A 523480-nucleotide genomic window follows, 5' to 3' on the forward strand; every position below is an offset into this window, starting at 1 on the left:
CTCATCTTTGTACCTCCAGATTCAAGCCAGAGCCTGGAACAAAAAACAAGCTCCAAAAATGTTCTCGAGCTGGATTCCCTGAGACTCAGTGCCCTCACCTGCAAAACATCACCAAGGAAAAATACAGTAAAAAAAAAAATATATATATATATATATATATGTATATATATATATAATATATATATGCAAATTAAAGCCCCACTGAGCTACTACTACCCACCTTTCAGAATCGTTATAACAAAAAGGACAGAACTATACCATGTGTTGAAAAGACTGGAACACAGTCTACTGGTGGGGAAGGAGATGGGTACAGCCACCTCGGCAAATGCATTTGGATTTTCTACTAAAGCTGAACACCTGCTCTCCCGATGACCAAGCAATTCCATTCCTAGGTTTATACCCAGTGGGAAGGCATCCATATGTCCCCCAAAGAAGTAAACAATGATGTTCAGAGCAGCATTGCTGTGAGGGTCAGTGAGGGACTACCAAATGCCCAGGGAAGTTAGGATAGGTGGATGTGAAACAGGGGAAGCCAGGACAAGCAGGCAATCACAGGAAGACTGCGCCCTGCGGTGGCCTCTTGCCACCTGCCAGCCTCTGAGTTTATTGAGGGGTGAACTAGCCCAGGAGTTGGAGAAGCTGACTATTAAATCCACTGTTAGATCCACTATTAAATCAAAATCAAAAGTGACTACGGCCACTTCTGCTTCCCAGGTTATGTGGCGCAATGCAAAACTCGTGAGGAAATAAATGTTTTTTCCCTGTGCCCTCTCTTTGATGGAAAAATTTGTTAAAGAATGAGGGTCTAGAGTCGGTGGCCCCTGTTTAGCAAAGCCATGATGGGTCTCTGGCTCTGCAAAGGTAGATCTGGGGTGAAAAGAGAGGGAAGCTGAATCTGCCTGTCTAATGAGTTGTGAGAACCTGAGGGTAGGCGTGCTGGAAAACAGAGCTATGGCCAGTCTGTGGGGAGCATGGTGGGGGCCCTTTGAGGGGAGGCCAGAGGAGTCTCCAGGACAGGGGATGTCTCTCATTTACTTTGGGTTATTTGCTGGGAGATACTGTGACATACCTCCCCTCTGTCTTCTTAAATCCTCAGCCAATTTTGTAACACACCCATCTGCCTGGTGTAGGGAAGAGAGATGTGTCATACATCAGAAGCAACAGAAATTAGAACAGAGGCAGCCCATATGGGTGAGAGAGACAATCCAAAAACAGAACCATTTCAGCTGCAACAGAAGCTCAGAGCTAAGAGTGAAGCAGGAAAACGTATACCAGGTCCTCCAGAACGCCGAAAGAGTCTGGGAGGGAACCAGGCGACACATGTTACCTAAACTATTTCAGAGTATAGAAGTCCAGGGACCTAAACAACTTCATTCCATAGCACTTGAAAAAACACACACACGAAACTAATTTTTACTTATAAAAAGAAAACAAAAATCCTGAATAAAGTATTAGCAGAATGGATCCAGTAGGCCAGGAAGAGAATAAAGCGCCAATACAAGGCAAGGATACGGGAATGCAAGGCTGGTTCAATATTAGTGCTCTTGGTGCTGCTATTCATGGCATTAATTGTCCAACAGAGAAAAGCTTTGGTTATGTCCTTGGGACTAAAAAAGAATTTAATAATATTCAACATCCATCCCTGGTTTTTTAAAAGCAGCTTTCAATAAACAAGGCAGAAAAGGAAACTTTCTCTCCTTTGATAAAGTTACTTGTCAGAAAGCAAACAGCAAAGATCAGATTTCATGATGAAAGACAAAAAGTATTTTCTTTGGGAAGTTCTTCAGGGAAGATTCTGTTGTTCTCTGGGGTAGAGCTGTGTCCAGTGTCTTTGATATACACTTTCACTCCTCCCTTATTTCTCTTCAAAACTTTCTGATGGACTTTGTCCACGGGTCACATCTGTGTTTCCGGGGCCTGGAGGGATTTCTGCCGCAGAGCAAATGTTGCATAAATAATGAATGAATGAACAACGGAACAAATCAAAGATGCCTAGTATCAAATTCGTATTCAACATTATCCTGGGGATCATAGACACAGCAGCAAAACAGATAAAAGACATGATATGTAAATACTGGAGAGGAAAAGATTAAACTACAAGTCCTTGCATCTGATATAAATACCGACCTAAATTTTTCAATAAGAAAATCCAGAAAGCTATTCAGATACAATATGATGCAAAACTACAGCACGATTTTCAAAGATCCTACATAGGTCAGGATGGTACGGGTCACAGGGTCACCCAGCTCAAAATGGTTTTTCTCGTTAAGCAGACAGCCTGCGATGGTTCCATCTTCAGCACGGTGGCTGCGGGGCCTCCACTAATGCCCAAACACCTTTTCATTTCCCTGTCCGTGCGTATCTCTGCCTATCTCTGTCTGGCTCCGTTCTCCAGACAGGAAGTTTACAAGTATCAGGGAAAAGAACCACTGGCTGCCCCAGACGCACAATCCCGGCAGGACAAGTGCTTCTGTCTCTGCCGGGCACATAATATTTCCAGGGAGAACGGTTGGTGACCCACTTTGGGTTGCAGCCCAACTACTGGGTGCCTCATGCACCAAGGGATGGGTTGTCAGCATTCCAGCCAGGGTCCCAGACTGTCCCACTGACTGCATGTGGGTATGCATGTGTGCGTGCGCGTGTAGCAGGTGGGGGGGTGGGGGGGGTGGACCTCGACTGTCAGGCTCACCAGGACCACATTCAGAGGGAGAAGAGCTCCCACAGCGAGAGGTGCTATTTCCACTGAAGAGAGAGGCACGAGCACCCTGAGAGGATGGAGAACAGCTGCGGCCGCTCCAGCCACCCACCCCTGGCTGCTCAGAACATGTGCTTCTCGCCATGTGTAAGATCCCAAACTGTCCACGTAAATCCAAACTCCACCCCTCTCCGCAGAGGGAGATGACCCACAGTCATATCCAGGTCCTTCCTCTGGCCCCAAATCCCAGGCCCCGGGCGGCACTCAGTCCTCTAAGCGTGTTAGGACACGACGCCTTGTCTAACCAGCTACGCCTCGGTCGTGAGTTTAACCCCCAGCGCGTCCCGTCCACGAATGCGCTTAGGAAGCGGGGCTGGTCCAGCATCCGTGTCTTCCGCTGTGTCTTCGGCGCCATCGAGAGCAGTGCAACGCGTGTCCTTCAGTTCCGTCTCCCCAGAGTCGCCTCCAGCCCCATCCGCGGGGCCGTCCAGCCCGTCTACGGCTTTCATCCCTACGACTGCGTTTCCTGGGTCTCCGGTGGCTCCTTTTCGTGCCCTGGTATTCTGCCCTCTCCCTGCGCAGCAATCAGCGTCGTTTTCTAAGTTCTTCTCCTCGAGGGCTCCCCGTGCTCCTCGGGCGTCTCTTCTCCAGCATGAAAATACCGAGCTCCCTGGTGAGGTGAGGGTTTCCCTGGCGCCTTCAGTGATCTTGGATGGAAGCTCGAATTTGGACCCGATCTGCTGCCTGTTAGATGCGGCTTCTGTCCGCTGTGGCATCCGCGGTGCAGGGCGGTGACTTTCTGGGTCTCCCCCAGCCCGCCGTCATCCGAGGGCCCTCACCCGGCCATCGGCTGCCTCCTTTCCTGACCCGTGTTGCAGTGGGGAGGGAAATGGGCTCTGGGCAGCTACTCAGACCCGGTTCTGCAGCCAGGCACCTCCGCCGTGCCCTCAGGCCCCACTCCTGTGTCCGCACCTCGAGTGGAGGGGACCCCAGGATCCCTTCACCTCGGCCAGCACACACTGGGGGGCGTTCTTCAATCCAGCCCCCTCTGCATTCCAATCCAAAGGTCTCTGCTTTGCCTATGACACTTTTGTCCCTGTTTCCTAGAGCTGTTCTAGACTCAGGAGACAGAGAGAGACCAAGATGGAGAAGAGACAGAGAGAAAGGCTCCTTGCATCATTTCCAGGGATTTGAAGCAGGAGGAGGTGGGGCTGTAACCCAGTCTGCCATCTGTAGCTTTTTCTTTTTTCTCCCCATATTAAAAATACGTTACGACAGTGGATAATAAAGGATGTGTGCAGGGTAAGATTAAAAGAGAAATAGAAAATCAGGACTGACAAAAGGAGGAGGGGTGACGTCTCGATCCTGAAGGTTACAGAGGGGCAGCCCAGCAGCCGGAGTGAAGAGGGGGCCGGGGGTCAAGCCCACCTGGTGTCCTCGGCACCGGCGCACTCCCAGCCCGCGCTGCTCCTCAGCAAACACTTGGTGGATGAGCATCCTCATTCCCTGGCTCTGTTCATCTGTTCAGCAGCACAGTCCGTGCTAACTGGAGAGAAGGCGTGAAACCTCCTTGCTGGTTGTATCATTTTTCCTCTCAGTAAATTAATGGTCGTCTGTCACGTGCAGCACAGAACGGACAGTGCCTTTGACGCTGCTTTACGGGAAACCTGAAGACACTTGCGCGCGACCAGTTTTCAGATGACCTTTGGTGAAGCCCAAGAGCCTCACATTCAGAAGAGCCCCGGGGCAGGCACGTTTCACCCGCCTGTCCTGGACCCGCCTCTCCTTGGGACCGTCCTTCCTGGTCTTGGCGGGGGTGCGGTTGACCGGGCTGGGAACAGACTGCCCCCACCCTCCCACCCCGGCTCTGAGGAGGCGCAGCGGCTCTTCTGTGCCCTCCATGGCCCGCCTGCCTGGCTCCCCAGAAACAGCCCAGACTTTGGGGCCAGGCCTGCAATCACTGCTCTCTGGGTCCCCAGCACGACCCTTGGTTTGGATCCGTGCTGAGCCACTCTGGCCAAAGGAAGGCCCTCCTGTCTGCTGCTCTGAGCACCGACCTGTGAGTCCAGGGGCCCGGGTCCTAGTCCTGGGCCCGCGGTGAGCTGTCCTGACTCATCTTCTTGATGATGATGATGACAGGCACACCGCTGTTCCCACCCGTCTGGTCCAGGTGGCACCTGGCTCCCAGGCTCCTAGGTCTCCGTGAGGGCGGCGACTGGACCCTGCTTCTCGCCCCAGACATGCCCCTCAGCCTCCCCCAGCACTGAGGAGGAGGGTGAATCGGGAAAGCCCAGCGAGGGGAGTTTTGCTTTATAAGCTATAGGCTCTTTATTAGCCTGTTGTTATGTTGTCTCTTTGTCTGAAGATTAAGTAGGAGTTGCCTGCCTTAGGGAGGGGAGGGTTGGAGAGGAGAGGGGTGTTGTTAATTAGCCATCCTCTCTCAAGGCCAAGGGCCCATTTATAGTCTGCCCGTGGGGCTCTGCAGGAGGCCGTCCTGGGTGACTCTCAGCCCTGCCTCTTGCTGGCCTGGACCTGCCTTGGTCTCCATCTCCCCATCTGTAAAGTGGCATCACCGTACCCGTGCCTTAGGTGTGTGGGAAGCGCATACAGCAGCAGCCTGGAAGCCCCAGCCTGAGGGGCGCTCACGAGCCTCTCTCTTCTCTTCGGGGGGGCCGGGCCCCACACCCGCCGAACTCACAGGGTCGTGGAGCCAGAGCAGGCGGAGGAGGCTGGTCCAGCGCTGCAGGGGTCACCGCCCTTCCCCTGGATCCCGTGGCGATAATTCCTCACGACGCTGTGCATTCGTGTTACCCGAGGGGTTGTGGGGAAAGGCAAACGAGAGCCAGATCCTGCAGAGAGATGCTATAGATTGAAAAGTGTGTCCGTCTGTTACACGGGGTATCTCTGCATAGGTATGGATATATCTGTAGAGGGAGGATATACATACATCATACGCTGTGTCAAATTTGCAGCATTAGAAAAAATACCTAAGCAAAGATTCACTGAAAAGCTTGTAAGTGGAAACAGTGTAAAATAACCCAAATGTCCTTCACTGATGAACGGGTGGCCACAGTGTGGCAGGTCCACACAGTGGACTGTCATTCAGCCATGAAAAGAGATGAAGTGCCGACACGCCCCGCGGCGCGGAGGAGCCCTGAGAGCAGCGCGGGGCCGAGCCCACTGCAGGGCAGCGCGTCGTACGGCGTGAATCCCAGTCGCGCGACGTGTCCAGAAGAGAAGCCACGGAGGTGGGGAGTGGGCTGGTGGCTCCAGGGGCTGGGGAGTCACTGCTGGCAGCCAGGCTTCTTTTTTGCGGTGGCAGAATGTTCTGGGATTAGATACAGGCGGTGGATGCACAAAGCACAGAATCTTGTGCTTGAAAGGGAGGATCTTATAGCACATGAGCCCTATGTCGACAGAAGTATTATCGTTGTGCCGTGAGGCTGGGCCCTAATACGTCAGGGTCGCCCTCAGATGGTAAGAGAGTCACCTCGAGGCAGAGAAGCTTCGTCTCTGATAGAAAACATCTCTGGATTATCTCTTCTGTGCTATGGAAATAGAGCGCCGGGACTATGCAGTTGTTTAAACATCTGGCAGCATATCAGTAAATATGTCACTGCATTTCTCAGTGGGAAAAAAAAAACAGATGCCTGGACCAGCCCCCTTCAGGCTGTCAGGTGTCCTCCACACGGGAGCGTCCATCCATTCGGCCGGTACTCTCCGTCCAGGATTCCTGCCCCTTAAGCGCCAAGGCGCCGGGGCCTGGGAAGTGTCTGTCCTGTGTCGCCGGCCCACAGGGGTGTCCACCAGGCTGTCTGAAGGCCACTTGTCTCCTGGCCTCGGTCCCAGGTGGCTCTGCATCCGCCTCACCTTGTCCTTGCTCCCGCGGGCTCTGGGACTCTCCCTGGACCCCCTGTTCTCCGCCATTCTGGAGTCACGCCGCCTTCCCCGGGTGCTGCGAGGATGGCCGTCTCTCCGGATCCCCAAGTCCTTCTGTGGCTTCTCTCCTTCATGCTGCCCCCTCAGCCCAGGAGATGGTGGCAGGGCCGAGAGCACCTCTCCGGGACACGAGGACATCTACACTGCGTGCGCACCCCTGCAACCTGATTTCATGCCCCACCTGGGCCCTTGAGCCTGCGCTTGGTCTGTCCTGTGACCTGCTTTGGCCAAGGGGGCACCAGAGGACATGATGCAAGAAGGGGCTGGCAAGTGCTTGCCCCGCTGGCCGCCCCAAGCCCACCATGGAGAGAAGCTGGGTTGCCTCTCTGAGGATGGGAGCGTGGCCCGCCCACCCCAGCCTCTCAGCAGAGGCCCAGATGTGTGGGTGAGGCTGCCATGGGCCATCCAATCCCAGCAGAGCCAGCAAAGACCAGAAGGACCGCCCAGCCAACTCACAGAACAATGAGAAATAGTAAATTTGCTGACTTAAGCCACTGAGTTTGGGGGATGGCTTGTTACGTGGTGAAAGCTAACTGGTACACCTCTGGCCCAGGAGACTGTCCCCCAGGGGAAGAGGAGCTGTCACTGGGTCACCACGTGATCTTTCCAATCCATCTCCGAGCTTTGAGATCCTCGGGGCTTTTAGTAATTGGCATCCCAGGCTCTTGCCAATTAAAGGCATTGGCTCCTGAAGTGAAAAAGCCAAGACTCTGTAACTCTTGTGCAGCTGCTGTAACTTCCCTCCACGTGGCGACAGATGCCTCACGGTCCTGTTTAAGTAGGGGAAGAGCTACAGGTCAAAGGGGAATTAGGATGAACAAAAAACTAATTGTAACACAGCAAAATATGATCTCATCCCATGTGTATTGAGTTCTCCCAGTGTCCAGGACCTTGCTAGGTACTGGGGACACAGGAGGAGCCTAGCAGACCCAGACCCGGAGCCGGGACCCCACAACCTGGCCCCAGACCCACAGCTCAGTCGAGTCATCACACAAATGATGCCTCATCCATTCACAAGCGTTCACAGGTGTTCACAAGCGCCACAAGCTCTGGAAGGCACCAGGCACACAGCACTGACCACCCAGGATCCTGCCCCCTGGGAGGCAGGCACACGTGGGCAGCAGGTGACAGGAAGCCTGGTCCCAGGTGGGGGCAGCGAAGGGGAAGGCACAGCCAGCGCAAGGGCCCAGCTGCAGCCAGGAGGACCCGGGAGAAAGTCAAAGTGTTGGGGGACACAGAATGTGGGGGAGGCCAGGGGGACAGACCACTTGAATGACCTCCTCAGACCCCAGTGGGATCCAGGAGGCTCTGGAGGGGGACAGGTCCAGGGCATCGCTGCCCTCCCACCTGGCTCCACCTGGCCCAGGTATTGAAGGCACCCTGTCAGCAGCCTGGTCTCCCTGCCCTGAGGCTCACCCAGCCCTGGGCATCCTGCCCTGCAGCTCCCACACCTCCGCTCATAGCCCAGCAAGTTACCCTGAAGAGGTGTCTCAGGCTCCACCCCTCCCCACGTCTGTGACACCCCAGGACTCCGCTGTCTGGCTGGAGGGCCGGCACTGGTCGCAGCAGTGCCCGTAAAGATCGTAGGTGGCCCAGAGTACACGCTCAGTACCTGTGTGAGGCTGTCTGTGATTGCCGTCTTCATGTGCTGGGGACTCACAGGGGGCACGGGGAGAGATGGGGGTTCTCCTGGGGTCTGGACACTCGCTGAGGAGGCAGGTACTGAAGAAAGCTGCCCTCTGCCACCAGCAGCGGCCCCAGGGTCCCAGAAAGAAGGTGCCCCAAGGGGTGCCTGGGCTAAGTGCCGGCCAGGGGCGGAGGGAGGAATCCCAGCCCCGCCCGGGTTCATGGGCCCCAGACCAGAGGTCCAGCCCAGACCTCAGGCCAGGGTCCAAATCCCAGCTTAGCAGAGGAGAGGCATGGGCCAGCCTGGCAGCAGGCGAGGGCAGCAGGGTGGGGGCAGCGGCTGTGGGCCCGAGGCTTCGCCCCTTCATTTGCAGCACAGAGCAGAGGGCCGGTGGCCAGGCTCCGAGGACGAGCCCCCAGCCCAGGGCCCGGCTCTACACCGGGCCGGTTGCTTCCTGCAGGGCGGGCCCTTGGACACGGGCGGTAAAGGGGTTTCAGGAACAGGGAGCTGCACGGGGCCCGGATCTTATTCGTCGTTGATTTGCCGCAAGGGTTGCTAAGCTCCCACCAGGTAACAGCATCGTGTCCCACTTAGAGGTCAAGGTGCTCACCTTCCGTGGTGGCCACAGGGATGTGCCCCCAGACCCCTTTCTGGTTGCCACAGCTGCTGGGGCTGTTACAGGTGTCTCAGTGTCAGCTGCAGATGCCACCTCCCGGCCCATGCCCTGTCACTGACCCACGCAGGTGCGTCAAGGCTTGGTCACATCCCCGACTCGGGACGGCCCTGGGGGCCACTCCAGCTCCAGGTCCTGGGCAGCTCAGCGCCCCCTGTGAGCTCCCGCCGCAGGCCAGGGCCGGGGCCCTCCCGAGGAGCCTGCTGTGTGCCCCTGGGGCCCCTGACCGGCCACACCTCCATAGCCAACAACTAGTGGGTGAGGGCACGCAACAGCAAGTGAAGGACACCGTCCCCTCCGAGGGCTGGGAGGGCAGGGGCAGGGCGCCGCGACCACCGGGTGAGCGGACGAGGCGGGGAGGGGCCCCCCGGGGCAGGCAAGGAGGAAACAGTAGAGTTGAGACCCAGAGGCTGAAGCACAGACAGCCCTGCTGTGACAACCAGGAGAGGGCGTCGGGGACGGGGACAGGGCGCAGTGAGGGTCAGGACCGGAGTGGCGGGAGCTGAAGGGCAGCAGGCGGGATGTGCCTCCGTCCTCGGAGCCGTGCAGCCGGGTGCGCGACAGCCCCTGGAGGGTCCCCTGCGGGGATTCCTGGAGGGCACCTGGAGGGGTGGATCTGGAGGGTGCCTCGGGGATGCCTGAAGGGTTACCTGGCGGGGGTACCTGGAGGGAGCTCACTGGCCTCATGCCTGGCCGGGGATGGCTCAGCCCCACCCACTGTGGCACAGAACTGCCTGCACCCTCCCCACTGCCACCCCTCCCCCCGCCATGGGTCGCTTAGGGCCGGGCACCCTCTGGCTGCGCTGGTTCTGCTGAGGGTGCAGAGGCTGATCCCCCGGGGCCGCCCTGGTCGCAGCTGCTCCAAAGCCAACCGCTCGGCCGTTTCACCCACAGAAATCCTCGCTTCGGAGATTCACATCCAAAGCGGTTGGCAGCCTACTTCCTGCCGCGGCGCCGTTTAATCTGCTGGCACCGGGACTGTAGGTCCGGGACTAATTAATTAAAGATCCCAGGGAGCAGCCAGCTCTCATTCAACCCTGCGTCGGGCTGGGTGCCGGGTGAGAGCTCGCCCAGCGGCCGCACTTTCTCCCCGCCAAGCACTCCCTCATCTAGCATCGCCATCGACCCTGGCTGCGCGCCGAGAGAAGGGGACCATTATCTCCATGTTGCAAGTGCAGAAACGGAGACTCGGGTTAAGTCGGGCGTTAGGGTCTCCCCGCTCGAAAGCAGCGTGGCCGAGGTCCACGCCGGGCAAGGCCCAGTCCTCTGTGCCCCCTCCCACCGTGCTCGGGGCCGCACAGCCCTCCTCCCAGCATCTCGGGGGCAGGAAGAGTGGTGCTGGGCCAGCTGTGCTCTCCAGGGCTGCAGAGAGCCAGCCCGGAGGTGCTACAAGGTTGAGAATTACCCTCGGTTGAGGTGAAACTTGTGATTTCCTCAGGGAAAAACAGGATGGATCCCCTGAGCACGCCTGGGCCTCACGGCTTGCCGCTCCTGGGGGCCCAGAGACGGGTCCCCCGCCCCGCTCCCACCTGAGCAGAGAGGCTCACAAGACCTCCTGCCTCACACGCTCTTCCTGAAAGGACTGTGATTTGGGTTTTCTGCGGCCGTTTTAACCAACAGATAACGCTGCGCGGCTTCCAAGGCGATAACGTAACAGGCGCTGCAGACTCGTGCGGCTCCGCTGGAGCCCCGACCTACCAAGCGGGCTGTCCAGTCCCAGAGGCCACCATGCCGAGAGGAAGCCCAAGCAGCCCAGGCACAGAGACGCACGTGGAGGCCCCGAGGCCACACAGGAGCAAGGGGCAGGGCCAGCGGCTCAGCCTCCACTCCACCCGCTCTGCTGCGTGGGCTTCTCCATCTGACACCAAGCGCGCGAGAAGCCCCCAGCCAGAGCTGCTGGCTGGGCACGTCCCATGAGACATAATAAAATGACTACTGTTGTCGTAAGACACTAATTTGAGGGTGTTTGGTCATCCAGCGATAGTCACCAGAACACCACCATCGAGAGAGAGGGACAGACAGGCCAGGAGAACGTGATTCCAGAGCAGACAGGAGCACGTGCTGTGCAAGGGCCGGCCAAGGAGGCCGATGCGGAGGCTCTGCTGGGCCTCAGAGGGCCAGGCTCCCAGGTGCAGGTGCAGGACGTGCAGAGGCCCAGCGACTGGCCGGTGCCCCACGCGCGAACTCGGAACAGAGGTCCAGGCCTAGGAGCTGGTCCGCGGCGACAGGGGGGCTTGAGCCCAGATGACGTCACGTCCACATTTTATTTTATTTTATTTATTTATTTATTATTTATTTATTTATTTATTTTTGCTGTGCTGGGTCTTCGTTTCTGTGCGAGGGCTTTCTCTGGTTGCGGCGAGCGGGGGCCACTCTTCATCGCGGTGCGTGGGCCTCTCACTGTCGCGGCCTCTCTTGTTGCGGAGCACAAGCTCCAGACGTGCATGCTCAGTAGTTGTGGCTCACGGGCCTAGTTGCTCCGCGGCATGTGGGATCTTCCCAGACCAGGGCTCGAACCCATGTCCCCTCCGTTGGCAGGCAGATTCTCAACCACTGTGCCACCAGGGAAGCCCCTACACCCACATTTTAGAAAGAGCATCCTGCCGGCTTCGTGGAGCCTGGAGAGGAGGGGAAGGTCGTGGGGAGGAGAGACATGGGTAACTGCCGCGTGGCGCCTCCTGACCAGCTTCGGGCCGTCCCAGGTGAGCACAGCCCCTGCCGCTGCCTCTGACCTGCCGGCGGGCACCTCTCCAGCTGTTGGGTGATGCTGGGGAGGGGCCCAAGGCTTCAGAGGCCCCCGGGGTGGCCCCCCATGACCTGTGTATGAGGAGTAGCAGGGCCCCACTGCAGGGAGCAGGGTGGGGGCCGGGGACACACAGGAGACGACGGGGGTGGCCCCCTCTGCGGTTCTCGGTGCAGGCGGTCAGATGGGGCCCAACTCAGAGCTGTGACCTTTAGAGGCGACACGCAGCCCAGGCCCCGCCGAGCAGAGTCGGCTCTGGGCGCTGCAAAGAGCACGTGGGAGGGAGGCTGCCAGCCCCGCGGGTGGAAACGTGCTGGCGACCATTTCCCACTGCTCTGGAGGGGGCGGGGTGTCGTGGACTGAATGCCTGTGTCCCCCAATAGCCGTACGTTGAACCGTACCCCTCGTGTGACGGTATCGAGAGGCGGGGCTCCTGGGGCGTAACCAGGGGACGAGAGCGTCACCCTGGTGATGGGGTTCGTGCCCCACAGCGGGAAGAGACCCGAGAGCTGGCTTCTCCTCGCTCCCTGCCCGGTGAGGACAGGGCCAAGACGGCCGTCTGCCCACCAGCACCCTGACCTCCGGCTCCCGGCCTCCAGGACCGTGAGAAATAAACACATGCTGCGTAAGTTACCCGGTCTGTGGTGTTTTTGCTGCAGCAGCAAGAGTTCATGTGCAGAGGAAAGCAGAGAAACTGAGGCAAGAGAGAGCCGGTGACATCGTCAGGGCGCCTAGATCCCGCTGTGCCTGACGCCTGTCCTGCACTTTTCAGTTTTATGAACCGGTAACTTCCTTTCCTCCCTTAAGCCAGTCGGTGTGAGCTTCTGTTACTTGCAAACAAAAGTAGAAGAGAGCAATTACACCTGTAATGAGATGGAAAATCTTTTCATCCCAGAATTCCTCTTGAGGATGGCGCCGTCTCTACTTGGAAGAAATATTTTTAAAAGCATTGACGCTTGAAGGGAAGAGTCCAGGGGACCCGGGCGTGGGAGAAACACTTTATGGGAGAAAGAGGGAGAGATGCTGGTGTGGACCCCCCGGGCCTCACCCCACCTCACCCCCGCGGGCGCGACCCCACGCAAGGCTCAGCGGAGCCGGCACTTGGTGGGTGAGGTAGGGGGAGCCCGCTGCCAGATGGCTCCAGCCGGGGTTCTGGGTGTGAGTGTGGCTGACCGGGACAAGAAGAGCGGCGAGGCCGCTGGCTCTGCTCATGCTGCAGCAGGAAGCCCTGCATGGCGGGGACCATGGGGCCTCTCCTGGGTCCTGCATCTCGCCCGGTGTTTGTGGCTGGGGCTCAGCGGGTGTGGACAGGCGGCCGCTGGTGGGGTCAGCCGGGCATGTGGTCAGCGCGGGCAGTTGACCCCTCCCTCCACGGGAGGGCAGGAGGCCCGGGCCCTGTGCGCGCGCAGCTCTGCCCTGACTGTGTGGCTGTTCCCGAAGGGCCCTGCCCTTCCAGCAGGTTTGCAGTCACTCGGTCCCCTGCAGGAAGTCCTTGCAGCTTAGACCGTGAAAGGAGTGAGATTCAAGGGAGGGTCGGGAAAGGCTGGCCCGCGTCCGGAACGTCTGGGAGGTCTGGGGGTTGCTCACCCATGAGCACCCATCCCCCGCGTGCCTGGTGTCCTGGACGGACCCGCCTGGTCCAGCCCCTGCCGCCGGGGCCTCGGGAGGGACTGGCTGGCTCAGGCATCAGGGGCTCTGACGGGACCACCTCTCTCTGCTTGGACGAGGCCAGACCCAGTCTCCAGGCCAGGCCTGGGGGCCGCTCCGGGGCTCAGAGGGGCAGGAGGGGGCAGGGCGCTGGCCGGCCCTCCGTGCGCACAGCAGGGGCTGCGTCACTGCGGGAGGGGAGGCGCAGACGGCCCTGGGGGAGAGCCCGGCAGCTGCCGGCAGAGCCCAAGCCTTCAGCAAAGTCACTAAGTGCGCTCGATGCCAGGACAAGTTAGCACTTACTGTGTGCCAGGCTTGGAGCAGACCTTGTACGCACAGGTTGTCCGTTGAATGCTTTCGACGGCCCCGTGAGGTAGGCGCGATTTTTATCCCCATTTACAGACCAGGAAACTGAGGTACGAGGAGGTGAAATCACCTGCCCAGGTCACGCAGGTGGGGGGAGGGGGGAGCCAGGAAGTGTTTTCCCGGTTTTACTGGGAATCGTTGACGTACATCACCGTGTGAGTGAGTGGGAGGCATGTCGCACGATGGCCTGACTTACGGGTTCTGTGCGGTGATCGCCACAGCAGGTTCAGTTAACATCCGTCATCTCGTGTACAGTAAAAAGAAAGTAAAAAAATGTCTCCTTGTGACGAGAACTCGGGATCTACTCTCTGAACAGCCTTCCTGTGGACCATACAGCCGTGAGGCGTGTGGTCGCCGTGCTGTCCGTCACATCCCAGGAGTCGCTGATCTCGTAACTGGAAGTTCGTACCTTTGGACCACTTTCCTCCGGTTCCCCTCCCCCAACCCCTGCCTCTGCTACCCGCACGTCTGATCTCTTCTTCTGTTTGTTGGGTGGATTTTTTAGATGCCATGTATGAATGAGATCACACGGTACCTGTCTTCCTGTCACACAGCACAGTGCCCTCCAGGCCCGTCCACACCGTCATCTGTCAGGATCTCCTCTTACTAAAGGCTGAATAACATCCCACTGTGTGTACGTAGAGACACCGTCTAGCTGCTCATCCCCCAGTGGGCACTTAGGTGGTTTCCATGTCTGAGGGGATTGGAGCCCGTGTGGCAGGAGCCAGAGGCCCAGCCCTCGAAGCGGGTGGGTGCAGACAGCTGCAGGAGGAGGTGGTGGTGCCGGGCTGAGGTCTGAGCCAAGGTTATGAGCAGCTGGCTGAGGGTGCTGACGAGCGGGGGCGGGGCAGGGGAGCAGGCCGCTGACATCGAGGTGGGGGCTCGCGGGGATTTCTCCCTAAAGCTAAACAGGTTGGGCACGGGGTAACTCTTCCCCTCAACACCCCAGCACACACACACACACGCGTACGCATGTACATACAGATGCACACGGTCACATGCCTGCACATATGCACGTGCACGTGCCTGCACACGCACACTGCCAATTCCAAAGCAAGACCTATGCTCCCCAAAGAAACACTGGAACACTGGAACAGTCACTGTAATAGTATGCTGGTGAAGCTGTAAACTGGTGTAGCCTTTTTGGAAAGGAACTTGGTGATACGCAACAATAGCCTTGAAAGAGTCATGCCTTTGACCCAGCAGTCTCCTTTCTAGGGTCTGTTTTAAGGAAATAATCTGAAACGTGGGAGCTCTGTGCACAAAGGTGGCCGTGACCGACGCATTCCTAACGGTGAGAAATTGCAGACAGTGCGAACGTCCAGTGATGATCACGAAATAAATTACAGCACATCCCTGTGGTGGGATATTGTGCAGTCACTAAGATGATGAGGAGGAGTTTTCATCATGTGAAAAAAGTGTCGGCACAAAAAGACAGGTTAAAGCAGAAGCCACGTCCATATGGGACACGGGCCTGGAAGAAAGGCTGGATGGAGACACACACAACGTTCACAGACGTCGGCTCCGGTCCAGGGGCTCCATTTATTTACTGCTGCTTTTTGTACTTTCTGGTGATTTCCAAGTTTTGCCCAATGACCAGTCATTTCCTGACCAGCAAGGGAAATAAGAGTAAAAGGACGGACAGCTCTTCGTACCGGAGCACCCAAGTCACTCTTCTTCTCAGCCCCCAGCGGAGGTGACAGGCCAGCAGGCTGGGCTTTGGTCTCTGCAGCCACCTTCACTCAGCTCCACTGAGTGACAAGACAGACAGGCTGGGACCAACGGGATGCGTGCCAACTCGTAAATTGCACCCCAAAATTCAGTTGTGTCAATATAGGATAGAGAAGCCCCAGCCTGAAAAAAAAGTCCTATAAAAACAGCTCAGGGGCTTTAACCAGCCACGAGCTGGCCATGAAACCAACACCGAGACCGAGCTGCCTTACATCTTAAGTCGCACCACAAGAAGCAGAGTGACCAGAAGAGGGAGGTGACAATCACAGGTCTTAGGTTGCATCACAAGGAGCGGGGGGGGTGGCGGGGTGACAGTTCTGGGCAGTTCAGGTTATAACCTTCGGCCTCCAAGGCTTCCTGTCAGTCCATCCCTTCCCTACTCTGGCCGCGTTTCCAGGGCGTCTGGGAGATTCTTTTCTTGCCCCTCCCCATCTGGTACCAGGGAAGTAGAAGGGGTAAAAAGAGGCTAAGAGAAGAGTTGGCCATAAGCCAGGAAACTTTTTCCTACCACATTGACGGTGTAATTAGGCTAATTCTGCAGCGTTTGTGCTCCTGGGCCCTTGCTTCCCTCCGTCTGCGTAACTCCTGATTGGAACATTTGCTGTTGCTTTTGTGTGGCCCTAAACGCAATCCTCTCCGATGATGAACACGAATGTGTTTCTGATGGATGTTTTCCAGAGCCCTTTGTTGCCTCAATTAAGGGATAATGAACAAGAATTGTTTCTATTTGTAAAACAGCCCAGCCATTTCCTGCTCCCCAATTGGTGGGACAATGTGTCTTAATTAAGCACAAAGACTTGTCACTTCACGTACTGTCGAGATCCCCAGAGAAGTGACTGAAGTGACGGTGGAGGCGTAGGGAAGGGAAGCCCAGTGAGCAGCTCCCAGAGGCATGTGGCGCCAGCTCATGTCTGGTCACCTGTCCCTGGAGGAGGCGGGAGACCCGCTGTCCCGGGTACCGGAGCCTGGCCTTGCGTGGCTGGTCAGGACACTTCCCCTCCCCGTCATGTGGGTGTTTGTGCCAGAGACCGTGGTCCCTGGGAACAGGCTGCCTGGGTGGGATCCTGGTGCCATGCTCACCTGCCGTGTGTCTGAGCAGAGGAGCCGGTGCCCCCCAGACCCACAGGTCCTCAACCCCCTCGGGCTCCAGAAAGACAGTGACGCGCGTCCCTAACCAGTTCCCAATACTGCAAAAGACCTCGTCATCTGTAGAGCCTCGTCATGAGGCCACAGGGGGTCTTTTTGCTTTTGGTGGGGACCCCCTCAACCTGAGGGGTCGCACTGGCTGCGGGGCGATGGGCGCTGGCACCGGTCAGGTGTGTGTAGTGATGGCTGGCTACCTGGCTCTTCAGCTAATACAGAACCTGACAGTGCCACCTTTTAGAAAAAGGTGCACACTTCCCATCTAGTACGCTCTCTCCCCGAATCCTCACAGAGCCCTGGAAGGCGGTCATTATTACTCTCATTCCTGCTTTAAAAATGCATCACTGCAGCTCAGAGAAACCTGTCCAGGGTCACCAGGCAGTTGTGGAGGCAGGGTTCAAACCGAGGGGGTGCCCAGAGCCACGACCAGCGGGCTGGCCATCGCACTAGCCCATCACTGCAGCAAGCCTCCCACCCTCTGTGCCACGGTCACAGTGATGCTCGGCCGTGTCTTTTCTTTCATTGTAGTAGAGTTGATTTACAGTGTTCTGGTAGTTTCAGATGTACAGGAAATGGATTCAGTTATACATACATGCGTATGTATATATTCTTTTTAATATTCTTGTCCATTATGGTTCATTACAAGATACTGAATATAGTTCCCTGTGCTATACAGTAGGACTTTGTTGTTTATCTGTTTTACATATAGTAGTTTGTATCTGCTAATCCTAAACTCCTAATTTATCCCTCTCTGCACCCCCCTTTCCTCCTTGGCAACCACAAGTCTGTTTTCTAAGTCTGTGAATCTGTTTCTGTTTTGTAAATAAATTCATTTGTATCATATTCTAGATTCCACATATATGGGATATCATATGGTGCGTATTTGTCTTTCTTCTCTGACTTACTTCACTTAGTATGATAATCTCTAGTTGCATCCATGTTGCTGCAAATGGCATTATTTCATTCTTTTTTAATGGCTGAGTAGTATTCTGTTGTATATCTGTACCACATCTTCTTTATCCATGCATCTGTCGAGGGACATTTAGGTTGCTTCCATGTCTTGGCTATTGTGAATAGTGCTGCTATGAACATAGTGGTGCATGTATCTTTTTGAATTAGAGTTTTCTCTGGATATATGCCCAGCGGTGGGGTTGCAGGATCATATGGTAGCGCTATTTTTAGTTTTTTAAGGAAGCTCCATACTGTTCTCCACAGTGGCTGCACCAATTTACATTCCCACCAACAGTGCAGGAGGGTTCCCTTTTCTCCACACCCTCTCCAGCATTTGTTATTCGTAGACTTTTTGATGATGGCCATTCTGACTGGTGTGAGGTGGTACCTCATGGTAGTTTTGATTTGCATTTCTCTGATAATTAGCCATGTTGAGCATCTTTTCACATGCCTGTTCTCGGCCACCCCTTTGATGGTGCTGGTGCAGGAGGCTTCTGGCTCAGCTTCCAGCTTCTGCTGTGTCCCAGCTCCAGTGACCCTGGGAGGCAAGGGATCCCAGCCTCGGTCTCTCATGTGTCCATTTTCCCAAGGATGCAAATGGCTCACAGGGCTCCTGCCCCAGCCCCACACCTGCAACATTTGGGACCAAACCAGTATTACCTACGGCCCTTCCAGAACAAGAGCGCCGTCAGTGAGGGCAGAGCAGGTATCTGGTGCCCTTCAACACCCCGGAGGGGGGCATGACTGGCCCCCCTGTAGACAGAGGAGCCTGGGGCCAACTGAGAGACCCACCACAGCCAACTTCTCCGTGGGAGGGCACCCCCCAAAGGGAAATCGGGAACTGTTACCAAAATAGGAGGAAAGCACAGGCATCGCCCTATCCCAAGAGGAAGTTAACTGGGAATCATCAGGTCTTAGGTGAGAACAGTCTGTGTGTGAGGCTTCTCAGTGAAGCAGGGGCTTCCTGGGCCCCTCCCCTCTGTGCCCACCCTGCCCACTTAAAGCTTTCTGGTCCCTTCAAGAGGCCACACTGTGTGCCTGTCTTCAGAAAGGCTCCAGCAAACCGTCTAGTTTGAATGCCGGCTCGGCCACCAGGCAAAGAACTCCATGCCCATGCCTCAGTCTCCACCTCCGTAAAATGGGCATAAAAACGTCCACCCTTCCTTCCAAAGAGCTCAGTGTGGACAGGAGGAGAAAGAATAACTTCATAAACGAGAAACCCTCAGCTGGGCGGTCAAGATCCCTGTCCGTGATGGGGTCACATCCTGTAGCCTTGAAAGGATGTGATGAGAAGGGTGTCTCCCTCTGCGCTCTTCCTCCCCAAGCGGGGGCACACCGACTGGCCTCTCAAACCCGCCAGGGCGTCAAGACCAGGGAGAGTCTGAGAGACAGTCCAGCCCTGGGAGCCAAGGGAGCCATGAGGGGCGTGGTTCACGAGCTCCCTTGGGGGCGGGGACAGTTCCCCCAGGCAGCTCCACAAGGCGTGGAGGGGTGTTGTCACCCTGACTGTCACCTCCCGGGCCAGGAGTGGCGGGAAGCCGCCGGGCGAGGGGACGGCGTTCGTAACGCCGTCCCCTCACCTGAGATGTTCTCGAACTGAAACAGCAAAGTGCAAAGGGGCATCATTTCTAGGTGGAGAGCAACGTCTCATGGACATTTTGCAGGCACGACATGTTGTCTTCCTGGTTGCCATCTGTATAGTTTATCTTCTGAAACAGGGCTCACGACTAAGAGCCAGCCTCCCAGACTGCTGCTTGAGGAAGGAAAAGTCGCTCCTACGACCGAGACTTTGGGCCTGGAAAGGGGGTGTGAGCAAGGCTCCCCCAGGGCGGCTGGCCTCCCCCGTCCAGTGACGTTCCTTCCCTGCACTTTTCCACTTTCACACGTCGAGACCAAGGCCTGAGTTTGGACCCAGTCCATCCTTGCTGAGTTTCTGAGGCTGCTTTTGCAGAGCTCGGAGCTGTCATCCTCTGGACACATGCCACATCCTGAAGTGTTCTCTGCTCTCTCCCTGGGGCTGTCCTACCACGTTGAAGCAAATGACTCTCAGAAGAAGAATGCCCAGGCTCTGGGCCCTACTGACTTAGGCAGCAGACATTTAACAAGTGCCTGCTATATTCCAGGCATGGGGCATGTAGCACGGAAAAGACAAAGTCTCTACCTGCAAGTGGCTCTTGGCCAAAAGGAACAAAACCTCAACACGTGAAGACTTAAACAATAAGACTATTTGATTTCCTATTTTCCTACAAAAGAGGAATTCTGTTGGCAGGGGAGGATCCAGGACTTGTTAATTCAGTGAACCAGTGATGGAAGGACCCTGGCTCCTTCCACCTGTCCACTCGGCCATCATCAGTGGGATGCCTTTGCTCTCCTCATGGTGACAGGTGACCGCCACACTTCCAGACATCATAACCACATACAAAAATGTTCAGGAGAAAACAGGAGTTTCCTCCCTCTGACTCCTTTTAAGAACAGTAAAACATCCACGCATGACTAAAAACTTCCTCAGCCCAATAAAGGGAATCTGTGGAAAACCTCCAGCTAACATCGTACATAATGGTAAAAGACTGAAAGCTTTCATCCTAGATCAAGAACAAGGCAAGGATGTCCACTCTCACCGCTTCTCTTCAACATTGTCTTGGAGCTCCTAGCCAATGCAATAAAGCAAGAAGCAGGAATAAAAGGCATACCGTTTGAAAAAATGCAGATGATAGAATTATCACTGTAGAAAATTCTAAAGGCTCTAAAAGGGCATTGCTAGAACTAATGATTGAGCTTTGCAACATTATAGGACACAAGGCCAATATACAATATCAAATTTTTATGTGCTAGAAATGAACAATTCAAGATCAATATCAAAAAGTACCATTTACAATGGCTTTAAAAATTATGAAACGCTTATGTATAAATCTTACAAAAACATGTTCAAAATCTGCGTGCTGAAAACTAAAAACACTGATGAAAGAAATCCAAGACCTGAAAAAATGGAAAGATACATACTCCTGGATGGGAAGACTGAGTGTAGTTAAAAGGCCCATTCTCCCTTAATGATCTATACATACAAGGCAATTCCAATCAAAATCCCAGTGGGATTTTTGTAGAAATCTGCGACCTGATTCTAGAATTCATAGGAGAAGGCAAGGAAACCAGAATAGTTAAAACAATTTTTTAAAAGAAGAAGAGTTGGAAGATTCTTGCTACTTTAAGACTTATTATAAAAAAAGTTTGCTCTAGGAAAAAAAAAAGAAAAGACTTATTATAAAGCTGCCATCATCCAGAAGTGTAGTCCTGGAGAAAGGACAGACACACAGATCAATGGATCAGAACAGAGAGTCTGGAAATAGACCCACACATTCGTAGTCAGTTGATTTTAACAAAGGAGCAAAGGCAATTCTACGGAGAAAGGATAGTCTTTTCGGCAAATGCAGCTGGAACAGTTATACATCACAGGCCAAAAAAAAAAAAAAAGAAGAATGACAACAACTTCAATCCATATCTTGAACCATATGAAAAAATTAACTCAAAATGGAATATAGGCTAAATGCAAACCCAAAACAGTAAAACTTCTAAAAGAAAACGTTGAAATCTCTGTGACTTGTCGGCTAAGCAGAGCCTCCTTAGGTTCAACGCCAGAATCACAGTTTGTTTCATAAAAGAATGGACTTGATCGACATTAAGTACTTCCACTCTTTGAAAGATACTGTTAAGAGGATGCAAACACTGAGAGAGATCGTGTACCTGATAAGAGCCTGTGTCCAGAATATATAAAGAACCCTCAAAACTCAATAATAAGAAAAATAATAATCCACTTTAAAAATGGCCACAAGATTCGAACAGATACTTCCTCAAAAAAGACGGCAAGTGATACCTCAAAAGAGTCTCAGGATCATTTGTCTTTAAGGAAATGTAAATTAAAACCACAGTGAGATAATGCTACAGACCTGCTGGAATTTAACAAAACAAAACTCACAACACCGAGGGTGCATGAGACTTCAGCAACTAGACTGAGACATGGCTGGGCCCGTGCCAGCAGGGCGGCGGCTCTGGAAAGGAATCCGGTGGCTTCTTACGAAGTTAAATGCACATCTGTCTAGTGCGGGATCCTGCAACCCCCCCCCCCGGGGGGGCCCACACAAACCCTATGGGAACATTATGGAAGCTCCATTCCTCATCACTGAGACCTGAGACAGCCCAAATGACCCTCAACTGGGAGACGAATAAGCAAACTCCAGGCAGTCGTTCGACAGTGCCCTGCTCAGCAGTACACGGAAGGCAGTCCCCACATGTGCAGGACGAGGCTGAACCTGGGATCCCAAGTTCAGGGAGCGAGCCCTGCAGGCTGCGCCCTGCGGGATTCCACTTACCCAGCTTTCAGAGAAGGAATCAGCTCGGCGATTGCCGGGAGCAGGGCGGGGGGACGCCACCGACCGAGGGCACAGGGAGGTTGGGACAGGTGCCCCCACCCGTGATACAGCCTGATGGTAGTGGTGGTGCCATGGCTGATGCCTTTCCCAAAACTCACCAAACTGTCCCCTAGCAAGGGTGATTTTACTCTGTGCAAGTTATACCTTAATAAAAGATACGGAGGACATAGAACGATACAGTCTTCCCCTGAAGCAGCCTCGCATCTCCTTGGCTGGGCTCCGTCTCCTGCGGTTTCTAAAGCAATCAACGCCGCGAGGAATCAGGTCGTGGTGACTGGTTTAGACCCGTCAGCGCTCCCGGGACGGGAAACACGCTGGAGGGCGGGTACCTGAACCCCGACCCAGCCTTGTTAGGAGAAAAGAAGGTGGGAAAACGGGTGTCAGTCAGGCTGATACCTGGGAGGAGACGGAAGCCGTCGGGGCCGGGTGTTTGCGCGGGGGAAGGAGAGAGAAGGGGCCTGGCCCAGGAGGCAGGGAGGCCTGATGGGTGGAGCCCGGTCCCGAATGAGGGGGATCCCAGCGCACGGGGAGCTGGAGGTGAGGGCCGCAGCAAAAGCAGGAGCTGGGAGAAGGGCCCCGGGGCAGCTCCCTGGGACGCCGCCAGAGAGGCTTTCGCCCTAAGTGCTGCGAACGCCCCCAAAGGCTTTGCGTGGCCGGACGGTGTGATCCCGGTTATATTTTCAGAGGGTCAGAGCTGTGTGGAAGATGGGCTGGAGGGCAGCAGAAATGAAACTCAGGGCAACTGCAGCCTCCTGGGCAGGAGACGGCACGAAAAGAAAGCTGTGGGGGCTGGCTGGGTGTGGGAGAGAGAGAGGGAGGAGAGGGGCCTCCAGGACCAGCCCCGGGGCTCCAGCCTGCGCACCGCCGCCTGCACAGTGATCCCTGACGGGGTGGGACCAGGGCTGCACGGCAGGAGGTCTGCTGGGCTGGGGGAGGCTGAGAACCCAGCTGGGGTGTCAGGCAGGCAGTCTGTTCATCCACAAGACAGGAAGCAGAACACCTAACTCACAGGCAAACGGTGAAAGCCGTCTCTAGACAGCTCGGCTATGCAAACCAGTAACACCAGTTATTCATCTCCGATGCACCTGCCCCGTGTCTGTGGCTTTGAGAGCATCCCATGAGTGACCCCTGCGGCCTCCTGCAGGGCCTTCGGTTTCATTTCACAGATACAGAAACTGAGGCTCAGAGAGGTTCATCATTTGCTCAAAGCCACCCAGCGGGTAAGGGTGGCACCTGCATCAGAAAGGAACCCAGGTCTGTAAACTTGATGGTCTTGGCCCTCCCCACCTTGTTTCCCAAAAGAAAGGGTTCTTTTTTTCAGTCCGTAAAGGAGGTATGTGGGAGACACAGGCCCCAAGCCCCTCTCCAAATAGCCAGCTAGGCAGCGGCTCCCATTCCGGCCGGGGGGGTCCAATCTGAGGGAGGAGGTGGCCCGGCCTCACCCTGCAGCCAGAGGCAGCGGGAACATCTCTGCAGCCAGGCGCAGTATTTCCAGGCAGCAGAATTAATAGGGCAATTCCCCATGCAGAACTTTGCTGGCTCCTGCACTAAATTAGCATAGATAAATATTTTTGAGAGAGGAGGGAAAATAATGCATTTTGCAATAAAGCCAGAGCACAGGCCTCCGCGGCCGTTCTGCAAATCTGGATGAAATGAATTTGCACCTGGAGTAATTGAAGGCACCATGGTCCTCCGGGGCCGGGAGCAGGCCCAGCCAGGCGGATAAATTCCCTCCACTCTGGCAGAGCTGATGGTTGTCAAGAGGTTGATCCCTGTGGTGGGCTGGGGTGGGGGAGGGGAAGCGCCAGGGCCTGAGTTTGGGGGATGCATAGAGCATAAAGGCTGCCTGAGGTCCAAGAGGGCCCCCGCCCAGGCCCCCGCCCCCCTCTCTAGGTGAAGGGGAAGCACCCAGATGGAACAGCGTGGAGGGGCCGTGCCCCAGCCAGCTGCCAGGGCCGTCTGACAACCCACACCCCCCTCCCAGCTCCGTGGAAACTGTGAAGCTCGGGGGACTCCTCAGTGAATGGCCCAGGAGCTCCAGGCTCACCATCGGAGCTCCCTGCAAACCTTTGCCCACACCCTCACGAGCGGGTGAATCACCCTCCGCCCAGCTGTCCTCCCCGGGCCTCCCCCTTCCGGCCGCACCATCTCTCACTGGCCTACAGGGCCCCCCAGCATGGCCCCAGGGTGAGGGCTTAGGGGACAGAGGTGGCCTTCAGCAGTGTGCACGGGTCTGGCTACATCAGTCGTCTAAGAGACTGAAACACTTCCCTGCTGGCTGGCAAACGAGCGCTGCCCTGGCCCGGGTGCGGCCCTCGATCCCTTCCCGCCGGCTGGGTCCTGCTGCCCCTGTTGGAGATCCTGTAAATTTCTCCCGGGAGCAAGGGTTAGACCCCTCTGTGATCTCCACGACCCCCAGCCCCCGCGGTGAACAGCCCAGTTAGGGTGGAAGAGACAGTGGATCCTGTGCCCACAGCCCCTCTTCCCCCCGCAACAGGCTGCCTCCCAGACTGCGGCCTTCTCTCCTCTCCCTGCCCGGGCCCGGCCAGGACAGGAACTGCCCTGAATGTGGCGATGCACTGCCCTCCTCGCTCTGCTCCCGCATTCAAGGCCACTCACCTGGTCCCCGCTGTCCTCTCCGTACTCCCCTGAGACTGGCTAGGGACGCGCAGAGCTGCCTGGGACTCGGGTCCTGCCCCAGGGGGTGGGGGAGGAGCTAGACCAGAGCAGGGCAGCAGGTGCCAGGCATCACACCCTGGCCGGAGTGGCCGCTAAGGGGCCGCCCGGGGTCCCGCTGCTGAGGCCTGCGGCTGGACCCCTCCCCCCCGATCCCAGCCCTTGACTCGGAGCCCAGGGGACGGCTGGGCGATGACGGTGCGTCCACCTGCCTCTGCCGAACAGGACCCGGGCTGGAGCCCCCCCATGCCCACCCACCCCTCCTTTCCCCAGAGTGGGAGGCTCTGGTCAGGGCTGAGGCTTTGGGCCGTGTTTGCATCAGAAGTCTTTGCAGATGCTTTTTCTCTTAACATCAGTCGTTTCTGTGTCAGCGGCTCTCAGTAGGGGAGGAAATGTATCAGAGTTTCTCGAGGTGTTTTTTACCAAGTACACCCTCCAGGCCACTTCCTCGTGGTCCTGGAAAGTACTGCCTAGGGAAAGTGCCAGAGTCCCCAGGGAGGGGCTCCGGGAGGGGGTGACAGCCAGTAGAAAAGCTGTGAAACCCTGAGATTGTGGCTCCAGAGCAGGGGCAGGGGAGCAGGTCCTTTGCCCTCTGCCTCTGTGAGTCCCACCCATCCAGTGGGGTCCCTGCCCTGACAGCCGCTCAGCTCAGTGGCTCTGGGCTCACATGCGGCTCCGCGTGCTGTGGCCGGTGCCGGGACAGAGGGCTGGCTCGGGGCACAAAAAGCCCAGGGGGGTCCTGCAGGAGGCCGTGGGGAGGGCCCAGCCTGGGGCGTCCGGCCTGCCCCTAACATCTCTACCTGCGTGTCGATTTTGTACTTCCACAGTGCCAGGCACGGTCCTAAATGCTTTACATACATTAACTCATTTAATCTTCTAAAGCAGGGACTGTTATTTCCCCATTTACCAGATGGGGAAGCTGAGGCACAGAGACTCAAGCGGCTTGTGCACAGCCGCACAGCTCTCGGTGGCAGAGCCAGAATTCACACCTGGGCGGTGGGCTCTGCGGGGACCCTGGTCACCCCGGCTCCGCAGGGCCCCGGGGAAGGCAGCAGGCAGGCGGGAGCGTGGGCTCTGAGCGCTCCCAGGGTGCGGGGCAGCCCTCCCACCCCAGCAGAGCGGCTGTGCGGGAGGCGAACCCAGGTCCCCGCAGGTCCTTCTGCTCCCAATTTATGGGTGCTTTCTGCACATCAGCGGAACATTAAGGAAAAATCCGTGTCTGGCCAGGACATAGCTCATTAATGCGCATTTACACAAGTCATGACAGTTTCTTCAAACAGAGACTCAGAATGCCTCCTCTGCACAGCTGGTCACAGAGATCACCCAAAATAGCAACCAGCGCAAGGCAGTTGCTTTCGGTAATTGCAGCTGACAACCTGGGGTTTACTTCTCTCCTGGAGCAGATCCGGGTACTCCGAGTGGTCTCTCCCGGGACCAGAGCCAAGACTTGAAGGTCAAGATGGGGAAGGGCGTTGCTACTGGACCCTGTACACCCCCAGCTCCACTGCGCTCCGTCCCTTGTGGACTGACCTTGGTGTCCCGTTCAGAAACTTGCACCTTGATGGCAGCACGGCTCTGCCAGCTGTGAAGTCTTGGGCTCCCTGAGCCTCGGTTTCCCCATCTGCACAATGGACATCACACCCGGGTTGCTGTGAGGGTCAGAGGTGATAGACCGGATGCACTGGCACATGGCAGAAGCGTGTAAACAGGGGACAGATGGGACAGACAGAGGAGCACTGTGTGTCGTGGGCGAGGCAGGACATTACGAGCACGATTGGAGGTGGGGGCGGACAGGGGTCTCCCACTGCTGACCAAGCACAAGGCTTCCCTGACCTCCCGGGGGTGACCTGGGGTGGGGGGTGGGGGAGAAGGAAGGTACCCTGAGCAGAGAGAGAGCCAGGAACAACCTTCGCTGGGGGGATCTGGAGCAAAGTCTGATGCGGTCTGGGTCTGAGGAGCCACAGCGACAAGGTCCAGCCAGGGAGGGTCCCCTGGAGTGAGGGATCGCCGGAGCGAGGGAGCTGGCCGGGCAGTGCCCAGCTAGGCTCTGGACTGAGGTCAGGCAGAGCCCACACAGCTTTCGGGAATCACGGCGCCCGAGGCCCCCTCCACCCTTCACCCAGAGGGAGGCCTGGGGGCTGAAACCACAGGGCCAGCTGCAGGGGCCCCCTCCTGTGCCCTGAGAGTCCCAGGAGCAGCCAGCGGCCCTTCCTCCCTCTCCCTTGCTGGGTTTCCTAGGAAACGGGCCAAGTGCATCCTGCCACAACTGTCCCCTCCCCTACAAACCTCCACCTGCCTGGAGCCCCGCTTTCTCCTGGGGAGGGGGCGCCCACAGCTCAACCCAAGACCCCCACTGCCCTGCCGCTGGGTGGCACGCCTGGGGAGTGGGGATTCAGGAGCGGAAGGCCCCCAGCTCGCCCGAGGGCACAGCAGGGCCTCCAGGCAGCAGCGGAAGATGGCTCATCTTGGGTCTCAAAATCTCCACCACAGAACGACTTCTTTAAATGTGGTGAGAAAGTGTTTCCAGCATCACGGGAAGAGGAGAACACTTAACAGCTGTGGCTCCTAGAGCCCCTCCCGAGCCAGGCCCAGCACTGTCCTCCCAGAAACCCATCCTGCACCCATTCCACGGAAGGAAGTGGCTCGGAGGGGAGGCCCCGAAGCTGGCAGGTGACATGGCTTCAGCCCATCTGGGGTCGCTAAATCCTAGGGGGAGGGGAAATAGGCCCCCCCCCATCCTCTGATAATGTCTTTCTGCTTTTGAGTATTTCCCCCCATGTTCTCTAGTGAGGAGGTCCAGGCTTTTCCCCTTAGAGGAACCCCACCAATGCCCCTCTGCGTGGACACAGGTCACGCGTGTCCACGGCTTCACCCAAACGTGGAAGCCACAGCTCCCTAGGCCTTCCTCGCCAGCCCAACACAACACACCGGGTTTGGAGACAAATGACACACAGTATTTTTGAATCGCATCTTCCTGACTATTTTAATGAAACCGTGGCTCTGAGTTTCCCCATCTGGATGTAAAATCTGGGCCCCCAGCGTCCTGACGCTCAAAAAGTGATGGGGGGGCTTCCCTGGTGGCGCAGTGGTTGGGAGTCCACCTGCCAGTGCAGGGGACACGGGTTCAAGCCCTGGTCCGGGAAGATCCCACATGCCGCGGAGCACCTGGGCCCGTGCGCCACAACGACCGAGCCTGCACTCTAGAGTCCGCGAGCCACAACTACTGAGCCCACGTGCCACAACTACTGAGCCCACGTGCCACAACTACTGAAGCCTGTGCCTAGAGCCCGTGCTCCGCAACAAGAGAAGCCACCGCAATGAGAAGCCCGCACACCACAACGAAGAGTAGTCCCCGCTCACCGCAACTAGAGGGAAGCCCGCGCGCAGCGAAGAAGACCCAGTGCAGCCAAAAATAAATAAAGTAAAATAAAATAAATTATAAAAAAAGAAAAAAAAGAAGTGATGGGGAAGTAAACGTCCCTGGACCAGCAGGACCAGTGCCGGCTCCCTGTCTTTCTGGAGGAGCCCTAGGACTCTGCTGCGATTTGAAGAAAACCTTTCCAGATGCCCCCACGTGATGTGCACCCCAGCCCCTGCTGGAGCCATGCCTCCTGGGGCAGGCCCGCTGTAGTCACTCCCCCCATGGAAACAGTGATGGTCGGTGGGCGGGGAGCAGGCTGGGGGATACAGGACCCGTGGCCACGCAGGGCCCACCTGGGACTGACCCGTGGGCTGAGGCAGAGATTCCTTCTGCTAAACTGGCCGGAAGTAAACCTGGCACAGTCAACAGCCACGTCCCCCTCCAGGGAGGGAGCGGACTGCAAGCCACCGGCAGGCGACAAAGCAGAACCACGGGGAGAAGCTGACATTAGCGCCTGCCTGGACCCGCTGTGCCTGGAGGAGCCCCCTCGCCCCAGCCAGGCGTACCCTGGGGGAAACAGGGGGGCCACGCTGTCCAGAGAGGCCCTGGGAGTCCCCTGGGGACCTGGGCCCTCACACCCCTGCCAGGAGGGGCTGCCTTGGTCTCCATCTCACAGATGAGCCAAGTGAGGCTCAGACAGGGGAGGAATCACAGGCCTCGTGGTGCTGCGGTCCGTCCCACGCTGCCCAGGGAGCACAGTCCAGCGGCAGGGGTGCGCACAGCCCACGGGCTGTCTGGAGGAGGGACGGGGAGGCTGAGGCAGGCCCAGCGCCGGCCGGGAGGGTGGGCGACGGCAGCTGCTGGGCTCACAGCTTAGGGCAGCGGCTTTGGCATCTCACCTGCAGAGGCCACGTGAGCCCGCGCTGGAGGGGCTGGAAGTCAGGGCAACCCCAAGCCCCTGCTGAGCGGTGGGGAGCCTCGGCCTGCAGGACCCCGGGCTGGGGTGCAGCGCCAGGCGGGCAGCCGTGCCAGGAGCCCGTCTCCCCAAGCCGAGTGCTATCCCTGCAGTGCCGGCCCCACCTCTATCATCACAGCTGCCACTGCCCCTGTCACCACCTGGGGGCCGGGGGCCGGGAGGAGAAGTAACAAGCAGGCACAGTTTCCCCAAACCAACCGATCACCACAGAGGCCAGGCCAAACCTTCTGTGTACATTTTCCTTGGAGAGGAAGAGATGATTGCTGTTGCTGCGGGGAGCTGTCTTCAGAGGCCCCCCTCCCCCTCCCCCCATGCTACCCAGGCGTAGCCAGGGATGACACTGTAATCTTGAATCAAGCTAAGTGGTTACTATGGTGTCAGCCTGAAATTATGAATCTGCCAGCCGGCCAGCACCGAGGCGCAGAGCCAGGGGTTCACAATTAAAGCAGAGAGACTAAGAAAGAGAAGGCACATTGTATTTCAATAGCAGCAAAATTGCACTTCCGATCACGGGAATAAAAAAGAAAAAAAAAAAAGATGTGCTTGGAAATGCAGTTAGCGGCATCATCGGGGCCAGAAACCTTCCCAAGTTCTGCTACCCACCCGTCACCTCCCCGTCCCCACACACCGTCCCCTTCTGCCCTGAGCCCTGTGGCTCGGTGCCCCCTGCCCCAACACACACACCCCGTCCTGGCCTGGGAAAGCCTGGCCTCCCAGGACACTCAGGGCCTGGCCTGCATCTCCAGGGCGCCACCCTTGGCACCTCTGCCCCCTGACCCCGACGTGGAGCCCATCCACAACTGCTGTCAGCCCTACCTTTAGACATCTGGTGAGACCCACGCCACGCCCCAGCCGCCACCCCGGCCCGAGCCCCTCATCTGGGCACTGGCGGCCTCCCTCCCACCGTCCCTCCCTCAGGTCTGACGTCACGCCTCTGACTCCTCCTCCCGGGATGTGACCTCAGGGCCTTTGCACTGGCCATCGCTCGGCCAGGAGGGTGCCCCCAGATCTCTGTGACTGCAGGGTCTGTTTTGCTCCAGGCCTAGAACAGCCTGAGCACCAGGAAGAGCCCAGGGAATAAACGAGTGAGGCTTCCCCAGCCTCTGGGCCCCATTTTCTCATCTTGACCGTGAGGGTCTGGACCACCTCAGAAGGGCAAACTGTAGCCCCCACGAGCAAAATCCAGTCCAGAAGCCTGTTTGGTCACCTTACGCTGCACTGGACTGCAGTTGGACTGTAGCTTGGATTCATTAAGAACATATAAAAACTGGGAGAGTGAACCCACAAATCAGGATTTCCAGCATAGGACTTATGTGTGATTTAATGGTTTGGGAAAACTTCCCCATAAAGGTATCTGGACCCAATGCCTTCTTTTTTTCTTTGCTTCTTCTTCCTTTTTTTTCCTTCCCTCCTCTTGAATCAACTTTGGTGCATTAGCCAGAGTTCCTGGTCATCGACCACACCTGGCTAATCAAGGCAGAAAACTGCATTTTACAGGGTTTGGAGAGTTTCCGGAATTTCTGGGAGGCTGAGGGACATAGACAAGAGTGAGGAGCAATTCCCAACCCCTCTAAGAGACCCTCCTAGCAGAAAGCCCACGGCCCTCGCCACCTGCCACCAGGCGCCCAGCGGAGCCAAGCACCTTTGCCACAGGAGCTGGTCCCTGGCAGGAACCTGCTCCCACCCCTCCCTTTCAGCCCTGGAGTCCTGGCTGGGTCCAGGCACGCGCCCACCCCCAGCTCCCCATGCAGTGGAGACAGGCCGGCTGGAAGGACTGGGGTGAGGGCGTGAGCCAGCTGGCAGTGTCTGCTACTTTGTATGTGCATGGTTTTCCCTAAAAATTGTCCACCTTATATTAGATTGTCAAATTTATTGGCAAAAAAATTTGCATTTCCCTATAATTTCCTAACATATCTGTGTACCTGTAACGCCCTTTCGTCATTTTTATGGTTAGTGGTGTGCTTTCCTGATTAGTCTTGCTAGTTTGGTCTAGTTTATCAATTTTTTTCAAAGAATTGTCTTTCATTTTTATAGCCCAGATCTACTATTGTTTTATTTTATTTCATTAATTTCTTCTGTTTGCTTTCTTTACATTTATTCTGAGGTTCACTTCCAGCTTATTGAGGTAAGCGCTCAGCTTCCTTATCTTTTCAGTGTTCCTCTTTTCCAATGACCGCATTTAAAGCTATTCATTGTCCTCTCAGTACGCACGTCTTGGGCGGTATCCTGGGGGTTTTTATAAGCAGTGCCTTTATTACTGTTCATTTCTAAATAGTTGGCAATTCAGTTTTGATTTATTGTTTAATTCACATTAGTTAGATTTGTTTTTAAATTTCCAAGTGGATGGATTTGGGGATGTTACCCTCTTGTTAATTTCCAGCTTTATTTGCATTGTGTTTGGCAAATGTGTTTGGCGTGATCTTTTTAATTTTTAAAAAATTGGTCTTACAAAGCAAAGGCAATAGAGAAATATATTCTCCCTGTAAAAGAGTCAATCAATACAGAAGTTTATAGAAACAAACATAAAGAAAGGTGTCCCTTTGTAATTACTCCCTTTCTCTCCAACTGCATTTTCCTACTTAGGACCAATCTCTGTGAGTAGACTGGGAAGTATTTTTCAGGCCCGTTTTTAAAATTTACATATATATTTATATGTTCATCCCTAGAGTTAAAAAAAAAATTAAAGTAGTCTTGGGGAACTCTCAGCTAACTTTTAGTGACTTTAAGCCATTTTGGTTTCCAAGTAAATGCATTTTTGTTCTAAAATAAACACGTGCTTTGATTCTCAACAGGGCATAAATTTTGACATATTATATTCTCATTGCTCATTTTTAAGTAATTTTTATCTTTCTTTTGATTTACCTTTTAACTGAAAAGTTGTTCATAAAATAAAGTTTAAAAAATGTTTCCAATTTAAGAGCATGGAGGTAGGTGGAAAACTTTCCACCTCTTTCTAAGAGAACTAGGCGAGAATATATAAAAAATAGAACTATGTAAACCCATATCACATGTTAAAAATTTTCCAAATCTAAATATAATATTAATAGGTTGGAACCCAGATTCAGAGGGAGGGAACTGACCGTACCCCTGGTGCTTCGAGGAACAGCAACAGGTTCAGCAGAGAAGGAATTGCTGGCGGCCACCTGTTTACCTGAGCTGGTCCTCGAGTTCCCCGTGATGGTGGCTCCCGTGATGCGCCCACCCCCGCCAAGTTCATTCCCTCTGGAAGCATAAGCTGCTCTGACTGGGAATGTGCAGCACTGGGTAAAAGCACTTCTAAGTAAAAGTCTGCATGTTGGGGGAAGCACTAAAATATTTAAACAGAATGCCCAACTTCCAAACCAACAGCACAAAAATATGGTCTATCTGTTGAAATATGGCAAAATTTTTAAAATAAAAGATATATGATAAACAGAAAACAAAAACGAATTTGGGAGCAATAGATCCTAATGTAACTGGGATGAAACTAAGTATAAATAGGGTAATTGCACCAAACAGAAGACACGGAGTCTTAGAGGAATTTTTTTTTTTAAAGAATCGAGTAATGTGGATTATACCAGAGACACACTTAAAAAGATGGAAATAACAGGGATGAAAATAGAAAGAGGCAAATAAGGAATGAAAGTCAGCACAGAACTTTAAAAGAAAGGGGAAAAAAGAGGACCCAAGGCAAAAACTTCCTAAGGGACAAAAGAGGGCATTTTATTTTGTTAAAAAACAATGGATTGAGAATATATAATACTAATAATGAGCATATGTTCTCCTAAAATACTTCCTCAAAAATGTATAACAACTGAAAGAACTATGGAAAAATATAGATAACTCCAAAAGTGTGGTTGAATATTTTTTTTTTTTTTTTTTTTTTTTTTTTTTTTGCGGTAGGCGGGCCTCTCACTGTTGTGGCCTCTCCCCCTGCAGAGCACAGGCTCCGGACGCGCAGGCCCAGCAGCCATGGCTCACGGGCCCAGCCGCTCCGCGGCATGTGGGATCCTCCCAGACCGGGGCACGAACCCGTGTCCCCTGCATCGGCAGGCGGACTCTCAACCACTGCGCCACCAGGGAAGCCCCTGAATATTTTAACTCTGTCACAAGCATGAATAGGTCAAACAACAAGCCTAAGCTAATCTGTGTGAAACGTTCCACCCCATAAAGAGAAAATGTGTGATTTTTGAGCACATACAAAACATTCACAAAATCAACAATCTATTAAAGCACCAATGAAGCCTGTCTAAATTTTTTAAAAAATCAATATCATATGAACCAGTCTCTAACAATAACGTAAGAAAGCAAAATCAGGAACAAAAGGATAACTTCTCAAAATTCTCACATCTCTGAAAGGAGGAGCAAATTGCAAATAAATAAAATATAGACCAGAAAAGAGAAAATGACTACAGACATAAGAAAAATTTCCAAGTAAATGTTATGAACAGTTGTATGTCTAACAAATTTGAAAACCTGGACAAAATAGATAAATTTCTGGCAAAGTATAAAATGCCAGCATCGGAGCAAGAAGAAATAGAAGATATAAATAGATCAATAACCATTAAAGAACCTAAAATAAGATCAAATACATAGTTTCCCAAAAACTTCAGGCCAACATCATTTCACAAGTGAGTTCAACCAAACTTTCAAGGAACAGAAGATCCCAGTAATAGACACGTTGTTCCCAAAACTAAGGAAAGAGAGAAAGCTGCCCCCGTCATCTTACACAGTGAAAAGAACACTGGTTCCAGAATTGGAAAGGGCAGGGCAAGTAAAGAAGATCACAGAGACGTGTCACCTACGAACACAGACGCAAAGATTCTAAATCTAGTGTTTGCTGAACAAACCCAGCCGTGTATCTGAAAACGTCTTTTAATTAAATACGTATTTTAATTTAATTTAAAAGCGTATTGTAATCTATCCTGTGATTCCATTTCTGTACAGTTTACAAGCAGGCAAAGCCATCAGGCGTGCTGGAAAGCAGGATGGTTACTCCTGGCTGGTCTTCGGGGCAGACGGTCACGGTTTGTCTCTTGATCAAGAACTGTGCTCACTTACCATCCCGTCTCTCTTCTGTAGGCAAGGTACACCTCAACGAACGGTTCACTTGACGACAATAACGTACCTAATAGTATTTATACAAGGAATGAAAGGATGATTTAACATGAGAAAATCTATCGATGCAAGCCACCCGTTAACAGCCTAAGGGGAAAGTCACACGGTTATCTCAATAGACAGAGAAGTGGCATTTATTAAGGTTCAGTACCTATTTATGCGTGATAAGGACTCCAAGAAAAGAATGACTAGATGGGAACTTCCTCAGCCTGATAAAGGCTGTACACCCAGGCCCACAGACCACCACCCTTTACACACAAACACGTGAGATGTATTCGCTTCCAGATCAGAAATCATCCGGGAGGCCTGCAAACGCCTCTGCTCTGTGTAGGAGAGAGGACATCACTGGGGAGAGGGCTCGTTACACGTAGAAACTGAGACCACGGGCTCAGGGGCTCTTCAGGTGTGACATACAGATCGACCATGTACAAGGGTGAACCTCCATATGGAAGGTGGAGCTGTAAAGCTGATGAGGAGAGCAAGTGAGAGAACAGAGTTGTGGCCTAAGGAAGAAGAGTTCTTAAACGAGACATAGAACACAACTCATAAGGTAAGAACATCGAGCGTTTGCCCCCATCACAAGCAAGCACTGTTGTCCCATAAAGACACACAGTCAAAGATACTGCTGAGTGATAGCTGAGGAATAGCTGAGACCCAAGAATATGCAAGGAACTCCTACAGGTTAACCACGAAATAACCAATCTCACTGCAAAAGGATACAATTGGACAGCTCATAGCAGAGGAAGCCAAATCGCTGTCAAGGACATGTGGAGAGGTGCTTGACTTCATCCGTAATCAGAAAATGCACATTCAGTTACCCCACCACAGAGGCAAAAATCAGCAAGTCAGAAAATATCCACATTGGCAAAGACTCGGGGAGTCAGAGAGACCCAGAGGCTGGCTGGGAGTAAAAGCAGGCACAGCCAGTCTGCAGAGTGGTCAGACGGCGCTCAGCGGAAGTTAGGTGATGCAGCAAGGCCGCTGCTGGCTGCGGAGCCTCGAGAGACATGCTCAGATGTCCACAGGAGGCCACGTGAGGAGGCTGACCCCAGCGGTGTCTGTGGAATCAGAGGGCTTGGAGGCATCCTTGGGGCCCATCACCAGGGGGCTGCCTAAGAAAACTGGGGTAGATGCTGCAGAAGAAATACAGTACTGCGCAGCTGCTAGAAGCGGGGAATTTAATAGACAGCTGCGTGGACGTACCTTAAAACATCAGGATGATTAGGAAAACCTATAGTATTGATACTTTGATACAAAACAATACTAAATATTTTATAAGGATCTATAACTATCCAAAGACACGTATCTAACAAATCAGTGGGTGTTTATATAGGTGTGGGGATCAGGGGGAAAAGGCAAAAATAATTAATATAAAATAAGAAGTAGGGCTTCCCTGGTGGCACAGTGGTTGAGAGTCCTCCTGCTGATGCAGGGGACACAGGTTCGTGCCCCGGTCCGGGAAGATCCCACAGGCCGCGGAGCGGCTGGGCCCGTGAGCCATGGCCGCTGAGCCTGCACGTCCGGAGCCTGTGCTCCGCAACGGGAGAGGCCGCAGCAGTGAGAGGCCCACGTACCACAAAAGAAACAAAAAAAAAAAAAACATAGTCACCAATAAATTAATTCAATGTAACGGCAATCAAAAACCCAACAGAATTTTTCTGAGGAGCCTTGACAAACTGATTCCTCAGCCTCGTGTAGAAGGCGCACAAGAATAGCCCCCAAATTAATAATAGTAATGAGAGCAACAAAAGTAGCAATGAAACAGCACAGGAAGTTCAGAAATAGTCTGGTGAAGAAATGGGAATCTTGGACACAGTGAAATGGGCAATCCATTTCACAGCTACATAATGATAAATGTCAGGGAGATCAAAATTCTGAACATAAAGAACCTATAAAAGCACAAGGAAAAAAATGTGGCATAAACTTCTGAACTTGTCGGGGGGGGGGGGGAGTCTTTCTACGTAAAACCAAAGACCGAGGCGCCATAAAGGAGCCCTTTTGAGCACATAGGACAGAAAGGTCTGTACGTTCGGGAAACGACACCATAAACAGATTTCGAACACAATTGACAGCCCGGGAGAGGACACTTACAGCATTTATTGCAGGAAAAGCACTAATATTCACAAAGATAAAGAGCCCCTGACATAATAAGCAAAAAACAAACAACTCAGTGGAAACAATGGCAAAGAATGTAAGCAGGAAATTGACACACGGAGGGGAACAAACACCATAAACAAGTGAAAGGAAGCTCCCTCTCTCTAATCGAGAAACTACAGGTTACATAAAAAAATCTAATTTGGGGTTTTGCCCATTAGATTGGTAAACATTTTAAGAGTTGCTGGTATCTGGAATTGGAAAGGCTGTGGGAAGATGAGTGTCCCATTCCCCCTGGGGAGTATTGATTATATTTTGCTTGAAATTTTTAATAATTTTTTTTGCAATCGTTCGTATGTATTACATTTACAGTTAACTTTTTTTTTAAGATGTTGGGATAGGAGTTTTATTAATTTATTTATGCTGTGTTGGGTCTTTGTTTCTGTGCGAGGGCTTTCTCTAGTTGCGGCGAGCGGGGGCCACTCTTCATCGCGGTGCGCGGGCCTCTCACTATCTCGGCCTCTCTTGTTGCGGAGCACAGGCTCCAGACGCGCAGGCTCAGTGGTTGTAGCTCACGGGCCCAGTTGCTCCGCGGCATGTGGGATCCCCCCAGACCAGGGCTCGAACCAGTGTTCCCTGCATTAGCAGGCAGATTCTCAACCACTGCGCCACCAGGGAAGCCCTACAGTTAATTTTTAAACAAGAAAATGATGAATACATATTTTTCCAATTTGCTCATTTTAAGAAAACTCAGGTTATTCAGGAAGATACTCTGCCAGCAAAGACGACCCCCCCGAGCAATCCGTTACCGCGTGTTTCTGAGTGTGACCCCCAGACCCCTCCCCACAGCTACCGCACAAATGGCTGCATGGGGGACGTGTGTGTGTGTGTGTGTGTGTGTGTGTGTGTGTGTGTGTGTGTGTGTTCACACACCCTGCGTGGGGTTGGATCTTGTCTCACCGTTGAGGTCTCTGGGCAGCTGGACCCTCCCCTAGCCGTGGGTCTGGACTCAACACCAAAGTGCACTCCAGCCCCCGGGTGAGAGGCCGGGGCCCCAGGGCGTCCGGGACCAAGGGCCAGAACAAGAGCTTAAGGGCCGAAGAGGCGGCCCAGGGCCTCGCAGGTGGTCAGAGGGCACAAGGAGCTGGGCCACCTCAGGGAGACAGGTCAGAGCCGGGCAGGCAGGAGGCCAGATCGGAGATGGTCCTCTGACCAGAAGGGTCTTTTTCATGGTGTGCCACCTCTTCCAGCTGCAGTGGAAACCGCTCTGTGTTTAAGTGACTCAAAGTGGTTTCTGTGACGTGGGTTGGGGGGGGCAGGGAGGAAGAGGGGGAACACGAGGTTTAAATAACTCCAAGGGGCAAGGTGGTCTCCCTTCAGACCACCCTGTGCATCGTGTCCATCTTCTCCCGGCTCTTCCACCCCTTGGCTGCAGTTTCCCAGTGCCGGCATCTCTCCACATGGCAGCTCTGCCGGTTCCAGACTCAGTAGGAAGAGCGATGTTTTCCCAACTCATGCAATCAAAGGCCCAGAATCAAACCTCGGGGGCAGGTGTGGGTCCCACGCCTTTCCTAATCCAGTCTCTGTGGCCGAGGGATAAAGTGCCCCGAACGGTCAGGGCTCCGTCAGCTCAGCCAGAATTGTACTGAGGGGGACAGGGCGGACCCTACGGGAACATCAAAGTGATGTCGCCAGACGGCAGGAGTGGGTACGAGGGGGCCCAAAACCGCAGACGTCACCAGCATGACCTTAGCAGCTTTGAAATCCTCAACAAGTATCTTGATTTTCTGATCCAGTGTTTACAGCTCTGAAACAGGGATGGAAACGTCCGTTGTGTTCTTGGATTAAATAACGTGTGGAAAGTCCCAAGCGCAGTGCCTGGCACACAGTAGGGCCTGCATTCCTGAGTTCCTCCCACTTCCCTCCTGACGGCCCCGTCCGTTTCCGTGCACTCAGAGCAGGAGGTAGAGGCAGAGGGAGGGTGGCTCCTCCCAGCAATCTTGTCTCAAGGGAATGTAAGCTCCGTGATCAAGGGACATGCTCGGAAAATGGAAATATTTGGCCAGGCCTTCAGAGATTTAATTAAAATTAATATTATGCCTTATCGAAGCAGAAAGTTCAATGCTGCACATGTAGAAGAATCCATTTAACCAATTAGCTGAGTCAAACAAGGCTGTCCAGCCGTCAGCAAGGCCCTCGACACTCCCCCTTGGGCCAGAGCTGCTGCGAACGCCATATGCATCAGACAAGTGGCCCAGCTGGATGGGCGATCAAAAAATGTGACAAGAGGGAGCTTCAGGAGAGACATGGGAGGAGAGGATGAGCTTGCCACGCCCATCCTGGTCCACCTCAGCATGACTGTGGTTGGAAGATCATAGACTTGCTCCACCCCTCACCAGCTGTGTGACCTTGAGCAGGTTAGTTAACCTCTCTGGGCTGGAAGTTTCACTTCACACAGCTGTAGAGAGTGTTGGACACAACAGGCATACAGTGGACACAGCAAACTGGTTTGTCAGGGTCTGAATCTGGTAAATTTTCCTTATTTGCATTTTCCACCTGAAATTGCTCACAACATTTTGAAAGTTTTCTAGTCACATTTCCCACCAACCAATATGGCAAAAATCCCAAAGTTTGGTAATACACTCTGTTGGCAAAGCTGTGGGGAAACAAGCACCCTCGCACATCACTGGTGGGAGCGTAAACTGACGCCATCCTAATGAAAGGAAACTGGCAGAATCCATCAAAATTACAAATTCCATCGTTGACCCAATAATTCCACTTTGAGGAACTCATCCTATAGGCATCCTTGCACACGAACAAAATGAGATATGCAACAACTTTCACTGTTTGTACCCTGTGTGTAATGGGGAGGACGGGAACAACCCTCATCTCCATCAGTGGGGGGTGGGTTAGGGCTGCCAGATAAATACAGGATTCTCACTTAAATCTGAATTTCAGGTAAACAATAAATGCTTTTTTAGTGTAAGTAGACATTCAGGCAGCATGTCCTGTAATCTCATTTGCTACATGTGAAAAAAAAAAAAAAACTAGGCAGGTTAAATCAGCATTTCTCAACCAGGGCACTACCGACACTGGACCAGATAATTCCTCAGAGGGTCTTTCAGGAGCCTGGACTGATCATATCAGTTCTCTGCTTATGATCAAGGGTTCCCACCACCTTCAAGTTTGAGTTGCCCAGTAAGGCATTTAGGACTCCGTGACCTGGCGCCTGCCACCCTCTCAGCCCACTGCTGCCACTCCTTTTGCATCTAAGGAGGGCTCTCCTGATTGTGAAAGGCATTGGCTCATGTACCAGAACAGCCTTGGGGCTTCAGGCACAGCTGGATCCAGGAACACTGCCAGGAATCCCACTCTTGCCACTTCTAAGCTACACTTTGCTCTGTGTTGGCTTCACTCTCACGCAGGCTCTCCCCTCTTGGGGGCAGACACGCCCCTGGCAGCTTCAGGCTTGCATGCTAGCAACCTAAGCACCGCCAGCCTAGCGGACGGAAGGGGTCTTTTCCCCCACGGCCCAGCAAAACCCTCGGGTCTGACATGCTTTGACTCTGATTGGCTCTGCTTGAGCCCTGTGCCCACCTCCTAGCCAATCCCTATAGCTGGGAGATGCCGTTGTCTCATTGGCTGACGCCAAGCCACGTGCCCATGCCTAGGTGGTGGGCTGGGGCGGAGTCAGCCCCTCCGCGCACACACTGAGGGCAGAGGAGAAGGGGTCTGAGAGAGGAGCTGGGAGAGGAACAGGTGCCGAGTGGGCAGAACGGCTAGAACCTGACGCCCTCACTGCTCCCTGCCATACTCGGCCTCAGCGTCTGCCTCCTCCAGGAAGCCCCGCTGATTACCTCCCTTGGGCTCCGACGCCCGGGCTTCTCCCGTCCTCAGGAAAACACGGACACCTTGTGCTGATGGCTGCCTCCCGCCCCAGCTGCAAGTAGGAGAGTGACTGACGCTGAGGATGGACCCCGGGCCCGGCACGGCCCGAGCGCTTGCAGGGTTTTATCTCCTTTAATGCAGTCAACACCCCTGGGAAGTAGACACTGTGTTTAATCCCTCGTTCAGGGCTTAGGACCAGGCCCACACTAGATATGTGAGGACCCCTGAGCTGCCAGGCTGCAGACCCGTGCTCTCAGCCTGGGTGCTCCAGCCCTCTCTGTAGCCCACAGGGGTGGGGGGCAGAAAGGGAGTTGGTGCCCTCCTGCTTCCCTGGAGTGAGCTCTGAATTCATTCTCTTGTGGAGTGCTTAAGACCACAGTCCCGGGATCAAGCAGATGTGCGCTCTGACCCTCTGAGCAAGGTTTATAATACTCCCTCAGCTCAACTTCCTCATCGCTAAAGTGGGATAACCATAGTCCTTACCTCGTGGGACTGAAGCAAAGATGAAATAATGCTTCAGCACTGAGCACAAAGCCTGGCACGGAGCAGAACTTTAAAAATGTGAGCCGTGCTGATGCTGAGGACGGGGTGCAAGCGATTTGCTCCTCTGATATGCTGGAAAAAAGGAGGGCTCCCGTCCCTTCCTCCACACCACACAAAGCCAGAGAAAGAGGTGGTTGGGGAACCCAAGTCCCTTCCAGTTCTGTGTAACCCCCTGCCACGTTCTCGGGGAGCTGAGACTTCGATACCTGGCTCTTCTCAGAACACGGTGCCCCAAAGAGCAAGAGAAGCTGGTCCAGCACTGTGGTTGCCATGGAAACCATTGGATGTAAATTTTATTTTCTGCCTTGCCCAGCTAAGCTATCGATTCAGCAAGAGGGAAAGAAATTGGGAGCAGTTTCTTTCCCAACGTGAAACAGAGGGAAGTGTGGTCAGGTGTAGCAAAACCTCACTGGGGAAAGGATGGAACAGGGGTCAGCTGCTCACCTACCGAAGGGCAGGGGGGGGCCTGGAGGGTCTCTGTGCTCCCATTAACCTGCCACACAGCTAAGCCACACTCGGGTGATCAGGTCCCAAGACAGGCTCTAGACCACCAGCTGTGTGATCTGGAGCAAGTGGCTGAGCCTCTCCCAGTCTGTTTCTTCACGTGTTACAAAAAATTAAAAAGTGGAGAAGACTGCAGTCTGGTAAGGCTAGTCCTGGGAACGCCATCCCCCTGCCTTTCACAGCCTCCTCCAGCTCATTCTCCTCCTCCTTTCCAGCCCGAACTTCCCTCCGTTGTTGTCACCAATGACTTCAGCACCCAAGGAGAAGAGTGGTGTCCCCAGAAGCTTCCGTGAAAAGTTTGAGGTCCCATGAAAGAAGGTAAGAGAAAGGCTTTGAGGAGAAGGGACATGGGACAGGTCAGCTTCGATAGAGCAATCTGGAGTGGAAACCTGGGTCCGAGAGTGCTGGCAAATGGACCGCAGAAGTGTCCAACGCGGGGGACAGACCCTCCAGCTGAAACAAACGGCAGTCTGGGTCCACTGTGGGTACCTGGGGTGGCTACGCCCTGTGGCCCCCACCCCCGTGGGCACTGGCGCCTGCGTCTCCCCCACTTCTCTTAGAGGCCACCCCCAGCCAGCCGGCTGCAGGGTGGGGAGAGGTGTGCTGCCTTCTTAAGTTCCAGGGCTGCCGATGCTGCCCCCCAGGGTGATGGACCCACAGCACGCCAAGGGCGCCCTGTCACACGCAGTCCTGGCGGCTGCACCGCGGAAACACTAATTGGGAAGGGAGCTGAGCAGAGTGCCTTAATGAGCTGCCTCGCTGTAACTCTAACTGGTTGGCGTTATTTACAGAGATTCTGCTAATGAGGTGCCTGTCAGAGGGGGAGCCCATCATGGGGGAGGAGGGGAGCCGGCCGGCCTGACGGCAGAGGCCAGGATCACAGGGAAGAGGAGGAAGCGCATCCGTGCCGAGCTCCTTCTGGGCCACGTGATCCCGCACCTTGTCCAGAGGCCTGGGGGCGCGGGTGAGGCGCAGGAACCCACCAAGCTGACACAGACAGGCCAGGCCACGCCAGGCACTCAGACAGCCAGCCCTCAGGGACCAGCCGCCGGCAGACGGCAGGTCCCCCCAGACCCACCTGAGGTGGGAGGAGGGGCACGTGTCCTTGGGGGAAAGTACCTGGCTAGAGGGGCCACCGCCGCTCTGCATACCGTGTGCACCTGCACATAGAAGCCTCTTAGGAGGGGCGTCCCTCAGCTCTGCGCCAGAGTTCACACACGTGCTCCCTGGGTTGAGCCTGGACAGGCCGGGGTCCCCCCAGCCACCCCTCAGGGCCTCCTCCCGTAAGGTCATGGCCGATGGCCAGGAGCTCTGAGCTCTGCCCCCTGCAGAGAGGGGTTTGCTCTGGGTCACCCGCATCCCCGCCGTCTATTCACCTCAGACCCTGGGAGTGGACCTGCTGCAGTTTAACTGGGCTCAGCCTGGGTCAGGGAGATTCTCAGCCTGTGGTGTAGAGTATCAGTTTGTAGCCAAAATAAGGGCTCTGACCCTTGGTCTTAGTTTTCCCACCTGCAAAATGGGATTAATAAAACCTGCCTTTCCGGAAGATTGCAGGATCCTGAGTTTGTCAAAGTGCCTTGTCAACTGTCAGGCACCGACCTCAGCCTTGTCACCACCGTTATCAGCAGTGGCCCTCTGGGCAGGACGCTGACACCAAGCTCTCCGCGCAGCGGGGACACCTCTCTGGCTATGCTCTCGTCCTGCTGGGCCCTGGACCCCCTCCCTTCTCCACTCTCACCGCCACATCCCCCTCCTCTCCCGCTACCCGTCAAGACTGGCATCTTTAATTACAACGTCTGTGAGTGTCTTTAGGAGCCGTGCAGCTCCTCCTGACAGCCACCTATTCGAAATGAAAGTCAGGCACTTGAAACTTTGTGAAGAGTTGAGTCTTGGGGGGAAAATGCACGAATTGCCAAGTGCTGCTGTTCGCTCTGACGTGGTAGTAAAGAGAATGTTTCTGTAGATGCTCAAGGGGGCCCGTGAAACCGGCACGAGCGCGAGGCTGGCGTGAGGATGTCAGAGCTGGGATCTCCTCTCCGAGCTGTGCAGCCAAACCCCTCCCTCACCCCACAGGTGAAGTGCAGGGGCCCAGAGAGGTTAAGTGACTTGCCGAAGGGCATCCAAGCCTAGGCGGCAGATCCAAGGCTGATGCCCGGGGGCCCACGTGGCCTCCTGTGCAGCAGCTGGTTGATCCGGAGAACAAAAGCCGTGCATTCCTTCTGCGTGTCAACACTCAGGCCATCTGGGGTGCTGGCTGCCCTGCAGGGCTGCTGTGTTTGCAAGTGCTGCCTGCCAGGGGGCCTTGTCCTGGACAAGGGGCCTGCAGAGACCCTCCCCTGAGGCTGGAGATCCGTCCCTCGGAAACCAGGACGGTGGCACAGCCCCACTGAGCAGCCGTCTGTGGCAGCTGAGCTGTGAGATGCGGGGGCCAAGTGCTGTCGTCCAAGGGCCAGAGCCAGGAGAGTGCCCGGCCGGGCAGACGAGGCGGCTTGCAGGGGCCCCAGCCCTGGCCGGTCAGACATGCCCCACAGCCTCTTTGAGGAAAGGTGCTCGGAGGAAAGCCACGGGCAGTGGCTGGAGCGTTGTTTCCGAACTCAGCTATCAGTTCAAAGCCCAGCTAGACCCCGCCCTTGCTGGACAACCCTGGTGAGCTACTGACCCGCTCTGCGTTTCTGACTCTGCATCTACCGATGTGACCAGCAGGCTTGACCATGCACTCGTGGTTCGGGGCCTAATGAGTGGATGTGTGTGCTGTGTGACGCCCACGGCTGCTCTCTGCACCAAAAAGGCTGCAAGGCCTAGACCAGCAAGCACAAGACCGTGGCTGGCTCGGCCCCGGCACGTTTTCTGATGTAAAAATGTAACGTCAGGGCCTCCGGACGGGGCCTGAGCACCAGCGTGTCCGCACCCCCGCTCCCTGTGGCACACACCGGCCCCTGCATGCCTGTGCTCCCAGCCAAAGCCCACGGGCCTTGTTGGCCCAGGTCAGATAACATGGCCGTCCACGCCCACGTGCCCACTCAGGTGGGCGGGGCCAGGCCATTCCCTCCCGAGCAGAGGTGGGGTCTTGGCAGTTAGAGTCAGTCATTCAGCAAACGGCTGAGTCGAGGCTCTGACAAGGGCCAGGTCTTCCTGGACCGTTAACAGTTCAATCAACAAGATGGCTTAAGATGGAGAAGATGAAACGGGGTGGGGTGAGCGCCAGACCAGCGAGGGAGAGGGAAGGAGGCTTCAAATCTCTGTTCCACAACACAGCAGGCAAACGCCACAGCCTCACACACTGAGGAGCTGAATCTGCAAACCTAATGGTTCCACGAACGGGTCTTATCCCGAAGGTGGCCCCTCCGCCCACCCCCACTGCTACCACCCGGACGAGCCCCCATCTCCTCTCACCTGTGCTACTGCAGCAGCCTCCTGGCTGCATCCCCCAGTCCTGCCCTGGAAGCCCCTGCAGTCAGCTCTTAGCACAGGAGCCACAACTATCCTTTTAAAATATGAGTCAGGGGACTTCCCTGGTGGCACAGTGGTTAAGAATCCACCTGCCAATGCAGGGGACACGGGTTCGAGCCCTGGTCCGGGAAGATCCCACGTGCTGCGGAGCAACTAAGCCCATGCGCCACAACTACTGAGCCTGTGCTCTAGAGCCCGTGAGCCACAACTACTGAGCCCACACGCTGCAACTACTGAAGCCCGCGTGCCTAGAGCCCGTGCTCCGCAATGAGAAGCCACTGCAATGAGAAGCCCGCTCACCGCAACGAAGAGTAGCCCCTGCTCGCCGCAACTAGAGAAAGCCCGTGCACAGCAACGAAGACTCAATGCAGCCAAAAATAAATAAATAATAAATTAAAATATATATATATATATATATATATATATATGAGTCAGAGCTCACTGCCCCTCTACTCAAAACCCAGAGGGCCCCATGTCACCCTGAGGAAAAGCTGAGGTCTTCCTCTGAGTCAGAAGGCCCTGCATGACCTGACCCCATCAGTATCTCTGCCTTCATGGCTGGTCCTCTCCCCTTGCTCACTCTGCTCCTAACACAGTGTGTCCTTGCTGTTCCTGGAAGATGCCAGGCACGTGCCTGCCTCAGGACCTTGGCACATGCTGTGCCTCTGTAATGCTTTCCCCCAAATACCCACACAACTCACACCTTCACTCCTTCAGTGCTCGCTCAAGGAAGCCGAGGCCAGGCTCCTCATTAGCCAAAGCCGAAGGTGGAGCGGTGCCAGGCCTGGCTGTTCCTGCTCAGGACAGGGTACTTCCATGGACAGTCTACCAAGAACTCCCCATGGGCCGGCCGGACCCTCTCGGAGCTGTGCTGTAGGCCAGGGCTCTTCCTACCCAGACTCTTGTCTTTCCAGAAGGCTCAGACCTGCACCGAGGCCTGCGGCTCCCCACCCACTCCTGCCCCCTCCTCCCTTATCTTTCACAGGCGTTCCTGGCAGTACGCCCCTTGCAATTCCAACTCCATCATCTTGGCATCAGCTTTTCAGGGACCCCTGCTGACAGTGTGTCACCTTTCACCCAGCTGCAAGGAAGGCTTCTCAGGTGTGGAATCCTGCAGGGCCCAGCAGGGGAGGGGGCTCCTCAGTGCTTCTGCGGTCCCTCCTGCCCTTCATCAGGGAGAGTGCCCCGGCTGTCCAGCTGGCTGTGCCGGCACCAGCTCCTATGGGTCTCTGGGCCTCAGTCTTCCTCATCTGTAAAACAGGCACGCTGACACCTACCCCACTGTGTTGTCTGGGGCACCGGGGGCAGCACCTGCTTTTAAGAGGTGGGAAGCGGTAATGTGGGATTTTAGGTCCACCTCGTTAGAATCTGGATGATCAGATGTGGAAGGTGTCCTGGAGCCCCACACTTTGGTGGTTCGGGTGGAGAACTGGGGACGGGAAGGGAAGACTCGGGCAGGTGGGCGTGGAGGCGAGAGCAGAAGCGGGCCCCACCCCGGCCCAGAGCGGCTTCAGCACACATTCTGGGTCTTAGAGCCTGGCAAAGAGTGAGCCAGGCGTTCCTTGGCTCCCAGCCTCTCACCCCGTCCCCAGGCGATTCCAGGACTCGGTGGGAGGAGGGAGGACATCCAAGTAAGGGCCGGTGCTTTCACGAAGACTGTCTTGGGCAGCCAGAGTGCGGCTCCGAGGCTGTGGTGCCTGAGACGGAGGTGGTGGGAGGCGAGGCTGATGCTGTGCTCCTGCCCCCGACCCCCACTGCTAAAGAGACCTCAGGGCCCCCTCCCTGGAAAAGAGGGCAACCAGGGACCCTTGGGGCACAAAGAGACAAGGCCAGCCCTATGTGAGTCAGAGCCACAGACAGGACAAGAGACAGGAGGTAGGCAGGGCGACTGGGAAGGAGTTCGGGACCGACCCGGGGTGGAGAGGAGAGACAGGGATGCAGAGGACTGGGGGATGGGCGGAATGTGCGGAGAGGGGGAGGGAGACCAGGGAGGGTCTGCGGGGAAGCTGGGGTGGCGGGGGCAGGGGTGGGCGTGCGCTGGGCTGCGCCCCCTGGGCCGCGCTACCTGGGCTATACTCACCTGGGCCCCGCTCACCTGGGCCAGCCTCACAGGACTGCGCGGTGGCCGCGGTCAGAGCCGCGCCTGGCTGCCGCGCACCGTCTTTGTCCCGCGGCGGAGCGCGTTCCCGTGGGCCGGCGGCGCCCCCTGTCGCCCTCGGAGGGTCGCACGGCAGAGCGCTCAGCCTCGCCCGAGGAAGGCCCGCCTCGGCCCCGCGCGTCCACTCGCCCTGCAGGAGAAGCTGAGGCCCAGAGACAGGACAGCGGGGCCGGTGCAGCGCCAGGACCGAGGCCGAGCCCCCGGCTGGTTGTGCGGACGCGGCTGCCTCCCGGGGGCCGGCCGGAGTCCAGAGGGGGCCGAGTGTGGGCCCCTCCCTGGAAGACGCCCCCCCACCAGCCCCGCGCAAGGCCTCCGGGCAGGACTCGCGTGGCCACGCGGAAGGCGAGCAGCGCCGCCGTGAAGTGAGCCGGCCGGGCCGGAAGGTCCAGAGACTCCCACCCCGCAGCCCCTCCCGGAGAAGCCCGCGACCAGCTTTGCCGAGTTTTCAGATTTTTCTAAAGAAACCAGAAAATTCAGATTTTTATGGGAACGCCCCACAATTCAATAGCTTTTCAAAACAGCGTCGTAGGGGGGCGATGGGTTTGGGCCACCAGCCACTCGCTGGCGGGGTCCTAGCTGGGAGTCACCTAAAGTGCCCTTCCCTGGGTTTCAGCCACCGCCGGCCGGCCCCGCCGTGGGCATTCCCTTAAGATTTTCCTTCACTTCCAACATTGACTGAGAAAGAAACCTCTATATCCCTGTTATTAGCAACCTAGTATCCTGTTCCATGAAAGCCAGGCAACCTTAGAGGTAGGAGAGGACCATTGAAAATCGGTCCCTGTTCTGCGTCACTGCCCACCTGTGAACTGCCAACCCGGGGCCGGGGGATGGGCTGGAACAGCTCTCTCTAGGGCCCTAGCAGTGGCTCTGGGGGTCTGGGGACCTGGGGGGACCACCCCGTCCATGCTGCCCAGTCTCAGCTCCACGAGGGCGCAAGCCGGGTGGGAGGGGGTGCCCCCCCGCCGTCTAAACGCAGAGGCATCAGGGCGTTCCGGACGGCAGTGGGGACAGCACGGCGGTGCCTTGGACGCAGGGCCACCAGCGGTGAACTCGCTTCTCCCTCCTGCTTCCTTAGGGGTCAGCTGTGAGGCACGGTGGCCTGATGGCAGTGGAAGAGAAGCAGCTGGATCCACCGTGGACAAAGAGGTAGGAGACGGAATGGGGGGCTGCGGGAGAGGGAGGGTCTGGGGTCCTGGGCCTCACAACCCCAGGCCAGCAAGGGGGCTTCTTAACCCCAGGCATTGCTCCACTTCGGACCTTCCAGGGCACCCACCCACTCGGATCAAGACCAAACTCCACCTGCTCAGTTGGCCCCACGTTCACTGTCCACCCTTCCCGTGACCTCTCTGCTCCCCTCGCCCCCCACCCAGCCCGCTGGCCTGCTCCCCTGCAGAACAGGCTGGGAGTAGCTGTGGGAACCAGGCTGGGAGAAGGCAGCAGGTGGCACGGAGACGCAGGCGTGAGACAGGGTGTCCTGCTCCGGGCTCAGGGAGCTGGAGGCGCCGAGGCAGAAACCGGGAGGTGGACCTGACACAGGGTGACAGGGAAGGTGGGCTGCCGAGCAGCCACGCCGAGGAATATTAGGCCACCTATAAAAAATTAATGAACTCTCCACCAATAAGCTTAAAGGGATTTCTGTTCGGTGTTGTTGAGTGAGAAAAGCAATTTGAAGATAAGTATGTATAATACGATCCCATTTTTTTAAAACAAGGAGCAAAACACTCTGGGGCTGCGTATGTATAGCTATGTACGTCTGTATAGGATTTTATTAACACAGAGAAAAACACAGAAGGATACATGCTGGGTTGTTAACCTGGATTGTCTTCCGGGAAGTCTATTGTGGGGGAAGGGGAAGTAGAAAACAAGGATATGAAAAGGAAAACCTGCCTTTTAAAAGCTGCAGGACCGCACTTACGCATGTCCCCACTCCACCGGTCACCGCGGCTACACAGCAGGGAGCAGGCTCGGCCAGGTCCTGCCCCTCGCCCCCAAAACCTGCTGCTGTCTGGATGACACCCCCGTAAGTGCGCGCGCGCGCGCACGCACACACACACACACACACACACACACACACACACACACGCCCAGCGCACTCTCCACAGCCAGCCCTCTGACAGCCCCAAGTGCCCTGCGCGTGAAAGCCGGCCCTCAGCGCGGCTCCCTGCCCTCCCCGCAGCTGCAGACCCCCGCCCATGCCCTGTGGCTCGTGTCTCCAGCCGCAGAGTCCCTCCACTCTGAGCCTTGCACCGGTCAGAGCAGATACTCTGTATTCCAGTCACAGTCCTCAGCACTTGGCGTTTGTTAAAATTGTTTAATCTTCACAACAACACTATACAAGTGTATGATAGTTCTAGGTATATTTTGTAGGTGGGAAAACCGAAACACAGAAAGGGAAGTAATTTGCCCAAAGTTGCACAGGTAGGCGGTGGTGCCTGTGGTCCCGGAGCCTGCACGTTGCACCACTGCACTGAGCCCGCTTTGTCGTCTCCGTCTTCTCTTGGCTGAACCCTGGTCACCACTAGGTCTCAGTTGAGGGACTTGCCCTTCTCCAGGAAGCCTTGTTTGACCCCCACGTCCGGTAGCCCGGTCATTTCTCTGTTGGAGCAGGTCTCGTGCTGGTGTTGTGGAACGTCCACCCTGGCCTGGCACCTCCTTGCAGGCAGGGGCCTTAGTTCACCATTTTGAAGACAGGTCCCGAGTACTTAGCGCAAAGAAGACCTGTGTTAGAAGCTCCGGCCCTGCCTGCTGGATAGAAGAGTGACCACTGGCGCCTTAGCCAGGCTAGGCTCTGCTGGCTCCAGGTGTGGAGGAGGGAAGGGGGGACCCGCTGCGCCCTTTCAGCACCGTGGAGTGCCTTCGGCACCGGCTGAGCCGGGCAGGGGTCTCTGCCTTTGTGTCTTTGTTCTCAGCGAGGCCCTGAGCTCCCCTGGACAGGCCTCTCCAGGCACAGAAGCTTAGCTGGTTTGCTAGAGCAAAACCGATCAGGGCGGTGGGAGGGGGACTCAGGGCTGGAACTAGCCGGCCCTCCAGGCAGAGCGGCACCCCCACCCCAGGGTCCAGTCATCAGTCGCGCCCCATCTCGTATATACTTTTTAACCAACAGAAAGTTTTCAAAGGAAGTTAGCGAGCTTGTTGGAACCAGCACCAAAACTATGTGTTTGCTCGAATTGCTGAACTAGAAAGAAATGAAAACATCAAAATACTCTTTGTACCCGTTGAATCGAGCGGCTCCCCATTCAGCCCGGGCCTCGTCCTGACTAGAATGATGAAGCGGCGGAGGGAGAGCGGATTGAAAAGGAATGCGGCTCGGCGGGGAGCCTCAGACGGCCCGATCTGGGACTGCAGCGAGCTCAGAACTAGGAGAGGGAGGAACCAGATTGTGGGGCGAGGACACTGGGGGTGCTGCAGGGCACTGGGGGGGCCGAGGCACAAAGCGCTCTCTGCTTCCACCGGCTCTGCCCCCACGTGGTGGACCCTGCCCGGGGGCCAGCCTGGACCCCCAGAGACAGGCCCCTGCCCCTGCAGCTGGCAGGCATGGCAGAGCCTCGCAGAGGGAGGATGAGGCAGACAAGCCAGAGGCCTCAGTCCAAGAAGGATGTGAGGCCACCAGGAGCCCCGGGCCCATGACAGAAGGGCCGGGAGGTGTGAAGGAGGACGTGTGAACTGCAGAGGCCGGGATCAAAGGACAAGGCCAATAAGAAACAAAGCCAGGAAAAAGCCCTAAGGCCCCTGAGTGCCGCTGACAGCATGGCTGAAGATCCCCAGCCTTGGGACGGAACCTGGTCTTAGATGGACCGAAAGGCCTCGGTCACTCCTCGTTCAGAGGCACATCTTGGGGGAGGAACCCGGTGGCTGGAGTGGCCCGGCTCCGCAGCAGGCTGCCACAGGCTAAGCCCCGCACCACCTGAGACATGCCCACATCCTTTTGGGGGGTGGGTTGTGGTCAAAAGGACCAAGAGAAGCCAGGCTGCTGGAGGCCTCTCCCCAGCCGGGCTCTGCCAGCCCTGGCACCCCCTCCATGCCCAAGGCTGCGGGGACCGGGGTGCCCAGCTGGTCTCAGCTGGAACCTGCAGAGGGGACGGTTCAAGGAGCAGAGGAAACGTCAGGGGTGGTGAGTGAGATCACAAGGCCACAGAGGGAGGAGACGCCGGGCTGGTTTGGTCTTCGCGGAGCATTGGCTGCACGCTTTCTTCGTGTGCCCGTAACACGCGTTAGCAGCCTGCAGAGGTGGCCGCAGCTCTCTCAAAGCTATTTTGCCGCAGACCTCAGAGAGGCAAGGCAACTTGCCCAGCGCCACCCGCGAATCAGCCGCAGAGATGGGACTCTGATGGGTGTGCCCGGCTGGCAGGTGGGAGCGGGCGCGTGGGCCCTGCTCTGCACCGTGGCCCAGCTTGAGAGCAGCCCACTGCGTGGGGTCTCAGCCACAGGCTCTGCTGAGAAAGGGGGGTGGCGGGAGTGGGGGGGATCCCGCCCTCCTCATCCCTTTGAATGAGCCAGGCGCGCGCGTGGAGGAAGTGAGAGGCCGGCTCCAGGCACGAGCCCGCTCCCAGCACCCTCCTCTCGCTTTATCTGTCGCCTCTCTCTGGATGCCCCTCCTGGCCCTGACCAGTGACCTGCATCGAGCTGAGCCTTAGAGGGATCCAGCCTCTGGCCCCACACACCATCACCCCAGAAGCAGACCCTTCCTGGGACTCATTCTGTGCCGGACGTTGTAGAAGCCCCCCATCTGCGTACTACCTCGTGTAATCCTGACAACCACCCCGTATTACAGACAGGCAGGAAGCGGGCACAGAGCTCGTGAGTGGCTGGACCCCAGGCTCCGCACTCTTTTTCTTTTTCATAAATGTACTTTGTTTATTTTTGGCTGTGTTGGGTCTTCGTTGCTGCGCACGGGCTTTCTCTAGTTGCGGCGAGCAGGGGCTACTCTGCGTTGCGGCGTGCGGGCTTCTCTTGTTGCGGAGCACGGGCTCTAGGTGCGCGGGCTTCAGTAGTTGTGGCGCACGCGCTTAGCTGCTCCGTGGCATGTGGGATCTTCCCGGACCAGGGCTCGAACCCGTGTCCCCTGCACTGGCAGGCGGATTCTTAACCACTGCGCCACCAGGGAAGCCCAGGCTCCGTACTCTTAACCGCCTGCTGCCCTGGGTGACGTGAGCATGTGATCCTGGACGTTCAAGGGACCCGTCCCCCTCATGCAGGGAGCCAGCTCTTGGCTCTTGGGCCGTGGAAAGGAAGGCTCTGGGGGACCGTGTGCTCTGGCAGCACCTCGGCCACGTGGCTGCCTTGCACAATGGGAGCTAATTCCCCGGTTGTAGTGACTGGAAGAGCTGCTGGGTTCTCACTCGTGTGTACTTAAGTGAGACCTCCGGGGAGTAATTCACTAGGTAATTACATGGTAGCAGGTGGGGGTGGGAGTCTGCTCTGGGAGGTGGAGAGGTAGCATTTAGTTTCGAGGGGGACGCCTAACCCTGTAATTACTCAGTAACGTCCTCTGTTCCCACCACCCTGATTCCCCGCGGCCGGCTTGACCTGCAGAACCAAATCCAGCAAGTCCTCTTCCCCAAGATAGAAATTAGGGGGGCGGGCGGGGGCCTCCCGGAGCGTCTTCACAGGTGAATGATCCTCGGAGCCTTGAATACAGGGGAGAAATTGGCAAAGAAGGCGGGAGAACCTTCCTCTGTGTTCGAGAGGGAAGTGGACACAAGAGGGAGAAGCCCCCAGGGCCCCAGACAAGTCGGGAGTTCAGAGCCTGGTCAGGCCGGCTGGGGCTCAGACCACCCGGCCACCGCGGGGTGCCGCTGTCTCTGAGACCCGCTTGCTTTCTTCCGCTGAGGGGCTGAGCCACACTGCTCGTGTTGTGTCTAATCACAAACGATGCTCCTAGCAAACACCCCCAGACAGAGGCTTTGGAAACAACCCGCTATGGCTCATGAGTCAGCTGGTGGCTCAGCTGGAGCTGGGACTTGCTCACAGGACTGGTGACACTGCTGGGGCAGCAGTGACCGGGCCACGCGTGTCTCGTCTTCCGCAGGCTAGCTCGGCCTGTGCACGTGGCAGTGGGCAGTGCAGGAGCCGCGGTGGAAAGTACAGGCCTCCTGAGACCTGGGCTGGGAACCAGAACACCGCCGCTTCTGCCACATCTGCTGAGCAAAGCGGGTCCAGCGGCCCAGAGGCGGGGGAGGGGGCCCTATGGGTGGGGCTGCACCACATGGCGGTGAAGCAAGGGTGCAGGAGGGATGAGGAACTGGGTCCATGTTTGTAATCGGTCCGCCAAGGCCGGCTTCCTGGGGTTGCTGCAGGATTGACAGGCGAGGCTCCTCAGGTTCTCTGCACATGTGAGTGCAGGAAAGTGCAGGTCCGCCCGTTACTAGGAGCAGGGCAGAGACAGGCGTGGAGGTCGGGCAGCCTGCATCTGGGTTAGGGCTAGGGTGTGGGTGTGGGTGTGGGTGCCTGCCCTGCCTGCCCCCTGCTACAGCTGTGTGACCGGAGCAGCTCACCCCCCCCTCGAGGCCTGGTGTCTGCAGTGCACAGGGGGGGAAATGCCCTCCACAGAGCAGCACGGGGACACCAAGAGAAAGTGGCCCTGGCTCTGGTCATTGTCACTCTCTTCTTAAATCCAAGCCCCACCTGTGTGGAGAATTTGTTTAGTTCTACTTTCTGTAGCTTCCATTACAAGATACAGGAAAAATAACTGATTTCCTTTCATTTTCCAAATATTGCAGTATTCTATAATACAGAAATGCTTTGTCAAACCAGATATTTCTTCATGGAGATTCTGGTGCATTCTGTGCTCCACACCCTGTCCTGCCCCCACCCCACCCCCCATCTCCTCCCTGCTCCCCTCCCCCACCCCACCCCATCTCCTCCCTGCTCCCCTCCCCCACCCCACCCCCACCTCCTCCCTGCTCCCCCTCCCCCACCCCACCCCATCTCCTCCCTGCTCCCCCTCCCCCACCCCACCCCATCTCCTCCCTGCTCCCCTCCCCCACCCCACCCCATCTCCTCCCTGCTCCCCCTCCCCCACCCCACCCCATCTCCTCCCTGCTCCCCTCCCCCACCCCACCCACCATCTCCTCCCTGCTCCCCTCCCCCACCCCACCCCATCTCCTCCCTGCTCCCCTCCCCCACCCCACCCCATCTCCTCCCTGCTCCCCTCCCCCACCCCTCCCCCATCTCCTCCCTGCTCCCCTCCCCCACCCCAACCCCATCTCCTCCCTGCTCCCCTCCCCCACCCCTCCCCCATCTCCTCCCTGCTCCCCTCTAGGCACCCTCTCCCCTCATCCAGGCTCCATCTCTTCCCCTGCAAAGTGCCATCTCTGCATCTTTCCCTGACCTACACTCTCTTTTCAACCAACTCTCTCTGTCTGACCTAGGTCTCTGGCTTTGGTCACCAGCGCCTGGGGGTCCCTGACCTGGAGGGATGAGAGGGACATCAGTAGTGTCATCTGCTCCCCTCCTTTCTGGGACCTGCCAGGCTCAGACCTCCCCAGCCTGCTCTGGCTTCAAGCCTGGGCTCCCCCCACCCGCCTGCTGCAGGCAGGCCTGGCCACTTCCCTCGGGCCACAGCTTCCACATCAAACCCGTCCTCATTAAGAAGTTCTGTGTGTGCCAGGGTGACATCTTTATTCGTGCACCCAGAGACTTCAAAGCCTTCAGGAGATCTCCTCGGTGGATTAGACATGAAAACTGTTGGAGATGAGAGGGAGCAAAGAAGCAGACGGCCGCTCCGGGTGTTAATTAGGCAGGGGTGGGGGCCCCCAGCCCAAGGTACAGGGTGCGGAGGGCGGGCTTCTCCTGGCAGAGGAGTCCAGCCTGCCGCGGGCTTGCTGAGGCCACAGTCCCAGGTCGCCTGGAGGCCAGAACCTGCCCACCTGCCGGCCGGGCCTCTGGAGGTGGGCGAGGCTGGACCCTCGGGAGAATTCACTCTACAGCCGGGATCCGCTCCACTGCTAGCCCACAAACGCGGATTGAGCCTCCGACTGCGCAGACCTGTGAGCCTGTCGGGAGGCGAGGAAGAAGGGGGCTCAGCCACGCTAGGGGCTCACAGCCTGGGGAGGCAGGTAGGAGCAGTCAGGAGCTCCTGGGATCAGTTCTCCAGGAGGGGCGGGTCCAGGAGGCTGTGGGAGCTGGAATTCCCGGCAGAAGGAACAGCACATGCAAAGCCTTGAGCATTGGAGGTGAGAGGCAAAGCCGTCCTCTGGCTGGAGTGTCACTGGCAGAGTCCACGTTGAGATGGAGCAGGACAGGAAGCCACCGGCGGTCTTCAGCAGGGACAGCATGGTCACAGTCACGGTTTTGAGGATGTGTTGGTGGCCTGGCTGAGACCCAGCCTTGGGGGCAGGGGGTCTGGACCACGGCCATGGTCCTGGTAGAAGATGCAGGCGTGAAGGAGAGGCAGCCACAGGCACCCAGAGGAGGTGGGGGAAGGGAACCATCAGATGGGTCATGAGTGGGGCGGGGGGGCTCCCAAATGGTAGCTGGAGTTTGGACCCCCGGTGGAAGCTGGGGCCATCCTGAGGTGAGGACACGGAGGAAGAGCAGGTGTGGGGAGGATGCTGGGGCTTGAGATGCCTTCGGGATACTTGGTGAGATGGTCAGAGGTGGGGAGTTTGGGCCCAGAGCCCAGGAGAAGCATGGAGAGACTGGAGAGGCCCAGTGTCCACCCAAGATGTAGGGGCAGGGGCAGGCTCTCACTGGGTGTCCTGTCCGCAAGGCGATTGTCTCAGGCCTGCGGGCCTGGGCCTGCACTGGAGCTGGAAAGGGAGAGGTGAGGAGCCACCCCTGAGGGCCAGGGGCCCAGCTGGACCCCGAGAAGGAACAGAGTGAGGGCCCAGGGGAGGATGGCCATCGGGCCGAGCAACCACAAGGGCCCCGTGTCCAGCAGAGCGCGGTAGCATCTGCTGTAAAGCGGAGGTGCAGACAGACGGTCCTCTCGGCTCCTGTGTGGTCCTTGCCCGGAGCCCAGGGAGGTGGACGCCAGGCCGGGAGGTAGGACTCTGGCTGTCCCCACAGGTGTTTCCCGAAACATTGCCAAGGGGAGATGTCAGGTCAGAGGGCAGTGGAGAAACAAATGTCTCTGGGCTCTCTCATGCCTGTGAGACGAGAAAAAAACAAAAAAGCTTCGTAAGTGAGCTTTCCTTCCCCCGCCAGGGTGGGAAAGGGAAAATGGAGCTATGGATGGGCCCACTTGAGGTGTCGACTTCGATTTGGTGTGTGTCGCCCTGATGACTAGGTGGAGGAACCCCGGCTCTAATAAGGGGGTGGCTTCAGGGTCTCCTGGCAGGGGGACCAAGGCTGCACGGTGGCTTCGTGAAGGGAGGACTGGGGGTGGGGCCTGTGTTCCAACTTAAAGCATAAAAGGAGAAAGAGAAGTAAGTCTGCGAGAACGATCAAGTGATTCCCAGAATGAATCCCCAGAATTACAGGGGACCCCAGCTGGAAAGGCCCTGGAGTCACAGACCCACATCCCGTCCCACGCGTGGGTAACTGGACCCCCCAGATGGGCCCCAAGACCTCAAATTAGGACCAGGCACTGAACCTGTCTCTGATCTTCCTTCCAGAGACACCGGCACCCTCCCTGGGTCAGGGGGAGGTGGGGCGGGAGCTCTGCAGAGGCCCCTGTGACCGAGCGCTGAGCTGCCTTTCCTTTGTTCAGGCTTATCGTCATTTGTCATTAGAAAATAAATTACTTTTTCTCAAAGAAACATGCCTGGTTCTAGCCAGGAGGATGAGGGGATAAGAAGTGAGGAGCAGTCCACGGCCTGACAGGTGGAGAGCCGGCGCCCTATCAGCCTGTCCAGGCAGCTGAGGCCCCAGACAGGGGAGCGCAGGAGGGGACAGGAGGGGACGGGAGGGGGGCAGAGCGGGCAGCCGCTCGGCTCACGAAGACCCTCTGTGTCTGCAGCACCAGCCCAGCGGCCTAGAAAACAGAATCCGGGAAGAGGAGCCCTTGGACTCTCGCCCTGTAGGGGCGTGGGGTTTCCATGTGGCCCTCCCAGCCCCCCTCCCCCTTTTGCACGTGCGTTGACAGCACCCATCCAGGTGTGGTCACCTGTGTGGCTCCCCCCCCACCCTGCTCCAGCCACTCGTCCCCACCCTGGGGCCTTTCCCTGGCCCTTCTGTCTGTGTAGAGACATCCTTACCGCATGGCCTCCGTCCTGGAGGTCTCTGCTCTTGGGGTCCGTCGCTGACCACCCCTGCAACCTGGCGCCCCCTCGTACCTTCCCTGCTGATTCCTCCAGAGCACACGTCACCTGTGGACACACCGTCGAACTTGCACTCCTGGGTTGTCTATCCCCCGTACCGGATGTCGACTCAGCCCGGGGCTCCCAGCCCTGACAGCAGCCCTGAGGTCCCAGGCCCCTGGAAGCTGGGCAACCCTGGAGCGGGAGTTTACTCCTGCCTGGAGTTTACTTCACTGTGTCACACCACCCACTTCGGGGCTTGTTGAAAGCCCCCAGCACCCTGGGGCAATGAAGCAGGGCACGGAGGGACCCTGGTGCTTCTCGGAGGCGGCTGGAACTGGAGAGAGATTCCCTGGGGCAGGGAGTTTCAGGGGTCACAAGTCAGCCAGGAAGGCCCTCCATGGAGAGCTCCCCCAGGCCAGCTGCAGAGGTCTGAGCGGCCTGGTGCAGGGAGAGGGCGGCAGATACTGCTGGCAGCGCCCTTACCTGCGGCGGAGACACCTGGCGGCGACGGCCACCGCCCGCCACTGGGAGGGGCCAGGCCAGGCCTGATTGCGGGGGAACGCAAACCACAGCGAATTCCAGTCCCATCAGGCCTTTGCCAGAGTCCAAAGGGTCAGATCGCGGGACACAGCTGGATTCACACACTTCTTGCTTTGGCTTTTCCGGTTGCCCCTGAGGTCCTTCTGAGGGATGGTTAGGGGTTCAGGCCCTGAGGCCTTGACACTGACGTGACCCCCGTAATGTTAGAGAGAGCCTCAGGTGCCCCCCACCATCTGTTCTTGGAATTGGGTGAGACCATAGTTGCTGTGCAGAGCTGCCCACTTCCCCGCATGGGGACTGACAGCAGACGGGACACCTTGGATGCCACCCGCCCCCCAAAGGTGACCACGTCCCGACTTCTGACACCCCAGAGGCACCTTTCTGGCTTTCGAACCTTCCATCCTTGAGTCCTCCTGCCTTACTCTCCACCAGGGTCGACGTTGCGTGGTCGCAGGCGGTTGGCACGGTACTCCAGCTCGGGCTGTCCTGGAGAAGACTACCTGTCCAGGCTCCTGGTGACCTGCGGACGTTTCTGCTGCGCGTGGACCCCGGTGTGGAGCTGCCGGCTCGTGGGAGAAGGTGTGTCCGCTTCGTAAACAGTAGGCTGCCAGCAGCTTCCGGTGCGGGCTCGCCGGCTGCCTCCCCCACGGTACCAGCTGCGAGGTCCGCCGGTCAGCGCGGCCTGTGGACGCGCGTGGTCACTCGGTGGACCTCACCTGTGGTTACTCTTTATCTCCATGCTGACGGCCCAGAGCGGACGTTTAACAAGCATTTTCGTGAAAGGAGAGGAGGACGAGGGGGCCAGAGGGAGGGAAGGGGGAGGTGATGGGGGAGGAGGGGCTGTCCCTCTAATTCGTCCGTGCAGCCTCCAAACCGTCAGCAGTGGAGGCACCTGCGAGGCCAGCGGGCTCCGCGGATCCAGTGGGAGCCTGCCAGCCCCCGACGACTCCTCAGGCAAAGATCAGAACAACCTGGGCGCTTCGATCCAGCTCCTGCTAGGATGGAAAAGTCCCTGCAGGCTTGGCAGGAGGCGGACACCTCCAGACCAGTGCAGCCTCACGGGGCAGGAGAGGAGTCTCGAGGACAAGGAGACGCGCCCTCAGACAGCCCCCCTCAGGCAGGGGGAGGGAAGCAGAGCGAGCCAGCGGCACGGGGGTGCCGGGAGCTGCCGGGGGAGGCCGTGTTGGGCCCGGCCGAACCCTCCCCCGCTTGGCTTGAGGGCACACGATGAGCTCTGAGAGAGGCATCGGGAACAGAAGGACGCGACCAGGCCTCCGCTGCAAGTGGAAAGAAAAGAAGACGGGACGAAGCAGCCGGGAAGGCGCCAGACAGGGCTGAGACTCCTGCGCATGCGTGTGTTTAATTTAAGCCTAACAACAGGAGCGAGGGTGGCAGTGCTGGTGTCAGACAAAGCTGACACGCCAAGTGGTCAGAGGCTCGTCGTGTCTACAGATAATGCAGCAAGGTCAGCGTTGGCTCACCTGCTCTCCACCTGCCGACTCAGGCCCTCCTCATGGCAGGTCCACGCGCTGAACACCCGCAACCCGTTACAGAGATGGGAAAACTGAGGCACAGAGAAGTCACAAAGAGCACAAGGTGGGAGGGGCTTGAACCCCAGCAGTCCCGCCCAGAGTCCGTGCTCTTAGACCATCTCAAAAAAGGTTCAATTAATCATGACTTACCTTTTTCCTTTTTCTAACATTTTTTAATGTTAGAAATAAAGGGAGAGAAATCTGATTACGGTAGGACTTTTAATTCACTAATACTCCTGTATGAAATATTAAGTGAAAAAAGTAAGCACAGAGGATGTGAACTGTGTAATTAAGAGGATAGAATTAATATAGAAACATCTATCATTATACCCAACAAACAGAGAATGTGCTGCTAGGGTGAGGGTCGTGGAGGGACCGTGAGGCATCTTTGAAGCTGGCCCCACAGGGTGCGAACGTCAAAAAATATCTGAACAGATCTTTTAGAGACAAGTCTTGACCACAATATAATAAAACTAGAAATAAATACTTTCTAAAAATAGAAATAAAATTGGAGATTTAAAACTACTCTGGTAAATAACATGTAGGTCAAGGAGGAAATCAAGCACGGAACAGACTTCCTAGAAAACAGTAGAAACACGGCCCCATGAATCAAAGCCTCTGGGACTGTCCCACCCGCCTGGAGCCTCTCCCATAACCTGCAATGCGTTTATTGTCACAAACCCACTTGCACACACCGAGGGAACGTGAACAGATGAGCCTTCCAACCTCAGATTTCTAAGAAAAGAACAAACCCAGAGGAAACAGGAGAAAGGAAATCATAAAGATAAAAGCAAATAAATAAATTAGAGAACATAAAAGCAGTGAAAATAATAAATAAATACCAGACCTGGTTCTTTGAAAAGAAACTAATAAGAAAGAAAAAACTCCTGCAAATCCAATCAAGGAAAATTCTGTAAATGTGAAGTCTTTCCACTTCAAATTCAGTGCTCTTTAATTTGTTTAAAGGCAGGCGGATTATTAAGCTGTGAAAAACATAATCTCTGCTAAGGCCACAGGGAGGGAAACTTCAGCCGACACACACAACAGATGTCCGTCCACAGGGCACCTGTGGAACAGGAGACCTGAAAGTCCCCAGCCTCGTGCTAGGGGCACCCTGATTCCTGAGAGACAGCCTCAAAGGCATCTGGGGTGGGCTGTCGTCCGAGGTCCTGAATGCTGTGTTAGGTGGGCCCCGCGGCCCCCGAGCCCATTTCGTGGTTGTAAACGGTGAGCTGAGACAAGCTAAGTGACATCAGCAGGCCCCCAGCACTGGCCCCCTTGTGCCCCCTGGAATGGCCTCCCAGCCTCCTCTCCCCTTCTCTGTTCTAAAGTTCCTTAATTCCCTTTTCTGATGAATTTCTTTCCACAATTTTTTTCTTATTTGTAAGCAAGGAGACAGAGGTCTCAACGGATCCGAGTGGACGGCGGGCAACTTTGATCACCCACAAGCTACTCCAGTCGCTGAGGCCTAAATGTGAGGGGCACGCCGCCCACCCTGCCTTTCTCAACAAATACGTGGAATGGTCTGTTCTGTCATCCCTTTGACATGTACATGAGGTGAGTTCACAGTGGACGCACGTCGCCACGATGATCATACAAGGTAACTAAGTGGGCAGTTTCTTTTCGTGGTCAAATCGATTTTACGTGTTTTGGTGTGTTCCTCTTTGGGTTAATCCTGTTTGGGACTCTCTGCACTTCCTGGACTTGGGTGACTGTTTCCACCCAGCTTAGGGAGGTTTTCAGCTATTATATCTTCTGATACGTTCTCGGGCCCTTTCTCTCTCTCTCCTCCTTCTGACGCCCCTCTAACGCGAATGTTAGTGCCCTTGATGTTGTCCCAGAGGTCTCTGAAACCGTCCTCGTCTTTTCATTCTTCTCTCTTTTTTTCCGTTCAGCAGCAGAGATTTCCACCACGCTCTCTTCCAGCCCTGATCCGTTCGTTCCTCTGTATCATTCAGCCTACTGTTGATTCCTTCTAGTGCTTTTCTCATTTCAGTTATTGTATCCTTCATCTGTTTGGTTGTTCTTTGTATTTTCGCTTTGTTAAAAACGTCCAACTTCTCGCTCCGGGCATCGTTCTCCTCCCGAGTTCTGGGACCATCCTGAGGATCACTGCTCTGGCCTCTTCCCTGGGCAGGTCGCCCATCTCCACGTCACTTAGTTCTCCTTCTGGGCTTTATCTTTTCCTTCGTCTGGAACATGTTCGTCTGCCGCCTCGGTGTGTCGGAGTTGCTCTTTGTATTTTATGTCTCTTAGTTAACGTTTCTCCACCTTGGACAGGGGGCCTCTGGAGGAGACGTCCTGTGTGTCCCAGCAGTGCTCTCTCCTCTTGTCCCCCAAGCTACGTGCTCTAGGGGTGCCCCCAAGAGGGCTGCGTGAGCCCTTCTGTGGCAGGGGGCTGACTGCGTGGGGCGTCTGGTGGGCCTGGTCGGCCCCTGGCCTGGCTGGTTGCCAGGCCTTGCCTGGTGTGGATGCCGCTGGCTGCTGGTTAGTGGGGTCTGGTCACGACGCGGCGGGTTGTGGAATCCTAGGGGACCCCAGGCTAGTGCTGGCTCACTGGTGGGCAGAGCTGGGGTCCAGAAGACCCTGGGATGTTGCCCACCCACGGGCGGGTGAAGCCAGGTCCTGGGGTTAGTGCTGGTCTACTGGCAGGCAGATCCGGGTCCTGGAGTCTGGCTGCAGGGCTCAGGGGTCCCAGAGCTGGTGTTGGATGGCTGGTGGGGGGGCGGTTCCTGACACAGTTGGGTCTGGGGTCCAGGGTGTCCTGAAGCTTGCGGTGACCTGCTAGTGGGCAGGGCCGGGGCCTAGCTGGTCCCAGGGTGGATCTGGCCTGTTCTGGGCGTGCTGGGTCCACAAGCTGCAGGACTGTGGTTTTCTTTTCTTTTCTTTTTTTTAATTTAATTTTTATTTTATATTGGAGTATAGCTGATTTATAATGTGTTAGTTTCAGGTGTACAGCTAAGTGATTCAGTTATACATATACATATATACACTGTTTCTCAGATTCTTTGCCCACATAGGTTATTAAGGAATGTTGAGTAGAGTTCCCTGTGCTCTACAGTAGGTCCTTGTTGATTATCTATTTTAGATATATAGTGGTGTGTACATGTTCATCCCAAACTCTTAATTTCTCTCTCCTCTGCCCCCACGCTTCCCCTTTGGTAACCATAAGTTTGTTTTCTAATTCTGTGTGTCTGTTTCGTAAATAAGTTCATTTGTATCTCTTTTTGTTTTAGATTTCACACATAAGTGATATTATATGGTATTTGTCTTTGTCTGATTTACTTAGTATGATAATCTCTGGGTCCATCCATGTTGCTGCAGATGGCACTATTTCATTCTTTTTTATGGCTGAGCAATACTCCATGACATATATGTACCACATCTTTTTTATCCATTCCTCTGTCGATGGACATTTAGGTTGTTTCCATGTCCTGGCTATTGTAAACAGTGCTGCAGTGAACACTGGGGTGCATGTATCTTTTCAAATTATGGTCTTCTCCGGATATATGCCCAAGAGTGGGATTGCTGGGTCATATGGTAGTTCTATTTTTAGTTTTTTAAGGAACCTCCATACTGTTCTCCATAGTGGCTGTATCAATTCACATTCCCACCAACAGTGTAGGAGGGTTCCCTTTCTCCACACCCTCTCCAGCATTTGTTATTCCTACTTCTTGATGGTGGCCATTCTGATGGGTGTAAGGTGATACCTCATTGTAGTTCTGATTTGCATTTCTCTAATAATGAGCGATGTTGAGCATCTTTTCACGTGTTTGTTGGCCATCTGTATGTCTTCTTTGCAGAAATGTCTATCTAGATCATTTGCCCATTTTTTGATGGGGTTGTTTGGTTTTTTGATATTGAACTGCATGAACTGATATGTTTTGGAGATTAATCCCTTGTCGGTTGCTGTGTTTGCCGGTATTTTCTCACATTCTGTGGGTTGTCTTTTCATTTTGTTTATGGTTTCCTTTGCTGTGCAAAAGCTTTTAAGTTTATTTAGGTCCCATTTGTTTACTTTCGTTTTTATTTCTATTACTCTAGGAGACGGATTGCGAGAGATCTTGCTGCGATGTATGTCAGTGTTCTGCCTATGTTTTCCTGTAAGAGTTTCATAGTATCCAGCTTTACATTTAGGTCTTTAATCCATTTTGAGTTTATTTTGTGTATTTTTGTGTATGGTGTTAGAGGATGTTCTAAAGTAAGTCCCCTACATAGGAATGAGTTCTGTTCCGAGAGTGTGTTCGTAAGTCCAGTTTGTTTGTAAGTCCAACAAAGTTAGCCTAGGTACCAGCTAACACAGTGGGCTATGTAGTACTGTACTGTAATGGGGTTATAATGCTTTTCACACAAATAATACATAAACACAAAAAATAAAACGTTTTTAATCTTACAGTACAGTACCTTGAAAAGTACAGTAGTACAACACCTGGGATACAAGGGCTGGCATGGAGTGAACAGGCAGGAAGAGTTACTGACTGAGGAGGGAGAGGAGGTGGGAGACGGTAGAGCTGAAGGATCATCAGCAACAGGAGACGGAGGGCGAGCTGCCATTTCACTCGCGCCTGACGTTGATGGAACGCGTATTTCGTTCGCAACTGGAAGGTTTGTATGTAGGGGACTTACTGTAATTTCATTGTTTTACACAACAGTCGTCCAGTTTTAGCGCTGTGGTTTTCTTGGTCTGGTGTCTGCCCCCTGCTGGGCAAGGCTGGTCTAGCGGCCTGAGCAGGCTCCCTGGAGGGCAGGGCCGCTGCCTGCCCACTGGTGGGTGGAGCTGCGCCGTGTCCCAGGTGGCTGTGAGCTCAGCAGGTCCCAAGGCAGCCTGTCAGCTGACGCGTGGGGCTCTGTCACCGCCCAGGGGGCTGTTTGGCCCAAGGCTCCCAGCACTGGGCCTGCAGGCTGTTGGGTGGTGCTTGGTCTTGGCGCTCACAGGCCAAGATGTCAGCCCAGCACCAGCAGCAGCAGCTGTGTTCATGAGCCGAATGTCCCCCAGTGTATCTGCCACCGGCATCTGTGTCCCCAGGGTGAGCCTCAGCCGCCCCCCACCTCTGCAGGAGACCCTCCAAGAACAGCAGGTAGGTCTGGCCCAGGCTCCCATCAAATACTGCTTCTGCACTGGGTCCTGGTGCGTGTGAGGTTTTGTGCGGCCCTTTAGGAGTGGGGTCTCTGCTCCCCGGTCCTGTGGGGCCCCTGCAGTCAAGCCCCACTGTCTTCACAGCCAGATGCTCTGGGGGCTCCCGCTGCCGGACCCCCGGGCTGGGGAGCCCGATGTGGGGCTCAGGGCTCACTCCTCGGGGGTGAACCTCTGCAGGGTCGTCCTTCTCCAGTGTGTGGGTCACCCACCTGGGGGTGAGGGACTCCTAGTGTCGCGTCGTCATGGTTCCTGCTGTTGTAGAAGAGGCACGAGAGGATGGTCAGCTCCCAGGCCTCGTGAGGGTCCTTGACTTCGGGCAGGAAGGAGCTCAGGAGTGAGACATAGTAAAGGGAAGGCGAGTTTGTTGAGAGAGATGCATGCTCCGTAGGCAGGACACGGGTCTCCGAGGGTGAGAGCGGCCCTGTGCTGCAGGCGACGGGGGTAGCAGTTGTGAGCTGGGTAACTGCACAGCTAACAGGTGGGGGATTATTCCAGCTATTTTGGTGGAGGGGCTGGGATCTCCAGGAATTGGGCCGCTGGCCTCCGTCCTGGCACCTGCGGGGGTTGTTTAGCTGCTGTATTACCGTGAGCGGGTAACGAGGCTCGAGGGCGCATCTTCCGCCCTCTGGGTTCTAGTTGGTTCTAACCCGTTGTTCTCAACGGCTGTGTCGTTCTGTCAGCGGTTGTGCCCAGCCCCCTTCCCTCCTGCCTCACTCCCTTATGCCTTCAGTTGCGGACGGCCTTTTCTGGTAGGTTCTGGCCTTTCCCATCGGCGGTTGTCCTGCAGGTGGTTGTGATTTGGGTGTACTCTCGAGGCGAGGTGCTCAGGGTCTCCTCTGCCACCTGGCCGCTCGCCCCAGCATACATCCAGATTGCCAAGTCCACTTTAAATGCCCTCACGTCATCTTGAACGACAGTCTCATTAATTTAACTTTTTTTTTTTTTTTTTTGCGGTACGCGGGCCTCTCAGTGTTGTGGCCTCTCCCGTTGCGGAGCACAGGCTCCGGACGCGCAGGCTCAGCGGCCATGGCTCACGGGCCCAGCCGCTCCGCGGCATGTGGGATCTTCCCGGACCGGGACACGAACCCGTGTTCCCTGCATCGGCAGGCGGACTGTCAACCACTGCGCCACCAGGGAAGCCCTTAATTTAACATTTTTATGTAACTGACTACATTTCAGGAGGGGATAAGATGCTGGTATTATGTTACTTACAACCTCCAATGGATGAGAACCCGAATCAAGCTGGTTTAAGCAAAACAAAACAAGACAAGAGGGCCTCTCTCGGCTGGGGCCCTGGCAGTCCCTGAGGCTGCTGCATGGCTGTCAGAGGCTCTCCAGCACCCAGTGGGTCGGCTTCCTCAGTGTGAAGACTCGCAGCAGAGGCCCGGAGCAGTGGCCGGGCCCAGGGACCGCGGGTGTCACCTCTGCCCATGCAGGGGACCATGCTGCTGGTGACCACAGACGCCCCCGGATGAGTGTTTTCCAGTCCCAAGAGTCACGCAGGTCTCCAGTGACCCGGACCTGTTCTCGAAGATGCAGCCTGAAGGGTTCAGGTGTCGGGACGTGTGTCACTTACTTGCAAGTTCAGCACATACCAAGTGCATGCAGACAGAGGGCAGATGAGAAGCGGGCAGAACGGCCCTGCTGCTTGAATCCAGGCGCAGGTTTTTCAGATTTCTCTCCACCAGTCTTTCCTTCTCTCTCCTCTTTAAATGTTTTCATAAGAAAAGTGGCAGAAGAGTTTCCAGCCAAATTTATTTTTCAACAAGAAGGGAAGGATGCAGATTTTGTTCATAAAGGCGGGCCCTCTTTTCATGAACCTGAGGGCCCTCCCCTGGCCTGGTGAGCTCGTGTCCGGCACGGGAGCTTCCTGCCCTGCGCCATCCCGGGGTCTCAGCAGACACGAGAGGACACCCTCCCCGAGTGTTTACCTCCAGCTCAGAAGCCTCAAGAGAAAGTCCTCTCATGGCGAAACCGGCCCTTTGTCCTAACAACGAAAAGTGCATGTGGAGGGGGACACAGATGGGGCAGCGGGACCTGTGGAAGGGCACAGAAAGTGCTGGGTTTTGAGCTGATCCACGAACACTCAGATTGGTCGAGGTCCTTTGATAAAGAAGGACAAGGTCTCAGAAGGAAGCAGCATGCAGACTCTGGACTCGGCTAACGCCACACACCTCCCAGCGGCACCAAGCCTTTGCTGGGTGACCTTGGACAATCATTAAAGTCCCTTTTGCCTCAGTTTGCTCACCTGTGGAGTGGGGATAAGAGCCCTCCCAACAGGGCTGCTGCGATGATTAAACAGCTCTCCCGGGTCCCCAGGTGAGGGAGCCCCAGCTCAGCGAGCGGCAGGGCTGTCGGAATCCATGGGCTGATGGCGCCCCTCCGGCCCCTGCCCGTCCTGCTGGTACCACCCCTCACTCCCCCAGACTCTGTCTTCTACAAACCTCACGCCAGGAACACATGGGTGTGTTTGTTGCACTGTTCACGGTCCTGGGAAGACACATCCAGACCAGGAGGGAGAGAGCCCAGTGTGGTGCCACACGGGGCCCCTGTGTCTTGGGGCTCTGATCCCAGGTTGCGACACGACGGACCACGTGGAGAGCCAGACCTACACAAACACCATTTCCAATAAATGTGCCGCCCCGGGAGCCCCAGGCAGTGCAGACGAGTTCAAGCTGAGACTCTCTATGGAGGAAAAGTCCACGCGTGCACACGCACAGAGGAAATAAAAACAGGAGTCAGGAGAACCTTAAGAATCACAATCGGGCTTCCCTGGTGGCGCAGTGGTTGAGAGTCCGCCTGCCGATCCAGGGGACACGGGTTCGTGCCCCGGTCTGGGAAGATCCCACATGCCACGGAGCGGCTGGGCCCGTGAGCCATGGCTGCTGAGCCTGCGCATCCGGAGCCTGCGCTCCGCAACGGGAGAGGCCACAACAGTGAGAGGCCCGCGTACCGAAAAAAAAAAAAAAAAAAAGAATCACAATAACGTTCAAGCCTATCGAGTGTTTTGCAGCCCGCGGAGCCCCTCCTGCCCATCACCTCACCTGGGTCCCCCCACCTGGCAGGGTTCCCTCTCCTCAGGCTCAGCTCCCGCCATCACCGGAATCTCAGATGCCCTTCCATCAGGGTGCTTAACCGCTCCGCCAGTCCTGGGGCAGGGCTTTCTACCTACTTCCCTGCCGGTGTCTCCCCAGCAGCCCTGGGCAAGGCGTGGGCCCCACCCTGTGGAGCTGGGGCTCCGGGGGCTTGGGGGGGCCCTCCCGGGTCTCTGGGGGCCCGGTTTCTTTCCACCCCCTTGTGCCAGGGCTGGCAGAGGTGTGAGAGCAGAGGGATGATGAGCAGCGCCTTCACCGCCCAGCTTTGCTCCTGTGTACAGACGAGCACCTGGGGAGCTGCAGGAGGCCAGTGGGCAGGAGGACCCGCGGCCCCGACCCCAGCGAGAGCCTTGGTCAGCTGCACCCCACGGACCCCGGAGCCTGGGCAGCGGATACATGTCTGCTGCCGGAGGCTGCAGGGTCCTGGGGTGGTTCGTCAAGCAGCAGTGATGTGGCCATGGCTGATGGACCATCTCTAACGAGAATGAATAGTAAAAGGAACTAATTATACCGTAGGTTAGTTTTCAAAAGACTTTTGCATCAATTTTATCAGGAAATAGCCGTTTTACATATGGTGACACTCAGAGAGCCAGTGGATGACCCACCCTGGGCCTCTGTCCAAAGAGCTCTTCCCTGGATGCCCTCGGGGGCATCCCTCACCGCCAGGGGTCTTTGCCTGGGAGTCCCTCCCCGACCTTGTACTGTGCATTGAAGCCCCTTCCCACTGGCGGCCCCTCCTCCCCTCCCCCACTCCTTCTTTCCTCCTATAGGGTTTTCACCTTCTAACAGGTGATGTCATTTTCTTTTCATTTCTTTCCGTTTGTTTCTCTTCCCTGTCTAGGATGCACCTCTCTGAGGGCTGAGATGTTTGCTCTGTTGACAGCTAAGCCATGACCCTGGTCCTGTTTCTCTTCTCCTTGGGACCTCAGTCCTTTGCCAGCACAGTCAGGGCCCCAGGCCTCCCCCTGCCCCTCTCAGACCTCTTCCTCCTGCTCGCTCTTCCTCTGCCGATGCAGACCCTCCTGGTCCTCAAACAAGCCAGGCACGTCCTGCCCCAGGGCCTTTGCATGGGCTGCTGCCTCTGCCCAGAACCCTTGTCCCCCAGATCGGCACAGGACTCCTTGGTCACCTCAGTAAGGGCTTCTCTGAGCACCAGGTTTAAATTGTTTACGTTCAGGGAATTCCCCAGGGGTCCAGTGGTTAGGACTCTGTGTTCTCACTGCTAAGGGCCTGGGTTCAATGCCTCGTCGGAGAACTAGGATCCCACAAGCCACGCGGTGCGGCCAAAAGAAAAAAAATAAAAACTTGTAAGTTCATAGGTGCTCAATAAAAACTCATCGTATAGGGGTTTCCCTGGTGGTCCAGGGGCTAAGACTCTGTGCTCCCAATGCAGGGGGCCCAGGTTCGATCCCTGGTCAGGGAAACTAGATCCCACATGCAGGCCGCAACTGGGTCCACATGCCGCAACTAAAGATCCTTCATGCCGCAACGAAGAGTCCACATGCCACAACTAAGAGTTCACACGCCGCAACTAAAGATCCCGCATGCTGCAACTGAGTTCACATGCCGCAACTAAAGATCCCGCATGCCGCAACTAAGAGTTTGCATGCCGCAACTAAGAGTTCACGTGCCGCAACTGAGTCCACATGCCACAACTAGAAGTTCACATGGCGCAACTAAAAGATTCCGCATGTTGCAACTAAAATATCCTGCATGCCACAACACAGCCAAATAAGTAAAAATAAATAAATATTTTTTAAAGAAGGAAAATTCATTGGGTAAATAAAAGGGAGGAAGGATAGAGGAAGGGAGGAGGTGCTGAGTGAAGAGCTGCCAGCCGTTCTGCAGACAGTAAACACTCAGGAGGTGGGACTTAGAAGAGGGCACCCCTGAGGCGTCCCGTCCTTGGGGGTCCAATACTCCACGTCCCCAAGGCCTTACCTCTCCAGGCACAGACATCCCGAGGCATGCCCCATGAGCTCAGCTGCCTGGGGGTTTGGTTCCACCAGAGCAGAGAGAGAAGGCTCTGCGGATTTTGCACGTGGGGCGAGTGACAGTGTAGCAGGAAAGGGGCCCCTTTCCCGGGCCCGAGAGCAGGCTCTTGTCTAACACTCGGAAATGAACTGTCCCGGGAGACACACATGCCGACAAAGCAAGGGGCGCCCCGCCGGAGAGCAGGAGGGTAAGGGGACCCAGGAGGACTGCTCTGCCATGTGGCTTGCGGTCTCGGGTTCATGGTGGTGGGGTTCGTTTCTGCTTGTCTCTGACCAGTCATCTTGCTTGGCCCGTATTTGGTGACTCAGGGTCCTTCCCGGCGGTGCATGCATCTCTCAGCCAAGATTCCAGCACGAAGGACTCTGGGAGGTTGGCAGGCCATATTATGGGCTGGCGTCTCCTCCCTCCTTCGGGCCCCTCCCAAATTCTCCCGGGTAGTTTCCAGTGGCAGCACCGTGTTTCTTATCAGGAGCTCCTGTTGTGAGACAGCTCAGGCAAGTGGTTTTCATCGTGCCTGTCCGGGCGGGCAGTTTCGGTCTACGGTTCCCTAACAGCAGACTCCCAGGCCGCGCTCCTGCCAGCTCGAATCTGGAGGGGAAGCAGGCTGGCAGGCGGCCCAGGCCCTCCCCTCCCAGGACCCAGGACTCCCAAGGCAGGGAAGGCAGCTGCAGAGGAGACGGCAGGTACAGGGCCCTCCCCACGCCGAGCGCTGTGGGCCCTGAGCCCCCAGCCAGCCCCGAGAGGACGGGGTGGGGGGAGGAACACAGGCCCGACTCGCCCACAGAGCCCGCGTGTCCTCGTCTGTACATGGGCGTCATGAGAGCCGTGAGGTCGTGACCAGGCGAGAACGCAGGGAGCCCGCGCTTTTCTCCAGACACGGTTCCAAGCACCTTCTACGCGCTCATCCCACCCTCCCAGTGAGTCTCTGGTGAGGCAGTGTCGGCGCCCCTGCAGGCGAGGACCCTTAGGGACTGGCCAGGCCTCAGAGCGAGGGTGCAGCAGAGCTGGCCGCCCACCCCGGTTTCACCCTCTGTCTCCCCAGCTCGACCCCCGAAAGCCCACGCTGTGAGTTGGGCACGTAGAGCAGCGTGCCCACTGCAGGCTGTAAACCCTCTGCTGGAGACGGGTCAGGGCAGGACAGAGAGTGGGGATGGCCAGAGGGCACCTGCAGCCCCCTCCTCGGTCGGCACCACCCCTGTCCGCACGCACCCTGGGCTTCTGGACACCGAGAACGGAGAGCAGGCGCCCCCCACTGGGTCACCAGGCTCTCGTCGGCCCCCGCGACTCCTGCGGCACAGGGGCCGGCTGAGCGCTCAGCAAAGCCCCATCTCGTTGCTCTGGGCCGGGAGGCCAGCGGGCGCCGTGCCCGCCCCTTGCCTGTGGGCTGGCCGGTGAGCGTGCGGCGTGGAGGTGACGGTCGCCGCCTGGACCTGGACCACAGAGCCCCTGCACGGCCCTTCCACGTGCTCCTCCCGCGTCGGCCCTGAGGTTGTGGAAGGCGGCAGGGCCCCGCCAGCCTGGTCCCCGGGTGCCCGCGGGGACCAGCCACGCCGCCCCAGTTGCCCATCCAGTGCGCGTGCACAAGCACGCGCTCCGCCACGTTGTTACTGCAGCCGGGCCCCGACTCCTCGTCCGGCAAACGGGGTCATGGTTCGTGCCTTCAGAAGTTGCTGAGCGGGTGAAACTACATGTGATAAAACTCCCTTGCAGGGGCTACGCCGTGAACGTTTGCTTAAACGTTTGATGACTGTTTGAGCGAGTGGGGGAGTGGGCCATCCGTCCGGAGGGCTCTGGGCGCCCCCCAGCCATGGTATCAGGCCGGCCCCCCACACTCACACGCTGCCAGGGTCACGGCTCTTCCTACCCACACTCACCCCTTCGTGGTCCCTGCCCACAGCCGTGGTACCTGCCCAGAGCCAGGAAAGGGGACTGGCCGCTGGTGGGCAGTGAAGCATCTGGCAGAGACTGGAGGGGCCAGGGGAGTTGGCCCAGGGCCCAGAGAGGGGCGGGGTGGGGGAGGGCACTTAGCAGCCTCGGTCAGGAGGACAGCGCTGTTCGGATGAGGGGCCCGGAAGAGACTGGAGCCAGGAGTGGGTGGGATCCGGGCAGAGATCAGAGCAAACACAGCTGCAGGCCCTGGGCCCTGAGCACCGCCACCCCAAGCGAGCTGGGCTGGGCTATCTTTGTGCGCCGGTCTGAATTCTTTCCTTGCAAACAGCAGATTCCCACTCAAACGGGTCAGAGTCTTAACCACGATGGATCGTCTCAGACACCATAAAACCCATTTTTTAAGGTCAAGTTGGGTGGACCCAGGACTGTCCTCCCTGTGTTCCTCTCAGTGGGACCCACTCAGAAAGCTCTTGTCTTACACTGGCCATGACTTTTTTACATCCTGGTAGTTTATGATGTAAATTCCAGAATCTGTTTTCTGTTGCTTGGGAGTCATATGTTTTCTAGTGAATGAGATGCATCTGCCATTTGTTTTTCTGTGAGAGTTCTCATTTTTCATTTACTGTGGTATCTTTAAAAGCATCTGGTACTCAATTATTATTATTTTATTATTATTTTTTTTTTGCGGTATGTGGGCCTCTCACTGTTGTGGCCTCTCCCGTTGCAGAGCACAGGCTCCAGACGCGCAGGCTCAGCGGCCATGGCTCACGGGACCAGCCGCCCCGCGGCATGTGGGATCTTCCTGGACCGGGGCACGAACCCGTGTCCCCTGCCTCGGCAGGCGGAATCTCAACCACTGCGCCACCAGGGAAGCCCCTCAATTATTTTTGATACTCGTCTGTGCACAAGGCAGTGTTTCATGGATGAGCTGTTTCATGCAGGGACTGTGGAGGGTTACGGCCAGGGCTGGCTGCAGTGTCGACCTGTCCCCACCTGACAGGGCAGTCACCTGGAAGTCTGGTCTCAGGGCAGACTCGCCCCTTTTCACCTGGTCACGAGGCCAGGGGCTTGCTGCAAATGCATGCTCCCTCTGTCTAGGGCTGCTGGTGAGGACAGCCCACTGTTTTTCAGACCCAAACTGAGTAAGAGAAGATACATTTTTTTTTTCTTCATCAAAAAGGATTTGGGTCTTACAGTTAAGGGTTTGGTTCTCACTCAGATACGTGCACCTACTCAATGGCTGCTGGTACCCGCAGCCATGGGCACTGTCACTGTGTTTTCTCCTACATTCCTGCTCAAATTGTATTGCTTTTTTATGCTTCACCTAGTTTCTTGATTTGATGTTTCAGCTAAATCCTCATTCTGATCAAGCTGAAGTCTGATTTTCTTGCTGTATCTGAGAGATTTCAGCGAGATGGGGCTGTTTTCAAAAACCTTGTTTGTATCTTTTAATTTTGTAACAATTTTGCTTTCAATCAGTGTCATCCAATTTATATGTCGTATCTGATACAGTAATAAGACAAATTCATACCTAGGTCTTTGGAAAATACAGATTTCAAGGAAAATGTCTAGCTTATTCATGGAGGTTAAGCGATACTGCTTTATCCTAGAAGACAGTGTGGTTTCAGTCTGTACATGGCATGTTACTATTTTCATGCTCCAGCAATCTGGTTTCTTAGCTGGAAAGCTCAAAAACCAACTTTAGCTGATTTATTCAGAAATAGAGCTTGTTGAAAGGATACTGGGTATCTCACAGAATTATAAAAAGATCTACAGTAGTGGTCCCGAACCTTTTTGGCACCAGGGACCGGTTTCGTGGAAGACGGTTTTTCTACGGTGGGGAGGGGGATAGTTTTGGGATGATTCAAGCACATTACATTTATTGTGCACTTTATTTCTGGTATTATTACATTATAATATATGATGAAATAATGACACAACTCACCATAATGCAGAATCAGTGGGAGCCCTGAGCTTGTCTTCCTGCAACTAGATGGTCCCACCCGGGGGTGATGGGAGACAGTGACACCCGACGTGTGTTGCTTATGTCCAGTCTATTCCGTGATCTCGTTTTGGTTGCCGTCACTGCAGAAAGCCCTGCTTCACAAAGACAGCATGTTGGAAATGGAAGCAGGCTTTTCAGTGCTTTTGTGGCAATCTCAGGATATTCCGCCTTGACTTTCATCCAGAACGTATGGAGATTTGAAATTGTCTCAAGCATACTTTTAAGGCCACCGTCACTTGCGATCTCAAGCAGTTGATCCTTTTCTAGCACGGACAAAGTCGATTCGCCTGGCTTATTCACACATGGGTCGCAGGCCCATTCCTTCCCAGTTCAGGGATCTTTTGTGGTTGGCAAGTAATGCTCAAACTCTTTTGAAGTCTGAGATAGGTGATCATGCACCAGCTGGGAGAAAGAAGGCCCTGGCTCCGTCTCTTTTAAAATCTCTGCTAATGTTTGAAACATGTCAAAAATCCCAGTGTTCACTTGCCGCCCCCATAATTCCAGTTGGGCTTTGAATGCAGCCACTTTATCTGCCGACTTGAACACAGTTGTCGTCCTCCCCTGAAGTGGCAGACGGCGTTCCTTGAGCAGGTGGAACACGTCACACAAGGAAGCACGTTTTTTGTGACCCATTCTGTGTGTCACTGAAATGTGCGGCCAGTGGTGACTGTTTTTCTCAAAGAAATCTCTGGAGCGGCTCTCATAACGCAGAAACTCTGGCCGGTGATCTCCCTTTAGAAGCCGTCTCACTCCTGTGTACAAGGGAAGGTGTGTGTGCTCTGCGTCCATCTCCTCACAGAGCTGCGTGAACAGACGTGAGTTAAGGGCATGGACTTTAACGTGGTTGATCATTTTAATCACATCCTGCAAAATGTTAAGTTTAGGTGACATTTTCCAGCTAGCCAGCAGTTCTCTATGGATGACACGGTGCATAGACTCACATTCAGAAGCGACTTCTTTGACCCAAGTCGTGAAACCAGAAAGCCGTCCAGTCGTGGCAGCTGCTCCGTCTGTGCATATACTGACACAAAATAACCAATTCAGTTTTCTTGATATGTAATCATTCAAAAACTTGAATAGTTCTACAGCTGTGGTGTTGATTGGCAACAAAAGCGCACATAACATATCCTCAGGCACATCCTCCTGAAAAATATGTCACACAAGAACAAGCATTGTGGCCTTGTTGTCAACATCAGCAGACTCGTCAGCCTGGATTGCGTGCCACAGTGACTCATTAATCCTCTCTGACACTTGTGCCTCAGGATCCTCTGCTATTTCATCCATTTGTCTAATTACGGTACTAGCCAAAAGAGGAACATGTGCCACCTTTGGAACTGCAGTGTCTCCTAAAAGTTCACGACACACGTCCTTAGCAGCAGGCAGGATCAGCTCTGCACCAACAGTGAAGGGCTTCTTAGCTTCAGCCATGCGGTCAGCCGCTAAGAAGGATGCTCACAGTGCAGACACATGTGATGAAGTGGTGGCCTTCAATAATTGCTTCTGTTCTTCATGTTCACGTTTTTTTCTCTTGAAAAACTCCAACGGCTTGTCTTCTAATGCAGGGTACTTGGTCTCCACGTGGAGAAGCAGTTTTGAAGGTTTCATGGCTTCATTGGATAGCCGGTCGCCACATATTATACAAAGCGGGTTTGGAGAATGTGAATCACCTGCTACAATGAACCTGTCATTTAAGTAGGACTCTTGGTTTGGTTTTTTTTTTTTTTTTTGGCTGCGTTGGGTCTTTGTTGCTGCGCGCGGGCTTTCTCTAGTTGCGGCGAGCGGGGGCTCCTCTTTGTTGCGGTGCGGGGGCTTCTCACTGCGGTGGCTTCTCTTGTTGCAGAGCACGGGCTCTAGGCGCACAGGCTTCAGTAGTTGTGGCTCGTGGGCTCTAGGGCAGAGGCTCAGTCGTTGTGGCGCACGGGCCTAGTTGCTCCGCGGCACGTGGGATGCTCCCGGACCGGGGCTCGAACCCGCGTCCCCTGCGTTGGCAGGCGGCTTCTCAACCACTGCGCCACCAGGGAAGCCCGGTGCTTTCTTTCCAGTGCAGCCGTCTTTCTGTTGGCGGACCTAGAGTCTTCTGCTGTCTGATGGTTGGGCCTTTCCCCCTTTTCAAAGAAGCGCTTCGTCGACATTTGTTTTTCCACTCATTTTGGCTCAGGTTAGCTTGTGGGCTCACCGAAACTGTGCCTGAGACAAGGGCACAGTGCGGGAAGGAGGCGTGGACAGTAGTGGTGGATAAAGTAACGGGTGGGCCGCACGCAGACTGAAATACGTGCTGGATTCTGACTTACAGCCTGCCACCAGATGCAGCTGAACAACGGAGGTACATCAACTCACATGCCCCTATAAAGCCTGCCACCAGATGCAGCTTAATTGTCACTTGCCACTCACTGATAGGGTTTTGATATGAGTCTGCAAGCAGTTGATTTATGAGGGTCTGTGCAAACCTCTCTGCTAGTGATCATCTGTATTTGCAGCCGCTCCCCAACGCTAGCGTCACCGCCTCAGCTCCACCTGAGGACCCTCAGGCATTAGATGCTCATAAAGACCGTGCCACCTAGACCCCTCGCATGCGCAGTCCACAGTAGGGTTCTTGCTCCTATGAGAGTCTAATGCCGCCGCTGATCCGAGCAGGTAATGCGAGCCGTGGGGAGCGGCTGTAAATACACGTGAAGCTCCCCTCACTCGCCCGCCGCTCACCACCTGCTGTGCGGTCCGGTTCCTAACAGGCCAGGAACCAGTACTGGTCTGAGGCTGGGGGTTGGGGACCCCTGATCTACAGGGATGCTTTCAGGGCTCCATCTCTGGACCACACTCCAGAATCCTGCTGCAGACCCCAGGCCACACCCCCAGCCCCACTCTGTGCCCCAGGGTCTGGGGTGCGGGTCGTACACCGTCTCTGGCCCTGAGTTGGGCTGGAAGGAGGGTGCGGGTCTCTCCGTAGCTTCTGAGCAGTCAGTGGGCTCTGCCTGCAGCTGGACTCAGGAGGCGGTACTTGGTCCCTTATAGGAGGCATCTTCGTCCCTGTGGCTCCTCCTCTTTGTCCAGGGGCTGCCCATTCGCTCGGATGGTGCTGGCTTCCTTCTGGACTGTGATGTCCACCGCACCCCTGGCTGGGGCGTCACCTGCCAGCAGCCCTTGTGCCCTGTATTCGCTTTGCCCCTCAGTCCCTCCGTCCCTGCCAAGGACCCTCCTGAGAGAACGAGGCCAGGGCTGCCCCTGACAGCTGCTTTCTGCCCAGTCACCACCTCTGACAGGGGTAACTCCCTGGATTTTCTGCCCTTTGAAAAGTGTTGAGGTCCTGCCCACAAGCTGGGCTTGTAGGGTTCTCTCATAAAGTAGAACATGTTGTCTGTAGGATTATAAGAGGAATGTGCTGAGATTCTAGCGGTGAGACGGGTCACCTGAGCACACGCTGGCCCAGGGGCTCCAGGGGTTTTGTTGAGTCCTGAGGGTGACCTGGAGGAAGTGCTGTGTCCTCTCGCGGATGCTCGTCTCCTAACTGTAGGTCCTCTGGGCCCTCTGGGAGCAGAGACCTGGCACTGTGCTCAGGAGGTGCGACAGTGGTGATCGTCCAGGCCCAAGGCAGTGCCGGGAGAGGGACCCTCAGCCCCCAGCACGCACATATGGTGCCCCACCTGCGCCGACACCTTGCTGCGGTTCCCCCCGCCTGCCCTGCAGCTGGGGACGCACGACAGCTCATGTGCTGGGGAAACCTCTCTGTTTTTCTGGATAGATTCCAACTGGATGTTTAAAATTAAAAGTAAAGTACAAAGAAACCTAAGATGATTCTAATTTGGTAAAAAAAAATCCATACATACGTGCCTAGGGAAAACTATTAGGAGGGTATATACCTACGTGGTAACAATGGTTACCTCTGAGAGGTGGGATACAGGTGATTGCATTTTCTTCTTTTGGTTTTTCCCAATTTTCTTAATTCTCTACGGTTCTGTAGCACATGCACTACTTTTAGCATAAGGGGGAAAAAAGCAATAAAAAGTATAAAAGCATCAACATCTGAAAATATAGGCCCATATAGCCAGCAAATTAAATGAACATTTAGTCACTTGATGAAAGAACATTTCAGGTTTCAAAGGGGTTCACAGTTCTGTGAATAAAATAAGCACTCGATAAATATTTGCCAAGACAATTAATAAATGAATTCGCTCTGGGGTTTCCTGAAGCGGCAGGCTCCCCAGTGCATCTTAAATGAAATCAATCTACAGAAAGTGTGATTTATGGGCTTCCCTGGTGGCGCAGTGGTTGAGAGTCCGCCTGCCGAGGCAGGGGACACAGGTTCGTGCCCCGGTCCGGGAAGATCCCACATGCCGCGGAGCGGCTGGGCCTGTGAGCCGTGGCCGCTGGGCCTGCACGTCTGGAGCCTGTGCTCCGCAACGGGAGAGGCCACAACAGTGAGAGGCCCGTGTACCGCAAAAAAAAAAAAAAAAAAAAAAAAGAAAATGTGATTTATACCTGCCCCCCCCCAACACATCCACTGCGAGAAGTAAAAGATCGGACGTGACTGAATGTTCTGGTTCCTGCCCTGCCACCGAGTTCAGTCGTGGGCCCCTACCCACCCCCCGCCCAGCCCCGGTTTCCTTATCAGAAAAGGGGGACTAGCAGCCACCTGCTAGCAGGGCACTTTCATGTGTGTGAAGGACCTTAGGAAGTGTGAACTGCAGCCAAAGTGTCAGAGCTGGAGTCTATGCAGACAGATCGGGGCCAAGGACACAGAGGGAGTTAAAGAAGTTCTTCACGTGAACCGCAAACACATACAGAAAATTGCACTAAACAGAAATGTACAGGTCAGTGAATTATCACAGGCAGATCCCAGGGAGCACCAAGCAGGGCGGAAAACCAAACACTGTGGGTGCCCCCGAGGCCGTCCGCACGCCCCCGTCCCTGCCTCTTCCCCCCTCCCCTAAATGACCACTTCCCTGACTTCCATGGTAATCGCGTCCCCTCTTTCCTTTATAGTTTTATCATTGTGTGAAGCCTGCATCCCTAAAACACGCGTGTTTAGTTTTACCTGTTTTTTTGTGTGTTTTTTTTAATAATTTTTATTGGAGTCGAGTTGATTTGCAATGTTGTGTTAGTTTCAGGTGTACAGCAAAGTGGATCCGTTATACATATGCATAAATCCACTCTTTTTTAGGTTCTTTTCCCATATAGGCCATTACCGAGTACTGAGTAGAGTTCCCTGTGCTCTACAGCAGGTTCTTATTAGTTACCTATTTTTAGTTTTGCCTGTTTTTTAAAAAAATAGGATGGAATCGTGTAGTTTATCTCCTTTATTGTTTGGCATTTTTCGTTCAGCATTTTTTGTGAGATTCATCCACACTGTTGTGTAGTTGCAGTTTGTTCATTGCTGCGTGGTATTTCGTTGGGTAAATACACCTCAGCTTACAGCTCTGTTTTCCTGTTGATGGACACGTGGGCTGTTTCCAGTTTGGGGCTTTGCTAGTGGCGGGCCGGGACCCACTGACCCAGCTCTGCCTTCCTGGAGCCCAGCCTGCCTCCCTGGCCCCCATAGGTCATCTGCCCAGGTCCTGGGACGTCCGTCTGTGACCTCCACATCTTCCCACCTCATCCTGCAGATGATGGTCCAGGAGGATGGCGTCTCATCGCACACACACAGGCCAGCAAATGGGAAGGGGCTGCCCGGAGGGCCGTGTTGAGGATGACGCTGAGGCTGTGCCTGGCTCAACAGGAAGGGTGTTCTCATCGCTCAGCAGTGTCTGCCCGGGCTCCGGGGACATGGCCGCCCGAGCGCCAGGGCTCTCCCAGGGCTTTGTTATGCTGTTTCCTTACCCGGCACTGCTTCCCCCCGGATCTGCAGGTCTGAAAACCTCCGTCTGATGTCAGCCCGCTGTCCTCCCCGCACTGTTTTCCTGGGTTCCACTGGCTGCCACGGGTGACGCGGAAGGCACAGGGTCTTGGAGCTGGTAGACAGTAAGAAGTGAGGGCCCGGGAGTTCCCTGGCGGTCCAGAGCTTAGGACTCGGCACTTTCACTGCCGGGGCCCGGGTTGGATTCCTGGCCGGGGAACTGAGGTCCCGCAAGCTGCACGGCCTCGGTTCTTTGTGCCTGTTTCCTCATCTGCCGCTCTCCCAGGACTCGGGGGCGCGAGGCTTCACGGGGTGGTGAGTGCAGCTGTGGGAGAAGCGTCCATCCGTGACCCAGGCCCTGCGGAGGCATACAGCTGAGGCAGGGAAGGCAGGCGAGACCTCCCACAGTGGAGGGAGGGAACAGATGGGGGCAGGAGGGCCGTCTCCAAGGGCTGCCAGGGTGGGGTGTTGATTCCTGCATCCCCAGCACACTCTCCCTGTGGTTCAGGTGCCCCGTTGCCTTGGAGACCAGACACAGGCTTCCCAGGAAGGAGAAGGCGGCTCTGCTGGGGGGGGAGGGCGCCGCGTCTGGAGCAACCACAGGGCACGCCACCCGCCCACGGCCCTCCTGCACGGACAGGGAACCGAGGCCCGAGCGGGCAGTGACCGGCTCAGGGCCAGGACGCCTTCCCGGCTTCTCGGCAAGCAGGGCCTTGAGCTCTCCCCGCGCAGGCCTGGTCAGCCAGGCACAGCTGCCGCATGGACGGGCGGGGCCGCCGAGGCCGGGGTGCCCACCCGGAGGTAGGGCCACTGGGTCCAAGCTGCAGGCCTCTTCCCATGCTGGGGTTGCCCCTTCCAGGGTGACAGGTGCTGCCTTTACTCGGCATTTACTGTGTTCAGGTGCCGTTCTCAGTGCTTTGCTTGTCGTAGCTCGTTTACATTGAGAATGATTCTTGGAGGCAGAGAGGAAACTGAGGCACAGAGAGGCTGAGAAACTGGCCCAAACTCGCACAGCGAGTGAGCGAGGGAGCCAAGGCGTGAGCGCATCTCCACCTGCCGCCCCCCTCTGTCTCCGTCACTCTTTGGCCTGCGCACCCAGGCTCCCTCGTGCTGGGTGTGGCCAGTGGGAGGCGGCAGCGCTGTGTGGGGTGGGGGCAGGGAGGCGGGGGGGCGGGGGGGGGCGGGGGGGCGTCCGTGCGGCCCCCTCCTGCCGTCAGCTCTGTGCCACGGCTGAGCTCCACGTCCGGCTGGGTTCTCTTTGGGGGACGTGCTCCGTCTTCCGATCTCCTTCCACGCCCTTCCTTGAAATCCCTTCGGGACAGAAGCAAGTTGTATGCACTTGCTGGCGGCCAGGCAAGGGGCGAGTGGCTTGGCGTAGGGGCCAACGTTTGAGAAGAGACCCGAATGCTGAAAAGGAGCCCCCAGTGCATAGATGAGGGGCTGGTGATGGCAGAACTGCCAGGTAGAAGGTGCAAAGGTCCTGGGGCAGGCGTGTTCTTGGCATGATTGAGAAAAAAGGTAGCAGCTGCTGTGGTGGAGCAGAGTGAGAGGAGAAAGTGGACGGGACAGACCATGCAGGGCCCTGTCAGCCACTGAAAATCCTTTGGGGTTTACGCATGGAGTAGGGCGACGTGGGGTGGGGGCCTTGAGCAGAGGGTTGTCTGATGTACTTGTCCAGGGTTCCCTCTGGCTGTTACCTGTAAAGCAAGAATGGAGGGCTTCCCTGGTGGCGCAGTGGTTGAGAGTCCGCCTGCTGATGCAGGGGACATGGGTTTGTGCCCCGGTCCAGGAGGATCCCACACGTTGCGGAGCTGCTGGGCCCGTGAGCCATGGCCGCTGAGCCTGCGCGTCCAGAGCCTGTGCTCCACAACAGGAGAGGCCGCAACAGTGAGAGGCCCGTGTACTGCAAAAAAAAAAAAAAAAAGAGGGAGAATGGAGATGGGGAGACTGGAGGGGGCTGTGCAGGTGTCTGGGCGAGTCGATGGTGACTGGGACCAGGGTGACAGCGGTGGGTGTGAGAATTCCAGCTGGATTCTGGACAGATTTTGAAAATGGGGCCAACAAGATTTTTGGCCTCAGCACTGGGGAGAATAGAGCTTATTTACCAACCCGGGGATGGCAGTTGGAGGAGTGGATTTTGGGTACAGGGTCAGGAGCAGCGTGTCCGCCGCACTGCTCGAGACTCATCCTGGGTCAGTAAGTGGAGACGCTGCGGTCAGTCAGTCTGGAGTCCTGGAGAGTCCAGCTGGTGGTGGGACACGTCAGTGCAGAGACAGTATTTAAACAGCAAATAGTATGTGTAGTTGTTGAACTGCAGCAAGGAGACCCCCAGGCAGGGCTGGCCACGTGGTCATCCATGGCCGGAGGGGTTCCCAGGCAGGTCAGCAGACAGGAGAGGAGAGGCCAGTCTGTGAGTCTTGGCCCTTGACCCTCCCACGTGGGCTCTGCCCACCTGTAGCCTGGCCCATGTCCCACATCTGGGCAGTTGCCCACCGGTGCCTCACTACCTCTGTCCCTTGCTGGACATCCTGGGCTGCCATGCTCCCAGCTACAATGACCAGACGATTGTTTTTCTGCTCCGAGCTGAGGACCCCACACCCCAGAGCTGCTTCTGTGACCACGTGGGTTCACTGGAGTAACCCCAGGATGCCCATGGAAAAGTCAGGAGAGAGGAGTCACTGCTGCCATAAAACAAGAGCACGTAGTAGATACAAGAGCGCAGCAAAGACTGAGCTGGACACAAAGACAGAGCACGGCTGGCAGAAGCCAGGAAAGATGAGAAGCCGCACCGAAGACTGGTCGTCCACTTGGACCCCCTCCGGCGGATTCCCTGATGCCCACAAGTACTCTGGTGACAAACACACCCGCAGACCTGGATGTACTATTTCCCTCCCTGTGAATTGTCTCATGTGCTATGGCTACCAGATTGCCCTAATTCCAGAGGATTTGTCTTCTGTGTGGGTTCTTTTATGCTGAATAAAGCACTGCTCTGAGAGGTTTCTCACCCCCATTATTCCTACATGGCTTCTCACTGTTTCCACTTTTCTGAAGACTGTTTAAATTGTTCCCCTGCAATCTTTGAATGTGCCAGATGTTCCAGCAGGAAGATGAGAATACGCCGAACTCTTCTCCTCCATTTCATGGCCTCACCAGGCTCGCTCACGCTCGGAGCTGCTTTCACACCTGCCTCCCGGTTTGTCTGACTGGTCCCTACCACAGACATCCCCACATGGGAAGCAAGGCTCACCCCAGTCGCTTTCTAGCTTCACCCCAGGTCATGGTTCTTCATCTAAAATGCGCTGCATGGGTCTCGAAGAGATATTTGCACACCCACATTCACAGCAGCATTATTCACAGTAGCTAAAAGGTGAAACAACCCAGGTGTCTGTCAGCAGGTGATGGATAAGCACAATGTGGTCCATCCATACAGTGGACTATGGTTCGACCTTTAAAGAAAGGGCACTCTGGGGCTTCCCTGGTGGTGCAGTGGTTAAGAATCTGCCTGCCAATGCAGGGGACACGGGTTTGAGCCCTGGTCCGGGAAGATCCCACATGCCACAGAGCAACTAAGCCCATGCGCCACAACTACTGAGCCTGCGCTCTGGAGCCCACGAGCCACAACTACTGAGGCCACGTGCCAGAAGTACTGAAGCCTGCGCACCTAGAGCCCGTGCTCCGCAACAAGAGAAGCCACGATGATGAGAAGCCCACACACCGCAATGAAGAGTATCCCCTGCTCGCCACAACCAGAGAAAGCCCGTGCACAGCAACAAAGCCCCAACACAGCCAAAAAATTTTAAAAACAAATAAATTAATTAATTTAAAAAAAGGCATTCTGAAACCTGCTACAACATGAATGAACCTTGAGAGCATTATGCTCAGTGACATAAGCCAGTCACATGGTGCACTTGAAAATGGTTAGATGGTAATTTTTTTAATTAATTAATTAGGTTGCGTGAGGTCTTAGTTGCAGCAGGCGGGCTCCTTCGTTGTAGAATGTGGGCTCCTTAGTTGCAGCACGTGGGCTCCTTAGTTGCAGCAAGTGGGCTCCTTAGTTGCTCGTGGGCTATTTATTTTTGGCTGCATCGGTCTTAGTTGCGGCATACGGGTTCTTCATTGAGGCACGTGGGATCTTTTGTTGCGGTGTGTGGGCTCTTCGTCACGGCGCATGGGCTTCTTTCTAGTTGTGGCGTGTGGGTTTTCTCTTCTCTAGTTGTGGCGCGCAGGCTCCAGGGTGCACGGGCTCTGTAGTTTTGGTGCATGGGCTTAGTTGCCTTGCGGCATGTGAGATCCAGTTCCCTGACCAGGGATTGAACCCACGTCCCCTACATTGCAAGGCAGATTCTTTACCACTGGACCACCAGGGAAGTCCCTAGATGGTAAATTTTATATTATATGTATTTTACCACAAATAAAATTTAAAAAAAAATTTAATGCCCTACATTGAAGCTTATTTTCTCATGCAATCAAGGTTCCCAAATCTGGACAGTTGCCTTGAAAAAAAATTTTGACCCTTCATGACTTATATCCTCAACCCAGCTGGATCTGGTTTGGGATCAGGTGGCCTGGGATGCAGTGGCCAGTGTCACCTCAACCTGATGACAAGCTCTCAAGGAAGGGCTGTCCCCATGTCATGTGGTTAGTGGCAGTGACAGGATCCGGCCTGGGGTCCTGAGTCCCCACGCCCCCTGCACTGTGCCTCATGATATACATCCAAACGTGCTCTCATGTGCACAGAAACTTCTGGAAGTTCTCTCTGGAACTGTGGGCAGGGTGCTGAGGACTTAGGGTGTTTGGGGGGGGCGTCCCTGAGCACCCTTCCCCTCATACCCCCATACATTGTACATCTGTTTTATAATCTGTTCTTTACCACTTAACACGTTACTGTATATGGTGTTCTGTGCCATTAAATGGTCTGCAACGTTCTTAATGGTTACCTGGCATTCTATTGTATGAATGCAAAACAGATGATTTAATCACTTTTTCTCTCCAGATTGTGGTTGTTTCTAACTATTTGCTATTATAATTGTCCCTATAGGGAACACAGTTGTAGCTAAATCTTTATTCACTTAATTATTACCTTGGAATAAATCACTAGAGCTAGAATTGTTGGTTCAAAAGGTATGCACATTTTAAAGGCTTTTGATGCGTATTGCCAAATCGCCCTCCCAGAAACGTTGTACAAACATGCACTCAGACCAGTAGGGTGTGCAAGTCCGCATTCCCCTGCACACCCCCCAACTCCGAGTCTTATCTTTTTGGTTTCTTCATCTCTTGCCAACTGCACTGCTTTTTTTTAAAAAAAGCATCTTATTGTTGTTTGCATTTGCATCTCTATGATCGCTGGCGATGTCGAGCACTTCTCACATATTTATTAGCCACTTAGGGTTCGTCTTTGTCCGCATCCTTTGTCCGTCTCCCCATCGAGGCGCCCATCTTCTCCTTAATGATTTATAAAAGCTCTAAGTGTACCTGCTCTCCTGACGCGGGGCCCAGCTGCGCTCGGCACCCTCTCTGGTTGCTATGCAGATGTGTCTGTGGCAGGACCAGTCTCCATGGCCACAGATGCCCAGCTCTCAGAGAGTGGAGTGGGGAGAGTGTTGCCATGGCAATGCTACCCAAGTGGGGCCTGGCTCCCCTCCCGCTCGCTGAGCAGCTTTCCTGGCCGTGGGGCCGCCGGCCCTGGCAGAGGTTTGTTTGTTTGTTTGTTTTTTACATGTTACATTTTATTTTGTTTTATTTTATTTATTTATTTATTTATTTTGGGGGCTGCATCGGGTCTTAGTTGCAGCATGTGGGATCTTAGTTCCCTGACCAGGGATCGAACCCGAGCCCCCTGCATTGGAAGGCAGATTCTTAACGACTGGACCACCAGGGAAGTCCCCAGGCAGAGGTTTTGCAGGCTGCAGGGGGAAGGTGGAGGGAGCCTCCGGCCCTGGGAGAGCCCCAGAGAAGTTTCCTGTCTGCACCGTAAGGCCCAGGATGTGCCTGGCACGGCTGGTCGCAGAGAGCCAGGCCACCCAGGCTCAAGGAATCAAAAGTTTAGATGATTTATCCCTAAATATAGAGATGCATGATCAAAGAAGAAGCTTCTTGTAGTGAAACTTGAAAACCATGTGCCATAGCCAGACCAGATAATCTATAATGCACCAGAGGAATGCTTTATTAGTAATATTGGAATTAACTTGTTATCAGCACAGTTGTAGCACATTATTTGTGTGAAGTGTGTTTTTGTTGGTAATTTGTTAAAGTAACCATTTAAAATAGAGACTAGGGAATTCCCTGGCGGTCCAGTGGTTTGGACTCGAAGCTTTCACTGCTGGGGCCCTGGGTTCGATCCCTGGTCTGGGCACTAAGATCCCGCAGGCTGCATGGCCAAGAAATAAATAATAAAAATAAAATACAGACTAATGTTTTAAACCCTTGAGGCATATTTTCATTTTTTAATATGCCAAGATCAAAATAAATAAATAAATAAAACCCAGCTGAAAGTTGAGGGCCTCTCTCAACCTTGGAGAAGAGCCAGCCTCCCCTCTTAAGAGCTGTTGTTCCCCAAATTTACATGCGGAATGGCTAACCCCAGACCTCAGGATGTGGCTGTCTTTGGAAATGGAGCCTTTAAAGAGGTGATGATTAAGTTACACTGAAGTCACTAGGGTGGCCGGAATCAGTTTGACTGTGTCCTTCTAAGGAGAGGGGATCAGGACACCGACACGCACAGAGGACGACCGTGTGAGGACCCAGGGAGAACACGGCCGCCGTCACGGTGAGCCGCCAGCCCTCAGGGAGCTCAGATTCAGGGGAGACAGACTGAAGCCACGTAACTGAGTAACAGATCATTTTAGAGAGACCTAAACACAACAGTGACCGACAGAGAAGGCCCTGGGCAGGCAGGGGACTTGGATGTGGTGGTCAGGGAAGCCGATGTCTGAGCTGAGCCCTAATGACCCAGAGCAGCCGTGTGAAGGCTGGAGGGGGCGAGCTGGGACGGGGGCGTGCAGCAAGGGCAGGGAGAGGCTGGAGCGAGCCTGGCAGGCCCAGGTTCAGCAAAGAGGCCACAGGCTGGGGTGGGCTGAGCCGCGAGGGGAGGAGGGCAGCGGGGGCCGGCCGTCTGGGGCCCAGGAGCAGCGCAGGCCTTGTCTGACTCAGGAGCAACGTGCAGGGGGGTGTGAATCCGGCTGCAGGCCCATCCCCTGGCAGTGCGTCTGCCTCTGATGGGCCCTGGGCGGTGGTAGCCAGGGGCACGAGAAGGAGCATGAACTAAGGGGTCTCAGCCGTGAGCCAGCAAACCACGTGACCTCGAGTAGGTGGTTTTGCGGGGCCCGCTGTCCTGTGCAGCCTGGACAGGCTTCAGACCTACTTACCCACCCCCACCCCCAGAGCCAGGGAGCGTTGAAGGTAGACACTGAGGGCTGAGTCCCTGGGAATTGCCCCGGGTGCTGGTGGCAGCTGCTTTGCCCAGGGTCATGTTATTTTTCCCCTGGTCTGGCTTTTATGCTCTGTTTGGCCTTAGACGTATGTGTACATCCGTGGGGCCCACGGCAGGCTCGCTGGGAGCAGGTTCTCTGTGTGCCTGCGCAAGGTGGGTGCACAGCACAGGGCAAGGGCTGCACTCGGCGTATTTATTAGGAATGAAGCAGAAACTGCTCATTGTCCCCCAGTATCCATTCTCAAGCCTCTTGCATGGAGACAGAACTCTAGACTTTTAGCTGGATACAGGGTCTCCCAGAATAAAAGCTGCATTTCCCAGCACTCCCTGCGGCTAGGTGTGGCCGTGTGCCTAAATGCTGGCCAGTGAAGTGTGAGCAGAAATGATGTGTGCAACTCTGAACTGTGTTCTTAAAAAGAAGGGTCATGCTTTCGCCTTCCCACTGGCTGGAATACAGATGTGATGGCTGGAGCTAGAGCAGCCACCTTGGACCACAGGATAGTGAGCCACTGCAGAGTCATCACATGTATCCAGAGCTGGATGCTTGCTGGCTCTGCTGCAGCAAATCTCTTACCTCCCAGCACCTCAGTGTTTGCATATGTGGAATGAGAATGAAATCCTAAGTGAGCCCATCTCAAACAGAGTCTTATTTTATGTAACGGTTCTATTTCACAGGGGAAAAAAATCCCTTAAAACTGCAGAGCCTGGACCTTTAGAAAGTCTTAATTCTTTTTTTCTTAATATTTATTTATTTATTTTGGCTGCATCAGGTCTTAGTTGCGGCATGCAGGATCTTTAGTTGCAACATGCAGGCTTAATTGTGGTATGCGGGCTTCTTAGTTGTGGCATGTGAACTTCTTAGTTGCAGCATGTGGACTGTTAGTTGTAGCATGAATGTGGGATCTAGTTCCCCAACCAGGGACCAAACCTGTGCCCCCTGTATTGGGAGCATGGAGTCGCACCCACTGGACCACCAAGGAAGTCCCAGAAATTCTTAATTCTAAATTAACTCCTTAATTAACTAATTGTGTTCTATTTGCTTTGAGATACAGTCTCCCTTTCCCTGGGATGGTCAAGACCCCCTCACTGGGGTCCATCAGAGGCCACCTGGGAGTGGAGACTTTCACCACCACAGTCCAGCAACCACAGGCACCCACCCTGCTATCTGGAGGAGGCCATGAGGTGTCAGTAATGAGGCATCCCTCCCAGCAAGGGCCACATCAGTGGGATCTGGTGGGGAGCTGGAAATCTCACCTCTCCCAGCAGTAATAAGAAACCCCTCCACCCCCGGTGTTAGAGGAGGGCTAGTGGGGAACCTGCACTTCCACCCCCACTGAGCAGTGATGAGGTGGTGTCCCCTCTCCCCGACCAGAACAGTGTCAGAGGAAGCCAGATAAGACAGAGGTTTAAATAAGGCCCAGAATCTCATACCATAATCCCCAAAAATCCAGGTTTCAATTGCAAACCACTCTTCATACCAATATTCAGAAAGATCTCAACTTGAATGAGAAAAAGCAATCTACAGAAACCAACCCCATAGGATATAGAAGTTAGTACTATCTACCAAAGATTGATTGATTGATTGATTGATGGCTGTGTTGGGTCTTTGTTGAAGCACGCGGGCTTTCTCTAGTTGTGGCGAGTGGGGGCTACTCTTCATTGCATTGTGCGGGCTTTTCATTGTAGTGGCTTCTCTTGTTGCGGAGCATGGGCTCTAGGCACATGGGCTTCAGTAGTTGTGGCATATGGGCTCAGTAGTTGCGGCTCACAAGCGCTAGAGTGAAGGCTCAGTAGTTGTGGCACACGGGCTTAGTTGCTGCACAGCATGTGGGATCTTCCAGGACGAAGGATCAAACCTGTGTCCCCTGCATTGGCAGGCGGATTCTTAACCACTGCACCATCAGGGAAGTCCTTACCAAAGGTTTTAAAGCAGCCATTATGAAACTCCTTCAACAATGAACACAGTTGAAACAAATGAAATAATAGGAAGTCTCCGCAAGGAAATAGAATATGTCAGGAAGAGCCAAATGGAAATTTTATTTATTTATTTACTTTTCAAGTGGAAATTTTAGAACTGAAAATGCAATAACCAAAATTTAAAACTCAACAGGTGGGGTCAACATCAAAGTGGAGGGGATAGAGGAATGAATCAGTGAACTTAAAGATAAAACTATAAAAATTACTCGATCTGAACAACAGACTTTAAAACAGACTTTAAAAATGAGCAGAACCTAAAGGACCTAAGAAACTATTAAAAAAAAAAAAGATCTAGCATTTGTGTGGTCCAGAATCTCAGGAAGAAAAAAAAGATGAGGGTGGGACTGTAAAAGTTTTTAAAGAAACAGTGGCTTAAAAATTCTCAAATTTGGCAAAAGACATGAACCTACAGATTCAGGAAGCTGAGAAAACCCCAGAAAGGATAAGCCAAATGAAATCTATGCTGAGACATAGCATAGTAAAACTTCTGAAAACTAAAGACAAAGAAAAAATCTCAAAAGCAGTAAGAGAAATGACATCTTAAGGATAAGGGAAAAACAATTTGATTGACAGCAGATTTCTCATCAGAAACCATGGAGACCAAAAGGAAATGGCAAACATTCTTCAAGTGCTGAAAGAAATGTCAACCTGGAATCTTATATCCAGTGAAAATATCCTTCAGGAATGAAAAAGAAATCAAGACATTCTCAGAAGAAAGAAAACTGAAAGAATTTGTCACCATCAGACCTACCCTAAAGGAATTATTAAAGGAAATTCTCTAAACAAGAAAATGATAAAAAAAGGAATCTTGGAACATCAAGAAAGAACATAGTGGGCCTCCCTGGTGGCGCAGTGGTTGAGAGTCCGCCTGCCGATGCAGGGGATACGGGTTCGTGCCCCGGTCTGGGAGGATCCCATATGCCGCAGAGCGGCTGGGCCCGTGAGCCATGGCCGCTGGGCCTGCGCATCCGGAGCCTGTGCTCCGCAACGGGAGAGGCCACAACAGTGAGAGGCCTGCGTACTACAAAAAAAAAAAAAAAAAAAAAAGAAAGAACATAGTGAGCAAAAATACGGGTAAATACAATAGACTTCATCTCCTCTTAAATTTTCCTGGGACTTCCCTGGTGGCGCAGTGGTTGAGACTCCACGCTCCCAATGTGGCGGCCTGGGTTCAATCTCTGGTCTGGGAACTAGATCCCACATGCATGCTGCAACTAAGCATTCACATGCCACAACTAAGGAGCCCACGAGCCACAACTAAGGAGCCTGCCGGCCACAACTGAGGAGGCCACGTGCTGCAACTAAGGAGCCAATGAGCCACAACTAAGGAGCCCACGTGCTGCAACTAGGAGCCTGCGAGCCGCAACTAAGGAGCCCACCTGCCGCAACTAAGACCCGACACAAGCAAATAAATAATAAATATCTTTAAAAATTTTTCTAAATTATGTTTGACAGTTGAAGCAAAATTTATACCACTACATGATGTGATTCTCAGTGTATGTAGAGGAAATATTTAAGATGATTACATTATGAATGGGAAGCACACAGGGGCACGAAGGGACTGACATTTCTATACTTCACTCCAAGTGATAAAACTGTGATGGTACATAATCATAATATATACCTAGAACACCACTAAAAATATACAGAGATACAATCAAAAACACTATATATATCAAAATGGAATTTTTAAAAGTGCTCAAGTAGTACACAGAAGATAGGAAAAAGAAAACAAATTAAAAACAGAGGGAACTGGGACTTCCCTAGTGGCGCAGTGGTTGAGAATCCACCTGCCAGCGCAGGGGACATGGGAAGATCCCACGTGCCGTGGAGCAACTAAGCCCATGTGCCACAACTACTGAGCCTGCACTCTAGGGCCCACGAGCCACAACTACTGAGTCCATGTGCCACAACTGCTGAAGCCCACGTGCCTAGAGACAGTTCTCCGCAACGAGAGAAGCCACTGCAATGAGAAACCTGCACACCACAATGAAGAGTAGCCCCCGCTTGCTGCAACTAGAGAAAGCCCGCGCACAGCAATGAAGACCCAATGCAGCCAAAAATAAATAAATAAATTAATTAATTAATAATAAAAAACAGAGGGAACAAATAAAAGAAGAAAATCAAATGGCAGACTTAAGCCCTAACGTGTCAATAACTGTATTAAATGTAAAAAGTCTAATACATCAATCAAAAGAGATGGGGCTTCCCTGGTGGTGCAGTGGTTACGAATCCACCTGCCAATGCAGGGGACACGGGTTCGAGCCCTGGTCCGGGAAGATCCCACATGCCATGGAGCAGCTAAGCCCGTGTGCCACAACTACTGAGCCTGCGCTCTACAACCCACGAGCCACAACTACGGAAGCCCGCACACCTAGAACCCATGCTCCGCAACAAGAGAGGCCACCACGATGAGAAGCCCATGCACCGCAACGAAGAGTAACCCTTGCTGGCCACAACTAGAGAAAGCCCATGCACAGCAACGAAGACCCAACACAGCCAAAAATAACATAAACAAATTTATATAAAAGTAAAAAAAGGGAGATGGGCCAGGTGGAAAAAAATAACTCAGTTCTATGCTGTCTACAGGAAGCTCACTTGTAATCTAATGACGCAAGTAGGTTGCAAGTCAGAGAATGAAGAACGTGACAACACCCAGCGCTGGCGAGGATGTAGAGCAAGAGGAACCCTCACCTGCTGCCGGGAAGCAGTTTGGCAGTTTCTTCGCGTAGACCTTTACCATGCGACCCGGCCCTCGTACTCCTGGGCATTCATGCTGGAGAAATGGTATCTTCTGTCCACACAGAAACCTGTACATAATTGTGCATAGCAGCCTGATTTATAGTAGTCAAAAAGTGGAAACAACCTAAGCGCTTGCTACAGGTGAGTGTGTTTTAAGCAGACTGTGTCCCAACACCAGCAGTAAAAGACGAAACTATCAGAACATGCAATGGCTTGGCTGGATCTCAGGGGCATTAATGCTGATCGAAAAAGGTCACGTGCTATGTGATTGCACTTATATGAAATTCTTTTTTTTTTTTGCCACACCATGTGGCTTGGGGGAACTTAGTTCCCGGACCAGGGATGGAATCCGTGACCCCTGCAGTGGAAGCGTGGCGTCCTAACCCCCGTACCGCCAGGCAACCCCCTATATGAAATTCTTGAAATGACTGTGGACGTGGAGATGGGGTCAGTGGTTGCAGGGGTTTTGGAAGGGGTGGTGGGAGGGGTGGTTTTGACGGCAGGCGCAGCACAAGGGTGATGCCTCTGTGGTGGGGACAGTTCTGTATCTCGATGGAGTGATGGTGACATGAATCTACGCATGATGAGAGACAACAGACTTGATACGCACGTCACAGCGTGTCAGTTTGCGGCTTCAGTATTACACTGTCGTCACAGGAGATGTTACCACTGGGGGGAGGGGAGAAGGGTACAGGGGGTCGGTTTATGTTACTGGTGCCGCTTCTTCTAAATCTCTGTTAATTTCGAATTAAGTTGCAAAGTTATTTTCTTCACTTTGATGCATCCGTATGTGTCCCTAGGGTGATGACCAGGAGAGCCCAAAGATTTGTGCTCAGGTTACAAAGAGATTAACCGTGAAGTTGCTGTTTTGTTGTTTATTACTTTGTCAGTCTGTCTGGCTTCCAGGGAAGGAAGCCACACCCTAGAGGCTCAGACCTGAGAGTGCCCCTGCCCTAGGGCCCCTCGCCCGGCATCGGGGTGGTTCACTCTCACGACAACGTGCTCAGGGTCGGGCCTCCGTCCACAGAACCGAACCCCACCAGGCAGCCCCGGTGTTCCTGGCCTCATGCCCCACCGGCTGAGGCCTCCCCGGTGGGTGAGGGGCAGGGTGCGTCTGTGAGGCCGGCCCTTGCCAGCCCCGGGACAAAGGAGGGACGGAGGGGAGCTCTGTCTGGTGATGGGGGCCGAGCCGGGAGGCAGCCGTGCTCTGCCAGAGGCCAGGTATGCAGCTCTGCTCTGGACCTCCCCCAGAGGCCCGGAGATCCCCCCGCTCCAGCACAGCCCCCTCCTCACCCACAGGGCTGACTGGAGTCCCTCGGTTGCTAGGTGATGGGAGCCGGGGGCGGGGGAATAGTGGGGAGCATGGCAGGGTCGGTGGGCCCCACAGTGGGTGCCCCTGAAAATTCAGACGTCGGGGGAGCCCACAGACCACCCTCACGCAGCCCCGCGGGCCCTGGGGACAGCCCCGCATGCACGGCTGACACCTCAGATCCTCGCAGACAGGCCCCCAGAATCACATCCACACCCATCAAAACAAACCAAAACAATCACGTGCTTGCACACAAATACATACACCCCCCCACACACAAGATGCACAGTCACACACAACATGCAGGTCTGATTCACACAAGCAAGCACAGAGGCATGCCAGGCACTCGGTCACACACTGGCACCCTGGGAAGTGGATGGGCCTTCCACACTGCCTTGACCAGGGCCAGAGACACCAGAGGGACACCCCGAAAGGTGGCCATCAGCCCCGTCCACACCGCCGTGCCCTCGGGTGCACCTCCGACCCGCCTGCCCCGCCCCCATCTCAGAAGTCACCTCCACCTGCAGGGCCACATTCCCCCCGAGCCCAGGGCCTGCCTCTCGGTCGTATCCCTCACGAGGGGAGACCCTGGACCCGCCCTCACTGCACCCCACCCATGCCTTACAGGAATACTGACTGGGTGCTTGGGTGTCCTGCACTCAGGAAAGCAGCCTGTCCTGCCCTTGTGAACGTTTAGTAGAAACTGAACACATGTGCTGGTAGCGGGAGGCCTCACCTAGTTGGGGGTGCCCTGCAACAGACACGGGGAGGTTCGAAGCCTGCGCAAGGTCCTGAGGCCAGAGCCAGGGCGGGGCCCGGGCGGCTGGTGCACCGTGAATGGGGCAGAGTGTCGGGCTCACCTTTGTTCTCGGTACAGCGGGAGCCACAGCAGCATCCAGGCTGGGAAGTGCTGTGAGTTCTGGGCCGAGGCCTGGCAGGGGGCACCGGGGACCCGGGCGCCTCTGTGGGGACAAAGAGCGGGGGCAGGTCCAGCTGCACAGCGGGTGTGGGTTCCTGTGCCTGGGCTCGGGTGGGGCAGACGGGAGGAGCAGGCCTCGTGCGGCTCTAGGATTCCAGCTCCGGCAGTGGGTTGGATGGCGGACCCCTTGCTGACATGGAAATGCTGGGGTGTGGGGCCGGGGGTCTTGGAGTCCTTCCTGCCTGCCCCTGCCCCCGCCCCCGCCTGTGCCAGGCCTCTCCCCGCAGGGCCACCACCTCTGTGTTCCCAGCAGACCAGTTTCTCTGCATCCCTTAGCGCTGGCGGGACAGAGTGTGCTTACATCCGTGATGAAACAGGAATGGCAGTGATCCGTGCTCAGGTGCGGAAACCCGAGGGCTTCTCCCGGGGCAGGCGGTGCCGCCGGCACCTCGAGTCTCTGCTGATTTCAGTTATTTCACTGAGCACGTATTATGCTACAGTGAGAACCACAACAACGAATTTTTAAGCATCTGGAGTTTCTAAACTTTTCCTTTTGAAATACCTTTAGTTTGACCAAGGAGGCACAAAGCTAGGAGCTTCTCGAATGCGCTACGTGACCGGGTGCGTTGATCGTGGCTAAGAAATGAAGTCGGTGGACACCGCTAACTGAAGATTCTCCAGGTCTCCCACCGCGTCCTCTTTCTGGCCCGGGGTCCCGTCCAGGACCCCACCTGGCCTCCTGGTCCCTCCAGGCTCGTCCTCCACCAGTCCCTCAGGGCCCGTTGACCCTCTGGAAGAGCGCGGCCCGGTTACTCTGTAGGATGTCCGTCCCTCAGCTTGAGTTTGTCAGTTTCTCGCGATTCCACCAAGTTGTGGGTTTGCAGACAGAAGACCCAGAGACGGGCGCCCCCATCACCTCACGTCCGGGGTCCTGAGACACAGGCGTGTTGACCTTGAGCGCTGGTTAAGGTCCTGTCTGCTGGGACCCTCTGCTGTCAGGTTTTAGCTGGTTTTCAAGCAGTGTAGGATTCCACAGGGGTGGGGGATGGAGTGGCCAGGGAGAGGCCGGGCAGGCGGGTCACTGAGGGCCTTGACCGTGGGCTGGGACCTTCTCCCAGAGGCAAAGGGGAGTCTGAAGAGGGCAGAGCTGAGATGTCCAGGTGCTGGGGCGGAAGCAGGAGAGGAGAGGAGGCCAAGAGCAAGGGAGGGGCGAGGACGAAGGGGCCTCTGTGAAGAGCTTCTCTCGCCGGAAGGAGCGGAAAGTCAGGGGTTAGGGGCTGCCCTGCCGGAGGATGCCGCCTGCCCCCCGCCAGCCCCACCTCCTCCTGGGGGCCCTGCACAAACAGCTGCGCCCCATGCGGGCTCCCTTGTGCCCTGGACCTTGGGACCCCCAGGTGAGGATGAAGGTTCAGGGCTTCATCCTGAACCTTCCCGGGGGTTCCGACCCAGTGGCACAGTCAGTGGACAGACCAGGCTGCGGGGGCACCGTGGAGCCCAGAGCTGAGTCTTCCCCCAGATCCCGCGGGCCCTTCCCCAGTCTAGCCGTCAGAGGTGAACGGTCTGCCCTCCTCCCCCCGTCCCGGGGCCCCCTGCCCCCGGCCTCTGCCCGGAGCGTGGAGTGTGGGTGGGTGGCAGGTTCTGTCCCGTTACCTGTCGCCGTGTGGAGCAGTCTGGGAGGGACGTTGTGCTTCCTGCGGCTGTGGGTGGAGGATGGACAGCTGGGGGCCTGGGGGTGGGGGTGGGGTCCCAGGAGGAGCCCCGTCATCCAGTGGGAGGGAGGCCGCTTGGACTCGGGGGACGGCGTGGAGCGGGCGGGGGCGATTCTGCGTGCATCTGGGGCAGGGTTGGAAGGCGCCGCTGCTGGCTTGGCCGCAGGCTTTGGGGGTGAGAGTGCTCAGGAGGAACTGGGGGGTGGTTGGCCTGCCGCTGGCTGCAGGTGGTCTCAGCCTGCTCCCCAGGGGCCTCAGGGGGGCAGGGATGTGGTGGGGGGGCAGATGAATACTTGTAAAGAGAGTGGATGGGCTGCCTTGGTCCTGTGCCTACCAGTGGGACACCGTGGGCTCCAGGCTGCGGGCGTGGCCCCCCTGGCCCAGGCGGCAGGAGGCCGGCCTCGCAGAGGCTGTGCCAGCGGCTGAGAGCGCTGCCTACCTCCAGGGGCCCACGCAAGTCGAGGATCATTGGTGAGCAAAGTGTATAACTAAGTGCTAAACTGTGGCTGCAGGAGTGCCAGGCGGGGGAATCGTGCCAGGCGGGGGCGCTGGGGCTGCGGCTCGTGCCCAGGAGGCTGCCAATCAGGGGATGGGTTCAGGAGGGAAGAGCGGAGCAGGGGGTGCAGATGTGGAGGCCCCCCACCCCACAGGAGCAGCGTGGGGTGGGGCAGGACGGGGTGCAGGCTGGGCGAGCGCTGAGTGGTCTCGGTGGGCCTCAGCAGTCCCACCTGTGAAATGGGTTTCTCTGACCGCCCCATCTGTGTCCAGATGCCAGCACAGGGTCTGGCTCACCAGGGATGCCCGGACAGAGCGACACACAGGCAGACAGACAAGAAAGAGACTTTCAAATAAACAAATGGCTGGCCTCACGCCTCCCCCCCTCCCCCTCCCCCGCAGGAGCCCCGTCCAGAGCAGGTCCTCCCCTTCTTGTCCTGCAGTGAGAGGCAGGCAGCCTGGTGACCCAGGGCCTGGCCAAGTCCCAAGGGGCCTGTGCGGCAGGATGTCCCTGCCGAGGCCTTCAGAAGCTGAGAGTGCTGGGCCCACCTCAGTGCCTTGGGGAGCCAGGGTCAAGGGGAGCCTTTCCAGGGGCTCAAGCAGACGGCTGTGGGCGCTGGAGCATAGGGGGCCTGGGCTGGAAGGGGGCGGGGAGGTGGGAGCCGCGAGGGTCACGGGCGCCCCACCCCAGGGCAGCCAGGCAGACGCTGGATCCTGGGCACCGTGTCCCTAGCACCGCGAGGGAGCCCGGCGGCAGGAGGCTGCCCCCCTTAGCAGCACTGTGTTTGCAGCCTGGCTCAGCATGCCGGGCTGTTAAACAAATATTGTGACAGGCCCCTCCTGCACTCAGGGACAGCGGCTGTCACCAAGGCCACCGTCCCAGCACAGCCTGTCCTTCCAACGCCGAGGCAAAGCGCTCTGCCTAAACCACCCCAGCTTGGCCGCAGCCGAGGGAGACACGCCGCATATGGGGGCAGGGCGCGGGCACAGGGCCACCACCGCCCTCGGGCCTCAGCTCCACACACAGGCAGGAGGGACACAGCATCTATTTATCTACCCGGCGATGGGTCCCGGGTGCTGTCCTGGGGCAAAAATGTAAAACCACGAGGTAGAGGGGAGAGAGTATGACAGACGGGGGTCAGGGAAGGCATCTCTGAACTTTAGGGTGGAGACTCAAGGGAAGCAAAGGGGCCGATGGGGCCCCGGGGAACAGCATCCAAGCATGGGGAACAGCAGGTGCAAAGGCCCCAGGGCAAGGCTGGCCTGGCACGTTCTGGGGCTGAGTGGGAGAGGGATAAGTGTGGCTGAAGTGAGAGGTACGGGGACAGATGCGTGGGCTTTTCCTCTGAGGAAGGGGCGCACGGCGGGTGTGGATCTGACCCCTCTGGCTGCCAGGGGAGCAGGGGCAGGAGCAGGGTGTGTGAACACCCCAGTGGAGAGGGAGGGGGCAGTTCAGAGCAGAGAGAGGCTGCAGCGGGAGGGGCCGGGGTTTCTTCGGAGACCGGGTGTGGGGGGGAGGAGAGGGGAGAGCTGGGGAGACCCCACGGGTCCTAGGCTTCCTGAATTTCCTCATTCATTTACTCCGTCGTACGTTCATTCTCCTATTTTCAGCACAGGAGGAGTGGGGAGAGAAACAAAGAAGTTCACTGCAGCATTAATTAAGCTACAGGCCTCAACGGGGGGTAAGAGACCACTAGACCACGCAGCTGTCCCTCCTCCTCGCCGTGCACACGACCCTGGGGCCCTGAGACACAGACCAGGGGGACGGGGAAGGGGGGCTGGGGGTCTGGGTGGCAGGGCACAGGGACGTCCGTCCTCTTGGGGGGTGACAGGCGGAGCCCCCTCCTGCCCTGGCTCAGGCCAGGGCCCAGCCCCATCCTCTGCCACCTCCATCCACGAGGCTGCCAAGGGGCAATGTCTCAGTCCTTCAGTGGCTGCCTGGGGCCTCAGGACCAAGCCCCCTCCCCATCACACAGCAGCCTCACAGGCCGGCTGCCCGTCCCCAAGGCTCTCTGCTCCCACTCTCCTCCGCATCTTTGCCGCACTGTCCGTGGTCCCCCTCGTCTTCAGGTCTAGGTTCAGTGTCGCTGCCTCGGGCCCCCTCACTCCCCGCCCCTGACAAGGCTGGTCAGGGGCCACTCCAGCTGCCTTTTGAGCCTGTCCCCACCCCTCTCTTCATGCAGCCCTGGTCCCAGCCTCACTGTGTGACTGTGGGCAGGTCCCCTGCCCTCTCTGAGCCTCCAGGGAAGGGCTGAACCCCAGGGTCTGTCAGCCCGAGGACCCGTGATCTTGGACCAGCCGGTCCTAAATCCACACTTCTCCTTGCAGGGCCCAGCAGCACCGGGCAGGACGGGGCTGCTGCCGTGGGAGAGCTGAGCCCACCGTGGTGGTACAGCTGAGCAGCCGGGTTCAGTATCTTTGAACAAAGCCTCCAGATGGACCTCGGCTGCCGGAGAGGCCAGCCGGCTTTTACGCTGGCACGCAGGGACTTTCCACTAATTGGATCCCCAGGGAAGGAGAGCAGCCACCGCACCCATCCACTCATTCATCCATTCATTCATTCATTCACTGAGAACCTACAGTGCAGCCGAGGGCGCCCAGCTCGGCTCTGGGGACCCTGGGGTGAACAAGATAAAGCCCGGCCCAGAGGCAGCTCGCCCACCCTCGGGTAGGGCTGGTCACCGCGGCGGAAGAGTCTGGACTTTGTGCGGAGTGCGCTGGGAGCCTGGAGGGTGGGGCCTGCTGTGACCCACTCCCACGACCGTGCACAGCCCTCCCAGCCCTCCCACACCCGCTGGCCCACACGGTCCCCCTTCAGGTGGGAGAGGGGAGAGGCTCTGGTCGGGCCCGGCCCCAGCCCACCTGTGTCGCACTTGGCCGTGTCCCTCGTCTCTGCCCCCCCTGCCCCCTGCCATGCACCATCTGAGGTTGCCACCCTAGGCCGCCTCTGGTTGGGCCCACTGGCTGCTCTGCTGACGAGGGGCCCGTACGCTAGGGATTCTCTGAGGGAGTCACAACCTCAGCCCCCGCCCCCGTGATCCCACCGCTGTCTGCTCGCTTTCTTGTCCCAGAATCCCACCCCCAGGCTTCCAAGATGTGGATCCAGAGGCCCCTACAGCCAGAGACCCCGGAGGGGGCCAACCCTGAGGGGACACTGAGGGCCACTCAGCTAGTTGTTCCCAGAGTCCTGGAGGGGCGCTGTAAAGGTGTGCATCCGTTCCCAGAAGCCCTGGCCCTGAGCCCCAGCCTGCCTCTGTTTACCTGTGCGACGGCAGCAGCCTCAGTTTGCCCGGCTGTTCCCTGGGGTGGTCGTTGTGATGCCCTGTGAGGCCTCTCCTAGGTCACACACCTGTTGTCTCAGGAGAGAAGCAGTTCGTCTCTGGATTCAAACTCAGCCACCTCTGCTTCTACCTGTGTGACCTTGGGCAGGTGGCTTAGCCTCTCTGAGACTCAGTTTCCCCATCCATAAAATGGAGCCGTAATTCATGGGGTTATTATGAGATGCCATCAGACGGGTTGAGGAAAGCGCATAGCACACAGTAAGCCCTCAGTAAGTGTGAGCAGGAGCTGTGAGTCCTGAGCTGACCTGTGCCCCCCTCCCCAAGGGCTCAGGCCAAGGTCATGGCCAGTGTCCCAGACTGTGGCATGGAGGCCAGCCAGCTTCCAGAGAAGGCCGGGACCCAGGCCACCTGATCAAGTGTCTACTTGCCTGAGCGGCAGAGTCCCAGCTTGAGGTCACCTTGACCCCTGACTTACTGAGTCTCTGCCATGTGCCACGCACTCTGGTCCGCTGTGGAGAGCCGGCTAGTGGAGACTGAGACTGGGAGGGGCTGCCCCAGGTCTCCCAGGGGTGTGTGTATTGGGGGAGGGGGCATGCAAAGCAGAAACATGCAGGTAGGAATTGGGGCCAGTGGAGATCCGGTGGGGAGGAGCGTCCTGAGGAAGGTACCGTTAGAAAGGCGTGGGGCGGGGTGGGGCTGGGGGCCGTGAGTCCCGGGAAGGGCATGGGGGGAGGGTAGGTAGTGCCTGCGCAGGGAGCTTTGAGACTGTGCTGGAAACGGCAGAAGAGCGATGTGCGGACCTCAGGAGAAGTCGGCGGAGGAGGTGACGTCAGCCGGGCAGGGCCTCTGCAGGTCTGCAAGCCACCGCATCGGGATTCTATTTTAAGGTGACATGAGCCCCGGTGGGTTCCAAGGCAGCTCAGCGGTGGGCGGCGGGGGGGCTATTTCACTGCGAGGCCCGCGGCAGGCCCCGCCCTGCCCTGGCTCTGACTCCAAGCCCACAGCTCCAGGCAAGAAGATGAAGCCGGAGGGAGGACCTGGGGGCCGGTGGAGGGAACGGGCTGGGGTCTGGGGATGTGGGCGCGAGGTGGGGTCGGGGTGGGGCACAGGTTGGGGCCTGGGTGGGATACCAGGTGAGGACCGGGGTGCGGACACAGGCCGGGGTGCCGAGGGCGCAGCAGGGCGGTGCCGCTGCACCGGAGCAGCAGCGCGCCTGCCCGACCCTCGGGGTCCGAGCGGAGGGTCCGCGGGCCTGGGCCCGGGTCTGCCCTGTCAGCTGCAGCCCCGCAGCCCCGTGGCGGAGCGAGCGCGCCGTGGCCGGTGCGACACCGCCCCCTGCCGGCCGCGCCAAGCATCGCCCCGCTCTGCGCCCGGAGGGCTGCGGGGCCGCGGGGTGGCGCAGGACGTGAGAACCACGCCGAGCTGCGAGGCGAGCGCGAGGAGGAGGCGCGCCCTGTCGCCCCGGACAGCCTCTCCTGCCCTGGGTCTCGTTCACAGCGGGGCGTGCCAGGGTCACCCAGTGGGAGTGGCAGCGCTGTCCACGCAGGCCTGCAGGCTGCACAACCTCTGAGCCTCAGTTTCCTCGTCTGTAAAAAGGGGTCATCGTACCCGCACCTGCCTTAGAGACTTCACCTCTCAGACCTTTAAACCCCCTGCCGGAAGAGCGCAAGTGCTAAATTCTCCAACAATTTCTAGACAGTTTTCGTCTAAATCTGCCTTTTTCGTTCATTTTCTCTTCGCTCTGGAGCGAAAAACAAGTGACACTGAACTGCAGAGTCTGGTACGTAAAGGTTGTGCATTTTGAGAAGCCAAGGACCCTCCAAAGTCAAGCAGCTTTTAGCCTATGAAGAGGTGTCCGGACGGCTAAAAATTTAAAATGCACTTAAAACAAAAGGAGAAAAAAAGTCAAAAGATAAATGACAAACTGGGGGAAGTGTTCGCAACTCACAGCACAGAAGTCTAAGACGGGAGTCAGCATGCTGTGAAGGGCCACGTGGTACATACCGTCCGCTTCCAGGCCACAGGCTCTACTCAACTGTGCTCCAGGGGAAGTTTACTTATTAAAAACATAATAAGCCAGTGGGCCTGATTTAGCCCACAGGCCATAGTCCGGTCTCATTTAACCAATATATGAAGAGGTCCTAGAAATCAAGAAGAGACAACCCAACAAAAAATGGGGAGAAAACATTAATAGACGGTTTTTAAAAAAGGAAACTCAAAGTCCCTGAACCATTGTGACAAATGCCTGACCTCACGTGTGATAAGAGAAACGGAAATGAAGGACCCAGAGATACCCTGCTTCCCACCAGTACTCACTTCCATCAGGTGCACACACACCAACTTGGCGACGCCGTGGGAAACAGGTCCCTGCCGTGTCGCTGGTGGGAGCACGCAGCAGGCACCCTCGGGGGGGACGCTGTTTGTCCATCAGGCTTTTCGCCGACCCAGCAACCCACGCCAACCCTGGCCCCTGCAGGCAGAGCCGGGTACCATGTTGCCAAGGTTACATCAGGAGGGCCACTGTTGCTGTGTTTGTGATGGTGAAATCACAACCCACCAGGGAGCCATATAGAAACACTGCCTCCGACGCCCCCGGGGTAATAGTACGCAGCTGTTAACGGCAACGAGGAGACTCCTGGCAGGTAAGGGGAGATCTACGTGCCGGTAGACGTTAAGGGGAAAAACCGATGTGCAGAGGTGGGTGTGGGAGTAGGAGGCCTGTTGGTATGTGCTTGTACTTGTGTAAAGAAACACTAGAAGGATCCCTGAGAAACCGGGCAGGTGTGCAGCCGTCTGGGCAGCGGCGGTCAGGTGCAGGGAGGAGAGAGAGTACTCAGTGTTGATCATTGACGCTTTGAAGCCCTGAGAGGATGGATATTCTAGTCGGAAGTTTAAAACTTTAAAGTCAGTGCATGTGGCTTTGTTGGAGCGAGGGGAAGGGCCCGAGCACAGGAGAGTGTGTACAGGATGCTACGGTTTGTGGGGGAAAGGCACACTCCCTGATGTGTGGAGCTGCTTTGGAAGGACAGCCCGTCCCCACAAGATGCTGCCGCGGTGGCCTCTGGGAGGAGCTCGGCCAGGGCTGGAGGGAGACACCCTTCACCGCTGATCCGTTTGGATGGGTGGATTAGCATTTTCTTTATTTATTTTGACCATATACATGTGTTGAGGTTTTCGAATCAAAAAAAAGAATAAGTGGATGGGAGCCCACGGGCTGCTGAAATAATGCAGCAGCTCCCCAGCGTGGGCTGCGCCTCGAGCTGGGCTCTGTTCTAGGGTTTGCACGTGCTGAGCAAGTACCACCGCCTCCCTTTTATAGCTGCCTCCCTTTTATAGCTGAGGAGACGGAGGCCTGGAGATGTCAGGGCCTCGCGAGGTCAGGGCCTCGTCTGGCAGCACACACTGGCAGGCATGCTGCCCATCGAGTCCCCAAGACGCCCCCAGGCCGGGTGGAAAACAGACGCGGTCCCACCCTGCTCAGCACCGGAGTTCCCTCTGTAGAAACCTCTCAATGGGTTGCCCTACCTCCCAGGACAGGAAGCTCACCACCTTACAAGCAGGGGATTCCATGGCCAGTTGGTGCCGTTAAAAAGCTCCTCCTGGGCTTCCCTGGTGGCGCAGTGGTTGAGGATCCGCCTGCCGATTCAGGGGACACAGGTTCGTGCCCCGGTCCGGGAAGATCCCACATGCCACGGAGCGGCTGGGCCCGTGAGCCATGGCCGCTGAGCCTGCACGTCCGCAATAGGAGAGGCCACAACAGTGAGAGGCCCGCGTACTCCGCAGTTGCGCTTCCCCGCCCCTGTGTCTGCCCTGGGGGCCACCTGCTCCTCTGTCAGGGAAGCCGCACGGGCACACGGAGGCCAGAGCAGCTGGCGCCGGGCCTCAGGCTGCGCGGTCCCTTCCCTCCCAGCGCCGCCGTGGATAACACGCGCCTTTCACACAAGCGCTGAGCTTCACGGGACGGTGCCAGCCCACAGGCAGCCTCCAGCCCGTCCCTCCTCTTTGCTCCGTGCTTTGGCCGTGTTAACCTCTGGTCTTGCCTACATTAGCCGAGACTGGGCCTACCTCAGGGCCTTTTCACTTACTGTGCCTGCTCTGTGGAAAGCTCTGTGTCTGCGTCTTCCCGTCCCCAGCTTCAAAGCAGGAATGTGACGTCCTTGGAGAGGCCTGAGCACTCTAGCTGGTCCTGTTCCCCACCCGTTCCCTTTCCCATCTTCCCATTTCACCCTGGAATCGTCTTGCTTATTTCTTTGTTATCTGTGTCCTCTGGCTCCGGAGGACGAGGACTTTGGGGATCCCGGTGTCTGGGACGGTGCCTGGCACATGCTGGGTGTTCATGAAATACACGAGTGCGTGGACGAGTGCAGGGCCCACCGGCTCCCCTGTGCGGGGACGAGCCGGGAGGGGCCGCGGGTCTGAGTGTCTGTCTCTGGGGTCTGTCGCCAGCCCTGCCCTTTCACCCCCTGCTCCCCTGCCCGCCACGCAGGGCAGAGGTGAGGCCACGAGGCCACCCTCCCAGAGAGACATCAGGGCTCTGAATTCCGTTTAAACCAGTTTAGTTGCCCCATTGCTCTGCTCTTCGGTGCAGCTGGTTCAGAGAAGCGGCTCTGCGGCCGCCGGGCCAGCCCAGCAGAGACTTGGCAGCTCGGCCAGAGGGCCCTGAAGAGGCAGAGCACCGGGCGGCCACTGCTCCCTGCCGCCCCCCCCGGCCCCCCCCCCGAGTTGAGCCTGGCACGGAGAGCACGTGTGGGCCCGCGGGCGCCGCTCGGGCGTCGGCGTGAGCAGTGGCTGGTGCTCCCGTGTTCGGACGCCCCTGCCGTGTGCTAACCTGAGACGTGTGTGCTTCCTTCTTCCTTAATGTTTCAGTCATGCTTTCGAACAGGGAGCACGTGCAAACAACGTTTCGATTCAAGGTGTGGACGGGTTTGCAGCTTCCACGAGCCTCGCTTTTTCCACCCTGATCCCGGACACCTGTCCCTGCCCCAGACATGGGCCGTTGTGTGTCCTGCACGTCCTCCCAGAGACGTGCGTGCGTGAAAACTGGTCTATACAAAATGATCACGCACTATAAACACTGTTGTGCCTTGTTCCGCACTTACTGTATCGTGGAGTCTGTTCCTCACCCGGTGTTCCTGGGGGCCCTCCCCGGTCGCAGGGGCAGCAGCGTCCCCGCTGGACACCACGGCTGCCCCAGCCACCTGCCTTTAAGGCAACGTTGTGACCTCAGTCTTCATTCACAACTCATGGTCGCACACGGGGGGTAGGTGTGTGCAGACTTCATATTCATCTTCCAAGTCGGGTTTGTTTTTCTCACCCACAAAGCATCACTCGCTTCCTGCGGGGACAGAAAGCCCCACAGCCCTGCTTGTCACTGGTCCTGACTTGCTTTACCCAGATGGGCTCAGAGCATTTAGACGGTTCTCAAGCTGCGGCCTTTCTTTCACGTGACGGTAAACAAGGCTGCTCTTCCCGAGGAAGGGAACCGCCTGCCTTTGGTCCGAGGGCTGAGCGCCGTCGTGCTCCCCTGCCACGCTGGAATCCAGAGCACTGCCAGCTTATGAGCTGCGCCGCAGGGAGACTCCCCGAAGCTGGGTCTCGGCCCACATCCTCCATTCTGTCCTTCGGGCAGCTTCCCAGAAGTGGAATTTCTCGCTCAAGGGGCGTGTACTTTGTTGTGGGGAGAGCTGCACATTTTTGAAGTGCGTGTGTGTTTCTGTTGTGTGTCTCTGGGCCGGTGCCCGCAGGCTCATGCAGGTTCCCCCGCAAACCTGCAGCTGCCGTGGCTTTGCACCCCGGGCATGTGTGCTCGCCCTCTGCCCTGTCTCAGAGCCGCCGCCTCTGCCCGAGAGCTGGGAGAATACACCAGCGTCTCCGCACCTGCAGCTGCCCGTCCCTGCGGACTCGGCGCTGGAGGGGCTGCAGACCTCACTCTGGCCCCTGAGCTGGGCCAGCTCTCCTCTGCCCTGGGTCCTCCCGGTAACCAGGGTCAGACACCCAGCCAGACTGGCCTTACGACACGGGGAGAAGCCCATGTCATGCAAGTCCAGGGCCTCAGGCCCCTGTGGATGCGAGCATTGAAAGAAGTCGTTCGGAATCTGCACCTGTCCCTCCGTTCTGGTTTGCTGTGTGATCTCAGGCCAGCCTCCCGTGTGGAGGCAGAGGCACCTGCAGTGAAGGGAGGTTGTTTGAAGCTGAGCCCGAACCTCCACCGCAGGCGACGCTCCCAGCCCCAGGTGCTCTCAGGCTGGATGTCTGCGCTCCAGTGAACTCCTACTCATCCTGCAAAACTTACCCAATGTCACCTCCTCAGGGCAGCCTTCCCTGGCTCCCACTGGCAAGGCTGGCCCAGGATGACCCGTCTCTGCCCTCTGAACATCCATCGTCTATCAATGCTCTGCTCATAACCCTTCATTCCACGAGAGGGAACTTAGGATGAGGACATTTTGATCACCTAAGGGATCATTTCATTAATTCATTCATTCAACCAGTATATACTGACCACTTACCAAGGACAGGGTCTTGTGTCGGGGCCCCCAACAGAAATCGCAGTAACCAGATACCATCACAAACAGATTCAGCTCTACAAAGGCAGTGCGTGAAGGAGAGGCAGCATAATACAGTGGTGGAGACACGGGCCTGAGCCCCACTGCCTGGGTCAGAGCCACAGCTCCACCGCTTTCCAGAGGTAGGAGCCTGGCCAGGTCACCAAACCTCTGAGCCTCAGTTTTATCATCTGTAAAATAGGGACAATAATAGCACCTGGGGAATTCAATGTCTCAAGGATTAAGGGGGCCACCGGAGGTGCAGGACCTTCCAGCAGCCTGGCGTGTGGGGCAGGAGCTACACACGTGGCTCTTCTGCAGACACCTGAGTGCAGCTTAAATAAATAAATAAAGATGACAGTACTGAATGTGCACTAAAATTCCAAATAAAACGTTTTCAAATATGTAAATGAATCTTGAGCTGGGTCTTTTTTTTTTTTAATTTATTTATCTTTGGTTCCGTTGGGTCTTTGTTGCTGTGCGTAGGCTTTCTCTAGTTGCGGTGAGCGGGGGCTACTCTTCGTTGTGGTGCACGGGCTTCTCATTGAGGTGGCTTCTCTTGCTGCGGAGCACAGGCTCTAGGCACGCCGGCTCAGTAGTTGTGGCTTGTGGGCTCTAGAGTGCAGGTTCAGTAGTCGTGGCGTGTGGGCTTAGCCGCCCCACGGCATGTGGCTTCTTCCTGGACCAGGGCTTGAACCTGTGTCCCCTGCATTGGCAGGAGGATCCTTAACCACTGTGCCACCAGGGAAGCCCGAGCTGGGTCTTTTACACCAATATATCAGGTGTCATGCCTGAGAGAGCTAAATACAACGCCTGACTGGGACTTTGTTTCCCGGACCAGGCCTTTGGGTTGTTGATGTTGTTGGCGGGTGAGCCCCGGTGGCAGGGGCATCAAGAAGAGCGCGTGGAGGCCGCTGATTCTAGTGTCGCGTGGGAAGTTCCCAGGCCAAGTCGCCAAGCTGAATTAGAGTTCACAGCTGGAGCCAAAATAATACCCCCTACAATTCCTGATGAATTTAACTCAATGGCTGTAAAACAACATGACTTGGTAACCATAAAAGTTCACAGCCACGAGCAATCTCCTTCTGTCCGTGTCTGGCAGGTTAGCGCTGGGAAGCTCGGAGTCACAGGGGCCCACAGACCAGGGTGCTGGAGCCCAGCCAGGGAGGTAGGCTCCAGGTAAGGCAGGTGAGGAGGGCGGGGCCTCTGGGGGGTCTTGCTGAGGCCTCTGGGAGCTGGGGGCGGGGACCGGGGGAGGGCACAGAGGGACAGAATCGGAGCTGCATTTTTAAAGAGCCTCTGGCTTCAGCCTGCAGAGGGGATGGGAGAGGTGCGGTGGTGGCGTGGACGACGCCATAGCTGGAAGTAGAATGCACGGGACCTGGTGACAGGATGGATGTGGCGGTGAGGGGCGGGCGGTGTCAGGAGGCCCTTTAAGGCCTGGCTTCTGGAGCTGGGGGGCAGGGATCCCCTTTGCAGCGGCGGCAGCGTGCTCTCCTTAGCAGGGGGCCAGCTGACATTGGGGAGGGGCATGTCACAGGTGAGCCCACCTCCCAGTTTTCTGGGGAAAGGTCCTGCTTTATACCTAGGGTCTCTGTGTAATTATGATTGTGCCCCCTTTCAAAAGGGTCCCTGTTTTCCTCTGAATAATACATAAATATAAGTAAGTAACAGGCAGATGAATAGATGAGGAGAAGAGGTTCCTCACAGCGGCAGCAACCTGGCAGCCTGTGGTCCTGAACTAGATTCCGTTGCCATAAAGGACATGACGGGGACCATCGGCAAAGCGTGTGTGGGGTCTGAGGCTTGGACGCTGCTGTTGTATCCGGGTGCTTTCCTGACGTGAGTGCTGGCCTAGTGGTCACGCAGGAGGAGTGTCCGTTTGAGGGAAACACACAAGAAAGCGTCCGTGGTGCTGGGCATCGTGTCGCCCGTGGCCCTCAGATGGCCCAGGGGAAGTTCTTTGTTCCTCTTCTGTGCGTCTGCACCTGAGACCCGGCGGGTAAAGGTCGCTCTGGGAAGCAGAGTCTGCCCTGCACCAGGCTCCCTGACTTCCTGCCTCTGCACCCCCGCCCCTCCCCAAGCCTTGAAAAGGATTCCCTGCTCAGGTGCTCAGTGTCCCCAGCGGGACGGGATCAGAGAGGTCAGGCCTGTGACACGCCTTCAGCGACCCCCAGCGGCCGAGGGGTCAGGCTGCGGCTGTTCTGAGATGTGCCGAGAATTCCAGGAGCACGAACGTCCTCTGGGGGCCCACGAGCAGGGCCGGTCAGCACATCTCCGCGGCCATGTGTGCGATCACTGTGCCACCGGCGCCCCAGGAAGTGGGGAGGAGCCACGCAGCTGCCCCAGCCCCGCCGGGCCCCGCCCTGGCGTCCAGGCCATGCCCCGTCCTGAGCTGTTTGGTCTCAGGGCTTCTTTACACTCAAAACCATTGAGGGCCTCGAAGAGCTTTTGTGGCTGGGAGTTTTGTCTTCCAACATTTACATATTCAAAATTATATACTCAAAGTTTAATTTCAATAACAACCGTGCCTTTGGCCATCAGAGCTATGACGTTACCACACGCTGGTCTGGAAAATTCTACGGTGCACTCGTGAGAGGATGAGAAAGGCTGGAATATCTCACACTACTACAAAGATGGCTTTGACCTCAGGGACCCCTAGAAGGGTCTCAGAAGCCCTGAGGGGTGAGGACCCCAGTGTGAGAGCCCCTGGCCTGTGCCCTGATCACCACCATCGACTACCGGGAGAAGATTGGAGCTGCAGACGCAGACGCCCGTAACCCCAGCAGCTCCGTCCTCTGGATCCACCCGAGAGCCCCCCGACGGGCATGTGGGAACCAGTCAGAGGTGGGACGTGCATCGGGACACCTCTCGCTTTCACGGTTTGGAAACAACCTGAAAGATAGAATTGACAAGTAGACGATGCTCTGTTTACACAACAGAGTGCTGCAGGAAGTATCAAGGTAGGAAAAGTCCCCCACACAAAACTGAGTGAAAAAAATCAAGTCGGGGAAGAAGAGTTCAGAATGAAGCCGGTGGATTGACTCAAAGCACATTGTTTGCAGACACACATACGTGTGCTGCGGCGATAAACACGAAGTTCAAGACGGCGGGAAAGTGGTTACCCGGGGGTTGGGGCAGGGTCAGCAGGGAGGCTACACAGGGGCTTTCACTGTATCCATGACGCTAAATTCATAAAGTTGTTTTCAAAACACTATCCAGGGACTGTGGGGAAATGGAAGACAGACGAGCTGGCGGTGCATCACCAGCTACCGGTGGTCTTTGTGTCCCCGGGTACGTGGCGGAGACCACCAGCTGCCTCCCTGACACCCCTTTTCTTTCTTTCTCACTGATCTATTGGGGGCAGCATGTACCAGCTCAGAAAAGAAAAGGAAACCCTGCCGTGTTCAGCCTCCCTTGCGGCACGGCGGCCACCAGGGCACACGGCAGTTATTCAGCGCGGCCTGCGGGAAGCTCCTCAGGCACGGGACAGTGGCAGCCCTGGCTCTCCTCCCCCACCTCTTCCTGCCCATGGGCCCCCTGTGTTTATGAGGATGATGAGAGCCAGAGTTTGGAGTCAGATCTTAAGGGGAAGAGCAGGAATGTTCCGGAAGGCCACCCTCACTGGGGCTGTTGGATGACTCCAGGGGCGTGCTACCACCCATACCAGGCAGACCAACTCGGGGCAGCCCTGGGCCCCCGTCCCGGGCAGGCCCGGCCCCAGGGAGGACCATGTCTTCAGGGCGGCTCTCCAATCTTCCCCTGGAATTGGGCCCACCTTCCCGATTCGACCCCAGCCAAGTGGAACTGATTCTGCGTCCCGGGGCCTCCTGAGTGCCTAACGAGATCTTGACTGCAGCCCAGCTTTAAACACTCTTCACGGTGGGTGGTGATTGGGTCTTGATTTGCTGAATGATTCAGCTGAGTCACCACCTGCAAACAATATGAGAAAGAAAACGCTGGCCACGCTCGGGCGCCCAGCGCAGCCTCTGCTCTGCGGGCCGATGACACGGGCCACTCCCCGCAGGCGGCTCCGGCGCCCCGGAAGGTCCTGCCTGGAAGGGAGCTGCTCGGTGCCAGGCCCTGCACAGGGTGGGCCTGGGGGCTGCATGGAGGCCAAGGAGGCACGGCGGCACCACGTTCCAGTGGGGGATCCGCCCGCGAGGGGCCTGCTAGGGTCACAGGTGAGGAACAGCAGAGCTGGACCAGGAGCCGGCTGGGGTGCCGCGCGGCCGAACGGACCCAGCGCTGCCACAAACACCAGGGGCTCCCTGTACCCCCAGGCAGCCCACTAGGGATCCTCTGCACTGCCCCCAGACTGGCCTGGAGTCTGATGGCCCCAGCAACAAGGCTCGGAGCCCGTCTCCTGAGGGAGGTGCGTCTGTGAGTCTGGGCAGCAGGCACAGGGCTGGAGGCCTGGGGTCAGATGGCATCCGCCTCTGGTGGCCGTGTGACCTCTGTCCCTCTGCTGCTCCGTCTGTAAAGGGGGCATTGTGTCAGTGTGGGGTCCTGAACACAGGACCTCGGGATGTGACTGTGGAGACGGGGGCGTTTAAGGAGTCGTTAAATGTAAATGGGGCCATCAGAGTGGGCTGTAATCCAATCTGTGTCCTCATGGGCACAGGGACACCAGGGATGTGCACACACAGAGGACACGGCCAGCACGCCTAGGACAGAGGCCTTGGGAAAAGCCAACCCTTGGTCTTGGAGGTCCAGCCCCTAGCACTGTGAGCAACGGATGTCTGTGGTTCAAGCCCCGCCCCCGTCCATGGAATCCATTATAGCAGCCGAGCAGACAAACACACCGTGGGTCCCGGGTCGCCCTGTCACCTCCAGGGCTCCTGGCCACAGGACCTGCAGGTTTCAGAGCTGCACTGTGTCAGAGCCACACCCGGGCTGGGGGACCCTCTGCAGCAGCGGAGCGCTGTGCCCTAAACCCACAGGGGAACCCTTTTATCTGCAGCCTGGCCTCACCCATGCCTGGTCCCCAGTGCTCGGGGATAGAAGGACCTCACTCCAAAGGGAATCCCCCCTGTGTCTTCCCACAAGCCCCTGCTGCCTCTGTAGCCCAAGGCCTCTGGAAACAAAGTCAGAGGTCGTCCACCAGCCACAGGCTCCCTCAACAAGTAAGCCCAGGCCCCAACTCCCTCTGATGAGGAGGGAGGAGGGTGGGCTCAGGAAGGAAAAGACACAAATTGGTGTCTGGAAATATCCTGTCTCCCTCATGTACCCCCTTGGGGGACACATTAGGATTTTCACGTGTTTCCCTTAGTATCGGGATTGCCGTAAACAAGAGAGTCTTCCTCTCGTGTATGAGAGTTCTGTTCTATCGTGTAGTGGTGCTGTGCTGGTACGGCAGTGCCATCGTCATTAGGGACAGGGCTTGTTTTGTTTTTCTGTCTGACCATCCTTGTTGACTAGCTTCCCAGAGTCACCTCATCGTCCAGGCTGGCTGCTGGAGTCCATCATCACATCTGCATTCCAGGAAGCAGGAAGGAGAAGGCAGGAGGACACAGGAGCACATCTCCGAGCTCCATCAGCCCCCTTGAAGCAGCCTGTGCTGAAGAAATCTCATACTCCTGCTAACATCCCAAGGACCGGGACTTAGTCACCTGAGTGAATGTAAAGGGGCTGGAATGTCACCTTCTATCTGGTGCTTCACTGACCCTCCAAACATCCTGATGCAGTTACTGAGGAAGGGAAAATGAACATCACGTGGCCACTGGTCACCCGCAGCCCTGTGTCACTGATGAGGAAACCGAGGGTCAGAGAGGCATGATGTCAAGGTCCACAGGCTGTGAACAGCAGGAGGCCATAAGATTGGAACGTGGAACCAATATGGTGGACTCGTCATCCAGAATGCCCCACCTCCTGGCCGCTCTTCGGCATGAGGTCTGTTCCCACCCAGACTCAGCACACAGGGTGTGGTTCCAGCAGAACAGACATGAGCACGGACTTGTGGAACAACGAGAATTCAAACAGCACACAGCACTGGGGAGGCTGTGCTCAGAGGGGTCAAAGCTGGTACAGCCTCTTTGAAGGGTGTGTCGGTTCAGATTAGGTTCGATTATGAGTGAGAGAAAAGTCCAAAGTGGTTTAAGAAAGACAGATGTTTACTTCTCTCTCACATCCAACAAGTCGTCCAAAGGAGGAAGTCCAAGGCTGTTACGGGTGCCCTAGTGTCGGGGACCTCGTCTGCTTCTACCTTGTCGCTCTGCCATGAGAGGCTCCCATTCCAAGATCCCCCGATGATTCTTAAGAAAGACAGATGTTTACTTCTCTCTCACATCCAACAAGTCGTCCAAAGGAGGAAGTCCAAGGCTGTTACGGGTGCCCTAGTGTCGGGGACCTCGTCTGCTTCTACCTTGTCGCTCTGCCATGAGAGGCTCCCATTCCAAGATCCCCCGATGATTCAAGATGGCTGCTACAACTCCAGCCATTACAACCACATCCCAGTTTGCAAGAAAGAAAAGCCTATCCTTTCTCTTCAAGGAAGTTGCGCACACACTTATATCCCACTGGCCAGGACCTGCAAGGAAGGCTGGACAATGTAGTCTTTGTTCCAGGCAGCTGTGTATCCAGCTGCAAATCAGGCATCCTACGACAGCGGAAGAAAAGGAGAACACGTACTGGAGGACAGCGATTAGTCTCTGCCGGAAGACTGCGAGACTAATGAACTAACTAGTGAAGGCTGTGCTCCAGCAATGCCACCTGTGTGAGTTATTTGTAAGGACTTTGGTTGCTGCATTGTTTGTTGTTGCAAAACATATTAGGAACCAAGGTCCCTCCCAAGGGGACTGGGTAAATCAATTGCCACATATCCAGAACGTTCGCAGCTCTCCCACCTGACGTGGAATGAGCCCAAGACCAGGTGTTAGCGTGGGAGACGAGCTACAGACATTCACGCTCCCAAACTAGGGGTGACGTGCATACACGCGTGTGAACACGGGTGCTCCTGGAAGGTTAGGAAGACCCCGGCCTTGCGGTGCCTCTGGGGAGGGGGTTAGGGAGATGGGGTCAGAGCAGTGGAGGCTCCCCCCAGCCTCCACGGTCCACCAGCTGCCCTGCAGCGGTGCCAGGCCTCCTGTGCTGCCCCCTCCACCGAGTCATCACACGGAGCCAACGCAGGCTGCCGCCGTGCCATCCTAGACGCAGCCCGTCAACGCTGCTGAGGGCGAACCCAGCTCTGGATCTGAGGATCGCTTCCTCCCTGTCTGGCCCCACACACCTGCCCGGCTCGGAATGCCCCGCTGGCTGCCCCCCCCACCTGACAGGCTTCTGTGGGAGCTGTGGGGTGGCAGCCAGGCCGGGCACGGCGAGGACCCTGCAGGAGCCCGCTGGCGGCCCCACGGGCCCCGGAGTCCAGCTCGCTGGCTGTGCCCATGCCTGCTGACAGCCCTGGATCCGGGGAGCCTGGCTGCTGGTCCCCCAGTCGTGAGCCGTGTTGGAGCTGGCGCCCTCGGTGCCCTCCTGAGAAAGAAGGTGGGCAGTAGAGGTGGAGCGCAGCCTGGCCCTCAGCACCCCAGGGCCCCGGGCTTTATTCGGACCTGTCCCCGCTTTCAGCTCATCACATCCACGATTATAAACATCAGTCCCCGCATCCTACTTTCCGAGGGCCTACTATGTGCCGAGCACTATTCTAGTGCCTAAAAATAACTCCTGTGGTCACCGTCGCTCCACCACCACGTGCCACACCTGCACTCTGCTAATCCTCACAAACGTCCCTGCGAGCCAGGCCTTCTTATCCCCATTTCACAGACGCGGAAACGGACGCTGCAGGAGGGGAAGTGCTGCCCGGGGTAACAGAGCGTGAGGGGCAGACAGGACAGCGCACAGGAACCACACTTCTTTCCAGGGCCGTCCCCTCTGCTCCGACGGGGCCTCACAGCAGGTACGCCGGGCTCCCAGCACAGAGGGGCACCCCGGCCCCGGAATCCCCGCACAGCCTTCACGTCAACACCTTCTGCTCCTTTTCCTTTTTATTAGAAAACAGATCAAGAAAATATACACACTTCAGCCCATCCGCCAGAGTGGGCTTTGTGGGGGGGGGGCATGGAGGATGAGGAGGATCAGACCAGTCCTGGGGGCCCAGGCTGCAGGGAGGTGCCCTCGGCCAGCCTAGCCAGGCCTGGCCCTGAGACATCAAAGTCGGAGCCAAGTCGCCGAGCAAGGCGAGGGCAGGTGGGAGGGGGAGGCGGCCTCCAGCTGAAGCAGAGGTGGCTGCAGGCAAGTGGGGGACAGAGGGCGGGACAGGGCCTGCACGGCTGCTGCCCACGCACGGGCCTGACCCCCTGTCCTCCTCTGCCAGGGGCCCTGCACTCGCCAGCCGCTCCTCCACAGGCCCCCAGGCCCTCCCGCCCTCCCGGGGCAGCCAGGCTAGGCGTTGATGGCCTTCCAGCGCTCACTGTCCGTGCTGTTGATGCTGCCAGTGTGGCAAGGCATGGAAGCCACATCGTCCAGGTAGGCCATGCCCCCGGCCGAGTCGAACTGCGTGCTGGCGGCCATCGCTGCCTCTAGGCCCTCCCGCCGGGCCACTGCATAGGGCTGGGGCAGGTGCATGTCCGGTTCCTCGGTCTCGTCCACTTGGCATTTGTAGGAGAAGAGGATCTTGGGCTCCGAGCTGGAGGGCAGGAGAGAGGCAGGGGAGCCCCACTGTGGGTCAGGAAAGGCCTTCCTCGCTGGGGCTGGGCAACGAGGCATCAGACGTGGCAAGAAGCGTGCTGACGGCCCCCTGACACCCACCCCGCGAGGTCCCCTCCCTTGCTTTGATGTTGGAGTCCACTGGGACACCGGTATTAAAACCGGCCCTCCTGCTGCAGGCATGTGAGCCTGGCGAGCGCCTGCTTTCTCACCGTAAAATGGGTGGAAGGACTTCGACCCGGGGAAATGATGGGCCTTAAAACAGCACCTGGGCTTCCCTGGTGGCGCAGTGGTTGAGAGTCCGCCTGCCGATACAGGGGACACGGGTTCGTGCCCCGGTCTGGGAAGATCCCACATGCCGCGGAGCGGCTGGGCCCGTGAGCCATGGCCGCTGAGCCTGCGCGTCCGGAGCCTGTGCTCCGCAACGGGAGAGGCCACAACAGTGAGAGGCCCGCGTATCGCAAAAAAAAAAAAAAAAAAAAAAAACAGCACCTGCCCACAGTGCGGGGCAGACCCGGGCCCAGACCTCTGCCCTGCAGCACTAACTACTGCCCACCAGGTGCCCGCCCATCCTCAGTCCTCTGGGTAACTGTCCAGGGAGAAAGCATCCCTCCCCATTTACAAAAAGGAGCGTGAGGCCAGGGAGAAAAATCGTGTGTGAGGTCATGCACATCAGGGCTGGGAGGATCCAATCCAATTCTCGCTCCAGAGCCGAGGCACCCCTGCAGCCCACCCTCAGACCCGGCAGGCAGGGAAGGGGGGGCTGGGGGCAGAACGCCTGCTTCCACCACGTCTGAGTCACAGAAGTGCACCCCACCCCACACTCACAGACACACTGGACTCCCCCAACATTGCTCCCCACTCCGGTTGCACCCAGATGGAACACAAGCTCCGTGAGCTCAGGGGTCTGTGTCTGCCTTGTCCCCTGTTGTGTCTGCGGCTACAGCAGGTGCTGAGGAATGAGCTGACCTATCCTTAAATGAAAGACACAGTGCAGACCAGCAGGCATGGCCTCTCTCGTGGGAAAAGCGTACATGTCTTTGTGTTGTGTTCATAATGTGTATGTCTGTACTTATATATATCTATGTGAACCTATGCGTGCCTGTATGGGTGTGGTATATGCATGCATGTGCATGTGTGTACATGTGCATATAAATGAATATATGTGTACATGTTTATATGTGTGCACATGCACGTTACACATGTATACGTCTGTATACATGGGTTTATATCTATAGGGGCGCATGCATATGTGTGCGCGCCCGAGTGTGCATGTATATCCGCACGCACGTGCATGTACACACACGTACCCTGTCCGACTCCTCAAGCTCCGGTCCCAGCCTGAGCTGCCCCCCAGCCCCGAGCCCGGAGGCTGGGATGCTGCAGTGGCGGCTGCGCATGTGCAAGAGGCAGAAGGCGTGATCCCGACGGCGGCCACGCGGGGGCGCCCTCAGCCTGGAAGCTGGGGGCGGCCAAGCCCAGAGCGCGACCTGGAACCCCGTCCCCCAGTCCCCCTCCCTGCAGCCCCCGCTGGAGGACTCACCCGAAGAATCCCCGCAGGAAGGCCACGTAGATGAGGGGCGCGAAGAAGCTGAAGTAGAGGAAGGTGGTGGCGTCCACGCAGCTGGGGGGACGGGCGGGTTAGGGCTGCGGCGGAGCGACCCAGCCGGCCCCCGCCCCCTCCCCCTCCCGGCCGCCCCCGGCCCCGGCCGCTTACCAGAGCCCCTCGATGATGTCCGCGCACAGCAGCGCGCTCCCCAGCCCCTGCAGCAGGTTGAGCAGCGCCAGGATGCCCGCGTACACGTAGAAGCTCCTCCGTGCTACGAGGTGCGCGCGCGTGAGGTCCTGCCCAGATGTCGGGACCGGACCGGCTCCCTGCTTCCCACCCACACAGAGCTGTCCGCTCCAGGCCACCGCAAGGCCAACAGCCCACCCCGCGCCCAGCCCCGTCCCCAGGCGCTCACAGGGCAGGGAGATGCGCTCCTTCAGCGGGGTCTTGGGGAGCACGACCACCAGAGAGTAGACCTGCGGAGACATTGGCACTGACCACGACGCAGGGAGCTCCTGCCCAGTGCTGAGCCCGCTAGCAGGCCGTGCCCGAGGCTCCGGCCATCCCCCAACTCACCAGGAAGAAGAAGCAGGAGCTGACCAGCCAGAACTGGCGGCCCCCGTGCCCGTAGATGTTGAAGTCCTCAGCCGAGAGGTGGGCATCCGGGTACAGGATCTCCAGCGTGCCCTGCAGCGGCGGCCAGGGGAGGGTCTCAGGGGCTCCTGTACCTGGAACGCCCCGTCCCTGGGCTTCCCACCACACCAAGCCCCGCTTTGCCTGGCGCTCAGTCCCCTGCTCTAGCCAGCTCTCTGGCCACGCCCTGCCCCCCCAGCTCAGGCCCGGGGAGGGGCAGTCCCCAAGTAAGAAAGGGGTCTCTGGACGCACGGGTCTCAGTGGGATCTACAGACCTGCACTCTCCCTACCTGGACTACTTGTTGAAACGGTAGGTTCAAGCTACTGGATCGGAATTGGAGAGGGCCAGAACCTGCCTTGCTAACCAGCCGCCCAGGTGGTTCCTTAGCTGCATTTAAAGTTTGAGCCACTGCACACTCAACTCTGACTCAGGGCCCGAAGGCAGTGGATGCCCAGCCCCGCTGACCCCCGGGGCTGCCTGCCCCCACCTCACCTGGGTGACGGAGTACGCCAGGGCCAGCACCGTGGTGATGGCCAGCACCCGCTTGATGCTCGACTTGCTCTCCAGGTGACCTGGAAGAAACGGGCTGGTCAGTCAGCGGGAGCCAGCCTAGGGAACCACGGTGGGGTCGGCCCCCAGCCGGGGAGGGGCAGGGGAGCCCTGGCCGCGGCAGCAGACGCACCAAAGGCGAGGCCCAGGATGACCACACTCAGCTCGATGGCCAGCAGGAAGAAGCGGGTAATCTCCCACAGGATCTGGACACAGAGTGGGCGGAGCGTCAGCCGGGGGCCGGCTGCCCCCACCCAGTGCCCAGCGGCCCTGCCAGCAGGCCCAGCCCCACCTTATCAGCGACAGTCGCAGCATCTGAGGCGCTGACCGTCATGGACACCACGGCCCGGGCGATGCCCACCAGCGCCACCACGAACACCTGGTGAGCGAGAGAGGGGTCGGGGGGTTGGCGTCGGGGGACAAGAAAGAGCTCCGGGAACCGCAGGGCCTGCACCCCGCACCCCACGTCTGCAGGAGCCCTCAATTCCTCAAGAATGGAAGCATTCCACGCTAAACGAGCTGCCTGGGTGGGAGGCAGCGAGGCCTGGCCCTCCCCTCTGGGCCTTGGTTTCCTGGCTACGCTGACAGCCCGGGAAGGCTTGTTAGGGTGATGTGGTGCAGCCAGCCTGCCAGGTTCTAATCCCAGACCTGCCGCTCGCTGCCTCTGGCACCTGTCTGTGCTGCACCTCACCTACGAAATACATGGAGACAGTACCCCGGGGTCCAGCTGGGACTGTCAGTTTCTCAGTCAATACTACCCCGCCGCCGCCCCCCAACCCCAGGCTCCTGTGAGCTTAAGTGCAGTTTTCTGACACATACGAACAAAAGAGCGCAGGTTTGTACACTGTCTTTTGTGCCTTGAAAACCGTGTCCAATCTCAGGGAGGGTGACACCATTCAGGGCTGTGTGCCCACTGTGTGCCAGGCCCCCATGGGGCTGGAGCTCTGCGCAGTCTCACTGGGTGCTCGCGGGAGCACCAGAAACTAAAGCAGATCCACGTCACATCGTGTAGGAGGGCACTGAGGCCCAGAGAGGCCAAGTCGTTGGCCCGTGGTCACTCAGCACAGCTGGGGTTCAGAATGCAGTGGGCTTCCCCCCCCACCCAGCCCAGCATCCATTCCCCTTCCCTCTAGTAACCATTCCCCAATTTTCTTCCTGGGACCACCACCCTCCTCAATCCATACGGTCTGGCTGAGCTGACCCCACCGTCCCAGCTCCAAAGTGTCCCTTTCCCTGCTAGTCACAGAGTCTGGCTCGGGGATGAACAGGGGTTCCAAGGTGGGCCACTCAGAGGGGATTCCAGGTCAACACTGCAGCATCAGGAAAGAGGTACTCTTCTGCTGGAGTTGGCTCAGTCAAACAGGGAGGCTAGCTCAGAGCTGCTCTTGGCTACCTCCGATACCTTATGGGGAGAACTCATCTGCGCTAAGGCCAGAGGAGAGCAGAGATGCAGAGAGAGAGAGAGAGACAGTCCTGATGGCATCAGTTAATCCCCTGGATCCAGCCATACCTGAAGCTGCCTTTTCATTACAAAGACAGCTTAAGCCAGTTGAAGTTGGGTTTTCTGTCACCAACTGGAATGAACTCACCAGGATATAGAAGGTGATAAAAATGGGGCTGGAGGTGACTCGAATCTTGGCCCGAGCAAACGGAAGCTTCCAGAGCAGGAAGATGAAGAACAGCACGTTGGGGATGAGCAGCAAGAGGTCCCAGTACCGGACCCTGGCAGGTGGGTACAGAGGGCGGCTCACTGGTGGGGTTTTGTCTGCAGCCCACCCGTCTCTCTCTCAAACACACATACACACACACCCAACCCCGGAAACCCCCCGTCACGCAGCCCGGCAGGGCTGTGCCGGCCTCACCTAGAGGTGCCGATGTCCTCGTAGAGCAGCAGCAGACAGCGGTGCGGCACGCTGATGTTGGGCGCGGGGGGCGGGGCCCCGCTGGCCCCAATCTCCTCCTCCGGGGTGTCCATCCCGCCAGCAGCCGGCCCTGGGGGGTGAGAGCCGCCACGTGAGCAGCGCAGGGGCTGTGCAGCCCTGGGCCTCTGGTGGGTGGTGGGGGCTGGCAGGTGGGGGGCAGGTGTGGCGCTCCCTCCCACCCAGGTCGCGACCCAGCCCCCGACAGGGGCCTCGCTGTCGGCTCTGTGTCGGGGACCGGATGGCAGCAGCAGCGGCACGTCGCAGGGAGCACGTGGGCCTGGGTGGCAGTGGGACGTGACAGATGCCAGCATTTTTAAAACGATGACTGGACAGACTGGGCCCCTGACGCGGCGCCCCCATTTCTGGGCCATTCGCGATAGCCCCAGGCGGGAGCAGCCCAAGTGCCCCCGTCAGCAGAACTGACACGTCAACGGGGCATCCGCGTGACCGGTGGAACGCCGCCCAGAAATGAGAGTGACTCCTGCCCTGCGGTGACACGGAGGGCCTGGCAGCCGGGCGCTGAGCGTGTCCCGGCCAGCTGTGGGCACGCGGCCTGACCCTACACAGGCACCAGGAGGGGCGCCCCGTGGAGGGCCGAGGGCGCGGGGCCAGCCCTGGGGACACGACCCAGTGGCGGGCACGCTGGCGTGCTCCAGTGTCGCGGTTCGTGGAGCCACGCACCTGTGATCCGAGCGGTTTTCCGCGTGGGTTACACTTCAGTAGATTTTAAAAAATGGAAAAGATGAATCGTGTATGCTGAGAGCGCAGGTCTCCCGTTCAGCAAGGAGCAGCCCAGGACACTTCCCGCAGGGTTTGCAGCGAAGCAACGGGATCCCGTGCTCGTGCTGCGCTCAACGTCCCTGGACAGCAGGCCTGCAGGGCAGCACCCCGCGGGCCAAGCTGGGGAACGCGAGCGCTGCTCTGCCGAGAGTGGGGAGATTCCGAAGCGGGAGGGCCGAGACGTAGGGCTCAGAATCCCTATCCTTCTCTCCCACAGGCCACCCACCGGCTCTGGGATGGCATCCCCATGGGGAGCCTGAGTATACACCAAGGATGGGAGGTATTACAGGGGAGAACGTGTGCCTGACACAGTAGGTTCAAGGAAAGAAGCTGGTTTCCTCCCTGGTCCCGCACTCTGCACCCTTCCACCGGTGCTGACGTGGCCGAGCACCTGCTATGAGCCGGCGGGTCCAGGTGCCAGGACACACCTGCCCTCTTGGGGCCTTCATTCTCGGAGGGGAGGCCGACAGCCAGCACAAACACCCGTACTTAAAAAGCAAACTTCTCCTAGAGGTAAGTGCTAAGAAGAAAACACAGTCTTGGCCTGTTCAAAGGGCAAAGAGCAGGCTGGAAGAGAGAGGAGAAAGGGTAGGGGCCAGGTCAGCCGGGACCACCACGGTGAGCTCACTTTAAATGCAACAGGAGGGTGTAGGAAGGTGGGCGACACGGCCCCACTCCCACGTGGAGAGGCTGCCGTGGAGAGGCAGGGAGGCCGAGGAGTGCCCGGCCAGGCCGGCGAGGACAGTGGCTCGACCGGCGGGGGCAGCGGGGGTGGAGTGGAGGGATCTGGGATCCCTTTGGGAGGTCTGGCCAGCAAGACCCGCAGACAGACGCACGTTGGGGTGAGGGGAGAGGGCAGGGCAGGCTGAGGCCGGGGCTCTGGCCCGAGCCTCGGGGCGCCCAGCCCAGTGTCCCTGTGACACCGCCCCCTGCCTTGCTAACAAGGTGCCCCGCTGTTGCAGGACCCTCCTTGATGCCCTGCATTCAGGACAGGGGCCCCTTGCCAGCGCCAGAAGCTGAGCCTCGGTTGCTGTAAGCCAAAGGTTTCAGAGTGGGGGTGGTGTGGCGCAGTGCGGGGCACCTGAGCAGGGCGCAGGGTGCCCATGTGACACAGGTTCGGGGTCCAGGGCTGCCTGATATCCTTCAGGGACCCCACACGGCAGAGAAGCCCGTGGGGATGAATGGGGACAGAAGCAGGGGGGCCGGATAGAGTGGGGAGGGGGGGCGGTCAGAGGGCTTCTCTTGGCCTTGCCTGTCCAGCACCCCATTTTCCTGTGGGGGCACCTCAGCACCCCAGTCCCCATCCACAGGGTTTAGGTACTGCTGACTCCACCCCTCCACAACTCCAGGGAATGTGCACATTGGAGTCCCACGTGGAAGGAAAGCCAACACAGAGGTGAAAGACTGATGGATATAGATCCTGGAGATAGCGCCTTGCAGGAGCCCCTGGATCCAGCCACACCTGAAGCTAGATCCTACACCCTCAGGCCGGACTTTTCAGTTACAAAATCCAACAAATTCCCTTTCCTGCGTAGGCCAGTTTGACTTGGAGTTGGGTAGACCTTGGTTGTGCTTCTGGCTCTGCCAGGTTCTTTCTTCATGACCTTGGGGGAGTCTTTCCCCTCTCTGGGTGTCACAGGACAATTACACCCCCCCAACAAGGCTGCTGTAAGGATCAAGCAAGACCAGAGAAGTGAATGTCTACAAACGGTCACACAGAGAAAGGTAACTGCTGCTTTTCTTCCCGGAGGAGGGGCTGGGGGACGTGCAGCAGGGAAGGATCTGGTTCACGGGTCCAATCGCCACTTGCTGTGGAGTCTGAGGTGAGGAAGGAGAGCGTCAGCTAAGCCCCCTCTACCAAGCCCTGCTGGCTCTGTAATAACTGCAGAGAAGGCTCACGGAGCCCTGCCACCCTGCAGGGAGGTACTTATGTCACCCCCTGCACAGAGCCCGGAGCTGGGCAGCCCAGACTGTCTGTCTCCAGAGCGCAGGCCCCCAACCGGCAACTTGTCAGGGGCCCCTCCGGGGGCCTTGGTCTCTCCACCTGCAGCCGGGTTTGATCCAGAGTGGAGTGTTGGTAACAAGCAGATTCGGGTCAGGCAGGTCTGGGGGCTGAGAGTCTGCATCTCTAACACCCTCCCAGCTGGCACTGCTGCTCTGTTGGCCCCAGAACCACACCTGAGCCACACCAGAATTGCCACTATGTGTCAAAGCTCACAAAATAACTGAAGCCATGGTAAAAATGACAGTGCACCCTTCCCTGCCCGTGTGCAGTTGAGGCTTTCCACGGGGTCACGTGCTGAGCCACCACACCAGCCTCCAAGAGAGGGGACTGCTAATATCCCATCACATGAGGGGGAAAGAGGCTGAGACGGGTCAGCCTGTGGCCTGTATTCCCCTCTCCCCACCACAGGTGAGCTCCTGGCCTTGCTGGCAGAAGCCCAGGCAGTGGCAAAGTAAGGGGTCTGCAGGCTCAGGAAAGAGGGGATGGTGGGAAGGCTGGCTGAGGGCAGAGGAGGGAGGGGTGAAGCCAGACCAGAGGGATGGGGAAGGGAATTCTCAGAGGGGGAGTTCCTGGGATGCCAAGTGCTCTGGGGCAACCCCTGGCCTCTCAGGACCGGGGAATCTGGGACGTTTCTTCCACCTGGGAAGGACTCTCCTGACCTCACTAACATTCCAGAGGCCTCTTCCCACCCACCCACCCACCTCCCTCCCTCCCTCTGTGGGCAGGATGCCAACTGGCTATGGTCCTTCGAGCTGGACCTGCTGTGAGACCCTGGGCCAGAAGGACCTTCCCCTCTGTGGGCCTCCGCTTTCCCATCTCTCATCTGTGTAGTGGGACTGACCACCCAGAGCTACTGGATGGGAAACCCTGGGGCAAACAAAACCCTGAGCAGAGAGGCTGCTGCTTAAACGGCTCCCGACCGGGGCTGGTTGATGAGCCTTAAAACCCTGGAACCGAAACAGGGTGAGGAAGACTCCACAGGACAGAGGCCAACCCCCTAATCCTTCAGCCTTGGAGAGCGGGGAGGTGGACCCTGCCAAGAGCCCCCAGGAGGAAGGACAGCCCTGGGCCGTCAAAGTCCAACCTGGCCTCACCCCTGCCAACTGCCCTGACGATTCCCTTCCACTCTGCAGCCCGTCTTTCAGCCTGTTCTCCAAGCTGCTGTGCTGTTCCTACCTCAGGGCCCCGGTGCGTGCTCTTTCCCAGCTGCGTCTCACCATTCGGGCCACCTCCTCTGAGAAGCCCTCCCTGACTATCTCTGTTTGTCTGAAGCGGCCGTCGCTGTGTGTTTGTGGGTTGTCCAGCCCAGGCATCTCATGACCCAGCCCCCCCCCCCAGGACAACAAACGTTGTGAGTGGACAGATGAATGTCCAGCAGAGTGCGGTCCAGCCCTTCTGGGGAGTGGGAGGACCATCTGGGAGGCCCTCGGCCCCGTCCCTACTGCAGCGTGAGGACAGGTCACTCCTCGCTTCTTATCCAGTGGACCCCCGCCCTCTCGGGCCCGGGGAGCCGGAAGTGGGACTCGGCCACTCGCAGGGACGTCTTCCCGCACGACCTGGATCGCAGGGTCCGCAAGCCCGGCTTCCCCGGGGACCCAGGACGCCGGCCCTCTGCGCCCCCAGCCCGCTTCTGGGCGGGAGGGTCGCTCCCGGCGGCAGGAGCGGCAGGCGGGACGGGGGCCGCCGGGATCGGTTCCCGCAGCTGGGGCAGGAGAGGGGTCCCCTCCTTACCTGAGGCCCCGACTGCCCATCCGCCGCCCGCCGCGGACCCCGCAAGGCCGCGGGACTCGACCTCCGGCGCTCGGGCCGGGGAGCGTCGCACAAGAGGCGCGGGCGGCTGGCTCCCGCAGACTGAGCGGGCGGGCGGGTAGGGAGACGCCGTCGGGCCAGACACCGAGCGGGCCTTCCGACAGCAGTGACCCGGAAGGCTGGCGCGTCCTTTTCGTTCCGCCGAAACTGCAAAACAGCCACTGTCCCTACTTGCGGCACGGAGGCCCGCCCCCAGCCCGCAGCGGCCTATAGGAATGGGGTTACGCAGAAAAGAGGGCGCCCGTAGCGGGAGGAGCCAATCAGATCCCCAGGGGGCGGGGCGGCTCGCCAACCTCTTAAAGAGACAGCGCACGGCCCTCTCGGCCGCAAGGGGCCTTGTCCTCAGCTGTCCGCGACCTGCGCGCCCCCCCGCGCTCGCCCGCGACCTTTGTCCCGCCGGCGGCAGCCGAGCGTCCGGGGAGGAGCCTCCGCCGCCTGCCTGAGGACCTCTGGTCCCAGGGGACAAGCCCCGCCCGGACCGGCACGTAACCCGCGCACCTGCCCTCGCGGCCGCAGCCAACGCAGTGCTGCACACGCTCCGCCTCACGGTAGCTCTTCAGAACAGCTGTAACTAGTAGCATTTCAGGAGAACCTGAGGCTAAGACGTTAAGTGCTTGACCGAAGCGACAGGACCAGGAAGTAACAAAGCCCAGAACTGGGGTTTGATCCGCCACCTCTCACCTCTAACTACAGGCAGCCTCCTCCGGGAAGCCTTCCCGGATTGACCTCCTGCGTCCCTTTTGTGTTCACTCCTCTTTCCCCTCCCCCCGGGTTCCGCCATGTCAGGCCCCTCCTGCTTCTGAGTCCTTATCCCTCCCAATATATCCCTCCCACCCGCTCCTCACTGGGTGCTCAAGCCACACTGGTCTCTGTTTCTGTTTTTTGGCTATACCAAGCTTGTTCCTGCTTGTGGGTCTACACCTGTCCCCCGCCCCCCACTCCCGGCCTGGCTCCTGTCACATGACCCCCCCCTCCTGTTTGACACCCTAGCCAAAGTAGCTGTCCAGTCTCTGTCACATAAAGCCCCTTTATTTCATTCCCAGTGTTAACCAAAACTGGGTTCGTCTGTTGGTGGACCTCGAGTGGAAAGACACAACCAAGGCAAAGAGCAGGAGAAGGAAGAACTGATCACTTGCAGTAAGTAAGGAGAACATAGGGGACTTTTCCCAAATTCGTGCTTCCCCGAACAACAAAATTGGGGACGTTTTAAGCTAAGGGTACATGCGTATTCATCAAGGGGCTTGGGCAGTGCAAGCTTTAGTTAACTGAAGTCATGAGGCTCAGAGAAGGTCACCATCATCCTCCCTTAGGGTCCAGTTGATCTGATGGTTGAGCCCTTCGGGCTAATCTTTGCCGTTGCATCAGAACAGGGAATCTTTACAACGGATACGTTGTCTAGCATTGTTACTTCTCTCACCTGATAACAGTTTCTGCTTTCTTTTGTTCCTTTAAGATCATTAATTACTGAGACCTGTTTAAGCGTAAGCACTGTGGCCAGGCTTCCATCCCAACCAAGCCAAAAATGGCTTCTCTTATGTCAAGAAAGCCATTCCTGGTTCTCTTTCTCCGGGAACCACCTGCCCCATCTGCTTACACAGCAGCACAATCTCTCTAACGGGTTCATATTCATTTAGTCACTTCCTAGTTCAGCATCAGCCTCCCCCAACTAGAATGCCAGTGTCGTGAGGACAGAGCCATGCTTATCACATTCCTTGAATGTGTGGAGGCTGACTCAGGGCCTGGTGCTCGTAGGCACCCGCTGAGCACAGTAGCCCCAAGATACACACCCTGTGACACCACACTTGTTTCACAGCTGGGCTGGAATGAGACTGGGCCCCAGTCTTTGCCTCACTCCCGTTCTGAACAAGGGGAAGGTGAGGAAGCCGCTGCCTTGTGACCGTCTGGGACCCAGTTTATCTGGACCTTGGTCAGCGTGCAGTTTCTGTATCAGCCAAGAGAGGCTGAGCTCCATGAGGCGCCTGTCTTCCTGGGTGGACAGCTCCAAGAGTTTCTGCCAGGAAGTTACACACATTCCCCTTGCACACCTTTAATCGGCAAAACAAGTCATAGGCCACTTCTGACCTCCAGGGACAGGAAACTTCCCTTCCACCCTGTGCCAGGAAGGAGAAGAAATGGAGAATCGGTGACTAAGCCAAATGACCGCCCCCCCTCCATCTTTGTTTTTTCGAGACAGTACAGACGCTTTGGAGTGGGCGTGGGAGGAGGTGGAAGTTTGCTCTTATTACCGCCATGCGCAATTCTGCATTTTGTACTCTGAGTTTTGGGCCCCACGCATAGGTTTCAGTGGGATTTCATTTGTGGAGTAATGAGGGTATCTATCTCCCCTCCCTCCAGGGCAGAGGAGTGCTGACTCACTGCAGTGCCCCCTGCACACCAGACAGAGCATGGCAGCAGCTAGTTTCCCTGAATGGTAGTTCAGTAGATAAAGATCTGACTCTCAGGTTCCATCCCTCGTCTGCACCAGGCTCAGGGTGGTGATCCTCCCGAGGCATGGCTGACAGGAGGAGATGCTGCTGCAGAACCGGGCTTCCTAAATAATAGACACAAGTGCTTGCCTCAGCAGCAGGACCACAAGGCAGAGGCACCCAGCAAGCCCGGCCCAGGCCCACGGACACTGAGACAACATGGCAGCTGTTTTAAGCTGCTGGATTCCTTCCCTGTCTTCCTCCCGCGCCCCCATCTCAGAGGTGGCGCTGTCACCCACCCAAGCCAGGATCCTGCTGCCATCCTGGGTGCCTCCCTTTTGCTGTCCCCAGTCCCCAGGACCGAGAGACTCCATCTCCTGATACGTCTTGGATATTTCTCCTCCTCATCATCGCTCCCGCCCCTACCCGGGGCCCCATCCCGAGATGCTTGTTCACCGCACAAAAATGCCAGGGCAAGAGGGCTGAGATCCAGCCCTGCCCTGCTCGCCTGCCCTAGCCCAGGCTGCCTGTACCTGGACGAAGAATCGCAGCACACTCGTCCCTCTGTATCCTTGGGAGATTGGTTTCAGGCTACCTGCAGATACCAAAATTCAAGGATGCTAAAGTCTCATATAAAATGGTGCAATATTTGCACGTAACCTAGGTACACCCTCCTGTATACTTTGTCATTTCTAGATTACTTACAATACCTAATACAATGTAAATGCTATGCAAATAAGTGTAAATGATGTGTAAATAGTTAGCTGGCCTACAGCAAAATCAAGCTTTGATTTTTGTAACTTTCTGGAACTAAAAAACTTTTTTTGTAACTACCCTGTTGGTTGAATCCGCAGATTTGGAACCAACTGTAACTGCTTCCAACCTGCCTCAATCTACGTCCACCCCTGGCAGCCCGAGGGATTCTCCTAAAACCCACGTAGCTCTCCACTGACCTCAGGCCAGCTCAGTAGAAGCACTTGGTGATCTTTCGTGACCCGGGCTCTCCAGCCTCAATTTTTGTCCCTTCCTGAACATCACAAGCGGTTTAACTGGAAGTAGGAAAGTGCTTGCAGATGCCCACCGTGCCCTGCTCTCCACATCTCTGCGCACGAGGCTCTTGCTACCTGGAACACCCCCTGCATCTCGGCTCCCTCGGGGGGGGGTATAACCCCCACTAGAACGTCACAGCTGGCCTCCTACCATCCCCTGCCTTTTGGCGCTTGAAGGAGGCAGCCTGAGCTTTTGGAGGAGTTGACATCACACAGTAAGAAGACATCAGAAAACAAGGCTCTGAGCCTCCGTTGCCTTGTCTGTAAGCCGGCCACAGAGTGACCGCGGTCACGCATCTGGCAGGTGGGGCTGGTCCTCACCGCCCACAGCCGGCCGCAGCACCAGCTCCTACACCTCGGCTGGCCCCGCAGCACAGAGCGCAGGCTGGGCGGGGCCTCGGGCGGCTGGGCGGGGTCTCGGGCGGCGTGGGCGGGGCCGCACAGGGCCCGCCTCCGAGCGCCGGCGTGACGAAAATGGACGCCAACGTCATGACGTCGTGCTCCCTCAGACGCTTTCCGGGCACGGGCGGTCACGTGGTCCGCTTTCCGCGCGAAAACTGGCTGTTGCTGGCGGAGCGGAGAGGAGCACTGGGCAGCGATGGCGGTAAGCGCGGCGGAGTCTGTGCGTCTGCCGTGCGGGGCGCAGGCGGTGGGGGGCCGGGCGCGGAGCCGATTCCCCTGCTCCAGTCGGGCGGGTCTGCGAGGCCGGTGGGCCCCACCCCGGCAGCCCGGGGCCCCGGCCCGGTCCGCGCGCTCGGGCCCTCCTTATCGTGCTGCTTTCGTCCGCAGCCTCGTCAGCTGACTGCCCCTCCACCAACCTGGGTCTCCGACCCCTTAGGTTGTGGCCGCTCTCGTGTCCCGTCTCCCCTGGCAGCTCCTGGTGCACCGGGGGCCCAGAAGGGCGGGAACGCGTGCTGGGGGGAGGAGTAGGCGGTAAACAGGCAAACCAGCTAACCAGGTAGCCTCAGTGGGTTGTCCTGGAGAAAACGAGGTCGCGTGAGTCACGGTGTGTGTGAGGAATGAGCCGCCCCGGGCGTGGAGAAGCCTTGGGCTCAGGGAGAGTTCCAGGCAGAGGGAACAGCAGGTGCAAAGTGTGCAGGCTGGGAGGGGTTTGCAGCGTGGGAGGACAGGGTCAGCCGTGGAGAGGGAGACCCTATGGGTGGGGGCGCCACCGTATAGGAAGCTGAGTCGGCCCTCACCTCCTCCAATCCACCTCCTCTTGCAGGAATCATCCGAGTCCTTCACGGTGGCGTCCAGCCCGGCCCCGAGGCGGAGAGGCAACGATCCTCTCACCTCCAGCCCTGGGCGGAGCTCCCGGCGCACCGATGCCCTGACCTCCAGCCCCGGCCGCGACCTTCCTCCCTTTGAGGATGAGTCGGAGGGACTGCTCGGCACAGAGGGGCCCCTGGAGGAGGAGGAGGAGGATGGAGAGGAGCTTTTCGGAGATGGCATGGAGAGGTACGGCGTTCAAGGCCCTGCTCTCAACACGCTCTGCTGGGGGGGCGTTGTGTGTCCCGGGGAAGCAGATACATCGGAGCCTGCTTGCTTTTGAGCACATCTTGGTCCAGGGTCTGGGGGGAGACAGGTTCATGGAACCACAGCATATGTCCGTGTAACTTGCTGTGTCTACCTTAGAGTAGACCCGAAGGCCTTGATAAGCCCCAGCTCCATGAGATGTGCACCCCAGGGGACGCAGGGCATCTCTAATCCGGGGCCACGTCAGGGACCCCCAACTGGGAAGGACAGGAAGCAGGTAGCCAAGAGTTTCTCTGCAACTTCAGAGAGACTGGGGGGGCGGTGATTAATCAAGATTTAGATTTAATTCAGCTCACAGTTATTGTGCCTAATCTGTAGCAGACCCTGTGTTCACACTTACTGATAAATGTACAAACGTAGTAAAGGTTATGGAGGCCTATTGCTAAGATGGTGGAGTAAAGCTCTGTGAGTGAGCAACGTTAGATTCCACTGGTGTCTCACCGTCTGTTAACAACCAGGATTTGGCCTATACATTAGCACTAGAATTATCTGCATGCCCGCGAGCCTCGTGGAGATTCTGCTTTGGGGCTCTCTTTACTCTGACGTGGGGGCTTCAGACTTGGTGTGTATGAGAGTACTGTTCAGGCCGCCCCACAGTCCACAGGGAGAGCCCTTTGGGAGCATCCAGGGCCCTCTGGACCGTTTGGATCTTCGCTTTAAGCTCCATCGCTCCAGGTGATAAGCCTGGGTGTGCAGCACAGGCCAGAGTCTGGGTGGATGAGGAGTCTGGACAGATCAGCCCCGAGCAGCTTCCCTGCTGTGCTCTGGGAGGTTGTGCAGGCAGGACACCCCTCCCCGGCCGGCCACCCTCCATCCACCCCCTCTGCTTCTTCTGCGCTTCCCTTGCAAGGACGCCTGGATAGAGGTATCTGAGGACTAGATGGGCCTAGTTAGATTTTTGTTTTATGGCTTGTTTAAAAAACCGCCTTACTGAGCTATAGTTCTTATAATATAAGATTTATCTCTTATAAGAATACAATTTAATGGGTTTTAGTATATTTCCTGGGTTGTGCACCCATCACCACAGTCCAGTTTTTTCTGTCATCCCAGTAAGATCCCTTGTGCCTGTTTATAGTTAATCCCCATTCCCTTCCCCACCCCTAGGTAACCAATAATCTACTTTCTGTTTCTTTGGATTTGTTAGTGCTGGCTATTTCATGCAAGTGGAGTCTGTAATACACATGTCCTTGTGTGCAGGCTTCTCTGGCTTACTGTGTCTTTCAGGGTCCATCCACGTTGGAGCACACGTCAGCACATCATTCCTTTTCATGGCTGAGTAGTATTCCATTGTATGGACAGACTGCGTTTTGTTTACCCACTCATCAGTTGGTGGACATTTGGGTGCTTTGCATTTTTTAGCAATTATGAATAGTGCTGCTAGGAGTTTTTTATGTGAATGTATTTTTAAGTTCTCTTGGAATGGAATTCCGGTTCCCATGAATGGAATTGTTGGGTCATGTGATAACTCTATGTTAATTTTTTGTGGAACTGCCAAACTTTTCCAAAGCAGCTGCACCATTTTACATTCCCATAAGTGGCGTATGTTGTTCGAGTTCTCCACATTCTCACCAACACCTGTTATTTTCTGGGTTTTGACAACAGGCACCCTAATGGGCGTGAGGCGGTATCTCACTGTTGTTTTGATTTGCATTTCTCTGATGACTAGTGATGTTGAGCAGCTCTTCGTGTTCTTGTTGGCCATTTGAGTATCTTTGGAAAATTTGTCTTCAGATCCTTTGCCCATTTTTTATCAATAATTTGTTTCCTTGACTTTTTATCATTGAGTTGTAAAAGTTCTTAAAAACTTATTCTGGATATAAGGCTTTTATCAGACACGTGATTTGCAAATAATTTCTTCTCAGTCTATAGCTTGTCTTTTTAATTTTTTTTAAATGGTGGGTTTTGAGGTGTACAGTTTTAAAATTTTGCTGAAGTCTAATTTATCAAATTCTTTTAAATTGACCAATTAGAATTTCACTGAGGGCATCTCACATGACTTGAAATTCTTTTCTTTTTAATTTATTTTAATTTATTTATTTTTGGCTGTGTTGGGTCTTCGTTGCTGCGTACAGGCTTTCTGTAGTTGTGGCGAGCAGGGGCTACTCTTCGTTGCAGTGTGAGGGCTTCTCATTGTGATGGCTTCTCTTGTTGCGGAGCACGGGCTCTAGGTTGGTGGGCTCAGTAGTTGTGACACGTGGGCTCAGTAGTTGTGGCTCGCAGGCTCTAGAGTGCAGACTCAGTAGTTGTGGTGCACGGGCTTAGTTGCTCCATGGCATGTGGGATCTTCCCAGACCAGGGCTCGAACCCGTGTCCCCTGCATTGGGAGGCAGATTCTTAAGCACTGCACCACCAGGGAAGCCCACGACTTGTCAGACAGATACCTTTTCCTTGAGGACACTTAAGAATTTGGAAGCGATCAGTCCAGAAACGTACCTGGCTCTGGGTTCTGTTTCTGGCGTCAGTAGTGTGGGATTATCCGAGAGTGTTCTTTGACAGAGTCTATGGCCAAAAAAAAAAAAAAAGAAGAAGAAGAAGTTCCCCAAATCACCACATCCCCTGAGAAAGGGAGAATTTAAGAGGACCTTTGTGGGGCCAGTGTGATATTGGAAGCAGCTAGCCACCTTGACACCCAGCTCTGTTGAGTGACCTTTGGCAGAAATCCCTTCATCCCCCGCCCCCTGTCCTCGGTTTCCTCATCTTTCTGATGGAGGGTGATGTGTGCTTCCCCAAATCGCGGGGAGGGGAGCTGTGTTTGCCCTGGTGGGGGTCCTTGTTGAGGCATCAGTCCTGCAGATGTCTGACAGGCGGTCACGTGGAAGGTCTCGCTGTGGCTGGCAGGACTGAGCCGCAGATGTGTTCGAGAGAGGCTGGTTGGACTGATGTGTGTAGGCCTCCTGGGGTCCGGGGTTCGAGGCGGGGCTGCCAGAAACGAGTGCAGGAGGGTTCCTGCCCATGGGGAGCTGCGTTGGCGCTCTGAAGGCCCTTCCAGCTGAAGGTTTTGTGGGTCCTCCGATTCCTCTTTCCTGCTGGTGCTCAGAGCTCCCCTTTTTTACCTGTGGGAAAACGCACATGACACAAGATTCCCGTCTCGGCCATCTCTGAGTGTAAGTTCAGTGGCATCAGATCTCTCACGTTGTCGTACGACCATCACCACCCTCTCAGGGACTTTCTTCCCCAAACCCAATCATGCAGGATTTCTGTCTTATGACTGGCTTGTCTCACTGAGCACAGTGTCCTCAGAGTTTACCCGTGTTGCAGCAGGTGTCAGAAGGTCCGTCCTTTTGAAGACTGTGTTCTTTTCCGTGTGGGATCCATGGGGGAGCCTTTCGGAGCCTCTCCAGGTGCCCTGGCCGGGGCGCCGGATCCCTCGGGAGCCCAGTTCCTGGTGGGGTTTTGTTTTGGGGTCTGGGTGCTGACAGGCTCCATTTGGGGGCCTCGCAGGGACTACCGCCCCATCCCGGAGATAGATGTCTACGAGCCCGAGGGGCTGGCCCCGGACGACGAGGATGTGGACGAGCTGACCGCCAGCCAGAGGGAGGCGGCCGAGCGGGTCATGCGGCAGCGCGAGCGGGAGGCCGGCCGGGGCCTTGGCCGCATGCGCCGCGGGCTCCTGTACGGTGCGTCCTCGGGGAGCCCGGGGGAGGCGGTGCGGGGAGGCGGTGCGGGGAGCCGGTCCTGAACGCGCCCCCGGCCCCCAGACAGCGACGAGGAGGAGGAGGATCGCCCCAGCCGGAAGCGGCGGCAGGTGGAGCGGGCCACGGAGGACGGCGAGGAGGACGAGGAGATGATCGAGAGCATCGAGAACCTGGAGGACCTGAAGGGCCACTCGGTGCGCGAGTGGGTGAGCATGGCCGGCCCGCGGCTGGAGATCCACCACCGCTTCAAGAACTTCCTGCGCACCCACGTGGACGGCCACGGCCACAACGTCTTCAAGGAGCGCATCAGTGACATGTGCAAAGGTGCGCCTGCCCTGTGCCCGCGGGAGGTCGCCCGCCCTGGCCCTGTGGCAGCAGGGTTGACAGACGGATGTGCGGGGCACGTGGGGCGTCTGTCCTGGAGCTGGGCGCGGCCGGGGCCTGAGCCCGGGGTGCCCGTCTTTCAGACAAAGTATCGAGGGTCCAGCCCACTGTCCAGGGACTACATCTGGACCACAGAAGTCGTTTTTTTTGTTTTAAATTAATTAATTTTTTTTTTTTTTTTTGGCTGTGCTTTTTTTTTGTTGCTGTGCGCAGGCTTTCTCTAGTTGCGGCGAGCAGGGGTTACTCTTCCTTGCAGTGCGAGGGCTTCTCATTGTGGTGGCTTCTCGTTGCAGAGCACGGGCTCTAGGTGCGTGGGCTTCAGTAGTTGTGGCGTGCAGGCTCAGTAGTTGTGGCGCACGGGCTTAGCTGCTCCGCGGCATGTGGGATCTTCCCGGACCAGGGGTTGAACCCGTGTCCCCTGCATTGGCAGGTGGATTCTTAACCACTGCGCCACCAGGGAAGCCCCAGAAGTCGTTGTCAATGGACTTACAGTTGGGCAGACTTTATGTAAAAATCTGGATTACTGCTTTGATCAGAGTGTAGCAGCATGTTTCTGAACAAAGCAGCACGTGAGGAGGCGTGTGGCTCCTGGTCCCCCACCGTCCCCTCCCCTCCCTTTTGTCTCATATCCGACACGCTTCTTCGCGGGTTTCCTCCTGGCTTTGTAGGCACTCTCAGTTTATGGCAGGCACCCCATGTGTTACTCCACTGTATCCCCCCCAGGGAATTAGGTCCCATTTCATAGGTTCAGAGCTTGAGACCTAGGATCCGTCACCTCTCTGGGTCCCGTCGCTAACGCTGAGCGGACTTGGAAGCGAGGCTGGGCCTCCAGCTCCGAGTCAAGGGCTCGGCGGGCTGGCCTCCCCTTCTTGCAGTGAGATGGGCCTGCCCCAGCCTGCTCCGCACTCAGCCTCTCTTCCCACCCCGCCCCCCTCAGAGAACCGCGAGAGCCTGGTGGTGAACTACGAGGACCTGGCCGCCAGGGAGCACGTCCTGGCCTACTTCCTGCCTGAGGCGCCGGCGGAGCTGCTGCAGATCTTCAGCGAGGCTGCCCTGGAGGTGGTGCTGGCCATGTACCCCAAGTACGACCGCATCGCCAGCCGTGTCCACGTGCGCATCTCCCACCTGCCCCTGGTGGAGGAGCTGCGCTCGCTCAGGTGAGCTGGCGGGGGCTTGGGCACCCGTGGTGGGTGGCGGGTGGCCGCGGCCAGAGAAAGCCCACCCCGTGGGTCCTGGCCTCACTGGTGGGTGAGGGTGCGGCCCCTGCCCCCTGGGCTCTGACGGTGCCTCGTCTCCGCAGGCAGCTGCACCTGAACCAGCTGATCCGCACCAGTGGGGTGGTGACCAGCTGCACGGGCGTCCTGCCGCAGCTCAGCATGGTCAAGTACAACTGCAACAAGTGTGGCTTCGTGCTGGGGCCTTTCTGCCAGTCCCAGAACCAGGAGGTGAAGCCGGGCTCGTGCCCTGAGTGCCAGTCAGCCGGCCCCTTCGAGGTCAACATGGAGGAGGTGAGCGTGAGGCTGGCACCGCGGCCGCGGGAGCCAAGGTGTGAGTGTGTGTCGGCCATGCGCTGGGGCAGGCAGTCCCGTGTGGTCAGCCCACGTGGTGTTCTCAAGGATTCAAGCCAGTATGTACAGACCAGACCGTTTAATTTAAAGCATCAACGCTTACGGCTTTTTTTTCTTGAGCGGGAAGATCTGGTGAAACTGGGCCCACGTCTCCCCTGGCTGCCCTTCAGCAGGGCACCTGCTTTCCAGCCCAGACTCCCTGGTACCTGCCTTTGGGGGCCCCTGATCTGGAACTGTCTGAGACTGCTGTGCCACGTTCAGGAGGCCCTGCTGGAAGGCTCTGGGCCTTAAGACCTCGGGCACATGACACCCGCCTTTGAACATGAAGCACTCCCAGTGTAAAGTGTGGCAGGGTCATCACGATCCCTGCCGAAGAACCCAGATCCCCCTCTGCTGCTTTGCTGCCACGAGTGACGGGCTAACCCCTCACTGCTCTAGGATTCTGAGAAGCGCCCCAACTGGAGCCGCCTTGCCAGGAAAAGCCTGGCAGCCCGCAGGCAAAGGCTGACCTGTTTCAAAGTTCAAGTGCGCCTTGCCTTGGGGAGTGACAGCTGCAGGGCTGGGCTCCAGCTGAGCCCGTGCCTTTACCCAGAGTCCCCCCGCCCCCTCCATCTAGCTGGTCCCCTCCCCTTTACAGGTTCCCCCTTCACAGACGTTTCTTGAGAAGCTTCGTGCACAAGAGCAGAGTTGCAGGGTCTGCAGGGCACCTGAGACAGTAGCTGGTAGTGGAATAATAATTACGCTGGAGTTTCTGGAGCACTTGCCAGGTGCCAAGTGGGGAGGGTGCGTTATTTGGTCTTCATCACACCTTGTGAGGCAGGTGCTGTTATTGGCCCTATTTGGCCACTGAAGTAACAGGCCGAGGTCACCTAGCCAGGAAGTGGCCCAGAGGATTAGAACGCAAGCATTTTGATGCAGAGTGTGTGCTTAAAACCACCTTTTCCCGTGGCTCTTTTCTAGACAGTAGGTGAGATGATGGATGTTAGATTGCGTGCACAGTGCTGCCTTGTGACCTTGACAGTAAGCCCACACTTGGTGTAACTTGTTTCGTGGGCGTTGGTTTGAGTGCTTTTCACGTGTGACGTGACTTCCTCCTCCCTGTGGCTGTGGCTGCAGCGTTCGTACCCCCATTCTGCGGGGCAGGCATGGAGAGGGGGAGGCCTCGCCAGGGCCGCACAGCTTAGGCCACAGAGGAGCCTGGCTCCAGTGTCCGTGTGCACTGGGCTCAGCTGTAGGGCCTGTCACGGGGGTCTGGCTTCTGGCAGGAGGGAGGCATCCGGGGCGGGGGCGGGCAGGAGCGGGGACCGTGCACCGTGGCGCTGGTCACGGTGGCTCGCGCCCCTGCCATCTTTGGTTCTGCGTGTCCTGGTCAGCAGTGGGAGTAATAACGCTGCTCTCCTTGCCCCAGGGCACCGGCCCAGCTCAGGTGACAAAGAATCGGTGCTTGGACGGCAGCCCAGGCTTCGCTGGCCAGGGACGGGTCCCCTTAACCATCTGTTGGTCCCGCAGACCATCTACCAGAACTACCAGCGCGTCCGAATTCAGGAGAGTCCTGGCAAAGTGGCGGCCGGCCGGCTGCCCCGCTCCAAGGATGCCATCCTCCTCGCGGACCTGGTGGACAGCTGCAAGCCGGGAGACGAGATAGTGAGTAGTCGGGGGGCCGAGGAAGCTGGTGTGAGCGCTGTGGCGGGGGATGGGCGGGGAGTGGGTTACGGTCAGCTCTCCCGTCTCTGGCACTGAGCTGCTCCTTGCGGTGGACGGCCAGCTGGGTGCTGGGCTCGGGAGCAGCGTGCTGCGGTTCTGCTGAGTTACTGCTCTCCTGTCGGAGACCCAGGGACCCGGAGGAGGGGTCGGGTGAAGCCAGGGAGGAGGCGGGCCCGGTCCGGGCTTCTGGCCCCGGGGTGGCCCTCCTGACCACTCGGTACCCCCCAGGAGCTGACCGGCATCTACCACAACAACTACGATGGGGCTCTCAACACTGCCAACGGCTTTCCCGTCTTTGCCACTGTCATCCTAGCCAACCACGTGACCAAGAAGGACAACAAGGTGGCCGTGGGCGAGCTGACTGACGAGGACGTGAAGATGATCACCAGCCTCTCCAGGGACCAGCAGATTGGGGAGAAGGCAGGTGGAAGGCGGGTGGGCGGGGCTGCTGCAGAGTCGGGGCACCCGGGGCTCGCCGTCTGGCCCACGCTGCAGCCTCCGTCTTGGTGCCCGGGTCTCGGAAGCGGGTCCCTTCGTTTGATTCCCTGCGTCCGCTCAGTCCGCTTGCCTTGGCGGGGGCTGTGCTCCAGGGGAAGAACGTCCGGCAGCCTCCCTGAGCCTGTGTCCTGCCCGCGAGGACACGGGTGAGGTCAGGGTTCCTCAGGTTGTGCCGGGCTCGGGCTGGAAGGGAAACCGGGGCGGTGGTAGGAAAAGCTTGTCTGGTGGGGCGTCCCGTGGCATCAGACCCCTGCCCCCAGTCGTTTCTCCGGGAATAGCGCTGCCCCAGCACGGGGGTTTGCTTTTCCCTTTAACTGTAGGCTTTTTGCTGAGGTTGGGGAGACTGGGGTTTTCGCTGCAGGATTACAAATACAGGCGACCCCTGGACGGTGCAGGGGTGAGGGGCGCCCACCCTGACTCTGTTGAAAGTCCACGTGTAAGTGGACCCGCACAGGTCAAGCCCGGGTTGTTCCAGGCTCAGCCGTAGGACGGACGTTAAGTTCCTATTGATAAAAGTTCTGCTGCACGGCCCTCGGGCTCCTGGGTCGCCAGGTGGCCCCTCAGGCTCGTGGTCCTCGCCCCGCCCCCTCGGCATCCCTCTCCCCTCGCCTCCCCACTTGCTGTTCTCTTGTTGGTGCAGGACCACCCAGCTCTCCCCCTGGCTGCTCTGCTGTCCCACAGCTCAGGTCCTTGCACCCGCGTCGGCCGCCTTTATTAGTCTGCTGAGATTGGGGGCCCACGGGGAAGGCGGGTGTCCCCAGCCGCAGGAGGACAGGCACTGCAGTTCCGCCAACGTGCTGGGTCCTGAGGGACCCTCCAGGGCCGCGTTGTTCAGACTTCTCGGTGGGACGTGAGACCTGGTTGTTGCCCTCGTGGGCCTTGTCCTTTACTATGGCCCCGGTAACCCGCCTCTGCCCCCGCCCCCGCCGAGGGAAACCAGTGCTAGTGTGACGGGCATGTTTTCAGAATCTCGACGGAGCATTTGGGCCGGTTTCTGAGGGCGGGGGACTCTGAGTCCCAGGCACGTGTCAGCGTGTCTACACACGCACCTGATGTGTGTGGGTGCGGGGGTCCGTGTGCTTTGAGAACACGTCCCTAGCGCCCGCCTGCCCTCTGCCTGCCGTGACTTCCCTCTGCAACTTGGGAGACAAGTTGACGGGTGACAGGGAAGATCCAAACATGATCAGGCTCATGGGAACGGTTGGAGCCGGAGGGTCGCAGGCTGGTGGCTGGTGGGCCCCATCCAGCCTGCCGGCGGGTTTTTTCCAACTGGTATGTGGTTCTGTTTTGTTTCTGTTTTCCCAAATGTTTGAATGAGTTGTTATTCCTTAGGAATAGGGGGATTTCACATAAACATCTGGGCGCCCAGGTTTTGATATTCCAAGTCGGGTGGTCTGTGTCTTTAGGAGCAAGTGATGTGCTGGGTGGCCGCCCCCCTCAGATGGGTTCCCTCCGGGCTGCCGGCTGCCCACTGCTGTGGCCTCTCCCGCCTGCATCACTCCGGCTTCCACCCAGCTTGCCGCGTGGGCGTTGGATTTCGTGGGTGCTGATGGGGTGAAGCATTCGAGAGAGGTGTGTTGTGCCTGACACTGAGACGTTGAAGAACTGACAGGAGACGCACGCAGCCTGAGGCCGGACTTAGGGTTGAGGTTGGCATCGCGCTCGGTGTGATCAGACGCGCTGCCCCGGCTGTGAGCAGAGCCAGGCGTCGTACCCACTCGCAGAATAAGCGTGCAGGCGTGGGCTCTCCGCGGCCAGCTGTCACGGTTATAGGCTGTTACAGCTGGGGCGCTGGGGAGGGCCAGCGGGACGATGAGCACAGCTCTGGGGCCTGCGTTCAATGATTCCTGTGCTCACTGTGGCCGTGCAGGTGGGTGTGGGGCTGGCTGAGGGCGACGGGCAGTGCACCTAAGACTTAGGAGTGTTAGGAGCCTGGGCTCGGGTCCTGGGCGTCCTCAGCAGCAGGTGGTCTGTTTCTTCCTGTGTGATGTGGAGGCCGTGGCGGTAAATGGAATAATCCTTGGGAAGTGGGTGTCACCCCCTGGCAGGTCTGGGTTTGGGTTCACCCCTCCTACCAGGCGCTAAGTTGCCCTATCACTTAAGGTAGCCGGGTCAGCACGGGTGCACCGAGCAGTGTGGCAGTGGTGTGGCCGCTCCCGTGCCCTTCAGGCCGGCAGGGACAGCACAGGGAGCCTGCGAGTACAGCAGGCAGGAAGCGGGCTGCTGCCCTTGGTCCCAGAGGGAGACATTACCTCATCCTGCGAGGTGCCTGGTACCCAAACAGCAGTGAGAAACGGTCTGGGTGGAGAAGCCCAGGCTGGGCAGTCCTGGCGTCAGGTCCAGAGCGATCGTCTCTCCCAGCAGAGGTGGGGGCTCAGGAAGGGGATCGTTAACGTGTACGGAGCGCTGAGTATCCGCTGGTCACTGAGCAATTTGCAGAGGGTTGTCTGTGTCTTGTCATTGATGAGTAGCCTGAGACGCGGGGCGGGGGGGCCTGGCTTACGTGAGACGCCCGCGTCACGCGGCTACCAAGGGGCAGAGCCAGGGTCCCGCCGGGGCCGTTCGGCCTCCAGCCCTGCTTCCAGGGGCCGCCCTCCGCCTCCATGCGGTTCCCACGTGTGGGAGGCGCCTCTGAGTGTCGGGTTATCGCGAGTTCCAGGGGACCCTCGCCCACGTTTTAAAAGTCACCACAGAAGTTGTGAGACGCGAGTGTGGCGTGGTGTGGCAACCCTGCGTGTCCTTTGCCAACTTCTCCCATCTCCGAGGTCATGGCTGCTCTGGGCTCCTCTGTGCAGCCCCCTCCCCTGTTATTCTGACACAAATTCAGACATGCCCTTGCACCTGCACCTACATCAGTGTGTCTCTCAAGGCTCGCTTTTTACTAAACTGACCCCACTACCACCGTCACACTTGAAGAAATACCTAGCAGTTCCTTGAGGGTTGATGTTCAGTTGGGTCTGCAGTTCCCTGGTGGTCTTTTTTTTTTTTTTTGAAAAATTTCTCGTAGTCATTGTCCAAGTTAGGTGTACACACTGATTGATTGTCTCATCTTTTTTTTAAATTATTTTTAAAATTTTTGGCTGCATCGGGTCTTCGTTGCTGCATGCTGGCTTTCTCTAGTTGTGGTGAGTGGGGGCTACTCTTCGCTGTGGTGCACGGGTGCGGTGGCTTCTCTTGTGGAGAACGGGTTCTAGTCTGCGGGCTTCAGTAGTTGCAGCACACGGGCTCAGTAGTTGTGGCTTGCGGGCTCTAGAGCGCAGGCTCGGTAGTTGCGGCGCACGGGCTTCAGTAGTTGTGGCTCACGGGCTCTAGAGCACAGGCTCAGTAATTGTGGTACACAGTCTTCAGTAGTTGTGGCACACAGGCTTAGTTGTTCCGCAGCATGTGGGATCTTCCCGGGCCAGGGCTTGAACCCGTGTCCCCTGCATTGGCAAGTGGATTCTTAACCACTGAGCCACCAGGGAAGCCTTCTTCCTCTCTCTTACGCGCGCACACGCACACACGCACGCGCACACATGCGCACACGCACACACCCACCCACCCCCCCACCCACCCCCCCAGAGAAATGGCGAAATGTCTCAACGGCTTTCCAGGTGAACGTCTCACCTCCTGGTGGACCCACCTCCCGGCCGCCCCGTGTTCTAAGCTCGGTACCTGCAGTCCTGCGGGAGCCGGGCTTGTGTAGATGCCTCCTCTAGTGCTCACAGCCCCCATGAACTGGGCAGTGTCATCTCCTTTCCATTTGAGGCCACAGGCTCAGGCAGGCCGCCGAGCCTGGGTGGGGTCTTCTGTGTGTATGTTGTCGGAGCCCGTGTGGGCCTGGGTCTCGTCTCCTGCTCCTGTTTTGCGTGCGACCTTGGGGCGGTCCTGCAACAGGACCAAGTGAAGGGGGTCAGGCCGGGGTCCTGGTCAGCTTTCAGGTTCGGTGACTCGGGAAGAGCCAACCAAGTACAAGGCCCGGAGTTGGGTGTGGAATGGGGGGTGGGTCTCGATGTGGGGTCGGGGGAGTTGCAGCTGTGCGTGGGCGCTCCAGGCCGGAGCACGTGGTGACCGTTCCCATCGCCCCTCCCCTCCCCCCAGATCTTTGCCAGCATTGCTCCTTCCATCTACGGGCACGAAGACATCAAGCGAGGCCTGGCGCTGGCTCTGTTTGGAGGGGAGCCCAAAAACCCCGGTGAGCGGGGCAGGGGGGCCACCTTCTCTGTAGGGGGCTTGGTGGGAGCAGTTCCCAGTGTCCGGGGAGAAGGATACGTCCATGGGTGGCTCATCCCAGGGAGAGCGCAGCCCACGGCCATGCCACTGTGCCCAGATTTCACTGTAGAAATAATACCCGAATGTGTGTTTGTATTACATCCTTTTCTTGAGTCGTTAGCGGTCTCAGAGGGACCGAAGCCCCCGTTGACCTCCCTGTCTCATCGTGGTCCCTCCCTGCAGGTCACTTGGTTGGTGTCGGGGGGACATAAGCAGAACTTTGTGTGGCTGTTCAGATAGATTACACACGTGCTGACGTGGAAAACACGGCACTCCGTGACTTCGGCACGTTTCTACTTGCAAGTGTAGTGCTCCCTGTCTGTGCGCGAGGGACTGTCCGTGACACACCCAGCTGCCCCCTGTCAGCATGGCTTTGGCATCGTTTCCTGTGGGCGCACAGAGAACGAGCCCATCCTCTGCAGTTACCGTGTCCTGGTCCACGTCGTGCTGTGTTCAGCCGTCCTCCTGGCTGGAGAGCGCGTGCAGGGCCTCCAGTGTTTACATTACAAACAGCATATTCATAAGCACCTCCTGTGCACCATGTTTCTGGGTTCTGTGCTCAGAGTGGGATGGCTGGTCCTGGGCATTACATACCTTTCTAGAAAGAATATTGCTTTGTTGATTGCAGTAAGCAGGCTGGGAAATGGGAGATAATCCAGCTCTATCCTGAGCCCCCTCTGCCCCGTTCCCGCCCCCAGGCGGCAAGCACAAGGTGCGAGGTGACATCAACGTGCTCCTGTGTGGAGATCCCGGCACGGCCAAGTCTCAGTTCCTCAAGTACATCGAGAAAGTGTCCAGCAGAGCCATCTTCACCACCGGCCAGGGGGCCTCGGCCGTGGGCCTCACGGCATACGTCCAGCGGCACCCCGTCAGCAGGGAGTGGACCTTGGAGGCTGGAGCCCTGGTCCTGGCGGACCGAGGAGTGTGTCTTATCGATGAATTTGACAAGGTGGGTCCCCGGGCTGCAGAGGTGACGTGTGGGCTGAGCCCCCGGTGGGGGGCGCGGGGGCCTCGCCTGAGATCCCGCGTTTGCCCGCCGTGCAGATGAACGACCAGGACCGGACCAGCATCCACGAGGCCATGGAGCAGCAGAGCATCTCCATCTCCAAGGCCGGCATCGTCACCTCCCTGCAGGCCCGCTGCACCGTCATCGCTGCCGCCAACCCCATAGGTACGTGGGCGCGACGGCCAGAGGGAGAGCAGCCCCAGGGGCCGCGGAGCGTGAGGGAGGAGATGAGCGGCAGAAAGTGCTCCTCCCGCCTGCGTCTCTTGCTGGGGGTGGGGTGGAAGGACGGGAGACCCCCGGGCTTTCCTCGAGTCATGCTCTCACGAGACGGGAGGAGCCCCTAGTGCTGAAGTAGGGCGGGGCTGGTCGTTGGTGTGAGCCAGCAAGTGCTTAGCCCAGGCACCCCTGCCATCTCGTCCCTGGGTTTTCCTCGCGGGAGGCGGCTGAGCGGCCTCGGGCTGACGGGGGCGGCGTGGGGAGAGCCCCGTGCGGGCCTGTCCGGGTGCCTGGAGCAGGCCTTGCATCCCTCCACCACTGATCCCCCTCCCGTCGCTGAGGCCACACGGGTTGGAAAGAACCTCGTACAGTCAAGGAGAAGAGGGGCCCCGGGGAGCGGGAGCCCTGATGGGGAGCTGCCTTGGTGATGCAGGTGGCCGCTATGACCCCTCGCTCACCTTTTCGGAAAACGTGGACCTCACGGAGCCCATCATTTCCCGCTTCGACGTCCTATGTGTGGTGAGGGACACGGTGGACCCGGTCCAGGTATGCAGCCCACACCCTGGGTATGCGCAGTGAGCTTGGGGACCTGGCGTCGGCCCAGGATTGTGGCTCGCCAGGCTCAGGGAAGGGCTGCCATGTGGGCCGTGTGTTTTCCACGTGTTCTCAGTCCAGAGCTCCTTGATTTCTCTCCTTCGCCAGCCCCTCCCCGGCCAGCCACCCAGCGTCGCCCACACTCTGCCGCCAGCTCCCGGGTCTCCTCACTTCTCGCTGCTGTGGACCTCGTCCCAGCTTCCCTCCTCTGGCCCGATGCACTGCAGCCTTGGTGCTGGGCCCCCGGCTTCCCCTGTCAGAGGCCAGCCGTCTTTAGGGGCACAGGCGGACCTGCCTCCCCTTACAGTCCTGCTCTCGGCCTGCCATCCCATCTCGCTGGCAGGGAGTCCACCGTCCCCGAGAGGTCTCTCCCCCTGCCCGTTCCTCTCATCCACACCCCCTCACCTTCTGCGGCTTCACTCGCACTCTGTTCTCTTCTCCCAGATGTTGTGACTGGGGCTCTGGTGGCCTCAGCTGGACTGTCCTCCGGCCTCCATCCCACCACGTGCTTCTCTTCTTCCTGTAGTGTGAACTCTGTCTGTCTCCTCTGCCCTCACTGGGGGGGGGTGCGCCCTGGGAGCTCCCGGACCGTAGCAGGTGGGGGACACGTGTCGTTACAGAGCGTCTTCAGCGAGCTGAGCTGCTGCAAGTGGGCGCCAGGCTCAGCCCGCTCTTGTCCTCCCCATCTTGTCTCAGGATGAGATGCTGGCCCGTTTCGTGGTCGGCAGCCACATCAGACATCACCCCAGCAACAAGGAGGATGGGGGCCTGGGGGGCGCCCCGGAGCCCCCCATGCCCAACACATACGGCGTGGAGCCCCTGCCGCAGGAGGTCCTGAAGAAGTACATCATCTACGCCAAGGAGAAGGTCCACCCGAAGCTCAACCAGATGGACCAGGACAAGGTGGCCAAGATGTACAGCGACCTGAGGAAGGAATCCATGGTGAGGGCCGGGTGGGGCAGGTAGGGTGGGGCGGGGGGGGCGCACGGCAGAGCCTCACCTGTGCGCTCGGTGGGTCCGGGAGCACTGGGGCAACAGGAAGCCCTTAAAGACGTACTTACTTGCCTTAACCGTCTTGTTTAGGCGGAACTTAAACGTACGCGCATTTGTCTGTCTCAGGGTACAGCTGAGGTCTTTGTTCTTGGGCCATTGGTTTAGTTCCAATGAGTGCAAAAATCTCACCCAAATGAGCACGCGCCTGAGCTAGTGGGGAGAGAATTTAAAGGCGGCTTGCAAGCAGGTGGACTGCAGAATTCTTGCAGGTTGCTCCCTCTCACCTACCTAATCACGCCAGCCACTCCTCCTTCCCTTTCCCTCCCTCCTAACACCTTTTCACTTCATCAGGTCTTTTCAGAGCATTAGCTTGGGCTTCGCAGCAACACAGCTTTGTTTTCTCCCCGATGCTGCGCTGCGTCCCGCGGTCCCTGGTACCCGACAGTAACAAATACAGCCGCCCACAGGCGTGCAGACTCCAGGTGCCCCGGAGCTGCCAGGAGCACGCGCGCTGGGCTGGCGGTGGCAGCCGTGCCTTTGCGCTTTGGGAGCCAGGGGAAGCTTGGGCGCGCCTGGCTCCGGTGGGCGCCGCCCTGCAGGGGGGTCAGCTGGCCTCCCGGCCAGCTCTGCCCCTCCGCCACGTGCTGGCTGTCCCGCGGGGAGGCCTGACGCGGCCCTCCCTCCAGGCCACGGGCAGCATCCCCATCACGGTGCGGCACATCGAATCCATGATCCGCATGGCGGAGGCCCACGCGCGCATCCACCTGCGGGACTACGTGATGGAGGATGACGTCAACATGGCCATCCGCGTGATGCTCGAGAGCTTCGTGGACACGCAGAAGTTCAGCGTTATGCGCAGCATGCGGAAGGTAGGGGCGGGGCCGGGGCCGCGGGGGGCGGGGCCTGGACCGTGGGAGTCCAACCTGCCTCTGCTGCCAGGAGCAGCTGGCTTGGGGGCGCCCGGCAGGAGGCTCACCTCTGCTCTCGCTGTAGACCTTTGCCCGCTACCTATCGTTCCGCCGGGACAACAACGAGCTGCTGCTCTTCATCCTGAAACAGCTGGTGGCCGAGCAGGTGATGTATCAGCGCAACCGCTTCGGGGCCCAGCAGGACACGATCGAGGTGCCCGAGAAGGACTTGGTGGACAAGGTATGGGCATGACCAGGGGCGGGGTTTGCCCGGGCCGTCACAATGCACGTGTCCCACTATTGTCCCGTTACTGTCATGCGTCCTGCTGACGCGCCGGGCCGGGGCAACCACGCAGCTTGTCCGAGTTCACGGCCGTTGTCCAGGCTGAAATTTCAAGCCCCGTGTCCAGCTGCAGACCCTCCCTCAGCCTCACAGCGGTTCACTCTTCCGTGTGATGGGGACAGAGGCCCCGCCTGCCTGCCTCCCCTGGTCCAGCCCTGAACGCGTGCTGGGGCCTCGGGCTCGGGACCTGCCCACGCGTCCGCACGGCTCACTGGACGTCCCCTCTTTTCAGGCTCGTCAGATCAACATCCACAACCTGTCTGCCTTTTATGACAGTGAGCTCTTCAGGATGAACAAGTTCACCCACGACCTGAAACGCAAGATGATCCTTCAGCAGTTCTGAGCACCCGTGGCAGCTCTGTGGTCCTGGTGGAAGGTCAGACCTCGTCCTGACTTCACTCCGCTGCAGGGACCCAAAACCAAATTGCGCGGGGCTCCGAGTTGTGGGGCCGGGCTCGCAGCGGTGCCGTGTGGCTCCACCCCATGTCCGGGGTGTTTATTTCCTTGACTCGCTTCCTCTGCTCTCATCTCGGGGCACTTGAGTTCCCAGAGCTGCGTTTTCAGCCCTCTGACAGCCGCCCACCACTTGCAGGAGGTTCGCGTGACCTCCTTCTGGGGATTGAAGTCGATTGTGTTCGGGGCCCCTGGGGGCTGTTCTAGGGGACTGAGCACGTAACGGTGTTACCAGAACTGTTGGCCTCTTGGCGTGAGTTCCGTGTCCTGCTGCTTTTGCTGCCTGTGGTTGAAGAGCGAGTTCTCAGTATTTGCAGTGTTTTCCTGAATTGCGGCCTGCAGCCTTCTCTAGGCTCCCGTGAGTAGAGGCAGCGTGTGGTCCTGCACAGGTGGGACCCTAACCTGTCGGCACAGCCTTGCGTCCTCTGACGGCCCTGCAGCCTTGGCCTCCGCCAGTGGGAGGAGAGGGTTTGGGGTCAGATGGTGAGGGTCGTCGGAGCCGGGCCACCTCTCACCAGTGCTGTGTGATCTTCTCCTACCTGGCCCCTTCCTCATTCTCTCATTTGTACACTGAGTTCTTTTTTCTGTCATTTTAGTTTTTAATAAAATGGAGTAAACCTACACACTGGTCTCAATTCCGTTTTCATATTGTAACCCAGGCTCTCCTGGACTTGCCTTGAAGGCCCTTCCATCTCTTGCCTCTGGTTTCCTGCAGGCGAGGAGGATCAGGCTAGGAGAGTGGATTTGTTTGTGCGTTCCGGTCTTGCTGGGGAATTCGGTTGGCAGTTGCTGCCTCTGGTCTCCGTGGAACCAGGGGACCTCAGGACAGACTTGTACACCCAGAGGGGCTGGAGGTGACCGGGCTGTGGAGGGAGCAGCCCTGCTCGCCCTAGCACTGCCGCGGTCTGACAGCTCCCCCGGGGCGCTGCACGCCTATGGGTCTTCCTGCTGCTTACCTGAGACGGAGCAGAAGTGTCTCCTCGCATTGGATTGTCCCTCTTACGCAGGTTTTGCCTTCTGGAACCTTTCAAGATGAGGACTCGGGTGAAAGCTCTGCGGACGTCAGATGACACAGTATGTCTGATGCCTCGCTCACCTCCTCCCCCAAATCCTGGAGAGCCTGCCGTGTGGCTGCCAGGCCTGAGGAGCAAGTCAGACGTGGTCTCTGCCGGGATGGGGCAGATAGACTCCAGTCAGCAGGTAAGGAAGAGCCGGGAGGAAGGATCGGTGCTGTGGGCCTGCGTTAGGGGGGCAGTGACCCTCTAAAAGGGGCTCCTCACAAGGGGGAGTGGGTACGGCTGAAGCCGAGCAGGCAGGCTGGGCTCGCAGGCTGAAAGGAAAGCTTTTTCTGCGCATGTGCAACACCTCACGTGTGCATTTTCACGCCAACCGATTGTCCGGTTGTCTGCGGTCACAGACTGGGCGTCAGCTCCGACGCCAACTACAGGAGTCCAAGCAGACCCCCACAGGTTCGGCTCAGACACCAGCCACAGCCCACCTGCGCCTCTGTCCAGCTGGGCTGCAAATCAGAGACTCCCACGCCCCCTCTCGGGTTTGGTAACTTGCTGTAACGGCTTCCCAAACCCAGGGCGAGTTTATTTCCATTAACCGATTTATTACAAAGGCTGTATTACAGGATGTGGATGAACAACCAGATGATGAGTCCCGGGCACAGGAGCTTCGGTCCACATGGAGAGTGGGGTGCATCACCATCCCAGTGTGGATGTGTCCTTGGAAGTTCTCTGAACTCCTTCAGTTCAGACTTTTGTGGAGGCTTCATTACGGTGTGCTGGTCGGATCGTCAGCATTGGTGATTAGAGCTCCTCCTCTAGCCCCTCTCCCCTCCCAGGAGGTCAGGGCCTGGGGCAAGTTCCAACCCTCTGATCACCTGGTTGGTTCCCCTGGCAACACGGCCCTGTCCTTAGGGGCTCTCCAAAATTCACCTCCTTAACAAACTTGGGAGTGGTCAAAAGGGTCTTGTTAAGAATAACGAAGACCCTCTTTTCACCTAAATTACTCCAGAGCTGTTTCTGGAGCCGGGGGTAAAACCCAGATCTTACTACAAAAGATGCTTCTATCAGTGTCTCTTATCACTTAGGAAATGACAAAGGTATTTTTGGAGTCTGGCCAGGAGCTGGGATGAAGACCAGAATATATATTTCTTATTCTATCACAGTATCACACAGGTCCAGTAAGGCTCTGAGTCTGACTGCAGTACATGGCCCTGAGGCTTGTAAGCAGGAGACGAAACTGGTCCCACGTGTTTTACAGGGAGGTCCTATCCGGCCACAGGGAACTGAGTGGAGAGAGAGTAATGGAGGGGCTGAATGGGAGCCTGGGGTGTAGCCTAGAGATGGCGGCGGTCTGGACCAGGGGACGGGGACAGTGGACCTATTTTAGGTGTATTTTGCATCTCATGAATAAGAAGTGGTACTGGGAGAAAAGAAGAAGCCATGGGTGATGACCAGGCTTCTGGCCTGAGAGGTAGGCTGAGGTCAGGGGAAAACCGGGAGCTTCACGTAGACGAGTTGGCTGGAAATGCGTTTGACGCCCCAGGAGAAACGGGAACTTTGCGGGCAGGTTTGAGTCTGGGCTGCTGAGTGGAGGTTTCAGCACGAGCTGTAGTGGTCCAACAGGTGTCCCCGTGGGGCTGGCTGTAATCACCCTGCAGAGAGCAGAGAGAAGTGATCGCCGCTGGAAGCTTGAGTGCCCATCGTGTGAACCAGCAAAGGACACTTAGGAACGGGCAGGTGCTGGGGGAAACTAGAGGAGGGATTGTTCTTGAAGCCAGGAAAGGGAAACCTTTCAAGAAGGCTGAGGTCACCTGGGACCCAGACAGCTTCAGGGTCAGGTGAGACGACAGATCTCACCCTGTGCCGTGTTTCATCCGATGTCAGATGCCGCCTGTTACAAGAATCACCATTAGTTTATATGCTACTAAGGCAAAAATGCTAACATTTAGAAAGGCTGGATGCCGTCAACTGTAAAACGTCCCAGTTTAGAGTTGTTGGAAATAGTTGTAAGTGCGCCTCTTAAGTTGAAATGCGGTATTTGTGGTAACACGGAGGTTGACAGTGACCTTGACCAGCAGTGTCAGTGCAGCATGAGTAGAAGAAAGGGGGTGGGGGTGGGTAAGGAAGCGGAAATTGGACACGTAGAAACGCTTGAGAAGTCTGGTTCTGCAGGGGAGCAGTGAGATAGGGCAGCTGGCAAAGTGAGGGATCGAGGGGAGGCTCTCCTTTGGTGTATTTTATGATTGAACAATTAAAAGCTTTTGTTCATACAGTTAAGTTTATTAATGGATTAATCTGAAAGATAACTGTGACTGGAAAAATCAGATACCAGAAGGTGTGATACCATACAGGTAAAAATTTTAAGTATACGGATACTACGTACTGCTGTGTGCGTTATAAAGACTATAAAATGTATGCTTGTGGACTCGTGTGATTTTAAGTAACAGGTTTATTGAGATATGGTTAAATAACATGATTTTAAATGTACGGCTCAGTGGTTTTAGCACATCATCAAAATCAGTTTTGGGACATTTATTATCTCCCCGCCAAACCCACAGCCGTTAACGTTCACCCCCCTCCCTTTTCCCCCACCCCTGCCACAGCCCTAGAAAACCACAAAATGTACTTTCTGTCTCTAGGTTTGCCTGTTCTGGACATTTCATACACATGGAATCATACAATATACGGTGTTTTGCAACGGGCTTCTTCGCATAATGTTTCTAAGGTTCATCCCTGTTGTAGCATATGTCACTGCTTCACTTCTTTTTATTACTGAGTAACATTCCACTTTAGGGATATGTCACATTTCATTTATATACTCATCAGTTGATGAGCACTTGACTGTTGTGAATGATGCTGCTCTGAACATCCCTATAACAACTTTCTGTGTGGACATGTGTTCTCTCTTCTCTTGGGTATGTCCCCAGGAGTGGAATTGCTGGGTCATATGGCAGCCCTGTGTTTTGCTGTGGAGGAACCACCACACTGTTTTCCAGAGCGGCTGCACCATTTTGCTTTCCCAGCATCAGCGCCTGAGGGTTCTGATTTCTCCACGTTCTGTATGACACGTTGTCCTTGTGATTTTAGCCATCTTTAGTGCTTGTGAAGTGGTTTCTTTGATTTTGATTTGCATCTCCCTGATGGCTAATGAGGTTAAGCGTCTTTTCGTGTGCTTACTGGCCATTTGTATATCTTCTTTGCAGAAATGTCTATGCAGATTTTTGCCCATTGTTTTTAATTGGGTTGTCTTTATTACCGAGTTATGAGTAATTTATGTAGTCTAGACACAAGTCCTTTATCAGATTTATGATTTCCAAGTATATTTTTTCCCATTCTGTGGGTTGTCTTCACTTTCTTGATGGTGACCTTTGAGGCACAAATTTTTTTCATTTTTAAAGAAAGTTAATTAATTAATTAATTTATTTTTGGCTGCATCGGGTCTTCGTTGCTGCGCGTGGGCTCTCTGGTTGTGTCCAGCGGGGGCTACTCTTTGTTGTGGTGCACGGACTTCTCATTGCAGTGGCTTCTCTTGTTGTGGAGCACAGGCTCTAGGTGCACGGGCTTCAGTAGTTGGGGCATGTGGGCTTAGTAGTTGTGGCCCATGGGCTCTAGAGCACAGGCTCAGTAGTTGTGGCGCACGGGCTTAGTTGCTCCACGGCATGTGGGATCTTCCCGGACCAGGACTTGAAGCCGTGTCCCCTGCATTGGCAGGCGGATTCTTAACCACTGCGCCCCCAATCTCCTATCTATATATGTTTTATGGCTTATGCTTTTGGTATCATTTCAAAAACCATTGCATAATCCAAGGTCATGAAGATATACCCCTATATTTTCTTCAAGTAGTTTTATAGTTTTATCTCTTACATTTAAGTCTTTGATCTGTTTGGAGTAAATTTTGTATGTGGTGTGACATAGGGGGTGTAACTTTCTACATGGGGATGTACAGCTGTCCTAGCACCATTTGTTGAAGAGACTATTCTTTCTCCATTGGTTGCCTTGGCAATCATATGACCATAACTGTGAACTCTCTATTTTACTCCAAGGATATGCTTATCTTTGTGCTGGTGCCAACTTTTTCTTTCTAAGATTGTTTCAGTTATTCTGGACCCTTTGAATTTACATATGAATTTTGGAATCAGCTTATCAATTTCTGCAAAGAAGCCACGAGGAATTTTGATGAGGATTGCATTGAGTCTGTAGATCAACTTGGGGATTACGATTTTAACAATTTCATTTCTTCTGATGCATGAAATGGAATGTCCATCCACTTACACAGGTTTCCTTTAACTTCTTTCAGCAGTGTTTGTAGTTTCGTATTTATTTTATTAGGTCTATTCCTAAGTTGTAAATGGAATTTTCTTACTCTATTGCAGTTTGTATGTTTCCTGTTTCTGCTATAGCAAATTACTATAAATTCAGTGGCTTAAAATAACACAAGTTTATTATCTTACAGTTTTGGAGGTCAGAAGTGTGAAATAGGTCTCACTGAGGTAAAATCAAGGTGTCAGCAGGGTTCTGGGTGAAAATTCCTTTACTTGCCTTTTCCTGCTTTTAGAGGATCCCCGCGTTCCTTGGCCAGAAATTGCATCACTCTGAGCTCGGCTTTCGTTGTCCTGTTGTTCCTTGACTCTGACTCTCCTTCCTCCCTCTTTGCATTGTAAGAACTCTCGGGATTCCACTGGGCCCACCTAGATGATCCAGGATCATCTCCCATCCCATATCCTTAACTTAATCATGTCTGCAAGGTCCCCTTTTCCACGTGAGGTAATGTATTCACAGGCTCTGGAGATTAGGGACATCTTTGGGGAGCCATGATTCTGCTTACCACACAGTGTATAGAAATACATTTCATTTTCGTATATTGATCTTATATCCTGTTACCTTGCTGAGCTCATTTATTAGTTCCAGTAGCTTTTTTAGTGGATGAAAACCTAGGATCGTCTATGTACAAAATTGTGTCATCTATGAATGAGGGTAGTTTTATTTCTTCCTTTCCACTCTGGATGCTTTTTTTTTTTTTTTTTTAATCTGCTCCGCAGCATGTGGGATCTTCCCGGACCGGGGCACGAACCCGTGTCCCCTGCATTGGCAGGCGGACTCTCAACCACTGCGCCACCAGGGAAGCCCTGGATGCCTTTTATTTCATTTTCTTGCCTACTTGTCTGGCTGGAACCTCAGTACAACATGGAATAGAAGTGGCAAGACTTGACAGCCTTGTCTTGTTCCTGGTCTTGGGGGAAAGCTTTGTCTTTCACCATTAAGCATGATGTTAGCAGTGGGGTAACATGCCTTTTTTCAGGTTCAGGAAGAATCCCTTCCCTTCCTAGTTTCTAGAGTGTTTTTGTCATGAAAGGGTGTTGAATTGTGTCAAATGCTTTTTTCCCATCTATTGAGATGATCATGTGGGGCTTGGCCTTTATTCTATTGATAGGGTGAATGGGTTTTCAGATGTTAAATTTTAACCTTGCATTCCTGAGGTAACTCTTATTGCCCATGGTATAAAACTCTTTCTATATGTTGCTGGATTTGGTTTGCTAATACTTTGTAGAGTTTTTTTTTTTTTTTTTTTTTTTGCGGTACACGGGCCTCTCACCGCTGGGGCCTCTCCCGTTGCGGAACACAGGCTCCGGACGCGCAGGCTCAGCGGCCATGACTCACGGGCCAAGCCGCTCCACGGCATGTGGGATCCTCCCGGACCGGGGCACGAACCTGTGTCCCCTGCATCGGCAGGCGGACGGTCAACCACTGCGCCATCAGGGAAGCCCTGTAGAGTATTTTTGTATCTATGTTCCTAAGAGATATTGGTCTGCGAATTTTTTCCTTGTAACGTCTATGTCTGGTTTTGGTATCAGGGTAATACTGGCCTCATAGGATGAGTTTGAAAGTGTTCCCTGCACTTCTAATTTTTAGAAGAGTTTATGAAGAATTGGTATTAATTTTTCTTTTAATGTTTGGTGTTCATTTTTATATGGTCGTATATCTCATTTCCCTTATGCCTTTTGTGTTTGGTTAATAAATGACCTATATTCCCAATATTTAAAGCAACTTTTTTTTTTTTTTTTTTGCGGTACGCGGGCCTCTCACTGTTGTGGCCTCTCCCGTTGCGGGGCACAGGCTCCGGACGCGCAGGCTCAGCGGCCATGGCTCACGGGCCCAGCCGCTCCGCGGCATGCGGGACCTTCCCGGACCGGGGCACGAACCCATGTCCCCTGCATCGGCAGGCGGACTCTCAACCACTGTGCCACCAGGGAAGCCCTAAAGGAACGTTTTAAATGATTAGATTTAGTACTTTAGTCTAATGGGTATGATGTATGATGTGAAATATGGATCTAACGTTATATTTTCAGATTAATTGACATAACACTATTGAGTGAATATCTGTTCTCCACTTTGTTGAAAAGCTTCCTCTGTAAAACATTTTCATGTGTACAGTGGTCTGTTTCTGACCTCTCTGTTTCATTTCATTGTTTATGCATCTATTCCAGATTCAGTACCACAATATTTTAATTTCTATATGTGTTTTGATCAAAATTTCTATTACTTTTGAGTATTTTCTCTTCAAGATGAATTTTTAAAAATAAATTTATTTATTTATATTTATATTTGGCTGCGTTGGGTCTTCGTTGCGGTGCGCAGGCTTCTCATTGCAGTGGCTTCTCTTGCTGTGGAGCACGGGCTCTAGGCACGCGGGCTTCAGTAGTTGTGGCATGAGGGCTCAGTAGTTGTGGCGCACGGGCTTAGTTGCCCCACAGCATGTGGGATCTTCCTGGACCAGGGCTCGAACCCACGTGTCCTGCGTCGGCAGGCCGATTCTTAACCACTGCGCTACCAGGGAAGCCCTCGGTGAATTTTTAAGTCAGCTTGTCAAATTCCACAAGACATTCTACTGGGGGTTTTTGTTGGCATTCCGTTGCGTTTGTTGATTACTCTGGGGAAGAACTGACATCTTTACAACATTGAATCCTCCCATTCAGGGACAAGATACATTTCCCCCTTTGTTCTGGTGTTATATGAAGCTTTATCATTTTCTTCATTTAGACTTTATACCTCTATTTGGTTTATTCTTGGCTTTCAATAGTGGTTGTGGATGAGATCTTTTTTCCTACTATATTTTCTAATGGGTTATTGATAATACATTAAAAAGTTATTGATTTCTATGTTATTTTATATCCAGAAATCTTCCTCAAATCTTATTAGTTTTCAATTAGTCTGTCAGTTGATGGTCTTGAATTTTCTAGGTGTGCTTGCAAATGATTAGTTTTACCAAATTTTCTCCCAAATTTTTATCTCATTTTATTCTATCAAGCCTATTGCATTGTTTGTTACAGAATATTCAATATTTGTGGTGGTAATGATAGTCCTTTTCTTGTTCCTCACTTAAATGGGAATGCTTCTAATGTTTCTTCACTAAGTATGATGATTGCTGTATGTTTTTAGGAGATACTCTTTATTGAATTAAGGAACTTTTCCTTCCCTTCTATTTCTTGTTTGCTTCTAAAGTTTTTGTTTGTCCCTTTTATCAGGAGTAGAGGCTGTTTCATTCCATGCCAGTGGTGGTGGTGGGGCATCTCCAGAGATTATTTATTTATTTATTTATTGGCCTTGCTGTGAGGCATGTGGGATCTAGTTCCCTGACCAGGGATCGAACCTGTGCCCTGTGCAGTGGAAGTGCGGAGTCCTAACCAATGGAACTCCAGGGAATTCCCTCCTGAGATTTAAAAAAAACTGATCCTCTTAATGCTGAGAAATGAGTGAGTAGCTTTTTCTTTTTTTTTTTTATTGGAGTATAGTTGCTTTACAATATTGTGTTAGTTTATACTGTACAGCAAAGTGAATCAGCTATACGCATACATATATCCCCTCTTTTTTGGATTTTCTTCTCATTTAGGTCACCACAGAGCATTGAGTAGAATTCCCTGTTCTATACAATAGGTTCTCATTATTTTATACTATACTATTTTATACTATCAATAATGTATATATGTCAATTCCAATCTCCCAATTCATCCCACCACCCCATTCCCACACCCCGCTTTCCCCCTTAGTATCCGTACGTTTCTTCTCTACGTCTGTCTCCATTTACACTTTGTATATACCAATTTTTTCAGATTCTACATATATACGTTAATATACTGTATTTGTTTTTCTTTTTCTGACTTACTCCACTCTGTATGATAGTCTCTGTGTCCATCCATGTCTCTACAAATGACCCAATTTCATTTCTTTTTATGGCTGAGTAATATTCCATTGTATATATGTACCACATCATCTTTATCCATTCATCTGTCGATGGGTGCATTCCCAGCAACAATGCACGAGGGTTCCCTTCTCTCCGCACCCTCTCCAGCATTTATTGTTTGTAGATTTTTTGATGATGGCCATTCTGACCCATGTGAGGTGATACCTCATTGTAGTTTTGATTTGCATTTCTCTGATAATTAGTGATGTTGAGCATCTTTTCATGTGTCCGTTGGCCATCTGTATGTCTTCTTTGGAGAAACGTCTGTTTAGGTTAGGGTTCTAACACTCAACCAATCTTGCATCCCTAGGGTAAGCCCCACTTAATCATGACATATTAACATTTAATACATTGCAGCAATCATCTTGCTCATATTTTTTTGTGAGAGTTGCATCTGTGTTTAGTAAGATTGGCTTAGGGTTTTTTTTTTTTTCTATTTGTGTTATTCCAACTTCATAAAGTGAATTGGGAAGCTTTCTAACTTTGTTCAGGAGGAGTTTATTTGTTGAAGGTTTGACAGAATGCACTCATTCCAAAGGAGCGGTATGTCTTTTTTAAGAGGAGATTTTAAAAATTATCTTTTTATCTTTCCCCATTGTTGGTTGTTTAGCTTTTCTACTGCTTGAATCAGTAATGTGTTTTCCTTAAAAGTATCGATTTCAATTAGATTTTAAATTTTGTATTGATATGCGTCAAGTTTTGCTTATAATTTTAAAATGGTCTTGTTTGTAGTTTTGTTCCCTTTTTCATTCCTAATGGTATTCACTTATGTTCTTTTCTGGATGCTAAAGATTTGTGTGCTCTCTTCTTCTTTCTCAGGCTTTTAGCAGTCAGTTCTACTGGGTTTTTATTTCAACGTTAGAAACTTACTGATTCCTCTGTGTAGGTGTGTGTTAAAGCCTCTTAAGTTGAATACTTAATTCGCTTACTTTTATTGTCTGTCTTCTAATAAATGTGTTTGTGGCTATAAACTCTCCTCTGTGAACTGTTGGCTGCACCCCACGGATTTTGATACGCAACATTCTCAATGTCGTTAATTTATAAACAAAGTAACATTTATCTTGTGATTTACCCCTCAACCCTAGAGTTATTTAGAAAGGCATGCGTTTCTGGCTGTAGTTAATGAGCCCTGCGTCCACCGGCGCGGCCTAGGGACTAACCACTTGTGGAAGTTTAGGACCCGCGCTGCGCTGGGGCCCGGGGCGCACAGGTGGGCAACCAATTCCGCGCTGGGTCCGTGCATAGTCTCGCGAGCGCGGCCTTCAGCGCCGGGGCCACGCCCCTCCTCCACGATCCGGGCGCCAGGTGGACGCGGGCCTGAGAGGCGCGAGGTCTGAGGTGCGAGGCGCGAGGCGCCGGCGACGCGGCCCCGCCCCCGGCCTCCGCGGCGCTGATTGGCCGGTGGCGGGTGGAGGGGCGGGGCGAGTGACGGCCGCGCAGACCAATTGGCGTGCGCGCGCCGCCGGCGCCGCCCGCGCGGCCCTGAGGAGCTGAGGCGGCTGCGGAGCGGCGACGCGGCACCATGGGCCGGCTGCTGAGGGCCCCGGGGCAGCCTCCGCTGCTGCCGCTGCCACTGCTACCGCTGCCGCTGTTGCTGCTGCTGGCCGGAGGTGAGTGGGCGGCGGCGGGTGCGCGCTGGGCAGCACCGCGCCAACAAAGGGCCGCGCGGTCTCGGCGGGCGGCGGGGCGGGGCGGCCGCCCGCGCTCCGGGCGCTGCTGACGGCGCGGGGCGGCGGCCCGCCGTGCGTGTCCGGGTGACAGAGGGCCGCGGGGCCCCGGACTGTGGTGAGGCCGCGGGGGGCGAGCGCGGTGCCGGCACGTGCGCAGTGGTGACGGCAGGTGTGAAGGCGCGGGGGGAGGGGCGCGGGGGGACCGGCCACGGCGCGGTGTGTGCGGGGCGGGTTGCACGAGGACGTGTCCTGGCAGCGCGGCGAGCTCTCCGGGGCGGGGGGAGCGTTGGGGGGGTGCCCGCGCGCAAGTGTGTGCACGTGTGTGCACGCGCGAACGGCCCCGCCCGCCCGCGGGTGCCTGCATTGGCTCCCGTCCAGCGGACTCGGCCCGCGGCGCTGCCCGCGCAGTCAGCCCGCGGGCGCGTGGTGCACACGTGTTTGTGTGTGTTTGGGTCCCGGCCGGGCGTGGGGGGGTCTCTGTTTGATGGTGACAGCAGAGCGGCCGTTGCCCTGGGCCGTGGTGCAAAATCCCGGCGAAGGGCCACTGCCCCTGAGCGCGTCCCTGCGCCCAGCTCAGTCCAGGATGAGTAAGGACCCAGGTGGTGTGCATGAGGAATGGCATCCGCGCCTGTCTCAGACGCTGCCCCACCTCTGTCCTTGCATGCCTCAAGTCCTCTTTGGAGGAAGGCGAGGCTCGCCAAATAAGTACTGCTTGTCCACTCTTTCTCTGTGTGGCAGCCACCCCAGAACTGGCCAGCGAAGGGAGTCGGGACCATCCCCAGCGGTTAGGGTGCCTCTTCCTGGCTAGCCACAGATCACTGTGGGCAGGTTGGCTCCGTGTACCCCTCTCCCACCTCCGCCCATGGGGCGCGCTCTCCATGTCCTGTTACCACCCCTGTGCTTGGGGGGCGTGTGTCCAGCAGCGTGTCTCCCTTGCAAACCATAGTGTGGGCACCCTGCAAGGACACACAGACACAGCGGCCAGTGTGTGCGGTAGGGTGGTGGTGCCGGACCATTTCTGTGACAGCTACCGCTCCGGGTGTGGGCCACGTGACACATGCTGCCGGGCAGTTCCCAGATAGGTGTCTGCCAAGGGCTTTAGGGATCCCTGGACTTCAGAGCTGCTGATGAGGGGAAGGGTGGGGCGGGCTGATGGTGGAAATCAGAGAAGGGTGTTGGGATCAGGAGCAGATTGCAGGAGAGAGAAAACATGGGGGTGACTGAGAGGCCTTGTTTTCCCCACCCCCTTAAGATATAAGCCTGCTTCGTTCACCTGTTTCTGAGTTCGTTTGGGTCAGATTTTCAGTTCTTTGAGGCTGATCTCCGAATCCTTTTCACGTGCCTTCTTTTTCTCTCCTTTCCACTGGGAGTGATGCAAGTAGCAGAAAATTACAGGTGCTGGAGGGAAAAAATCACGAGTGTAATTCTGAAAGTTAGAATCAGGTGGGGGTCTCAAGGCAGATTAGTCATTAAACGCAAAAGCAATTATACACGGAATGGTTAGGTCTCTGCTACTGTTTTGGTGGGCAAGCTTGAAAGTAAGTAATCTCTCGTAATTACCTAAATAATTACCCGCTGTGAACGCTTTTGAAAATATCAAGGTCTATATAAAAGAAAGAGTCATCAGAGGGAAAAGTAACTTCAAGAAAATGGGAATGTTTATCGCAGAAAGAATGAAAAACCAGATTCCTCTTGTTCACACACGGCTTTTCAGCACCATTATCAGAACCTCTTTTAATTCCTATCAGACTGTTGGGAAAGATGGACGAGGACAGACTATGACAGGTGGAGGGGAGGGGTTGAGAGAGTGGGGACCCCGCCTAAGTCACGCACATGATCGGGGATAGACCCAGCGAGTTCATCGGACCACGGTGCCCTGCGCAGAGAGCTTCACCGACTACAAAGTATTTTATCCCCAGAGGCGGGAAGTCAGCAGGACTGCTGGTCAGACTTCCCCTGAGACGGCACATGCAGGTTCCTTGCGGTCCGGGCTGGTCTGGTCAGCAGGACCGAGGCCCATTTGGCTGCGACTCCTCTCCCATCACACCTCGGTTCAGCTCGCAGAGACACCTCTTGGGTTTTGACGAGGCAAAGTGTGTTTGATCCTCCAGCGATTTTGTGCAGGGTAGACTTCCAAGTATTCTTAAAGTCAGTTGTGCTTTTCTAAAACGGCTGAAGTAATGTCTTTCCCAGTAAGTGGATAACGAGCTTCACCTCTTGGCCGTCTCAAAGACGGCTGCTCTGGTGCCCTGGGAACCTGTACAGTTTTTGTTATTTAATTATTTCTCATCAATTGAGTTTTTTCTTCCTGGACTGCGTGACTTTTTCCAGATTACTGTCTTGTAGAATTTGGTTCCCCCAACCCTGAGGATACCAAGTCTGAAAGTAGACCTGTTGTATCAGCTGGTATTTTATGTAAAACTTGCATTACATTTTCCAAACAGTGGTTATTTCCCCGAGGGCAGAGGCTGTCTTGTGTTCATTTCTGTGTCTCCAGAGAGGGCCTGGCACAGTACGTGGCACAGAATAGGAACTCGGGGGACCGCATTCCTCTGAGCAGTGAAAGTCTAATGCAGATGTTAGCTCCAGTACGATACTGCGGCCTGCCTGAAACCAAAGTAGATCCTAATTGGCATCATATCTGATTGGCAATATTAAATTATTCTGACTAACTTTTTAAAAATTAGAAAATAGCTCTTAACCTGAGTACCGTCGATCGACGAACTATTTCCAAACATAGGGTCTGTGCAGAAATAGAAATAAAGGGGCTTCTTTGTGAAATACAGGGGGCCACTTTACCAACTTGAGGTCTTTCAGGAGAGGAGCCACCCTATGGTTTCGGTTTCTCGTGGGGACCCTGAGCAGAGTGCTGGGAGCAGAGGGTGTCTTCAGTCTTCAGGTCTGGTCTCTTTCCTTGCTCCTTAAGTCCTGTGAGGCACCCGTGCCATCCTGGGTACTCTCTTCCTTACATATCCTTTGGAGGAAGGGCACATAAAGAGTAGTTTTCTGGTCTTTCTTCACGGAGCACCTGCAGGACCTTTTTGTGAGAAACCAGCTAATTACAATGCTTCTGCTGGCTGGTTGGTTGACCTTTAGTCTCATGAGGCCTCAGTTATCTCATCTGTAAAAGAAGAGGGTGTTGATTTATTCGCTCTCAAACATGTCTTGAGCTCCTGTGACATTTCAGAGACTGTCGAGGCCCCGGCAGGACGAAGGTGAAGCTGACACAGGACGCTCAACTCCGTGCTCACTGCTGAGTGAGGGAGGCTGTAAGGTGGTCTGTGACAGTTCAGTGAGGAAGGTGCTGTGACGTGCCCAGAGGCGATGGTAGTGGTGGGTGCCCAGCTGAGACCATGGGGGCCGGGGCGGCTGCTTTGAGCTGAGGGTGGAAGCAGGAGTAGGAGTTAGGTGGGTGGGTGCAGGTGACCCGGCGTGTCACCAGCTTCTTGTTAAAGGCTGCTTCAGACTCCGTTGCCTTCTATGTTTCTTCCCATTAGTCTTAGTTTTTTCCTTCAAGTCACATAGAGTAACTGATCTTTATTATTCACATCAACCTTTTGTTTTAATGCATTTGAAGATATCATTGTTGTCCTTAAACATTCTCTTCCTGGCCGAAAATGTCCTGGTTCTCTATCCTTCGTGATACTTACGATTGTAGACTGCAGTGTGCTTTTTGCAGTGCAGTTTATACGCTGCATGGAGCTGACCACTGGGTGGCCACTGGGTGGCCTTTGCGGGCTGGAGGAATTCTTGTCTTGCTCTACAGATGAGGAGACCAGGGTGCTGGTGGGGCAGACATTCTCCTGGAGTCATTCAGCCAGGAAGCCAGGGCGCTTTCCTGCGCCATATGCTCTTGCTGTGTCTGATCTCAAGACCTGTTTAATCCTCTTCGGCACACTTGTTATTTTGTTACGCCCCTTTCCCTGTACCCCGGACTGCTTTCCTTACGAGATGTTGTATTCGTGGTCCTGTGTCGTCCAGCTGGTGCGTAGCATACGAAGCCTCCGTCCCCCCAGACACTTTCTCTGTTGTTTTTTGTTTGTTTGTTTTTGCGGTATGCGGGCCTCTCACTGCTGTGGCCTCTCCCATTGCGGAGCACAGGCTCCGGACGCGCAGGCTCAGCGGCCATGGCTCACGGGCCCAGCTGCTCCGCGGCATGTGGGATCTTCCTGGACCGGGGCACGAACCCGTGTCCCCTGCATCAGCAGGCGGACTCTCAACCACTGCGCCACCAGGGAAGCCCTGTTCTCTGTTTTTGATAGAACTCATTTCTGAGTCTGAAAAGTCCTTGTCTTCCTTAGCAGCCACTCATTGTACGGGCATCCGCCAAGCTTAGGGTTTACTACTTCATAAGGTGATAATAAGGATTAAAATTCAGATAATGCTTACAAAGCATTTAGCACATGGCACCAATAGTGTTATTGTTTATTTTTATTATTAAACATCACTAAAAAATTTCTGTGAACTGCTGTTCGGCCACGTCATAGTGCGCTATAGGCGCAGAGTAGGAAATAAGTCCCGAAATTCCCTCTTTCCTACGTCATTGAATGTTAGTTTTGGAAAAGAAAATTTGGAGGTCATTTCACCCACTTTCCTCATTTTTCGGATGAGGAGACTGAGACCGAACTTTCCAGAAGACTTACAGCAAGTTAGTGATATTTGTGTAATTAGTAATGACATTGTGAAACCAGCAAAGAGGGCTGTTTCCTGTTCTTGGTGAATGGGAGTGAGAGAGAAGGAAAAAAAGATGCCCTTTATTTTATTGTTTTTTGTTTGTTTGTTTGTCTTATAACTTAGGAGAGGGGTCCAAGATTCCAAACAGACGTATCATTACCAGCTCTGGATGAGTTTGACCTGTGACCTCACATGGTTTTTTTTTTTTTTTTTTTAATATTTATTTATTTGGTTGTGCTGGGTCTTAGTTGAGGCAGGCAGGCTCCTTAGTTGCAGCTCGTAGGCTCCTTAGTTGTGGCTCGAGGGCTCCTTAGTTGTGGCTCACCTGCTCCTTAGTTGCAGCACATGGGCTCCTTAGTTGTGGCATACAAACTCTTAGTTGTGGCATGCATGTGGGATCTAGTTCCCTGGCCAGGGATTGAACCCAGGCCCCGTGCTTTGGAAATGCAGAGTCTTAACCACCGCACCACCAGGAAGTCCCTCACATGGTCTTAAAGACTGTGTGTTGCTGAAACAGATCACATTCTTAATGCAGTTTTGGAAAATGTTCAGCCAAGGATAGGAGCCTGCAGAACAGTGTGCCCACAAGGTCCAGGGAAGCAGGGCCCCTTCTCCGCTGCCCTGCGCCCGCACAGCGTGGTGGAGAGTGGGTACTCGGCAAATGTTTCCTCCCTCTCTTCCGCCCATCTCCCCGTCTCGCCTTTGCCCCTGCTACAGGGAAGGAAGGCTAAGCAGTTTGGCCTTTTGGAGATGAGTACAGCATCTCAGAGTCCCCTCGCAGCCCCCTGGCGTCAGGAGTGTCCCTGAAGCCCCACCCTCACCCCTGGGCTCTTGGCTGTTGGAGAAGGGTCTCAACCCTGTGCCGCTCTTCCTTCTTAACCACCGGCTTTCATGTCTGTGCAGGAGCATCCCTGGCCACGTGTGCAGCCGGGTCCGAGGAGCCTGGCCCGGAGGGCCTCACCTCCACCTCCCTGCTGGACCTCCTGCTGCCCACGGGCCTGGAGCCGCTGGACTCGGAGGAGCCCAGTGAGGCCATGGGCCTGGGGGCTGGCCTGGGAGCCCCTGGCTCTGGCTTCGCCAGCGAAGAGAGCGAAGAGTCCCGCATCCTGCAGCCGCCACAGTACTTCTGGGAGGAGGAGGAGGTGCTGAACGACTCTAGTCTGGACCTGGGACCCACTGCAGGTAGCACTCTCCCCTAAGATGTGTGCTGCTCACAGCCGCCAGGAGGCCTGGCACAATGCCAAACAGCCCTTTCCTCGGCCAGATCACCTCTTCCTCCTGCCCCGCTTTCACCCTCTTCTGTCCACCTGCACCTCAAAGCCAGGTCTCTGGGCTCTGAGGGCCTTATTGGCCCGGGAGGCCCTTTGTACTTTTGCAGTATTTACTTCTGTGCTCATATAATTCAATGTAACACCTATAGGATGTGAGATAAAGAACGTCATCCCTGTCCTACACATGAGAACACGGAGGCTGAGAGAGGTGAACGTACACCTGCGGTCAGTCAGCTGTCGCTGCGACCAGCCCTGATGCACCCGGGTCTGTGCTAGGTCTCGGGGTTTGTTTGGGTTTTCCCTCTTCCGTGCTGTATGGTCTCTGTTTAAGATTCCTGGAGGTCAGTAGATCCCGTGTCCCTCCTTGGGTCTTAGAGCCCCACAAGGCGTTCTAGGTGCCCTTCCCTCGGCCCTGCACCAGAGCTGGGGTCTGGCTCACAGAGCAAGCCCGAGGCCTGGAGCCAGCAGCGCACGCAGCTGTGGGCTGATTGCAGGTGCAGCAGAGCGCGCTCGCCGTGCTTCCAGCCGCAGCAGCTGTGCGGACGGTCTTGGCTGGCAGGAGCCCGTTTTTAAGCGCTGGACTGTCAAACTGTGTGCGCACGTGCGTGGGGGTGGGGTGTTCCAGAATTCAGCGCTGACTTACCTTTTTTAAATATATAGTATTTGGGGGCTTCCTTGGTGGCGCAGTGGTTGAGAGTCCTCCTGCCGATGCAGGGGACACGGGTTCGTGTCCCGGTCTGGGAGGATCCCACATGCCGCGGAGCGGCTGGGCCCGTGAGCCATGGCCGCTGAGCCTGCGCGTCCGGAGCCTGTGCTCCGCCACGGGAGAGGCCACAACAGTGAGAGGCCCGCGTACCAAAAAAAAAAAAATATATATATATATATATATAGTATTTTGGATTTATGTTCTGTAATTACGAAAATAATACATGAAAACTGTAGAAAATATGACAAATACAAAAACAACACAAGGAAGAAAATCCACCCATGACGTCACAACTGAAAGATACTTAGTGCTAGTAGTTTGGGGCACATCCCTCCAGTCTCTCTTATATGCAGATTGGAATCATTGTTTCCACTTAAAATATTTTTTAAATTTATTTTCACGTCATTAACTATCTTTTATAACTTGGTTTTCAATGACTGCTTAGTGTTCCTTCATGTAGATCATGACCCTCAGTATGAAATGGTTCCCTGTTATTGAATATTTAGTTTGTTTCCAGTTTTAATGACGCTACAAATATCCCTATATATTTTTGCACTTCTCTGATTGTTCCTTAGGATAAATTTCTACAGTAAAATTGCTAGGTCTAAAGATGTATCAGTGAGCATCCCACCCAGAAACAGAAGACACAGTCAAACTAAGGTAATCCAAGCAGGTTGTGGTTTGTTTTTTTGTTTGTTTTTTGACAGATCCTCCTCAGGTTTATTTGTACAAATAGCACAGGAGGACACCAGCCCTGTGCAGACAGCAGCCCACAGGTCACACCAGCCCTTCTGTCCTCACATTGGCAGATAAAGGCCTCCACTCTGTAGCCTTTGTGGGGGCCTGGGCACCCTTGGGAGCCAGAACTGGAGCCGCAGCTGCACCTGCCGCTGCAGCCTTGGCCTGGGACTTTGGCCAGCAGAGCCTGAGACCCTTGGCGATGTGGGCACGAGCATGTTTCCCGAGCTTGGGGTGAGCAGTGTAGGCAAGTTGACTGAGCTTGCGGGTGCGGCCCTTTGGGATCTTGGGCTTGACCCCCTTGGGCTTTACGAGAGCCTTGATAGCCTCAGCAGTGCCCTCACGGCCTTGGCATTGTTGGCCTGCATCTTCTTGTTGTGCTTCTTGGCAAAGTGTGTGTTCCTCAGGAGCTTGGGGTCCACCCCCTTAAGAGATTTGTATCGTTGTGATCGGGGTTTCTTGATGCCATTTCTGTGGCATTTTCGGGACTGGTTGTGCGTGGTGTGGTTCTTGGGCTTGGCCGTGTTTGCACCGGGGCCCGCGGATCCCAAAGCGCCTGGGGCCAGAAGAGACCAAGGAAGTTTATTTATAGACCAGTGGACTTCCCAGGGGATGGCAAACCCAGAGGAGTTCAGGGCTGCCAGCAGAGGAGCGCTCAGCGCCCCACACCCAAGGGACAAAGAAAGGGACACATGACAGGAGCCTGCGAGGACAGAGGGGTGGGGAGCAGTGGTCCTGACACGAGCAGTGAGGCGACGGGGAAGAAAGCGGAAGATAGATGCCCGGCCTGTGGCTCCTCCTGTCTCCTGCCAGGGTCCCCGTTGCTCTCCTTCCCCTGCCTCTGTGGAGGAGTCCGGTCAGGAAGCAGGGATTTGGCCCGGTTCATGTGATTCACTGGGTCGGTCCCCGGGCAGAGGAGGTGGAGAAGGGTGGGGAGTGCGCCTGGGAGTGGGGTGTATCTGACACAGAGGATGAGAATCTTTGCACAGGCTCTTGTTTAGTATTTCCCAGGTGACCTCTAGAAAGGTTGCTCCAGTTTGCGTACCCGTCAGAGACGGAAATGAATGCCAGATTTTGACCCCTTCCCATCACTGAATTTTGTCACTTGGAGATTTTTGTCAATGTGATAGGCAAAATTATAATGGCCTTTGATTACTAGTAAATTTTAACTGAAGCATGTGTAAGTGAAACCCATACACACTGAGTATATTATATTCATTGTGACCATTTATCGGTTTTTTTGATTTGAAGCAAGTGCAATTAAGAGCAGGCTTTGGAGTCGGGCAGATTCCAAAGTTCCAGCACTGCCATTCAATAGCTATGTGATTTTTGGCAGGTAACAATCTAAGCCTCAGTTTTGTCTTGCAGGAAATAGTATCACATTGTCGTGAGGTTTAAATGCAATAGTACGTTTAAAGTGCTTACCACATCGTTAAGTACTCTGAAAATATTAGCTATTATTATTACTTTTCCTGTTTTTTCTATTGAGGCTTTTTTTTATCACTGTACAAATCTTATAAAAAGGATACTAACCTTTTCTTTGACAAAAATAGAAAAATTTTTTCCAGTTTAGTAATTACTTTTATTTTTATTATAATAATATTTGACATGCATAAGTGAAGGTTTTTATAAGCTTTGACAATCTTTCTTTTGGAATGTTTTTATGTGTTTTTCTTTATGTTTAGGAAAGCCTTTCCCTCCATGAGATAGATGCTCCTTTATTTCTTGTATTCTTTTTCAGCTTAAATTTTACTTGTAACTGTTTCTGCCGGCTGTCATCTGTTTGCGCCGTGGTGTAGGGTGAGGATCGAGCTCATCTCCCCGTGTAGCAGGCCTGTAGCTACAGCAGCGTTCCTTGATAAATCCGTCCTCTCCTCGTTGCAAAGAAGTGCGCTTTCCCCTCGCGCTAGACAGTGCTGTGTACTGGCGTCTTCCCTTTGGTCCAGACTCTTGGATTTTAGTGTGAGAGTAGCCGTTGTTCAAGAGCCTCGGTCTGGAGGGAGCAGCTGTACGCCACCTGTCCTCGGATCACAGTGGGATGCCCCTGGGCCTGGGTGGGCTCTGTTTCGTCTGCCCACTGCCCCACCCCCGTGCATCCCCTCTTCTTTTTCTCTCACGTCGTTTCTCTTCTCCCAGTGGCTTCTCTGGGGCTCACTGAGTGTGGCCAGGTCCTCATGCCAGCTCCATGCAGGTGTGTTTCCTGTGTCTGCTATTCACGCCTGATGGTTGGGGACGTGCATGCCCTGGGGGGAGGGCGCCGTCCTTGCTCCTTTCCTGCTGCTCTGTTTGCCCACCGTCCTGCCCTTTCCTCAGCTCAGTCTTCTCCAACACCCCGAGGAGATGTGTGCAGACAGGGGGCCAGGGAATAAAGGCCAAACGTCTTAGCGCTGCAGAAAACGCCCTTGACAGTCTGGCCCAGCCTTACCCCTGGCCCCATCTCCTCCCCTCCTGCAACTGCATCGTCTCATTAGCCTGTTGTCCGCCCTGCGTGGCAGACGTGGGACTGATGCACAGGGACGCTAAGTGCTTTGCCCAAGGTCACCGCTGGTGCTGGTGCGCAATGGGGCTGCATTGAGAATCGGTGTCTTCTTGCTGACAGTGGCTCAGGCCCATCCCCCAAGCCTGCAGTGCCCGTGTACCCTGTCCCACCTGCTCAGCGTGTTCCTCTCCACCCCAACTGCCTGCTGGGCTGTGTCCTGCTTCAGCACTTATCTGGAGAGATGCGGCCTCTGAGAGGCTCTTCCAGCTCCCCCAGGTGACGGGGCCACTGCAGGTGGCTGGGCTGGTGGTGCCCTGGCCCAGGGGCTGAAGTCCAGTCTGTGTACCTCTCACCAGGCCGTGGGCTGGAGGGAAGGCACACCTTTTCCTAATTCATCCGCCAGTGGGGACGTCCCTGCGCTGGCGACGGCCCTGAGGTCAGTCTGCTCGTTCCTGCCTCCGTCTTCTCACAGCGCACGACGCTGTGCTCTGAGGGCGTGACAGAGGCAGAGAGTTCGGGCTGTGGGCTGATTTGTACAGGAAGGGACCGTGTGTGCCGCGGCCCCCGCCCTCTGCTCCCAACCCGGGAAGTCAGAGGCTTCCCGCCAGGGGTCTCTGGGGGGAAGGAGGGCATCACTCGTGGCGTTTGCTTCTTAGGTCGGGGGGACAGAGAGAGGCCTGCTAAGGGCCAGCCAGGGTGGGGCGTCTGCCCAGAGTTCAGTGCCAACTTAGCAGGCCCCTGGGGACGGGGGTCGCTCCGTGCAGCAGTGGCTGTGAGGGCTGGGGGCCGTGCTGCAGACGGTCCAGCCTCAGGGCGGGTGCTTTAATAACGAGGACATCCGACCCGGGAATTGAATGCCGAGTTGTTCCAGGCGCCAAGTCAGGTGTTGTAGAGCGTTCCCTCCTTTAATCTTCAGAGAAACAGTCAAGTCTGTATTGTTACTCCCGTTGGACCAGTGGACAAACTGAGGCTTACGGAGTTCGGGTAACAGCTCCATGAGCGTAAGGACCAGAATTCACACCCGAGTTGTCAGACTCCAGAGCCTTGGCTCTTTCTGTTGTGTTGCCTCTCAGCTCAGCAGTTTTACTAGAGACCAGCAGTAACGTCTTTCGCTTGGTGTAGGACTTACCTCCATTTTTTCATAGCGTTTTCTCTTTGCTTAGCTCACTGAACTTCACAGCCGCTCTGTGGGGTCAGCAAGGCAGCAGTTACTGTCTTTGCTTCACAAGTGGTGAAACTGAGGCCAAGAAAGCTTGTTACCTTTGCCCAAGGTCACACGGCTTGTGTGCGGCAGAGCTGAGTCTGGGATCAGGGCCTCCCGAGCAGGTCTTGCCCTGAGAGCACATGGGTGGTGTGTGTCAGAGAGGAAGTGGTGCCTCTGATTGTCACTGAAGCTCTGTTCTGCGTCTCATTCTGGTTCGTTGGACCTGGAAGAACTGGACCTGGCGCCTTTTCCTCCTGTAGCAGCGATCCTCGGGGGCCCGACGGCAGAGCAGCTGCCTGGCCAGTGATGAGGGCCGTGACCTTGTGTGGGTCCCTTTTCTAATCTTGCCTTCAGTCGCCTCATCTGAAAGTGAGACCATGGGAGGGATAGATTGAAGTCTTTTCCAGCTTTACAATAGTATGGTTCTCTCACGTTTCGGGTGGGAAGGGTGGTCTCTACAAAGTAGAGGAAGAAGTGGAACGTAAATCACCACTCTGCCAGCTGATCAAGCCAGCCTGAAGCCTGAGCAGTTAGTTCATGGAAAACTTAGTGACTAGGAGTGGTTCCCCAGGTTACCTCTCCATCCCAAAACCGTCCTGCTGCCGCCGCACCCCTTTCACTTGCCAGTCTCCTTAGTAACGTGCTCTGCATGCAGCTTCCATCTTCCTAGTGAGCAAGCTACTTAGTGTTCTACAGGACAAGAGATAACTCTTTGGGATTGGCACGTTCTAGAAACCCAGCTCAAACAGGCCCACAGACCTGTGTGAGGGAGGGGTGTGTACGGGATCGGTTTCCGGCCCAGGCAGGTGGGGTCCAGGTGTTGAAACGGCATCAGAAGCTGCCTCAGCCCATCGTGCTTTGCGTCCCCTCGTCGGTTCGCTCTTCGGCGGGCGTTCTGTGTGGTGGCTGAGCGAGGCCCTCCGTCACTCTACTGCCATCCTCCTGTCACTTTGCAGCCCCAGCACTTCTGGGGAAGACTCAGGTGGAGGCTCGTTGGTCTGGTCTAATCTGGGTCCCGAGCCCCCACGGCCCCACACTTCGGGACCAAGAAGAGGGGAGGAGGGCCCCCCAGAGGAGAATCAAGGTGCCATTAACAGAAAGGGGGGTGAAATGATGCCCTTGAGTAGGGACATTCCTAAGTGCTTATGTTTCCTCAGTCATTGTCACGTACAGTTCTTTTTTCCCTCACGGCGACCTGATGCAGCCATAAAAGCAGCCTGAGTGTCGCTGTCCCATGGCGGAGGCGACGGGCTTAGGGAGGTTTACGGGTGGTGTGAGGTTGTGCAGGTGATTGGTAGCAGAGTGGCTCTCAGCTCTGAGGTCTCTGCCTCAGGACCCGCTCCTTCTCTGTGTGAGCTCCGCCCTCACGGTACTTCAGTTACTGTTCGTCTGCAGTGAATTTGTGGAAACCAGATCATCAAAGCAGCTGTCTGCTGGGGTGTGGAAATGGTTTCAGTACAGCAGTCTTGTTGGGTCGTATCTGTTATGCAATGATTTGACCTTCCGGGTCACTGCCCACACTTCAGGCATGTTTCCTGACAGTAGCACTTCACCTGGACACCAGAAAAAGAAAGGAAACGAAAAAAGTCCCATATTTTTGTTTTACGCTAGTAGTAAGTATCATTGTGTGAAAATCAGAAATATGCAACAAGTTAAAAAAAATTCATAACTCCGTTATCAACCCAGAGTTTGGGAACAGTAACATTTTGGTGTATCTCTTACTGGACTTTCTACCCATATAGAAAACAGATAAAATATGCTTTTATGGGGCTTCCCTGGTGGCGCAGTGGTTGAGAGTCCGCCTGCCAATGCAGGGGACACGGGTTCGTGCCCCGGTCCAGGAGGATCCCACATGCTGCGGAGCAGCTGGGCCCGTGAGCCACGGCCGCTGAGCCTGCGTGTCCGGAGCCTGTGCTCCGCAACGGGAGAGACCACAACAGTGAGAGGCCCGCGTACCGCAAAAAAAAAAAAAAAAAAAGTACTATTAAAATATGCTTTTATGAAAAATGGAAATCAAGGGTACAGGTCTTGCGGTTTCACTTACGCACATCTTTCCCAGGCAGCAAACACAGTTCTCCAGCCTCAGCTTGGAGACTGAATTGGCATCCCAAGTGTGTACGGGCTGCCCCCGCCATGTGAAAGGAGGATTGTCCCATGAGCTGTGCCCTGACGAGAATCCTTGACCCTGAATCGTCGTGAGCTTCCTTAATTGTTTCCTTAGAGTGCATTTCTGGAAGACAAGTGATAGGATCAGGAGGTTTGTCTTCACAGCTTTTTGTTCATGCTTCCCCTCCAGACTGTGGCCCGATTTCTGTTCCCATCAGCAGCAGGTGGAGTGCCTGTCCCCACGCTCACCTGGTACCGAGTATGGTCCTTAAATGCACTCCTATGTTGTCAGGTTGGTAGTCCAGAAGGTTTATCGTCTGGTTTAATTTACATTTCTTTGATGACTACTGAGGTTGACCATTAAAAAGTCATGTTTAATTTGCTGAAAGCTTCCCTTGCACCTCTGTTTTATACAAATCTATTGTGAATTTTGTGAATGTTTTTGTAAATATTAACACTCAGTTGAATAACTGGCTTGCGTGTTGCACTCGGGACAGTTTTCAGTGATTTGACATTAACCTAAAGGGATGTTTGAAGTGATCTTTCAAGGCCAGTGGCCCTGATGCCTGTTTTAACTCCTTGTCTTAAAGACAGGAATCAGTTCATTACCGTTTCAGCTGAGGCCGAAGGCCACATGAGAGGATGGCCACCCTGGAGGGCAGAAATAACGTCCAGTGCAACCTTGATAAAAAGGGAAAAAGACCTACAAGACTTGGGTGAAATATTAGGAGGAAAAAAATGCGACATGATCTATTTAGGGAACAAAAGCCAGCGCTGTAGTGAGGTTAAGAGAAAAACAAAAAGGCCTAGACGCAGCTTAAGTGCCGACACTGGGTGAGTTAAGAGATCTTCCCTTACACTCTGATCTGTTAGCCTCCGGTTGGTCAGTCGTGTGCAGTGTTTAACGGCCCCTTCACCAAACATTTACTGCGTGCCTACTCTTTTGATTTCATGGCCACCCTTAAAACTGGCGAATCCAGAGTTTTCACAAGAGGAGATAAATGACAAGCGGAAGGGTTGAGAATAAGGAATAATTACGGTTATGTAGCCCCAGGAAAAGAAGGCTAAACTGGGGCAACTAAGAGAATATGGAGGGTTTGTTCCCCCTGAGGAAGATGCTTCCCAGGTTCTCCTCATTTAGCAGATAAAACAGAAATGGGCTTAAGTTCTAAGCGAACCATCCCAGTTGGGTTTAAGGAAATTGGGGAGGAAAAAAGCCAGTGACCCAGAAATGTCTCCCTAAGGAGGCCAAGACATGTTCTTGAAGAAGATTGCAGCCCATTTTTCTAGACGTTGTCTAAAAATTCCCTTTCGAATAATTTGCCCTTATGCATACATAATTCTGCCATTTACAGTCTATGCAATTTTATTTGTGTTGGAATAAAGATAAATAAGAAATTCGCTCTATTGAGTCACCATTAAAGTAACTTATAGCAATGCCATCATGCCTTGGCCAAGGGCCAAGGCCCGTCAGGGAACCTCCCAGGTCCTTCTGCTGTCAGGACCCTGGACTCCTTGGGGTCCCGCTGCAACTCCACCTCAACACACACCCGTGTGCCTGGCTGTGTGCTGAGCTCTGGGATGCAGAACCTGCAGGTGACTTTCAGGAGAGGAAAGAGTGCCTCTGTGGGCCCAGGGTTGGGCATCCCTTATGTCATTCATTTTAGCCTCATGTTCCAGAGTGCTGGCTGTGTGGAGCCCCTGGGCCAGTCACCCAGAATTCCAGCCCCACTTGCAGAACTCTGAAGCTTGGCCTTGGCTCTCACATGTCACCCAGGCTGGTGAGCAAAGCCCAGCTTCAGAGGATCGGGACCAAGGGGATGATGCCGCTGTGTCAGCTGAAGCTAGCTCTGGCGCTGCCTGGCTGACCGGGAACGTGTCTTGAGAGACTGGCTTCGACCACACGAGAACCTGAGGTTGGCAGCTTTACAGCTGCAACAGGTCTGGGCCTCACCATGCAGAGCAAGTGTCATCCCTTCTCTGAGCTTTGCTCTGCATCTGTGAAAGCATGGCTGTGGGCCTGCTGATGTCACAGGGCCCCACTCTGGGATGTGCAGGCCTGATGTTCCCCAGGGCTCTGGGGAAGATGTTGTTTCCAGCGAAGCCACTTGGGGGTGCTGCTGCTCCCCGCACTGTTGGCCGGTGTTTCAGGCAGGGGCGCTAATGGGGGCAGGTGCGTTGGATGAGGTCCCAGGTGGGCCTCTGGTATCTCAGAGGTAGTGAGGGCACCTGGCTGGCTGAGCCCCGGGCAGCGTGGCTACTCCTTGGCTCTCCACCGTTTGAGGCCAAGCTGGACCCTCCGCCTGGGGGACCTGCTCTGTGAGGGACCTTTACTGTCTCTCCATTGCCCCCGCTGTGACCGCCCTCCGGGTCACAGGGACAGGCTTTGATGGGCTTTCAGGCTGTCTTGAACGTGTCTCCTGGGCATCTCTGCTTGCTCACACCTGTGTCCAGATATGTGGTGTGTTTGTCCCTGACAGGCTATTGGGGTTTGTGGAACCCTATTCCAATGCCTGAAGCAGGTGGAAAAGGAGGGCACAGCCTGGGCTACTAGCAGGATGGAGCACCACTCTCCATGTCCATGGGGCTGTCAGTGGACAAGTCTCTGGTCCAGTGTCCAGGATTTGGGGCATCAGGCCATCCTTGATGCTGCTCCTGGAGATGAGCGCTGGCAGGGGCCACCTCGCCTGGGGAGGAGACTCATTCCCTCCCTTCATCCTGCAATTTCTGGTGCATTTTCTCCATGACCTTCTTCTAGTCCTCTCCCCTTCCCTCCAGTCCCCTCCTCCCCCTCCCTCCAGTCCCCTCCCCCTCCCTCCAGTCCCCTCCTCCCTCCTCCCAGTAGTCCTCGTCTCCCGCCTCTTCACTCTGCCCATCTCCATCCCTCTCCTTTTCCTCCATTGTCATTTTACTCCTGGGCCCTGCAAGATGAGTGCTGAGGCTTCCTCATTCCTCCAAGGTCGATAACCTCTGGAATCTTGGTCTTCCTCCCGTGGACACCTGAGTGGGACGAACGCTCCCCTTCTTCCCCACTGGGATTGTTCACCTGCCTTGTGGCACCTGTGTTCCTTTCTCCTGGAAGTTCGAAACTCTTAGTCCACATAGCCTGCCCTGTCCCCTGCCTTCTCTGTTTTCTGATGGGTAACTTTGTATTTGCAGAAAACTTACAAGAATAATTCCCATATACCCTTCACTTAGATCCCCCATTGTTAACATTTTGTCACATTTGCTTTGTTATTCTGTGTATGTATATATGGATGTATAGACAAGAGTTTTTCCTAAATCACTTGACAGTAAGTTGCAGGCAAATTCTCCTTGACCCTTAAGTACTTCAATGTGTATTTCTTAACAAAGACATTCTGTTACCAAACCACAGTACAATGATCAAAATCAGGAAATTGACATCAATACAATACTGTTATATAACTACAAACTTTATTCAAACTTCGCCAGTTTTCCCAGCAATGTCCTTAGTAGCAAAAAAAAAAAAAAAAAAAAAAGTTACTGTTTCCAGTTCACTGTTCAGTCCAGGATCATGTACTGCATTTAGTTCTCATGTGTCTTTTGTCTCTTTTATTCTGGAACACTCCAGTCTGTCTTCCATGATTGTGATGTTTGCTTTTTTAAGGAGACCGCCAGTTATTTTGTAGAATACTTCTCAATTTTGGTTTGTCTAGTGTTTCGCCATAATTAGATTCAGGTTCTGCATTTTTGGAAGGAATGTCATACACGGCTTTTCTTTCTCAGTTCATCAGACTGCGGTTACTCTTGGACAAAGCTCAGTTTCTTTGTCTGTTAGTCTGCATTCACATTTGGATCCAGTCCCACCGTCCACTCCACTGGGACCCCCGTTTTCATCCCACCAGGGCCTGTCCCCCAGTCGCCCCTGTGTCACCTCCTGTCATACTTCCGTAGTCTGTGCCCCCGGTGGGCGTCCCATTAGTTCTCATTTCTGGTATAAGAGGCATTTCCCATGTTCAGATCGTATGCAGGCTTGTCAATAGATGATTGGTCGTCTCCTGCCTCTTTCCTGGATCCTGACTTACCACTCAGGTGCTTACTGTGCCCCTCGTTTGTGGAGCGCACTTCCAGAATGCTGCTGTTTTCTCTTATGCTTTAGCAATGTGAACGTTCCTTTCATGTTGGTAGTGGAGGAGGAGGAGGTGGAGGAAGAGCTCAAAGTAACGGGGTGTTTGCACTGTTGGTGGTGCCCAGGTGCAGCTCACTGAATCCACACCACAGCCCTGTGTGCTGCGTACTCTTCATGTTTTACAGGTAAGGAAGAGGAGGCGCATGGACGTTAAGTTCCGTGTCCAAGGCCATACAGTTGATAAGCAGTGAAACTGAAATCACACAGTAAAAGGGAAAGGAATAATTTTGGATGCTGAGAGGTGGTAAAAAAAAAAAAAAAAAAAAGTAGATAAAGAAAATTCTGCTGATTCCAAGCACCAGTGAGCATCAGTTAGTGATTTGTCCAGTCACCAGAGACGAGAGGCTGGAAAAGGGTGGAGGCTTGCTGGGAGATGTCAATTTGGGAGACTTTAGTGTTGAGGCAATAGATAAAGTCTTCAGAAACAGTGAACTCACTGAGAAAGAAGTGCAGAAACGGTGAGTCCAGGGTGGATGGTTTGGAAGTGGTCACATTTAGGGAGAGGGGAGAGGAGCTGACGCAGAGCATAAAGGAGACTCTGCGTCGTGCCTGGAGGCCCTGTTCTCTCCCTGTGGGGACACCCTGGGTGTGGGAGGTGGAAGGTGGGAGACGGGCTCAGCGAGCAGGCTTGCTCTCCTGTCCACTCTGCCAGGCTCTGTGTTAGGTGCTAGGGACACAGGTGAAGAAGATCCCCCTGCTTGTCCAGAGGAGCTTGTAACCTAGTGAGTCCTATTTTATTCTATTTAGGACAGTAGACGAGTGGTTGCCTTCAATGCTATTTTTATAAGACACATTTGTCAAAAGTGTCTCCAAAGCTTAGAATATCCATGCTAGAAAGAACCTTAGAAATCCTAGGTATGGGCATCCTCATTTGTCTCAGGAAAAACTGAAGTCCAGGATAGCTGAGGAGTTTGCCGTTGCTCAGACAAGCAAGGTGGTGGCAAGCTTTCTGGCTCCCAGATCATGGCACCAACAGCATGACCACTGTGACCCCCGTGTTTGGCATGTGTCAGCATCAGGGTGAGTAGAGGGGTTGTCTGGTCAGCTTGCCCCTTGGGGACTGTCCCACCCCAGTGGGACTCTGTGGGTCAGTGCCTCGCCATTCTGCCACGGTCCAGGCTGTCTCTGAGCTGCTGGCTATTTCCACTGCTTCTTGAGGGTTTCCAGTGCCCTTTTCCTCTGGATTTCACTGTTTCTGTTAATGGAATGGCTCTTCCCACAGAGCCTACTTCCTCCCGTTAGCCAGCTGCCTCTGCCCCGGGGCCGGCTCTTGCATCCGTTCCTCTCTCGTCACTTCCACTATCGTCACTCCATTTATGTCTCCTGATCCGCTGCGACAAGCCCCTAACTCTTCTCTGCTTTCTTCCATCCCCTCCTTCATGTAATTCTTGTGCATTGCTGTCAGAGTAATCCTCTAAGAATGAAATTGCACGATTATAAGGGCTTTTTATATGTTTTATTGCCCAAACACCCATCTGACATTCTGTTACATAGATTCCCGCCAGGTGGTCAGCCAGCCCATTTCAGTCATGTTTTTATTTTGCATTTCAATTTTAAACAGGTCTATTATAAAGTTCTTACTTGTGTTGAAGTAAAACATTTTTGTTCTTCTTGTTTTATGGTGTAATTGTCTCTTCAATCTCTGAAGATGTTAATGATCAGTTCTTCAAAGTGCTTCTTTTTTGACAAGATTAGCCCTTCTCTCAGAGGCCAGTTGCTTTGCTTTCTCACCCTCATGCTTTTTCCTGAGCCTGGCTTTCCTCAAATGTCTTGTGAATCTTGACTGTTCTTCCATGTTTGTACAGGTGGTACTAGATTGCTCAGTTTTAGGGGCTCTCATGGGTTTCTTCAGCAGTTCTGTGGTCACTGTCCCACCAGCAGGCCTCACCCCAACTGCTCTGTGTGGGGAACAGGTCAGCTTCCCTACAGAGTGTGTGCAGGGGTGGAGGAGGGGAAGCTCTTAAACTACTAAGTCTCTGCTGCCCTGAAGAGTATAATTAACAAAAGTGGGGTGGTGGACCGTTTTAATTATTCATTTAAATGTTGTAGTGGGAGTTCAGTGATCATTCAGCTTCTAAAAATCATACTTTTTCTTATGAAAAGTAATAATCCTTAGTCCCCTCTGGATCCTTGTCCTAATTTGAACAGTTGCCTCCAGGCCTGCTTCCCAGCTTCTGTTCTGAGATTGAGTTTCATGACATTTCTCTTATATTTCTTGGTTTCCCATGTCTTTTTGGATTTCTTGGAGAACTTCCTTAATTCATTCTTTCAGAATCTGTGGATAAGAAAACCTTTAAGTCCTTACATACATGACAGTGTCTTTATTTTGTCATCACATTTGAATGATAGTTTAGTTGGGTATAAAACTCCCGGTTCAGAATAAGCTTCCCTCAGAATTTTGAACACATTTTTCCCTCCTGCAAGCTAGTGTTATTAATTAGAAGCTTGATGATGATTTGATAATCTGTTTCTTGTTCCTTTATAGGTAGCCCTCTGAGAGTTGGACTGTCGTGGGAATGAGGCTAGGTGTGAGTCTTTTATGATTCACCTTGTTTATTACCTTTCCAACATGAAGATTCATGTTGTGAGGCCTGGGAACTTTGGCTATTACTCTCTCCATTTTATTTTTGTCTTTTTGAAAATCATATTGGCTAGTTGCTAGACTTCGTACATTGATCACTTATATGTTTTAGCTTTTCTTTCCTTTTGCTCTGATGACTTTTCCTTGATTTTTCTTCTAGCTGTTCTATCGAATTTTTACATTTAAACAATTGAGTTCCAGTTTCCAAGAATTTTTCTTTTTTAAAGATTACTTGATTTTCTTATTAGCCTGTTCTTATTTTAGGGATGCAATATTTTTAGGTCTTAGGATACTCATTAGAATTTTAAAAATAATCTTGTGTTCCCTGAGTTTTTTGTTCTGTGTCCTTGCTAACCCCACAGTAGTTCTCTCTCCTTAATTCTGATGGAAAGAGTCCCCCTCCTCCACTGCTGACTTTTTTCTGTGTTTATTTTGGCTGAGGGGTTATCTGATCTTATGATCTCATCTGCTTTCCATGTTCCCAGAAATTTATCTAAATTTTTTCAACTTTCATTTTGACAGTGAAAAAAAAAATTTTGTCATTTGACAGAAATTTGGGAGGAGGAGAATGAGCAGCTCAGTCACCACCTGAGACCTTTCCCAGCCCTGTCAGTTTTATGCAGTATTTCAGAACTGTCTTTGATATTTATTATTTTGAAATAAAATGGCAGCCAATAACAGTTGCTACCTAGATATAGATTCTGATATTAGATTGAATTTCCAACAAAACTGGTCAGTGCTTTTCACGTGTCATTATCCTGACGGGGCCTGGGGTGCACTGAGAAGCCAGATGTCCTGGTCTCCAGGAGGCCTCCGTATTCTGCTTCAGAGTGTCGTTCCAGGGATGGCAGGGAGAGGAACCTCCCCTTCCACCCGCCGGCAGTGGCCCCGTGAGTGCTGGAAGGCTCCAGACGCTGGGTGGGCTCAACCAGTGCCCCTCTCTGCTCTCCCAGCATCTTCCATTTCCCAGTCGGGACCTGATTTACAGAATAAGAGCACTGGCTAGGGACACTGGTGGTCATCTGTGATCCGAGGGCTCTCAGGCTTCACTGGGGGATTTCACCTGGAAGACCCCCACCCCAGCCCATTAGAAAAGGGGTGAAGGGTCGTGATGGGGTCTCCCGGGGAGAGCCCAGACAAGGCACCGCAGGGACCCTGTGCGCCAGATGTTAGCGGGCCACCTCCGGGCAGCGTGTAGGCTTCGCACCTTCCCGTGTTCGTGGGACTTCAGTGGCAGAATTGTGTCGTTTTATTCCCATGAAGGAAGTGAGGACCAGCCTGGCCCTTGTCCCCCAGTCTGTCCCCACCAATCCAGCCTATTTCCCACTCCTTTCCCACACGATCAACTGTCCACCCTCCCCCCCGTTCCCCTGAGGGTCTCATGGTTCTTTTTATCATCCGTTCAGCACTTACTCAGCAAATCGATGAATGATGAAGCTCGTGAATGAACTCTCCATCTCTGTCTGCAGATTACGGTTTTCCAGACCTGACTGAGAAGGCTGGTCCTGTAGAGGATACCGGCCAGAGTCAAGAGGGGGCGAGCCTCCCGTCTCCCCTGCCCAAGATGAGCCTAGTGGAGCCACCCTGGCATGTGGTCCCCAGAGAGGAGGAAGAGGAGGAGCAGCTGCTGCCTGTGACCAGATCCCAAGAAGAACCCCAAAGTCAGGTCCACGGCCTTCCTCCCACCGGCAGCAGCCAGACCCCAGGGGCCCCCGAACACCGGCACGAAGAGTCTGGGGACCAGGCCTCCTCGGGTGTGGAGGTGGGGAGCAGCATGGAGCCGACCCTTTCCCCGCCCACAGTCACCCCAAGTCCAGTGACCCTGGGGGGTCAGGATGTGGCCGACTTGGGGGCAGGGGGCACGGCGCTGCCAGCCTCAGGGCACAGGCTAGAGTTGGAGGCCCCTCGGGAGCCCAGTGAGGAGGCCACTGCGGGAACAGCTGGCTTGGGCGGCCTGCCGGGGGAGGGACCGTCCCCAGCCTCGTTCCCTCAGACGGAAGCTCCCAGCGGGGCTGAGGCCTCAGACGAAGACCCCATACACCCTGGAGCCTCCGCCTCTTTCTCACTGGCCCCTGGGGACATGGAGCTGACACCTTCCTCTGCTGCCGAGGGACGAGAATCCCTCAGCCAGCTGCCCCAGGAAGGGCAGACCGCCGACGCTCCGTCTAGAACACCCTGGGACTCCACGCAGGTAAGTGAAGGTGCTCGGGGGCTGCCCGGCCATGCCCAGCTCGTGGCATGGGGAGGGCTCTGCCGGGCCCCGGGACAGCGGGTGGATCCTGGGCAGAACTTTGGGGGGCACGGCTCGTGGCCCAGCAGTGGGCATCCTCTTCACACAGGTGCACAGGCTTGGCACCCCCGCCCAGTCGTCATGGGTTCGGGTGCCCTCTGCTTGTCATAGCCACTGAGGGTGGGTGCTGACAGCGCTCTGGCCAGCCCTGCCTCCACGCCCCCCACCACTGTGGGGAGAGCCGCTGCTCTCCTCCTCACCCGCCCACCCTGGCACCAGAAGGAAAGGAGGGGTCCCAGGTGGTCAGCTGTGCGTCTGGCCCACAGGCACGCTCCTGTTTGCCCTTCAGAACATTACACACGAGTTTGCCTTCGAACACCTCTAGGCCGGCCCCGGCAGCCGGGCCCCTGTGACACGGCCCCCGCCTCCACTCCCTGCAGACATCGGGTTTGTGAGCCTTGGCTGCGTCCTGGGCATGTCACCTTGCGGAGGCTGTCTGCTCTCACCCGGCTGTCACACCCACGCCTGGCCTCGCCTTCCTAGCTTCTCACAGGGTTCCGTCCACCCTCCCTCCAGATGCCCGTCTTATTTCTTTGCACAGGTGGTCTGCAAAGACTGGAGCAACTTGGCTGGAAAGAACTACATCATCCTGAACATGGTGGAGAACGTGGACTGTGTGAGTGCGGGTGGGGCAGGCGGGCCAGGTGGGTGGCTTGACCCCCGGGGGAGCCAGCTCCCACCAACGTCTGAGAAGAGAGTGCTCTCGGAGTTTTACATCCCCAAGGCTCTTTGTGCTTGCCCCCCTCTGTTTTTGATTCTGTGTGTGATGTCTCTCTATGAGGATATTGAAATTGTTTTTTAAAGAGTTGTTTTCTCCCTGTACAGGATGCTTTCCCCATTTGTTAGTTTTGTTCTCAATTTTCCACATGCGTCCTCCCCTCAAATGTCTGGCGGCATTTGTTTGGTGCTGTTTAAGGAGGGCCAGCCAAAGCTGGTCGGAAGCTTTGAGCCTGGGGGTGGGCTTCACTGTAGCTTCTCGGGAGGGTGGTCTGGCTGGGCCATTTCATTTGAAAATTTCTAATGTCAGTGTCTTTAGGGCCTTCCTCTTGGGTGATTAGATTCTTGGAAAAAGGAACTTCTGTCCTTCGGGGACGGTATGGGGCTGGCCGCCAGCGTTCTGGGAGCAGCTTGGGAGAGGGCTATGTTTCTGTGTTAGGACACATGTGCCTGATGGGTGAGTTCATTCACCGCACCCATTCGCAGTGCGAGCCCCTCCCACAGCTGGGTCTGGTGTCCTCAAGGTCAGAGACCCTCTATTTTACCATCATTAAAGAACAAGCTTTCGGTCTTCTGCAGGGAGAAGGGATGTTTGACATCTGTGCAGTGTCAGGGGGAGCTAGGGGTCCATTGTTTCTTAAACACACTCTCAGTGTGGTCCTGTGCTGGTGCTGTTTCCATTCTCTCTCCCAGAGGGAGCCAGTGCTGCTTATCCAGAGCGTTTGGCAAGTTAGACGAGAAGTGTGGGTGCTCCTCAGCTGTCCCCGTCTGGCTCAGCGTCTGGCTCTCTGGGGCTTGCTGAACTGGGAAACTCTGACTCACCCATCCGCTTCCAGTGACCACATGCTGTGGCTCGTCTCCTCTGCTGTTTTGTTGTGGTTTTGTCTTTGTGGTTTTAGACCTTAAAAAAAAAAAAAACCTTCATTCTTGTTTAGTGTGTTTGGGAGAAAAGTGAAAGTACATGCACACGTTTAATCCAGAAGTGACCAATGAGGTGTTCTCTTTTTCCCGGCATCTTTATAACGTCATAGACTGCTACATCGCTGATGTGTTTTAGTCCAGGGCAGGTATTAGTCTTGCCCGATGCTCACTCTGTTGACTGGAAATCAAGCACGACATAAGGGCTGTGAGTCGAGTTCATTCAGTGTCCGACTGCGGACGGTGGCCTGGGAGACAGCCTCTCGGGTGGACGGGCCACGATACGCGTGAACTTCGGTGAAGGGGATGCGTGCAGCGGAGACCTCAGGGAAAGGTCACTGCTGGCCTTGAGGACCAGATGTCTCAGTTAATGATTTGAGTGCTTTTCTGTGTGTGGGACAATGCAGAAATCTGGGGTCAATGCCGTTCTTCCTTAGTATACATTTTAACTCTCTGGGGACCCGTATATCCAGACACAGAATGCTTCGTCCTGCATTCCTCTCAGAGTGTAGGTCAGCGACTACAGTGGCTTAAGACTTGATCCTTGTGGAACTGAGTGGCAGGCAGCCCGCGTTGCCTACAGCCTCATCTTTGGCCAGTGAAAGCCTCAACTCAGGGTTGGCTTCTGAGTCCTTTTGACCAGCCTTTAGTGTTTGATAGTTTCCCTGCTTTCTGTGCACGAGGATGTTCCAGGCTGTTCTTGAATGTTTCCTTCCCCGGACACGGAATCAACATCTTCAAGGAGCCCTCATGGCTTTTATGGGGCCTTGAGACTCTGGAGTCTGGGTGCACATGCTTGAACAGTGAAGTCTAAAGTTAGTGTCTCTGTTCTCTTCCCAAAGCACACATAGAAATTAAAGTGCTTTCCTTGTTTCTGTCTGGTCTGTTCTTCTCATTTAATACTTGACATCCACCTAATTAGTCAATATTATTTTTTACGGTGGATTTTTTTTTTTTTTTTTTTTTTTCTTTTTGCGGTATGCGGGCCTCTCACTCTTGTGGCCTCTCCCGTTGCGGAGCACAGGCTCCGGATGCGCAGGCCCAGCGGCCATGGCTCACGGGCCCAGCCGCTCCGCGGCATATGGGATCCTCCCAGACCGGGGCACGAACCCGTATCCCCTGCATCGGCAGGCGGACTCTCAACCACTGTGCCACCAGGGAGGCCCTACGGTGGTTTTTAATTGTAAAAAAAATCTAACGTAAAATGTGTCATTCTAATCATTTTTTTAAGTGTACGGTTGTGTTAAGTACATTTACATTATTGTGAAACATCTCCAGAACTTGTTCATCTTGCAGAAACTGAAATTGTCCCCATTAAACAGCTCCATTTCCCCCCTCTCTCAACCACCATCTACTTTCTGTCTCTATGAATCTGAGTGTCTGGGTCCCTCATATTAGTGGATCACACGGTATTTGTCTTTTTGTGACGGGCTCGTTTCACTGAGCAGAATGTCCTCAAGGTTTGTACCAGTGGCAGCAGGTGTCAGAATGTCCTTCCTTTTTAAGGCTGAGTAATAGTCCATTGTGTGGATGGACCACATCTTGTTTATCCGTTCTTTGTTGATAGACATGTTTTAGCCGTTGTGAATAATCCCACTATGAACTTGATGTACAAATATCTCTCCCAGACTCTGCTTTCAGTCCTTTTGGTATATCTGCAGAAGTGGAATTCCCAGATCTGGTGCTTTTATCTCTCCTCTTTTGAGGAACTGTCATACTGTTTCCTGCAGCAGCTGCACCATTCTGCATTCCCCCCACAGTCACTTGGAGGAGTTGGCGTGTAACCTCAGGGCCTGGACTGTAGCAGGAGCACTGGGGCCCCTGCACTGGGAAAAACAGTGTGATGTGCAGGGAGGGTCACCTGCCCAGGGGTCGGCAGGGAAGACAGGTCACACCCTGAGTGCGCTACACCCAAGGGGCGTCCTCGTGCCTCACGAGATGTACAGTCAGAAAAGCTCACGGGCCAGACACGTGCAGCGCAGCGGGTCGTCACGTCAGGACACAAAACACGATCGGCAGCCCCTGAGGCCCCTCTCTCTCTCCCTTCCAGACACTGTTTCCTCAAGGGAACCATCTTATTGTGATGCCACGAATTAATTTTGCATGCTTTTGAACTTTACATAAGTGGCATCATTGAGTGTGTAATAGTCTGTCTGGCTTTTTGTGCTTCAACATCCTGCTTTTGAGATTCACCTGTATCGTTGCGTGTGTTGCCGTGTGTTCACGCTCGTTCTCCTTATCCCTTTGACTGGTGACAGACGTTGGGGAGCTTCAGTTTCAGGCGTTGTGGATCTGCTGCTCTGGAGGTTCTGGGACCTGTGCTTTGGCGGGCGGGCACCCGGGCACATTCCGATGGATGGCGCCATGGGGTCAGCGTGTATGCGTACGTTCACCTTCACTGGATACTGTCCAGCGACTTGCCACGGTGACTGTGCCAGTGACTCTGCGGCAGCGCCTGGGTGCTCTGGGGCTGCCATGTCTGCCGGCCATTGGTGGTGTTTTTCATTTTAACCATTTTGCGAGGTATGTGTGTGGTGGCATCACTTTGTGGTTTTACTTTGCGTTTCCCTGATGATTAACAAAGTTGAACAACTTTTCATGTGTGTTTTAGCCTCTTTTTGTCAAGTGCCTCATCAGATCTTTTGCTCATTTATCGACTGGGTTATCTGACATTTTATTTATTGATATCTGTAAACTATTTATATGTCCTGGATATGAAACCTCTGTCTCGTATACATATTGTAAATGTTTTCTCATACCCTGTGGGGTGCCTTTTTACCCTCTTAATAGTACCCTCTGATAAATGGAAGTTTTTAATTTTTTTAAACTTCATCATAAAATACTCCAACTTATCTTTTTTCGTTCATGGTTAGTGGTTTCGGGTCCAATTTAGAAATGTTTGCCTACTCCAAGGCCACGCTTGTTTCTAAAAACTTTAGATCTGAAATGCATCTGAAATTGACTTTGGTGTATGGTGTGAAGTATGAGTCCAGGTATGTTTTTTCTTTTCTGCTGAGATATCCAGTTGTCCCAGCACCTATGATTGAATAAGTACTTTCAATCCTCACAGTAAGCCCACGGATTTAGGACCGATGCCCACATTTTCAGATGGGGAAACTGAGGCTCAGAGAGGTACAGTATGTTGCTAAAGGTCACAGAACTGATAAATGGCAGAACCAAGATTGGAATCCATATTTGATTCCAAAGCCAGGGCTTTTTCCTCAGGCCACTGACAGAATAAATGGTACGAAATACCTAGTCATCAGACCCTCCCAGAACTGACTTTGTGGGTCTAGGGCTTAAGCCAGGCAAACACCTGGACCCCGAAAATGGGGGGTGTGCGCAGGTGGTGGAGCACAGGGCTTCAGCCCACACACACGTGGGGAGGCGCCGCCCCAAGCAGGGCTCAGGCACGGCTGCCCCTCCCCTGCACGTGCACACACGCACACACGGACGGTAGCGGCCATTTCAGGAGCTGGGGCTTCCCGAGCCGCTCGCTCGGGCCATCTCCAGTTACCAGCCTTCTCCCAGGTGTGGAACTGAGCAGGCTTCTCTTAGGCTGCTGAGCCTAACGCTCGTGAGAGCCTGCACTGGGCACTTGCCATGGCAACAAGGCCCTTCATCACATTGGTAGCATGACAGCCACTCTCCTTAGCTTGGGCCCCAGCAGAAAGGAGAGCCCACAAGGCTGGCCTGGAGAGACGCCTGTGTCTCATGGGCAGAGACACCTGGCTCGCGGCCCCACGGCTGGGAGCATTGCAGGCAGGAGCCCACGTACAGCAGGGAGGGGCTGCTGGGGGCCAGGGGTCGGGGGACCTGGCCAGAGGAGGGCCTCTTCCCAGATGGGCCAGGAAGGGACAGTGACAGGCTGGGAGCCAGAGGCAAGGCCTCCTGCCCCATGCCAAGTTCCTGTTCAGTGCCAGCCTCTTGCTTTTGTTTTTAAGTTGTGTAATTACCTGTGTACAAGCTGAAGGAAATCTAAGCAGCACAAGAGCGTCAGATGGGAAAGAAGTCTCCTTTCCCCTTCTCCTGCCCCTCCCTGCTGCCAGGGCTCTACCATTATGGCCATCTCTGCCAGTTCTCCTGGTCACCGCTGCACCCTGTGAGGACGCAGGCATCTTTTTTTTTTTTAATCTATTTTATACATATTAGTGTATATGTGTCAACCCCAATCTCCCAGTTCATGCCCACCCCCCGCTTTCCCGCCTTGGTGTCCACACATTCATTCTCTACAGCAGACTCTTTCTTGACTCCCCAGCTTTGAGCCCTATCTCTCCAGTGACAGGTGGGGGGTAGTTTGGGGAGGATGCCTCCCGCCTCTCCTTCCGTTTTGGTGGCCGTATTGACGCGCACTCTCTTGTCCCCCCCGCCACATACTCGGCCCTCACATGACACGTCTGGACACTCAGGCCCCACATGAGTGCAAGAGGCCAAGGCAAGAGGGGGCACCTGGACACCTGCAGGGACCAAGTGGACTCAGGTCTTGCTGTGCCCACTGTCCCCCGAGGCCAGGCTCACAGCCTCCTCTGCGGTCCCCAGAGGTCCCTGAGCAGCCCCTCTGGGCAGCCCGCTGGCCTTTCCCGGGTCAAAGGGGCCCAGGCCTAGAGGCTGGGGTCGGGGGGCGTCACCCCTCACCGAACACGGGGCTTTCTCTCTGCCCTCGTAGGAGGTGTTCCGGCGGCACCGGGGGCTGCAGCTCCTGGCCCTGGTGGAGGGGGTGCTGCCCCGCCACGGCAGCGGCCACCACGGGGGCTGGCACATCTCCCTGAGCAAGCCCAGCGAGAAGGAGCAGCACCTGCTGATGACCTTGGTGGGCGAGCAAGGTGAGCGGGGGCTGCGGGGAAGTGCACACAGGCTCGGGGAAGGCAGGCTGAGCTAACTGGACTCCCTGGTTCAGGGTTCAGCGAGGCCCACAGGCTTGGGTTCTGGAGAGGAGGAGGAGAGTGGACCCTGGTCGGGAGGGAGGCGCAGGCCTGTGTACTGTGTGTGGTGGGGGAGGGGCGTGGGCGTGGCTTCCGGAAGCCGCACCCACCACAGGTGGGCCAGCGGGTGGGCAGCAGGTACGGGTCATGGTCTGCGTGGGCTTCAGGCTGGGGAGTGAGGCTCGGAGGCTCAGACAGGGGGTCCGAGGGTCAGGAGCCCGAGCACCTCTGCGGCCAGGGCTGTGCTGATGGTGCGTTTCCCCAGGGGTGGTGCCCACTCAAGACGTCCTCTCCATGCTGGGCGACATCCGCAGGAGCCTGGTGGAGGTAAGAGCGCGGCCATGCTCCCTGCACCCCTAAAACTGTGGGGCGGGGCTGCCTTCCCTGAGGCGTGAGGGCCTGCGTGGCGGGGTGCGGCCTGAAGCAGCTCTGGACAGCTCCTGTCTCCAGTCTCCGAGGCCCAGCTCCCGAGGAGCACGGAGCTACCAGCTGCGGTGCGTGCGACATGCGACAGCAGGCGCAGACCCGAGCCGCGGAGGGGGGTGGTCAGGAGAGGACGCAGAGGGAGGGGCCCCCCGAGGGGATCTCGGAGGGTAAGCGGAGTTCTTCGGTGGACGGCGGAGATGCGCCACGTTTGGCCACAGAATTGTGCCGAAGCCTGGTGGGTGGGGAGAACGTGGCGCAGTTCCCAAAGGCACAAAAGAAAGTGTCACCAGGCACTCCCCACTGAGAGTCGTGGCGCTGGGCCAGCTGGGGGGCCCCGGGGTTGGGGGGGGCGACCCAGGCAGTCCACCGCCCACCTGGCCGGCCCCAGGAACCTGGGCTGAGGAGACAGGCTGGCCAATCTCTACTCCAGATCCACCTTCCCCAGAGGAGGAAGGTGTAGTTCCTCACCTCCCTTCTTGAGGACAGCCTGTGTCCTCCAGGCCCCATCCACTCACTGGAATCCAGGGGCCTTATCAGTCCCCTTAGTTCTCGAGAGCCCTGCAGTATTTGTTTTTTTGTTTTTATTTATTTATTAATTAATTTAACTTACTTATTTTTGGCTGCATTGGGTCTTCGTTGCTGTGCACGGGCTTTCTCTAGTTGCAGTGAGCGGGGGCTACTCTCTGTTGTGGTGCGGCGGCTTCTCATTGTCATGGTTTCTCTTGTTGTGGAGCACGGGCTCTAGGTGCGCATGCTCCAGTAGTTGTGACACGCGGGCTCAGTAGTTGTGGCTTGCAGGCTCCAGAGTGCAGGCTCAGTAATTGTGGTGCACAGGCTTAGTTGCTCCACGGCTTAGCTGCTCCGTGGCATCTTCCCGGACCAGGGCTCGAACCCGTGTCCCCTGCATTGGCAGGCGGATTCTTAACCACTGCGCCACCAGGGAAGCCCCTTGCAGTGTTTTTAGTTTGTTTTTTATATATTTATTTATTTGGCTGTGTTGGGTCTTAGTTGCGGCATGAGCGATCTTTAGTTGTGGCATGTGAACTCTTAGTTATGGCATGTGGGATCTAGTTTCATAACCAGTGATCGAACCCAGGCCCCCTGCATTGGGAGCGTGGAGTCCTAGCCCCTGGACCACCAGGGAAGTCCCTCGAGAGCCCTCCAGTGTTTGTTGACAGAGCTGAGGCACCCGTGCCTGTGGGCCCCGCCTCCTTATCTAGTCCACGCCAGGCTGCGGGTGGCCTCCGTGGTGGTTTGTGGCTTTTTGATAAGTGTGCTGAGTGCCAGACTGGGTTCTCTCACTCGGCCCTGAGCACCACCCCGGGGTTGTAAGCAGTAAATAAGGCCCCCTGTTGAGTACCGTAGGTGCCCCATTTAAGACGGGAGCTGAAACCCAGAGCAGGAAGGTGACTTGCCCAAAATGGCACAGCCAGTGCTTGGCTGAGCCAGGCTTTGGACCAGGCCTGAGAGATTCAAGAGCCTGGGCTTTTCACCATGATGCTGTATCTACACCACCTGGGTAGCCAGGGGGGGCCGGTCCAGTTGTGAGATTTGGGGTTCATGAACACTGGGGGGCTGGTGGAAACTTGGGTTTAACCTTTTTTACAGACCCTTCTGCTGCTTCCCTCCCCTGGGTATTCTGGCTTTACTGGACATTTCATTCAGACTGATTCGGCCGAAAAGCATGCTGGGTCTTTGGACATACATTAGTGGGCAGATTTAGCACGTGCATTGGTGGTGAACCTAGCAGGAGAACTGAGCCTTGATAACTTAAGAAGTGAATAGAGAAAGTACTGGAAACATATAGGTGGTTCATAGGAAGAAGAGCTAATACCTGGCTTTAGAAAGGGGGACTCCCAGGTCTCTGCGCCAGAGCCAGTAGATGGCACCCTCACCCTGGCACCTGTCATCTGATGATGGCACCTCGCCTTTCCTGCTTTCCTCCACCCAAGATGCTGCTGATTGTGGAGAGTGTCTGCCTGACCCGGTGGGGACAGAGCAGCCACTTGGCCAGAGAAGGCCACCCACTTAGGACAACCCGCAGTGTCGGGGGGGGTGCTGGGCAGCTAAATGACATTGGTGACCACTCCAGCGGCAAGAGGGAGGAAGCTGGGAGACTGGGGGTGGCCGAGGACGTGGACCATCCCCAGCCCCCCGTGCACTCTCCGGCCCACAATGGCCATAATGATACCGGGACACCCCTGCCCCCCAAGGTAGAAGCTGTGTTTGCGATTCCTTGCGGTGTGTGGTGGAGAATGTGAGGAGAGAGCTTCACAGCTGCTCGTGTCCTTTTTCAAGCTGGTGGGGACAGTGTGGATTGTGACTGCCAGCATGGGGCCAGCCTCGGGGGGGAGGGGTTAGGGCCACCACCAGGTGGGTTTAGGGCCAGACGTTGCCTGCAGCAGGGTCAGAGCCACTGGGCTTGTGAGGAGTTTGGGGATGGAGGCGCCCTCAGGCAGGTGGGGTGGGGATCGGGCAGGGTCCTCGCTGAGCACAGGTCCAGCCAGGCCTCTGAGGGAGCTTGTTCCAAGCCTGTTCCCCGTCCCTGCACTCCGACCCCAAGGGCCCTGTGGGGAGCCCTGGCACCCTAGGATCTCGGCTAAGGAACCGGGCCCCTCCTGCCCCCAGATCGGCATCCAGAACTACTCCACTGCCAGCAGCTGCCAGGCCCGGGCCAGCCAGGTGCGCGGCGACTACGGGACGCTCTTTGTGGTGCTGGTGGCCATCGGCGCCATCTGTGTCGTCATCATCGTGCTCGGCCTGCTCTATAACTGCTGGCAGCGCCGGCTGCCCAAGCTGAAACACGTGGTGAGCGAGCGTGGAGCCCAGTGGGGCAGGGGGCTGGGCCGCGGTGGTGCCGGTGAAGGGGTGCCCAGCAAGCTCAGGCATCGGAGACTCAGTGTCCTCATCTGCCGGTGGGGTGACTGCGGTGAGGCGCTAGTGCAGGCCTGGCCCCCAGTTGCCCTCTGCAGGGCGCCAGCCTCGCATTAGGTGCTGGAGGTGCAGGGGGTGGGACGTTGGCTGCACCCGCAGGGCCGCTGCTGGCCGCAGCCCCTGCTGGGGGGGCGGGTGGCCTTGCAGGCCAGGGCTCCTGTGGATGCCTCACCAGACAGGCCCTGGCTTGGGGTCTTGGGGTCAGGAGGAGGCTCCAGCAGCCTGGCAGCTCCCCCAAAAGGAGGGGCCAGGGCACAAGGCTCCTGTTTCCCATGAGTCCCTTTAGAAGGGGTGGGGGGTGGTGGGAGGGGTCAGATGGTGTCAGGGAGGCCATGGGTCTGTGCCGTGCGAAGGGTCAGTAGTCATTGTAAGAAACGAGCTGAGCTGTGGACCCAGAGCCGAAGGGGCCTGCGTCCATCAGGGTCCGCTGGGGCCCCCTGCGTGCGGTTTCGCCGGCCTGAGGACCGGTGAAGGGATGAAGCGGGGGCGGAGGGGGCCCGGCGTGCTCTCCCAGCGGCCCCTCCCGCCGCAGTCGCACGGCGAGGAGCTGCGCTTCGTGGAGAACGGCTGCCACGACAACCCCACGCTGGACGTGGCCAGCGACAGCCAGTCGGAGATGCAGGAGAAGCAGCCCAGCCTGAACGGCGGCGGCGCCGTCAACGGTCCGGGGGGCTGGAGCGCGCTCATGGCGGGCAAGCGCGACCCGGAGGACTCGGACGTATTCGAGGAGGACACGCACCTGTGAGGGGCTGTGCCCCGCCCGGCCCTCGGCGCGGGGTCCCTGCTTTCCCCGACTCACGACGCACCTCGGCCCCGGCCCCGTCCCCACCCGACGCCCCGAGGGGCTGCCCCGGGACCCCATTAAAGCCGCCCGGAGAGCACGTCGGCCCCGCGCCTCCGCCTGCGCGACTGGTTCTTGCGCCTGGGGGCGGAGTCGGGGGAGAGGACTAAGGGGAGGGGCGGGGCGGGCGTATCCCGGGTTGGTCCTCCGGGCGCCAGGCGTCGCTGCGGAGCGGGGCGCGGCGCGGCGTGGCGTGGCGTGGCGTGGCGTGGCGTGTTATGTTATATCCGGCGGGGCTTCGCCGCTGCCCCGGGGTCCACGGGCCGGGGCCGGGGCCGTCCGCGCCATGGATACGTGCGACCTGTTCTCCAGCTGCAGGAAGGGGGACGTGGGCCGAGTGCGGTGAGGAGCCGTGGCCCCGAGAGGGTGTGAGTGGGCTGCCCGCGGAGCGCCTGGCCGGGGTGGGGGTGGGGGACGGGGGCGGCCCGGGCGCCGAAGCAGGACCGCCCCGGTCCAGGCAGCTCTCTGAGCGGGGGTCGGGTGCTGGCGTGACTCCGGGGGTTCCGGAGGGGAGGACTGCGACGCGGACGCCCGGAGGAGGCGGAAAGGGGCAGAGAGAAGAGAAGGGCCCGGAGGTCAGACCCTGGGGGCAGGCCTGGGACGCCCCCGACGTGGCTCCTCTGATGAGCTGCGGACCCCGCGCTGGGAACGCCTGTGGCCCGGAACCAGTGTCTGGTTCTCAGAGATTCGGGAACTCCTCATTGCGGCTGATGCAGCCCGGGTGCTGCAATCGCCGTCTCCGCGGGCCCCACGGGGAGGGGAGAGGCCGCTGATGTGGGATAGGAGGCACCTGTTTTCCTTCCCCCATCCCTGGTCCTGACCTCCCCTGGCGCCCTCCCCTGGGCCAGTCGGGGACTTCCTGAGCCCCGCAGCTTCCCGGGGCTCCTCCCCACGGTCGGGTGACACCTGGGAGTTAGTTGGTAGCCCCCAAAGTGTGGTGCACTGTGAGATCCAACCTGGGCATCTCCCCGAAGCGGGTCCCTGTCCATCACCATCCTTGGTGGTCTCCCTTCCCCCCCGTCTGTCTCCTCTGCTGCCTTGTTTCCTGACTTCTGCCTTCTATAATCTGTCCATTTTTCGTTTCCACGCTGGCAGGACGCCTGCAAGTCTCCTGGTCGTCCTGTCCATCTCCAGTCCCCCTGCCCTGGGAAGGCCAACCTGCCACCCCATGCAGCCCGAGGGTTCGGGCAGAGGCAGGGCCCCACCCCCTCCCCCTCCCCCTCCCCCTCCCTCCCATACGCCTTCAGCCTAGATGCTCAGCCTCTTCAGCTCTGGGGCCTCTGACGCCCAGGGGCTCCCACATCCACACTCTTCGTGGTTCCTTTGCCTTAAATGCCTGTCCTGCTCTGGTCTCTGCCCTCACCTGGGGAGGCTTCCCTCCTTCCCCTTCCGCAGGTCTCCTCTCCAGACCCCAAACCCGTCCTGACCCAGGCTCTGACCTCCCCTGCCCAGGTACCTGCTGGAGCAGCGAGACGTGGAGGTGAATGTGCGGGACAAGTGGGACAGCACCCCCTTGTGAGTGCCGGCGCGGGGCCGGGGGTGGGGGGGGCGGCCGGGCCTGCAGGCCTGACAGCGCCCCTGCGCCGCCCACCTCCCCTCAGGTACTACGCCTGCCTCTGTGGACACGAAGAGCTGGTGCTGTACCTGCTGGCCAACGGTGAGCGCGCGGGGCGGGGCCCTAGCGTCCCCTCTCGGCCCCACACCCCTTCAGCAAGTGCCCTTAGCTCTGCCCTCAGAGCCGGTTCTCCCCTCGGCTCCCCAGCCCCGGTTCAGCGTCTCCCCGTGGCGGCCCCTCCCTGTCCCCTACCGCGTGTTGTCCTTGCCACAGTGGGCACGCCCCACGGCCAGTGTGACCCGCTTCCCGGCCTGCGTGGCTTCCCCGCTGTGTCTCCCATGAGCTAGAGCACCTGGCCTGCCCTGAGCCGCTTCGTGACGGGCGCCCCCCCCTCGCCTCGGCCAGCCCTCTGCTGCTTCCCCACGCGCCCCTCAGGGCCACTGCCCTTGGTGTTCCCTCTGCTCAGAAGGCCTTTCCCAGGTCTTGGCATGGCTCTCGCTCACTTCAGGCCCCTGCGCCTCGTCTCTGCCACAGTGGCCTTCCACAGACTCTCCTGTGGCAGCTGCCACCAGTCACCCTTCGTCTTGCTTAGCTTTTTGTTTTAAGAGCACCTGACCTCATTTGCTGAAATCTGTGTATGTCTTTCTGCCCCAGGAACCTCAGTTAGGTGAGGATGGGGACCCTTCTGCCTAGGGTTTGTCCCCAGACCACCAGTGCATAGATTAGGGCCAGCCTCCAAACCGTCTGTTTTATGTGGTGTGTGGCGTGTGCCTGGGCCCTGTCGGGGAGGATGGTGGGGCGCGAGCAGGCCCAGGGCAACTTGGGCCCCGTAGGTGGGGTGGGGAGGGGGAGCTGTGCCTCTCCCCCAGGCCCCTCCCCAGCTGTGGCGGGCAGCCCCATGGCTGCTGCTGATGGGGCAGCCCTGCCGTCCCCAGGAGCCCGCTGCGAGGCCAACACCTTCGATGGGGAGCGCTGTCTCTACGGGGCACAGAGTGATGCCATCCGCCGGGCCCTGCGTGACTACAAGCAGGTGACAGCCTCCTACTGGCGGCGGGACTCCTACTATAGCTTCCTGCTGCGGTGAGACTGAGAGCGGGACAGCCCTGCACAGGGGGCCTGCAGTGGGCGTGGCCTGTGTGGGGATGAGGGGCAGTGGGGAGACTTGGGGGGCAGCACCGCTGAGCACCCCCTCCACTGCCCCCAGCCTCCTGGAGCAGGGCATCCACAGCGACGTGGTCTTCTTGGTGCACGGGAAGTCCTTCCGGGCACATCGCTGCATCCTGGGTGCTCGCAGCACCTACTTCGCACACATGCTCGACACCAAATGGAAGGGCAAGAGTGTCGTGGTCCTCAGGCACCCTCTGGTGCGTCCCTCCCGGGGATGGGGAGGGCAGAGGGTGAGCAGGGAATGTGTGTTGAGGGGCTGCCTCTGACCTTGCCTCCCCGCGGTCTCTGCCTACAGATCAACCCCATGGCCTTTGGGGCCCTTCTGCAGTACCTGTACACAGGTGAGCCCTGGGTCTGGGTAGGGAGGGGCTGCAGCACACCCAGACGTGGCTTTGGCGCCACTTTTTCTCTCCTGGGGCTCATCCCCTGGGGTGCAGGGTGGTTCCAGCTGCCTCCTGGGCTGGCTTTTCCCACCCACAGAGGCGCCCTTCTCGTCTGTCCCGGGTCCTGTAGAACTCGGGTGGTGGGCCGAGGCACGGCCGCGGGGCAGCCAAGGGCCCCCTCAGGCTCAGCCTCCCCCCATACCCAGGCTGCCTGGACATCGGTGTAGAGCATGTCAACGACTGTGAGCGTCTGGCCAAGCAGTGCCAGCTGTGGGACCTGCTCGGCGACCTGGAGGCCAAGGGTGAGTGCATGCCCAGGCCTTGGGGCCTCAGGCAGCAGCTGGTGGGCCGCCCGGCTCCCTGAAGCTGCGTTCTCCCCTCCACAGTGGCTTCCAAGCCAGGCACGTGTGTGAAGGTGCTGACCATCGAGCCCCCCCAGGCAGACCCCCGGTTGCGGGAGGACCTGGCCGTACTGGCCGACTGTGCCCAGCCCCCTGAGCTCCTGGTAAGCGCACCCGCCGGGGCTGGGCTTGTGGGTAGGGGGTGTGTCTGGGGATGGGGATGGGGATGCGCTTTAAACCTAGAGCCCAGTTGCTTCCCTTTTCTGAGCTGGCCTGCTTGCTTTAGTTGTCTTGTATCTAAGTCAGCACATGGGGCAGCGGTCGTCCTCCAGGATGAGGTAGAACGGGCTCCTGGCCAGGGCCGGCTGCTCTCCCACCTCCTGCCTGCTCTCCTGTCCCCGCCAGGGTGGTCTTGGGGAGCTGCCCTGCCCTTGCGATGGCTTCAGCAGCTGTCCTGATGTCTGCTTCCGAGTGGACGGTTACAGCTTCCTCTGTCACAAGGTACTAAGTTTTCTCCCTCCGGACCCCCACCCCTGCCTCAAGCCCTGGGCTAGCTCCTCCAGGCACAAGTCTTGGCCCATCCTGAGCCCAGCCTCCCACAGGCCTTCTTCTGTGGCCGCAGCGATTACTTCCGGGCCCTGCTGGATGACCACTTCCGAGAGAACGAGGAGCTGGAGGCGTCAGGCGGCCTTCTGGCCATCACCCTGCACGACATCTCACCTGCCATCTTCACCCACGTGCTGTACTACATCTACAGTGATCACACTGAGGTGTGTGTGCTGGGCAGGCGTGGGGGGAGCTACACAGGCCACGTCACCATGGGGCTTAGTGGGAGCGCCCAGGTCTGCACTGGCTCTGAGAGGCCTGTTCTCCAGGAGGCTGGAGTGTGGGTCCTGTTTGAACTTGTCAGGGGGAGGGGTCCTGGTGCCAGGGCAGGAATGAGTGACAAGACTCATGGCGTGAGCACCTGGCACTTGGAGACAGTGTAGCCACCTGGGGTCCCCAGGTTTTCCAACTAGGGGGGGTGGGCGGGAACAGTCACCCTGAATTCCTGCAACAGTGGGGAGCCCTGGCCTCGTGTGTTGGGGTCACTGCAGGGCCCTTTGGCTGCCCCGAGGCAGCTGCCCCAGGTGAGGAGGTGGCAGGTGTGCGCTGCCTGCGTGCAGGTCACTGTAGTAATACGGTGACTGAGGAACGGGGTTTGTTTTATTTCTCTGCGGTGAGTGCCCAGGGCAGGGTTAGCACACTTCCTCCCAGAAGGGGGCCGTAGGGTCCTGTTATAGCTGCTCCTGGAGAAGGGGGTGACGGCCATGCAGGTGCCCCCGCCTGGACTGGGTGGAAGTTGCACCCAGCTTCCCTCGTCCTCTGGAGGCCGTGCTTGCCACAGCAGGTGGGAAACACGGGCTCTGGCTGCAGTGCTCGGGGCAGAGCTGGCTGCAATGTGAGCCCCTGGCTCAGCCTGTGGACCCCATTCTTAAGTCTCGGTTGCCCTTCCTCACCCCCGTTCTCATTGCAGCTGCCTCCCGAGTTGGCCTACGACGTGCTGTGTGTGGCCGACATGTACCTGTTGCCAGGCCTGAAGCAGCTGTGTGGCCGTGGCCTGGCCCAGCTGCTGGACGAGGACAGCGTGGTGGGCGTGTGGCGCGTGGCCAAGCTGTTTGGCCTGGCGCGCCTGGAGGACCAGTGCACGAAGTACATGGCCAAGGTCATCGAGAAGGTGAGCATGGGCCCGGGGTGGCTGAGGGCAGGTGACGGGCGTGCCCTGAGCTGGCCTGTCCACAGCTGGTGGAGCGGGAGGACTTCGTGGAGGCGGTGAGGGAGGAGGCTGCAGCCGTGACAGCCCGGCAGGAGACGGACTCCATCCCCCTGGTGGACGACATCCGCTTCCACGTGGGCAGCACCGCGCAGACGTGCAGCGCCATGGAGCAGGCGGAGCAGCAGCTGCGGGCGCTGGAGGACCTGCTGGTGTCCATCGGCCTGGACTGCTGAGGGCTGTGCACGGCGTGCTTTGTGAGTCACCGTGCCGGCAGGCGCTCAGCGGGGCTCCCCTCTTGTGCCTGGGGACCCCGGGGAGGGGCAGCTTGGGCTGAGGCCTCTCCCGCAGCACAAACCAGCCCCAAGGCCCTGGGGCTGGGCACCACTCAGGGAAACTTGGCGGGCGGTCTCTTCGGGCCTACCTCCCCCGTCCTACCTGCTCCTGGCCCTCCTCGTGTGTTTTCCTGGGCAGAGGCGGGCAATAAAGCTTGAATTCACCATGGGAGTCTGTGTACCAGGGACGGGGTTGGGGGAGCTCAGGGCAGGGCCCCGTGTCTGGGGGTCTGAGTAGGCAGCCCCTCGGATGACCAGACTCCCCTTGGGCACAGGGTTCCTTCCCCCTTGGCCCTCGGAGGTTTCATGGGGCCAGAGGTGTTTGCCCTCAGATGAGCTAAGGTGGGGCTTCTGAGCTCACTTACTGAGCAGCTGCTGCTCATACCGCCGTGGGGCCTCAGCCTCTGAGCAGCCTGCACTTTGGAGCACAGGGCACCAGCTAAGCGGACCCGGCCTGGCTCCCTCCACCTGCCTCGGCCACTGGCTGTGGTGCCTATCAGTCCAGGGGTTGCTGAGGATGGAAGCCACTGTTTTTCCCTCAGCCCAGGGCCTGCTTCTAAGTGAACATGGTTGAATCAAAAATTTCCATACATTTTACTGGGAGAAATTATATGCATTCTATTCCATCACAAGATCCCGACATTTTTCACATTGGGAAAAACAGACCAACCGTTAGAAAAACAGAGAAGAAAAACGGCTTGTACATAAAGTGGAGTGTAAGTGCAGGGACCACAGGCAGACCGTGCTTGGCTGAGTCCTGGGGGACTGGAGCAAAAGACGACCAGGAATCCTGTTTTGAAATGTCAATATTTGGTTTATCGTTAATTTTGATTTAAAAGTAAAGTATTAACATTAAAATACTGCTTACTTTGATTACTAAGGTTTTTGGTGCACCCTTAAGTCGTGTGCCCGAAGGGGGTGCCTCACTTGCCTCGCCCTAGTCCTTGCCCTTTACCCAAAGATATCCTTTTTTTTAACCCATCCTATAATAATCTTCCCACCTGCAAAAAAAAAAAAAAAAAAGAGCATGTATATGCATATGTTCGCTCCTCTACCTGGAAAACTCCTACGTAGCTTTTTCAGTGTCCACCTCACTGCAGCAGAGTGAGGAGGGGTGAGGGTGCCGTCACAAGGTTAGGCGTGCTCTTGCCAGGGCTAGGGGCAGCCTGAATTCCTGGAGCATTCTGCTAGCGTAAAAATGTCTCACTTGGTAAAAGCCTGAAGCACAGCCTCAGGCAGGGACTTCCGAAGGAAGGGGCCCTGGAGCCAGGAAGCTGCCCTCAGGCACTCCAGCCCCCCACCCCGCCAGTGGCTTAGTTCTCAGAGTCCCATCAGCACCCTGCACCTGGGTGGTCCCCACCTGCACCTCAGGGAGGCAGCGGGTGTCTTGCACGTGGGTCGGGGACCTGGCAGAGCCCCAGCATCCTTAACGGTCTAAATGGGAGCGGCACTACCAGCCACCGAACCTGGTGTGAGAGTCAAACGGGGTCCTGAGGAGGCGCCAGCCGGGGTAGGGCTCAGCCCACTGAACCTCGACGTGAACTGACCTTTTTTTCCTGGAAGATGGAACACGAGCGATTCTGGGCACACGCTGTGTAGCCCCTTCTTACCTGTGGAGTCTTGGAGATGGACACCTGTGTTCTCCCGATTCCTCGGCCCTCGAGGTAGTTGTCACCCAGCCTCCACGGTGGCCGCGGGTCGGTCTCCGGGACCCCTCCTGCCACCTGCCTCACCTCCAGCTCACTCTCACCCGCCCTGTTGGCATCTTCCCGGTGGATACTGAGCCCAGGTCTCCCCTCCTGGAAAGCCTGGGGTGCACGCCTGGTTCCTGGGCACAGCCTGCTCTCTCTGACCTCTGTGCCCTTCCTTTGCTGTGGGCACCGGGCTCATTTCCCAGCTCCCCTGCATTTACCGTGGCCATGCCACCAGGTCCTAGATGTGAGCAGAAACGGCAGACGAGGTCTCTGGTTTCGTCCTTGAACAGCTCACCCTGCCCCTCTCCTTTCCTCCCTCCCAGTGGCCTGGGATGAGGATGCTGTGGCAGGAGCAGCCACCGTGGTCCACAGGCTGGAAGCCACACACTCAGGGCAGCGAGTGGGAGAGCAGCTGCCACTCCCACCAACCTCCCTCTGGTCACGGCCGTGTCCTCTACCCCAGGCTCCAGACACCCTCCGGCCAGGGCGGTTGCCTCCCCGCTGTGGCTGGTCCCAGCACTGCACCCCCACCGCAGGCTCCCCCCATGCACCGTCCTGGGCAGGGTGCTGCTGCTGCAGGAGATTTCTGTCCCTCAGAGTCCCAGTTCTGGGACCAACCTGTGCTCCCTTTCCATCTACCCCGAGCCCCTCGGACACGCCCCCTTCTGCTCTCCCCCCCAAGCTGGGCCAGCCTGGTGCTCCATCGTCCCTCTTCCTGCCCCACCAAGATGAGGCAAGCTGTGTCACCCCGTCGGGCACCTGCCACGTGATGGCCATCAGCAGGAGTCCGTGCTCCGTGGGAGCTCCCAGGAGGCAGGAACAGCCCAGAGAGCACACTGCCCGCAGTCAACCCCTTGAGGCTCGGGCTGTAGGAGGAGTGCGGGCCTCCGGGAGGGGGCCACCCTTCAGGTCTACATGCCCCCCAGGGGGCCTCTGCACAGGGGACGGCCAGCTCTGGCCACCACATGGGACCTACCCCAGAATGACTGAACGTTTCATCAGAAGTCATCTCAGGGGAGCAGCTCACCTCTCACGAGCACACCAACATCACAACCACCTGCAGAACAACCATCCACGGAGAAGACCAAACCCTACCAGAAAAGATCTTCTACAGCTGAAGACGTAAAGAAGGAACCACGACGACGCGACACTAGGAGTCCCTCACCCCCAGGTGGGCGACCCACACGCTGGAGAGTGACGACCCTGCAGAGGTTCACCCCCGAGGGGTGAGAGCCCTAAGCCCACGTCGGGCTCCCCAGCCCGGGGGTCTGGCAGCGGGAGCCCCCAGAGCATCTGGCTGTGAAGACAGTGGGGCTTGACTGCAGGGGCCCCACAGGACCGGGGAGCAAAGACCCCACTCCTAAAGGGCCGCACAAAACCTCACACGCACCAGGACCCAGTGCAGAAGCAGTATTTGATGGGAGCCTGGGCCAGACCTACCTGCTGTTCTTGGAGGGTCTCCTGCAGAGGTGGGGGGCGGCTGAGGCTCACCCTGGGGACACAGATGCCGGTGGCAGATACACTGGGGGACATTCGGCTCATGAACACAGCTGCTGCTGCTGGTGCTGGGCTGACATCTTGGCCTGTGAGCGCCAAGACCAAGCACCACCCAACAGCCTGCAGGCCCAGTGCTGGGAGCCTTGGGCCAAACAGCCCCCTGGGCGGTGACAGAGCCCCACGCGTCAGCTGACAGGCTGCCTCGGGACCTGCTGAGCTCACAGCCACCTGGGACACGGCGCAGCTCCACCCACCAGTGGGCAGGCAGCGGCCCTGCCCTCCAGGGAGCCTGCTCAGGCCGCTAGACCAGCCTTGCCCAGCAGGGGGCAGACACCAGACCAAGAAAACCACAGCGCTAAAACTGGACGACTGTTGTGTAAAACAATGAAATTACAGTAAGTCCCCTACATACAAACCTTCCAGTTGCGAACGAAATACGCGTTCCATCAACGTCAGGCGCGAGTGAAATGGCAGCTCGCCCTCCGTCTCCTGTTGCTGACGATCCTTCAGCTCTACCGTCTCCCACCTCCTCTCCCTCCTCAGTCAGTAACTCTTCCTGCCTGTTCACTCCATGCCAGCCCTTGTATCCCAGGTGTTGTACTACTGTACTTTTCAAGGTACTGTACTGTAAGATTAAAAACGCTTTATTTTTTGTGTTTATGTATTATTTGTGTGAAAAGCATTATAACCCCATTACAGTACAGTACTACATAGCCCACTGTGTTAGCTGGTACCTAGGCTAACTTTGTTGGACTTACAAACAAACTGGACTTACGAACACACTCTCGGAACAGAACTCATTCCTATGTAGGGGACTTACTTTAGAACATCCTCTAACACCATACACAAAAATACACAAAATAAACTCAAAATGGATTAAAGACCTAAATGTAAAGCTGGATACTATGAAACTCTTACAGGAAAACATAGGCAGAACACTGACATACATCGCAGCAAGATCTCTCGCAATCCGTCTCCTAGAGTAATAGAAATAAAAACGAAAGTAAACAAATGGGACCTAAATAAACTTAAAAGCTTTTGCACAGCAAAGGAAACCATAAACAAAATGAAAAGACAACCCACAGAATGTGAGAAAATACCGGCAAACACAGCAACCGACAAGGGATTAATCTCCAAAACATATCAGTTCATGCAGTTCAATATCAAAAAACCAAACAACCCCATCAAAAAATGGGCAAATGATCTAGATAGACATTTCTGCAAAGAAGACATACAGATGGCCAACAAACACGTGAAAAGATGCTCAACATCGCTCATTATTAGAGAAATGCAAATCAGAACTACAATGAGGTATCACCTCACACCCATCAGAATGGCCACCATCAAGAAGTAGGAATAACAAATGCTGGAGAGGGTGTGGAGAAAGGGAACCCTCCTACACTGTTGGTGGGAATGTGAATTGATACAGCCACTATGGAGAACAGTATGGAGGTTCCTTAAAAAACTAAAAATAGAACTACCATATGACCCAGCAATCCCACTCTTGGGCATATATCCGGAGAAGACCATAATTTGAAAAGATACATGCACCCCAGTGTTCACTGCAGCACTGTTTACAATAGCCAGGACATGGAAACAACCTAAATGTCCATCAACAGAGGAATGGATAAAAAAGATGTGGTACATATATGTCATGGAGTATTGCTCAGCCATAAAAAAGAATGAAATAGTGCCATCTGCAGCAACATGGATGGACCCAGAGATTATCATACTAAGTAAATCAGACAAAGACAAATACCATATAATATCACTTATGTGTGAAATCTAAAACAAAAAGAGATACAAATGAACTTATTTACGAAACAGACACACAGAATTAGAAAACAAACTTATGGTTACCAAAGGGGAAGCGTGGGGGCAGAGGAGAGAGAAATTAAGAGTTTGGGATGAACATGTACACACCACTATATATCTAAAATAGATAATCAACAAGGACCTACTGTAGAGCACAGGGAACTCTACTCAACATTCCTTAATAACCTATGTGGGCAAAGAATCTGAGAAACAGTGTATGTATGTATATGTATAACTGAATCACTTAGCTGTACACCTGAAACTAACACATTATAAATCAGCTATACTCCAATATAAAATAAAAATTAAATTAAAAAAAAGAAAAGAAAAGAAAACCACAGTCCTGCAGCTTGTGGACCCAGCACGCCCAGAACAGGCCAGATCCACCCTGGGACCAGCTAGGCCCCGGCCCTGCCCACTAGCAGGTCACCGCAAGCTTCAGGACACCCTGGACCCCAGACCCAACTGTGTCAGGAACCGCCCCCCCACCAGCCATCCAACACCAGCTCTGGGACCCCTGAGCCCTGCAGCCAGACTCCAGGACCCGGCTCTGCCTGCCAGTAGACCAGCACTAACCCCAGGACCTGGCTTCACCCGCCCGTGGGTGGGCAACATCCCAGGGTCTTCTGGACCCCAGCTCTGCCCACCAGTGAGCCAGCACTAGCCTGGGGTCCCCTAGGATTCCACAACCCGCCGCGTCGTGACCAGACCCCACTAACCAGCAGCCAGCGGCATCCACACCAGGCAAGGCCTGGCAACCAGCCAGGCCAGGGGCCGACCAGGCCCACCAGACGCCCCACGCAGTCAGCCCCCTGCCACAGAAGGGCTCACGCAGCCCTCTTGGGGGCACCCCTAGAGCACGTAGCTTGGGGGACAAGAGGAGAGAGCACTGCTGGGACACACAGGACGTCTCCTCCAGAGGCCCCCTGTCCAAGGTGGAGAAACGTTAACTAAGAGACATAAAATACAAAGAGCAACTCCGACACACCGAGGCGGCAGACGAACACGTTCCAGACGAAGGAAAAGATAAAGCCCAGAAGGAGAACTAAGTGACGTGGAGATGGGCGACCTGCCCAGGGAAGAGGCCAGAGCAGTGATCCGCAGGATGGTCCAAGAACTCGGGAGGAGAACGATGCCCAGAAAGAGTGAGGATTTCAAGCCAGCAACAGCAGAACAATAAACCCAAGGGGGCCCTTGGAGGTGCAGCCTGGATGAGGGCACAGGCGCCCACCAAGAAGTGGGACCTGCACCTATAACCCCAGTTCCAGGCTCCAGCCTGGCCCAGAGAGAGCACTGGTCCCCCACCCCCTCCCTCCCTGGACAGATTTACCAGGGACCCCTGGAAACCACACAGAGGTCTGACGCGAGGACCCAGATCCCACAGCTCAGCTCTGGTGGGGGGGACAGGGCTACTACCGAGGGTCCACAGAACACGGTCGAGTCAGACGGCAGTGGCTGTGCTGCAGGAGGGGTGGCGGGGGCCAGGGAGTGGGTAGCTCCACACAGGGTGGTGGGAAGGGGCTCCAGAGAGAGGCTGGCGTGTGGCCACGGGCCCAGGGCCTGCAGGCTTGGGAGGGCCGTGGCCGCCTCTGCGTGAGATGGGACCACGAGGGTTGGAGTGGGAAGGGCCACCGCATGACTCACTGAACACCCGCTCTGGTCGCTATGCGGGAAAAGACCAACGGGACACAAGTGGGGAGGTGGGGCATCCGGCGGAGGCTGCTGTGGCCCCCAGCAGGAGGGGACAGTGACTGCCGTGGGGCCAGAGGGAGATGGTCTGCCTGGACAGACAGGCATCCAACAGCCTCTGCTTCTGGGTCAGGCGCAGGGGGGGCGGAGGGAGGGAGGGGTGCAGGCACCTGCCCGAGCTGGGGTCTCCGGCGCTCAGGTGGGCGAGGCAGAGGTGCAGCCCCGGGGGCGGAGGGTCAGCCGAGAAGCCCAGAACTGGTATCGGGGGACCGGCCCAGACCCCCAGTGCAGCCTCGCAAGGGCCGCTGGTCTCTCCACAAGGGACGCTGCAGAGTCAGATCACACAGACCGACGACACCATCAGAAAACGTGGTTTATTAGGGTTAGCTGTGGCAGACGGTGGTGCTTCAACAGTTCTAAACTGATACACGGGTCCCCACTAACAGCTTACGTGGAGGGAGGTGGCTGAGCGGCAGCGACGACAATAACCAGTAAATTGCTTAGAAAAATCACTGTGATCCTAACAGGTGGAGGTCAGCAGCTGGGGAAGGAAAGAGCAGGAGGCGGGGCCCTGCAGGGGGTTTCCAGAGCATCTTTCAGAGCTCTCGTCACAAGCCCCAGGGCCCCCAAGAGCCAAGGGGAAGCTGGGGTCACCACCCCCATCCCGGCAAAGGAATGGGCCCTGGTGGGGGTGGGATCTCCAGTGGCTGCAGGTGGCATCTTTCCCTAGAGATTTTTCCAGCTGTGGAGCACCACACGTCGTGTGGCCCAGCACGGCCTCTGAGTTACGGGGCGGCCCCGAGTTCACAGGCGTGCTTGCGCCCAGTGTCCCGAGCAGTATGTCCGTCCTCCCGGGCATGGTTTGGACAGGCTGCATGTCCAGGGCCCCTCTGTGGCCTCTGTCCTGTCACCTCGAGGGCAGGCCGCGTGTGACCTCGCTTCCTTTCCAAACCCAGCTCCCCTGCACCACGGCGATGGCATGGCGGTGGCGCTCCAGGTATCAGCACGGAGCCGCCAACACGGAGGGTGACCCCAATTCAAGACTTGCTCGGTGCAGCAAGGACGGGAAGGTGCTCCCCGGGGGCCTCCAGACGCTGCTACCTGCACCCGACTCAGCAGGTGGACGCACCCTGTGCCCCCTCCCAGATGAGGAAACAGTCCTGGTTTCAAATAACTTTTTTCTTTTAAATATGGGCGATTCTTTAACCAGATCTGTAAAGGTGACTGAATATGCCTCTATAAGAGCTTTCAAATAAATAAATTCATGCATCGAAAGATTACTGGTCAAACCACGTGTCTGGTATTTAGTTTGGGATGTGGCCTTGCCATGGCATGCTTCGGGGGGCGGGGGCTGTGACCTGCGGGCAGGACGGCTGGGCGTCTGGGGTTTGTGGGTGGAGTTTCTGCCGTTCCTTAGCCCGAGAGCAGGAACTTTCTCACGGTTGCCCAGCTGGGCAGGTGGGGCCGACCTCTCTTTGCATTTTCTACATGTTTTTCTCCTCCATAGAGAAGCCAGAGAAATAAGATGTGGCGATGAAGCCGCTCTCTGTGGGGACCCAGGCGCCGTCCCCCGGGGGTGGGTGCCTGGGCGCCTCTCCCCCCCAAGGGGCAGGAGCAGCAGGACACGCACCAAGGCCCCCGCCGGCTGACCGTCGCTGGGGGTGAGCAGCTCGGGGGCCCTTGGAGGTGGACCCAGAACCAGACCTGGAAGAACAGGGCACACGTGGGGCATCAGCTCCCACCGCTGGAGGAGGAGGAGGGGGAGTGGGGAGCCCTAGGCTCCAGCCTCTGCGTCAGGCAGGGAAGCCTTGGGGTGGCGGGACCGCACCTCCCCCAGGGTTCCCCGCCCCGGCAGCTCCATCCCCACCACGGCCACATGTGCAGGTGGGGCCTCAAGACCTGACAGCGAGTCCCATTTCAAAGTCAAAGTACGCCCTGGGTGGGTGGTGACCCTGTTTACTTCTGTCACAACTGAGGGCCAAGGGGTGGGGGGCCGTGGGTCTGGCACCGAGAGAAAGGCAGCGGGGCTGCTGTGGCCTCAGGCCTGCAGCCATGGGCAGGGCCACCGCGTGGGGAGCTTCTCCGGCCACCAGAGGTAGCTGTGCTGCCAGCACCGAGGCTCCCAGGGCGGCTGTGGCCTGGCAGGCGGGAACTGGGACAGGCCTGTCCCGCACGGGGCTCCTAGGCCCGCCCCCCGGGGCTGCACAGGGCCGTGGGGCACCCGTGCCTTCCAGGCCCCTGGCTCCCACCCCCGACCCGGCTCTGCTTCAGAGCAGACGCTGTACACACAAGGCACTCCATCTCCAACACAACCGCCCCAGGTAACATAGTCAGCGACGAACAGCCGCCCTGACGTGCCCCGCGGTGGGAAGGGGGTGAGGATGCCTCTTCTGGGCCAAGCGCCACCTGCCCCACAGCCCACCCCGGGCTCCCGGTGGACAGGGAGCTGACGCAGGTCACGGGTGGACATGTGCTGAGGAAGTGCAGGCATGTTCTGGGCCGCGGCGGCACAAGAGTCTGCCGGGGAAGTGGATGCCGCCCCGCATCCGGCGGCCAGAGGGGGGCCCCAGCCGAGGCAGTGAGGGCGGAGCGCGGGGTGGCGGGAGGGGACCCCTCCAGGTATTGCAGTGGGGGTCCTGGGACCCTGCGGAGCGGGAGAGGCAGGGCAGGGCTCTGCGGCCTAAGGCCTTCCAGCACATTCTCTGGGAAGCATCGTGACCTCCTATGTTTGCATAAAGCGTCCACCACTTAAGGCAGATCCAGTGGCGGATGGCCTGATGTGCGACAAAACTGTCTTTTTTCTTTTTTTTTTAGTAAATTGTGCTAGGGATTCCTCCAATTTGTGGTTTTTGTTTGTTTGTTAGCAAAGCCACATCTAAGAAGCCAGCTCCCGCCCTTCCTCTGCCTGCTTCCCCGACTGTGGCCCGACGGCTGGCCAGGCACTCAGGGCGGGGACCCCGTTCCTGCCGCCGCAGTCCTTTGAGAGACCCACGTGTTTATCTCACGGAAGACGGAGCTGGTCACTTCAGGAAGCTCTTTGTGGAGGACGTGGTAGGCACCTTCGTAAATCTGCAATTAGGAAAGACAGGAAGTCACGGCTACCGCGAGTGACACGTGCGGGCAAGGCGGCCGGGCAGTGGATGGGGAGGACACCCTCTCCACGCACCCACGCCTGGTCAGCAGGTGGTGCTGCAAACAGCTGGAAAGGTCCCAACATGTTCATCAGGTCCTTTCTTGAACCACTGTCCCCTCTCCACGCCACTCCCCCTCCAGCCTTGCCCCACCTGCGCCCCCTCTCCTCCCGTGGGACCCCAGCCTGCCCGGCCGACCCTCACTCCCACCCACCCACGGCGGTGGTCCTGACACCAGCTCCACAGCCCTCACATCGCAGTGGCCGGGGATCACTTTCACTCTCGTAGGATTTGGCTTCTCAGCATCATTCAAAAGCTGACCAGGGTAACCTTCTAGAAACACCTTCCTCCGTGGTTCCCACAGCCCTCGACCCTCCTGGTCTTCTTCCCGCCTCTCGGTCAAGGCTGCCGCATGCCGCCCTCCTGAGCTGCAGGCTGGTGCGGCCGAGGCGGGGTCGGGCCTCTTTCTCCCCCCTCTCCCCAGGAGCCCCGTCAGGCCCCTGGCTGTAAAAGCCACCCGTGTGCTGATGACTCAGAATCTGCATCTCCAGCCAGACCTCCCCTGAACTTCCCATGTGTGTAACCACCTGCCTACCTGCCATTTCAGCCATTTCTAACAGCTATCTCCAAGTTTGCTGGTTTGTTTTTTAAGCTGTAGTACAAATCATGTAACATGAAATTTACCACCTTAACCACGTCTTGAGTGTCCGGCTCAGGGGTGCTAAGTACCTCTGCACGCGGTGCCATATCCTCATCCTGCACAACTGAACCCTGTCCCCGTTACAGCGCCCTCCTCCCAGCCCTTGGAAACACCACCCTACTTTCTTTTCTTTTTCCTTTTCCGGCTGCGCCACTCGGCTTCTGAGATCTTAGTTCCCTGCCCAGGGCCCCGGCAGTGAAAGTGTGGAGCCCTAACCATTGGACCACCGGTGAAGTCCCCCTACTTTCTATGCGCTTTGAATGCTTTGCGTATGTCGTGTGCGTGGAATCACGCACTATTTGGCCTTCTGTGACCGGCTCATTTCGCTGAGCACAGCCTCCTCCAGGCTCATCCGTGTGGCAGCAGGTGTCAGAACTTCCCCCCCTTTTCGAGGTTGGAAAACACCCCCTTGCCTGGTAGGACCACCTCCCCTCAGCGGGCACTGGGGCTGCATCCACCTCTTGGCCGCCGTGAACATGGGGTGGAAATATCTCTTCGAGACCCTAATTTCAATTCTTTTTCTGAATTTCAACTCCCTCTCGGGTGTGCCAACGTGGGACTTGCGGCCGGGACCGCCTCCCGCCGTGATGGGAGCGGCTGTCCTTCCCCGCCTTCCTCCTGCTGTTTGCCTGGGCCTCCCGCTGGCAGGGGTGTTGGGCCAGGGGCTGCCACTCTTAGCCGCGACGGGCGGGGCGCTGGACAGTGCAGACGCGTGAGAGCCTCTGTAGCACAGCACGCTGGGGCAAGCGGTGCAGCGGGCTCGGGGCAGAGAGCTGAGCGCCAGTGCCGGCACCCACGCGGCAGGTGTGGCACCTGCGGGGAGCTGCTCGCGTTCCCTATAACCTAGCGGGAGGTGGCCCTCGCCCGGGGCGGCCACGCGGCCGTGCCCAAGCCGGGGTGGCACTGTCCAGGGACACGTCTGTTCACGCGTGTGCCCTGGGGCGGCGGTCTGCCCAGCCGACCACGCAGAGCCACCTTCAGGCTCCGCTGCCACTTGGCAGGGACACAGCCGGTGCCCCTGCTCTCTCCCCACCCTCCAGCCAGGGGTCTTCCCGGTTCAGCCAGACACCCGGGAACAGCACCACCTGAAACAGCCTTTTCCGTCCTGTTGTGCCTGACACGCCTAACGCCCTCTGAGGAAGAAGACCTCTTCTGCCCGGAGGCCAGTTGCGGTTCTTTTCTTGACCGGATGAACCATCAGCTAATGGCTCTCAAGCTCCCACGGAATCAACAGACACCTCGTGCTCCTGGGACGTGCCTCCCCGGGGGCCAGGCCAGCCCTAAACCAAGGGTCCGGGCAGGTGCCCTAGAGGGACAGCGCCCTCCCCGCCCCAGGGACGGGGGGCGGCTGCTCACCTTGAGCGTCTTGTCCTGGCTCCTGGCGGACTCCATGAGCAGGTAGGCGCCCCTGCTATCACACAGGCGGTCGGCAGAGCCCTGCAGCAGCAGGAAGGGCAGGGTCAGCTTGGGCAGCGCCCGCTCCACCCTCGAGACGGCGTTGAGCAGCTGGATGCCGAAGCACACTTTCAGCCCCGCCCGGCAGATGAGGGGGTCCGTGTTGTAGATGTCCACCTGCGGGAGGAGAGAAGCTGGAGTCCGTCAGTCCCTCCCGGTCCCTCCTGCTCTGGCTCTGAAGAGCCGACCCCGGCAGTGGGCCTGGCATGGGGACCCCCGGTCAGTCCGGCCACGCTGCCCCTGCTTCCAGCCTGCTCTGTGACACCCCATGCACGTCTGTGCCCTGGGACGGTTTCAGCATCAATCTGTGGGTTTTTTCACGTGAGCAGCATCATATGTTCGCTTTGATGAGTTCACACAGGAATAGCTCGGAAGATGTTTTGGTGTCAGTCTGAGCGGATTCTGTTTTCTCTAAGTCTGTCTGTCCTGACACAGTGTCCCCTGGTTGAAGAGGGTGAGGGGCACCCACGACTGCCGAGGCACAGGGCTGTCTGTGCAGGAACGAGGCCAGGGAAAGGCTTGGGCAGGACACCCCTGCGGGCGTCAGGGCGTGGCTCCAGCAGGCTGCCTGCCGTCCCCCTGCGCCCGTGGACGGGGCTGCCCCTCTGCCGGACGTGCGCAGCGGCCGGGCCCGCCCTCCTCAGCCATCAGCCTGCCGCTGAGAATCTGACCATGGCCTTTGTGGGGCTACCCGGGCCCCGTCCTTGGCTTTCTGGCTTCACTCCTCTTGCCCCAAGGGGACAGTGAGTGGCCTGCTTGCTGTGAGCTGAGACGGGACACATGCCCACAGAACTCTCTGGACCAGGTCGGGGCCATGACACCTCTTCCCTCACCTCTCTTTTCAGGAGCTGCGTGGCGTCAGGAGGGGTGAGGGAACGGAGGGTCAGCTGCCCGCGAGGAGGCCTGAGTGTCCACTGTGCCTCCATCTGACTCTCGGGCGGGGGCCGCGTCTCCCTGTGACGACCCCCCGCAGGGCCTCATCCAGGGTCCCGGATCCACTTGGAGAGGGACAGGCTGTCCCAGGTCCCCCCCACCACCCCGATTCTTCCGGAGCAGGGGAGCCAGACCACTTGGGAAAAGGCACGCGAGATGAAGGAGCCCCTGCCTGCAGCAGAGACGGCGGGCCTCCCTTGGGGCTGGGCCACCAGTCTGGGGGCCAAGAACACGGGAGCGGCAGGGGCTCCTTCAGGGTCTGCAAGCAGGGCTGCTCAGGAAGAGGCGGCGGGGCCAGAGAGCCCTGGTTTCCGGGTGTCCCTGTGAACAAGCGCCCAGGGCCCGGGCCCACGAGGCCACCTCCTTCCTGAGCGGCTTGGCGCCTGTGCTGCTGACCGGCCGTGAAGCCCCCGGGAGCCAGCTCTGGGCTAACTGCTCTGACAACCCAGGTGGCTTCCCACTCTCGGCTCTTTTTCCATGTCTGGAGCACGTAGGCGCTGTGCACACAGTGGTCCATTCTAGACCTGGGAGGAGCCGCCAGCTGTGTCGGGGAAAGGGCACCGCACGGGGGCAGAGGGGCTGCCGGAAGGCAGGGCAGGGACCGCCTCCTCTCAGGGAACTGGCCCGGCCCAACCCCAGGGCCTTTGCTTTCTGAGGGCCTAAGACCTAAATCCGCCAAAAGTTCTCCTAGTGGGGGAGGCTCGCGTCCTGTCCCCCAGGCAGGAGACGGACAGCCTTCTCCCTCCCAGCCCACGCCAGGCCCAGAACACCCGTCAGCGGCCTGAACCCATTCAAAACCGAAGACCAAACAGTCAGTGCCCAAAGATCACTTACTGTGGGATTCCATCTCCATGACATTCTTAAAGGGACAAATCGGGGGCTTCCCTGGTGGCGCAGTGGTTGAGAATCTGCCTGCCACTGCGTGGGACACGGGTTCGTGCCGCGGTCTGGGAAGATCCCACATGCCGCGGAGCAACCAAGCCCGTGTGCCACGGCCGCTGACCCTGTGCGTCACAACTATTGAAGCCCGCGAGCCTAGAGCCCGCGCACCACAACAAAGAGTAGCCCCCGCTCACCACAACTAGAGAAAGCCCACACGCAGCAACGAAGACCCAACACAGCCAAAAATAAAATAAATAAATTTATATTTTAAAAAAAGGACAAATCAGAGAAATGTAGACCAGACTAGTGGTGGTCAGGCTTGAGGGCATGGGGCTACAAGATGGCAACATGGGGTCTTTGTGGGGACGTCCTGACTCACACCTGAGGGTATCCTGGCCGCCATAACCCTGTGGTTTGGCAAGATGTCAGCTCTGGGGCAAACTGGGCAAGGCACACAGCCCCTCTGAGTTATTTCTCACAACTGCACATGAATCAGAAGTCTCAAAGCACAAGTTCAGTTAAAAGCACAACAAGGACTCGATCTCTGGCGATCTCTCTTGCCCCCTGCCCCCCATTTCTGGAGCACAGCCACGAACACGTCAGCTGGAGGCTGTGGACCTGGGTCCAAGCCAGGGCATCTTTGCTCCAGGTGACCAACCTCTGGGGGGGTGTCCACCGGCTGAGACGTGAAGTCTTTTCTCTTGGGGGGAAACCCTGTGAGGAAGACCACCCAGCCCCGACGTTCCCCAGCTGTGTGATGTGGGCAAGGCTCTTCTCTCTGGAATGCCGTTTGCTGATGTGTGAAATGGGGGTGACGGTGGTCATGCCCCGGAGGACGCCGGGCGTCTGGATGGGATGTGCACCCTGGGGCCCAGGCTGGGTCTGCCCCACAGCAAGGCTAATGCCGTGCGGCTGCCTGACCCCAGCGCAGGGCAGTGAGGTGGGGTGTCAGGCTCCTCGGCCTGGGTTTCCCATCGAGGAAGGGTCCTCTTCTGAGCACCAGCCTCTTCTGGCACCTTCCCTGTCGAGGGGTCTGAGGGCTCTCGGCAAGGTTGACTTGACAGCTGGGAACAAGCCAACTGGGGCGCCTGCCTTTTTTTTTTTTTTTTTTTGTGGTACGCGTGCCTCTCACTGCTGTGGCCTCTCCCGTTGAGGAGCACAGGCTCCGGACGCGCAGGCTCAGCGGCCATGGCTCACGGGCCCAGCCGCTCCGCGGCACGTGGGATCCTCCCGGACCGGGGCACGAACCTGTGTCCCCTGCATCGGCAGGCGGACTCTCAACCACTGCGCCACCAGGGAAGCCCACGCCTGCCTTTTGAAAAAGCTTTGCCCTGAAGCACGGGAAGCAACCCACAGTGGGGAGCGTTCTTAAACTTCTGGTTGAGCAAAATCCAGGAATCACCCCCCACCCCCACCCAGCCAGATCTCTTGACCTCTTTTTTGAAAAGCTGTTCTGGGATGGACTCAAAATGAGATTTTTAATTAGAACAGTATTAGAAATAACTAGCCCTGAGCCCTCACCTCTGTGCCAGGTGCCATGCTGAGTGCTTTACATGTACTTGCTCCTTGAGTCTCCGCAGGACCCCTACGCAGGGACTGTCATTATTATCCATTTTACACATGAGGAGACTGAGGCTCAGAGAGGCTGGGTGACTCACCCAATGTCACACAGCAAGTGAGGGACGGAGCCAGGATCAGAAGGAGGCTGTCGGGCCCCACCATCAGCGCTCCCAGCCGCTCACCACGCTGTGCTACATGTTTAGACAGGGGGAAGTCCAGGTGAGTCCTGCGGGCTCAAGCGGCCAGGGGGCGTGGAGGTGCAGGGAACCAGCACGCCCCAGAAGAGAAACGGGTGCGTCCCTGGTGAGGACTGTAGCGTGCTGCCACCCTCACGGCCTGCCACGGGGTGGGGGGCCTCTGAGCACAGGTGAGTGTCCTGCCCACGCGATTTCACACTTCCTCGAGAGGCCCAGCCCAGCAGGCCTAACCTCCTGCGTTCCCTTCCAGACACCTACAGACATGTCTGCAGATGGTCTTCCTGACCCTCCTTCCAGCCCATCCCCTCCCTCTGTCTATGGCAACCTCATCTTCCACCTGCTTCAGGGCCACCTGGGATTCCCATCTCCTTCCTCCACTGTTTCCACCTCTCTGCATTCATCCATTTTCACCCCAGGGAAATCAGAGAGCCTTCCCCGGCATACTGGAGAGAGCAGGACAACTCTACCCAAGTATCCTCTGGAGACAGAGGATATTGTACAAACAATATACCTGGATAAGGGGTTATTATCCAGACTATATAAAGAACTCCTACAACTCAACAGCAAACCTGATTAAAAAATGGACAAAGTACTTGAATAGACATTTCTCCAAAGAAGATATATCAATACAAACGGCCAATAAAGCATGTGAACAGATGCACAATATCACTCATCTTTAGGGAAATGCACATCAAAACCACCTGGCAACCCCTCTTCTAAGTATAAACCCGAAAGAATTGCAAGCAGGGTTTTGAAAAGATACTTGCGCAGCCCCGTTCACGGCAGTGTTAGTCACAAGAGCCGAGGAGCGGGGGCAGCCAGCGTCCAGAGGATGAGTTAACGGAACGTGGTCACACAGGCCACGGGGTGCTGTTCAGCCTTAAAGAGGAAGGAGATTCTGACACCTGCTGCCACACGCGTGAGCCCTGAGGACACTGTGCTCAGTGACATAAGCCGGTCATGAAAGGACAAACACTGTGAGGTCCCTCGAGGAGTCAGATTCACGGGGCGGGGGTGGGCGGGGCTGGGGAGCTGGCGTTCAGTGGGGAACAGTCTCAGTTTGGGAAGATGAGGAAGTTCTGAAGACGACGGTGGTGACGGACAAACAATGTGAATGCATTTATTCCCGCTGAGCTGTACACGTAAAGCTGCTGAAGATAGGGCAGATTTTACATTCTGTGTATTTTACCACAATACATCTTGAAATATTTAAAGTATATGTCCATATTGATATTTCATCTCTAAGCAAAGATAAAGCATGGCAGAGTACTTCCAATTGGTGAATTACAGGGAGGAGAATGCGGGTGTATGCTATACTACTAGGTCCACTTTTCTGTAGATTTGAAATTTCCCACAAGTAAAATTGGAGGGAAAGCTCCAGTTTGAATTATGGAAATTAACCTCTCCTCTCCCTGCAGTCTTGGCTTTCATGTCATTTTTATCCCCTTGTCAGGAGGAGCCACGCATTCCCTGGGCAGGTTTGGGGCAGGAGACCCCCGTGGTCAGACTGCCCTGTCTGGGGCTCGTATCGGGCTTGGCCAGTATCCCAAGCCTTGGCAAGTCAGTTGCATCCTATCCTCACGTAAATGGGCCTCCAACCGTCATCTCCCGGCCTGCTGCGAGGTCACCGGTGGTATCTCTGAGACTGTGGTGGGTGAGCCCTGCCCGGCCTGCAGCTGCTTTCTTGCTGGACCCGTGAAGGTACTTGGGAGAGAGGCTGAGCAGGGCCTGCAGGGCAGGGGGTGCCTCGTTTTATCTGGGGCCTGGCTGGCAGCTGGAACTGCCCCTGACAGTCTCTCCCACAGAGGCCCTGCCCTGGCTTTTCTGCTGCCATTACAGCCGCTGACCTCAGGGACCCGCCTCTCTCGAGCTCGGAGCTGTTTCTGCCAGAGTCCCGGTGGAAGGAGGGCTGGGAGGCAGGCGTAGATCAACGGACCCCTATGCAGGGCGCCAGCCTGAGCTCGGCCCGCTCACACGCTCACACGCTCCCCCGTCGGCCACCCCAGACGGAGGCCCACGCCAAGAGATGTTCCCATGGCTCCTTTTTTTTTTTTTAAGGCGTTGGTAAATTATCAGCTGCCCGAAATAGACAAGTCTTCTGTGGCGATATGAGCGATGAATGACGGCAAGTCACAGAATAAGATCAGCTAAGCAAGCAGGTTCTACTGGAGAGGGGCTCGTGGGAGGCCGTGTCCTGGGGCAGCATGGGACGCTCAGCCTATCTTTAGCCTTGGTTACGATGAGTCAGACGCCCCGGCATGGCCGAGCCTTCCCAGAGCTGGCAGGAGGTTCCCAGGGCCAAGGGCAGGTGGCCTCCCAGCCGTGTGGGCAGAAGACACGCAGGCCAACAGGGGAACAGTGGCCTGACCCCTGAGGCAGGCACACCGCCAATACTGGGTGGGGGTCCGGAGCGGAACCCACCACAGACATGAGAGGGAGCAGAGGTGGCCCCTTCTCAGCTCGCTGGGTGCCCGGAACGCACCATATGGCCGGCAGGCATGATGTACGCCAGCCAGGAGACGCTTGGAGGGCATCCCAGCACAGTTACAGAGAACAGAGACTCGGCTCTAGAAGACAAACTGCCCCAATATATAAACAGTGGACGTTCCCAGAAGAAGACCTGGACACGGGGCCAGAGGATGGGGCTTGGAAGGGAAGCAGGGCACCTGTCTGTGAGCGGTCGGACGGTCACCGATGGTGTGCAGGGGGCGTTAGGAGCTCCTCAGCACCTCCGCCTCACACCTCCCCCTCCGGCGGCCTTGGCCGGAGAACTATTTAGAACATTCAAGGCTTTTCAGAGTGGGAGGGATTCATCACATTCCGAAAAACCCGTGGTTGAGGGTGGAATGATTAGTATGTCAGTACAGTACGCCAATGTGCTGACTGGGGACTCTGTGTAGACAAACACAACAAAGGCCGAGCAGCCACTTGCTTGTTCCCAGGATTTCAGTTCCAGGAGCACTTCAGAACTAAGGCTCAAACATGAGAGACCTAGGCTCAAATCCTTACTTAGTAGCTGTGTGTCCCTGGATAAGTGACTTGCCCTCTCTGGGCCTAAGTTTCCACAAATGCAAATACTGATGTTAAGACTGACTTCCCGGAGCTGTGAACAGGCAGACGGAGGGCCGCGACACGGTGCACTGGGTGGGGTTAAGCCAACGCCAGGCATTTCTGCCTTTACTACTACATGCTGGGAGCCTGCGCCTCTGAGGGTTCGCTTCTGGGAAGTGAGGGTGTCATGCTGGCAGTCCTGGCTGCCACATCAAGCCCCAAACAAACGTCCTGCTTCCCCAGAGACACAGCCGACGTCTGAATCCTCCCGGGAGCCCGCCAGGCCCCCCGCATCCCAGCCTGCAGCCCCTTCCCCCAGGCCCTACTTCAGGAAGCTTGTGAAGCAAATGGTTCTTTTCTTCCTGAGGGTTTTATAGCTGCAGGACTCCAGGGGAAATGTCTCAGCTAAAGATGGGCCTTAAGACACCCGGTGTTGGATCTGGGAGGTGCCTTTTCTGAACACATTTTCCCCCTCGGCATTGCTATTTTTAAAGCTCAGCAGAATGTTGAAAGGGCGACTCAGAGAGAAGGCAGGAGAGGGGCTGATTCTCGATGCGGAGGACTGGAGGCTCCTGCTTCCTGTTTATTCTAGCCGGAGCCCACCCTCCGAGTCTTCCCAGCAGGGAAATTTATTAGTGCTTCTAAAGAATCATCGCGCTTACCCGACCTGTCAGAAACCTGATACAGGATGGTGTGCCACCATGGATGGGCGGGGAATGAGCACACAAGGGGAGCCTGCGTGCTGGATATTCACCCAGACTCTTCTGCTTTTTATAAGGTCTTCAATGAAATTTTCCATTATTTCAAAAAGGAGATAAAAGCTCTGAAATTTGCTACTTTCAAACTATGAGGGTTCGGAATCATTTCATTACCTTTCTCTTTCCTTCCTTTCTGCCCGCAGTAGTTTCAGGTGGTGAGATAAACAATTTGGATTTGCACCTCGATGTTTCCTCTCAAAGGGAGGTCCCTCCTCCAGCCCACTGCTGTCCTAGCACAGCTGCCACACAGATCAGTGGTTTTTCTGGAAACTGCACGTTTGAGCCAGAGCCATTATTTGGCTGCGGCAGGTGGAGGAGGCCCTGCCCACACGACTCGCCTCACAAGCGATCCTGCACGCAGAGCGTCGGTCTCCAGCCGCGGGGCTGTGTGGACCAGTAATTACAAAGCAGGAGAAAGAGCTTCATGCTTGTAAATACTCGCTGGGGGGGAGGCGTCCGAGTGAAGGCTTCGGATCCCAGCTCTGCCCCTGACTGGCTGTGTAACCTCGGACACATTATTTAACCTCCGAGCTTCGGTTTCCTCACCTCTGAAATGGGGTTAATGTTGATCTCACTCATGTCACGACTGGCTTCGGTCTTTCTGGGTCCTAACACTGTGCCTTCTCACCACACAGATCTGCCTTTTGGAATGAAAATCTTCTTCCTTTACTCAAATATTCTTGACCCTGGTGGGTCAAATTTGGCCCCAGGACATAGGTTTGGGAGTTACTGCTTTTAAAATTAGACTGGGGACTTCCCCGGCGGTCCAGCGGCTAAGACTCTGCACTCCCAGTGCAGGAGGGGGTGCAGGTTCGATCCCTGGTCAGGGAACTAGATCCCGGATGCCGCAACTAAAGATCCTGCATGCTGCAACTAAGACCTGGCACAGCCAAATAAATAAATATTTTTAAAAATAGATTAAATTAAAATTCAAATGGAATGTGGACGACTGGGCGGACTGGCCCACCTCAAGCTCCCCGCACAGGGCCCACACAAGCCAGATTCATAAACAGCTGGCCCTCCGAGGCCTGGGTTTTGACCCCAGATTGTGAATGTCCCTTCCTACACGTTAGGGATGATTCCCATTTAGTTGCTTGCTCTCTGAGTGGCTCAAAGGGCCAGGAGGCCAAATTTTATAATGAAGCCAGAGTCCGACGGCTCATGCCCCAAGGAAGCGGGGGAGGCCACTGGGATGCCGGGCACCTGCTCCACTTTCCAGGGTCTGTGGGCAGCCAGTGACTCCCTGGTTTCAAACTCCTGACACAAGATGGGCGGCTGAGGCAGGAGAGCAGCAGCGTGATGTGCTCAACCCTGAGGACCACCCCCCTTCCCGGTGCCCAGGGCGCCGCCTGTCCACTGGGTTGTTGCCCCCCAGATAGAGCGGCCCGGGGACCCACTGACCTAAGCTCTGAGGCCAGTCCCATCAGCGGGTGACCCCAGGCATGTGCCTGCATATGGCTGAGCCTCAGTCTGCTCCCCTGCGATACGGGAGCTGTGCACGGGTGAGCACGTGACACAAGCCTGGCACAGAGCATAAGGGTCCCGTCACAGGCAGGGGACAAGGTGCTGGCCCTTCACTAAGGGGGAGGGGCTTGGTTCACCGAGCAGCACCTTCGCAGGCCAACCCCGGGCTCTGTGTGGACCTGGCGTCAAGGTGCAGCGTCGTTCATGCTGAACCCTGGCGCCTGGTCCCAGAGGCGGTGACGGTGACATCGCACAACCCCCAGAGTATCTCCCCTGAGGCCGCCTCACCCTGCTTGCTACGCCTCCTGGGCTGCTTTTGCTTCTACAGAGGGCAGCGAGCTCTGCTTGAGGGCAGTAGCCCACCCCTGGCACAGCGGTGCCTCCTGACCTGCCCTCAGTTTACCCCTTGCCACTCACCTCTACACTGTGGCCGAAGCCAACTACCGACTCTTCTGCAAACAGGCTCTTCATGCCGAGATCTTCACCCCCGTGCTGTTCCCTCTGCCATGAACCCCCTTCCTCTGACCCCCCTCCAGCTCCCAGCCCAGTGGACGGGTGGCCTGGCCTGAATCCGTCCTTCCATCCTCGATCCTATCCAGCCCGCCCCCCAACAGACCTGCCCTTCTCTGCTCTCAGGCCATGAGGTTGGGTAGGGCTGACGCTGCCCGCTTTCCTGGACCAATAACCAGACTGTCAGCCAGTAAGAACCAGCCCTGAGACTTCTGTTGGGAAGAGGTGCTGCCTTTCCACTGCAGGTGCTCATGAAAGCTGCTGGTGGCCAGCTTTGCCTCCACTTGGGGAAAGTTTGGCTGGGAATGAGGCCAATCCAGGGGATACGAGAGGTGGGGAGAGAGAGGGTGAACAAGACTCTGAGCCCCTGGACCCAGCCGTGCCTGAAGCCTTCAGTTACACTCACTGGTAAATCCCTCTCTTTGCTCACACCACTTTGAGCTGGGTTTCTGTCACTTACAACCAAAAGAGACCTGGCTGGGCCTTCCCTGGTGGCGCAGTGGCTGAGAATCTGCCTGCTAATGCAGGGGACACGGGTTCGAGCCCTGGTCTGGGAGGATCCCACATGCCGCGGAGCAACTAGGCCCGTGAGCCACAACTACTGAGCCTGCGCGTCTGGAGCCTGTGCTCCCAACAAGAGAGGTCGCGATCGTGAGAGGCCCGCGCACCGCGATGAAGAGTGGTCCCCGCTCGCCGCAACTAGAGAAAGCCCTCTACGAAGACCCAACACAGCCAAAATAAATAAATAAATAAAGGGGAAAAAAAGAGTAAATCCTATTTAAAAAAAAAAGAGAGAGAGACACCTGGCTGAGACACACAGAGTTCCATCTGGTCAACTCCTCCGCACACGTGGGTACGGCCCAGGCAGCACCGCCACCCACTCCCTCCCACCCAGTCCTGAAGCCGGACAGCACCTCACAGGTCTTCAAGTCTCCGTCACCTCGCACAGAGCCTCGGCTGAAGAGCGCTCAACGGCCAAGGCGGAGCTAACGCCCGGATTCCCCCCCCCCGGCTGGTGCCTTCCCGCCCCGGCCGCCCCGGGTCTGCAGGAGACTCACCTCCGTCTTGTTCCGTGAGAGGGTGCTGCTGTCGATACGGCCCAGGGATGCGTTCGGCAGGACGAGGTTGAGGACTTTCGCAGCAAGGACCTAGGTGGGAGGGAAGCCAGGTGAGCGCAGCGCGACCCCCACCCAGCTGCCCTCAGGCCCAGCCCAGGAGAGGGACGCCCGGACTGGACCTCAGCCAGGCCTGGCCCCGGGCTGGGCACCCACGGGCCCTCCTCTCTCCGACCAGATGGCCTCACTGGTCTGGCTCTGGGCCGCTGTGGGCGAGCCGGGCGACGGGAGGCCGCGTGGTGACAGCCGGGCACATCTGGTGTTTGCTGCTCCCGATTCTGTGCAGTCACCCTCCCCCAGATCCCTCACGGGTCACGATGTTGAATGACGTGCAGGAGCTCCTGGCTGAGTGCGTGCGCACAAGCACCTCTCAGAGGACCTTGAGAACACACAGCAGGAGCAGCAGCACCCCGTCCCCCGAGATGAGGCAGGCCACGCTCTGGTCGGGAAGCACCTGCTGATCGCCTCGGGGCACCAACAGTCACTGGGCTGATCAGACACGGCGCCCAGGGAGACGTCAAGCTGACTGCTGCTTGTGCGGCCCCATGTGTGTGGGTGCAGAGCTGCACATCACAGAGCCTGTTCCCTTAGCTCCCCACGGGACCACTGTGTGCAAAGGCACCGGCACACGGTAGGTGCTTAACGCATATGCTCCTTGAACATGGTCCTGGCTCAGGTCCAGGCCTTCCCACCCCCTCCTGCTGGATCTGGTGTTTACCCAGGAAAAGCGTGAACCTGGATCTCACACGTCTGCCTGCAGAGGGGGGCTGTCCCCGTTTCTGGGCTGTGCAGACACCCGGGGATGAAAGATGCTATTTCAAAAGCGAGCTGAGAAACGCTGAAATTAGAATTGCACGGAAGGTGGAGAGCAGTGAATCCTCGGTCTGCGCGGAGGGCACGTGTCACAGAGCCGACAGGTGCTGCCTCTTGGCACCCTGCATCGGGGGAGGGCACACACATCCACTCAGTGACAACCCCTGGGTGTGCCGGGCACAGTCCCAGGCGCCCAGTCTTTTAATCTTGACACAAATGCTGCGAGGTGAGGGTTTACCCTCGTGTAACAGACAAGGACGCTGAGGCTCAGTGCCACTGCACACGGCCAGCCGGAAGCGGGCAGAGGCCTGGGACGCAGCTGCCCTTTCCCTTCCGGCAACAGCGGCCCAAGGGCAACATTATGAGGGAGAACGACGCGGATCCCAAAGCTTGTAAAGCTGATCCTGGACTTCCCGCTGTCCTCGACGCCCTGCCACGGCCTCCTGAAGGACACGCAGCCTCTCAGCTGACTCCACATGTGACCCTGCCAGGCCCAGGAGTCTGGGGAGGCCGTGTGTGATGCAACCAGACCCTGCTGCCCACTTTGGCCCGTCTGCCTGCCTCGTCCAGCACGGCCTCCTCAAGGACACGGCTCTTTCTCAGCAAGTAGCTTCCTACCCGCTCCCCGATCAGAGAGCTGAGAGCAGGACAAGGCCCAGGGACACACCGCCTGGGCACCTGCCCCACGGCAGGCGTGAAGGCAGAGACTGTACAGGGTCCAGTGCACTGTCCAAGCCGGGCACCGTTTCTGCGTGGACGAGGGCACGCTGCCAGCTGTTCGTGGAGGGTCAGACTCACCTTCACCCTTGCGGTCTCTGCTCCCACCATGGGCACCTCTCAACCCAAACATTCACACCCCAAAGTGCCAAGGCCTCTACCCCCAGGAAGAGACACTGACAGCTCAGGCTCCACGAGGATCAGGCCAGGCGGGCGGAGGCTCATGCCGTCCTCATTCTAGTTTCCCAGGGTGGGTGTGGGCACAAGGCAGCCAGGGGAGACGCTGCCTCCAGGAGAGGGCCACAGGGAAACCTGCCCTGCCCTCTGTCCCTGAGCAAGCGGTCTTCCCTGCATCACTAACAGGAACTCTGTGCAGCCATGGGAAGCTTCAAGAGCCTCACAGGAAAAAAAGAGGAAGAGAGCCGTTTCTGGACAAGCATTTGCTTCACGTAAGGAACAGTGCCAGGGTCTGGTCCCTGGAGGGACCAGACAGCGCCCAGCAGCTCACCTGCCCCTCACCTTCCCGTCCCGATGCAACCGCCAAGTTCCGGCGGGGACTCTCCTGCTGCAGCTCCGACAGCCTACAGCCCTGAGCCCCCGGTCTCCACAGGAACACGGCGCTTGCTTTTGAAGCCCTGTTCCCTGCAGCCCGCTGGTGCACTGGCAGCGGGCGTGGCCCCCATCAGGCCCTGTCCCCTCCTGATGTTCCATGACCCCTGCTCTACGTGTGGTCCTCAGAGCAGCAGCTGCCAGGGATCAGGCTCTGCATTTTCACGGGACCCCCCGGTGTTCGTGTGTGCCCTGAAGGTGGAGGGGCACACAGCCTGAGTCAGAGAAGCACCACCCTGAGAGGTGCTGCCTGACCTGGTCTGAGCTGTGGCCCAGGTGATGCAATGTCCCCGACCCCCACAGCGCAGGACCAGGGACACGGACACACCTGACGTGTAAGCCTCGCTTTCAAAGGAGCCACAGTGAGAGATCTTCACACCACCCTGACCCTCAGCTCTTGCTCTAAACCAGCAGAGTAAATTCTGGCCACATTTCCAACAAGACTCAACTGGGCAGAGACAAAGCTTTGATGGCAATAATGTCACAGCTAAACAACCAGGTGTTTCTTAGCCTTTTCCCCACAAAGACCAGAGAAGGAAAAGAGGCGGCCCGCGGGGAAGGATGCTTTGAACGGCTGCTCTAGACACTCACTGGCCCTGCTGCTCTTTTAGGGTTTGTCTATTTCATTAGCTTTTATATTAGAAAACTGAGCAGCGGGAGCGGTCAATCAAGGAAGACGAGGTTCAGGAGGGGTGCTGAGGTCACGTGGTGAGGAAGCGGGGGATCGGAAGAGCCCAGCAGACCCCACGCCCGAAAGAGCAATTTGTCCAGGTTGCTGCTGCTTCCTGACAGCAGGTCCCCCAGCGCCATCCATCGCGAGAGCCCCGCGCCTGTGTCCACGGGAAGAGGAGGAGTGGGGGGCGGTGGCTCACCCGAAAAGGAAGTGGAATGCAAGATATTATGGATTTTGATGCCATTTTGAGCAAGTGTTCGGAACTCTTTGGACAACCCTGCAGGGGCGGGGAGAGAGCCCTGGATCCAGCTCAGGAGAGGGGCGACCCCTGCCAGGTCCCCTGGAGGAGAGACCCCACCCTCATCGTGACTCCAACAGGCTAAGTCAGGTCTGTGCCACCACAGAGGTCCCAGTGACCGCAGCTCAACGGGGCCCCGGGGCACATCGCCTGAGGACAATTTGGGGGCCGAGACCCATGATGACTGACACACAGTCACTGGACCCCAGCCCTGGAAAGGGAAGGTAATGAAGTGGGGGAATCCTGGAGACTCAGAGCTGGGCAAAGCGGGATTCGAACTCTGGTTCTGAATCCGGAGAAGGGCTACGATCCTCAGTGTCTCCCCTTCTAAAATGGAGCAAATGAAGCGAAGTTGGAAGGGCTGCTAGGAGTTGCGTGACACCCAATTCCTCCAGCGCGCGTCCCTAACTGCCCTCTGGTTTCTGGCCCCAAGGAGAAGCTCCACCAACACTCCTTGGTTGACTGAACAAATGCCGCTGTCATTCAGGGTGGGGACCCCAGGAAGGAGGTGACCTGCAGAACCAGGGGACAGCTGGAGCCCCAAACTACCTCAGCTACAAAAGAGGATGACCCTCCCGGAAGTGGGGTCCACCCGCGACAAGCAAGCAGGCGGACGGTCACGTGTCCGTGGCCTGCCCTTGGGGCGCCCCTGGGTTAACTGCAGCCCCATCACTTTAAGTGCTAGTGACCTGCACAAATGCCTTTATTGATCCAAAAGGTTTTAATGGCTCCCGGAGATCATTTTTAAGCTTCTGCCACTAAAAGACTTGACACGAGGGAAGTAATTACACTCACTTTTATACAGCAGCTCAACAGGCTGACCCGTGCACAGGAGGTCAGAGGTTCAGGCCTCCGTGGGCGCAGGAGTGCATGGCTGGGACACAGCCCAGAGTTTCTGGGGTGGGGGAGAGTGCACGTCCCGGCAGACAACAGGAAGCCCGCGTGCCTTACAGACCTAACAACACACCCGGTGCCTCGCTGTTGCCAGATTCAGGGGCCAGTTTATGACCTAGCTAAGCCCTGACTCCTGAGTCTAACTTCACCTGAAGTTTGAATGAGTGGCCACTCCCCAGACCCCTTCCGTGTCCCTTCTCCACCCCCCGCTCCAGGGCCTTCCGGACTCCGGTGACTAAAAGCAGAAGAGTGACATTCAGATGGGAAGTGGGCTAGAGTTGATCCAGGGCAGTTTCGGGGTGAAGGGAGCATCCTGCCACGCCTGCCGCACGAGCCAGAGCTCACGCTGACCTTGAGCAAGACAATCAGCCTCATTTCCTCGTGTGTAAATGGGAACGGGGTGGTGACGGAGGGGAAATAAGATGGTACGTGTCTGGCATGAGTGCTGGGTACACAGCGGCCACTCAAGCCCCACCTGGCCAGGTGCTCTGGTTGGCGGGCGGGGCGGGGTGGTGGGGTGGTGGAGAAGCATCCGGAAGCACTGGGATGGCTCCCGCATCTCGGACCTGACCCCAGGGGACAACCTCCAGGCAACAGGCAGAGAAGGTCATTTAGAGGATTACCCTCTGAGCAGGCTGAGTCCCCGCCCTGACTCCAGGCAGAAATCCAGGGGGATGTTGGGGTTTTTCCCCAGAGAAAGGACTGGGTTAACCTGTAGCCCCTCCTGCGTGTCACCCCGGGACAAGGCCTGGCGAGCTCAGGGTGTGACAACTGTTCCCAAGAGTCCCCCTCTGTGCCCAGGGCTGGCTGCAGTGCTGCCGTGCCCAGAGCATGCCCGGGGGTGTGAGGCAATCCCCATGAAACCCCCCATTAACCACTGAGACCTGTTCTGACGCACAGGACTTCTGTTTCTAAATCTCTCCTGCTTCCAGCACGATCTGAACACAGACAGCATTTGGGCCCAGGAGACTCTGCCCTCCTTGTCTCTTCCCCAGGCTAAATATACCCCAGGTTGTTGAGAATGGAGTAAGAACCAGATGTGCGGGATGTGGGGTGGGGGGTGGCCTGGCTTCTCACGTTTGGAGCGGGGAGCTGTCATCTTCCACAAGCCCCTCTGCGCTCCAAGCCTTGGGCATCTCATGCTGGCTGGCTATAATGATTTTCAAAATCTCTCCATCAGGAACTGGCTGCCATGAAACAAACCTCTGACCAGTCAAGGAGCCTCGCTCTGGGAGAAGAGTCACAGAACAGGACACTGCCCTGTGATCTGCGCTGACAGTGTGACTCCAGCCAGGGAAGGGTCCCCTCCTCCCCCTCAGCCAGGGTGGTCTCCAGGAGGCTGTCTGTCTTTGGGGTCCATAAGAGTGAACCACTGGGAAGACCCAAAGGCCAGTCAGTGGGGCCTCACCTGACCCAGGCCCATCCCTGCAGGGCGCCTCACCTGATCCAGGCCCATCCCTGCAGGGCGCCTCAGCTGACCCAAGGCCTGCAGCGAGGCTTTTCCTAGGCCTATGCACCAAGAGGTATCACCAAGGAAAATGACCAAACTAAACCCCACCCACAAAAACAGGCCACCAAAAGAACAAAACAGGAAGCACAGAGAGCGTGTTCCCACGTGTGTGAAACACAGGGACCCTCTGTGGTGTGCGCACCCGCAGAGATGCACAAACTCTGCTAACGGGCTGCCCGCCTGCAACCAGGAGGAGACTCCACTCAGGCCCTTTCCCTCTCTCACATTTTGAACCGTACAGATTTATTATTATAAGAAGGTGTCGATTAAATTTTAAACAAAGATTCTGTGAGACTCCTTCAGAAGGCTGTCAGGCGGGACGTGGAGGGTCGCCCCGTGGTCCGGGGGTGGCAGACGAGTCACAGAATGTCAGTCAGAACTGGCGAAGCCTGGAGCAGCAACAGATTTCACGGTGGGGAGAATGTGTCCTCTAGTCTGGGGGCAACGGGCAATCTCATTTGTCTTGGTTAATGAGAGGAGACTTGCATCCCCCCGGGGACAGCTGGCTCCTGATTTGACAAGGTGATCTATTAGCGGCGGGCTCGGAAGGTCATGCTGGTGGCCTTGCCCAGAAGTTCCCCCTTTGCCAGTGACTCGGGGGAAAGCTTGTGGGCTCCACTTCGGGGCCCAGCTGCCCTGATCCCCTGGTGCACTTCATCCAAAAATCCCCATGGTCCTGGACTCTTCCCAAAGGGAAAACATCCGCTGCAGAAAACATCCACTTTCTTCTCTGGGGAAACACCCTTGACGGGGAGAGGAGAGGACAGCCCCAGATCCCAATCCACCATGCTGGGGTGTGGATCTGGAGAGTCACTCGTCCCTTCCAAGCCTCAGCCGTCCCGACCGTAAAACGCAGGCCTCGACCTCTCCTGGGGGTGAGGGTGGGAGCCAAGGGAGATGATTCACGTGTAAGCCCAGCACGTGCCCGACACTCACCGGGCAGAACAAATCACGCATCAAAGCATGCGGCGCGCCGTGGGGACCCCCTCTTTTTGCAATCCTGGTCTTGCTTATTCTACTCGGACCAGGACCCTTGAATGATCCTGACCCACTCACTGCCTCACTCACCCCTCGTGCTCTGCTGAGAGTCTTGAGAACTGGCTCGGGGGCAGCAGTGTCCCCCAGCGTCCAGGAGAGACTGACTGTTACTCGGGGAGCCTCGGGGCTGGGACTCCCCACCCTCACCGGGTTGCCTGTCTCTGAAACCTCAGGTCCATAATGTGTCAACAACCCAGCAGCCCTGCTGAGGCCACGAGTCCCATCTCCTTCCTCGGGGGAGGAGGCCCAGCTCAACGCAGGAACCACTGGTTGCGCCGCGTGGAACAAACATTACAGCCAGAAAAACAGAATGGAGAATCCGACAGGTCAGAGGTGAAAGTGCTCAGGGACGGAGAGGACTGTGGCCAAGGCGGCCGGCGCTGTCACGTTACTAACTGCCTGCAGCTCCACTGTGCGCATGCCGCGGCCGATGCTGGCCAACGGCCCCCGGAAATGAGCTCCAGCCCAGCACGTGGCTTGTTGACAGAGGCCCCTCCGCTGGATTCCTAACCCGCGTAACCTTTCCTCCTTCTAACGTTCACCAACGAAACATGCACAAAAGCAGGAAGTCATTTTTCTTCTGTCTTTGGGAAAAAAAAGTACCTGACTTGAGAAACTACAGAATTCCAGGGACAACAATGCTTGCTACGTGTCCAAACCTTAGCACAATCGTGGGAGAAGCCCTTTCCCCCAGACTCCAGCCGTGAATGGACGCCCCGGGGCCAGGGAAGCTGCAGGAGTCTCATGGAACCGGAAGTCTGTTTACCTTGAAAGTCGTGGCAGACTCAGGATTGGCAAGAACCAGCGGGGAGATGAGAACCATGCCGGAGAAGTGGCCGGGCCTCTCCGCAGCCGTGAGGATGCTGATGGCGCCTCCCTGCAATGAGAATGGGCGGCACGTGGTGTGGGCGTCGCCAGCGTGGGCTCTTAACCGCCCCATCGCGGGTCTCCTGCTGGGCCGCAGTCCCGGCCCAGAGCCCCAAGGACGGTACCTTGGAAGAGACACCCTCAAATGTTGGATAAACTAGACCTGCAATTACTTGCTTTCACATGTATTTTTCGTTGGGTTTTCCAACAGCAAGCATTTCAGAGAGATCTAAATAAGGTTCCTGCTTGTGGGCTGCAAGTTAAACAATAACATATTTCTATTTCATTTCAAGCCAAAAGCTGGCAGACCCCCAATTCACCCATTCCGTCAGCCTTAATATGAGATCTGAAAAAAATCTGATGATAATAAGAGGTTGCCACACTTTTTTTGTTTTCCTGGTTCAGTAAAGGTCCCAGAAATTTAGGTTCCAAGAAAAATAGTTAGTGAACGTGGGTGGTGCTGAAGGCATGTGGCCTTGGCTATTTGCTAAAGCTGAAGGTAACCTGAACCAAGGGCTGAAATCACACACCCTTACAAGGGCCAGGCAGGTAACAGACGCGTAGGAACAGAGCCCGACAGTGACCGGGGTGGAAGGGAGTGAAAAGTCACCCAGATTTCAAAATCAAGCAGCTCAAAACGTTCTTTGCCAGCCCCTGGGGCAGGGGGTCTAGAGGCAGGTTCGGCCTGGATGCTGCCAGTTTGAGAAGCCCTGATTTAAAGATTATAGTTGGCTGATTCTTAGAGGGTTTAATGTATTTAGAAGGTGAAAGGGATTTGGAATGACCTTTAAGGACTTGTTTCCTCTGGAACCCCGTCCTAATTCCCATGTGTACTGTGTGACTCTGAAACGGGCAGGAGGCACAGGACCTGTGTTTCTCCACAGGCTGACTGAGGGGCCCTCCTGCCCTGAGATGCGGCCGTGCAGGGAGAAGTGCCCTTGGGGCCCCACCGTGAAGTGGCACCTTCCTGGCGCCTTGGGCCCTGGCAGGAAGGAACGGGCGGAGGTGAGCTTCTCTGGGGCTGCCTCCAAGATGCTGGCCCTCGTTTCCTGAGCATAAATTGTCTGGAAACTCCCAGAGGGGGCCGTGCTGGCCAGGCAGAGCGCGATGGGGCCAGAGGCAGGGCGGCCCCCTGCATCCCGGGAGGCTCACCCTCCACCCACCGCAGGGCTGGGGCCGGGGCCCGGCTTGACTTAGAGGGCTCTTCCGGGGTCTACTCACCATGGAGTGGCCCAGGAGGAAGATGGGAAGCCCCGGGTGGTCCTTCTGCACAACGTCCACGTGCTGCAACACGTCCCTGATGAACACCTGGAAGTCAGACACCACCATCCTCTCCCCCTCGCTCTGCCCGTGGCCGACTGGAAGAGAACAGGAAGCAGAACCAGTTACCGGAGGCTGACTCCTGCCAAGCCCAGGGGTCTCCACACGGAATTACCAGCCACTCTTTAGGGAGGACCCACCAAGGCCTTCCAAGGACTCTTGACCGTGGGAACTGTTCTCCCCGCATTTTACAGACTCGGAAGTTGAAGCACAGAGAGGTTAAGGAACGTGCCGAAGATCACACAGCCAGAAGTCATGAGCCAGGATGTGAACGTCACAAAGCCTGGCCACGCAGCCAGGATGCCTGCCTTGTGGCCGTATCCCAGGAAAAAAGAAAGGACAGGCCCGTGGGGTCTCACTAGGCCTCGTTTCTCGCCAAGTGGCCAGAAACAAGACAGATGAGGCTTGGAATTTCCTGGGCTTTCCCAAGTCCTCGACCCTCACAGGTGTGTTTCCAAGCGTTAGCTTTTCACCAGGTAACGTGCTGCATCCTGTCACCTCCCTTGACAGCTCTTGGTGAAGACAGTGCGACAAACATAAGACAGTCAAGTGCACCTGCCAGAATCTTCTCAGCGAAGCAGCCATAAAACTAGGTCATGCTCCCTCCCTCCTGGATTGTACTGCCTGCCCCATATCCGTGCTGTTCACTTCCCTGCGTCCTTTCTGAGGTTCCCTCCATGCTCCCCTCGCGGAGGGACATCAGTCGCCATAGAAACCATAGAAACCGTGCAATGTGAGGGTTTGAAAACTGCAAACTAGAAGGAGCTCCCAGAGCACAAGGAAGCACAGCAAGCGGACCTGCCCAGAGCTGCAGGGACCATGCCGCCTGCTTCACGGATGGAGAGTGGAGGGGGCGCTCACAGCGGCTGGGACGGCTGGCTGCCCAGACCTCAAACTCGGAAACCCCTGTGTGGTCAGACCGCGAACTCCTGTCTCCTACTGTCCGTCCCCCCGAGTGCCCACTGTACACAGCCTGGGGCCCCCTTCTGTCACCCTCTCAGCGGCACCCTCAGTCCCCTTAAATTCATTTTTATTTTTTATTGTGGTAAAACATAGCACCTTCACCATCTTTCAGTGCCAGCTCAGCAGCATCGAGCACATTCACACTGCTGTGCAACCGTCGCCACCATGCACCCCCCAGAACCTTCCCACCTTCCTCCAACTAAAACCTCCTGCTCCGGGCGCAGGCTGAACTGCACCCCCTCCCCCACTCACTTCACATGCTGAAGTCCCCATCCCCACGGCTCAGAGCATGACTGTATCTGGAGACAGGTCTTTAAAGAGGTGATTAAGTTAAAATGAGGGCGCTGGGCTTGCCCCCAACCCAATCTGACTGGTGTCCTTGTAAGAGAAGATTAGGACACAGACACACATGGAGGGATGCCCGCCTGCAAGCCCAGGGGAGAGGCCTCAGGAGGAACCAGCCCTGTCCACACCTCCATTTGGACTTCCGGCCTCCAGAACTTTCAGAAAATAAATTGCTATCGTTTACGTCACTCAGTCTGGGGTACTTTGTTATGGCAGCCCCAGCTGACTGATACACCCACTAAACAGTACTCCCCCTACCCCACCCCCCCATCCTTGGAAGATAGTTCAGTAATGATATGGCCAGAGTATTATGTTTAATACTGCCATTTAAAAATTTTTATTTATTTATTTATTTATTTATTTTTGGCTGCATTGGGTCTTTGTTGCTGCATGCGGGCTTTCTCTAGTTGCGGCGAGCAGGGTCTACTCTTCGTTGCGGTGCACGGGCTTCTCATGGCGGTGGCTTCTCTCGTTGCGGAGCATGGGCTCTAGGCATGTGGGCTTCAGCAGTTGTGGCTCACAGGATCCAGAGCACAGGCTCAGTAGTTGTGGCACATGGGCTTAGCTGCTCCGCGGCATGGGGATCTTCCCCGACCAGGGCTCAAACCCATGTCCCCTGCACTGGCAGGCAGATTCTTAACCACTGTACCACCTGGGAATCCCCAGAGTATTATGTTTAAAGTTCAAATTATTACAAATATGTGACCATTATTTTCTCTGTGTGTTTGTTACTAATCTATGATTAGATTCATTAGTTTCAAAATAAATTTGTTCACAACTATAGATTTTGCTGTTTTACTTTTCAATTTCATTTTCTTTTGTGAATACGTAAACATTTACCTGGTTCAAAAGTTAGAAAAATAGAAAAAGATTCATCCAGTGACATCTTGCTTCTATTCCTGTCTCCTCTACCTCTCCCCTCTTGCTCCCTATGGCTAATCATTTTAACTATTCTGTTTTTTCTTTCAAAGCAATTGTTTTTGCAAAAATAAGAAAATTATTATTATTATTTTTTTTTTTACATAGAAGGTAGCATGCTACAGACCCACCCTATTCTATGCCAGTTTTTTTCACTTTTAACGTATTCTGGAGATTATTTCATTATCACAAACAGGCCAAGAGTTCTTCCCGTCTTAGGGCTATGCAGGGCTCCTCTGTGTGGGTGAAGTACAGCTTATTCTGGCCATCCCTCATCAAAAACCATTTGTGTGACATCCAATCTCTCATTTATTAAACATCTGACTGTAATGAATCACTGGGAATGTTTTATTCCATCTTTGTGAAGGTGCGCCTTCAGGGTTTATGTCTAGGTGGCAAGGCTGTTTGGTTGAAAGGTGCATGCAGGTGCCATTTCAGTAGAAGTTGCCCACTTCCCATCCACGTGGGATGGGATGGGCTGGGTTGAACCTATCAGCCTCCCAACAAAGCACGTCGTTCAGTGTTTGTATTCTTGCTCTTAAGACAGAGGAGAAAGTATAGGTCGAACATCTCCTTATATTTCAAGAGTCACTTGTATTTCTTTTCCGGTAAACTGAGAATTTCTGTCTTTCCTTGCAGGGTTTTGCATTTCTTGGTATTTAAGAGCTCTTTGTATATGAGTTGGTCATTTGTCCTTTGACTTGATGTTGTGTTTAAGCTACAGAAGATTTTTATTTGAAAAACTTATCAATCTTGGGACTTCCCTTGTGGTGCACTGGTTAAGAATCCGCCTGCCAGTGTAGGGGACACGGGTTTGATCCCTGGTCCATGAGGATCCCACATGCTGTGGGACAAATAAGCCCGTGCATCACAACTACTGAGCCTGTGCTCTAGAGCCCGTGAGCCACAACTACTGAAGCCCGTGTGCCTAGGGCCCGTGTTCCGCAGCAAGAGAAGACGCCGCAATGAGAAGCCCGCGCACCACAATGAAGAGTAGCCCCCGCTCGCCGCAACTAGAGAAAGCCTGGGTGCAGCAACGAAGACCCAACGCAGCCAAAAATAAATAAATAAAAAATAAATACATTAAAAAAACTCCAGCTTGAGCACTAGTTGCTTAAAAAAAAAAACCTTAAAAAATTATCAATCTTTTCTTTTTATGGCTTCTGAGTTTTGATTCTTAGTTATAAAAGCCTTCTCTACTCCAGGGGTATAAAGGAACTCAGCATTTTTTCTATGAGTTCCTTTATGGTTTCATTTCTTGTGTGGGGGGGATAACATATACATGACATAAAATTTACATTAACCTTTTTTTTTTGGCCATGCCGCACGGCATGTGGGATCTTAGTTCCCCGACCAGGGATCGAACCCGTGCCCCCTGCAGTGGAAGCGCTGAGTCTTAACCACTGGACAACCAGGAAGTCCTACATTAACCATTCTTAGGTGCACAGCTCAGTGGCATCAAGTACATTCACACTTTTGTGCAACCATCGCCACCATCATCTCCAGATTTGGTTTCATTTTCTACATGTTAATCTTTGATCCACCTGCAGCTTATCATGGTACCTGGTGTGAGACAGGATCTCTTTCCTGATAGGTTCTTTTCTTCTTAAGATCGAGGTGAAGTTCACATACCATAACGTTAACCACTGTCAAATGTGCCAATTCGGTGGCATTCTGTATATTCACAATGTTGTTCAACCACCTCTATCAAGTTCCTAAATGGTTCTGAATTGTGCTAGCAGAATTTACGAAGGAGTCCTTCATCACCTCACTGAACTGGGGCGTCCCCCGATCCCATGTGAAGGTTCCCCTTTGACTTGAGTCTGGCCTGTTTCTGGAGGGCTGCTCGGTTCTGCTGGTCTGCCTGCTCACAAGTCAGCCCCGTGACGAGGGCGCCGCAGTGCTACCCGCCCCGGCCGCCCTGCAGGCCCTCCCGTGCTCCCCTCCACTGTCCCGAGGCTTCCTCTCCCCACGATGCACGCTGTGCGCCCCGCCCCGCCCACCCGCTCTTCACGCCCCTCCCAGAGCTGCAGATCCGCCGCGTGAACCCCTGGTCACAAGAACCCCCGACTGTCCTGTGGATCCTCAAGCACCTTCCAAAGCGGCTCTGCTCCCGGGTCCCACTCACCTTCTGAATCATTCAGGCTCCAAACAGGCCTGCTGTCTTTGACCTTCATTCTACCCTATGTCGAGCTGGTCCCCAAGCCCTTCCAGGTTTCTAGGTCCTCAGCCTCCTGGATCGGCTGCTCCTTTGCACGCCTACGCCACTTGCAGGGGGCGAGATGCTCATTGCCTTTTACCTGGCGACAGCTTCCCACCCAGCCCCCCGCCTGCTCTAACCCCCTCGGCACCCCTCTGGAAGCTGCTCTGACCTTGCAGGGGTCAGAGTCGCCCCTGTTTCAGAGCTCGGTCCACGTGCGCCAGCCCGGCTGTCGGCGCCTCTGGTGAAGACTCCTCTACTTGCCCTGCTCCCTCACTAGAAAGCACGCTCGAGCCACACTCACACCGCCCCGCCCGCTGTCCCCCAAAGCGCATCCACGGTTTCCCGCTGCGCCTCTCGTACAGCAGCCCCCTGCTGCGGGGCCCTCAGCCCTGCACCAGGCCAGGAGCAAACCTTTAAGGCCCATCACCACTATGAACACTTCCACGGAGTCAATTCCCTCCACACAGGTGCACGTTTCCCCTTCCCCCGCAACCAGGTCTTGTCTCTATCACAGGGGAGCTGAGTGGAACTCCCCCAACTTCCCGCCTCCAGCACCACTCCTCCCCCATGGACCGAGGGGCCCTAGAGCCCGGCTGACAAGCAGCTCTGATGGGTGGCCGGCGGCCCCCACGGCACTGTGCTGTGGGCGACGGGTGAGGTCTGCCGCGGGCTCGGGGAGGAGGCTGGGCCCACATGTGCCCCACACCTGCCAGGGCCGAGCTCGGGATCAAGGATCCCATTCTGTTCTTCCGCATATTCCTCAGGGCTCCTCGCAATGGCCTGGCAGGGGTGGGGGCCTGCTATACACCTGATGAAATGAACTGCGGCCAGTATTTCCATAACGGCCACTCGCCAGAGATTCACCTCCACTACCCGGGCCTCACTGATCGATGCATTTCCTTTCCGTCACGTACACTGAGCGACAGTTCTGCATTTGCAATGAAAATTCTTTTCCTCATATTTTTTAAAAGAAAGAACCCTGCACCACAGGCCTTGATCCAGCATATTTTTTGTTTTGTTTGCCCTGATTCTGCTATGTACTGTGTGTTTTTTATTTTCTGTATTTTGATGCTTTACCATCTGGTTAAAGCTGACCCTGGAGGGACGGCTGCTCCCAGGGTGAGAGAATTTCTAGAGACAGGACAGAACTGGCCTGTGAGCTGGCCTTTCACAGGCAACCCAACCCGCCCAGAGCCGACATCCCACCTCTCACTTTCTGGGCTACTCTCCTAATGTCCTTGTCACCCAGGGCCAGGTATACCGGACAACCAGGGCAGCCCCTAAGCCTGCGCGCGAGCCCACTGAAATTATTCAAACCAGCCCATCCTCAGCCTGCTCAGCCCGCCTCACCATTCCTGCTCGTCTACATTCCCCCCACTCCCTCTGCCTCCTGACCAGCCCTGGTGCTTCCCTGAGTGGCCCTGTGTGGGGTGCCCTGCCCCCTTTCCAGGGAATTGTGAATATAATAAATTCTCCCTCATGACAGCCATTTCCGTGTCTGTGTGTCTCACCACATCTGATTAAAACCAATCCCAAGGACCCTTAAAACACTCGAGCGTCGTATTCCGTGCAGTTAAGTAGTTAATAATTCTTTGTTGAATGATGAAATAATCCCTGTCTCTTTGTCTCACACAAAATATTTCCACCTGAAAATAACTTTCCACGGCACCACCGTGTGCTAAAAAGAGATGGCGAGGAAGTATCCAGAAAGCTGATGATCCTGTTAAAGCCGGAATAGGAAGAAATGAGCATCTGACTTCCCTTTTCTTAGGGAACCAGTTCTACTTAGTACTCATTTTCTTAGAGAAGAAAAATCTGGTGAAATGTAGCCTTGAGTAAGGAAAGACAGACAAAGCATTAAAAAAACAGTAATGACAACACCCGATATTTACGCAGCAGGTTGTAATTTGCACAGCCCTTTTCCCAGGGTTATTTCACTTGATCCTCACAACCCCATGAGTTAGAGATTCTTTCCCCCATTTTCTAGCAGAGAAAACTGACCCTCGGACAGACTGGATGGAGCTCAGCCTCCCAGTGAGTTACAGGCCGAGCAAGGGCTCAAGCACTGATTTCAGACCCCAAATCTGGTGCTTTTACTGCCACTTCCCTTGCCAACGAGTAGACCAGGGCCTTGCGGCACGGCTGGATCTGACCCAGGAAAGTCTGATTCCAGAGCCCGCCCCCTACACGGTGGTGACTCAACACGCTGCCTCTGTGCTCTTCTATTCTGCCCCTAAATCTACCTCAAACGTTCTTCCTGTTTTAATCAGAAGAGATGGCCGTGTGTGACTGAAAACACAGGCAGGCATTCACACCAGGCCCGCGAGTCTAAACGATGAGATGGTTTCCTCCAGACGCTGGGGTACCAGGCTCCCAATTTTGCCATTTTCACAGCAAAAGCCCTGTCTGGTGAGGGGTCCACAGCAGGGCCCTCACTGCGGACCACACGCTCCCCACTCGGCGGTGGGGGGGGGGCGGTGTCTGCACAAACAGAGATTTCTCATTTCTCGCCTCCGCTCCCTTTGGAGGCTCCAAGCAGACAGCATTTCCCTGACCCAGGCTCTAGGGACACGGCTTTGTCTCCCTGGGAAAATCTGACCAGTCAGAGGACGGACTTCCATCCCGTGGGGGCTGGCCCTGCATTCCTGGCCGGCGCACAGGCCAGCACGAAGCAGGAGGGGGACTCCTGCAGGACGTGTGGTTCAGGCCAGCGAGACAGACGGTCACTGTGGCGCCTCTGGCCTCAAGAACCACAGGACTGGATGGGCAGGAGCCACGTGTGGGAATCACGGCCACACAGACCCAGAGGGAGAATAAAGCCACCTGGACGAGGTCCGGTGTAACAGAGCACTGTGAGGGGCCGGGAGGAGACCTGACTGAGCTCCTGTGTCCAAACTTAAAGGGCGTCACTAGCCTGTATAAGTTACACAGAGAGAAGCCTATCTGGCACCTCGCAAAGTTGGAATTGCATACTTTACAACCCAGCCATTCCACCCCCAGGCATTCATACACCCAAGAGAAATTCCGGTGCAGGCACCATAGTCTCCTATGGGTAACATCGTTCGCTACAGCCTGTTGTCACAGCTGGAGAATGGACACATTGTAGCTAAAGGGATTATTCTACAGTAGTGAAAAAACGAATAAACGAAAGCTACATGTAGGAACCTTAGAAACAAAATACAGAGTGAAAAAAAGAAAGTAAGGTATTCAAGTTTAGCCATTTTATAGAAATCTAAAAAAAAACAAAAAAGAAAACGAAAAACAAGCAAAAGCAAACTATCTATTTTTAGAGAGCCAAGCCTATGTGATAAAAGCATAGAATAAAAAAGCAAGGGAATGAAACACAAATTTTAAGATGGTAGTTACCACTGGTCACTTGCCCGTCTGTAAAACTAGGAGACATCTCCTGACCTCATCATAAAGCTGTTGGAATAAATGGACCAGCACAGCACACCTGGCAGGTAGTGGGTCTTCACCAAACACTCACTTGCATCCCCACACAGTCTCAGAGGAGAAAACCCATAAGTTGTCGTGGTGTTTAGCGCTCTTCCCCATCAGAGATTCTTCTGCATGTCTAACCTGTATTTCTCCTCTGCATAATCATGGCTTGCTTTCGCCTTGGTTTCCTTCTAACTAAAAATAAATGTAACATCTAACAGAACTTTTCTCCTCAAAACATTAAGGTAGGTCTGTTCAGTCCCCACCAGATGACAGAAGCTCCCATGTGGCGCCCGACAGTTGTTTGGAGCTTCTGTAACGCACAGAAAAACATGAAAACTAGGCAACCCAAGTTGAACCTCTGTTGAAACTGTAACAAATGCTACTTATAAAAAGCAAAGGAGATCACCCATGGTGAAGTGAACTGCTTTAGAAAGAAGCACAGATCCCTTTCTTCAGGATGGGAGACGTTGTATTGTTAATATTTAGGAAGCAGAACTTTCTGAAAGCCTTGGAGATGCCAGCAACTAAAACCAGCTGAAGTCAGGACCCCAGAGCTTTCAGAAAAGACAGAAGGTGGTCAGCGTTTCTCAACCAGAGAGAGTCAGTGGAAGTGACCACAGAGCAAGCGGGCAGGAGAAACGGCCCCTTCTGCCCCTGACAAAGGGCCAGCTCTGCACACTGAGGCCCAGGCAGGGCCCGGCAGGGGGCACGCCCTCACACACCCGGGTACTGAACCAACACTACTGCAAGTTCAAATTCAGCTAAGAGGTAACAAAGGCGAGAAGAGGCGCACTTACTAGCTCCCGGCCCGTGCCAGCCCCTGGACCTGTGGGTCCTCCCGTCTGAGGACAGCAGCGCAAATCTCGAGGAAGAGTCACCACCCCATTTAAGGACCAGGAGAACCAGGGAAGGACGAGATACGGAGAACAGAGCTGAGGGTGGAGGTCAGGAGCCAGCTCCACCTCACCTCCCTGTGACCTTGGGCAGGTGACTTCACCTCGGCCGGCTCAGCCTCCCCGCCTGCACAAAGGGGCGCTCGTGGACCCCACTCCGCGGGGTGCATGGGGAGTCAAGAGAGAGCGAGGCACGGTGGTCGGCCCTGAGTGCAGCACCCAGCAAGCGCTCAGTGAACGCTTACTGCATTGCTGGTCAGGGCAAGGACGCGGGCGGGGACCCAGAGCAGCCCTGTGTTCTCTGGGCAGTGTTCCCTGCCGCTTTCAACTCCAGGACACACCAACTACCCCCAGGACACAGTGAAAGCATCCTCGATCCTCAAAACCGGCGTTAATTATGCATCAGCATCACTACTGCACACGAGGCTATGAAGTTAGGACATGAGGATGAGGTCAGCGTGCTGGTGGTCCCGGGAAGTCTGGACCTTTCCTGTTGATTCCTCAAGCAGACGCAGGAGCAAATATACCCCAGGTCTCTGCTTCTTAAGGAGCCAGTGGGGGTCCCGTGGGATCACCGCGCGGGGTGGAGGCTGCGGGCCTGGAGTCCGGCCTCAGGCATCCTCCACCCTCCGGTGTTGTCAGAGCCACAGACCAGGCAGCAGGAGGCCTTGTGCCAAGGCCATCGGCTGGACCGTGGGCGTGCTGCTGGCCCCGACCACCCCCTATCTCGGGCCTGCCCTTTAAGGGGTTAGAGATGGGCCGCCTGGGCGCGAGGCTTGGCTCCCTGCGGAGGGTGAAGCTCTGTCCCGGGGGTAGCAGGCAGGAGGGTGGCAGCGGGATCCCGGACGCCATGGGGCAGCAACTCTGGAGGGGCGGCAGCCACAGTCACGGGGGGCAAATCTAAATTCACTAAAGTGCAAACCGTCAAAACGCAGGTCCTCAGCCTCACCAGCCCCATCGTGGAACATTCCGCTCGGCAGCGTTGAAAACAATTTCTACTGCGGAGGCGCCATGTGGAATGAGGAAATCACCTGGGCCCGGTGGCCTGCATTTAAAATGTCACTTAAATAATAAAACCCTGCACCCTGCCTCCGACTGCAGAAGTAACACACGTTCGAGGCCGATTTCTGCGGAAAGCCAGGAGAGCGTCGGGCAGCCTGTGTACGGGTCACGGGACGGCTCTGGGATCAGACATCCTTGGACCTAACCCGGCCCCCGCAGGCGCAGCCTCCTGCAGGGTTTCAGCTCCTCTGGGCCCGTCTCCTCACCCCCGCTCCTGAGACCGTGGGAAACGTGAACCAAGACCACCTGTGTGAAGTGCACAGGGCAGGGCTGGGCACAAAGTGGATGGCGAATATTAGTTGTGGAAATGAAAAATTAACCAAACAAAAGCAACAGGAACTTCCCTGGTGGTCCAGTGGCTAAGACTCTGCACTCCCAATGCAGGGGGTCCGGGTTCGATCCCTGGTCAGGGAACTAGAGCCCCCATGCCGCAACTAAGAGCCCACATGCAGCAACTGAAGATCCCACACGCCACAGCTAAGACCTGGCACAGCCAAACAAACAAATTAATTAATTTAAAAAAAATTTTTTAAGCAACAAACCAGTCCTGCCCTCGCCAAGCAAAAGTAAACACAACGCAAGTCTGGTCTCATTTCTGTGGCGGCCAAAGTGAACTGTACCAACTGACCTGGGACACCCTCCAGCACACATCCCTGGGAGAAAAAAAACTCAACTTGTGAGGGACGCCTCCACTGTCACCACTTATGTTTTTAACAACCCACAAAACCATACTGTCTGTTCCCTGTCCTGCCTGTGGCCCTGGGTGCTACCTCGGCAGGGTCAGGGCCGGCTGGCAGGGCCTCCTGGCTCTTCCCAGCCAGCCTGAGTTCTCCCAGACAAGACGAAGCCACTGTGTCCTCTGCTGGGCGAGAGGCTCACGCTGGGGCACCCATGGGCCTCACAGTGGGGCAGAGGGTCCTGGTGGAGGTGGCCAGGAGTGCTTTCCTGCCAGAGCAGCCGGAGTACAACCGGACTCCTCGTTCAGTCAACACCCTCATCTCCCATCCAGGCGGTACACGTCAGGATGGGGTTGGGGAGGTCAGTCCTGCAGTTGACAAGGGTCCTCTGTAGGGGCTGCTGCAGGAAGAAGGTAAAAACCGACCACTTCAAATGGAACACACGCTTCCCAATTACCTGTTGGGTGTCCAGTCTTGGCTAGGCTCCAGGGCAGGGGGTTGATTTTCAACTTAACACAGAAGACTGTAATATTTCCCCCACTTTGACACATAATTTATACTTGTGATTTATACTGACTGCATGATGTCCCATTAGGGGGATAAAAATCAAAACTCACTTTACTTTCAATGGTGGAGCACTGAGGTTGCCAGCAATGTTTGCTATTCTAAATAACACTGAGATGAACATCTTTTTACAGATATTTATAGAACTGTCAGGATCAACTTGCCAAGATGGGATTTCTAGATCAAAAGATATGAAAAAAAAAAAAAAAAAAAAAAAGGGACTCCCTGGTGGCGCAGTGGTTGAGAGTCCGCCTGCCGATGCAGGGGATACGGGTTCGTGCCCCGGTCCGGGAGGATCCCATATGCCGCGGAGCGGCTGGGCCCGTGAGCCATGGCCACTGAGCCTGCGCATCCGGAGCCTGTACTCCGCAACGGGAGAGGCCACAACAGTGAGAGGCCCGCATACCGCAAAAAAAAAAAAAAAAAAAAAAAAAAAAAAAAAGATATGAATATTTTGGGGAGTCCCCATTTATAGAATGAAAAATGCATTCCAACTTGAGAATTTCCGTTGTCCCCAGCCAAGCACAGAAATTTGAATTTCCTCACATCCTTGTTCACACCGGGAGTTACAGCTCTTTGTTTATTAGAGGAAGTAGCAAACCCACTTTCTTCTCATTACGGTACTTTGCTTCCAGGTAAAAACCCTATGGAAAGCTACTGTTTGGGTCTGAAGAACTTGTAATCAAATGTTTTTCTCTCCTTTTTTAAAGGCAGTTCATTTCTCTACCTGTGGTAGGGAGAGAGCCACCGAACACACAGTGACCCAAACGATGGTTCGTAAGATAACCAGAGCTCTGGGCTGAGCCAGCTGGAAGCCCCCACTGCCAGGAGCAGCTGTGTGACTACCTGGGCCACACCAGGTGCTCCCAGAAGAGATACGACAGAAAGCACACGCGTTCCAGGTCCAGCAGGCTTCCCTGAGACTGTTCTGGAGTTTCCGCTTCCGCTGAGTTCCCCTCAATGTTCTTTTGGAACGAGGATGCCAGAATCCCTACAGATCCTCCCGACCTTAGGCTGCAACGTGATCATGCTACTTAAAGTTTAGCCATCAGGGTTTCAAAGCCCGTTTCTAATGAAGGTCTGGCTTGTTTTCTGCGCTCCTGTGACAGTCCCCAGTCATGGGATTTCATGTTGCAGAAGTCCCATGAGCAACAGCATTCTACACTGAAGTGTAAGGACACGAGACCAAAGACAAGTTAAAAACAGAGGAGCTGCATCCTTCAGCTAAAAGGCCACCAAAACTCACGTTCAGTCATCAGCCGACACAGTCTGCCAATGCTAAAAACGCCCTTGTGAGGCTCCAAGAGCAGACAGTGTGGGACAAAAGGACACTCGGAGGGCGAAGGGGTCACAGGCAATTTGATGCAGGCTGGCCGGGACCTTCGTGCTGCCTCTCGGGGAATACCGTGTGACCCCAGAGGTTCTGCTTCTGTCTATCTCTCTCTCTCTCTCTCTTTAAAAAAACGTGCATATGGCCGAAAGTCCAAGATCACAGCTTGCTGGCCTGGAAAACAGTTTGTTTCCCTCAACAAAAGCCATTTCCTCCTTTTCTGTTTGCTGATGGTCCAGCCTTCCATCATGGACACCTGGACCAACACGCTTTCATCTCCTGAACTCCTGCTGCACGAGCTCCCCTCAATGGGAGGACAAGAGGGAGTTCCCTGCGGCATCCATGCAAAGCTCGACTGTACAAAGGACACAAAGACAGAAATTAATTTCTCTACTAATTGACAACAGCTTGAAAAAGGTATAAAGATGCCAGAATTCAGCATATGGGCTATGGAAACACATTTCGGCTCAGATTTTTTTTTTTTTTGAGCTGTTACAACATGCTTTATAATCTAACCAGCTAACAGGCTGTTAACGGTGCAGCGTTTCAGAAATAATGCATTCTCAGGATTTCATATTTAGAGGGTTTATTTGAAAACATCTTACTCTCCACTGCATAAATAAGAGGAAACAGCATGACAAAAAGTGTCATAACTATGGTTCGTGGTGTCTAGCGAGATGATCCTCCTTTTGTATCAAGCTGCAGGATGACTGGGCGAGGCCGGTTCCCCCGTGGGATGAGCCACCCCTTCCCACACAACACGTTCCTTTCCTGTTTCTTGAGCAAGCAGGGCTCTAGGCGACTCTGGGTGAGCCAGAATCACCCAGAACTGCCAGACCTTTCACCCAGATCTCTCGATGAAAGTTGAATACATACAGAAAGTACCCGTGGCTTATAAACAGGCAACAGCTGTGGGGCAGGGAGAGGCATTCACAACAGAAACTCCAGGATGCGATGAGATCAAGGAATAAAAGTCTGTGACAAAATAACAGGATGCTCGGCCAATTCCAAATAATGCTGGAGATCAGCAATCCCAAGAGCTTGAAAATTCAGAAAAAGGTTTAATGTTAAAAAAATGTAATATAATGTCAAAGGGATGGGCAACAATATGCCCGATTAGGCAAATGCCCGACCTGACCTGGCTTTTACAGATACTTCCTTTTTAAACTACTTTCTCCGTGTCCTTAAGGTCATCTTTAGTTTTGTTAGAAGACAGATTAAATAGACCACGTTCTGACTCGCATGTTTTCCTCGACCCCGTAAACCCCTCAACTGGCAGAGTTTCTCGAAGAAGAAAGAACACAGGTTCGGCACCAGGTGTGGGTTCAAATCCTGCTGCGTTTTGGCTGTGAGCTTGGGCAACCGCTTCCCTGCTGTGGTCCTGTTTCTCCCATCAGTTAAACCTGCCCTGATTCCAGCCGGCAGGTGCTGGAGGGTTAAATGAGAACGCAGGTGAAAGCAGCAAACATCAACCGGCAAACGTTGCTCCTCTTCCTCCACGCTTTGCCTTTCGTCCTTGCGGTGGCAGCTCCAGGAACGGGAAAGCCTGTCCGGGGACGCTTGAGTCCCAGCACAGGGTCTGCCCCGCTCTACGACGTGGCCCCCACTCAGGCCGAGGAGGCCTGAGCCTCACCCAGAGCAGCCCCCTTGGCGCCTGTCGTAGGGACCGGCCGTGGAGCATGGAAGGAGTGGCTGCACAGGGCACCAGCTCCTACGAGACCGGCTGTGAAATCTCCTGCGTTCACCTACCCTGCTAACAAAGGGGCTTTGACTTTTCTGCAGAAAACGCAAAGAACAGAGTTTAAACAGAACAGGAGGGCTTCCCTGGTGGCGCAGTGGTTAAGAATCCACCAGCCAATGAAGGGGACATGGGTTCAAGCCCTGGTCCGGGAAGATCCCACATGCCGCAGAGCAACTGAGCCCGTGCGCCACAACTACTGAGCCTGCGCTCTAGAGCCCATGAGCCATAACTACTGAGCCCCCGTGCCTTGACTACCGAAGCCCACGCGCCTCGAGCCCGTGCTCCACAACAAGAGAAGCCACTGCAATGAGAAGCCCGCGCACCACAACGAAGAGTAGCCCCTGCTCGCCGCAACTAGAGAAAGCCTGCACACAGCAACGAAGACCCAACGCAGCCAAAAATAATAAATAAATAAAATAAATACATTTATTAAAAAAAAAAACCAGAACAGGACACTCAGTGGCCAGGAGCCTGGGACAGAGGTGGCCCAGATGGGCACAAATCAGGGGGAATGGAAGAGGGAGAGCGGTGGAGCCAGAAGGTCAGGAGACAGCCAGGGGGCTCGGGGGGTGGCCAACACAGAGCAGAGTCCAGCTCCAACGGGCAAAGTCTTCTTCATTCTCCTTCAGGGAAAAACCAAAACTAAATACCCATGGCCACTTCCTCCAAGCGTCTGATGTTCCTATGTGCCCCGAGTCTCTCCAAGCTGCTCACACCCCGTGCAGACGGCAGCCACCCCCTCCCCTCCCTGGTCCAGCCCGGGCAATTTCCCATCTCACTGGGCTCCCAGGTCCCACTGGCATGTTTCCCCGCAGCTCCCCTCCAGCCCAGGCCTCTCGTGCTGCGTCCCTCACCTGCGCTGGTGGAAGAACCACAGGGTCCTCCCCTGCCTGCCCCTCCCCTTGCTCACCCCTCCCGGGGAGCCTGCCTGCCGACTCACTGGTCCACACTCTCCCCGACCCCCACGCTCTGCAGCGCCCGGCCTCCTCTGGCCCAGCACTGTCCGCAAAACCCTCCCGGTCTTCGGGCCCAGTGGGGACATGCTCCCGCCCCCGCCCTCCTCAGTTTTCCCAGGAAGGGGGTCTGCTAATCTGATGGGCCCTGTTCTAGACCCTGACAGGGACGCCCCTGCAAGCGAGTGGACCACGGGGTGCGAGAAGGTCCTGGCCCCTCCTACTCAGCAGAACGGGGAGCTCCTTGGGCACCTCTCTAGCTCCCGCCCTTCGATGGCCTGGGGCTCAGAGGAGGGGTCAGTACCGAGGGTGCGTCCCAGGCCTCTGCCGTCTGTTCTTCCCAGGCACCACGCACGTCCAGCCTTGCGCGTGCTCCGGGGCTCCTTCCGGAACACTCCCCTCCCCCCTCGTGGAGCTCAGCTCTCCTGTCTCATCCTGTCCCCCCCAGGAGACTCCCTGATTTCTCACTGTCCTCTGGGGTCCCCGGCTCCAGTGTCAGCACATGATGGGGTGACCACACTCTACTTGGAGAACCACACCCCCCAGAGACAGTGCTCCTGGGGCAAGGACACCTCATCTCATCCCTGCATCTCCAGGCTCACAGCAGACTCTCAAGGATGCAAGGAGCAACAAGCGCCAGAGGCTGCGGGTCACAAGCGAGAGAGCCTCCCCAGGTCAACCGACAGGCCCGTGGGAATGGACCACCGGGTATCAAGTCCAGCCCAGCCCAAGCAAGTGGGAACGTCACAGCTTCCTGGTGAAACTCAGGCCCCTTCTTTCTTTGGGGTTTGCTGTAGATGAAGCCTCCGAGGGACAAGGAGGCCACACAGGTGGTCTGGGACCCTGGGCCAGGAATCAAGTCACAATCCTGTCCCTAGCCTGCTGGGTGGCCTTGAGCAAGACACTTGCCCTCTCTGGGCCTTGCCTCTCCATCTGTGCAGTTAAGGACACAACCTCCATATCTGCTACCATCGAGCTTCAAGATGCTGTGCTCCCACTTTCCCATTTCAGAAAAAGCAGAGGGAAGTGCAAAAATGAATGAGACAGGACTTCCCTGGTGGCACAGTGGTTGAGAGTCCGCCTGCCGATGCAGGGGACACAGGTTCCTGCCCCGGTCCGGGAAGATCCCACATGCCGCGGAGCGGCTGGGCCCGTGAGCCATGGCCGCTGAGCCTGCGAGTCCGGAGCCTGTGCTCCGCCACGGGAGAGGCCACAACAGTGAGAGGCCCGCGTACCGCAAAAAAAAAAAAAAAAAAAAAAAAAAGGAGACAGAGAATGCCCCAGACAGCAGGTGGAGGCCGGCCCAGTGACCTGTAAGGGGACATCTGTTCACTCTGGTCTCATTTACAAACACACACACACACACAAACACATACACATGCGTGCACACAGCCGAAAGAATATACCATAAAATGGGGTACTGTCACTGGGTAATCAGATTAAGGTTAGTTTTTTGGTCTTTTCTTTTTTTCTTTTTCTTTTTTTGTATTTCCCAAAATTTCTACGATGAACAGGTATTTTGCCATCAGGGGGAAAAAATTAAGGCTTTTTAATCATTTTTTAAAAAATCACACTTGTACATAAGCACAGAAACATAAAGCCTGAAAATAAAATCAGCCAGCTCTGCAACCAGCCTACACTCCTATCTGCTCTCGAGAAGTGACTGTACTTGGAGTTAGCGCATTCAGGTGTGAAAGTGACAGGCCGGGACTCAGCTAGGTGTCGCGGGCTTGGAGCCTAGGGAGCTGGGTGGGGGGTAAGGAGGTAACGACAATCAGTCTGAAGGGCCCTTTAATGAGCGATGCTGCGGCTGCTGGACTGGATCAGCGCCATCAGCACAATTCCCTAACCGCCACCAAGACAGAAAAAAGCGACTATCAAAAATAGCTCCAACAAACTCTTTTCATTACATTCTGCCACCTCTGCCCTCTCAGAAACACACCTGTGGGCTCATCGTGGTCCCCTGCTGGGCTGGCGGGAACACAGCTGCACCTCCCGCCACAGCGCCCTTTGCAGTTGGCCCGCAGCTCCTCCCGGCCGGGCCTGACCCCGGCTTGGACTTGCTTTGACCACATGCAGCACCGGTGACGTCGGCCAGATCTGGGCCCAGGCTCCAGAGGTCTCGCAGCTTCCAGAAGCCCTGCTAACCAGCCCTGCACCTCTACAGCCCAGGCCACCGCATGGACTCACAGGACCACAAGCTAGACACGAGGCAGGTGGCTTCTCACAACAACTGTCACACTGTCCTGGGTGAGAAAACCTTGGCACAGTCTGAACCTGCCCTCAGAGAATGCTGTTTTACGTGTTGAGGCTCGTTCTCCTGTGACGGGCATCTGGGTCTCCCAGCCCCCCGGGGCCTGGCCAGGCCAAGCACTGTGGCAGGTGAAGAGCCATAAGTAATTCCTCAGTCAACAAGCTTTGCATCTGTTGATTTTTAGGCTGTTATTTACTTTAAATGACAAAGCACATGAACACAGCCTCCCATCTGCTAACCCTATAACTTGGGTGTGTGTCTGCTAGACCTTTTTCCACAGCCACACGCACGTCTGTGCCTCCGGATAATTTTGTGTTATGCTCTTCTTTTTCTTTCCATAAATGGCACTCTATTTTTCTCCTTAACAATATGTCTTAGAGGCCTTTCCATAGCCAAAATTATACCTCTCTTTCCTTTCAGCAGGCGGGGTCTGAGTGTGTCCTGGTCTGGACTAGCCACCCCTCTGAGTGGGCACGAGGGCTGTTCCCGACTTTTCAACTAGAACAGGTTTGTGCATACACGCTGGGCCCCTCGGGGTGGAAAGAGAAATGTGGACTCAATGGTCAAGCAAGCATTTTAAAGAGAAAAAAAGCAGTGGGTGGAGACGCCAAAAGCCAAAGACCACTGAACTGACGGGTCCTGAAAAGCCAGCGGAGCTTCCCTGGCCCTGTGCTTCTGGTTTCTGTCGCTCCCATCTCTCTCAGGCTCCCTCCCTTTCCAACCCTCCGGAAGCCTCAAGCCCACATAGCACAGGACTGTCAAATAGAGTTTAATCTTTCATCCCTTAATCTAAAAAAGCATATCCGCTGAAGTTGCTATATTTATCCAAGAGAGGAAAAAACTACCCTCCATTTACTTGCTCTTGTACCTTTGATTGATTTTTCTGAGTCAACAGCCTTGCATTAAAAAAAACTTTTTTAAAAAGACTTTCTACTTTTGCATTGTAAAATAAACATCCGATTCTTACGGGAGAAACACTAGGAAAGGAATCAGTACGAAAATGGGAGACAACATTCACAGAAGTGCAAAAGGAACCCAAAAAGATTTAAAAAAAGAAAAAAGACAAAAGGAAGAGAAGCAGCAGAACAAACAGCGAAGCAGCACGGAGCCCCCGCCTGATGGGGGGGCCATCTGGCCCAGGGAAGGCAGGTTCGCTTCCGCACCCTCGACCCAGGAACGCCCTCAGGGCTGAGGCCTGAGCCCACGCACAACGGCCCTGGACCCAAGGTTTTCCAAGCTGGCACGGATCTCCGTTCCACAGACCCTCCAGGCGTGTACGGATCGGCTGCTGAGCTGGGTGTCCGTGCGCCTTCGCTGAGTCAGCGCCAGGCACTCTTGGGCCTGAGTCGTGGCTCTGCCATTCGGGGGCCCCGTGCAAACACTGTCACCGCTGTCCTCGCTGGAAGTGGTGACAGTAACAAGGGCAGCATGTGGTCCACGGGGAGGAAAGTTCCTTCTGCAAAAAAAAACGGAAGCTCGGAAGCCACTGATGACACAGGGCCACATGCTACAGGATGACGAGGACCCTGGTCCTCGGGACAGGCGGGTCTCACCATGCCCAGCAGGCATCCGGTCCTCGCAGATGGGTCTCCACTTCCACCCCTGCCTCTGGCGTGGTGTGCAGGGTGGGCCAGCCTCGACCAGTCTGAACCAGCTAGTAGCGGCCGAGCCCGTCTTTCCTTGGGTGGCACTCCCGTCACAGCCATGTCACAGCCTCTGGGGCTCTGCCCCGCCGTGCACTTCTCAGCTGGCTTCCTGGTTCTGCAGGCCCTGCCTCCCACACACCAGTGTCCTGCTCCGGTCACTTCTGGTTGGTGGCCATTTTAGCGGTTGGGGTGGGGAGGGGGGCCGCACTTACCCCCCTCCCTGGTTTCTCTGAGCTTCCTTCTCCTGCTGGTGCTTCCCTCTGCAAACTCAGCACTGGCCTGCGAGAGCCCGTGTGGCAACCTCCGACCCTGTGACCCGCCAGGCTCACCATCCACACAGTCCCACCCAGTTCACGCTGAGCTCCTGGGATCCCCTGAAAGGAGGAGGCGCCCAGACTAAGTGAGGAAACGTCTCCGTTTTAGGGAACCAGTCCTGCTGTCACCCTCACGACCATAAAAGGCAAAACAAAGAAGAAACAAAACATATATAAAAAGCGCCACACCAAAAGGTTCCAAGACGGCAAGAAATACTTCACTTCTGCTCCCGTCTCCTCAACCATAAGATGAGAATTCTTAAACCTCCTGCTGAGGGAGGGAAGGCTACTGGGAAACCTGGCAACACTGTACGTGCACCCAGGGCCTCCACGTGCATCACCTGGACGACTTCTCAAAGCAGCCCTACTAGGCAGGCGCTGCTGCTGGTCCCCCATCCGACCCAGGAGGGAGAGACCCACAGCGCCCGGGGCCACAGCTGGCCGGCTTCGCTCTGGCCACCTTCGCTCTGGCCACCTTCGTCTGTTAGTCCCAGGAGGTTCACACTACAGGCTAGGAGGCAGGGTCCTGAGCGGTGCCTGGGAGAGGGAGGCGTGCCCGAATTCCCCAAGGCCTTGTCCCGGGAGGCCAGAAGCTCGTGCCTGCACCCAGCCTCTCCCTGCAGGGCGCCCAGCTGGGCTCCCCATACCCCCTCCCCCCTCCCACTCAGCAGCTGAGGAAACCAACCACAACCACGGCGAGGGAGAGGGGAATGTTGAAAAGAAAGGGGTTTTCCAGGCAGGCATCTTCTGAGATGTACTTTCAAATGTGTGCACTCACGTTCACATATCCTGCACCCTTTAGACAGGAATGTCCCCCGATGCTGCTTTCTGTTTCAAGATTCGCCCTGAGCCCAAGGGAGGGGACTGTGTAGGAGGGACGCAACCTCTGACAAGGCACCGGGTGTTTGGTTTTTACGCGTGCCTCGCGGCACCCTTAGCCTTCGGGAGGGGCTGGCTACAGGAGGGCCATCAGACCCCGGCCACTCTCCCAGATGACACAGCCCCATCTGCACGGGGCGGCCCCAACGTTGCTCAACCTCAGAAAGACAAGCAGAAGATCAAGCCTTAATTCAATTTCACTTCTCGTGAGCCACCGTGACCCGGGAACGGGGGAAAATCCAAAGTTAAAACTGGGTTCACGTGAGCTGTGCTCTGGTCTCTGCGACAGGTTTAAATATCTGCACGCAGCTCCATGAAGTACAGGATGCTGTCCTGCCCCGCCCGCCCTCCCACGTCTCAGCCCCCTCCCCCACACACGGCAGTGACACGAATGTCAGGCGTATATCAAAAGACGTTTTAACAACAGCTGCAAGAGAAGGCTGCTTCTGAGCACACGTGGGTGGGAGCATGCAGACGTGGCGCGTGGTCAGGAGGGCGGCCACCAGCCGGCGGTGACTCAGCACAACTGGACTCTGGCAGATTTGTGGGACGTGTCACTGCTGTCCCGAACCCAGAACGAGGGGCACCCAGTGCGGGCCCCGGCAAATGCACCAAGCCTTCTGAGGCCCCAGACCTCTTCCACAGGAGGCAGGCACCCAGCGTCCATCACCGGTACCACCTTCACAACTGTGTCCTGGTCAGGCACCAAATGTGTTAACATTTACCCAGTATATTTCTTTACACGGGGACTCGTATCCTATACCAACACACTTGTCAGACACTTTCTAACACTGCTGTTAAAGGAGAACCAGAGTCGCTTCCCATAAACAGAGAGTAACAGGCACAGGCTGCTATTTGCCTACCCGGCATCCGTTCTCTCCCGTCTTCTTACTAACCTAACCCTGATTTTATCCACACGGGCAATGAACCCAGCTAGAGCACTCTATCTCCCGGCCTCCCTAGTCATCAGGTGTGGCCACGTGACTAAGTTCTAGTCATTAAGATACACGAGGAAACTGATGGATGAAACTATCTAGACGGAAGGTAGGCAGCATTTCTAATGTCTGAAATGTAAGTGTGATGGGATGGGTGGTACTCTGGCTGCCGTTTTGGACCAAGAGGGACACTGGAGGCTGGATGCTCTTCTATCTGGCAGAACAGATAGAAGAAAGCTGGTTTCTTGACAACACAATAGAGCTGTCGTCCCGGGGTGTATTAAACGTGGCTGTTGTTATAATATTTTGACACCTGGGGCCTTATGGACCCTGGGGAAACCAGGGGGAAGCCCTCCTGGGGCTATCCAATTCCCACAGAATTATCAACCTGCCTTCCAGGGTGCCTTTCGTATGCAAACTAACCAATCCAGAGCCCACTCACCCCACCCCGTTCTCCTCTATCTGGCTCTCACACTCAGGCCAATATCCTCCTGCCGTAATTCACCCCAGGGTCTGTACCAGACAACTAGAGACGGGCCCCCACTCCCCTGAGCCCACTGAAATCATTCAAAGCAGCCAATCCTCAGCCTGCTCCCCCTGCCTCACCAACCCTCTCCAGGGAAACCTCAGTAAAGAGTCCTGTCCCCAGTTCCCTGCTCCCCCTGCCCCTCCTGGTCCTTCCCCATGTGGCCCTGCATGGGGGTGGCATCCCCCACTTCTGGGACTGTAACAATTATCTTTTTTTTTTTTTCTTCCCTTACAACTATCTTTTCAATGGCAGTTGTCTCCTGTCCCTGATCTGTTGATCTCACCATACCTGAGTAATAATAAAACCTACATCTTAAAACACAGGCCTGGAATATCTCCAGACATCTTTCCAGTTAGAGAGAAATTAACTTTTTCTTGTTTAACCCACTGTTATGATCCATCTTTATTCCAGCAACAAAACTTAATTCCTAACTGATATATCATTTATTTTACGATTTCTTTTTTTTAATATACAGCAGGTTCTTATTAGTTATCCATTTTATACATATTAGTGTATACATGTCAATCCCAATCTCCCAGTTTATCCCACCACCACTTTCCCCCCTTGGTGTCCATGTTTGTTCTCTACATCTGTGTCTCTGTTTCTGCCCTGCAAACCTGTTCATCTGTACCATTTTTCTAGGTTCCACATACATGCATTAATATACCATATTCGTTTTTCTCTTTCTAACTTCCCTCTGTATGACAGTCTCTAGATCCATCCGCATCTCTACAAATGACCCAGTTTCGTTCCTTCTTATGGCTGAGTAATATTCCATTGTATATAGTACCACATCTTCTTCATCCGTTCATCTGTCAGTGGGCATTTAGGTTGCTTCCGTGACCTGGCTAGTGTAAATCCCACTTGATCATGGTGTATGATCCTTTTACTGTGTTCTTGGACTGTTGGCTACTATTTTGTTGAGGATTTTTGCATCTATATTGATCAGTGATATTGGTCTGTAATTTTCTTTTTTTGTAGTATCTTTGCCTGGTTTTGGTATCAGGATGATGTTGGCCTCATGGAATGAGTTTGGGAGTGTTCCTTCCTCTGCAGTTTTTTGGAAGAGTTTGAGAAGGATGGGTGTTAGCTCTTCTCTAAATGTTTGATAGAATTCACCTGTGAAGCCATCTGGTCCTGGACTTTTGTTTGTTGGAAGATTTTTAATCACCGTTTCAATTTCATTACTTGTGATTGGTCTGTTCATATTTTCTATTTCTTCCTGGTTCAGTCTTGGAAGGTTATCCCTTTCTAAGAATTTGTCCATTTCTTCCAGGTTGTCCATTTTATTAGCATAGAGTTGCTTGTAGTAGTCTCTTAGGTTGCTTTGTATTTCTGCGGTGTCTGTTGTAACTTCTCCTTTTTCATTTCTAATTTTATTGGTTTGAGTCCTCTCCCTCTTTTTCTTGATGAGTCTGGCTAATGGTTTATCCATTTTGTTTATCTTCTCAAAGAACCAGCTTTTAGTTTTATTGATCTTTGCTGTTGTTTTCTTTGTTTCTATTTCATTTATTTCTGCTCTGATCTTTAGGATTTCTTTCCTTCTACTAACTTTGGGTTTTGTTTGTTCTTCTTCCTCTAGTTCCTTTAGATGTAAGGTTAGATTGTTTATTTGAGATGTTTGTTGTTTCTTGAGGTAGGATTCTATAGCTATAAACTTCCCTCTTAGAACTGCTTTTGCTTCATCCCACAGGCTTTGGATCGTCATGTTTTTGTTGTTATTTGTCTCTAGGTATTTTGATTTCCTCTTTTGATTTTTTCAGTGATCTCTTGGTTATTTCGTAACATATTGTTTAGCCTCCATGTGTTTGTGTTTATGTTTTTTTCCTTGTAATTGGTTTCTAATCTCATAGCATTGTGGTCAGAAAAGATGCCTGATATGATTTCAATTTTCTTAAATTTACTGAGGCTTGATTTGTGAGCCAAGATGTGATCTATACTGGAGAATGTTCAGTGTGCACTTGAGAAGAAAGTGTAATCTGCTGTTTATAGATAGAATGTCCTATAAATATAAATTAAATCTGTCTGGTCTATTGTGTCATTTAAAGCTTGTGTTTCCTTACTAATTTTCTGTTTGGATGATCCGTCCAGTGATGTAAGTGAGGTGTTTAAGTCCCCCACTATTATTGTGTTACTGTTGATTTCCTCTTTTATAGCTGTTAGCAGTTGCCTTAGGTACTGAGTTGCTCCTATGTTGAGTGCATATATATTTATAATTGTTACATCTTCTTCTTGGATTGATCCCTTGATCGTTATGTAGTGTCCTTCCTTGTCTCTTGTAACATTCTTTATTTTAAAGTCTATTTTATCTGATATGAGTATTGCTATTCCAGCTTTCTTTGGATTTCCATTTGCATGGAATATCTTTTTCCATCCCCTCACTTACAGTCTGTATGTGTCCCTAGGTCTGAAGTGGGTCTCTTGTAGACAGCATATATATGGGTCTTGTTTTTGTATCCACTCAGCGATCCTGTGTCTTTTGGTTGGAGCACTTAATCCATTCACATTTAAGGTAATTATTGATATGTATGTTCCTATGACCATCTTCTTAATTGTTTTGGGTTTGTTTGTGTAGGTCCTTTTCTTCTCTTGTGTTTCCCACCTAGAGAAGTTCCTTTAGCATTTGCTGTAGAGCTGGTTTGGTGGTGCTGAATCTCTTAGCTTTTGCTTGTCTGTAAAGCTTTTGATTTCTCCATCGAATGTGAATAAGATCCTTGCTGGGTAGAGTAATCTTGGTTGTAGGTTCTTCCCTTTCATCACTTTAAGTATATCATGCCACTCCCTTCTGGCTTGTAGAGTTTCTGCTGAGAAATCAGCTGTTAACCTTATGGGAGTTCCCTTGTATGTTATTTGTCATTTTTCCCTTGCTGCCTTTAATAATCTTTGTCTTTAATTTTTGCCAATTTGATTACTATGTGTCTCGGTGTATTTCTCCTTGGGTTTATCCTGTATGGGACTCTCTGTGCTTCCTGGACTTGATTAACTATTTCCTTTCCCATGTTAGGGAAGTTTTCAACTATAATCTCTTCAAATATTTTCTCTGGTCCTTTCTCTCTCTCTTCTCCTTCTAGGACCCCTATAACGTGAATGTTGCTGTGTTTAATGTTGTCCCAGAGGTCTCCTACGCTGTCTCCATTTCTTTTCATTCTTTTTTCTTTATTCTGTTTTGCAGCAGTGAATTCCACCATTCTGTCTTCCAGGTCACTTCTCCGTTCTTCTGCCTCAATTATTCTGCTATTGATTCCTTCTAGTGTATTCTTCATTTCAGTTATTGTATTGTTCATCACTGTTTGTTTGTTCTTTAAATCTTCTAGGTCTTTGTTAAACATTTCTTGCCTCTTCTCGATCTTTGCCTCCATTCTTTTTCCGAGGTCCTGGATCATCTTCACTATCATCATTCTGAATTCTTCTTCTGGAACGTTGCCTATCTCCACTTCATTTAGTTGTTTTTCTGGTGTTTTATCTTGTTCCTTCATCTGGTACAAAGTCCCCTGTCTTTTCATCTTGTCTATCTTTCTGTGAATGTGGTTTTTGTTCCACAGGCTGCAGGATTGTAGTTCTCCTTACTTCTGCTGTCTGCCCTCTGGTCAATAAATATGTATCTTTTAAAATAAGAAGTGACTGCCTACGTGCTGTTTAAAATCGCCTTGGGTTCCATCCTTGATAACCTGGGCCCAGGTCAACACTGGGAGGAGCCTCAGCTCTTTTCTAGGGGAGCCTCCTCCACCTGAGCTCTCTGCCCCGAGTCACTGCGGGTCCTCACACCAGGTGAGGAATGTATGATGTCCCGACCTTGGGCTTGGCCAGTGGACTACGGGCAGAGGTGATGGTGGGGCCAGTCTGAGCCAAGACTTTAAAAAGCATCACGTGGTCCCACCATTCTCTCATGCTTCTGACATCGCCCTGGGAGGAGCAGGATTTGGCTAGACTACTGGCCCAAGGAGGATGAGAGCTCAAGAAGAGGACCGGGCCCAATCTGAGCGCAGCCAGGCCCGGCCCAAGTCAGCCAACCTACAGATATGCAAGAAAAACAAAGCTATTGTTGTCTTACGCTCATGAGCCTGGGGGGCTTTGCTACACAATATTACTGTGGCAACTGCTGACTGATTCGGGCAGAAAAGCTGTGATCTACAAGTATTTCTTGATTTCTTTTCTTTTTTCCTGGCTGCACCATGCAGGATCTTAGTTCCCCGACCAGGGATTGAACCCAGGTCCTCACGCTGAGTCCTAACCACTGGACCACCAGGGAAGTCCCTGTTGATTTCTTACTGTTTGTGAGAACCTGTATGAGGCAATATCCCAGTGCACAGACACAAATACAATATACAGTACATAATACACACATACATGTAAAATTAGCAACACGGCTCCTGTCCTCAAGGATTCTACATCTTGGCTCTGGGACCCTCCAACTTCCCAAAACCAGTGAGACAGCTCGAGGCCCAGCCGTGAGTCTGGCAGGAGACGGGTCCCCATTCCCAGATGAGTGGATTCCCCCCGAGGAAGAAACTCCTCCCTGAACTCCTGAAAGATAAAGTCCCGGAAGAGCCCTGGGGACACGAAGGAAGCTGCGATGGTGTCGTGAGCTGGGGGACATCTGAAGTAGGCTCAGGGCACCCCAACTTGGCTGCCTTTGGCCAGGTGCATCAGCGCCCCGGGATGAAGGCTGCCAGCCTGCGTCCATGCTACAGGAAAGGGGTGCGTGTTTGCTCACTGAGCTCCTCCCACACGTGCTGGTGCTGGCGATGCCATCAGGTCTGCAGCACAGCGCGTGAGGTCTCTTACCCCCATTTTACAGGCGAGGGGCCCAGGGTCCACTGGGCCCTACATGGCCTGCCCTACATGGCCTGCCCTTGGCACCTGCATCACCTCCCCCTCCCCCCACGGCGCCTGCTCTCCTGCCGCCTGGCCTCTGCAGGTGCCCTGCGGCCCAGGTACTCACGGCCCCCCTCCCCTCCTCTGGTCCTGGCTCAGCTGTCACCACCTCAGTGAGGCCAGTCTCCTGCTCCACCGCCCACCCCACCCCGTTTCACCTTCCTCCTGACACCGATCTCTGAGTTAAACACTCTGAAGTCATTCATTTCCGCTTAGTGTCCGACAAGGGCAGGGACTGCGCCGTCCCCTTCACAGGTGTGAAGCCGTCCTGGCCCTGGCAGGTGATCAGTAAATCACAGAATGAACAAGTGAATGAAGAAATGAACGGATGAAGTAGTGAGGCTCTCGGGTATGGAGGAAATGGCACGAGTTCTCTGTGCAAACTGACCCACGATCCCGGCCCCGCAGCAGGTTCAACCCGCAGCACCTCCTCCCGGGCGCCCCCCCATGCCTGGCACTGGGAGACAAAGCATCCTCTGTGCTCTCAGCAGTTCTGCAGTTGGAGCATGGAGAGTGGGGACGTCACTTACGGTTTTCTTTTCTTGATCACTCTTCAAAAAGGCCTTAAAGTCAGACGTACTTTATGGGTAAACCAGTCAACGTACCGTGACGATGACAAGCTATCACTAAAGGGGAAACTTGAAAATGTGTATAAACACACTAGCTTCAAACTGTGAATGGTGTCCTTGCAGGTGAGGATGGTCTAGGAGGCTCCCTACAGCTACTTCAAATGGTCCCCTATTCTGTGACAGCGGCAGGGGAAACGCACGGGGTCAGGCGGGTCCCGGGAGACCAGCCAACGTCTCAACTGTGTCCGGACCTGTCCCCACACAGATGTGAGAGAGCCCTCAGTGTCGTGCCCAGCACACAGCGTGTTCAGTAGAGGTCAGCTCACCCCCGTTCTGGGTCTCGAGCTCGAGAGGGACGTCTGTATCCACCTGCGTCATTTAGAAATCTCATCACAGGCCCGTCCTCACATCTCACAGCAGCTTCTCCCACTTGGAGAAACTTTAGTTCACAGAAACAGTGCCGTTTTACAGAGATGCTTCAAGCCCAGGAGCCGCATGACCTCGGGGGCTCTTGGTTGGCGGGTCCGTGGACAAAAAGAGGGGTTGACCTGCTCCAGATCAGCCCAGCCCTCCCTCCGCCCCCCAGGGGCCTTGGACTCTGTTCCTGGGCCTTGAGATGAAGCACCACAGATGATTCCTCTCCTTTTTTGGTAAAAGAGGAAGTTTCCACTGAATAAACCCTCTAAGCGAGTTTTCCGATCTGGTGATATCTGCACAATAGCCGAGGAAAGAAATAATTACTATTATGGTGCCAAAATGATCCGGCCCTTCTCCATGACTCTGGGGAAGACAGCTGGCCCCTGCCAGCCAACTTGGTTTTCTGTGTTGAAGGAAGGAAGCAAGCGTGGCAGGGAGGGCGGTCTCAAACCTCCTAGCGAGGGCAGAGCGGAGGGGAGGGGAAGAATCATGCATTTACTGCACATGGAGTTTGTGTTGGCTGCTGTGATTTAGGGTCTCTAGGGGAAGCCTCAGGCCCATCACACAGACGGGGAAAATGTGGTTCTGAGAGACAGACTGGACTGTCCCAGCCACACAGCCAGAAACACGGGGCCAGGTCCCAAGCTGCGGCCCTCTGGAGCATCACGCGAAGCTCGCCCAGGCTGGGCTCACTCTGAAAACGGGGAGCCCCACCCCGCTGTGATGCTCAGAGGATGCAGTCAGTGTGGGAAATGCGGCGTCGCAGTCTCTGAGGAATGGGGGGGGGGCAGGGCAGAAGGAATGCGTTTCCACTCCTGGTATTGGCCCAACACTCTATGTCCATTGGCTGAGCTTGGGTGCCACCCGTGGGGATCAGAGCATCTTCGAGCAGAGCCCTGGCGGAGGGCTTGGTGGGGAGCTGGCACCCCTCCCCCGACAGACTGCGCATCATAAGCTGTTCCTGGAGCTGCTCGGGCACTTCTGTCGGGAGGTGCAGAAACCCCAGGGCCGCTTGCCTGGGGACTGCACTCCAAGCCAGGATGCTCACAGCCATCGCCGGTGGGACAGGGCCTGCGATGCCTCACTCCAAGGCAGTTTTCCAAAAGTCAAGGTCTTAGCAAGGCAAAGAGTACAGGGATTTGACTCCAGCTTTGTTCCTCCCCCACCTCCCCACATTGGCTGTGCTGCCTTGGGCAAGTTACTTTCCATCTCTGAGCCAGCTTGCTTCCTCCATGGGCACGTTGGCTGTCTGACCACATTGCTGCAAGGGTTAAATGGGGGGTGATCCATGGAAAAAAATACTAGCACAGAGATGACGGATGTTCCCCAGTGGGAAAGCGTTATTTGATTTTCTTTAAACAGGGCCCATCCTCTAGTCCAAATTCATACACACACACACACACACACACACACACACACACACACAGAGATTCACGCGTCTGAACTTGGGCAAACCCAGAGAAACGATCGTTTTTAGTCAACTGCCTCATAATTCAGCAGACGCTCACCGAGACCGTTACAGACGAGGTTCCGGGCAGGACCCAGGAAGCGGGTCACTGGGTTGCTGTCTTGGCGCTTACAGTTGGGTGCGTGCTTGTGGTTGACCACACTGAGAGGGGCCTGCAGTGTGGCGGTCGTCCCCCAGGAGGCGATGACCAGTCTGCCTGCTTTCTGGGGCTCACCAGGCAACCACCTTCCTCCACACTGCTATGTCGGGCTGGCTGGCTTGGATCTGGGTGGGCGTGAGATGCTAAGGGACAGGGGGGTCTCTCCAGAGCTCCTCCAGCTCCAGCAGGCAGGGCCCCTGCTGCCCACCCTCTGCTTCCAGAATCAGGGCAGGAGTCCACGGTCCTCCTGGAGAAGCTGCTACCATGCAGTGGCCTTGGGCAGAGACTGCACCCCGACTTCACGCTCGGTTCCGAGCATGTTCTGCGTAGGTCCAGCTCACGCCGCAGGTTCCGCTCGTCTTGTTTTTGCAGAGGCAGAGGCCCAGAGAGGCCCGGCACACAGCTCGTCTGGGGCAGAGCCTGGGTGCAGCCACTCGGGCCACCTCCGTCTCAGCGTGTCCTGAAAACTCAATTCTCCAGCCTGGCCCCTGGGAGCCCAGCTCTCCGGCTCCGACTCGCCCAGGTTTCACACGCAGAGCTTCCTTCTCGGATATTCAGGCAGGTGCTGAATACGCGAGGTGCCCCCAAGGTGCTTGTCCATGAGATGCCCCTGGTCTGAGTATCCCACTGGGGTCCTCGGTGGCCTTTGACTTCTTCCTCTTACCGCTAATGGGACAGAAATCAAGGCACGGAGGGCGCTTCCCAGAGCTGTGAGCAGGAGTTCTGGTTCTGGTCCTGGCCCGCCCGGCTCGCTGCCTCACCTGGGAAATGGAGCGAAGATCCCTCTTGCTACCTTGGAGGCAACATGTGCAGCGAAATTAAGCAAAGGCCACAAACACCCTCAGGAAAGGAGCAAGCACAGCTGGGCCTTTATTATTTGCAGGTGGGTAACAGGTACTTGTGAAGCACCTCGTCTGCCACATGGGGTCCTTTCCCAGGGAGGGGAGAGGGAACCCGCCGGCTACTCCCGTTCTCCCAGAGGCCCTGGCCCTTGGCGGCATCTCGGCAGTTATTTTTAGCTCTTGGTGGGCCGGCCAGGCCCGGTCCCAGGCTGTTGTGCTCCCACTTCCGAAAGGCTCCAGCTCACAGAACAGAGACGAGGCCCCTCCCCCAGGCAGCCCCCCACGGGGCAGTCGGTGTGGCCTTCCCCAGGGACACATCCCAGGGAAGCCGACCCTGGCCCCACCTGTTTTAACATTTCTCTCGGTGGCTCCTCTTCCTGGTCCACCTGCAGCCAGAGTTATTCCTAATGTTAACGTCCTGAAGGGCAGCGGCAGCTCCCAGGCCTGGGGAGACGTGTGGGGACCTGGGTCCCGGCCCCAGCCTGCTGTTCAGGGTGGGACCCTGAACCCGCACCCACCGCGCCTGAATCGAGGAGACGGGCCGTCCCTGCAGGCTTGCTGCGGCCTGCGGCTTTGTCGGGGACCAAAAGAGGACGGCAGCTACAATCACCATTTCCGCTTCAGTCACCAGTCCGCGTGTATGACCCGCGCCACCCCTGCCGGGCTCCCCTGGGCCAGGCCTGCTCACTCTCGGGCCTCCCGGGTGGCGACCATGGGAGCTCTGCATCCAGGCACCACCGCCAGCATCCCCACCTCACAAGGAAGGGGGGACCCGGGTCGTGTCCCTGACCACACCACCTGCCTGGTGGTTTGAACCCAGGCGATCACTCCAGGTCCTGCCTCTCACCACGGCCGCTCCCGGACCCTGGTCTCACATGCGCTGGAACAGTCTGCGGGTCCCTAACAATGGGGACAGGTGTCAATCCACCCGACTTGAATGTCTTCAGGAAAAGACTCAGTGTTTGCAGATGGGAAAAAATAATCCAAAGTAATCGTTACCTAAGCGGGTGCAGAGTGTTTGAATCTAGAAGGCGTCTGGCACGTGGTGGGGAGAAGCTGGCCTCGTGGAGCGCAATGCAGGGCTCGGGCTGGCGTGCTCGGGGGTCGCCAGGGCTGCCGGCACACGGACCCAGCAGCCAGGGAGCAGCTGCCCGGGAAGAAAAGGCCCAGAGGGCACATCTCCAAAGCTCGTTTTTAAGACGCCCATGACCAAGGGTGTCATAAATCGACAGCTAAAGGCACCAGCCTCCCAAGCCACCTGGCCAGCAGCCAGTCCACAGCTGCAGGCTTTGAAGGGTCAAGGACAGCTCTGACTCAGCCCATAACGGGAGGCTCCGGACACTGAAGGCCACCAGGCACCCTCCTTCCTGCCCAAAACAGGTGGGGACCTCTGCTGTCCAAGCACAAGGCCCCCAGACATGTCCTGCTGCTGACCCAGTGCAGGCCCGGGCTGGTGTCCATTTCCTGCTCTGACCTCTGCGCCCACGACCCTGCCCTCCGTGGGGTCTCCTCCCGACCCCGTCTCTCCCCACCTCGCTCCCCCCAGAGACGGGCCCCGACTGCAGAGAGGATGGCAGTGACCTCAGGGGGCCACTCAGCTTCCTTATTTCCCAGTCATGACACCTCCCCTCAGGGAGTGACCAGGAGAAGTCCTGGCTCCAAAGCTGGAGGAGCTAAGAGGCCAACGCGTGGACAGACAGCCGAAAGGTACCGTGGAGCAGAACCTTCCTCTGCTGGAAGGTGTTGCAGCAGCACTGAGGGGACCCGGGGCAGGGACACCCGGCGGGAGGGTGGGCAGTGGCAGGCCCTCAGCTGGTGCTGGAGGTGGCCGGGCCACCGGGTAGGCTGCAGCTGCAGGCACACGCTGGTCCAGAGCCCACACAAAGCACTGTGTTAAGAGGTGGCTGATGTCACCCAGGCCTCCAGAATCCCTTGGCCACATGGGCAGCACCAAGCTGCTTGACGGTGGTTGTAGAGACCCAGGAGCTGATCCGTTTGAAGCAGCCAAGCCCTGCTCAGCACCCTGGTCCAGGCCGTCTGTGAGGCTCTGGCAGCAGCAGGTTCCCTTCCTCCCGAGCAGCTGATGGTCCCCAAGCTCCAGGCTTTGGTCACCCAGCCCGATCATGGCTTCTCTCCTCAACCATCCGCATCCTGGATGGCGCAGGGAACCCGCATGCCCTTCCTACTATGTGACCTGGCCTCTGCCTCTCCAAAGCTTGGGATGCTCACCTTTAATGCATGAGGACACGCCTCTGACTCATGGTGCCTAGCTCGTGACGGGGAAGCCCGTGCCCGCGTCCTGCCTGGGCCTCTGTGCCTCTGCACCTCTGCCTGGATGGAGTTCCAGCTGTCATTCAAGTCTCAGCTCACCTGGAGCCATTTCTGCAGCGACTGTGCCCCCCGCCCTGGCTGTGTCATTCTTCCCTGCTTCTCTTATCCTAGTGACCTGCACTTGGAGGGGGCGAGGCCTGTGTGGGTGTCGGGTGTCCAGTCCCCACACGGGGCCAGGCCCTCTACATGCACTACCTCACCTGGTCCCTTCACTGACCCTATGGGGTAGGTAGAGACTTTGATCCTTCTCTTGCTGTAGATGAGAACACTGAGGTTCAGGGAGCTTGGGGAACTTGTCCAGGGTCACAGAGCAAGAAAGTGGTTGAAATGACTTGAACTCAAGTCTTCCAGATACCAAGGTACATGTTTTGCTCTCCTTTCAAATATAACCTACATATACATTAAAATGAGGTCCATCTTCTCTCAGCTCCTGACCTGTGCACAGAGTGTCCGTGGTGCTGAGAACTCCCTTCCCTAGAATTATCCACTTTTCCTTTTTCACACAGCACCACGTGTAGGTAATTCGACTGTTTTCCTCCTCCAACACGTGACACACCTAAACACTCCAGAAACTGCTTCCTCCAGAGACGGAGAGTGGAGTCTGTTTTCTCCTTACCAGAAAGCCTTAAATATTTCCACCTCGGGGCCAGGTGAGTAGTTTTGAGTGAACAAACACTCCCTTCGAGGAAATTCCTTTAGAAAGGTAACAGGGTGACAAGTTATCAGGCACTTCCTGCCCTGAGATGAGAAAAGACGGCACTGGGCTTCCAGAAGCATCCATGTGGCTCTCAAAGCCCCTCACGCTGAGCTTGATGCAGGATTCAGACCAAAACTTGCCTCTAACCTTCAAAAGGGCTGCGTGTTTTTGTCACCTGCTTCACATGTGAATAGATCAGGGCACCTTCCCCAGCAATCACTGTCTAAATGTCTTCATTTTTATTCATTTTTTTAAAGTTTTTTTTTTTGATGTGGACCATTTTTAAAGGCTTTATTGAATTTGTTACAATATTGCTTCTATTTTGTTTTGGTTTTTTGGCCGTGAGGCATGTGGGATCTTAGCTCCCTGAAGAGGGATCGAACCCGCACTTGCAGCATTGGAATGCAAAGTCTTAACCACTGGACCCTCAGGGAAGTCCCCTAAATGTCTTTAAAAATGGAATCAGTAGCACATAAAGAATGGACATGATAAAGGGAAGCCCCCAGATGGTGATAAAGAGGGTGCTCGGTGACGGACATCCTTCAAGAGGTCCCGTCGAGGGTGACATGGAGTTCGACGTAAATAAAATGGGGAGTGTGAGCCCCTTGCGTCAGAGAAGATGGGAAGTACGCCCCCAGTCTTGGGGGAGATGGACAATGAGGTCCTCTTCTTGAAGACTGCGTCTGGGGATGAAGAGAGCAGGGGTCTGTGGGTGGGCGGAGGGCGGCGCCAATATTTACCGATATTGATACGCGCCCGGCAGCTACCACATCATGTTTCCTCACCAGGGAGATGCTATGACTCAAGTCACAGGTGGGGAAATGGAGGCTCGGGGAGGCTTAGTGTCCTGGCCAAGGTCACCGGAGTTGTGTACTCTGAAGCTTCTCCCCATGCTCACCCTCCAGGAAGACCCGTCTCCCTTTACCCTCAGGGACATTTCCACCAGAGGCCCAGGGTATCTGCCACCTTCCCTGCCCTGGGAGGCTCTGGAGGTAGGTACCCGGGTCTGTGTCATTTCTGCAGCCCACGCCCAGCACAGACTGCACAAGGGAGGTCCCCGGGCTGTATCTGCTGCAGGAGATGCCCAGTCTGCTGACTGCAGATATTACACTTCCAAGTTTAACGACACTGACGTTGCACTTTTTTAATTTTAATTTTAATTTTTTGGCCGCACCACATGGCATGCAGGATCTTAGTTCCCTGACCAGGCAGTGGAGGCACGGAGTCCTAACCACTGGACCGCCAGGGAATTCCCGACGCTGCACCTTATTTAAAGTAAATTCTACCCAAGAAACACCTGTGGTGACCCTGGCCCACTTCTTGGAACCTGCCCAATTGAAGCGGAAAATCTGGGGGCTGGGCCCAGCCGTCTGGGTGTCCACCAGCCTTGCCGGGACCCTGGCTGCCCCCAGGTGTGAACCTGACCTCTCTCGGTTTGTCGCAGCCACAGGTAACTTCACTGCTGTCAGTATTATCGTCACCATCACCTTCATTTTATAGATGAGCAAACGGAGGCTCGTGGAGGTTTTTGCTTTACGCAAGGAAGAGGCAAGCGACCAAACAATCCCATGTCAGAGACGGATATCCAAGCTGGCAGGTCTGGGGATGTTTAACGTGAATACAGAAGGGCAAGGGGGAGGGACCACGAAGGCCTGGAAGGGACCCAGAGGTGGCCGGGGCCTGCCTTCTGCGTCTGATGCCTGCACCCACTGCGGGTGGGGCCCCGCGCACCCTCCAGGCATCCCTTTCACTCTCATGTTTACTACAGCAAGAAAATGTACACAGTTTTCAAACACTGGAAACAGAACATATGAGTGTAGCTGACAGCAATTACAGACTAGATCCCGCAGGGGCCCTGACTCAAAACTCTCCCTGTGTGGAAAACACACAGGTACTCTCTTCTCCCCTTGAATTTCCGGAATACTCTTCTTCTGACTGGGCAGGGCTCGCACCAAAGAGTCAGGCTTAACTGCCGCCCGCAGACACTTCCCCAGAGCTTCCTCTTCTCACATACACCCCAGCCCCGCCTGAGTTTTTTTTAAAGTTAAAAAATAAATAAGACACATACAAACTGCCTTTAACACCTTCCCTCAAATATTTGCAGATGATTAATTCACTGTTAATCAGTTAGGAATGGTTGTTTTATACTCCGTAAATAAAGAGAGGGCAACTCGGGCCCCACCAATGTAACTCTGAATGCTCCGTGGTGCAGAGTCGGGAGGCTGCTCACGGGAAGGGCCCGGAGCCGCTGAGCTGGAGACGGAAGGGCTCCTGCTGCCCACGTCCTCCCAACACCGCCGCCCCAGCAGCAGGTGGGACTGGGGGCTGCCCGCCTCTCCGGCCCCTCTCTCCTGCTCATACCACTGCTCCAAGGGGTTTCCAGTGAGTCACCGTGAGCAGCTGGTGACCAGGGACGGCGTGAACGAGAGGCCCGGCTTCCTCGGTGCTGTATTTAGAGCAGCACAGAAACTCCCACCCCTGGTTCTCCACCTGCTCAGACCTCGTGGAGGCTCCCCCAACTCTGCCTGCCACCCCCTCCCTCGCTGGCCCTGCCCTGGATCCCATCTCGCCGCGGGGTTACTCCCTGCTTAGCATCCTTCCCGAGTGTCCACAGGGTCTCATGACAGAGCCCTCAGCTTCGCAGGCCAGGGGCTGGCTCCCCCTCCGTTCCTGGGGCTAGACTCCAGGGTCCAGCTGAACCCTCGGGCCGCGGGTCCCACCTGAACAGGACGTAAGCACGTGACCCCATGCATCTGAGTTTTGCCAGTACCGTACGGCCTCCTCTGCCTGGAACGGTGGTTCTCAACCTCAGCTACTTGTTAGACTCACCTGGGGGATTTCAAAGGTCCTGACACCACGGCCATACCAAAGTCCCGAGAGATCAGAGTCTCTGTGGAGTGAGGAGCCCCGGCATCAGTATTTTTCAAGACCCCCCCCGCAGTGTTTCAGGGGCATCCCCGGAGAGGACCACGGCTCTCAGCTATGGGCCCCTCCTCTACACCCTTTCTTCTCCCCTCAGGCTCCTCCACTCAGCCGACAAGACCCAGCACCTCGCCAACCTGCCAGGCGTTGGGAAGCCGTGTGCCGCTGGGTGGCTGAGCCTGCCTCGAGCACCCGAGTTACAGGCCTCGAGGCTCCCCTGCCCCAGCTCCAGTCGACAGCAGCCCTGCCCCAGCCTTAGCCACCAGACCGAGTCCTGGTCCCTCTGCTGGGTCCTCTCCACCCTGCTGACGCAGATACTTTCATGTGAGTGTTTGCTGATATTCATAGCGTCTCTGGTCTGATCTATTCCGGGTCATACACTCCTTCATTCATTCAGCAAACACTGGTGATGCCTCTACTCTCTGCTCAGGCCTGGGCTGCACAGCAAGGAGAAGGCTGTGGGGCTGAGGGAGAAGCGAGCACACGACACCTAAGTCAGTTTCCGTTGCCTCCAACCAAAGGAAGAGCTACCCCTCAGGGTAAAAGTACTAGGACAAAGCTGAGCGCTTCACGGGGCTGCTTAAGGGGGCTGGGGGGACAGGTCCCTCGGCCATCAGCATGCCAGCGCCTGTGTCCATGCACTGTTCCTTGTACAGGCCCTGACCCAAGGTTAATGCACGATTAGCAACCTTCACCGCTACATACTCATGATCCTAATAATAACCTTCACGTCTAAACCTTCTGAAAGCACATAGAAAGGTGACACTGTGAGCTAAACATAGCTCAGAAAATATATAAAGCAGAAACGGATGAGAAATGCTCTCCTAAAGAACACGCCTGGAAGCGTGGCTGCCAGAGGAGACGGTGCTTTAGCGTCCATCCTGTGTGCCCTTCTTAGCAACTGGGCCCTGTTTTGTCTGAACCAGCAAACACGCAGCAAACAAGTTAGATCTCCTGCCTCCCTTGCGGCTGGCCTTGGCCGTGTGATGCTGTCCTGGCGCCTGCGGTGTAGCTGCAACGCGACGGGGAGCTCTGTACTGCCTCCTGCTGAGCCCGGGAGCTGGAGCTGGTACCCGTGGGCATGAAAGCCACGCGATGATGAGAACAGCTGAGCAAAGCTACAGAGGGAGCCTTGGGCGTGGATGGCACGGCGGTGTCCCAAAGCCACCTTGGCCTTCTCATGTCACGGGAGAAAAATAAACCTTTGTTAAGCTACCGAGGTCAGGGGTCTGATGCAGTCCAACAGCCCCCGACTGGTACATGTGCTCTGGTGGACAAGGAGTTGGACTGGTACATGTGCTCTGGTGGACAAGGAGAGCCTCAGACCCTCACCTCTGAGCGGGGCAACTGTCATTAACTGTTACGAGGGGTAGGAAATAATGCATGAGAAGGGCCTTGGCCAGTGCCTGACATGCAGCGGGCACTCAGCAAAGGGCAGGAATGTAACTCTCCTTGCTGGCAAAGCCCTGCAGGCCCAGGAGGTCATCCTGTAAAATTCTAAGGTCAAATAGAAAACAAAGGTAAGCAGGATGCTAAGTGAGCACCGTGCTGTGCACACCAGGCTGCCAGCCAGACCACCCAACCCAGGGCCTCCAGGTTTCTTACTGGAGCACAGCTGAGCAAGGAGATTTAACTTAAAATCAAGTTGGCATAGGATTTGTAGAAACCCGTGTTTCTACAAATTGTGTTAGAGAAACCAGCCGTGAACCCGCCCTTGGTATCTGTTTACTTTGTGAAGCACTTTCCATCTATCCTTCAGTCGATCTTCACCGCAGCCTCTGCAGCCGGGCAGGGGACCCAAGAACCCGGCACCCCTGCTCCCAGCCTCGGTGTCCCCCGTTGGGGCTGGCAGAGTGAAGGGGACGAGACACCACCCTCCCCTGGGCCCCCGTGTGCCTTGTTTTATTCTATCACCACACTGTCTGGACCATTTGGTAGATGAAAAAACTAAGGCTCGGAATGGTTAGGCGTCTAAGGCCCACGGCTGGAACTGCAGTCCAGTAGACACTGGGACCCAGGTGTGTCTGCGTCGGGGCCCTTCTGTCATCAGGGGGGCAGGTCCCCCCGGAAGCACGGGAGTGCAGATGACAACGGACAGCATGACTGGGAACGGGGAGGTTTAGGCCAGCCTGGCACTGGCGAGGCCCCGGGGCCTTGAGAGGTGTTTTGCTCTGTGTTTTTAATCCTTGTATCCCTCCAATTGGCCCCATAAATGCCCTGACATTTTCCCCACAGAGGCTTTATTTAAATTTAAAAGCTATGCGGGAAAGAATGAAGCACCTCTCTGTAGGCCTCATGCCGGTGTGAACACCGAGTCATGTGCGGTGTGATGAAGGGAGGCTGGGCTGCAGAACCAGCAGGCCTGGGCTCAAGTCCCTCCACGTCCCCAGTTCCCCTCCACACCTCTGCGAGAAGCAACCAGGCACAGGGCGTAACCACCAGCGTCTGCTTCCCCAGCCGGCACAAGACCCCACAAAGGCGGCCCAGCACCCACTTTCTCCCACTAAGGAAGCCACAGCCACACTCATCTCTAGACAACCAAAGTCACACTGGGTTCATTTCTTGAATAAAACACCTCCCACAGGCACTTGCCAGAGAGATTTCCCGTGAGTCCTTGGAAGAAACTGATCAATCAAGGAACTTAAAACAGTTGAATGCAAGCAACCAGCTTTGAGCTATATTTAGAATGTCACAGAGAGCCAGGCCTCAGATTTGGATGTTAATTTGGAAACATCAAAAGGGAGGCTGTTTCTTTTCTCTCTTTACTCTAAAAAAGAAGGCTTTTCAAATTGTTTTTCAAACTTCTACGGCCAGACAACTATATAAATAAGGCACGACAGTTACTCCCCCCCACAGATTTGGCCAAAGGCAGCGGATAAGAGAGTAGTTGACCTCGAGATTAAAAGCAGGTAACTTAAAATTCCGTTGGAGGTGTTTCGCGTTGGCACAGTACAAACATTCTTTTCTTTCAGAATGCCCCCCTGTGGTTCAGCTCACTGCAACAACCGTTAACAGAGACAAATGCGATAGGAAAAAAGTCATTCCTATCATGGGCCTTACAGTGTAGAAGGTGTCAAAGTAAATAATGACAGTCCCACAGTGAAAATCAGGATAATCCTCGAATATTCTCTCTCAAACAGTCTCACAAGTATCACTGGGACTGTTTGCAAAGCACTACAGAACATTACGACCACAGTAAGAAAGAATTTAGTCAATATTCTCAGTTATGAGGACCCTTGCACATATCTGGCTGAAAAAGGGCTCTTGGTAGACCAAATTGCAGTTCCTTATATGCAAAACGACCCGGGCAAGCTTTCCCTCCTGTCACAAGGACTCCCAGGCCTGTCACTTCTCCCCTACCCCTATTTTCACTTAATCATTTCCCTATCAGATAAAACGGAAGCAACGTTTCCGGATCTGGGCCAGGATGATGGATTTCTACATTGAAGCAGTGCAGAAATCACCATGGTCAGTCACAAGGAAATCTTCTTTCTTAAGACTGTTAGACACAGAAAGATCTCGACTGGGAGCCTTCCCAGGCACGGAGAATGTCACCCAAACGATTAGGGAACTACATACTGATTTAGGCAACAAGTGCTGCATTCTGATGGTTACTATGGATTTTGTTACTGACGAAGAATCAAAGACTTGGCCTGGGGACATGTGCGTGTGTACACGTGTGGGTGCATCTGTATGTGCTTGTGAACGTGCCCGTGTTCGGGGTTTTCTCATCACCCCACGGCCCTTGAGACCCTTACTGTTCTCCTGGTCTGAGTGCTCTGGAAGCATCCTGAGGCTGCACTGGGCTGTGTACGGCACGTGCACTGAGGGCATGGCACTGTCTGAAGTCCTGTGGGGGAAACCCGGGCCCGTTCTGTGCAGAGAGCGCTCTATAAACGTGAGAGAGGGTGACGTGGCCTGGGGCAAGTTCTTACACAAACACATCCCGACTCGGGGGCTTTTCAGTGGAGGTTTCTAATCAGCCTGCATTCAATCCCAGACTCAACAGAAACTGCTGGTCAGACACATTTTTTGTTTACATAACTGCACATTTTTTACTTACAAACATCCCGTGGAGAACGTCTTTTCCCAGTTTCAGTGCATGAATCAGAAGTAGAAAACTGAGGAGGAGGGGGGACTGGAAGGGGGCGCCCCGGATGGGGGGCTCAGCCCCGGGCTACTCACTGTGGTCGTGGGCAAACACCAGCAGCTCCAGCCCCACCAGCATCCGAGCCAGCTCGTCGTAGCGGCCGCAGTGCTCCCCCGCTCCGTGGGACACAAAGACCAGGGCCCTGCGGGGACGAGAGATGGCTGTTAGGAAGGCGTAGGCCATGGAGGCTGTGTCCAGGGCAGGGCAGGGCTCCCGCAACATCAGCGGAGAGTCAAAGGCTAAATGACGGGTCTAAGTGAGAGGGCACGCTGTTACAACATGGGCTTCAGGGTCACCCAGAACAGAGCCGGTTCCTATAGGATAGTCACCACAACAGTGTCTGCAGCCGGCGGCTGAGTCCCGGGAGCTCACTTCTGCAGGTGCTGGTGTACGGCGGGTCCTCCATCGGCCCCACCCAAGGGGCCAGACCTGAGCCAATCAGGGCACCATGGTCGCAGCCGCAGTCACTGGCTTAAGTGGCTCCAGCCAAGCGGTTGGGTCCAGGAGGAGCCGACCCTGGAGGACAGGTCAACCCAAGAGAGGAGAGGCACGGAGGGGGAACCCAGCCCTAACGGTGTTGTCTGGGCCCTGAATCCAGCCAGACCTGAAGCCAGCACGCTCCCAGCCCTGCTCCCAGCCCTGCTCCTGGCTGTGCCGTGCAGGCACTGGGTTTTCTGTCACTTGTGCCGACAGACAGTCCTTCCCACTGCCGTGCGGTAACTCCACTCCACACGGGCTCGCCCTCAGCTGCCGGAGTCTGTGCTCCGTGCGCACCTTTTCTTCTCTTCCCCCCTTTGCCTCCCTTTGCCCACCTGGCTCCCTCCTCCCTCCCTTCCAGGCCCTGCTCAGGGCCCCTCCTCTGAGGAAGATTCCACAGCTTCCTCTGGGCTCCAAACCCTCTGTGCAGCAGGGGCCAAGCGGCTCACTGCCCTCCCCGCTGGCTGTAACCTTCTTGAGGACACACTGACTCTCTCTCTCTCGCTGCCTCTTTGTGGCTGGCACGGTTTTGAGCTACAGCTGGCACTCTGCAAATAAGTAAGTAAGTAAGTAAGGAAGGAAGGAAGGAAGGAAGGAAGGAAGGAAGGAAGGAAGGAAGGAAGGGCCTGTGACATTCTGAAATAAACATGGTATCTCACACCCAAGATCTGTGCAGTGGAAGCCTCAGGATTGAAGCAGAGCCTGGCTGGGCGCCCAGTCCCCCCCCCCCGCCGCCCCCTGCCGAAAGCCTTCCATGTGGTGAGCCCACCTGCAGACACAGACAGCAGCCCCCATCACGCCGCGGCTCACCGCAGAGTGACCCAGCAGCGAAGGGTTACAGGAGGGCACTCAGATTCTTGAATGTACAACTGCCCAGTCCAGTACTCTTAGCATGAGTCACAGGGAGGCTAGAGTCCCCTTCATGAAAGGGGGAAACTCCTGTGAGCCACGCCGATAAAGACGAGGTGGGAGGGAGAGGGGGAGGACGGGGAGGACAGCGGCTGCCCTTTCACCGAGCATTTACTATGTGCCAGTTGCTCTGCTAAGTCCACATACAGGATTTCTAATCCTCATAATCATCCTACCTTTACCTTCTTTACAGCTGAGAGTGAAACCCAGAGAGGTCACACAACAAGTGGGTAACATGTAGATCAGAGCATGTCACCACCCGGCTTTCAGGTCTCCAGTGGGCAACCAGCAGGCTCAGAGTACACGTCGTCCTGTCCCTTCCTGTCTCACCACTCCCCGACCCCTTCCCGCTCACCACCTGTCCTCACGAGGAGCTTCCAGCCATTCCTCAGCAGCACCAGCTCTTCCCACCTCAGGGTCTTTGGTGCCTCTCCCCGGAGCACCCTCCCCCAGATCTCCCAGGGCCGCTCCTCGTGCCTGGGACTCATGGAAGACGTCTCCTAGAGCGGCCTCTGTCCCTCAGGCCTTTCTGACCTGCACTGGGCCCTCACTACACATCACAGTTTGCCCTTGTTTGCACTGGGCCCTCACTGCACCTCACAGTTTGCCCTTGTTTGCACTGGGCCCACACTGCACCTCACAGTTTGCCCTTGTTTGCACTGGGCCCACACTGCACCTCACAGTTTGCCCTTGTTTGCATTGGGCCCTCACTGCACCTCACAGTTTGTCCTTGTTTGAACTGGGCCCACAGTGCACCTCACAGTTTGCCCCTGTTTGCACTGGGCCCACACTGCACATCACCGTTAGCCACTGCTTTGCTATTCACTTGCTCGCTTGGTTCCTGGCTCTCTCCTCCACTTCGAGGTCAGCTCAACAGGCCAGGAGCCTTGTCCACCTTGCTGCTGGCAGAACCCCAGAGCTGCCCCAGCCTAGTGGCACTGGCACACATGTGGTGAGCAAACACACTCCTGCGTTCTCTCTGCAGCTCCCCTCTGCCAGGGTGGGTAGGGCAGAGGGACCCCGCACTTATTCTCTGAGCAGCGCACAAAGCACCAGCACTAACCTCACTTTCCTTGTGCATCTGTCCTCCAGGCCCTTTTCCTGAAACACAACAGACATTTCACACCCTCGTCACTGCTCCATGGAATGTCCAGCCACCTCCGCTTGATCAGACATCAATGTGGGCAGATTACACCAGCCCACCTGACACTTCTGGGGTTGGCTGATGGGATTTCCCTCAGCTACCCAGAAGCATGGCTGGAACCTCTAAATAGCCATCATCTGCCATCGGCACAAGGGGCTGTGCTCCCAGAAGGGGCAGCTCAAGCACTTTAATATCCTTGGGGAATGTGGCAGCTGCTGGATTAATTCAGCCCACAGTTAACGCGGACAGACAAGCCGGGCCACGTGACAGCCAGCCTCTCCCTGCGGTCAGGACCCGCTGGGTGGAGGAGGACTTCAGGGTCTCAATTTGCATCCACAGGAGTGGCACATGGCATCACTGCCACCACGCCTGGAACTGTCTGTTAAGAGAACCCACCCTGGACACACGAGTGGGAGAACGGGTGCTCTTACTGTACAGGAACAACTTCTCCCCCAGCGGTTCTCAACTTGGGTCACAACCTGAAATCACCTGGAGAGCTTTCCAAAGTGCCAAGGCTGTGTCGCACCCCTGGAAGCAGCTCTGGTTAACCGGTCTGGGTGGGAGAGTGCCCCAGAGGTTCCGCTGTGGGGCCGAGGCAGAGAAGCACCTCTCACCACGTGCAGTGTGGCCAACGATGCTGCTCAGACGCCATGTGGGATCCCCAGTGGCAAGAAAGCAGCCCTTCTGGCATGGAGACTTCCAGCCACTTTGGAGCCACTTATCTCCCGGAGGGACGTGCTGGGTAAACCAGAGGCTTATCTGGATCGCTGTAGAGGCTTCTGAGGCATGCTGCCGCCACCCCTTTGGAAACAAGCAGACCGATGTGGCCATCCACTGCAGGCAGCAGAGGCCTCTGCCCACGCCCCCCCCACAGATGGTCAGCACCTGCACGCTCGCCTCCCCCAGACCCAGGCCAGGCTTCTCCACAGACACGTCCTCCGGCACCGGCCTCGTTCTCGTCCTGAGCTGCTGCTGCCATGAGTGGGGTTCCCCCCTTAGTTGCTGGTTTCAGCTCTCACCTGGACCCCAATTCTGAAACATCCGTCTGCCCTCCTGCTCCCCACACCTCCCTGTTCCCTGGACCTGAGCCTTTATTTTGTAGAATCTGTCTAGCAAAGTGAAGATCCAGTCACACGAGACTTCTCGCTGCGTCAGACAGAAGCTACTGGCCCCGTGGTCACGCCCTCATCTCCCTTCTCCCCTCGGCCGAGGGGTACCCTTCTTCCTAGCGCTCAGATAAGCAGATCGGGGTGCATTGCTAAATGTTTAGTAACCATAGTGAGTGGTCCTCATGTGTAGTGTTTGCCAGTTTCCATGGTGTAAAGGCTCTCAGCACAGTGGGTTTCAAGTTATTAACATGACACCACTGGACACGGTGCTGGGGAGAGGTGAACACAGTCGACTCCTGAGAGCCAGGCATGTGGGCGCCGGCACGGAACCCCTGCGTCAACCGAGGCCTCTCTGGGGACCCCTCTTTTCTGACTGTGCTTGGGCTGTCGCTTGGGTCTCAGGCCTTCTCTGACCACCTCAGGTGAAGGGTCCCTTCAGCACGCCACACCGTCTGAATTACTGGTCCACGGCCATGCCTTGCTTTGCCTCCCCTGACCCCCCACGGGCACGTACTCTCCAGAGCAGAGGTCTCATTTATGACCAAGTTCCCAGCTGAGGAAGATGCTGGCGCACACAGGAGCTTAGGAAGGATGTGCTGACAGGCTGCCAAGACCCCTGGAGCCTGGATCCCTCTGCCCACCGCATCCCACAGGCTCAGACCTCACGCCCAAGGTGTCCCTCTGCTTCGCCCCACCCACCTGTCAGGACACCTCCCCCTCCCCTGGGCAGACCTTCCTGCCTCCCCCCACCCCCAAGGCCTGCTGTAGGTGGAGCCTCTGCTCACTGTCCCATCCTGTGATGTAAACCTGAGGTCGGGCCCCAGCCCCTCCCAGGTCCCCACCTCGTTGCCACAGGAACATCCAGCCATTTCCTGAGCTGCGTGTTTACTCTGTGTGTTTGGGGAAAAGGGAACCCCCCAGCACATTCACCACTGCACGCTGGCCATCACTTGGCATTGCTCCTTTGGGGTTTCACGAGACCCCGTGATTACATTTCAGCTCCGGGAAACACAGCACTGTAGAACCAGCATGCCAAGTAAATAAACACCAGCCTCACTCAAGGCTGTGAACAGGGAGCAACGTCTGAAGCCAGGACAACTTGGTTTGATTCCCGGCACTGCCACTTGTGACTCCGGGCAAGGCCCCCAGCCACGCACCGGATGGCAGCCACGGCAGTCCTTTGACTGAGATCACGTGCCAGGCCCCAGGGACACAAGATGGACCAACAGCACTGTCCCTGCCCTCACACAGCTGACAGTCTCGTAGGAGAGACAGACCTCAGCAGAGAACACACGTCAGTGTGTGTTGTGAGAAGCACTGTGAACACAGAGCAGGGCTGCAGGGAGCCTGATCTGCCCCGGAGGGAGCGGCCGGGAAGGCAGGCTGAGAAAGAGACAGGCGTGGTGGGAACGAGAGCTGTCCTTGGCAGGGTCCTGCCCACCCCAGGCCCAGAGAGAAGGCCTCCCATCCGGACGCTGCTGCGAAGACCCGGGGGGTCTGCATGCAGAGGATGGGACCGAGCAGGGCAGTGACCTGATCTGGCTTCCTGAAGCCCCCGGGGCTGCTGTGGACAACAGAGCAGGGAGGCAGGGGACGACGTCTGCTGAGGAACCCGTGTGGCCAGGCCCCCAGCAGGTGCCAGGGAAAGCGATCCCCTCCCTCCTTCCTCCCCTCATGTTTGCAGCAGCAGAACTTCAGCGAGGCCGTTTATGCAGACAAGGCAACACCCGCGCAGCAGGGACGAGGCTCCAGAAGACGCTGGCGAAGATTTTTTTCCTGGAACTTCTTCACCGGCCGCAGCCAGTTGGGAGCCAGTCGTCCCCGTTCCGGGAGAGGGCGACTGCCCGCCCGGCCCCGGGAGCAGATGGCCCGCCTGGCATCCAGCCCTGGAGGGTGGGGCAGCTCCCGATAAAGCACATGCTGCCCTGAGATGAACACACCGCGGAGCTCCTCGGCACGGACAAGCCAGGGCCGGTTTATCTCTGCCCGGGTTTGACAAAGCGGAACTTGCCCTCCATCAAATAACTGATTCTCTTTATTCCTCTGCTTGTTCACTGTTTAAGTGACTGACCTCTCTGGGGCTCAGTTTTCTCAGCTGTAAAAGGGGGACAATCTTAAAACCACTGACCACAGAGGAATCACAAGGTAAACAAGAAAACAGGTGTGGAATGCTCTGGGTCCTGCCTGGCACTGTCCTCAGTGAGGATGTTTCTCCGACGGCACAGGGGGTCCTACTTGCAGCCTGGAGGCCGGGTTCACGCTGCAGCCCCCGTGAACTGGCCCCTGCGCCTCTGTGGGCCTCGGTCTCTCCACCTGTGAAACGGGGGCACTGGCGCCTCCTCGATGGGGTTGGAGATGAGATGAAAGAATGTATGTGAAAATACGCTGAGGGGCTCCGCAGCCCCCGTCATGGGCTCTGACTCACTCACCCCCTGCACAGCGAGCCCATCCATGGACCCACACTGTGCAGAGGCCCCTGGAAGGGAGGGCGGGAAAAGGGCCAGCAGCCTCACGTGCTTCGAAGACAGAGGCCGGTGCTGGGATGCAAAGAACTCATCCCCACCTGTTTCCTACAGGACTTCGGCCTCGGCTGGGACCTGCTCCCACCTCCATCTGCACACCTGCAGGGTGGGCACATGGCCGTCAGGAGAAGTAAGGGGACCAACGTAAAACACTCGGCCTGGCCTGGCTGAAGGAGACAACGTCAGCCTCCTTCCTGCTCACCCTTTTCCCAGACATGCCGACTCATCAAAGGAAGAACTGACTGTCCAGCTGAAGAGATGTTCTGCTCGTTTTATTAAAGAAAAAAATCAGAAAACCAAGGATTTCTTGGGGGAGATTTTTGGTCGGAGGGACACAGTAGATGTTTGCACCAGCAGGCAGCAGCTCAGGTGGGGTCACCTGACCCAAGAAGCGGCAGGCTTTGTGGGCACCAGCCCCACTGACCCTCATAACGTCCCCCAATGCAGGGGGCGCGAGGAGATCCTCCTGCTTCTTCAGGGGCTGTACTTGCTTATTTCCAAGGCGTCCCACTCAGAAAACTAGATGGTCACAGCAACATCCACATCCACCACGCTCTTTACTGCCAAATTTTATGACTTAAAAAAATTCCCCCGGGACTTCCGTGGTGGCACAGTGGTTAAAAATCCGCCTGCCAATGCAGGGAACACAGGTTCGAGCCCTGGTCTGGGAAGATCCCACGTGCCGCGGAGCAACTAATCCCGTACGCCACAACTACTGAGCCCGCGCTCTAGAGCCCACGAGCCACAACTACTGAAGCCCGTGTGCCTAGAGCCCATGCTCCGCAACAAGAGAAGCCACCGCAATGAGAAACCAGTGCACTGCAGTGAAGAGTAGCCCCAGCTCACCACAACTCAACTAGAGAAAGCCTGCACGCAGCAACGAAGACCCAACGCAGCCTTAAAAAAACAAACACAAAAAAACCCCAGCGCATGTGTCACCAGGCCTGCGGGTGGGGCTGTGAGGCTGGCTTGGACCCCTTCCCCATAACGAGAGCGGGAGCACGCCGGGCTCTGCAGAATCCAAACCCAGCTGCCGGAGGACTTGGTTCCTCCTCCCTGGCAGGGCTCCCACAGCGTGAACAGTGTGAAGCGGGGACAGAAATAGAACAGAGCCAGTGAAGGGGGTCTAAACCTTCACAGAGGGAACCAGAAACAGACCTCTCGTTTGTAAAACAGATCGATAATGCCTATCTCCCGGGCCTTGTGAGGAATGATTGAGAGAATTTATGGAAAATGACCCAGCAGGACGCGGGGAGCAGTCAGGCGTTACGTAACAGCCAGTGCTGACAGCTGGTATGTACTTTGGCCAGATACTGGTCTAAGTGTGCTGGGCACTAGCTCAGTCAGGGCTCACAACAACCCGGAGGTGGGCCCCGCTAGATTCCCCATTTTACAGATGAGAAAAGTGGGGCCCCGAGAGGCTAAGCAGCTCTCCTGGGGTCACAGAGCTGCAGGTTTTGAACCTGCACGCTGGGCCACTGTGGGACCACATGATAAGGGGAAGATACCACATGGCCACGTCCAGATGTGCAGTCAGGTGGCATCCCGAAGGCCCTCGCCCTGGGCAGTAGTGGGAGACTGCAGACCACCTACGCAAGGTCTGCTCTGAGTCGATAACCCAGAGATGAGAACAGCAGTCCCTTCGCTCCCCCTGCCTTACTGGACTTACGAGCACAAAGCGGGGCTGGAGGCTATGAGTAACCCGTGGTGCTGCCTTCCCAGAGCCTCCAGAGTGGACGCCTGGGCTGCCCGCCCGCTGCCCGTGTGACTCCTCCTCCCGCCTGGGCCCCCACTCCCCACCCCCCTCCCTCCTGCTCTGATGTGACCCCGGTCCTCCAGGCCTCCCGCTCCTGCCTCCCCCGCTGGAGAGCGTGGCCGGGTCCCCAGAGTGCACGTGTAAGGTGTGGCCGGCGAGCCCCTCTGAGGCCCTCTTCCGCTTCCTTTCGATGACGCACATGTCCCCCACCCAATACCAAGATGCTCCCAGAAACAGAAGACAAGCCGAGCGGAGACCACCGAGCTTCCCCACATCCCTGCGTTCTGAGCTGTACCCTTCATCGTGAGCTTGTTTCCGGGTTGCCCGAAAGGCCAGATCTAGAGAGCTGAAAGCTCATCCTGCGCACCCACATGCCCTGCAGACAGAGCCGCCCGCCTCCCTTCCCCTCTGGTCCGTGTGCCCTCCTGGTTCAAAGCACCCTGCAGCCTCCAGGGTGACCACTGCCCAGCCAAAGCTGATGTCCACGCCCTGGTTACTCCACACAGTGGCAGTTGGCTACGTTTGTCTCTAGGCTGGAGGTGTCTTCTGCATCTCTTAGCTGTCCCAAGACACAGAAGCAGAGAAAATCTTATCTGCTGAGTGAGGTCGAGTCATCCTGCTGAATGAGCTCCCTGCTTATTGCGCCCGCAGGACACCATGTGGCCCACTTACCCCAGCACTGAACTCCTGAGGCCAGGAGTTTCTTCCTCACTTTCATGGAAATTCTTCACGCTGCAACTGGCTCCATCTGCTGATGTTCCATCCTTGTGGGAAGGAGGGGCCAGGGCCCCTGTCCTTTCGAGTGCATTGTGCCTGGGGCCACTCAGGGGGCCAAGTCCACACATCTCTCTCTATGGAGACCAACAGCTACGGACCTGGCTTTGAGATACTCGTGCTAAATCAATCCATTCACTTAATTTTTATCTCACAGACCAGTAACATTGCAGAAAAACACAGCTGTGGTCCACAAACGTCCTTCTGTAAGACCTGATGGGAAGGCCGCAGAGAAAACCTAGAGTCACCAAAAAGGGGTGAGCTTTAAAAATCAGCTCTCCCTGAGCTCGGACCCCACCTCCGCTATCTGAGAAAGTCACTCGGGTAGGTACCCGTAAAAAGGGAAAAGCAATCCCTGCCTCACGGAGGTGTAAATGACGACGCCCTCAAGGTGCCTGCCCAGCACGTGGCGCACGGCTTCCTCTCCCTATTAAGCCCACGGCGGCGCCCGTGAGCCGGGCCACCTGAGAACACACCAGGGTGCTTGCACTTGCAACTACTGCTCCACACAGCCATTTGGTGACCAGGCAGGTCACCTCCTGGTCTTCCGCTCTGGGTATTCTACACATAAGCAGGCCCATCTGTGCCCCAAATGGACCTAAACCCAACAGGAGGTCACGACTCGAGCCACTTTGACATGGGAGCAGTGCTGATGACTGTCAGCCCACCCAAGTCTGCAGGACCTCTCCACTCCCCATGGCTGCCAGCCAGACAGAAGTCTCCCGGCTCCAACGCGCTAACAAGAGTGGCTCCCACCAGAGAAGTAAAGCAGCCGAGCGGAAGCAGGCACGCAGCAGGGCGACAGCCGCCCGGGACCCGGGCTGGTTCAGCAGCTCTCACTGCAACCCACGCACGTCCATGGGAAGAAGGCCCAGGTTTGGCAGATTTGCACAACGGGGTGGTTTCAAAAACCCCACTTAGCCTCAATCCTCATATGCCGTTACTAAAACACTAAAAAAAATAGGTAATGTGTGTGTGTACGTTATAACATAAATATGATTTTATCTTAAAAATGATAAGAACGGCATATTTTGAGTGCCTGTGTGCCAGGTGTTGGGCTCTGCACGCTGTATGCACAATCTCATCCCCCCCCAGGCTGGAAAAGCTCTGGATCTCCTGGAGCCTTTTCAGATGTCAGTTTATTCCCTCTTCATAAGTGCCCATTCTTATTTTACAGAATGTTTTATAGCCAAGTCTTCCTGGATCCTGTTGGAAGTTATTGGAAAGTTTCTAAATTTCTTGTAGCAAAGCTACCTGATAATACGTTTCCTCAAGTCCTCAGAAGGAAGCCCTTCTGTGGAGCTGCAAAATCTTTTGGATTTCTGGTGATTTTCATCTTTTGCTCATCCTTTTTGAAAAAGGTCAAGATGTGCCCAGTATCAAGAACTGAGGGGCAATTGTGAGGGTCCTGCCCAAACCTTTTAGTCCAGATGAAGCAAAAGGTGCGGAACTACCCCTAGAGAGCCACCAAGACTCATAGGAGGAGGAGTAATTAATGTTCCTGGTGAATTTATGAAGGGACAAAGGCCACCAAATCTCCACGAGTATAATATGAAAAAACACACACACCCACACCCACACACATAATTTATGTAAGTCTGAAAAAGGAATATGGGTCATTTTGAAAAATGGAAAAATACAGACAAGCATAAAGAAAAATCAAATCCATCCATAATCCCACCATCCAGTGATACTGTCAGGAACATTATATTTCCTTCCAGGTTTTCCCTCTCCACAGACATTAAATTTTGTTTTTCATTATTTGTAAGTTAATTATAAATTTATAATTACAACTTACAACTGTAATTATGGTTTATAACTGCAATCACACTTATGTTCCATTCTGGACCCTTCTTTTGATTCCTCAACGTCTTTCCATGAAGTTTCTTGCAGGAAGTGCGGCACCACCTACTTCCAGAGCTGCTGTGAGTGAACGGACAGAACACCTGAGAAGATCCCCCAGCACTGCGCCCGCAGCTGGGAAGCACCCAGGAAACGGTCAGAGAATAAGCACCCCTCCTGCCCCCCAGAGCAGACATCACTAATCAACCACAGCTCCCAGAGCAGAAATCACTAATCAACCGCAGCTCCCTGTTCTGCTGAACCCAGGAAGCCTCTGAGCCTTTCAGCTCCACACTCGGGACACATACTGTGTTCCTACACTGGGCCCTGGTTTTGAAAAGGCTGGTTCTGAACAGCTTCAATTCCTAATTCCCCCAGGATGATGTCATCACCACTTGGATCATCAAAGCTCTCACATTCTGTGGACCTGCAGCTGGTCCTTCTGCATTCAGCGCGGCCTTCACGAATGAGTACCGTGAAACCACTGCACATGGGTTCCAAAATCGGGGTCTGGCCTCAAATTCTCTCGCTAGGAATCTAGTAGATGGAAGACGTCCCAGCCGCACGACAGTGACGGGGCTGGATTTAGTTTGAGACCAGGGCTCCTTGATTCCTGGGCCATCAAAGGAACAGTCACACAGCCCTCCAGACAGCAACACACGGAAGCCGATGGTGCCCCGGGAGGGGTCACAGGACGCCTGGAGCAGCCACTCTTCCAGCACGACCCCACTCAGCAAAGGCTTCCTTGTGCAAGGATAATGAAATCCCAAAGTCGGCCTACCCTGAAGTCAGTCAACTAGGAAATCACAGGCCACACCGAAGGTGTGTTTCCATACAAATGTGCAAAAGCAAATCCAGCATCAACCAGCTTGAAGCAGAGGGCGATGGACAGTCTGATGCGTTTTTAACCCGTAATTTATCACACTGCTAACATCTCTCTTTGGGCACTTATCGCATCCCCCCCAGGCCACCCGGATGCCGGCCTTACCTAGCCTACTAAGGTGATATCTCAGCTACTCTGCAGAGCCCGTGGGCTCCTGCGACGGACAGGTGTGCCTGCAGTCAGGGCCAGCGGGGAGAAGCATGCGGTGCCACCCCGTCACCAGCCTCGCCCCCAGCCCCACTGTCCTCGTCTCTCTGCAGAGGACGTTATCCCCAGACTGCTCTCCACTCTGCCTCCAGCACACGCGCTCCTGGGTCTCAGCCCTCCGCCCTGCGTGCCTGTCCCCGAGAAGACCTGGGCCTGGCAGAGCAAGGCTGAGCTTCCTCCCCAGGCCACAGCCTTAACGTCTGCAGGCAAAGAACGGTGTCTCCAGGATGCACAGGAGGACCACGTCTCCTAAGTGATATGTCTCTTGACCTTTCAAGACTCGATCTAGTCTTGCTCTGCAAACAGCCTTTTTCTGAGCTGGAAGCCCTCTGAAAGTAGAACCCAGGGGCAAAAAGACTGAGATCTGACACCATCCTTTTATTATAATTGTCTCTAACTCCTTACTTACATACCTACGATTTTACGTATTCTGAATATCACTAATATCCTAAAATATGCCAGCTTAGGAAAACAGTGTACAATTGAAAACAAGACAAAATGGGGTTTCCCTGGTGGCGCGGTGGTTAAGAATCCGCCTGCCGATGCAGGACACGTGGGTTCAAGCCCTGGTCCGGGAAGATCCCACATGCCGCAGAGCAACAAAGCCCGTACACCACAGCTGCTGAGCCCACGAGCCACAACTACTGAGCCTGTGTGCCACAACTACTGAAGCCCGCGTGCCTAGAGCCCGTGCTCCGCAACAAGAGAAGCCACCATGAGAAGCCCGCGCACCACAACGGAGAGTAGCCCCCGCTCGCTGCAACTAGAGAAAGCCAGTGCACAGCAACGAAGACCCAATGCAGCCAAAATATAAATTAAAAATAAATAAATTTATTAAAAAAAAAAAAAACCACACCCGGCACAGAGCAAGCCGCTCACTATGTTGATGGATTCCATCAGCTCTGAAGGAAAACTTGCTCATTCCAGCAGACAGTAGTTTGTGTTCAGGTGGGAAGTTCGATTTAGGTGAAAAGACAGGTGTGGACTCCTCGCTGGCCCCCTGAGCCTCCGGTGCTCGAGGTGCATATTGGGTGCGTGTCACAGGCAGCCGGCCTCCAGCTCGGCCTCTGCTCTGAGCCCCAGGCCCACCTCTGCGGCCGCGCCGGCCACCCCTGCAGCCTCTGGACATGGAGCCCCGGGCCTGACGCCCCAAGATGGGCCTCGCCTCTCATGTGCGCTCTCTCCACCCCTTCTGCTACCACCCCCGGCCCCCGTTCCTCCAGATCGAGGATCACAACAGCCTCCAACTCCACACCCTGCCCCCAGCCCTCCCACTCCAATCTGTGCCGACACAAACCCCAGCTTTCTGTCGTGCTGACACCTGCGTCTTCACTGGGCCCTCTCCCCTGCCAGGCCCCTGCCCGGGCCCTGCACCTCTGCCTGTCCTAAGAGGCTCTGCTCCAGGCCCTCCCAGGGTGCTCCGGCCACAGGGGCCTGGGGAGGGCATGGGTGGTCACGGCGGCCGCAGGGAACTGAGGCCACGGACGACGCGGCCCAGCCAGGGAGTGGCCAAGAGACACCATGGGCAGAGCAAGCGGGCGGTGGGAGGAGTCACAAGACCACAGGTAACAAGGCTCAGGACAAGGGCTGGCAGAGCTCCCACAATGGAAGGGACAGGCAGGGCCACCTTGGACGTCATCAAACACGCCGGGCAAACCATCAGGGACCAGGGGCTCCGAAGCAGCCAGAGGGAAGGAAATACGCCTGGGACCGTCCACTTACCCAAAGCCATACTCTTCATCCCAGCAGACTCCTCCCAGGAGCCCTGTGACATAAGTAGCCAATTTTGCAAATGAGAAAACTGAGACTCAAAGAGCTGAAGTTATGCACTAGCAATCAGAAGCGTCAGAAGTTGGGCTTCCCTGGTGGCGCAGTGGTTGAGAGTCTGCCTGCCAACGCAGGGGACACGGGTTCGAGCCCTGGTCTGGGAAGATCCCACATGCCGCGGAGCAACTAGGCCTGTGTGCCACAACTACTGAGCCTGCACGTCTGGAGCTTGTGCTCCACAACAAGAGAGGCCACAACAGTGAGAGGCCCGCGCACCGCGATGAAGAGTGGTCCCCGCTTGCCACAACTAGAGAAAGCTCTCGCACAGAAACGAAGATCCAACACAGCCATAAATAAATAAATAAATAAATAAATTTTTTTTTTGGCAGTACCTGGGCCTCTCACTGTTGTGGCCTCTCCCGCTGCGGAGCACAGGCTCCAGACACGCAGGCTCAGCGGCCATGGCTCACGGGCCCAGCCGCTCCATGGCATGCGGGATCCTCCCAGACCGGGGCGCGAGCCCATGTCCCCTGCATCAGCAGGCGGACTCCCAACCACTAAGCCACCAGGGAAGCCCCAATAAATAATTTTTTAAAAAAATTTTTAAAAAGAAGAGTCAGAAGTAGAATCTGGATCCACCTGACCTTGAACCTGTGCTCTGCCCATCCCACCAGGACCCCCAAGGGCCCCAGCTCATGGCTCCAGCCCTCACCAGCATGGACCTACCCGCCCCTTTTGGGGGGGGGCGAGAAGATGAAAGAGATTATGCGTGCGGACTGCATTTTGCCAGCTGTATGTGACCAGGTACCAGCCTCAAGTCCTCTCTTAGGGTGAGACGGGCAAACGAAGGGGAGTGAAGGATGAGTGAAATCGTGGCTCAGCCTCTCTACTCTTCCCTGTTTGGTGGCCGACAGCTCATCTCCCAGCTACACTACCAGCAGAGACAGTGAACTCAAACCTCTTAATAATTGTTATTAAATGACTAAATGACCACATGCCTGCATGATAATAATGAACAGAGGGCACTTCCCTTGCTTGGCCTGGCACTGACATCCACGAAAGAGGAGAGGTCTTCATGGCCGACGCAGATCCACCGCCCCAAACTCCACTCCCCTCTCCAGACGAACCAATTTTGACCTGGACACATGGCTGCCAGACAGAGACCACAGTCCCCACCCTCCTTGCAGCGAGATGTGACCACACGACCAGCTCACGCCACAGGATGTGAAGGGAACTGATGTATGCGGCTTCCACAACAGCCACTTGAAGACATTCTGCCCGACGCACACTGGCTTTCTCCTTCCCATGGTCTGGAGCCCAGGAGGCAAGGACCCAGCCGTGGTCACTGGACCACACCCTCGGAGGGTGGGGCAACAAGGCGGGAGGGACTTGTGCCCTGAGTGGCCGTGTGGACGCCTGGACTGGTGATGGAAAGAGACATAGACCTCCATCTTACAAGAGCACCACGTTTCTTTTTCACAACACTCAGGCTGAACCTTAACAAAGGCAGACCCTCGTGTACGAGATCCCTCACACATGCAGGTGCAAGCTGATGTGGGTTCAAACCCAGTCTGCTGTTCCCTAACTGCAACAGTGGGCAAGTTGCTGAATTCTCTGCTTCCTCCCCTGTGAAACGAGGATAACACAGGACCGGCAGTGCAGATGACACAGCACACACACCAGAAAGCTGGCTACTGTCAGCGTACTGGAGTGTTCTCCTGCCAACAGCCCCCTGTCAGTCACCCTGTGCTGGAGGAGGCAGGTTTTATGTGGGTCCCACGTGGTCACCTACTGTCTTCCTGCCCCAATTGATATTACTGTCCTCACATCCATTTTAACGCAAGATCCTAACAAGCACAGTGGTAAGAACTGCAGAGCAAAGTTCCAATGCTGCAAGGCTCCTCCAGCATGTTTCCCAGAGCATCTATTTCTTTAAAGAAAAATCTATCTATCTATCCATCCATCTATATGCAGATAGACATATTTTTCCCTAGAGAAGACGAAGCCCCATGAAAGGGTCGGTCCATCCGTCCATCCATCCATCCATCCATCCATCCATCCATCCATCCATCCATCTATATGTAGATAGATACAGACATAGGCATATTTTTCCCTAGAGAAGATGAAGACCCATAAAAGGGGATGGAAGGCTGCGATGACTCCACCTGTAACACCAGGTGGAGGAGCAACAGGACCACTGGGCACAGTCCAATGGCCGCCCGGCTGTCAGCCCATTTCTTCAGCAACAGAGATTGACTGAGCGCTGGGCTTCTGGACCAGGCTCTGGCTTAGGCTCTGAGGACACATCTGAATTAGATAAGTCCCTCCCTACCCTGGTGGAGCTTCCCGTCCAGGGCCAGAGACAGAATAATCAGCAAATAAACATATGCCAGGTCACATTAAAGCACAATGGAGAGAACAGTCAGGGTTAGGGGGCCAAGGGCCACTGTGCTGCACCCCTCACAGTGCAGAATTGCTTCCTGCAGCACCAGACACTCTAGACACACCAGGTCCAAGACTGCAGTCAGACATTTTCCAAAGAAGATGCATGGATGGCCAACAGGCACATGAAAAGATGATCAACGTCACTAATTATCAGAGAAATGAAAATCAAAACCACAATGAGGCACCACCTCAGACTGGTCAGAATGGCCACCATTAAAAAGTCTACAAATAACAAATGCTGGAGAGGGTGTGCAGAAAAGGGAGCCCTCCTGCACTGTTGGTGGGAATGTAGATTGGTGCAGCCACTGTGGAGAACAGTATGGAGGTTCCTCAAAAATTAAAAATAAAGCTACCATATGATCCAGCAATTTCACTTAGGAATATATGCAAAGGAAATGAAAACACTATGTCCAAGAGATAGCTGCACCCCCATGTTCACAGCAGCATTGTTTACCGTCGCCAAGTTATGGAAACAACCTCAGTGTCCGTCAACAGATGAATGGACAAAGATGTGGCATATACTGGGTTGGCCAAAAAGTTCGTTTGGGTGTTGCCGTAAGATGTTATGGAAAAACCCAAACGGGCTCCTTGGCCAACCCAACATATACAGTGGAATATAATTCAGCCATAAAAAGTGAGGAAGTTCTACCATTTGCAACAGTATGGATGGACCTTGAGGGCATGATGCTAAGTGAAGTAAGTCAGCGAAAGACAGAGGGCACGTGCTGTCACTCAACAGCAGCAAAATAAGAAAACTCTTAGGACAAGAGATGAGATGTGTGGTTACCAAGGATGGGGGTGGGAGGGGGGAGTTGGAAGAAGGGGGTCAAAAGGTACAAACTTCCAGTTATAAGATAAGTAAGTCCTGGGACGTCATGCACAGCACAGTGACCACAGTGACCACTGCTGTACGTGGTACAGGGAAGTTGTTAAGAGGGCAGATCCCAAGAGTTCTCATCACAAAGAGGAAAAAATACACTTTTCTTTCCCATCTGTATGACATGAGCAATGCTTACCAACCTAATGTGATCATCATTTCTAAGTCCACTAAGTCAAATCATGATGCTGCACACCTTAAGCTCATACAGTGCCGTATGTCAATCATGTCTCAATAAAACTGGAAAGCAACATCAGCGACGACAAAAAGAGTTGGGTCAGAGAGGGTGTCACTAACTCAGCGGCACGCCTTACTGCTGCCCATAAAATGCAGAACCAACCAAATACGGGGCCCTCTGAGGTACTTAGCAGCTGACAGCTCCAGGGCCCAAAATGCAGTGAGCAAAGTGGCATCCGGATGCCCTGACGGAGATTACTCAGCCCCTCCTCCTAGCATCTGCTAAAGGTGCAGCAGATACGTCCGTTCCAGTGAAGCGAGGTGGATGATTGCCTTCCATAAACCAAGTTCGAAACTGATATGGAAATTATTATTCCTCCTGCCTCAAAGTAATTTCCTACGCTTTGGGGAATGCAACCTCCAGGAATGATTTATCTTCCATCGCAAAGCAGTTCTGAACTCTAAGGGGCCAGGAGATTAAGACCCTTCATTAACATGTGTGATCTCTTCAGAGGCGTCTTCTGGCAGCCGTGGCCCCGCGGCTCTGAAAAGGTTCTCGTGCCAAAAGGCTCCTAGGGGGCCGCTGTCAAGATCAATTTGGAACTGGCCTTCTGGGAAATCACTAATGGTCTGCGGAAGGCACACGGCATGACTTTTAGGATGGCCCATTAATGAAGAGCTCCACAGCTGTCCCGAGATTTCAGAAAAGGGAAGCCCAGGGCCAGATGTTGGTGTGACTGACCTGGTCTCCGCGTGAAGAGCTCTGAGCTCTGCCTTCAAGCCCAGGTCTCCTTCTCCCCGCACAAAAAAGGGCCTGTGTTTGCCCTTGCTCCCAACAGTGAGCCGCCGCCCGCAGGCCACGAGGAGGGGCCGCAGCGACGGGTGCTCTGGCCTCCCGCTGCTCCCCTGCCTCCTCCCAGGGGCCAGCCAGGTGCCCAGCAACGGTGATGCAGGCACCCCATGCCATCCGGGACGCTCCTGCTGCAGTGTCATGATCCACAGAAAAGAGAGCGGCAGGCTACTCCTTCATCCCTCCCCCCACTCCACCCTGAATGCAGGGAGCCCTGGGCGAGGTGCCGGTCTGCCTGAAAGAGATCTCCAACACAACCCACCTCCGTGTCCAGGACACAGAGAAGCCACAGGCCCAGGCTGGGGGCAAGCCGGGGTACAGCTGGGATTCAGCGCCGGGGATTTCTTTTGTCCTGTGGTCACCCTTCCACTGACTGCACCTGATACTGGTTTTCCATTTCCCAAGTTAGAATAACCCCTCCTCTTAAAATAGCTTGCCAGTGAAAAAGAAAGCTGAGTCAAAGAGAACAATGAGGAAATGATAACTCAGTTCAGACAGCTGCAGCCACCACAGCGCCGGCGGCCTGTGACAACGAGGACACGCAGGGTCTCCCTCTGGCGGGGGGCGGGGGCCGGGGGGCGCACCAGGCCCCTCTCTCAGCACCGGGCACTGGAAGACTCACTGAGAGCAGAGACGGAGGAGGCTGGAGACAGAAATGACCCGCACAGGAGGTGGACATTTATTAGGCAAACCTTCAAACGGTCCTGGAGGATGAGGAAGCAGAAAGCCCCACTGCCAGTGAGGCAAGCACCAGAGCGAGCAGAGGGCTGGATGGCAGGTGGACACAGAGCTCCGGGCCGCCTCCTCACTGGACAGCAGGTTCACATCCAGACCCAGGTCAAGGTCACCTCAGCTCGAAGCCGCCCCAGCAGAGTCAGGCGATCCCCTCTGCTCACTGGTCACCTGCCCCTCATTTTCTTGCCTGCCTGCTGACTGCTGGCTTCCTGGAGGTGGGCCCTCGGCTCACTCGGCTCAGACCCCTGATTCCTGCCACAGGCACCAGGCCTCTGCAGGGCACTGAACGGTCCTAGCTCCTCTGGCTCCCCACCTGCAGAGCCAAGGGGCCGATCATCTTTATGGTGCTTTCCAGTTTCTCAGAGTCCACGAATGTTAACAAGGATTGTCCTGGGTGGTCAGTCGTCCTAGCTTTCCACTGTTCCTTAATTTCTCAATGTCTTTTCGTGAATATGCTCACAGAAGAAGAGGGCGCATTTTATTTACAATGATAAAATTAAATGACCCAAGATGAGCGAGTCGGGAAGAGACTGTTCCATGAGGGAGAAATGGCCACAGCTGGAGGAGCGCTAGGAGGAGGTGGGCGAGGGTCCTGGGGACCTCCGTCCCCAGAGATAACTCCTATCCCTGCTTGAAGGACGGAGGACAATGTGGCCAGCACAGACTGCCCAGAGGAAGGCCCGTGAGTTCTCAAGGAGGAACCTCTCCTCAGACCCAGAGGAGACCCTGAAGACAGGGCAGTTCTGTGTGGGCATGGAGGCAACACTTATTCTTAGAGGTTTTGCAAGGAACCATGTTTGCAAAGATAGCTGCAGTGTGATTTTGGACCTGGATGAAACAGGAAGTAACAGGCAGAGGTAAAAGGGATTCTTCAGGCTGAGAAGTGGCTCCCAACCTTCCTATAAGAATGTGCTCGGTCCCGTCTTATGTAACATTAATTTTTTTTTTTCCTGGAAGGAGAACAGCATGAACTTTCCAAGTCTGCAGATGGCTCCAAGTTCTTCTGGGTGGTGAAATGCAAAACGGATGGCAATAAACAATCGGGAATTTACTGAGAATGCAGGAGAGGTAAGATGAGCACACAGTGATGAATTTAAGGGAAATGGTCACAATCGTATGGGCACAGAGCTCAGAGCTCTGTTATGAAATGTTCTAAAACTGATTATGATGATGGTTGTACTACTCTGTAAATATACTGCCCTGACGGGCAGCTACAGTCAGGACGGCCTAATCAGAGCAGATGGTAGAGCTGGACACGAATGGAGGTGGATGGACCACGGACCATGGGCTCACAGCACGACCTGTCACTGCACCAGGGCCCCTCATCAGAGCCACCGTGCCCTTCCAAGCATCAGTCTCATCCATAAGGTGGGGCTGTCATCCCTACCTTCACCAGCTGCCATGAGCATTATAAACAGCGCCTGTGCACACAGCTGGGTTCTATGAGCGGCTCTGTAAGCATTTGATATGGCAGAGCTCAGTGCTGGAGAGAGAACAGTGCCTTTAAAGCAAACAGATGTGGGTTCAAATCCTGGCTCTGCATTCATTAGCCCATGGTTCTCTGGGACCAGTTTCTATGTCAATAAAATATCAAGAATGATGCCAACCCGCTGGTGTGTTGTAAGATTCAGGGAGGTGAAGCCAAAGAAGTATCTAGCAAGGTGTCAGACTCGGGTGTGGGCCTTCCTGAAGACTAGTTTCCTTTCCTTTCCAAAGATGATGCAAGGCCTGAAGACATGCATTCAATTTTTGTCGTCAAATTTCTAACCTCTTTTCCATGATTATCTTTTTAATATGGTTGAGATCACAGTTTTATACTTAAATTTATATTACTTCTCTGTACCATTATATCCTAAATAACTTTGTGTCATTAGTTTTTTTGGTAAACATCATTAAAAATGTTCGCATAGGGCTTCCCTGGTGGCGTAGTGGTTGAGAGTCCGCCTGCCGATATGCAGGGGACACGGGTTCGTGCCCCGGTCCGGGAAGATCCCACATGCCGCGGAGCGGCTGGGCCCGTGAACCATGGCCGCTGAGCCTGTGCGTCCGGAGCCTGTGCTCCACAACGGGAGAGGCCACAGCAGTGAGAGGCCCGCATACCGCAAAATAAAAAAAAAAAATGTTCGCATAACATTCCTTAACTCATTTCCTTAGGTATTTGCATTTTTGGGTAACAGCTTTAATGAGATAATTCACAGATCATATAATTTGCTCTTTTAAAGTGTACAACTCAGTGGTTTTTAGTATGTTTACAGAGTAGTACAACCATCATCATAATCAGTTTTAGAACACTTTCATCACCCCAAAAGGAAACCCTGTATCTTCAGCTATCACCCCGCAACTTTCCCAACCTCTGCCCCAGCCCCTGGCAACCGCTAATCTACTTCCTGTCTCCACAGATTTGCCTATGCTGGACACTTCATGTAAACGGAGTCATATAATATGTCACCTTTCGTGACTGGCTTCTTTCACCTAGCATAATTGTTTCTGGTTCACCAATGTGTAAGTATTTCATTCCTTTTTATGCCCAAATAATATTCCATTGTATTGATATGCCACATTTCATTTATCCATTCATCAGGTATGGACATTGGATTGTTTCCACATTTGGACTATTATGAATAATGCTGCTGTGAATATTTGTGTACGACTGTCATCAGGGAAATGCAAATCAATATATATATATATATATATATATGTATGTTCTTTTTCGGATTCTTTTCCATTACAGGTTATTACAAAACATGATAGTTTCCTGTGATATACAGCAGGTCCTTATATATCCATTCTATATATAGTAGTGTGTATCTGTTAAACCCGAATTGTTTTTGCTATATACCTAGGAATGGAATTGCTGGGTCATATGCTAACAGTGTTTCACTTCTGAGTAACTGTCAGACTATCTTCCAAAGTGGCTGCAGCAGTTTAAATTCCCTCCAGCAGTGCATGAGGGTCCAGATGTCTCCACATCCTCCCCAATACTTGTCATTTTCTGTTTTATTACAGCCACCCTGGTGGATGGGAAGTGGTACCTCACTGTGGTTTTCATTTGCATTTCCCTGATGACAACTGATGCTGAGCATCTTTTTATATGCTCATTGGCCATTTGTATATCTTCTTTGGGCAAATGTTACTCAGGTCTTTTGCCCATTTTTTTTGATTGGGTTGTCTTTCTATCACTGAATTACAAGCATTCTTTTTATGTTCTAGATACAATTCCCTTACCACATAGATGATTTACAAGTATTTTCTCCCATTTTGTGAACTGTCTTTTAGTTTTCTTGACAGTTTACTTTGAAGCACGAAAGTTTTTAATTCTGATGAAGTCCAATGTATCAGTTTTTTCTGTTGTAACTTGTCCTTTTGGTGTCATCTACGAAACCACTGTCAAATCCAAGGTCATGAGTATTTGCTCCTATGTCTTCTTCTAAGAGTTTTATAGTTGTAGCCCTTGCATTTAGGTTTTTGAGTTTATTTTTGTATATGGTGTGAGGAAGAGGTCCAACTTCCTTCTTTTGCACGTAGATATCCAAGTGTCCCAGCAACATTTGCTGAAAACACTATTATTTTCCTATTGAGTTCTTTTGGCATTCTTGTCAAAAATCAATTAATCATAGATATATGGGTTTTCCTGGACTCTCAATTCTTTTCCATCCTTATGCCAGTAGCACACTGGTTTGATGATTGTTGTTTTATAGTGAATTTTGAAATCAGAAAATGTGAGTCCTCCAACTTCGCTCTCCTTCTTCAAGATTGTTTTGGCTTTTCTGGGCCCCTTGAGCTTCCCCATGAATTTTAGAAACAGCTGATCAACTTCCAGAAAGAAGCCATCTGGGATTCTCATAGGGATTATATTAAACCTGCAGATCAAGTTGGGGAGTACTGCCATGTTAGCAATAGTAAGTCTTCCAATCCATGAATATGGAATGTCTTTCCACTCATTTGGATTTTCTTTAACTTCTCTCAGCAGTGTTTTGCAGTTTTCAGAATACAAGTTTTGCATTTCTTTTGTTAAATTTATTTCTAAGCATTTCTATTCTCTCTGATGCTCTTTTAAATGAAATTGTCTTAATTTCATTTTCAGATTGTTCACTGCATGTATATAGAAATACAATCGATTTACTTATTTATTTATTTATTTAATTTATTATGATTTTTTGCAGTACACGGGCCTCTCACTGTTACGGCCTCTCCTGTTGCGAAGCACAGGCTCTGGACACGCAGGCTCAGCGGCCATGGCTCACGGGCCCAGCCGCTCCGTGGCATGTGGGATCTTCCTGGACTGGGGCACAAACCCATGTCCCCTGCAACGGCAGCCGGACTCTCAACCACTGCGCCACCAGGGAAGCCCTACAATAGATTTTTATAATCTTGTTGAATTCATTTATTAGTTCTAATAGTTTTTAGTGGATTCCTTAGGATTTACTACATACGAGATCATGTCATCTGCAAATAGAGATAGTTTTAGTTTTTCCTTTTCAATCTGGATGCCTTTTCTTTCTTTTTCTTGCCTAATTGCCATAACTAGACCCTCAGTACAGTGATGAATAGCAGTGGTAAGATGGACAACCTTGTCTTGTTCCTTACCTTAGGAAAAAAGCATACAGTCATTTATCATTAAGTATGGTATTAGCTTGAGACTTTTGTCATTGTTCTTTATCAGGCTGAGGAAGGTCCCCTCAATTCATAGTTCGTTGGATGTTTTTATCATGAAAGTGTGTTGGATTCTGTCAAACACTTTTTCTGCATATACTGAGATGATCATGTGAGTTTTTTTAATTTTACTAATATAGTGTATTGTAGTAATTGAGTTTCAGATATTAAACCATCCTTGCATTCTGGGGATAAATCTCACTTGGTAATATTGTATAATTCTTTTTTCTGTTGTTGGATTCAGTTTGTTAGTATTTAACTGAGGATTTCTGCATCAATGTTTATAAGAAATATTAGCCTGTAGTTTTCTTTTCTTGCAGGTCTTTGTTTGCTTTTGGCATCCCGGTAATAATGGCCACTTAGAATGAGTTGGGAAGTGCTTCCTCTTCTAAGAAAAATCTGTGAATAATTAGTAGTAATTCTTCTTTACACGTTTAGTAGATTTCAATAGTGAAGCCATCTGTGCCTGGGCTTCTCTTTGTGGGTAGTTGTTTTACTTATTAATTCGATCTCATTACTTGTTATAAGTCTATTCAGATTTTTTTTTATTTCTTCTTAGGTCAGTTTTGCTAGTTTGCATCTTTCTAGAAATGTGTTCACTTTATCTAAGTTACTTAATTTATTGGTGTACAATTGCTCATACTATTCCTTTATAACTTTTTATTTATGAAAGATTGGTACTAATGTTTCCTCTTTCATTTCTGATTCTAGTAATTTGAGTCTTCTCCCTTTTCTTCTTGATCAGTCTAGAGATTTGTCAGTTTTGTTGATCTTTTCAAACAGCCAACTTTTGGATTCGTCTATTTTCTCTATGGTTTTTCTATTCTCTACTTCACTAATTTCTGATCTCATCTTTATTATTTCCTTCCTTCTGCTTGCTTTAGGTTTAATTTACTATTCTTTTTCTAGTGTCTTAAGGAGATAGACTGGCCCTATAGCCACCTCTAGCTACAAATAACACTGGGAAGTGAGAATGGTTTTAATCAGGTGTAAATAGTCCAATCATTAGTCATAAAGCCACCCCCCTGCCACCCCGGGGACAAAAATCAGTAAGAAAGGAGGAGGAATCACTAGAGAGAAGGCAACTACGGGGTCTACACAGTACTGACAGAGTTTGTCCCTGGTATCTCCCACTCTTGTGTCTGAACCTATCTGAACCTGCCAGCCGGCCAGTAGGGTTTGCTGAAACCAGATGGTCCTAGACACAAGACATCAAGGCAAAGGCAACTTCAGACAGGCTGGGGCATCTACCATGGAATCACAGAGAAGCAAAAATGTGAAAAGTCAGGATCCTCATCCAAGTTCAATCATGGAAGATTTACCCAATTAGAGGAAAGACTCACAGAGGAAAGATCATGTGAAGACACAGCGAGAAGGTGGCCATCTACAAGCCAGAAGAGAGCTCTCAACAGAAACCAACCCAACCAGCACCTGGATCTTGGACCTTCAGCCTTCAGGACTGTGAGAAAAATAAATTTCTGTTGTTTAAGCCACCAGGCCTGTGGTATTTTGTTATGGCAGCCCTAGCAGACTAATACAAGGACCGTTCAAATTCAGGCTCCTGAACCAGCGATTCCAAACTCTTCTTCTGCCATGTACCATAGACTATAGTTTCCAAAGACTTCCTGTCGTTTTCAGAACATACCTCCATGCCTCTGTGAAAGTGGTTCCCCCAACCACATTCAAGGGCCGACTTAAAGTCACCTCAACTTTTCCCCGAAACCACACCCCCTCCCCCCGAATGCACTGCCCTCACAAGCAAACTCCCACAGTGCTTGGAACTGTCTCCCTGATAGATGTGGGGAGACGTCTTCAAAGGCAGACAGGGGGCTGTTTCATTTCCATATCTCCAAACCAGAATGAAACACGGCACACACAAGATGTTCAGAAAGAACTCATGGGATTGGAGGTCTGCAGTCAAGCAGACCCTGGGTCTCCATGTCGCTTTGAGGACCCCCCATCGCTGTCTACCACAGCGCTGAGTTTACATCTGGAGCTCAGTTAACACCCACTGAATCATCCCCCACATCAAGAAGAAGCTGACACCACTCCAGATTCTGGTGTCCACGCTGACTTCTGTGCTAACACGGAAAACACTGTCTGCCGTCCTGCAGTTCCCACTTGCAGGGGTGTCTTCACACACAGACCTTTACTTCAGAGTTAAATTGGCCAAAACCCAGCCACCTAGTATCCCAGGGGATCAACTGTAGGGAATGTTCCCATCCTAGGTGTTACTAACTCGTCCACTCATGCTTCTGGATTTAGGTGCTGCATTTCCTGCACAAACAGGTAGCCCCTCTGACCTATACTTGATGGAAATGTTCTGTTCTCTTCCTCGAAAACCATGCCAGAAGGGATTTTTGAGACTCATCTAGCCCAATCATCTTACTCTAAATATAGGAAGTTCATTCATTCATTCAACAAACATGTTGAGATCCCTTAGTCTGTGCCAGGCACGGAACTCTACAAGGGGCACGCACTAAGGAAGCATGAATTCTGCCCTGGAGAAGCTCATAGGTTGTTCTACCACTATGAGATGCAAAACACACCAGAGTTACATAAAATACAAAACCCTCTGGGAACTTGCTGGAAGGTCTAAATGAGGATACCTTGTCCAGAGTCACTCAGAGGCAGAAATAAAATTTCAACCCTGGTTTTCCACATCTCAGCACAAAAATCTTTCCCATTGTTGAACGTGACAGATTCAACAATGGCCACAAACTATCCTCCCCTCACCTTGTTCCGTGGATGCGTCCCCACCGCCTCCGGGCTGACTGACTTCTACATCTGCAAACTCGACACAAGCAGAGACTTGGAAAGCACGCTGTTGCTCAAGAAACAATGCCACCCTAACAGCCTGGGAGAGGAGGACAGGGGATGTGGGGAAGGACAGACGTGCTCCCGCCAACAGCCTGCCAGGGCCAGACACTTGAGACCAGCAGCACCCCGCCAGCTGCCAGTCCTGCACAGACACATGGAGAGCCCAGCCAAGACTAGCACAAGGACTGCCCGGCTGAGCCCAGCACAGGGCGCCAACCCAGAAAGTTCCTGATGCACTGACCACCCTGCCACTGCAGAGGCGGCAGGTGCCAGGACGGCCCTTGTAGCACAGGCTCATTCTGTAGCACAAGCATCTACACACACCCCAGCCCGCAATCAGGACCAAAGGAGACACACACGGCAAGGACTGAAGCCACTGAAGATGGGACTCTGAGAAGCGGGTGGTTCTGTCTGCACTGGCCCCCAGCCTCGCTCCCTAAGAGTCATTTGGTCCTCCAGCCAGTCAAGAGTGACACCTCAAACACTGTCACAGAGGTCTCATGTGACATTAAAGAAAGTATCTAACTTGCTACCTATGTGTTATCTCAAAAAGAATTTCACCACCAACGGCTTCCCCATGACTTTGTAAACTAAGCATCTACAGAAGTTTATTGTGGAGTTTGAAATCGCACTGAAATGGAACTGAGTTTTAACTGTTAAGGAAAAAAAAAAAGTAAAAACCTGGGGTCTGGGGAAAGCACACAGCCTGCAACATGGGGAGAGAGGTCAAGGTGGAGTTTATAAAGGTTACTGCTGTGCCTCTGGGTCTCTGTGACTCATGCTGGCCAGGAGGGTGGAGGGGAGTAAGGAAGGGTGGCGAGTAACAGACAAGCCCACGGTCCCCAGAGCTCACCAGCCAGACGGTGGGTGCCAGGCGCTGGCCACCCACTGATGTCTAACCGTATAATCACCTGGGGGAGAGGTGAGAAGACCGACACACTGGTCCAGTGACGGCCCCCACGCCGTCCGTGTGGACTCAGGCTGATCCTGGGGCCTGGCTCCACGGCCTTCGCCATTCTCCGCTGCACCATCCGGCTGTGCACATACCTCTACAAGAGTGACTCAACAGGAAGAACAGAGCGGAGCTCCTAAAATGTCTAAAGGCAGCGCTTCCTAAGCGGGGGCCTTTCATCTCTAATCCAGCCGCCGTGGACAGCCTGGGGAAAAGTGGCCTGCTCTGACCAGAAGAGCCTGACCAGAGCCCGGGGTGACTCAGCCTGCAGCTTCCTCCCTGCCTTCCAGCTCCTTCTCTCGCCATCCTTCCTTCCACCCTCCCCCCAGACTCCACCCGGGGCCCCCACCTCCTCGGCATCTTCTCTTGTGTTCCTGGAAGCCTCCTGGGTTTCTCCTCCCACCTCTGGGTCTAAGTCAGGCTCCTGCGTCCTCCTGAGGCCCGTCTACCCCCACTCCTCAGCCCCCTGGGCGCCGCACAGGTGCCCACACACTCTTCAGCACTGAAAACACAACCACCAGGACAGAAGCGTGGGAAATGATTCCTTTGGTGGGGGCAGGGGGCGGGGAGAAGGGTGGCAATTAGGACCTCTCTAAGCCGGGCCCCAAGCCAGACATTTGTTTAAACGCTTACTGGGAAGGGCTGATCTGTGGTTTAAACCCACGAGAGGAAGGTGTGGGAGCAGCTGCTGAGAGACAGGGTGGGGCGGAAGAACTCCGGGGTTGCCCTCTGGCCCCGCCAGCCCCCGGGTGACCATGCCCACCCTCTGAGCCCCCTCCCCTCACATGATGAGGCTGCACAGAGTGCTGGGGTCACAGGCCGCCCCGACCTTGACAGTCTGGGGGAGTCTGTGATCCACCGTCCTTTCTGGGAAACGGCATATACTCGCCCATCATGATGTCGACAGGTCTGCAAATTCCACCCCCTAAACCCTCCACCAGCCGTGGGATACGCCCAGGGAGGACGCATTGCCCAAACCCTCCTTCTGTTCTGCCCCACCTCTTCCTCCCTCCTCCCCCCTTCCTTCCAGAAGGTTAATGAGAAGAGCTCCTTTGAACCTTTCTGAGGACGGTGAGAAACTTTCCACTGCTGCGTACCAGAGAGCCTGCCCAACGCCAGAGCGGAGACCGATGCCCAGCGAAGTGCGGGAGGGACGCCTGCTGCCATAAGCCGCAACAGCGTAACACAGAGCAAGCTCCTCTGGCGGCCCTCTTCCCTGCACCCGGCCCCTCTGGGAGTGGACCAGGCCCTCGATACAGAGAAAACGTCACCCCTAGTCCCACTCGATGGCCACCACTGCCTCCCCACCCCCACCCCCAGTGAACAAGCCTGTGTGAAGTGAAAAGCACCTCCTCCAACAAGAGACTTGGCTGTGACCCTAAATATGGGACAAGGGTCATCCTGTAACCTCAGCCACAAGGATTCGCACCACTAAGGACCGTTTCCCCATTGAGACAATAACAGATGTTTGCCTGGCACTGGGGGACAAAGTGCGCCTGGGATCAGCATCTCTACCTAAAAGGTGCCAAGAGACAGACAATGGTGAACATGGCTCTCGTTCAGGAAGCAGCTTATTTTGCTGTTTTTTTCCTTCAACTCCACTGCAAACAAAGACACACTTGTATCTGCAGAACATTCTTAAAGCAACTGGAAAAAATTATCCCTTAACGTAGCTGTTGGAAAAATCAACTGCAAGAATAGCAGCGGCCTTTCCTCTCGCCATCAAAAGATCTTTGCTGTTTGAAGAATCTTTAAAAAAAAAAAAAAAAAGCCCAGAGAGATGCCCTATTTAAAACTAAGGCAGTTTGCTGTGCTGTAAGAACGGCAGAAGCACCAGGAGGAGGACCAGCGGCTCCTTACAAGGGGAAGGAACTTTTGGAAATTCTTAAAATAGGCAAGAGAAATCTGAAGTAGTACTGCAAGGCAGTGATCTGATTAAAAATAATGTCCTTGCTATAAAATGCATAGTAAGGTCCATTTTCTCAGTGTCTACGTAGAAATTTCATGAGCCAACACATATAAGTCAAAGGTGGTTTTTGATTCCTCAGCGTGGGGAGAAGATGGAAGGCAGGAAGAATTCCTTTCTTACCTTCATGAAATCAACCGCTCCCGCGTTAGTATTTTACTGGTGACGCTCGCAGTGTGGTTCGTTTAGCGGCCCCGATACCTCTCCTCCATTTCTCCTACTGGCTTATGAGGGAGGCTCCAGCAAGGTGTCCCACAACACCTGGAGCGCCCCATGTCGTCACAGGCAGAGAGCAGCCCCGGGTCTTCAGAGCGGAGCAATCTAAAGGTGTTCCCTGTGCACTGTCACCCAGGGAGACACCTGGGAGCGCCCCCCGCTGCCATCACCACCACACACGGTCAGTCCCCTGCAACTTGAGGTGCCACTACCACGCCTGACTCAGCACCCTTCACCTGCCACCTGGATGATGGCAAACACCTCCAGCCAGCTGGCTGTCCAAGTCACACGCCTGACTGCACCACTTCCTGGCCTAACACCTGTCCATGGCTCCCCACCCCTTGAGGCTCAAGTTCAAGCCGGCAGCTAGGCCTTCAGGACCCTGGGCACCTGGCCCCACCTGCCCACCTTTCTAGCTTCACTCGGTTCCCTGCCCTGCGCACCCTTCTCACAGGTGCAATACCGTTCAAGGGCGCTGGCTGGAAGGGTGAGTAGGCGCTGAAATCCAGCCCACGCTCTGCTCACCAAACCTCACACCTATGAGGCCACGTCTACCTGAATGGGCTCCTTTGTTTAACGTGCACCAAGGTGTTGTGTGGCTAGCAGTGGTCACGTCTCCAGGTCCCTGCCCCTCGTACAATAACTACGCCCACCGCTTCCTGAAACACAGCGGCCTTTGCTCCTCTCTCCCCACCCTGGTGCCCAGCTCTGTCTAGGACACGCAGGCTGCAATAAACCAGGGTCTGCTAACTGACTTCTTGGGTGGCAGCATGGCTATGGCTAAGCGGGAAGAGTGGATACTCACAGAGCTGAGCCCTCAGGGCCTGCCTTCCTGCAGAGGCTCTGGGGAGCCCAAGAGCTATCCCAGACCCCACAATCGGGGGAAGGTCCAAGGAGCTGGGCTGGGAGATAGATCCGTGGCGGCCCTCATGACCATGGGAACCAAGAGAATAGAGTTCAAAGTGGCTACTTTTAGGGACAGTGAAAGGATGTGATTTGCTTGGCCCTGGGGATGTACCAACCAAAGGTAAGTGATTCGGTGACGCCTAGCCACACAGGCGGCAGGAGTTCACAGGGGGTGGGGTCATGAGGGCTGCAGGGGCCCACAGGGAGGGAGAAACACTCCAAGAAACACAGAAGCCGGGGAACGCTGCCCAGGACACTGAACCCACACCGTGAGCAGCGGGGAGAAAGGCACCAAGTAACTGACACACAACCTGATTGGAAAGCCTAAGGCGGAGGGGAGGACGGACAGATGCCCAACTGATCTAAGGGAACAGAATTTCCAGCGGGCGGGCGGTGGAAATCAAGTCCAACCAGATGATGGAGACTCTGCCTCTGTGGTCTGGACCAGGTTGGCCGGGAGGGGCCCAGCTCCTGGAGTCACAGATGCCACACCCAAGTGGTTGGTGGCTGATGGAAGGACATCATGAGGGGCGGCAGGAAGGGAGGATGTTCTCTAGCATTTAAATATATCCCCGCTTCAGGGAATGGCTTCTTCTCCAGGTAAATGTGCAAAGGTGGGAGGAAGTGCCCTAAGACGGCATCGCCCGAAACTCCAGACACAGACTGCGAAGGCCTCGTGTCTGAAAGGGAGCAAAGTGACCCGGGAAAGGGTAGGGCAGGGGTAGGGGATGTCAGCTGAGCCCTGTTCTGGGGAATGGGAATATAGAGAGGAGGAGGGGCCTTGGCTTGTTGATTCTAGATCCACCGACAACAGCCATGGCTCTGAGAACACAGGGAGGTTCCAGAAACAATGCCACACCACCCTCCTTAGTCCAGCCCCTGCCATGGGCCCCACTCCCAGCACCTTGTCACCAAGAGGAAAGTCCTGACAACCACACTGGCTGAGACTGTGAGGGGGCAGCTTGGACGGGCGGAGGCGGGGAGGGGAGAGGAGGCGTCCACGGCGACCAGTGGCCACGGGGTCACTGGAGGAAGACCAGCTCCTGAGTGGAGGCAAGAAAGGAGAAGCGAGCAAAGCCACGCAGACTGGAGAAGGGGCTCCGGGGCTCAGGTTGGGAGGTCCCTGCAAAGGTAGGGGCTCTGGAGCTTCCACTGAGGAGTCACCCAGGCATCTGCATCAGGCCACTGTCCCATGGAGGGCCAGTGCTCTTTGAAACGGCCCCCTCGGTACACTGGCTGTTACCACCAAAGAAGCTACAGAAGGAGAGCCTGGTCCGTTGCTCAGCGTTGGGCGGGGGTGGGGTGCTCCCCAGAGACAAAGCACACTCAGCACGCGGGGAGCCCCTGCTCAAAGGAGCATCTGGGCATTTATCCCACAAGTGTCTATTTCACACCAGCCTTGTGGACAGACAGATGGGCACGACCAGTCCGTGCCGGGAACTAACCGCCCAGAAGGCTGCGCCGTGCAATCCCACCATGATGGCGAGCCCTCTAGCCCTCCTGGTCCAGCAGAACCAAGGGGGGACTTCTTTGGAGCCAAGTCATCACACTGAGTATTGTTTCAGACCCCCACCCCAACCCCGGGCCCCCCAACGATGTGGCCCAGTCATTCATCCTGTGGGGCAGGAGGGCTAAGTAATATTCAGAAGGTAATTCAAAGTTGCCCTTTAAGTGGACTGAGGGCCCCATGGTGGACTGAATCCAAAGGTGTGAAATACTATCCAAGGGCACGAGAGCCCACAGAGCAACTCAAGCCTCACCTGGGCTGGTCTCCATCACCCTGAAAACACCATCATGGAAACTTGCTGAAGAACCAGTGTTTTACAATTCCAAAGTACTCAATAAGGCAGCCAGTCCCCAGGGCATCAGAAGATTTTGTTTCAGAATGGATCATATTTTAATCTATTTCCCACTTGTAATATACTATGAAGAAACAATTAGGGAGGGTTAATTATTCTATTACTCTTTACCATAAGAAGTGACCTTCACCCTAACAAAAAATATAAGAATTTATCAGGAAGACAGTACTTAGACAAAAGTCTGTCTTCCTTAGTAAGAGACTTGGAACCAGAGGAATGTGGACAAAATGCAGTTGGACCAGCTTTAAAAGAGGGAAAATAATGATAACATCTGCCCCACAGGTTGATGTGAAGATAAAACGAGATCACATCTAAGAGACTAGTCCGGACTCCAGAACACACAATATCGGTACTCGATTAATATGAGATAATTCTGCTACACGTTAAGTACGATGTTTGTTGTTACAGTAAATACTACCAGATGAGCACGAATCTGCCTTGGCGTAACCAAGCGTAGGCTTTAAGCCTCTGGTTCATAATGATTGAAGACTGAGTCTCTGGCCGGCTCTGTTAAAAACAGCATTGAGTCTGGACGCACATGTGGTAACAGCGATCCCAGGAATCGCCTTCCTCTTTCCCAGGGCCCAGTGTGAGGAGGCCAGTATTTGTAGAGACACAATTTGTTTGCATCAGCAGGTTAAGCCAGCTTCCCAGTGTGGCTGACACCATGACCCTGGGTCGCTCTGGGCCACCGGCAGAGCTGGTCTGGGAACCCAGCAAATGCTCCGGGGGCTGAGTGTTCTGGCAGGTGTTCTGAACAGGCCCAACTTGACCAGAAATCCAACCTATCCCAGTGCTCAGTAAGAGAGACAGGCACCGACCCCTCTGTTGGACACTGTCTGTAAGTCAGTGGCTTCTGAGGTCCCAAGGGCCTCTGTGGGAAAGATTTTTTTAAAAGGAGCAGAGAAAAGGGACATTTGCTGGTGTTTTCCCTGCCGATTAGAGCAGACAAGACTCTGAGCTAACTGGGGGAAAGACCGTGGAGGACACTCCCTGGAGGAGAAGGGCGGAGGCCAGTGGTCCCCTCCCGCTCCTAGAGGCAGCAGAGCTGTCCCAAAGCAGCAAGAGGGCAGGGCTGCCGCACTGCTATCTGCCAGAGCAGCTGGGCTCAGCTTCTCCAACAGGGACACGCTCCCCCACCAGCCGGCACAGACCTCTGCCCTGAGGCCCCCGCTGCGTGCTCACCACTCGGCCTGCCCTGACCCCTCCCCCAGGACTCCAGGATGCGGCATCTGTCACCGCAGGGGCCTCCAGGACATTCCAACTGGTCAGGGCTGGTGGTGAAATGTTTTACGGACCCCCTGACAGAGGGGGGCCAATCCCAGAGGGAGTTTATCGACCTGCATCATCTCAGGGGGTGGAGGCCGAGCAGGTAGGCAGGCGGCCTCTCTTCCAAAGCCCAGGGCCCAGCTACCTCAACCACCCACCCCCGTTCTTATTCCCATCAGCGTCCGCTGCAAGGTAAACACTGACCCCAAGAGACACTCGGTTTAAACAACTGGGAGTGGCGTTTGCCATCTCTAACTAGAGCAAAAGCGAGGGAGCACAGAGCTCCCCACAGTGTGACTCAGGGTGGAGACCGTGAAAGCCACTCACGGCCCAGGGAAGGGCAGCCATTCGGCCTCGGCCCACCCATTCAGCTCCGCCTCGCCCCGTCTGAGGACCGCAGGGTCTCCCTGCCATCGACCTGGAGCGAGGACAACCTCCCCACTTAACCAGGAAGTCCCCAAAGTCTGAGACTCAAACATCACAAACTTAGCTCCCAATCTTTGTCCTCTTTTTGTATATTGATCAAATAATGTACCACATACCACGAAGTTGTTAGAAATTAAACCAAGAGTGTGCACTTGTACTGCCAGTTAAGTCAGAATGGAGAATTAATGATAATGCTTGACAACCCCACCTCCCCATCTGACACACATGCACACACACACACACACTCTCTCCTCTAGAGGAAATCTTTAAGAAGGACATGGCCAGACCTGTAGCAACTCTTTTTTTTTTTTTTGCGGTACGCAGGCCTCTCACTGTTGTGGCCTCTCCCGTTGCGGACCACAGGCTCCGGACGCGCAGGCTCAGCGGCCATGGCTCATGGGCCCAGTCGCTCCGCGGCATGTGGGATCTTCCCGGACCGGGGCACGAACCCGTGTCCCCTGCATCGGCAGGCGGACTCTCAACCACTGCGCCACCAGGGAAGCCCTGTAGGAGTTCTTAACTGCCCATTACAATAGCCGGTTTATATGGCTGCCCTGAAGCTATGATTTTAAACCAGGTCTTTAAAGTCCATATCTCTGCTTTTGTTTTTGTTTTTTAATGTGCAGCTACCTGGATTATACAAACCTTGCTGAAAATGTAGGAAGAATTTTGTATCTGTACTAGGGTTGGGTGATGACTGAAACACAAAGGGAGACATAATCCTATAATCCATACCACACCATACATGTCCCCTAGGAGACAACAGGACTGTGAAACAGGTAACATGTCCATGGAACAGAAAATGTTCACTTGTCACTAGGCCAATTGGTTACCGCAAATAATTTCTTTCCCTGAACAACACAAACAAGCAGGGTTTTCCCTATTTCGTACAAGAGGAGGGAAGCAGGAGACCAGCTGTCTTACTGTGTGTAGTCCCAACGCCTGTTTCTAATAGCAAGACAAATCCTTGATGGAAAATGTACAAAGTAATTGAGCTGGCAAGAAATCAGGAGGAAACACCCAGACCCCTTTCTTTCTGTTACATAGGTATGACACCTTCTGAAGCTCATACTCAAACAGGAAAAGAGAACAAAAGTTACTATATATCCATTATTTTGATTTTCTTATCTGATTAGGTGGTTTTCTGTAATTGTTGGGTTGGATTTTAAAGGAATGCCTGTACAACAGGAAATCAACTCCAGTACAAAAAATAAAGTCATGTGGAATTTCTGAAAACTGCCATACGGTAGAATCCGTATTCTAGTTGTTATAATGAAAATAGAACGTCTGCTTCTTAATTTAAAAAAAAGATGATATATAAGTCTGAGTTCTGTTAGTCCGCTGTGCCTGATGTTAAAATGGCACGTAAAAATGGTCATGGAGAAAGTGGCCACACAGGAGCTGCACACAAAGGGGGAGAGGGGACATGAACCCCCCAGGGCACATCCGGGTAGCACTCGGGGGAGACTTACCTGGGTGTGCCCGAGGGTTTCCAGTACCGGCAGAAGAGGTACTGTCCGTCGGCGTTGACCAGGTGAGGGAGGTCCTGGTACGGAACACTCTGCGGGGTCCGCCTGGGAGAACTTTCCTCCGGCATTCTGAAAGGATCTTCAGGTCCTGGGAAGGAAGAAGGACACATTCCAAAGTCAGGGATAGGGTAAAACACAGAGATCAGGAGGGAAACCTTGTTCAGAGTAACAATTTTTTAAAGCAGGTTAAAAACAAAAAAACCTCCATTTCAAAGATTTTAAAAATACATATATGTTTCTTAAGACTGAAAAATCCCATTTGTTCTTAAGAAAAATGTTCACTTTATTTTTTAAGTGCCTCATTAAGCTTTTCCCCCCTTCCCATCTGTGTTTATTTTAAATCATTTCAGGAAACTTCATCTTAAAGGCTATTTTAGCTGTAATCAAGTGGAAATCATAGTCAGCTCTGTGGGTATAAAGACCCAGCTGCAAAAGACCCATCTATCTTAAAATCCCCAAGGAAGTTTCAAAGGGGCGCGATAATGAGGTGGATGATATTCCGATTAATTCCTCCTGTCTGAAATTCCAAGGATGCCATGACAAACCTGTTTCCATCACGTCCTGGCTTCTGTGGTTCACAACCACACAGCCTTGACAGTCAGAGCCAGGCAAACACGGGCTGTTCCCTCATCTCGGCGGTCACAGGGCGGCCTGCAGGGCACCCCACGCCCCTGCTTCCCACATCGCGCCCTGGCTCACAGATACCACCCAGGCTTGAAGGGTGCGGCGCCCTCTCAGCCCTCCGGGGCCGCCCTCCCTCCGCGGGGCGGGCACCGGGCGCCTGCGAGCCTCCACTACTAGTTCACCATCACTTTTCCTAAACAAACCACTGAGGCGGGGTGAAGGGGGGCCGGGAGCCCGGCGCCCACTGCCCGGGAAGCCAGAGAACCAGGTCCGCGCTCCCAGGGCCCCCGCACACGCACACATGCGGGTCCCCGAGGAAAGTCACCCGGGCTCCCGACAAACTTTGTTCCCCTCCCGTCTCCACCAGCGCAGGCAGCACAGCCCCGCGCTGTCTCTGGAGGTGCCGCCAGCTGCTCTGCTCGCGGACGGGCACTGGGACACGGAGTTGACGGGTCCAAGTTGGTTCGAGGCTGCTGCTGGGGAGCGGGGCGCGCGCGCACCGATGCACACACAGACACGCGCGCACTCGTGCGCACACGCGCGCAGGGGCGCGGGAGCCCACGCCGAGCTCGGACGCGGGGACGCGGGGACCTAGGGCTGCCCCACCCTGGGACGGCGCGGCAGCCGGAGGCGGCGACGGGAGGCAGTTACCGGGGCCACGAGCGCCGCTGTCGCGTCCCCGAGCGCGGTCCTCGTCTGTGGCGGGCCAGGGCCGGAGAACTGCGCGCCGCCGGCTCCGCGGAGACAGGGCGCGGCGTCCGCGCCGCCACTTATCCCGGCTCTCGGCGGGGGCGGCCGGAGGGGGTGGGAACGCGAGAGGCGGCGCCGGGCCCACGTGTGCGGCCAGCGGACCCGCCACGCGCTCCTCCCCGCCGGCCGCGCCCCGGGGTGGCCGCGCCGGGGGCTGTCACTCCCCGGAACGGAGACGGCTCTCGGGAGCCTCCGCGCGGGAGGACACGCCACACCCACGCGCGCACACACCACGCGCGCACACCCACCCGCACAGAGACACATTCAGGGACACACATGCACACAGACCTCCCCACAGATACACACACGTGGGCACCACGCATGCAAACAACAAACCACACGGACACACACTCAATACACAAAGACAGACACACGATCCACAGATACACACAAACCCACATAACACATAAAAAGGAACAGAGAAGCACTCAGACACAGACACCCCATGCAGACAGAGACACACACACACCACACAGACACACACACACACAAAAAGCTGGGTGTTAATCCCCAAAAGGTAGGGTAGAGGCAGACAAGTGCAGGCCTTGCCCCAGAAACCCTCCCTGGGATCCTAACAAAACCCCTGGGAACAGGGAATTCTGAGCAGCGTCCAGTGCAGCTGGCAGTGCAGCTGGGGCACAGGGACAGCACTGGATCAGAGTCTAGACCACCTGGGCTCAGCGTTAGCACCTCCAATTTGCCTGTGAGGCTTCATCTCCTCACCTGCAACCCATGACTGACAACACCTCTGTCCCTGAGTGACAGGTGCCCCTGCTCACACTGACCTCGGGAGGCCTTTGCGTCCTTCCTTCTTTCACAAACAACTTTACACTATAGCAGTGTTGAAAAGAACCACTGTCCTCCAGAAACTCCCATCTCAGGGTCACACGTCTTGAGGGTGGAGACCCAGGCTGCTTAAGGCCTGTGCTCCAAATTAAGAAATACGAGAGAAGCCGTTGAGAAGCCGCTTGGGTGTAAGCGCTGCGGAGAGGGGTGGCTAAGTGACAGGACCCAGGCACGGCAAGTCTGGAGCAGCCGTCTCAGAGCAGAGAGCCCGGGGCTGGAGGCTGTCACACTGCAAGCACCTGGATTAGAAAATTTTTTGTTTGTTTTTTGCGGTACACGGGCCTCTCACTGCTGCGGCCTCTCCCGCTGCAGAGCACAGGCTCCGGACACGCAGGCTCAGCGGCCACGGCTCACAGGCCCAGCCACTCCACGGCATGTGGGATCTTCCCGGACCGGGGCACGAACCCATGTCCCCTGCATCGGCAGGCGGACTCCCAACCACTGCGCCACCAGGGAAGCCCTGGATTAGAATTTATTCAAGGAGTGGCCACTGGGGTCCAATGGACATTGTGGGGGACCCAAAGCCCACCAAGTCCCCTGTATGCACTTGTTTCAGATTTTCCCAGCTCCAGCATCTCATGATTTTGAATACACATTGTGAAAGTTTGGGGGACAGTTTTCAGCAGAACCCCAGTGGAGGTGGTGGTTAAGAGCTTGAAGAGTCTCTCCTAGTTTGGTTACCGACGTAAACAAGAGCACGGGGGTGGGTAGCGCCCACACTGGGAGTTCAGAGAGTGGGACTGTGCTGTTCCGTACCTGGCATTTTTTTTTTTTAATTAAACTTTCTGAGAAAATTGTAGGCTCGATTATTCAATTATATAAATGTAGATTCAATTCAGAAATAATACAGAGAGATGCTGTGTACCCTTTAATCCAGAGGTAACATCTTGCAAAATTATAGGGCCATGTCACAACTGGGATATGGATGTTGACAGAACCTTCCAACCCCACAAAGATCCCTCATGTTGCCGTCTTTCAGTCACACCCTCTGCTCTCCCATCCCCACTCTCCCCACACCCCCTGGTAACCACTAAGATGTTCTCCATCTCTAAACTTTTCTAATTTCAAGAAGTTTTATAAGTTGAATTGCACAGTGTGTAGCCTTTTAGGATTCGCTTTTTTCTTTCAGCATTTCCAGGGTGTCATGTAGTATCCTATGGCATGGATGTAGCACACGGTTTAACAGTTCACCAGGTGAAGGATGTCTGGATTGTTTTCAGTGTCTGGCTACTATGAATAAAACTTCTGTAAACATTCATCTGCAGGTTTTTGCATTTCTCTGGCATCAATGCCCTGGAGTACAATTGCTGGGCCCTATGGAAACTGCATGCTTAGTTTTTTAAGAGACTGCCAAAATGTATTTCAGAGTGGCTGTCGCATTTCATATTCCCACCAGAGATGTATGAGAGATCCAGTTTCTCATCATTCTTGTCCGCATTTACTGTTGTCGCCGTTTCTTTGTTCTGCCATCCTGTTAGATATGTAGTGGTATCTCGTGATTTTAATTTTCATTTGTCTAATGGCTCACATTGAGTAGCATTTATGTACTTATTTGCCATCTGTATATCCAATTTACTGGATGCCTCTTCATGGCTTTTGACCATTTTCTAATTGGATTTTTTTTTTAGTTTCTATTTGTTTTAGTTTTTGTTTTTACTGTTGAGTCCTGAGAGTTCTTTCTATATTTTAGGTATTAATCATTTGTTGGATATGATTTGCAAATATTTTTTCCCATTTGTAGCTTGTCTTTTCATCTTGTTAATGTGGTCTTTTGCAAAGCAGAAGTTTTTAATTTTTATGATACAATTTATCAATGTTTCACCTTATGGAGTTTGCTTTTGGCGTCAAGTCTAAGAACTCTTTACCTAGTACTACATCTGAAGATTTTCTCCTATATTTTTCTCTTTATATTTTACATTTCAGCCTCTGATCTAGTCTAAGTTAACTGTTGTATAAGGTGTGAGACTTAGATCAGTTTTGTTTTTTGTGTTTTTTGTCTGTTGATGTCCAATTGCTCTGCTGAAAAGGCTTCCCCTGCCCCCCACTGAACTGTTTTGCACCTTTGTCAAAAAAATCAGTCTGCCCAACTTGTTAGGTCTGTTTCTGGATTCTCTATTCTGTTCACTGATCTTTGTGTCTATTTCTTCATCAGTACCTCACTGTCTTCATTATTGTAGCAATCTAATAAATCTTAAAATTGGATAAACTGATTTCTCCCACTTTATGCTTCTTTTATACATTTTTTAGCTATTCTAGTTCCTTCACCTTTCAATATAAATTTTAGAATAATCTTGTCTGTATCTATAAAAAGTCTTGGTAGGATTTTGATAGGAATTGTGTTAAACATGTACATCAATTTGCTGATGACATATTTTTACTATGTTGATTCTTCTTGGTATGTCACTCCATTTATTTAGGTCTTCTTTGAGTCCTCTCAGTGTCGAATAGTTTTTAGTATACACGTTTTATACATGTTTTGTCAGATTTACATCTTTCTTTTTTCAAATAATTGTAAATGTCGTGTATTTTAAATCTCGGTTTCCATGTATTCACTTCCAGTGCACGGAAAGACAACTGATTTTTGTAGGTTCATCTTGTATCCTCTGACCTTGCTGAACTCACTTAGTAGGAGGGTGTTTTGTTGTTGTTGTGTGTTTTTGTAGCTTCCTTGGGATTTTCCATATAGACTATCATATCTGGAGTGAGTTTCTTGTAGGCAACGTATAGTTGGTTCATTTAGAAAAATTAATTCTGCCAATCTCTGTCTTTTAATTGGTATACTTAGAACATTTACTGTAACGATTGTTAAGTGAGGGCTTAAGTCCACCATTTTATTTGTTTTCTGTTATTTCTCTTTTTCCTTTTTCTGTTTTCTTTTTCTTGCCTTCCTGTGGGTTACTGGAACAGGATCTTTTTATAATTCTATACATGTTTATTTATCTGTACTGTGTTTGAGTGTATTTCTTTGTATAGACTTTTAGTGGTTGCTCTAGTATTGCAAATATATATAGAGAGAATATATATACTGCATGTATATTACATATATATACATATATGTACACATATATCATGGTTCACTGATGTCATTTTACCGGTTCTAAAGAACTATAAAAACCTACCATCTCCTTATGTCCCTTCACTCTCCCCCATTTATACTACATTTGTCAAATATTTCCTCTAGGTACTTTGAGAAACACATCAGACTGTGTTATAATTTTTGCTTTGACCATCAGATATAATTTAGAAAACTCGAGAGGAAAAGTAAAACCTATTTTATTTCCATGTACTTTTGCTCACCATGTTCTTTTTTCCCTCCTGGTATTCCAAGGATCAATTTATCATTTTCTTTCTGTTTAGAGAACTTACTTTAGCCATTTTTTGAGGATAGGTCTGCTGGAAAAATTTTCTCTTTATTTTCCTTCATTTGAGAATGTCTTGATTTCCCCTTCATTACTGAAGGATATGTTTGCTGGATATAGGATTCTGGTTAATAGTTCTTTTCCTTCAGCACTTGAAACAGGTTTTGCCACTCTCTTCTGGCCTCATGGAATCTGAAGAGATATCCCCTGTCATTCAAATTGTTTTTCTCTTACAGGCAACATGTCATTTCTCTCTTGCTGCTTTCAAGATTTCTCTTTGACTTTAGTTCTCAGAAGTTTGATGATGATGTGTCTTAGCATGGATTTCTTAGAGTATATACCATCTGCAGTTTGTTCATCTTCTTGGATTCATAGCTTTATGTCTCTTGCCAAATCTAGGACATTTTTGGCCATTATTTCTTCTGTTCCTTTTTCAGCCCCACCATCTTTGCTCCTCTCTCTTTGGGACTCTGATGATACGAACGTTAGATCTTTCATTATATTCCCATAGGTCCCTGAGGGTCTGCTCACCTTTTTCTGGTCTGTTTCCTCTTGGGTAATTTCTAGTCTGCTGTCCTCCAGCTCACTAAGTCTTTCCTCTGTCACCTCCATTCTGCCTTTGAACCCATCTCTTGGGCTTTTTATTTCAGGTGGTGCATGTATGTGCCCATCTGCCAGCCCCTCTGCCACGCCCACCTCCCAAAACGCCAATCCTAAGGTTTCTGGTCTATTTTACTGGGTTGGAACATAAAGGAGGGGGAGTAGGTGTTGATGGTGGCGTGACATGTAATTCTAGACATTTTGAGTTCTATGGGACATCCAAGGAGAGGCCTGATGGGAAGTAGCAGGTGCAGAATGAGACTCAGACATTTGGAAATAATTGGTAATTGAGGTCATGAGAATGGAGTAACTTGTCCAGGAAATGTGGACAAGGGGGAGGGGGAGGGGAAGGAAGAAGGAGGAGGGGGAGGGGGAGGGGGAGGGGAAGGAAGAAGGGGGAGGGGAGGGGAGGGGAGGATGGGGGAGGGGAGGATGGGGGAGGGGAGGGGGAGGGGGGAGGGGAGGAGGGGGAGGGGAGGATGGGGGAGGGGAGGGGAGGATGGGGGGAGGGGAGGGAGAGGAGAGTTTGCAAAGGTGATGGAGACAGAGGAAGATGATCTGGAGGGTGTGATCTCAGAATCCAAAGGTAGAGCATATGGTAAGAAAAAAGGACCAACAGAGTCTAATACTACTGTCCAGAAGTCAGTCAAGAGGACTGTGGTGTGCACAACACACTTGATGACAAGGAGGTCACCTGTGACCTTGGAGAGAACCCAGTTCATGGTTATCAGGGCAGAGTACAGCCCGAACTGCATTATGAAGTGAGTGAAAGGGCGTGAGGCAGCACGTGGAGACCACCGTCTCAGGATATTTTCTGTGAAGAAAGGTCAGAAGAGCACAGTGGTGAAGTCGATGGGTTTGGGGGCCGGGCAGCCTGGACGCAGAGCCCAGCTGTGCTGACTTCGGCGACATGATCTTGGGCGGGTGGTTTACGCTCTTTGTGCCTCTACAAAGTGAGGATGATTACGATTACTTTCTAGTTCACAGGGCTGAATAGAACAGCGCAGAGCAAGTACTTAGCACAGCACCCGGTACAATAAAACCTCACGATTTCTAAGTTAAGGTAATATATGTGCTTGTGAAAAATGCCAGCAAGAACCAAAAAGTTATCGGTGAATGGTGAGTCTCCTTCCCACTCCTGTCCCCAGAGGTAACCGCCCTGCAGGTTCTCGAGTGATCTTCCAGACCCACTCTGAGGTCTGAGGAGAGTGGGAAATGCCGGAAACATCTATGAGGAGGAAGGGAGGAGCTAAGATGCAAGGGCACCAAACGGGAGTGAGAGTAACTGAATTTCTAGTGGTTCCTTAAAGAGGCAGGACCAGCTGCTGGGCGTGGGTGTTGAGGACAGGGCCCGTGAAACTGCTGCTCAGCAGGTGTCGAGGTCTGTTGCATCAACAGCCCCTGTGAAGGGCCACTCAGTCCCCACGCCATCTGCACTGGTGACTGTGCAGCTCTTCCCATGGAGAGATGGAGTCCAGCTCCCCTGCCTTGAATCTGGACTGGCTCCACGACTTGCTCTGGCCAATAGAATGTGGTGGAAATGACGCTGTGCTCATTCTAAGCCTGTTCCAAGCCACTGCAAGAGGCCTGCCATACTTCCTCTCCCTTCCCTCTGCTGTGTCAACCCGCCTGGACAGCTCGATGGAGCCACTGTCAAGGCACAGGGAGGATGAGCATGCGGAGAAAACAGAGGCTCCGCAGCTCACAAGCAGCCGGTCCAGAAGCAGCTGTGCCCTGCTCACCTGCAGCTGCCCACGGTGCCTGAGGGAGCCTGGCCGGGACCAACATCCATCGCCACTGGCTGAGTCCAGCCCCCAGAATCATAAGCTGAATAGATGGCGGCTGTTTGAAGCCCTAAGTCCTGGGGTGACTCGTGATACAGCAGGTCCCCCATAACATGTGCCTTCCTCCACACTCACAGGTTCCTTTCTCCGGCATCACTGCGGGACCTGGGGGGTGGGATTCAACAGTTCCAAGTCTCAACGTTTCTTAAAGTCACTGAACATTTGGATGGAGGAAGGAAAAGGGAACACTGTACTGTATACGCTATCTACAAAAAAGCATGTACAGATGACAGAACGAACAGGATGGTTAATAGGTTAATAGGATGTACCCAAAGCTGTAACTAAACAGGTCATTAAAAAACGTCCTAGGGTTGCTATGACACTGTATACTGACTCTGTTCTTCTGTCGTATTGAAATGTGTTTAAACATCTCCTAACATCACTTCTGCCTTGGCCCCCTTTCTTTATGTTTCCAATAAAGTCTTAACTTCCTTCTTCATCAATTCTTCCTGCATAGGAGACTTGGGGCCACTAACGGCCATGGTTGAGAAAGGGCTGCTGGGTGTTAAACGCACGTGGAAGTCCTAAGACGTGTGTGAGTGCAGAGAAACTCCTGAGGTGACTCAGCCTCCACTGACTCTTCCCGAGGACATGGCTGTCGGCGGCGTCACCAAGGGTGGTTACACCAGCAGGGCGGCATGGCGCTCAAGGCACGTCCCTGCCTTTCCTTGACCACTGAGAGTTGTGCAGGAAAGACAGACAGTGGAATTTTAGTCCTTTTAGTGTGGTTCCCACAGCAGTTAAATCCACTGGAATCAAAACAGGGGGTTAAATTAACAGGGGGAATTTGACACCTGAGGAAACTGCACTGCCTTTCCTTGGCCACGGCCCACACTGGGGAGGCAGAAGCAGCCCCTGAACCCCATCTGTCCACACCCCATGTCCTTTCCTCTCCTACAGACTGGCACGTGGGCCGAGGTTTCTGGGGAGGATGGATGCAGGTGTTCACAGGCAGGGGTTAAGTGCCACTCAGCTGCATCGTGGGAAAATCCCCTTCAGTTCCTGCATCTTCCTGAGGAAAACTCTTCGTTAGGTTTTTACGCATCCGTAAAGGCTCACTCATCTCCCTTTCTGAGAAAGGCAACTTCGCGTCCCTAGAAGTTAACCACTTGGCTTTGTCTTCATTCACTTATTTGTAGGGTTACCTTAAATTTCTGGCAAGAGTTCATTTTCTATTTAAAGAAACCTTTAAAATAAATGAAACTTAACACCAGCTGATGTAAAGAAAGACAGTGAATTAAATACAGAGCACGTGGTCCACAGACACGGCGAAGCTACAATGTCAGTGGCGTGGCCGTGAGTCAGGGACGCCCAGGGAGGAGCCCCGGGGTGGAGGCGCTCTGCCCCCACCTGCCGACACCACGTCCCGGTTCAGGCTCCGTCCACGCCAGCCCGAGACCTTGCTGCTAGGCTTCAGCCTCCTGCGGGTCAGAATAACGGTCAGCACAGAGGGTCTCCAAGGTCATTCTCAGAAAGTCATCTGTGGAGGGCTATTTTTGCTATGTATTTAAGCACCAGGGCCAGGCCTACTGGGAAAGGCCATTAAGTCCAATCAAATGCACAAAGATGAAAACGCAGGTTCCCACCCACATGCCACCCCCTTTAAAAGCATTTGGCAAGTCCAGAATGTCAGCAATTAGTAACCGGGCCCAATCACTGTAATGAGATTTGCACTCAGCAGTAAAGGAGAAACGCTTCCACTGACTAATCTGGTTAATGGAGCAGTTAAAGTTACACACGCCGAAAAAATATTCTGTCAGGGTCACTCTAAGTACAAGTAAAACGGACTCCGCTAGCAAGTAACAGTGGTGGGTCACACAATCTATTTTTATTTAAAAAATGTTTTTTCAACTTCTCTTGAAATAGATGCCACTGCCCTAGTGCTGAAGGTTGGCCTCTGAAGGCAAATGAGGTCATGGTTATGTTCAGGCAGGGAAAGTCCAATGACGGTTGAGTAACTGCAGAAAGTGCTGCAGATGTATGGACATTTCCAGACACTAGAGGCAAGTCTGGAGGAAGGCATGGTGTACAGCATTTCTAAACAACAGTATATTTTCTGGTCTGTTTTTATTTGGCTGATTTTGGTCAGAGAGGCTTGTTGTGGGCATAGACCCTGGGGTCTTAATCAGCTCTTGGACTTTCAGGCTCTGTGCCTCAGTGTCCTCATCAGTAAAAGGGATGTGGTAATATTATCTGCTTCACAGAATGGCTGTGAAGTCTAAATGAACTGACACATTAAAATGCTGAGAACAATGCTGGGCATACAGTAAATACTTTATGTGTGAGCTGTGTTATTTTATTATTAGTAGTAGTAGTAGTAGTAGTAGTAAAACAGCATCAACTCTCCCCTCCAAATTGCCTTTGTAAATACCACACACCTGAGAACCTGTGTCTTAGGAAATCGTGTTACCATATACAATGTTAAGTGTACACTTCCCTGTACGTCAAGCAAAACTGGTGAGCTTGAGGAAGGATTTTACAGCTGAAAGCTGTCCTAGACATCATCCATTCTAAAGCCATCATTTTGTAGATGAAACTGAGACCAGAGGGGTGAGGTGACTTGCCCAAGGTTGCACAGCAAGTTGGCGGTCAAGTACAGAACAAGGGCCCGGGCTGCTCCTTTTGCATCTTGGGTACAACTTACATCATCTGCTTTCATCCCCAGTGGATTCTCAGTGTTTCAGGTATGAACAGCAATTGGAAACCAGGGATTATGATGCTCGAGGTCCCTCACCCACATGCTGCCACAGGCAGTGTCAGACCTTCCCCCACTCATTTCCTTCAAATCCACAAGAGGTCTCTGTGGACATCTGTTTTCTCTAATTTGTTTTTTGACCACCAAGCAACACTTTCTCTTTCCAACAGCAGTTATATTTCCTTTTAAGGAATTCTCCACCACTGTGTAAATTCTTGGGGCCACTGTCAATCAAAGTGTGTGCCTCCCTCCAGACAAGGGTTGGCCCAGGGCCCGAGGAAGGCCACTGGAGGCTCCCTGACCCTCACACAGAGTGACATGGGATGGAAGGTACAGGCAGAGCTCACTCACACCCATGCTTTCTGGGCATGGTAGCTGGGGGGGCGGGGAGGAGTTGGTTCCTGCTGCAGGATGCCTGGTGCACGTTGTGGGCCCTGATCTGTGGTTTCCAAGCTTCCAGGCTCTGGTGCATCCTGTGAGTGGATCCAACAGGGCTCCAATAAAGGCCCTTTTGGCTTAAGTTAGCCAGATTTGATTTCCGTTGCTTGCAATCAAAGACCTTTTTTTCCCCCCCTCCCATTTATTTATTTATTTATTTATTTATTTTTGGCTGTGTTGGGTCTTTGTTGCTGAGCACAGGCTTTCTCTAGTTGCGGCGAGCGGGGGCTACTCTTCGTTGCGGTGTGTGGGCTTCTCACTGCGGTGGCTCTTTTGCTGCGGAGCATGGGATCTAGGCGTGCAGGCTTCAGTAGTTGTGGCACATGGGCCCTGCAGTAGAAGCACAGAGCCCTAACCACTGGACAGCCAGGGAAGTCCCTGGCCCCAGCTTCTAATACCATCACGTTGGGGGATATATTGCAACATACAAACTTGGGGGGTGGTGTGGGGGGCACAAACATTTAGTCTGTGGCACCAAATAATCTCCAAAACACAGATACAGACATATTCCTAGGATTCCTGTCCCTTAATAAGATTGTCTAATGGCAAATGGAGATAGCCAACTCTGCATTTAGTTGAATTTTATTCACTTATTTTTTTGAAGGACTAACATGCAGATCCTAGGGAATTCCCTGGCAGTCCAATGGTTAGGACTCCGCGCTTTCACTGCCGAGGGCGTGGGTTCAATCCCTGGTCAGGGAACTGAGATCCCGCAAATTGTGTGGTGCGGCCAATAAAATAAAATAAAATGCAGAGCCTAGAAGACTAGCCTCTTCACCTGCAGGAGACTTTGTGGAGATACCGTGCAAATAATCTTGTGTTTCTCCTGAGTCCCCAGGACCTCATCACCCAGGGGATGGAAATTAAGTCATGTATAGGGATGGTAATACCTGGTGACACCCACTACTTAGGCTCTGGGTTGCTCTTTTGTGTCTACAGGCCTATGTAACACTCACCATAACCTTAGGAACGAGGAGCTCTTATCATTAGCCCCATTTTACAGACACGCAGGCTCAGGAGCTGTGGCACACGGGCTCAGTAGTTGTGCCGCACAGGCTTAGCTGCTCCGCGGCAAATGGGATCTTCCCAGACTAGGGCTCCAACCCATGTTCCCTGCATTGGCAGGCGGATTCTTAACCACTGCACCACCAGAAAATATTTTTCAATTTTTAGTAAAATTTCTGTTTTTACTCATTGTTTATATGAAATTCAAATGGAATTGTTTTGCATCCTGTATTTTTAATTGCTAAATCTGGCAACCCTAGTCTACCAGGATCCAGTTGTTAACCTCTCAACATCTAAAAGGGCTTGAAGCTTTTAAAAGAAAGGGATTCAGGGCTTCCCTGGTGGCGCAGTGGTTGGGAGTCCTCCTGCCGATGCAGGGGACACGGGTTTATGCCCCAGTCCGGGAGGATCCTACATGCCGCGGAGCTGCTGGGACCGTGAGCCATGGCCGCTGAACCTGCGCGTCCGGAGCCTGTGCTCTGCAACGGGAGAGGCCACAGCAGTGAGAGGCCCGCGTACCACACACAAAAAAACCCCCCAAAAAACAAAGGGGTTCATTAAGAAGAACCAAAGAACAGAATGAGTGGCTTAAATTAAGGGACATTGAGTAAAATTAATTATATTTTCAACCCTGATATGAATGTAGTCGAATCACCAATTTCTCTCCACAAAAGAGCAAGAACTAGAGGTGGCAGACGGTTTAGTAAATAGTACTGGAAAATAAAGCTGAATTTCTACCTAATACCACACGAATTATAGACCCAAAAGTGAAAGATAGACTTTAAAAGAAAATACCAGAGAATGTCTTTGTTACCCTAGGTGTAGGGAAGGCATCTTAAAGCAAATTTTAAAAATACAAACCATAAGACAAAAACAAAAGAATTTGATTACATCAAAATGAAGGATTTCCTTTCGACCAAGGACACCAAGGACAAATAGGGGAAGACAAGGAAAAGGTGGAGAGATTTACCAAAGACAAGTTAGGGATTCATTTATAGAAGGCACAAGGAACTCTTGAAAATCAACAAGAAAAAGTCAACTGACCTAAGAGGGAAACAGTGGGCAGAGAATATAAACAAGGGATTTACAGAAACAGAATACCAAAAAGCTAATAAGTGTATCAAAGAGATGCTCAAAATCATCAGTAATCAGAGAAACGCACAACTAAATAACATCGACACATCACTCTGTACAAGCTTGGGTCAGCCTGGCGACGAGAGAAGGCTGGGCTCAGGAAGGGGCTGCAGGAGAGCTGCACCCGGCTGGTGGGAGTGGACAGCCTCGCACCCCCGGCAGGCACCTCCCAGTCCCATTCTCACACAGCTCCAGAGGGGGCAGCGCAACCCTTTGTGGGCAGCCGTCCATGCCCCCCAGCGCCGTTGCTGGGGAAGTGGACCAATCACAGAAGCTTATGCAGAATTCAAAGCAATGGCCAGACACACCCAAAGGAACAGAAGCACCTGCAGAGCACTTAGTAAAGAAAGTGAAAACCAGACAGAAATCTATACCCTACGCCCATGTGTATGTACTGAAAACACAGGCACCCCAAACACATCCTGCAGTCATGAGCTACAGACTCAGAATAGAAAAGTTGTATCTGCTTGGAAGGAGAATCGGGAGAGGGATGCAGAGATACAGAAAATGATAAACGAGAGAAAGAAATAATACAAATAATAAACAAAGAGCGAACAATAAAATAATAAGTAAAGAAGAAAGATGTACATAAAATGCAAGAAGAAACAACCAGGCGTGGTAAGTAGCAGGAAATGAGGGTACTCTCGGCCCAGCCCTCTGCACCTGAAGTTCAAACACAAACCTGTAAATAAGTAAATAAGTAACCACGGGGGTCTACAGTCACCGTCGTCGTCCCCCCTTGGGGCTCACTCCGAGGTACCCACTTCTCCGACCCTCGGGAGCCCTGGCCTCCCGGCTAGTGCTCAGCTCTGCCCAGCCTCTGGGCCTGCTGCCCTTTCCATGCAAACTGTCTCTGCATCTTGCATGTGGACGCCCCGATACCCACTGCTGAGAGGCAGTTCTTCCCTCCTTCTCCTGGGGAAATGCAATCACTCGCAGCGGGTGAACCCACTACTCGGCCCAGCCCCACTCTCTCTGACTCGTGGATCTGAGCTCCTCACATTCTGCGTCTTAATCAGCGGGCTCTGACCAGGGGAGCACAGTGCCACCAGAAGTCCCCTCCTTTCCTGACCTTCTCTGCCACCTCGGACAGGGGAGGGAGCCTCAGCATCCCTACTTGAAAATGTTCCTTAGGTGGCTCTTAGGTTGAAAAATGCTGATTTTTTTTAACAAAACAAAACAAAACTGTAAGACAGGCTCTAAAATTAGCACATAAACAGTTTAACTGTTTAGCCATAGAAGACTTGGTGAGATTGTATCTGTTTTGTTCATGTATTTCTAATTATGAACCAATAATGTGGAATAGAACTAATTTTATTACAACCACTAGTCTGCAATAAAGCAATGCACAAAAGATAAAATTAGCACACAGAAATCAACAGCCTTAAATATATATCTCAGAGGACATTAGGAAGATAAAATCCCTTTAATAATAATAACAAAGAAGATAAGATATTTAGGAATAAACTTAATAAGAAATATGCAAAACCTACATTAAACACCTTCGAAAGACATGGAAAATAGATGTGAACAAATGAAAAGACATTCCTTGTTCTTAGATAGAATGGCATCATCGTAAAATTAAGTTTTCCTTAAATTAATTTATGAAGTTTAAACAATCCCAATAAAAATAGCAACAAGCTTCTTTGTGAAGTTAGACAATTGATACGAAAGCTCTTAACCTTAAAAATGCAAGACTCGAATTCAATGCCTGACAGGTGAGAACGCCTGACCGGACGCTGAAGCAAGCTTTGCAGACAGTGTGGTGTCGGCACACAAATGACTGAAGGATCCGTGGAGAAGAACAGAAAGTCCAAAAATAGAGCCAGGCACATGTAGGAATCTGGCATTTGATAAAGGTGGTGTCTCAAGTCACTGGGGCAAAGAAGGACTTTTTTTTTTTTTTTTTTTTTTTTTTTTTTTTTTGCTGTATGCGGGCCTCTCACTGTTGTGGCCTCTCCCGTTGCGGAGCACAGGCTCCGGACGCACAGGCCCAACGGCCATGGCTCACGGGCCCAACCGCTCCACGACATGTGGGATCCTCCCAGACCGGGGCACGAACCCGTGTCCCCTGCATCGGCAGGCGGACTCTCAACCACCGCGCCACCAGGGAAGCCCAGAAGGACTTTTTAACAAATAAACTGATTAGTTGTTAGAAAAAAGATAACACCAGATCTGCAGCTCACACCATACGTAAGAACAAATTACAAAGGGGTCAGAGATCTAGATGTAAAAAAAAGAAACCACCAGAAAGCCAAGACCTCTCATGTCCCTCCTGACTCTCAGATGCTGGGATTTCAACTCTTTGGCAAAGTAACCGAAAAGGCAGAGTGTCCCCCTGAGAACAAGTATTGGGTTAGCAAAAAAAATTCATTTGGTTTTAAGTAAAAATAAAAGATTTTTCAGTTTCACCAAGAACTGTATTGAACACCGTATTCACTCATCGACGAACCTTTTGGCCGAGCCAATACACTTGTTTCAGTTTTCAGACCACCTGGCTCACCCACTGTGCACCTGTGATGCACAGGACGTTTTATACCCACATTTGTGCAAAGACTGCCAGCTCACGGCAACCACCAGACATTTCCCAGACACCCTTGCACCTGAAGCGACCACGAGGACCAAGTTCAAAAATGCTGAAAACAACGTGTGGTTCTGTCTCTAAGTTAAAACTCTCCTGAGCTTATTTAGAGATTAGCCCAGAACCGTCGGCGGGATCACCGCAGCCCTTACCCGGCGCAGGGGTGAAGGAGCACCGCTACGTCAGATCGGGGAGAGGGCAGCCTGGGTCGGAAGGGAGCCACCGGTCAGGCAAAGCTATTACAGGGGTGGTAACATGTAGAGTTTCTTTTTTGGGGTCAAAAGAAGTTGTTTTCACATAGCCAGCAGCCCCACACCTGTTGTAACAGGAACCCAGATGGGGGAGCGCATGGCCCAGTTAAGATCTTAAATCACTTCCCGAGGGTGACAAGCATGACTTGGTGGCCTCCTGAGCACGGGTCAGAACCTGCTCGGCAGACAACAGCACCCCCGCCTCCCAGCCCCAGAGGCCAGCAGGCAAGCTCAGAGCTTCCGGGGCTGGAGCGGAAGGGCGCTGCAAGGGAAGGGGCTGGGGAAGGGGGAACACGCCTGCAAACACCGAGGGGTCCACAGGGAGAGCAGAAGGCGCTGCAGCAGAAACTCAGCCTTGCAGGGATGCACAGGCGGGGGCGGGGGCGTGGTGGTGGCAGCGCTGCAAACACCAGTGTGTGTCCAGGGTGCGGGGACTTGAGCTGGTCAGCAGCGCAGACAAGAGCTGCCCTCCTCTTTTAAGGGAGAGGAAAACCCCTGCAAACACCTGATCCTAGAGAAAGGCCGAGGCACATTTATAACCCTTGAAAGCAGGACTGTGATACGTGTGGAATAGATACATTCAACGGGCATGTCGGTGACTTGTGACACCTGCAGGGAGAAAATGCCTTTAAGCAGGTGCGTGGGCATGTGACGCTCTCAAACCCCAGACAAGGTGTCCCCGTGTCCAATCACAGAGGATTCATGGCAGTTGCTGTACAAAGAAACCCTCAGGGAAACTGACAGAAGACAGACACACGGCTGCCTTTAAGGGTTAAGGCCTAAGACACCCGCCACCTTGAACGCACCCACTGGTCCTGACTCAGGGCCTTTGCTCCTGTGGGTCCTCCACCCCGGAAGCCCTGTGCTGTCCAACCTTATTAGCAGGACTGTCCCTCACTCTCTCAGGCTCTGCTCGGGTGTCAGCTCCAGACAGGCCCCCCTGCCCCCCCAACCAAGTAGCCCCTGATGCTCTATCGCCCTACCTACTTCTGCTTCCTTCACAACACCCTCACTATTCTGAGTACTTCATAATAGGTCACAGTACTCAATACTAAAATTATATTATTTATAAATGCATTAATACTTAGTATATCTTTGTCTTTATTTGTTTACTGTCTAGGACACCATCGTCCAGCACGGTAACCTCTAGCCACACTTGGGGTTCGGCGGGTCTGAACTGAGGAGTGCTACAAGTGTAAAACACACACTGGATTTTGAAGACTCAGCATAAAGAGAGAGGGTAAAGGATCTCACCAGTAATTTTTATATTGATTACATGTTGAAACAATACATTTTGGATTAACTCAATATATTGGGTTACCTACAATTTGATATTGAAATCAATTTCATTTACGTCTTCTGACTCTGTCAATGTGCCCACTAGACAAGTTTAACTTCCACATGGGGCTTGCATTTGTGATTTTCGTCCTGTTTCCACTGGACAGCAGTGATCTAGGATCAATGTCCTGTGAGAATACGGACTTTGGCGTCTAGGAGAGCGCCTGGTGCACAGTTCAGGCTTCAGTCACTCGTTGGCGGGACCCTGTGTTCACTGCATCCTCTCCCTCTGTCCTCACTCTCTCGCAATTCCTTGCCCCCTGACGACATCGTTACATAGGATGCCAACGCCCTTCCTTGTCTGCTTAACTAATCCCCTGTCCTGATTTGCTCCCTTCTTGGTTAGATCTTAAAATGTGTTTGGAAATAACCTTAATTCTTTTCCAAAATAGTTACTGCATTTGGAAGAGCCCATTTTATGGAAAAATTAATCTAATTATCCTGAAAGGACAGGTGGAAGAAAGGGAAAGAAAAACAATCTCATCACAGGGAGCCGTGTGGGGTAGCAGCTGAGAGAGCAGAGGCCTGGGGGTCAGAAAGGCGCCAGATGCCTGGGCAGGAAAGGAAGGATCAGCAGTGAGGACAGGAGGGGACAAGCACTGAGAACCAGCCTCTGCGTCCCAGCCCCAGGCAGGCACACCCAACTAGGAGCAGCTGCTGAGGCAGCAAAGACATCTACGTGAGGAAAGATGCCACCCACTCAAAGTCATTCTGCAGAATTACTGAGCACTTCCTATATGCCAGTGCTGGGGATACAGCCAGAATAAAACAGACCAGGTCTCTTACTGGAGCTTATATTCTGTCTGAAGGAGACGGAAAATGAGCACACAAGCACATAATACATATGTATTCTATATGCTTTATTACTGCACACTCAGAGAATGGAATCCATGTTCTCAAATAAATTTTAAAATCCACAGCTCGGTGGATAAAGTTGGGCAGTAGAACTGTTTGAGTATAATTTTAGGACTTTTACAAGCTAAGGATATCTAAGATAAATCTCTGCAGAAATAAAATGCAGGCTAGACTTGAGAACACAGAGGCCACTGTGTAAAGAAGCATCCAGTCCCAGCTGAGTGCCATTAATGTGGGACAGCTCCAAGACTCGTCACACACATCGCATGTCGAAACCTAGAAAATGCTAAAATTACATTTCTAGAGAAGAAACAATCATTTTAACACCAGTATCAGCATCAGTACAAAATCAGTACAAAGCACACCTGCAGAGCTGCTAGTGTTGCTATGATATTCGGCACAGAATGAAAGAAAAGCAAAACATGACACCCACTGGAATAGAACTCACTTGCCTGAAAAGCCCTGAACTCTGCGGGGTTCCAGGGCAGGAAAATGCTCTGAGCCGCCCCAGCACCTTCTGGAAACTGCCAGCACTGCAGCCCAGATCGCTGGGAACAAGGGCATTGATTGAACATTCTGCAGTCACCGCAGCACCAGGGCAGGGAGCCCACGTGCAGGGTGGCTCAGCAAAGGAGGCCTGGCGAACTGTAATGCAGGCTTTCAGGCAATATGTAATCGGTCCCTGGCTTATGAATTATGTACTACTACATTGATGCTCAATGAACTTCTGCAGGACGGATGGGTGTGCTATTCACAAGTGGTGTCTTAGCATAAAAGGAAACACTGAGATTGGTTCAAGCTGGCGGAGTAGAAGGACGTGCACTCACTCACTCCCTCTTGCAAGAACACCAGAATCACAACTAAGTACTGCACAATCATCGACAGGAAGACACTGGAACTCACCAGAAAAGATACCCCACATCCAAAGACAAAGCAGAAGCCACAATGAGACGGTAGGAGGGGCGCAATCACCATAAAATCAAATCCCATAACCGCTGGGTGGGTGACTCACAAACTGGAGAACGATTATACCACAGAAGTCCACCCACTGGAATGAAGGTTCTGAGCCCCACGTCAGGCTTCCCAACCTGAGGGTCCAGCAATGGGAGGAGGAATTCCCAGAGAATCAGACTTTGAAGGCTAGCAGGAGTTGATTGCAGGACTTCAACAGGACTGGGGGAAACAGAGACTCCACTCTTGGAGGGCACACACAAAGGAGTGTGCACATCAGGACCCAGGGGGAAGGAGCACTGACCCCACAGAAGACTGAACCAGACCTACCTGCTAGTGTTGGAGGGTCTCCTGCAGAGGCAAGGGGTGGCTCTGGCTCACTGCAGGGACAAGGACACTGGCAGCAGAAATTCTGGGAAGTACTCCTTGGCAGGAGCCCTCCCAGAGTCCGCCATTAGCCCCACCAAAGGGCCTGCAGGCTCCAGTGCTGGGTCGCCTCAGGCCAAACAACCAACTGGGAGGGAACTCAGCCCCACCCACAAGCAGACAAGTGGATTAAAGTTTTACTGAGCTCTGCCCACCAGAGCAACACCCAGCTCTACCCACCACCAGTCCCTCCCATCAGGAAGCTTGAACAACCCTCTTAGATAGCCTCATCCACCAGAGGGCAGACAGCAGAAGCAAGAAGAATGACAATTCTGCAGCCTGTGGAACGAAAACCACATTCACAGAAAGACAAAATGAAAAGGCAGAGGACTATGTACCAGATGAAGGAATAAGATAAAACCCCAGAAAAACAACTAAGTGAAGTGGAGATAGGCAACCTTCCAGAAAAAGAATTCAGAATGATGATAGTGAAGATGATCCAGGACCACGGAAAAAGAATGGAGGCAAAGATCGAGAAGATGCAAGAAATGTTTAACAAAGACCTAGAAGAATTAAGGAACAAACATCTAGAAGAATTAAAGAACAAACAAGCAGAGATGAATAATACAGTAACTGAAATGAAAAATACACTAAAAGGAATCAATAGCAGAATAAATGAGGCAGAAGAATGGAGAAGTGACCTGGAAGACAGAATGGTGGAATTCACTGCTGCGGAACAGAATAAAGAAAAAAGAATGAAAAGAAATGAAGACAGCCTAAGAGACCTCTGGGACAACATTAAACGCACCAACATTCGCATTATAGGGGTCCCAGAAGGAGAAGAGACAGAGAAAGAATCCAAGAAAATATGTGAAGAGATTGTAGTTGAAAACTTCCCTAACATGGGAAAAGAAATAGCCACCCAAGTCCAGGAAGTGCAGAAAGTCCCAGGCAGGATAAACCCAAGGGGAAACACACCAAGACACACAGTAATCAAACTGACAAAAATGAAACGCAAAGAAAAATTATTAAAAGCAACAAAGGGGAAATGACAAATAACATACAAGGGAACTCCCATAAGGTTAACAGCTGATTTCTCAGCAGAAACTGTACAAGCCAGAAGGCAGTGGCACGATATAATTAAAGCGATGAAAGGGAAGAACCTACAACCAAGATTACTCTACCTGGCAAGGATCTCATTCAGATTTGCTGGAGAAATCAAAAGCTTTATAGACAAGCAAAAGCTAAGTGAATTAAGCACCACCACAACAGCTCTGCAACAACTACTAAAAGAACTTCTCTAAGTGGGAAACACAAGAGAAGAAAATGGTCTACAAAAACAAACCCCAAACAATTAAGAAAATGGTAACAGGAACATACTTATCAATAATTACCTTAAATGTGAATGGATTAATGCTCCAACCAAAAGACACAGGCTCGCTGAATGGGTACAAAAACAAGACCCATATATACGCTGTCTACAAGACACCAACTTCAGACCTAGAGACACATTCAGACTGAAAGTGAGGGGATGGAAAAAGATACTCCATGCAAATGGAAATCAAAAGAAAGCTGGAGTAGCAATACTCATATCATATAAAATAGACTTTAAAATAAAGACTGCTACAAGAGACAAGGAAGGACATTACATAATCATCAAGGGATCAATCCAAGAAGATATAACAATTATAAATATATAGGCACCCAACATAGGAGCACCTCAATACATAAGGCAAATGCTAACAGCTATAAAAGAGGAAATCGATGGACTTCCCTTGTGGCACAGTGGTTAAGAATCCTCCTTCCAATGCAGGGGACATGGGTTTGATCTCTGGTCTGGGAAGATTCCACATGCCGCAGAGCAACTGGGCCTGTGTGCCACAACTACTGATGCTCACGCACCTAGAGCCTGTGCTCTGCAACAAGAGAAACCACTGCAATGAAAAGCCTGCATACCCAAAGGAAGAGTAGCCCCTGTTAGCCGCAACTAGAGAAAGCCTGCAAGCAGCAACAAAGATCCAAAAAAACGCAGCCAAAAATAAATAAAATTAAATAAAAATAAAATTAAAAAAAAAAGGAAATCGACATAACACACCCTTTAACACCTCAATTACACCAATGGACAGATCATCCAGACAGAAAATTTATAAGGAAACACAACCTTTAAATGACACAACAGACCAGATAGGTTTAATTGATATTTATAGGACATTCCATCCGAAATCAGCAGATTACACTTTCTTCTCAAGTGCACATGGAACATTCTTCAGGATAGATCACATCTTGGGCTACAAATCAAGCCTTGGTAAATTTAAGAAAACTGAAATCATATCAAGCGTCTTTGCCGACCACAACACTATGAGATTAGAAATAAATTACAGGGAAAGAAACGTAAAAAACACAAACACATAGAAACTAAACAATATGTTACTAAATAACCAACATATATCACTGAAGAAATCAAGGCAGGATTCAAAAAATATCTAAAGACAAATGACAACGAAAACACGAAAATCCAAAATCTGTGGGATGCAGCAAAACCATTTCTAAGACAGAAGTTTACAGCAATACAATCCTACCTCAAGAAACAAGAAAAATCTCAAATAAGTAATCTAACTGTATACCTAAAGGAACTAGAGAAAGAAGAACAAACAAAACCCAAAGTTACTAGAAGGAAAGGAATCATAAAGATCAGAGCAGAAATAAATGAAATAGAAACAAAGAAAACAACAGCAAAGATCAATAAAACTAAAAGCTGGTTCTTTGAGAAGATAAACATAATTGATAAACCTTTAGCCAGTCTCATCAATAAAAAGAGGGAGAGGACTCAAATCAATAAAATTAGACGGGTTTCCCTGGTGGTGCAGAGGTTAAGAATCCGCCTGCCAATGCAGGGGACAGAGGTTCGAGCCCTGGTCTGGGAAGATCCCACATCCCATGGAGCAACTAAGCCCATGCAACGCAACTACTGAGCAGGCGCTGTAGAGTCTGCAAGCCACAACTACTGAGCCCGCCTGCCACAACAACTGAAGCCTGCGCACCTAGAGTCTGTGCTCCGCAACAAGAGAAGCCACCGTGATGAGAAGCCCGCGCACTGCAACGAACAGTAGCCCCCGCTCGCCACAACTAGAGAAAGCCCGCACACAGCAAGAAAGACCCCATGCAGCCAAAAATTAAAAAAATATATTTTAAAAATAAATAGATAAAAATAAAATTAGAAATGAAAAAGGAGAAGTTACAACGGACACTGCAGAAACACAAAGCATCATAAGAGACTACTACAAGCAACTCTATGCCAATAAAACGGACAACCTGGAAGAAGTGGACAAATTCTTAGATATAACGCTCCAAGACTGAACCAGGAATAGAAAATATGAACAGACCAATCACAAGTAATGAAATTGAAACGGTGATTAAAAATCTTCCAACAAACAAAAAGTCTAGGACCAGATGGCTTCACAGGTGAATTCTATCAAACATTTAGAGAAGAGCTAACACCCATCCTTCTCAAACTCTTCCAAAAAACTGCAGAGGAAGGAACACTCCCAAACTCATTCTATGAGGCCAACATCATCCTGATACCAAAACCAGAAAAAGATACTACAAAAACAGAAAATTACAGGCCAATATCACTGATGAATATAGATGCAAAAATCCTCAACAAAATACTAGCAAACAGAATCCAACAATACATTAACAGCATCATTCACCATTTATCAAGTGGGATTTATCCCAGGGATGCAAGGATTCTTCAGTATATGCAAATCAATCAATGTGACACACCATATTAACAAATTGAAGGATAAAATCAAATGATCATCTCAATAGATGCAGAAAAAGCTTTTGACAAAATTCAACGCCGATTTATGATAAAAACTCTCCAGAAAGTGGGCAAAGAGGGAACCTACCTCAGCATAATAAAGGCCATATATGACAAACCCACAGCTAACATCGTCCTCAATGGTGAAAAACTGAAAGCATTTCCTCTAAGATCAGGAACAAGACAAGGATGTCCACTCTCACCACTATTATTCAACATAGTTTTGGAAGTCCTAGCCACGGCAATCAGAGAAGAAAAAGAAATAAAAGGAATACAAATTGGAAAAGAAGAAGTAAAAAGGTCACTGTTTGCAGATGACATGAGGCTATATATAGATAATCCTAAAAATGCCACCAGAAAACTGCTAGAACTAATCAATGAATTTGGTATAGTCGCAGGATACAAAATTAATGCACAGAAATCTCTTGCATTCCTATACACTAACAATGAAAGATCAGAAAGAGAAATTAAGGAAACAACCCCATTCACCACTGCAACAAAAAGAAGAAAATACCTAAGAATAAACCTACTACAGAGGTAAAAGACCTGTAGTCAGAAAACTATAAGACACTGATGAAAGAAATCAAAGATGACACAAACAGATGGACAGATATACCATATTCTTGGATTGGAAGAATCAATACTGTGAAAATGACTATATTACCCAAAGCAATCTACAGATTCAATGCAATCCCTATCAAATTACCAATGGCATTTTTTACAGAACTAGAACAAAAAAATCTTAAAATATGTATGGAGACACAAAAGACCCCGAATAGCCAAAGCAATTGTGAGGGGAAAAAACGGAACTGGAGGAATCAGGCTCCCTGACTTAAGACTATACTACAAAGCTACAGTAATCAAGACAATATGTTACTGGCACAAAAACAGAAATACAGATCAATGGAACAGGATAGAGAGCCCAGAGATAAACCCACGCAGCTATGGTCAACTAATCTATGACAAAGGAGGCAAGGATATACAAGGGAGAGAAGACAGTCTCTTCAATAAGTGGTGCTGGGAAAACTGGACAGCTACATGTAAAAGAATGAAATTAGAACACTCCCTAACACCATACACAAAAATAAACTCAAAATGGATTAAAGACCTAAATGTAAGACAGGACATAATAAAATTCTTAGAGGAAAACATAGGTTGAACACTCTTTGACATAAATCACAGCAAGATCTTTTTTGATCCACCTCATAGAGTAATGGAAATGAAAACAAAAATAAACAAATGGGACCTTATGAAACTTAAAAGCTTTTGCACAGCAAAGGAAACTATAAACAAGACAAAAAGACAACCATCAGAATGGGAGAAAATATTTGCAAACGAATCAATGGACAAAGGATTAACCTCCAAAATACACAAACAGCTCATATAGCTCAATATGTATTTTTAATTAATTTATTTATTTTTGGCTGCACTGGGTCTTTGTTTCTGTGCGTGGGCTTTCTCTAGTTGTGGCGTGCGGGGGCTATTCTTTGTTGCAGTGCACGGGCTTCTCATTGCAGTGGCTTCTCTTGCTGCAGAGCACAGGCTCTAGGTGCATGGGCTTCAGCAGTTGTGGCACATGGGCTCAGTAGCTGTAGCTTGCGGGCTCTAGATCGCAGGCTCAGTAGTTGTGGCACAGGGGCCTAGTGGCTCTGCGGCATATGGGATCTTCCAGGACCAGGGCTCGAACCCATGGCCCCTGCACTGGCAGGCGGATTCTTAACCACTGCGCCACCAGGGAAGCCCAGCTCAATATTAAAAAAACAAACAACCCAATAAAAAAAATGGGCAGAAGACGTAAATAGACATTTCTCCAAAGAAGACATAGAGATGGGCAAGAGGCACATGCAAAGCTGCTCAACGTCACTAATTATTAGAGAAATGCAAACCAAAACTACTATGAAGTATCACCTCACACCAGTTAGAATGGGCATGATCAGAAAATCTACAAACAACAAATGCCAAAGAGGGTGTGGAGAAAAGGGAACCCTCTTGCACTGTTGGTGGGAATTTAAATTTATACAGCCACCATGCAGAACCGTATGGAGGTTCCTTAAAAACCTAAAAACAGAATTAGCATATGACCCAGCAATTCCACTACTGGGCATATACCCAGAGAAAACCATAAATGAAAAAGACACATGCACCCCAATGTTCACTGCAGCACTATTTACAATAGCCAGGTCATGGAAGCAACCTAAATGTCCATCGACAGACAAATGGATAAAGGAGGTGTGGTACATATATACAATGGACTATTACTCAGCCATAAAAAGGAATGAGACTGGATCACTTGTAGAGACATGGATGGACACAGAGACTGTCATACAGAGTGAAGTAAGTCAGAAAGAGAAAAACAAATATCGTATATTAACGCATGTATGTGGAACCTAGAAAAATGGTACAGATGAACCAGTCTGCAGGGCAGAAATAGAGACACAGATGTAGAGAAAAATGTATGGACACCAAGGGGGGAAAGCGGTGGGGAAGGTGGTAGTGGTGGTGGTGGGATGAACTGGGAGATTGGGATTGACATGTATACACTAATATGTATAAAACAGATAACTAATAAGAACATGCTGTATAAAAAAATAATTTTTTTAAAAAAGGAAACAATTTTTTTTTTTTTTTTGCGGTACGCGGGCCTCTCACTGCTGGGGCCTCTCCCGTTGCGGAGCACAGGCTCCGGACGCTCAGGCTCAGCGGCCATGGCTCACGGGCCCAGCCGCTCCGCGGCATGTGGGATCCTCCCGCACCAGGGCATGAACCCGTATCCCCTGCATCGGCAGGCGGACTCCCAACCACTGCGCCACCAGGGAAGCCCAAAGGAAACAATTTTAAGATGAGGATTTATGGGCATACATGTAATTACATCATCTGAGGTCATTCATCCATTCACCAAAGATCTTTATGTGCCTCTTACAAATTTGTTTTTAGGGATACAAAAAATGAATAAAATATGGTCCCTGACTCCCAGAAAACCACAGTCTAGTTCTAGAGATCCACATGTGAGAAAATAATTATGGTGCCACGAGGTTAAGTATAACAGAGGTTTGGACACTTTACTATGGGCTCAAAGAAGGGATATAATGACGCCTGGCTGGCGAGAGATGGGGGTCCAAGCAGGCTTCTGGAGGAGAGGATGTCTGAGTGGGGTACCGTAGAGTGAGTAGGAGTTTACCAGGCAGATGAGAGCCGAGGAAGACCACGTACAAAACACACAAGCAGAAGCATGTGTGGGGAAGTTTGCGCGTCCTTAGAGACCTGCAGGGCGAAAGGAGGACGGAAAGTGGGGGGAGATGAAGTTGACGGCGGCCTCGGTGTTAGTCTGTTGGACGTGGGTTCAGTCTGTCTTCAAAAATATGTCCCCAGATAAAAATGGCTTTAAAAATAAAAATGTTTTAAAAGAAAGTCTGAGAAACTGTCACAGCCACAAGGAACCTAAGGAGACTTGACTGAATGTAATGTGGTGTCGTGGACGTGGCTCTAGGACCGAAAAAGGACACTGGGGAAACACTAAGACAATCTGAGTAAAGTATGCACTTTAGTTAACAGAAGTGTGTCAACATTCATTCATCCTAACAAACGTACTATTCTAACGTGAGATGTTAGCAAGAGGGAAAACAGGATGCGGAGTATATGGGAACTCTTTGAACTATCTTCCCAAATTTCCTGTAAATCTAAAACTTTCTAAAATGAAAAACTGAATAAAATCAATCAAACAAACTTTCTCTCTCATATAATAATATGAGCATGAGAGGTCCGGGGCTGGCGGCAAGTCTTCTCTGTCAGAGACCCAGGCTCCTTCCACATGCCAGACCTGGCCCTTGTCCACATGGTCCAACAAGGCTCAGCCCCTGCACCCCGTACCCGCCCCCTCCGCTCCTGCACTCTGACCTCTCCACCGCTGAAACACCCTCCGGGCACTCCCTATCCACCCTCTGCCACTGTTATATACTCAAATTCTACATTCCGGCTGGAAGGGGGAAGAGGAGCACAAACGACTTCCCTCTCTGGGAACACCTGGAAACTGCACATACTGCTCACAGGGAGAACCCAGCTGCAAGGAAGCCTGGGAAATGTAGTTCTTGCTCTGGGCGGCTGTATGGGCAACCGGGGGCCAAGTTAAATGTGGAGGTCCTGTTTCCGGGAGCAGGAAGGGGAGGGTGGAGCCTGCAGGGGCCGTCAGCTGCTGTGCTCACTGTACCAGAGAGCTCTGCAATGCTCTGGGGGAGAAACTGATGCAACAGCCTTGCATTTTCTGCTTGACTTATTCTGACATGCTGGCTCGACACTGATTTTTCGATTCCTCAAAACTAGAATTTTCAGGATGTGAGCAGTTATTCCATGTCAGTGAGTAATGAATGAGTGCTGACCCACTCACGTGCTTTGTAAGCACAAATTCGGACACTGTTTCACAGGACCCTTTTGAACCTCTGGCATGTATCCACTGCCCAAGTTTATAGTAGCAAGTCATGAGCTCGTGTCCCCAGGCTAAGGAGACAGGAACAGAGCTGGGGGGGTGGCGGTGGGCAATGACGCTGATGTCAACTTTCACTGTCTTGGGTTGGAATCCCAGTGTATCACTTAGTGTGCTACTTGGGACAAATGACTCACCTTGCTTGGCTTCAACTACATCACCTGTAGAATGGGGATAGTAATGACTCCCCGTGGCCAAATTAAATGAGGTACTAGAACTGACCCACAGAGGAAGCTCGACAAACGTCTGCTTTCCTTCGAACTGAGGACACCGGCTGTCAGTTACTATGTGCAGAACACTTAGATAGAAACTACACCCCAAGAAAGGATTTAAAAACCTAGTTTCTGGGCTTCCCTGGTGGCGCAGCGGTTGAGAGTCCACCTGCCGATGCAGGGGACACGGGTTCGCGCCCCGGTCCGGGAAGACCCCACATGCCGCGGAGCGGCTGGGCCCGTGAGCCATGGCCGCTGAGCCTGCGCGTCCGGAGCCTGTGCTCTGCAATGGGAGAGGCCACAGCAGTGAGAGGCCTGCGTACCGCAAAAAAACAAAAAAAAACAAAAAAAACACCTAGTTTCTTGTAAAGAGACATGGGCATGTTTCTAATGATGCATTAGCCAGGTGATCAATCCTAACAGGTGTGATAAAGGGACAAAGTGACATCATGTCCACCTACTGCATTGCACTGGGGACAGAGAATCATCACCTCTATGATGTTCCTACCAAAAATGCGTGATCTGAATTTAATCATGAAGAAATGCAGACAAACTCATATCAAGGGACATTTTAGAAAACAACTGGCCTGGACTCAAAAATATCAATGTCATGGAACACACACATGCACACATGCACATGTGCACACAAAGGAGAGGGAACTATTCTTGCTTAAAGGATGTGAAGAAGTGTAACTAATGAACACAAACATTTGAAATCTTCCATCAGGAAAACCTGTAAAAGACATTGTTGTAACAACTGGGAAAAATTGAATATAAACTACACATTAAATAATAGTGTGTGTCAATGTTAAATTCGTTGACAGAGAATCTCGTGATGGTTAAGTAGACTCATGCCCTTTCTCTTAGGAAATACATGCTGATGTATCTAGAGGTGCAATATCATGATAACTGAAATTTACTTTCAAATGATTTTTTAAATGTGAATGTGTGTATGTAAGTATATGTGAAGAAAGAGACTGTAAAATAAAATGTGGCAAAATGTTAACAATCAGTGAGTTGGGACACGTATAATTTTTCACTGTATTATTCTTTTAACTTTGGGGGTGGATTTGAAATTTTTCAAATAAAAGTTGGAGAAGAAAAATAAGATGCTTTGAAGGGAAAGAACTTGAGTTATATAAAAGAGGGTTAGGGACTTCCCTGGTGTCACAGTGGTTAAGAATCCGCCTGCCAATGCAAGGGACACGGGTTCGAGCCCTGGTCCGGGAAGATCCGACATGCTGCAGAACAACTAAGCCCGTGCACCACAACTCCTGAGCCTGTGCTCTAGAGACAGTGAGCCACAACTACTGAGCCCGTGTGCCAAAACTACTGAGCCCACATGTCTATAGCCCGTACTCCACAACAAGAGAAGCCACTGCAGTGAGAAGCCTGCGCACCGCAATGAAGAGTAGCCCCCGCTCGCCGCCACGAAGACCCGACACAGACATAAATAAATAAATAAATAAATAAAATGTATTTTAAAAAATAGGGTTAAACTGAGGCAATGTGTTCAAGAGAAATTCTGATTCTACTGACCTATTACTGCTTCTACCAGTGACAATGTAAAAAATAATAAAATGTTTACATTTTTTAAAAAAAGGAAAAAAGCAAGATGTCTTAGTCCATTCAAGCTACAACAACAAAGTACCACAGGCTGGGTGGTTTATAAGCAACAGAAATTTACTGCTCACAGGTCTGGAGGCTGGAAGTCTGAGGTCAGGATGCTGGCACGGTCGGGTCCTGGGGAGGGCCCTTTTCTGGGTTGCAGACAGCTGACCTCTTGTGTCCTCACGGGTGTGGCAAGAGCATGAGCTAGCCCTCTGTGGTCTCTTACCAAGGCACTAATCCCACCCACGAGGCTCCACCCTCATCAGCTCATCACCTCCCAAAGGCCCCACCTCCTAGTACTGTCACACTGAGGGTTAGGTTTCAACACATGGCTCTGGGGAGACACAACTATCACAACTATGGACACATTCAGTCCATAACACAGGGGTCCCTGGCTCACAGTGGGCCCAGCACTGTCGGTGCACAGTGGATGAACCTGGATGGACAAGACGGCCGTCAGCTTCACTCCTCCCTCTGGGACCTCATCAGGTTTGCCACTGATAACAACACGTAAGATAATGTCACAAGCTGAGGCAGGAAAGGGGTGACTGTCTTGTAAAATATATTCACACAAACGTGAATTTCCACACGAGATCAAAAAGCATCAAGCAGCCGCTGACAGATTAAGCCTGAGGACAGAGGCTTGTCAAAAGTTGGGAATTCTGGCTGCTGGGGCAATTGGTAGAACCAAGGAAGGCAAAGGCCTGTGTGGGGATTTGAAATCCCTCCCTCTTTTTCCTGTGCGTGTGTAGAAGTGGTTTACTCTCGTGCAGCTGGATGGTGGAGTAACACGAAACTCAATTTCATTAGAGGAGGACTTTCCATTTCAGTGATTAACTATGGCTCAGCTGACAGGGAACTGCCTGGCTCTGCAGCAGGGAATGCTGCCAAGAGGACACAGAAGAGGACTCAACTAAGAATCAGGAGAACACATGTGAAAGCTCCTAGCAGTTCCTGGAGTGCAGTAGGTAGGCAACAAATTTTACATTAAAAATAATTTAAGGGGGACTTCCCTGGTGGTCCAGTGGGTAAGACTCCATGCTCCCAACGCAGGGGGCCCAGGTTCGATCCCTGGTCAGGGACCTAGATCCTGCCTGTGTGCCGCAGCTAAGAAGCCCACATGCCACAACTAAGAGTCTGCATGCCGCAACTAGAGTTCACATGCTGCAACTAAGAATCTGATGCCACAACTAAGAGTCCGCATGCTGCAACTAAAGATCCCACGAGCCGCAACTAAGACCTGGTGCAGCCAAAATCATTCATTCATTCATTCATTTAAGAAACTTCCAGAATGTGACGTATGTCCTCAGGGAAGTGTGGGGGGAGCAGTTTGCCCAGTGAATGTGGAGAACCCCCGCTCACACAGCTGGCCCCCAACACGGGAGGACCCAGCCACACACATTCATTGTGAGTTTGCAATCATTTTCACTCTCTTTGGGCTCCTATCTCCAACCTATCAATGGTATGGACACCTCATGTTCCTGCTTTTAAACAGGAGAGTCAACACAAACAACGATAGCACAGTGATTTCACAGAGGAAGAAAGGGAACGTGAGTTACCTCAGTTCTTCATCTTTTACTGATGACTTCGAGTTTCTACTTCCGGTGAAAATTTAAAACAGTGAGATTGAGTATGAATACAGTATCAATTACCCGCTTGAAAATTAATGTAATTAAAATTTTAATGTTGCCTCTTCCTTTTTGTACACGCGTGTGCATGTGCATGTTTGTATGCACTGACATGATTATACGTACAAAGTTCAATAAAAGATGTTCAGCCTGCAGCATTTCTCCTCCAGACAGTCTTTTTCTTCATTATTATGACTTCATGATGATTACCGAAAAAAATTTTGTTGTATGAGAGGAGAGATGTTTAACAAAGTATTCTCTTGCAGGCGTGCCCGGTGGAGGTAGCAGATTGAGACCAGGCATCTCTTTTGCTCTGAACTCCCTTTTAGATGAACACAGCGTTGCTTTAAAGCCATCAACTGTGATCAGAGGAGGCAGGCAGGGCGGGGGCGGGGGCGGGAGCAGGAGCACGGCCAGGTTCAGGCTGCAGAGTCCCGGAGCACCGGGCTGGGGCGCCAGGCACCTGGGGCAGGCAGGGTGACGAGGAGCAGGCAGCACCCAGGCCCCTCCCCACGCTGCATCACTGGTGACTGCCCCGCCCCCAGCCTAGCAGAAGACAAGAAATTTATTTGGGGGGATATAAAAGTGAGTCTCTGGACTGGGGGACACGAGGGACAACTGAGTGTTGTGATACCGAGAAAACAAAAAGATCTGTGTATTCTGGATGGTGAAATCCCCAGCCCTCTCCCCGACTCAGTCTCCAGAAATCTTGCCCTTGAGGCAGGAGCCTGGAGGACCTTTCTAGATGGAATCTGATGAGTGACACTGGGACATCCCAACTAAACGACCCGGCCGCACCACCCTGCAGCGAAGCTCAAAGTTGTCAGGCCCCACCCATGCCCTCCGTTCCCAGTCGGCATTTAGTGTCCCATTTCCGAATATGAGGAGACCTGCAAAGGTCATCAGACATCAGAGGAAAGGCCCTAACCTGAAAGATGGGGGCCAAAATGCAGATGGAGGTGGACCAAGATGGAAAAAAAGAACAGCAATTTGGAGAAAACAGGGATTTTTGCAAGAGAAGAAAGCTTTAAAAAAAATCATTAGTATCCTCAAAAAGATAAAACGAGATATTGCAAACATGAAACAGACAGGATGTAATAAAAACTAACATTCAGAGAACAAAAAAGAATTTTGGTAATTAAAATCATGACTGCCAAAATGGAAAGCTCCGTAGAAGGTTTAGAAGATGAAAGTAAGTTCAGAAAGTAGACAAGACCAAAGTTGGAAAATAAAGGAGAAAAGTTGAGAAAATTTAACGACTGGCCTGTGAAGCTCAGGATTCAAAGAATCGCGGTTTCAGAAAAAAGAGAATCAAATAGAGGGTGGGTGGGGACAGATGGGGGAAGGGTCTAAAAACCTCCCCAGAAGATGCGTTGCCACATTGCAAAGACCCACCAAGTGCCCACTGAGGCACATGGTCCTGAAACCTCAGGACGCTGCAGACAGAAAAGACGCACAAGCTTCCAGCAAAAGACTGAGAAGGAAAGATCAAGAATCAGACAGAGCGTTTCCCTGGTGGCTCACTGGTTAAGAATCAACCTGCCAATGCAGGGGACACGGGTTCGAGCCCTGGTCCAGGAAGATCCCACATGCCGCGGAGCAACTAAGCCCGTGCGCCACAACTACTGAGCCTGCACTCTAGAGCCCGTGTGCCACAACTACTGAAGTCCGCGTGCTTAGACCCCGTGCTCTACAACAAGAGAAGCCACTGCAATGAGAAGCGGGTGCACGGCAACAAAGAGTAGCCCCCGCTCGCTGCAACTGGAGAGCCTGTGCGCAGCAACGAAGACCCAACACGGCCAAAAGTAAATAAATAAATTTTTTCAAAAATCAGCTGGATAGGGACTTCCCTGGCGGTCCAGTGACTAAGACTGTGTGCTCACAAAGCCAGGGGCCCCTGGTCCGATCCCTGGTCAGGGAACTAGATCCCACATGCTGCAACTAAGACCCGATGCAGCCAAATAAATACGTAAATATTAAAAAAAAAAAAAAGAATCGGTTGGATAAGCTGGCATTGTATTAGTTTCCCATTGCTACTATAAATAATAACCACAAATTTAATAGCTAATAACAACACACATTTAGTATCTGACACTAAATGGAGATCAGAAATCCCACATGGATCTTACTGGGCTGAAGTCAGGATGTAGGGTCAGCTGTCTCTTTCTGGAGGCTCTGAGGGAGAGTCCGATTCTCTGCCTTTTCTGGCTTCTAGGGGTCACCTGTGTTCTTTGGCTGGTGGCCCCCCTATCGTCAAAGCCGGCATCACAGCATTCTCAAGCCTCTCTCTCTATCCTCCTTCCCCTTGCCAGCCACCCCCAACTCTGCTTCCACTCTCACATCTCCTCCTTGGATTCTGACCCTTCCACCTCCCTCTGATAAGGACCCTGTGATTCCATTTGACCCACGAGGACAGTTCCCCTCGTTCAACATCCTTAATGCAGTCACACCTGCAGAGTCCCTTCTGTCATGTGAAGCACCATGTTCACAGGCTTTAGGGTTACAGCTGTGCATCTTTGGGTTGGGGCATTAGTGTGCCCCCCACCCCAGCACTGGACTTCTAAAGAGCAGCCCTGGAACCCAGCTGGCAGTTCAGCACCCCTCTCCATTCTGCACGAAACCACTTCCTGCCTGGAAGCTTCTTCTCCTCCGCCAAACTATCAATCAAGTGGGAGAGGAAAATAAAGACATTTTCCAGAGTAAATTCTCAAAACACTTACGTCCCACACATCCTCTCTCGAGAAACTCCTGGAGGATGTTCTCAGACAAATGACTCAACTAAGAAAGAGAAGGCACTGGGATTACAGGAAAGAGTAGATACAGGGAGGAAGGAAAGGGTATCAGCAAAATGGTACTGAAGACACAGTGCAGAAGGACAGCTGTGGGCCGTCCAAACTTGAGCGGCTTAGAAGAGTCTGGAGACACTCCCTTGGGAAGATGAACTGAGAGTATATCTGATGCATGTGACCTTACTGGGAGAAAATACAGATAATGGGTAAACAGTCTGGGACAGAATTAACAATAAGTTCATGGAAAACCAAGCATATGAAAATAAAAGACAGCTATTTACTCCAAGGAAAACAAAAGCTGTGCAGGAAAAGAAAAGTTAATCATACATTACCACTTTGGGCAGTTTCATAGCTGCAAATAGTATTTCCATAGCCATGAAAATGTGAATATCGATCATCTGTTCAACCGAAACCAAGGTAAAGCAACCATGGGAGGGTGAGGCTGGCCCAGAGTGGGAAGCAGGGCTGGGAAGCAAGTCTGAGTGGGGATCAGTAGATATGGAGAAGAACTGAAAAAGCCAGAAGGAGCAATATGAGAATGTTATTTGGGGGCCCGTAAGCACAAGCCAAAACAATCGTCCAGAAGAGGTAAAGGCGAAGGGAAATGTGGATGAGAAAGAGAAATGGGACTGTCCAGTAAGGGTCAGCAAACCTTTTCTGCAAAGAGCCAGACAGTAAAATCTACAACGGATTCATTCTCTATGCTGCATCACAAACAGTCACAAATGTGGTGACTCAACACCATTTATTAACCCTCAGCTCTGTAGGTCAGAACATGGCACAGCGTGGCTGGATTCTCTGCTCGCGGCTCACATGCCTGAAATCAAGGTGCTGGCAGGCTCCCCTTACCTGGAGTCTCTGGGGAAGGAGCTGCCCCAGCTCAGCCGGTGCTGGCAGCTTCCAGGTCCTGGTGCTCATAGGACCGAGGGCCCCATTCCTGCCACATGGCGCCTCCATCCTCAAGGTCTCATGCGCTTCCAACCTCTCTAGCTCCCTCTTCTGCTTTTAAGGACCCACCCAGATGATCCAGGAGAACTTCCTTATTTTAAGGTGCACTGATTAGCAACCTTAATCACATCTGCAAAGCCCCTATGCCAAGTGAAGTAACACAGTCGTGGGTAACACCAGACAGGGAAGGTCACAGGGCTTTGGGAGTCACACCGCCTCTGTCACCTGGACTCAGCTCTGCCCTGTCGCGCAAGCACACGCATAGGACACCCAGGGAAAGAGCTGGAGGAACACCAAGTCCTAGCTGTTATCACCTCTGGGGAAGGGGCTGAGGCTGGGCATTTTATTCTGCATCCTCACCACCCTGATTACTTCACAGTGTTCTGATTAAACAATAAAAATCTTAAAACTGTGTGTGTGTATAAATAAACAAGTGTTAACACAGGCACCGAAAAACTCAGCCAATGATGGTGATTATAACTGACGTGATTATAACTATGGAGCTTTCTCTCTCCAAATTACACATTCCTGTCACCTCTGGTTGTTCTCTTACCAGGAGCTATGGCTATGGTTAACAGAAAAATACATATACGTTTAATTGTACTGATGTTTATGAAGACTTTAAGTAAAGACCTAGGTAGTAAACAGCTAGAATAGTTATCCATAGAAGACAAATACTCGTGTTGCAACTTAAGTTAAAAGTGCAATATAAAAGAGTGTACCCAGAAAATGAATCCAGCTACATAAATATTCATGAAAAACGACTGGAAGGAAACCCACTAAGATGCTAACAGTGGGTGTTCCAGGCAGTGAAATCACAGATAATTATTTCCTCCTTTCTAGTTTTTTAATACTTCCCAATTTTCTATTATAAGCATGTATCATTTTTATAATTGGAAAAAAAATCAGCACTTTTTTAAAAAACTAAATATAAGTGCCAAGTACACTGCAGGATTCATGTCAGTGGGTTGCCAAGTTTTCTTTCTAGCAGAGAAGGCTGCTTGGGAAACAGAAAAACTCAGAGATGTTCTTGGTGAACCTGGGTTCTCAAGAAAAGCAAACAGGATGCCCAGGTGGGAAGGTGAGATCATACCATTTTATAATCACAGGTGGGGCAACTCCTGCCCAGACCAGAGCTCCCAGAGATACTGAAAAGGCCCCCACCCCTGTCCCATAGTTGGCATGTGCTGGTGAGCTGCTATTTTCCATAGAGACCAGATTTCTGATTCCCATATTCCTAACACCACCTACTCTTTCAACACCCCATGTGTGATATTCCAGCAAGTGGCTTCCTCTGCAGGTTGATGATATGCTTTATCAGTGCATATTCACACAGCTCAGGGGAACACACATGCACTTGAAATGCAGCTCTCACCACCCCTTACTGGACAGGCCCTTCCCCAGACATGCCTATCTGTGACACTTCAGTCCCTGGCCAGCCAGCTTGGAGCCCCTGCTCCCCCACCAGGTGCTGTGGGAGATTCGAGGATGCCAGGGTAGGGCACCTGGACTTACAGGAACTCACAACCAATGAGACACAAAACGCATCCAAAAAAGGAGGCACATAGGGAGAATGGCAAGTGCCCTAAAAGGTCAAGTTCAAATGCCTTGTCGGGGGAGATTAATGCAGTTTAACAGAGGGAGTGACAATTGAGCTGTGCCTTAAAGCATGTGGAGGATTTGTTCATGATGAGATGGGAAGAAAAACCAAAAACATTCCAGTCCATTCCCAAAAACGCAGCAGGAACACAACCATAATTTTTTATGACTTTCTAGGATCCGAAATATTAAAGTATTACCTAAAAAAGAATGAAACAATGCCATTTGCAGCAACATGGATGGACCTAGAGATTATCATACTAAGTGAAGTCAGACAGAGAAAGACAAATATCATACGACATCACTTATATGTGGAATCTTAAAAAATGATACAAATGAACTTATTTACAAAACAGAAATAGACTTACAGAAAACAAACTTACGGTTACCAAAAAGGGAAGGGGAGGGATAAATCAGGAGCTTGGAATTAACAGATACACACTACTATATATAAAATAGGTAAACAGTAAGGCCCTACTGTATGGCACAGGGAACTATATGTATACATGTATATATATGACTGAATCACTTTGCTGTATACCTGAAACACTGTAAGTCAACTATACTTCAATAAAAAATAAGATAAAATAGAAATAAATTAATAAAAAATAAAGCATTACCTGCAGACTGGAGGGCAGCAGCCCCACCTGAACCATCACATTAGGCCAAGAGGCACCCCTGAGGGAGCAAATCAAACTTCCTGTCTGGACCCAATGTGCTCTGAAAAGCCACCAATAAAAAGGTTCTGAAACCTCAGCCTGGCTACAGGAAGCTCAAATTCAAACCACACTGGGAACCAATGTCCTCTGCAGGTGAGGCTGTGGGGAGACTTGAATCCTCATACACTGCAGGTGGGAGTGCAAAATGGTAGCACCCCCTGGGGGGAATCTGGTGACACCCAGGAAAACCATCTCTTGTGACCAATGCCACTTCCAGGAGTCTTCAGTGAAGACACACTGCATCCCACGAGGCATGTACACAAGGCTGCTCTTCGCAGCTCTACGTGTAACACAAAAGAATGTAAACAAACAAATGCCCATCAGTCGGGACTAGCTGAACAAAGTAAGGCGGGTCCACGCAGCGGAGTGCTGTGCACCTATATGTAAGAATGAGGAGTACCTCTGTCTTCTGCAATAGCATGATCTCCAGGAGACTACATAAGTGAAAAGAATAAGGGACGGAATGTTATGTAGAGCAGATCGGATACATGTGCCTAAGAAAGGGGGAATATATGTGTGTGCTTGTGCTATATGTATTAAAAAAAAATGAGGGGGATAACCCAAAAGCTAATAGGTTACCGGTGAAGTGGGGACAGAATGAGTCAGAAGGAACAGGAAAGGAAGTCAGACCCACAGAGGGTTTCCAGATTTCACTTAGAAACGGTGATTTGCACCCCTCCAGTGGGAGGTGCTCTAAGGACCAAAGAAGTGCAAAGAAATCTTAAAAGCGTTTTCGATAATCATATATAGCTAATAATAGTACTGGAAGTGTAATTCTGAAACACACACACATAGTAAATAAGAAGTAGGCAACAAGTATCACTAGGAACCAAGCTTTTTGTTGTTGTTGTTAAAAAAAGTATAAAATCTAACAATTTAAGGAAAAACTCCGTTAAGTCTTCATTTGAATGAAAAATACCATTATAACCTCAGCACACTCTTAAAAGAATAAAGTATTTCCCAGCAATGTCTAGAAACAATGATGGACCCAGTAATCACAAGCACACGTAGCACCCAGGCTGTGGCTTCTAAATGCCATTTCCTGCTGAGAGAGTACCAAGGCTCCATGGAAAACAGCTAATTCCAGATATGGGGCAGGAAAGAGAAAAGATAAGCCTGTAACATCTGTCCTTCCTAGGGTCATGTCAAAAGCACTCAGGAGCCAACTTGGAGAGGCTCAAACTAGCCAAAAATGAGGCAATTTGATCATCAGAAAGAATAACTGCAATGGACTGGAGCTCATTGCCCATGGGTTCAAAATGAAATTAAAATTAAAAATCTCTCGGGCTTCCCTGGTGGCACAGTGGTTGAGAGTCCGCCTGCTGATGCAGGGGACGTGGGTTCGTGCCCTGGTCCGGGAGGATCCCATGTGCCACGGAGCGGCTGGGCCCGTGAGCCATGGCCACTGAGCCTGCGCGTCCGGAGCCTGTGCTCCACAGTGGGAGAGGCCACAACGGTGAGAGGCCTGCGTACCGCAAAAAAAAAAAAAAAAAAAAAGATTTACATTCAGTAGTATTTAGTCAACATTAGGTCAGAGGAAGAGCTGATCCATCCCGGGCGCCCACAAGTGTCTGTGAAGGTTGGGCCAGGCACCTGGGAGTGAACCCTCCCCAGGACTCCCTGCTCAGCAGGAAGTCTGCACCCCACAACCTCTGACTTCATCTGGTTGTGCTGTATTTGTGAAAGTTAAAAGCAGAGGGTAACCTTGGAAATCATCTATTTCAATCTCCTCACATGTCAGAAGAAAGTCTCAAGGTGGCACCCCAGGTCCCTCAACTCCAGACAGAGCTGATCTGTAGCTGGGGGCAGAACCACCGGCATGGCGGCCCCGAGGTTGTCAGAAGAGTCTGTCCTTCTGCGTCAGTCAAGAGATAGCTGTTCCCCTGAGCCCTCTGAGGGCCCACTTCCATCCCAGCTGCCCTGTCTCCTCCTGTAGAACCTTCCAGACACTGTCACGGTCCAAAACCTACAGGCCTGTCCACCAGAATGGCTGAAATTTAAAAGATTGACAGGACCCAGTGCCAGTCAGGGAAGAGGATGAATGGAACTCTTACACGTTGTTGGGCAGAGGGTAAAATGGTACAACTACTTTGGAAAAATATCTGACAGTTTTGTAGAGAACAAAACATACACTTCACCTATGACCTGGAAATCTCATGCCCGAGTCATTGCTGAAGAGAAATGAAAACATGTCCACACACAGACTTGTGCAAGAATGTTCACAGCAGCTCTATTCTTAATCACCCCCAACTGGCAACAATCCAGGTGTCTTTGAACTGGTGACTGGATACACACCTGGGCTACCCACCCCCCATGCAATGCAATACTGCCCGACAATAACAAGGAACAGACTCCTGACACATGCAACAGCGTGGGTGAATCTCACGTGCATTATGGTGAGGGAAACAAGCCTGAGACAAAAAAGCGCTGCAATTCCATCTACAAGACGCTCTAAGACAGTCAAAACTAATCTTTGGTGGAGAAATCGGAACAGTGCTTGCCAATGGATGGTATGGTTGGGGAAGGAATTTCTGGCATGATGGTATCTTTTTTCTTTTTTTTACGGAGGTATAACTGACATAAAACATGATATTAGTTTCAGGTGCACAACATAATGATCCGATATTTGTATCTATTGTGAAATGATCACAATAAGTCCAGTTACTATTTGTCATCCTACAGTTGCAGAATTTTCTTCCTTGTGATGAGAACTTTTAAGACTTACTCTCTTAATAACTTTCAAATATACAGCACAGAATTATTAACAACTGTCACCATTCTGTACCTTCCATCCCCAGGACTTATTTTATAACTGACCTTTGACCTTCTGGGTGATGGTATTTTGATAAGGATCTGGGTTACATAGGTCTGCGTATTTGTCAGAAATGACAAGTCATAAGCTTGAAATTGAGACTTTTCATTGTAAGTAAATACTACCTCAGGCGTAGAGAACAAACGTATGGATACCAAGGGGGAAAGGGGGGGGATGAATTGGGAGATTGGGATTGACATATATACATTATTGATACTATGTATGAAATAGATAACTAATGAGAACCTACTGTAGAGCACAGGGAACTCTACTAAATGGTCTGTGGTGACCTAAATGGGAAGGAAATCCAAAACAGAGGGGACACATGTATATGTCTAGCTGACTCACTCTGCTGTACAGCAGAAACTATCACAACGTTGTAAAGTAACTATACTCCAATAAAAATTAATTTTTAAAAATGTTACCTCCAAAGAAAGAAGTGTTTAGGGGTGAAGTACTGATGTCTGTGAGCCACTTTGAAAGGCATCCTTATAAGCTGGATTTGTTTAGAGGCATGGATAGATGGACAGATGGGTGAGAAGCAACTATGCAGTAAATGTTCCAGAGTCCATGTGATAGGTATATGGGAGTTGGCTGCAATATTCATCTTTTCTGTAAACATCCTCATAATAAAACGCTGAGGAAAAATCTACAGATAAAACCCACAGAGGTGTGGGCAGGAGTTTGCAGGAAGCTGCCCACGTGTCCCTGCTGTCCCAGTTCTTGGCCAGGTGTTAAATACTTGGGCAATCCCACCTGTCCCCAGTCTGACCTGCTTCCCCCCACCCACTGGATCCCTCTGCCCAGCCTGGAGCATCTCTCCCTGAAATAATCTTCCAGGTAAACTTACCTGGCAGGCCTTGCTGATAGCTATAGTCTAGCCAAGCCCTCTATTCTGCGAACTCTCCTCTCTCTGAGAATATCTATTCATCTTTGACTTCAGGTCAAAGCAGAACTGAGACATCCGTTAACAAACATCACTGAGTGTTTACTAGGTGCTACACAGTGGGGTGCAGAGGACATTAAGAAATGGTCTACAGAGTTGCCTTAATGGTCAGAATGGGATGTTTTGGAGGTGGGGGAGGGGTGGATGAACAGAGGCCAGATCACAATCTTATCTTTTACAGCTGCTAAGAGGTTTGAATTCTATTCTCAAAGTAGCAGAGCCCTCTAAGCCCTCCTGAAAAGCTGGGTGTAAATCAAACCACATTTCAAACATTTTACCAAAATGCCCAGGAGATTTTGAAACTTAAAAAACTATATGGGAGATCTTTTTGGAGATGAAAAATTATTTTACATTGAAAATCATTCATTTTTACCTTTTTTTTCCATTTCAAATTCGAAAATATACGCTATAGTTTGCCTTCTTAAAGAGAAGCATACTAATTACAAAACAAACTCTGTTCACAGACAGTTCCCAGCAGCTAAGGGTCTTAGGTCAGGAGATGATGTGGTCCATATCCCAGGAGACACTAGGGGGGTAACATCTGTACCGTTAGTGAGTTTGAGAGTCAAATCAAGACTCCTTACCCTCAAATGGTCTTTATTTCATCAGTGAGCAACTTGATTACACATATGTATGGGGTTAACTCTTAGTTAAATCAATTAGATCTCAATGTATTGATATAATAGTTTAACATAGAACCACAACCTAAGAAGGCTGGGAGAGGTGTAGGAATCACCTGGTCCAAACCCCCCTCATTTCATAGTGAAAGCCGATAAAACCAGACTATGTTAAGTGACTTGGAGTTACACAGCTAGTAAAAGGCAAGGCTGAGACTCAGATCCAATGTTATTCCAAGTTCAGTGTTCATTCTACACCATACACTCAGCTGTCATAAACCCTTCACCACTTGTCTCTGTTTTTTCTTAATCCACAGTATTTTACATTTCTTGAGAGAAAGGTATAAATAAAAATAAATTTAAAAATTTGAAACATTTCTATTATTTTTAAAGTTTTTGTAAGAAAAAATGTTTGGGGGAAAACAATTACTCAAAGTGGCTAAAGCCCAAGGTCTACGGCATGATTCCATCATATACATTCCACATCACGTGACTCTCTGTGCAGAGAAGCTCCCTAAGAGTTTATGAGTCTGAAAACACAACCTACTTCACTAAAGGGTATCGAAATATCCTTCCGTAAAAGCAAGTTCCACCAAATGAGAAAAGGAAGTCTTTAAAATGCATGGCCTCTCTGAATGCCCTGTCATTGACAAAGCACCGAAGGGTTGGCATTCCAGGCTTTGCTCCAAAGGGTGAGCTTGCATTAACTCATGTCCCCTTACAACCACCCCTGGAGGTGCTACTCTTACTGCTGCTCCAGTGGGACCCTCAGGCACAGAAACCCCTGCACTGCCAAGAGGCAAAGCCTGAACCCAGCAGTCTGGCTCCCAGGCTATTCGTTGAACCCACAAAGCAATCCACTCAGAGATGTCTTGTTATCAATTCTGCACAGAACTTAGTTCCTTCAGGGGAGTCCGTCCTTCTTGGTCTTTCAACTTTATCCTTTATTCTCCCTTATACTTTAGGGGATGGAAGCAGACGTCCCAGACAGCAGGATTCCAGCTGGGTTTTTCCAGTGGGAGGCGCTCATGGACCCACATACCCCCAGACTCCACAGTGACTGCAAGCTGGACTGATGGGGGGACAGCAGCTCTATTTACCCCCTGCTCTCTGGGCACCAACAGCTCACCCCTTAACACCTCCTCCAGCCCTTTCTTAGGTGAAAACCAGTTTCCTCCATGCAGTCCCTCTCCTGAAATACACAGGTCAATTTTTTTTCTTGAATGCTGATTGATTCTGACATCTCACTTAAATATGTAACATTTTCCTGTCTTCTCAAGTGAATTTAATGAACGAGTGTAACCTTGACTTGATGAGCAAAGACAGCCATGATGCTGTAACAGTGAGATCCTTGGGACCTGTTTAAAGAGCACAAGCACCTGCCACCCCTCCTTCCCAGGACCTCTTTGTAATGATGGGAAAAATATATATTTTTTAATTTATGAGCTGTAAAAGCATTAGAAAACAATATAAGGTGCTCCCTGAAGACCAGAAATGTAGAGGAATTCCAGGAAGGGAGAAAGCAGTTGGAGCCGGGTGGGTGGAGAAATCAGGGCAGAGGTAAAGGCGTTCTTCCCAAGGGAACCCTGGAGAAGCCTTTGATGGCCTCACCATGGAAGAGACCACGGTGAAGACAGGGCATGGCAGCTGCATCCAGAACGGCTGTGAGCCCTGCCTCCTTTGTAAATACAATTCTGGGCAGCGAGGAGCTCCCAGAAAGGGGAGGCCCCAGCTGAGGTCCTCGGCTGAGAAGCAGACAGAGCACAGACAGACACAGGGGAAGGACGCAGTTCAGCCCAGGACTGGGATATGGGGGATACAGCCTGCCTGCCGTGGTGCCTGTGGGGGAAGGGCGGGGGTCTGCAGCCGGCACACCAATCTGCACCACGCAGGGGGCCTCCCCATCCCCACAGAACCTGCCGATGGGGGATCCGATGCTGGGGGACAGAGGCCACAGCAGAGGAGCCAACACTGACCAGGATCATCTTTCCTTAATAAACATACATGGTACCAGACATTGCAGAGAAAGCACCACCAAGTGTGACAAAGACGGAGAGAAACTTGAAGCGGATAACTGATCCCAAAGGCATCAGAGATGATTCAGGACACTAAAGAAAAACACAGTATACATCTTAAGCTTATTTTAATTTCTTAAAATTAAATTAATTTAAAAGGTTTTAAGTTTATTTTAATTTTTCATTAATTTTAAATTTTATTTTAATTTTTTATTAAATTAGTTTTAAATTTCTTTTAATTTTTCAGTTAAAAAATCTGTACTGGGCTTCCCTGGTGGTGCAGTGGTTGAGAGTCCGCCTGCCGATGCAGGGGACACGGGTTCGTGCCCTAGTCCGGGAAGATCCCCCATGCCGCGGAGCGGCTGGGCCCGTGAGCCATGGCCGCTGAGCCTGTGCGTCTGGAGCCTGTGCTCCGCAATGGGAGAGGCCACAACAGTGAGAGGCCCGTGTACCACACACACACACAAAAAAAAAAAATCAAAGGAAAATAAAGAGGTACTCTATTGAGAAGTCTCCCACTTTGCCCCTCAGCCTCATTCCTCCCCACCCCATGGGTAATCATTTATATTAGTTTCTTGGGCAACTGCAAGCAAATATGAAAAAATACACTTATTTTCCTTCCTGGCTTACACAAAACATGGCACAGTACATGTATTAGTTTGGTAGGGCTGCTGTAACAAAGCACTACAAACGGGGCGGCTTAAACAACAGAAATCTACCGTCTCAGTTTCTGGAGGCTGGAAGTCCAAAATCAAGGTATCAGCAGAGTTGGTACCTTCTGGGGCCCAGAGGGAATCTGTTCAGGCCTCTCTCCTTGGCTGGTAGATGGCCATTTTCATGTTCCCAGACCATCCTCCCTGTATGCATGGCTGTGTCCCAACGTCCCCTATTTATTAGCATGCCAGTCACACTGGATTAGGGCCCACCCTAATAAAGGACCTCATTTTCTCTTGGCTACCTCTTTAAAGATCCTATCTCCAAGTAAGGTCATAATCTGAGGTACTAGGGGTTAGGACTTCAACATTCAAGTTTGGGGGACAAAATTCAACCGTAACACTGTAATACTGTTCTGCTCTTTTTTCACTTAGTCATATGACCCTGGAGATCTTCACATATCAATACATAGGGAGTTTTTCATCAGACATCATTTTTTGTAAACACCAAATTCCCATAAAAACTTGAGTCGGTTTATGGACTGTATTCGGTTCCAGCGAAATAACTACCTATTTTTCCTTCAGTACTACATTGCTTTAGTTTCTCTACTTATAATGTTTCAATATTTGATAGGCCAAGTCACCTCTCTTCACCATTGCCTTTTCTAAGTTGCACTGGCCATTTCTGTATTTCTTTCGAAAAATTATTAGTCTTCATTACATTAAAAACAAAAATTAAATAATTTAAGAAATAGAGAAAATATTTGAAGTTAAAAAAAAAAAAAAACACTGCCCCAAATCCTACGAAGCAGGAAAGAAAACAGTGTTAAATATAGGCTGAATATAATTTCAGACATATGTCTAAAGCTATATATACATTGAAGGGTTCTGCTGAATATTTGACCTTAACAGAAGAATGAAAACTTGTGTGAAATTTTAAAAATTGCTGAACTTCAGAAAAAAAAAGGTGCTGTTTTTTTATCATAAGATGTCCCTAAAAGACTTCTCTAAGGTTATAAAACAATTAGAAAGTTGGATTTACTGTATGTTTGTATCTACATGTCTCAATTTTGGATGAAAACTGTCGATTTCCTGCTATGAAATAGGAGATTTGTATTCTTACACTTCTTTCTCCACTAGCATTTTGTTACTTATATTTTCATTTTTATTGTGTCAAGTGTTATAACACATTTAGTTGAACAAACATTTCTCCAGTTGCTTAGTTTTAGTCTGCGTTTATATGAATTTAACACTGAACACTGACCCTTTCTTTTTTTTTACTACATAAGATTTTTTATAACATTTTTTAATCTCATCATCAGTTCTATTTATTGTAAAAAAAAATGACAAGAAGTGCCATATGCAGTATTTCTTGAATTCTTCCATGTTTGCGTGTGACTTCCTGTTTCCTTTCTTTGGCTGGTGACAATTATCTTGGGTCCCACTTCCTTCCCTCAGAACATTACTAATACTTCACCCCCACACCCCCGCAACGTTCACTGGTCATGAATGCTGCTGACCTCCTCCCTGATAAATGACTTGTTTATCCACCTGGATGCCTGAAGAATTATGCCTTCAGTCTTAAAGTTCAATAATTTAACAAGGTCTAAGTTATTCACGGTTCTGTATAAATTTCCCCCTAAACACTAGGTGCCCCTATGAGCAAAAGATTTAACAGTTTCTCCATTACAGGGTTTACCTTTATTATATTCATGAACATTCGGTCTGTTCCATGTCCTGGGTTCTGTTTTTGAGTTACTCCAGTTATCCTTGTGTTGGTTCATTTTGTCATTCCTTCAAATCCGTCACCTTAATTGCTTTAGTCTCTTTGTATTTCTCCCCTGAAATTACTGTGTTATCTCAAACCCTTTGTTCTATATTAGGAATCTGATTTCTTACTCATTCCAAATTATTTATTAAATCGGTAGTACTGCTTGAATCTCATTTTTCCATATCTCCTTACTTTTCATCTCTGTTATTTTATTACCTTAGCCCTGAGCTAGGTTTTATGGAGTTGATATCCTTTTTTAGATCTTCCATATCATGAAACACACCTGGAAGTTTTCTTCTGTTCCTTAAACTATGATTTCCTCCAGACTGCATTCTTTGTTACTTCTATGCAGTATTTTATGCATTTTGGTTGTTATGAATTTTCATAGCTGCATGTCATTTCTTTCATTTTGCACATTCTTAGGATGGTACCCATCTGCCCAGATCTTCTATTTGCCCCACTATCGTGTGGATGAGTTCTCCTCGATACCCTTCTTAAGAGGTATTTTATATTAAATTTTGTGTGACTTGAGGGCATGTGGTGTGGCCAGGGGCAGTGTTGAGCCAGCTGGAGTTGTCAGAAGCCCTCACCAGGGCGCTGGACACTGGCTCTCTCTTCGGAGCGTTCATTCGGGGTCTTGTACTGGGACACCTTCCCTCACTCCTGCGGGCTTTGAGTCACTTCCCAATGTGGCACAGACTCTGAGACGATGCCCCTCTGGCCTCTGTAGCCTGGTGGTGCTGATGTAAGCTTTCCCACTCTCAGGGTTTCCTCTCTCCTACCTGCAACTCCCTAGTTACTGCTCTGTCCACTTTTCTTCCCACTGGAGGATGTTTGTGAAATTTTCTGTATTTCTTTTTGTGGGAGTAGGTGAAGGAGAGGAGATTCAGTACTTTAAAATCCCTCTGGGGGAATTTCAGTTAAACACTTTACTGGACTATTTTACAGGTCAAAAGTTGGACCTTACGAGTCTAGTGTAGATTGATGAGAAGAAAAACTCCAAAAGGAGGAGCTGGGGATTGCAGCAAGCTAAGGAAGAGATGAGAGAACACTAAAAGTGGAAAGGAGAGAGCCCAACTATATGGCCAGATACTGGTTATAAAATGTAAAAAATGACCAAGGAAACATCCAATGGGGCATATTTATCATTTGATGTGCTGTGCTGTGAGACTAAACTACCCTAAGGCTTCAAAATTTCAGTCAAATAGGCTCGACACACAACCTTCAATCAGTGGTACTTGGAAGAGTGAAAATATCGTGCTGGTTTTATGGAGAGTGTCCAAGAAAAGAAAGAAACAGTGTGAAAAAAGGAAGTAAAATCCAGAACACAGATCAAAAATCACTGGAAGCAGAGTCTTAAAAGGCAGGAGTGATCGAGAGAACTGTAACTCCTTCCCCTTATTAAGCCCTGAAAATACTGGCTGGGGAAAGCAGGTTTTCAAGCATCCTTACCAGCCAACAGGAGGACGGGGTGGCATTCAAGGTACTGACATACAGTTACCAATGTTTAATAACAAAAGTTTCAAATTTTCCTTGAAACAGTTTTCATCACATCCATGTTTTCTTAGTTTTGCTATGTGGAATGATTATTAGTGCCTCCTAAATCATTAATGTGGAATCAACATCAGAAGACTTCTAAAGACCATTCATACATAAATATTAGATAAAACTATTATTCATTGGAGATTTTTGCATTTTTTAATTGAAGTAAAATTTACATACATTGAAATGCACAGATCTTAGTATGCAATTCAATACATTTCGAAAAATACCTACACCCATGTAACCAATAATCAAGATATAGAACCTATCACCCCAGAAAACTCCCTTGTTCCCACTTCTACTTAACTCTCCCATTCCAAGCAACTACCGCTCTGAATTTTGTTGTAGATTATTTTGCCTATTTTCAAATTTCCTCTAAAAGGAATCATACAGTGTGAATTCTTCTGTATCTGGCTTATTTTGCTCATTGTAATATTTCTGAGATTTTTTTCATGCTGTTGTATGCATCAGTAGTTTGTTCCTTTTCATTACTGATTAGTATTCCATTGTATGGATATGTTGCCAATTGTTTATTCTCATACTGATAGACATTTTTCTTTCCAGTTTTTTTTTTTTTTTTTTTTTTTTTTACTGTTTTTTCTGTGTGTCTTCTTGTGAACAAATATTTTGGTTTCACTTAGGTAAAACTTAGAAGTGGAATTTCTGGGGCTTCCCTGGTGGCGCAGTGGTTAAGAATCTGCCTGCTAATGCAGGGGACATGGGTTCGAGCCCTGCTCTGGGAAGATCCCACATGCTGTGGAGAAACTAAGCCCGTGCGCCATAATTACTGAGCCTGCGCTCTAGAGCTTGCAAGCCACAACTACTGAGCCCGTGTGCCACAACTACTGAAGCCCGCGTGCCTAGAGCCTGTGCTCTGCAACAAGAGAAGCCACCCAATGAGAAGCCCGGGTACCGCAGCGAAGAGTAGCCCCCACTCGCCACTTAGCCTGCGCGCAGCAACAAAGACCCAACACAGCCAAAAATAAAAATAAATAATTTTTTTTAAAAAATGGAATTTCTGGGGCCTCCCTGGTGGCGCAGTGGTTGAGAGTCCGCCTGCCGATGCAGGGGATACGGGTTCGTGCCCCGGTCTGGGAGGATCCCATATGCCGCGGAGCGGCTGGGCCCGTGAGCCATGGCCGCTGGGCCTGCGCATCCGGAGCCTGTGCTCCGCAACGGGAGAGGCCACAAGAGTGAGAGGCCCGCATACCGCAAAAAGAAAAAAAAACAACAACAACAACAACAAAAAAATGGAATTTCTGGGCAGGTGTATACTTTATAGGAAAACACTAGTTTTCCGAAGTGGCCATACCATTTTATACTCCCACAAGTAATATAGGAGCATTCTAGTTGTTCCTCATCCCTGCCAACACTTGATACTGTCTGTCTTTTTAACATTAGCCATTCTGTTGGGTATGTAATGGGCCCGCATTTTGGTTTCAAATTGCATTTCTCTGATGACTAAGATGTGAGCATCTCTTCATGTGCTTATTGGCTATTTGTATTCTTCTTTTTGAAGTATCTGCTTAAGTCTTCTGTCCATTTTTGAAAACTGGGTTCCAGTTTCATTTGCTGAAAAATCAACTGACTGTGTTTGTCTATTTCTGGGTTCTCTGTTCTATTCCAATGACCCACTTGTCCATTCTTATTCCAGTACAATGCTGTCTTTTGATTTCTTTAGCTGTATGGTAAGCCCTGAAATCATCCTGTGTAAGTCCTTCAGCTTTGCTGAACTTTTTCGAGATTGTTTTGGCTCCTCTATGTTCTTCGCACTCCATAAAAGCTTAAGAATTTATTTATCAATTTTTGCCAATGGTCTTCTGGGCTTTTGATTAGAATCAGATTACATCTATAGATCAACTGGGGGAGATTTTCCATTTTAGCTAAATCAAGTCTTCCAGTCTATAAGCATGGTAAACTTCTCCATTTATTTGGATTTTTAATTTCTCCTAGCAATGTTTTATATACAAATGCATTTTATATCCATATAAAATGTGAATGACTTATATACAAATAGTCAATAAAACTATGATTATGTAATTTTTTAAAAATTCTGGAGTTCTAAATTAACTGATAAAAGACACAGTGGGGAAAGCACACAGTAAATACTATATGGATAAGGGCCACTGGTCACATAGGATCTTTAAGTACTATAATAATGGTGATATTATTATTATTTTTTTTTTTTGCAGTACACGGGCCTCTCACTGTTGTGGCCTCTCCCATTGTGGAGCACAGGCTCTGGACACACAGGCTCAGCGGCCACGGCTCACGGGCTTAGTTGCTCCATGGCATGTGGGATCCTCCCGGACCAGGGCACGAACCCGTGTCCCCTGCATTGGCAGGCGGACTCTCAACCACTGCACCACCAGGGAAGCCCGGTGATTTGATTTTTAAGCACAGTAGTAACTCTTAGTGAAGAAAAATGATATTGGAAACAAGATTTTAGTCTGACTGCCGTTTTGTATAAAACATCCTGACCCGCCTCATGTCACATCACTTGTTGCAACGCTCATCACTCAGAGGTCTCTCCTATCTGTCCATGAAAGCTGTCCTCTTGCTTCCAGCTGACCACCACTTCCTGGGGTCAGGTGTTCCTCCTCCCTGGACCATTGAAATTATGTCCTAACTGGTCTCTGTATCCCCAGCTTTTCAGCTGCCAACTCATCCCATGTGCTGGACTCCAAAGTTACTTTTTAAAACATACACCTGCATGTGTAATATGTATTTGTTATCTCTCTTAAACAAAATGTCTCGGATACATTGCTTGTTTTTCTTTAATATGGTATGGCAAATATATTCTCCATATATCCATGGTAATTCTGTTAAATTAGAAATGACTAATTTCCCAGTAAGTAAAAGAATATGCTTTGAGTAATCTGATTAAGATTTCTGAATCATCACTCATTTTTCTTATTTAATTATAAAATTATTAAATCTGAAAACATATGAAATTAAAATGCTGCAGTAAAACAGAATACACCTCCTACCTCTGTGAAGAAATTAACTTCCCACCAAACCAAACCTCTAGACTGCAAAAGAAGCAAGCAGCAAATTGAGTCGATTAATGATTTGAGTCTTCCTGACTGTGACATACATCATGATTTAAAATGTGATTAGCAGGACCTCCCTGGTGGCACAGTGGTTAAGAATCCGCCTACCAATGCAGGGGACACAGGTTCGAGCCCTGGTCAGGGAGGATCCCACATGTCGCGGATCAACTAAGCCCATGTGCCACAACTAGTGAAGCCCACGCACCTAGAGCCTGTGCTCCACAACAAGCGAAGCCACCGTAATGAGAAGCCCATGCACCACAACGAAGAGTAGCCCCCACTCGCCGCAACTGGAGAAAGGCCACGCGCAGCAACAAAGGCCCAACACAGCCAAAGATAAAATAAATATTTTTTTTTCTAAATGTGATTAGCAATGATGTAAATAAAATCCATACTACCTGGAAGCCATGTATTCAAATGTATGGATAGTTTGCCATCATGTAAACGACCCTAAGAGAAGACTCTGATGTGATTTTCAAAATATAAACAAGCAAAAGGAAATTTCTACTCAACAGAATTACAGCTTTGTGCCTCAAAGTGGAACATACACTTCACTTTCAATCCATTCTACAAACCTGACATAATTATGCCAAGAAAAAAATACAAAACAGAAGACGTGGTGCGCTTCTGCATGTCTGCTTGCCAAACTGGAAGGAAAGAAAGCAAGTCATTATGCTGCTTTGCCGTCCTGCGCATTCCAGCAGTTCAGACGGACAGAACAGCATCCATCATGCTTTGCATTACAATTTTTCTTTGCCACTTTCTCCCAGCTCATCATAACATAATTACATTCCATTTTTTCTAGCCAGGGGCTTCTATTTTCTCTCATTGAGGACAACAGCTGCAAACCCCAACCGTGATGCCTCCTCAAAATGATGAAATGTGTTTGCTTTTTGTTTCAGTCTTGGCAGTTCCAATTTTCACACTCCTGCTTGACAAATTTTCTTGCTGCCAAAAAATGCATTCAGCCCTGAAACTTTCATAGGGCTGAGCAAAGGAGCTCCCAGGGTACTTAGAACTTGCCTGTACTGTAATTTATCCCCGAGTCAAGTCATTCTGGAAATGTGTCGAGAGGACATGCTGCTTTCATTCTTTTTATAGCTTCATAATTGCTAAAGGAGGACTGTCTTTGTGTCAAGCCCATCTGAACATTTTTATTCTTCCTTCTATTTATGTCTACTCACGTATACGTGCATCAAAGTTTTTGCTGAGGGTTGGGGACATCAGGCCAAAATCTTGTCAATAAAAATCCTATCCTTCATGGCAAAAAACTCTAAGATTTTATGTGAATAGTAATACTAGTCAACAGTTTTTCTGAGCGTTATTCTGTGACAGACACCTTTCTCAGTGCTTTTGGTGAAATGCCTAATCTAGTCTTCATGCAAGTCATGAGGTGGGTGCCACTAGTATCCTCACTTTTCAGAGGACAAGGAGGCTGAGAGGGGTTTGAGAAAGCTGCTTGGGAGCCCACTGCAAACAGGGTGGAGCTGATGTCAAATTCAGGCTGCTGGAGCCCCGTTCTCTCCGCCTTGCCCACCTGCCTCTCACCGTGGTCATCCCCAGCTCCCAGTACTCAGGAGGCCCAGAGCCCTCCTTCTAGCCCTGCCAAGAGTCCTAGGCTCCTTCCTCAGGAAGTCCACAATGGATATTAGAAACCTACCTGATAGACAATCAGAACTGGTTACATCTTATACACTGAGTGCCTTGTTGAAATTTCTCTTCCTCATTATATAGATTTTAAACTCCTACGGTCTTTATTTATTTATTTAAATAGTGGGACATAGGGTTGGGAAGGCAGGTCACACCTAGATTATAATGATGATGACTCCCAGGTTTTTCTCTGATTCTCTGGAATTTATGGTATGGACAGTGATCATCAGTGAAGGGTTATAAGGCCCAAAAATTGCTTAAATGAGTAATTTGGACATATTATAGACAGGAACTCAGTGCCAGGCTACACAGGATATCTACTGCCCAGCTCCACAGGTTGCCTGCCAGTTACACTGCAGTCCATGGCGTGTGCCCTATCTATATAACATGATCACCCTAATCAGATACACGGCGGAAATTTGCAGCTAGTTATAAAGACTGTTTTTCAGTAAAATGCTATGGTCTTGATCACACACTATTTATTTTTCTTTCATCCCCAAGGGATGAAGTTGAGTAGGAAATGCAGAGATTTGCAAGCCACCAGTGGACGGTGGCTTAGCGGCCACATAAGAAGTCTGGCTGCACTGAGACTGCCACACTGAGAGAGACTTGTGGAAAGATGAGAGACAGACAGACAGACAGAGATGCCTGGGGAGCCCCAGCTGTTCCACCTTCCAGGTGCCAGCCATGTGACAAGTGAGGCTTCCAGATAACCCAGCCCATCACCAACCACCTATGACCTCACAAGAGACCCCAAGCAAGGACTGCCTAGCTGACCCAGTCAAGCCCCAGACTCACAGGCAAAACAAATGGTGGCTACTTTTTAGATCGCTGCTTTGGGATTGTTTGTCACGCAGCCATGGATAACTGAACACCATGTGAAATATCATCAGAGACAGCAAGGATAATATCCTAGTGAGCTCACGTTGTCACCAGATGTTTGCCAAAGGACCCGCCGTTGTAATGAGCTTACAGCACCTTCGGGTGGATGCCGTGGTAGCACATGCATAGGTATCGTTACCTGTCAGACTTGCATCCTTTAGACTGGGTCTTATTTGAGGACTGAGATAATTCATGGGTCATTTATTGAAGTTTTACCTGTCACCCGGGGAATGAGAAAAGTCTGTCCCCAAAGCAGGAACCAAGTGGAAGGGCCTAGGAGGCAGATAAAGGAGGATCACTTTCTTGGCCAGGCAACGGGCAACACAACGTGTATGAGAGGCCAAGTCGTGGGCCATGGGTGGTGCCTTCCTCGGGGACACCGGCCAGGAGCGGGAAATAAGAACCCATGTCAAGAGCCTGTCTAGTTGTACCAGCCCCTGGGGACTCAGGAGGGAAGCAGTGAACAGCACAGGGCCCCTGTGCCCATCAAGGTTACCAAACTAAGATCTTGTATGAGCTGACGCTTTTGACGCTTCTCATAGGTACATGGTTTTCTCTTTTGTTCCCCTTGATATTTAGTAAGGTCTTATTGAAAACTCCATCCTACTTTTGGATATGCTACAAGAAATCATGCATGGCCGCGGCTTTAAAAGGGGAGTACTACGTCTTGAAGAGACAGGTATCTTCCCCCGTGTTCCCTGCAGCACTATTCACAACAGCCAGAATGTAGGAACAACACAAGTGTGCATCAACAGATGAATGGAAACAAAATGTAGTCTGTGCAATGAATACGTGGGTATCCACCCCACCCTTAAAATGGAACAGAACCCTGACACCTGCGACAGCACGGATGAACCCCGAGGACACTGTGCTCAGTGAAATGAGCCAGAAACAAAAGGACAAACTCTGTACGATTCCACTTACACGGAGTACCCAGAATAGGCAAATTCATAAAGACAGAAATTAGATCTGAGGTTATGAGGGCTGGGGGAGGGGGAGGAGGAGTTAGTGTCTGATGGGGACAGAGATGCAGTTGGGGAAGATGAAACTTTTCTGGAGATAATGGAGGTGATGGCTGCCCAACATCATGAATGTACTTAATGCCACTGAACTGCATACTTAAAAATGCTTAAAAGGGTAAATTCTATGTTATGTATACTTCCACAATAAAAACACAGAGAGAGAGGGGTACACATGCCCACCCAACAAGATGAACTTTATGGGGGACAGAACCAGGGCCACTTGGTCCAGTCACCCCTCTCTACATATAATTCTGAAGCCACTGCTAAAACCAGAGGTCTTGGTTTCACTGACTAAAGAATCCCTTCACTAATTATGATAAAATAATAATAATGACGAAAACAACACACAACATTTCCTGAGCACTTACTAATGTCACTCACTGTTCCAAACACATTTATTAACGCATTTAGTCACAACAATAACCTCATGAAGAAGGTTCTAATTTTTAGTTTTGTGTGTGTGTGTACATTTATATACACACACAAGAGAAACAAGCAACAGAGAGGTTAAGTAACTTGCCAAGAGTCACAGAGCCGGTGAGGGGTAAGTAACTTAGTACCCAGCAGCTGGCCCTGAGTGGGAGTCACTGTGTCTCAGAGCCCCCCACAAATGAGGGGACAGACAGAGGGGCTGCCCATGCAGGAAGCTGGTGCCCCACAGAAGCAAGGGTCCTGCCAACTCCAGTGCAGGCTCAATATAATGAACAGATTACATGATGTAATGATCAGACTCAACTGGAAATAGGTTCTAAAACCTCCTCAAGTTTTGTTCTTTTTTATTTTTTGTTACAATTTACAGAAAAAAACACACTGTCCAACTACCAAGTGGCTTGAAATAGAAAGCCCCTCTAAGTGCTCCATGCAGGCATCTAACTTATCCTGGGAGGACACAGTGGGCTCCAAGCACACCCTCCCCCTGCCCCGCCTGGCAGACCTGATCCTCTTTCAGAAGCCTCCACTCCAGACTCAGCCTGAGTACCACAGGGGGCTGCTGACCCCAGGAGGTCCCCTGTGCCGGAGCCAGTCAGGGCCTGGCATTCCCTGGCTGCAGCAGTGGGACAGGAAGGATCATGTGACTGCTCAGTCTCCTCCCCATACCCCACCCCACTGGGGTACAGGGACAGAGCAAGACCCATGGGCACAAGTGGAGATTTTCTGTGGACCTGTGGGAAAGACATTCCAGAAGAGACGTTCTCTCCTCCTTTGGACGTTGATTGAAACCAACATATGAAACGGGGCAGCGGGGGACCAATAGAGACACGAAGCTGGAGCCTCCGGGTAACCCCGCTGCAGCTCCAGCTCCAGCTTACCCCACTCGGCTGTAAACCTGGACCGCCAGTGACTTGAACACTCTCCCATCTCTTTCTTGTTTAAACAAATCCAAATTAGGGTTTCTGTTAACTGCAGCCAAGTGTGTCTAACTGATTTATGTGTACTATAACTGATACATACATACACATACATACACACACACACACACACACACAAAGCTTTACGCATGAAATGAAGTTTCTTCTTGACATGTCACCCTGTGTATACACAAATTCAGGCTTGGTGGTTTTACATATAGTGTGTCAAGTAAATTAACAGAAAGTTAATACAAACACTTGAGACCGGAACTATTTATTAGAGTTGTCACCAAATAAGCTCCAGTTATTATGGTGCTATTACAGACATAGAATATTAATGTAATTCCCCAGGCAGGTGTAGCCAAGCACTTACGTGAAGACCTCAGGCTCGAGAGTGAAACAAACCAGAGCCCCAGCCACACCTCTGCAGTTTTCTCTCTGGCTGTGTGACCTGAGGTGACTTGCTTAACCTCTCTGAGCCTCAGTTAAATTAGGTTAAATTATCTGCAGAAGGTAATAAAATTATCAAACTGCAAAAACAGGATGAGAACCTATATTGCCTTCTGGCTCCAAGGTCCATGTTCTTTCCACTAACCCACACTTACATTTAAGGGAGTGCCCTATAGAACCAGTGATGGAAGTGGACCCGTGTGACAAATCAAGGCTCTGTTAAACAATCTCGGCCACTTGCTCCTTGTGCGCTGATCCCCCGCTTCCTGGTTTTCTCCTCATTCATCCTTAATGAGCATGGAGTTCCTTTAAAACCAATTCCCAGCTCTCTGGGCCAGGATCTTTGAGGAAGGTGCCCTCGGGCGCATCCTCCTCCTGCCTTGTTGGTGTCCCCTTATCACCTGTCTGGAACTGCCCTTCCCCTGCTGGAACCCATGAGGCTGCTCCTCTTCCTCCTCCAGTGAGGGAGCCCTTTGCACAGATCTTTTGCAATCAGGCCCTATGATCCTGAAATGGACAGAGAAGGAGAGACCACAGAGGAAAGGTCCTCAGGGATTGCAAGAGCTTTGTTTCCCAACAAGTTGGAACAGAACCATCTACTAGACTGTGTGAGCCTCAGGTCAGTGGCTTTAAATCCTGAATTATAAATAAACCAACTACTTTGTGATAAGAGTCCAGACCTCCTGAAGGAGAAACACTTAGCTCAGGATAGAAATTAAACCCAAGAGGAGCCAAAATATCAAGTGAGCTGTTCTGACAACATCTCAGTCCTTGAAAAGGAAAGCTACTGAATCCTCTTCCTAACAAGAGGCCACCTGGACCACTGGAAACTGTGCATTTTAGTAAAATAACTCAGAGACGAGTCCCACAGTCTAGTGTGACATATGTATTATGATTTGTGATTACACATGAACTCTCCAGCCCATGCCCCAAATAATTCATCTCTCCTAAGAGACATTATTAGTTTTCACTAACAATGAGCTTGTTTGTGGTACCTTTGAGCTGGAATCCTGGGGTCCAGCAACCCCTTCATTTTGCAGCGGGGAAACCAAGATACAGAAGGGCTGCCCGGTTCATAAGCAAACTCAAAATGAGAAGCCATAGCTCCCAGCCCGGTAAACTGCCCACTGGTCCATGCCATCTAACCTAACACATTTCCTCCTCGTATCTTCATGTTCCAGAGCTCGCTGCTGGAAGCCACATGGGCTCAAGATGTCCAAGGTACATTAAATTAAAATGCCAAGTGACGGAGTACATGCAGAGCACAAGTCCACTCATATAAATGGTGTGGGGACTGCCACCTTAGCCGGTCCATTCCAAGTGATCTCAGGGCTTCTGCTGGAAATGGGCAACAAAAGAAGTGCTCTCTCTTTCCTACTGGCTGTGAATAAAGAGTCACGGGCCCCCAGGAGCAGCCAAACAAGAGAGGATGAGAACCCGCTTTGGAGCAGGAGGAGGGAGAGAAAGCAGGTATCATGAGAGTCTTGAGCTCCCAGATCAGGCCTCACGCAAAACAAGCCCCACCTCCAGGCTTTCCAACTACCTGAGCCAATGCCCTGCCTTTCTTGTTCAAGGAGGAGCTCACCTGAACTGCCTGCACGGATGCAGCTCATGCAGCAGGGAAGGTTTGGATGGATGCAGAAGAAACTGTTGCACGTTCGTTGTTTTCCTTCAGGTATGGAAATGGTGGGGACTCAGGGGGCTTTGCTTTCTACTTTTCAGCCTTCTGCACAGTTTGAATTTTTATTTTTAAAATAATGAGTAAATAAATGTTTCTGAATGACTGGAAAAAGTACTTCTGATGAAAATTCAAGCTTGAGTGTCAGGTCCCCTATAATCTCTATGACAACGGTGAGGGCTGATTAGGAGGGAAGGCGGCCTCCTTTCTGATATCAAGTTGGATCTTTCCTGTCCCTTTTTTTTATGCATTTAAGATGAGATTATATAAAGGTTATTTAAGGAAGATATCTCACACTCATAAATTATAATTTAAAGTCATCGATTACTCATAATATATTTGTGGACAAATTACAGAAACACAGAATAAATGACAATCACTTGAATGATTTAAATCTGGCTGAATTCAGAAAAGGGTTTTGGTGGCTAATTCCAAACTACAATGAGGTCCTCAAAGCTCTGGACGTGACTCTCAGTTATGACACTCATAAAAATATCTAATTACATTAATAAAACATATGGATAAGAAAACTGATAGCATGATAATCAAATTTCCATATAACACTGAACTATGAAAAATAATTTATATTTTACCCAAACACATTCTAAGAAAGACCTCAGGAGGCTGGTAGGCTAGTCAAATAGAAGAAAATAGAATTCAATTGGAATAAAGATAGGGTTCTGAATTTACACAGAAAAAAATGACTGAACAAAACCATGGGATTGTGGGAGACTTTTCATCACAGCAGCACAAATTTTGTCTTCTCACATGAATATTAATCACTGTAGAACAAAGCTTCCCCCAAATTAGTACACATGGAATCCAGGGTCAGGGGTGGCTTTTCACATGTGAACTAGAGTTGCCTCCCAGGTCCGGCTCTAAGATTTTAGCATGAAACTTCCTTCGGAACCTTGGGTCTCCTTAGCCACCCCCCACACCGTTTTCAGTTCCACCACTGTTTTTACCTCATGTGTTTTGCAACTCTGCCTTTTGGTGTATGCACATTTAGGACTGCTATTTCTTCTTGGTGAATTATGTAATGTCCTTTTCCGTCTCTGGTAATTTGTTGTTGTTGTTGTTCTGAAGTCTGCTTCATCCAATATTAGTATAGCCACTCCTGCTTTCTTTTGATTAATATTTGCATGGTATGTTTTTCCATCCTTATACTTTTAACCTATCTACATCTTTATATTTGAAGTGAATTTCTTATACACAGTATACAGTTGGGTAATTTTTATCTACTCTGTCAATCTCTGTCTTTTAATTTGTATATTTAGACTATTTCCATATGATGTAATTTTGATACGCTATGGATTAACTCTGGAATTTGGGGGAGGGGAATGTTTTCTGTTGATTTCCTCTCTTTTTCATTTCTGTTTTCTTTTTCCTGACTTACTGATATTTTTCAAAATTCCATTTAAGTGTATCAATACTCTTTTAAGTGTATCACTTTACATTGATTTTTTTAGTGGTTGTATATTATATACATAAGTTATCACAGTCTATGGCGTTGACATTTCACTTGTTCAAGTGAAGTGTAGAAACCTAACCTAATCCCTCAACTGTCCCCCATTTATGACTGTTTTATATACTTTATATACCCTACATATTTTGAGAATCACATCAAAGATGGTTTTAATTTTTCCTTCAGTCATCAAACATAATTTAGAAAACTAAAAAGGAGAAAGAAAATTTATGGTATTTACCCTTATTTTTACCCTTACTATGTTTTTTCTTCTTTCCTGATATCCCAAATTTCCTTCTTTTATCATTTCCTTTCTGTTTCAAGAAGTTTCTCTGGTTATTTTTTCAGCTGGCAACATGTTTTCCTTCATCTGAAAATGTCTTAATTTCCCTAAAAGATGTTTGCTGGATATAGAATTCAGTATTGATAGTTTTTGTTGAACTTCATGTTTTTTTATGAGAAATCCACTTGCATTCTAATTGTTTTTCCCACACAGATAAGGTGTCGTTTCTCTCTCAATGTTTTCAACATTTTTAATTTGTCTTTAGTTTTCAGGGTTTTATTTCAGACACACAGAAACCAATCTTGGCATGGATTTCTTTGGGTTGCTCTGATTGGGGTTTCCTCAGCTTCTTGAATCTTTAGGTTTATGTTTTTTGCCAAAGTTGGAAAATTTTGAGCCATTATTCTTTGAGTACTTTTTCAGCCCCAACTTCTTTCTCCTCTCCTTCTGGAACCTCAATGACGCAACTGTTAGATCTTTTATCACTGTCCTCCAGGTGTCCCACGGCTCTGTTCATTTTTTTCAGTCCATTCTTTTTGTTTTCCAGATTGAGCAATTTCTATTGTTCCAGCTCCAAGTTCACAGTTTCTTTTCTCTTGTCTTCTCCATTCCTATTTAGCCCATCCACTGATTTTATTATTATTGTATTTTTCAGTTCTAAATTTTTCATTTGGTTCTTTATGCCTTGTATGTTTTGCTGAGACTTTCTATGTTCCCACTTGTTTCAAGCACATTTTCAATTGCTTGTTGAAACATTTTTTATGATGGCTGACTTAAATCCACTTCAGATGATTCCAACATTTGTGTTATTTTGGTATTGCTGTCTGTTGATTGTCTTTTGTCATTCGAGTTGACACTTTCCTGGTTCTTGGCATGACTCGTGATTTTTTATCATACCCTGGACATGTTGTGTGTTATGTTATGAGCCTCTGGATCTCATCTAACACTTCTCTTTTAGCAATAAGCCTCCCCTGCTGCCAGTGAGGGAAGGAGGGTGCTGCCTGTCACAGCAAGTGCGCCACTCAGCCTCCAGTGCAGACCTCATCACTGCTGAGCGGGGCTGGGAGTTTAGGCTCTCGACTAGACCTCCATGGATACCTGCCTGGCCGAGGAGAGGAGGACACCTTATTACTGATTCTCAAGTGGCCTCTGTTAATGCTGCAGGGAGAGGGGCTTGTTACCACTGGGTATAAGTCCTGGTTCCCACTTAGCCTTCTCTGATACCCCCCAGTTGGGAAGGAGGTCATCTCATAACAACTGGGTGAGAGGGAAAGTCCAGGCTCCTCAATTAGCCTTTGCTATGGGGAACAAGTGGGGCCACAGTTTTCTCTGGGGTGTTTGGCAGGAGTAGAACGATTACTGTCTAGAAGTTTTCTGTCTAGGGCTTCCCTGGTGGCGAAGTGGTTAAGAATCCGCCTGCCAATTCATGGGACCCGGGTTCAAGCCCTGGTCTGGGGATCCCACATGCCGCAGAGCAACTAAGCCCGTGCGCCACCACTACTGAGCCCACGTGCCACAACTACTGAAGCCTACGTGCCCAGAGCCTGTGCTCCGCAACAAGAGAAGCCCCACCACAACGAGAAGCCCGCACACCGCAACGAAAAGTAGCCCCCTCTAGCTGCAACTAGAGAAAGCCCGCACACAGCAATGAAGACCCAACGCAGACAAAAATAAATAAATTAATTAATTAAAAAATTTTTTTTTTCTGTCTAGCTAAGCTATCCTTTTCTTGCTTCTCTGGCTAAAGAGAATTTTATCAAGGTATTTTGGGTCTGGTCTCACTGGTGTTTCCAGGTTGTCATCTTCTGCAGCAACCATTCATTCCAGGGCACACGAGGCAAAAGGAAAACCCAGAGAACACACTGCTGTGCCATTCCTCAGATCCCAAGATCCCTGATGGTCTGCCTTTTCCTTTCCACCTTTCAGAGTCTTTTCATCTTTGTTTTATAAATAATGTCCAGGGTTTTTAGCTGTACTTAGCAGGAGGAATAGGGAAAAGTTTAACTGTTCCACCTTATCCAGGTCCACTATTCATTTCCTCGCTTTAAAAAAAAAATCATTTTATTACTTATGTATATCTCCCTAAACGGTACGTCATCCAATTTTCCTATCTTTGTAAAAGTTATCATATTGTGACTTGTCTTTTCGATTCAATGTTATGATTCTAAGGTGCATCCCTGTTGCTGCATTTGGCAATGGTCCCCTAATCTTCCATCCTGACTAGAATACAATTTACTATGCATTTTCCTGCTGATGGACATTGTTGCTTCTGGTTTTTTGCTACTGCACACACCGCCACGATATACTTTCTTATACAAGGTTCCTACTGCACAGAGGCAAGAATGTCTCAGGAGTGGAACTGCTGTGAATGTAAAAAATCACCGAATTTCATCAAACTGAAACTAAAATCACTTGTAAAGAAAATGTTATCTAAAGCTTTCCTCTGGTCATTAGGTATCAGGTTCTTGGACTTCCTCATCTGCTCTACAGCTTTTTCCATCTCTCTGCTCTGCCTTCTGTGGTATTAACTATACCCTATAAGGCAGCCTCCCTCCACGATCCCAAGGCAACTGCCAACAGCTCCCAAATGCTAAATGGCCTGGGACTTCCCTAGGGTGTGGGTCCGATCCCTGGTAGGGGAGCTAAGATCCCACATGCCTCATGGCCAAAAAACCAAAACATACAAAAAAAACAGAAGTGATATTGTAACAAATTCGATAAAGACTTAAAAAATGGTCCACATCAAAAAAAAAAAAACAAAGAAAAAAAACCAGCTCAATGGCCTTCCTCCTGCTGGTCCAGAAGGAAAAGGGAGAAGTTCTGCTCCAACATTCCCAAGAGAACTGGTGACATCACTAACATTTAACCTTAGTAACTCACCACATTTGATGGACTGGGGGCAAGGATCAGGGAAGAACAAAGCTGCAGTAAGAATGTGGGTGGGAGACAGGCATCTGGATCCACTCACCAGTTAGGGGAGTTTCCAGTCTGGCCACATAATCCAAACAATTCAAATTCACCTTCAGGCAAAACTGAAGACAGTGTCATGGACTTTTCATCTATTCCACTAGCATTGACTGAGCAACCCCAGCGCACCAGGTAACACCCTGCATGTCGGAAGGGTGAACAGGACACATCAAGGCCCCTGCCTTTTGCCAGAGGCTAAGGAAACAAAGATAAAGACAGTACATTCCTTGGCCTTCAAAGATTTCGCAGCCTGGTACAGTCAAATAAGCACACAACTGTCATACAGCATGGTTAGGGACTGTGAGAGTCCATTTCACAGATGAAACGACTAACTCTCAGAGAAGCTGAGTGACTTGTCCAAGGTCACACAGCTAGTTATGGAAGAGCTAGGAGGAGTCAAATGCCAGTCTCAGACTCCAAAGTCACACTCCAACTATGCGCTGCATTGTTACCATAAACAGCACTTAAAGTAAGTTTTCCCTACAATTTGGAAATAAATTTACCCTTTCTGACGGAAACCAGTAGAACTTAGCAGACAATACAAGAGGTCAGCTGCATGGAGAAGTGCCCCTCTTAAGAGGTGTTCTGCAATCTGCAGGAGGTGGCAGAGATGGAGGACCAGTGTGGAGTCACAGCACAGAATGAAGTGGTGGAAGGAATGGAGGCTTAGAGCCAGCCTGACCTGACCTCCACCTCAGCTCTGCCCCTCTTGTGTGAACATCACTGTGTCATGAAGCTGCTCTGACACTCGCGTTGCTCACCTGGAAAATGCTGATGCTCACATCACTGGCGGGCTGAGGATTCATCAGGATAACGTGGTGATGTAGCAAAAGCACTTGCCCACATGAGACACTCAAGGAGTGCTAGGCTTTAAACGTGACCACATGTAAGACAGTGCCATGCAGGGAGTTACAGCACAAGCCAGAGAAAAAAGGAATCCCTCAGAAAGGGAAGTGAGGCTGAGAACTTGCCAGCGTTATTGCTATGACCGAGGAGCCTGGGCACCCGCAAATGAACTCTGCCTGTTCTCAGGGTCCACCTGAGCTGCGCTTACTGGAATCCCCTAGGCTGCTGGTTGAAGATGCAGGTTCCTGAGTGTGGTGACCATGGTTGAGAAAGTGTGCTTATTGACGCTCACATTAAATGGCTCCGATTATTACTTCCACTGCCTCAGTTCAGAACTGACGGACCTAGAGTTGGACACCATAAGGCTTCATTATTGGTGAGTACTTGGCTGTTTTCCGAAGTGCACGGACATGTAACATTCTCCAGGATTAGACCACACGCTGGGCAACAAAGCAAGCCTTGGTAAATTAAAAAAAAATAGAAATCGTATCAAGCATCTTTTCTGGCCACAACACTATGAGATTAGAAGTCAACTACAAGAAAAAAAAAACACTAAAAAACACAAACACATAGAGGCTAAACAATATGCTACTAAACAACCAATGGATCACCAAAGAAATCAAGGATGAAATAAAAAAAATACCTAGAGAAAAATGAAAACAAAAACACGACGATCCAAAATCTTTGGGATGCAGCAAAAGCAGTTCTAGGAGGGAATTTTATATCAAGACAATCTTACCTCAAGAAACAAGAAAAATCTAAAATAAACACCCTAACCTTACATCTAAAGCAACTAGAGAAAGAAGACCAAACAAAACCCAAAGTTAGTAGAAGGAAAGAAATCATAAAGCTAAGAGCAGAAATAAATGAAATAGAGACGAAGAAAAAAATAGAAAACATCAATGAGACTAAAAGCTAGTTCTTTGAGAAGATAAACACAATTAATAAACCTTTAGCCAGACTCATCAAAGAAAAAAGGGAAAGGGTTCAAATCAATGAAATTAGAAAGGAAAAAAGAGAAGTTACAACTGACACCACAGAAATACAAAGGATTGTAAGAGAGTATTATAAGCAACTATATGTCAATAAAATGGACAACTTAGAAGAAATGGACAAATTCTTAGAAAGGTAAAATCTTCCAAGACTGAACCAGGAAGAAATAGAAAATATGAATAGGGGACTTCCCTGGTGGCACAGTGGCTAAGAATCCGCCTGCCAATGCAGGGGACATGGGTTCGAGCCCTGGTCCGGGAAAATCCCACATGCTGTGGAGCAACTAAGCCCGTGTGCCACTACTACTGAGCCTGCACTTTAGAGCCCGCGAGCCACAACTACTGAAGCCTGCACACCTAGAGCCCATGTTCCACAACAAGAGAAACCACCACAATAAGAAGCCCACGCACCACACAAAGAGTAGCCCCTGATCGCCACAACTAGAGAAAGCCCGCGTGCAGCAATGAAGACCCAACACAGCCACAAATAAATAAATAAATTTATTTAAAAAAAGAGAATATGAACAGACCAATCACAGGTACTGAAAGATGAAACTGTGATTTTAAAACTTCCAACAAACAAAAGTCTGGACCAGATGGCTTCACAGGCAAATTCTATCAAACACTTAAAAAAGAGTTAACACCTATCCTTCTGAAACTATTCCAAAAAATTGCAGAGGGAGGAACACTCGCAAACTCATTCTACAAGGCCACCCACACCCTGATAACAAAACCAGACAAAGATACTACAAAAACAGAAAATTACAGGCCAATATCACTGATGAACATAGACGCAAAAATCCTCAACAAAGTATTAGCAAACCAAATCCAACAACACATTAAAAGGATCATACACCATTATCAAGTGGGATTTATCCCAGAAATGCAAGGATTCTTCAATATACACAAATCAACCAATGTGACACACCATATTAACAAATTGAAGGAGAAAAACCATACGATCACCTCAACAGATGCAGAAAAAGCTTCTGACAAAATTCAACACCCATTTATGATAAAAACTCTCCAGAAAGTGGGCATAGAGGGAAACTACCTCAACATAATAAAGGCCATACATGACAAACCCACAGCTAACATCATCCTCAATGGTGAAAAACTGAAAGCATTTTCTCTAAGATCAGGAACAAGGCAAGGATGTCCTCTCTCACCACTATTATTCAACATAGTTTTGGAAGTCCCAGCCATGGCAATCAGAGAAGAAAAAGAAATAAAAGGAATACAAATTGGAAAAGAAGTAAAACTGTCACTGTTTGCAGATGACATGATACTATACATAGAAAATCCTAAAGATGCCAGCAGAAAACTACTAGAGCTCATCAATGAATTCAGTAAGGTTGCAGGATACAAGAGTAATACTCAGAAATCTCTTGCATTTCTATACACCAACAACAAAAGATCAGAAAGAGAAATAAAGGAAAAAATCCCACTTACCATCACATCAAAAAGAATAAAATACCTAGGAATAAACCTACCTAAGGAGGCAAAAGACCTGTACTCTGAAAACTGTAAGACACTGATGAAAGAAATCGAAGATGACACAAACAGATGGAAAGATACACCATGTTCTTGGATTAGAAGAAGCAATGTTGTCAAAATGACCATATTACCCAAGGCAATCTACAGATTCAATGTAATCCCTATCAAATTACCAATGTCATTTTTTACAAATCGAGAAGATGAAAAATCTTAATTTGTATAGGAACACCAAAGACTTTGAATAACCAAAGCAATCTTGAGAAAGAACAACAGAGCTGGAGGAATCAGGCTCCCTAACTTCAAACAATATTACAAAGTATAGTCACCAAAACAGCATGGTACTGGTACAAAAACAGAAATATACATCTATAGAACAGGATAGAAAGCCCAGAAATAAACCCACACACCTATGGTCATTTAATCTATGACAAAGGAAGCAAGAATATACAATGGAAAAAGACAGTCTCTTCAATAAGTGGTGCTGGGAAAAATGGACAGCTACATGCAAAAGAATGAAATTAGGACATTGTCTAATACCATACACAAAAATAAACTCAAAATGGATTAAAGACCTAAATATAAGACTGGATACTGTAAACTCTTAGAGGAACATAGGCAGAACACTCTTTGACATAAGTTGCGGCAATATCTTTTTGGATCCACCTCCTAGAGTAATGAAGATAAAAACAAAAATACACAAATGGGACCTAATTAAACCTAAAAACACACAGCAAAGGAAACCATAAACAAAGCAAAAAGCCAACCCATAGAATGGGAGAAAATATTTGTAAATGAAGTGACCGACAGGAATTAATCTCCAAAATATACAAACAGCTCATGCAGCTCAATATAAAAAAAAATAAAATAAACCAATCAAAAACTGGGGAGAAGATCTAAATAGACATTTCTCCACAGAAGACATACAGATGGCCAAAAAGCACATGAAAAGATTCTCAAGATCACTAATTATCAGAGAAATGCAAATCAAAATTAAAATGAGGTATCACCTCACACCAGTCAGAATGGCCATCATCAAAAAGTCTACAAACAATAAATGCTGGAGAGGGTGTGGAGAAAAGGGATCCCTCTTGCACTGTTGGCGGGAATGTAAACTGGTGCAGCCACTATGCAGAACAGTATGCAGGTTCCTTAAAAAACTAAAAACAGAGCCACCATATCATCCAGCAATCCCAATCCTGGGCATGTATCTGGAAAAAACCATAATTCAAAAAGATACATGCACCTGTATGTTCATTGCAACACTATTTACAATAGCCAAGACATGAAAGCAACCTAAATGTCCATCGACAGAAGAATAGATAAAGATGTGGTACATACGTACAATGGAATACTACTCAGCCATAAAAAAAGAACAAAATAATGCCATTTGCAGCAACATGGATGGAACTAGAGATTATCATATTAAGTAAAGTAAGGCAGACAGAGAAAGACAAATACCATATGATATCACTCACATGTGGAATCTAAAAAAAAAATGCAGTGAAAGCAACCTAAATGCCCATCAACAGATGAATGGATAAAGAAGATGCAGTACATATATACAATGGAATATTACTCAGCCATAAAAAGGAACAAAATTGGGTCATTTGCAGAGATGTGGATGGACCTAGAGACTGTCATACAGAGTGAAGTCAGAAAGAGAAAAACAAATATCGTATATGAATGCATATATGTGGAATCTAGAAAAATGGTACAGATGAACCTGTCTGCAAGGCAGAAATAGAGACACAGACATAGAGAGCAAACATACGGACACCAAGGGGGGAAGGGGCGGGTGGGATGAACTGGGAGATTGGGATTGACATATATAAACCAATATGTATAAAACAGATAACTAATGAGAACCTGCTGCATAGCACAGGGGTTCCTCTACTCAGTGCTCTGTGGTTACCTAAATGGGAAGGAAATCCAAAAAAGAGGGGATATATAGACGTATAGCAGATTCACTTCGCCGTACAGTAGAAAGTAACACTGTAAAACAACTATACCCCCAATAAAATAAATAAATAAATAAATAAATAATAATAAATAAATGATACAGGGACTTCCCTGGTGGCGCAGTGGTTAAGAACCTGCCTGCCAACGCAGGGGACACGGGTTCAATCCCTGCTCCAGGAAGATCCCACATTCCGTGGAAAAACTAAGCCCATGCACCACAACTACTGATGCCCGCATGCCTAGAGCCCGTGCTCTGCAACAAGAGAAGCCACTGCAATGAGAAGCCCACGCACCACAACGAAGAGTAGCCCCCGCTCGCCACAACTAGAGAAAGCCTGCGCACAGCAACAAAGACCCAACGCAGCCAAAAATAAATTAAAAAAATTTTTTAATGATACAAATGAACTTGTTTACAGAACAGAAACAGACTCACAAGCTTAAAGAATGAACTTAAGATTCCGGGGGGGTGGGGAATGGTGGTGGTGGAGGGATAAGTTAGGAGGTTGGGATGAACATACACACACGACTATATATAAAACAGATACTTAACAAGGACCTGCTGTACAGCACAGGGCACTCTACTCAGTACTCTGTAATAACCTATATGGGAAAAGAATCTGAAAAAGAATGGATACATGTATATGCATAACTGAACCACTTGGCTGTACACCTGAAACTAACACAACACTATAAATCAACTACACCCCAATATAAAATAAAAAATTGAATTAAAAACTAAGACAATTATAAGCAAAAAAATTAATAAATAAAAAATAAAATAAAAAACAAAGTGCACCTTAGTGAGGTCCTCTTTTTGGGATTGAGCTAACTGGGATCCAATCATTTGTTTTGTGTTTTTAGATTCCTTTTGGAAGACAGGCTAGGACTCTAGCAACTTGGGTTTTCAGGAGAACTTAGAAAAATGGGATCCCAGTCATCTAAATGCTCTGAGGGCAGCCCTCCTTTAGGGAATCTAGCCAGTTTTATGATTAAAAACTATGTACTCCCCACAGGCTCATTTTTAATTAACTAAGCAGGCCAAGCAAACTAAAAGTAATCCAGTTACAATGGTCATTATGGGAAACTTTTGATCTCCCCAAACTTGTTTTTCTTAGGATTAAATTGGAGGACCATGGCTCAAAAATTAAGTAACATGAATGATGTATTTGTTTTCACTGGTATCTGGAAGCTTCCAACTGTGCACAAAACTATAAAATTGCCTCTTTGCAAGATACCGTTTCTAAACTGGCCAAAACAACTAAAAAAAACCAGAAAAGAGTAAAACGGCTTTCGAATCCACATGCTCCTTGCGTTCCCCTCCGCCACCTCCTTTGCCTGGGGCCCCATCTGGTGTGCCTTCCAGACCCCTCTGGCCCCGGCTCCACCAGGCAGCCACCAGCACCCCTGACACCAACTCCCTCTGCTCTGCCCCCTCTTCTGTACCCTCCCCTCCCCAACGCTAACCCACTCCTCTGATAAGTGGCACCTTCTCAAAAGTTCACCCCTCCTACCACAGTGCAAGGGACAAAGCAAGCAAAAACCTCTATTCTGTAGGTTATCAGGCGTCACATGTTCAAATACGCCTTATCTCCTTGAAAAGCTGCTTTCAAGCACCATGATTCTGTCTTTCAAGCACCAGCCCTGAAACTTGTCAGCATCTTGAACTGGACCGAGCCGAGTCGTACAAGGCGGCCCAAAGCGCAAGCCCTTGTTAAGGATTTTCCAAAAGCAGCCGAACACCACCATCGATTTGAAGATGAATTTAACATGGTCATTCAGACGTGTTCCCTGGGGTTTTCAGATTTGTATCACTTGGTGCACATGCCTGTGGGTGAAAGTCAGGCTCAGCGCTGGATAGATTTGGCTCAGCGGGGGCTCCCCGAAAGGGAGTCAGAGAAGCCAGCCTCTATAGTCTTGGGGGGACGCTGGAGACCTTGGCAGAGAGAACTCCACCCAGCAGTCACCACAGCCTTTCCTGAGCCTGCTGCCTGGGACAAAATTCAGGCGTGCGTGCAGAAGTGCGGTGAATCAGTCCATGGCTACCATAATAGGGTTCAAATCTTTAAAGAAGACTCCAGTCTCCCTACAGAGGCTAAATCCCCTCGGGTAGCCTTTAATTCTGTGTTAATGGCTGAACACGGAGCTTTTCCTCCTAGTGGAAAAAAACAGGATGGAACAGGAGGCCATGTCCACCCCAGGTCTGTTCAATTTGGCAAATCGGTTCTCTTGCACCTTAGATGATTCAGCAACAACAAAAAGGAGTCATAAAAATCCTGTTTTCAACTCCACCAAAACCAGAACATTCTTGATCTCTGCCATTATTGCAAGACACCAGGACATTTGAGGAAGGACTGTTATAAGCTAAGTGCTCCAGGCACCTTCAGCCCTCTAGCTGATCTGATCCCCATCCCTCTCCTCAAACAGCTCGGGGAAGCCCCTCTCCAGGTCAGGAATGAAGCTCCACCTGTCCTTGTAGGCACGGGTCCTACACTCTCCGTGACCCGCCCCTCTGCCATTAAACAGCCCCCGCCTCGGAGCTAAATAGCTCAGACAGTGGGGTCTCACCTCAGCAAGTCCCTGCCTCTACACCTGTTCCTTCTGGTTCAGGCTCTTTGACAGATACCTACCCTTTTCTCCTTAGTTCCTCCTGTTCATCTGTTGGGTCGAGATTTCCTGGAAAATCCCAGGCTGCTATTTCTTTCTCCCCAAATGAGATGACAATTATTGAGTTTGATAGCAGCAGTGACGGCAACAACCAAAATTGTCAACGGGGCAAATTAAGTGGCCCTAGAACATGCGGTCTCTGTTCTGTATCTGATGGTGTCAAACGAACTCGAACACCAGCCGCTCACCCCTGTTAGACTGGGTGTCACCTTTCCTGTGGCAAAGGTTGCAGCTGACACTGGCAGAATCCACAGTGCAGCTCCTGTTAAATTCCACAGAGACCCTGAAAGCCTCTTCCCCACATTAATCATATTTAATTATGATTATCCTATAAATAAGCAGCCCTCCAGAGCCATTACTCTGATAACAGAGGACTATAAGGCCCAAGCCTTTATTGTCCCTGCACTAGTCCCTGTAACACCCCAATGTTACCTGTAAAGAAACCCAATGGCAGAGGCTGGAGATTTGTCCAGAACCTCCAAGCAATAAATAACGCTGTCCTGCCTCGGCACCTGGCTGTTCCTAACCCTCATCCTTTATCGGAGGTCCAACCCAGCTGGAAGCAAATTCTTTAGAGTCACTGATCTATGCAGTGCCTTCTTTTGTGTTCCAGTTGAGGAAGCTGGCCTGTTCCCTTTGCTTTCACTTAGGAGGGAAAACAATTCACCTAGACTGAGATGCCTCAGGACTTTACTGAAAGCCCATCTTACTTTTCCCAAGTCCCGAAGGATGATGTGGAAGATAAAAGGTTTCCTAGAGGTTCCATTGAGACACTGTTGCAATACTTAGATATCTTACTTCTTTGTTCCCTCTCCCAGGCCTCCTCACAGGAAGGCAGCATCCATTTACTAAAAGACTTCAGCCCTAAAATAATACAAGGTCACCAAGGAGAAACTTCAGTTTGCAGAAAGCCAGGTTCCGTATTTGGGTCACCTGATAGCAGAACAAGGGGTACACCTAGATCAGAAAGGCTCTGTGGCATGCTGAGATGCCCCAAACTCCAAACCAAATGCCAGTTACGATGTTTTCTTGGGCTGGCTGTTGTTGGAATTGAATTCCGCATTTTTCTCTTTTGGCCAAACCCCCGTGGGGTTTAGTGTTTCACTAGAAAATGACCATCCCAACTCGATTCTATGGGGAGAACAGGATGACACAGCCTTTAAAGCCTTAAAGGCAGTTTAATGAACACTTCTGCCCTCGGGCATCCCAATTATCAACTTCCCTTTTCCCTTTCTGTGTACAAGAAAGAAGGGAATGCTCATGGGGTTCTCACTGGAAAGCAAGGGGCTTACCATCAGCCCACTGGGTACTACACCCAACAAGCAGACCCTGTAGCACAAGGATACCCTCCCTCCCTTAAGGCCATCCCCCCCACTGCCCTTTTGGCTAAGGCCACCAAGTTAACAGCTGTAGGATCTCTTGTGACCATTTTCGTGCCTCATGCAGCGGAAGCCCCTCTAAGTTCTCACCAGACACATCTGTCTGGCTAGCCATCTTCCCTCTGATGAAGTTCTCTCCTTGTATAACTCACTCTATCATTTTAATAACCTCAACCTTGCTACCCTTCTCCCCTCTGCTACTGACAAAAGCCCCCACAACCGCTAACACTGACAGGTCGCCTCCTGACACCCACCCCCGTGACCTACAAGAAACTGCAGAGTAATGCTGGCGTCCCATGGTTTCCTGATGGTTCTTACTTAAAGAAAATAAGGAGAATATTGCACTGGATATTCGCTATCAATGCCTTGTGATGTATCTGAAACCACACCCTTGCCTTCGGCTACTTCAGCCCAACAGGCCAAATTATATGCACTTACTCAAGCCTGTACACTAGCCAGAGGCAAGACTGCCAACATTTATACCGATGGCAGGTATGCTTTCAGAGTCGCCCATGACTTTGAGATGCTACGGAAGCAACACAGTCTCCTCATTCCAGCAGGGATAAAATTAAGAATGGTCCTTATGCTCAGGAACTATTAGTAAGATACCAGAACATCCTAACCTTGACTTCCTGGAGACTAGGGTAAACCACCTTGCTGACAGTTCAGAGAAAAATAAATAAATGCTGCTCTTAAAGGAGCAAACAGCAGCCAACCTCTGTCCTGGGCCAGAGGAGTGTTTCCCCAAATGAGAGCTTAGAAAAACTAGCTCGAGAAGCCCAACAATTTGCCTCAGAAAAGCAAGATTAGGAATTCAACAGTCACTGGTTTCCCATATATATATAGAGAGAGAGAGAGAGAGAAAGAGAAGAGAGAGAGAGAGGAGGGAGGGAGAGAGGGGGGAGGGAGGGAGGGGGAGAGAGGGGGAGGGGAGAGAGAGGGGGAGGGAAAGAGGGAGGGAAGGGGAGAGGGAGAGAGGGGGAGGGGAGAGGGGGAGGGGGAGAGGGGGAAGGGGAGAGGGGGAGGGGAGAGGGGAGGGGAGAGGGGAGGGGGAGGGAAAGAGGGAGGGGGAGGGAGAGAGGGGGAGAGAGAGAGGGAGGGAGGGAGGGAGGGAGGGGGAGAGGGAGAGGCGGGCAGAGAGAGGGAGAGAGAGTTCTGGTTCGGACCAAATAACAACCCAGTCCTACCAGAGACTTTTAACTCCTATTATTGACCACTGTACATGCCTGAACCATTGGTCCACCAATTATATGATAATCTTTATGTATCAATACTGGTGGGGAAATGTCGATAAGGCTGCAAAAAGCACTTATTTTGCTTGCCCTACATGTCCAACATACAATTCACGGACACCTGTTCGTATCGCCCCTGTACATTTGGAGCCTTGGCAATTGGATTTTATCCAGCCTCCCTCATCTCGTGGATATAAATATGTTCTGCTCATGGGGTGTATGTTTTCTCACTGGAATGAAGGCTTCCCCTGTGGACAAGCCACTGCCTCTGCTGTGGCTCAAGTCCTGGTGGAGCAGACCATGTCCACCCAGGGAACCCCTCTTGAAATTCACAGTGACCAGGGAACTCACTTCACCGGCCAAATCCTTATAGCAGGTCTGTGCTGTCCGGCTGCTTGTGCAACACTTCCACTGTGCTTTTCACCGTCGATCCTCTGGGCTGGTCGAACGCATGAACGGCATCACTAAGACCAGACTGGTGAGGTCTGCAGCCGCCCTGGCTAAAAGCACTGCTGCCGGTCCTTCTGAATCCTGGCTCTACCCTCCGGGAGAATCATAAACTCCCGTCTTTTGAAACATCACAGGACACCCAATGGACCTGCCTCCCACTTCTTTTTATCCACAACTGATACATGGAGACGTGCTTCTGTGTTGCAAAGGCCTAATGGCTTCTGAAGTAAGTCAGAAAGAGAAAAACAAATACCGAACGCTAACGCATATATATGGAATTTTAAAAAGCCGTCCTGATGAACCTAGTGGCAGGGCAGGAATGAAGACGGAGACGTAGAGAACAGACCTGAGGGCGTGGGGTTGGGGAAGGGGGAAGCTGGGATGAAGTGAGAGAGTAGCGCTGACGTATATACACCACCAAATGTAAAATGGACGCCTAGCGGGAAGGTCCTGCACAGCACAGGGAGATCAGCTCGGTGCTTTGTGACCACCTAGAGGGGTGGGATGGGGAGGGTGGGAGGGAGGCTCAAGAGGGAGGGGATATGGGGATATATGTATACATACAGCTGATTCGCTGTGTTGTACAGCAGGAATTAACACAACATTGTAAAGCATTTATACTCCAATAAAGATGTGAAAATAAATAAATAAAATATAAAAATAAAAATGACCATGCTCTGGTAGAACCTTTTTCGCAGTGCACTCTTGGGAAATGGAAACTAATACCATGCCCTACAACCTGGATCCAAAAGGACTCTCTCCAACCTCGCTGAAAGGACCCCATCAGGTCCTGCTGACTAACTTTTGTGCCACCAAACTCCAGGGAGAGGACTCCTGGATCCACACGTTGCACCTGAAGAAGGTACTGAACCCCAACCGGACCTGCACACTCCCCAGAAACCTGAAGATAAAGCCCATTAGAGCTGAACCAGAGGGCATAGGAAGCCGACAGATTCCCGAGGACGTCCGGACCGGATCTGAACACCTTTCTTTCAACGTTGCCTTCACCTGTGTCCTCCTTCCCTTCCACGAACGGACAACGGCACCATCCACATTTCCCAATCCCTTGCAAAACCTCTCTGATTGCCAGATTTGCCGTCAGAAACCTCAGTCCCTCCAGGATAGCAATGGCCCTTTGGTTCACCCTATAAGTCATTTCACTGGGGCTCCAGATGCTGTTGTCTGTCCAGACTGTTCCACACGTCCATTTAACAGAGTCAGGGTGCTAAGCCCACCTAAACTTATTCCTTGCTTCAATTTGACCCGCCGTGAGATAGGAAAACAAGATCTTGACTATTTGTATGAAAGGCTCTGTGGTGTTGACAGTGCAAATCAGGTCGTTGGTGAGCTTGCTGACATACCTGGAGGTCTAGGTAACCGCTCAGTGTGCAACAACCTAATGTCTGGCTAAGTAATGCTAAGCCTCTGTGCCAATAAAGGTACCCACAGATACTGTCACTTGTGCGAGGGCCGGCTGGTGTACACCCTCTGGTTACACCTTCATATGTGGAAGTTTGGGCATGCCCTTATGCTTGGGCAACTCATTGCCTTGAGAGCTGGAGAACACAGCAGACTGTGCCCTGCTGTATTCACTGTCCTGTTCTCCCTGCATCACCAAAGAGAGCCTCTCATTGGTCTATCCTGTTAAGCCTCTATAACCGCTTCAGCAAGAACTTCCAGGAGGGACATGAGATTCTGGTTTTGCCTCCATAGGGAGAGCTTTCTTCCCACAGATTGGAGTGAACACCAACGCACAACTGATCAGGGATCTCTCCCGGATACTAGGAGTGTTAGCTGACTCAGTAGCCACTGCAGTTTCAGCTCAGCAACAGTCACTTAACTCACCAGCCACGGTGGTTTTGTGTAACTGCATAGCCCTTGATTACTTACTTGCTAAGCAAGGAGGCATTTTTTCAATAGCTGCACGTGGATAAATGCCTCTGGGGAAGTAGAGACCCAATTACATCAAATTAAAGAGCAGGCACATTGGCTACAGCAAATATCACCTGACAACCACTATTTTTTGAATTATTCAGCTGGCTACATTCAGTTCTGGGCTCCTGGTTTTGAACCGCCTTGAAAACTGGGTTTGTTAGGTTTTTAATTCTGCTTTGTACACTTATTGTTAACTTCTGCACTTACTGTCAAACTTTGGTAAAAATGACAGGCCTAGTAAGGTGATGCTAGTTCAGCACTTTAAGATCATTTCTAGTGCTTACAACCATGACTAAAAATGGACTTTTAATAAGAAACACCTGAGAGTTCCCCTTACTGCCTTTCCTTGTTACTCAAGTGAGGCCTCGTGAAGTTTCTGATGTACGTACTTTCCTTCCCTGGAGGGAGCTGACAATCAGGGAAGGTCCTTCCTGGCATCGAGGGACAAACCACTGCTGTGCAGAGATCCTGACTCTTGATCAGCAATGCGTTACAGGAAAGATCTTGATCCCAAGGGGGGAAAAGTGGAATTAATTACAGAAACTCAGCTAAAGTTGGAGTCAGGCCTGTAGGGGTCGCTCTCACGCCCCACCATGCATGTCAATTACGCCAAACAGGAAGAGGCTTCCACCTACATCTCTCACAGGAAGGGTCCTCTACCTACTGTCCAGCAGGAAGAAACTGGCCCTCAGCCCAACAGCAGCCCAAATCGGAGACTGCAGCGGCCCAGCCAATGGAAAGCCTCCAGATCCCAGCCCCTCCAATGGACTTGTTGGTCATTCCAGCCCCTCCCAACTCCTCCCTTTTCCCTATAAAACCAAGCTCCCCTTCCTTGTTCTCTAGATTTGCCTACGGTCCACCCTAGTTCACATATCCTGAATAGCAATTTCTCTGCTATTCCCAGGTAAACTTGCTTTTGCTGGTGAAATAACTGCTAATTACATTGTTAAAGTTGACAAGTCACATCAGCTATATTAATATTGCAATGTATTAATATGGCTGGATCAGGTTTCTTAAAATGATACAATTTCTTTTTCCATTCTTTTAACCACCCTACATTTGTATTTATATTTGTGTTTATATTTAACAAGTGTTTTGTAAACATAGAGCTGAGTCTTCTTTTTTTTTCTATCAAATCTAACAATCTCTGACTTTTCAGTGGTGCGTTTAGTCCATTTACATTTAAGTTACTCATATGCTTGAGTTTAAGTCTACCATCTTGCTATTTATTTTCCATTTGCCCTTTCTGATCCTTTATTCCTCTTTTCCAGGCTTCAAGCTTTTTTTAACTATTCCTTTTTAGCTCCTCTATTGGAGTTGAGTTTTAACTCTTCAGATTATAATAAGCCTCCTTAATTAATCATACTCTACCTCAGATTGATATCATATATTTTACTTCTACATATGATATATATCCCTCCACATACTTACTATTTTGCTTTAAACGGTAATTTTCAAATGTGTTTTTTAAACTGGTCTTTTATATTTACCTACCCATTTACATTTCTAGTGGTCCTCATTCCTTCTTGAATATATGGACTTCTAACTGGGACCTTTTCTCTTCATCCTGAAGAACTTCCTTTAGTAGTTCTTAGAGTACGGCCCTTCTAACAAGTATTTTAGCTTTTATTTTTTGGAAATGTCTTTATTTCACATTCATTTTTGAAAGACACTTTACTGGGTTTAGAATTCTACACTGACACTTTTTTTTTTTTTTAACACTTTTCAGAAGTCATTCCTTTGTCATGTGTCCTCCATTATTTCTGGTGGTCAGCCATCATTCTTTTTATTGTTCCCCTATGTTAATGTCTTTTTATGGTTCTTCTCAATGTAATTTCTTAATTTTTATGCCTGCTTTTAAGATTTCTCTCTCCATTTTTGGTTTTCACTACTTTGGCTATGATGTGCTTAGATGTGCCTTGGTCTTTGTGATTTTTCTCAGAGTGCACTGGGCTCTTTGGATCTGTGGGCTGATGTCCTTCATCAATTTTAGGAAATATTTGGCCATTATTTCTTCATATGTTTCTCTGCTCTACTGTTTCTCTTTTCTCCTTCTAGAACTTCAAATGTACATATATTAACCTGATATTGTCCTACAGATCTTCAGTCCTCTGTTCTTTTATTAAAAATTATTATTCTTTTTCCTTTCTGTACTTCACGTGGTTAATTTCTATAATCTGTTTTTGTGTTTACTTACCCTTTCATCTGTTGTGTCTAGTCTGCTGTTAAACACTTCTAATGAGTTCTTCATTTCAGATATTTTTCAGTTCTAGAATTTGGTTCTTTTTTAGAGTTTCCATTTCTCTGCTAAAACTTTTCATCTGTTCATCCATTTTGTCAACTTTTTCCAATAAATTCTTTCACATATCACAGTATTGTAAAGTTCTTGTCTGCTACTTCCAACATTTGGCTTATTAGTAGGTCTGCTTCTTTTGACTACTTTTTTTTTCTCCTTCTTGATTATGAATCCATTTTCATCCTTTTTCACATATAAAAGTGATTTTTTTTAAACTGAATGCTGGGCATTCTGTGAATCCTACTAGACACTCTGGATTTTGTCATCTTCCTCTACAGGGTGCTGAGTTGTGTTCAGGGACATTGCTGGATCACCTCAATTTTGTTGAGGCTCGATTTCCAGTCAGTTTTCTCTTAGTCACAGGGCACAGCCCTTATTCCTATGGCATGACTCCTACTTGTAATGAGCATATTCAGGATATGTGAGTAGGCCTTTCTGGGTTTTAACTGAAGGCCCAGAAGGGAGGTTCACCAAGGTCTCTGGCTTGGTTGGCTGGACTTCTTCAGTGCTGAGTGACCTCTGAAATCCCTGTTCAACTCTCTGTTCCCTGGGAGCCGTTCCCTACTAAGCCCCATGGCATCTTGACCTAGATTTTGCTCAGCTGAGGATTTAGCCAAGCACCTGAAGAGGAACCTTCCACAGCAGGGGGCCCCAACCCCCAGGTCTCGGACTGGTTAGGAAGCCAGCGCACAGCAGGAGGTGAGTGGCGGGCCAGCGAGCGAAGCTTCATCTGCTGCTCACCACTGCTCGCATTACCACCCGAACTGTCCCCCCACCCGTCCCCAGTCCACAGAAAACTTGTCTTCCACAAAACCGGTCCCTGGTGCCAAAAGTGTTGGGGACCACCGTTCTACAACATTAAGGGATTCCTTCTCAGCTGCTCTCTCCCATCTGGTACCAACACACGAATTGCAGCCGTCTTAGCAGCTCCAATCTCTGCTGTTTCCTCTGCCCAGGAAACTGATGCTCTTCACTGGACTAAATTTTCCTGCACTGTGGTTTGCACATCACCCCCTAGCAAGAAGCCAGGTTAAACATGGAGGTCATCCTGAGTGCTTCCCTTGGCTCAAGGATCATGGCTAAAAACTACTTTGCCGCCCACTTCCCTCTGGGCCTACCCTACAGCTGAGTTGGTGCCCTCAGCACAGGTCCCAGCCCCCGCCTCTTTCACATCAGGCAGTTACAGTCAGTCCCATTCAGGGTGACACCCTATCCAATGCCCCTACTCCTTTCATTCTGAGCCCTTCCTAAGACACAGGAATTACAACATGGCCATTATTTGGAGGAAGATGACATTCAACAAAAAGCCTCCAAAATGTCTCAAAATACAAAGATTATATAACAACAACAACAACAGGACAATGGCTTCTAAACATAGGAATGTATTCTATTGAAGGCCTAATTCAACATGAGAAATTAGAAACCCCGGAATAGCTGCTGGCTTGCATTGCATTTTAACAAGGCAGAAAATCCTCTGGACAATATGCCCTAATGGAGGAATGTCAATGACAATTCAAAATTCAAAGCAACTATGCAATTCATAACAAACAAACAAAACAAACAAAAAAACAGAAAAAATACATATATTTCAGCCTGAGATTGAGAATGTGTGTGTGTGTGTGTATGTGTGTGTATGTATGTACGTATGTGTGTGTACAATGTATTCCCAATCTCCAGCTGAAGTTAAAAACACAAGTAAAAAGTCTTGCTCCAGGAAGGCATCAAAAAGTTTCCAGGGGGCTTCCCTGGTGGCGCAGTGGTTGGGAGTCCGCCTGCCGATGCAGGGAGCGCGGGTTCGTGCCCCGGTCTGGGAGGATCCCACGTGCCGCGGAGCGGCTGGGCCCGTGAGCCGTGGCCGCTGAGCCTGCGCCTCTGGAGCCTGTGCTCCGCAGCGGGAGAGGCCACAACAGTGAGAGGCCCACGTACCGCAAAAAAAAAAAAAAAAAAAAAAAAAGTTTCCAGGAATATTCTGGGCGCCTGCTGTAGCTGGCAGCGGATTGGGATTGAAGGTTTATCACAGAGAATCTATAAAATGGAAAGCAGAGACTTCCCTGGTGGCACAGTGGTTAAGAATCCGCCTGCCAATGCAGGGGACACGGGTTTGAGCTCTGGTCTGGGAAGATTCCACAAGCCGCGGAGCAACTAAGCCCGTGCACCACAACTACTGAGCCCACGTGCCACAACTACTGAAGCCCACACGCCTAGAGCCTGTGCTCCTCAACAAGACAAGCCACCACAATGAGAAGCCCACGCACCGCAACGAAGAGTAGCCCCCGTTCTCTGCAACTAGAGAAAAGCCCGCGTGCAGCAACGAAGACCCAATGCAGCCAAAAATAAATAATTTAAAAAAAAAGAAAGCAACGAACAGACAATTAACATTAACAATTCATTATATGCAATACTAGGCCCACTATAGGTGCTTTCAAATATTTTCGAATAAATGTATATAACCCAAAACTTTAAGCATTCATCACAGTAGGCTTCCCTTCAAGCAACACACTTAAGATTCTTCCCAGGTTCCCTTTGTTGACCTGAGTTCTTATTCAGCCACTGTGTTTACCGTTTTTGCAAATTTGTTTAACTTGGAAAACGCTGCCACGTCTCTGAGAAGCATTTTATCTTCACATCTGGCTTTGGGGACCATCAGCTTACCAAGTCCACTCACGCCTGCCAATGTTTACACAGCTTTATTTTAGAAATCTGGTAAATTCTGGCTTTGAAACACGTGTATAGAAGATTTTTAACATAAGAAGCCCTGCATGCATTGTTATTTTAAAATAAATGTATGCAACTGTTACATTTTATGCTTCTGGGGTTTTGTTTTCCACAGCTGACTGGGCACACTCCCAGTTAGGAAATAAGGTCACTAAAACAGCTGCAATCATGAAAAAGCGACCAGCAGCTGAGAGAACCAAGGGACAGGACTGCTGCTGTATTCATGTGATGCTGTGGAAGAAGCACCCCACTTAAAGATATAAAATGCTAAGGTGTGAGATTTCCATACAGTGCTTCTTAAAGGCTCAGAAAATTGTAAATATGTTGGCAACCCTTCATGGATATATTTACACATATAAAATATATCACGTGAAATGTAACATTTATCCTAAAGGATGCTTAGTTCTGAGGCTAATGAACACTCAGGTAGTGGAGTGGAAGAAATTTAACATTTTTCTTCCTGGAAACCAGTAACTTTGTTCTCATCTCAACCCTGCTTCTATCTAGTTGTGTGACCCTAAGTAAATCGTTGAAATAACCTGAGTTGTCTTAGTTTCCTTGTTTGAAACCAAACGATTCCTCAGAATTCCGTTATTTTATCCACCCCACTCCCAGAAGTCTGTAATTCTCTGGGAACTTGATGTATTTGTTTCAGATAATTACTGAATACATTCTTTTAGCTGAGTGCTATGGATTGCAATGAAAGAATCGTTGGTAGGAAATATTTATGCCGTGTCAAAGCTAATGTTTAGAGCACAGAAAACAGGCAGCAAATGTCCGACTCAGGATCCTGGTATACACTCTTATTGTCAAACCTAACCTTTTAAATTTTAAGTCGGATGCTCTGAGGTTACTCATATGATGAATTAATTCATAAATGACTTTCATGCTTATATGTCCCTACATGGACCCTCACATGGGCAAGTACTGCCATAGCTGTTCTCTATAATGAACATACAGATAAAGAATTAATTAGCATTTTCTTTAAAACGCTTAAATCATCAAAACAATTTGCTAGCATCTACAGATTCACACTTCTTTTCACTTAACTAATTATACTTCCCTATGGCTCTTCAGATCTTTATGTCCCTCTAAACACCAATTTGCAAGTTATAAGATAGAATCACACAAGTATATGGTCCGTTTTCTCTCATATATTGTACACTTTTCCTTTAGAACTATGTAATCTTCATTTATAATGGCTAAAAATATTTAATGGAGTTGTTATAACAATTTTTTTCCAACTTTATCTCTCTTAAACTAAGTCTACTATTAGCATGTTTTTGTCTATTTCTTCTTGTATCTCAATTTATGCCTAATGAAAGATGATATGCGATACATAGGTATTTATCACCACTATATTTTCATGGTGGTGTGTACTCACTAGCATTATAAGGTGCTTTTGTCTTGTTTAGTACTTTTTGGCCTGGATTTTAACTTCTTTAATATTAGGGACATGACCCCCTTTACACACACACTTTGGGTTTTTGCTGCGGTATCTTTGCCCATGTTTTTATTTTGCTTTCCTCTTTTGCTTTGTGACTCAATCTGAAAATCTTTTTCTTCTAATGGGAAAATTATATTTACATTTATTAGTATGACTTGTTTGATTTTAGTTCTATCATAATTCATATGATGTTTTCTGATTTTAGATACTGCATTATGACAATTCCTGAAGCACTTTTTAAGAGTGTTAACATCTTTGGAATTGGGATGTCTTAAAATTAATGGTATGTCATGACTTAATTGGCAACACTGTTTCCTTATATAGTGATGATTAAAATAATGGTGATTTTATAACCAATACAATCTTAAGAGTCAATAAAGTTTGGTATATATTTTAAAATATATTTGATGTATTTTGTTTACTTTTTATTGTTGTTCTATATCTATTAAGGAAGATTTGCATTCTGTTCTAGTGGTTACTTTTATATGTTTATATAAAACCTGTAATCTCCTCTTTCTTTTGCTAGTATCCACTGGTTCCTGGAAAAGTGAACAATAGAATTAGCTTTTGTCTCTTCCTCCCTAACCCCTTCCCATCTTCCACAACCCAAACTAGTCAATAACACTGTTTCTATTAACGTTTATCTTTTCATTCTTAAATATTCTTAAATGTGGACAACACAACTTGTCAGCGTTAAAGACAAGGCAATCCACAAGCTTGTTCTCTTATTTATACACTGCCAGAGCATGACATTTATACTACACATCAGTTTTCTCTGTTTAACAAATCACCTCAAAATGTGGTAGTTTAAAACAATGAACATTCATTATTCGTCACAGCTGAGCAGCTCCTGGGGGCCAGCTTGGCTACATCATCCAGGTGGTACGAGGCTGGCAATGGGGTTGATCCTGAGAGGCCTCATTCGCAGGTCTGGCAGTTAGTTGACTTGATGTCAGCTGAGGCAACAGCCAGAAGCCCCTAATCATCCAGCAGGCTAGCCTGGCCTTGTTCAGATGAAGGGAGAGGGGCTTTCAGCAGCAAGAGAGGGCAAGCCCCAACACACAAGCACGTCAAGTCTCTGTTTGTGTTACATCATTCTTGTTCCGCTGACCAAACAAGTCACATGGCCAAGGCCAGAGTCAGTGCCGGAGAAGGGCCGTTTTGCAGTCTACCCCATGCCCTACCCCATTAATCTGGTTCCTTTGTTATTTTTGCCTAATGTCTCAAATGTATTCGACATTCAATCCTTTTCTGAAGTTCCCTCTGGAGTTCATCCTCCAATGGTCCCCTGCAAAGGGATTCAAGAAGGCAGCTGTAGGGTGGGGGAGGAGCCTTCTTCTAACCTGCACAAAGGCACGGTGTATGCCGGCTGTGGCGGTGCTTTCAGCTGAATCTAAGGAGGAGGAGGGTGTGGCTACAATACACGGGCTGGGGATGGCCAAACTTCCATCCCTGCACTGCAGTGTTTCATTCAAAGTCAGCTGCCAGGCCCCAGGTCTCACTGCATTAGGACAGAACTTCGCACCCAGGAGCCAGCACTGAGGTCTCTGGGGCAGGGGCTGGAATTTACGTTCCTGAGGCGGAGCCAGCACCACCGACCCACGGTTTCCGGATTCACTTGCTCCCCAGTTAGAGCAGGACACATCCGTGCCCTTTTCTAAGTAACTTCCACCCACAACGGCAAGGTATTTCCTATCCTTCCACATGCTTGGGCCAATGAGATTTTAGCAGAGCCTTGAAAGTGCCTGCGTGCTCGGACTCCCATCTGTGCCTCTTCCGTTTCCGTGAGGAGAGCATTCCTGGCCAGCCCATTGGTCCAAGGAAGCCGAGAGGTCTGTGAGCAGGGCAGGGCCCCCAGCCGAGCCAGCCAGGCCAGCCCAAGCCGCCCTGTGGTCCTGAGTATCGTCCTGAGCAACTGAGTTGTGAGGTGGTTTGTTACACTGCAGTGTTGTCATCACTGAGAATGTAGTCTGTGAGTGTCGGTGACCCTGGCAAAACTCTCAAGGGCCCCAGTGAAAAGGCGACCTACATTCTGGCTTGGACCACGGCCCTCTCAGACCCCCGCTGGAGCCTCTCCTCTCCCAGCTGACGGCAGGGTTCTGCCCCTGGAGTAGCCAGAGCCCCATAAGGCTCCGGGCTTCCTTTATTCCCCCCGCTCTCTCAGTCCTCACCACTCCTAGACTCTAAAACATCCCAGCTCTTTCCCACTTGGCACAGTGCTGAAGACGCAGGAGTCCCTTAAGACCTATTCTTTGAATAAATTAATCAGTGAATGCATTGCAAGGTCATTTTCTGAAAGTGTCATGTGAGTTAAAAGGTCCATATCGCATCTAATGCACTTCAATACATCACTGATATTATGAACAAATAAGCAAAATTATATTTTCGGTGGAATTTGATTTTGATTGCATTTCACTTAAAATCTGGCTCCAGGATTCGAACAGTGACACACGTTGTGATGGCTGGTAGGACGCTGTGACAAAAGAGAAGGTAAAATTCCCCTAAATGTCCTCTAGCTTCTGAAGTTAGTATCAAGAGAAACCCATTTGGCCTAAAAGAAATCTGTCCCTGCACCAGTACACTTCCTTAATCACTCAGCAGAACTAAAGCTGGATTCTTTACTGCCTACTTCTCAGAACTTTTAATATGCTAATGCACATTGTAAAGCTCTGAGAGGGGGAACCAGTACACCGCATTTCCTAAGCCAACTTGGCCCTGGAACGCTGAGAACTTCTTGTGCTTAGGGCATTGGTATGATTGATACCAGCCCATAGAACAGTTGGCAAATTTCTGCTCTTTTCCAATAGCCTACAAAGTAATGAATCATTTTGTCAGTTACACAGTTACATTTAAATTCCACCTTCCTGGCCCTAAATTGACCGCCCCGGTGGTTAGTACCCTTTTTATGGCTGCAGCACACTTGAAGGAAATAAAAGGATCAAGGTGGGGGGGGCGGGGGGGTAGCTGGGTAGGAAGCCACTAAACAGGTCCGCAATGACTGCAGTGAAAACCCTTCTTCAGCTGCACGAAGTCTCACAGGTCTGTAAACAGTCCATGGTTACCTCGCTATTCATCCTGTGACACTGGGTCTTGGACTAGACTTGTGGCTGGAGCTGCACTAATGAGGAAAGCTTTGAAGCACTCAGGGAACCCTGGGCGTTGGCACCAGCACAGGTTACAAGACACCCTTTCATTCCTGTTGTGAACAAGCACCATCCTGCATCTCACAACCTGATCGTTGCTGTGGCTGCACACAGACGAACTTGGAGCAAAACAAATTCACACAGGCTCAAGATTTAACAGCACACCTGTCCTCAGAAGTCACAGAATTGCTGCGAGCTCTCCGAAAACCAGAGGGAAACCAAAGAGCCAATCGCGGTAAATTACACAGCCCCCAAACTACATAAACATGGCCGATTAAACGATATCCAAATAGGTCACCGATTTTTTTCAACTGTACTCTGCTTCATTTAGTTATTGGGACTTCCCTGGTGGTGCAGTGGTTAAGAATCCGCCTGCCAATGCAGGGGACATGGGTTCGAGCCCTGGGCCAGGAAGATCCCACATGCCACGGAGCAACTAAGCTCGTGCACCACTACTACCGAGCCTACACTCTAGAGCCCTCAAGCCACAACTACTGAGCCCACGTGCCTCAACTACTGAAGCCTGCACACCTAGAGCCCATACTCCAAAATGAAGAGTAGCCCCCACTCACCACAACTAGAGAAAGCCCATGCACAGAGCAATGAAGACCCAAAGTAGCCAAAAAATAAATTAATTAATTTAAAAAATTTTATTAGAGTTATTTCAAAACAAACACAAATACAAAAGCAAAAATGAAAAAGGTCTCTAGCCCACTTGGTCCTCCAGAGGTCACGGGAATAGCATGCACGACCTTGGACCCACATGGATTGGGTTCAAAAGTCTGCATGTATGGAAAAATCAGTGACAGACCAAACTGCTCTTAAAAATCTCTTTTCTCCAAGGTGCATGACATGTGGTTTGTGCCTGCAGTACTGCTCCCTCAGTGAGAGCCACCGAGGCCGAGAGTTAGAGGCATTTTCCACGGAGAGAAAAGTAACGTTATCAGTGGACACAACAGGTAACTCTGACAAATGGAAAGGCCTGCCTGGGTCTTGGACAGAACCCTCAACATTGTAAAATTGCTTAGTTTCCCCAGACCAGCATACTGGGGTTTTTTAGCAATCCTAAATAAAATTACAAAGTGATTTTTCTTGGAAAGTTGACAAATGACTCTAAGATTGAAGTGGAAAAGTAAACATGTAACACGGTAGTCAAGAAATACTGAAAAAGAAGAAAAACTTATCCTGAGTTTGAAGCCAAGCAGTCATCAACTAGATTCCTTCAACTGTAACTTGCTTAATAAACAATATCCTGTAACCTGCCTTCACTAATTGTTCTTGCAAATTGCATACCCTCCAAACTTCAGGAAGCTTAGACAAAGCATCACAAGACTCCCCATAGATAACGCCTCTGACACAGGGTCACTATAGTAACAGTTGCTTCCACTGTTTTTCAGGAACAGGAAGCTAGTCTTCCCCAGTTCAAACCGGTCAAGACCACAGACCATTCAGCTGGGCCTGTGCCAGCACCTGATGGATGACCTTTTGACGTCAGAGGGCCAAAAACTCCACCCTCAGATCATGCTAATGCTGCCATTTTCTGAACATGCTTCCCATGGAGAGGTCCATGTTACTCAAATACACATGCGTGGACCACTGATGACCTCACCTTCTTCCTTCCTCTAATCACGCCCCTCTGCACCTCCACCCACCCTATACTCTTCACTCATAAATACCCTGAACCCCTCGCCTTCAGGGAGAAGGATTTGAGACTGGTTCTCCTATCTCCTCACTTGGTTGCCTTGCAAATAAACCCTTTCTCTGCTGCAAACCTCGGCATCTCAGCATTTGGCTTGCTGCATGTCGGGCAAACGAACCAGGTTCCGTAAAAAGTTAAAGGACATTATAAAGCTGTAAGAATTAAAGTAGAATATTACTGAGACAGGATAGACAGATCACCCAGTAGGAAAAGAGAGTGTAGAAACGGACAGAAGCAAGAAAATTTAGTACAGGAGAAAGTTAGAATTTCAAACCAGACACTGCAGAGAGAGTGTTCAATATTGGATTGGGACAACCAGCTCAACACTCAGAAAAAAACAAAATAAACCTGGATTCCCACATCACTCTTTACACGGAAACAAATCCCAAGAGGGTTAACATTTAAAGATTTTCAAACAGACAAAGCCATAAACACACTAGAAGAAAAACTGATGCATTTTTAAATAATCTTGGGTTGGAAAAACATTTCTAAACATGTTGCAAAACCAGAAAAGAACAAAAAACCCTTGTAAAAATTCCATAAAGTTGAAACACAACAGGAGTAGGAAGGGGATATCTGTAATGCATTACAAGAAAAAAACGTAATATCATTTAGATCTCAAACCTCAAATAAACCAATAATAAAACAAACAGGGAAAGAAGCTGGAGGAGAAAACTACAAAGGGATACAAACGGACAATAGCCATATGAAAAGATGTTCAACTCTGTTAACAATAAACAGTGAAAATAAAAACAGGATAATATTTCCAACCTAACAGAATATCACAGGTGAAAAAGACTGCAAAGGCCAGTGCTGGCTAAGACGTAGGTACTTACACGTTTGGTGGGTGCAGGCTGCTGGCAAAACCTCTGATGTGAAGTACGCACACCTTTCGCCCAAGAAATGCCATTTCTAAGAATCAAAGGAAGAAAATCGTTAGAAGTTCAATAAGCTTTATGTACAAGGATTTTCATCGCAGTATTGACAATTGCTAAAAAAAAAAAAAAAAGTCAGAAAGGACTGAGAAGACCATTGATTAAAAACAGTTAAGTAAATTCTGGTACAGTTTGTACCATACCATGCAAACACCACAAGTTATGATCTGTGTTTACTGACATGAAAAGCTGCCTATAAGTTGTCAAAGCATCAAACCAAGCCAAGCAACAGAAGTGTGGTTCCTTTTAGGAAACAGGGTGTGTGTTTGTCTCAAAGGGCGCATGACATTATTTTCTAGAACAAGGCTTGTCAAAAGGGTGCTGTGGTTGTTATCTTTTTGGTATACTTTGATTTAGTCTACTATGCTTACATAAAAATTTCCATAACCAATGTTTCCAAAAAAGAAAAAACAAGTTAAGAATAAACAGGTAAGGGGCTTCCCTGGTGGGGCAGTGGTTGAGAGTCCACCTGCCGATGCAGGGGACACGGGTTCGTGCCCCGGTCCGGGAAGATCCCACATGCCACGGAGTAGCTGGGCCCGTGAGCCATGGCCGCTGGGCCTGCGCGTCCATAGCCTGTGCTCCGCAACGGGAGAGGCCACAGCAGTGAGAGGGCCGTGTACCGCAAAAAAAAAAAAAAAAAAGAATAAACCGGTAAGAAAAGCCAGGCCGAACTTTGAACTGAAGAAAGTGACTAGGGGGCCAACTACAGGTGGGAGTTTCGTGTGTGATTAGGGTGGCTTCCCGAGTCCATAAGAAAAAGGTGACTTATTAACAAACGGTGGTAGAAAAACTACGGCATCAATTAGGAAAAAGATGGCTTCTCTCCTCTCACCACAATTGATTCCAGCTGGGTTAGAATTTCAATGTAAGAAATAAAGACAAAAGAGACAACAGGTTATAAGGATGTATCGCACAACACGGGGAATACAGTCAGTGTTTTGGTATTTTGTAATTACTGTAAATGGAGTGTAACCTTTAAATTTTTTAAATTTATTTTTATACAGAGTACTAGAAAACACAACAGAAGAAAGTTTTTATAACCTTCAGGTGTGTGATGGGAGGGGGGTCTTCAGAGAATCCCAGAGGCCTTAAAAAGCAAAGATTAAGATTCTGTAACAAATTTTAAATCCTATATAAAAAGGTGCCATAAACCAAACTAAAATACAAATCTCATACAATGAAAAATATAGTATTTATTTGCAATATAACAAAGTCTTCCTGGAAAGATATAATCAAAGCCATGGTTATGGGCCATTTTGTTTTCTTCTTCATAATGTTTTGTATTTCCTTAATTTTTGCCACTGAATAAAAACTTTTATAAGTAAACCAAAACTCTTTTTAAAAAATTAAAACCAAAAATATTGGGAAGGAAATAAAATCATTCACAAAAATGTTTGAAATAGGGAATGGAGAGGACTTCCGAAGCTTAGAGGTAAGAGGAGGAGAGGAAGCCGTTTCCCATGCGGGCCCTCCACCGGGTCTCAGGCCCCCAGACCCCATCAGACCGCTGTGCCACCTCCTGGGGAGGGGGTGAGACCCCGAGCTCGGACCAAACCATGACGTCCTCATGGAGGTTCAAATGTGCCCCTCGAAGAATGACAGGGCCTGCCAGTTTTTGCTCAAAGCTCTTCAATATGCATCACGTTACAAAGCCCAATCACAGCTCCTGGGAAATAACAATAGAATCTGGGTAATGAAATAAAGTCTAACCTTTTTTTTTCCTTTGTGCGTAGTCTAGTTTCACTCGCTCACAGGAGGCCACGTGCAGAGGCCCCGCACCCCAACACCTGAGCCCAGCTCCTCGCAGGAAACAGCCGCGCAGAGACCCCAAAGACGCCTCCGAGAGCTCAGCTCAGCACGGCGGCGGCAGGCCGTGTGCAGAAGCACCGCCCACAACGCGGGAAGCCGGCGGCGGGCCGTGTGCAGAAGCACCGCCCACAACACGGGAAGACGGCGGCGGGCCGTGCGCAGAAGCACCGCCCACAACGCGGGAAGACGGCGGCGGGCCGTGTGCAGAGGCGCCGCACCTGCACCGCGACGCCTAGGATGAACAGCTCAGCTGTGCCTGATCCACAAGATCCACAAGAACTCCGCCCCCTTCCCCCGATGCCTTTGAGAACCTGTAAAGCGGCCCCGCCCAGGAGCCCCCACCTCTCGATCATCTGGTCAGAGGATAAAGCCTTCTTTTCCTTCTCAGCTGACCTTGGTCTCCTTTTACTGGCTCCAATGGCGTGGGGCAGAAGGGCCCGTGTGGGGAACTAAGTGGAAAGGTCGGGAACAACCAGCGGGAAGGGGAAAGGAAAGGGCGTGTCGCTTCCTCCTGGGGGTCGCTCCCAGAAGTTGCCCGCACCTCTTCCTCTCAGATGCCATACGTGGCTGCAGGGAAGGCGGGGAGACGCCGTCTTTATTCTGGGAAGTCTCGCGCATAGGTGATAGTACCATGGGAGCAAGAGAGGATGGGTATTGCAGCCTAGCATGTAGCGCATGATCCCATTTGTATAAGATACACCCCCAGCATTCACAAACATGAACCTAGACAATGGGAGGACGCTTGAAAAATATTGGGACTTTGGGTGAGTTTTGCTTACTTCCTTGAACTTTTCGTATTGATTGAATGTTTGGAAATGGATGTATTTTTCAGTATAGCTTCTTTTCCAAAATGAATGATGTACATGAAATCGAAGGCCAGAGACTTCTTGTTGAAAGACATGTGACCCACGGGACGCTCTGGATCTGGGATGGCCCTTCAGAGTCTCCCAAATTGAGGGCCTTTGTACCCCCCTCAAAGACCAGTCACTGGAGGCACACTGCCTCCGGGGAGGGAGGAAAGCTTGGGCAAGGCAGCTCCTCTGGAGCCAGAGAAATTCCAGGAGGGGACCAAGCTACAGGGGCTCAGCAGCTAACACTCAGCAGGTGGAAAGTGTCTCCCTGCTGAAGGGGGTTCTATGTGGTGGGCTGCAGTGTACATGACACCAGGGACAGAAAGGCACGGCCTGGAGCTGGAGAAGGAAGCAGAGGAAAATCAGAAATGTCACTTTATACAGAACCACTGTATGCAACCACTATCTTTCTTCAAATCTTCCTCAGAAAAGAGAATAGTCTTAAAACTAAACCTAGGTATGGCAAAGTATCAACCTGAGCCTAAGCAAGAGAAAACACTAGACAGACCCAAATGGAAAGACTCTACAAAGTAACTGGCTTGAACATTTCCAAAACGTCAAGGTCATGAAAGGCAAAGGAGACCTAGGAAATATTCCAGACTGAAGGAGACCAAAGAGACACAAGAAAATGCAATGTGTGATCCTGGATAGTGGATTGTGTGAAGAACAAGATTAGGACTTGGGCAAAATTCAAATGTAGATTGGAGGTATGATAATAGTTTTGTAACTGATGTTAAATTTCCTGACTTTGATAATCAGTCCATGGATGTGTAAAATAATATCCTCGTTCTTAGGATTACATGAGTAAGTGTTCAGGGGTGAAGGGTCTCATTATCTGGAATTTGCTCTCAAATATTCAGAAAAAATACAATTATATATATAATTTAAATCCTGAGAGAGAAAAAGTAAATATGACAAAACATTAATAATTGGTGAACCTAGGTGAAAGGTATACGAGAGTTCATTGTAATAGTCCTGCAACTATTTTGAATGCTTGAAATTCTTTCAAAATAAAAGGAGAAAGAGAAACTTCCCAAAATAGAAAGCCAGTAGGAGGATAGTACCCAGCCACACTAAAGGAACTCAGATCTGATAAGGCTCCTAATAGACAAATGTTGCAATTGATAAAAAGTGGATTATGATCATTATAGACTGTAAACTTGAAGTTGATTCTGGGAAAAATTCTATTGTATTTTCAAATGGATGCATTGTGAGTGCTTATTAAGGAGAGTGAGGCTCTCTAGTGGTCAACATGAACTTCCCCCATTAAATAAATAAATGCAAATTAGGTCCAACGAGCCTCATTTTCTTTTCTAAAATAAATTAAAGAAATGGTCATCAGCATAGTGTATCTTGATTTGGCAAAGTTTTGGGGTAAGCTGTGCATGACATGCTCATGCATAAAATGACGCAGCACTTGGCATTTTTATAGCAACCTGAACAGCACCACCCAGAAAGCTGACTGAAGCTGGGGGGCAGTGGTAATAGTTTCCTAGGGCCACTGTAACAAAGTTCCACTGAGTGGTGGCTTAAACAACAGAAACTTCCTGTGTCACAATTCTGGAGGCTGGAAGTCAAGATTATGGTGTCGGCAGGGTTGGTCCCTTCTGAGGCCGTGAGGGAAGGCTCTGCCCCAGGCCTCTCTCATTGGCTGGTAGACCGTTACCCAGTCCAAGCTCGTCCTGCTCGCCACACAGGCCAATAAAGCGAGAGACAAGTTGTTGGGGCAAAGAACAGCGACTTAATTCAGAAAGCCAGCAGACCGAGAAGATGGTAGACCAGTGTCCCAAAGACCCATCTTCTCTCAGTTAGAATTCAGGCTGCTTTTTTATACTGAAAGGGGAGGGGGTAAAGTCCTAGTTCTGGTCAGACTGCGGAGGGGAAGTGTTAATTTCTTCCTTCCCGGAAGAGGCAGGGTTCCCTGGAGATGGGCCATTATGTAGAATTTAAGCCTACAGGCAACGTCCCTTTAGTGATTAACTTTTAGCAAAAGCCATAGAATACAAAGGTTAAAAGAAACACATCCAATATGGAGTCAGATTTGTTCTTCCCCATCACAGACAGCTGTCTTCATAGTCATACGGTGTTCTCCCTGTGTGCATGACTGTCTCCAAATCCTCCTTTTTCTAAAGACACCAGTCACGTTGAATTAGGGCCCACCCTAATGAGCTCATCCTAACTTGATTACCCCTGTAGAGACCCTATCTCAGTGGATGATGAGACAGATGGTATAACAGACATGGAATGATGGTGGGTGGTCCAAAGCCAGGTCCCTCACATGCTCACTGTGCCACCCTGCCATTCACCACTGGCTGTCCTGAGACTCATCCTGCTCCTGGGTGGTGTGAGGATTAAATGGAAAAACGAGCAAAGGCACTGTGCAAACTGCAAGCCCACCATAGCCCCCTGAACTCAGGACCACCACCTGCTGGGAAGCAGTCACTGGGTGAGATGAGACAGGGTCCGCGAGCGGGCGAGAGCCGTCATCACGTCTTTTACAGTCATCTTTATGAGGTTCGGGAGACAGGGGCTTACTCATCTACAAATCTAACTGTGGGCTAACTTATAAAACATACTTAGGAGATTTCCTCCCATTTCCACCCGTTATTCTTCAGAAAAGTGGAGACATGCAGTCCTTTAAGGATTCTCCACAGCTTCCTTCTAGATGGCGTCTTCTCAGACCCCCCGCTTCCCCTCAGCCCCTCCATCAGCCAGAGGGTCTCACGCTTCCTTCCAGGAACTGAGTCGATTTCTCTGCACCCAGCAAAGACAGCTGGCATTTCTGTTGCCACTTTGGTTTCTGTTCCTTTCTGCTTCTCCAGCCTAGATCCTGCATCTTCTCTCCCCTCTAACATTTGGAGCCTCCCCCTTTCCAAGGCTGTCTTGGTTTTTGTCTTTATACAGACTTAAAGCTTCTATCTTAACACATCCTCAGGTTACCCTAAGGCCTCCTTCTGCTCAATCAGCATTTCCCAGGTGTGTCCCATGGGAACCCATATTCACATCACAGACCCAGAGGTCCCAAAGTCAAGAATGGTTAGGAAATGCCTTGCCTCTTTACTGCAGGATTCATTAGAGCCTTTAATACTGTATTTTGATTCTCCCCAAAGGGACATGGAATGCAGCATTTCCAAATGGTTCTCAACCAGCTCTAATGGCTTTAGAACTCTGTCTTCTGGAAACTCTTGAGAGACTAGCATCCGGCTTCCACGAGTGCTGGTCTGCACCCAGTGTCTCTGCTTCCAGTTGGTCTGTGACGGACGTGGCCGTCTGGCTAGCAAATCCTTTTCCCTTCCCCTTGGTCACACAGCGAGACTCTATTTCCCAATCTCCCTCGCAGTGAGGTGGGACCGTGTGGCCTCCATCTTTCCAAAGGGAGTGAGTGGCCTGAGATGGGCCTCTTCCAGGCCTGATCCCCACAAATCTGCTGTGCACTTGTTCCCCCACTCTTTCCCTCTGTCTGGAGACCAACAAACACCCAGGGGACTAGGCAGAGCCTCCACCGGGGAGGTGTCCTAACAGCTAAGCAGAGGAGGACAGCCACCTGGATGCTGCGAACACCTGCAGGGCTCCCGCAGAAGCAGAAGACGGCTGAGCCTCTCTGTGTTAAGCCCTGAAGGGCTGCGGCCTGTTCCTACTTCAGCCCAGCTCTCACTCTGCCACCGTTGTCAGTGACGTTTTGGCCAGATCCTGGGGTCTGGTCTTCGTTCTTCGTTCTTCCCACAATCTGACGCTCCTCCTACCACTTCCTCCTCTGCAGCCACGCTCTCTGTCCGTTCCTGCTGCGTTTATCCACGGGATATTCTTTTCCTCTCCACCGCCCTCTCTTCCTCCACCTCCATCCCCAGCCTGGGTGTGCCTTTGATCCCCTTGCTTCTCTCTCCCCAACATGGCTCCACCTCTATCTCATGGCTTCTACCATCTCATCCAAGGAAAGAGAGGACGAAGGGAGAGCTGAGACATTAACTGTCATCTCACCAGAGTGTGTGTTCTTCCAGGGACCAAGCCCGTTTTATTCACAGCTGTTCATTAGCATCTACTTATGCCTGGCACAGAACAGTTGCTCAATACATGTCTGTTAAATGACTACACAAATGCACAGACGGCAAGGGAGGCATTACTCTTCCAATGGCAACACCCCGATAATGGGAAAGGACAAAATCCGGAGTTCGGCTGGGAGTTCAGAGAGCAGCTGGGATCACACCGTGTCACTGGGGAGTCGCACCCTGCGCAACCCCAGCCTTTCTCGTGCAATGTGGTGTGAGCGCCAGCAGGTGGAAGGAAAGGCCTGGGGACTTAATTAAAGAATGCTTCGAGAGAGGAGCTACCTGAGCAGTGGTGGGCAAAAGCAGAGAAGGGGAAAGCAGAAACATCTGCTCCCTATAGAAGCCAACTGTTCTCAAGCACAAAAGAAGTCAACACAAAGTTGTTGAGGTTCTCCTACGTGCCAGCCATTGTTGAGTTCTGGGGATGCAGGGATGAGAGCAGCCACTCTCTGCCTGGAGGTGCCCACCACCCAGCAGCATGTGAGACCCAAAACCACAGTCATCAGGCCATGGGCCCAATGCTACCTGTCAACAGCAGAGGGGGAGGGCCCTGGGAACACAGACAGTGGCGTCAGTCATTCTGCTGGAGATGTGTTCTGGGAAAGATAGACGGAGGAGGTGACATCTGAGCTGGACTTGGGAGCTAATTCCCTAATTATGCGCATCCACTGGGTCCGCAACCATTTACCAAGCACCAGCTTGGTGCCAGGCTCTGGGCACAAGGGTGAGCAGAAACAGATACAGCCCTGCCCTCATTTTGTGGGGAGAAGGGCCACTGATCTCACAATTACACCAACAAATGCAAAACTAAACCTGAAACCAGGGCTAGAAAGCAGTGGTGCAAGGTTTTATGGGAGGTGAAATAAACGTCTGTGGATTGATGAATCTACAGAGAATGTGTAGGGCAAAGACTGCCGGCTGGATCATCATGTAAATAACGGAGCTACTGGCCACCCAGGAGAGACTAGAATTCCCAGTCCCACCGCCATGGGCGAGGTTTGACTGTGTAACTAAGTTACGGACAACAGTATCTCAAGAGTGACTTCTGGGTGTGTCCTTAAAGGGGGGAGGCTTCCCCCCTCTCCTGTTCCTCCCAGCTGGAGGTGGCGGTGAGCTGTCTTGGAGCATGTGGACCAGGGCAGTACTCTAGGGAACGTGGAGTAAGAAGGGTGGAGGGGAGGCGCCCGGGGCAGTGACTGTGGAGCTGCCTGAGGAGCCTTGGAGCCCTTCCACCAGGCACCGTATGAAGGAACACTTCCCTTCCTTCCTGTTAGGGAACTATCCCTGGAATTCTCTGTTAGAGCAGCTGAACCTATACATCTTGACCCACACGGTACGCGAGATACTAACCACGGCTTAATAAAGCAACAGCAGACAACAGTTCGTGTGCCTGGACTCTGCCTCCCGCGAGATTTGACGATTCATAGACTCAGGATGTGAGGATTTCATTGCTTGGGGGAGACGAAATAATCTCAGGATGTGGAGAGAAATTTGGCACCTAGAGGGTTTGTGACCTTTCAAAAACCCTGAAATCTATTAGATTAAGTGGTGTGCAGCCTTGAGTGCCCCAAGGCTGGGCTCTCTGGGTGGTTTGTCATCACAGGAGTGGGCAGGTGAGGCCTAGTAGACAGACAGAACCTCCCTTCCCCAGCTTCCCTCTGACAGATTCTTATTTATTTAGTTATTCGTGTATTTATTTATTTATTTATTTATGGCTGCACGTGGGCTCAGTAGTTGTGCCTGGCGGGCTCTAGAGCACAGGCTCGGTAGTTGTGCCGCACGGGCTTAGTTGCTCTGCGGCATGTGGGATCTTCCCGGTCCAGGGCTCAAACCCGTGTCCCCCGCATTGGCAGGCGGATTCTTAACCACTGCGCCACCAAGGAAGTCCCCCTGTGACAGATTCTTAAAGCAGAAGAGCCTCCAAAAGAAACGCCCCTGTCTCTGCCTCAGGACAGGACCCAGTCAGCACCATCCGTAAGAGGTGGGCTTCTGCCCCCTTTCAAGACCTCCGGAGAAGGAGTCTGCATTTAATAATACCTGCCTCATCAGCAGAAAATGACTGGGGTTACGTGATAGTTATCAAAGCACTTTCACACCTACTGGCTCTCCTATTTCAGCCTCCTAATAACGTGGGTGTGAGCCAGGTGCAGTACGGTCTTGTCTGCTGTCCTCCAAGAATCTGAGCTAATCACAGGAGGTCATGAGGCTTCCAGGGGCAGAGCGGAGCTAGGACACCAGGTAAGGCCCTCCTTCCTGTCACTTACCAGCTTTGCCCGTCCATCACCCAAATCAGTGACCGCTCCCTGACCATCCGTTCTCTGGAGGGCCCCAGACAGCATGTGAGTGGGCCGCCAAGGTGGACAGGACAGAGCTCTTGGCCTCTGGGAGCTTTCGGGGGTGTGGGGAAATGTGACAGGTTTGCACACCTGGCTGCAGTGTGACGCTCTGTAGGGGAGCACCATGTGATGGGCACAGGCCACAGTGCTCCCAGCCCTTCAGGCCAGAACCGTCACTAAGGACCCAAAAAATGAGTTTGTAGCAACTGCTGGAATCCCGCCCTCCCGTGCCCACGGGTGCTGAGCATGAAGCCTCAGGCACGGATGCCCTGCACCTGCGCACGCACTGTACACTCACTGTACACTCACGTGTGCACACACCTGTACACATGTACACACACACGCAGGCCCTGCGGCGCGTAGTCCCTGCAGCCCGGAGCGGGAGGGTGGGCGCGGAGGGCGAGCACCTGTCCGCCCGCGGAGCTGCCAGGCCGCCTCCTGCCCGCGGGCGCCCGCGCCCCCTCCCCGCGCCGTCTATCTATTTATATCGCTCGCCGGCTCTGCCCATATTGGGCAGCACCAGCAGGTCAGGCGCCCCAGGCCGGGTCGCGGCGCCATTGCGGCAGCCCCTGCGGAGCGAGTGCGGCCGCGCCTCCCGTCGGGGTAGCCCCGTAAGTAACGGTGACCGGGCTGCGGGGACCACCCGAGGCCCCTCCGGCACCTGCGCCCCCGCCGCGCGTGCAGCCCCGCGCCCCTGACCGCCTGGTCCTGGGCCGCCCTCGCTGGCCCTGGCGGCCGTGGAGGGGGCGCCTGTGTCCGCCCGTCCCGGGGTCCTTCAGGAACCGAGGACAGTGCCCGGCACTCGACTGGATCCGCTCTCTTAACTGTAGACCGAGGAGTCTAATCGCCCTGCGTTTCCCAGCCCCCAATCCCCGCGGGATTCTTAAGAGTAACTAACGAGCTCGATGCATGTTAAAGGCTCTGGTAAGAATGCAAAACGTCAGCTCTTCAAAGGAAACTTGCCTTATTTAGCTTTATCTCCATCCTGGCCGTCATTAAAAGCCAGGTGTGTGGAGCGGATTGTTACTTTGCAAAAAATCCAGTATTTTCCAAAGCTCCGGGGAGACTCAGAGTGCATTCAGGGTGGGGCAGGTGTCCTGAGCCATTTTCAGCCAGGGTCTGTACAAGATGGTGATGCTGAAGCAAACTAGGGTGTGGGGAGTAATGGGAAAAGCCAGGGGTCACCAAGGTAAATGCTGTAGGAGAACAAAAGCGACAGGGGTGAGAAAAATTATATAAATGAGGACTGACTCTCAGGTCTCCATTAGGGCGGGGAGGCGGGGCTGGGAATGGGGAGGAGATGTGCCATCTGAGAGGTGGGGCTTCTCAGGTCCTGCTGGTGGTTGTCGCCATGGGAATTAAGAAACCACTGTTGCCCTATCTTGCATTTTTTTTTTTCAATAGATGCTGGAATGTTTCAGCTCTGCATGTTGACAATTAATTTACAAAAAAAGAAGTCTGAGCAGCCAATTTGCTATCTCTGGCTTCAGTTCTCTAAGAATGGGGGCCAAATTCCTGAGCGCAGTGGTGACGGGGAATTAATTTTGAGGATGGGAGAAGTGGGTGTCAGAATGTGTCAGGCTGTAGGCAAGGAAATCAAGTTAATGATTCTGGGTGATTTGTTTGACTTGGACAAACGGATAGCAGCTTGAAGAATCAAAATATCTTCAAGACAGTGGTTAATAACATGTACAAAACCTAAAAGAAAAAAAAGTTATGAACCTGTAATTTAGGACTAAGCAAAGCATTCATTTAATTGCACAAACCGTCTTGAGCAACTCTTCTATGCCAGGCACTGTCACAGACAGACGCTAAGAGTACAGAAAGGGTTAAGACCTGACCCCCTACCCTCAATACGCACATCAGTGAAAGGCGAGGAGGGCGAATGCGTAAATAAATTGCACTAACAACGGTGTAATAACCACCGTGTTCAAGGTACAAGCAAGGAAAGGCAGAGAAGGCTTCACTGAGGAAGTGACGTCTGGGCTGAATTTTGAAGAGCCAGTTACATTTTTTCAGGTGGAAGCAGGTGAAGAATATTCCAGACACAGGGAACAACATGTGTAGCCACATAGCATTAGAATAGTGAGTGGTTCAGTACTACTACGAGATCGGAAAATATGAGGAGGGAAAGTCCGGAGATGGGGCAGGAGGGGCTGGGAGGTGCCGGGTTAGGAAGGGCCTCCTAATGCCTGGAGGACGGGTAGTGCTGCTGCAAACAGGCTTGAGGCATTTTTTTAAATGTGGGGTAATGATTTCATACATGAGAGTCACCAACTTACAGAAGGGCTGTGTTTTAAGCTTTGGAACTGAGGCATCACTGACGTCATGTTGACATTCCTTGGCTTGCCAACCAAAATCTGTTGAAGGGGGTTTTAGGCTGGAACGTAGGACCCTAACCAAGTAATTTCTCAGGTCTTCAGTGTTTTTGGTCGATAAAATTCAAGGCTTTGCTGTTGATCAACTCTATCACACTTCGTATTATGACCTACTCCCATCCTGAACATTTCTATGGGAAAAAAATGTACACGCTAATTCTGGAATCCAGCAACTTCTGTTCCCACCAAAGCATAAGTAGGAAGGAACTGTTTCTGCCTTTCTCTCAGAGCAGTTCTCATTAAGACTGGAGAAGCAGGTTGTAGGCATTTGTGTTTTCCAGTGACTCATAAGTTGGGCTGCCTACACTTTGACAGGTTAACAAGAAAATTCTCAATGTATCTACGTATCCTGTCTGCCTGTCTGTCTGTCTCTCTCTCTATATGTACACGCACTGATGTGGTTTACACTGTATGTGGCTGGCCAAAAAGTTCGTTCGGGTTTTGATGTTATGGAAAAAGCCAAACAAAACTTTTGGCCAACCCAATACGTTAGGTTTTCAAAGTTATAAGTTACTCTAATGTTAATACAATTTTTAATTTTAAACTTAGTTTATGCAATATTTAAGACATGCAAAAAGGCCTAATGAATAATAAAGTATGTTATCGGGTTCCCGCCATGCAGCTGATGAAGTCACACGTTGATTACGCAACTGAAACTCCTTGTCACCCTCCTCCAGCTGCGTGCCCTGGCTTCCACGCCTCCTGAAAGCAACCACTGTCCCGAACTTGGTGTTTAGAATTACCTTTCATTTCTTTATATTCCACTACAGTTGTAAATACCCTTAAAGAATATACAATTTAACTTTTTTTTTTTTTTTTTTTTTGCGGTACGCAGGCCTCTCACTGTTGTGGCCTCTCCTGTTGCGGAGCACAGGCTCCGGACCCGCAGGCTCAAAGGCCATGGCTCACGGGCCCAGCCGCTCCGCAGCACATGGGATCCTCCAGGACCGGGGCACGAACCCGTGTCTCCTGCATTGGCAGGCGGACTCTCAACCACTGCGCCACCAGGGAAGCCCCCCTAACATTTTATTTTGATATAATTTCAAACTTACAGGAAAGTTCTAACAGTAGGACAAAACACTCCCATAGACCCTTTACCAGATTCATCATTTATATTTATTTTGTCATAATATATCACCTACATTTACTCTATTAGAATATATAGTATTGTTTTGCATATTTTAAAGAAGATATCAGCGGTGGGCAGCACCTATTCTTTTAGTCTTTTTCACACACTGATGTTTGTGAAATTCATCCATGTCGATACATGTAGCTCTAGTTCATTCTTTTTTTTTTTTTTTTTGCTGTACAATATTCTCTTGAGCAACTATGCTACAGTCTATCTGTTCTCCTGTTAATTAATATTTAGGTTATTTCCAAATTTTTACTATTTCAAACAATGCTGCTATGAATTTAAACTAGTTTTTTTTTTTTTTTTTTTTTTTTTCTTTTTGCGGTATGCGGGCCTCTCACTGTTGTGGCCTCTCCCGTTGCGGAGCACAGGCTCCGGATGCGCAGGCCCAGCGGCCATGGCTCACGGGCCCAGCCGCTCCGCGGCATATGGGATCCTCCCAGACCGGGGCACGAACCCGTATCCCCTGCATCGGCAGGCGGACTCTCAACCACTGCGCCACCAGGGAGGCCCTAAACTAGTTTTAACTTCAGCAAAACATGGAGTCATGGTCATGTATCAATCATTTAGAAAAAGTAGCAACTTTAAAGATAATATAAAGATTATAAAATTAAACATTGTAAAAGCAAAACATTGGTTGTTTCAGTAAACTAACATTTTTATGCCACGTTAAATTTCATTTTATTTCTTAAATAAATTTATTTAGCTATTTCTTGGCTGGGTTGGGCCTTCATCGCTGTGTTTGGGCTTTCTCTAGTTGTGGGGAGCAGGGGCTACTCTTAGTTGTGGTGAGCGGGCTTCTCATTGCGGTGGCTTCTCTTGTTGCGGAGCACAAGCTCTAGGCACGTGGGCTCAGTGGTTGTGGCTCGTGGGCTCTAGAGTGCAGCCTCAGTCGTTGTGGCGCACGGGCTCAGTTGCTCCGCGGCATGTGGGATCTTCCCGGACCAGGGCTCGAACCCGTGTCCCCTGCGTTGGCAGGCGGACTCTTAACCACTGTGCCATCAGGGAAGCCCCACATTAAAATTTATAGGAATCCATTTCTTAGAGCTACGTATACTGGACATGGGTAAGACTGCATTTTGGATTTGCAGAGTAATTAGGCTTTCCTCTTGCGATGTCTATTTCGTCTTGCTACTCTTTCTCCATTACTGTGGGCTTCATCGGACTCACATGAATGCACAGTTCAGTCCTCTGCAAACTGGAGCCGAGGACAGCTTCCCACTGAAGCACTGAGAACACTGGTACGGTTTTATGCGGCTGATGCAGGCGATGCCTCTGTGCCCTCAGGACCAGAAACACTTGCTGTCAGCTCTGCCATTAGTGAGCTGTGTCCGTACCACAAGCAGTTTGTATATGAACCCAAACACGGCTATTCTCCAAAAAATGCTTGTACACGTGTATCCAGTTTCAGCTTTACCAAGCAAATTTCATGTTGTACATGCACAGCCTTATTTAATGCTCCCAACTATTCTCATATAATTCTCAAAACGAATTCCAAGCAACGAATCAAAAAGAGGCTAGGGCTTCCCTGGGGGCGCGGTGGTTGGGAGTCCGCCTGCCGATGCAGGGGACACAGGTTCGTGCCCCGGTCCGGGAAGATCCCACATGCCGCGGACCGGCTGGGCCCGTGAGCCATGGCCGCTGAGCCTGTGCATCCGGAGCCTGTGCTCTGCAACAGGAGAGGCCACAACAGTGAGAGGCCCACGTACCACCAAAAAAAAAAAAAAAAAAGCCCCATCTGCAATGCCAGCATCTTCTGTGTACCTTACGTATACAAGGAACAATGCTGAGAATGCTTATTACAGTATGGTGGCTAATTTAACTGACCAGGTATCTCTCAGGATTTACACCAGTAAATTCATTTGGTCTGTAAATCCACAGCAATTAGAGTAGCTTTCAAGAGTTTTATAAAAGGCAATTAGAAGGAAGGGATACTTAAATATATGTGCCCATCTAAAAAATTCATAAATGTTTCTTCTGAATGTTTTAAACAGTTATTTCCTTTTTAAAAGTATTTTTTTTGTTGTTGAAGCTAGCGTTTGGGGCAGAGAAACTGTACCCAAGTAAAGTATTTATTCAAGAAATCGATTTATCTTTGGGAATCTTGGGGACACCAGATGATCTTTTTAAAATAGGAATGTGACTGTTCCCCTTCTCAAAACTCTTCATCTGGAGTTAAGCAGAGAATTGGAGATTAGGCACCAGACATAATCTAGAAAGTGGATTTATTTATGACAGTGGCACAGGAGTTGTTGCCCCGTTGCCTGTTTTATATCACCCAGGAGCTAAGAATGAATTTTATCATTTTATTTTATTTATTTTTATTTTTATTTTTTTGCGGTATACGGGCCTCTCACTGTTGTGGCCTCTCCCGTTGCGGAGCACAGGCTCCAGCCGCGCAGGCTCAGCGGCCATGGCTCACGGGCCCAGCCGCTCCGCGGCATGTGGGATCTTCCCGGACCGGGGCACGAACCCGCGTCCCCTGCGTTGGCAGGCAGACTCTCAACCACTGCGCCACCAGGGAAGCCCTGAATTTTATCATTTTAAATGGCTTTTTAAAATCAAAAGAAGACGTGAAAATGTATGAAATTCAAGTTTCAGTATCTGTAAAACAAATTTTTTGGCACAGAGTGATGCTCATTTGTTTATGTATCATCTATGGCTGCTTCTGCATTGCAACGGCAGAGCTGAATTGTTAAGACAGAAACCCTACAAAGCCTGAGATATTTTCTCTCTGGCCCTAGTTTGGTGCTTGCTCTAGAGGGAGTGATTAAGAGTGCAGACCTTGGAGTCAGATGGAACTGGGCTCAAAACTCAGTTCGTGTGCTTGTAAAATGTTGTAGCCATTTAATGAGAAGAGGTAAACGCAGGAGAGCTGACTTAGGGATTTTTGCCTTCGATCAAGGAGAAATGAGCATAATTAGAAGTTTCTACAGTTCTTTTACTTGACAGTGTAATAATAGAGAATATAAGAATATACCTAAAGTGAAAAACTTTATACAATACATAATTGCAGTTACCTTAAGCAACCTTGTCTCATTAGTTCTGCACATGCCACTTACACTAGTGAGGACTCCTGAGTGCCAGGACCAGCACTCCCAACGCAAACGAGCTTAAACAATGAGGGGAATGGTTTCTCTGTCAAAACTGAAAAACACAGATATAAGGCATGTTTCAAGCTCCACTGCTCTGAAATCTCTGCCTTCTTTCCTGTACTGGCTTTGTCCTCATGCTGGCTATGGGGACACGGCTGCAGCGGATCCAGACCTCTCATCTTTGTAACACGTGGACACCCCCAACCAGTGAACCAGAGACTGAGCTTCACTCCAATCGGGCCAATCTCAGGTCTCCCACCAGCCCCTGAACCAGCCTCAGTGGTAAGAAGAAAGGGAGTCAGTCCCACCCCAGTGGCACCAAGGAAAGGCAGGCTGGATGTGGGGAGAAAGCCAACACTGTCCACTATAGAGTTGTGTATAAGGTATTACCTATAACATGTTTATCAAGAAAACCAGTCCATAATGTACTAGGTATTTCATTTTTAACCTCTCTTTGAAACTAATGCCACTTATGTTTTCATTAAACTAGCCCTATGCTAAAAAGTTCAACGAGGGTAGCTTGGTTCCTGCCTTCAAGATACAAAATCCTAGGCTGTAGTCCTAACACTTGGGTCCCCGGCGTCTGGTTTCTTTCCAGCAACATCAAGAACTAATGAGTCTGAACTATCTGCATTGTGTTAGATCATGTGATCCGATCTGGAAGCTGCCCCTGGCCTTCTAGCATTGTGGGTACTGGTACCCTTTGAGGGATTCTTGTATATCAGTACAAATGGAATAGAAATTTTAAAATATTTATTTCCTTATAAGAAAGCTTTTACCTTTTTTAGTTTGAAGTAACAGCTGTCATCTATAAAGCTGATTGATGTGTTTATGTGTAAAGAAGCCTACATAATATGATTTGGGCTAGTCATAATGTGTTGTAGGAGAATTCAGAATATAATGACCTCTTAATTACCCATAATTGGATTCTCTTTGTAAAAATCTAAAACAAATAAGGCGAAAAAGCAAACGTTCATTTTTAACCTGCAAACCCTCGCATAGAAAGTCTGAAGTTCTTATTGAAATAAAACTGAGCCATTAATGCCAGAAAATCCAGCGAGGAGGGTTTTATTTCTATTTCAAGTATACGGATTCCAAGACTGGCTAGTTGTTATGATTCCACACCCTTCAGCACAGTGATTTTTAGGACTTACACTTGCCATTATATAATTAAACATTCCTATCATGCTTAACATTTGTTTCCTGAAATGAACTTTAATTCAACACTGAAAAAGTGCCAAGTCTCACTGAGACATATGAGATTTCTAATCCTTTACAGGATCACAGAAATTTAGAAGATTTATAAGCTTCACGGCTGACAGATTTTGCTTTCACAGTGTTGAAATTATCACCTCCCTGCCTTTCTGAGCTCCTCGCGCTGACTTTTCTACCATCGGGGTTTATTCTCGCTGCGTGCGACTTACAGCCGCATTAGACCTGGACAGGGTGACAGAGACTGAGATCCGCTCCTCCCATTAAGGCTTCTGGCTCTAGGAGTGTTCTTTAAATCAAAAGAGATAATTAGCTTCCTTGAAACATCCTGTTTGCAGTTCCCTGGGGAAGGGGAAGCTGAGACAACCAGCTTAAAGAGATTTTTAATTAGACTAGTGCTTTTTCAGGCAAGAAGTGATTCCACCTCTGCTTCTGTGAGACAGGGAAGAGAGAGAAGCCGAGCAGGAGGGGCAGAAACGGGAGGACTTTTGCGTGTTTTCTAAGATTAGGATGATTTACTTGTAAGTTTCAAGTATTGTGAATTCTCACATCAGCACGTATTTGGTTGCGCTTTCCAAAGCACTGTTTTGAATTATTTGCCACATAGCAAAGTTTGAGCAGAACTTTAGTGGACTTTTTTTTCAGCCAGCCTACAAGACCCCCTCCCTTGTGATTTTTCAGATTGGTGCTGATAGCATTTGGGTGCATTTTGGGGGACGGTGCACATAACCTTTTCGGTGATGTCGCACCTCCTCAGAGAGGATGCTTCCTAATGCCTCTGTATCCTCCATCTGTGGGTCAGCTGAATTTGGTAACTGGAAGTGGAAATACGAAAGGCGCTCATCTTATCCCTTTTCTCTTCATTCACCTTGGGAGGGAGGACTTTCCAGCCTCCGCTAGAAAAATCTCTGCGGCCAATTAGGAAAATATTGTTAGTGGTTAATAATTTCCTGTTTTTAATTTTACAATCAACAACGTTATTTTTAGATACCAAAGTAGTTGTCTTAATGTTAAACTACTCTGCTTGGAATGAATAATATTTACCTATAAATACTTCTTAGAACTAATGCTGCATATTTAAATTACAGAGAATTTTTTTTCTTAGAAGAAAACTCCCTGTTTTCTTTCCTTCAGGAATGTCACATGACATCTCTGTTGCTTGGTGAGTAATCAGACATGTAAACAGGACCTCAAGAATCAAGCTACATTTAAAGAAGACTTACTTAGAAACACTGGAGAGGACACCATGGAGTGCAAGACTGAGGGAAAAGAAAAATACCAACACAGCTTGAATTTACTGAATAAAATTAAGAACATGAAAGAACTAGCAGAGATGATTGATGTTGTACTCATCGCAGAAGGGGAGAAATTCCCATGCCACAGGCTGGTCCTGGCTGCATTTAGTCCTTATTTCAAAGCGATGTTTACCTGTGGACTACTTGAATGTACTCAGAGGGAAGTCGTACTTTATGACATCACAGCAGAAAGTGTGTCGGTGATATTAAATTATATGTACCATGCGGCTCTGGAGATCAGTAATGCCAATGTACAGACTGTGGCTATGGCCGCCTATTTTATGCAGATGGAGGAAGTCTTCAGTGTGTGTCAGAAGTATATGATGGACCATATGGATGCCTCGAACTGTTTGGGTATCTATCATTTTGCAAAGCAGATTGGAGCTGAGGATTTAGCTGATCAATCGAAGAAGTATTTATATCAGCACTTTGCTGAGGTGAGCTTACATGAAGAGATACTAGAAATTGAAGTGCACCAATTTCTGACACTTATTAAATCAGATGACCTGAACATATCCAGAGAGGAGAGCATTCTGGACTTAGTTCTGAGATGGGTAAATCATAACCGAGAACTGCGCACAGAGCATCTTGTGGAACTTCTGAAGCAAGTTAGGTTGCAACTGGTAAATCCTTCTTTTTTAAGACAAGCCCTGAAAAGGAACACAATGCTTCTGTGTGATGCAAACTGCATTGACATCATTCAAAACGCATTCAAAGCCATCAAGACCCCTCAACAGCACTCTCTCAATCTTCGTTATGGCATGGAGACTACCAGTCTTTTGCTGTGCATTGGTAACAATTCTTCAGGAATCAGGTCAAGACATAGGAACTACGGAGATGCCAGTTTTTGCTACGATCCTGCATCGCGCAAGACCTATTTCATCTCGTCTCCCAAGTATGGGGAGGGTTTAGGCACTGTGTGTACTGGTGTTGTCATGGAAAACAACACTATCATTGTGGCTGGAGAAGCAAGTGCCTCTAAACTCTCCAGACAAAAGAGCAAGAATGTTGAAATCTACAGGTTTGTATCTAGCCATATACTTGTAACTTTGTTTCAATTATCTTGCTTTGACATTAGCAGCCGAAGTACTTCTGAGTGATCACATCTTAAATTACATGTAGTCAGAATTACCCTGTAATCACGTATTTTACATAGATGTGAAATTCATAACGAAATCATCCACATTTTAAAATTATTTTTCTCTCCCTTTCATTATTAAGGACATATAGTTAAATTTGCATACGTTAAATGTATATACTTTATGATTCCTCTGTATATTTTCACTCTTAGCTTTCACTATTCATATGCTGTAATTGCTTTGTTTTTGAAGAGCTGAATATAACTTTTAACAAGAAGCAAAGTTTATTAACACTGACGCCTTTGAACTGACTTTTATTAGTTCACAATTCAGAGTAATAAGTAATTCTTTTTGTTGACCAAAAAGTACTATTTATCTGTCAGTTTTCATTCTGTACTTTTTAAAAAAAATTATTTATTTTGGGCTGTGTTGGGTCTTCATTGCGGCACGCGGGCTTTCTCTACTCGTGGCAAGCGGGGGGCTGCTCTTCATTGCAGTGTGTGGGCTTCTCATTGTGGTGGCTTCTCTTTGTTGCAGAGCATGGGCTCTAGGCATGCGGGCTTCAGTAGTTGTGGCTTGTGGGCTCAGCAGTTGTGGCTCGCAGGCTGTAGAGCGCAGGCTCAGTAGTTGTGGTGCACGGGCTTAGTTGCTCCACAGCATGTGCGATCTTCCCGGACCAAGGCTTGAACCCGTGTCCCCTGCACTGGCAGGCGGGTTCTTAACCACTGCGCCACCAGGCAAGTCCTTCATTCTGTACCCTTAATGAGTGGGTCTTTCCTGAACCTCTAATAGTGTAAAATGTTTGTAGCCTAAGAATTCTTCAATCCTAGAACTGTAAGAGCAACAGGAGTACCTGCTAAGAAGTAGTGTATGTCTAGGTGTTGTGTGTAAGGACAAAAGGATTTGTTTCCTGTTACCCAGCAAGAATTCAACCCTTAAATCTACCTGGGTGAATAAGTGTTGTACGTGTAGGCCCTGGAGCTCTCCTTGCACTCCCTCCCCTCTCTGGGCCCTCATAGCAAGGTTTCTCAGACTTTTCAGTCGGTAAGTGATTCTCGACCGCAAAGTGGGGACAGAGAAAGAATGAGAGGTCTGCTATTTTCCTGTCATCTCGCCTCATTGCAGTACCTGCTTCAGGCTCTCGGCCCGTCCCGCTGTCACCTTCACACGCTGAGCAAGTGCCCCTTCTTCCCAGCAGGGGGGGCGGGAGCACAAGCCCTTGATAGTGACTGGCCCTCTGCCTGCGGTGACAGAGCTGTCACTGAGCAGCAACAGGTACAGGCCCTCAGGTGCTTGTGGGAAAGGGGCCATGGTTCTCCTGGGACGGATCCTCTGGGTCCCTGACATTTGTTTCCTACTTGCTCTTGGCTGGGTGCCCTTCTTTTCACCTTAGAGCCTCCTGTACAAGAACCTCGGGTTCTTTAGATACCTATTTTCGTCCTCTTAAAGGTAGTGCAGGCCTTCCCGTGGCGCAGTGGTTAAGAATACACCAGCCAATGCAGGGCACATGGGTTTGAGCCCTGGTCCGGGAAGATCCCACATGCCACAGAGCAACTAAGCCTGTGCACCACAACTACTGAGCCTGAGCTCTAGAGCCCGCAAGCCACAACTACTGAGCCTGTGAGCGACAACTACTGAAGCCCGCGCACCTAGAGCCCGTGCTCCGCAGCAAGAGAAGCCAGCGCAACGAGAAGCCCACGCACCGCCACGAAGAGTAGCCCCCGCTCGCCGCAACTAGAGAAAGCCCGTGTGCAGCAACGAAGACCCAATGCAGCCAAAACTAAAACGAATAAATAAATTTAAAAAAATAAAATAAAGGTAGTCCACAATTCTGCCATCAGAGTTAATTGTTAACAAACGTCCAACCCCCTCCAAGTGTGTGTTTTCATCCTTGAAAGTCTTTCCTCTTCACTGTTTTTGGATGCCTGCTTCCCGTTTATGCGCGTGTCTAACTGCACCCCCCGCGTTTCCTTTCTTTCCTGTCTTGAACTCACGCCGGTTCCCATCACCCGCAGCTCTTCCACATGGGTCAGAATTAGTGTAAAAGTATCTGTTGCCCTCCTGACTTCTCGCAGTAATGAAACCGTCAGCAAGGCCAATGCAGAGGTTCTCAGAAGCACTGCTTGAGGCTTGCATGAGGCTCCCGGTGCTGTCCGCATGGTTGAGATTTGACGGTAGCACCCAAGGTCACTCTGGCGCCAGGTCTGAGACACATGCGAGGAATCGCGGTCTTTGGTCCACTCCTGCCGCGTCATCTCCGCTCCTGTATCCCGACTGTCTTTGCCAAGATGCTCTTCGTGTGCCTCTCCTCTGTACTTGACAGATTTCCATGCAGATATATGTCTTTTTGACTTAAAAGAGGAAGTAGATTAGCATTATAGTAGGTTGTTTCTTTTGTAAAGAAGTACGCCTTTCCATCTCTTCTAACACTCTCTCGTACTTTGGTAGGCAAACAGCTGAGGATGTAAGCATTGTCTTTAAACTGTCAGCCTCTGTGAACACTGAATGCTTTTGCCACTATTATCTTCTTCTTTATGTCATATCGAAATAATAAGTTGTATGGTTTCATCTGGGCATTTTCTCTCCCCATTTTTAATTTAAAATGTTAAAACAAAAATCCAATTAGCAAGTTGTCCAGCAAACATGTACTTCCCATCCTTCATGGGATTTAGTTGGTTCTTGGCCTATTTTCTTAAACCGTGCCTCAGAAAACCAAAACCCATTTTTTAGTTCTATTTATATATTCACTGTCTTTGCTTCAGTAAGCCCCCACCTGTAGACACCTAATTCTCCCTTCCCCTCTAAATTCCAGAACAATTAAAAATAGTGGTGAAAATATCACCTGTGCTGCTAGGGACTTTGGTTTCCTACCTAGAATTACATAGAAGACAGCCATCGTGAGGTTTGATAAATGTCTGCATTCAGTTTGTGACAAGGCAGACATGCCTGCAGGAAAAAAGCACCATCTTCCAACTTCCCTGTCCAGCCTGAAGGAAAACGGTGTCTCTGGGGAAGAACGTAAGAGTTGGCCTAGAACAATGGGGAAAACTTCTGTAATATGATTAACTGTCACGTTTGATGCAAAATTTGTTTCCAAACAACAGATTTTTTTTCTTATTTTCCATATTTTTTCTGGTTTTTGTTTTTTGTTTTCTTTTAGTTTTGAATTCCAATTATACTTTCTGGATTTTCGAGGACAGAACTAATTTCACATATTTTATCCCACTGTCCCCAGGGGTACTTTTGTCCTCCTTAGACTATTTGTCCCGATCATGATTTGAGAAAATAGACTTGCCATTGTCAAGAGGCAAGACAGAAGATGGGCACAGACTCATCCACTTGGTGACCACGTAATGCTACACACCCACACACACACGCACACACTCAGATAATTACTTAATGTGTTGGACTCTAGGAGGTGTTGAGAGACCATATCACCTAGTGTCCCTGCTCTTCTCCCAAGACTCTTCTCAGACCAACATAATTATTCATGGTAGAAATTACTGAAATTACCATACCTCGTAAATTAAAATAGTTGTGAAATGCCCAGCAGATACCTACACGTGGGTTTTTATACACTAGCATGCTCTTGACTCTGTTCTAAGCCAGTTAGAACCACAAGAACAATCCTTAAAATTCTATATATCCTGCATCATCCCATTAGAAATCTGAATTTAAATATTTCCAGATTTTCTGCTCTAAACAGATTTCTTTAATGTAGTATTAAAATGAGACTTCTAGTCAACAGAATAAGACATTTTTTATGTTTGTTTTTTACATATTCTCTTTTAGAAAATGATTTGCTGAAAGACTTTCCTATTTTTAATTTTCTTTCCCAGAATTAGGAAATGAAGGCTAGTCCCTGGATAATCTATACTTTTTCAATATATTGTTTTTTTCTAAAATTCTCCAGGTAGGTGTGGTTGACTGTTTCTATGTACATTATATTTTGTTCAGCATTTCTTTTCCCCAAAAAAACACAAACCTGTATCACTATCTTAATGTTTTTCTCTTCTCCAATTAGAAGAACCAAATCATATTGTTTTTCATTGGAAAAGAAACAAGTGTGTTTTTTTGGCAAGCTGTCTTTATATGAAATCTAATTCTGGGTTCTCTCTCTGTTAATTTACAGGTATCACGATAGAGGAAACCAGTTTTGGGAAAAGTTATGCACAACAGAATTTCGAGAGCTCTACGCTCTGGGCACCGTCCACAACGACCTCTATGTCATAGGAGGACAGATGAAAATGAAAAACCAGTATCTTATTACAAACTGTGTTGATAAGTACTCTGTAGAAAGGGACACTTGGAAAAGGGTGTCCCCCCTTCCACTACAGTTGGCGTGTCATGCTGTAGTAACCGTGAATAATAAACTTTACGTGATTGGAGGCTGGACCCCTCAGGTTAAGACATTTCCTGTGTACCTAACTGGCATGGCTGTGCTGAGTCTGGCTGCTCTGCTGAAAAATGCTGTAGTTGTTGAATACTAAAAGAGTGTGACTCACATTTCGGTAAAATGCCTTTTATGTTATAGAGTATTAAATGGAAGATTTTAAAGTGTTAAAGCAGCTTAGGAGAATGAATTTTAAAGTGTGTTCTTCTTAGGCGTGACTTCATTCAGTATTAGTGCTGTGTTCTTCATGACCCTCCCCATTCTTGCTGACTACGAAGGATGCTTATGCTGAGGGGCTATCTGTAAGGAGCATCTAAGCAGGAGGCAAAGAAGCTGGATCCTCATCCCAGTTCTCTCTGCTTTGTAGCTGTATGACCTGAGGCAAGGAATTCTTAGTTCTTTTTCATATTAAAGTTCTTACTCTAAGTGGGAAACCAGAATGTTCATCCTGTGATGGCACAACCATTTCCACAAAAGTATATTGCAATTTTAACCTCTTCATGTCTTTGCTGGGCATCAGCAGATAGAGAAACCAGAGACTGTCTTGAAGCCCAGTGAAGGGACGCAAGACAGGATGGAGAGGGAGGGAGACGCAAGAGGGAAGAGATATGGGAACATATGTATATGTATAACTGATTGATTCACTTTGTTATAAAGCAGGAACTAACACACCATTGTAAAGCAATTATACTCCAATAAAGATGTAAAAAAAAAAAAAAAAAAGACAGGATGGAGAGGTCCGTGGAGTGGGACCCCAGTGGCCCTTTCCCTCCTCTTCGGTGGCCCTCCGAGTGCCTTGGGGCTCTCACAGAGGTTTCACTCCAGCTGCCTTCTGCCCTGGCCAACCAGTCTTTCTAATAAAGATTAATCTTACCAGCTCATCTTCTGTCCCCATGACATACACTAATTTTATTTTAGCCTATATGATTTCTTCTTTCTCCAGATTCGCTTCATGATAAAACTGGTGCTTTTTAAATCATTTCATAGGCTTAAATTTTGCCTTTTTTGATATATCATACTTGTTTTAATAACAAACTTCACATTTAATACATTTTAAAATTCATGCTATGTATCAAAAAGTAGCTTAGATTTAATCACAGTTAGCAGCTGAAACCTGACAAATTATTTGTAATAAAGCGTTTTCAGAACTATTCATTGACATAGTTAATTTTGCATGAATATGCTCCAAAGAAAAGCTTTTCTTTGCTTTTTTCCACTAAAGCAAATATTAAATACTTAAATTAGAAGGAAAATTAAAACAATAAAGTCAGTATTTCCTAATTTATAATGTCTTCAAACACGTCAGTATTTACTGCATAACGAAAGCTTTTGCTAGCCTGTACCGAATACAATACATTAAATTGCAAGAAAGCATGGGGTAGTGATTGCACTACAGTGATTATAACCCTGAGCTAAAACTAATTGCATACAACTTTCATAAGTATGGAAATTATTTCTCTGTTGAACACCTGCATCCAAAACAAAAAGCAAAAGACACTTAAGCATCTTTAGCTGGAAATCACAGAAGTTCCTAACACATTGTTGACAAAATATATTACTTCACCTGAAGTTTAGGAGTAGGAAAAGCCACATACATCTGTACGTATTCAACTTCTACTTTCTCTAGTCATTAAAAATAATATATATATATATATACGTACATAAAATAAATACATAAAAATAACTGCAAATAATTTCTATTAATCCATGTATCTTTAAAATTAAATTCAGACCACTCCTATATTATGGTATAAAAATACTCTCATTACTAAAACACTCAAATGTTTTTGTAATTTTGTTCCATTTGGATTAGAAAAATATTATAAAGAAAAATGCTTTATAAATTATTAAAATTAGTTTCTCACAAATATTATTTAATCCGCCACTATAAAGCTTGGTAAAATAAAATTATATTTTAAATACTATTCAAAAAAGCTTGGTTTCATTTTTAAGGCTTTGCAGTGCTTCATTTTTTTTTTTAAATGCTGTATGTATTGTCTCACTGCTCAGATCACAGATTGTTTGCTATAACCCAACACCTTAGCCCCATTATCGTAGAATATAAATTCCTCCGATATTGACAGTGTACTTATAACCCCAAGTCAGATAAATAACCTCTATTTATCTCCTTGGCTGTCTGCTTTGATTAATTGCATTCAGGTACTCACGAAGATCTCTAAATGGTACGTTATTATACTGGCTGTCATAATTTCATACAGATGGATCTTCCTGATGAAGAACCTGATCGATTAAGCAACAAGCTGTTGAAGTATGACCCCAGGCAAGATCAATGGACAGAGCAGGCACCCATGAAGTACTCCAAGTACCGATTCAGCACAGCTGTGGTCAACAGTGAGATTTATATTCTGGGTAAGAAGAAGCTAAAAGAGTGTAACTCCTTTTATTTTTCTCAGCAGTTTGCCTCAGTGAAAATGAAATAGTCTCCCTTCCTCTTGCATTTCAGTTCAACTATATACACAACTAGCCCCCAATTCTCTTTTGTTTCTTAATTTCTAGAGCACAGTCAGATAAGATTAAATGAAAGTCCATTGACTTGTTGAAAGCAAAGTTATTTTTATCAAATTTTTAAGTCGCTTGGAGTGCAAGAACAGTAGCGATACATCCGTATATACCCACCAAGTGAAATATGGTGAAAAGGCAGTAAGCCTTTGGCTGCCTTCAGCCAATGAAACGTGGGCTTTTGCAACCAAGTAATTCTCTGTACTAACAGAAGAGAAAGGCAGCAGACGTTAAGACGATGCCACAGGTTACACCAGTCCTCTTTGTGTTGCCTCACCCACCAAACTTCTACAGAGGTTATTAAGTAATTTTTTACCCGAATGCATTTTTTTCTTATCTCTGGCATGAATACGTGTGGTCCCGCACCCCCCACTAGGGACTGGTGAAAGACTGGTTCGTCCCCACTCATGTGGGTCAAAGTGACTCTGAACATCCTCTGTGTCTCCCCATCCTTCCCACCCCTTGTATTAAGTCCTCTGCTCGTCGAATCCCCGTCCCGCTCCCTAACGTCACCCTCTGTCACCTCGCTTCCCACCCCTCCGTCACTTTCCCATGAGTACGAGAAGAAAGAGGCTGGCTGAGACAGGAGGCTGAGTGGACTGGTAAAATGACGGCGATGCCAATTCTTTATTTCGTCCCATCTGCATTGATGCCTAACTGGCAAAAACAACACGGGGAAGATGCTGGGTAACAAAAAGATGGCCAAAAAAAGAAATATGGGGGCTTCCCTGGTGGCGCAGTGGTTGAGAGTCCGCCTGCCGATGCAGGGGACACGGGTTCGTGCCCCAGTCCGGGAAGATCCCACATGCCGTGGAGTGGCTGGGCCCGTGAGCCATGGCCGCTGAGCCTGCGCGTCCGGAGCCTGTGCTCCACAACGGGAGAGGCCACAACAGTGAGAGGCCCGCGTACCGCAAAAAAACAAACAAACAAAAAAAAAAAAAAAAAAAAAAGAAATATGGGCTGAAAGCAAACCAAGCACTTGAGCAGCTTTTTTTTTTTTTTAAACTAAAGGGAAGCCGTTATCTCTTGGCTGCCTGCACAACATGAAGCAAAATAATTAACGCACTCAAACATTAATAGTTCTATGGTTTTAAGAACAACATAATTTATGACTGCCTCAGTTATGAGACTCACTTGTGATTATAACTGAGTTTTTCCTCTGGGTTTATATTTGTTACTTTCGTTATAACCTTATGCAGTGTCACAGGCCCAGTAGAGATAACATCTAAACTAGGATCGATTACATGGGATGGAGGTATAACTCAGGAGTGAAGGGCTGATCCACTTATTAAAGTTGGAGGCAGTCAAAAGTGGGAAGAAGTGCTGTGTCAGTTGAAGCAAAATGAGATTTCCCCCACTGTGGAGCCACAGCTAGGTGAAATGTGGAATACAACTGATAGCGTCACCTTCTTGTAAATTGCCTGGAAAGGACACCAAGACACCCTTCGGAGCTCACGCTGCACAGCATGAACAAACGTCCGCTGAGTGAATGGAAGGGAGTAGATTTTAAAGGACCTGTAAGATGCGGGTAAGAGAAAGAGAGGAAAGAGTGCGCTCCACGAAAGGAGGCGCTGGGGAAGGCTGGGGAGTACAGTAGAGAGAAAGGCAGAAGCAGAGGTCTGGAGGTGAGAAGGAGAGGCTAGGAGTAGAGGACGCGAGAAGGACGGGTGAGTGAGCCCACAAGAGCAGGGACGGGTGGGGCTGAGAGGTGGACACGTGCCTGGGAGCAGATTACAGCGGCTGGTGGATGAAGAATTAGGAGGACGAGAGGGAGCAGTGAGAAAGTGCACAGAAACATGATGAGAGAATGTCTGAGCAAGGTTGCCAAGGTCAGGATATAAAGAACGCATCAAAGGTGAGAAGAAAATGTCAGTGGGGAGATCATGTGACGTCATTCTTTGCTTGCTGCTTTTAAGAATTTTCTGGGGACTTCCCTGGTGGTCCAATAGTTAAAAATCCAACGGTTAAGAGTCCAATGCAAGGGATGTGGTTTCTATCCCTGTTTGGGGAACTAAGATCCCACACGCCGCAGGGCAACTAAGCCCGCACACGCCACAACTACTGAGCCTGTGCGCTCTGGTGCCCGCACACCTCAACTAGAGAAGCCCGCATGCTGCAACAAAGATCCCATGTGCCACAACTAAGATGCGATGCAGCCAAATAAATAAACAAATTAATTAATTTTAAAAAGTGGCTCCTTCTGCATTTGTTTGAAAAAAATAAAAATAAATTAAAAAGAGCTAAATATACAGAAACACAATCCTTGTGTATGGATTTGAAGACTCACTATTGTTAAGATAGCAATATTCCCCAAATTGATCTATAGATTCATTGTCTTTAAAGTTGACAAGCTGGTCCTAAAATTATGTGTAAATGCAAGGAACCTAGAATAGCCAAAACAATTGTGAAAAAGAAGAAAGTTTGAGGACTTATTTAACCCAGTTTTAAAACCTAGAGTTACAGTAATCGAGCTATAGTGGTATAAAACCAACGGCAGACATATATATCAATGGAACAGAAATAAGAGTTCAATAATAAATTTTTACATTTTTACTCAGTTGATTTTTGACAAGGTGTCAGGGCAATGTCAGTGGGGAAAGATGAACTTTCCAACGAATGTGTTCAGCCCCTTACCTCACACCACAGCAAAAAAAAAGGAACAATACTGTATCGTGCACTTAAAATTTTGTTAAGATGGTAAATGTCATGTTAAGGTTTTTTACCACAATGAAATAAAATTTTAAAAAATTAAAATTACAAAGCATGCTGTTAAGGTAAGAAAGATGTAAAGGGGTGTGGGAAACACACATACTGAGGAGAGAAAATATGGTGTAGAAATTCAAAATTATACATCGAAGGAAGTAGGAAGAAGGAGGTAGCAAGAGCCCTGGGCTCGAGGGGAGGAGAAGCATCGAGGGACTCACGAGTGAAAACAGTTATTAGGAGCTGAGTGCAAACGAGGAGAGGTCTTCTCAGAATTGAAGGGAGAAAAAATTCAGTGGAAAGTAAGTCCTTTTAAATAACAGGTAAAATTCAATTGAGTAACACGGGTGTCAGACTAATACTTTCCATCAGAGAGATACTGTGTTTTCTTATCATACTGCAGTTTGATTCAACGAATACCTGTTGGGGCATAAGACGTGTCAGACCCTGGGCTGAGTGTTGAGAACCCAGGGGTGGGAGACACACATTGAGCCCAGAAGGAGGGATGGCCCAGGACAAGGTACAGACAGAGAACCAACCATGCATACACAGGGCTAAGCGCACACCTATGTGGACACATGGTAACACCTATGCGGATGGCAACTAACTCACACCACAGGTAGGAATTAGTCAAATGAAGAAAAAGGAGAATGGTACACTTGGCACCAGGCACAGGATGAGTCCAAATGTGGTAGAGAAAGATTACACGGAGTTACTTTAACGCTCTAATACCTCACTTCACCAGTGGATATTAAGTTGGTCTGTTTCTCAATTGAATGCCGACTCCTAGTTGCTGTTAAAGGATAAGACCACTACTCAGCATCTGAAATCAAAAGCGCTGACGTTGTTGCCCACCTGCGTGCAGGAGGGTTAGCTGGTCAGAGACCTCCTCACCGGGCAAAGCAGATGGATAATCGTGAGACTGTGGGCAGGAGTTTGCTTTGGGTTAGTGTTGTCACAACGGTGGGAGTGGGGTGTTGTCAACCTTAGACGTGTGGCTTGTGTTCGTTGCAGAGGCAGGAGTGTCAAGTCAGCCTCGGCAGAGGGGTCAGAGATGCGTCAGCTTCTGACCGGCTGTCTTTAGGGGCAAGGCTCCATCTGACCAGCTGCTCCAGAGGCAGGTTCCCTGAAGCAGGTTGTCACCGACTGATTAATCAGGTTGAAAACCAGTTCTGATGTTGGCTTGTTACAATGCCTGTAGTAAAAATAGTTTTTTCTTAGGGGTGCGGCCCTTTTATATATTCTCACTCTCCCCTTTGGTCTTCTAACAGCCAAAGCAAAAGGAGAGACCGTGAGTGTGATCCAGATGTCCTCCACTGGGCTTGTTTCTCCTTGAAGATGAGATTTTATCTGTGGGTCTGATTTTCAGTTTGCGTGCCCATCAGCATAAGTCCATTCTGTTTTTGTCTCTAAGTCATTTGCTGGAACATTTGTTAGGACAGTGGCTCTGTAGATTTAAGACTCTGGATAAACAAATCAAGCTGTGCAACCTACAAGTGTAACAGATAATTACACGGAGGAGGTGGAGGACACTCTAAAGGCACCATCTGGATTTTTCCAGGTCCGACCATGAAAACACGTCCCAACAACTGCCTGAGTCTTCCTTGATAGTCCTCCTTGATAATCCACTTTTTTTTTGCGTGGATAGAAATTGCTGTACCTCATCTGTGGCGTTGATCCAGGTACAAAATGAAGTGTCAGCAATGGCACAGACTCCCCTTGGTTAGCAACCAAAAAATCCAAGGCTTTGCTGATTTCCATAACTATCTGGGCAAAGGAATTTTAACTGGTTGGTTTACTATTTTCTACATCAGCCAAAGCGGGGGGCAAATTGTTGAGGACCCCCTGAGTTGAAGAGCAGCCATGCATGGGATGGTTAGCCTCAGGATTCTACTCCACCAGTGTTCGTCCTGTCCTTTCAGGCTCTGTTAGAGGATGTAAACCCCTGAGGGTATTGGGACATGGACACTGAGACACAGTGTCTAACTAACAGGCTGATAGGACAACTGGTCCTGGTCCTGGACTGGTACCCAGAGCCTGGCTCACACATAGGAAGAGAGAGAAGCAGGGGGCTGCATTAGAGATGTGATCAGCCTCACTGGAGCCATAGGTAGACTGTCTTTAGGGCTCGTGGTAAACTGTCACTATTACATCCCAAGAAAACTGTAATCCCTCTGTGTCAGTGCAAGGACATTTTTTTTCATTTTCGTATTGTATCATTGTTGGTAACATTCGTGTAGCCTATCTCTATATCATACTTCCAATTAGCTGCACAGGCGACAGTTTGGGAGAGCCAAGTAATAGAGTTACGATGGTCATCATCCCTCTTAGTAAGACGATAGAGAGAAAAATATCATCAGAGACATAAAGAATACAAATTCACAAAAAAGGGCTTCCCTGGTGGCACAGTGGTTAAGAATCCGCCTGCCAATGCAGGGGACACAGGTTTGAGCCCTGGTCCAGGAAGATCCCACATGCCGCGGAGCAACTAAGCCCGTGCACCACAACTACTGAGCCCACGTGCCACAACTACTGAAGCCTGCGCGCCTAGAGCCCATGCTCCACAACAAACAGAAGCTACCGCAATGAGAAGCCCGTGCACCGCAACAAAGAGTTGCCCCTGGCTCACCTCAACTAGAGAAAGCACGCACAGCAATGAAGACCCAATGCAGCCAAAAAACAAAAAAAACCCTTCTGAGTTAATCCCATCTATACAAAGATTTCCCAGGTGTCTTCTTTGCTTGAGATAAAGTAAAGGTCCTCCTGCAGACAAATCCTATCACTGCAACTTATTATCACCCCATGATTTTAAGCAAGCTGGGTCACTTCTCTGAGTCTGTTTTCTTTTTTTTTTTCAAAGGTATTTCGCTGATTAGACCATCATTTCTTTTTTGTTTTGGTAACATCTTTATTGGACTATAATTGCTTTACAGTGGTGTGTTAGTTTCTGCTTTATAACAAAGTGAATCAGCTATAAAAATATGGAATGCCTCACAAATATGTGTGTCATCCTCACGCAGGGGCAATGCTAATATTCTCTGTATCGTTCCAATTTTAGTGTATGTGCTGCCGAAGTGAGCACTTAGTCTGTTTTCTTCATTCATAAAATGAGGATGCTAATAACACAGTTGTGACACTTGAGATGGATACTGTGCTAGGCATTTAAGTGCTCAATAAATGATAATGATAGGGATTATTATTACTGAAATAAGCGGCAAGGGGTCCTTTAACACTCTAGTGCCCTAGTAATGCTCAAAATCTTCCTTTAGTAGCCTGCAGTATTCCAGCTCCACCCTCAACAGGTCTCTGTGCTGGCCGTGCGGCCTACTGAGGGGCCATCCTTGTGCTGGGGGTCACCCTGCCCTCATGCATTTGGAGTCTAAGGACCGTCTCTTTCTACTCTCTTCGTTTCCTCTCCTTGCAAACACACACAATGGCCCAGTGCACATTCACACAGCCTGCACTTCTGCGTGGGGAAGGACTCTTAAAATATTGTCTAGGATGTGTTCTTCCGTGGGAAGTAAAGGTGAACCCGTCAGACTGCTGGACACTCTGGTTAATGCTGACCCTAATTTAATTTGAGTTGTAAAGATTTAAGAATGTTGGCCTCAGTTAAAATCTGCGCTAAATTTTCATTGTGGAAATGCTTGTTTTTGAAAACCATGTCATCACAGATACCATGAGTAATCTGAATTTAGATGAAAATGATTTCTGGAATTATGGCAAACTAGCAAGGGGTGTATTAGTCAGCTATTGGATGGTTTTTCCTGGAAAACTATATATTTCCTTCTTAAAAATGCAGAAAAAGATATGCCTAGATCGTTTGCTTAAAGTGGTTCTATTGCTCATGCAGTTACGTGTGCACTTTACCAGCTTCCCCACGCTGCAATTGGCTCTTCTGGTGGGTAACTTCCTGGAAAGCTTAAAATAATTTAAAGCGTCTATATGAGCCTTATGAATAAATGAGGCCCTTACTAAAAACCCAGGTATTTAAAATGGGCTGATTTCCATTTTGACTTTTTTCTGAGAGCTTTCTCGGGTAGCCCTTTCTCAGGAAGAACAGGAAAGAGTGGGGCTGTGTCTTGATGACAGAACCCTTTGAAATCCTCTGGGAGGAGACCGAGGAGAAGGGTGCCACTCAAGGTCATGCATTTTAAAATGCTTTGTGTTTTAAGAAAGATCTTTTGTCATTTATACCATGAGAGCTCATTATGAGACAAACTACTTTAATCCAAAATATATCTTAATCTTCTAAAAAAAAGTGCTTTAAAAAGATAGTCCAGGGCTTCCCTGGTGGCGCAGTGGTTGAGAGTCCGCCTGCCGATGCAGGGGACACGGGTTCGTGCCCCGGTCTGGGAAGATCCCACATGCCGCAGAGCGGCTAGGCCCGTGAGCCATGGCTGCTGAGCCTGCGCGTCCGGAGCCTGTGCTCTGTAAAGGGAGAGGCCACAACAGGGAGAGGCCCGCCTACCGCAAAAAAAAAAAAAAAAAAAAAAAAAAAAAGATAGTCCAAAAATTTTTAGGTTAATATATTCTATTGCTATGAGAAGACATTAACTCCTCGTTTTAAAGGCTTTCAATCCTACTTTTATGAAGAATCAGGTAGGAAACGAATTAGATGCAGACTCTTATTAGTAAAGTTTTGAGAAACATAGAACCTTCTGGGCTCCACCTCATTAAACCCAATTGTGAGCTCTTGTTGATGCTCTGTTATAAAAATATGATTTGAATATGGTACCAGGGGTTCTCTCTTTGAAAAATGTTTTTGTGAGATAAACTTTAGCTCTCATAGTATTAGTTACACTTTTGAATATATTATGCTTACTTCTGAAATGACAATGTACATTCATAAATATACTTTGGGTTTCCATCAAGTGTGGGTTTTTTAAAAAACTTTTTCTTCTTTTTTAATTTCATTTAATTTTATTTTTAAAAAAATAAACTTATTGGGCTTCCCTGGCTGCGCAGTGGTTGAGAGTCTGCCTGCCAATGCATGGGACGTGGGTTCGTGCCCCGGTCCGGGAAGATCCCACATACCGCGGAGCGGCTGGGCCCGTGAGACATGGCCGCTGAGCCTGCGCGTCCAGAGACTGTGCTCCGCAATGGGAGAGGCCACAACAGTGAGAGGCCCATGTACTGCAAAAAATAATAGTAATAAATTAATTAATTAATTTATTTATTTTTGGCTGCATTGGGTCTTTGTTTCTGCGCGCGGGCTTTCTCTAGTTGCGGTGAGCGGGGGCTACTCTTCCTTGCAGTGCGTAGGCTTCTCATTGTGGTGGCTTCTCTTGTTGCAGAGCATGGACTCTAGGCGCGCAGGCTTCAGTAGTTGTGGCTCACCGGCTCTAGAGCACAGGCTCGGTAGTAGTGGCACACGGGCTTAGTTGCTCCGCGGCATGTGGGATCCTCCTGGACCAGGGATCGAACCTGTATCCCCTGCATTGGCAGGCGGATTCTTAACCACTGCGCCACGAGGGAAGCCCCCCATCTAGTGTTTTTAAAAAGTCAAATTGTATTCAGAAGTTGCTTTAGTTTGACAGGTCAGGCAAAGTCAAATATAGCAAGTGAGCACCGGAATCTATTTGTGGAAACGTGTAGACCTTTCTCAGGCTGGCCCCAGCTGGCCTCTGCAGCCACATCCCTCCCAGCCCCAGCCTTGGGCTCTGAGGGCCATTCCTGAACAAGCCTCCCTTCTGCACTTTGTTTATGCTCTTCCCTCTGCTTTTAAGCATCTGCCTCTGGACAATGTATCCTTGCGTTGCCTCTGCCCGTGGCCCTCCCCATGCTCCTGGGACCATCGAGGGGCAGACACCCTGCCTCACTCTGGTCTGTGTCTCTTCTGACAGCCGCCGGGCCTGTTCCACGTGATGGATGCTTACAAACGTCAGCTGACTGAATTGACCTTTCTATCCTGCTCTTCCATCAGGGCAAAAGCCTCAAAAATCATCAGAGTTACAGGCCTTGTGGAGAATTTTTTAAAGCAGGGACTTTTCACTTCCCTGTCCGAGGAGCCAGCTAATAGCAAGTCTCCCCATGCGGCTACGGGTGTTGTTTTCTCCAGCGGACAGCGCCCTGCCCCTGTGCACCATGAGGGGGGTTACACAGAGGGTTCCAGTTACTGCAGTAAATGCGTGTCAGAGATCAGTCTAGAGGTGAATTACGCTCTTAGATACAAGGACCAAGTTTCATTATGGTTAAGGTTTTGCCTTTTTCTTTCTTTTGATAAAATTCTGGAGACTTCCCTGGTGGCGCAGTGGTGAAGATTCTGTGCTCCCAATGCAGGGGGCCCAGGTTAGATCCCTGGTCAGGGAACTAGATCCCACATGCTGCAACTAAGAGTTCGCATGCCACAACTAAGGAGCCCGCCAGCCGCAACTAAGACCCTGCGCAACCAAATAAATAAACATTAAAAAATAAATACATAAAATTCCAAACAGTTTTTTAATAAATATAAGTTTGCCTCAGATTACCCAGGCTGTTCATTAAAATGGCAGATTCCTGGCCCTCACCTTTGGCCAATTCTGGGCTAGTGGGTCTGAAGTGGGACCTGGGGATCTGAGCTGCGGGAAGCGTCAGGCAATTCTGGTGGGAATGCCCACAGGACTGCACGTTGAGAAACACTGATACTGTGAGGAAAGGAAGAGGTGACATCATGTTAATGGAGGTTTTATACACTCAAAATATTGACTAAGCCTATGGTACATAATTGGGCCCTGAGCTGGCTTTTAGGAGAGACCCAGAGATGAATGAGGCAAGGTGTCTTCCCTTGGACAGCACGTGTGTTCCAGGAAGCTAGGTCAGGCCATTGGTCAGAGCATCCTGCACTCACAGGTCATCAGAGAAGGCTGTTGGGTACGTTCTGAACTCATTCCAAGAGCGTTCTGGGCTTAGAGACATACTCCTTAAGCTCAGGCTGAACAAGGAAAGAAATGTACTTTTTCAACAGCCAAAGAAGTTCTCCAGGGAATGCCAGAGTCTGCTTTATTCTGAGAAAAGACTTGGATTTGAACTACACTGAATGACTCACCATGTTTTTGCTGTCAGTGTCCATGAAATGTACTTGCAGTTAATCCTATGAAGGATCTTCACCTTGATTATCTGGCACCCTCAGTGGGGAACCCAGAAATAAGTACTCTCAGAGGCCAAAGTTTGCCTATGGCTCTCAAATCGCAACTTAGCTTTAGTCATTTTCATCACTGACATCCTACAAATTCACAAAGAGTGAACAGTTCCACATTTCATTGTGACAATTAGTGAGAAATTGCACTCTATTCAATCAATGTATAATTGCAATGCTGTATTATAATGGTTTCATATTTGTCTTTGATTTCTCAGTAGACTTGTCTTATGGAAAAAAAAAAAAACACCTTAAACTTGTTATTCTCTAACACGTAGTACAGATATGAAGTGGATAGCCAAAGTATGCTTACAGATTGCTTAAGACTAACTAGAAGTTTAAAGTGTTTTGTTTTTTGTTTGTTTTTGTTTTTATTGCGGTACACGGGCCTCTCACTGTTGTGGCCTCTCCCGTTGTGGAGCACAGGCTCCGGACGTGCAGGCTCAGCGGCCATGGCTCACGGGCCCAGCCGCTCCGCAGCATGTGGGATCTTCCCAGACCGGGGCACGAACCCATGTCCCCTGCATCGGCAGGCAGACACTCAACCACTGTGCCACCAGGGAAGCCCTTAAAGTGTTTTTGATGCTGAAATGAGAGAATGTTCGGAAGCTTCTACAGTGTGAAAAGCCCTGATGGACAGAGATGATCATGTTACTGAGAACAGATGAGAAATGTCTTAGGAGGATGTCATCTGGGCCTCTGACTTGTTGTTTATGTTTGCAGAAAAGCTTAAGGGAACACAGCCAAAGCCTTGTGCTACTACATGTTTTATGCTTTGCTTTTATGAAAAGAGGCAAATTGCTAAAAGCCACACCGAGAGCAAGAATTTTGTTCAACAAAGCAAATCTTAGGTATGTCTTCATGTAGCCTAGTGTATAGAACCATCTATGTCCATAGCATATTGTGAAAACAGATTGTATTGTTACTTCTGAATCCTTGAGAAAATGTTAAATCTGAAATTGTCAATTCACTACAGCGGGGAATAACGTAATATATGTTTTAAAACAGCATGAAGACTTGAAATGGAAAAACTTTGATGTTTTGAAGAAGATATCAATTATTTTAAAATCCTGTCATTTTGAGTAAAATGCATTATCTTCAACTACTTTATCCTTATTTATACATGTGATCATTTTTTTTAATCACTCCCTTCCTTCACCTGTTCTTGGGTAAATACAGAAATGAGCACAAATTATCACTTTCTGTAAATCATTTTATTTACACAAAAGATAAATATACCAAAGACTTACTAAGATCTTTTTTTTTTTTTTGGCCATGCCATGCAGCTTGTGGGATCTTAGTTCCCCAACCAGGGATCAAACCTGGGCCCCGGTAGTGAAAGCAGCAGAGTCCTAACCACTGGACCGCCAGGGAAGTCCCAAGACCTTTTTTCTATAGTAGTTATTCAGCACATACTGTCAAGCCTCCTTTAGAAGAAACTCAGGGAACAGAATGATGCATACTTTGCCTTCATACTGGACATCTTGTGCGTCTACATTTGCAAGGTGTGGAATATATTTGATTAATGGTTCTCTGCAGGGTCAATTGAGAGAAGTATTAGTATAAACTTGGCCTGTGTCCTGTTAGGTTATGTCCAGCCCAAGTTAAGGGAGGTTAGTGATGGTTCAGGCAGGCAGACCTGGGGGAAAAATGAGCCCAACAACAGACACCAACAATTTCTCTCCATATCTGGGCTGAGAGTCCTATATCCTTAAGAAGATAATATTTATTATCTGACAGGAAGTGAGTTTTCAGCTGTTTGGACTCAGTGCTTGACACATTCTGGAAAGCTAGTCATCGCTTTTTGTTTTGACAAAGGAGCGTAAGAAGAAAAAAAAAGTACCCGGGATGCAGGTGAGGAGCTGGTCCATTCATGCGCTCAGTTAAGTTATTTTTTCTTGACTGTCTGCCCCGGGTGGAAAGCGTGGGGCGCACAGATGTGAATCAGACATTCTTCTGCCCTGTGGTGACTTACACCTAATCAAATAGGGAAACGCACATAGAGATAAGTAAGAGCAGCGCTATTTACAGGAATCTTGGTCTCTGTTCAGAGGGCAGCAGAGGCTCAAGGAGGGAATGGCCGCCTGCAGAGATACGAAGGCCTTCCTGGGGGGGCTACTGAGCTGAGCCTTGAAAGAGGAGTTTGTCACGGTGGGGAGGAGAGGACAGTCCAGGCAGAGACCAGCCTAAGCGAAGGCCTGGAGATGAATAACCTCACTGCTTGGGGAACCGCAGGCAGCTGGCAGAGCCTGGAGCACAGGGTGCTGGGGATGAGGGGGCGGGGGGCGATGGGAGGGGAAGGAAGGTGAGGACTGGGCAGTGCGGTGGCCGGTCGTCAAAACTCTGTACACCTATGGGGGAGGGACAGGCCTGAGATGTCTGAGGGGTCCTGTCGGCAGAACTGGGTGACAAGCAGGCGTGGGGACAATGTGACATTAGTCTGAGCTTGTGGCATCTGCACTCGGGCTCCCAACCATGACCCCAGACTCTCCCTCCCCCACTGTGGGCTCAGCTTTTGGACCTGCAGGACAGACTGGGGAAGTGGGATTGGGAAGAAACAAGGAAAAGATGGGCCCAGGATTGGAAAGAACTGACTGGCGAGGCGCGTTGAAATCCGAGGCCCAGGGCTGGGCCGGACGGAAGCCCAGGGGTCATCCGGAATCAGCCACAGACGGGACAGCGATTCTGTAATTGCAGCTTATTTGGCACCCAAGGCTCAGTGCCAGAACTTTCTGGTCAACTGTCTACATTTCCTCTTGGAAATGATAAGACATTTCAAGCACTTGAGTTTCCCTCCAAAATCAAGCAGATCCAGGCTCTAACCAGTGGAACTTGGTCTGCCCTTTCAGCTCTTTCATTTGATTTTCCTGGTCGTCTGTTTTGAGGAGCAAACAGAATGGAGATGGACGTTTTCTTAGCAAGAAAAGGCTGGCGAAGGACAGGGAGGGGTTAGTGGGTGAAAAGGGTGCATGCGCACGAGAGAGCACCACCAACCGTGTCCTGTGAGCCCAACATGCTTAGACCTACGGCGTGACCCCGAAGTTTGTAAAAGGCAGATGAGCCTACTTTCCACCCTGTCCTGAAGGGCTTTTTTTCTGAAAATACCCAAGAGAGCCCGAAGAAGGGACAAGAAGCTAGGTCATGTCTTCTAGGGCTTTAGGCTCCAAATGTGGAGCTCTGAAATGAGTGAAGAAGAAAACCAGAGAGCAGACGACCAGGGTGAGGAGGACACTGTCGCGAGCGTTATATTAGCGTGAAGAGACCGTCTTCCACACGTGAGCCAGGGCGGCCCCTCCACCCAGACACAGGGGCAGCCTCACTCCTGGAAGCCCACAGGCTGCAAAATCCTTGCCTGTCTCCTATGCTGCCACCTGACAGCTCCTACCCCTCTCGAATGTTTGACCAGGGCATTACTCTGATCCATCGTGTCAGTGAAACTTTCTCCCCACCTGAAGGCTCAGCTTATTTCTCAGCCCTTCAGCCTCTGATTGGCTCTATCCAACCTCAAAGTAAACATTTAAGAGAGCTTCGCCCCTACAGCCATCAATCATAGATGCAGCCGACAATTAAACTGAGAGCGAGCAAACCTAAGACGAGTGGCTTCAGTGAGCCCTGCTTTACTTACACAACGTCCTGGAACACGAAAGAGGAAGAATGACCATCCCATGGAGTGCATGGGAAGAACTAAAAGGAAATGCCCATCATAGTACTTGGGAATAGTTTACAGCGCACGTCCATCCTCCTCACCCTCCTCCGCCTGTACATAGTTACCTATAAGTTAACCTTGGCAACAACTTGTGAAATTGGAATTATTATCCAAAACTTACAGATGAGAAAATTGAGACTTAGAGAAATTATACTGACCAAAGTTGTCCAGCTATAAGTGGTGACACAGGCATATGAACCATGGTCTGTTTCCAAAAGCCCACATGCTTTTTCCCTGGCCCATGGGAGCCTTCAACAGTGAATACATTATTAAAGCTTGTTGAGCCATGCAAGCAACTTTGGGAGCTGGTGTGAACTGCTCCAGACTCACCATCCCCTTTGGGGTGCAGCCTGCCACCTGAAGGCCGGAAAGAATAAGCCTGCCACCTGAAGGCCGGACTGCAGGCAGAAGGATGTCAGGAACCAGCCCCACTGTGTTCAAGGCCCCATGGACAGCAAGTCCTACAGGATGTCAGGGAAGGACCACGCCCCCGCCCTCTGCCAGCGCCCGGCCAGGCTTGGTGTGGGGAGACGGTTCCTCCCACGCCCTGCAGAGGGAGAGACTCTATGACCACCAAACACAAAGACAGCAGGTCTTCATCTTGGTAGAAATAAAGAGGAGAGAGAGGCATCTTCTTCTATAATCCACACCCTCTGACCCCACCAAAAAAAACTAAAGTATATATTTTACACTGGAGGTCCACTGGGGTATGACTTGCAAAGATAACTTCTATTTGCCTGTTTTTGAATAAAGGAAAGTCAGGCTCAGAGGTTCTGATGGCATATAAAGATATGAGGTATGTCATTGAAATTCTAAAGATGTGTTGATCCTACCCCAGGATCAAAAGAGTTCTCTTGTAGTGCTGGTGCTGACTTATTAATAAAGACCATGCTTTTATTTGATTATTTATCTAATCAGCATTCACTTTCAGTTTAAGCTTATTAAGTCTCTGGTAATAGAGTGGTGCTGAGAGTGTACTTGGTGGTAGAATTACATCCAAGTGAGACAGAGAGTGTGTTCAGGGGCGGGCGGTCAGAAACAAAGGCAGAGCCTGCAAGCCCGTGTCACCCGAGTGGAGCCTGTGAACTGTCTGACAACCAAACAGAAAGGGTACCTATGTAAAAGTTTAGTTTTGTAGCGTAAAGGCTGAACATTATAATTAAATACACTTAGTAAAAGGGAAACGAAAATGACAAGCACTCTAATTATTTCAACAACCGAGAGAATGATACCCATTCTTTATATGCTTTATGTTGGGGAAGCTTTCTTAGCGGGCTTTTATGTGAACTTCTGATTACGCCCAGGTTGCTGGCTGCTGGGTGTGCCCAGACTGGCTCTGAGTGACTTGCATTTCATGTTTGCCCCCACTACTGGTCTTCTAAAGTGCCCGTAATATAAACCAGCCGAAAAATATCTCGTACGGAGCAGGTAGCCAAATCATCTTGTTCTTACCTGATGGGTGGTTGCCGTGGTCAACTGCTACAGATAAATCCCCTTCTTTAGGCCCATCCTGCTCCACAGATAGGAAATTCCACTTTTTGTTGGACTAAGAAGCCTCCAGCCGCCCCAGTGCCACACTGGAAGAGGGCCTGTGAACAACAGAGTGTGCAGTTAACTGAGGCCGGCGTGTCCCCTCCTTGGAAACGCTGCTGCTCAGACTTGGCACGGTAACGGGCTAAATTATTTATCCAGGCGGAAAAGAGGGAAAGCAGTTAAGAGCTTCCTGAGTTTATAGCCTTGATCCCTGGGTTCGTACTGAGACAGGAAACAGGCCAGGCTACACAGGCAAAGAACAAAAAGGTTCCCTCTGAAGTCCTCTTATGTCTGCGTGAGTCCCAGCCAGGGTGAAAATAAGCTGTTCCCATCAATCTTCTCGGATTCACTGAGTACCGTGTGTCAGGCACTGTGAGATATAAGACAGGTGAAAAGTGGTCTTTGCCCTCAGTGAGCCTGTAGCACATCCACTAGGCCAGAGGAAGCTGAGGGAAAGTTAACTTTCTGGTTCATTCACTCCAGACCCGCACGTGTCAGTCAGGCACTGTGCTAGGTCCTGGGGTGCAGCACTGAAGGAAGATAGGAAACCATGTGATGATGGACAGAAGGACCACCTGACCAGCATGATGACGGGAAAAGGAATTAAATAACACAAAAGAGGAAATGCCACGAGGTGTCATGTGATTAATCTCTAAGTGACACATTGGGTAAAGGCCCTGTGATGAGAGCAGTCTCGGTTCTGGTCTTGGTGTTGCTATAAACAACAGAGCCAAGCCCTCACCCACACCCCACTGCACTGACCCGTCCAGGACCCTCCACGGGTAGCCTGAGGCTAGCACTCTCCCAACTTTGATTGGTCGTGTAGACCAGGTCACCAGATTGGGTCTGCATGGAATGAGGTCACCGAAGAGAGGGCTGTCTCTCCTTCCAGGGGATTCACCTCCACCCCAGGACCCAGGCTTCAGATCAGGAAATATAGCCCTGACATTTAAGACCTTTCATTGTGGTACAAAAAAGGTCACCTACAAACTTGTGCTTCTTATTACAGTGGATTGGAAATTCTTATGCCATTACTTTCCCATGGAGCGTTGTACTTAAAGTCACAATTATGTAAATGATATTTCTGCTACTTGTTACAGTCTCTGGACTTCTGAGTGTAAGGTGTATCTCTTTTAAGGTACTTGTCATGATGTCGCTATCTGTTTATTTAATGTGGCCCTTTGCACCACATTAATTTCTTTTCTTTTTAAAGATTTTTTTTGATGTGGACCATTTTTAAAGTCTTTATTGTATTTGTTACAATATTGATTCTGTTTTATGCCTTGATTTTTTGGCCGCGAGGTATGTGGGATCCTAGCTCCCTGACCAAGGATCAAACCCTCACCCCCTGCACTGGAAGGCGAAGTCCCAATCACTGGACCGCCAGGGAAGTCCCCACCCCATTAATTTCTTAACGGCAAGAAATATACCTCACTCATCTTTCTCGGCTCCTCATCACGAGCATGCTGCCTTGCGTGTAACAGGTAATCAGGGAATATCTACTGAATGAACTTTGTCGCTCAAAAATGGAAGACGCATCACGCATCTGTGTTTGGGGCTTCCCTCTGACCCCCAAATCTGAAATTTACCAAAGATTGGCCCTGCTGTAATGGGGAAAAATTCCTGCCACTTAAGAAAAGAGGGAGAAGGACTTCCCTGGTGGTCCAGTGGTTAGGACTCTGCGCTTCCACTGCAGGGGGCCCGGGTTCGACCCCTGGTCGGGGAACTAAGATCCCGCATGCCGTGCGGAGCGGGCAAAAATAAAAAATAAAATAAAATAAACAAGAAGAGAAGGAGAGACAGGCTGGCAATGATAGGGATGGAAAGGATGTTTGCCTCTCTAGCCAGGTCTGTGGAATCATAACGAACAGGAAGGCAGATGTCAGAACCGTGTCACCCTCACATTCAAGCCGGAAATTCTTCCTCTAAAGGGAGGGTTATTGTGTGAGCCAGTGTTGGATGTTGTAGGTTATAAAGCCTGTGGTGGAATCAGCCTCATGGGTGAGCACAAACAGATAGAACACTACGGATAAAACGAGATTAGCCTTGGTTATGGAGTCCACAGTAGACATTACCATTGCTTACAAATTATCTCAGAAGAAGTACCAGGCAACAGAAGCACACCAAGATCCATGAGCCTGAGATACAGACCCGGCAGAAAGGGGGCACTGCCCACAGGGACATCTCAGCTCTGGTCACCTCCTTTCTGTGTCACCCTCTGCAGGTGGAATCGGCTGCATAGGTCGAGACAAGGGTCAGGTTCGGAAGTGCCTTGACACGGTGGAGATCTACAACCCGGACGGGGACTTCTGGAGGGAGGGCCCACCCATGCCCAGCCCCCTGCTCTCACTTCGCACCAATTCTACCAATGCAGGAGCCGTGGACGGGAAGCTGTACGTCTGCGGGGGCTTCCACGGAGCAGGTACTGGTCAAGTTTTTTATGTCCATCTTGACCTCCCTTAACTGACCCAACGAACAATCCTAAGAGCAGGGTGGGCACTGGCAAAAGCAGTGACCTTGGGCAACTCACCAACCTCTGACCTTGGGTTTGCACGTCTACAAAGTGGGGCTACGCCCTCCACGGGCTGTCATAAGAATTAAGTGAGATCTGGTCTGTCATGTGTCTGGCACACAGCAGACACACAGTAAACATGAGCTGAACACGACAAGAGGAGAAATGGGGGAGGGAAGGCTAATGCCAGATTGCAGGACTAAAGGAGAGATTTAAAAATATGAAGAGAGGGGCTTCCCTGGTGGGGCAGTGATAAGACTCTGTGCTCCCAATGCAGGGGGCCCGGGTTCAATCCCTGGTCGAGGAACTAGATTCCACATGCTTGCTGCAACTGAGAGTTGGCATCCCGCAACTAAGGAGACCACATGCTGCAACGAAGGAGCCCGCCTGCCACATCTAAGACCTGGGGTAACCAAAATAAATAAGTAAATAAGTATTTTAAAAAAATAAATAAAAATATGAAGAACACATGGAAATAGGGGAATGACCAGAAACGCGGGGGGTTAGCTCTGCATTTATTGATCTTTACTGAAATCCTGCCCTCGGAAAACTCTCTTACTCCCCACTACTGACACAAGAAATAAATTGCTTGAAAGCCTTTCTAAGATAATACCTAATCTACGTATTACCGAACTCAGCTTCCACATATCTAATTGCTACCATCATTGCAATCTACAGTACAGATTTATAATTTTTTAAAGTAACAGGGAGATTTTTATTCTTTATTTTATTTTTTAAAATATTTGTTTATTTATTTGTTTATTTTGGTTGGCTGTGCCAGGTGTTAGTTGTGGCACACCAGATCTTTTAGTCAAGGCATGTGGGCTGTTGGTGGTGGCATGCAGAATCTAATTCCCCAACCAGGGACTGAACCGGGGCTCCCTGCCCTGGGAGCACAGAGTCTTACCCACTGGACCACCAGGGAAGTCCAGGGAGATTTTTAAATATGCACAAATTTAATAAGTAACTGTCTCCAAAGTTTGATTAGTTGCATCAGTAAGTAAGGCAGAATGCAGTTACAGTAAAAATGACTAACAGTTTAATTCTAACCTTCCTAATAGAAGTACTAGGCCAGGACATATCTAGGAAAAACATGCCCCAGGAGTACTTATAATTTTGGAAGCATGCCCAATTAAAATAGAGCTGCCCCTGCAGCAAAACCAAGCCTGCTATACACCTCCCCCTTTTTTTTTTTTTTTTTTTGCGGTACGCGGGCCTCTCACTGTTGTGGCCTCTCCCGTTGCGGAGCACAGGCTCCGGACGCGCAGGCTCAGCAGCCATGGCTCACAGGCCCAGCCGCTCCGCGGCATGTGGTATCTTCCCAGACCGGGACACGAACCCGTGTACCCTGCATTGGCAGGCGGACTCTCAACCACTGTGCCACCAGGAAAGCCCACCTCCCTTCATTTTTAAAGCACGTTATTATATGTAAGTTAAAGAATAAAGCTTTCATTAGGAATTAAAAGAGACTTAGGCGGTAGATGAACCCAATACAATGAGTGTACCTTACTTGGCTCCTGATTCAAACAAATCTTCTGGAGAAAGATATTTTTCAGGTAATCTGGGAAATTTGAGTGTGGACTGGAGTATTAGATGATATTAAGGAATGGTTAATTTTGTTAGGTCACAATAATAATGGCATTGTAGTTTTATATGAAAGAGGAAGAAAAAGGAAAAACGTTATGAACGATGAGAGACTGTGTAGAAGTTTTTATGGATGAAAATGATATGCTGTCCGGAACTTGTGTTAATCTACTCCAGCAAATATTTTTTAAAAAGTGAAAGGGGATGGGGGGCAAGAATAGATTTTACAACGCTGGTGAAATGTTGATCATTGTGAAAGCTGGATAATGGCTACAGGGGCTTTATTTCCTAGATTTTTTTTTCTTTCCACGCCACTCGGCTTGTGGGATCTTAGTTCCCTGACCAGGGATCGAACCCCGGGCCCTTGGCAGTGAAGGTGTGGAGCCCTAACCACTGGACTGACAGGGAATTCCCTATTTACTGGTTTTTGTATTCTTGAAAGTCCCCATGATAAGAAGCTTCAATTTTTCTTTCTCTATTTGTTCTTCAGAGAACTTTACAAACTTTTTTTAACGGTTCTAGTATCTTTTATATTACACATCACATGCTTGTGTAAAGGTAGTAACCTGTCACAGTAGCAAGAAACCTGGCAGGGCAAGGAGATCTTGTAAAGACCCTTGTTGGAGCCCCGTGAGTGAGGAGGCCTTGGAGGAGACAGGAGAGCGCCCGGGTGCTGGACCACTCACCCCCCCACACACACACACACACACCCCGCCAGGGCCCTGCTCTCCATGCCCTGGCTGCGGGCTTTCTCTTGACCAGAAGAGAAGGGCAGAGAATACAGAGGGCAGCCTCAGGACCTCCAGAGCAGTGGGGGGGTAATTAGTGTCTAAGGATCTAGAAGATACTCCCTTTTGTCTTGTTTCCTTGTCTTATCTTCCTTTGTATAATATTGAGTTAGAGAATTGATATCCCCAGTTTTTCACGAATGTCTGAACTCACGCTCTGAGCCAATGTCTTTTCTTGGAACTGCAATGGACTCATAATGCTTCCAGCCAGAGGGAAAGGGATTTATTTACTATGCGAGCTCTCAAAGTCCCTTTTAATTATTTGGTTTTAAGATGGAAGATTGTCTGGGATTAGCTCAGTGAGTTGTCAATGGGGTTTTATGGAAAACAGAACAATTGTCTAATAGCGTGCCCATTACGAACTAGAGATCTCAGCGTCAGACCTAAAAACAGGCACTGAATTTTCTCTCCTGTGTGACACAAACCTACTCATCCCATTTATTTACTCAAAAAACCACAGTCAAGAAAGTACTCTTTTAATCTGTTTAGTTAATTCCATAAAAATGTATTGAAACAAACTGTTTAGAGGCACTTGGGCTACAATTTTGAGATGCTCAACAGTTGATGGGAAATATAGACATCAAAACACATAATAAACATAGTAACTGCATATTGGTTAAAACAGTAGGTTGAACACCTCAATTTTCTCCCACGTCCCACGAAAATGACAGTAAATGGAATGAACACAGTCAAACAAAGAGAAGAGGAGAGAGGGCAACAGCAACACAGTTTTGGAAGCAGGAAAGCAGACGGATGAATAACTGCCCAGACATGAGACAGTTCAGGGCTAACCTGGCAACAGGAAAAGGAAGCACAAACCACAGAACCCCAGGCAGTCCTGGGGGTGGACAAGTCTGGAAGAGGGAATGAAGGTGACGCTGAAAACACAAGGACAGCGGCAAGACGGGAAGACCCCAATCTCCTGCCCTTCCCTCGACACTGAGATAAAGCCCCTCCTGCACCCCAACAAAGACCGAAGCTAAGGATTGGGGTGGGGCAGGCAATCAGTACTAAAAACAGGGAGCTGAAGAGAACAGCTACATCCTGAATCTTGAGATCATCAGCTTTCTTCCTTTTCTGGCTCCCAGACGTGGGCAGCCATAACCTCCAGACAGGAGACTGGAAGATTCTCCTTTGGGAACCTGACCAGCCCCAAAATAAGGCAAAGCCAAATCACCCCATAGAGGACCTCACAGAAAAGGCTTCCATGGTATCCCTCTCTTAAAGATGAGCAAACAGCTGGGGATCATCAGACGTCTGAGGAAAGCATGTACAGAAAAGGCAGAAATCAAAACATAAAAGAAGAAAAGCACCTGGAGGAAACAGGCTGTGCCAGGAGAAGCATCCTCGGAGAGATGAAAGAAAACGTGTGTCAGCGCAACAGGAAAAGGATACTTAAAAGAGGTCTTGGAGGTTATAAATATGATAGCAGAAATTATATATACAATAGAAAACTTGGAGTGTAGAGTGGAAGAAACTTCTCAGGAAGCAGAGCAAAAAGCAATCAGACAGAAAATGAGAGAAAGAGAAAGTAAGTCCATGAGGTCCCATGGTTGAATAGGAGTTTCAGTAAAAAAAAAAAAAAAGAATAGAGAAAATGGAGGGACAAAACATCCGTGAAATAAAGTAGGAAAATTTCCCAGAACTAAAGTTACCAGTTGAAAGGAGACACCTCATCCCCAGCAGAGTGGAAGAAAACAGACACAGAGTAAAGCACATCCCTGCAATGTCACAGAACGCCAGGGACAAATGAGGATCCTGAAAGCTGCCAGAGAGAAAGGACTCATCTCGTAGAAAGTGTCAGGAATCAGAACAGCACCACACTTAGGAAACGTGACACTGGAAGCTAGAAGAAACTTAAGCTAATGCTTCAGAAGCCCTGGAGGAAAGTTACCTTCCACCTACACTTCCGTGCCTGCTGAACCTCTAAGTGTGGGAGCACGGTCTCAGACATGCAATGTTCCCGAAATTTATCTCCTGTGCTCCCTTCTGTTAGGCTTTGCTTCCCGAAAACGAACACCTAAGCCACGTACTAGTGGACAGGGGGCCAGGAAACAGGATTAAACACAGTGGAGGGAAGGACATTGAGGGGAGATCCCGGGATGACAGCTTGTACAGCGGCCTGAACAGCCAGTTCAGAAGGCAGCTGGTCAAAGGCTCTGGGGGAGGGGACTTGCAGAAGAGAAAACTGACCAAATCTTCATGTTCTGCAAGATTTAGACACTTGGAGAAGAGCGATGAAAACTAACAAAAATAAAACAACTGACTTGCGAGGAAACAAGCAGTTGTGCAGGAAAGGAGAGTGTGTCACCCGGTCATGTGTGAATAGCATTGATAACAATCACGTCTAGTCATGTCAGCGGTAAACACGGAGCCTCAACCGTTCGGGGGAGTGGGGCAGACACGGTGGGGATGTGGTAGAAAGCTGAAACCACATTTTCTACAGTGGAAGTCAGGAGTGCATGGCTTCATCTGAGAAATCAAGAAGTTGCAATAGGGACTTCCCTCATGGTCCAGTGGACGCGGGTTCGATCCCTGGTCAGGGAACTAAGATCCTACGGGCCACGGGGCAACTAAGCCCGCGTGCCACAACTACTGAGCTCAAGCGCCTCAACTACAGAGAAGCCCGCGTGCCTCAGTGAAGATCCCGTGTGCCACAACTAAGACCCGACACAGCCAAAAAAATAATAATAATAAAAATAAAGAAAATAATAAAATAATAAAAATAAAGATAATTTTTTTAAAAAAGAAGTTGCAATAGTATAAAATATGTTATTTACAGATGACAGTGTTCAGTGCCAGAAGAACCAGCCAGGTTGAAAGGCAGAAAATGGGGAGGTGGGTAGGAGACAACCATTTTTAAGGCCTGAACCTTGTTAAGCTGTTTGGCTCTTTAAATCGTGTGCATGTATAACTGATAAAACAAAAGCAAATTTGAGATACATAAATAGAGTACATGTAAGGGAGGAACAATGAGGGGAGTATTAAGGAAAATATCAGCAGGTGAGCCTGCAGGGAGGTAATCCTCTGTGGGTCTCATGCATCTCTGAGCACCTGGGAGCAGAGACACTGCCTGCCTTTGTTCCGGAAGACCCTTTCAAGCGTGTTTGTACAGCAGACAACCTCAGAAAAGAGAGACAGTGCCTCCCTCCACGGCAAGGGCCATTATAAAAGCTTCTGGTTCCTAAGCTTAGGGCTCCCCTCCTACAAGGCAGCCCACTGATTGTACAGGTGTCACCTGACACTCTCCATGCTGCCCTGTGGGATTTGCGGCTCAGTACTTTTAAAATGCAGACACACTGGCCGCTGCCGTTGCTACGAGCGACCCCGTCCTTCCTCTATGACCAGGAGTTTCGTGTTGTAAAGTCTAAGACTCTTCACAGTTCTTGACAGAACTGTTGAGTTCTTTGACTCAGCAGAGGAAAGACAGAATCAAAAACTCTGTTCTCCACCCCCAGCACAGAGTGAGGAAGCCAACATTATGTTTCCAAAAGATCAGAGCTCATAACACCAACTCTTCACACACTTACAGATTTCATAGAAGAGGAGGGAACATTTCCCAACTCTTTCTATGAAGTCGGAATTTCCCTGATACCAAAACTGGACAAAGACATGCCAGAAAACGACGGGCCAATATCCCTTATGAATACGGTTGCAAAAATGCTCAGTAAAATACTAGCAAGCTGAATGTAGCAACATACAAAAAGAATTATGCATTCTAACCAAGCAGGCTTTATGCCAGGAATGAAAAGTTGGTTCACCATACAAAAACTAATCAGTGTAATACACCGTATTAGGCAGACCTGCTCTAAAAAAAGAAAGTTACAGAAAATTCTTCAAATGAAAGGCAACTGGTATCACTGAGAAACCTGGAACCTCACGAATCCAGAAAGACAAAGAGAAATAGTGAACACCCAGGTAAATATAATGGACAGTTTTCTCCTCTTCAGTTCTTCAGCACATGAATGGCAGTCGACAGCAAAAATTTTAACACTGTCTGATAGTGTTCTCAGTGTGGGTTAGTGCTACACAGAGAGGGCTGTCTCCCTTGTGGTGACAATTAAACGTAACGGGGTAGGTAGGCTAAGGGACTAGATGGGAGTGAGGGGGGTTCCTGCACCCACTTGAAGTGATGAAGTATCAGTGAAATAGTCTGTTAAAAGTTACTGTACTCCTGGGCTTCCCTGGTGGAGCAGTCATTAAGAATCCGCCTGCCAATGCAGGGGACACGGGTTTGAGCCCTGGTCCAGGAAGATCCCACATTCCACGGAGCAACTAAGCCCGTGTGCCACAACTACCGAGCCTGCGCTCTAGAGCCCGCAAGCCACAGCTACTGAGCCCGCGTGCCACAACTACCGAAGCCCGCATGCCTAGAGCCCATGCTCCGCAACAAAGAGAAGCCACCGCAATGAGAAGCCCACGCACCGCAACAAAGAGTAGCCCCCGCTCGTCACAACTAGAAAAAGCCCGTGCACAGCAACGGAGACCCAATGCAGCCAAAAATCAATAAATAAGTAAATATTTTTTAAAAAGTTACTGTAATCCTTAGAACAACTACCAAAAAACAAACTATACAAAGAAGTATGCTTAAAAATTCAAGATAAATTAAAATGGGATATTTAAAATATTCACGTAATCCAAAAAGAAGAAGGAAAGGGGAAAGAGAGGAGCAAAACATAAAAGAAATAATAAAATAGTAGACCTGAATCCCAGTGTGTTGATATTTACATGAAATACGGTGGTCTTTTTTTAATATCTAAATTTATTTATTTATTTATTTTTGGCTGCGTTGGGTCTTCGTTGCTGCGTGCGGGCTTTCTCTAGTTGTGGTGAGTGAGAGCTACTCTTTGTTGCGGTGCGTGGTCTTCTCATTGTGGTGGTGGCTTCTCTTGTTGCGCAGCGCGGGCTCTAGGTGCACGGGCTTCAGTAGTTGTAGCACGAGGGCTCAGTAGTTGCGGCTCGTGGGCTCTAGAGCGCAGGCTCAGTAGTTGTGGTGCACGGGCTTAGTTGCTCCACGGCATGTGGGATCTGCCCAGACCAGGGCTCGAACCCATGTCCCCTGCATTGGCAGGCGGATTCTTAACCACTGCACCATCAGGGAAGTCCCAATACAGTGGTCTTTATCAAATCATTTCACCTCACAGACCTTCCACTTGCTTAATCTCATTTTTTAAGTATTTTTCTTAAGAAAAAGAAAATAAAAAACTAATTTTCTTGAAAGCACCATTTCCTATTTGAACTCCTGTGTATCTCGAAGGGTAAAACACATTCTATGTTTCTTATAAATAAGCCCAGGGAATTCCCTGGTTGTCTAGTAGTTAAGACCCCACGTTCCCAGTGCAGGGGGCAGGGGTTCGACTCCCGTTCAGGGAACTAAGATCACGCGCAATGCACGGCACGGCCGAAGAAAAAAAAAAGGCCCAGAATACTCAGAAGTTTGTTTATAGTCATTACTTGGGATGCCAATTACCCCTTGATCAAAAGTGGTTTTGTACATACATTCCTTCAATCGGTGGAAAATATAAAATCTCTGATTAACTAACTGAATTTCCAGACAGAGGAAGACTGTTTCTGTGCCACGTGATTTTACAGTATGCTGATGTACCGCAGGGGGCTGCAAAGGACTCCCCACCATCCCAACCTCGTTCGCAGAGGCAACTGCACGTCCTCAGACGGTCGTGTGGCTTTGGTTCTGGTTTTGCCCAAACCGGGTCCCTCCTCTAAGAGGTGCTCACTGCGGTCGCGCTTTGGTTACACTCATCACCCTCTCCTTCCTGCTTGAGTCGGAGGCAGCTATATCACCCTTTCTGCTGACCGCTGGCTCCACCTCACTAGAGAGGGTAGGTAACACCCCCACCTGAGGACAAGCCCACCAGCTGGACAGGCCAGGTCAGCCTGCGCTCAGTAACCCGTTTTATGATTTACGATTGACTCACATACCTATTCATTCAAAATGCAATGGAACTTGACATGGCTTATAGAGAGGCACACGACACAATAAGAGCAATTAAAATAAACCAGGGGGCTTCCCTGGTGGTGCAGTGGTTAAGAATCCGCCTGCTAACGCAGGGGACACAGGTTCGAGCCCTGGTCCTGGAAGATCTCACATGCCGTGGAGCAACTGAGCCCGTGCACCACAACTACTGAGCCTGTGCTCTAGAGCCCACGAGCCATAACTACTGAGCCCACGTGCCGCAACTACTGAAGCCTGCAAGCCTAGAGCCTGTGCTCTGCAACAAGAGAAGCCACAACAATGAGAAGCCTGCACACTGCAACGAAGAATAGCCCCGCTCGCCGCAACTAGAGAAAGCCGGTGTACAGCAACGAAGACCCAACGCAGCCAAAAAAAAAAAAAAAAAAAAAAATCAGGAAATGGAATGAAGGGAAAATAAAAACATATACAAACCACTATATATAAAATAGATAAACAACAAGGACCTACTGTACAGCACAGGGAACTCTTCTCACTACTCTATAATGACCTATATGGGAAAAGAATCTAAAAAAGAGGGCATGTATGTGTGTGTATAACTGATTCAGTTTGCTGTGCACCTGAAACTAACACAACATTGTAAATCAACTATACTCCAATATAAAATTAAAAAAAAAATTAAGAGAAAAAAAAAGCAAGCCAGATGGGGGTAAAGTCGCCAGCACTCTCATGCACTGGCTGTATGAGGACCACCAGTTCATCTCTGGTCCCTCTAGAGGCCAGAGTTGAAAGGACCACACGCCCAGCTACGGATTTGCAGTGTCCTCAGAGGGGAATAAACCACTGCTAGAGGGGCACAGCTTTTAAACGTGGAGAATTTCTCCCCGTAGCCTCATATAAGGCAGTGGGAAATGTCCTCAATAATATTCCTGTAATAAATCAAATGCAAGTCAGCATTTCACCAAAGAGCACGTCAGAAAAAAAAAAAAACTCTATAAGGGACTAAAAAATATCCCACGCTTTCAGTTTTCTGACAGTCTCACTGAATTGAACGATGAGATCTAGACTAAGGTGGTGCTTCTCAAGTTTGTCCACTGGAGTATATCCAACAACAGGGAGCAGCCCTATGGCACGTGGGGCTACAGCTGAGGCGTCTGCCACACCCACAGCATGTCTTTGGCATTCTCATCTTCAAACGCTCACGCGAATTCTTTATTTGCTTCGTATAAAAATAACGTTTTCAACTGCTGACCCCTGGAGGCGGCCGGCCTCAGGGAGAGGTCCTGACTCCTCGAGTTAGTAAGATGCTGTTGCATTAAGTGTCTGTTTTTGGAGAATTAACTGAACTGAAACGAGCTGACACTGAATTCAGCCACCGGTTTCTTCTTCCTTGTGAGAGGATAACGTTTCAGGAGCCCAGGCTCACACACACGGGTAGGTACACAGCTCGCTCTCTGAGCTCCGTTAGGGTGGGAGCTTAGGAGAGCACCGGGACGGCCCACCGCGTGTGTGCCCTGTCAGGCGGTCCTGGCGGGAGCCCGGATCCCCGGGGTGCCTTCTTCCTGAGTCCCCGGCCACACCCAAGTCTGGGACCACTCAGTACACTCTCCCCTTCCCAGTCAAGAAAGCTCACTCATTACCTTCTTTAATTCTTTGACACTAATGCGGTAATTTTCATTCCATGTAAATTAAAGAGATTTCTAGGAAAGATGGTAATACGCATACATCGTTTAAAAAAAATACCTCTCCCCAATAAACACCGAAATGAGCAAAAGGAAACAAAATTAATGAAGAAAACTCTGCCTACTCTAAAATTTTACAAGCCCCAGCCAGCATTAATTTGAATAAAGACATTGCAAGCCTTCATCCAGCTAAACCAAAACAAAACGAAACAGAAACCCAGGTGTGGGAGTGGTAAAACACATGTTCCAAGACACGGGCAGTAAAGGACCCAGAGAAGGCTCCTCCACCTCAACAGGAGGACGGGCAGGAAGAGGAAACGGTCGTCCTGGACGTCTGCCCCTCGATGGGCGGCCCCTGGGTCAGACCCGTCAGCCTCTCGCCGCCAGGGCTCTGCGGGGAATGGTGGTTTCCAGTACTGACGCCTGCCAGCAGCCACAGCGAGAAGGCCAGTGGCAGCCCCCAGCCTGACTGGGCCACCCACACCCCTCAGTTGCCCTCAAGCTGCCGAGCTCCCTTCCGTTCGGTAAATCCCCACTTTGCTAAAGCCAGACAAAATTCGTGTCTGCTGGTGCCGCCAGGAACTCTAACGGACTCAACAAGCAGATTCCTTTTGCACTTAACAACACAACTCAGAGCCATATAAAACAGAAACTACACAAACCACAAGATAAATGGATAAACCCTCAAGAACTGGATGGACTTTGAGACACCTGTCTCAGAAAGTCACAGACCCAAAAGATTTTTTTTTTACAAAACTAAAGGAAAAAAAGATGTTGAGCTTCGTGTCTACGTCAGTTTTTAATTTAAGCTAATTACAATTAAATAAAAGTTAAACATCAGCTCCTGAGTCTCACTCTTCAAATGTGTCTCGTGGTTTCTGTATTGGACACTGCAGATCACAGAACCTTTCCTTTATCTCAGAGTTGTACTGAACGGAGCTGATAGGAAAAAGATGTGGTGTATATATATTTATAGTCCATGGAATAGTATTCAGCGCAAAAACGGAGGAGATCCTGCCACCTGCCACACAAGGATGAACCTGGAGGACATTATGCTGAGCGAGATGATCCAGACACAGAAAACCAAGTACCATATGATCTCACTTGCACGTGGAACCCAAAATAATCAAACTCACAGAAGCAGAGAGTAGAAATGGTGATGGCCAGGGACTTGGGGGAGGGGGAAATGGGGAGATATTGGTCAAAAGCCACAGACCTCCCATTATAAAGTGAAGACGTTCTAGGGATCTAACATATGGCTGGTGACTCTAGTTCATACTGGGAATTCCCTGGCTGTCCAGTGGTTAGGACTCGGTGCTTTCACTGCCATGACCCAGGTTCAGCCTCTGGTCAGGGAACTAAGATCCTGCAAGCCGCACAACGTGGACACAAAAAACAAAAAAAATACTGTATTGTATACCTGAAATTTGCTAAGTGGTCTCAACACATACACATACACACACATGTAACCATGCGGGGTGATGGGTGTGTGAATTAGCTTGATTGTGGTGATGGTTTCACAGCATGTGCACATCTCAATCATCATCACATCGTGCACCTTAAATGTATACAATTTTTATTTGTCAATTGTGCCCCAATAGAGCTGGAAAAAGTAAATACTCACTTCCATACCTAATTTTGTAACATTTTCCTTAAAGAGGGCCTCCCAAGTCATATAAGCTTTGGGTCCCACAGGGCCTGTCTCCTCCTGCCTCATCAACAAGCTGCAGGAAACACAGCCCCACCACGTCCTTCTTCATTCGAAAGGGCTCAGTGGTCTCGAGCACAGGCTTTGAGGATCGCAGATCTGGGTGGGGGTTCCGGCTCTGCCACTTCTAGCCGTGTGCCTGTAGGCAGGTCCTCTGAGTCTCAACCCTTAGTCTGAAGACAGGGGTAAACTGGTGCTTGCCCCACAGGTGACGTGATATAACATGTCAGCGCAGCCGGCTCACAGTAAGCACAGCACACGCAGCCCACTGTAATCACACAGTGAGTGTCAGCTGTGACTATTTTTTGGTGTTTTTGGAGTGAAGGTTCATTCAGGAAATGCAGGTGAAAAAGGGCGTTTTCAGACAAACAAACGCTGAAGGAGTTTGCCGTAAGAAGACATCCCCTACAGTATGTACTTCGGCATAAGGAAAACTGACCCTGATGAAAAGTCTAAGATGCAGGAAAGAATGAAGAGCAATGCAAGTGTAAATACGTGGGTCATTCTGTGAGCATTTACCATACAGAACAACAATAATAATGCCTTTCAGAGTCTACAGATAGAAAGGAAATGCACATCAACAAAGGCTAATAAATTGGGAGGGAAGTAAATATAATTAAACTATTCTAAGGCCTTCCAAGAGGACGGTCAAGGTATTGATTAATCAGATCTTGGTAAATTGGGTGTGCAAGTTTTTTTTTTTTTTTTTTTTTTTTTTTTGCGGTACGTGGGCCTCTCACTGTTGTGGCCTCTCCCGTTGTGGAGCACAGGCTCCGGATGCTCAGGCTCACCGGCCATGGCTCACGGGCCCAGCCGCTCCATGGCATGTGGGATCTTCCCAGACCGGGGCATGAACCCGTATCCCCTGCATTGGCAGGCGGACTCTCAACCACTGCGCCACCAGGGAAGCCCGGGTGTGCAAGTTTTAATCTAGGGTAACCCCCACCAAAAGAATAGAAATGGGGGGAATTCCCAGGAGATCCAGTGGTTAGGACACAGTGCCTTCACTGCCGGGGCCCAGGTTCGATCCCTGGTTGGGGAACTAAGATCCTGCAAGCCACACAGCGTGGCCAAAAAAAACGAATACAAATGGGGTTTATAATTTCTGAATCAGTGGAGGAGAAGAAATGGAATGATAAAAAACACTCAGTCTAAAAGACAGCGTTAAAGGAGAAAAGAACGAGTGAGACAAGGACGGTTCACAAATGGGATGTTAGATTTAAACCAAAATACATCAGTTATTGCATTAAATGTAAATAGACGAAATGTTCCAGTTAAAAGACAAAGATTATCAGAATGTTCTTTAAAATTGTACCTTTTGCTAGTTATGATATTAGTCAAAAGAATTCTAATGGAACTTATTCTAGAGTAAGAGGGTCAATTAAATGATAAATTTATAAATGATAAAATTTGTATTTACTTAATAACAGACTCAAAATGTGTACACTAAAAATTGACAGAACTAAAAGGAGAAATAGACAAATCGATAATCTTAGTGGGATAGCTTCACACAGCTCTCTGAGTAACAGACAGAACAAGCCCACAAAAAGCAGTAAATATGTAGAAGATTTGAATAACATGACCTAACGGACATATATGAACAACTATAAAACCCACATCCTTTACAAGCGCACATAGACCATTTTCAAGCATTGACTGTTATATGCCAGGACTGGGCACTTTTCCATACATTATCTCCTCTTATCATCATAAAGTTGTGAAACAGTCGTCTGGCCTGGAAATCTCCCATCTGCCCTCCCAACCCACGCACCCCTTCTCTATCTTACTCCGTGTCCTGTAAAGCCGACCTGTGTGAGCTGCATTCACAGGCTCCTTTCCCCTCTGGACTCTGGCTGGGTTTAGCCAGAATTGTTGGGAGAAAGAAGGGTAGAATAAGGGCATTTGTTCTCCCCACCCCTCTGCGGGGTTGCCGGGAGGGTCCCTGGGGATGGCTAAGCTCCAGGCAGCTGCCCTCTCCAAGTTCCTGTTCCCACCCCTCCCCCTGCGGCCTTCCAGGTGGCAACGGCCCAGCTGCTCTTAGTCCTGGGGGCTGTGCCATCCCTCGTGGGTCTTCCTAAATGTTGCCCACACCTTTCCAAACTCTCTTAAATTGCCCAGTTAGACTGTGCCATCTGTCTCCTGCAAGGACCCTGGCTGTGTCCCAGCATCCTATCTGCAGTTAAGGAAACGTAAGCTCAGGGAGGCCAGTAACTCACACGAGGTCGTGAGACCTCCTCTCACAGGTGCAGAATTAAGGACAGTCTCCTCCCTTGCTGGTATCTTTAATAAATCGCTAACACGACCCTGGAACACCCCTTCCGCTTTAGACAACAGTATGCCCTGTCACTGTGTCTGAGTAACTCCTGAATGTGAGTGGTCACATGGCCTTTCTTGGTTTCTTAAACATCAGGAACACTGTGTCTTCCACAGTACAGTATTCGGCTGTTTGTTAATTAATTTCTGCTGCATAATACCTTTTAGAGGAAGTTGTTTAATAGCAGTGATGACCTCTGAATTTAACACTGCGTGACATTTGATATTTTGTCCTCCTCCTTTGCTGTTTTTCAGATCGCCACGAAGTTATCTCCAAAGAGATATTGGAGCTGGACCCCTGGGAGAACCAGTGGAATGTCGTGGCCGTCAACGCCCTCATGCACGACAGCTATGATGTCTGCCTGGTGGCGAGGAAGAATCCCCGTGACCTCATCCCCCCGCCTCCAGAGTCAGTGGAGGAGAGTGGGGGCACTGAGGTCTGTGTCTCTGTGGGACCCCCAAGGTGTCTGCCAAGGAGGCACTAGGGATGGAGAGCCCACGGCACGTGTGGGACGTGTGCATTGCATGCATCGCGACCCTGTGCAGAGCGGCATGCGCTGGGCACTGCAGGGGGTGTGTGCAGAGTCCACCCTCTGGTACCCAGGCTTTGCAGTTTCTTCCCCAAGCTTGGAGGGTAAGGGTGGAACCCTCCGCCTGCTTCACCCACAGTTGAGCATATCAGAAAACAGCCACTCCCAAGATATAATTTAGGGATGACATTTAAATAACACATAGAAATCCATCTATTTTACTTACTGTCTATGCTTCTGGAAGCCCAGTGGATTCAAAGAATGCATTTTGGTAGCTATTCTTCACCAATTTCCCAGGAGTTTCACACGCACAAGGCTCTTGTTTAAGCAGGAACGGTCAGTAAATTCCCTAGAGCTTCCCCAGGGGAAGACCATCCTAGACTGAGATGCTTTCTTCAGTGCAGAGCTGTGTGACTGTCATGACTGCTCCCCGTGTCCCCAGGTTCCAGCTGCTAACCTAGGCAGGAGGGACAGGTCCATGGAAGCTGGAGCCAGTTGGAAACCTGCTTCTGCCACCACAAAACAGGACCAGTCAGACCCAGGGCGGGCTGTCCCACGTAGGCTAGACTCTCAGAAGGCAGGGCCACACCTGTGTCTTTGCAGGTGTACCCCAAGTGCCCATGGCAGTGCCTGGCACATGCATGGGTCTTTGGGTGGCCAGCATGGGGAATGCCCCTGCTCCAGCCATGTGACCACGGTGGAAGCTGCCAGTTTCCCTGGATGGGGTTGGGGGGGGCCTCGTGGGAGGGCCGTGACTTTTCTAGATGCACTGAGTTCGGGATCTAGGCTCTCGTCCCAGCTCTGCTTCTTAGCACGCTGCATGATCCTGGGCAGCCCAGCCTTTCTAAAGCCTTATTCTCCTCCCGTGCAGAATGGGAAGGAAAGTGCTCCCTAGGGTTGGTGGAGAATTGAGTGAGAAAGCGCTGAGCACAGTGCCTGTGAGACGCAAAACAGGAAGCGTTCTTTAGCTGCTGATACTTTCATGATCATTATCGTCGTAATCAGCATCTCCTGAAGCACAGTGCCCAGAACACCCGGGCTTGGCGTGGCATCTTGGGGTTTCAGAGGGAGATGTGCATGGGGTCTGAGATTGCTCTGAAGCCCCAGCCCCTCCAGGTCCAGGTGGGCTACTGATAAACCAGGGTTTCTTTTGGGCCCTGGATGCTGCTCCTCTGACCCATATTTGTAACTCTGCCCTCCTGTTGGATAGCGTGAGAGATTCTGCCTCAAACATTTCCCCGTTTTCCCCTTAACTGAAGGCTGTCCCAATGTGGCATGGGAGGACTCGTAAAACTGGGACTGTTTGCTAGTTCTGTTCCTTGTGAGACAGGATGGTTAGGCGCTGAGCAGGGGGCATGGGGGAAGTGGTCCAGATGTTGACAGAAGCTGCAGCTGCCAGTCACGCCGGCTCAGCCTGTGCTCGTCAAGGAGGCATCACTGTTCTCACTGATTGACTTTATAATGAGCAAATGCTCTAAAAATGAATATTAAATAAAATGTCACTGATGGAAGATCGCTTTCATCTTGGTTTTCATACTGCAATTCCATGTACTTTTCATCTGGGGAGGGGACGCTCAGCACTTCTGGGCAGGAACCAGAGTCGGGGATGACCAGCCTCAAGGACCTCGGGAGCGAGGCCCAGAGGCCAGGACGTGTGAGGTGGGCAAGGGCGGGGCGGGGGGTGCGGTTCCCAGGGCAGCTGAAGCACCGGAGGAAGCCCAGGAAGCCAAGACAAGGAGATGGGGCCACACAGAAGGCCCCCATGGCCACCCCAGGAGCCCGGCCCTGGTGCGTCAGCCACACGTCTCCCGGCGAGGAAGTCCTTTAAGACCGTCCCCCACAGTCCAGTGTATTCGATCAAGCAGGGTGACAGCAGACACAGCAGGTGGGCAGGAGGCCTCGCGGGGCCCGCGTCTCAGCTGAACCAGCCCCACAGCAGTGGGAGCCGTGCAGGGCCAGCGCAGCCGGGTGGAGGCATCAGCAGGCTGCCGCAAGTCAGAGCCGGAGATGCCGCAAGTTTGAGCAAAGAGCGCAGTGGGTCAGCCAAACCGAAAGACCAGAAAATCTTTCAAAGGGTGGTGCCCCCTCCACCAGGGGTCCTTAGAGAGAGCCCCAACCGGATGGCCTATGCTGTCCACCCCAGGCCCTGCTGGAGCACCGAGAGAGAATAGCTGGGGGGTGCACAGTCAAGGCACCCCACTCCTCCGCCAGCACCAGCACACCCTGCCAGGGGGCCCCGGCTCTTCTTGTTCCCAGCTCACTGGCCATCGCAATCCCGTTCCCATCTCCGGCGGTCAGCTGAGCACAACACGTGGACCATTCAGGGAAGGAGACGTAAGGGAGCTCTATGGAGGGGCTTCGGGGAGAGGCCTTCTTGCTCTTTGACAGACGTGGAGAAGACGACGTGGGCTCTTCTGCTGAGACTCTTCTAGGCTGCAGGGCCCCTGGAACTGCAGAGACTGTGCTGCCGTGAGGAGCGGTCTGCAGCTGGTCCAGAGAGCCGGGCGGGATGGGGGATGGGAAGGCCCCGGTCCTGGGCGACACAGAAGAGCCACACAACAAACCAGCCACAGGACTTCCCGCTAGACGCTCACTGTTAGGATAAATGTTCCTTATTGTTCAGGCTGCCTGGAGTTACTTGCAGCCTGAGACTTCCGAACGATACTCCAGCCTTCCTCTGCCAAAGTCGCTTTTTCCTGGGATGACACATGTCACCTCTGCCAAAGGGGAGGGCTCAGCCCTGGCCCCTGGGACGTCTGGTGATGAGGTGCTTTGGTTCTTGCAGTGAGGAGAGGTGTGCACGCCTGGTGAGTGCCCATGGTTCACGATCCCGAGCCATTTCTTAGCTATCTCTAGGGTATTTCTCTTCTCTCTGACCTTTGACGTTGTTGATTACTGCATATCCCACCCACCACCTGTTTTTGTAAATAAATTTTATTGGAACACAGTTATGCTTACTGTGTACGTATTGTCTGTGACTGGTTTCACACTGCAATAGCAGTGCCCTGGAAGTGCAGTAGAGACCTCTGGCCCTTTCAGAAAAAGTCTGCCAACTTCTGGTGTATTCCATCAAACTTTCTTGAGGAAAAATAGTGAGCTAAGGGAATATGTAAATTATAAAGGAATACACATGCATATTCCTCTATTTTTACATATATAACATTTTACGTATATATAAACATATATAACATGGTTCTATTCCATTCTTCTTTCATTCAATAGTGTGCTTAGAGAGACTATTCCATACACTCTCCCTTTTTACCAGCTACATAGGATTCCATCATCGATGCAGCATAATTTCTTTAACAAACCACCAAGCGGTGGATGTTTCTGTTGTTTCCTCCAGCTGTTCTTTTTTTTTTTTTTTTTAATTTTCTTGGCTGCACCCTGTGGCACGTGGGATCTTAGTTCCCTGACCAGAGATTGAACCCACACCCCTTGCATTGGAAGCTCGGAGTCAACCACTGGAGCACCAGGGAAGTCCCCTTCTTCCAGCTGCTCTTTGAAGGGGACTCCATTCTTTGCTTTAGGCTCTGACACCAAAGTCCAGGCTGGGGGCTGTTTAGGGGGTGGGGTCTGCATTGCATTTAGGTTCTCTACGGAAGCTCAGGAAGCTCAGGAGCGTTAGGGGTGGATGCAGGAGCCTACCTATCCGTGCTGTACATGGCCTCAGGCCACAGAGACAGGACAGGTAGCAGCCACGTCGTCGGGGAACAGACCAGTCTCCTGCAGGCGGGTCTGAGCTGGGCAGGGGGCCATCGGGAGCGAGTGGGCAGGGGGCACTGAGAGGACACCACTGGCAGGCTGTGCCCATCCTGCAGCGTCAGAGGCTCAGCGGTGGATGGTCTCCACCGGCCGTGGAGCCCAGGACAAATACACGGGTTGGAAAGAGCTAACAAGCTCCAGTTCCAGGCCAAACATGAGGTTTCCCACACCAAGGCCACCCGTTTCAGGTCGGAGGCAACCCCACTGAAGGCTTGTTTCTCAGCCTTCCCAGTGCTGTGGGTCTGCAGAGCGACATTCCAAAAGGGAAGTGCGCCAGTGCAGGACCTGCAGCCTCTGAGAGCGTGGACCAGGGAGGGGCGGGGGTAGCCCCAGCCCGGAGCTGACGGCCCCCAGCTCTGAAGGAACCACTCTCTCCCCTTCCCCACCTCCGCTGAGCACACACCAGACACTGCCAGGTTGTCGAGAATAAAGCAAGAGGCCGCCGCGCCGTGGAGGGACTGCTCAGAGGGAAGGTGGTCAGCACGTTCTGAGCGCTTTTACGGAGCCCGGCCCTGCTCCCCACGCGGTCACGTCCTGGAGGAGAGAAGAGACCTCACGGACAGTGCAGTGACCTCCCGTGAGGGGCTGGGGTCCGAACCCAGCTCTCCAGGCAAGCAGGCAGCACAGCCCATCGCCGCCAGGTGTCCTGGAGGGACACGGAGGGCCTCAGGGAGCCAAGTCAGGGCGTTGGCAGGATGCTCTCCCCTTGGAGGCTTTGGGAAGAACCCACATCCCTGACCTTTTCAGTCTCTAGAGGCCACTGGTGATTCTTGGCTTGTGGCTGTTCCTCCATCTTCAAAGCTGACAATCCATCTTCACATCTCCTCCTCCGACACCCCCCTTCTGATCCCCTCCCACGGGTGAGGACCTCAGATGGCGCTGGGCCCACACAGATATCCAGGACCACCTTCCCATCTTAAGGGCATCTGATTGGCAATTAATTCCCCTTTGCCATGAAAGGTTCTGTGGGTCAGCATGCACACGTTTGGGGAAAACCACTGCTCTGCCTACACACCATCTAACAAGTAGAATTGCCCATAAAGCACATCTGTTCACAGCCTGTGTGGGATCTCACGTGGACACCAAGGGCCAGGGCCACTGGGGCACAACAGCAGGTGTAAATGCAGGCGCTGTCGGAGGCCCCATGACATCCCCGTGGGGGACAGTGAGAGAGAAAGGCTCCCCTCACCTGCAGGATGACCTGCAGGATGACCTCCATTCTGCTCTAACAAGGGCCACAGATTCAAAGAAGTAAGGTGACCACTACACATGAGCCATCACATAAGTGACTCACTTCTCTGAGCAAAGTGACACTAACTGTTGGGGCAGCCTGGCACGGGGGGGGCTGGGGGGAGTGGTCCAGGGGCCAGTCCGCGGGGCAGGTGACTGGCGGGCTTGGGCATGCTGGATAGATGAACAGGACGGGCATTCCAGACCCAGGAGCAGCCTGTGCTGAGGCCCCACATGGGGAAGGGTGTGGTGAGCAGTGTGAGGGCACTGGCCAGGCTGAGCGGGCGGGGTCACCATCACCACACCTCCTGGGTCACCATCCTGGGGTCCAGCCATCCCCTCCTGTGGTGCCTGCCCACCCCCATCCCCCACGCCTTCCCGGGCTGGCATCTCCCAGAGCCTCAAGCAGCTGAGACACACAGTTAGTGAAGCAGCTCCTCCCTCTGGTGGCTGGACTGGACAGTGTTCCTGCAACAAGGCTGTAGCCGGGAGCCCTGACACCAGGACACACTCCCTCCCTGGGGGCCAGGGAGCCACCTGCAGGTGCACAGCTGCTCGGACACCACCTGGATGGCTGGGCTCAGAAGCTAGAACCTGGAACAAAGTCCCTTAGGGTTGTCTACAAAAGGGAACAGAAAGAAGGCCTGCGCCTACGAATGGGTAAGCAAAAAAGCTGGGAAAACGGGCAAAGAGATGAGCACATTTCACAGAAAGGGAGCCTGGAGTGGCCAATAAACCACGAAAGGTGCTCGACCTCTAGGATCAGGGAAGAGCAAGTCCACCTGGAAGAGGGACCACTTCACGCCCTCGTGGGCAGGAGCGGAGGCAGTCCTGGGGGCGCTGTGCTGGCCCCGCGGTGGATGTGCTGAAGAGGCCCGAGAAGTCCCTACGGAGAACAGTGTGGCGTCACCGGCTCAGGCCCCCCCCACCCTCCTGGAGGCCAAGCCAGCGCCCCCCCCCCACCAGCTCTCACCGACACTCACAGCAGTGTTCCTGCGATGGGGGTAAGGAAACAAACCAGTGCCCTGGACAGGAGAAAGGACGAGAGTCCAGGTACAGTTGTGTGTGCAACGTCTAAAGAAGGTCTTTATTATTTTTTTTTTTGCGGTACGCGGGCCTCTCACTGTTGTGGCCTCTCCCGCCGCGGAGCGCAGGCCCAGCGGCCACGGCCCACGGGCCCAGCCGCTCCGCGGCATGTGGGATCCTCCCGGACCGGGGCACGAACCCGTGTCCCCTGCATCGGCAGGCGGACTCTCAACCACTGCGCCACCAGGGAAGCCCATAAAGAAGGTCTGTAAAGGAAGGACGTGTGACTTCCCCTTCCTCCCTCCTGCTGGATGGAATGCAGATGTATGGCTGGCACTTGAGCAGCTGGGTCGCACTATGAGGTGTCACACGTGGCAGAGCAGTAACACAGAAGGAGCCTGGGCCTCGGAGGCCACGGGGACTGGCAGCAGCCCTGGGATGGCTACTTCCAGACTCCTTGGAAGGTAGAGAAGTGAAGTGTCTGAGCTGCTGTTATTTGGGATTTTCCGTAACAAGCAGCCAAACGTAATCCTAAGTGACACAGACACCATGGAGGACAAGTGAGCAACGGACAGGAGCCCTTTAGAAGCCTGTGGAGGGTGGACTGGACAGGGCCACCCAGGAGGGAGGAAGGACAGTTACTGGGTGATGCATTTGTCCTGGCAGTGGACGCTGTGCCCAAACAAGGGGGGTGATGGCGGGGGATGGGCCAGAAGACACGGAGGAGGTCAGTGCTGGATGTGGATATGATGACCACAACAGAGCAGTCAGATGGGTTCAAATTTCTGAGTCTGGAATTAGGAAACTGATGATTCTGTTAAACACAGTAGGAAACGAGGCAAGGAGAATGTTTGTGAAGCAAGGGGACAAACTTGATTTTCCCTTCTTGCTCAGATACTAATTTTCTGAGTCCTTTTAGACCCACACTAATTTCCAGTGGGCTCTTACTAATAAAGAATGGCTTTTTTTTTTTTTTTTGTGGTACACAGGCCTCTCACTGTTGTGGCCTCTCCCGTTGCGGAGCACAGGCTCCGGACGCGCAGGCTCAGCGGCCATGGCTCACGGGCCCAGCCGCTCCGCGGCATGTGGGATCTTCCCGGACCGGGGCACGAACCCGTGTCCCCTGCATCGGCAGGCGGACTCTCAACCACTGCGCCACCAGGGAAGCCCTAAAGAATTGCTTTTAACAAAACTCAGGGGAGTGATTTGTGAACACAAAGGGGACCGTCAATTACTGACTGACGGACCCCCCTTTAGGAAGCACCGGCATGCTAAGTGCTGTACACACTTTTGCTCACTGAGTTCTCAGCCCTGCGACACAGTTCAGGAGATCACGACTCGGGTTAGGCTACCTGCCCGCAGTACCAGGGCTCATCAGACACCTGGGTTTGAAGCCGGGCCTTCCGACTCCAAAGCCGGAACCGGGAATCTCGACAAGAATGCTCTTCAAGGCAGCCTGGGCTGAGCACGAAGATGCAGGCCTGCCTCGCACACGGAAGGCGTCCCCGCTGACGGACCAGCCCGGACCTGCCACACTGGAGCTCAGCGCACTCAGCAGACCCTTTCTCGCTCCAGAGCACCTGTCTTTCAAGCCCCTTGTGTCGCAGCGAAGTCCCTCTTGCCCATCAGAACACAGACACACTGCCTCTTGTCTTTGGCCACTTCCCGCAGCAGCCCTGACCTCCTCGGGGGAGGAAGCCGGGCTTGGAAAGGAGACAGGAAAGACACAGCAGCTACCACGGCCCCAGGCCTGACCTCCGGGCCCGTTCCCGTCCTGCCCCGGCCCTGGTCACTCAGGATGGCGGAGGGACACTGGACCCTGGGCGCCGGGCGTCCCTCTAACCCTGCGACTCCCAGCACTGCTGCGCTCATTCACTCAGCAAACACTGCCGAGCAGCCCCCGGCGCCCTTTGCTCGAAGCCCGAGCATGAAGGCAGGCGGCTGACCTGCGTTCTCAGAGGTAACGGGGCAGAGGAGGGGCAGCGCACATACAGGAGGCTCAGCCCGGCGCCTCAGGGCTCCCCTCCCCTGGGGCCGGAGGCCTGCGGAGCCCAGCCCCTCCCCTGAAGGGAGCCGGCCAAGCGTCCCTGCAGGAGGTGCTGGGAGCAGAGAAGAAACGTGGGACCCACTGGTCTGCGGAGGCTGCGAGGCCTGGAAGGTGCTCAGAGCAGCCCCTGTGCACCCGGCAGTCAGCAGAGTGCCAGGTGGCTCTGGGCTGCCCCAGGCCGCAGTCCGCAACTGCCGCCCAGTTCCCGCGAAATGAGAGAATTGGGGTAATAAAATAAAGTCTAACCTTTGCTTTTTCCTTTGTGCTTAGTCGAGTTTCACTCGCTCACAGGACGCCACGTGCAGAGGCCTCACACTGGGAACCTCACGTCAGAGCTCCTCCTGGGAAATGGCCGCCGGCAGAGACGGCGCGGGAGCACAGATCCCGCGATCCGCGCCAGTCCCGCGAGAACTACAGGAACCTACAAAGCAGCGCCGCAGCGGCCTTTCAGGGAGAGCGTGGCCCGGGGGGTGGGCCGCCCCCCTTCATTCTTTGGTCAAAGGTTAAAGCTTTCCTTTGCCTCTGAACTGAACTCGCTCTCTTTTTGCCGGCTCCCATGACTCGGGGCAGGAGGACACTTGCCGGGGACCAACTCGAAAGGGTCGGTAACACTGACAGCGCATGGGCTTCTGGGCCGGCATCAGTTGGCAGCGACACCATCCTGCAGAAAACCACAGGCCCCAAGCACAAGGAGGCCCCCAAGCACAAGGAGGCCCCCAAGCACAAGGAGGCAGCTGCGGGGAAGGGTGGGAACATTCTAGAAGGTCCAGGAGCTGTTCCTGCAGGCCAAGTCAGCCTGGATCCAAAGATGCCTGCACACAGCCCTCTTTCAACCCACCTGAGAACGTGGGCCTTTCAGGTTTAAAATATCATTTGCCAAATACTGTGAGTCAAAATAGATACCGTCCACCTTCAGAAACAAGGCAATACACACCGAGAACTTTAAAAATGTTTATTGCTTTTGACCCACCCGGAAATTCCCACTTTTGGAATTCTATCCAGAGTAAATAATAGGATATGTAGGCAACATTTTGGTCATGAAGATATTCAGCCCAGTGTGATTTATAATAGGAAAAAAACAGTGAACAATCTAAACCCCTAACTTCAGGGAAATCGTTACAGAACACCGTGGTGCCTCCCTGGATGTACCTCCCATGAATATAATATTAGAATGAGGTTTATGGAAAAAAATGTTAATAGGAAAACAATACATCATACCTAGAATACTTATTTAAATATTAAAATATTTCAAAATCAAAAATGATGTGATATAAAAGCAATATACAAAAAGATACACGGCAGTTATATTAAAAGTAGGTAAGGAACAAAAAGGAAACCGACCAACACTCTCTCCAGATGGGAGATTACGGAGCTTTTCCAGCACTTGTCTGTACATTTATGTATCTTCTCATGTTCTGTAATGCCCTGAATTATTTTCTAATCAGAAGGAGGGAATCGCCCCCATCTTCCTACCAGTAAGAAAACATCGCTGCACCCTCTCCTTCTGCCTCCTTGCTGGTGAGACCTAAAGCCTGGCTACACCTGATGTCCTCTGGCCTCGCTGTGCACCCAGCGGCCACTGTGGCTGAGAAGACACTTCCAGACCACGAGCGGGCACAGGCTTTCAGGTGCACTCCCACTGTCCTAGGCGGGGCAGTCCTGAGGAGATGCAGGCTGGAAACCTGAACACAGATGCCAGGGCTCTTTGGAAAAATCCAAAGGCTGAATTGGGGGTTTTGCCATGGTGCCCCCCACCCCGCACTGCACACCCAGCTTCCTTCACTCAGTTATGGTACTCCCCTGAACCCAGAAAGCATTTGCGCTTGTGAGCCCCACAGGAAGACTTGAAACTCCTAAGTTATGGACATCCGTTTTTCCTGCTTTATGAAGGAAGACAATGCAATAGGAAAGAATGAAGTTTATGAGCAGAAACATGCAATGGTGAGGAACAGTGGCTCTTGGCCCCTGGTTCTAGGTGTCCCAAGGCCCAGCAGCATCTCCATCCGTCCTGCAGTTCAATTGCTCAACCAAATCTTGCATTTCATGAGCTTAATTGCGAACTGGGCCTGAATCTGCCACCTCAACTGCTACCCTCAACCCCTACTGGTGATACTTTTTAACTGCTGTCTTAGTCAATCTTCATTGACTGTTCTGTTGGTCATGTCCGCCATCTAGCTTCTTTGTCCATCCAAGTTGAACCCCGAGAAGAAACATACAAGTTGGCCCCGGGTTCATCAAAAGAGCTTTGGAAGTATAGGTCACTCCTGCAGAAACACTCCATCTATCACTCAACATGGAAGAATATTTTCTAGTAAGTGTATTCCTAGACCAACAGGACTTAACTGTCATGTTGTAAAAAACAAAATTATGTACGTGACTAGATTACAGTAAGGTGCAGTGAGTAATCTGTAAGTAATGATTTGCTTTTATATAAATCAGATTGAACCCATTTGGACTTTAAATGTGGTTTCTTAGGAAGGAATGAAGGTCTTACAAAGAGGACAAAGAAGGTAGCTGCACACAACTCGAAGGACTGTTTGCAATATAACTGCTACCAATAATAGACATTCCAGCAGAATGTTCTAGAGTCCAGAGTTTAGCCCATGACCAATAACACACTTTGTTGTTATTATTGGGATAATGGGAATCTAAGTGTATATAAAATACACCTCATGATCCCCTTCAAGAAAGACTATCTACTGCACCAAACTGAGCCCCTTTTGTAGGTCTCATGCCCACCAATACTAGCAATTGTCGTATACTTCCTGTTTGCTTTGGGTTTAGTTTGCTCTCTTTTCTTTTCCTCTAGGTAAACTCAATTGATCCTGAAGGTCTGATTCTTTCCCCTGCCTAGTGAAATCTGCTGTTGAGCCCTCTAGTGAATTTTCCACCCATTATATTTTTTTACTCCCAAATTCCTATGTTTATAATTTATCTTTATTGATATTTTCTATTTGGTGAGACAGTGTTCTCACACTTTAATTCTCTAGACATGCTTTACTTTAACTCTGTGCTTATTTAAAACAGCTGACTTAAAGCCTCTGTCTAGTAAGTCCAACGTCTGCACATCCTTAGGAACAGTTTCTATGGATTGCTTTTGTTTCCTGTGTATGGACCATATTCTCTTTTTTCTTTTTTTGCATGTTTCATAATATTTTGTTGAGAACTGGGTATTCTAAGCAATATACTGTAACAACTCTGGAAATCAGATTCTCTCTCCTCCCCAAGGTTTGCTTTTATTTTTGTTGCTGTTCATTTCATGATTTATCTGAACTGATTCTGTAAAGGCACATGTGACCACTGAAGTCCCTGCAGAGAGAGCTTAGTGGTCAGCTAGTGATTAGACAGGCATTTCCTAAGCCCCTGGGCCCAGCAAGTCTCCCAGTGTGTGCTGAGGGGCCCAGCACTGGACAACTCTGCCTAAGCCTTCACTTCCTGATGTGGGGAGCCTGGAGGTTGCCCTGATGAGAGCTCAGGGCCTTCCCAGGGCTTTCCCGAGCATGTCACAGCCTTAGGCACGTGACTCCTCTACCTGTGCGTGTGGCCTTCTAGAAGAGCAGGATGTTTTGGAGCTTCTCAAAGCTGCCCTGGGTGCCCATTCCCCAGTTTTTCCTTTCAGCTTTTTGGCTAGCCTGTTGTTTGTCCTAAGTATTATTCACTGCCTCAGGCAGCTGTGAAGTTAAACAACTGCCTCTACATGTTTTTGAGAAATGTCTTGGGGAGAAGACTTTTTACACTGGATGAACTCTGAGCTCCAAGTCAGGTCAAATAAAGACAACGTTGCAAGTGGGGTCTTCCAGAGAACCTCTAGGAAAGTCAAACAGTCTGAGACTTTTATATATTCAATATTTCTATTATAACTAAGTCACAAAAATCACTTCTTGAATTTGCTACTGTGTCCAACCTCAATCCATGGAGCTTCACAAACCAGTTAGCCAAATCTCAGGATTCAATTGAAAAGTTCATTCATTTTTCCATCAAAACACTTTTTATATTATTGATTAGACGATCCAATAGTTTTTCTCTTGGAATTGATACTTCATTTTGTTTCAGTGTATTTTGTTTTTGTATCTGTATCTTCCGTTTCAAAGTTTCCTTTACTTGTTTATGTTATGCAAACATAAACAAATGTTGTGTCTCTCCAAAATTCATGTTAAAGCCTTACTCCCCTACCCCCACGATGTGATAATTTTAGGAGGTGGGGCCTTTGGGAGGTAATGAGGGTTAGATGAGGCTATAAGGGTGGAAGTCATGAGGATTAGAGCCCTTGTAAGCATCCCAAGAGAGCTTGCTTCCTCTGCTCTGCTGTCTGCCACGAGCGGTCTGCGGTCTGCAACCTGCAAGAGGGCTCTCACCAGAACCCAGGCGTGCTGGCGCCCTGACCTCCCAGCCTCCAGAACTATGAGAAATAAATTTCTGTTGTTTAGAAGTCACCCAGTCTGTGGTGTTCTGTTATAGAAACCTAACCAGACTACAGTAATTTACAAGTATTGTTCAATCATTACATTATGATTGAACATTATGTTACAGATAATGTTCAATCATTCCAGAGTCCACTGAAATAACGTCAGCTCTAATAATTATGACATTTTCCTCAGAAAGCTAAAATATTGATATTTCCATTAAAACATCTTTGATTAAAGCCAACACTCTTAAAGTTATATTCTTCGATGGCTAACCTCTGCACTTCAGCTTCTATCACAGTGAACACACAGAACTTACTGATTTCCAAACTGCTTCTGCTGCTCTCGCACTTCAAGCTGTCCATCAAGGTGCAATTTCCAGTACTTAATTTGCAGTTCTTTCTGGTATTTATTTGATGCATGGCAAGAAATACAATTTACTGAGAAAAACATGAGAATTACTTAACTTAAATCTTGTATTGCTTTATCCAAAATTAAATTTGATCACTTAGTGACAAATTAAAATGTCCAAATTGTTTTCTAAACTTTTGGCTGAAACTCCAGACTCTTTCTAGCATTATTACACTGGCACTTTTTGTACAAAATCCAATGACCTTTACAAAGTTGTAAAATATTGCAATGATATTTTTACAAAAGTATCTTTCCATTGAATATATATATATTTTTTTCCCACCAACAAAGCTCAATACACTGTATTAAATGCAACTCCCAGTGTCATAAGATCAACAAAAACCATTATCTTCAAAATATTGAAATTTGTATTTTAAGAAAATTATTAAAACACTTTTATGTGAAGCAAATGAAACTTCCTTGAAGATGATTTAAAATGCACTGCTTTGTTTTCCAAAAAGTTGCTTTCTCATTAGATACATCTGTTTTGTAACAAGTGAGTCCATAGTACCCACCCTCATATCAATACTATTCCTTTAGAAGTTCTACTAAATATTTTCATGGAAATGCTCAATTATACAGTGCTAAAAATTCCGACAGTTCCTCTGTATCTTTTTGACTGCTTTATCCTCACTTTGATGACATTTTGGGAGTTTTAAGTTTCCAAATGTTTAATGTATGAAACTGATTATATTTTAAATTTCTTCCTCATTAATGACCACAAATTTTTTTTCACTTGAACCATACGTTTTAACAGCATCCTGATGAATATACATGTTTAGCACTTTGATCTTTTAACACATAACTTCTGAGCACTATTTGCAGCCAAAATTTGTCATTAGCGCTAACACAAATTCCTGGTTGAAAAAAATCGTCATTTTTCACTCCAGAAATACAGATTTTATGTAATAAAATGTATTTCATACAAGTTTTATTTTGTGCAGATCCTTGCACAGTATCAAAACAAGTTCCAGGCTGGGACTCACTACTACTATAATTCCTTCTTTGTTTTGCAGATTAACAAGACTCACATTTATTATATATGAAACTATTAAAAATGTATCCAGATTTTGTTGCCTCTTCACTTTAGTATTTGTTCTTAATATTTATAATAAAATCTTAAGTGTATAAGTATAAATACACTGCACGCCTACTAGTGTAATTCAAAAGAATTACACTATGCTAACAAAATTATTTTTAGTGATTCTCCTAAAGCAATTTGTTTTGTTAACACATGCAACTTAGCCACCGTTGCTTCAGTGACACAAGATGTTCCTCAGATGTGGCTACAACAGAAGGCCTTTTCTATGGTACTAACGTCCTAAAACTGTCAGTACAAACCCGAGTTGATATGAAAATTTATATTAGCTAATTGTGACTGTCCAGTTACTATGATACTATTTATCATGAAGCATTTCAATATTTTCACCATCAGTATCGTGCAGGGTGCATATGGGCTAAATATCAGCTCTGATCTACCTGCTGAATTGAGTCCAAGGGCTGCCAGTTTCTGCTTCTGGTCAAAACTCCAGAAGAGATTAAGAACGGGTCCTGGATGGCAAGATGGGGCTGCATCTCAGAAGCAGCCCTGACAGTAGTCGTGCTTACACCTGGGTCACTTCACTGAAGTTCCTGCCCGCCTCCTTCAGTCATTTGAATTTTCCACCCATAGGTTAGGTTTTCACAAAAGGACTTCTCGTCTTAGAAAAAATCCTGAGGCAAAGATTTACAAATCCTGGCTACCTGCTAGAAATGGGAGGGAAAGGAAAAACAGAAACAGCAATCCCTAAATTAATACCGCACAAAGCATCTAGCCACATCGGCATCTCCAGCTCCGACTGGTCCAGCTCCAGACTGCGCTCCACGACCCTCCCCTAACCCCAGGCAGCGGCGCCCACCTCCTCTAGATGCTGACAGCACGAGGTCTCTTCCCTTAGATTACCTATCACGTGCCACCCGTGATCACAGATGCCTCGGAAATAAACTTCAAAAGACCCGTCTGGCACCCCCTCGCCCCACCCACCGGCCCTAAGAACTTTACGTCTTATCCCTCCCCTTCACATAGCCCCGGCTCCAGCCAAGCAGGAATCCTCTCCCCAGAGATCTCGGGCAGGCACAGCGCCTGCCGTGCTCGCAACAGTTCCTCCCCCGGGACGCCTCCTCCGGGAGGCCTCCCTGGACTCCCCGGGCCTCCTGACCACGACCTCATCCCCTCCCCCCAGTCGGCAGGGCCCGCGCCCCGACCGGCCCCAGGTTCGCTCAATGACCCCACAAAGGGGTGTCCGTCGGCCCCGCCGCCGAGCACCTGCTGGGCGCCAGGCACCGAGGTGGCACCGGGACAGGCCGGCCCCGAGCCGCTCACTGTCTACACCAGCGCAACAAGTTACCGGTGCAGTGAAAGGAACTGGGGGAAGCCGACGTCCCGCTCAGCTTCCCCGCCCCGCGTTCGCGGCTCAGTTTACGCAGGCACATACCCCCGTCCCGGCGTGCCCCGCGCCCCTCCCGCCCCGCCCCGCCCCTCGCCCTCCCGCGCCGCCCCTCGCCCTCCCGCGCCGCCCCGCCCCTCGCCCTCCCTCCGACAGGCCGCGCGGCCCCGCTGCACGCCGGGAGTTGTGGTCTAGGCGTGGGCGGCGCGTGCGGCTGAAGCGCGTGGCAGGAAGCGGAAGCGGAAGCAGCCGCCGCGGCGCTACCACTGACGTGTCTTTCGGCGAGGCGCGGCGCTCCAGAGCAGGACGGGCGGTCCCGGAGCCGCGGTCGGAGCGTAGCGGAGCCGGAGCCCGACCCGGAGTCCGACCCGGAGCCGAGCAGCCGCCGCCATGGCGAGTGAGTCCCTCGGGGCAGCCCGGGCGCGGCCGGCGCGGGCGGGACCTCGCTCCCCCGGCCGTGAAGCCCACCCGGCCCGCGCCCCTGCCCCACCTGGCCCCGCGGACGGCTTCCCGGGGCGGCGCAGGGTCCTCCAGCCCTAACTTTACTCTTGTCTCTTCCCCCCATAGTCAAGTTTTTGGAAGTCATCAAGCCCTTCTGTGTCATCCTGCCCGAAATTCAGAAGCCGGAGCGGAAGGTGAGTCCGGGGAAGGCTTGGGGAAACTGCCTGCACCCCGTTAAAGCGGCCCCAGCACGCCGAGTGGACGCCTCCTTCCCCCGAGAGTGGTCCGGGTGGTCTGCTTGGTGGGAGCCTCCACCGAGCCGCCGAACTTCGATTGGAGCATCCTCCGTGGAAGTTACTCGGGCGGGCAGAGCCTCGGGTTTGCTCTGTCCCGAGGTGGATCCCGGCCTGAGTGAGTAACGCCTCGAGAGCCTCAGGTACTCAGGTTGAGCGCCCCTTCCCGCTTCAGCTCCGGCAGAAGCTGATCGTGGGCGGGTCCTTCTTCTAGGAGATGCTTTTTGTATCCAGCTGCTACAAGGAGCTAAGAGCAGTCACTTTACTCTGTACGGTCGAGTTTGTGCCTTTTCCGTGGGCGTCACCTTGCTGAGAATAAGGGCATTTTGTGACTCCTGCTTTTACAGCAGGTGCATTAAAACATGGAAAGGTAGAGATGTAGAGCTGTGTTGAATCTTTATCAGAATTTCCGCTGCTGCACAGCTTCAGGCCGAGACGGTGTTGCCAGTGTAAGTAAAGCTATGAAACCATGAAGAAAAGTTTCATTGGGTTCTTACAGAGAATTAATAGGAATATGTTTCTGTCCTCACGTTCTTTGCATCTGCCCCACATACGTGCTGCCTTTGATGGGCTAATATGCAAAGCTGTGTGTGAGTGTGCCCTCAGTGTGGTAGAAATAGCGGGGCTCCGGAGGCAGGCGCGCCTGGGACCCACCCGTCACACAGCCTCTTGATAGCTGTGTGACCTTGGCCTTGTAACTGAGTGTGGTGCATGAAGCAGTGGCAGTGTGTGCAGGGTACACAGCAGTGGCTCCAGAAGGGATTAACCCTGGAAGACATGATGTCTGATGGCGGCCTTGAAGGAGGAATAGAAGTGTCCTTGAAGGAAGGGGAAGGAATTCTAGGGTAAGAAATATAGTGTGCGCTAAGGCAGAGAAAACCAGTGGGTGTGTGTGTGTGGGGGGGGGTGTTAGATGTGCTTCAGTGTTGATAGAACGGAAAGGATGAGTGGAGGGCAGTGGGAGCCCTAGGAGCCGGACAGATTAGAAAACTGCTCTGGGGTACGGTACAGGGTGAGAGCGGTGGAGGGGCTTCTGCCATCGAGAGTGAAGTAGGGGAGTGGCCTAGGAGATGGGGGTGGATGGCGGGCTGTTAAGAGGTAGAGTGACAAGACTTGGATAAACAGTTTTGGATGTTTTGCTATTGAATTTGGCTGCATCCAGGAGAGGAGACTTGGTTATTTAAAAATGAGGAGTCTTGTAAAAATTGCCCACTCTTTTCCCATAAAGAGTCATTTCCATACAAGCTTGTTATGTTACTGGTCAGCTTGACGTGGTGTGGCCCTCCTTGGCCTCCTGATTTCTTGGTGGGATCGGATGACCAGAGGACGAGTTCTGTGAATTCGCCCCAACTTCACGTGGAGTATCTGAATGTCGAATCCCTGCACCTTTGTGTGGTTGTCTTGTTGAGGCCTGTCTACAGTGGTCAACACTGTGGCCCCATGCTGACCAGAGAGCCAGGACTCCAACTCCATGCTCATTCAGACTGCAGCTTAAAAGAGTGGGTTTTTTTTTTTTGCGGTACGCGGGCCTCTCACCACTGTGGCCTCTCCCCTTGCGGAGCCCAGGCTCCGGACGTGCAGGCTCAGCGGCCATGGCTCACGGGCCCAGCCGCTCTGCGGCATGTGGGATCTTCCCGGACCGGGGCACGAACCCGTGTCCCCTGCGTCGGCAGGCGGACTCTCAACCACTGCGCCACCAGGGAAGCCCAAAGAGTGTTTTTTAAGAACACGATTTTGTCCATTTAGTACCGTCGCTCACAAGGTATTTCCATGTCAAGATCCTTAGTCCACACGATAACTGCTGTGTGTTTTTTTAAGCCCTTTAAAGCCACTCTTGCTGTGCAGGCAGCAGGTGCTAGTGAAGACACTTCGGTTTCAGAGCAGGGGAGCCTTGGGCAGGGGGTCTCAACTTCCCTAACGATGCTTCTTGGTCATCCATAAGATGACTGAATAGTCACCGATCCTAAAGTTAAACAGATGCTACTAGTGGTTAGTGAGTAGGTTGAACACGCAGCCCTCTTTCACTCTTCCAGCGTTTATTACATTCTTTTACCCTAAATCCATGGAGAATACACAAAGAAACAATCACAGATTGCAAATTAGTTGACTCCAGAATAACAAGATTTTGTCAGTTACAAAGCCTTTTCAAATGAGAAGTCATTGCTCATGTGTTGTAAAGGGGGGGCCTGATTTGGGAATCCCTTTCTGTTGCAGCATTCTTTGATCTTGGGTCTGATCCTAAACTGTTCATGCTGATGGTTAAGAGCACAGGCTTTGGAGTCAAACCCATTACAGCTGTGGGATTTGGGACAAATTACTTAGCTTTTCTAAGATTCAGTTTTCTTGTTGGAACATAATAAGATCATGTTAACGTGGTGTGGGGATTAAACGAGATGGTGCACACGAAGGTCTTTGCATCTGTGCCTTGTGCGTAGAAAGCACGCAATACGTGTACTTACGCTTGGTGCATGGTTTGGAGTGTTCAGGGCTCCTCGGGTGCGCAGAGAAAGGGGTCTGATCAGAGTCTGTTTCTGTTAATTTGCTCATGAAGCTAACTTGTTGCCTTAATTGGCTCTGTTCTTCCGTAGATTCAGTTTAAGGAGAAAGTGCTATGGACCGCCATCACCCTCTTCATCTTCTTGGTGTGCTGCCAGGTGAGCGTGCGTCTGGTGTCCCAGTGTCGGGGCGGGGGTGTGAGGGGCCGGAGACACGTGTGCAGGCTGCTCTCTGCTTGTTTCCAGATCCCTCTGTTTGGAATCATGTCTTCAGACTCAGCCGACCCTTTCTATTGGATGAGAGTGATCCTCGCCTCTAACAGAGGTAGGACTGGCCCTCTGCATCCCCTGTACCGTGCGGGCTTCACTGGCCTCCTTCAGCTAACGTGCAGGCCTTGGCTTTGCAAAGGGTTCAGAGCGTGCTGTGCTGAAACACAGCCTTAGTAAATGCCGGCTTCAGCACCCAGGCACGTCATCCTATTCAGAATTGCTTTGAGTGCAGTACAAAACCTGTAACAGCAAGATAAGTCTACATCATAGAGAATTTCTTAAAACATGGAAAAACTAGAATGCTTTTGAAACAGCTGAAATGATGACATTTCTACCTATCTGTCTCCTGTTTTGATAACATTCTTTAGAATATGTAATTTGTTTCTCAGCTGCGTCTTTTCCATATCTACAGGTTACATATACATGTCCAAAAAAAATAAGTCTATAACAGTGTATTGTATACTCTAACCAGTTACCTACTTGGGGTGAGGCGGGATTTTGAATGCTTATGCTGATAACTGCTTTTGATTAACTCACTTTTAAAATACGTTTCACGTTAAGTTCCAAATCAGTTGGAAGTATAGCCCATTTTAGCGTAATGGAAATAGAGGTTTATTCACAACTAGATAGAATTGTCCTGGCCTCCTTTCCAGACTCTGGAAATTATTTGAGTGTTATCCTTTTTTATTAACTGATGAAGAGACGAACCTTTCTTATCTCTGTACAACCAGCACGAATCTGTTTACGGTGAATTTAAATGCAGCGATCAGTTTAAATGCCATGTGATTCCCTAAACAGAATAAGATGTTACCTGGCAGACTGAACAGAATGAATTGAATTACCCTCTGATTGCTGATATTTGGGGGTTATTCTCTGAATTAGATACTGCTGGCAAACTGAAACACACTGGGTTTGTATCAGGGGCACACGGTCCAGTTTCGCTCATTCATTTTCTTAATGTCTTGCTTCTCCATGCTAACTTCGGTTGTACTTTGCCTCCCCCTTTCCTTAAGGCACATTGATGGAGCTGGGTATCTCTCCCATTGTCACCTCTGGCCTCATCATGCAGCTCTTGGCTGGTGCCAAAATAATTGAAGTTGGTGATACCCCAAAAGACCGAGCCCTCTTCAACGGAGCCCAAAAGTGTAAGTGAGATTTTGAATGATGTTCAGATGTCTGTAGTTGAGAATTTGAATTTGCTGCAAAGTTTGGGGCATCAGAAGTCCTTTTGGTTTTTGGGGGAGGGGGTTGTTGTAACCTCCGTGGCCCGCCAGCCCTGCCTGGCCTGGCTCCGTGGCCTGTGTTAGCCAGAGAGCATTTGGGGCAGCTGGACAAGGCAGGGGACGGGTGTCATGTCCCGAGGCTGCGTGGTCCACGGAGGTCGCCCTCCGCTGCCACAGTTTCCTTAGCACTTAGAATGACATAATGTTTCCTTCAGAGCTGTTGGAAGAATTCATTTGAATAATGTGTGTAAAACATCAGTGAGTGCCTGGCATGTAGTAGTTACTTGGCAAGGGTTGTATTTCTTTTTTCTGGGAGTTTAAAAGGATTCACCTTAGGGGAAGGATGGTCCTCTCAACTTAGCTCTGCCAACTACCAGCTCTGTGACTTTGGGGCGAAGTTAGATGACAGTTCTTATGTCCCAGTTTCTTCATCTATAAAAATGGGGATAATAATGATACTTGCACAGTAGTAAATAATAAGCAGCCCTGGTAACAATGACCAGTCATCAGAATTCACCAAGTTCAGGCTGACTGTGAGCTGACATATATTAACCAGGAAATGAGAGTTGCAGCTTACTAGCCAGTCGTATTTTCTTCCATACCAGCATGTTTTACAGATCGGAAGTTAGTAAGTTAAAGAGTTGAGTAAGAAAGAGCAATCTAATTTAAACTTGTCAGTTTCAGACACAAATCAGGATTTTTAAATATATATGTGTGTTATTTGTCAGAAGTAAAAATCAGCTGTTTCCTCTTTGGTCTTGGACAATTTTTTTAGCTTTTCTCTGCTGTTTTTTCTTATTGAGCACTTCTTAAGAAGTCAAATAGGGACTGTATTTGACAGGCACTTTGGAGTAAAATTTTATTTTTTTGGCAAACTAAGCAGAAAAGCTGAAATTGAAGCCCAGTCCCATACTCTCAAGAGATCCATCTAGCATCGTGGACTCAGTAAAAATGAGTCGATTCCATTGTGCATCACAATGAAGTGTAGTGAATGATACAGGATACAAGACCACCTACTAAAAGGAGAACCTCCCTTAGGAGAGCTTTGTGGCAGGAGAAGTGGTCCAAGTGATTTGGTGGCACTGAGTTCTTTCCTTAATTAACACGTTAAACAAACTGGGAAGGGATTACTTTATCCCAGTTAGTGTTCTGTGCGCTGGACTCAGACCTGAAGCACCAGCCTGTCAGGTGGCCTCGGCGAGTGGTTCTCCCAGGACGCGAGCTACCTGATGGCCTGAGCACGGGGGCTGCAGGTTGGGGTGCCTGTGAGTGCCGTCGTCAACAGCTGTCATAAGAAGCAGGCCTGTCATGCTTCAACTCTTTCCCTCCTGTCATCACCGAAGGGAAGTGAATTTAGGAGGAGGTGGAATGAAAGAGCTCACGCGCTTTTGTTGCAAGCGTTTGAGTTATTGTGTATTGTTGTCACTGTGACCGTGCGGTTGTTGAGTGTTTCCTGGACGAGCCCCTTGGAGGCAGGATCAGTGATCTTCACCTCTGTTCTCCCAGTGCCCGGCACGGAGCTGGTGTCTGGTAACTGTTTGCTCTAGGACCGCGTGGTGGCCCACCCTGAGAACAGTTTCCTTCTGATTTCTAGTGTTCGGCATGATCATTACCATCGGCCAGTCCATCGTGTACGTGATGACAGGGATGTACGGAGACCCTTCCGAAATGGGTGCTGGGATCTGCCTGTTGATCACCATACAGGTAAGGTTAGGCCGGCGCCCCCTTCTGAGGCACCCTCACACCCACACTCGCCAAACAACAGATCTGAATTGAGCATAAAAAGAACTCTTCCTGAGAAGAAGCCCGAGCCCTGTGTTTGCCCTCCTGAATTCACAGAGGAGCCTCCACCAGCCAGTGTCCCCTCAGCCTTCAGGGCCCACGGCAGAGAAGCCAGTTCCTGAGGAGGGACAGCACCACGCCGTGGGGAGCAGCCGTGCAGTCTCTGCGCTCCTTTACTTCTGTTTTTTAACATTCACAGCTCTTCGTTGCTGGCCTCATTGTCCTGCTTTTGGATGAACTTCTGCAAAAGGGGTACGGCCTGGGCTCTGGGATCTCCCTGTTCATTGCCACAAACATCTGCGAGACCATCGTGTGGAAGGCGTTCAGCCCCACCACTGTCAACACCGGCCGAGGTGAGACCCTGGGGACAGGGTTCCATCCGTACATCTCTTCTGATTTTTCTCCGTGCATCTGTACAGCGTTTTAAAACACAGGTTTATGCTCATGATGATATGTAACTTGCAGTTTTCACCTTAAGCGTACGTCGTAGACATTTGCCCTGCCAGAGTACGTTATCCTGCCTCGTTTTTCTGAGCACAGCGTGGATTTCACTGCAGGGATGAAGCAGGTTCTTTCAACAAGCCTTCCTCTGGTGGACGTCTAGGTCGTTTCCAGCCTTTGCTGTTATTACAGCAGTGAGACGGTGAACGTCCTCATATGTTCATCTTTACATGTTTTGACAGTTGCTGTCAGTGAATAAGTTTCTAAAAATGAAATCACTGAACCAAAACACTTGGTCATGCAAAGGGCAACTTGGTAAAAGAGGCAGGAACTTTGGTGCTCGTGAGCTGGGTTCAGATGCTGGCTGTGCCCTTGGTTGCCAGGATTCAATGAGAAATAACATGAAATTGTGTGATGCCTGGCGAGTGTGAGTATTCTATCTTAATACACACGAAGGGTGCGAAGGAAGTCTTGTTACAGAGGATGTTTTTAATGAAAAGTTCTAAACATTCAGGGAAGTATGACTTATTAGGAAAGGAAAATCAGCTTTTTTCATCACTAAATATGTTATTCACTCAAGAGTCCCGTGAGAAATAAGTATTCACGCACATTTGACTTTTCTTTGAAGTGAATGCTGGAAACAGAGTCCCTGACCTGCAGAGACAACATAATCTCATTAGTGAGACTAAAAATAGGTCCCCCAGACCAAAGGCCATTCTTGCTCTTTTCCTTGGGCCTCTTTCGAGCTCGCTCTGCTTCCTGGCCGTGTTTTCCTGACTCTTGCTGGCCTGCATCCCTGGGCACCCTCCTGTGGTAGGGCGTGAACGCCGCTAGAGATCGGCCGTGTGGTAGGCACACGTGTTGTCCTTGCTGCTTGGCCGTCGGTGTGAGGAGCAGAGAGTCCAAGCCCGCCTTGTCCAGGCAGCCAGCACCCCAGAGCTGGGGGCCTGTGCTGCCCGCGAGTCCCCAGGGACGTGGGTTAGGCAGCTCTGAGCCCCTCCTCAGGCAGGACCCCTTCGGCCGGAGCTGAGCAGACCCTGCTGTTAGGACTTTGCAGTTGATTGTTCCACAGGTCTGGTGGCCATTGACTCACAAGCCAAAAAAATAAGATCAGTTAATTCAAAGAGGTAGAATAGCCTATTGCTGCAGGTTGAAATCTCTACAGAAGAAACAAACGAGGGCTGGGAGCCCTCACTGTGTCCCTGTGGTTATAGGAGCAGGCCCTGTGAGCCACAGAACTAATTCCAGCTCCTCTCGGTTTTGGCCACTAGGAGGCTTAGAGCCAAATTGAGTTGCTTGTTCCTTTACCTTCGCCTGTGACAGGAATGGAGTTTGAGGGCGCCATCATTGCACTGTTCCACCTGCTGGCCACACGCACAGACAAGGTCCGAGCCCTTCGCGAGGCGTTCTACCGCCAGAATCTCCCCAACCTCATGAATCTGATCGCCACCATCTTTGTCTTCGCAGTGGTCATCTACTTCCAGGTGCGTTCACATCCAGCCCTGGGGAGCTTTGACGTCTGCATTTAAGGTTCAGAAGGCCTTGGTGTGCGTGTCCCACGTCCACACCCCAGGAGTAGTGTGACCCATCGTATCGCACTGCAATGATGAAATGGCATTTGAAGGAGCAGGTTCCATGGCATCACGGGCACTTGCCTGAACTAACACAGTTGAGGCAGATAGGATGTTTCTGAAACCATGTTCCTTTGGGTTGGGACTCAGCAAATAGAGAAGATTTTTTTTCAAGGTCTTATAGCTCAAGAGAAGTGAAGAGTAATCAAAGCCTGAGACCTCACTGCTGTCTTACCCAAAGTTTGTAGCTGCTTTTAGGCAGTATCCTCATCCCCCTGCGACCTCTTACCGTTCATGTTGTGAGTCTGTGTAACTTGCTTCTGAGTAAGAGACCTGAACTGCCCGTTGCTTTTCTGTAGTCGGATTGGAACTTCCTGCGTATTCCCCGTAGATGTGGCTGCCACGTGGTGGGCTTTGTTTTTGACAGAAACACTGTGCTGTGCACAGGGGCATTTTAACCCAGCCTGTTGGGACCCTTCTGTCGGTGTGCCCCCAAGTGCAGTGCTGGCTGGGAAGGGGATGTGGGGCCCTGGGCACCGCTGCTCGGGGCAGCTCCCTGGGGGCACGCCTGGCACCTGGCTGGAGCGAGGCAGTGAGGGCATTTGGCTCTGTTGGCTTCCCAGGGCTTCCGTGTGGACCTGCCCATCAAGTCGGCCCGCTACCGAGGCCAGTACAACACCTACCCCATCAAGCTGTTCTACACCTCCAACATCCCCATCATCCTGCAGTCCGCCCTCGTGTCCAACCTCTACGTCATCTCCCAGATGCTGTCCGCCCGCTTCAGTGGCAACCTGCTGGTCAGCCTGCTGGGCACCTGGTCGGTAAGTACAGCGGGTTCAGAAGCCAGATGTTTCACCCAGACATGCTTTCGGATTGTGCCTATTACAAGCTCACATGAAAGTTTCTTTTCGGTAAGAAGCCTGCACGGTGGGCACCTGGGCAAAGCTGTTCTTTCCCACCCGCTCAGAAGTGTCTTTGCCCTGCTGCTGAGGTGGGCAACGGCACTCACAGGCTCTCACGACTCCTCCCAGGACACTTCTTCTGGCGGCCCAGCACGCGCCTATCCCGTTGGCGGCCTTTGCTATTACCTGTCTCCTCCCGAGTCTTTCGGCTCCGTCTTGGAAGACCCCGTCCACGCCGTCGTGTACATAGTGTTCATGCTGGGCTCCTGCGCCTTCTTCTCCAAGACGTGGATTGAGGTCTCGGGCTCCTCTGCCAAAGACGTGAGTGTGAGCGACAGCTTCTGGGGGGTGCCGGCCGGGGACCGGCATTTCCCTCCTGCAAGTGGCATCAGGGCTTTCAGCCTGTCCCCCCCTCCTGGGATGGTGGCCTGTGAACGTGCGCAGCACTTTGTCCTCATTAGGGCCGGTTCCAGAGCGTTCGTGGCCGTGGACGGAGCCCAGGGTAAATGAATCCGTGCTCGCCTGCAAAGCTGCAGCCAAACTAAAACTAGACTTTCTCATCTGACATCTTTGTGGCACCACTGTTGTTAGGGTGCTGGGGAGGGGAGTCTGTGGCTGGTACCACCGTGAACTGTACCTGGCCCTCGACTCCACGTCTGAACTTGAACACTGTCCTTGATGGCCATCACGCAGGTTGCGAAGCAGCTGAAGGAGCAGCAGATGGTGATGAGGGGCCACCGAGAGACGTCCATGGTCCACGAACTCAACCGGTGAGTGCTGGCCGGCCCTGGCTGGCTGACGGATTTCCCCGGGTCTTCCAGTATCAATGAGCTTGCTACAGCTCATCGATGCTGGACAGAGCAAATCAGCGCATGCGGCACCTCTCCTGAGAGGCAGCCACACCGCGGGAGACAGAGCGTGTGTCCAGGTGGCCACGGGGCAGCTGCTGAGGCTGCTGACCGCGTGGGACCTCGCCGTGCTCCTGCGGGCAGCGTCCTGCAGGCAGGTCCTGCGGGGGCCCTCCAGGAGGAGGCAGGGAGCATCAGGCTTCTGCAGGGGCGTCCAAGTTCGGGTGAACCTAGGGAGGCTGGCAGAGAGCGCAGGGAGGGCTCAGCATTCGGAAGGTCAGTGCTGGAGGCTGAGACCCACCGCTCGGGGGGGGGGGGCGGGGCGGACAGCGCGAGCCTGGGCAGAGGTGCTGGGGGCCAGGTGGGGCAGTAACCTGGGGACACAGGAGAGGCCGCCGGCACTTGGTGACCCGCTGCGGGGAAGGTGGGGGTGAGGAGAGCACCGCAGTCTGCAGGCCTCTCCCCTCACAGTGGGGCTGCCTCTTGGGCAGCCGGGTTGGCCATAGTGAGTGTCTTAGACTTTTAAGCCAACTTATTTCAACTCATATCTTCCACCATTGCTGGATGAACGTGAATGGTTTCCTGTAGAAGTCTGTCTGCAGGATCAGGTTTTGTAATCAGGACCAGGTCTGTCCTGGGGACCACAGCTCGCTCGCCTCAACCGCAAGTCAGTATGGCAAATGCCAGATCATTTTCTGATCCCTATCAGAGATGCTGGGCAATTTCGTTCATTCCCTTAAGAATTCTCTGAAGCTGAGAGAATTTATACTGCTGTTCAGTAGAAATATAATGCAAGATGCATGTGAAATTTTAAGTATTCTGGTAGCCACGTTAGAAAAGTAAAAAGATACACCTAAAACGAATAAAATGTTACATGTCCATTATCTTAAGAAAAAAGAGCAAAAAGAAGCTGGTGAAATTAATTTTAAGAATACATTTCATTTAACCCAATATATCCATACTCTCATTTCAAATTGACATAAGAAAAGTCATAATGAGATATTTTATGTTCCTGTCTTCAAAATCTCGTGTGATGTTTTCAGTATCTGCTTTGGACTGGTCCCATTTCACTAGCCACATGTGACTCGTGTGGCCACTTACTGGACAGCAAGCCCTAGTCTAGACCATTAAGGTGTGAGTAGACAAGACTTTATGGGGGCCACGGAGTGACCCCTAAAGGAGTCTGGTTCCTACCTCAGAGGTAGGCAGGTCGGCTGCCCGGCCCTTCCTGTAGCCTGGGGTGGGGAGGCCAGGCTGGAGGGATCGGCTGGCGGCACGCGGCTGACCCGTCTCCCTCCCCAGGTACATCCCCACGGCCGCGGCCTTCGGTGGGCTTTGCATCGGGGCGCTCTCCGTGCTGGCTGACTTCCTGGGTGCCATTGGGTCTGGAACCGGGATCCTGCTTGCGGTTACCATCATCTACCAGTACTTTGAAATCTTCGTCAAGGAGCAGAGTGAGGTCGGCAGCATGGGGGCCCTTCTGTTCTGAGCCGTGGCTCCTGGACCAGGCAGAGGCGGCGTGCTCCACGATGGCCGAGAAGGGAACAAGGAAGCCACGCTGTGGGCGCTGTCTCGGGGGTGCTGCTGTGGCCTGAGGACTTCGGTTTAATAACCTGTTTGAATTTCACATTCTTTCATTCCACTTTCTAAAGTGCTAGAAATTTTTCAATTTGCAATTTTGCTTTTCATTCTGGCATTGGCAACAGAACTGTAGAGGTGAGGTCTTACTCAGCTGACTGCCAGAAGTGACCGTCCCCAGTGTCCACGTCACTTTTGTGTTAACCTTTGCACCTTCTCAGTGCTGTCGGCGACTGCAGTGGTCTCGGCTGCTCTCCCCCACGAAGGGAATGTCTTGTTGGTTAGAAGCACAAACATTGTTGAAATGTCTCCGTCTCGGGTGGCAGGAGGGCAAGCACCCGGGAGCAGGTCATGTGTTTGCCGGTGCCTGTGGGCTCCTCCCTGGCATGTCCCCTTCACAGTCAGGCGGGAACATCTGGCTTAAAACGGTTTCTCTGGAAGACACAATTGTTTTCCCTTTCAGAAGTTGTTTTCTAGGACAGAGTTTCTTCCAAAAGAAAGGGACGAATTTCCAGAAGACCACTGGCCCATCTGTGCACTCTTCTGGCTGTGCTGTCTCTCTCTTCAGTGGTGGAGCCGGGCCACGATGCCGCAGCTTTGCATAGTCGAGCCTGGCCGAGCTAGTGGACGTCGCGCGGAGGACCCTGAGGGGCTGGCTGTGCAGTTCCTCCTGCTGTCACTGAACTTGCTCTCCACGGTGGGTCCCTTCCCACTCGCCTCCCACTCGCCTCCCGAGAGGGGAGGTGCTGTGGCTGGCCTCAGATGCTACCTTCTAGGCTGAAGACTTCCCACTAGTATTTTTTTAGAACATTTTTACTGTGCTTAGGACCAAACGCAAGCGAAGTAAATGACAAGATGGCTCTGATCTCTGTTTTCACCAAAACTGCCCAGAGAGACGAGGGCCCAGGCCCTAGATCTATGGTGAATTCAGGGTCAGAGAGAGTTTTTTTTTTTTGCCAAGTTTCACCTACGTTTGATACGAAAAGACTCACAATTATGTCTAAGATAAATTGTTTGCAATAACAGGTGACCTAGACCTTAGAAATTAGAACCTTCTCTAAGGCCTTTAGGGAGGCCCCTCTCGGGGACCAGCAGCGCTTGGCTGCAGAGACAGCAGAGGTGAGCTCCGCAGCCTGAGGGCTTCTCCCTGCCCCGCGGAGAAAGCAGACCCCACCAGCAGCGGTGCACAGCGGCCTTCAAAGCACAGAGCCAGTCGAGGTGTCCAGCTTGGCACCCGCCTGAGTCCACAGGGGCTCAGACCTCACTGGCTGTGCTGCCCAGGAGACGGGCCAACCGAGGGACAAGAAGAGACTTCCAGCGCCACCCGGCAAGTTGGTGGCAGAGCCCAGATGGGCCCACAGCCCATCGACCCCAGGCCAGGGTGCCCACCGTACCACACGTGGCCTTGTCCGACCCAGTCCCGAGCGGAGACCTGACGCCCCTGTAGCCCTGCTGCAGCCTCTAACCACTGAGTGGCTCGGGCTCCTGCCCTGCGGTCACTGGTCACGGGGGGGTGGGGTTGACCCCAGCTTTCAGGGGACTGTCACTGTGGACGCCAAAATGGCATAACTGAGATAAGGTGACTAAGACAAATAAAGCCAACTTTTTACAAGCCACCTGGTGGTGGTCTCTTGGTTTTCAGTTCTGTGTTACTGAGGCCAGTGAGGAGGGTAGGGTCTTGGGCGCCTTCGGGGGTGTGCAGGGTGAGGCTTGGGCCCTGGTTTTGCACGGGGTTCCCAGGTCCCCCCGCTTGATAGAAGTCCCTCCTCAGAAAGGCACGCACCTGGAAAGCTTCCTTGTCCTGGTGATGGTGCCAGCTGCACACTCACGTGTTTGGTGCTGAGCGCGTGGACCATTCCAGCCCCCACAGGAATGGACGGTGGGGCAACATCTGTCCTGTGAGCGCAGCGCCCTCCAGCTCCCCAAGTCCAGGCTAGGAGGGCACTGCTGCCCTTGGCTGAGATGAGCGACCTTACGCACCGAACCTGTAGGCCTGGGAGGGTCTCCGCCCCACCCTGGGCCCCCGGCAACTCGACGGCAGAGATGCGCGCGGTGGCTGCTCCCTTGGATGTGCTGTGCAGAAAGGCTCCCAACTGTTTCCACTGAGTGGAATGGCAGGCATCTGCAGGGTGAAGTAAGAGAAAACCTCCCGCTCGCCCACACTGTGAAGCGGACGCGCCCGTCCGGACAAGGCCTCACCCCAAGCCCTCCACCACCACCCTCTCCTCCATGGCCCCCGAGGACACGTGGCCGGCCTTCCTCCTGAGCCGGCTCAGCCTCAGAGTTTCCACGTAGAGCCTTAGACCTCGTCGTGGAAACCTGATCTCTGAGGTGCTGTGCAGCCAGGGCAAGAGGTCCTCTGGGAGCCCTGGAGGGACAGGGCCTGGGGCCTGGCCTGTGCAAGCCGTGCGGCCACAGGAGCCAGGCGAGCAGGCACTGAAACTCGAGGCAGGCAGGCAGGCGGCCCTGTTCAGACCTCCAGAAACTCAAGTCAGAAAACCGCCTGCCCGCAGGAAGCATGCGTCCCCTCACCGCCCGGCAGTCGCTGTGCCCGTGGCCAGGAGCAGAGCCCGTGCGAGCAGCCGCGTGCGTGGCTCAGGGGACGTGGGCGGCCCCTCGGCCCTCACTGCCCGCCTGTGGCCTCTGTGCTGGGAGCCGTGGGGCAGCTCTCTTCCCCCGTGGGGCGGGCCGTGCACCGGCCACCGCCCACAGGAGAGCTCGTCCTCCCATGGCTCCCGAGAAGAACCAGGCCCCGGGAACTAGACTGTGGCCAACGGTCACACAGCCCCTCCTGCAGGCACCTCTGCCAGGGGCCTCGTCAGTGCGAGGACTGAGGGGCCCGGGGAAACGCGCCCCACTCCAGTCAGCCGGCCCTGCTCCAGTCCCACCACCGACCCCACCTGCTGACCCCACCCCTGCCTGCTGAAGGCCTTTCCTGGGCCGAGTTCCCACCAGGCTGAGTCTTCAGCAAGCTCACGTGCAGGGGAAACAGGTGAGCTGCCCATCTCCACCCGAGGGGTCAGCCCGTGGCCCAGGTTACAGGCTGGCTTCCTGACACGAGAGCCAGGGGGTGGGCATGTGACAACCTCCAAGGGTCAGCAGAAGCTTCGGCGCACACTGCAACACGCACCAGTGCCTGGTTCCGGAGAGCCCCAGATGGACTGTCCCTTGGGCAGTGCCCCCTCACGCCCCTGCCCCAAACCCTCTGGGACGTGCCATCACCCTGCTCCGAGCCTGTGGCCAGCACACCTCCATGTCACCCGTTCCTCTCACCCGACACACAGCAGGTCCCGGGGTACACGGGGCGAGAGCTACGTCCGCCCTCAGAAAGCCACGTCCTAACAGTTGGAGTTCTGTGGTGCCCACCAAGCCTCTGGGCCTTGCCGCAGTTTCCCTCTGTCTGTCTGCCTGCCAAACTCCTGTTCATCCTGGAAAGCCCAGCTCTCAACAAGGAGAAAAACATCTAAAAGCCCGTAAGAATGGGAGAGAATAAATTACAGCACCTCCTTTCTGTGGAAAGGAACTAGGAGAATATCCTTTACATCCTGAGTTAGAAGAAACTCCAGGACGTGCTGTTGAGGGAAAAAAAAAGACAAGAAGCAGGGCAATGCATGCTACTATTTGTGTTTAAAGGTAGAGTCAGGGGAGGGATAAAAAATTGTACGTCATAAAAAGGCCTAGCAAGTTTTCACGAAACTAAACATCTACGTATCCTGTGCTCAGCTATTCCACTCCTGGGTATTTACCCTAGAGAAATAAGATGGGATGCCACCTGGAGACTCGTACAAAAAATGGATGAACAAACGGCACTACCCCACACAGCATCACACTCTGACGTCACAACAACTGCTGACACGAGGGCTGGGATCTCACTATTCAAAGGCAGTTGAAAGAAACCAATCACAAAAGAGATGTCCACACGCTATGATCCCGTTTTTATGATGTTGCAGAGCAGGCAAAGCTGACCTGTGGTGGGAAAACCCAGAGCAGTGATGCCTCTGGTTAGTGTGCTGGAGACTGAGTGGGCGGAGGCCTAAGGGAGCTTTCTGGGGTGACAGGAACATGCTTGACACGACTTGGGTTTCATCTGTCAAAACTCATGGAATTGTCCAGTTAGGGTTAGAGTAGTTCACTGTGTATATATGTAACCTTTTAAAAAACAAACAAATATCCAACTCTAGGTAACTGTACCTATGCTGAAGTATTAGAAGTACATATGCATGACGTGGCCTGATGTCTGCAACTGACTGTGAAATGCTTAAGACAGGATAAACATGGACTGAAAGATGGAGGGAACATGGCGAGCACGCAGGTGACAGGGATACGGGGATTCACAGGTTCCTGCAACTTTTGTTTCCTTTTTAGAATCGAGATAGAATTGACATATACATTATATTAGTTTCAGGTGTACAACATGATTCAAATTTGTATATATTGCAAAATGATCACCACAGTAAGTCTAGTTAACGAACACCCAACACCGCGCACAGGTAGTTACACATTTGTTTCCCCTTGTGATGAAAACTTTTTAAGACCTCTCTCAGCAACTTTCCAATATGCACTACAGTGTTATTCGCTGTCCTCACCATGCTCTACACTCCATCCCCAGGACTTCTTTATTTTATAACTGCAAGTTTGCACCGTCACCCATTTGACCCCTTCACCCATGTCACCCAGCCCCTCCCTCCCGCCTCTGGCAACTACTATCTGTCCCTGTATCTGCGAGCTTGGTTTGGTTGTGTTTTTTAGATTCCACATATAAGTGGGATCATAGGTAGCTGTCTTGCTGTGTCGGATTTGTCTCACTCAGCGCAGTGCTAAGTCGTGGATACGGAGTAAAGCCCAGGCCTCTGTGCCCATTCTCTCCTCTCTGCTCCAGAGCCCTGCAACTTTCCTTATCTTTGAAATGTTTCCTAATAAATGCTGGGAAGCATAGGGTGGCTGACGGCAGGGGGCGAAGAAGATTGTTCACCTACACCGCTTCGATCTTTTTACATTTTGATCCATGTTCATATATATATTTATATATACTATATATTTTTTATTTATTTATTTTTTTAATTAAAAGCCCAGCTCAGTAAGCTTTCCCTGACTGCTCTTTTCCCACGTGCGCGTTCGGACACACACTCCCTCCCTGCCCAGCCCTGGCCTCAGCCTCCATCGCTGGGCCCCTGGGCTCCAACCTGCCGGCCAGGCTTGCCCACGCCCCCTTGAGGAGGAGCGGAGCGGGCGGCGCTTTCCGCGGGCGCAACGTGTGGGTGCTGTGGCCTCGCAGTGGCGGGCGGCGCGCGGCGGGGAGGCTGCGGAGACCCCGGAAGGGAGGAGGAGGGCCTGGCGCGACCCCAGCTGCTGCTCGCCCCCGTCACCTCCTCGGGGAAGCCCTCCAGTCCGCCCCCGAAGCACCGGCTCACACTGCTTCCCTGCGGCTTGCCGGCAGCTGTCCGGAGCCTGTACGCCCTCGCGCACGGGGCCGGGGGGAGCGTGCGGGCGACCGGGCCAGGCCCAGGGTTTTCAGAGACTCCGGGCCGTGGGCGAGGCTGGCGGCCCGAGGGCAGAGGTCTCACAGCTGTCCCCCTGCCCAACCCTCGTGCGGGGCCGCGCATGCGTGTCCTGGGACCGGCGGTCCCGCGCGCCGTGCGCGCGCCCCCCGCACCGCAGCATCCCCATTAATCACTAGGCGACGGCTGTGTCGAGCGGGCAGCCGGCGGGCGCCCATCGGCGCATCTTATCGCGCCGGCCCAGCCGCCGTGCGCGCCGCCCATTGATCGCGCCGGCCGGGCCGGGGTCAGCGCGGGCCGGGAGCCTGACAGCGAATCCATCGCCACAGACGCGCGCTGACGGCGGCCCGGGCAGCGCGGCCCGGCCATTAATCACTGCGTCTGCCGCGAGTGACGGCCAGGGCGACAGGAGCAGCCGGCGACAGCCAGCCCCGCGGCCGCCCTCCCCGCGCCCCGGCACCCTGTCCCCGGGACCTGCTATCCCCAATAAATGGAGGAGGCAAGACGATGTCTGGATGGGTGGACTCCGTTCTACCTCTCAGTGGGCCTGTTCCCAGACACCAAAGGGAGGGCTGGGCTGGGACAACGCGGGCAGCCACTCCTCCCCTCTGGTTGCCCAGCCCTGCCTGGGCCTCACTAGGGATGGGGGGCCAGAGGCCCAGGGAGGGCCAGCACGTCATTCCTGGAAGTGGTGGACACGGAGGCAAAAGCCCACGCCTCTGCCCGTTCTCTCCCCTCTGCTCCAGAGCCTGTGGGCCCTGAGCTGGGGCTTATCCTGCTGGGCCTAACAGAAGTGTCCAGCCACAGGGGCCCTCAGGCCTTTCCAAGGCCTGCTGTCTGGGTTCGGGAAGGGCAGAGCCTCACGGCTTCTGGCTCCTGTTGGATAAAGTGTGGCCTTCGCTTCTTCCAAGAGGGACAGGGATCGGGAACTCTTCTCTGAATTATAGTATCTCGAGTGCCTGATGCAGCCACATGTCACCCCACCAAGTCCGCACACAGATCTATGCGATATGACTGCCCCCCTCTTACAGAGGAGGAAACCAAAGCTCTAGGACCAGAGGGATCAAGGGCCAAACAATCCAAACCGCACCCCTGCCTGCCATGCCCCCTGGACCCCTTTGCTCCCCTCTCCCACCTGCCGCCTCTGCCTGGAACCCCTCCAGGGCAGGGGCTGCTCAGGCTGGTCCAGATGCTGGGTTGGGTGCCCAGCATCTGCTGCTTTCCTGGCAGAGGCCCGCTGGGGTCTGAGACATGGAGGCCAACAGGGAGTGCCCCCCACCACTGTGCGGCTCCATTTTATTAGAAAAATGGTTGAGAAAGGTTTGCTAACCAAGAAGTCACCATCATCTGTTTAATCCTAAAAACCAAAATATTCTAAGAACCAATCTAGGGGGTGTAACCTAAGAGGTGTGGTGGCGAAAAGACACCGGGGCTGAGAAAATGAAGAAGAGGCCAAGGTGGCTCCCCAGTGAGGGCCAGGGACCCATCTTTCAAGAGCCCCTCCGGCCCGGTCGCACTCCTGGCCATTAGCACAGCAACAGGGAGCTGGGATTCATGCAAACACTCCTCCTCAGCCACCCAATTGGCTTGCTGGGAGGCACCCAAGAGAGCCCAGGCCTGGAGCTTGGAAAAAGAGCCACTTCCTACAACCAGCCCCCACCCGCCTCACGTTAATATTACAATTCTTCACGACGGAGCTGAAATAGTGCAAAAAATGGGGCTGCTGTAATTGTTGGTAGCTTGTGTGTCAGCCTGATAAGATATAACAAATATTTTCCTCCCCACCAGGGTCTGTTTCCCCCTTGGTAATGGATGGAGAAACTTCTCATAGTCGGCGAGGGATCAGTCGTAAAAACTTCGCCTGGAAGATTAATGTAATAATCACAGGCTTTGCTGGAAAAAATAGGAGGGATTAAAATAACCCAACCTTCCTACCTGTCCAGAACCATCTCCCTCACTGTGGAGCACAGACGAACGAGGAGGCCATCTCTCTGGGCACCACCAAGGCCAGGAGACCTGAGGAGCAGGACAGGGGGCCATGACCACACATGGCCGTCCTCCACGGGACTGCTCTGGACGGCATGGCCCCTGTGCAGCGGGGAAGATCTCCGCCCAAGCTGGGCTGAAGGACGAGGTCCGGCCAGGGCAGAGCCTGGTTCTGTCGTCTAGGGTATGACTTTCCTCACACCAACCCTGCCTGCCTCACCTGCCTGGCACAGAGGTCAGGGCTCGAAGGCCCCTCCAACAACTTGGCACACTGAGGAAGGCAGGTTAGCCACAGGGGTTAGGAGCACAGACTCCACCCGGCTGATTCATCCTTACTAGCTGGGCAAGTGACTTAACCAGCACCAATCCCGTGGGGCTACTGCGAGAGCGCGGAAGGAAACGCGCAGCATCGCACAGGCCCCAGCGCACAGCGGGCTCTCGCTGCACCTTAGTTATCACTCTTCCTTTGTTCCAACGTGGCTTAAGTTGGGAGACCAGAGACACGGGTGCAGCCTTGGAGGAGATGGGTAGCCAGGTGAGGCCTGAGCGCACAGCCCTGGCCTCAGGAAGCGTCCCACCACCCCTCCCCTTGCCTGACTACCTCACACACACCCCCAAGACCCCCACGCTGGGATCTCCCTCAGGGGCGGGGCCCACAGAAGATCCATTTTGGCAGCATGAGTTCGCTTGGGGCCTTCTCAGGGCCTGGGGGCCCTCCAAGGGCCGGATGGATCCCCAGGCCTCAGCCCTCCTGCCCGGCCTCCTGCACACGCTCAGGTGATTGTCACTACGTGGGGAACAGCGGTGCTGGCCGACCTGCATTAAGGCGGTGATTAGATCAAGATGACCATCCTGTTTGCCCCCTCTCCCACACGCAGTAGCAGCATGAAGACCCAGCCCGTGTGGCACTGCCGCTGGGCTGAGCCCCGCCTCAGAGGAGCAGCACTGCGCTGGAGACAAGGACCGGGCCTGGCAGACAGCACGCTGGGGCATCTGTCGGGCGCTCCACTGCCCCTCCCTCCCAGTTGCAGTGAGCGGGGCCCGGCAGAGGGACACAGGAGCCAACTGACAGGGATCCCAACGGTCAAAGCTGCAACAATTTGAGCAACAAAATAAAGTCATACCGGGTTATAACCCAAAGTATATAATAAATATCCGTGAGTCCATCCTGATAGACATGACTGAATAAATGAGCAAATGGGGAGAACAGGTGACCTCAGCCCTCCCGGAGGGGAAGCAAGCTCCCCTCCCCTCTGTGAGGGCTGTGCTTAGAGACGCCTTCCAAGAAGGACAGTGAGGAAAGGGGGATGGACAAACCCAACAGCACAACCTCAGCCGGGCGATCAAGGTCAACACAACAGCCGTGGGCCTACCGGCGGCCGCACCTCTGACAGAACGCGATGGAAACGCCCCTTTCCCTGTGCTCTTCCTCCCAGTGACCCTCAACCCCAGTTCAATTATGAGAAAAACATCAAACAAGCCCCACTGAGGGATACTGGACAGAGTACCTGACCAGCACTCCTCAAAACTGTCAAGGTCATCAAAGACAAGGAACGTCTGAGCAATTGTCACAGCCAGGAAACCACAAGAGACATGATGACTGAATGTGACGCGGGCCCTGGACGGATCCTGGGACAGAGAGAGGACAGCAAATCACTGAGAACACGTGCACAAAGCACAGGGACATGTGCTGTGGACTCATCGCACATGGCAAACATGCCAGCGGTTGTAAGATGCCGACAGCAAGGGACACCTGCACCATCTTCACAGCGATTCTGTACATCTCCAGCTGCTCTAAAACACAAAGTGTACTTTTTAAAAAATTAATAGAAAAGTCAGACAGGTATCATCAAAAAAACCTACCAGGGTTTATTAGAAAACACACCAGATAAGGCAGGATTTCTTCAAAGCAACCACGGGACGAGTCACAATAACTTAAAAAGAAACTCTTCCACACTAACTGACAGCGCTGCCCCCCGCCCGGTGGGGACAGCTCAACCTGGGGGTGAGCCTCCTACCCGCAGGCCAGACCAGGACCGGGCCTACCCGGAGTCTCCTGGCAGAAGGCCTCAGCCGTCTCACTTCATGTACTTGTCCTGCTGGTCGGCCAGGATTCTGGCCGAGGACTTGGCGTCGTAGAAGAGCTCGCTGATCTCCTCGACGTGCTCCTTCTCGATGCCGTCCTTCCCGTTGATCTTGGCCAGCAGGTTGGCCGGGGTCAGCAGCTGCACCGCGTACCTACAGTGGCCGGGGCCAAGGCAGGTATAAAGCAGGGCCACGGATGGGAGCCCCATCCCCAAGTCAGCAGGCGCACTGAGGGAGCTGCAGAGGCTTGTACTAGCCGCTGCAGACATGGCAGACAAGGGGAGCGTTGCCACTTCTCAGAGATCTGGAGTCACAACCTCACCAGAGAGGGGCCAGAGGTCACCGCCATGACGTATAAGCCCTACTCCCCGAATCCGTCACTGCCTAGAGGTCCTCCCCTCCAGCAGGAGGCCCTCCACTGCTACTGGGAAGGGACCACAAACTTGGATGTCTACAGCGGCAAGCAGGCAATGCCAGGGTCCAGATCGGGACAGGGAACATGGCGGAGAAATGAACACACAGCCCCATGAAAGCAAAGGCCCCAGCCAAAGGCAAAAAGTCCAGGAGTTTCTGAAAGCACCACTCCACCCAAACAAAACAGCCTGCATTCTGCTTCAACCTTAGGAGCGAGGAACTGACTCAAAGGGAAGCAGGGCCAGGCCGAGCACTGTGAAGTCATGACTCATAAGCAGTCAGGACACTGAGAAGGGTCACCCTTTAAGCAACTGGCTTCCGGCCGCCAGTGGGCAGTCAGGAGAGCCACCTCTGCCCGTGCTCCTCCCCGCCCAGCAGACGCTGGAGCACAGGGCCGGAGCGGAGGGGCTGCCTGCCCTGCACCCGGTCTCCGGTTCTGTCCATCTCCTCCACGCAGGGGGCCGCCAGGCAGAGCACGCTCTCCCCACCAGCGGGACCGTCCGCTACAGGATGAGGAGACTTAACGTGTCACTCAGCTTTCTCAACCCCACCGTCTAGCTGTGCTGCTCCTGCCGCAGGACGAGACCCCCACCCGGGAAGAGCGGGCCCGGTCCTGCGCCCTGGGAAGGCCCGGCGGGCCCGGGCCCGGGCGGCTCACCTCAGAGTGGTCCTGGTGCCAATCTCCCCCAGGTGGTTCAGCGCCTCCTCACTGATGCTGATTCCCTCGGTCTGGGCTCGGATTTTAATGATCTTTTGGAGGAGAAACACTGTGATCAGCAGTGACCGACCCCAAGTGCTCTCGTCCCGCCTCCTGACAGCACAGACGCCCCAAGCGGGGCCGGTGGGGCAGAGCCGTCCTCGCACAAGTCGGGGGCACGGCCCCGCGCCGACTGGAAGGCAGCTGGTACCCCGAGGTGTGCACCAGGGCGGCGCTGCCCCTGTGCCCACCCCGCCTGCCCCGGCTCTCTCAGCGGCAACTAACCTTCCCAGCAGGGGCACCGCCACCTCTAAGCACTCAGGCAAGAAGAGACACTTCTTATTTGCTTGACAAATGCAATGGTAAAATAAATTTTAAAAGTTACTTTTAAACATTTACCAGCTCTCATAACATCACTGGGAGATACCTCATCTGTCAAGAAGAGGCTGACGCTCGTGCAGTTTGAGATCCTGGTACAGTTGGAGGGGAAGCAGGCTGGCGTGGGGACACCGTAACACAAGTGGCACCAGGATCCTGCAGGCGCACCAGCACTGCGTGATAAGGGCAGCGGGATAATGATGTTGTGTGTGGTGGAGCTGAGATAACTCGAGGACTTCGAGCCTCATATAATACAGGAATTTTTCACTTTGGCAGCTTCGTAAACAAGTTATCAAGAAGCCCCTGTTTAAATTAAAGCCATAAAAACACACCCGGGATACAGGCGTGGAAGTGGGAAAGACTGAGCCCCCAGCTAAAGCCTCACAAGGGGAGAGGGACCAGAGGTTTAGGAGGTGGACACTTCAAATGGGCGTTCGGCTCTCAGGCAGAAACCCCGAGGGCAGGAGCTGCAGGGGCACGGAGGTTAGCGTCTGGTAACCCTGGTGAAGGGGACCCAGCGTGGCAGCCGCTGTCAATGGGAAAGGCCCGGCTCGGTAGGAACCAGGTCCCGCAGATGTCAGCAGTGAGCGGACGGGGCGCCGAGGTGGACGGGCCGGCACGTACCAGGTGAGGCAGCCCCGCTGCTGCAACCAGCGACGCCAGGGCTGAGGCCCACGTGCTGGCAGGAAAGGCTCTCATTTTGTCAAGAGAGACTCGGAACTCAGATTTTTGTATGAAAAGTCCTAACTGCTGAATGCTGTCAACTTATTTAAACATTTCACAAACACTGCACTGGCCACATCTGTTCAACCAGTGGGCTGCCAGGCGTGACCTCTGTGAAAAGAACCTTAGTATGTGTGTGAGGGGTCCACTGTCTGGGGTCCAGAGTTAAATGCAGCTGAGCAGAGAAGTTACTGGACGGGCACAAGGACGGCAGGGAAAGGAGAGAGCAGAAGGCTCCAGCCACAGGACTCCCCTCCGGCCATGACCGTCAGAGCGGGGCAGCTCTGTGCTCCCAAATAGAAAGAGCTCTCACCGACAGCTGGGATGGCCAAGGAGTCCCCCGGGGCCTTTGGAAACTCTAGGGAGATGCAAACATTGGGTCCTGGAACCTGGTCTGGGGGAGAGCGCCAGCCCGGAGCGTCTGGCCTTCGGCGAGCCACAGTGACCCTGGAGGGCTGTCAGGGATGCTCTGCTCTTGTTCTCTCTAGAGCAGGTCAGAGCAATCCCAGGAGCTCCTGTTTCAGACCGCTCGGAAACGGACAGTTCATAAATTAGATGTTTAATCATTTAATAACCTGCAGGGATAGTTTATGAGGGTGTCAGCGCTGACGGCAGAGTACACAAGTTACACTTACTTTGTTTTTTAAAAAACTGACCCCGGGCTCCAGTAAAAATGCTGAGGTTGTCCCCTGAGCAGCACAAGCAGAGCCGTGCTCGTCTGGCAGCTGGTCTATCCTCTTGCTAACCCGAGAGAAAGCCCGAGAAGAAACCCCCTGGCCGAGCCTCCAGACTCTGGGGCACAGCGCACGCACCAGGGAGCTGGGACAGCGTGCTCTGGGTTTGTGAACAGCAGTCGTGACGGCCGCAAGCCCCCCGACTTGCCGTCACTGCCTCCCTCAGTCCCCACGACAGCCTCAAGACAGCCACTGACGGCTGTATGAGCCTGGGCAGCTTAACCAGCCTGAGTCTCAGCATCCTCCTCTTTAAGAATGCCAATGAAAATAGTTCTCCCTACCTCGAGGTGACGGGGGATCAAATGGCCCAGTACAATGTCTAACAAAGACTGCCTGTGCTGTGGCGAGGAGAGGGTCTGGCAGAGCTCACCGAGATGTCAGTGCAGCCCTGGGCCACTCCACGGCCCCAGCTGTGGCCACATGCTGACCCCACAGTGAGAGACCTATGCCTCAGCAAGACCGTCTGGGGCAAGGGTGGGCAGAGCAGGTGGCTGGGCTCTGCAGGGCACAGCCTGGCTTTGCGTCCTGGACTCGCCACTCAGTGACTCAGCCGTCAAAGGGGGGAAACGACTGCCCGGAAGCACCAGAAAGGGGGCTGGGGCTTCCAAGGGTGCCAAGGCACTGTGGGGCACACATGGGGGTGACGAGGCCAATCCCATGCATCCCGCCACCCCCCACCCCCAAGCCTCAGCCAGACTCAGCTCATGCAGGGCTGAGCACACACTATGTGGGGCACTGAGCTAAACGCTCCCTTGTGCACCGTCACGCCTCTTCCTGTGAGCTTAGGTTCGTGCCTTCCATTCCACACGCCCTCTACACTTGTGATGCTGTTTCACTACCATCGCCACGGCCTCGGCAGCAGCCCAGGCAGAGCCTCCGCTAGGACTTGGGCTCTGCGCCTGCCGGAGGTGCCTGTGTGGGTTCTGGCAGGCCAGCACCTGGGCTAGAGCCTCTCACTACACGATGTTCCGCTGCCTCTTTCCTAGAGCTGGTGGCCTCCCTAATGGCTGTCACCAAGTCGATTTTCTCACTGTCCCTTTCCTAAGTTTACGGAAGGGATGGAGTAGAAGAGAGAACAGCCAAGACCACGGGCAGCTGAGGTTTTGTGACACTTCAGGCCACGTCCCGTTGGCTCACACACCGTTCAGGTGGGGGGCCCTCTCGCTGGGCGTCAGGGACACTGGGAGCGAATGAGGGGAGAAGGGGGGCGGTGCTCACCTGCTTCATCTCCTGCGGGGTGTACAGCATGGTCCGGATGATCATCACTCGGTCCAGAAGGTCGAGAGGGATGCCGTGAGGAGAGGTGATGTCCTCCGTGCCCCTGAAAGGCCCAGAAGTGCCACATCACTCAGGCCTCTCTGAGACCAGAAACTGGACACTGGAAACATGGCTGAGGCCCTCATGATGACAAAGCAGCTAGTTCTCATCCTGAGAGTCAGAGGCAGGACCGCAGAGGACACAGACTACTAACTCAGGTGGTGTCAGAAACAACATCATTATTTTAGCAAATATCAACACCACAGGAAATTTGGGGAGGAGAAAAAAAGCCACCTAAAATCACATTAAAAATATTCATATGATATTTGCCAAATTTTCATAAGTTACACTAAGTATGTAGATTTTTTTCTTTTTTGCTTTTGTCCATGTTGCTTCAGTCTTAATAGACCATCAAGTGTTTTATTTAACTCAAACTGTTGGGCATTTACGTAGTTTCCAGTTGTTGCTCTTATTATTCATGGTGTTTTGATAAATAATTGTATGCATACAGCCATGAACATTTCCTCAGCAACTCTCACAGAGCATGACACAACCGTGAATATCTCCTTAATCAAACGAATGAACGAACGAATATCCTAATTTACACAGCTACATGAGTGATCTGATCCCATTGCACTGTGGCCAGTACTGAGTATTCTAATTCTTAAATAGTTTGCTGGGACTTCCTGGTGGTGCAGTGGTTAAGAATCCGCCTGCCGAACAAGGGGAGTATGGCTCTGGCACGGCGGCTGCGGCTGTGGTCGCTCGCGGCTCGGTTGCTTCTGGCACCTCCCTGGGACCTGACGGTCTGCGGTCCCAATGAGCCCCTGCCCGTGGTGCGCATCCCGCGGGCTCTACAGCGACGGCAGGAGGAGCGGCAGAGTGGGCAGCGGAGCCCCCCGCAGCCAGTGCCGGCGCGACCTGGGCCGCTGCCACAACGACTGAGCTCACGTGCCGCAACTACTGAAGCCCACGCACCTAGAGCCGGTGGTCCCCAACAAGAGAAGCCACCACAATGAGAAGCCTGCGCACCGCAATGAGGAGGAGCCCCCCGCTCACCGCAACTAGAGAAAACCCACGTGCAGCAACGAAGACCCAACACAGCCAAAAGTAAACTATTAAATAAATAAATGAAATGAAAAAAGAAAAAAGATACAATACAGTATTGTTAACCACAGTTGCCATGCTGTACATTACATCCCAGAATGTATTTGTCTTGTAACTGGAAGTTTGTATCCTCTCACCACCCTCACCCATTTCCCCCACAACCTCATCCCCATAGGATAAAATTTTAAATAGAGAAGCCCCAAAACAAAAAACAAACAAACAAAAAAAAAAAACAAGAAAAGAATCCGCCTGCCAATGCAGGGGACACGGGTTCAATCCCTGGTCCGGGAAGATCCCACATGCCCTGGAGCAACTGGGCCTGTGCACCACAACTACTGAGCCTGTGCTCTAGAGCCCTCGAGCCACAACTACTGAGCCCGCATGCTGCAACTAGTGAAGCTGAGCACCTCGAGCCCATGCTCTGCAACAAGAGAAGCCACTGCAATGAGAAGCCTAAGCACCGCAAGGAAGAGTAGCCCCCACTCACCGCAACTAGAGAAAGCCTGCACGCAGCAACAAAGACCTAACACAGCAAAAAAAAAAAAAAAAGTTTGTGGGCTTCCCTGGTGGCACAGTGGTTAAGAATCTGTCTGACAATGCAGGGGACACAGGCTCGAGCCCTGGTCTAGGAATATCCCACATGCCGCACAGCAACTAAGCCCGTGCGCCACAACTACTGAGCTTGCACTCTAGAGCCTGAGAGCCACAACTACCGAGCCTGCGTGCCACAACTACTGAAGCCCGCGCGCCTAGAGTCCGTGCTCTGCAACAAGAGAAGCCACAGCAATGAGAAGCCTGCACACTGCAACGAAGAGTAAACCCTGCTCTCCACAACTAGAGAAAAGCCCGCGCGCAGCAACAAAGACCCAACGCAGCCAAAAATAAAAACAAATAAATAAAAAAATTTATTAAAAAAAAAAGTTGGCTGCTTGAAGGTGTAGAAAAAGGAAGGGTATAACACATCGTCTGAATTTGCATTTCCTTGATTACTAATGAATCATCTGAATGCTTTCCCTGTTACTTCATTTCGTTCTGGCAACTGTCCCGTCACGTCGCGCGCGCGTGCGCGCGTGCGTGTTACGCGGGCCTCTCACTGTTGTGGCCTCTCCCGTTGCAGAGCGCAGGCTCCGGACACACAGGCTCAGCAGCCATGGCTCACGGGCCCAGCCGCTCCGCGGCATGTGGGATCTTCCCGGACCGGGGCACGAACCCGTGTCTCCTGCATCGGCAGGCAAACTCTCAACCACTGCGCCACCAGGAAAGCCCGCCTGTCGTTGTCTTGAATCCTTAGCCAGACCAGAAGAGAGCGGCCCGGGAGAAGAACCCCCCCAACCCACCGGGCCGCAGGGCGGCAGCTCCTAATGCGATGAAGGCCGGGCCAGCCTGGCGGCATGCGGGCCTAGAAGCTCAGTGAGCTGAGCCAGGCCTGCCTCGCCTTCAGGAGCCCATCAGCACCGAGGCTGGCCTCCCCAGCGAGACCAGCCTGCAGTCTACGGTCAAAGAACGAGGGCAGGTCATTTGCAGTTAACCTTCAGTAAGTCTCAAAAATAAGTAAACATTCTAGAAATATAACTTCAGTAAAAGAAAATCTATCTGTTGAAACTCTATCTGGTCAGTTGAACTGTAAGTGTATATTTATTATTGCAAGAATAAAATGTCCTGACACATGCTACAACAGGATGAACCTTAAAAATGTTACGCTAAGTGAAAGAAGTCAGTCACAGAGAGGCAAATACTGTATGATTCCACCCATAGGAAATATGCAGAAAAGGCAAATTCACAGAAGCAGAGTACATCTGAGACTACCAGGGGCTGGGGGAAGGGATATGGAACTTACTGGTTAATGGGGACAGAGTTTCTGTTTGAGGTGATGGAAAAGTTCTGGAGATGGATGGTGGTGATGGCTGTACAACATTGTGAAGGTAATTAGTGTCACTGAACTGTACACGTAAAAATAATGAAAATGGCAAACTCTATGTTATATACATTTTACCACAATGAAAAAATTCAAAAAAATAATAAAATGCTTCATTAATAATTGTTAAATCTAATATTTAGGGCTTCCCTGGTGGCGCAGTGGTTGAGAGCCTGCCTGCTGATGCAGGGGACACGGGTTCGTGCCCCAGTCCGGGAGGATCCCACATGCCGCGGAGCAGCTGGGCCCGTGAGCCATGGCTGCTGAGCCTGTGCGTCCGGAGCCTGTGCTCCGCAACAGGACAGGCCACAACAGTGAGAGGCCCGTGTACCGCAAAAAAAAAAAAAAAAAAAAAAGAATTATTAAGATGAAATTCTATCATGATTCAAATTTTAGTGTATATCTGTACTCTTCATATTAAACAAAATAACTTTTAAAAACTACATTTAATTTTTAGTTATTTACTTCTATTTAAGCCGTATGTCTCTCCTTGTTTTAGCTCCTATTTAGGAATTCTCTTGCGAAATGTTTAAAAGACCTCAACTTGCCATCTTAAAATATCCCCAACCCTCTAACACTCAAGATAAATTAACTTCTATTCAGACATAATAAATATAAAGTCTAAAGAAGAAAAGATTAGAGGAAAAAACACAAAAGAACAGAATTTATAAGAAAATGTTAAAATTTTTTCTTATAGTTTTGAGTCCATAAAAGTAAAAATTTAAACAAAAAAACTCTGCTTAAAGACTGCTAAGCATTTTTCAGGAATTAAATACCATAGACTTTGGAAATTTGTCCAAGCTATGAACCTTAGGTACACAGTTCCTTTCAGACAACATGTTAGTGAAAAATGGTTTCTGGAACTCACATCCCTCTGGATGGGGTTGGGGTCAAGTTTCCCAGGCCCCACTGGGCGAGCTGAGATCAAAGCCACCTTTCTATGCACTTGTTTTTTCCCCTAGATGGGACGAGACTAAGAGAAGGACTCTGATCCTAAGAGATCTTGGTCCTGCCCTAAGCTGCCTGGCTCTGCCAGCCTGGATCTGCTGGGCCTGAGACGGAGGGACGTCTATCAGCAGAGCTCCCTCGGTAGGGGGCGCCATCCGTCCAGGCTGAGCCCTTCTGCCAGCTGTCAGACTGAAGCTAGGCAGGCCTGACCAAAGCAAAGTCCAGAAAACTGACAGGGCCTGTGCGGCAGGGACACCAGGCTCACCAGGCCACGTGTCCAGTTTCCAGATGCTGCCCAGGTAGCCAGGCTCCAGCTGGCTGAAACTGGTACAAGCTGCCTGCCCTCTAAGATTGCAGAAGACACCTGTGATGATGACAGGCAGTGGTCTTGTCAAGACAGCATTACAGGGATTCAAAGAGGGGATGCAAGATGCTGCCGCCACAGGCACTGGCATCGTGCACACAAATCCTCTTGCTGAGCCAGAGTCATCACCTGAGCAGGGGGCCTCCCCACAGCCAGCATCATGGCTTCTGTATCAGCTCAGCAGAGACAAGGCTCCTCCGAAGCAGGTCTAGGTGAACCAGCAGTCCAGGCTCCCCACTAGCTCTGGCTCCAGCTCTGTGTTGAGACCCTCACGGCCTTGGGGTCTCTTTCCAGATTCCTGCACGCCCCTGCTGCCAGAAGCTCGTGGCCTCCGGGGTTCTGCTGCCCCCACTATTGTGCTGCAGACTTAAACAGGGCTCTGTACCACCCCCTCATGCCCTAGCACTGCAGAGACCAGGCCCCAACACTCAAGGGAGTGCAGAAAACCAGTGAGCCAACTACTGAGCACATCGGTGCTTAGGCTCGAGAGCTGAAAAGAGGGCAAGTCCTCTGGGATCCCTTCTTGAAGGGGGGCCTAAGGGGGTTGGGTGGGGGGAGGTGCCCGTGTGGCTCCAAGAATGTCTGGGCCAGAAAGAAACGACTGGTTTCACTGTCAGAGGCCTGGGTTCTCATCCTATTTTTATGACCAGGGGCACACCACGCTGTCATTCTGTTTCCTCTCTGGAAAGTGAAGGCAAGACACACGCCTCCTGGAGCTCGGAGGAGGTCAAAGTGAACACAGGCCATGTCGCCAAGGGCTGGCCCATCTGACCTTACCTTTGCCCACTCCAACCCGATGACTAAGACACATCCCAGTGGAACCCCAGTCACCACGACGAGGCCCTCATATGCAGAAACAGGGTGGCTGCTGCGCTGGTGACCGTGACGGAGTGAAGTCAAGCCACTCTGCTTCTCTCGAAGTGAGCACGACCACCGCTCACCCTCACCCTGACTCACGACGCTGCGCGATGGAAGCGATCCTGCAGGAGCAAATGAGCCCGCGCAGAGGGTGGGACAGCCTCACGGTACCTGACGACACAGTTGCCTCGGTTGGACGCAAAGATGACGATGGGGGCGATGGAAGACTCCAGCGCCCGGTGCAGGTAGGTGAAGCACTCGATGTCCAGCATGTGGACCTCATCAACGAACAGCACACCCGGAACCAGCTCCGCCACACCCTGGTCGATGTACTTGTTCACCACCTTGTTAATCTCCCCTCGGAGTTTATCTAGGAGTCGGCAAGCGTGGACAGGCAGGGTCAGTGCCAGGTGCGGAGGCTGCCACCTTTCTCTTCTCTTCCACCCGAACTCGGTCCAAGCCCAAGTTCAGGGCCGGGTTTCACTGCTAGCTCTGTGACCCCACAAGCAGGCTACAGCCCCACTCCAGGCTTCAGTTTCATCTGAAAATAGGGTTAACTTTACCTAAAAGTCACAAAATTGGCTGCCTCCCCTGAAGTTGTGTTTTGTTAAGTTTGTAAAAGGCTTTTAGGACATTCTGCACGTCTGTCACACTCCCCACCAGGCCTTATTATCTCACACCCCCAACCCAGGAAGAAGGGAGGTTTCATAGGCAAATTTCCCTGTGCCACACTCGGTGAATGACCCTTTCTCTTGGCCCTGTGCGACAAAGCTTCGTTAATTAACTTTCAATCAAGTGCCTGGAGGAAGGAACAGGGTGCGTGCAGAATCCTCTCCGGAGGGAAACCTGTGAGGAATGGCAGGTTCTGAGGAGAGGCACCATCTCCGAGCTCTAAGAGGGACAGAGCCTCTCAAAAGCTGAATAACCGTCCAAGGTCTCATTGTCCAAACCAGCGCCTGTACTAACAGCAGGAGGGAGCAGCCCACAAACCCAGCACCTTCCACCACAGCCATGAAGCGGGGATGGTCAAGGCTGTGTTAAGATAAGGACGCTGCTCTAGGCGACTCTAATAGAAAGGGCTCAGATCATGCCACTGGCTGAAACTTTAAAGAAAACAGAGCTTTAATGTTTAACATTTTCAGGTGACAAAGCTATAGGTGGTAATTAGAAAAAAGAGGGGCGTACCAGTTAGCAAGGGGAGCAGGTAAACTACAGGCCCACGAGGGGCAGCCCCACTCCCACCTCGCCTGGGGACTCCATGCGCTGCAGAAGCAACGTGACCCGTGACAGCCTCCATCTGTGGGATGAGCGCAAGGACACCGAGGACAGCCACACACTGTCAGGGTGGAGGAGTGCGCCTCCCAACGCACTCGCCAGGTCGGGGACGGGGTCCGTCAGACCCCAGGCCCCCAGCTCTGCTTCTTCTCTCACCTGTGATCTCCGTCTTCTTTGGCTTCATGAGCTGGCCCATCATGGACAGGATGTCTTGTCCCCCCTGCAGAGAAGACTCAGGAATCAGTCCTGCTTCCTAAGGCAGCTGCAAATGCCTCATCGCCACCCCCCAACCCCAGTGCCCCTCGTCAACTGCCCCATGTCAGTTCATCAACTCGACAGGGGTCCTGAGATGTGGAGACCCTGGGCACCTGCACTGGAAGCCTGAGGAGCTTCTCACCACAGAGGAGTTTTTAAGAGGTTCCCCCGAGCAGCCAGAATCAAACAAAATGCCTTTGTGGGAAGAACAAGCTCTGTGGGGCCGACCCCCACCCAACCCCGGCCGTGTCTCTTCCCAGTCCCAGACGCCTTCACCCCACAGGCCTGCCAACCCTTCCCTGGGCATCCAGCTCTTCTGGACTCAATTCGAGTCCACCTGTCAGGAACCACAGTCTGTTTCCTGGGAAGCCCCTCCGTGCAGCGTCTGACCCCAACACTGTCCCGCTGCTCCAGCCCCCTGGGGACAGACGCATGGACTCGTGTCCCCCGCCTCCTCTCACTAGGCCCGGCTACCAGACTTGCTCGGAGCCCAGGGCCGGTCCCTGCAGCTGGCCGACCCCTCGCAGGCTCACCAGCTGCTGCACCCACCTGCCAGCCCCTCACAGTGCAGGTAGCAAGCAGTCAACATTTCGTGATCGCCTGGTGTTTCCAGGCCCTGGGACACAGGCGCTGCCTGAATGTTCAACAGTGAAAGGGAGCTAATGTTTCCCGAATACTTGCCGGGCCAGGTAGGAAGTATCATGCCCTTTTCACAGAGGAGCGAACTCAAAACCAGAGAGCCCTAAATCACAAAAACCTGAAGACCCGAAGTGACTGTCGGCCGAGCCCACAGTGTTGGAGCCACACAATCCCGGACTCCACTTTGGCGAGACTCATCAGGCGAGTGACTCCCAGCAGGCTGGTTTGGGGACTGCCGTTCCACAAACTGGGGGGAGATTCTTCAGCAGTCTCTCTGCCAAGGCTCCAAGGGACAACACCCATGGATCAAATTTCAGGTTAGAAAGCCTATTCCCTTGTTGATGAAGAGGTGGCCTCTTTTAGGACGAAGAGGAAACCAAACCCAAAGACCACCAGCAGGGAAGAGTCGGGTTCTCTGAATTGCACATTTCCCAGAGATGGCATAAAATCATCCTGTGCTTTCCCCACATTTTATTAGTCAGGACACAAGCATCCATCTTCTACTCGCATAAGGAGCAGGGACAGTTCCAGCTCAAAGCTATAAAACTGGAGATTCTGCTAAGCAGGGGGAAGACACAGCTTTGTCAGGCTCCCTAAAATCCTGCAAAGGGCTCAAAGAACACTCCTGCCCTCTGCCACTCACACCCAGAGCAGCCCAGGCCCGAGCCGAGTGCTGGAGAGAAGCCAGGGAGAAGCTGGCCAGCTCAGGGGGGGGGGGGGGCGGGCAGAGGCTGGGCTGGGAGGAGGAACAATACGCAGGAAACCATCTGTGACTAGAGCGTTTGAATTGCAACAAAGGAGCCCCTCGTAGCTCTTGTCCACGTTAATTGCTGAACATTACAGACAGAAAAGGACTGCCTGCCCTGAGAAGCAGCAGCAAGACTGACAGCTCATCCCGGAGCCTCCAGCACACAAAAGGCTCCCGCGCCAGCAGGGCCGCCAGCAGGGCCGCCAGCAGGGCCAGCTTCCCGGCGGTGGCTGGGGGCAGTACCTGGGGCCGTGCGTTGGCCACGTCCAAGTCATGCAAGGTCACGTCCTGGATGATTTCCTTCTTCTTGTGCACGTCCCCCTTGGGCAAGGGGACGTACTCTTCAGCTTCAAGGTCGAATTCGGTGGCGTAGGTATCACACCTGCCCTGCCTCTGCAGAGAGACCAAAACCTGAGTGCCTGGCGAGCTCCACTGCCAAGTCCCCAAGCGGCACAGGGTGAGATAAAAGTCTCAGGTCCCACTGCGGCCTGACAGCCGCCTTGACAAACTGCAAACATGGCCTCTGCTTCCCTGCTGCCAAGAGAAGGAGCTATCTGCCCATCGCTGGGTTCCAAAACCCGGCTGAAAACACCCGATACTCTCTCCCAGAATCTTCCCCCTCTTTCTCTTAACTGTATGCAATTCCCGATAAAGGGCAAATCCAGTAGATTAACTGGAGACGGAGGGGCTGTTCAGACTCTTTTGTAGGTGGGTGATTTATTGTATGATATGAAGTATTATGCTCATCCATTAAACAGTGAGGAACTCTGTACAGGACACTGGAAATCAGATATAAAAAGAATGCCAACTAATGCAGCATTCCTTTCCACATGCATATATCTTGGGAAGAAAATACCAAAGAGATAAAAGGAAGATTAAATACCCTGCACATTTCAATTTGAAAATGACTACAGTTGCTTCACTTCCTCACCATTCTCCCCCTCTAAACAGGTTTTAGGATTTTTCTCACAGACTGTCTGTTTTATTCATGAGAAGGTTAAAGAATGCAGATAAAGGGAAAGCAAACTTGACTAAATGTAAAGGGGCAACTGCTGACCTTCCGTCAGCACCGCAGCAGACACAGTGCCCCTTCCCACACACCCCGGACCCCCTGAAGAAAGAAAGCCACTTCCTGGCTACCTGGGTCTCCTCGTGGCATTACCTTCACGGCTCCGCTGTTGGCTTCGATGTAAATCACATCTCCAGCTTCTACTCGCTCTTTCTGCAAACTTTCAAAAATGCTGGGGTCCAGCTTAAAAAAAAAAAAAAAAAAAAAAGTGAACCAGAGAACTATAATCCACGTTGTATTTATTTCTGATATACTGTAAGGTAGTTTCCTCTATGAGAGCTGAGGTAGCTAATGACTGTATGGAGGGGGAGAGGGAGAGAGAGGGGGAGGGGGAGAGAGAGAGAGAGAAAGAGGGAGGGAGGGAGGGAGGGAGGGAGAGGGAGTGTGTGTGTCTGTGTGTGTGTGTGTGTGTCTGACCGCTTCCAGGTGAGGCCCATACTGTCCACGGGACCAGAGACCCTAACACCCCCTCTTGAGATTGCTTTCCCTGCTTCAGTCCTTCGCGCTCCCGTCGGGCAGGGGTGGAAGTTCTGCACCGGAAGCCCGGACACAACCTGCTCACTCTCCATGGCTGCCCTCTGCGGGCCTGTGGTTTTAGACACGGCTCTCTGAGCTCCAGTTTCCTCATCTGTGTAACAGCAGCCAGCCGTGAGCACACCATAGATGTGTAAAATTCAAAGAAAACATAGAAGCAGGATCTTTCCCAAGCCGGCCCATTCAAATTCCAGTGTTTGCTCCCTTGGGCCCACCTGTCTCCATCTCCAGAAAAGGGAAAGCAGCACGTTTTGGGAACTGTTGTCTTCCTCCGGATCATCCAGATTCAGGCCCCCTTAGGTGACCAGTACTCTGGGACAGCATCTTTTGTACAGAGTCAGTATTTAGAAATGTTTCTCTCAGTTAAATTTCAAGGGGAGCTATTACTCTCAACTCTCAAACAAAATTAAAGAGTAAAAACTTGCCAGGACTCAGTAGAAAAAGCAAGACATAAAAGAACACATACTGTATGATTCTGTTTATATGAAATGTTCAGAAAAGGCAAATATATAGACAGAAAGTAGATTAGGCATGAGGTTTCTTTCTGCAGTAATGAAAATGTTCTAAAATCGGATTGTGATGATAGCTGTACAACTCTGTAAACCGATTAAAATTCCTTGAGCTGTACACATCAAATGGGTGAATTTTACTAAAAATGAGACCTCAATGAAGTTGTTACAGAGAGTAACCACAGAGGGAACCCAGAGCTCTATCTCCCTGGTGGGATGGGCCCGACGGCTCCTGGACCCCTGCCATGAGCATGAGGACGGGGGCTGGCAGGCCCCTACCGCAGGGCTGGGATGAGGGAGGCTTTCCATAAAGATGGCGGTACTTCCTCCTCCACACTTAAATATTCACCCAGTATTTGAACTCCATCTATCCAAACAGCTTGTACATAGGCTCAAAGTGGCTGGAAGTACTCAGTTTGGAAGCAAAACATTCACCCTTTTGTTATTTTCTTAAAGAAACTGTGCAAAACAGCTGTATGGGTAGCTAAAATTTAAACTGCATATCTTATTTTATATATCCTATATTGGATAGTACACCTTTTTTTTTTTTTTTGGCCTCCAGCATTTTTATATCAGTTAATTTCCCAAATGAAGTGACTGAAGATGTAATTACTGGAAAGGTGGTAGACCCTACTAAGAAATCTAATTACTACAGAATGGGAGAGATGAAGGGGGAGGGGTTTAAGAGAGGTATTTGCAGAGGCAGGCTCCTGAGATGGAAACGTTGTTAGGATAAAGAAAAATGGTCCTTTGAAGAAGTGACATTTTTATGATCTCCATAAAGCAGTGACCAAGCAACCACCTTACAGAATCAAAGAACAATAAAATCAACAGAGGAGAGCAAAGATGGGGAAATTATATGGTCAATCTACCACAGTTTACAGATAGGGAGGCCCAGAGAGCTCAACTGACTTCTAAAGGTCACACAGCAAGTTGGAGGGCAGAAAGCATAGTGGTTAGGACTCAGAGAGTCCGCCCTGCCACTAACTAGCTGTGTGATCCGAGGATGACTGCTTAACCTCCTCACGAGCCTCAGTTCTTTTATCTGTAAAATGAAGGAAATTATACACACACACACACACACACACACACACACACACACACACACACACACACACAGAGATTTGCTGATGCACTTGGCCCAGGGCCTGGCACATACAATCAATAAGTGAGAGCTGTGAAGAAAAGGTTATTCATTGTTATTAATAAGGCAAAGCCACAATCAGGCTGCCCCATCTCACAACAACATCAACAGCTACCACTTCTTAGGTAACTGGGTGCCACACCCAAAGCTACAACTTTTATCCTCACAGTAACTCTGAAGATAGGCAATTATTATTCCCAAGTAACAGATGAAACTATCGCTCAGAGATGAAGTCACTGCAGAAGGCCACACTGCAGTGAGTGGCAGAGACTCCAAACCCATGCTCCCCACCCGGCGTCCCTGCTGTCCGCCTCCTCAAGGCTTACAGGACAGGAGTGGGAGGATCACCCAGGGCCTTCCCCACTGCCACCGCCACACTCTCTCCGGGACCCTGGCCTGAGCAGAACCGACCACTGAAGCCACCTCGGGTTAATAGGGCCTGACACACAAAAGGGACTGCAGCCGGGACTCTGTGTTGGGCCACTGGGGAGTCCGCTGTCATCACTCTTCAACTCTTACCAGATCCCTTAGTGCTGCTTTTCCTGTGAGCACGAGCACTGGAACTGAACCGTCAATGCCCAGGCCTGTGACACACGGTTACTGTGTGGGACACAGAATGGCACCACACAGCTCAGGTCCTAACATACACAGCTCCCTCGGCAACAAGAAGAAAAGAAGAGGGCTTCCCTGGTGGCACAGTGGTTAAGAATCCGCCTGCCAATGCAGGGCACACGGGTTCGAGCCCTGGTCTGGGAAGATCCCACATGCCGTGAAGCAACTAAGCCCGTGCACCACAACTACTGAGCCTGCACCCTAGAGCCCATGAGCCACAACTACTGAAGCCCGAACGCCTAGAGCCCGTGCTCTGCAACAAGAGAAGCCACCGCAATGAGAAGCCCACGCACCGCAACGCAGAGTAGTCCCTGCTCTGCACAACTAGAGAAAGCTCGCGCGCAGCAACAAAGACCCAACGGAACCAAAAATAAATAAATGAATAAATAAATAAAAAGAAGAGAAGAAGAGTCGCGTCTTTACTGAGTCCTCCGTGTGCCAGCCCTGCCCCACACGTGACTCCGTCGGCCCTGTGCACAGACAGGTCATGCCGCGCGGGGCGATCCTGGGGCAGCGCTACGGCCCACGAGCAGGCACTCACTTTCAGCTGCTTGGTCCCCTTGGCTGTCTTGAGCCCTATGATCACGTGGCTGATGGTCTTGCCGTAGCCCCCCATGGGGTTCTCCGTCTCACATGGGGTGAGCTCCGTGACCTCGCCTTCGTATACCTCCTTGGTCTCCTTTATCCGCAGCCCTGGAAGAGACAGATGGCAGATGAATGAGCCCTGGTGAGAAGCGCAACTCCCTCTCGTTCTTTTAACAGCCATTTTAGCCATAAAACCTCCACGTTATAAGAACCAACAAGTCAGCCTCACCCGTATGTAACCCTGGGTGGGGAAGCACTGCCCACACACACGTAGTGGAGGAGCTGCTCGGAACACAGAGAACTGTTCTATTTCACCTTCTCAAAGGGACCTTCTAGGTTCAGATCTAGCACTAGACACACAGGCCATCGTTCCTCAGAATTGTTTCAGACAATGCTACCCCTCTGAGGGGGTGAAATTTAGCTGAGGCCTCTGATCCTGTCTCTGAGCCCAAACCATCCTACTCCGCTAGAGCAGCAACTACATGGGCCTTTGTTTCCTGCATTTCTGACTCGAAGGAAATTTTTAAAACCAGTGGAGTAACTCACCACACCCCTTCTGACACCATCAGGCCTGAGCAAGGCATAGGATAATAATGAGAGGTCCGTGCTGAGAGCAAGGGACAGCCACCCCGCCAGGCAGCTGGGCCCCGGCTGGTCGTCACTGCACACCCCAAGAAGAAACACCCAGCTGCCATTCACGAGTTGTAGCAGGTTGTTCTACAACTCTTTGCAATTCATCTCCAAAGCAAACCGCCCCCAATAATAAAGGATATACAGTTCTTAGATTAGAATACTGTAAATGAAGGCAAACTTCTCTCTCCTGTTCTAAACATCACCCACATTAGCTGTTCAGTAAACGTTTGTTGTCAAATTAATTTTTAGAAGATGGCCTCAGTGCCCTCAAGTATAACGTTTTTGCTGCCGGAAGCATCCTTCCCTCCCTTTGGCCTCACAGACTTCCAGGTAGAGACTTGCCGGCTCTACAAAGCTGCCCTGACACAACCCTTCCTTCTTCCTCACCCTCCGGTCACCACCTGGCACCCTGCGTCTCCCCCTGCCAGGACCTGCAGCGCCGAGCGGCCCCCGCGAGACTGTCAACACCCGGGCTGAAGGCTCAGCCCCCCAGGCACACGTGAATGGACGGGCCAAAGAAGTCACTTAGGGGTTGAGGGGGTGTCATCAGGCAGACCATCCGACACCCAAGAAATCTGCCTGCGGATGTGCCTGCAAGTTCTGTATAAGGCCCACGATCTCTTAGGAGGGTGCCACGGGATGCTACAGCCCCTGCACCGCGGCACCCCCGAACTCAGCACGAAAACCCAGGCCTTGTCTGGATCAGACGTTTTTTCCCCTCCAAGTCGATACAGGCATGTCTCTGCCTGCTGGCCCAGCGGACAAGAAGAGTAGCTAGAGGGGGTGTAAGGAGCTTCTGGAGTTCTAGTAAGGTCTGTTTCTTGATCCGGGTGCTCGTTACATAAGTGTGTTGACTTGATGAAAACTCACCAAGCTCCACAGTTACAACTTATGCTCCTGTGTGTACGCCCATTGTGCTTCAATACCATGTACAGTAACTTGAGAAAAAGAGGAAACTGGGTTTTTCTAACAAAGCAATGATAATCATTAGTAACTGAAGTTTTCTTAAAATAGGAAGACAAATGCACATCACCACCCCAGCTTCTCTGAAAACACACATAGCACATACACACTCCAGCACAGGCTCTAATTCCCAAAGTCCAGGTCAAGAGACACAAATGGCTTCCTCTGAAACCACAGCCATACCACAGGTAAGTTAACAGCTATTAAATCTGTTTTCAGAGGATTCTGAAAACTTCAACAAGAAAGCCATTCTAAGTCACTGTGCCTGCCACCAGCTCAAAGGTGAGGAGGGAAGCATCCTTGGGTCAGATCAGGTGGAGCTGGGTACAGAAGGCACCCCCAGGGGACAGACCACACCACCAACAATAAACTAAGAATCAAGCTGCAGCAGCTCTTCGCCCTTAGAAGCAGCCCCCCACCCGGCCCAGAGGGTTGGGGCCGGCAGACAGCAGGAGGGTCGTCAGCCCCGAAGCAGCCGTGGAAGGACTCCGTCTCCGCTTCGCAGATGCAACCGTCAGCGCCAGCGGTGAGGCGGAGAGTCTGTCCCTCTTCAGGGTGGACCCAGGACTGGGGTCCGAGTCTCCACGACCCGTTTCCTCCGACCCTACTGCAGGGCCTTTCTCATGAACCTTGCCCTGTCCTTTCCCTTCCAGTTAGCATGTGCCCACGGCGCTCATCACCCCCTTTCTGCCAGTGCTTGCGTACGACCCCCGTCTCTATCTAGTTTGTATTTTGCCCAAAGGTAAAAATAGAAACATAAGGGAGACACAGATTTAAAAGACAGAAGACACTTCTCAACCAATCTATTATGTAGACCTCTATTTGTATCCTGATTTGCATAATAATACTATAAAAGAAACATATTATGACACAGGACAACCTGAAATGTGAGGATTAACTAGATACGCGGTGATATTGAAGAATTTACTGTTCATTTTTTCTAGGTATGAAATGGTATTTTTTCAGTCCTTCTTTTTCAGAGATACAGAACTGAAATACTTACGGATATGAACGCAGCTCTGCACTCAGATGGGACCATGGGGGTCATCGTACCACTTGACCACTTCTTGGGTACTTGCTACTTTCCCAAATAAAAATTTTAACAATGGAAAAAGAAAAAACAACAAAATACTACTCTACAACCTCCAGAATCACTAAAACTAAAAAGACTGACGATATCAAGAGCTGGTAAGGATGCAGAACTAAAGGAAAGCTTACACTGCCGGTGGGAGTGTGAGTTGGTTTAGAGACAGCATGGTATTTATTATCTCCTAAAATTGACTACGTGAATACCTGTGACCCTGCAATTCAGCTCCGAGGTATATACCCAAGAGGCCTGAGTGCACGTGTGCACCAAGGGACACAGCCAGCAACAGTCACGCAGCATCATTCTTAGTTGCCAAACACTGGGAAAACGCCCATGTCTACCTGCAGTGGGAGAGGTAACTGCACTGTGGTGTATTCACACGATAGAATACCATGGAGCGATGAGAAACGATCATGGCTACCCGCAGCCAGAGGGCTGACTCTCAAACATGGAAGGATAGATGTAACCATACAGATGCTCTGGGGTATTGGCAATAACCTCTTTCTTGATTGGGTGCTAGTTTCATGGGTTTTCAATTTATAATAACCCACCGAGGTATACACTGATGTTCCGTGCACTCTTCTGTATTTGTGCACCAAACTACCAAGTCACTTTAAAAAGAAATACCTAAGTAAATAATAGCAGTGGGCCCGGGCAAAAGAGGAACACTGCTGGCTTAAGTTGAGGGAGCACTGCTCCACACCTCCACTGGACCCAGTCACAGTTCTCACCCTGCAGACTCACCTGACAGCTTCTACAACTCCTCCCCCCTCGACTGCACTCAGACCATTTGCCTCCGAATCTCAAGGGTTGGGACCCGGTCATCTTTATGAGTTTAAGGCTCCCCAGATGATTCCAATGTACAGCCCCAGCTGAGAGACACTCATCTGAAGAATGAGTGAAGAACTCTGTTCTGCTCGTGGCGTGGAGCTGTACACTACCCTGAGGGTGGGCAGCCCCGTAATGGTCTGGGTGTCCTCACCACCAAGCCGCCTCTGTCCTAAGAGGGAAATATCCCAGTGGCACAGAGAAACACTGCCCGTGGTTCAGACACGCTCAGTCACTTCCCACCTTCAAACCAGGTCATTATCCTATCACTGGGTTGTTTGCCTTCTTTCCCCAGAAACCCAATCAGGACAAAGACTCTCAGATATTAAAGTTAAGGAAAAGTTTTACTCTACCTTCCTTTAATCTGATCACCTACAAATGGAAGTCTTGGAATAGTCCCAAAAGAGAGGCTGCATTTCATTTCTACCTTACCTAATGCTTAGTTCCTGAATATCAAGACAAAAATTTTCCAAACAACATGAATTTTGACAACAGAAGATTGTGACAAAATTGGAAATTACTGTACTTTTAAAATTAACTTTTTTTTTTAAATCAAAACTTTTATATCCCACATAGATAAGTTCCTTCAAATGGAATGCTTCCCTCTATTTACTGGCAGACGACTGTAACACGAAATTCCTTGAGTAGGGGAAGAAAGGCATTCCCGTCTCTCACTAACCCCCATATTTGTTTAGAAGTTGCTCTGTGCTGACAAGCAGGCAGGGGATGTGGGTGACAGACAATGAGACCGGCTGTTAGCCAGGAAAAGGGTCAGGCTGGCGCTATCTCCGGCAATGACATCGTGAACGACACAGGTTTCATCTGCTGGCTCAGGTTTCTAAGTCCCTGACAGGGACCTTCATCGCGTCAAGGAAACAGCACAGACTCCTTGCTTTTTATTTCTGGTCAGCTTACCACTTCCTCCCCACCCCCTCTGCCACTTCACAGGAATTCAAAGGCAGAGGAAGATGGGCAGGGTTCCTTTTTGAAGAGAGTCAATGGCCTGTCTTTTTATTCTGTGTCAGCATCAAGAAATTTCTCTTCACCTTGCTGCCATCAAAAGAACCACATTGTCTCGTCCCCTCAAAAATGGCAAATCACAAAACAGAACCCCAGGAAATTTATCTCTATTTTTTCAAGTTTTAAAGCATTTAAGTTAACTTTAAGCAACCCAAACATATGCATTCATGTAAAGGTGAATTTTGTCATCTTTTATCAATGTCAGAAAAAAAAATACATATATATTTTTTTAATATATATGTGTGTTTTTTTAAATTTTTGGCTGCATTGGGTCTTCGCTGCTGCGTGCGGGCTTTCTCTAGTTGCAGTGAGCGGGGGCCACCCTTCGTCGTGGTGCATGGGCCTCCCACTGCAGTGGCCTCTCTTGTTGCGGAGCATGGGCTCCAGGCACGCGGGCTTCAGTAGTTGTGGCACGTGGGCAGTGAGCCATTTCCACTGTTATTCCAGATACAACACAGCGAGCTGAACCTCACAAAGATAAAGCTGGTAAAGAAGCAAGACACAGCACCTAAAGTAGGTTCCGTTCAGATAAAGTTTATAAAAGGGGCAAAACTAAGCCACACTGCTTAGGACGCACACACGGGTGTACAGGGTTATGACTGCCACAGAAGCCACCGCCACACAACTCTTGCACTCTGTGGGGGACGTGTAGGAGAGGTGAGGGGCTATGACCTGGGAGGGCACGAGCCATGTCTGTGGTGCCGCCCATGCTCTGTTCCTTGAGTTGAATGGTGACTGCATGAGCGTCTACTTCATTATTGTTAAACTATAGGTATTTTTACACTTTTCTATGTGTATGTTATATGTCAGTTTAAAACAGGCACAAAAAAAAGAAATCCAGTGTTTCAAGGTAAAAAATATTTCCAGTAGGAAATACTTTGCAGTTTAAAAAAATCCAGAACTTAGCCTATGGACAGAGTGCACAGTCTCTGGTTTCTAAACCAACCTCTAACAAGAGTCCCAAAGTCCAGTGCTCACAGGGCCCTGGCAGGGACTCTAAGGCAGCAGAGCGAGTCCCACGAGGAGACCGGGGCGAGCTGGTGCAGGCCGCTCTGCTAGGGAGGGTGCCTGCTCCGCCTGGACCACCGCGGCTGCCAGGGAACAAAAGCTTCTTTCATTTTATGGGACATCTCTCCCCATTTCCAAATACTGGCAACTCACTCAAAAGTTATTAAAAAACACTGTGTAAACCAAACAACATCTGTCTATCGACCAGACACAGACTGAGGGCTAGAGACCTCTGTTTTCTTCTACCTGCTTCAAAGTGCACCCCTTCTCTCACTCAGAAAAACGGCACGGAGCACCCACCGTGGGCCAGGAACTCGGGCTACACTGATGAACACGGCCCGCTACACCCGCAGTGACGTTCAATAGATGCCCAGCCTGCTCCTCCCCACGCTTCCCACCTCCAAGCCCGGCAGCGCCTGGCACTCATCCTCACCTCCTCTCTCTTCTCTCTCTTCCAGCCCCACATCTAATCTCTCAGGAAATCCTATCAGCTCCACCATCCCACCAGACCCAGAATCCAACCGCTTCTCCCACCCCCAGCTCCACCGCGCCGGCCGACGCACCACCACCTCTTGCCCAGACTCCTCGTGGGCTCCCTGCTTCTGCCCTCACTCCCCACACCCAGCCAGAGGGATTCCACTCTCCCACTGCTTCTCCCTTCATTTCGCACCACGTAGCATGCAAAGCCCTACCATGTTCTAAGGCCCTACGTGACCATACCCTTCCATTAGACTCCACCATTCTTGAGGAAAGAATTCTGGGCTTAGACAAATCTACTCTTTCTTTAACTTTCATAATTTCCTTGAAGTTTTCTCGTAAGTTTCCTTCTTGAGAATACTTACCTTGTTTTTTGTTTGTTTTTTAATAAATTTATTTTATTTATTTTTGGCTGCACTGGGTCTTAGTTGCTGCGTGCAGGCTTTCTCTAGTTGTGGTGAGCGGGGGCTACTCTCTGTTGTGGTGCGCGGGCTTCTCACTGCAGTGACTTCTCTTGTTGGGAGCACGGGCTCTAGGTGTGCAGGCTTCAGTAGCTGTGGCACGCGGGCTCAGTAGTTGTGGCGTGCGGGCTCTAGAGCGCACGCTGAGTAGTTGTGGCGCACAGGCTTAGCTGCTCCGCAGCATGTGGGATCTTCCCAGACCAGGGCTCGGACCCATGTCCCCTGCATTGGCAGGCGGATTCTCAACCACTGCGTCACCAGGGCAGCCCCTTACCTTGTTTTGACAACCAGAGGGACTGTAAAATGACACAGGCACTCTGACAAGTGTTCATAACTTGTAACTCGGCAAGTATATCCTAGATATAGACACTCACGTGTGCATTAAATATTTTTTCATAGCTTAACAGGAATGAGCTATGTCTACAAGTAGGTCTGAGGGAAACTAAGATTTCCCCAGAACTAGACCAGCAGGAATGGGGCCAGGAGAATGCCCCAGAGGTCCTGGCTGGCAAGAGGTACAAATTCAGGAGGGCGGCCATTTTCTGCTCGCAGCACATGGTCAGAGCGTGGGCTCCAGAGTCAGACAGGTGTAGGGTCAGACTGCAGGGCTGCTGCTACTTACTAGCTGGGTCACAGGAGGCAAGTTATTTAACTTTATGAGACTCTGTTTCACCAGACGCAAAATGCAGACTGAGAATTTCCTCTTGGGGAGCGAAAGGCCGCGGCTCGTGGCGGGCCTGGCACGTCACAGGCAGTCAGTACAGCAGCTCCAGGCCCTGCAGGGTTGGCAGCGCAGCCCCGAAGCGCCACCGTCCCACGTGGTTTCCTCGCCTGCTGACCGGCTCGGCATGCAGGCCGGGCATTCTGACAGCACGACACACGGGCTGCTGGCTTCACGTCCAGAACTTTCTCAGTGGTCTGTCATCTCCAGAAGCACAGGAAGGCTCCCGGGAAAGTCGACTTTGTCAGATGAAGAGCCGCAGCCCCACAGCTGGGCCCACATTTGCTGGTTGCTAAAGCACTTCCATTGGAAAAGCTGGGTTTTCGTTTCGTTTGCAAAGATAACACTAATGGCACCAAAAGAAAAACAGCAGTGCCACGAATGCAAGTCCTAGAGGCATTTTCGCAAGGAAGAGGCAGGTGAGGACAAGCCTCGGACAGGCGTGGACAGGGTACTAGGCGCAGATGGGTAGTGGGTGCAGGCCGGGTACTCACCAATGGCCCTGCGGAAGTTCTCCATCAGCACTTCTGTCTTCTTGATCTCCGTGGAGTAAACTTCACTCCCCACCATCGGGCAGAATGGGACCTTACTACCCAGCTCCTGAGCAATAGCCAAGGCTAGAGCTGTCTACAGAAGAAAACAAAGGAAATGCACTTGTTTCACATTCTTGAAGTATAAATCAGGAACATATGCCATAAAAACATTATTAACTAGGAACTGAAATTCTAGCCCTTTAGTTTTAATACAGTTTGCATGTCTCACAATAAACGTTTAATGACTTTTGTGGACGGTCGATTTCTAGCATAATGGTCCCTGTCATCACAACAGTTGTCACGACTGAGACTTGGCCAGTCCAGTTCCTGATGTTTCACATGCCCCTCCCACTCACCCTAGGAAGTGGACACCACTACTCTCCCCATTTCACAAATGAGAAAGCTGAGACACAGATTAAATAACACATCCTCGGTACCATAATCTAGAAAATGGCACAGTGGAACCTTAAAGTCTGACAGCAGGGTTCCAGAGATCAGAGTCCCATCAGAATAGTCAGTACAGTCTTCCAAAACTGTTCCCTCAGTGTCAAAACAGGGTTCGGACCTCGTCGCAGTACAACAGCACCACCGGGTCTTTGAGATACTGCTTTCTGTCTTTACAGACACAGGAAGGCACCAACTTACAACCCATTAGAAATCAATAATCAAGGAACAAATGACAGGATGTTCACTTTATGCTCAGTGGCCCCGCAAACCATGAAGAATGACACACAACCTAGGATTCTGAAGCTATGAACTAGTGAAGTTACACTTGAACATGCCCTAATAAACTACAAATGTACTTTTGCTAAGATAACTTCCATGGTCAAAGAGCAAGTGTGAAAAGCCAGTGCCTTAAAGCTGGGGCAGGACGGGGAAACACCACGGCCTTGTACTACGGTTTTCACCTTTCCTCAACTTTGACACGAGAGCCCAGGTAAGGTCCCCAAGGTGTACAGGCTAAGGAAGAGAACAAGGCTGCTACTGAAGGATGACACGGATCTCCGAGACAGTTTTAAAACTGGCTCAGTAAAGCTTCCTCTTCTGTTCACTGCCCTTCCGGTGAGAGTTTAATCTTCAGCGCGACCCTGGGTACACGGCAAATCCCTGGTGCCTGACTTCCTCATCTGTCAAATCAAAGTCCTGGGTTAGATCACCGGTAGCAAACTGGTTGCCCACAGACTGCTCCTGTTTTGGCCTGCAGAGCCTCATGTGTGTTTTCTTTCTTTTTTGGCTGTGTTGGGTCTTCATTGCTGTGCACGGGCTTTCTCTAGTTGCGACGAGTGGGGGCTACTTTTCATTGTGGTGCGCGGGCTTCTCACTGCGGTGGCTTCTCTTGTTGTGGAGCACGGGCTCTAGGCATGTGGGCTCAGTAGTTGCGGCGCACGGGTTTAGTTACTCCGTGGCATGTGGGATAGTCCCAGACCAGGGATTGAACCCATGTCCCCGGCATTGGCAGGCGGCTTCTTAACCACTGCACCACCAGGGAAGTCCTCATGTGTGTTTTTAAACTCAGTTGTTGCCCATTTTCTAATGTTGGGAAATTTCACATAAAAATACAATTATTTAGCTTCTTCTGAGAAGCAAGAAGGTCTGGCCACAAGGGGCCCCTGTGACCACGTGGCAGCACTGGGAGTGGACATGTGGGCAGCTGCCTCCCCAGCAAGGGCTCGTGCGGGCTCCCGGGCGCTTCACTCAGCCCCACTGCCCGTCTGAGTAGGCATCTGAGTCTGTGCCCTCAAGGCTGATACCTCCAAAGCTGTATTCTCTTGTATCCTAAGAGCGAAGGGAAAATCTCTGGAGCATAACGGGGCAGGTAGCAGCACACTGACACCAGGATCCCAGCAGAAGCCTCAGGCCAGCCACGCTCACCTTCTATCCAAACCCCGCCACCTTTCCAGTCGCTCCTCTTTCTCTTCCCCTGTCGCTACAGGCCCCAACTCCCCTCCCTCAGTTGTGAACTCCAAAGACAGTGCTGCATCTGATTCAATGCAGACCCCCACCACTACCAAATACAGAAGAGATGATCGACATATTCCATTAAAATATGATAAATGCTTGGTTAAAAAATGCTTCAGGGGGCTTCCCTGGTGGCGCAGTGGTTGAGAGTCCGCCTGCCGATGCAGGGGACACGGGTTCGTGCCCCTATCCCGGAAGATCCCACATGCCGCGGAGCGGCTGGGCCCGCGAGCCATGGCCGCGGAGCCTGTGTGTCCGGAGCCTGTGCTCCGCAACGGGAGAGGCCACAGCAGTGAGAGGCCCGCGTACAGCAAAAAAAAAAAAAAAAAAAAAAAAAAAAATGCTTCAGGTGTGTCTAGTTCCCTCCATTTAAAGGCTCCCAGAAGGCTGGCATATGATGTGGCTACTGTGCAGACACCTACTATATAGGGCTGGATGAATTGCACAAGGGATCCCACTGAACTCTCCCAGCCTATGAACTTGATAATCTAGTTCACATTTTGTGAATTTAGAAACTGAAACTCAGAAATTTCCAGCTCACCCAAAGTCAAACAGCTAGCAAGCAGAAGGGTCAGGATGCAAACCCCAATCTCCAAGACCTATTTCTGTGTGCCCACCCCCCATGCAAATGGCACAAAAAAGAGGCTGTTGCCAAAACATTAAAAAAACCTACTTTGTTTTCAACTTCATCCGAACACCTTTTTCTAAAACCCAAACACAAAGCCCCATTATTAAGAGTGTGTAGAGCTTCCCTGGTGGCGCAGTGGTTGAGAGTCCGCCTGCCGATGCAGGGCACACGGGTTCGTGCCCCAGTCCGGGAAGATCGCACATGCCGCGGAGTGGATGGGCCCGTGGGCCACGGCCGCTGAGCTTGCGCGTCTGGAGCCTGTGCTCCACAACGGGAGAGGCCACAACAGTGAGAGGCCCGTGTACCGCCAAAAAAAAAAAAAAAAAAGAGTGTGCAGGCCTCTGGAGGGGAATGGCCGTACTCTGAACAAGCACCACACTCCTGCCGGCCACTCAGTTAAGTTGTCTGAACCTTGAGGTCCATGGGGCCAATGTTACAAAAGCAACAGAGTCCCATGCTTCCAGCAAAGCGGCCACTAGAGCCACAGCCACTCCGTCCTGTTACAAAACATCTAGAATAAGTAAGTAGTCATGATAGACCCAAAGTAGTAAACTATCATTGCAAGGTAGTTTACCACTCTGAAAAGCTGGGCAGCTGTTTGACAGATGCCAGAAACCCCTGGATAAAAAGGAGCCTTGAAGGGCACACGTCAGTAGACAAGGTGGCCACAGAGAAAATCTCCAAGGGACAAAGACAAGCTTGTCCGTCTCACCACAGCTCTGGCTGAGGAAGTCTCACTAGCAGGCTCTCAAACAGATTAAGGATTGGTCTCTACACTGCCTGATGGCCAGAAAACCCAAGCCACAAAATTTCCTTCATGTGCCCTGTGCGGGCAGCACAGCAGGGGCCCTCCCAAGTCCTCTCAGGAAGCACTGGGCCCTAATCAAGAGATCAGGGAAGCCTCAGATTTGATCAAACATGAGTCCACAAGCAGATACAGGATACAAAATAAATAAGAAAGTATTTCATGAACGAGGAACAAGAGGCTATCAAAAATAGCCAGATTTTGGGACTTCCCTGGAGGCCCAGTGGTTAGGACTGCACGCTTCCACTGCAGGGGGCATGGGTTCGATCCCTGGTCGGGGAACTAAGATCCTGCAAGCTGCATGGCACGGCCAAAACAAACAAACAAACAAATAAGCAAAAAACACATTTTGAAGAAATGAAGAAATTAAAAATAATGAGTAGGGGAGGGAGGGGCTTCTTCATTACAAAAAAAAAAAAAAACAAGCTAATATATGTAGAGGACACGACAGATTTAGAAAATCACCATTTTGCAACCACCAATGTGATAACTGATAAGGCAATGACCATCAATCAATGCTACAGCCATAGGGTAAAAGGATATTCAGGACATCTCAAAGTGTCACATCCCAAATGATTATAAATTTCAGAGGGAACCAGTCCCCTCACAGTAGAACGTGGCGTCAGCCTCCTGTTGTGATGCAGGTTCCAGACACATCACCTGCATCACGTTCTGCCAAAGGGCTGAATGTTTCAGACACAATCAGACGACCACTGGAGGACAGCTGTAGGGTACTCTACAAAACAACTGTCCTGGGCTCTTCAAAAATGTCAGTGTCATAAAAGAAAACAAACCAAAAATGCAGGGGACAGGAACTGTTCTCGATAAAGAGACTAAAGAGACAATGATGAACGCAATGTGTGATGTGTGATTATGATTCCATTTAAAATATAAAAAAATGAAGGAGCCACAGACTGAAATGACTTGGAGATATTTTAATATAAGCTAGATATTAGCTAATTTTATTAGCAACATTACATTTCTTGGGTGGATGACAGACAGCATCATGGGAATGAGAGAGAAGGTCCCTTGCACTTCCCTTCAAATGGTTCAGAAGTAACACGGAGAAAGCACAAATCTCACGAAGTATTTACACTCAGTTACCTATGAGCAGGGTACAGAGGGACTCGTCAACCTGTCCTGTCCACTCTCTTTTAGGTATCAAAGTTTTCAAAATGGAGAATATTCCATGGACTGGATTAAAGAGTAGCTTCCTCGCAGCTTACAAGACAGACCGGAAGAGAGGTCTAATGCAGCTGTGCAGAATGCAGAAGAGTCAAAACAACAGAAGACATAAAAGGGGTTCAAAGACTAAGAAGGCAGAATGAGAAGCTCCAGCCCAGGATTTCCCAGTCTTGTCACCGTGGGCATTTTGGGCTGGAGAAGTCCTCTTGCAGGGGCTGCTCTGTGCTCTGCAGGGTGCCCTGCAAACCCCACGGCCTCCACCCACAGGATACCAGCAGCACTCCCGGCCCAACCAAGCATGCCACCAGAAAACGCCTCAGGACAGTGCCAAGTGTTCCCCGGGGGGCAAACTCGGCCCACGTGGAGGACCTCTGCAGTGGAACCTCACCTAGCTGGAGTTCCAGAAGAGAAGAGAGAGAACAGGGAAAGGCAGCATCTGAAGAGACAAAGGCTGACCAGTTCCCAGAACTTATGAGACACAATATGTACTCAGATCCGTATCAAGCAGGATAAATGAAAATAAATCCACACTTTGACATATCACAGTGAAACACCAAAACCAAAATATCCCAAAAACATCCAGAGAGAAAAGACAAAATCCTCAAAACCAGCCTTCTCAAAAGCAACACTAGAAGCCAAAAGGTAGCAAATATCACTGAAACAGTACTGAGAGAACACATCTGTCAACTGAATTATATATCCAACATAACTATCTTTCAAAACAAGGGCAACACAATAAATACAAACCTGACTTTGCCACCAACACACTTCTAGAAGGAACTTCCTAATGATGTACTTTAGGAAGGAAACGGAGGGAGAGCAAAGGTCTAAGATATGAGAAGGAATAGTAAGCAAATAAATGGTAAATACAGTGACAAGCAGAAAGGGAATTAAAGCTCACATTTATACTTGTTCACAAATATAGCACTTCCTCCTCTATGGTTAGACACAAGTAAAAGACAAACCATCAGTTCAATCATATGACTTCAAAATGATCATTAGAGTCATCACCTTACCACTTGCCACTTTAATAACTCCCTCAAACAGGCAGGGCTGTACTACTGCTTCAGAAAGGCTAAGGGACCTGCCTGGGGTCTCAGCACCAGAGCTGGAACCCCTTTCTTTACACAGTGACTCCCCCAGGCTCCTCCTCTCCTGCACCAAGCAGCCCTCCTGAAGAACAAGGAGGGCCCAGACTGGGGACTCCAGAGCGTTCCAAGCACCCAGCCAAGCCCCTCACAGATCCCACAAGTTGTCCTGCACCCTCGGCCTGGAAGGCCCTTTTCTCCCCTGCAAAGTCAAATGTCAAGCTTCAACCCCTCCAGCCACACCGGCCCAAGTGTCACCTCCTGCTGCAATTCCAGCTGCATTTAGGATCAGGCGACGCCCCGCACCTTAGTGCTCAACTGGAGTTTTTCATGCTGCCATGGTATCCCCTCTGCCCTGGAGAGACTATACGGCCCTTGGAGATAAAAATCACGTCTCTAATTCTTTTTTCCTTTTTCTTTCCATCTCTCACACAGCCAGAGTAGTGCTGGGTCAAGTCAGCATTCGGAAGATTGCTTGCTGACTGGTTTTCTTTCCCCCTCAAGTAAGATGTCACTCCCAAGATTTTATGAAGCCCTAGGCCAACAGAAGTGTATTTCCAAAGCAAAGGAGACTTGAAAGAGATAAAAGACAAATTACAGAAACAATGAGACACCTCTGAGGACTTCACTCTCTTTTCTCTGGAGGTCAGCCAGGGTAATTTGAATTTTAGAAGCATGGATTTTAGATACTCAACGGTATTACTGCACATCGGTTTTAAAAACACACGTATAACCAATTTAGCTAAACAAAGACTAGTTAAGACACAAATTGAATTTGGCTTAGACATTAAGATCATCCTCTTGGGTAGATTTTAAAAAATGAGAGAAAATGAGTACCTTGCCAGTTCCAGGAGGCCCTGCCAACAAGACAGCTCTTCCAGCCATTTTCTTGCTTTTGATTAATTCCACTATCACACCACATGCCTAGACACCACAATAGAAAGAAATAATAAATCAATATTAAAATGTCTCACAGGAGGAAAAAGTCCAGTGTCTGGTCCACACAACTCAGACTCATCGAGTGCCAGGACACCACAGGCGCTGTTCTAGGCGCCAGAGGCAGTAGAGGGCCATGGAGCTCACGTCCTAGTGGAGGAGACACACACACACAGAACCTCTACTATGAAGAAAAAAGGGCAACGAAAGAGCAAATGGCTGGGGGCAGACGTTACTCTATAATAAAGAGTGATCTGGGACGGCCTCTCTGACATTGTATTTGATATACGAAGCTGCAGGCAGGGCAGGAGTCAGTGTTCCGAGCAAAGGAAACAATAAATTCAAAATACAGGAATGAGCTTGGCATGTCCAAGGGACAGAAAAGCTGTGCTGACCAGAGTTCAGAAAACAAGCAGACCGGGAAGACGAGGTGGTAGAGGCAGGAGGGGTAGCACTGAGAACAGAATCTTCCAGTCCAGAGTAAAGCCTGGATTTTATTCTACGTGTAATGGGAAGCCAGTGAGAAAGCCTTAGGCCACAGGTCATGTTCTGAAAATTTGTTTTTAAAGTATCTCAATGGCTGCTATGTGGAGAACGGACAGGAGGGGTACAAACGGGAGCAGTGGCATATACTCCAGGGGCCCACACACCTCAAAACTGGAAACAAGACTGTGTATCTGTTCAAATGTGCATTCTTCCAGGGAGGGGTCACAGCTTTCATCACGTTCCCAAATTAACCCACTAAGGGCTAAGAATCGATGACGTATTCTACTAGTTGGCCATCAGGTAACTATCCCAGAACGCTGTAAGCAAATGCTGCACGTGAGGTTTAACCTACAGCATCCTAAGACCCAAGGAATGCCCTTCAAATCCTCAAGATTAAATTACTTGTTTGTTCGTATATTTTAAATATTCTGAGTATTAAGCCATTTACAGCATATATATTATATATAGACAGGTATGGACATTATATACATACAGCATGTATTTCTCATACACATACACGTATATACAGTTGACCCATGAACCCTTGAAGTTAGGGGCGCCCAACCTCCACGCAGGCGAAAATCAGCACATAACTATACAGTCAGCCCTCCATATCTGTGGTTCAGCAGCCCTGGATTCAACCAACTGGGGGTCATGTAGCACCCTAATACGTATTTATTGAAAGAAATCTGCGAATAAGTGGACCCATGCAGTTCAAACCCATGTCGTTCAAGAGTGGACTGCATATTGATACGTGTGTGTATATGTTTAGAAATTCCATAAATGGGTTCCTGGTTTTATGTATTTTAGAATAGTTAACCCTAAAGGAGTAAGGCTGAGAAAGTCACACTCCTGAAACACCTCATCTCAAGGTTTCTCACACTGATCTAAAACCCGAAAGCACAACTGTCTCCAAGGTGCACCGTCCTTGCCTCAGGGCAGGTCCACAGCTCCTCTACCTGGGTGGTACCTTGTGGACAGGGTCTTGTGAGCACATCTTATCTCCTCTCCCACTTTCCCCATGGACTGTGGAGACCTACCTTGGTCCCACACTTAGCCCCTCAAAAACGTGGGTTCAAGGAATGCATGTGGATGTGCCCTATTCCATTTCTGGTTCAGCTGGAAAAGCACAGTACACATAACAGAGCCTGGAAGATATTCTTCAGGCGCTGCATTTCTAAAAAGACAAGAGCCATTATGGTCTTTCCACAGTAACCTCTGATATCATAATCCTCAGCACTGGAAGATTTGGGGCAACTCAGAAGAGGTAGAAGAGCCTTTGCCAACCCTGGCTACGCACTCTTATTCACACACTTCCCCTTCCATTTAATCTTCTTCCATTTAGGCTCCTTCTCTCCAGTGAGACATGTCCAGTGAATTCCAAAATTTAAAAAGTATGAACTGGAAGGGCCTTTAAAAGATGACTTAGTCTAACTCTCATTTTTCAGATGAGGACATTAAACATCAAGGAGGCTGCTGATGTGACCAGACTCAGACAAGGACCTGGTAGCAGAGGTGGGATGACTAATAATTCAGTACGTAAATTCTGAGTCCCTACAATGATTCAAGTTCTGGGTATATAATACTACCCGGTCTCTATCCTTGGGAAGCTCATATTCGCAGGGAGGTACACAGCGTCAGAGGCAAGAGTATGGAGTCAGAGAGACTTAGGTTTAAATCCTGGCTCGACCAATTACCAGTCGAGTACCCTTAGATCCATAACCTAACCTCTAGGAACCACAGTTTCCTCATCTGAAAACAGAGTTCCTAGCATAGTGGCACAAAGCCTAACGGGTTTATGGCAAAGTATACTAATGTCTACAACTTACTTTGAGGTGCAAAAGCAGATTGTTAGATGGATAAATGAGCAGATAAAAGACAAAGCAACAGAGTAAAATGTTACTTGTAGAATTCAGGCACACAGGTACGCACTACACAAGTCTTTCAACTTTTTGCTACGTCTGAAAAGTGCCATAACAGAGTGGAGGAGGGACAGGTATAAGGGTGGTGATGAACGATAAGACAATGGAAACGGAGCTGCTTAGCACAGTGCTCGGCACATGAAAAGCACTCAACAATGTCAGCTACCTGCAGAGACAGGCCCTCTGAGAGCAGAAGCTGGATGAAGAGAAATTTCAAAGTCACCTTGGCCCTGTCACTATTTCCTCTCTGGAAACCTGATGTTCCAAATGGAAACCAGAGGCTTCTCTCTGGCCCTTTCTATTAGCACAATCAGGCTAGGAGGCAAGAGTCTTACCCAGGAGTTCTGCAGCTGCCGAGCCACCGCAGGGGCAGAGGGGCCAAATGGGCTGACGTTAGGGCTGAAGGGGGCCCGAGGGGGGCGGTCCTACCACAGAGCGCGCTGCTTCCGGAGTCAGGGGCTCACAGGCACAAACTCCAGCATTATACTATTACTAAAACGGGTGGCAAGCGGATGGGTGAAGTGACCTCTCCCACGCTCAATGTTTTCATCAAAAAAAAAAAAATACACACACACACACAGAGCCTGAACGGTTTTGTGATGATAATGCGGCCGAAGGCACTTGGCACCAGCATCACTTAGAAGAAGGGGGCTTAACTGGAATGTTCAGAAAGGCCTCTGTACCTGCCACTTGCTCAGGCGGATCACCTCCCGACTTTAAAAGCCCCAGAGCCTCCCACTGCGCTCACAGCAACGCAAACGCCGTGCCCGGGCCCGCAGAGCCCCGCAGGAAGTGATCCCCGAAGTCTAATAACGGCCCTTCTGCTCAGCGGTTTAAACGTCTGTGTCTGAAACGCGAGCTCCCGGAGAGCAGGGACCTGGCCCGTCTTCTCCCCGCCGACCCCCGTGCCGCGCGGACGGCCTGGCCCCGAGCGGCGGTCCGTCAAGACTCGCAGCCAGGAGCGAGGCCGCGGGGTCTTCGCCACGCCCCGGGACGTCCTCCCCACGCCCCACCCCCAGGTCCGCGCCGCCCGGGCCCACCTCAGCCCCGTCCCCGCCTCGGTCTCCCCCTCAGCTCAGTCCCCCAGCCTCAGCCCCCGCCCCGCCGCCACACCTCGCGCGCGTTCTCCTGGCCCACGAGCCCCGAGGCCGCCTGCTTGGCCAGGCCGCTCTCGTCCAGCCCCAGCCCCTTCACATGGCTGTGGGAGGCGATGCGCTGCGTCTTGGTGGTGCTCTTCACCTCCTCGATCTTCATCCTGCGCACCTGGAGCCCGAGCGCCCACTCAGTCGTAGCAGCGCGCAGCCGGTTACCACGCGGCCGTTACCGGGCGGCTGGTCCGGCCCCGCCTCGGTCAGCTCCCCATTGGCCGCGGCGGGAACGCCTCAGCGCCCCACTGGCTCCTGGCTTTGCCCGTCGCGGCTGCAGGGGAGGCTCCGCCCACCCGCTTCCGGCTGTGTCCCGAGGTTGGCTTCCCCCGAGGCCGGCGCTTCCTGCCCGGGTGGGCCCGAAAGGGCGGCTGTGCCCCGGTGAGGGCCCGAGTCCCGCTCTTCGCGGCGCCTTCGCGTCCGTGACCGCATTCGAATGGGTACCCTTTTGCGGAGCTCAAGTTCGACCTCGGTGTTGGAGATGAAGAGACAGGTTTAGAACTTAAGCTTCGACTTGTGCCCACTCAGCAGTTTTCTGACTCCCACGCCTTTCATCTCCCTGGGGAGGCTGTGCTCAGCATCCTCCCTGGGATTGTCCTCTTCTTCTCCTCGCCTCCACCTCTCCCTTTACTTAGACTAAGTTGGCTGTGGATGACGTTTAGTGTAATTCCTAATGCAGATAAAGATGCGGGCTAAAAGAGGCCTAGTAACTTATGAAGAACGCACAGGAAGTAATCAGAAGAGTTGGAATTGGAACTCCACCTGAGGACTTCAGGCTTTGCAGGCGGTGTAAACCTCATCCCATCCCACGACCTCAGATGAGACAATTAGCCAGTGGCTGTGTCCTGTCCGGTTCCATGATGATATTAACACTCCCCCAAAAAGTGTACTCTTCCCATCCACCCAGTCATTCCACAAACATTTGTTAGCGCCTGCTGTGAGCCAGACACTACAGTGCACTAGGATGCAGACATAAAATACAAAATCTTCAGCCTTGACAAGCTCAGTCCTTAGTTGGGAAACTTGCAACACGAGGTGTGCCAAAGCAAGTACACCCACGTGGCGTGCAAGCCCAAAGCAGGGCCATCTGGAAAAGCTGGAGAGCCAAGGAAGGCACCATGACGTGGTAACGCCTGGACCGATCCCTGACAGAAGGATAACATCCTCGGAAGCAGACGGTATGTCACCATTTCACACCTGAGTGGACTCAGGTCCAGAGAAAGGGAGGGACTGGCCCAGAGCTCAGGGGAGCTTGCATTAGGGTTGAGATAGACCTGAAGTCAAATCCAGGTGCAGGAATTCCTGACTCCCACATCTCCTTGTTCTTCTCCATCATAACTTTTGAGTCTAGGTTTCTGATTACTTGCAAGACTCTCAGGTCAATGTTAGTCTCTCCCACTAAATGGCAGGCATTATGAAAGCGTAGACCACATTTGTGTTGTTCATCATTTCAACCCCAGTGTCTGGCACACAGCCTGGCTCACAGTTAAGGCTTCTTATACATTCAGTAGGGTTCTGGGCCCTCGCATACACACAAAATCATGCAGTTTTGCTGCACGTATTTTACACAGCGGGATCTTATGGGACTTGATAATGGTCTTTGTCAGTGAATGGAACCTTTTGGGCCCCACCTCCCCCTCCACCAGAGCTGTTACCTTTTTTTCCTGCTAAAGAACAGTTCAGACATCTGATCCAGCCTAGCATTCTCTTTTTACAAGTGAGGAAACTGAGGCCCTAAAAGGGGATGGAGTTTGTCCGAGATCACAAATTGAGCAAATGCCTTTCCCAGGCCTAGACCCCAGGTCCAGTGTGCAAAGAAGCTGGGCCTGGCTGCAGAGCCAGGCAGTTCCTTTCATTTCAACAGAAGACGACGCGGTAGGCCAGTGTCCAAAGTGTGCAAGGTGTATGAAGGTAGGTGAGGCCCATAGCAGTGGACAGGGGTTATTATGCCCGCCCAGCACCCTTCCTACCTCTTCTGGCCACCTTCACTCTAATTTTCTGTAGAGAACCACCCTTCCCCAATTGGCATCTAGGTGGTTTAGATGGGTTGACCCCACCCCCAGCTTTATTTCAGAAATGGACATGGGACCCTGGCCTGGCCTATCAAAGTATCCCCTCCTCCCCAGAATGGTGATTGGTTCAGAAATGTGAGCGGACAGTCCAATGACACTCAGACCTGCACTTTTACTGGAAATATCAGGAAAGAGACTTGGGTCCTAGGTTTCCAGGTCATCTTCGCCACTTCATGGGAAGACTCTGTCCGAGAATGAAGCCAGCACAAAGGAAAGGAAAGCTGGCAGATTCCTGATGAAATCCTTTACGTTCCCAGATCCAGCTTTGCCCTACTTGGCAGTGTAAGTGGCACTGACATTGGGGCTTAAAATAACTTGAGTTAGGGTTCCACCCATGGGTTTGTGCAGTGACACACATACAAGGAATGGACAGCTGCATCCCAGCTTGTGCTGTGTGACAACCCCAGACCTGCCTGCTCTGTCACACTCACTCCCATGAGCCTTGCTCTTTCACCTCCAGTCCCTTGACCCCTCTTTTCTCCAGTCCAAGCTTGAGCATCTCAGCCACTTGGTTCCCAGTGCTTCTGCTCCCTCCTTGCTTTGACTCCTTTCACACCTGACCTTTGAACCCACAAGCCCAGGTCAAGCCTGCCTCTGCCTTCTCCAACATCTTGAGAAGGCTGCTGCATGTGGAGGGGGGCAATGACCCAGGGGCCCCGTGGAGCCACACGTTGTCACGGTCTCCAGGCTCAGCTGAGTGCTGAGAGTGTATCCTAACTAATAGGACATTTAGGACATTTAATAATGGTCTGCAGTAATCAAACAGCATGGCACTGCCATAAGGATAGACATATAAACTAATGGAATAGAATAGAAAGCCCAGAAATAAACCCTCAGTATATCAGCAAGGCTGCCAAGACCATTCAAAGGGGAAAGAGCTGAAACTTAAATTTTTTTTTTGGGGGGGGGGCCATGCCATGTGGCATGTGGGATCTTAGTTCCCCAACCAGGGATCGAACCTGCGTCCCCTGCAGTGGAAGCGTGGAGTCTTAACCACTGGACCACCAGGGAAGTCCAGTAACTAAGTCTTGATTTGGTGACTTGAGGCTTAGCATAAGCCACTGCATTTGGGGCCCATTGTCTTATTTTTAACAATTTCCTCCTTTTGACCAGTCTCTCAGCCTGAGGGATGCAATACAAATTTAAGGCATTAGTGCTATTCCCAGCTGCCACTCTGGAGGCCTTGCAGCTTCTGCTGACGCTCTGTGTGGTGCTCACAGGTTATGACGTCGGGTTCACGTTCTTTGTCAGTCTTTCTTTCGTTCTTTTTCTGATGTTTCAGTCGTAAGGAGATCATTTGCGTGGTGGTTAGTGGCTGCAAACACGCATTTAAAGCTCTTGAGAGAATACAACGCACTACAAAGATTATTACGATGATTACAAGCAGGATAGTTCCCAGTGTCTGGGGTGCGCTTCAGAGCCATGATCCCCAAGATCCAAAGCAATCAGAATCAAAATCAAAGAAAGTCCCTGTTGAACGAGTCCCCTTTTTAAGCTGATTGGCTTAGTCCCTGGTCTTATATTCCCACATTCTCAGCCCCCTTTCTGATTGTTGCCAACCTAATTGGTATGCTTGTTATTTCAGCCCCAGGCTGATTTCTGGGGACAGAAGGGACACCTTAGAGGTGGTACGAGACATACAATTAAATAATGTTGCTGGCATCTTAGAGGTGGTACAAAGACATAAAATTAAATAAAGTTGATCCACATAGTGAGAACATTATTGCCTTTTTAATTTTAATTTAGTGAGTCTTAGGGGGTGGAGTGTGACGTTCACCCCTTTCTAACGCTTGCTAATCTCTCTTTTTATTAAAGATCCTGATTCTGAGGTTGTTGTGGTTCCCAGCTACTTATGGCAAGTGATAATGTTTTTCTGTGTAAGGGAAATACTTTTATTTAAGTCAAACTTAAAGAAAAATATGAAGTTGTAGGTGGTACCTGGATATTGCATAAATTATGAAGATGGCTCATATCACTGAGGTTGAAAAAAACCTGACATAAAACAAGGATCAGCTGGCAGGGAACAGAGGGCCTGAGCAAGTCACCTCTCCTGGTCCTCTTCCCTCTGCTGTGAAGTAGCAATAACGGCACCTCCTAGGATTATGAAAAGAATTCAGTGAGATCTTTTACAATGGGCTCAAGCACTGGGAGGGGCACAGAATATGGCATCAGAGCTTTGGAACATAAACACATGGGCTATTTCTCCCTTGGATATCTGCCTGCTGTGTGTGTGTCCTGCCCTTCCTGGTAATTTTGTCATGCTTTTCAAACAGAAACAGTACCCGAGGGCACTCACTGGAATTGCTTTGGAGCCCGAGGCAGGAAGTGGGGCTGGGGACGGGGTCAGGTTAGCCAGGGTGAAGCCTGTGCCTCCGATTGCAGCCTTCTTTGCTGGGGAACAGTTTCCGTCCGTCTCAGCAGGCACATCCCACTGCAGTGTGGAAACCTGGCAGCAGATGCCGAGAAAGCAGCTGGAGCCTGCAGGTCCCCAGGGCTCCATCTGGACCATCGTCCCACTGGCGTCCCACTGGCGTCACGTGGCAATGGGGTCAGAGGTCAGGGCAGCCTGGGCGAAAGCAGCAGGTCTGACCACAGGACAGGCCGTGAGGCTATTTCCAGTGTAGGTCTTAGCTGTCAGACTCTGATTCTCTGACCAGGTGGGAGGGAGTTAGGAGCCCTTCACTGATTTAATAAATGGGAAGAGACTCCACACTCCAAGTAAACGTTTGTATTAGTTTCCTATGGCTGCAGTAACAAATTGCTACAAACTTAATGGCATAAAACAACACACAGGTATTCTTTTACAGTTCTGCAGGTCAGTGTGCAAAATGGGCCTCACTGGACTAAAATCAAGGTGTGGGCAGGGCTGCGTTCCTTTCTGGAGGCCCTGGGGCAGCACCCACAGTCTGGGTTTTTCCAGCTTCTACAGGCTGCCCACCTTCCTGGACTTATGTTCTGCTTCCACCTTTAAAAACAGTAACGGCCAGCAGCATCTTCTCATGACGCCATCTCTGGTTCTCATCCTCCCGCCTCCCTCCTATAACGACCCTGGTGACGACATCAGGCCCACAGGATAATCCAGGGTGAGCTCCCCACCTCCCTCATCCCCGCCATCGCAAGATCCTTAACTGAATCACACCTGCCAAGTCTCGTTACCATGTAGGGCAACACCATCACAGGTGCCAGGACACGGACATCTTTGGAGGCCACTGTTCTGCTGTGGCCAGGCTTCCCTCCAGGGGTCCCATTAGGGCCCAGACTGATTTCCCCAGGTTTTAGTCCAGTATCAGAGAGCACACTTTTCTATTGCCTGTCCTGGAAAAAATTCCAGGGTTTTCTCCGATTGTGCCAACTTGGGTCACACGCTCACTGCCAAACCAATGGTCATGGCTACTGGCATGGACCTGAGTCTCAGGCCCACCCCTAGAGCTAGCGTTCAGTCAGCCCCCATCGTGACCTGGAGGAGAGGAGTGTGATACCTCCAAGGAGAGTTGAGGAGTCTTACAGAAGAAGAGGGAGG

At 51.9% G+C, this 523480-nt stretch overlaps 8 protein-coding genes, 1 long non-coding RNA gene and 1 pseudogene across 20 annotated transcripts; 6 read left to right on the forward strand and 4 right to left on the reverse strand.

Annotated features, from left to right (window-relative positions):
* The first annotated feature begins 101352 nt into the window (after nt 1–101352).
* LOC308623862 lies at nt 101353–113159 on the forward strand. The gene is made up of 3 exons (XR_014016899.1): nt 101353–101394; nt 106397–106473; nt 113053–113159. It is a non-coding gene; the product is annotated as an uncharacterized lncRNA (long non-coding RNA).
* Nucleotides 113160–113263: 104 nt separating this feature from the next.
* Nucleotides 113264–123366, reverse strand: TPRA1 (transmembrane protein adipocyte associated 1). The gene is made up of 11 exons (XM_081247661.1): nt 123105–123366; nt 118529–118658; nt 118256–118388; nt 116959–117045; nt 116800–116872; nt 116610–116689; nt 116060–116170; nt 115899–115959; nt 115652–115754; nt 115478–115558; nt 113264–113914 (listed from the first exon to the last, which is right to left on the reverse strand). Exons 2-11 carry the CDS (start codon nt 118639–118641, stop codon nt 113671–113673), a joined length of 1086 nt encoding a protein of 361 aa, XP_081103787.1. The 5' UTR covers nt 118642–118658; nt 123105–123366; the 3' UTR covers nt 113264–113670.
* A 3784-nt stretch (nt 123367–127150) lies between these two features.
* Nucleotides 127151–145367, forward strand: MCM2 (minichromosome maintenance complex component 2). The gene is made up of 16 exons (XM_081247662.1): nt 127151–127261; nt 127883–128115; nt 131635–131810; nt 131892–132152; nt 133150–133369; nt 133513–133720; nt 135290–135424; nt 135713–135904; nt 140063–140156; nt 140932–141182; nt 141278–141404; nt 141889–142001; nt 142746–142991; nt 143729–143911; nt 144036–144191; nt 144526–145367. The coding sequence occupies exons 1-16, from the start codon at nt 127256–127258 to the stop codon at nt 144634–144636; spliced, it is 2712 nt and encodes a 903-aa protein (XP_081103788.1). The 5' UTR covers nt 127151–127255; the 3' UTR covers nt 144637–145367.
* Nucleotides 145368–155475: 10108 nt separating this feature from the next.
* On the forward strand, nt 155476–188665 carry PODXL2 (podocalyxin like 2). The gene is made up of 8 exons (XM_081246814.1): nt 155476–155608; nt 161246–161524; nt 177047–177768; nt 178409–178483; nt 184169–184325; nt 184690–184751; nt 187479–187658; nt 188317–188665. The coding sequence occupies exons 1-8, from the start codon at nt 155521–155523 to the stop codon at nt 188527–188529; spliced, it is 1776 nt and encodes a 591-aa protein (XP_081102940.1). The 5' UTR covers nt 155476–155520; the 3' UTR covers nt 188530–188665.
* On the reverse strand, nt 163039–166533 carry LOC308623172 (large ribosomal subunit protein eL29-like; annotated as a pseudogene). The gene is made up of 3 exons: nt 166479–166533; nt 165947–166024; nt 163039–163760 (listed from the first exon to the last, which is right to left on the reverse strand). The product of its transcript is annotated as a large ribosomal subunit protein eL29-like (transcript).
* A 151-nt stretch (nt 188666–188816) lies between the features above and the next one.
* ABTB1 (ankyrin repeat and BTB domain containing 1) lies at nt 188817–195035 on the forward strand. 9 transcript variants are annotated; one of them, XM_081245550.1, is made up of 12 exons: nt 188817–188993; nt 190078–190105; nt 190227–190282; nt 191116–191210; nt 191385–191544; nt 191643–191688; nt 191937–192032; nt 192117–192235; nt 192477–192572; nt 192674–192841; nt 193588–193788; nt 193854–195035. In XM_081245550.1, the coding sequence occupies exons 1-12, from the start codon at nt 188844–188846 to the stop codon at nt 194058–194060; spliced, it is 1422 nt and encodes a 473-aa protein (XP_081101676.1). In that variant the 5' UTR covers nt 188817–188843; the 3' UTR covers nt 194061–195035. The 9 variants fall into 9 exon arrangements, with proteins under 9 accessions (XP_081101676.1, XP_081101673.1, XP_081101675.1 ...); XM_081245547.1 differs by having other exon boundaries at nt 188817–188991; nt 191116–191260; XM_081245549.1 differs by having other exon boundaries at nt 188817–188967; nt 191116–191260.
* A 5727-nt stretch (nt 195036–200762) lies between these two features.
* MGLL (monoglyceride lipase) lies at nt 200763–455012 on the reverse strand. Of its 3 annotated transcripts, XM_081246908.1 has the most exons (10): nt 454832–455012; nt 429388–429524; nt 388162–388237; nt 300420–300564; nt 265442–265548; nt 225251–225387; nt 223929–224039; nt 216554–216643; nt 206042–206257; nt 200763–203923 (listed from the first exon to the last, which is right to left on the reverse strand). In XM_081246908.1, the coding sequence occupies exons 4-10, from the start codon at nt 300542–300544 to the stop codon at nt 203798–203800; spliced, it is 912 nt and encodes a 303-aa protein (XP_081103034.1). In that variant the 5' UTR covers nt 300545–300564; nt 388162–388237; nt 429388–429524; nt 454832–455012; the 3' UTR covers nt 200763–203797. The 3 variants fall into 3 exon arrangements, with proteins under 3 accessions (XP_081103034.1, XP_081103035.1, XP_081103033.1); XM_081246909.1 differs by lacking the exons at nt 388162–388237; nt 429388–429524; nt 454832–455012 and adding an exon at nt 301752–301794; XM_081246907.1 differs by lacking the exons at nt 388162–388237; nt 429388–429524; nt 454832–455012 and adding an exon at nt 301022–301269.
* Nucleotides 406078–446472, forward strand: KBTBD12 (kelch repeat and BTB domain containing 12; the record flags this gene model as incomplete). The annotated part of the gene is made up of 5 exons (XM_081246469.1): nt 406078–407438; nt 411629–411899; nt 414109–414259; nt 431693–431890; nt 446243–446472. The coding sequence occupies exons 1-5, from the start codon at nt 406369–406371 to the stop codon at nt 446470–446472; spliced, it is 1920 nt and encodes a 639-aa protein (XP_081102595.1). The 5' UTR covers nt 406078–406368.
* Nucleotides 455013–462075: 7063 nt separating the features above from the next.
* On the forward strand, nt 462076–475285 carry SEC61A1 (SEC61 translocon subunit alpha 1). The gene is made up of 12 exons (XM_081246899.1): nt 462076–462222; nt 462393–462460; nt 465148–465213; nt 465301–465379; nt 466338–466469; nt 468142–468251; nt 468529–468682; nt 470094–470254; nt 470965–471162; nt 471373–471564; nt 471937–472013; nt 473394–475285. The coding sequence occupies exons 1-12, from the start codon at nt 462216–462218 to the stop codon at nt 473578–473580; spliced, it is 1431 nt and encodes a 476-aa protein (XP_081103025.1). The 5' UTR covers nt 462076–462215; the 3' UTR covers nt 473581–475285.
* A 7712-nt stretch (nt 475286–482997) lies between these two features.
* Nucleotides 482998–518085, reverse strand: RUVBL1 (RuvB like AAA ATPase 1). The gene is made up of 11 exons (XM_081245205.1): nt 517857–518085; nt 514237–514323; nt 507696–507828; nt 499960–500111; nt 496713–496802; nt 495794–495943; nt 494065–494128; nt 492805–493003; nt 487403–487505; nt 484311–484402; nt 482998–483391 (listed from the first exon to the last, which is right to left on the reverse strand). The coding sequence occupies exons 1-11, from the start codon at nt 517995–517997 to the stop codon at nt 483232–483234; spliced, it is 1371 nt and encodes a 456-aa protein (XP_081101331.1). The 5' UTR covers nt 517998–518085; the 3' UTR covers nt 482998–483231.
* Between the last annotated feature and the right edge of the window lie 5395 nt (nt 518086–523480).

This window comes from Mesoplodon bidens, assembly GCF_964165515.1.
Source record: "Mesoplodon bidens genome assembly, chromosome: 10".
Lineage (NCBI taxonomy): Eukaryota > Metazoa > Chordata > Mammalia > Artiodactyla > Ziphiidae > Mesoplodon > Mesoplodon bidens.

Coding starts and splice junctions, on each gene's coding strand:
- TPRA1 (XM_081247661.1), bottom strand. CDS start 118,641: ATGGACACCCCGGAGGAGGAGATTGGGGCCAGCGGGGCCCCGCCCCCC. Junction 118,389..118,528: donor GAGGACATCGGCACCTCTAG/GTGAGGCCGGCA, acceptor CCCACCTGCCAG/GGTCCGGTACTGGGACCTCT. Junction 113,915..115,477: donor TTCCTGCGGGGATTCTTCGG/GTGAGTCCTCCA, acceptor CCTGCCCTCCAG/CTCGGAGCCCAAGATCCTCT.
- MCM2 (XM_081247662.1), top strand. Junction 132,153..133,149: donor CATCAGTGACATGTGCAAAG/GTGCGCCTGCCC, acceptor CGCCCCCCTCAG/AGAACCGCGAGAGCCTGGTG. Junction 143,912..144,035: donor TTATGCGCAGCATGCGGAAG/GTAGGGGCGGGG, acceptor CTCTCGCTGTAG/ACCTTTGCCCGCTACCTATC.
- PODXL2 (XM_081246814.1), top strand. CDS start 155,521: ATGGGCCGGCTGCTGAGGGCCCCGGGGCAGCCTCCGCTGCTGCCGCTG. Junction 184,752..187,478: donor TCCGCAGGAGCCTGGTGGAG/GTAAGAGCGCGG, acceptor TCCTGCCCCCAG/ATCGGCATCCAGAACTACTC. Junction 187,659..188,316: donor TGCCCAAGCTGAAACACGTG/GTGAGCGAGCGT, acceptor CTCCCGCCGCAG/TCGCACGGCGAGGAGCTGCG.
- ABTB1 (XM_081245547.1), top strand. CDS start 188,844: ATGTTATATCCGGCGGGGCTTCGCCGCTGCCCCGGGGTCCACGGGCCG. Junction 190,106..190,226: donor TGGAGCAGCGAGACGTGGAG/GTGAATGTGCGG, acceptor ACCTCCCCTCAG/GTACTACGCCTGCCTCTGTG. Junction 190,283..191,115: donor GCTGTACCTGCTGGCCAACG/GTGAGCGCGCGG, acceptor TGCCGTCCCCAG/GAGCCCGCTGCGAGGCCAAC.
- MGLL (XM_081246907.1), bottom strand. Junction 265,549..300,419: donor AAACCCTCGGGCACACCCAG/GTAAGTCTCCCC, acceptor TCGTCCCCGCAG/GGCCCTGGTCTTTGTGTCCC. Junction 225,388..265,441: donor GGTGTTTGCCCACGACCACA/GTGAGTAGCCCG, acceptor GTTCTCTTCCAG/TCGGCCACGGGCAGAGCGAG.
- SEC61A1 (XM_081246899.1), top strand. Junction 471,565..471,936: donor CGGGCTCCTCTGCCAAAGAC/GTGAGTGTGAGC, acceptor GCCATCACGCAG/GTTGCGAAGCAGCTGAAGGA. Junction 472,014..473,393: donor ATGGTCCACGAACTCAACCG/GTGAGTGCTGGC, acceptor CTCCCTCCCCAG/GTACATCCCCACGGCCGCGG.
- RUVBL1 (XM_081245205.1), bottom strand. CDS start 517,997: ATGAAGATCGAGGAGGTGAAGAGCACCACCAAGACGCAGCGCATCGCC. Junction 514,324..517,856: donor GCCAGGAGAACGCGCGCGAG/GTGTGGCGGCGG, acceptor TGTGGTGTCTAG/GCATGTGGTGTGATAGTGGA. Junction 500,112..507,695: donor GAACTTCCGCAGGGCCATTG/GTGAGTACCCGG, acceptor TGTCTCTTCCAG/GGCTGCGGATAAAGGAGACC.